Source organism: Esox lucius, chromosome 22 (genome assembly GCF_011004845.1).
Source record: "Esox lucius isolate fEsoLuc1 chromosome 22, fEsoLuc1.pri, whole genome shotgun sequence".
In the NCBI taxonomy this organism is placed as follows: domain Eukaryota; kingdom Metazoa; phylum Chordata; class Actinopteri; order Esociformes; family Esocidae; genus Esox; species Esox lucius.
The window spans coordinates 482,294-1,059,009 of record NC_047590.1 but is presented as its reverse complement, the minus strand read 5'-3'; the positions used below and the strand labels follow the sequence as shown (position 1 = coordinate 1,059,009).

The 576,716-nt window shown below is 42.2% G+C and overlaps 2 protein-coding genes across 6 annotated transcripts; one reads left to right on the top strand and one right to left on the bottom strand.

Moving 5' to 3' along the window:
• The first annotated feature begins 108,651 nt into the window (after positions 1-108,651).
• LOC105020099 (protocadherin-9) lies at positions 108,652-431,230 on the top strand. Of its 5 annotated transcripts, none has more exons than XM_020042472.2 (5): positions 108,652-109,473; positions 110,065-113,253; positions 191,121-191,234; positions 331,557-331,638; positions 429,169-431,230. In XM_020042472.2, the coding sequence occupies exons 2-5, from the start codon at positions 110,218-110,220 to the stop codon at positions 429,537-429,539; spliced, it is 3,603 nt and encodes a 1,200-aa protein (XP_019898031.1). In that variant the 5' UTR covers positions 108,652-109,473; positions 110,065-110,217; the 3' UTR covers positions 429,540-431,230. The 5 variants fall into 5 exon arrangements, with proteins under 5 accessions (XP_019898031.1, XP_010885103.3, XP_019898033.1 ...); XM_010886801.4 differs by having other exon boundaries at positions 331,449-331,638; XM_020042474.2 differs by lacking the exon at positions 429,169-431,230 and adding an exon at positions 372,183-372,260 and having other exon boundaries at positions 331,449-331,638.
• A 64,335-nt stretch (positions 431,231-495,565) lies between these two features.
• On the bottom strand, positions 495,566-498,976 carry LOC117593746 (extensin-1-like). The gene is made up of 2 exons (XM_034289900.1): positions 498,870-498,976; positions 495,566-496,439 (listed from the first exon to the last, which is right to left on the bottom strand). Exons 1-2 carry the CDS (start codon positions 498,974-498,976, stop codon positions 495,566-495,568), a joined length of 981 nt encoding a protein of 326 aa, XP_034145791.1.
• Positions 498,977-576,716: the final 77,740 nt, after the last annotated feature.

Below are 576,716 nucleotides of genomic sequence, written 5' to 3'. Positions count from 1 at the left end.
TTATAAAGGGTTGACAGTAGTGGTCTTATAAAGGGTTAACATTAGTGGTCTTATAAAGGGTTGACAGTAGTGTTCTTATAAAGGGTTGACAGTAGTGGTCTTATAAAGGGGTTGACATTAGTGGTCTTATAAAGGGTTTGACAGTAGTGGTCTTATAAGGGGTTGATATTAGTGGTCTTATAAATGGTTGACAGTAGTGTTCTTATAAAGGGTTGACAGTAGTGGTCTTATAAAGGGTTGACAGTAGTGGTCTTATAAAGGGTTAACATTAGTGGTCTTATAAAGGGTTGATAGTAGTGGTCTTATAAGGGGTTGATATTAGTGGTCTTATAAAGGGTTGATAGTAGTGGTCTTATAAGGGGTTGATATTAGATGTCTTATAAAGGGTTGACAGTAGTGGTCTTATAAAGGGTTGACAGTAGTGGTCTTATAAGGGGTTGATATTAATGGTCTTATAAAGGGTTGATAGTAGTGGTCTTATAAGGGGTTGATATTAGAGGTCTTATAAAGGGTTGACAGTAGTGGTCTTATAAAGGGTTGACAGTAGTGGTCTTATAAGGGGTTGATATTAGTGGTCTTATAAAGGGTTGATAGTAGTGGTCTTATAAGGGGTTGATATTAGAGGTCTTATAAAGGGTTGACAGTAGTGGTCTTATAAAGGGTTGACAGTACTGCACAACCTTAGATGTAATTTAGGATGGACCTCAAAGTCATTTTCTCAGGCACTTGGTTCCTAATGATGTTTTAGGCTTGTGAGGGATAATGGGGAGGTTTCAGAGGTCGGAGTTGGAAACTAGAGTAATTAGGATGAGTGTCGTGTGTGATCTGTTTGTGGTGTGTATGTTTGTGTGTTTGTGTTCCCATGTGTTCATATGTGTGTGTGTGTCTACACATAAATAATGAATGATCAGTTCATCATGTAAATTTGGCCTCCCAAGCGGAGCACATTTCTCAAACAGACAACTCCTCTGGAGTCCCAGTCACATGGATAAAGAGACAAATGAGGGAGACATCTCCACTTCCCTGTTCTCCTTCTGTGTGTATGTGGGTGGGAGGGGGTAAGTGCATGTGTGTTTCTATGGGGAATGAAGTATGCGCGTATGTGTGTTGGGGGGGTATAAATATGTGCGTCTGTGTGGGTGTTGGGGTTAAGTAAGTGTGTGTGTGTGTATGTGTGTGTGTATGGGGGAGCTAAGTATGTGCATCTGTGGGAGTTCAGTGTGTCTATGTCTGTATGTTTGCAAGATAGAAAAAGAGTTAGTGAGTGTGAATGAGACTAACTGAGAAAAAAGTAACAATGTGACACCCAAAAAGAAATACTGGTTCCAACAGCAACACATCACATATACAACAAACACCAACAGAAACACACACACACACACTACCCTATGGCTTGAAGGTTAATGTATTTTAATCACATCAGATGAAAGACAAACAGATTGAACTGTATGGTAGTTAGGCTAGTTGTTAAGACCATCATGAATAAAGCTGTATTGTAGTTAGGCTGGCTGTTAAAACCATCAAGAATAAAGCTGTATGGTAGTTAGGCTTGCTGTTAAAACCATCAAGAATAAAGCTGTATGGTAGTTAGGCTAGCTGTTAAGACCATCATGAATAAAGCTGTATGGTAGTTAGGCTTGCTGTTAAAACCATCAAGAATAAAGCTGTATGGTAGTTAGGCTAGCTGTTAAGACCATCATGAATAAAGCTGTATGGTAGTTAGGCTTGCTGTTAAAACCATCAAGAATAAAGCTGTATGGTAGTTAGGCTAGCTGTTAAGACCATCCATCCATCCATCATCTTCCACTTATCCGGGGCCGGGTCGCGGGGGCAGCAGTCTAAGCAGGGATGCCCAGACTTCCCTCTCCCCAGACACTTCCTCCGGCTCTTCCGGGGGGGACACCGAGGTGTTCCCAGGCCAGCCGGGAGACATAGTCCCTCCAGCGTGTCCTAGGTCTTCCCCGGGGTCTCCTCCCGGTGGGACGGGACTGGAACACCTTCCCGGGAAGGCGTTCCGGAGGCATCCGAAACAGATGCCCAAGCCACCTCAGCTGACCCCTCTCGATGTGGAGGAGCAGCGGCTCTACTCTGAGCTCCTCCCGGGTGACCGAGCTTCTCACCCTCTCTCTAAGGGATCGCCCAGCCACCCTGCGGAGAAAGCTAATTTCGGCCGCCTGTATCCGGGATCTTGTCCTTTTGGTCATGACCCAAAGCTGTTAAGACCATCATGAATAAAGCTGTATGGTAGTTAGGCTAGCTGTAAAGACCATCAGGAATAAAGATGTATGGTAGTTAGGCTGGCTGTTAGGACCATCATGAATAAAGCTGTATGGTAGTTAGGCTGGCTGTTAAGACCATCATGAATAAAGCTGTATGGTAGTTAGGCTGGCTGTTAAGACCATCAGGAATAAAACGGTATGGTAGTTAGGCTGGCTGTTAGGACCATCATGAATATAGCTGTATGGGAGTTAGGCTGGCTGTTAAGACCATCATGAATAAAGCTGTATGGTAGTTAGGCTGGCTGTTAAGACCATCATGAATAAAGCTGTATGGTAGTTAGGCTGGCTGTTAAGACCATCAGGAATAAAACTGTATGGTAGTTAGGCTGGCTGTTAGGACCATCATGAATATAGCTGTATGGGAGTTAGGCTGGGTGTGAGGACCATAATTATGCCCACGCAATTATGTATGATATGTCTGTAGTGGTCCCCTATTCACTTTGTAGGACACTACTTTTGACCACAGACTACAGGGAATACCGGCGCAGTTAGCATGTCCAGAGTGACCCCTGTCCAATTCCAGAGGTATCCGATTTCAATCTTGACCAAGCCACTCAGACTGAAACAAAAAGGAAATTGTTTCTCAAAATCAATTTCAATCTCAATTCCTCCTTGGAGAATGAAACGTGTTAATGTCAGCGTAATGGAAAAAGAGCGTTGCATATTTTAACATGATCTGCTGCTTAGTGAGAGGCCTCCCAAATCACCCTCTTTTCTATGAATTAGCCCTATGAGCCCTGGTCTAAAGTAGTGTACTATGTAGAGAGTAGGATATAATTTGGGAAAGAATGGATTTGATTGGTACATCCTGGAGGGTACCCTGTCTTATTAAATGTTGAACCCCATGAAACAAGCTTTTGCACTCTTTTCTTACAGTCCTCTCTCTCTGTGTTTCTGTCTCTCTCTCTGTTTCTGTCTCTCTCTCTGTTTCTGTCTCTCTCTCTCTGTTTCTGACTCTCTCTCTGTTTCTGTCTCTCTCTCTGTTTCTGTCTCTCTCTCTGTTTCTGTCTCTCTCTCTCTGTTTCTGTCTCTCTCTCTCTGTTTCTGTCTCTCTCTCTCTGTTTCTGTCTCTCTCTCTGTTTCTCCATCTGTCTCTCTGTTTCTCTCTGTGTCTGTTTCTCTTTGTCTATTTCTGTTGTTCTCTCCATCTCACTCTTTCTGTTTCTATATATATTCCATTCTGACTCTCTGTTTCTCTCTTTCACACTTGGTTTGTCTGTCTCTCCCTTTTATCTCTGTCTTCCATTCTTTGTGTTTTTCTGTCTCTCTCTCTCTCTCTCTCTCTCTGTTTCTGTCTCTTTCTCTCTGTTTCTGTCTCTTTCTCTCTGTTTCTGTCTCTCTCTCTCTGTTTCTGTCTCTCTCTCTCGGCCACAGATCATGTATTCTGATACTCCAACAAGGTGATAACAAAATGGCCTGACATTTTCAGATGTATTGCTGTATTTTCCTATTCTCGCCAGAGAAATGCAGGGAAATAGTGTGTCATTAATCACGTTGAGAGAGGAACGGCAGGACTATCGTGCCGTTTAGCTACTTCCCCGTCTTTGCCCCTCTTTCTCTGATTGGGTGTAAATTGCAGCTTCATTTTCCCCAAATGGAAATGAAAGAGTGGCGCCAGCGTGATGGTATTGGTGTGATGCCCAAAGAGGTGCTTTATCAATGGATGGATTTCCAGAACGATGTTGCTGCATGCAGATCTATCCTGATTACTGTCATCGTCTCTGACAGAAGACTCAGGCTTCACTCTTCAGCTGTGACTGACCTGTTTCTCGTGTCTCCCTCCCTCCCTCTTCCTCTCTTGTGTGTCTACCTCCCTCCCTCGCTCCATCTCTTCCTCTCTCGTGTCTCCCTCCCTCCCTCTTCCTCTCTTGTGTGTCTCCCTCCCTCCCTCGCTCCATCTCTTCCTCTCTCTCGTGTCTCCCTCCCTCCCTCCCTCCCTTGCTCCCTCTTCCTCTCTTATGTCTCCTTCACTTTCTCTATCTTGACTGAATTTACTTTTCTTTGTTTCTTCTGATTGTCAGGGGAATTTATTGTTCTAATAGGAGATGAAGCTGACTAAACTATGACTCTTTGGTACACGGACAGGCATTATCCATGCAGGCCAAACTGCTCCCTATTCAATTGGTAGTGCGCATCTTTGGATGGGCCCTGTTCAACATTAGCGGACTGTGGAGGGGTATAGGGTTTCATTTGGGACGTACCTGTGTAAAGGGGGATGATAAGCCCTTCCTGTGTATGAGATCACGAGCTGCTGTCTCTGTCATGCCTGGTGAGATTAAGACTGGGAACTGTGTGTGTTTGGGTGTGTGTGTGTGTTTGGGTGTGTGTGTGTTTGTGTGGGGGTGTGTGCATGTGTGTGTGTGTTTGGGTGTGTGTATGTGTGTGTTCGTGTGTGTGTGTGAGTGTGTGTGTGTGTGTTTGGGTGTGTGTGTGTGTGTGTATGTGTATGTGTGTGTGGGTGTTTGTGTGTGTTTATGTGTGTGTTTGTGTGAGTGTGTTTGGGTGTGTGTGTCTGTGTATGTGTATGTGTATGTGTGTGTGGGTGTGTGTGTTTGTGTTTGTGTAAGTGTGTGTGTGTGTTTGGGTGAGCAGGCTATAATATTTCATATTTCTGAGGTACTGACATCAGACGTCTTCTACAGTTAGACAGACTCTGGGTCTGAATAGTAAATGGCACCATGTTCCCCTACATGGGCCTCTTCTTATTCTCTTAACTGGCCTCCTGGGAAGAAGGTGCCAGTTAAGAGGCCATTTTGTTTCCCCTCAGTGCCTGAGGAGAAGGTGTTGTGTGCCAGTGTGAATAGTTCCAGAATGGACTGTTTATTTCCGGAGAGAGGTCTGGGATTTAAAAGACTAATTCAAAACCACCATTTATATCTTACAGAAACTCAAATGTTGACCATGTTTATGTCTCTGCGCTTGTAGAAGTTGAAATCAGAACTGTTCTGCTGGCACCATGGGCAAGCCTTAAAGGGCTGTTTTAAACATTGATTATTCATTTGACAGAAAGATGCTTAAATTTTGGATAAATCTTTTGAGTGAGTGTTTCACTCAGGGCAGCCCGTGTGTCTGATGCTGTCTGGACAGAGGAGAGCTTGGCATGTCAAGCATGCTCATGTTTTCTCTGAGAAACCGGTTTGTCTCAGTCACCTGACAAGTGCACAATTCCAGATGGATGCACATACGGTAGAGATACTCAAGTCTCTGTCTCTCCTGAAAAAACATTGCCCTCCTATTAAAACCCAAAGTACCTCCGATGTATTTGTTATGGCTCTGGGACACTGAAGGACCACTAAACATTCTCAGTGGCTCAATTTTCATTTGCAGAAATCAAATGAAATTGTCTTGAAGGATATAAAGCGCAGATGCATCTGACAAACAGCAGAGGATGTAATTAATCAACTCGCTCCTTCTCTTCCTCTTTTCTATCATTCTGTTTTTCCCTCTTATTTTCTCTCTTTCCATCCCTTTAAAACCCTCATGCATGCGCTCTCTCATCCTCCCCCTCATCCTCCCCTCATCCTCCCCTCGTTGTCCCTCCCCCACTCTCTTGCTGTCTCCCCAGAAGCAGCATCACAGAAATGCAATCATAATACATCTGTCTCAATTAAAACAATAACGGGGGGAAAAGGCCTGTTCTTGCGGTTCAGCCAGCCTGGCAGATTGCAGTGCAGGCTGGGTAATTACTTAGCCAGTTAAAAATGTATTAGCCGCAAGTTAGGTGGCATCAGATGAAGGATACCTGAGAGTGAGAGGTCCCTTTATGAGTATCTATGATTCTACACTACCCTGAATACACATGCACGCAGATACATGCACACACAAATACACACACACATGCACATGCACAAACACACGTGCACACACACAAATGCACACAAACACCTACGTGCACACACGTGCACATACACACAAAGATTCAGAAGAGACCCCAGATTCAGAACAGCTGTCTGACATTGTTTATAATATACAGAATGAAAGACAGACAAAAGATAGAGAAAACAAGATCAGAAGAAAGACAAGATAGGGTGATGGGCTTTAGCAGTAGTATTTCTACAATACTTTTCAGTCCTCCTCAGTAGTAATACATTAGTAATAGCACAATACTGTTCAGTCATCCTCGGTAGTAACACATTAGTAATACCACAATATTGTTCAGTCATCCTCAGTAGTAATACATTAGTAATACCACAATACTATTCAGTCATCCTCGGTAGTAATGCATTAGTAATAGCACAATACTGTTCTGTCGTCCTCGGTAGTAATATTTTAGTAATACTACAATACTGTACAGCAATCTTCTGTAGTAATACATTAGCAATACCACAATACTATACAGTCCTTCTTTGTAGTAATGTAATAGAAGTACCACAATCCTATACAGTCCTCGTCTGTAGTAGTACATTAGTAGTACCATAATTATAGTACCAAAATAATATCTGCAATGTTGAAACCAACTAATACATTAAAATACATGGTAACATATTCATTCCAGATAGTCATTAACAACATTTCAAATTTTCGGAAAAGCACCTGACAAAGAGCAGTTATCCAACAATCTACGTTTGGATTTCTGGTAAAGAACAGTCTTTTCTCTCTTTTCCTAAACATATTTTGATGGGTTATGATATGTTTTTATATGGTTAGGTTGAGTTGATTCTGAAAACTACAGGTCGATATCCCTCCTGTCTTTCCTTTCCGAGGCACCTGAGAGTGCTGTCTCCACCCAACTCTTTTCTTACCTCTCATTAAAATCTCCCCAAACCTAACCAGTCTGGATTCAAAAAGACTGCTCTATATCGCACTGCCCACTCTCTCTGTTCTCTCGTCCTCCTTGATCTATCTGCTGCCTTCTCCATTGTGAACCATCGTATCCTACTTTCCACTCTGATTTGGGAATCTCAGGTTCTGCACTCTGTTACGGCTTTCTACCTGGCAGACCTGGAGAGTCCAAAAGTGAGGCCCAAGGACTCTGAATGTTCTAAATAGATTTTGGATCCCTTGATGGGTTTTCTCCCAGCGCATCAAACATTATAGAAGAAGACTCAATGTGGTTATTTTGGCAATGAGAGGGAGCACAAAGAACAAAAATGCTAATATACCAATAATTGTGCCGCATATAATTTTAGATTTTGGTTTTACCTCAAATAAAATATTTCTCCTATATCTTGAGAAAAAGATCCAGCTGATGAAAAGCAATTACATTTTTGCATGGCACCTTTCGCTCATCTTCACCATGGGTGCCAATAATCTCGAAACTGTCAAACTTAAGCCAGTAGAAGCTTCAAGTAGCTCAGAGCCCATTCACATATACGCAAAGCTCACTGTTCCACCACAAACCTTCATAACAAAATCTCCCCAGAATCAGACACCGCATGCTCCCAGCCATACCATCTAATCAAGGCGACGTTGACTTTAGCCCGCCCCGTTCAGATATTTTTGGAATAACATACATATTATCTGGAAATTCATTTCCAGCAATATTGCCCCAGTCTGTCTGTTTGTCTATTGCCGAGAGATAATCATCTTGGGTATTGACAGAAATACTTTGAACTTCTTAAGCTCAGGCAGATCACTACATAACTCGGTTAAACAGAGCTGTTATTTACAATACACTCACATTCTGGTACAGCCTGCCCTCACTATGTGTGTCTAAAGTGTGTGTAATGTGCGTGTCATGACATTGGGTGCAGCATGCCTTCACTGTGGATGTCGTAATGTATGTGTAGCAGATATTGGGTGTAGCACACCCCCCTCCCTCCCTACTACACCACAACAGTTCTACCAGTTACCATAGAAACGACTATACTACAAGTAGTACCTTGAGGGAAATGTGATTTTAAACAACCGAACGCCCATACACCACCCAAATAACCCCAGTCAACTGATCTCCCATACACCACCCAAATAATCCCAGTCAACTGAATTCCTGGACATCACCCAAATAACCCCAGTCAACTGAACACCCATACACCACCCATATAACCCCAGTCAACTGAACACCCATACACCACCCATATAATCCCAGTCAACTGATCTCCCATACACCACCCAAATAACCCCAGTCAACTGAACACCCATACACCACCCATATAACCCCAGTCAACTGAACACCCATACACCACCCATATAACCCCAGTCAACTGAACACCAATACACCACCCAAATAACCCCAGTCAACTGAACACCCATACACCACCCATATAATCCCAGTCAACTGTTCTCCCATACACCACCTAAATAATCCAAGTCAACTGAATTCCTGGACATCACCCAAATAACCCCAGTCAACTGAACACCCATATAACCACCCATATAACCCCAGTCAACTGAACACCCATACACCACCCATATAACCCCAGTCAACTGATCTCCCATACACCACCTAAATAATCCAAGGCAACTGAATTCCTGGACATCACCCAAATAACCCCAGTCAACTGAACACCCATACACCACCCAAATAACCCCAGTCAACTGAACACCCATACACCACCCATATAACCCCAGTCAACTGAACACCAATACACCACCCAAATAACCCCAGTCAACTGAACACCCATACACCACCCAAATAACCCCAGTCAACTGAACACCCATGCACCACCCAAATAACCCCCATCAACTGAACTCCCAGACACCACCCAAATAACCAGTTAACTGAATTCCCAAACACCACCCAAATAACCCCCATCAACTGAACTCCCAGACACCAACCAAATAACCTCTGTCAGCAATTATAAAACACACTTGTCAAGTGTTCAACAATGAATTTCCTGCTTTCTGTTCAAATAATGAAAATTTGAAAATATTATCCCTATTTACCTGGATAATATCCACCTCTCTGAAATGATCTTCCTCTGTCTTCAGATGTGAGGATATTTGCGTCAGTTCTCCCCCTTCCTCTGATCACCTCTGGTGTAACAACACAAGCTATTCTTTGAGTCTGATTTCCATGTGGTTCAGCAGGTTTGTGGTATTGTCACAATATGGCAGAGGCACACTTTTCTTCATTACTCTTTAGTAGAGTGAAATATCTCCAAATGATGCTTGGCATTCACTCCATCTTGTTGTTTGACTGTCACGGCATGTGTTTCTCTGGGTATTGGCTATATTTTACATTTCAACAGTTTACTGGAGTACATGGTTCATGTTGTCAGTGGAGTGGAAGTGTACCTGGTGCACATATTTTTGGCCGTGACAACACAAGTATACTCAGGCAACAAATCACTAACACCACCATTACAGAATGCTCAAGTATTCTCTAATCACTAATCACTAACACCTCCATTACAGAATGCACAGGTATTCTCTAATCACTAATCACTAACACCTCCATTACAGAATGCACAGGTATTCTCTAATCACTAATCACTAACACCTCCATTACAGAATGCACAGGTATTCTCTAATCACGAATCACTAACACCTCCATTACAGAATGCACAGGTATTCTCTAATCACGAATAACAAACACCTCCATTACAGAATGCACAGGTATTCTCTAATCACTAATCACTAACACCTCCATTGCAGAATGCACAGGTATTCTCTAATCACTAATCACTAACACCTCCATTACAGAATGCACAGGTATTCTCTAACCACTAATCACTAACACCTCCATTACAGAATGCACAGGTTTTCCAAAATACAGAGCCAAAGTACCTTGTATGTAGTGTCCATCATCATGGTTTTAGTGACTGAACAGCCAATGGTTGTGAATGTCCACAGCATTTCTCTAACAGCCTTTTTTGACTAATTTAGAGGAGTGATTCTGAGCCACAGGCAGGGGACGGGGATGAAGCAGGGGACAGGGATGAAGCAGGGGACAGGGATGAGGCAGGGGACGGGGATGAAGCAAGGGACAGGGATGAGGCAGGGGACGGGGATGAAGCAGGGGATGGGGATGAGGCAGGGGACGGGGATGAAGCAGGGGACAGGGATGAGGCAGGGGACAGGGATGAGGCAGGGGACAGGGATGAAGCAGGGGACAGGGATGAGGCAGGGGACGGGGATGAAGCAGGGGACAGGGATGAGGCAGGGGACGGGGATGAAGCAGGGGATGGGGATGAGGCAGGGGACGGGGATGAAGCAGGGGATGGGGATGAGGCAGGGGACGGGGATGAAGCAGGGGACAGGGATGAAGCAGGGGATGGGGATGAGGCAGGGGACGGGGATGAAGCAGGGGATGGGGATGAGGCAGGGGACGGGGATGAAGCAGGGGACAGGGATGAGGCAGGGGACTGGGATGAGGTAGGGGACTAGGATGAGGCAGGGGACTGGGATGAGGCAGGGGACTGGGAAGAGGCAGGGGACGGGGATGAGGCAGAGGACGGGGATGAGGCAGGGGTATGGGATGAGGTAGGAGATTGGGATGAGGTAGGGGAATTGGAGGAGGTATGGGACTGGGCTGTGAGGGACAGAGGTACTTGATGAAGTCGCTCTGAATAAGAACATGATAACATCCTAACATTGAGTCCATGATAACATCCTAACAAATATCCAGGGCCTTTGAAAATAAAACAGCCCCAAAACATCAAATATCCACCACCATACTTCACAGTGGGGATGAGGCACTTTTCTGCATGGCAACCTTTCTGTCTACGCCAAACCTACCTGTGGTGTTTGTTTCCAAAAGCTATTATTTCCTCTTCCAGCCCAATTGTTAACATCTAAAGTGGATTTAAAAGTGGAGACAGGCATTTTGAACCGTTGACCTCATTTCTTGTAGCCATTTCCTGATTTGTGCCACTCCATAACATTTTGTCACACATCATTACTCTATCGCTCTTTTTCTTTTCTTCCAATAATTCCAATAATTGTACTTTAATTAAAGGTTTGATTTTTGTTAATATTTTGAATGAAAGACCAAAAGGAACCACAAAGATATTTTCATCACAGACTGTTTTGCTCATATTAACTAAGGGTGCCAATATTAGTGGAGGGCAGGTATGTCAGGTTGTGATAGTGAGAGATGTGGACATTTGGCAGCGAGGCACAGTCCATTACATTTCCTGTATGTATCATTCATGTATCATTTGCCAGGGAAGATCTTTCCTTGGCAGAAGGGCGGATACAATAATATTTTCTATTGGGAACAGGATGTATGCTCCCTCAGCCACTCATTCTCCTTTTGTGCTCAGGTCGTTTGTCCCAGTGTGTATGACAAGGTTGTCAGGATTTTCAAGCTTGGTTTGGAAGGGCGACTGTTGTGCACCGTTGGTAGTGGGACATGAGAATTTGGCTGCCTGGTGTCTGGGGAACATCCTATTATCCCGGAATGTTCCGTTAGAGCCTGTCAGCACAGTCGTTTTGGGAGGTCCCCTGGGCTGAGATGGAGCCCATCTCCAATTCTCAGATTTGGGAGGTCCCCTTTGGTGAGATGGATGTTGTGTCCTGTACCCTGCAGGAGTGTCTGAACATGGTTACAGTGGGCGGCAGGGAGGTCGGTCAGGAGGTGAGCGTTTGCCGGCTGGAAGGTTGGCCAGACAGGGAGAGCCTTGAGGGGCTGGGAAAGGCATGGGATGAAGCCGGCACTGGGCTCAGTGTAGTCTGGGTTTCTAAGCTGATGAAGCTGCTTCATTACTGACCTTGTCAGAAGCTGCTGGCGTAGGACATCGATGTCCCCGTCTCTTTGGAACAGTTTCTTCCCAACATGCAGCTCTGGTTGTAGCGCACCGCTGGTCTGCTGTATTTCATCTTTGTTTTGTCTTAATTCGTGTCTCAGTTGTTCCACTGCATTACCTCTCTTCCTCACTGTCTTTCTCTTTCTGACTCTATGCCTCTCTCTCTCCCTCTATCTTTTTGTTTCTCATCTCTGACTCTCTCTCTCTACCTCCCTCACTCTACCTTTCCCACTCTATCTTTCTCTCTCTCATTCTCTCTACAACTCTGTCTTTCTCTGCCTGTCTCTTTCTCTCTCTGTGTGTGTTTCTCTCTACCTCTCTGTCTGTCTCTTAAATACAGTGCCTCTCAGAAGTATTCAGCCCCTTGGACTTAACCCACATTATATTGTCATAATAACAACAACCCAAAGCTCACAGCCAAGAAAATGCTGGAGTGGCTTCGGGACAAGTCTGTGAATGTCCTGGAGTGGGTGGCCAAGTCAAAGCCTAGACTTCAAACAAATTGAGAATATGTGGAAAGAGTTTTTAAAAAGTCTGTTCAGCCAGGGTCCCCATTCAACTTAACAGAGCTTGGGCAATTTCGCAAAGTAGAATGTGCAAGAATTGCTGCGTCCAGATGTGCAAAGCTGTTGGGGACAGATCCAAATGGACTCATGGCTTTAATTGCTGCCAAAGGACTCTATACCATGTATTGACTAAAGGGGCTTAATACTCATGTAATCAATTATCAAGTTATGCGTTTTAGATTTGTTATTCATTTACAATAATTCAGAGATTTTATTTTTTACTTTGACATTATCAACATAACATTCATTTGTGTTCCTCAGGGGCAAAATCAAACAATTAACTAAATTTTGATTTCATGATGTAACACTACTAAATGTGTGAATGTCCAAATGGAGGTGAACAGATTCAGAGGCACTGTCTGACGTTACTTCAATTATACATAAAACCCCAGTCCTTTCCAAGTGATGCTGTGTATCATCTTAGCATTCAAGGTCCTCCTGTCCCTTCCCTAGTCTGAATGGTTTAATACCACACCATGGTATTAAACCACACTGTGTGCTTTAATGTGTCTTTTAAAAAGTCCAGTCTATTGTGTCACATTTTACAAAGCTTTCTACCATAGTAGCGTCTCAATGGCCCTAATAAAGGATAGCATAGCAACTTGTTTCTTTTTTCTTTATTTTTATTTCTGTCTTTCTCTCCTCTCAAATGCATCCCGGCATTCAGATGTATTCCCTGCACTTTGCAGGGAGACAGTGAAGTGAATTATCCAGGTTACCAATCAGCTAACACTCTGGGGTCCAACATGCCCATGGCACATGTTCCAACTGGCACCCTAAACCCTGTAGCCCTCAACAGAAGTAGAGTACTGAAAAGGGTATAGCAGACAATTTAGGATGTAGGACAAGTCTCCTAAAGTACTGAAGGGGGTGTCATATAGGCCGTTGGGGGTGGGGGGGTTAATGTAGTTTGTCGTGTTACTGTGCAATTTCCCCTCATAGAAGAAGAGCTAATTCAATCCGTGTAACTCCGAAAACATAAGAGAGGGCTGCGTGTTATTATAACATTATTATCCAACCATACCTTGTCATGAGTGGTATTCTCTTCGGGACGTAGGTGGTTGGGTCTCTCTGATGTTATTATTCCTGGACATAATTATTCATAATGCTTTTACAGGAACAATTACATCTCCTTGAAAATCCCATAATTGAAAAGATGGTCGGACAAATGATGGAAGAGAACAACAAAGTAGTTGAATAATGAGGATTCCTAATCACATCCCACACCAGGCAGTCTGATGCAACTTCAAAGCAGGATGAAGACAATGTTGAGAAACAGAGAGAAAGAGAAAACCACCATAAGGTAATACAATTAACAGCAACATAGAGACTAACCCCCTCACTCATGACCACAGCCATCAGATGGACAGATCCTAATTTCCTGACCACAGCCATAAGATGGACAGAGCCTGATGCATTGCCTGAGCAATAATCATGTCTTATGAAATAGGATTAGGACATGATCAAATCCATCTTTGTTTGGTTGGACCACAGAGTTTATTTCCAATTTAATAATTCACCAGATGCTCTTATTCAGAGCGACTTAGAGGAGCAATTATGGTAAAGTGCCATGCTCAAGGGCACAACAGCACATTGTTCAAATTGTTGGCTCAGGGATTTGAACCAACAACCTGGTACTACACTGTAACCACTAGACAGGTGGTTCCTAAACGTTTTAGGGTAGGGGACACCTTTTGTTTACCGTCAGGGACCCCCTCATAATGAAAACCCAACTTGACTGAGGTACTATAAATTCTGGCCATGACTTTGGCAGTACATTGCTCAATGAACCATGTTTTGGGCTCTGTTTAGGAGCAATTAAAATGCCCTGCCTCTTGGCAATGGAGAACATTAAGCAGTTCACAGCTAATTTTCTTCAACATAACATATCCCTTCATGGGCAAATATGAACCTTTGCATTTTAAAATCTCAAATTACTATGAAACTGATTTTTAGTTTAGTTTTCTTTAAATAATAATCATGCTTACAAAATATTAAATTATGTTTAGTTTTTTAATATTAATACAAAATAAGTATTAAATTATGTTTATTTTTAATAATATTACATTTATTGTTGGAGCACTGTGGAAGGAAAATCTCTCAACATTCTTAGACACCACTAATGTATAACACCCCTAAAGTATAGCAGTATAACACCATCAAAGTATAACACCACTGAAGTGCAACACCACTGAAGTAGCAGTATGACACCACTGAAGTACAACACCACTGAAGTAGCAGTATAACACCACTGAAGTGCAACACCACTGAAGTAGCAGTATAACACCACTGAAGTGCAACACCACTGAAGTAGCAGTATAACACCACTGAAGTGCAACACCACTGAAGTAGCAGTATAACACCACTGAAGTGCAACACCACTGAAGTAGCAGTATAACACCACTGAAGTACAACACCACTAAAGTAGCAGTATAACACCACTGAAGTACAACACCACTGAAGTAGTGTCACATTGATTACTTCAAGACAGTTAATAAAAGATGCGAATGTGATCAGTGGACCCTTTCAGACAGTAGAATTATGCTCCGATATGTTCTGTTTTGTTTCCCTGACAACTATAAACGTTGTGAATAAATGTGCTACTGTGATTACTTCTTTTTTGTTTCTATCACATATTAGTAAGCCATGTTTGCATTCTGTTAAATATCTTGGCGTACCACAGAATGTATATATGTGATGTACCTTTCGTTGGACGAGTTCTGCAGGCAAATGCAAGGCAGGCTGCCGGCTCTGTCCTGATCGCATTTCATTTCAGATTTCCATTTATCCAGTGATCATCATGAGGTTCTCTGATTGGATTAAACTCTCCATGGAAGACTGTTGGGGTTTAATTGAGTAAAATAAGACATGTTATGATTCAGACTAGAAATACAGACAGATGGAGAGAAAGACAGAAAAATATAGACATGAAGAGAGAGGGAAAGAAAGATTATACAGAAATAATCATCAACAGTCAATACTGTATTACTGACATCCACCCAGAGTCATTCATAACTTTCACAGTCAGTACTGTATTACTGACCTCCACCCAGAGTCATTCATAACTTTCACAGTCAGTACTGTATTACTGACCTCCACCCAGAGTCTCTCAGAGCCTTCTCAGTCAGTACTGTATTACTGACCTCCACCCGGAGCCTCTCAGAATATTTACAGTCAGTACTGAATTACTGACCTCCACCCAGAGTCTCTCAGAACTTTCACAGTCAGTACTTTAAGTCCAATCCATGGAGGCCCCACCTCGCAACATACAGGACTTAAAGGATCTGCTGCTAACGTCTTGGTGCCAGATGCCACAGCACACCTTAAAGGGTCTAGTGGAGTCCATGCCTCGACTGGTCAGGGCTGTTTGGCCGCCAAAAGGGGGACCCACACAATATTGGGCAGGTGGTCATAATGTTAAGGCCGATCGGTGTATCTTTGTCTGTCTGTCTGTGTTCTTCTGTTTGTCTGTCTTTCTGTAAGTCTGTGTTAAGTTCATTTGAAATATTCTGTCTGGTTGGTTGTGATTAGTTTGCTAGTTTTTAACAACCTGTGTCTTGGTGTTTGTAATTCGTTGTTAGCATTCTGTGTTGATGGTTTTGAAAAGTCTGGGTTGATAAGGTGCTAGTTAATCACTCAGACATTGATTCAGGTTGGGCCTTTTCCAAATGAAACCCTAACCCTAAGTAGCGCACTCCATTTCATCCAGGGCTGCATGAATAGGGCACCATTTGAGATACCTTCTACAGTAAGTGTTTTATTTATTCCAATTCATTTCCAGTTCCCCTAAAGGAGTGTCAGCCTCTAAAGCTGCCAATCTATCACCCCACAGGTGAGTGTGTATATACAGTATGTGTGTATTTGTGTGTGTGTATGTAAGTGTGTGTAAATCAGCGTGTGTATGTGTGTGTGTGTGTGTGTGTGGCCCTGAACACAGCTAATGAGACCTGAGCAGATGGGAATAGAAGAACCTGGATTGTGAAACAAGGGGATCCATCCCAAATAGCACCCTAATCCTTTACACAGTCCACTACTTCAGATGGTCGCCCTGAGGGTCACCCTGCAGGCCCAGGGCTGAAGGAAGTGCACTACATACAGAGCAGGCGGGCATTTGGGACACGGGCCCTGTGGAGTGCTTCCTGTAGCTCAAGGCAACTGGAATGTAAAAATGTTAAAAGTGTCCATCCACTGCCTCTCTCTGTGTGTAATGTTGAATTAAATATTCATGTAGAATAATTTCAAGGTAATTTCGTGCAGAATAGATAAGCGTGTTGTTTCTAATGCTACATTCGTGAAGCCCAAAGGTCATTTTATAAATTACACTAACATTTGCCCAGTAGTAGATGTCTTTCTGTAAGTGTCTCTTTCTCTGTCATGTTACCTCCCCCTTGATCTCTCTCTCTCTCTCTCTATGGCTCTCTGGCCTTTTCTATCTACCTCTTTCTCTCTCTCCCTCTCTTCATCATTCTCTCTCCCTGTCCCAGTCTCTCTTATTCATTTTCTTCAAAGAGTAACCTTCCTTTGCTGTCTTGGTTGTGGTAGTATCCCTGTTGAAGTAGTCTCTCCTCTTTCTCTGTTTCCTCATTACCATCTGGTCAGAGTTTGACATCTCTCCTCTTTCTCTGTTTCCTCATTACCATCTGGTCAGAGTTTGACATCTCTCCTCTTTCTCTGTTTCCTCATTACCATCTGGTCAGAGTTTGACATCTCTCCTCTTTCTCTGTTTCCTCATTACCATCTGGTCAGAGTTTGACATCTCTTCTCTTTCTCTGTTTCCTCATTACCATCTGGTCAGAGTTTGACGTCTCTCCTCTGTTCACAACTTCATGTTACACTGCTACTTGGCAAGATGGTCTTTGTTTTCAAACCTGGAGCTAACTGGTGGCATTGCCAATATTAGCCACAAACACACATATACATACACATGCACACACACATGTGATAACCAGCTTGGTAAAAGAGAGAGAATGAGGGAAAAGAAATCTGCAACACAGCATTCTAAAATCAGATACAAACTGTTAAGAAACAGAAAAGCCCAAAGCACTTCTGTCACATTAGGCCGTTCCCAAATGTACCCTACTCCTCTTGTTAGGTGCTAGAAATGGGGCTTTAGACAAGGGTAGCTCCCTTCATAGTGTGCAAGGTGTCTTTTTGGTCTCAGCCTGTGATTTGGAAAACTGCAGGTGAATCTACGATACGTCCCGTATTGGCACCTTGAATAAGAGCCTTTGAAAGGCGTTGCTATGTTCGTTGCTACGTTTTGGAACAAATTGCAGTAATTACTATGTGATTTGAGACAGAAGTTTCTCTGCTGTTCTGCCATGTAATTCCGTGGCTCTAAGAGAACCATTCTCACGTTCAACATTCTGACATGTGATGCTGTGGCTCTAAGAGAACCATTCTCACGTTCAACATTCTGCTATGTGATGCTGTGGCTCTAAGAGAACCATTCTTACATTTAGCATTCTGCCATGTGATACTGTAGCTCTAAAAGAGCCATTCTCTTGTTTAACATTCTGCCATGTGATACTGTAGCTCTAAAAGAGCCATTCTCTTGTTTAACATTCTGCCATGTGATGCTGTAGCTCTAAAAGAGCCATTCTCTTGTTTAACATTCTACCATGTGATGCTGTAGCTCTAAAAGAGCCATTCTCTTGTTTAACATTCTGCCTTGTGATGTGGTGGCTCTGAGAGAACCATTCTCATGTTTAACATTCTGACATGTGATGCTGTAGCTCTAAGAGAACGATTCTTACATTTAGCATTCTGCCATGTGATACTGTGGCTCTGAGAGGACCATTCTCATGTTTAACATTCTGCCATGTGATGCTGTAGCTCTAAAAGAGCCATTCTCTTGTTTAACATTCTGCCATGTGATGTGGTGGATCTGACAGAACCATTCTCATGTTTAACATTCTGCCATGTGATGCCTTATCATAGCCAGTAGGGATATTTAGTGAGAGTTTCTGTGTGTTTCTTTGCTTTGATCCAGTGGTAGCTTTGCTAATTCCATACTGCTGTACAATAATTGAGATGAAACAAGACTAGAACCTAAATAACTTTGCATCAGAAAGGCAGAACATATTTTTTTAACAATGTACCATGTTATTCCTTAGAGTTTAGCTTCCTCAAGCAATTAGACTGTCCCATCCTTTATGAAGAGCTACCATTGAGGATTAGTTCTCAGAGACTGTTCTGACCAAATAAAACACAATGGACTTCGTAATTATGTGTTTTATGAAGAATTCGTTTTTTCTTTAAAACCTATAGCTAAAGTAAAGTTAGATTTCTCCAATGTTTTAAGTGTAAAATTAAACTGCTAAACAACACACCTAATTTCCTCATCTTAAACAAGGTTGCCAATATTTCTGGAATGCACTGTATAGTAAAAACAAATGTGGTCCGAAAACGGAACTGTGAGGAACTCCAAAGCGTACCTTTGATTTGTCAATGGAAAGACCATCCACAGATACAAAATAATAGATTTTAGATAGATTTTATCTACCTGGCAGATATTTGCTATTTCATAATAATTCAGTTTTTAATCCAATTTAACTTGGATTTTGAAATGCTGCATTCTAGTTAGGTTCATAACTGTACCTTCTAGTTGTGTTTTAGTTAGCTTCTGTACCTTCGGTAGCATTCTAGTTTACAGCTTACCAAATGCAAGGCAGATATAACGGAGGACTTATTTTGTAGCAAGATAAAGGTTAACAGCACCTTGCTTAGCTTTGCTCAACCTTGTTTGAAGTACAGACACAGTCTCACCCCAGCTCATTACTCTGACTGTGCTAGTGACAGAGTTCACTACGATAGTTGCTTGGCTAACATTGGCATTTCACATGGCAAAGCTACAGGAATTAGACTCCTGTCTATGTTCCTGGATAAGAGTAGAGCACCATTCCAGCTTGGATGGAGTCTGTCACTCTTCAGCAGGTCAGGTTTGGATCTTTTTGGAAGGGGTCCAGAAACAATTTATCTATGTCAAAACATCCTTCTGACTAATTTACACAATGAAGCTATGTTGTGCTTTGTGAGCTCTTACTGTTTTATCCTAACATTGTTTTTCTAATGTGAATAACAACACTTTCGCAATACATTTTCATGTTTAGAATTCATTTGCCCAGCCCCAAAAAAACAATGTATGATCGCTAGTGGATTCTTAAGACTGTAACTGGGGTTTTCCATTGGTCGGGGCTACGGGCAGAAAGAGTCCATGGCTCAAACCCCATAAACCCAATAACAGACGACTTGTTAGACCCAAATGAGCAGTTGAGCAGGCCGACAGCATTTCTTTGCAAAAAAAAGTTTGTCAGGTAGCCAAGAAAATGGCACCACAGCTAACATTACTGCTAGCACCACAACAAGCACCACAGCTAACACCAGAGCTAACACTTCAGCTAGCACAATAGCTAAAACCACAGCTAGCACTACAACTAGCACCACAGCTAACAACACAGCTAATACCACAGCTACTCTAACACCACAGCTAACACCACAGCGAATACCACAGCTAGCACTACAGCTAACACCAGAGTTAAACAAAAAATCATGAGTTTCTCCGGCATGTCTTCCAGTCTGTTATGAAGGTTATACTTTAAGATGATTTTCAGTCACTTGGTCTTTGAGCTAATCAGTGTCTGTCTGTCTGTTTGTCTTCCTGTCTGTGTCTCTTATTTTATCATACTGTAAATTTATTACCGCACATTAAATCACTCAAACGCATGTGCGTCTGTTTATGTGAGTTGCATGTGCGTTTATGTATCTGTGTGTGACATACTCTATTTGTGTTTCTATTTCTTTATGTGCATGTGATGTTTTGGGTGGGTGTGTGAGACGTACATGTGTTTTTGTGTCTGGGCGACGTTTGTATTAGTGTCTGTGTGTATTTGTGTGTGTGTGTGTATTTGTGGCTGTGTGTATTTGTGTGTGTATGTGTATTTGTGGGTGTGTGTATTTGTGTGTGTATGTGTATTTGTGGGTGTGTGTATTTGTGTGTGTATGTGTATTTGTGGGTGTGTGTATTTGTGTGTGTATGTGTATTTGTGGGTGTGTGTATTTGTGTGTGTATGTGTATTTGTGGGTGTGTGTATTTGTGTGTGTATGTGTATTTGTGGGTGTGTGTATTTGTGTGTGTATGTGTATTTGTGGGTGTGTGTATTTGTGTGTGTATGTGTATTTGTGGGTGTGTGTATTTGTGTGTGTGCAACCCCACCACCAACAGCACCATAGCAGCAGTAGGGCCCTACCTCAGCCTCCTGCAGAGGGAAGATAAGAGCACACATGATAACAACCTGTCTGTCTGTCGAGGACAGAGAGACAGAGAGAGGCTATACGTCATTCATAGCTTTGCTCCCTGGATGTGAGGACGTCTGTAGAAAACATTGCTACTGTGCCTATTGACCCAGCTTCTCTTTTCACAAGAGTAAATATAATACATCCTTGCTGATGGGATGGAAATGTTCTGGCAGTCATCGCCCCTGAGATGTTTTAAACAAAGAACAGCTCAGGGATTCTTTGAAATTACAGCAATCCTTGTAAGGCAGGAAAATACATATTTTTATATTTGAAGAAAAACTTAACTATTCCATTTTGGTGATATTTATACAAACTATTCATGGTGTAATATGATAATATTTCTAACGTTATTCATTTCTGTATTGTCTCACATGGATATGCCTCTGCCCTGTGTAAAGGATCAATTTCTAAACCTATTCATCATCAATATTAATTGAAACAATAACACTTTTTTATAAACGTATTTGTCTCAAAAGAATGATTCCTAATAACATTGTCTAAAGGTTTGGTAAAACCTGTCTTTATATCCTGATCACGTACTTCAACAACACCATTTGCTTTATTTCTTTTGGTGATAGAATATAGATACAAAATGGATTTTGGTTTAAATATGCTAATTTAAATTCCAGAGCCATACAGCAACAGAGTAAAAACTAAATTCCTTTATTTGTACCACTTGACTGAAGAATAATAAAAAACTAAGAGGCCTTAGACAACTATCTTTCTATAATTCAAATATAATTCAAATAATATTACCCGGAATTTGGTAATATTAAGTAAAATATTAAACGTTGTCACAATTATAAAGAATTTTCGAGCTACATCAAGAAAAGCTTAAATATAGGTCTATTAAAGATCAAAGAGGTAGATGTGAATAAAATTGCTGGCATAGAAAATATCTTCCCTCCTCTTCTCTCCTCCCTGCACCTTCTGAAGAGTCAGTTGGACAAAACACCATCTGCTAAGACTGAGTCCCATATGACACACTATTCCCTACATAGATTGCTGCTTTAGACTGGAGCCAACTCCAAAGTCGTGCCCTATACGAAGAATATAGGGAGCTGTTTGGTCAGACTGATCTTCGGTGTGCAGAGTGAAGTGGTGGAGATGGACGGACAAAGAGCCTTGGACTCTTCGTCCGGGCTTTGATTTTGAATTGGCTGGCTCACTGGTGCCTGGACACAACCGATAGCCCGTTTTCATTGTGATTGATCAGAAGATAAGGAGGGAGGAGTGGAGCGGTGTAGGGAGACTGATGTCCAAAACGCCACCCTATTTCTTATGTCGCCCCCTTCAGTCCAGGGCACTCAACATGAGTGCACTACATAGAGGACAGTGTGTCATTTGGGAGGGGGGCCAGACCGTCTGTGTTCCATCAGTCGCCCGGGGGCTCAGAGAGCATCTGGGAAGAATAACATACATTTATTACATCAACTTTAAGTGCCATTCCACATGGGACGTGGTGTCCTCGTACAGCTAAGCATTGCCCAGCATCAGCCAACCAGACATATGACTAATGTGGTTGTTGTTGAGGCTGTGTTGTGTTGAGGGATCGCTGTGCATTGTCTATTCGGCTGCTGTTGTCTTCCACAGATGTGGGCATGATGAAAGAGTCGCAATGCATTTTCTTTTCAGCCAGATCTCTGAAGTGCTGTCTCTATTGGACAATATTGAGTGTTGTGGCCAAAATCCAGTACAATTGTTACCCCATCCAAAGTGCCATGTATGATAAAGATGCCATCAGGGACAGACAATGTCAGTCAGATCAGACCAGAGACTCTTTAATCTATCCTGAAATCCTGAACTGGATGCTTTCTCACTGACTCTTCTGGGAATGTGAAATATTGTTTCACTGGGAATCAATTAATCAATCAATTAGCCTTAGGCGTTGACATTGTAAACCGATCAGTTACTAGGAAGGAAATAAAATTTTTCAAAATTAACGTTTATAGAGGAGAAGGAGGCAAAGAGTTTCCTGGGTTTAAAGGAAGAAACCTGAAGTTTGGAGTGATTGATAGTGAGCCAGTTATAAGAGGAGACAGAACAAACACTGTGACAGGCATGACCATCTGGGTAGTGGCTGAGTGTGTAGGGTTGGGGGAGAGACAGAAGAGCAGACAAATATAACAAATCACATATCTGGATTTGTTTAACATTCAATGTAATTTATCCTGGTTCTGTTCCCCTATTAGTTGAACCTCTGACCACATCCACACTGGTTCAGTTCCCTTATTGGTTTATCATCTGATCACATTCACACTGGTTCTGCTCCCAAATTGGTTTAGTCTGATCACATCCACATTGGTTCGGTTCCCATATTGGTTTAGTCTGATCACATCCCCATTGGTTCTGTTCCTACATTGGTTTAACCTCTGATCACATCCACATTGGTTTTGTTCCCATATTGGTTTAGTCTGATCACATCCACATTGGTTTTGTTCCCTTATTGGTTTAGTCTGATCACATCCACCTTGGTTTTGTTCCCATATTGGATTAGTCTTATCACATCCACATTGGTTCAATTCCCATATTGGTTTAACCTCTGATCACATCCACATTGGATCTGTTCCCTTATTGGTTTAACCTCTGATCACATTCACACTGGTTCTGTTCCTATATTGGTTTAGCCTCTGATCACATCCACATTGGTTTTGTTCCCATATTGGTTTAGTCTGATCACATCCATATTGGTTTTGTTCCCATATTGGTTTAGTCTGATCACATCCACCTTGGTTTTGTTCCCATATTGGATTAGTCTGATCACATCCACATTGGTTCAATTCCCAAATTGGTTTAACCTCTGATCACATCCACACTGGTTATGTTCCCATATTGGTTTAACCTCTGATCACATCCACACTGGTTCTGTTCCCATATTGGTTTAACCTCTGATCACATCCACACTGGTTATGTTCCCATATAGATTTAACATCTGATCACATCCACACTGGTTCTGTTCCATTATTGGTCCATTAATATCTTGGTTGGGACCCGTGTAGCAACATTTTGTATGTTTTGTAGTTGAACAATGGCTGTCTTGGGTAGACCAGACAGCATAACAGGTGTTATTAACTAAAACTGTTGTTAGTTGGTCTGAAGAGGATCTGGCCTAATAACAAACCTTGTGGTACACCATGTTACAACCATCTTATCTGAGTTGTGTTCAGCTTTTAAAACGGTTCTGAACAAGACGAGAGACCCAACCGCTTCAGAAGCCAACAGTGCCAAGTCAAAAGTGCCAAATGCAGGACTGAAGAAACACAAACATCCCCATCACGTTGCTGCCAGCACAACACTGGAACATAGACGGTTCTGCTGCCAGCACAACACTGGAACATAGACGGTTCTGCTGCCAGCACAACACTGGAACATAGACGGTTCTGCTGCCAGCACAACACTGGAACATAGACAGTTCTGCTGCCAGCACAACACTGGAACATAGACGGTTCTGCTGCCAGCACAACACTGGAACATAGACGGTTCTGCTGCCAGCACAACACTGGAACATAGACGGTTCTGCTGCCAGCACAACACTGGAACATAGACGGTTCTGTTGCCAGCACAACACTGGAACATAGACGGTTCTGCTGCCAGCACAACGCTGGAACATAGACGGTTCTGTGTTTTGTTGACATTCATGACTTTGGCGTTGCCTTTACTTTCCTCACTCAGCATTCTAATGTCCATAGTTCCCTCCACATAGATGGCATAGTAGACTTGTTTTTCTACAGTGACCGTCACACTCGAAACGTTCTGCTGATATGAGACATTTGCACACTGCATACAACGGTGAGGCTGTAAAACTAAATGTTTTCTTAGAGCGTCACTTTGGTTAAGACAATGGCCCTCATTCATAAAACGTGCAAATGATAATTTCACCGACCATACTGGTATTCATCAATATTATCTTTGTCCTGTACTTCTCCAACCAGACATGATCAAACTCATGTCTTGTTGGAGATGGTCAGAGACTGTACAAGACCAAGACCATCATTACCACAAAAAATCAACAATCTCAGTTGTTTTTCGTGATAACAGCCTCAGTAACAACAACCACAATTATATTCATGATAATCGGTGGTATAAAATAAGATGACAAGGAATAAGGCATATACAAATGTACCAAAATGTTAAATAATGTATCACTACCTTATTAATGTATGCTTCATTCCTTTCACATTATGCTGCATTTTATCTCTTATTCCTGTTGTTCATGCATTTGTAAGTTTTGAATTGCCTTTGCGTATGTAAAACACTAGATAAATAAACTTGTTTTGCCTTGCTTTGCCTTGCTTTTCCTAAGTCACTCATGCCTGTAGTATCGACATACTTGGAGATCATAAATGGTTATTATAATTTTGATGGGTGGCATCTTGATTAGCTAACAGGTCTTAAATTGACTAGAGATTATAAATAAACCAGTGGTTGTGGGTTGAGCAGTTCCCTAATGGCAGAGCTTTCTCTTCTTAAGGACTTCAGCTCTGGGCTGAGACGCGAAAGTGTATTTGTTAATTTTTTTCATGGAGAATGCCGAATGGTTAATTAGCCGTTTCAGGCTATAATTTATGCTGAAAGCTGTCAATTCATAGGTTGATGATCGCCACACCCACATGAATTACGGGTGTGTCATATGTAAATGAGGAAAGGTACAGCACGTTTTTGCATGCATGGCTTTATCCGACTTATCAATCTGCTATGACATCTACGCTCATTTCGAAGAAGTCCGACAGTCCCGTAAATCAAACTTGGAGATGATCATACGTCCCTCTCCATGCTTGAATCTGAGATCTTTTCTGAAAAGGTGTCATGCATGAGGACCAGTGAAACTAAATGGTTTGTAAAACCCCAAGTGGGTGGAGATACAAACAGGTGTTTCTTCACTATCATATGGTAGTGCATGTGTTCGTTGATGACTTTCACTTTATGAGAGCGGATATGAATGTGGCCATCAAATATGGTTCTAGAGGAACATTTATCGTTATTTAATAGTTCTCAGGTGTAAGGGGAAAGCCTTTTAACCGCCTGGATATTGGTAATAAAGTCAGCCTCGTCAATAACACACTTTTGTAACATGATAGAAATGTGTGTCATGGCACAGATGACATCCCAGAACAGTCTCACAGATGACATCCCAGAACAGTCTCACAGATGACATCCCAGAACAGTCTCACAGATGACATCCCAGAACAGTCTCACAGCTGACATCCCAGAACAGTCTCACAGATGACATCCCAGAACAGTCTCACAGATGACATCCCAGAACAGTCTCACAGATGACATCCCAGAACAGTCTCACAGCTGACATCCCAGAACAGTCTCACAGATGACATCCCAGAACAGTCTCACAGATGACATCCCAGAACAGTCTCACAGATGACATCCCAGAACAGTCTCACAGATGACATCCCAGAACAGTCTCACAGCTGACAGCAGTCAAGGAACCAAGTAAATGAGCTGAAGCTAAATGGTGAATTTCTTGAATCCACTATTCTATAATCTTGTCTCCTTAAAACCCATTTGAGGAGATCAGAGGTGTGGGACCTTGGCTTTCTCATCCAATGGCTTTTGAGAAAGAAACAAGGATAGAGGTGCAAAGGGGATGACATTTAGATTTTCCTCTTCCAATGCACTAGTCACATCAAACCACACCCCAAGACAACTCTCATTTGGCTTCCATCTTGGCAGTTGCATTTCCTAACAAACAAGTTTGAAAACAAAGTCAAATCCAGAATTTTGGTTGTCTTCCAAGTCTAACACTCCTAGGTTAAATCATAATGAAGTACAATTTATTCTGCATGTTGGAATATAATAGTTCTAACCTGGGTTATTTATTCAATTAGGAATCAAGTCTCATTTCAAATGATGACCTGGCCCAAGGCACAGCGATTACAAGACAAAACACTCACACATGAAAACAATAAAAACAAAGAGGCAATACTGAAAAAACAAGGAAGCATTCAAAAACCATTGGTTAATTGGATGGTAAATTAGGGTGGAACAGACACACAGGCTGTTCTCCATATTCCATTTGTACTTATAAGTATTTCCCAATTTGGTGATTGCACCTTTTCCAACTGCATGCACATCGTGACCTATTGTCCTCCTGCTGATTTAATTGTACTTCATGTATTTGTGAATGTCTTTAATTCATTTCTAACTGAACATTTTGTCTTTTAATTGTCCTGCCATCTTTCTGTTCATTGGAAATCATTGGAAATGAGGACTGGTTTTCAATCGGCTTACTTGGTGAATAAAGTTGAAATAGCAAAAAAAATTAAAAAAATTTGTTTTGCACCGCTATATGATACAAGAATACAAGAAGGGGTGAGGAAGGGAGAGTGATGAAGAGGGAAGAGCGCAGTGGGTTGAACGATGGAAAGCTTGAGGAGAGCGAGGGGAGTGCATGTTTTGATTAAAAGGAATTCAGGCAGATCAAAGAGATTTGATTAGGCGTGCGAATGAAGTTTAAACAAATCTTTAGATGAAAAAAGAGACTCTTCATTTACTGTACTTAAGTTTGAATTAAAATGTAATGGACAAACATTGCTTGATCTCTTAACAAACGAAGAGGCTTTGATTCAAGCTGCTTAAGAGATGAATGTAGACATACTCTCAGAGCCTGACAGTCAAGATTTTTTTAATTTAACCCCTTTAACACTTCTGTCCTTCTTTTTTCCCTTCCTTATTTTCAATTAGGATTTTTATGGAAATTCAATATTACAAATACCGTTTTGCTGCTAGCTTAGATAATGCATATTAGTAAATATGTTCTTAAAGGGAATCATAGCCCTTAGTGTTTCTTAACTCTTTCAACTCTGGAGCATAAAGTACTTTTCATCACACATTATATTCAGATGGGTGAACTCATAAAGAGTCTATTCTGCTTGCCTTGGCCTTTACTTTTGGTTAATAACATCTATGAAGAAGTTAGTATCACTATCTAGTCTTTTCCTGTATTAGTGCAGAGTCATGGTAATGAGCATGGATGTAAAAATTCTGTCTGGCCTACAATTGACAAAAACTACTAGTTACCAGTATTAGCTGTTTGTGCAAGGTGTCCCTTAATGCTTATTCATAACCAAGCCTGTCCCTAACAAAATATATTTGGGCACAGTGTCCTGAAACGCTTATTCATAACCAAGCCTGTCCCTAACAAAATATATTTGAGCACAGTGTCCTGAAACGCTTATTCATAACCAAGCCTGTCCCTAATTAAATATATTTGGGCTCGGTGACCCAAAACGCTTATTCACAACCAAGCCTGTCCCTAACAAAATATATTTGGGCACGGTGTCCTGAAACGCTTATTCATAACCAAGCCAGTCCCTAACTAAATATATTTGGGCTCGGTGACCCAAAACGCTTATTCACATCCAAGCCTGTCCCTAACTAAATATATTTCGGCATTGCAGCCACACACTAACAAGGTGACCAGCACAGGTTAAGACATTCATATTAACAAGGTGACCAGCACAGGTGAAAGATATTCATATTAACAAGGTGAACAGCACATGTGAAAGACATTCATATTAACAAGGTGACCAGCACAGGTTAAAGACATTCATATTAACAAGGTGACCAGCACAGGTGAAAGACATTCATATTAACAAGGTGACCAGCACAGGTTAAAGACATTCATATTAACAAAGTGACCAGCACAGGTGAAAGACATTCATATTAACAAGGTGACCAGCACAGGTTAAAGACATTCATACTAACAAGGTGACCAGCACAGGTGAAAGACATTCATATTAACAAGGTGACCAGCACAGGTGAAAGACATTCATATTAACAAGGTGACCAGCACAGGTGAAAGACATTCATATTAACAAGGTGACCCGCACAGGTGAAAGACATTCATACTAACAAGGTGACCAGCACAGGTGAAAGACATTCATACTAACAAGATGACCAGCACAGGTGAAAGACATTCATACTAACAAGATGACCAGCACAGGTGAAAGACATTCATACTAACAAGATGACCAGCACATGTGAAAGACATTCATATTAACAAGGTGACCAGCACAGTGTGATAAACATGCACAAACACACACACACACACACACACACTCACACACACACACACACACACACACACACACACACACACACACACACACACATACACATACAAATATAATAAAGGTCAATGTTTAGTTGGCTAACAGCAAAATATTGCTATCAATGTAAATATCTATAACTTAAATGAACATGTCTGTGCCACATGTAGGTCAAATCTCAGCAGGTTTAATCTACACTTTGTTCTCTGAATATTTCCCCATTCCCTCTGGACAAACTATGTTGAGAATATATGGTGCCGTTTGGGACATAAGATTCTTCTAGGCCTAGCTGCTCCAATATTAGTATAATTATTTTAAAATTAATTAATGGGAGCTATAGAAGTTACACCATGATTAAATAACATGGAGGTGGAGCAGTAATCGTCAAACATGGAGGTGTAGTTTTGATTAAATAACATGGAGATGTAGTTTTGATTAAATAACATGGAGATGTAGTTTTGATTAAATAACATGGAGATGTAGTTTTGATTAAATAACATGGAGGTGTATTTTCATTAAATAACATGGAGATGTAGTTTTGATTAAATAACATGGAGATGTAGTTTTGATTAAATAACATGGAGGTGTATTTTCATTAAATAACATGAAGATGTAGTTTTGATTAAATAACATGGAGATGTAGTTTTGATTAAATAACATGGAGGTGTATTTTCATTAAATAACATGGAGATGTAGTTTTGATTAAATAACATGGAGATGTAGTTTTGATTAAATAACATGGAGATGTAGTTTTCAATAAATAACATGGAGATGTAGTTTTCAATTAATAACATGGGTGTGTAGCTGTAATTAGCTAACATGGAGGTGGAGTTGTGATTCATTTACATGGAGGTGGAGCAGTATTGCTTTACATGGAAGTGGAGCTATAATTAGCTAACATGGAGGTTGAGTGAATGTACTTTTTATTCAACACTACTGTTGTTTGCTCCTTGGGGTATAAGGCCAAGAGTTTCTGTAAAAGCACTTTGTGACTACTGCTGTTGTAAAAAGGGCTTTATAAATACATTTGATTGATTGATTTAACCAGTAAAAGGCGGATGTAGGTCAACAGGTCAAGCCCAGGGTCCCAAGTTAAATAAATGTGTGGACCAGTGTTTTTTAATGTGAAGTTTTGAAAGTCAGAGGTGTTCAGCATCATCTTTGTGCATTGTCAAAATTTGGGTCTGAATGAAAAAATAGCATGTGTGTTATTAATATTAGTAGCTAAATGCAGGTTCATTCAAATGAAGTAAACGTCAAAGAAGTATCTGTAAAAGGGAAAATTAAGAACTTTTGACAGGCAAAGAAATGTTCAGTATATAATTAGCTAATTAATAAATGTATAACAAAAGTATTACTCGTTAGACAATTTTAAGTTAATCGCCAGCTGAAGATATTGCAGGCTATCTTTGTAATTAACATCGCTAAGTAAGCTAACATTATCTGCAACTTATTTCCGTGCCTATACTTTTTTGCCAGACAATTTTCATAATCTGTTGTATAGTCTCATCTCATCTTCATCCGCTTATCCGGTATTGGGTCGCGGGGGCAGCAGCTCCAGCAGGGGACCCCAAACGTTGTATAGTAGGTCAAGTAATTCCTGCCCACCAAACTGTTATCAAACTGTGATTTCCAAGAACCATTCAGTCTTCAGAGGTGGAACCTACATTGCACCTTTAGTTATTCTTCTGAGGTAGAACCTATATTACACCTTTAGTTATTCTTCTGAGGTAGAACCTATATTACACCTCTAGTTATTCTTCTGAGGTAGAACCTATATTACACCTCTAGGTATTCTTCTGAGGTAGAACCTACATTACACCTCTAGTTATTCTTCTGAGGTAGAACCTGCATTACACCTCTAGATATTCTTCTGAGGTAGAACCTATATTACACCTCTAGTTATTCTTTTGAGGTAGAACCTTCATATGCAGCCTAAAAGGGGTGGGATATGCCATTGATGGTGACTAGACATAGTCAAGTGCCATCTCAGAGATTTGTGGGTTCAATCCCAGTGCTAGTCATGCTTTTACTTTTGCAGTATTGAAGTCAAATGCTGATGTCCTGGGGACAAACATCCAACATTGCAATCTATCTTAGCATGATCTCTCTGTTTCCATTTGATATTTCTGCACACAATCTCTCTCTCTGCCTCTCTCCCTGCCTCTCTGTCTGCCTCTCTCTTCTGTTCCCTCTCCTTCTCTCTTTCTGTCTCGCTCTCTCTCTTTGTCTCTAACTATCTCTTCCTCTCTCCTGCTCTCTCTCCTGCTCTCTCTCCTGCTCTCCCTCCTGCTCTCTCTCCTGCTCTCTCTCCTGCTCTCTCTTCTGCTCTCTCTCCTGCTCTCCCTCACTTACAGTTAATTAAAATGAACAGTAGTGACCTTATCATTAGAGAGACATTATTTCTTCCCAGGCTTCACTCTCCTCCAGCCCTCCCATTCTCAACCATTTTGTTACTGATTCTCTGGTATAACTGAAATGGGAGTTAGTGTAAATATAGAGAACTCCTGGCTCCTCCAGGCTCAAGCTGGGTAAGTGATGTCACACCAGTGAGCCTGACTTCTCCATCCTCATTTTCCAGTGAACAGTCAACTGGTGTTACAGCTGCTCCACCTCACCAACATTTACTATATTCTTTCCTCTATATTTACTGTATTCTTTAAATTTACTGTGTTATTTCCTCTACATTTACAGTGTTCTTTACAATGACTGTGTTCTTTACATTTACTGTATTCTTTACATTTGCTATGTTCTTTACAATGACTGTGTTCTTTATAATGAATGTGTTCTTTCCGCTACATTTACTGTGTTTTTTACATTTACTGTGTTCTTTACAATGATTCTGTTCTTTATAATGGCTCTGTTCTTTTATTTACATTCACTGTGTTCTTTATATTTACTGTGTTCTTTACAAGGACTGTGTTCTTTCCTCTAAATTGTGTTCTCTTATTTGCATTTACAGCGCTCTTTCCATTTCTGTGTCCTTTCATTTATTATTATTTTGTTCTTTATATTTACTGTGTTCTTTACATTTACTGTGTTCTGTCAATTACATTTACTGGGTTCTATCCTTTACATGTACTGCATTTTTTACATTGACTGTGTTCTTTTACATTTGCCCATGGTAAGGATTAAGTTTAATCAGGTGGACAGTTTTTTTTAAAGAAGAAAGCTACTATGTTTGGGTATTTTTTGGTGTGATGCTAGTGTTTGTTAGTTAGTCATGTTGGTTAGTTAACTGGTGTTGGTCTGTTAGCTAGTGTTGGTCAGTTAAATATTGTTGGTCAGTTAGCTAGTGTTTGTTAGTTAGCTTATGTTGGTCAGTTACCTAGAGTTGTTCAGTTAGCTAGTGCTGGTCAGTTAACTGACGCAGGCCTTTTAATTGTACCTAGAATTTCTAAACAAACAATTGGCGGCAGGGCCTTTTCTCATAGAGCTCCACTCCTGTGGAATGATCTGCCAATTAAGGTTAGAAATGCAAACTCAGTGCAAACTTTCAAGTGTCTACTAAAAACTCATCTCTACAGCACGGTTTATAATTAGGTGTAGCCTGGCCCGGGGGCGTGAAGGTGACCAGTAGGCTTGATACTGTCCACCCTTGCTGTCTTGCCAGGTGGGCTCTCGTCGCCACTGGGATGCCCTCCCTCCAATGCCCTTCGGGGGAAGAGTCACTGGCTTGTTGTTGATTCTCTATTGCGCACTTGTGCAGTTGGGCTGTACGCTACTAGCAATACTCGGCCCTCATTCAGGGGGGTTGCGGTTGGTGGGTGTCCCTTTGGTTGATGCCTGGCAATGTGGTTGGATTGATTTCCTGCCTGTTGGGCCCTGTCCGGGGCCTCCCCCGGGTAGGGCCACAGTGTCACCGGACCCCCCCGTCTCAGTTTCCAAGGTGTTACGCTGCTATATTATTGTGCTGGGGGACATGAGGGATGTACTACTAACTTTTCTCAGTTTCCTCCAATTTTAAATTTTAGAAGGAGATGAGGTCCTGGTCCACACCTGCGGATTACCTGGTTTGGGGGGACCGTTGCTGTTCCTGTCCTTGTCCACCTGGTCATACTTCTGACCTAGTCTAAAATCAAATATACTCTGGATTTAGCCAAGAGAAATTTATTTATTATTCAAATTGGACTCTTAATATCTCACCCGGCACAGCCAGAAGAGGACTGGTCACCCCTCTGAGCCTGGGTCCTCTCTAGGTTTCTTCCTAAAATTCGACCTTCTTAGGGAGTTTTTCCTAGCCACTGAAATTCAACACTACTGTTGTTTGCTCCTTGGGGTTTAAGGCCGGGTGTCTCTGTAAAGCACTTTGTGACAACTGCTGTTGTAAAAAGCGCTTTATAAATAAATTTTGATTGATTGATTTTTTGATTGAACTAGTGTTAGTCAGTTAGCTAGTTTTGGTCAGTTAGCTAGTGTTGGTTTGTTAATTATTGTTGGTCAGTTAGTCATGTTGGTTAGTTAAGTGGTGTTGGTTAGCTAAAGTGGGACAGTTAGCTAGTGTTGGTTAGTTAGTCATGTTGGTTAGTTAACAAGTGTTGGTTAGCTAAAGTGGGACAGTTAGCTAGTGTTGGTTAGTTAGCTAGTTTCGGTTGGTTAGCTAAAGTTGGACAGTTAGCTAGTGTTAGTCAGTTTGCTAGTGTTGGTCAGTTAGTCATGTTGGGAACACAAGTAGCTATTAACTTACATTTTGCTCATGGATAGAATAACATATTTGCTAGATCTGGGATTAAGTTTGTAGTCTGGTGCCTTGAGAGGGAGAGATAGAAATGAATAAACAGTGTGATAGAATGAGACACAGAGGAGAAGGAGACTGGAGAGTGAGAAGATGGAAAAGTAGAGAAAGAGAGGGGAGGGCGAGAGAAGAGGGATTGAGAGGATAGGGAGAGGAGAGAAAGGGGTGATAGAGGAGAAGAAAAACCGAGGATTGTGTGAGAAAGAAAAATCGTAAAAAACGAGAGAGACAGATGGGTGAAGTAGCAACGGCAGATATTGGGATTGTGGGAAGGTCTCCTTGAATAAATCTTTTTAAGAAACTTTCTCCAACATACCCTGATTCAATAAAATTGATTGATCCTAAAGATTTGGTTTTCCTTTGAACTTTTTGAAGGCCTCTGTTTTTTGTGAAAAATGCAGAAGTGTCAAATTCAAAATGATGAGATAGGCGAGGTACAAAACTCGGTCCGCTCGTGCTTCTCTGCAAAAATAAGAAGATGAATCTGCCCATATTGCACTTTCCTTTTTCTCAGTTTCCTCTTCCTGACCTGCTCCTAAAAAAGTGATAGTCAGCATCCCAGCCTCCTTAATGATGTGTAATCAGCATGCCGTGTTCTGCATAATAACCTCCATGTTAGAAGGAAGCGGCGTCACACCAAGCATTTCTAGGATCCAAATGGGCCCCTATTCCCTACAGCACCTTCCCTCCCTGGTCAAAAGTAGAGCACTACTGAGAGAATAGGGTGAAGGCATAAACAGAGACATCTGGTACTGGATGACCACAGAATGAGCATCATAACAGTGCAACTGTGGGACATTTCAACTGTCCTCAGAATCAGGCAACAGTTTGCATAACAGGATTATTTATTTATTACAGAGGCTCAGCAGATAATGGTTGATATCAGACATTGGTCCTTGTGGATGAGATATGGATCTGACTTGCACATGGGGGCAATGGTGTGTGCTATTGAATGTATATAGACTGGTGATTTGTGCTACTGAATGTATATAGACTGGTGGTTTGCGCTACTGAATGTATATAGACTGGTGGTTTGCGCTACTGAATGTATATAGACTGGTGGTTTGCGCTATTGAATGTATGTAGACTGGTGTTTTGCGCTACTGAATGTATATAGATTGGTGGTGTGCACTATTGAATGTATATAGACTGGTGTTTTATGATGGTGTTGTGGACAGGGATGGTGGATAAATTGACTTTGAATTGAAGGTTGTAAGTTGGTCTCCATGTAGACTTCTAGAAAATGCTTTTGTTTTTAATTCAAGCCTTTCACAAAACTCAAACCTCAACGTAACCATTTTATAATGAATACCTAATTTAAAACCTTACCTTAATACGAAATCCTTAACAGAACACTAACCACAACCTAACCATTCCTGTACAAAAAGCCTTGCTAATCTTCCCTGTATTATTAATTCCTTCACATGTAGATGTTTTGTTTTACTTCACCCACAGATGTTTATCTCTTCCTGGATAAACGTCAGACACTGATAAGAGATTGTGAGATCAGGTTGCTTTTCTGTCATCAAATTTTTATTGTAATACCACCAATCCGTCACGCCAGAATGTAAATGCTTCGTAGTATGAGGTTGTGCCACCTCTCAAGAAGTACCCTACAGATGCCACATCTGAATTTGACCCTCCTGTTGCATTGTAGGATGGTCACAGTGTAAAAATGTTCCTAAAGTTTTTTTAAATTCCCACTTTAAAATGTCAGATGTAGTTGCCTTAATGAATAATTTGCTAACCCATACATAGAATGTTTAATTTTGTCTTGCTGCTAGAATGCAGTCTTTTTCTCTGCTTAGTGAAAGTGTTTCAAGTCATGATACTGCATCTGTATTCATAATTTAGTGCACTGGCCACTCATCAGCCACTCCTGAAAACTAGTGCGCTACTTAGGGAATAGTGTATCATTAGGGACGTAGTCCTCTTCCTGTTTTACATTCCGTGAGGTCTGCTAGACAGATGCTGGAGTCAGGCTGGCACCAGGGTTTAACGAAGTGTCGTCCATGTTGGTTGTCTTCCATGTCCTTCTCTCAGTCCTAAGAAAAGGAACACATTCACCAAGGGCTACAGAACTGGTTCACTAACTAATTGTTCCCTGTTCCTCAGTGTTCTCACGAGTCACATTTGTAAAACACAGGCCACGAATCGCAACATCTTAGCAAAAAAGGAACATTATAAAAACATCCAGGGGACCATTACTCAATCTCCTGATGTTCCTGGGACATCTTATGGACTTCTTTTTGTTTGCATAGATAAGAGTGTCATTAGTGACCCTGGTCCATGCTGACAGGGAAAAACACAGGAAAAGATTGGAAATCTTGTGTGTGACCATTGCTCATTAGGGAAGTCTTGTAGAGGAATTGTTAGAACTCTGTGTTTTGATGAAGTTGTCGTTTAGGGACAAACAACACCTGACAACCAGATGAGATGTTGACAAATTAGCAGAGACATGCAATTCATTTATCTACTGGCGACCAGGGACACTGGCTGTACGCATGTTTCTCCTTGTACCCAGAGGGCTCTCTATCTCCCCATCTTTCACCTAGCACACTATGTAGGGAATAGGGTGTCACTTGGAACAGCTGCAACTTGGCTGAAATGGGAAAAGAAACAGAGAGAATAGAGAGCATAATACAAAATTAAAAAAGGAGAAACAGTAAGGGAGGAGAGGAGAAACTAAGGAGAGAGGGAGAAATGGTGAGGGTGGAGAGGATAAATATTTATGGGGGACAGGAGGACAAACAAAGGAGAGGAGGAGAAACAGTGATGTAGGAGAGGAGGAGAAACAGTGATGTAGGAGAGGAGGAGAAACAGTGATGTAGGAGAGGAGGAGAAACAGTGATGTAGGAGAGGAGGAGAAACAGTGATGTAGGAGAGGAGGAGAAACCGTGATGTAGGAGAGGAGGAGAAACAGTGATGTAGGAGAGGAGGAGAAACAGTGATGTAGGAGAGGAGGAGAAACAGTGATGTAGGAGAGGAGGAGAAACAGTGATGTAGGAGAGGAGGAGAAACAGTGATGTAGGAGAGGAGGAGAAACAGTGATGTAGGAGAGGAGGAGAAACAGTGATGTAGGAGAGGAGGAGAAACAGTGATGTAGGAGGAACATTGAGGGCCGGTTGCAGCTCATGTTATTTCAAGCATTAACATAAATCAAGTGACCATATGGCTGGTTGGCAGTGGGTAGGAAACCCTGGTGTTCTCCCAAGATGCACTGCTGCATTTCCAAACAAATAATTGCTGCGACGAACAAGTCACCGTAACTCGTTATCTCTCTCACTCTCTCCATATCTCTCTCTCTCTCTCTCTCTCTCTCTCTCCAAATCTCTCTCTCCCCATCTTCGACTTTCTCCCCATGGTTGTCTCTCTCTCTCTTCATGTCTGTCTTTCCCTCTCCATGGTTGTCTCTCTCCCCAGGGCTGTCTCTCTCCATGTCTGTCTCTCTCTCCATGGCTGTCTCTCTCCATGTCTGTCTCTCTCCATGTCTATCTCTCTCTCCATGGCTGTCTCTCTCCATGTCTGTCTCTCTCCATGGCTGTGTCTCTACATGGCTGTCTCTCTTCATGGCTGTCTCACTCCCCATGGCTGTCTCTCTGTCTCCATTGCAGTCTCTCCCCATCGCTGTCTTTTCATGGCTGTGACTCTCTGTCCGTGGTTGTCTCTCTCTCTCCATGCTTCTCTCTCCATGTCAGTGTCTGAAAACACACTTCCCTCTGAATAAGTGGTCCATTTAAGAATGTCAAAACAGTATATGTTAAATTTCGAGTGGAAATGTCTGGATGTTATACACATTTTAACCATTCACACAGCTGACAATAATATTTGGGGAGGTGCTACCGACATCAAAACATTGTGAGATGTGCATCAGATAATGTTAAAAAAAATATGTAAATATCTCCTAACTTATGGAGGCTAGAATTTAATTGGAGACCTGAAGATGATCCAGACCCTGAGCGTAACCAGTTTCCTCCTGGCAGAGTACATAGTCTTTCGTAACACATTGTTAACCCATGGCCCCATGGCCCATCTTCTTCCGCTTATCCGGGGCCGGGTCGCGGGGGCAGCAGTCTAAGCAGGGATGCCCAGACTTCCCTCTCCCCAGACACTTCCTCCAGCTCTTCCGGGGGGACACCGAGGCGTTCCCAGGCCAGCCGGGAGACATAGTCCCTCCAGCGTGTCCTAGGTCTTCCCCGGGGTCTCCTCCCGGTGGGACGGGACCGGAACACCTTCCCAGGAAGGCGTTCCGGAGGCATCCGAAAAAGATGCCCAAGCCACCTCAGCTGACCCCTCTCGATGCGGAGGAGCAGCGGCTCTACTCTGAGCTCCTCCCGGGTGACCGAGCTTCTCACCCTATCTCTAAGGGATCGCCCGGCCACCCTGCGGAGAAAGCTCATTTCGGCCGCCTGTATCCGGGATCTTGTCCTTTCGGTCATGACCCAAAGCTCATGACCATAGGTGAGAGTAGGAACGTAGATTGACTGGTAAATCGAGAGCTTCGCCTTGCGGCTCAGCTCTTTCTTCACCACGACAGACCGATACATCGACTGCATTACTGCAGAAGCTGCACCGATCCGTCTGTCAATCTCCCGTTCCATCCTTCCCTCACTCGTGAACAAGACCCCTAGATACTTAAACTCCTCCACTTGAGGCAGGCACTCTCCACCAACCTGAAGTGGGCAAGCCACCCTTTTCCGACTGAGGACCATGGCCTCGGATTTGGAGGTACTGATTTTCATCCCCACCGCTTCACACTCGGCTGCAAACCGTCCCAGCGCATGCTGAAGGTCCTGGTTAGAAGGGGCCAACACGACAACATCATCTGCAAAGAGCAGAGACGAAATTGTGTGGTCCCCAAACCTGACACCCTCCGGCCCCTGGCTGCGCCTAGAAATTCTGTCCATAAAAATTACGAACAGAACCGGTGACAAAGGGCAGCCCTGCCGGAGTCCAACATGCACTGGGAACAAGTCTGACTTACTGCCGGCAATGCGGACCAAGCTCCTGCTTCGGTTGTACAGGGACCTGACAGCCCTTAGCAAAGGACCCAGGACCCCATATTCCCCAAGCACCCTCCACAAGATGCCACGAGGGACACAGTCGAATGCCTTCTCCACATTGTTAACCCATGTATTTAAAAGTTCAGACTACCAGCAGGTCAGAAAAACAGATAAACTGTGGCAAACAATAGCAGGGGTCTTCAGACAGAATCTAGATCAGCTTTAGAAAATGAAATATCCACACACTCTAGATCGTCCAATGCAATCATTTATTACCAATGTTTCGCCAGATAACCTGTCTTCTTCAGGGTGTCAAAAACTGCAGGCCTCCAGATGCTTTCATAGGACAAACAGCTACTTGTCATTATGACCAAAATAGCCATCATCTTTTTGATCCATTCTGAAGAAAAACAATACAAACACAGAAGAAGTGATAACATACAATCATAGATGTGACCCAGAATAGGCCCCATTAAATACATGCAATGTTGTTTACACAGTAGGAAGACCAAATTCCAAAAATGGGTTCATATCAAACTGTACACTGAGCCTGAAAGAAGCAGAGGTCTTCAGACTGAAGATCCAGGCAGTCTCCGTTTTTTTACAATATGTTGTCAAGGTTACTTCCTCTCCTACAGAGGGGGACGTAGTTGATTCTGACATAATGAAGCGACGAAATAGATTGTTTCATTTCCAGAACGTGGGCAACAATGGGGAATGCCAAGTTCTTGCACCACAGGAAATCAACAGAATACAGAGTGTTGTGGCTTTATAAACATTTTTACCAAGACCGTTTTCCGGAACATGCCACTCTGGCAAACAAATTGCGATTCACGTCTCCTGTCTGTACACTGCTGTGATGAAATGTAAACAGGAAGTTGCTGTAATCATCATACTGCAGGTGGAGATATTTTAATGAAAGCAAATTCAGATGTTATGTACAACAGATGTAATGATGTCAGAGACTATTCTACACTGTCTCCTTGGTCATTTTGTTGGGACTCTACTATGTGTACAGTTGTACCCCTTCACTGTCTGTTTAAATGATCACCAGGATCATCGGTCACTAAGAATTGCTTCCTTTACTAGCCTACTGTTTATTTTTTTTATTTTTTTTACAGGTTATCTTTTCACGACAGCACAGGAGCAATAGGCAGCAAATGCCAGGTGGATGGATAGTGGGACACCAGCTGACCTTGACCCCACATCAGGTTGAAGGGGGAGTTGCAGGAAGTGGATGCCTCCAGGTGAACTCATCATACCTTCGCTGAGCAAAGAAGAGGAACAGCAGAGTATTACATCCGGCACATTTAGGTCTATTCCACCTGTCTGGCTCTACCGTCTTTAAAGCTTTGATTGACTATGTCTTTATCTGTGAGTCCAGATTTACACTACATGCATGAAATGTGGGGTGTTGTAAACCGGTAAAGCTTTGTCTGCTCCTCTTGTCATCAGGGTCACTCAGCCACTGCAGAGAACCAGACCATCAGCAGAGGAACTAACCAAGGGCAAATAGCCAAAAGGTTTGTTGATGCTCAAGATTAGTCTTCCATGCTGTCTTTCATTAGGGCATAAAATAATTGTGTTGAACAGAAGACTAAGTCCAGGCAATACCACATAATAGCGGTAAAATTTTAATTGTTTCTTATGCATTTTAATAACACATCAGCCTGTGTTTTCCCACAAACAAGGACTGGTGGTAACATGTGTTTGGACATGGGGAAGGAGAGAGACAGACGCTGCTCTCCCAGAGCCCAGGGCTGACGACAACACCAGGTCGAAGAGACCCTATCTGTGCAACGCAGCAGAATAAGAGGAATCACCAGCTCAGCACATGGAACTGACCATAGACACAACCGACTCCATCCGCGCATGATTCGATCCATGTGCCTCGGGATCAAATTTACTTTTAAGGTTTTAACGCACAAGTGCTTCATTCTATTTCAATATTTTATGTTTAATCTCTTAGAAGGTTCTAAAATTATTACTACTCTCAACGACCTACACCTCCTCCCCCTACCTCCCAAACCTCTTCCTGTCTTCCACCTCCTCCCCCTACCTCCCAAACCTCTGCCTGCCTCCACCTTCCTCCCCATACCTCCCTCTAGCTCCCCCTGCATCCCACTCCATCTTCCCCCACACCCAAAGGCACTTCCATTTTCTACATCTTTAAAGACAGTCGATTTTCCCTTCCTCAAACCAACCTAAACTGTGCCACCTGCGTTTGGCAGCTGGCAGCCCTGTCCGGCCCAGATAAATGAGTGGGGACACCTGGGGGATTTGGTGAAAGTGCTGCTGCCTGGCAGATGTATTTGCTCTCTGACACAGAAAGCTGCCCTGGCCGGCCCAGATTACAGCTCGGCAGGTCCGGCGTGCCCTCGGCCTCCACACGCTCTAATGCTCCACTACAGAACCCAGCTTGGTTCCAAACATCCACCTACCACCTGTGTAGTACACTCGTTCTGACCAGGCTTATGGTGCAATGTGACACACTGAGTAGGGAGCAGGGCTGGGGGGTGGGGGGGTGCAGAGAGAAGGCTTGTTGTGTTACAATACATCTACAATACATCTACAATACATCTACAATAAGTCTGCATGTTAATATGTTGACATTCATGTTTTTGTCTCCCATCACCCAAACAGCACCCTATTCTTTATATAGTGCACTAATTTATACCAGCACCCTATTCACTATATAGTGCACTAATTTATACCAGCACCTATTCTCTATATAGTGCACTAATTTATACCAGCACCCTATTCACTATATAGTGCACTAATTTATACCAGCACCCTATTCACTATATAGTGCACTAATTTATACCAGCACCCTATTCTCTATATAGTGCACTAATTTATACCAGCACATATTCTCTATATAGTGCACTAATTTATACCAGCACCCTATTCACTATATAGTGCACTAATTTATACCAGCACCCTATTCACTATATAGTGCACTAATTTATACCAGCACCCTATTCACTATATAGTGCACTAATTTATACCAGCACCCTATTCACTATATAGTGCACTAATTTACACCAGCACCCTATTCACTATATAGTGCACTAATTTATACCAGCACCCTATTCACTATATACTGCACTAATTTATACCAGCACCCTATTCACTATATAGTGCATTAATTTATACCAGTCTGTGGGGGGGTAGGGGGGGTGCAGAGACAGGGCTTGTTGTGTTACAATACATCTACAATATATCTACAATACATCTACAATACATCTACAATAAGTCTGCATGTTAATATGTTGACATTCATGTTTTTGTCTCCCATCACCCAAACAGCACCCTATTCTTTATTTAGTGCACTCATTTATACCAGACCCTATTCCCGATATAGTACACTACTTTAGACCAGTAACCTATTCCCTGTATAGTACACTACGTCTGAGCTGCTCCCCACAGGTGCTTGGTCAAACATAGGGATTAGGGTGCCAGTTGGAACACAGTGTTTATCCCCCCCGAGGCAGGGATGATGGTGTTTGTTCAATACTAAGATCTAATCTAACATCATTAGCTGGAACAGGATGGGTTTAATGTGTGTGTAAATCTCATAGATGATAATTAGTTGCGTATCTACTGCTGTTTGGGCTATATTGGGCTGTAACTTTGACATACAGAGACATCCACACTGTGGTATTGACTATTTTCCTACAATTGTGAATTTACGGATCTCAATCAACCTCTATGCTAACAAACGTGTTTGGCATAAAGTTTTTTATATAAAATATTATATTATATAAAATATTCATGAATTCCTACAGGAGCTACATTATACAAAAAAAAAGGAATTCATATTTGGATTTTGTGCAACTGGCTACTGACAAGCAGTTCCACTGCAGCTAGTTACAATTTAGCATTTAATAAAAATAGTTATATCATTGGACCCTAGTAAAGTAAAAATATAATAAGTATAATAACTTAGAGGACAAATAGGACATCTGCACCCAACATCACAGCACAGGCAATACCATCTCTTGCCTTCTCCCACTCTTCCTTTCCTTTTCTCTATCTCTCTCTCCTTCTCTCCATTTTTCTTCCTACAGAACCCTATTAGACTAAATGATAGGCTGGATGAAAGTCAATTTGATGAACAGCTTCTGGTAATCTGGGAAGGAAATTGCAGTATCATGACTAGCTGTTAAGATATCCTGAACCGGGTTTATCTGAGAAAATTAGATCGTTCAGGTCTGCGTGTGTGTCTGTGTGTGTGTGTGTGTGTGTGTGTGGGAGTGCATGTGTGCGTGCGTGCATAATTGTACTGTATGTGAGGTGCAGAGAGAGTCATTTACTATATACTGTATATGGACACTGTGAGAGTCATGGACATCATGATGTGTAATGCGTGCATGTAGAATAGTGGAGCCAGGCTCATAGCTGGGGAATGGAGACTATTTAAATATAAACCACAAATTAAGTTAAAAGACACAGAACAGAGCTTCTCCTAAGAACACTAGGGCCTAAGAACACTAGGGCCTAAGAACACTAGGGCCTAAGAACACTAGGGCCTAAGGACACTAGGGCCTAAGAACACTAGGGCCTAAGAACACTAGGGCCTAAGAACACTAGGGCCTAAGAACACTAGGGCCTAAGGACACTAGGGCCTAAGGACACTAGGGCCTAAGAACACTAGGGCCTAAGAACACTAGGGCCTAAGGACACTAGGGCATAAGGAGACTATTTGTACATACATTTCCAATGTGGTTATCATTTCACATCAAATGTCTTTCATTCATTTATTTTTTCAAATGTCTAAAATGTTTTTAATTCTTAATTATTTTTTTTATATGACTGTAACTCAGTTTTTAACATCAGGCCGGTGCTCATTCATAATTCTGAGCGAATCTTTCTCTCTCTCTGAACCATTCTCTTCCTGATGTGGCAGGATGTTAGAGGCCTCATCAACATTTAATCATGTTTCCCAATTCATCCATTCATCTCCTCCGTCTCTCCTTTCCTACTACCCCTCAATGCCTTTGCCTTCATGCCCTCCTCACCTCCTTCTTCCCTCCTCCTGCTCTCCTTCCATCTCCTCCCCTCTCCTCCTATCCCCCCTCCCCCATCTCCATCCCTCTTTGCTCCTCCCCTCCTTTCCTCTCTCCTCTAATCCTCCTCTCTCCTCCCTCAGTTCCCCTTACTCTCCTCTCTTACCCCTTTTTCCTTTTTTGTTCTCCTCACTCCTTTCTAAGTTGTACCTCTGTGATTGTGTGTTTGCTGGTGTGTGTGTGTGTGTGTACCTCTGTGATTGTGTGTTTGCTGGTGTGTGTGTGTGTACCTCTGTGATTGTGTGTTTGCTGGTGTGTGTGTGTGTGTGTGTGTACCTCTGTGATTGTGTGTTTGCTGGTGTGTGTGTGTGTGTGTGTGTGTACCTCTGTGATTGTGTGTTTGCTGGTGTGTGTGTGTGTGTGTACCTCTGTGATTGTGTGTTTGCTGGCGTGTGTGTGTGTGTGTACCTCTGTGATTGTGTGTTTGCTGGTGTGTGTGTGTGTACCTCTGTGATTGTGTGTTTGCTGGTGTGTGTGTGTGTGTGTACCTCTGTGATTGTGTGTTTGCTGGTGTGTGTGTGTGTACCTCTGTGATTGTGTGTTTGCTGGTGTGTGTGTGTGTGTGTACCTCTGTGATTGTGTGTTTGCTGGTGTGTGTGTGTGTACCTCTGTGATTGTGTGTTTGCTGGTGTGTGTGTATGTGTGTGTCTTTGCATTAATGTATGCTTGCATGTTGTGTGTGTGTCTGATTCATAGCTATTCATCATCATCAGTTTAATAGCCTCTCCTGTTGACCTGTTGATCTGATCATCTGGATTACCTGATGTAGCCCGCATCACATTTTTCACACCATTAATTTAACTCATTTTAACTGTGAACATTTTTGACAGGTTTTAATTTTCCTTCACACCGCTAAGGTTTTGTTTTAACTGTCATTTCCTGAGTCCAAAATAGTGCCCTATGTCCTAGAACATAGCGGTCAAACAAAGTGCACTAAACAGAAAACAAGGTGTCATTTTGGAGCTCAGTTGTTGACTTTGAATGGAGGTGGAAGACTAAGAGATGTGCCCAGAATGGGTGAACTTTCTGAATAATAGGTGTGTTGCCAGGTAATATTGGGGTGCACTTTTCCTCCCTCTCTCAGAGCTACAAGAGCAGCATGTATGGAGGCTACTTGTCTGTAAAACAGTGAGGGCTACATGTCAGGGCATACATTTGCCTTCATTTATTTGGAAGGAAAGCTTTAAATTGTTCTTTGAAAATAATATAAAAAAGTGATTTGATATAATATTATATGAACAGTAATTTGACATAGAATCATATAACTATTTAATTATTAGGGACAAATTTAGCTCTACCTCACTCTCTCCCCACACCTTCTCCTCTCTACCTCTCTCTCTCCCCACACCTTCTCCTCTCTACCTCTCTCTCTCCCCACACCTTCTCCTCTCTATCTCTCTCTCCCCACACCTCCTCCTCTCTGCCTCACTCTCTCCCCACACCTCCTCCTCTCTACCTCTCTCTCTCCCCACACCTCCTCCTCTCTACCTCTCTCTCCCCACACCTCCTCCTCTCTACCTCTCTCTCCCCACACCTTCTCCTCTCTACCTCTCTCTCCCCACACCTCCTCCTCTCTACCTCTCTCTCCCCACACCTCCTCCTCTCTACCTCTCTCTCCCCACACCTTCTCCTCTCTACCTCTCTCTCCCCACACCTTCTCCTCTCTACCTCTCTCTCTCCCCACACCTTCTCCTCTCTACCTCTCTCTCCCCACACCTTCTCCTCTCTACCTCTCTCTCTCCCCACACCTTCTCCTCTCTACCTCTCTCTCTCCCCACACCTCCTCCTCTCTACCTCTCTCTCCCCACACCTCCTCCTCTCTACCTCTCTCTCCCCACACCTTCTCCTCTCTACCTCTCTCTCTCCCCACACCTTCTCCTCTCTACCTCTCTCTCTCCCCACACCTCCTCCTCTCTACCTCTCTCTCCCCACACCTTCTCCTCTCTACCTCTCTCTCTCCCCACACCTTCTCCTCTCTACCTCTCTCTCTCCCCACACCTTCTCCTCTCTACCTCTCTCTCTCCCCACACCTCCTCCTCTCTACCTCTCTCTCCCCACACCTCCTCCTCTCTACCTCTCTCTCCCCACACCTTCTCCTCTCTACCTCTCTCTCTCCCCACACCTTCTCCTCTCTACCTCTCTCTCTCCCCACACCTCCTCCTCTCTACCTCTCTCTCCCCACACCTCCTCCTCTCTACCTCTCTCTCCCCACACCTTCTCCTCTCTACCTCTCTCTCTCCCCACACCTTCTCCTCTCTACCTCTCTCTCTCCCCACACCTCCTCCTCTCTACCTCTCTCTCCCCACACCTTCTCCTCTCTACCTCTCTCTCTCCCCACACCTTCTCCTCTCTACCTCTCTCTCTCCCCACACCTCCTCCTCTCTACCTCTCTCTCCCCACACCTCCTCCTCTCTACCTCTCTCTCCCCACACCTTCTCCTCTCTACCTCTCTCTCTCCCCACACCTTCTCCTCTCTACCTCTCTTTCTCCCCACACCTTCTCCTCTCTACCTCTCTCTCTCCCCACACCTCCTCCTCTCTACCTCTCTCTCCCCACACCTTCTCCTCTCTACCTCTCTCTCTCCCCACACCTCCTCCTCTCTACCTCTCTCTCCCCACACCTCCTCCTCTCTATCTCTCTCTCTCTCCACACCCTCTCTCTCTCTCTCTCCACCTCTCTCTCCCCATCTGTCGTTCTCTCATTTTCTACCACTCTCTCCCCGCTCTCTCTTTCTTTCTATTTCCCATAGGGCTCTGCTGTTTAAAAGTACTGCACTAAATAGGGAATATAAACACAAACATTGTCATATTTATCCTTGTTATCGTGTCTTAACTCTTTCGGTCAACACATCTCAGTTGGAAGCCGTTCATAAAGCCTATAGGTGAAAACCATCCCATTACAGACAGGAGGCTTTTATCCTTCAAGGCAATGCTTTCCTTCCAGTAAATTCTGCTTATATGAGCCAGGGTCTGTTGCTCAAGTGGCACCCAATCACCTAGTATATGCTGGGCACTATGGCAGGGAGAACGAGGAAGTGAGAGACAGAGAGATTCCTAATGCATTTTCAGCCCTGTGATATTAGGCACACAGAAAAAGAACGATTAATGAGTGTTGTGTGTCGATACTTTTCTGTCCACTCTTGGTTTTGTTCTGTTCTTGGGTCTGTACTATCACAGGCTCTGTGTGTGATTCTGGTCTTGGGTCTGTACTATCACAGGCTCTGTGTGTGGTTCTGGTCTTGGGTCTGTACTATCACAGGCTCTGTGTGTGGTTCTGTTCTTGGGTCTGTACTATCACAGGCTCTGTGTGTGGTTCTGTTCTTGGGTCTGTACTATCACAGGCTCTTTGTGTGGTTCTGTTCTTGGGTCTGTACTATCACAGGCTCTGTGTGTGGTTCTGTTCTTGGGTCTGTACTATCACAGGCTCTGTGTGTGATTCTGTTCTTGGGTCTGTACTATCACAGGCTCTGTGTGTGGTTCTGGTCTTGGGTCTGTACTATCACAGGCTCTGTGTGTGATTCTGTTCTTGGGTCTGTACTATCACAGGCTCTGTGTGTGGTTCTGGTCTTGGGTCTGTACTATCACAGGCTCTGTGTGTGATTCTGTTCTTGGGTCTGTACTATCACAGGCTCTGTGTGTGGTTCTGGTCTTGGGTCTGTACTATCACAGGCTCTGTGTGTGGTTCTGGTCTTGGGTCTGTACTATCACAGGCTCTGTGTGTGGTTCTGTTCTTGGGTCTGTACTATCACAGGCTCTGTGTGTGGTTCTGTTCTTGGGTCTGTACTATCACAGGCTCTTTGTGTGGTTCTGTTCTTGGGTCTGTACTATCACAGGCTCTGTGTGTGGTTCTGTTCTTGGGTCTGTACTATCACAGGCTCTGTGTGTGGTTCTGTTCTTGGGTCTGTACTATCACAGGCTCTTTGTGTGGTTCTGTTCTTGGGTCTGTACTATCACAGGCTCTGTGTGTGGTTCTGTTCTTGGGTCTGTACTATCACAGGCTCTTTGTGTGGTTCTGTTCTTGGGTCTGTACTATCACAGGCTCTGTGTGTGGTTCTGTTCTTGGGTCTGTACTATCACAGGCTCTGTGTGTGGTTCTGTTCTGCTTGTGGTTGGCTTTGTTTTTGATCCACACACACACAAAAACATGCCACACAAACGCACAGAAACATAGTCGTACCTGTATGAAAGAAAGAAAATTATACTCACAGAAAACAACACAGTGAAGAAACTAATGCTGTGAGATGTTGGAAAAGAGGTATTCTTGTTGAAACAATCATCAGTTTGAATATTCAATGTTGCATTTATGTAGAAAAAAGTACAGGATGCACAAGATATTAGATTGCATCTAGGAAGTCACATACATGATTACTTCTGTTTATAAGTTTATAATGAAGAAAAATGACACTGAATTGAAATAACCAGGACTGTGATTTCCAGATGAGTTTTAATCAGACAGGTCAGAAATGTTTTCCTGCAGTTTTATCATTATCTAACCCTACAATGGACAGCTTCAAAGACAGGAAATCAGGTTGAAAAACAAACTCCCCAGTAAGTAAACAATCTGCATCAAAGGAGGTTTACGTCTTGATTATGTCTTCATGTCGGAGCTGCAACAGGTTAATATGCCATGAAGACTGCTTGCATACCAAGGTTACTTACTTGCATACAAATATTATAAAATGTATTTCCAAGGCAGACTTGGGTTTTGATTGGATTTCATTTCTGGGTAGAAGGGATGTGCAGTCCCCCTGCACCTGATGACATGAGGAGTACTAGCATCTTTTAATGACCGATGGTGCGTCCCAAACACTCTGTTCCCCACAACTGACCCTAGGGCACCGATGAAGAGTCGTACACTAGGAGGAAAGGGGCTGGAACAGTTCACCCCGAGCCACAAATCAAACAGAAATATCACACAGGATAAAGACAGGAGGAATCAGGGAGATCGAAGATCTGAGAGATTCTTCGGTGTTCCGCCTCTGGATGGAACAATGGATGGACTGATGGATGGACCGATTGATCGAATGGGACAAACGGGTGGATGAATCAGTGGATGATCATCGATGGATAATGGATAGACAGACCAATAGATGCAAGAAAACCTGGGTGGCTCTGCAAGACAATGACCGACATCTGTCCTTGGATTCCTTCCTGTTCAAAGCTGCGGTAATATAACACGTTTTCGGAGATGTGATCAGGGAAGAGAGCGTGTTGTTTTGCTGCAGAGAAAAAGATGCAGGACATCGTCAATGATTCATATATGAATCACCCTAATGATGTGTCAGGAGGAATGGAACTCATCTGACAGACAATAACAACCAGCACATGCAACATGTGGAAGGAATGTCAATGTTGGGATGAATCACCTGCCAATCAGCAATAAGACGTGCTGCTCTCTCAACCCTTAAGCGCTGAATCAGAAGCGGGTGGGCAGGGTAAAGGTTTGGGGTCGGGGGGCATATTGGATGGCTGGTGGAGACGATGGGACACAGCAGTGACTGTATGGTAGCAGGCTACTCTGTATTTTCAATATATTATACAGTATAGAGCAGTGCCTTCATGGATCTACGACTGAACGTCTGTCAGCAAATCAAAATTCTAAATTAAAACTAAATATGCATCCTGAAAACACTTTTTTCATACAATCTCTTTCACTGAGTATGCCTTAAATAATGAGCAGCTGCTTTCAATCAGAGTATCTCTTTGTTTTCACTAGGTCTACAGACACATATCTTCATCGAGCTAGGTCTACATATAGCATCTCTTTATTTAGCTAGGTCTACAAACATCATCTTTTTATCATTCTAGGTGTGCGCTGATAAATACATTAGAACATGAGACATGTGTCTATAATATCCATCCTGGATCTACATTACATTGTAATTTGTTTAATGAATTGTTTTATCCTCAATACGTTAAATGCCCACAGGTAATAGAGATGGTGATGCTGGCAATGAACCAATCAGTTCTAACTCTGCCCCAGTTGGTGAGAAAGGCAGAGAACGACGAAAGAGAGAGAGGCAGTGAGAGAGATGGAGAGGAAGAAATAGATACAAGGAGACGGAAGGAGAGAGGATTTTATCCGCCTGCCCTCTTCCCCTCATTATTAGGAGCCAGAAGGGTAATCCTACCTCATTAGTATTGCTTAATATTAATGGGGACCAATACAACTAATTAATCCTGTGGAATGCATTCTAACTGGCAACCTATTCCTTTTGTCATGCACTACTTTCGACAAAGGGTGAGGGGGCCATTTTGGATGCACTGCTGTTTGTCTGTTATTCAGCCCTCTCCTAATACAGCTGGATAATGGGGTCTGTATGGTCAGGGACTTGGGATGGCAGGGGAGAAGGTGATTACATCAATATAAACAAGCTCTCCCATCCTGTCTGGGACATTGTAAAGAGTCTCTCTGACATGGACATTGTGAAGAGTCTCTCTGTTAGAGGACATTGTGAAGTGTCTCTCTGATAGAGGACATTGTGAAGAGTCTCTCTGACATGGACATTGTGAAGAGTCTCTCTGATAGAGGACATTGTAAAGAGTCTCTCTGATAGAGGACATTGTGAAGAGTCTCTCTGATAAAAGACATTGTGAAGAGTCTCTCTGATAGAGACATTGTGAAGAGTCTCTCTGATAGAGGACATTGTGAAGAGTCTCTCTGATAGAGGACATTGTGAAGAGTCTCTCTGATAGAGGACATTGTGAAGTGTCTCTCTGATAGAGGACATTGTGAATGTCTCTCTGATAGAGGACATTGTGAAGAGTCTCTCTGACATGGACATTGTGAAGAGTCTCTCTGATATGGACATTGTGAAGAGTATCTCTGATATGGACATTGTGAAGAGTCTCTCTGATAGAGGACATTGTGAAGAGTCTCTTTGATAGAGGACATTGTGAAGAGTCTCTCTGATATAGTACATTGAGAAGAGTCTCTCTGATAGAGGACATTGTGAAGAGTCTCTCTGATAAAAGACATTGTGAAGAGTCTCTCTGATAGAGGACATTGTGAAGAGTCTCTCTGATAGAGGACATTGTGAAGAGTCTCTCTGATAGAGACATTGTGAAGAGTCTCTCTGATAGAGACATTGTGAAGAGTCTCTCTGATAGAGACATTGTGAAGTGTCTCTCTGATAGAGGACATTGTGAAGAGTCTCTCTGATAAAAGACATTGTGAAGAGTCTCTCTGATAGGGACATTGTGAAGAGTCTGTTTGCATGCAGGTTGATGGATGACGATGTTGGCTGTGGTGTCATTTTCCCGTGGGTTCATAATGTCAGTGTGTTCTTCAGTTGTCTAACAACACATTTAAGGGTTGATATATCAGTGTTGACTCTGTGTGTGTGGGTGTGTGTGTGTGTGTGTGTGTGGGTGGGCTAAGGGTATCGTGCTGTGTTAAACCCCTCAGATTAATTAATGGTGTAATTAAGGTTTTGTCAGTGACACGCCGCTGGGCTGACAGGGATGGATGGCTGTACGGTCCTGCGCCAGACGGTGTGGAGTGTTCTGCCTGTAATGAAAGGCAGCCATTACAGCAGGTTGGGTGGTGATGGGACCACCTGCCATGGTCTGGCTGGCTCCCCCTCTTCTCCATCACTCCAGTCCTCTGTCCACCTCCATCCCCTCCATGTTCCCCTCTCCCTCCCTCCATCTCCCTCTTTCTGTCTCTCCCTACATCCATCCCTTTATCTTTCCCTCCCTCCATCCCTCTCTCTGCCTCCCCCTCTCATTCCCTCCTTCCCCCCATCCCTCCCTCTTGTGCCCCACTAGATCCACTTGGTCCTGAGCTACAACAGTCTGAATTAATGTTGGGCAATTTAGTCTGAAAAACGACCTCCCTTTGGCACCTTGAGACAGTCTCTAGTAGACCTCTCCTCCCCAAGTAATTGGAAAAAAGTGACAGAGAAGTGGAACTGTGTCCCAAATGGCACCCTATTTAATGTGATAGGCAATAAAACACAATGGGCCATGGTCAAAAAAAGTGCACTTTAAAAGGAATACTAAGGTTTGGTTCTTGCTTAGAGTTAAATTCGTCTTTACTGCATAATAGTTGCTCTGCCTCAATATTATTTAATGAGGATAACACTGTTGCTCTGCCTCAATATTATTTAATGTGGATAACACTGTTGCTCTGCCTCAATATTATTTAATGTGGATAATACTGTTGCTCTGCCTCAACTTCCCATCTTAAGTTTAGGAATATTATCCTGCTAACCTATCACCATGTCACCACTCAATGCCATACCCTCACCATGTCACCACTCGATGCCATACCCTCACCATGTCACCACCCAATGTCATACCCTCACCATATCACCACTCAATGTCATACCCTCACCATATCACCACTCAATGTCATACCCTCACCATGTCACCACTCAATGTCATACCCTCACCATGTCACCACTCAATGTCATACCCTCACCATGTCACCACCAATGCCTTACCCTCACCATGTCACCACTCGATGCCATACCCTCACCATGTCACCACTCAATGTCATACCCTCACCATGTCACCACCCAATGTCATACCCTCACCATGTCACCACCCAATGTCATACCCTCACCATGTCACTACCCAATGTCATACCCTCACCATGTCACCACTCAATGCCATACCCTCACCACGCCACCACTCAATGCCATACCCTCACCATGTCACCACTCAATGTCTTACCCTCACCATGTCACCACTCAATGCCATACCCTCACCACGTCACCACTCAATGTCATACCCTCACCATGTCACCACCCAATGTCATACCCTCACCATGTCACCACTCAATGTCATACCCTCACCATGTCACCACTCAATGTCATACCCTCACCATGTCACCACCCAATGTCATACTGTCACCATGTCACCACCCAATGTCATACCCTCACCATGTCACCACTCAATGTCATACCCTCACCATGTCACCACTCAATGTCATACCCTCACCATGTCACCACCCAATGTCATACCCTCACCATGTCACCACCCAATGTCATACCCTCACCATGTCACCACTCAATGTCATACCCTCACCATGTCACCACTCAATGTCATACCCTCACCATGTCACCACTCAATGTCATACTGTCACCATGTCACCACCCAATGTCATACCCTCACCATGTCACCACTCAATGTCATACCCTCACCATGTCACCACCCAATGTCATACTGTCACCATGTCACCACCCAATGTCATACCCTCACCATATCACCACCCAATGTCATACCCTCACCATGTCACCACTCAATGTCATACCCTCACCATGTCACCACTCAATGTCATACCCTCACCATGTCACCACCCAATGTCATACCCTCACCATGTCACCACTCAATGTCATACCCTCACCATGTCACCACCCAATGTCATACTGTCACCATGTCACCACCCAATGTCATACCCTCACCATGTCACCACCCAATGTCATACTGTCACCATGTCACCACCCAATGTCATACCCTCACCATATCACCACCCAATGTCATACCATCACCATGTCACCACTCAATGTCATACCCTCACCATGTCACCACCCAATGTCATACCCTCACCATGTCACCACTCGATGCCATACCCTCACCATGTCACCACTCAATGTCATACCACACCATGTCATTACCCTATGTCATACCGTCACCATGTCACAACCCAATGTCATACCACACCATGTCATCATGGTAGTTCTCTTGCATCACTGTGACATTAGAAACTCATCTCTCACTGTAAAAGAACACGCACACACACACACACACACATGCATACACTCTCTCTTTCTCTCTCACTCTCACAAACACACACACACATACACATGGCCTCTCTCTTGCTCTCTCTCTCGCTCTCTCTCTTTCACACATACACACACACAAAAACACAAATACCAATGTGCCCTTCAACACACGCATCCATCAAGTCAGTTCTGATAGATGAACAGGTGTATTGTTGCACAATAAAAGGGCACTGAAGGACACATTGGCCAAACAGAACAATCTGAAGTTACAAAATGTAGCTAAACGTGGTAGGATCCAACAAATATTGATTGAAAATCAGATGAAAGACATTTGATTTGGAGTGGGGCTATAATGTGGATCTCTGGGTCTATAATGTGGATCTCTGGGGCTATAATGTGGATCTCTGGGGCTATAATGTGGATCTCTGGGGCTATAATGTGGATCTCTGGGGCTATAATGTGGATCTCTGGGGCTATAATGTGGATCTCTGTTTCGGTGAAAAGAGAGTGGCCTGCTGGACCCTATTCCAACTTAACTACTAGAGCACATCCTGTGCTAAACTCAATAAACTCACATAACAAACTCTAAACAAAGTATGTGTACCAAGCTCTCTAAAATGGATGCATACCAGAGTGGCTGTAATAAAGTCTCTCCTAAAAAAGCTAGTGAAGAACAAGAAGAGTGAAGAACAAGAAGCCTAGAAGGACAGCATCTTGGCGTTGTCTCTTCACTGATGAGTTGAGACTGGTGTTTTGCGGGTACTATTTAATAAAGCTACCTGTGTGGCATCTGTTTCTCAAACTAGACACTCATGTATTTGTTCTCTTGCTCCGTTGAGCACCGGGGCCTCCCACTCCTCTTTCTATTCTGGGTTGAGCCAGTTAACGCTGTTCTGTGAAGGAAACTGCACAAACTGGCCCCGACAGAACTTAAAGGCGGAGGGATCTGCATTATGGTTAACTCTCATTGGGGGACGTATTTCAGTACTCACAACACACTGCTCACCAGACCTGGAGCTACTGACTGTAAAGATACGGCCCTTCTACCTTCCACTGGAATTCAACTCTGCTATAATCACAGAAGTCTATATACCCCCTCAGGTGGATAAAACCCATAAGCTGGATGATCTATATGGAGTAATAAATGGACTAAAAGATGTTCACCCTGATGCAGCTTCTATTGTGGTTGGCGATTTTAGCAAAAATTAGGAAACTTTTACCAAAAACCAACCAGCACATTAAATTTCCTAATTGGGGTGATCAGACTATTGAACATTGTTATTCACAAATACGAAATGGTAACAATCAAATTTCAATCAAATTTATTTATAAAGCCCTTTTTACAACAGCAGTTGTCACAAAGTGCTTTACAGAGACACTGCTTTACTTAAACCCCAAGGAGCAAACAACAGTAGTGTTGAATTTCAGTGGCTAGGAAAAACTCCCTAAGAAGGTCGAATTTTAGGAAGAAACCTAGAGAGGACCCAGGCTCAGAGGGGTGACCAGTCCTCTTCTGGCTGTGCCGGGTGAGATATTAAGAGTCCAATTGGAATAATAAATACATTTCTCTGGGCTAAATCCAGAGTCTATTTGATTTTAGACTAGGTCAGAAGTATGACCAGGTGGACAAGGACAGGGACAGCAACAGGCCCCCCAAACCAGGTAATCCGCAGGTGTGGACCAGGACCTCATCTCCTTCTAAAATTTAAAACTGGAGGAAACTGAGAAAAGTTAGTAGTACATCCCTCATATCCCCCAGCACAATAATATAGCAGCGTAACACCTTGGAACTGAGACGGGGGGGTCCGGTGACACTGTGGCCCTACCCGGGGGAGGCCCCAGACAGGGCCCAACAGGCAGGAAATCAATCCAACCACATTGCCAGGCATCAACCAAAGGGACACCCACCAACCGCAACCCCCCTGAATGAGGGCAGAGTATTGCTAGCGGCGTACAGCCCAATTGCACAAGTGCGCAATAGAGAGTCAACAACAAGCCAGTGACTCTTCCCCCGAAAGGCATTGGAGGGAGGGCATCCCAGTGGCGACGAGAGCCCACCTGGCAAGACAGCAAGGGTGGACAGTATCAAGCCTACTGGTCACCTTCACGCCCCCGGGCCAGGCTACACCTAATTATAAATCGTGCTGTAGAGATCAGTTTTTAGTAGACACTTGAAAGTTTGCACTGAGTTTGCATTTCTAACCTTAATTGGCAGATCATTCCACAGGAGTGGAGCTCTAAGAGAAAAGGCCCTGCCGCCAACTGTTTGTTTAGAAATTATAGGTACAATTAAAAGGCCTGCATCTTGGGATCTAAGGTTACGTCTAGGTATGTATGGCTGGATCATTTCAGCAAGGTAAGTAGGAGCAAGTCCATGTATTGATTTATAGGTTAAGAGTAAAACCTTAAAATCAGTAACAAACTCCTCCCCCGCCCTGCATTCAGTAAGGCTCCTCCCATCCAATAGACAACGCATTCAACAGGATAAACATGTTTCTGCCGGACTGCTTTAAAACCACAAATTGGCAGATGTTCTGTGATGCAGCCGATGGGTTCATTGATGAAAACACAGACTGAGTCTCAACATATATCTCCAAATGCATTGAATATGTCATCCCGAGGGTCAATGTCAGGACTTTCCCCAACCAAAAGCTCTGGGTAAATGATAATGCTAAGCTCAGAGCATGGTCCTCCGCCTATATTGTAGCTCTGGGGACCTGGAGGCTTTGAGGAGATCCTGATATGACCTACGGAAGGCCATCAGAGATGGTAAAAGAGACTACAGGTATAAGAGTCTAACTACCAGTGCTCTGACCCGAGACCCATCACAGAATACAAAAGGAGGAAACACCTTCTATGCCCAGTTTGAGGAGGACAACACCATTCCTTCAGTGAGGCTTGCTGAGGACCAGGACGACTACACTCTGTCCCTAACCACAGCTGACGTGAGGAGAGTTTTAAAAAAACTAAACGCTTGGAAGTCACCAGGGCCAGATGGCATTCTGAAACTTTCCATGACCTGCCTGAACGACTACCACCCTGTAGCGCTGACCTCCACTGTAGCGCTGACCTCCACTGTAGCGCTGACCTCCACCATCATGAAAGGCTTCGAGCGGCTGGTCAGGACTCACATCTGCTCCACCCTTCCTGACACCTTGGACCCCTTTCAATCTGCATACTGCCCCAATAAATCTACAGACGATACCATCACCCTGACGACACACCTCCCTGACGACACACACCTCCCTCTCCCACCTGGAAAAAGGGAACACATGCATGAGGATGCTTTTACAGCTCAGCATTCAACACTATTGTGCCCGCCAAGCTTGTTCCTAAGCTCAGGACCCTGGGACTTAATACCTCCCTGTGCAATTGGATCCTGGATTTCCTGATGGGCAGACCCCAGCTGGTGAGAATGGGCAACCTCACCTCCTCTACACTGACCCTGAACACTGGAGCCCCCCAGGGCTACATACTCAGTCCCCTCCTGTACTCCCTGTTCATGAATGACTATGTGACCACACACAGCTCCAACATCATCCTTACATTTGCAGATAACACTACCATCATGGGTCTCATCTCGAACAATAATGAGAAAGCTTACAGAGAGGAGGTAAAGAACCTGGCTACATGGTGCCAGGACAACAACATCTCTCTCAGTGTCTGCAGGACTAAAGAGATGATCGTGGACTTCAGGAAGTGGCGGGGGGGGGGTCATGCCCCTGTACATATCGATGGAGCTGAAGTGGAGAGTCTCTGAATTCAAGTTTCTCATTGTGTTCATCAAAGATGACCTTCCTTGGCAAAACTAAATTTTCTGAGGAGACTCAAGAAGTTTGGCATGTCTGTAAAAACTCCCACCATTGAGAGCATCCTCTCAAGCTGCATTACTGACTGTTAAGGCAGCTGCTCCGCTGCAGACCGCAAGTCCCTCCAGAGGTTGGTAACGTTGGTGGAGCACGTCATCGGCTGTCATCTCCCCTCTGTGCAAGGCATCTACCATACATGATGCCTGAGGAAAGCATGGAACATCTTTAAAGATCACAGCCACCCAGGCTATGGTCTGTTCATAATGCTGCTGTCTGTTAGACGCTACTGGAGCATCGGAGCACTTCCAGACTTCCAGACTCACAGAACGTTTTTTCCTCAGGCCATAAGGCTCCTATACCAGAAACACTGACCCATGATCATATTGATCACACTGAAACATTCCAGATGCTCTGATGTCCTTTCAGGTACTTTAATGAGCATTTGAACATGCCTTTGCACGTATCATTCAGATGCATATTATACTCATATGTATCTATAATATTCAATACTTCTATAGTTCATACTCCTCATCTTACTATTTAAAAAATTGCTGCCAGTTTAAATTGTTTATTATTGCCATATTTACCATATCTATAATATTCAATATTATTACCAATATTGCTGCTAGTTTACAGTACCCTATTTAAACTGCTGCTAGTGTACAGTGTTATGTATATTATTGCTTTATCTTCTTGCTGTAGTTTTTCTGTGTCTATATTTTTCTTCTTCATTCTCACTACATAGTTGTTACCTATTTTACTGCCACACCCGCCATATTTATAATGTTCAATAATTCTACCCAGATTGCTGCTAGTTTACAGTGTTATGCATAGTGTTGCTTTATTATTATTTTTCTCTGGCTATATTTTTGCTAATATATTCTTCTTTTTAACTCTCACTATGTAGTTGTTGGGTGCCATGTCACAAGAATTTCATTGTTCAGGATGAAGCTGTGTTGTTTGGTGCATTTGACAAATAAACCTTGAAACTTGAACTTGGCGTACTACATATCGTCCAAGATCTTCAATTTCTTGGCTATTTCTCGCATTGAATAGCATTCATTTCTTAGAACAAGAAAAGACAGACAAGTTTCTTGGCATCTGCCCATTTTGAGCCAGTAATTGGACCCACAAACACTGATGTTGAAGATACTGAATTAGTCTAAAGAAGGACAGTTTTATTGCTTTTTTATTGACAGTTTTCAGTGGTGTTAACATAATCACAAGAGGGTTTTCAAATGATAAACTTAGATTAGCAAACACAATCTGCCGTTGAAACACAGGACTGATGGTTGCTGATAATGGACCTATGTACACTCACCTAAAGGATTATTAGGAACACCAGTTCAATTTCTCATTAATGCAATTATCTAATCAACCAATCACATGGCAGTTGCTTCAATGCATTTAGGGGTGTGGTCCTGGTCAAGACAATCTCCTGAACTCCAAACTGAATGTCAGAATGGGAAAGAAAGGTGATTTAAGCAATTTCGAGCGTGGCATGGTTGTTGGTGCCAGACGGGCCGGTCTGAATATTTCACAATCTGCTCAGTTACTGGGATTTTCACGCACAACCATTTCTAGGGTTTACAAAGAATGGTGTGAAAAGGGAAAAACATCCAGTATGCGGCAGTCCTGTGGGTGAAAATGCCTTGTTGATGCTAGAGGTCAGAGGAGAATGGGCCGACTGATTCAAGCTGATAGAAGAGCAACTTTGACTGAAATAACCACTCGTTGCAACCGAGGTATGCAGCAAAGCATTTGTGAAGCCACAACATGCACAACCTTGAGGCGGATGGGCTATAACAGCAGAAGACCCCACCGGGTACCACTCATCTCCACTACAAATAGGAAAAAGAGGCTACAATTTGCACGAGCTCACCAAAATTGGACAGTTGAAGACTGGAAGAATGTTGCCTGGTCTGATGAGTCTTGATTTCTGTTGAGACATTCAGATGGTAGAGTCAGAATTTGGTGTAAACAGAATGAGAACATCGATCCATCATGACTTGTTACCACTGTGCAGGCTGGTGGTGGTGGTGTAATGGTGTGGGGGATGTTTTCTTGGCACACTTTAGGCCCCTTAGTGCCAATTAGGCATTGTTTAAATGCCACGACCTACCTGAGCATTGTCTCTGACCATGTCCATCCCTTTATGACCACCATGTACCCATCCTCTGATGGCTACTTCCAGCAGGATAATGCACCATGTCACAAAGCTCGAATCATTTCAAATTGGTTTCTTGAACATGACAATGAGTTCACTGTACTGAAATGGCCCCCACGGTCACCAGATCTCAACCCAATAGAGCATCTTTGGGATGTGGTGGAACGGGAGCTTCGTGCCCTGGATGTGCATCCCACAAATCTCCATCAACTGCAAGATGCTATCCTATCAATATGGGCCAACATTTCTAAAGAATGCTTTCAGCACCTTGTTGAATCACTGCCACGTAGAATTAAGGCAGTTCTGAAGGTGAAAGGGGGTCAAACACAGTATTAGTATGGTGTTCCTAATAATCCTTTAGGTGAGTGTAGATATTCCATTGAAAATTTGCATTTTCCAACTACAATAGGCATTTACAACATTAACAATGTGAACATTGTTGATGATCTGTATTTCTGATCAATCCGATGTTATTTTAATGGACAAAAATGTGCTTTTCTTTAGAAAACAAAGACATTTCTTAGTGACCCCAACCTTTTGAATGGTAGTGTATACAGCTCCGGAATTTCCGGGTCGGGAGACAGAGGTGGAGGAAGACGGCCAGGAGACAGAGGGGGAGGAAGACAGCCAGGAGAAGGAGGTGGAGGAAGACGGCCCAGAGAAGGAGGTGGAGGAAGACGACCCAGAGACGAATGTGGAGGAAGATGGCCAAGAGAAGGAGGTGGAGGAAGACGGCCAGGAGGCGGATGGGGAGGAAGACGGACAGGAGACAGGGGGGGCAGGAGGTCCAAACCTCCACCAGGATGCTGCCCCAGGGTTAACCCCAGCTTCCCAAAAAAGTTTGGATTTCTCCCCCACCTCCTTGGCTTGCACTTCGTTGTGTTAACAAAACACCCACCAGGGCCCTGAACACAACCTCTGTGTCTGTTCCCTGTTTCTCTACCCATTATAATACATATATATCTAAATAGCCTTAGTCAATTGTAATATTCTTCTCTCCCAATAAATACTAAAATAAACTTCAAATAGTGCTACCAATGGCTGCTAGAACCTTGGCTAGAACAATCATATTAATTCAGCGCTAGCCTCTGGCTTCTTGTTGAGGCTAGAGCTGATTTCAAGGTTTTATTGTAAATCTACAAAAAAATTCTTGAACATACTTATCCCTGTAATTTAGTCCTACTGTCCATACTTAAACAGATACTACAGTAACAATTGCAAGCCTCCCTAATATGACCAGTTATATTATATACTGTAATTTACAGTTAATGTGCACATTCACAAATGTACATTGAAGTCTAGATAGTATATGCATCTAGCGTTGTCCAGTTAGTCTGTTAGACAGGTGGCTGATTACTGAGGGGCACATTTTATGGTCCCTTTTGACTGTACTGTACCAGAACAGTGAGTGACTAGGGTCAGAGGGCTCACGAATGATATTGCCTGCAGAGATTCAAATCCTGAAGTCATGTAGGACCTCAACCAAGGGGTTGTGGAAGCCAATGACCTTTCCTGTACAAAGCACTGCAAAGGAATTATAGAGTGGGCCAATGCAGAGCCAACCCGATGGATCCTTCCATAGCTCTGCATAGACTGTTATATTTCCACTTGTTCAGTTACCATAAGTAGTACATCCACTTGAGCACCGTCTTGGTAATCCTGCTTAAGTGTGGTCCAGGGGTGTGAAGGTGAACAGCACCTGGATTGATGAATGAATGATGTCTTTGTCTGGCAGGCTCCTCTCTCTCCACTGGGATATGACCCTGTTACAGGGAATAACTCACCAGCTTATCTTGTGTTCCACAATCTTTCAGAGCGTGCATGCCGAAGCATGACAGGATTTTACTTTCATTTTGGTTTCAGTTACTGACGAGATCTTTCTGACTTGCTGCACGCCCCCTGCTGGGTAAAAACTATTTGGACTAAACGTAACCCTATTCCAGGATAGTTGCTTGCATGCTGATGTAACTCGACCTTGTCTCAGGGTAGTTGATTGTCTGATGATTTCCCTTTGATGATCTGGGATTTAGCTTGGCAAAGTGGGTGGAACTATTTTCTCAGGCCTGAAGGATGCTCTACCATCAACAGGCCTGGAGGATACTCTACCATCAATAGGCCTTGTTCAGAACAAAGCAATGTATAGCTACAACACACACACACACCCTATTTCCTACATATAGCTCTAATTTTAAACAGAAGCCTATGGACCTTGTGGTTTCATTTGGGAATATGTATTATTATAGAGTTTGTATGAGTTATTATTTCTAACAGAACCGCTAATACTATCCATATGTCAATAATTGCTTTTTGAAAATAAATGAAGTAGCCTTTCTTCTGACATGATTTCCTCTCGGCGAGCATCTCTCACTCTTTCTCACAGAGCTAACTGAAAACTGAGCGCATCTCATCAAATCCATAGCTCCAGTGTTTTTAATAATTAAAACCTAAAGGATTGCATGTAATATTTAAACATCTTCAGGCGATCTGCAGTGGAGAAGAAGCAAAATAGATCACAAGATTAAGTGTGAGAGAAAGGTGTTATTTCACCAGAAAATTAATTAACAGTTTGTTTATAATTTTCTTATTTATTATTAAAATGATTTTACTGTGTTATTCTATTTTTTCTATTATTAATTAAGCAGCAGATCTCTGTGATTGGTACATAGTTGCATATTCTGCACCATTTTCCCTTTTCTTTAGCTCCTTTTTCTTCCTATCTCATCCCTGTTCTGTCTCTTAACTTTTCTCTCTCACTCCCTCCATCACTCTCTCCTTTTCTCTTTCTCCCTCACAGTGCAAGATTCAACAGCTAATCTAGTTGTGTTGTTGGAGTTTAAGTTGATCTCACTTTGCATGTGAGTTCACAAGAGGACGTGAAAATAAGAATCAGTGCTGGTAATAAAAATCTCAAGATGTTTGTATCAACTGCCGCTAGTGCTTTATTGGTTCAGTTTGTTGTATTCGTAATAAATATGATGGTAGATGGAGTGCTGGTTTCAAGTGCAGCAGGAGTTTATTTTTTAAAGTACTAGAGGAGTAGGCTGGTAACTTCGTCAAGGAACAGGCAGAACATCATACACAAGGAATCCAAAAAGGTCAGGCAGATTTACAGGAGGGTCAAACAGATTTACAGGAGGTTCCGGCAGAATTACAGGCGGGTCAGGCAGAATTACAGGAGGGTCAGGCAGAATTACAGGTGGGTCAGGCAGAATTACAGGAGGGTCAGGCAGAATTACAGGAGGGTCAGGCAGATTTACAGGAGGGTCAGGCAGAATTACAGGAGGGTCAGGCAGAATTACAGGAGGGTCAGGCAGATTTACAGGAGGGTCAGGCTAGAGACATCGTCAGATGGCATCATCAGGGACCCTGTCCGCACCCCCCCATGGATAGGGCCACTGGACCCCCCCCCCCAGAGCATGAGGTCTTGGACCATACTGCTCGGGTACCAGGCTCTAAAGACTTGTTGATGCCATTGTCCAAAGTCCTCCTGGTTTTGTTGCAGATCAAGACGATACCTGTCGATTTCAACTGCCACTGTGCTGACACCTCCCCCCTCCCCTGATTGTCCCTGTCCTTGTCCACCTGGTCATGCTTCTGACCTAGATTAGGTTTTATAGACTCTGGACACAGCCCACATGCATTCATTAACTACTTTAATGTGCACTCTTAAAGTGTTCATCCAATACAGCCAGAAGAGGACTGTTCACCCCTTTTAGGGAGTTTTTCCTAGCCACTGTGCTTCAACGCTGTTGTTGTTTACTCCTTGGGGTTTTAGGCTGGGGGTTTTGTAAACAGCTTCTGTAAAAAGGGCTTTATACATACACTGATTGATTAGACTAGATCTAATCACAGAACTATGAATTTGGTAACCAAAAACAATAGAATAACAGACACTAAACAGACCAAGGAAACAACAAAAACAGAAAACACAGAACCTTACAGCATTCACTTCATTTCACAGTAGTAACATTAATCTACTGGTATGGTGCTGGTATGGTTTCAAGCCTTTGGCTTGAAAGAGATGAACATAGACACAATCCCGCAAGGATCTCACCATATTTGTATGAACAACAGTTTTATCGGGTGAGGGTATCTGGCAGTCATAGTTTTACATCGTTTTGAAAGGGTGTTATGTGTAGCTGGGCTCTCTGGAGAAAACCACAGATGTTACAACACAGATATGTCATGAATTTTACCTATTTCTTTTTACCAAGTGACCAATATTCAACCTATAGTTGTATTCTGCGTGCCTTCATTGTATACCGTCATCACGAGTCAACCTTTGAAAATATAATGAAACACATCATATATTTCACAGAATATGACTCTGCTGTAGCAATATGTGTCAGCACTGTAGAAATAGTGCTGAACAACAGAAATTGAGTTTATTCATTATGATACAAAATATTGAGACTATGACAACTGAACTGTCCTAAGGCTAAACAACATTGACTGTAAATATTGTGATACATTTCGGTTAATTTAGTTGGACAGAGTTAGAAATAGGGTTAGTTTAGTTGGACAGTGATAGAAGCAGGGTTAGTTTAGTTGGACTGGGTTTGTGACAGGGTTAGTTTAGTTGGACTGGGTTAGTGACAGGGTTAGTTTAGTTGGACTGGGTTAGAGACAGGGTTAGTTTAGTTGGACTGGGTTAGAGACAGGGTTAGTTTAGTTGGACTGGGTTAGTGACAGGGTTAGTTTAGTTGGACTGGGTTAGAGACAGGGTTAGTTTAGTTGGACTGGGTTAGTGACAGGGTTAGTTCAGTTGGACTGGGTTAGAGACAGGGTTAGTTTAGTTGGACTGGGTTAGAGACAGGGTTAGTTTAGTTGGACTGGGTTAGAGACAGGGTTAGTTTAGTTGGACTGGGTTAGTGACAGGGTTAGTTCAGTTGGACTGGGTTAGAGACAGGGCCCTATACATACTGTAATAGGAGGCTTTGTGCTATGACTTACTGCTGGATTTCCTAAACCACTACTAATGGGAGATTGTATGCACCTGCATGCCAAAGGTAGCCTGGTTTCATGTAAAACACAAGGGTAAACCAGAATATTTATGTATTTGTTGATGTTGCCTTGTCAAGTGAAGATACCAGCTTGCTTGTCTATATTATTTATGCTGTTTGTCTTTGCTTCGGTTCTGAGAATGAATGAAACTAAATGTACTCCCACACCCAATGACATTGAGTGTTTATCTGATTTGTAGCCACAGTATCTTTGTTAGGAGAGGAAGCACCTCATTTCAGTTGTGAGTAATAATTTTCCAATTGATAAATTGCCTATGAAAAAGAGTGTTGTTTGATGTCTACACCCACAGCACTGCAACATACAGTAGTCTTGCAAATGTTTCGCCCGCAATCAAGACTGAAAGTAAATGGTAAATCAACATTGTTTGAAAATGGAATCATCGGTGCTGGGGGCATTCTGAATATTGATTTTTTGACAGGAAATCAGCTCTACTAATCATCACCACCCACAACCTGTACTGATACCGATCAGTTTCTATGGAATATTTAGACATTCCAAAACTGTGGTAAAGACAATCTCTACATGGTTGATTGGACAGAAGTTGCGGTTCTTATGGGAGTCTGTGTGTGGGCAGTGGAGTCACGTCTCTCCAGTTCATATCCATCGTCATCCTCCCTTCATCAATTCATCCTGAGTTTCTCAAGGCTACTGGCTGCTTTAGGATTCCTGTCAGAGCTGACTTGGAATATATGAGGGTCTAGGATCTGGTCTAAATGTGTGGAATATATGAGGGTATAGGATCTGGTCTAAATGTGTGGAATATATGAGGGTCTAGGATCTGGTCTAAATGTGTGGAATATATGAGGGTCTAGGATCTGGTCTAAATGTGTGGAATATATGAGGGTATAGGATCTGGTCTAAATGTGTGGAATATATGAGGGTATAGGATCTGGTCTAAATGTGTGGAATATATGAGGCTATAGGATCTGGTCTAAATGTGTGGAATATATGAGGCTATAGGATCTGGTCTAAATGTGTGGAATATATGAAGGTATAGGATCTGGTCTAAACCGTGTAAGGAATGGTATTTCCTGTTAGCAAGCCTTTTAATGTAATTCCTTTGTGTCTTTTTAAGGTAATATCCGGTCACTACCAGACTGCACAGGAGCCTGGGAAATCATTCATTTGAGGAGTCAATCATCCTTCCTTCAGTCCTTCAATCAAGCTGACCTGCTTCCATGTGTAGTAGCACCATGACCTGGAGCGGAGAACATCTTGAGCCCACCTCCAGCATGTGTCTGGTAGGATGTTAACAATATGGAACACAGAGAACGAATACACCTGGTGTTTGTAATTAGAAGAACGTGTTGAAGAATACACCTGGTGTTTGTAATTAGAAGAACGTGTTGAAGAATACACGTGGTATTTGTAATTAGAAGAACGGGTTGAAGAATACACGTGGTATTTGTAATTAGAAGAACGGGTTGAAGAATACACGTGGTATTTGTAATTAGAAGAACGGGTTAAAGAATACACCTGGTATTTATAATTAGAAGAACGGGTTAAAGAATACACGTGGTATTTGTAATTAGAAGAACGGGTTGAAGAATACACGTGGTATTTATAATTAGAAGAACGGGTTAAAGAATACACGTGGTATTTATAATTAGAAGAACAGGTTAAAGAGTACACGTGGTATTTGTAATTAGAAGAACGGGTTGAAGAATACACGTGGTGTTTGTAATTAGAAGAACGGGTTAAAGAATACACGTGGTGTTTATAATTAGAAGAACGGGTTGAAGAATACACCTGGTATTTATAATTAGAAGAACGGGTTGAAGAATACACCTGGTATTTGTAATTAGAAGAACGGGTTGAAGAATACACGTGGTATTTGTAATTAGAAGAACGGGTTGAAGAATACACGTGGTATTTGTAATTAGAAGAACGTGTTGAAGAATACACGTGGTATTTATAATTAGAAGAACGGGTTGAAGAATACACGTGGTGTTTGTAATTAGAAGAACGGGTTGAACCCCTGTTGTACCTGTTGACGATTGACCGGTTTAGACTTGAAGCATTCCAGGACCATGGGACAGATTTTAAGGGTTCAGTTCCATCTCAAACTGCTTTTAGCACCACGTAAAGCAGGAAGTGAAGCTAGCGCGTAGAAGGAGTGTAGCAGAGGGTAAGGAACGGGTGGAGGGGAGGAAAGAAGGGAGGGGAGTAAATTAAGGGAGCAAGTGGAGGAGGGGAGCAGGGTGACCAAGAGAGGGGTGGTGGGGTTGTCAGTGAAATGCGAGCAAAGCTTTATCAGCCTGATCAGTGATGCGTCGGCCTCCAGTCTCCTGAGCGAGCAGGTAGCGGGGGAGGGGAAACCATGTGTATCACAAACCTCATCAAGATCGATGGCTGCCTCAGCCTGCTGGGACACAAAGGCTGCTTCCTAAATGAAACTGTTGCACCTACCAAATGCACTTCTTCAAGCCAAAATGAGTGCACTACACTGGGATTAGGTGTTATCCAAACAAGGTGACATTTGGGAAGCAGGTCATAAGAAGACAGTGGAGATGGAGGGAACATCTGGAGGACGAAAGAGGAGAGAAAGGCAGCTCCTAAATTGGTTGATGTAAAAGTAAAAAAAGGAGGTGGGGAATGTAAAGAGAGGGGGAGAAGAGAAAGGGAAGACAGATGGATGAAGACAGAAAGAGACAGAAAGGTAGTCAAATATGGATATAGGAGGAAATGGAAAGACAGAGCCTTAGGCCTTTTCCTCAGGTGGAGAGAGGCTGTTACTTCTCCTCAGGTGGAGAGAGGCTGTTACTTCTCCTTTGGTGGAGAGAGGCTGTTACTTCTCCTCAGGTGGAGAGATGCTGTTTCTTCTCCTCAGGTGGAGAGAGGCTGTTTCTTCTCCTCAGGTGGAGAGAGGCTGTTTCTTCTCCTCAGGTGGAGAGAGGCTGTTTCTTCTCCTCTGGTGGAGAGAGGCTGTTTCTTCTCCTCAGGTGGAGAGAGGCTGTTTCTTCTCCTCAGGTGGAGAGAGGCTGTTTCTTCTCCTCAGATGGAGAGAGGCTGTTTCTTCTCCTCAGGTGGAGAGAGGCTGTTTCTTCTCCTCTGGTAGAGAGAGGCTGTTTCTTCTCCTCAGGTGGAGAGAGGCTGTTTCTTCTCCTCTGGTAGAGAGAGGCTGTTTCTTCTCCTCAGGTGGAGAGAGGCTTTCTTCTCCTCAGGTGGAGAGAGGCTGTTTCTTCTCCTCAGGTGGAGAGAGGCTTTTTTATCTCCTCAGGTGGAGAGAGGATGTTTCTTTTCCTCAGATAGAGAGAGGTTTTTCTTCTCCTCAAATGGAGAGAGGTTTCCTCTCCTCAGATGGTGAGGCAGCTTCTTCTCAGATGGTGAGGCTGTATCTTTTCTTCCGATGGAGAGAAGCTGTTTCTTCTCCTCAGATTGTAAGGCTGTTTCTTCTCCTCAGATGGTGAGGCTGTTTCTTCTCAGAGGTGAGGCTGTATATTTTCTTCAGATGGAAAGAGGCTGTTTCTTCACAGATGGTGAGGCTGTTTCTTAAATGGAGAGAGGCTGTTTCTTCTCAGATAGAAAAAGGCTGTTTCTTCTCCTTAGATGGTGAGATGGTATCTTTTTCTTTGATGGAGTGAGGCTTTTTCTTCTGACATGGTGAAAGGCTGTATCTCCTCCTCAGATGGAGAGAGGTTTTTTCTTCTAATTAGATGGGGAGCGAGTTTCTTCTCAGATAGAGTGAGTCTGTTTCTTCACCTCAGATGGTGTGAGGCTGTTCTACTCAGATAGAGTGAGGCTGTTTTACTCAGATGGTGTGAGGCTGGTCTACTCTGATAGAGTGAGGCTGTTTTACTCAGATGGTGTGAGGCTGTTCTAATCTGATGGAGTGAGGCTGTTCTACTCTGATGGAGTGAGGCTGTTCTACTCTGATGGAGTGAGGCTGTTCTACTCTGATGGAGTGAGGCTGTTCTACTCTGATGGAGTGTGGGTGTTTCTCATCAGACGGAGTGAGGGTGTTTCTCATCAGATGGAGTGAGGGTGTTTCTCATCAGATGGAGTGAGGCTGTTTCTCATCAGATGGAGTGAGGCTGTTTGCTATGGACAATAAGACTAGGTGCTTACATCAGTCAAAGCCATTGTCTTATTTAATGCAGTAGTTCTTTTCCCAATGGTCAACTTAACTCATAAACTGCTCTGTATAAAAACCTAACACAATAACATTAACTAACAGGTGCTACCCCCCCCCCCCCCCCCCCATGGGTATACTTTCACTTTACAGAATTAGAGGACTGTAGGCACAGAAGGAATATTGTAAATAAAGACACCGAGTAAAAGTTTGCAGTGGCTGTTTGAATAAATCCCAGACTAGGAAGAAGCCGGGCATTGAAAGGCCATCTAATTTTCCTGTTGGCTAGGATTCCATCACCGGTTGGAATACAGAATCTGAGTGAATGTTAATAAGTCCCAGAGAAATCACAACATTCCATGATTGGAATGCAGAATGCTGCTGGTGTTCTAGAAATAGTGATTATAAAAAAACAATTGTGGTCAAACCACAGAGTAATGAGTTTTTATTTCTATGGGTAAAACCTTGTTGCTGCAGGTGATTTAGTTTTAGATTCTAAACAGGCGAGGTATTAGAAGTAGCAGATCAAGGCAGGCTTCAAAAAACACTTATTCAGATATTCAGACACAAGAAATGCTCCTTTCCCACTATGTGTGCATTCAGTTAATGCATAACTTACTAGAAATCTTTGTCTATGTTGAGAAAGTAAAAAGTAAACCAAACCCTCTCCAGATCTGGGTTTGATATCTAATATACATGCTTATTCCTAACTTGTTGCTACAAGACACTGTTTATGATGTTCCCCACCACTGTACGTTCCTGGGACAACATCAAGGTGTTACCCAGTTGACACACCATCTCTGTCTTCATATTTACAGAGATGGTTGAACAGTTCAGAAGACATCTTACAACTACATCAAGTTTTACTATCATCAAGAGCACAAGGTGGGGGATCAGGTTCCAGGCATTCTTTTGACCTGTTAGTTAAAGTCAAACCAGTGTAGTAACATGGTCTGGACCACCAATACTTTTCTATTCAGAATACTTTATTGATCTTCTTTCCTTGCACTCCACAGACATTCGTGTTCTGCTTTGATCAAACTCAAAAAGATTGTTGCCAGTGGTTCCACCAACAGGAGATTCAAACCCTCTCTCTACACCTCATTCTCCCTCCTCACCTCCTTCTCCCTCTTCACCTCCTCTCCCCCTCCTTACCTCCTCTCCTCCTCCTTCTCCCTCCTCACCTCCTCACCTCCTCTCCCCCTTTTTCTCCCTTCTCACCTCCTCTCTCCCTTTTTCTCCCTCCTCACCTCCTCTCTCCCTTTTTCTCCCTCCTCACCTCCTCTCCCCCTTTTTCTACCTCCTCTCTCCCCTCCTCACCTCCACTCGCCCTCCTTCTCCCTCCGCCCCTCCTCACCTCTCCCCCTCCCTCCTCACCTCTCCCCCTCCCTCTTCACCTCTCCCCCTCCCTCTTCCTCCTCTCCCCCTCCTCTCCCCTCTTTCATCCATCAACATCTCTCTATTCTTTCAGATTTTAGTTGGAACTGCTAACCAAGATTGTATTAAAACTTCACATACTGCAGTTGGTGGTTAATGTGGTTAATGTGAATAGCCTGAATCAAAGACAGGAACTGAGCTACCGAGAGACTGGGATCCACTGAGAGATGACTGGCAGATTCATATAACATGCTCCTTGTGCTGCAGTGAATGAGCTGTTGAGAAAACACCAGGGAGAGAGAGGCAAGGAAGGAGAGAGAGAGAGAGAGAGAGAAAAAGAGAGAGCGAGAGGAAAAGAGGGCGAAAGAGAGGGGGAGATGAGGTGAGTATTAAATATGGAGACAGAGTCACAGAGTTCAATGGCGTTGATCATGTTGTTCTAGCAAGGCTTCATTACGCTGGATTTGATCAATGATAAAATAACCTTATAGCATGTCTCTGATATAGTGTGTCAGTTAACATATACAGACCATCTCTACATGTTAAGCTGAAACTGTGACCAGAACATTCTCATGTTAAGTATGTATAGAGACACTCTCAGCATGTTGGGATTATTTCTTCATTGTCTAGGATGGTCTCACTGTCTGAGGTACTGCATCAACTGAGAAAAGCTTAAATATTCCATGAAATGTATGTAGAGATATTTTTAAACATTGTTTTTCCATTAACTTTCGTAAAGGATAAGACAAAGATACTGTTCTTCTCTAAGTTATTTAGACTAATATTTAGTCTAGATAACATATAGAACATGAAGGCTGCAGGTCCCTCTGAGTTCTACTGAGTAAATACACAACAAAGGAGAACCAATGAATATTCATTCATTCATTTAAATTTGTTTCCCTTTCAACTGGAGATTTCTGGGCTCTGTATCACAGAGGCCACAGTCATGGTAACTATGGCCGTCATGGAGTCCAAGGGTTTTCATGTTGACCTTGAAGTCTTGGTCATTGGTTCATTTTTAGGGTTCTTATTGCAATGAGGGAACACATTGTAAAGTGTGTTTAACATCCCTTTCTTGAGTGTTTTATTTGTCTGGAGTGTTGGTCTTGACAGTGGTGTCATTCCCCAGCAACACAAGTCATCCTTAGCTATTAGTCTAATTCACATCAAGGTGATGCCGTGAAGTCACGTTTTTCGCCCCCATGTTGGATATGAAACCCACAGCGACAACACCACAAAGCACACAAATAACTGCTTTTACAAAATGTAATAACTTTTAGTGGTGCCTAAAGCTCTCTGTGGATTTAATTAAAATATACAGTATTATTCAGAGGAGTAAAATCACAGGAATGTAAATTTCCTTCCAACCAACATAAAAAAAACAAGGCTCTCATCCCAAATTGCTCCCTCTTCCCTACACAGTACCTTTGACCCCTGCCAGAGTAGTGCACTAGACAGACAATGGGGCGCCAGTTGGGATTTGTGACTCAAAATGTAAATTGGTGTATTTCCAGTGAACCAAAGGAAGACTTATCCGACAAGACGAGCAATTACAGATGGAACAAAACAAATGTTTGCTGTGAGATGAGATCTCTTTGTAATTGTCCTTGTATTCGGCTTCAGTGTTAGCCTAAATCCTTAATTAGAGATCTCTACTAAAATAACATATGATGGTCAGGCCATGGATCACTGAACAATTAGATTAAGACTGTCAGGACATATGTGGGTTTATAAAAAACCTGTGGGAAAATATTTGAATTTACAGTAAAATCCACCTGCTGTGGTGCATAGAAACCCATTGAAAACACATAGAAACACATTGAAAACACATAGAAATACATTGAAAACACATATAAATACATTGAAAACACATAGAAATACATAGAAACTCATTGAAAACACATAGAAACACATATAAACACAATGAAAACACATAGAAATACATTGAAAACACATAGAAACACATTGAAAACACATAGAAATACATTGAAAACACATAGAAATACATAGAAACACAATGAAAACACAAAGAAACACATATAAACACATAGAAACACATTGAAAACACATAGAAATACATAGAAACACATTGAAAACACATATAAACACATTGAAAACACATATAAATACATAGAAACTCGTTGAAAACACATAGAAACACATAGAAACACATTGAAAACACATAGAAACATTGAAAACACATAGAAACACATTGAAGAAACATAGAAACATACATTGTTCATGAACTAAAGATGCAGTCTGGGACTGTTGACATGAAATAAATAATGTTGTATTCTTTCTTTTTGGGCTGGATATGTAATATGTTATTTATACGTGCATAATCTAGAATCAGCATCATATCTCAATTAGCCATGAAATACCAGGTTTGAAAGCCAGTGTTTTTAAACAGGGCATATTTGAATTAGTACACAATTTACAACAGGTGGCTAAAAATCATGGAGTGCATCTCTAACAGATTAAAAAATAAACATTTGCATTTACAAATGTATATAAAAATAAAAAGTGATATCTTATTCAGAGTGACGTTTTGAAATACTGTTGCTGGGTGGGATCAACCTCGTGATTCAGTAGTAGTAAGTAGAACCAACTTAAAACAGCACTTAGGCTTTCAGCAACATCAGTGCTAGAAGGTGAAAAACTAAGAATAATAAAAAATTCTGGAATTAGTTAACAAAGACAACAGTGGGGGAGGAGGGGGAGTGGGGGATGATGGGAGCAGGAGAGTTATTTCAGATGTTCTTTGAAACGATAGGCTGTCAGATGTATTCTGAAAATGGGGAGTGGGGGACAGTTGCCAGGGGAGGCTGATTCCACCCTGGGGTTTCACTGGGGTGCCAGGACTAAGAACAGTTTTGACTGGCTGCCTGGAAGCTGCTCTTCTGTAGTATTTTAAAAGTACTTAACTATTTAGTGTACTAAAAAAGCAGTTCCAAAATACTACAATTTATGTATACTGCTGTTATAATGTTACATTTGGCTTGGGTCATCTCCTCTCCTCCTGCCCCATCTTCCTCTCCTTCTACCTAACCTTCTCTCCTCCTGCCCCATCTTCCTCTCCTTCTACCTAACCTCCTCTCCTCCTGCCCCATTTTTCTCTCCTTCCATCTAACCTCCTCTCCTCCTGCCTCATCTTCCTCTCCTTCTACCTAACCTCCTCTGCTCCTGCCTCATCTTCCTCTCCTTCTACCTAACCTCTTCTCCTCCTGCCTCATCTTCCTCTCCTCTCTTAGGTTCCACAGAAGGTCTATATATATTGTATTATACATATTGTATTCAGAAGTACATGTTCCATGCTCACCACTCTGAATGCAGTTGTGTGGTTACTCGGTAGAGATTGTGTGTTCTATCCCTATATATTGCGTTTTGGCTAGCACTAGTAGAATTCGGAGTGTGCCCTCGGTAAATAAAAAATAAAAACAAACACAAAGAAAATAATGAAATGTAACTTTAAATTTGACCTTAAAACTGGGTGAAAGTGTTGTTTTCTATTGATTATTTCTACAACACTCCAGAATGCAAACTAAAACCTTGGTAGTTGTGTTTTACTAACGTCCATGCAGAGGAAGTAGGTGAGTTTACTGAAGCTGGTTGTGTGAGGCTCTCCCCAGGCTCGTCGGCAGAGTGGTATTACAGACTGTTAAGTCTAATGGTATTAAAAGGACTGGGACTGTTGGGCTCCACATGGAACCTTCACTCAGCTTTTTCATACTTTATTCTTCTCTTCCTCTTTCTGTCTCTCTGCTTTGGGGATACTTGAGTGATTAAAGTTAGAGTGCATATGACTGGACGACCCCCTCCAGACGCTGGACGACCCCCTCCAGACGCTGGCCGACCCCCTCCAGGCGCTTTTCTCCCCAGAAACATCCACTTACTCCCATCTGTGGCTCTGGCCCAAACAGCTCCAGTTGTGTCCGTCTGACATAGGGCCCTATCGAGGAAGTAGGCTGTGATTTGGGACCCGTTTTGTCAGAGGCCCCTATAGCCTGGAGTGCTGTAACAGATTGAGTGCAGGGAGCAGGGAACAGGGAGCAGTATAGCGGCACTCAGCTCCCAGACACAGGATTGGATCACAACGTCAGAAGGAGACAGAGTGACTGATGTCACACACTAAAGGTCCCCTGTGGAGCACTTCTCCCTCTGCAGGGCCCCACTATGTAGTGCGGACACACGCACTACGTAGGGAACAGAGTGACATTTGGGAGTCCTACTTTGACTCAGGTAAGTACGTGATTCTAGCAAAGTCGTGAACAGAGCATTGAAATGGACTTCGTCACAATCTCGTTGTTGAAGGATCATGGGAAATGCTTCTGATTGGGGAATGCAGCATCCTGCATTAAAGACTCGGTGGAGGATCGAAGTCACTTGAATTCTTATTAGATTTTAGAAAGACTAATGCAGTAGGTCCATTTTGTTTCAAATGGTCTCTGTCCTGTTTATGGTAGATGATGCATCTTTGGGAAAAGTGTGAAGAATATTAAGCTAAAAAGTTTTACATTTTATCTGCACTCAAGAAACACATAATGATGTTAGGACTGGACTAGAGCCATTATCTATATGTATTTTATAGTTTCATCAGATCAGTCTGGGCTGGATTGATTATATAGTGGGGAGGGTTTTGGCCTTGACAAGGACAGATTTATTCAAAGCAAATCTCCCAGAAACAATGCAAGTACATTTTCTCCCTCAGTATCAATGTTCTGGAGCTGTTGAGCCCTGTTTTGCTTGGTTCTTTTCAATCTGGTTTAGTTCTGTACTGTTCAGCCTGGTTTGTTTTTTTCAACCCTGTTTGATTCTGTTTCAGTTCTGTTCAGCACAGTTCTGTTTTCTTTAGTTCTGCTGGTCAATTCTGTTCAGCTCGGCTCGGTTTGGTTCTGATCAACTCTGTTTTGTTCTCTACAGTTCCAGTTTTTCTTATGAGTCATGGTGATGTTTGAAAAGAGAAGCAACTTTTTATCTTTTTAGGCCTGGGTGTCTTCATCCTGGAGCCCTCAATCAAGAATAAGTGAATGAAGAATGGAAATGGCAGATGGGGAGAATGGTACAGTAGAAAGAAAGGCTCCAGTCGGTGATTACATTAAAAAATGTGTAAGCTGTCCATTACTTTGGTAGGAAGAGACCTTAATCCGACTTAAACACATTAATATTCACGTTACGTGGGCTTTCTGGTTCAGCTCTGCATCACAAAAGGTGATTTTCCCTTTTCCCGCGACTGGAATGATCCATCAACACGTTAAACGTCCAGGTGTTCCAAGCCGATGTTCAGGTGCTGGACACCCCCCCCAGCAGTATGTATGCAGAGTAGGTAGTTGCCATGGCTTCAAAAAGAAGGGAATTAGCATATCTTGTTTCTTACACTTGTATTTCATATCGCACTACTTTCTTATTTATGTCTTTATTTGTGTCAATATCTTGGGGTAATTAGCGTGAGATGCTTAGTGAGCAAACATCTCTCTGCTGTCGTTCTGCTTGTGTCCCCAGGTGATATCTATGAATAAATGATGAGCATCATTCATTACCAACCAATCACGTGACCCTAATGAAGCATGCTCAGAGTAACCTTAATATGGCCTTATTATCAGGCTCATTATGAACACACACATGTTCTGTTCAGATTACACAAGTACACCCCCTCTCGTCTGTGGTGAGCTCCAAATCCTCCGTCATCACACTAACCCTGTACTGCGTCGCTTCGTAGGCCATAGAGGAGTGTACTAGAGAGTGTGTAGGGGACCATTTGGGTCTGATGGTAGTATAACACTTCCCATTTGCATCCCTGTTCTCTTGACTAGTTAAGAGTAGTTGTTTATTTCTCCTGTTGTCATGCTCTCACAGATTTCAGCAACGCACTGTATGTCTGTGTGAGTGTGTATGTGTGTGTGTGTGTGTTTGTGTATGTGTCTGTATGTATGTATGCACATTATGTATGTAGGCAAAATTAAGAACAAATGTATCGGTGTCCAAACACGGACAGAGGTTTACATACACTTTACATTCATGTGCGTTAGGGACGAATGAACATTTGTTTCGGCCCCACAGGGGAAGTGATGGAGGCAAGTGTTGATGATGCCGGGAAGAATCCTCCAGCCGTAGCGTCTGAGTAAGGAAACAAGCAGGTCTAATATAACTGGCTTTGTATGTAAACCTGCAGCTTCTTTCTCTCTCAGGTCCAATTTCATGGTGTGTCTCGTTTATTTTCTGAAGATGTTCGGCTCTTTACCAAACAATTCAAATTTGATTTGCAGCAAAATGATGCTAAGTACGGTCGGCGGAGTTAAGCCGGCGTGAACACTGGGAGGTACAGAGCCAAGTTAAGGGGGCGAAGCGAGAGGGATGCTCCCCCTCCCATCATAAATGTACCTGCTCATCCGCGGGGAAAATGACTTCTAGCTTCAGGTCTTGTTTATTTGCTTGTGTGTTTGTGTGCATGCAGAAAGAGACAAAGCAGAACTGAGGAGGTAAATAACCAATATTGTAGATATCAGAGATTATTCATTCACTGCTTTGATAGTTTTAGAGGGTTAGAGGGAGGGGTTAAAGAGAGACTAATAGAAAGCGAGGGATAAAGCCAGGAAGGGATTGTTATTGTGTTTTAGACAGAGAGAGGGGGGGGGAGACAGAGAGTCAGGTGTTAAAAAACGAGATGGAGTGGTTAAGGACAGAGAGGGAGTGGTTAAGGCCACAGAGGGACGGGTTAAGGACAGACAGGCGTCAAAGAAAGAGATGGAGAGGTTAAGGACAGAGAGGGAGGGGTTAAATGGATAACCTTCTTTCTTGTGAAGCAATCAATCATCTAGTCTGGAACTCTAATACCATCCTGGCTATGTAGTTCCCTAGGAGACAGGGAAACAAAGTAGTTCCCTAGGAGACAGAATGCCATATGGGAAGCTCCTATTATAGGATATGGAATTCAAGTGTCGAAGTGGAAGGAGTTACAGCTACAGTGGGTATAGAAAAGAATCACCCTCACATTTTGTTGCTTTGCAGCCTGAAATGAAAACGGACAAAAACAATTTTGGTTTTATTCAGCTGTATTTACAACTTATAACATCCAAGTGAAAGATATAATACCAACTCGTCAGAAGAAAAAAAAAACACTGAGTTGAAAAAATAATCACCCCCCTCCTAAATATGACTTGTAAACCCAACCAGGTGTAGTTAATCACCTTCTCAATAGCACACAAAGCCAATTGTCTTTCAACTGTGATCAGCTGTGGTCATTTTGATTAGCTCAGCATGAAACTAGCTTTTCCTGAAGCATTTAAGTCCTTGGTAGTGCAACTGAAGAAAACAATCAACTATGGGTGGCAAGGCATTGTCAAAAGATCTCTGGGATAAAGTTGTGGACAGGCACAAGTCAGGAGATGGATATAAAAAAATGTCAAAGGCTTTATCAGTGCCTAGAAGCACAGTGAAGTCTATTATTAAGAAGTGGAAGGTATTTGGTACAACACAGACCCTCCCTGGGTCAAGACGTCGCTCCAAACTGGATGAAAGAGCCACGGGGAAACTGGTCAGAGAGGCTACCAAGAGGCCTACAGCAACTCTGAAGCAGTTACAGGAATTCATGACAAAGAGTGTTCATTGTGTGCATGTGACAACAATATCACAAATTCTCCACAAATGTGGCTTGTATGGGAGGGTTGCAAGAAAAAAGCCACTCCTCTAGAAAGGCCACATGCAGTCACGACTGAGCTTTGCCAAAATGTACCTTGAAGAATCTAAGGCCACGTGGAAAAGGGTGTTTTCAGATTAGACTAAAATTGAATTATTTGGCCTCAACGCCAAACGATATGCCTGGCGAAAATCCAATACAGCTCACCATCCAAATAACACCATTCTTACAGTAAAGCATGGAGGTGGTAATATCATGGGGTTGTTTCTCTGCAGCAGGGACTGGAGCACTTGTCAGGATAGAAGGAAAAATGGATGGACCAAAATACTGTCAAATTCTTGAGGAAAATCTGCTGTTCTCTGCCAGAAAGTTGTCAATGAGAAGAAGATTTACCTTCCAACATGACAATGACCCAAAGCACACAGCAAAACTGACCACACAGTGGTTGAAGGAGAAAAAGGTGAATGTCCTTGCATGGCCTCGTCAGAGCCCGGACATTAACCCCATGAAAATCTGTGGAATGACTTGAAGACAGCAGTCCACAAACGGTCACCATCAAATGTAACTGAACTTGAGCAGTTCTGCCAAGAAGAGTGGTCAAATATTGCAACGTCTAGATGTGCAAAGTTAGTAGAGACATATCCCAACAGACTAAAGGCTGTAATTAAAGCAAAAGGTGGTTCAACAAAATACTGACACAATGGGGTTATCCTTTTTCTATCTCAGTGATTATGTTTTTTTATTTTTTTGTTACATGTTGGTGTTATATTTTTCACTTGGATGTTATAAGTTGCACTGAGAAAATAAAGCTGAATGAAACAAAACTGTGTCTGTCTTCATTTCAGGCTGCAATGCAACAAAATGTGATTATTTTAAAGGGGGGTGATTATTTTCTATACCCACTGTAACATATTGAATATGCACAGGTTTGGTAAGTACAGTTCCTTAGTACAATAATATGCCAAAGTTGAATGGCAAAGTTAATTCATAAACTACTATGCCATATTTCCAAATGTTCAATAGCATCATGCATTATGTATTTGTGCTTCCCATCATTTGGCCCACATTCACAGCCCACATGCATCTGCTATATTTAAATATGCTTAACAGGAATTCGATCTGTAACCTAGGTCTCCATGGAAAACACCTTCTCTTATGCAACTTAACAATTAAAATAACCTGTTTCAAAGGTGAGAGCAGCAACATTTCAAGCAGAGGAGTGTGTTTCACAAGCTCCACATGAAACCCGTCTTCTTTAGAATAATTATAAAAAGACCAATGCGAAGAGCATGAGAAGGCCAGGGTCAAATGTAACATGTAATTGGGACAAAGGAAGCAACTATTCTATTTCCCAGGTCTGTCTTCATGAGTTTAAGTGTGTCCGCTGTGAAGCGGTGAGCTGCGATGTTCATTCTCTGCCCTCGTCCCGCTCTGCCCTCGTCCCGCTCTGCTATCCTCCCAATCTGCCCTGCCTCCCGCTCTGCCCTTCTCCCGCTCTGCCATCCTCCCGCAATGCAGTCTCCCCGCTTTGCCATACCCCCCTTTCTGCTGCGATGGTCATTCTCTGCCCTCATCCAGCTCTGCAATCCTCCAGCTCTGCCATCCTCCCGCTCTGCAATCCCCCCGCTTTGCCATATCCCCCTTTCTGCTGCGATGGTCATTCTCTGCCCTCATCCAGCTCTGCCATCCTCCCGCTCTGCCATCTTCCCGCTCTGCAATCCTCCCGCTTTGCCATCCTCCCACTCTAGCCTTCTCCCACTCTGCAATCCCTCTGCTCTTCCCTCCTCTCTCTCTGCCCTCCTCCCTATCTGCCCTCCTCCCTTCCCAACAGGCTGTGATAGTTGACTTAGCGTCGGCAGTGAAACAAATTGAAGTAATCAGTGGGAGATGCTGGGCCACACGGCCTGAGAAAATCAGCGGCCATTAACGTTGCAACGTGGCAGAGAGCAATGTCCCTCTTTCTGCTCTCCCTGGGCGCAGCGCCAGCACGCGTTCATGCTGATGACACTCGGACTCATTAGCACATTGCTCATGGTTAGGATCGATTGGCACCTCTGTCATGGTAAAGGGAATGAAGTAAAAGTGTGGCATGACTTCCATGTCACTCTGTTGTGTGGTGTGTCTGTGCCTTTGAAGTGTACCAACCTGTAACTGACACCATTTTATAATGTGGAGTATGGAGCGATCCCTTAGAGATAGGGTGAGAAGCTCGGTCACCCGGGAGGAGCTCGGAGTAGAGCCGCTGCTCCTCCACATCGAGAGGGGTCAGCTGAGGTGGCTTGGGCATCTGTTTCGGTGGCTTGGGCATCTTTTTCGGATGCCTCCGGAACGCCTTCCTGGGAAGGTGTTCCGGTCCCGTCCCACCGGGAGGAGACCCCGGGGAAGACCTATGACACGCTGGAGGGACTATGTCTCCCGGCTGGCCTGGGAACGCCTCGGTGTCCCCCCGGAAGAGGTGGAGGAAGTGTCTGGGGAGAGGGAAGTCTGGGCATCTCTGCTGAGACCTCTGCCCCCGCGACCAGGCCCCGGATAAGCGGAAGAAGATGAATGAATGAATGAATGAGTATGAAAGGGAGTAGACAGCACACTCCCACCAGCGGACAGCACACTCCCACCAGCGGACAGCACACTCCCACCAGCGGACAGCACACTCCCATCAGCGGACAGCACACTCCCACCAGCAGACAGCACACTCCCATCAGCGGACAGCACACTCCCACCAGCGGACAGCACACTCCCACCAGCGGACAGCACACTCCCACCAGCGGACAGCACACTCCCATCAGCGGACAGCACACTCCCACCAGCAGACAGCACACTCCCACCAGCAGACAGCACACTCCCACCAGCGGACAGCACACTCCCACCAGCGGACAGCACACTCCCACCAGCGGACAGCACACTCCCACCAGCGGACAGCACACTCCCACCAGCGGACAGCACACTCCCACCAGCGGACAGCACACTCCCACCAGCGGACAGCACACTCCCACCAGCGGACAGCACACTCCCACCAGCAGACAGCACACTCCCACCAGCAGACAGCACACTCACAGTGTTACTGATGGTAGCCTTTGTGACTTTGGTCTCAGCTCTCTGCAGGTCATTCACTAGGTCCCCCCGTGTGGTTCTGGGATTTTTGTTCACCGTTCTTGTGATCATTTTGACCCCACGGGGTGAGATCTTGCGTGGAGCCCCGGATCGAGGGAGATTATCAGTGGTCTTGTCTTCCATTTTCTTATAATTGCTCCCACTGTTGATTTCTTCACACCAAGCTGCTTACCTATTGCAGATTCAGTCTTCCCAGCCTGGTGCAGGTCTACAATTTTGTTTCCTGACAGCTCTTTGGTCTTGGCCATAGTGGAGTTTGGAGTGTGACTGTTTGAGGTTGTGGACAGGTGTCTTTTATACTGATAACAAGTTCAAACAGGTGCCATTAATACAGGTAACGAGTGGAGGACAGAGGAGCCTCTTAAAGAAGAAGTTACAGGTCTGTGAGAGACAGAAATCTTGCTTACAGAGGAATTTACCAATAAATTCATAATAAATCCTACAATGTGATTTTCTGGAATTTCTTTCCCTCATTTTGTCTGTCATAGTTGAAGTGTACCTATGATGAAAACTACAGGCCTCTCTCATCTTTGTAAGTGGGAGAACTTGCACAATTGGTGGCTGACTAAATACTTTTTTGCCCCACTGTATGAATATAGATATATAAATAGATGTATGTATATAAATGGATTTTCATATACTGTAGACATGGATAAAACAATACTCGAAAAAAGCTAATAGCTGTTCTCCCAAACAAAAAATAAATATCAAAATGACATCCTTTTCAGTTACATTTGAACTAAACTATTTGAATTTAAGCAACTTTTGCTAATGTCTATTCTTTGTTATCGGTAGTGATACTTGTGTCTGTGTCTGTAATACCCTCAGCCCCTCCATGCCCAATAATTACCCTCCCCTCCCTGAGTAGAAATATCACAATGGAAACATGAGGACACATGACATCCCTGGTAGAATGGTGAGAAGAGTGGTTAAAGGAGGGTTGTAGTTAGTGCAAAGCCAGCTATGTGGGTGGTTAGCTGTATATAGCTATTTGTGTTGTGTGGTTAGCTGTATAGAGCTAGGTGAGTGGGTGGTTAGCTGTATATAGCTATTTGTGTTGTGTGGTTAGCTGTATATAGTTATTTGTATTGTGTGGTTACCTGTATAGAGCTAGCTGAGTGGGTGGTTAGCTGTATATAGCTATTTGTGTTGTGTGGTTAGCTGTATATAGTTATTTGTGTTGTGTGGTTACCTGTATAGAGCTAGCTGAGTGGGTGGTTAGCTGTATATAGCTATTTGTGTTGTGTGGTTAGCTTGATCTATAGCCAGCAATTTTGTTGTGTGCAGCTGAAATCATTACAAATAGCTTTAATTGGTTATTAAAGCTATTTGTTAGGGCAGTCCATTTTTATTTGCTTATAAGAAACATTGTTTCACTTTATAATAAATACAAATTAACTTTAATACAATCAACAATAAACAAGAATGTATTCTGTTGTCCAAAGGGTAACTGATATCTTGTTAGAAGAAATTACACACAGAAGTACATTATTGTTATGATAAAGAGCAAGAACCATCAAGAATAGTTTGGAGAGTACCGGGACAAAAGCCATGATTGTATCATGAGGAAGAGATATTACAGTAGTATGAGGAAAAGATGAGAATATCATGAGGAAAGGTTATGAGAGTATCATGAGGAAGAGAGATGAGAGTATCATGAGGAAGAGAGGTGAGAGTATCATGAGGAAGGGAAATGAGAATATAATGAGGAAGAGATATGAGAGCATCATGCGAAACAGATATGAGGGATATCACAACCAAGAGCTATGATAGTATCATGTGGAAGAGATATGAAAGCAGCATGGGGAGGAGTTATGTGAGTACCATGAGGAAGAACAATGAGTGTATCATGAGGAAGAGATATGAAAGCAGCATGGGGAGGAGTTATGTGAGTATCATGAGGAAGAACAATGTGTGTATCATGAGGAAGAGTTATGAGAGTGTCATCGGGAAGAGCAATGAAAGTATCATGAGGAAGAACAATGACTGTATCATGAGGAAGAGTTATGAGAGTATCCTCAGGAAGAGCAATGAAAGTATCATGAGGAAGAACAATGACTGTATCATGAGGAAGAGATATGAGAGTATCATGAGAAAGAGATATGAGGGGTATCACAACCTGGAGCTATGAGAGTATCATGTGGAAGGGATATGAATGTATCATGAGGAAGAGATATGAGATAATCTTGAGGAACAGCTATGAGCATATCATGAGAAAGTGCTATGAGAGTATCATGAGGAAGATCTCCCTCTTGCCCTATCCTCTCTCTCTCCATTTCTCCAACCTCTCCGTTCCCAGATCCCTTAGCATGGTAATGGGGCCAGCTGTGAGTAACAGATGTTAGCTCTGCTGGTGATGTTGTCCCATTCCCCCATGGCCCGTTCTGAGGAGACATAAAGGGGAGCAGAACAGAAGAGAGGGAAGCCTGAGAACAATAGCTGCTGCGCCCAGAGCCAAGAAGCAGGGCTGTCCTTGGAATAATACTGACACTGCTGACTAGCTAACAAACACAACACTGTGTAGATTCAACTACAAATTCACAGTTTTAAGTAGGTACATTTTATGAAAATATTTCTTATGATTCTTGAAGCATTTCTGAATAAGAGAGCTGCATGTCATTGTCCATTCTAGGAACTATGGCTATGGCTTTACATCTGGGGAAGAGGAATTATCTAGAAAAAGTTTTGTGAACAGGAACTGCCTGGGGAAGATGTTGTGAACAGGGACAGTCTGGGGAATATGTTGTGAACAGGAACAGTGTGAGGAAGATGTTGTGAACAGGGACAGTGTGGGGAAGATGTTGTGAACAGGAACAGTGTGAGGAAGATGTTGTGAACAGGAACAGTGTGAGGAAGATGTTGTGAACAGGGACAGTGTGGGGAAGATGTTGTGAACAGGAACAGTGTGGGGAAGATGTTGTGAACAGGAACAGTGTGGGGAAGATGTTGTGAACAGGAACAGTCTGGGGAAGATGTTGTGAACAGGAACAGTGTGGGGAAGATGTTGTGAACAGGAACAGTCTGGGGAAGATGTTGTGAACAGGAACAGTGTGGGGAAGATGTTGTGAACAGGGATAGTCTGCGGAAGATTTTGTGAACAGGAACAATTTTGAAATCTTTTAAAAATAAATAGCTTTTTGTTATACCAGAGCTTAATATACATAAAGATGAGTCAGGTTTGTGATGGTTCTTTGATCATGGCCTGGTCTTGGGAATGTTATTTCAACCAACAAATATGTTTTTTAAGTTGTGGACCTGCGCATAACCATGAACATTCACACATTTACCTGGTCTGAAATGTAAAGCTTTGCGTCCATGTGGAAGTTAAACAAATATTCAGGTGGTCACTTCTTACTTTCATCTGTGTATTTAAATGTCTAGTTGGAATGAAAGTCATTAATCTTTTATACGTTTTTATATTCGTTATTTTCTTCTGGCACTTACTCTGCTGATTGCTGCTGTTTTCAGTAGAAATGCACTTACTACTACTGGGTTGTGTGGTTGTCCCAGCTAGCTGTCTTAATATGGATGCACTAACTGTAAGTCACTCTGGATAAGAGCGTCTGCTAATGACTAAAATGTAAATGTAATAATAGAAAGCAGAAAGGGTGCACTGATTGAATGCCAATAGTTAATTGAGTTCACATGGACAGGACAACTGAGTCCTTGATTAAATGTCACTACCATTAACAGATAGACAGACACAAACATGCGTGAGCACACACACTCACACAGACATAAACATACACAGACACAAACCCAAACACACACACACACACCCAAGGTGTTTTCATTTTAGTTGAGAATACTCAGAGACTATTAAAAAGTGATAGAAATCGTATCCACCTCATGTGTGTGCTTGGCCGGTGAGCCCAATCCTGCAAAAGACATTCGCTGAATGGAGGCAGTTGTGGAGTGATTAACCCTGGTTTACAAGCATGGAAACTCCGCCACTTCAGCACCAATACGAGGCACTTTTAAAATAACATTCATCAACATCTGTCGCTTAATTGTCATATAACTTAATTTGATGGCATTTTCAGGCCAATTTCAAATAGACGATTACTTCTCACAAAACTGAAGCTGTCTCACATGTTAAACACATAGACCTGATTACTCATTATTATTTTCCAGAACTAAAGAGCCTACAGTAGTGATGCAGTTTGGACGTTTCTGAATTGGCTTATATAATATGTCTTTTAACGCACCCTCATGGATTACGAATACAGACCACTGAACAACATCAAGTATACAACGAAACCACTGATTCTAATTCACATATTATGTTTAAACTGGAAAGAATTTGAACCTTGAGTTGAGTGAAGAATTTGGGGCTGTCCGAGTGTGAAACTGTATTTGAGGAGTTTCGGCGATGAAGAGCAGGCTGCGACCCAATGTGGAAATCATATCTTTCACAGGTTGCTTATTCATCAATTCACAGGTAAAATAGACATTAGAAAATACAATTATAAACCAACTATGTACAGTAAGGCTGTAATTTCTCTAATAAATAAACAAATATATTTTTAGGGGAGTGGGGAATTAACAAATCGAAGCAGGGAACTAAGTGTAACAAATGAAACTCAACTCACATGGTTTTTACTTAAACCTTTTAAAGAATTATTACATTTGTGTGTTTTATGTCCCGTTTATTGAAGGAATGTGTCCCGCTCTTTCGTAGCATCAATAGTTTGAGTGTGAATTAACTATTTACAGAACCTATTCCCTGCTCCATTGTAGCCTTACTGTGAATCTTGAGTGTGAAGAACTAAGCATCTCAGTCTTACTGAGTGAGAACGTCTCTGGGAAGATGAGAGCAGTTGCGTTTGTTAGAATCCAGCAGCGTGTTCATCACGCAGCAGGGTGTTCATCACGCAGCAGGGTGTTCACCACGCAGCAGGGTGTTCACCACGCAGCAACGTGTTCACCACGCACCAACGTGTTCACCACGCAGCAGCGTGTTCATCACGCAGCAGAGTGTTCACCATGCAGCAGCGTGTTCACCATGCAGCAGCGTGTTCACCATGCAGCAATGTCCTGTGTCTTCCCAGACAGAGGAATCGGACAGTTGAACGCTGAGCATTCGTTAAAGTGTGAGCGTGCTGTCATCTGATCACTGAAAACGACATTAATCCTAACTTTATTATAATTGTATCTGGCATGGAATCCGTAACAGTACTTTGTATCACACAGCAACAACAGGCCATGGTTGAACTTCAGGGTCCTCCACTGTGACGAAGAGGAAGACCACAGGAGCGCAAGAGGAAGGTACAGATCACTCTATTCATGTATTGCACCTCCATCTGGTCATGTTGTTGCCATGGGCACTAACATTCTATAGATGTTACAGTCATATTGAAGACCAGAAGTTGAATAGGGGCTAATTACTTTAAACAGGAGCTAATTACCATTTTATCTAAATGACACCAGAGGGGATTGGAAATATGACAGCAATGCTAAAGCTAATATTTAGAGGAAAAGCATCTTAGAGGGAGATGGTATCTTGTTTTTATACTTCAGTAAGGCCCTTTAGACCGGATTATCGTCAGCTCCTATTAAGGATGTGTTGAATAGAAGGCACAATTGAACCTCAAACAAACGGTCAAAACAGTATTCGGACACCCAACCACTAAAAGTTAGTTTGGAACAACAATTTTCCAGTAATTTATATTTGTCTACCTGTAAAAGAATCAAACAAATTACCAACTATGAACCAAAGACTCCCCAGCTGCAGATGACCCCTGAATAAACTAATCAAGGTCCACAGCGCTCTGTTTCAGGAATATCTAACTTCAGATTACTATTATTGGTTTCAGGTTACTATATCTGGCTTCAGGTTACTTCGTCTGGCTTTAGGTTATTATATCTTCCTTCAGGTTACTATTTATGGCTTCAGGATACTATGTATGGCTTCAGGATACAATGTCTGGCTTTAGGATACAATGTCTGGCTTCAGGATACTATGTCTGGCTTCAGGATACTATGTCTGGCTTCAGGATACTATGTCTGGCTTCAGGATACTATGTCTGGCTTCAGGTTGCAGTGACAGTTTCAGTCCATCGTCAACAATCAAACACTTTAAAAGTTAGGGTTCTTCTTCACCAATCAAACACTGCGACAGTGACAATTCATCTTCACCAATCGATCACAGTGACAGTTTCAGTCCAACTTCAGTGCTTCCATTTGGTCATGTGTCAGTCACATAACAGTGCACTACATTAGTCAGGAAAGCTATTCCCTATATAGTGTCCTACTTTATAAAGTGCCATGTAGAATGAACACAACCCATATTGACTCAATGCCAGAGTTGGAACTCACACAGAATTGTTTGTTGTTGTTTTGTCTTCACTGACTGCGTATATGGCCCACCTGCTGTCTCATCCTACGCTGTAATGCTTTCTACAACACGCTGTCAGCTGCTTTACTGTGTGTGTGTGTGTGTGTGTGCGCGTGTGATATGTGTGTGTGTAAAGCATGTGCACCTGTCAAGGCCTCTCTGACAGGTAGAGGTGACTCCTGCTGTGTGTCTCTGTACTGTGCAACACTAGAGAACCCGGCCGGATGACATAGGGTCTCACACACCTACACACACTCACACACACCTACACACACTCACACACACCTACACACCCTCACACACCTACACACCCTCACACACCCTCACACACCCTCACACACCTACACACCCTCACACACCCTCACACACCCTCACACACACCTACACACCCTCACACACCGAGGCCAGGACCAATCAATCAATCATCAATAAAATCTATTTATAAAGCCCTTTTTACATCAGCAGTTACAAAGTGCTTTTATAAAACACCCGACCTTAAACCTCAAGGAGCAAACAACAGTAGTGTTGAATTTCAGTGGCTAGGAAAAACTCCCTAAGAAGGCCGAAATTTAGGAAGAAACCTAGAGAGGACACAGACTAGTACAGACTGTAATAATTAATAAATGCATGTGGGCTGAGTCCAGAGTCTATTTAATCTTAGTCCAGGTCGGAAGCATGACCAGATGGAGAAGGACAGGGACAACACGGGGGAGGGGGAGGTGTCAGCACAGTGGCAGCTGAAATCGTCAGGTATCGTCTTGATCTGCAACACAAGCAGGAGGACTTTGGACAGGGACAGCAACGGGTCTTTCAAGCCTGGTACTCCTCAGGTGTGGGCCAGGACTTCATGTCCTCCTAAATTTAAAATGGCAGGAGACAGGGAACATTTTGAAAATGCATTCCTTAGATCTACAAGGATTTATAGTGGAGAAGGAGAACTGACCCTACTGCCCCAGCACAATAATATAGCAGCATAAGACCATGGGACTGAGACAGGGGGGTCCGGTGACACTATAGCCCTACCTAGGGGAGGCCCCGGACAGGGCCCAACAGGCAGGAAATCAATCCACCCACATTGCCAAGCATCAACCAAAGGGACACCCACCAACCGCAACCACCCTGAAAGAGGGGTCGGGTATTACCAGCAAAGTACAGCCCAATTGCACAAGCGCGCAACAGAGAGACAACAACATGCCAGTGACTCCGCCCCCGAGAGGCATTGGAGGGAGGGCCATCCCAGTGGCGACGAGAGCCCACCTGGCAAGACAGCAAGGGTGGACAGTATCAAGCCTACTGGTCACCTTCATGCCCCTGGGCCAGGCTACACCTAATCATAGACCATGCTGAAGAGATGAGTCTTTAGTAGACACTTGAACATTTGCACTGAGTTCGCATTTCTAACCTTACTGTTTGTTTAGAAATTCTAGGTACAATTAAAAGGCCTGCATCTTGCGATCTAAGGTTACGGGTTGGTATGTATGGCTGGATACAAGTCCATGTATTGATTTATAGGTTAACAATAAAACCTTAAAATCAGCCCTAACCCTAACAGGCAGCCAGTGTAAAGAGGCTAGTACAGGAGTAATGTGTTCAAATGTGTTTTTTGGTGTAACGCTGAGGGTAACGCCAAGATCTCTTACAGTGTTTTGGGATACGACCATGCAGCTGTGGAGGTTCACAGTGAGATCTGCCAACAAAGCTCTTTGTTTCTTGGGTCCAAAAACAAGCATTTCTGTTTTTCTTGGGTCTAAAAGCAAGAAGTTCTCTGTCATCCACTTTCTAATATCTGAAACGCATGCTTCCAATGTAGCTAATTCTGCTTCATTAAAATATATAACTTTGTGACATCAGCATAACAGTGAAAATTGACATTGTGATTCCGGATTACATCACCCAGAGGCAGCATATATAGTGAGAACAATAATGGGCCCAGAACTGAGCCTTGAGGAACACCAAAACATACCTTTGATTTGTCAGAGGTTATGCCATCCACACATACGAACTGATATCTTTCAGATAAATACGATTTAAACCAGGCTAGAAGTTCCATGTAGCCCAATATGGGTTTCCAGTCTCTCTAAGAGAAGGGAGTGATCAATAGTGTCAAAAGCAGCACTAATAAATTCAAAACTACTGCTGTTTGCTCCTTGGGGTTTAAGGCTAGGTGTTTTGTAAAAGCACTTTGTGACATCTGCTGATGTAAAAAGGGCTTTATAAATAAATTTGATTGATTGATTGCTTGATAAGATCTAGAAGCAACAGGATGGATGCGAAACCTTTGTCTGAGTCCATTAGAAGGTCATTTGTTACCTTCACGAGTGCAGTCTCAGTACTATGATGGGGTCTGAAACCGGACTGGAGCGTTTCATAAATGTTATTTGTCTTCAGGAAGGCATTCAGTTGTTGGGAAACACTTTTTTCTAAGAATTTTGAGAGGAACGGGAGGTTCGATATTGGCCTATAATTGTTTAATAATTGTTTATTTTAGAAGAGGCTTAATTTCCGCTATTTTTTGTGAGTTTGGTACACATCTGGAGGAAAGGGAGCAATTTATTATGTTCAACATTGGCTGACCTAGCACAGGAAATAGCTCCTTAAGTAATTTTGTTGGAATCGGGTCTAGCTGACAATTTGTGGGTTTAGAACTCATTACAAATTTAGTGAATGTGTCGAGTGATACGGGATAAAAAAATTCAAGTGTCCCCATTGACACCTGGTCAGGGAGGTTCAGGACATTCTCAGGACAACTGAGATTTTGGGGACTATGTCTATTTAAGGAGAATTCAGTTATTTGATTTCTAATGGTGATGATCTTTTCATCAAAGTAGTTCATTTATTCATTACAGCTAAAGTGAAGACCCAATGGCGTTAAAGATTACTGTCTGAGGCCAGGTCCAATCACCCTCATGGCAACCACTCCCCCATGGTAACCCTCACCTCAGTACTCTGGTCTGTAGTAATAAACCTAAACTCAATACTCTGGTCTGTAGTAATAAAACTAACCTCAGTACTTTGGTCTGTAGTAATAACTCTATAACCTCAGTACTCTTGTCTGTAGTAATAACCCTCACCTCAGTACTCTGGTCTGTAGTAATAACCCTCACCTCAGTACTCTGGCCTGTAGCAATAACTCTATAACCTCAGTACTCTGGTCTGTAGTAATAACCCTCACCTCAGTACTCTTGTCTGTAGTAATAACCCTCACCTCAGTACTCTGGTCTGTAGTAATAACCGTAACCTCAGTATTCTGGCCTGTAGCAATAACTCTATAACTCAGTACTCCAGTTTATGGAATAGAGTTCCATTTTGGTCACTCCCCCACTATCTCTTAGTGAGTCAATGCGAATAGAGGAGGAGGGTTCAGGAGTCACTCCAATGCCTTCTGAAGATGCATGGTGGCGGTAAACTAGAACATAAAGTAAATGGGTGAAGAGGTTTTTATTGCTCTTACTGAGCTTTCTTTAGGCGTTTTCCCATAAGGAGATCTGTATGACCGCGTCTCAAGATGAAAGTACAGCAGCGATATATATTAGATTATGTATTTCCCTCACAAAGGCAGTGTGCAAACCTGCAGTCAATCTCCATTAGTGCTATGCTACTGAGGAAATAGAGCAGAACCCATCTGAGTACATGAGCAAGCTATCTCCCAGATACAGGTGTGTTTGTGTGTCCAGGGATATACTGTGTAAGCTATAGTGTCTTGAGATGTAGGCCTCAGTAAACGATTATTTAGTTGGGGAGAGTGAGTGAGAGAGAGAGAGGGAGTGAGAGAGAGGGAGTGAGAGGGAGGGAGTGAGAGGGAGGGAAAGACAAAGATGGAGGACTATAGGATGAGATTTTATTTTTATTATTACTCTCCTTAAAAATGGACAAAACTGTAGATAACTGATGTTGTCATCTTAATATATTCAGTGCTTTGTGTAATTATGTAATTATGTGATTTCTGTCTGGTTTAAATGGTTCAAAAAATGACAAAAAAGTAATTTCTGACAGACCATGAAGCCAGTATTGTTACACGATAATGACTGTGATGGGACAGAGCGATACATTTTAATTTATGCATTGAAAAACAAATAAACCCCCAAAAACTGTTTACATGCCACATAGGGACAGAAGGCATGTTGCTGCGGACAGTATTTCAATTTGCAGTAATGGAAGGTGGTTTGGTTCTTCTGTGTGTCTGCCTGGATGTGAACATGCCTGCAGTCTGCATCTGGTGGGAAGATGCCAGGTGACTCTATCACGCGCCGTTCATTTCACCACACCGCCAGCAACCTAAGCGCTTAGCATTCAAATCAGCGGAGACAGTGATAGGGTGTTTTATCTGATGACAACGCACTGTTCATGTCGCGCAAATGAGACACAGAATGGAAAATGTCGACAATTTAAAAGTGGCAGATTCGCCTGCAGAGGGAAATTGCGTGATATGTCACTGGAATACGTCTTTCAGGTCAAGAGGCAAACCAGAAAACAGTCACACTGTCTGACAGACAGGCGTGACAATGATCACGTTCCCAGAGCAACAGAGGAAACAGACATCACCAGCAACAGGCCTGAAGGAACTGAAGACACACATGAAAACAGATACAGTACTGACATGAAAACAGACACAATATAGACATGAAAACAGATACAGTACTGACATGAAAACAGACACAATATAGACATGAAAACAGATACAGTACTGACATGAAAACAGACACAATATAGACATGAAAACAGATACAGTACTGACATGAAAACAGACACAGTACTGACATGAAAACAGATACAGTACTGACATGAAAACAGACACAATATAGACATGAAAACAGATACAGTACTGACATGAAAACAGATACAATATAGACATGAAAACAGATACAGTACTGACATGAAAACAGACACAATATAGACATGAAAACAGATACAGTACTGACATGAAAACAGATACAGTACTGACATGAAAACAGACACAATATAGACATGAAAACAGATACAGTACTGACATGAAAACAGACACAATATAGACATGAAAACAGATACAGTACTGACATGAAAACAGACACAATATAGACATGAAAACAGATACAGTACTGACATGAAAACAGACACAATATAGACATGAAAACAGATAAAGTACTGACATGAAAACAGACACAATATAGACATGAAAACAGATACAGTACTGACATGAAAACAGACACAGTACTGACATGAAAACAGATACAGTACTGACATGAAAACAGACACAATATAGACATGAAAACAGATACAGTACTGACATGAAAACAGATACAATATAGACATGAAAACAGATACAGTACTGACATGAAAACAGACACAATATAGACATGAAAACAGATACAGTACTGACATGAAAACAGATACAGTACTGACATGAAAACAGACACAATATAGACATGAAAACAGATACAGTACTGACATGAAAACAGACACAATATAGACATGAAAACAGATACAGTACTGACATGAAAACAGACACAATATAGACATGAAAACAGATACAGTACTGACATGAAAACAGACACAATATAGACATGAAAACAGATACAGTACTGACATGAAAACAGACACAATATAGACATGAAAACAGATACAGTACTGACATGAAAACAGACACAATATAGACATGAAAACAGATACAGTACTGACATGAAAACAGACACAATATAGACATGAAAACAGATACAGTACTGACATGAAAACAGACACAATATAGACATGAAAACAGATACAGTACTGAAATGAAAACAGACACAGTACTGATTTGAAAACAGACATAGTATTTACATGAAAACAGAAACAATATTAACATGAAAACAGACAGTATTTAAATGAAAACAGACAGTACTGACATGAAGACAGATATTGTATTCACATGAAAACAGATACTTTACTGATGCAATAAGATGCAATATTGTCCACTGTAGTTTGGCTGTGTCATTTTAGGATATTTCTGTAATCCTAGCAGTGGAATTTCTGTAGTCCTGGCAATTATCCTAAATTGCACCATAAACACAATACAGCATAGAGGTCTGGCAAAAGTAGTTTGCTGTATGGGGAAGAGGGGACACCGGTGTTGATGATATATAGGAGACCAGTATCTCTAATAATGACTTTAAGACAACACAGATCTGCTTGACATGAGACATGAGAACATTCATTGCATATTCCCCTGGACATTATCTGTAGGTTTTTCAGCTACGCTAACCTGTCTACCAGACGTCAGGTAACTTTTCTCCTGATGTAGCCCAGACCAATATCCTCACTGGGGAATAAGGTGCCATTTGGAATCCATCCATGAGTAGACATAATTTCTGGTTTTGCCTGATGTGGCCATTCAACAGGTCGAACTGGCAGTGGCTCCAGTTTCCTCTCTGCGGTTTCCAGATCACAGAAGGTCCATTTTCTCGGCTACCATATCTCCACAGAAGATCAAGGTTCTCAGCTTGCATGTTTCCACAGAAGGTACAGGTTCTCAGCTTGCATGTTTCCACAGAAGGTCCAGGTTCTCAGCTTGCATGTTCCCACAGAAGGTCCAGGTTTTCGGCTTGCAGGTTTCCACAAAAGGTCCAGGTTCTCAACTAGCATGTTTCCACAGAAGGTCCAGGTTCTCAGCTAGCATATTTCCACAGAATGTCCAGGTTCTCAGCTTCCATGTTTCAACAGAAGGTCCAGGTTCTCGGCTTGCATGTTTCCACAGAAGGTCCAGGTTCTCAGCTTGCATGTTTCCACAGAAGGTCCAGGTTTTCAGCTTGCAGGTTTCCACAAAAGGTCCAGGTTCTCAGCTAGCATGTTTCCACAGAAGGTTCAGGTTCTCAGCTAGCATATTTCCACAGAATGTCCAGGTTCTCAGCTTGCACGTTTCCACAGAAGGTACAGGTTCTCGGCTTGCATGTTTCCACAGAAGGTCCAGGTTCTCGGCTTGCATGTTTCCACAGAAGGTCCAGGTTCTCGGCTTGCCTGTTTCCACAGAAGGTCCAGGTTCTCGACTTGCATGTTTCCACAGAAGGTCCAGATTCTCGGCTTGCATGTTTCCACAGAAGGTCCAGGTTCTCGGCTTGCATGTTTCCACTGAAGGTCCATGTTCTCAGCTTGCATGTCTTCACAGAAGGTCTAGGTTCTCAGCTTGCATGTTTCCACAGAAGGTCCAGGTTCTCGGCTTGCAGGTTTCCACAAAAGGTCCAGGTTCTCAGCTAGCATGTTTCCACAGAATGTCCAGGTTCTCAGCTAGCATGTTTCCACAGAAGGTCCAGGTGCTTGGTTAGCCTGTTATGCCGCTGTGTTTGTGTGTGATCCAGTTCTATGTGTAAATCTAGTCAAACCTGACAATCTGGTCCTCAAGAGGTTCTTTGGTAGGTCCCTACAAATTACACATCCAGATTAGGGGTTGGGTACATTACCAGTCTTAGAAGTTAGGTTTAGGGTTAGGCTCTAGGGCTGGGGAAAGTCTATACATAAAAGTTAAGTTATAGAGGATACGATTAGGGTTAGGTCTAGGGTATGGGTCCCCACAAGGATGGAAAGACAAACATGTGTGTGTTACAGGACTAGGCCTGAGCTACTAACAGTCTTTTTGGAAGATAATTAAAACAAGGGGCACAATTGAATACATTGCCATAGACAATGGCCATACATAAGTTCTACGAAATACAGCATGGCTGCATCAGTTATGTTTCAGAGTGCTCTTACCAGCGTTGCATAACAGCGGCATTGCCAGGGCAACTAAAATGGGTCCAGTTTTCAAGCTTATTATGGGGTGGAATAGAGGTGTAACCTCATCTACTGAGTACGTGCTAAATCTCAATGAGTCACATCTTTAACAGAGGACATGCTGAGAGACCTGTGAACAACCCAAAGGCAGGTAGGATGTGGGGATTCCATTTAAGCTAAATATGATTCATTTTACTTGCTTCAAACTTAAAGTAGGATATTTAAGGAGTTGGTCTGATGGGAATCCGAGAAGTCACTGGCCTCCCTGTGTTTAAGGAAGAAAGCAGAACAACCGTGCTGTTTCCTTTCTCTGGCATCTTGTCAAAATAGAACGCTAATGGCAGACACTACCTCTGTTTCTGACTTACACACACACACACACAAACCTCACACACGCACACACACAAATACAGAGAAAACAAACACACTTACACACACACACCTGTGGATTGTGTTTTTATTAGCCCCAAGGTGTATTTTAACAGATGGTTGATGGTCGTCAGTGCTTCTGTCTGAATGAGGCTGGAAACAACAGTTGGTGTTCAGCCTCTTGCCAAATGTGTTATCTAGAGAATGTGTCACCTGTTCATCAGATAAGAGGAGACATTGGGAGCCAGTTATGAGTCATGTAAACAAAGACACCCACACATAGGATGTCTTCCAATGACAGACATAGATAGAATGTCTTCCAAAGACAGACAGATAGGATGTCTTCCAATAACAGACAGATAGGATGTCTTCCAATAACAGACAGATAGGATGTCTTCCAATGACAGACACACATAGGATGTCTTCCAATGACAGACACACATAGGATGTCTTCCAAAGACAGACAAATAGGATGTCTTCTAATGACAGACACACATAGGATGTCTTCCAAAGACAGACAAATAGGATGTCTTCCAAAGACAGACACAGATAGGATGACTTAGAGACAGACACAGATAGGATGACTTAGAGACAGACCTGGGACCTGTTGTTTACAACCCTGGTATTATTATTTTCTGGGCAACCTACAACACAACACCAGTATGATGTTTTCTTTTCGTATTGCTTGTAGACAATGGGCTTTAAATTCATCCCAGAATTCTTTGAAAGCTGGTTGTGGGTTGGAGAGCCTGGAGTGTATTTGCAACCACTGCTCATAACCTTCTTCACATTTTTCTCCCAGACCTCTGAATGGTGCCTTCACCAGAACCGTTTAGAATTCGGGCATTTTTAAATCATAATTGTTTTTTAAATGACTACCATGGATTGAATAACTCCACCTTCAGACTTTTACAAATGTTTTTGTGTTATAGCATTTTTAATTGGGATTTTCTTTAATCAACAATCAACACAAAACTTTTAGTAATATCGAAGTGAAAGATAATATGGTACTAACATCTTTGGCAGTGAATACATCTCTCCAAAATGTTTGCACACCAGGATTGTGCAATACTTTTTCCATTATTTTGTCAAAAAATCTTTAGGCTCTGTCAAGGTTTTGTGAATCTCAGCGAAGGTTTTAAAATATGTTGCAGATTTGACCTTGTTGTTGTTGTTGGTTATTCTCCAGCTGAGAAGTGAATTTCTCACACATTGTCTGGAGTAAAACAGACTGTAGCAGTCCTCTGAGATGTTCCTGTTCTTATCTAAATCCCATTTATTTTTCATCTTTAAACTCCCGTCTGCTGTTGTCCATCATGATCATACCAAGATTCAAATACCACCACGCAAAAAATAAAGAGGCACAAACCCAGTGCTGTTGTTTGATGTATCCCAAACTGTAAGCTTTAGAGTCAAAAGTGTACTGGAATTTATTTGCAGTGTTATGTTATTAGTTCATTTTTGCCTATGCTGTTTCCTTCCTCTTGAGCAACTCAGTTCAGAAAGAACATTAAATCTGTATGTATGTGGTTAGTTTTTAGCAATACATATGTTATATTGTGTTTAACCTGTTTGTGCTTAATTCACTGGAATCTGTAGTTAATTGAAATGGCAGACTAAAGACATTTTAAAAATATTTCTAAATACAATTGTCTATCCCTGGAAAAACACTGGAATCAGGAGATATTTGAAATGGCAGATTAAAGATATTTTGCAATTTTTCTAAATACAACATACAGCAGCTAATCCCGGCCATGTTGTTGTGTGGAAGTTTTAAACTCTGATGTAGACACTCCGTTCTTGGTCAAGACGGTTTTAAAAACATGATAGGGATATTGTATAACACATAATACTACCCCTGACACACACACACACACACACACACACACACACACAGCCCTAGGACAGTTTTCCTCTAGTTTTTAAATCAACACAAAGTAATCTGCCACAGGCTAGCCCACTTGTCATTAACTATTACAGTACCACAACCCCTCTTTCTCTCTCTCACCTCTCACCTCTCCCTCTCTCTCTTTCTCTCTCTCTCTCTCTCTCTCTCTCACCTCTCCCTCTCTCACCTCTCCTTACTGGTTCTCCCTTTATTCTTGCTCCATTCTTCCATCTCCACCTGGGAAGACACACGGTTAATGTTTTTTAAGGCTGTTATACCCATTCTGACAAACTGGTTTTGTACGGCTGTTATACCCATTCCGACAAATTGTTTTTTGTAAGGCTGTTAGACCCATTCTGACAAACTGTTTTTTGTAAGGCTGTTAGACCCATTCTGACAAACTGTTTTTTTAAGGCTGTTATACCCATTCTGACAAACTGTTTTTTTTAAGGCTGTTATATCCATTCTGACAAATGGTTTTTGTAAGGCTGTTATACCCATTCTGACAAACTCTTATGGACGTTTATGACTCTTTGAAAATAAACTTAGAACCTACAGAAAACATAGTGACGATTTGTATGTCAAGATACACATATGTGATTACTGTGAATTTGTGTGTGTGTGTCACAGAGAAACTGTTTCAAAGGCAATGTCTCAGAATAGGCATTTATTTTATAGACAATTAGGGGAGTGTTTGTTGAACCTTGGTTATACCGGGGCATGGCTTCACACAATAATGACATTATTATGTGACAATCTTACCCAGCAATTAAACAATAATAATAACAATAATAATTTATTTTAAAATAAAATATTTAGCAACTGAATTGTATTAGAGGAACCTGACTGTTGTACATTGTTACCAAACTGTACATACTGTACCTCATAATATTTTTATTAATAATAATGACATTTGAAAATGTGTTGAAATTGTTGTGTAATGTCTAATTAGAATTGCCACTGTTCCTATTCTACTTGTTTTGGCAATTGAAGTGAAATTTAATTGACAGAGGGATATTGCGAGTGACGAAGTGAACACAAAGGAGACAGTTAGGTAGTGAAAACAAGGATCCCCTCTGACCACAGGGTAACTTATTTCTTGTTAATTATTTATAATTGTCGTCTGCTGTTACCTACCGGGGTAGAGCCAGCAGGGACAGTCAAGTGTGTGTGTGTTTTTGTGAGTGTGTGTGTGTGGGTGTGTGTGTGTGTGTGTGTGAGTGTGTGTGTGTGTGTGTTTTTGTGAGTGTGTGTGGGTGTGGGTGTGTGTGTGTGTGTGTGGGTGTGTGTGTGTGTGTGTGGGTGTGTGTGTGTGTGGGTGTGTGTGTGGGTGTGTGTGTGTGTGTGTGTGGGTGTGTGTGGGTGTGGGTGTGTGTGTGTGGGTGTGTGTGTGTGTGTGTGTGTGGGTGTGTGTGTGTGTGGGTGTGTGTGTCTATAATGACGATCAGACCACTGTCAGAGAAGACACAGAACAAGTTGCTCTTGGACTTTCTGGAAAACACATTAGAAAAAAAACACCATAAAATATATATGAAAACAACAATAAGAATATACAACCCAGTTTCCAAAAGCATTAGGATGCTGTGTATAATGTAAATAAAAACAGAATGCAATGATGTGCAAATCATTTAAACTCTATATTCAATAGGACAATATAAGAAATGTTTAAACTGAGAAATGTTATTGCTTCTTGAAAAATATATGCCCTCTTTAAATTTGATGCCTGGGACAGGGGCAACAAAAGACTGGAAGTGTAATTCTAAAAAAGACCTGGTGGAACATCTCACAAATAATTAGGTTAATTGGCAACAGGTCAGTAACATGATTGGGAATGAAAAAGCATCCCTGAGAGGATGAGTCTTTCAGAGGTAAAGATGGGGAGGGGAAAGACTGCGCAGACAAATAGTACAACAGTTTAAGAAACATTTTTCTCAATGTAAAACTATTTACGGTACATAACATCATTAAACGATTCAGAGAATCCGGAAAAGGTAGGGGGCAATGCTGAAAATCAATATTAGTGGCTGTGATCTTTGACTATGATTCTTTAGTAGACATCACTGCACGGGCTCAGTAACACTTCAGAAAACCATTGTCTCTGATTGCAATATGTTGCTGCAAATGCAAGTGTAAACTCTACCATGCAAAGAAGAAACCATATATTAAGAAGATCCAAAAACACTGTCACCCTCTCTGGGCCCGAGCACAATAAGATGGATTGAAGTGGAATACTGTCCTCTGGTCTGATGAATCAAAATATTAAATGATTTTGGGGAATTATGGATACTGCGTCCTCCAGGCTAAAGAGGAGAGGGAATATCCGGCTTGTTATCAGCACACAGTTCAAAAGCCAGCATCCGTGATGGTAAGGGGGTGCATTAGTACACATGGCATAGGTGACATCTGCGAAGGCACCATTAAGGCTGAGCAATATATACAGGGTTTGGAGCAACATGCTGCCATCCAGACAACATATTTTACAGGGAAAAGGGAGATGCAACACACATTATGTAAACATGCCCCTGTCCCAACTTTTTAGAAACGTGTTGCTGGCATCAAATTCAAAATGGGCATATCTTTTTCAAAAAAACATAAAATTTCTCAGATTCAACATTTCATATGTTGTCTTTGTACTATTTTCACTTATATCGGTGAATACAATATTTGCACATCATTGCATTCTGTATTTATTAGCATTTTACGCAGTGTTAAGTATGACAGCCCTCAATTTACATACATCCAGTTGTCTAAATGTCCCTTGGTGCCTGATATTTTCTTTTAATATCCATAATGTGTGTTTGAAGAGTTTTTTTCAAGGGGTCACACTCTGGACAAAGACTGTTGACCAACAATGATCTGTTCTTGTCAGACCTTCAATGGATTTGGCCCTGTCTGTTATTGTTGTCTGTCTATTTTCTTCTGTAGGTGTTTTCACTGCTGAAGTGGATCACAATTTGTTTTTGTTGATGTATTTTACACAGATATACTGTTAACAAACTCTCAGCAAACAATATGTTTAGTTTAGGATAAATGCTAAGGTTAGGGTTAGAATAAGCCTTAAGGTAAGGGTTAGGATTAGGATGAACGTTAATGTTAGGGTTATAATACGCGTTAAATTTAGATTTAGGGTTAGAATAAGTGTTAAGGTTAGGATCAGGATAAACGTTAAGGTTATGGTTTGGAATAAGCGTTAAGGTTAGTTTTAGGGTTAGAATAAGCATTAAGGTTAGTGTTAGGATTAGGATAAACATTAAGTTTAGGGTTAGGATTAGAATAAGCATTAAGGTTACGTTTGGTGTTAGAATAAGTGTTAAGGTTAGGGATAGGATTAGGATAAACGTTAAGGTTGAGGTAAGAATTGAGTTTGTACCATACATAGTCAAGGCCATGATCACTGAATAAACAGTACAGACCAAAAGTTTGGACAGACCTTCTCATTCAATGCGTTTTGTTTATTTTCATGACTATTTACATTGTAAATTCTCACTGAAGGCATCAAAACTATGAATGAACACATATGGAATGATGTACTTAACAAAAAAGTGTGAAATAACTGAAAACATGTCTTATATTTTAGATTCCTCAAAGTAACCACCCTTTGCTTTTTTGATAGCGCTGCAAACCCTTGGTGATCTCTCAATGAGCTTCATGAGGTAGTCACCTGAAATGGTTTTCACTTCACAGGTGTGCCTTGTCAGGGTTAATTAGTGGAATTGTTTCCTTTATTAATGGGGTTAGGACCATCAGAAGTCAGGTTGATACACAGCCGACAGTCCTATTGGACAACTGTTAGAATTCTTATTATGGCAAGAACCAATCAGCTAAGTAAAGAGAAACTAGTGGCCATTATTACTTTAACAAATGAAGGTCAGTCAGTCCGGAAAATTGTGAAAGATTTGAATGTGTCCCGAAGTGCAGTCGCAAAAACCATCAAGCGCTACAACGAAACTGGCTCACATGAGGACCGCCCCAGGAGAGGAAGACCAAGAGTCCCCTCTGCTGCTGAGGATGAATTCATCTGAGTCACCAGCCTCAGAAATCGCAGGTTAACAGCAGCTCAGTTTAGAGACCAGCTGAATGCCACATAGAGTTCTAGCAGCAGACACATCTCTAGAACAACTGTTAAGAGGAGACTGCGCAAATCAGGCCTTCATGGTCAAGTACCTGCCAGGAAACCACTGCTAAGGAGAGGCAACAAGCAGAAGAAATTTGAGATCTTTGGTTCCAACCGTCGTGTCTTTGTGGGTCGCAGAAAAGGTGAACGGATGGATTTTGCATGCCTGGTTCCCACGGTGAAGCATGGAGGAGGAGGTGTGATGATGTGGGGGTGCTTTGCTGGTGACACTGTTTGGGATTATTCAAAATTGAAGGCATACTGAACCAGCATGGCTACCACAGCATCCTGCAGCGACATGCCATCCCATCCGGTTTGCGTTTAGTTGGACCACCACCTCCAGGCTGTTTGACCAAGAAGGAGAGTGATGGAGTGCTGCGCCAGATGACCTGGCCTCCACAGTCAACGGACCTGAACCCAATAGAGATGGTTTGGGGTGAGCTGGATCGTAGAGTGAAGGCAAAAGGGCCAACAAGTGCCAAGCATCTCTGAGAACTCCTTCAAGACTGTTGGAAAAACATTTCAGGTAACTCCCTCTTGAAGCTCATCAAGAGAATGCCAAGAGTGTGCAAAGCAGTAATCAGAGCAAAGGGTGGCTACTTTGAAGAAACTAGAATATAAGACATATTTTCAGTTATTTCACACTTTTTTGTTAAGTACATAATTCCACATGTGTTCATTCATAGTTTGGATGCCTTCGGTGAGAATCTACAATGTAAATAGTCATGAAAATAAAGGATGAATGAGAAGGTCTGTCCAAACTTTTGGCCTGTACTGTATACAGTCAAGGCCATGATCACTGAGTCTGTACATAGTCAAGACCATGATCACTGAGTCTGTACAGTCAATGCCATGATCACTAAGTCTGTACATAGTCAAGACCATTATCACTGAGTCTGTACAGTCAAGGCCATGATCACTGAGTCTGTACAGTCAAGGCCATGATCACTGAGTCTGTACAGTCAAGGCCATGATCACTGAGTCTATCAGAGTGGTCAGGTATTGTGCTGTACTGATTGCATTCCAAAGTGCTCTGTTTTCTGGTTGACTATTTCTAGTGTCAAATATGTGTTGTGTTTTTTTCCATATCCTCTTCCCTTATCTTCTAATCCCCCTTCTGTTCTCCTCCCCTTCTGTTCTCCTCCCCTTCTCTTATCCTCCCCCTTCTCTTCTCCTCCCCCCTTGTCTTCTCCTCTTCCCCCCCTCTCTCTCTGTGGAACACTTCACACTGAATGGAGCTTCCACTGAGAGAGGGAAAGAGTGGCAGGGATACAGAAGGAACAACGAGAGAAAGAGGGGGAGACAAATATGGGGGGAGAGAAAATAGGCAGTTTTTATGTCTGTCAGAGAGATGGAAAATGAGACAGGAATGTTTAACCTTTCCAAGCAGCTCACAAACTGAATGGGAAGGTATGTGATTGGAATTGAGTCAGAGAAACAGAGAGGAAGACTTGAAAGATTAGGAAAAAGAGACAGGTAGAGGGGGAAGAAGGAGAGGTGGGGAGAGAGAGACGGAAAGGTGAGAAATAGAATGAGTCGGTAACAGGAGGAGAGAAGGGGTATCTGTGTGAAAGCATCAATCCAACATGGATAGCTTTATTGATCACGTCAGCTGTCAATCAATCTGCTCAATAGACTATTTATGAATGTCTTCTCAAATAGCAAGCTAGTCTGAACCAACAAGGCCCCCAACGACTGCATTCAATCACACCTTTAAAAGTTAATGTCTACATCCCAAATTACAGTCCATTCCTAGGGCCATGTTTCACAGCAGTATATTTTATAAGGCATAAGGTCATTTTGTATGCACATCTTAACATCATCGTAACATTAACTTCATCCCTCCACCTGTCTGTCAACCTTCATCCCTCCAAATGTCTGTCAACCTTTATCCCTCAGTTTGTCTCTCAACCTTCATCCCTCCACATGTCTGTCAACCTTCATCCTTCTATTTTTCTGTCAACCTTCCTCCCTCCACATCTGTCAACCTTCATCCCTATATTTGTCTGTCAAACTTCATCCCTCTATTTGTCTGTCAATCATCATCCCTCCATGTCTCAGACAACCTTCATCCCTCCATGTTAGACAACTTTCATCCCTCCATGTGTTTATCAGCCTTTATCCCTATATTTGTCTGTCAAACTTTACCCCACTACATCTTTCAACCTTCATCCCTCCATGTTTATCAGCCTTCATCCCTCTGTTTCTCTCAACCTTCGATCTTCTATAAATTTGTCAACATTAATGTCTCCATGTGCCTGTAAAGGTTCATTCCTCTGTATGTCTCTCTGTATTTTTTGTCTGTCCTCATTTCTTGTCCTTTTTTTTATTCAATTTAAATATTTAATTGTCAATTCACCTTAAATTTCCTGAAGGAGAAATCACAGTGGCAAAATTAAGAATATTTGAGACATGAAAGCAGGACAGGCTAAATGTCACTTGTACAGAAGGTTCTTTAAGAATCACATTATCCTTTCCCAAACTTTAGACTGTTTGGGTCCAGTTTTCACTGTACTAGACTTCCATCAGATATAAATTATTACACTGTGGTGTTACTGGCTTATAAATCATTAACTGATTCAACATCTGTTGCTCCCGTTTTAACAGAATGAATTATCAAAAAATGTGTGGACAGAAAGCAACTGGTGTTAACTTAATCACCAGTCACACTATGAACTACCCTCTACAATTCATACACAACATATTCCACCTCATACACAACACAATACACTTCACTACACACTATACTACTTCATTACAAACTATACTACTTCATTACACTCAATACTACTTTACTACAGACTATACTACTTCATTACACACTATACTCCTTCATTTGGATATTGGTATTGTACTTTAGCAGTACAACCTTGCAGTCTTATCTCTTTTGTACAGGATTAAAGGTTCAATGATATACATAGTATTATAAAAACAAATGTCACAAGATAATGAGAATAAACAGAACCTTCACTAGCTGACATTTGCTCTGTAGAAAGAAACTAAAGGAACATTTTAATTGGGCTGAAATTCAGTTAACAATAAAACAAAATATTGATATATATGTTGTGATCTCTTTCAGCGCATTCACATGTGATTGTTGTAATCTCTTTCAACGCATTCACATGTGATTGTTGTGATCTCTTTCAACGCATTCACATGTGATTGTTGTGATCCCATCTGATGTATTCACATGTGATTGTTGTGATCCCTTCTGACGTATTAACATGTGATTGTTGTGATCCCTTCTGATGTATTCGCATGTGATTGTTGTGATCCCTTCTGATGTATTCACATGTGATTGTTGTGATCCCATCTGACGTATTCACATGTGATTGTTGTGATCCCTTCTGATGTATTCACATGTGATTGTTGTGATCCCTTCTGACGTATTCACATGTGATTGTTGTGATCCCATCTGACGTATTCACATGTGATTGTTGTGATCCCTTCTGACGTATTCACATGTGATTGTTGTGATCCCTTTGTAAGTATTAATAAGTATTAATATGTGTATTTGTTGCAATGCGTCCCAGGCTTGGGATGAGGAGCAACAGATTGACTGTAAATGAAATTATTTTTGGCAATAAGAATAATTAGATGTTTGTTCTTTTATATATTTTATTACACAGCCCCTGAGGGTAACATGTTCTCTCTCTTTCATTCTCTCTCTGCTTCCTCTCTCTCTCTCTCTCTCCCTCTCTCACTCTCTCTCTCTCTCCCTCTCATTATCACTCTGCCTCCTCTCTCTGCCTCACTCTCTAGCTTTCTCTTTCACAGTACAATTAATTTATTGGCATATTTTGTAAATATTGTCAAAGCATCAATGTATGCAATATATACTAAACAAACAATAAAAAACAATGTAATTAACAAAATAACTGTGGAAAGCAAAACTATAATAAGATTAATATGAAGAAAACAAAGAACACGGATGGTGAAGAATGACGAAGACAAAGAACACAATGAAGAAGACGGAGAAGAGCAGCAGATCTGACTGGTTATGGAAACGGACGTAATGTGTCAGTCTCCCTGGCAGGACAGCAGACATGTGGCTGCAAGGAGATCCCCAGCTCCTTCTCCCAATAGTGTTTTAAAATCTGCCTTTGGTTTTAAAAATGTTAAATATGGAATTAATTCCATCATTTCCTCAAAGAATGAATGTCTTCTTATCACATTAGAGAAATGCATCTCTTTCTCTGTCTTTATTATTTGCTCTCTGTATCAACCTCTCCTTCTGTCAGTCTTTATCTCTCTCCCCTCTCACTTTCCATCCATCACTTCCCACCACTTCTCCTTTATTCTCTCCCTCCATCCCTCTATCTCCATGGATACATCAGGTTGACAGTTAGTCATCTCTGTGTTAATTACAAGGGAAATCTCTCATCCTATTCCGGCTGGGATTGCATGGAAAGATAAACAAACCGGGAAAACTCTGAAGTATACAAGTTCCTTGCTAAACACACACAGACACAAACACACACACTAACATACAGACACAGACACAAACACACACACTAACATACAGACACAGACACAAACACTAACATACAGACACAGACACAAACACTAACATACAGACACAGACACTCCGTCAGTAGCTTCCTTCAGGATCCTTAGGGTCTGGAATCTGGAATTAAACATATTTAGTGATTCTGATTGGCTGTAGTCCAACAACGTAATATTACTGATTAGCCAAAATCTGAATAATTCCAAACAGTAAAATAAATGCTAAATAGTCCAAGATTTGAATAATTCTGAGTAACTATTTCAACAACAAACACTCACATACATGTTTGTCCAGAGGCAAATGCGCGCACACACACACACACACTCATGCACACATACACACACACACTTTTGTGTATACAAATGTACACACAAAGATACACACATACACTTGCAGAAGTGAGAGGTGCCGTTGTGCCAGGTGAACATATGGTAAACTCCCTGTGGGACAGGGCTGTGGACCACACACACACACACACACACACACACAGACACACACACACAACAATTTGATATTGACATGTGATATTGAACCTTCACTTGTCATACATCAATATGGCTAAAACTTTCAGAACACTTTCTTAAACGAAGGAGCAGCTAACGAATGACATGCAAAGTCTGATCATAAATTGAATCATACAATGAATTACTGGATGTAGAAAGATGTGATTATTATGGGTGCTGACAGGAGAGCCTCCTATATTGATCATACTGAATCTTCTAAAGCAAAAGGCCTATTATGAAGCCAATAATTTAATGAAATAACCCTTGAGGCAGATTTTTTTCTATAATTTTTGATCTTGTAATGGCCCCATGCAGACCCCTGTGCTAGATATTTGCCCATATGAGACTATGCAGGGGTAGAGAGAATTGAGAATAGAATAACATGAGGTGACAGGATATAAAGACAGCAGGGGTCAAAGGGCATGGCGGAGACGGGTGGGGTTGTGATATCAAGTAGATCAACCATGTCATCATCTTATCTCAATTTTCCACATGAGAATGCCGACCGCCCTCCACACACCCACACCAATCCCCCACCACCTCCCCACATGTGTCCCGGTGACTCCCAGAGTGAGAGGTCTTCGGGCAGCTTGACTATCTCTGGCGCTCCCTGGTAGGCAGCCAGCAGACTGGAAGCTGAAGTGACAGATCATCTCTCGACTGCTCCCTCACAGCCAGAGATGGAGGGATGGAGAGGAGAAAGGATGGAGAGGAGGAGAGGGAGAGGAGGAGAGGGAGAGGTCACAAGTTTGGGCTTTGCTAATGGACTTCTGGCCCACAGGACACGTGCACACTCCTGTGGAAGAGCAAGCCGCTCCCAGGAGGACCAAGCTCTGTTCTGTTCGGTGCTGTTCTCACCTCACTCAACTAGCTACTATGAAACACGACAGCAATCAGCCATCCTCCTTTCATCACCCCCTCCACTTTCCTCTGGAACCAAGAACCCTGAGTCTCTTCCTCTTTGTCCTTCATTATCTATCTGGATCCCTCTTTGTGTCTGTCTTTCTTTGTCTGTCTCGATTCTATCTCCCTTTCTCTTTTTCTCTGTCTTTCAGTCTTTCTGTCACTTTTTGTCTCTCTGTCGTAGAGTTGGCCTTTAGATCTTTGCTGTTTAGTAATGATGCTTAATGTTTCCACTAAACATGTTTGAAAATAGTGTCTCTTGTCGTCTGTCCATCCCCACCTCCCTCTCTCGTTTTATTGCCTCTTTCTCTTCCTCTACCTGCATTATCCTATATATTTCTCTCTGTCTTCCTCACTCACTCTCTTTACCTTTATGATAATGATAATGTTCTAAAGCGTTTCCATACCTAGTTCATGAGAGACCCAGTTATTGTTCCAAGGTCAAATGGTCATGTGTGGTATACATGTCCCTCTGTTTATATGTGTTAAGAGGGAGGAGAGAAACCTGAATTGAGAACAAAGTAGGGTTTGATTAGGGACATAATTTACCTGAAACATTATGAAATATTAATAAAATATTACAATAGGTGTGTTAAGCACAGTTCCATGGTCATGATCTCATCAGGCATTTCACCACATTGCCCTCGAGATGGTGCTGTTTACCATAACACACACAGCCAGTAACTCGTGATGTCCTGGAGACCAAGACTACTAATGTTGGAACTGCTACAAGACCGCATCCAACACAGAGACTCTCTCCCGCTATCGCTCTCTCTCTCTTTCTCTCTCTCTCTCTCTCTCTCTCTTTCAGGCTCAGATTAGAGAAACTCGGAAGGATGCAAAATACGAGCTGGAAAGAGCTAACTGCAATCAAATTCAGGAATGACAAGTCGTAAATCAATATTTGTAACACCTTCAGACCGTCGCCTTCTCCTTGAATAGCCTATTTATTTCTCACATAGAAAGTAGAATAGATGCAGGATTTGTTTCTGTTAGAAGAGACATCAGGGAAATTGGAATTGTTAAATGTAATACGGTATCAGGGATGTATTGATTAAATCCGTGCTAGCCTAATATCCCGACAGGGTTTTCTAAGGCACTAGGCTAATATACCCCAGGTGCACAAGGCATTTACGCATCAGCCATTATCATTGTGATAATTTCTCACTGACAAATGCCCTGACCCAATTCCCTAGAGGCCCTGTATTTCTAATGACTTAATAACCGCCTACAATAATAACGTCAATGGATCAGTGATCTGTCCAAAATTCACTTTATAATGCCTTCAGCGCGCTATTTCATTAAGTGGATTTTAACTCCTGTGGCCATATATTCCACTAGTGAGTCTGTGTGCAGTAACTGACAAATATATCTACAAGCTTTCTCTCCTCGGTTTCTTGTTTTACTATTATTTCCCCAAATAGAAGAAACATTGCTATAAGCCCCAAATTCAGCCGATATCAACCGGAAAGTCTTGACATATTAATATAGGGTGGCGCAGAGATTGCCTCTGTATCAGTCGACTCGAGCCCGGGGCATCTCCGCAGCCTGCAGCATCTCACCAAGCGTTTCATCAGACTCCGGTAGGTGCGCGATACATTTAACCGACATCCGTCTCGACCAATCAGATTTATGTTCGAACCATCAACGAAATTGTAATAGAGAGGGTAACCAATGACCGAGGTCGGGGCGTCGACGTGGTTTACCTCACTCCCCTATGGGCTTATTCGGAGTAAGTGCCAGATATTCAGTTCTAGGAGGAGAGTGCGAGTGTAAACAGTGCACACCACTTCACACATACATGGGATTGAATGGACTTGATACCGGCTATCATGGATCCATTGAAATATATTTCAAGACAGTGAATATATTTTTTTATTCGTCTTTTTCGCGTTTATTTTAATTTTATTTTTACTACAATCGGAGGCGCAATATTAAATGGACAACCTCAGTAAACTTGACACATGTTTGGACCAGCAAGCCGTGTGCAGCACACTATCAGCGGGCGTTATAAGCTGAACAGGTAGCAAGCGAACCTGACTAAAGCTGCCAAAAGCTACCACCGGCAAATTACGACTAATAGGAGCTACTGGTAATGCGGAATGACTTCATGGGACTCGTGGGTTCTTCGGAACCGCTGCGCGCCAATGATCAGCTGATTTTTTTAAAGAGAATCATCAACGACAACCGCAGTCCACAATATATCGCAGATTGAAAGCGGCATCAACGCTTCATCTAAAGTTAAAAGCCTAGAACGAACTGTTAAACGCTTGTAAATGTAATAATTTTAGTGTTGCTCCCCAGCTCGCGCAGTTGTTTTCTTCACAACTCAACTGCAATTCGCCCAATGGAAAGACAAATCATTGCGCTTCACAGAAGACTTACAGAAATCTAAAGACTTGTATTGAAGCGGATGTCTTAACACCGGAGTAAAACCAGCATGTCCCTGCTCTGAATAGGATTTGTATCGAATAAGAGGTCTCTACAAAGCACAAACCAAATGTTTGGCATCAGAAGGACACGCATTCCAATTCTCGTATGTGCTAAAGGGGATTTTCTTTTGGATAACGGTAAGGACAATCAAAAATCCTATTATTTTATAAATGCGAATTCCAGTTACATCAGTTAAATAGCGGTTAAATGCATCCTTTGAAATTCAAATACATTGACCTATTCTATCCAATTTATTCTACATCTTGTTAATCACAATAATTTAAGCGTAATGGATCTCTGACGCTGCTCTCAGAAGTTAGAACGGTGAAGTGCGGCGTTGAAGGAGTCGTTACGGGCATAATGTGTAATGTCTGGGAGACGGGGGCTAAGTCACAGACTTGAATGGCTGCTTGAATGGTTGCTGCAGTATTATCTTATCCTAAGGGCTTCTAGATGTAACGGAATTAATTGTCATGGAGCCAAAGAAGAGAGGAGATGGGTAACGGATTAGAAAAATTACATTCATTGAAGTCAGGTTATTGTTAATTAATTAATCAAGGACACTGCCATGCGTTGTTTTCTTTTGAAGAACATCAACATTTGATATTCTCACAGTTAGGCTAATCTTACAAAACACTGAAAATGTTGGAGTGATATGCTAGTAGATGATTACATTTTATACTTATATCTTGATTCTATAGAATTATAATTCTGTTTTCCATCTGTAGGACTGTCCGTGGACACTGTCCTTTCTCACATGGAAGATTTCACCAATCCCTCACTGTGACATTCAACACTGAATGCGGAGGAGAGGAAAAAGAAGTGCTTGAATACCAAATTGAATATTTGAAAACTACAACCATAATACAAGCATTGAAGCCATGGATCTAAGAGACTTCTACCTACTGGCTGCCCTGATAGCCTGCTTTTGGATGGACCCGTCTACAGCTCAGGAGCTCATCTACCCCATCAGAGAGGAGTTGCAGGAAAATGTTCTGATTGGAAACATACCAAAGGACCTGAATATCTCTCATATGAATGCTGCGACAGGAACCAGCGCCAACCTGGTCTACAGACTGGTATCTAAAGCGGGCGACAACCCGCTGCTCAGAGTGTTGAGCAGTACGGGGGAGATATTCACCACCTCCAACCGCATCGACAGAGAGAAGCTGTGCCCCGGTCCCTCGTTTGAGGAGAGCGAGTGCTCCTTTGAGATCGAGGTGGTGATTTTACCCAACGACTATTTCAGACTGATCAAGATTAAAATAGTTGTTAAGGACACCAACGACAACGCTCCCATGTTCCCATCCCCTGTCATAAACATCTCCATCCCGGAGAACACACTTATCAACAGCCGCTTCGCCATCCCCTCCGCCACCGACCCAGACACCGGCCCCAATAGTGTTCACAAGTACGAGCTGGTGAATGGGCAGAGCGCCTTTGGGCTGGACATCGTGGAGACGCCCGAGGGAGAGAAGTGGCCGCAGCTCATCGTTCAGCAGAACCTGGACCGGGAGCAGAAAGACACGTATGTCATGAAGATCAAGGTGGAGGATGGGGGGGCGCCGCAGAAATCCAGCACCGCCATCCTACAAGTCACGGTCACAGACGTCAACGACAACAAGCCGGTTTTCAGGGAAAGCCAGATGGAGGTCCACATACCCGAGAACTCCCCCATAGGGACCTCAGTGGTCCAACTGCAGGCTACGGATGCAGACGTCGGGGCAAACGCAGAAATCAAATATATGTTTGGGACACAGGTGTCCCCGGCAACCAAGAGGCTCTTTGCTTTGAATGGCACCAGTGGCCTTATAACCGTTCAGAGGCCCCTGGACAGGGAAGAGACAGCCATACACAAGCTGTCTGTGTTGGCCAGTGATGGCAGCTCCAGCCCAGCCAGAGCCACCATAACCATAAATGTGACGGATGTGAACGACAATCCACCAAACATTGATCTGAGGTACATCATCAGTCCCATAAATGGCACTGTGTTTCTCTCTGAGAAGGATCCGATAAACACCAAGATTGCTCTTATAACGGTGTCGGACAAGGACATGGACGTGAACGGCAAGGTCATTTGTTTCATCGAGAAAGATGTCCCTTTCCACCTCAAAGCGGTGTACGACAACCAGTATTTACTAGAGACGTCAGCATTGCTAGACTTCGAAGGGACCAAAGAGTACAACTTCAAAATCGTGGCCTCTGATTCTGGCAAGCCAAGCTTGAATCAGACTGCTTTGGTTAGGGTGAGGCTGGAGGATGAAAATGATAACCCACCCATCTTTAGTCAGCCAGTCATCGAGCTGGCCGTCATGGAAAACAATATACGCGACCTGTTTCTCACAACACTCAGCGCCACAGATGAGGACAGTGGGAAGAATGCAGAGATTGTGTATCAGCTGGGGCCTAATGCCTCCTTCTTTGATCTGGACCGTAAAACTGGTGTCCTCACAGCCTCCAGGGTGTTTGACCGCGAGGAGCAGGAACGTTTCGTCTTCACAGTAACAGCCAGAGACAACGGGACTCCTCCACTTCAGAGCCAGGCGGCTGTCATCGTGACGATTCTTGATGAAAATGATAACAATCCCAAGTTTACCCACAACCACTTCCAGTTCTTTGTGTCAGAGAATCTGCCAAAGTACAGCACTGTGGGGGTGATTACTGTCACAGACTCAGACGCGGGGGAAAATGCTGCCGTCACGCTGTCGATACTCAGTGACAATGAAAACTTCATCTTGGACCCGTATTCTGGGGTCATTAAGTCCAACATGTCCTTCGATCGCGAGCAGCAGAGCTCCTACACCTTTGACGTCCGGGCTGTGGATAGTGGGCGGCCGCCCTGTTCCTCCGCTGCTAAGGTGACCATCAACGTCATCGACGTGAATGACAACATCCCCATCGTCATCTATCCTCCGTCGAACACCTCCATCAAACTGGTCCCCCTCTCCTCCATCCCTGGATCGGTGGTGGCCGAGGTCTTTGCTGTGGACGGCGACACGGGCATGAACGCAGAGCTCAAGTACACCATAGTGAGCGGCAACAACAAGGGCCTGTTCCGGATCGACCCTGTGACAGGAAACATCACGTTGGAGGAGAAGCCTGCTCTGTCCGACATGGGGCTACATCGACTTGTGGTCAACATCAGCGACCTGGGCTACCCTAAGTCCCTTCACACCTTGGTGCTGGTGTTCCTGTACGTGAACGACACGGTCGGCAATGCTACCTTCATCCATGACCTCATCCGCCGCACAATGGAGACACCCCTGGACAGGAATATTGGGGAGAGCAGTGAAACCTACCAGAGCGGAGACTATCTAACCATCATGATCGCCATTGTTGCAGGTGCGATGGTGGTGATCGTGGTGATCTTCGTGACGGTGCTGGTTCGCTGCCGCCACGCCTCGCGGTTCAAAGCTGCCCAGCGGAAGAAACAGGGCGCCGAGTGGATGTCGCCCAACCAGGAGAACAAGCAGAACAAGAAGAAGAAGCGGAAGAAAAGGAAGTCGCCCAAGAGCTCCCTCTTGAACTTTGTCACCATCGAGGAGAACAAAGCAGATGACACAGCCCGCGAGCCAATCAACGGCACCATCAGCCTCCCGGCCGAGCTGGAGGAGCAGGGCATTGGCCGCTTTGATTGGAGCACGGCCCCCACCACCACCTTCAAACCCCCCAGCCCTGACCTGGCCCGACACTACAAGTCTGCCTCACCACAGTCGGCCTTCCACCTGAAAGCGGACACGCCGGTCTCTGTGAAGAAGCACCACGTCATTCAGGAGCTCCCCTTGGACAACACCTTCGTAGGGGGCTGTGATACCCTCTCCAAGAGGTCCTCCACCAGCTCTGACCACTTCAGTGCCTCTGAGTGCAGTTCCCAGGGAGGATTCAAGACTAAGGCACCCATTCACCCCACCAGACAGGTAAAAGATCACTTTTACTGGTCTATAAGTACTGCGTATAACTGCCCCGTCCAACAGTGCTGAAGAGTCAGTAATTTACACATTGTGGTTGGCTTGCACTTAAGTTACACTTAATCAACACTGATGAGATAATGGGGGAAATATGCCTACTATAAGTCCTGGCATTAGTTGTCTTGTACTTTTAAACCCCAAAAACAAAAAACAAACCTGATGATCTTCATGAATTAATGTATGACGTGTGATTAGCTACGGACTGAAAGCCCACGTGCCAATTATTCATCTCCTTTGGATCTCATACCTACAGACTCCTGTTATTAATCTGTTCAAAGATATTTAAAGGATATTTCAATCAAACATGTACCAAGTGGGCATCTGTCTTAAGCCCTGTCAGTTACTGCAGACGCATGACCTTTGATGGGTCTCAGAGGTTGAATGAGGTAGATGGTGTCTGCTTCCCAAATTTCACCCTGTTCTCTATGTAGTGCACTACTTTAGACCAGGGCCCATAGGGATTCTGTCAGTCAAAGTGCACTGTACAGGGATTAGTGTGCCATTTGCGACGCAGAGCTATATTGTAAAAAATGTACAGGATCATTTATATGGTACAAAGTTACAAAAATGCCTTCAAACGTTTGTGAAAGAAACATTTTTTTCTTGCCTATCTACTCAGCTCACCATATTGTAATAGTATTATAATATGGAAACACATCTATGGCACAAAACGAATAGAAAGCCAGTTTGCTTTCCCTCCTTAACGGAGTGTTCTAACGGCAACAGGAGAGTTGGTTCTTCTAAGAATCATTGGTATCATTTATCTTTATTTAAAAAAAATCCCCCATGGTCGTCTATGTGAGTTTGTATACATTCTTTTTTTCTTGTGTCTAGTGATGACAACAATAAAGAAGCAGCAGAATACCCTTGACTTAGTAATACCCAGGATATACTTCAAGTGACTGAAGTAATACTCCTAATCAAAACTGTAATAATTAAACTAATTCTGAGTGTATCAGGATAGGAATCACACCCAATCATCTGAGCTTAAACTGATTATATTCTCTTCTGCGGTGAAGCTGCGTCCTATCCAACTCGCACTGTGCGTGTGTCCATGACAGAACCTGATACACATCCAATTCAGAAAGGATTATCCTATAATGAGTAGTGAGATTCCAACCTAATCCACGATGTGTTTTATCAAAGCCTTATTAATTTTGTCTGCTAATAAACACAACAAGCTCTTCCTAGTCTAGTAGAACCGGAGAAGGCGAGTAACACACATGGAGGGAAAAGAAAAACCTAGGAAGAGTTTGGAAGGAGAAAGGGGAGAAGAGTGGAAACAGCACGCAGAGGAAGCTGAGAGTCGTGGAACAGATTTAGAGGAAAGGAATAGAGGGGGCTGTGGTGGGGGGTGGATGTGGGGGTGTTGGCCAGGGTTCATCACCTGAAGAGGGCACTGTTGCTCTGCTTGGCATTCGCTGGCAGTCGGCCAACCTGCAGCAGTACTGCTAAGGCATTGGGAGGTGGAGATGAGGGACTGGGGGGGCTGGGGGGCCAGGGGCTCCTCTCCTCGGTAAATACTCATGCCTAACGATGTGGTTAAATGCACAGGCACATTGATAGTTGCAGTCAAAGACGAATCTCTGATACAGTCTATCCCAAAGGTGGTGGTGGTGGGTGGGGGGGGGGTAGATAAGGGGACAGTGTGACCCTCGTTGACGCGTCACATCCACGGAGCAGTGCTTCGGAGGGTGTGTTTTCTGCTTCTCTGCAGCGTGAAAGAAGCACAGCAAACAAAAGATGCATTCAGGCCCGGTGTGCTGGTGTTTTCAGCAGTCTACATCTCCACAGTGCCAGGGAGGGGAGGATAGGGGTGGTGGGGGAGGTAGGAGGAGGTGGGGGAGGTAGGAGGAGGTGGAGGAGGTAGGGAGAAGCATTTTGCCTGCAGGCAACATCAGCGAGATACAAGAGCTACGACTGCTCTGTGAAGGAGCTCACACTCCCAGTCATCCTACAGTTCAATACTACATTCATGTTCATTAATGTTTTTCAGTTAAGTTCAATATCAGCTTCATGTTTTTATAAGTCATTATATATTTTTAAACGTGTTGATGCAGAGGAGTTGATGTCTATCTCCTTGTCAATGTACGGACCCGAGTCCTTGGGAAATGGTTAGATGAATGATCACCACAGACTCTAGGTAACATGTCTGTTTGGGTCTGTTGGACCCTGCTGAAAAGAAGTACACTAAATAGGGAGTAGGGTCCCTGGGAACTTCCACATTGGTTCTATTCTGTATCACTCTAGCTTTAATCGATAAAACACTCCATAAGAAATATTCAATTTTCATAATGTCATCTCTACTGCTCTAGGTTAAATTCAATACATCTATATTACTCTAGGTTAAATTCAATTCATATATAATACTCTAGGTTAAATTCAATACATATATAATACTCTAGGTTAAATTCAATACATATATAATACTCTAGGTTATATTCAATGTATCTATATTACTCTAGGTTAAATTCAATACATTTGTATTACTCTAGGTTAAAATCAATAGATTTATATTACTCCAGGCTAAATACACTACATCTATATTACTCCAGGTTAAATACACTGCATCTATAATACTCTAGGTTAAATACACTACATCTATATTACTCCAGGTTAAATACACTGCATCTATAATACTCTAGGTTAAATACACTACATCTGTATTACTGCATGTAAAACACGCAGCATCTGAAATCACTTTTCTTGGTAAAAAGTCACATCCAATTGTTTTAATATGAAAAACAGCCATATTTAAAGGGTAAAACACATTCCAAATTTAAAAGGTAAATCACATGCCATATTTAGAAGGTAAAACACATTTCATATTTAAAAGGGTGAAACACATGCCTTATTTAAATGGTAAAACATGCCATATTTAAAAGTTATAATCAATCAATCACTCTAGTGATTTACCTTTTAAAAGGTAAAACACATGACATATTTTCAAGGTAAATCACATGCCATATCTAAAAGGTAAATCAAATGTCATATTTAAAAGGTATATTACATGCCATATTTTCAAGGTAAAACAATACTACAATTACCTCCAATTCTGCAGGTAAAGCACAGCAGCTTTTATAGCTAACATATTTTATGTTTGTAAGCAATCTACACTAACTACACAATTATATTATAACATAATGACAACGACACAACAACTTTCCGGTAATACAACAACATTACAACAACATAACAGCAACACAAAAAATAACAACATAACAACACAACAACAACAACACAATAACCCATCCCTTCACAATATAGTACAGGGCAGTGCGCCAAACCGCACTCTGTCATTGTGTTATAGACACTGATTCTGAGCTGGGTTGTCTTGACCAATCATCCCTTTCCATTGTCCTGCTGGCCTGTCTCTCAACCCTGCCTTCTAATCGAACCCTCCTCCTTACGTAGTGCATTAGTTTGACCAGGACCCATAGTGTTCCGAGTACACTATGTAGGGAATAGAGTGTCATTTGGAACACAGATTCTTTATCTCCCCTTCTTTCTAAATGGCCCATTGGCATCACAATTACAGACTCTCTATCTAGTTAGTGATCACAGCCGCCAAAATAAAGGCTTGTTGGAATCAGCTTTCTAACAGATCCCTGTCTGCCTGACTGGGATAGGACGGCAATCTGGAGAATATTCTTCATCTTTTCATCTCCCCCCGGGGTCCTGTATTAGTGTAAACAACCATGGGAGAAGAACAAGGCCTGCGTCTCACATCGCACCACATCTGCAGTTTAGTGCACTAGAGTGAAGCGCAGCTGACAGCCTTGTGGTCTGAAGTAGGGCCCTAGCTAGGGGACAGGGGGTCCTGTGGGACACTGACCGTGCCCTAGTTACACTGGATGGTACAGAAACAACACAGCGCTCCAAGTGGACCACCTCCAGTTATCAGGAGGGCTATCTAAGTGGAGGCCGAGGGGCGAGAGTCGAGAGGGGGATGAGGGGTAAGAGGGGGGCGAGGGGTGAGAGTCAAGAGGGGGATGAGGGGGGCGAGGGGCGAGAGTCGAGAGGGGGATGAGGGGTAAGAGGGGGGCGATGGGAGAGAGTCGAGAGGGGGGCAGGGGGTGAAGGGGGGGTGAGGGGTGCGAGGGGAGAGAGAAGCGAGAGGGGGAGGAGGGGTAAGAGGGGGAGGAGGGGTAAGAGGGGGAGGAGGGGTAAGAGGGGGGATTGGGGCGAGGACGGGGTGGCAAGAGACATATTACAGACTGTTCAGCCATTGGTCAGTATTACAGACTGTTCAGCCATTGGCCAGTATTACAGACTGTTCAGCCATTGGCCAGTATTACAGACTGTTCAGCCATTGGCCAGTATTACAGACTGTTCAGCCATTGGCCCATTTTTAATCACAATGAGTTGGACAGGGGCTCTGCCATAGATCGGTGGTACTTGGGAAACACTGTGCATACAGGCCATTGATGTGGCCAAAGACTCTCATAAGACCTCATACCTCATCTGGCTCTGGTCTAAACCAGTGGAGATGTTTGACTGGAGGAGTCACCCTAGTTGTATATACTGATTAACACTATTTAGTTATATATACTGATTAACACTATTTAGTTATATATACTGATTAACACTATTTAGTTATATATACTGATTAACACTATTTAGTTATATATGCTGATTAACAATATTTAGTTATATATGCTGATTAACAATATTTAGTTATATATGCTGATTAACAATATTTAGTTATATTAGCTGATTAAAAATATTTAGTTATATTAGCTGATTAACAATATTTAGTTATATTAGCTGATTAACAACATTTAGTTATATTAGCTGATTAACAATATTTAGTTACATTAGCTGATTAACAATATTTAGTTATATTAGCTGATTAACTATTTATAGTAATATTTGTTGATTAATAATATTGAATTATTCTAATGTATTAACAATAGCTAGTTATATTACCTGATTAACAATATCTAGTTATAACATTGGATCATAATATCTAGTTATATTAATGGATTATAATATCTACTTTTATTAGTGGATCATAATATCTAGTTATATTAGTGGAATATAATATGTACTTATATAAGTGGACTGTGATATCTAGTTATATTAGTGGATTATAATATCTAGACATATTAGTGGACAATAATATCCAGCTATATTAGTGGATTATAATATCTAGGCATATTAGTGTTCATGTGTGGCTAAGTTGGTGAGAGTGATGCAGAGGTCCTGGGATCAAATATTGCAAGGAGCGCTAGCAAGGCGGAGGTCATGGGATCAATTCCCAACACGAATCACACACACACACACACACACTTTAACATTACCTATTAGTATTCAATTTAAGGCATCTGCTAAGTGGCGTATATATTATAATATGATTATATTATCCTGTATAGTAAATGAATCCTTGATGTTGTGTTGAAAGCCAAATCAGCTGGGGGAAGTGTAACAGCAACATCTTTATTACAGGACATAGTCAATAGGCCTGGCTGGGCCTCCATTTATTAGTCAGTCTGGGTATTGAATGCAACCTTAAACCCACAGAATATAAATAGTGTACAAGTGAAGTGGATCTTGGTCTGACCTCATTATGGAATCAATTCACAGGAAATCAGATACGTTTCTGTCTCTGTTTGTCTGTCTGTCTCTCTCTCTCTGTCTGTCTCTCCCTCTGTTTGTCTCTCTCTGTCTCTGTCTCTCCCTCTGTTTTTCTCAAGGTCTCTCTCTTTCTCTCTCTTCTGCTCCTTTTCTGTCTGTCTCTCACAGTGTCTCTGTCTCTTTCTTGTGCTTTGTCTCTGTTGCTGAAATTCGTGCCACAACAGGATGATTGAATGAAGATATGGCATTTTGTGTTGCCTGTCTGTCCATTACCTCCCATTGGTTCTTATAGAGTAAATCCAGTCAGGCTCTTACAGTGAAAACTTGTGGGTTACGACACAAAGCAGAGTCTGACTAGAATTACAATCATAGTGTCCTGCATGGTTTCCTGAAAGCTAAGGCCTACAAAGGAAACCACCTATACTCTGATTGGAGTGAATGTGGTTCTATAATAAATCACAGTCATCAATGGTCCTGCTCAAATAGGAGGGCTTTACGAGAAGTGCAAGGCTGTGGCCCATCTGAGCTTTCCTGTACTTCGACCACACTTCTGGGCTGAACCTGAGAACTGTTGCTCATCCTGTCCCCTATGAACCCAGGTCAAAAGTAGTGCACTGAAAAGGGAATATTGTGCCATTTGGGACACTGATCTCCTCATCTCATCCAGCGCTAGTAAATATATATATATATATATATATATATATATATATATATATATATGAAAGCAGGATCAGTAAATATATATATAAACAGGATCAGTAAATATATATATATATATATATATATATATATGAAAACAGGATCAGTATATATATATATAAACAGGATCAGTAAATATATATGTATGTAAACAGGATCAGTAAACATATATATAAACAGGATCAGTAAATATATATGTAAAACGGAGCATTCCATCTTGGATCAGCTGCAGGCTCCAGACAGACCACTGGAATACCACCACAGTGCCTTGGACCAGACATAGTGGAGAGATCTAAGAATCGAGTCTCAAATTGCAACGTATTCCCTATATAATGCACTGCTGCAGCCCCAAGCCCTGTGGAGCCATGTAGTGGAACATGGTGGCATTTGGGACACGGGCGACCATCCTCTTTCCACTCAGGTTCATTTGCTACATTAATAAGGGATTAATGGATGTGTGGCAAGGGGGCTCCCCTCCTCCCTCCCTCCCTCCCTCCCTCCCTCCCTCCCTCCCTCCCTCCCTCCCTCCCTCCCTCCCTCCCTCCCTCCCTCCCTCCCTCCCTCCTCCTCCTAAGGGTGGAGAGCCAACCGACTGGGGTGACGTTTGAAAAGATGAATGGACTTTGACAATGTTGTACCTGAGGGGATGTCTGTTACAGTATCTTCTGAGTTGTGCTGATTCAGAGAGGAATGAGAGATGAGAGGAGAGACTGAGGAGAGGAGAGAGGAGAGACAGGTGAGAGGAGAGACAGGTGTAAGGAGAGAGGAGAGACATGTACTGTAAGAGAGAGAAAGGCAGACTTTTCTTCCTGGGCAGGTTGTCTCTCACTCGGAGAGAATCTTTGTTGAGATATCACTGTCATTAGTGATCATATCTTTAGCTTATTTTTTGACTGACCGGATGACTGTCTGATTGACTGGCTGACCGGATGACTGTCTGATTGACTGACTGACATTTTGCATACTATACAATCTCTTGCTTTCTCATGTTGTAAGGAAAGTGGACATAGGTTGGCTTCCAGTGTCCTGTCTGGCTGTTTGTCTGTCTTTCTGCCTGTCTTGAGTTTTTGTGATTTTGTTCTGTCCAATTAAACGATACACATAAGAAGTGCAAAGCTTTTATAACAACTTGACATAGTAAAGATGACAACATCAGTCTGTCTGTCTGTTTGTCCTCCTGCATATTGATCACTTAAAGCTTTTGATTGTCTAAGGGTGAATACATACTCTCTGTGAATCCGGGCCTTGTTGTCTTGGTTGCCTAAAAGCTCAGTAACAACCATCTTAACAGTTATCTTTAGTAGCTGCGTTGTTTGGTTAATAATGTAACGCTTAACATTTCTTACACAACTACTAGTCATCCAGACATATCGTTAGTAAGGCTGCTGTTGTATTTGTTACAGGCAAGTGAAGGCAAATACGATGCCCTGAATGAAAACCATTAACAGATCAATATGGTAAACAGGCTTAATTTCATTCATAGTGAAGTGAATGAATGCTAAATCCCAGAATGCAAGGCGCTGTTTACATTATGTTAGACTGGGACAGTGCTGCTGAGTGCGATTATTTACTTTATGTTTCATGTTGTGTGACAACATATATGTAAGGACGATCCATGTCTGTGATTTAGAGTTGCGCAGCCAACTGACTGTCTAAATATAATATAGTACATTTGAATCCATAGGTTGTAATATCTCTCTATCCAGGGTGAGTATTGAGGATTTATTTGAATGTGGATGTAAGAGGATGAAAGCGAGACTAAGAGCAGCACTATTTTTCTTTTAGTTGTGTTTGTGTGGACATGTGTTCTAACCACACACTTATAAAAAAAAAAACACTTCGAGAACATTGTAACAACACTCTTAGAGAACGTTCTCACATGGTCTTACAACACACTTAGAGAATGTTCTCACATGGCCTAGCGACACAGTTAGAGAACGTTTTCACAAGGCCTAGCGACACAGTTAGAGAACGTTCTCACAAGGCCTAGCGACACAGTTAGAGAACGTTCTTCATATGTACTTGTTTGCTGGTCGTTGGCGATGCGTCTGGTCAATCATCATAATGTTGGGTTTCATCAAGACTGGGATTCAAAGCCCAGAGCTTATGACTGGTTCAGAGCTACAGTTATAACACCATCCACGGGCTCTGTTACAGTAATGACACAGTTATAACACCATCCACGGGCTCTGTTACAGTTATGACTCAGTTATAACACCATCCACGGGCTCTGTTTCAGTTATGACACATAACACCATCCACAGGCTCTGTTACAGTTATGACACATTTATAACACCATCCACGGGCTCTGTTACAGTTATGACACAGTTGTAACATTGCAAATTACCAGGAGAATATATTTTTTTTATTATCTTTATTCACATTTTCATCTTTATCAGCCTCTGGTGTTCTGCCAACCCCTGTAGGATGTGATTTAAATGCTGCGGACCCAGTCATGGGAACCAGCTGTCATATGGAGCCAACATACTTGAAGATAGACATCCAGTTTCATTAATGTATATCCATTGATTGTAGATCAGGAAGGTTCTGTCCAATATCCCCCACATTTCATGTCTTGTGCAACTCGATTTTATCGTGTAGAGGTGTGTGTCTGTATGTGTGTCCTTGTGTGTGTCTGTGTGTTTCTTGCTTTCGTATTTGCGTGCATGTCCATCACTTTTGGATGGCAGCCCATTTGCCTGACAAGCCAGCAAAGTCAGCGTCATCAATCTTGATGTCATTTCACAAAGCAAATTGATTGATAATGGTGCTTTGGGGATCGGCTCTCTGAAATAAAAAGAACCAAACAAAACCAAAAGTCACACTTTGTGTCTGCTGACTGTCAATCATTTCTTCATTCATTTCATGTTTTTCCTAAATTCCACCTTGTCCATTTGAATGGCCATGTTGCCAAGACACTAAGTTATTGTACACAACTAAGTAGATCACGGCAGACATTTGTTCCATGGTATTTTAACACTTCATGATTAAGGACCAGAAGCTAACAATGGCCTGAAAAACACGTTTCTGTACTAAGTCATCACAAATCATACAGATCAGAATGCATTCAATTAAAATCAGCCTTTTCTTTCTTTCTGTTAATGGAAGAGACTGGAGTAGAGGGTGGAAGAAAATGTTTCTTGACTGCTGCTGCTTCTTTATGGAAATAGTGGGACATTAATGAGACTTTAGATGATGATGATGATGGTAATGATGATGCACCTCACCATACTTCCCTTACCACCCAATCTCCATCCTAACCCGACTCCCCCTCTCTTCCCCAGACCCTCACCCAACCTCACCCAACCTCACCTCTCCATTTCATGTCCAAGTCTGTGTCAGTTCATTGATGTGAAAACATTGGAAAATCTGACCACTAGTGTGTGGTCACTATCTGCTGATGGTTTATACACTGTGGTTTAAAAAATGTCTTCGTTTTTCAAAAGAGAGCATCTGCCTTTCCCTTCAGTGAGTCAGTTTCCCCCTTTAACCCTAACCCAGGTTGTTGGAACAAGGGGAGGGGTTAACCCTAACCCAGGTTGTCGGAACAAGGGGAGGGGTTAACCCTAACCCAGGTTGTCGGAACAAGGGGAGGGGTTAACCCTAACCCAGGTTGTCGGAACAAGGGGAGGGGTTAACCCTAACCCAGGTTGTCGGAACAAGGGGAGGGGTTAACCCTAACCCAGGTTGTCGGAACAAGGGGAGGGGTTAACCCTAACCCAGGTTGTCGGAACAAGGGGAGGGGTTAACCCTAACCCAGGTTGTCGGAAGAAGGGGGAGGGGTTAACCCTAACCCAGGTTGTCGGAACAAGGGGAGGGATTAAAGCACCATTTTATCTGTTGACAAAAAAAGACGTGATGTCATCACTCTGGCACTAAGTGGTTTGGCCATTAGCATCCTAAATAGCAGCCTAACACAGGACAGGGAATAAGGTGCTATTTGAGCTTCCACCTTTACAACTGAGAAGCCCAACCACCCAGCTAGACCCGCCCCCCAATATTCCCATAACTCCCACCCCTAGTGTTCCATGTATAACCCCTCCCCTAGTATTCCCTTTATACCCTCATCTCCACCCCTAATATTCATTTTATACCCTCAGCCCCACCCCTAGTATTCCCTTTATACCCTCAGCCCCACCCCTAGTATTCCCTTTATACCGTCAGCCCCACCCCCTAATATTCCCTTTATACCGTCAGCCCCACCCCCTAATATTCCCTTTATACCGTCAGCCCCACCCCCTAATATTCCCTTTATACCGTCAGCCCCACCCCCTAATATTCCCTTTATACCCTCAGCCCCACCCCCTAGTATTCCCTTTATACCCTCAGCCCCACCCCTAGTATTCCCTTTATACCGTCAGCCCCACCCCCTAATATTCCCTTTATACCGTCAGCCCCACCCCCTAATATTCCCTTTATACCCTCAGCCCCCCCCCATAGTTTTCCCTTTATACCCTGAGCCCCACCCCCTAGTATTCCCTTTATACCCTCAGCCCCACCCCCTAGTATTCTCTTTATATCTCCACCCCCCAGGATTCCCCTCATATATGTGACTCCGTTTGATTGCTCTGCCATTGGCTCCATACCTCAGCGCTCATGTACCTACTGTATAGCGACATTAAATGTGATTCATGCTATTGTATATAAGATATGTTTTATGTAAATTGATCTCCTGGTAATCTTGCCTAATGTGCTGTGTTAAACAACAATGGACCTGTTATTTTACTTAATTTTCTCTGCTCTGTTTATTTTATTTATTGTTTTGATTGTTGTAAAGTAATGCTACAGTAATTATCATCTGTAGGGCTCAGTCCCATTGCATCCACAGTGATTTCTGAAAGCATTGTCTGACCAGTGCTATTATTATCTACTTTATAATTTCATAATAAATGTTTCAAAGAGATACTTTCTTGTTTTTGATTCTATTTGTTAAATGTTATAAAGTATACAGTCTTTAGAAAACACATGTCCCTACCTGGCCTAGTAGACAAATATTAAGCACCTTTCAAGATTTATTGTCAAGACATCCTCAAAGTGTATATTTTAAAACCATATGAAATCCAGAATCCATTTGACATCCTCAAATCATATGACATTCTCAATAAATAGGACATCCTTAATCCATGAGACATCCTTATTTCATATGATATCCTCAAATCATATGATATCTTCAATAAGACATCCTTAATCCATGTGACATTCTTATTCCATATGACATCCTCACTCATTTGATGTCCTCAATCCACAGGACATCCTCAATCAATATGACAACTTTAATTCATATGACATCCTCAAACCAATATAGCTTTGATCCATGTGACATCCTCAATGACATACACCTATTTTAGTCATACTGATTAAGTGTTCTATGGTTTGAAGATGTCAGTGAACATACAAAGGTGCTTATTTAGTGAACTGAACACTGACTGAGGCTCAAATAACATCCTAATCCCTATGAAGTGCAGCACTTCTAGCTGGAATCTAATGGGCCTCAGTGGACCACCTAGAGAACATAAATGCCTTTGGGTATTACATGTCAGACACTCTGGGACCAGACTATAACATTGGTTATGGATCATCTTAATGGACTATAACATTGGTTGTGGATGAGTCTTGTGAATGCTAGCATGGAGCCAAACTCAAGCCAAAAGGAAGGTTTATCAAACAGCTCCACTGATCTGCTTCATCAAGCCATTCTGATTTTAGTGGCTCATTCTACACAAGCAAACTTACTACTGAACAAGGTGAGTCTGAATGCCCCAACACTGGACCCATTCAGGGGGTGCTGTCTGCTCTTCTACTACCACAACAGACAAGAGGGGAGACAGAGGAGGGGAGACAGAAGAGAGGAAACAGAGGAGGGGAGACAGGGGAGAGGAGACAGAGGAGAGGAGACAGAGGAGAGGAACCAGAAAGAAGGATAGAGAGAGGAGGAGTGAGGAAACAGAGAAGAGTGGAGGAGGGGGTAATGGTGGAGGAGCAGAAAGAAGAAAGGACTGCAAAGCAAACTTCTCTGTAAAGTAGATCTACCACCTCTAATCCATCACTCCATTTGTGGCTAGCAGAGCTTTGTCTGCATCTGACTTTAGAAAAGAGAGAGAAAAAGTGGAGTATGAATATATAAATATATTAAAGCTTTAGAGGTTGACCTCTTACTATGGTCACTTTCAGAAATATGCTTGCTGCTCCCTAACTGGTATATGAAACCAACGTAAGTCAGACCAAATCTACAGTCCTTTAGCAGCCCTGCATTCAGAAGCTATTAGATATTTCATTGTGACGTTACATTCACCAGATGTGCTGCATAACAAAACAAACTGTTAGTCTTATTACACTGGAGAAAAGAAGCAAACCAGATTTCTGTTGGCAGTCCCTGAGCAGGTGAACATTCAGTACAAACAAGATAAACATTAAAAACAAATAATTTCAAATATTTTGTCTGGGCTTGGTTGAGCTCGCCTGCCGCAATGGAACAAACCAACCATCACAAACCTGGTCTGCCGACAGAGGATGCTGACTAGAGCAAATACTCAAAGCATTTTGAAGATTTAAAAATGTATTTGAAAACAAGTCTGAGTCAGTCACATTCCTTCCTCTTTAAAAAGGTATTCTGCAGCCTCTCCTCTGTGTGCAGGTTGGCAGGACAAGATATCACAGGGATTCTTTATCTCCCATCCATTCCATGTTGCTAGGGGTTACTGTGGTTCCACAGTCCCAGGTGGGATGTAAAGATTCTGTGTCCTTTCCTGTTCCTGGCATGCCATTCTGTTATCACTAAATAAGACTAGACTATGTTTAATCAAGTTATATTGACATCTTCTATTTCCAGGGGACACAATCTAACATTTCCAGCTTTCTGACCTATCATGTTAGATGTGTTCAGGGAATTGCCTCCCGTCAGCAAAATGTTACCCTTCACTGTTGACTTTCAGAAGATTAAAACATTTTGGGGGGGAATTTCATAATTTTCTTCCACCACTGTAATAAAAATAATAGCCAACCATGTTGAACTGCAGAATAAGAAAGTAATAAGGACTTCCATTTGTCAATTTGTCTGATTAGTATTACACTGTACCAGTTGGTTCTACTGAATTGATAGTTAACTGTACCAGTTGGTTCTACTGAATTGATAGTTAACTGTACCAGTTGGTTCTACTGTACTGATAGTTCACTGTACCAGCTGGTTTTACTGTACTGATAGTTCACTCTGTACCAGCTGGTTTTACTGTACTGATAGTTCACTCTGTACCAGCTGGTTTTACTGTACTGATAGTTCACTGTACCAGTTAGTTTCACTATATGGACAGTCCCCATATCCGGGGTGGTTTTGTGGTACTGATACCAGACATTGGGGGAGGGCACATTTAATATTTTTTGCAACAAAAATGTTTTTATTGGAGGGAACCAATTTACCAGGTTCTAACAGGTGGAGGACCATAACCCTCACCCCATGCTCCTATGCCCTTAAACCAAGGATGCATCCTACATTAAATTATATCAAATAGTCAATGCAGACATAGTGAATAGTTTCCTATTCTCTCAAAAGGACGATTCGAATCTGTCTAGAACAGGTCGTCCTCAAAAGCTGAGTATTTTGGGGAGAAGGACACTAATCAGGGCGTTACTCTGAAGGAGTTACAGTCTTCCACTGCTGAGCTGGAAGACACATTGTGTTCTTTATGGGAGAGTGGCAGATAGAAAACAACTCAAATCAAGTCTCAGCTAGAGTATGCCAGAAGGCATGTTAGTGGCTAAGACCAATTAGTAGTAGATTATATTGTCTCCTGAGACCAAAATACAGCTTTTTGACCTTAACACTATGCGCTATGTTTGGTGCAAGTCTAACACTGCAAATCATCTTTAGAACCAAATCCCTAATGTGAATCATGGTGGCGGGAGCATCATGCAATGGTGATGCTTCTCTGCATCAATCCAATTTAGAATAAGAGGAAATACTTCACAATTGCTGTTCACCAAATGTCCCCATCCACCTTGACATAGCTTGAGCAATTTTGCAAAGAAAACCGGACAAAAATTGCTTTGTTCAGATAGAGCCTTTTACAAATGGACTCATGGCTGGAAATTGCTGCCAAAGATGTCTATACCATGTAGGCTGAATACTTATGCAATCAATTATTTTAATTTTGTATTCGTAAATAATATTTAACAATCTGTAGATTTGAAGTAATGGACCTGTTTGTATTGATCAAAAAATGTAATCAATTTTGATTTCAAGCAACACAACAACCTGTTGAACAATCAAAGGTGGGTGAATACTTTTGAGGGCCACTCAAACACATGGAGATACAGTAATCTTCTGGTTGGATTCATACATATTTACCTGGAGCCTGGGTCATACTGTCATTTCTGTTTGATGATGTATGTTGTTTGTTAGCATGGAGGCAGAGAGGGACAAAGAAGAGTAGAGAGAAAGTCCTTTCAATTGAAAGAGAAAACGGAGTGTCTGTGGGGCTGGTAGATAGATATAGAAACAGCAAAGAGAGAAAACAGAGGACTTGAGTCTTGGTTGAAGTGTAGATGGCTTTCTGTGTGGAGGATGCTAAACTCATGATAAAACAGACAGAAATGTTTGCTATCTAAACGGAAACACTAAATGTGATTGCCTTTAAATAAGACGCATTCATCCTAACCCATAACCTTGCCCTATCACAGTTGGCAAGGTTGCCCTAAATCTAACACTAAATATGTAACTTTCATAATGGGGACGGGACAATTTCCTTATTAGTCAACTCTCTCTGATTTAACCACAGCTTGGGGAAATGTCTGTGATTGTTTTGTAGTTAAGTCAGAAACACACACACACTCAAACCTGCTCCCTCTGCTCAGTAGTCAGTGAGACTCCCTGGAGAAAGCAGCTGTAATCATGCAAGATGCATCCTGGTGTCGTTTTATGTGACAGTTATTTACACTGCAGTTACAACTAGACTGTGATTCAGTGGGCAATGTGGAATAATAACAAAGTATTCAGTGTAATGTGATTATGTAATTGATAGCACATAGTATTATGTTTTATGTCACTTGGTAATAATAGCTGTACTATACTAGCATTATATTTTATGTCACAGTGTGATAATATAGTATTATGTTTTATGTCACTATGTAACACAAAAAGTTTCAGTTGGACTTTTTCAATATTAATGATGTGAAATAATAAAGAGAAAGAAAGAGAAACAGTACTAGTTTGTTGAGGTGTAGAAAGGACATGCTAATAAGGAATGGTTAGTGAGTGATCGTGATTCAGGGGAAGGATACGTGTGTGTACGAGTGCCTGCAAGTGTTTGGGAAGACATCGCATTAACACAGAACGATTTTTAATGCAATAAACGAATAACTATCTGTGTTTTGCAAAAACGAATCTGCTTTGTATTTCTGTTCGGTGGTATTTAAAAGAATTGTCTCAGTTTAGGGTTGCAACTAAGTATCTTGATAATCGATTAAAACAAACGTTTTAAGTGTTTTCCTCATTTTGCACAATGACCTATTCTAAACAAGAAAGCAGTTATTTTAATTTTAGAATGTATCCACAATTACACAGCATGCATAATTAACCTGTAAAAACGGAATGGGGAAGGATTTCCTTCAAAGTTTCTACTGCGAGGAAATATGAATTTGCCAACTCCGACACTCATCTCTTTATCCTTGAGTAAGAGTAATGCTTTGAGGTAACTGGCGTGGTTTCACTATAAAACAATTGCACCTGCACACGCAGACAACAGATTTGATGGTGATAACGTTACATTAATGCACATTTCGACCATGTATTCAAGATGAATGATGTCTCTCTTCGAAACACAACTCACACCACGAGCCTAACAAAACGGCTTCTCTGAAAAGCAGACGATGGCACACTTGCTTTGAATGAAAGTATCGTGCTGAGTCCTTTTCAGCCTGTCGTCATGGCTCCAGTGTTCTGTAAGGCGTGCATGCATCCCTGAGGTGCTCCCGTGCCACGAGGTCAGGCGTATTTTTCCGAAGATGTAGTTTATTAAGTAAAATGTAAAATGCTGTCTTTCCATGTCTTTCCACTTTTTAAAAACGTTTTTCATCCCACATAAACCCAATTGGGACGGTTTGTTGTACCCGGAGGAAAATATAGGGGAGGGTCATGTTTTTTTATTTTTGGTTTTCATATTTTTAATATGTAGGCGGCCAAGGGTCATGTAATTTGCAAACGATGAGATTACAATGTTTTTTTAGGGTTTTACAATTAGTTGTTTATATCTCAGCATGTGCCGGACCATGCCTGCCCCTGATATTTGACTGGATAGTCTGTTCAGGTTTGGAGAGACAGAGCGCTAAATTGTACAGTTGAGACCAAAGCGCACGTCTCTATCCAGACCCTATTTCCACAACGCCTGGCATGGGAGCCATATTTTGAATTGCTGCACCCCCAGTTTTGTTACTACATAAACGCCACTATGGCTAACCCTGTGCGGAGTTTGTAGTTAAAGACTAATGTGAAGGAGATTTCTCTTCAGCGTAATTTTTGTGACTCCAAGGCTGACGCAAACGACGTGACGTAGCCTACACAATGTTGCCTGCTAATAAAGAGTGCGCGTGTGTAGGTCCAATGTGTGGTGGTGCTGTAATGTGAGCTATTACTGTAGGTCGCGTGGGAAATAAAGACTACAGGCGATTTGAAGCTCTCCAGTGTAGAGCTTCGTAAATGAATGGAGAATGCTGCCATGTGGAAATGTTTTCTTGTAGGCCTAGTTTTGACTGATCATGTAACATGAGATTTTAAAGAATGACAGCAAGAAAACTGACATCTCTCCACCACTAACTTGACAGACGATGCTAAGGCCGCCTCGCAACAGCAGCAAATACCCAGCGTCAGCAAAGCAAGGCTGTTTCTTTCCCACAACAAAGTAAATCTGGGATCATAGTCATTTGTGTCGGTTTTTGAGAGAAGATGTCCAGCCATTTAACACAGTTCAGTTGAGTGAAGCTGGAAGACACATGGACCTAAGGATTTGACTTAACTGTTAACGGCGACTGTAATGTTATGATAGTTAAAGCGGTCGGGCAGACCGAACGATCTGCTACGAAAGGTAGGCCCAAGACTGGCTTTTTATTAACGTACTGCGAGTGTGGTTGCTGTTCCCAAATATAACTTTTTTCTTTTTACAAATTGTTAACACCTTTAGACAATGAGACTGAGCTTGTTTATATCCTACTGACAAGTCTCGTGTGGCCTATATCCGTGTCCAAATGTTGTTCGTTATAGGCATGGATATTAATACGAGTTTGGGGACGCCAGCACAAACAATATGTTTGGATATTTAGTGGTATTGGTTCAGAACATTAATGAGAACAATTTTCCCATTACCAAACATTATTTAGATGGTAACAGGTTTGGATGTTGTAACCAACGCAAAGTAATCCATGGGGCATCACGTTGACATTTGATCAGCTGTGAATTTGATCACATTTCATCATAACCTTAAGTCACGTGTGTTACTTCTGAAAATTCAGTGCAAATTCGATGCAAAAACTAACCTCAGAGCCTTGCAGTTAGTCCTCTCGCCTTTAGTATTTCTTCTGGCATCTACAAATTATGCATTCATGTTAATTATAACATGATTTTTTTTTACCAGTGGTCAGTGAGGGTCACGTGAAAATGTTTTTCGCTTAAGAGAGGGCCATCCATTTTCATTTCAGAGATATCGCTAATTATAAATAACGTCGTTCCTAATCATAATAAAATTTGTTGCCAGCTATTTTTCATTATCGAGGTAATCAACACTGTCAGTTAGTTTTTGCAGCCCTACCTCAGATGCACTTCCCCACTCTGAGGCGAAAACTTCTCATTAGACCAATTACATCCCTGTATTCATAAACAAGTGTGATATCATTAGACCAGAGAAATCCCTGCATTCATAAATGAGTGTTCTATCATTAGACCAATCAAATCCCTGCATTCATAAAGAAGTGTTCTTTCATTAGACCAATCATATCCATGCATTTATAAGCAATTGTTGTATGATTAGACCAATCAAATCCCAGCATTTGTAATCAATCAAATCCCTGAGTTCATTAACAAGTGGGGGATATTCTGTAGTGTCATTAATACTATATCAAACTCTAGGCAGTTGACCAGTTGGATATTCATGACAGATTCAAATCAGAACCCTGCATTCATACACAAGTGTTCTATCTTTAGCCCAATCAAATCCCTGCATTCACAAACAAGTGTTCTATCTTTAGACCAATCAAACCCCTGCATTCACAAACAAGTGTTCTATCTTTAGACCAATCAAACCCCTGCCATTTGTAAAGTGGGGGTATAGCATCTATAATACTATATCAAACTCACACACTTTAACAACCTTAATTTCAGACCCAGCAATACAGGTGTACATAAAAAAAGGAATGATAATAATATTTTTTTGGGGGGGCACCACATTTTCAGTTAAACTTTCTAAAAATAATGTTTGCACTCACATTACAGCAAATGTTTCTGCAGTTGCTGCAACCAAGTCCTGAGCAAAAGTAATTGGTCAGAAGTCCCAGTCTGCACACCACCTCCCTGTAGTAATTGGGGGACGGGGAAGGGGTGTGTGTGGATCAATGCTATGGACCATTTGGGCAAATGTCCTTGACCCCAGAGACTGTCTCATGTGCGGAGCAGTTCCCAAAGCCGTGATGCAGTGTCTTCCTGACAACATTGCTGGCATTGATGACTCATGACAAGTCCTCAGCTATCTGGATGGAGAACTTAACATTGCAGACTCTCTCCACTGTTGGTTCTCAGTTTGGGATTCGGGCGTGTTCCCTCCTAATGTCAACCATCATGATCTTTGTTTTGCTGACACTGAATGAGAGCTTGCTGTTCTTGCACCACAAGGCCAGTCTGCTCACCTAATGGAGGCTGACTCATCACTGATAGATATCAGGCCTACATCCACGCTCCAGACTTTATGATGGACTTAAACAGACACACACAGATATTGGTGCACAGCAAGTAAAGCAGAGGGCTGAGGACAAAGCTCTAGGGGTCCCCAGGATTAGGAGGCGATGAGGAGGAGATATTCATGACAGTCCTGGGATCTGTTCTGAGGTCTAGTCTGAGGTCTGGTCTGGGATCTGTTCTGAGGTCTGGTCTGAGGTCTAGTCTGAGGTTTAGTCTGAGGTCTAGTCTGAGGTCTGGTCTGGGATCTGTTCTGAGGTCTGGTCTGAGGTCTGGTCTGAGGTCTAGTCTGAGGTTTAGTCTGAGGTCTAGTCTGAGGTCTGGTCTGGGATCTGTTCTGAGGTCTGGTCTGAGGTCTGTTCTGAGGTCTAGTCTGAGGTTTAGTCTGAGGTCTAGTCTGAGGTCTGGTCTGGGATCTGTTCTGAGGTCTGGTCTGAGGTCTGGTCTGAGGTCTAGTCTGAGGTCTGGGATCTGTTCTGAGGTCTGGTCTGAGGTCTGGTCTGAGGTCTGGTCTGAGGTCTAGTCTGAGGTTTAGTCTGAGGTCTGGTCTGGGATCTGTTCTGAGGTCTATTCTGAGGTCTGGTCTGAGGTCTACTCTGTGGTTTAGTCTGAGATCTGGTCTGGGATCTGTTCTGAGGTCTAGTCTGAGGTCTGTTCTGAGGTCTAGTCTGAGGTCTGGGGTCTGTTCTGAGGTCTAATCTGAGGTCTGTTCTGGGGTCTGTTCTGAGGTCTATTCTGAGGTCTTGTCTGGGGTCTGTTCTGGGGTCTGTTCTGAGGTCTAGTCTGAGGTCTGTTCTGGGGTCTGTTCTGAGGTCTAGTCTGAGGTCTGGTCTGGGGTCTGTTCTGGGGTCTGTTCTGAGGTCTAGTCTGAGGTCTGGTCTGAGGTCTAGTCTGAGGTCTGGTCTGGGGTCTGTTCTGGGGTCTGTTCTGAGGTCTAGTCTGAGGTCTGGTCTGGGGTCTGTTCTGAGGTCAAGTCTGAGGTCTGTTCTGAGGTCTGGTCTGAAGTTTAGTCTGAGGTCTAGTCACAGCTCCTTCACAGCTGGTATAGAGGGCATATAAATAGTTTACAGTTATATTCATATTGTTTAATCCAAATGGGAGTCTGCATGTATAGTAAATCTGGTCAACAGAATACAATGAAGTTGTTGTCCCCTCTTGTACATTTGATGTACACTGCAATGAGTTTTTAACATCATACTAAACAAAATGAGTGACATACTGTATTTTAACGTCATACTTAACAAAATGAGTGACATACTGTATCTTGATAATAAAATGTTTGTTTGATACATTTCTTTTGTACCAGTTTATCCTTCCATGAAAAATGTGTTGCAACACAAATCTTGCATGTCTTCCAAGGCCAGCCCCCCATTGGTTCTATTTGCTATGTTATTTTTTAAACAAACTGGTTGTTGATTCAATTTATTTGAGTTGCTATGGGCCAAGGCAGTTAGCCTGTCACTCTTGACAGCTGCAGAACTGTCCTCCTCAAGCATCCTCAGACTGTGACCTGTAACCTCCTTGCTGTTGTATATAGTGCATACAACCCTGAGCAGCTGAAATGAATTGCGGGTTGTGAAAACAAAGCAATTGTTGCCCATGTTTCTTGACTCCGTCCTGGCTGCAGTACCGCCAGCTTGGATAACAAGCAGACACATTTGCCGGTTATGTGGGTGGTTATGCAAACTCATCAGAATCTCCCCCAAAAAATATTTTTAATTTTGAATTGGATCTAAAGACCCAAGCTACTCCAAAAGACCCAGGCTACTCTAAAAGACGCAAGCTACTCCAAAAGACCCAAGTTACCCCAGAAAGACCTGGTCTGAAGCCTTGGAAGTCCACGACTAACACTGACCAAATACTCAGTATCTCACGTTTAGTTTAGTTTTATATCTCATTTGTCCTATGTATCCCAGTAATGTGATGTGTGTCTTTGATTGAGTGTGTGTGAGGGTTTGTGAATTGTGTTTGTATGTTGAGTGTGTACGTGGCTATGTCAGGTGTTTGTGATTGAGCGTGTGTGTGGGTAACTGATGTGTGTATGATTGTGTCTGTGCCAGGAGAGTATACCTGTCAATTAAAAATGCCACTATTTATGTCAAATTGTTTTGTGGTTGACTTGACCTCTAAAGATCTGGGAACAGCATTTCAATGTCAGGCTGAGTATGAGGAAATGGCAAGCAGATAGTTAAAGTGTGAACAAACCTGTTTTATCATGTAGGGTATGATTCCCTTCCTGTTTATGTGTAACACATGAGGCAACATGACCAACCACCTTACTCTGTGACTAAGCACCTCCTTACTCTGTCAGTGTAAGCACCTCCTTACTCTGTCAGTGTAAGCACCTCCTTACTATGTCAGTGTAAACACCTCCTTATTCTGTCAGTGTAAGCACCTCCTTACTATGTCAGTGTAAGCACCTCCTTACTCTGTCAGTGTAAGCACCTCCTTACTCTGTCAATGTAAACACCTCCTTACTCTGTCAGTGAATGAACCTCCTTACTCTGTCAGTGTAAACACCTCCTTACCCTGTCAGTGTAAACACCTCCTTACTCTATTAGTGTAAGCACCTCCTTACTGTCAGTGTAAGCACCTCCTTACTCTGTCAGTGTAAGCACCTCCTTACTATGTCAGTGTAAACACCTCCTTATTCTGTCAGTGTAAGCACCTCCTTACTCTGTCAGTGTAAGCACCTCCTTACTATGTCAGTGTAAACACCTCCTTATTCTGTCAGTGTTAGCACCTCCTTACTCTGTCAGTGTTAGCTAATAGAACTGTGTTTGGCTGCTTGCTTGTCATCTGATGAAAATGGAGCTACTCTGTTCAGTGTACATTATTCATTCTGTTCAATGAAAAACTATATGGGATTTGGCTCACCTTTGAATACACGGTTAAAGCAACAAAACAAGTTTAAAAATGAAACAGATGAAGTGATTAAAACATTCCTTTATTTTGGGCATTTTGCATGTAACCCTTGTTGTGTGTTGTGTGTGTGTGTTAGGGCCTGTACCTCTCATTAATCCTTGCCTTTTTCTCAGCTCTGCAGTGAAGTGTGTGTGTGTTTGTGTGTGTTGCAGTGGTCACTTCGGGGACCAGATAAGGTCTTGTGATATATGGGGAGTGGTAGCTGTCATAGAAGAATATTTTACATTAAAGTAAAATATGGCTTGCCTCTTGTTCCCCTCTCCTGAGTATAGGACATGGCAGGACTTCCCCTCCTCTCTCTCTCTCTCTCTCTCTCTCTCCCTTTCTTCACTTCTTCTCTATGTCCTTCTCTCATTCTTTCTTGCCTCTATCTCTCACTTAATTCTATACAATAGACTTACTTGACACTGCAAGCTAAATTACTTACATAATATAGACATAAGTACATGTAACTACAGTGTACAGACCAGGCAACCTTATCTCCCCCTCTCTGTCTGTCCATCTATCTATCTCTGTCTCTCACGCTCTCTCCCCCTCTCTGTCTGTCCATCTCTCTATCTCTGTCCCTCACGCTCTCTCCCCCTCTCTGTCTGTCCATCTCTCTATCTCTCTGTCTCTCACGCTCTCTCCCCCTCTCTATCTGTCCATCTCTCTATCTCTCTGTCTCTCATGCTCTCTCCCCCTCTCTGTCTGTGTCTCACTCTCTTTCACGCTCTCTCTCCCTCTCTCTCTCTCTCTCTCTCTCTCTCTCTCACACTCTCCCCTCTCTGCCCCCCCCCCTCGTTCTCCCTCTCTCACACTCTGTCTCTGTCTCTCTCTGCTTTACTCCTGCAGTTTGTATTTCTGCAGTCCCAGGTTTTGCAGCAGTACACACCCACAGCTCTGCCTCCCTTCCCTCTCTCTTTGTTAGAGGTAAAAAACAGAGAGATGTTTTAGCCGGGAACAGCGGCTGTACTGGTGGCTTATCAGTCCTCTGTTATATGCAGAGGTGTAAAAGTGTCAAACATTTGGCTGCCTTATTTAGATGGACTGATTCTACCCAGGCCAGTGCTGTCGTCCCAAATGCTGCCCTGTGACCAGCGCCTCTAAGTGCACTGCTCTGTATTCCAGGTGATGTTGCCATTGGAGACGTCCACTGCCTGACTAAAGGTGGAATTAGGGACGGGATGAAATTGGTTTCCGCTATCTCACCAAAAACATAGAGACTCAGGCTTTTCTTCCATGATTCTCTCACCCCTTCTTTTCTGTCTCCCTACTCTTCCCTTCTCTCTGCCTGTCTTCTTTTTCCTCTTCCTCTTCTCCTAACCAATCTTTTGTTGTTTTCTTTCCCTTTCTGTCTCTCTCTCCCTGTCTCGCTCTGTCTGAAGTGATAGTGTCTCTCTCTCCCTGTCTCTCTCTCTGTCTGAGGTGTTTCTGATAAACAGATTATCCAAATGTTTTCTCCTCTCTCCTTTTCTCTCTCACTTCATTTAAAAAAAAGTATTTTTAGTATTTATTTTTTTCACACGGTAGCATTTTTGTCAGCATCCTGGGTCCCTGAAGACAGAGAGACATCATTTTGAGTGAGAGGGGGAGGTGGATAAATATGTCATGAGTGGGTTTGTCATGTGGGTAGTGACATTGAGACATACCCCATAGATAACCCTACATAACCCTATATCTCAATACCAATGCCCTCTGTTTGCCCTCACTACACCCTCGTCCATTTCCTCCTCTCTCTGTCCTGTTCATCCAGTTCTCTCTCTCTCCTCATGCCTGGCAGGGAACATCTCTTGGTGTCCCAGAAAGGAGCCTCTTTCAGAGAGGAGGGAGAGAAGAGGTGGATGGGAGGGGTGGAGAGAGGAGCGAGAGAGGAGAGTGAAGGGACAGGGAAAAGTGAGAGAGGAGAGAGAGGAGAGAGACTTGAAGGAGTACGAGAAGAGAGAGAGGCGCGAGGAGATATGTGAAAAGAAAAGAGAGAAAACAGATGAGAGAATGAGAAGAGTTAAAGAGGAGTGGAAAGAAGTGAAAGGGAAGAGGAGGAGAGGATGGAGAGAGAAGAGTGAGAGAGGAGAGGATAGAGAGAGAAGAGTGAGAGAGGAGAGGATAGAGAGAGAAGAGTGAGAGAGGAGAGGATAGAGAGAGAAGAGTGAGAGAGGAGGAGAGGATAGAGAGAGAAGAGTGAGAGAGGAGAGGATAGAGATAGAAGAGTGAGAGAGGAGAGGATGGAGAGAGAAGAGTGAGAGAGGAGAGGATAGAGAGAGGAGAGTGAGAGTGGAGGAGAGGAGAAGTGTAAAGGGGTAACACAATAAGGTTCCTTCAGCCAGGCCACTCTATCCTAAATGCCACCCTATTCCCTATAGAGTACACTTGGTTTCACCTGGGGCAAGGAATTACTGTTCAGGAAATAGGGCGTCGTTTGGTATGTGGCCCTGGGAGCGACATCACACGGATCCTTCCATGAATGGGAAAGGGTGGAGGAGGGGGGTGGATGGAAGACCAGGGTGTAGAAAATGTGACTCGTAACATCTCTTCTGAACCCCCCACGCCTCCCACCATCTCCCCTCGCCTCCCACCGTCTCCCCTCTCCTCCCACCGTCTCCCCTCGCCTCCCCTCGTCCGGCGCTCCAAACAAGCCAACATTTCTCTCCTTCTGTCCAGCCAGCTAGTCATCACTGAAAGCCTTGTTATTCTCTCTCAACAGTTGTGGCTTATTAATTCCATTGACCTTTTATAAAGAGAAAAGTGAATAGAGTAAACAGACAGACAGACAGACAAAAAGAGGAAAGGGTGTGTTATCAGTTATGTCCTGATGAATGTAAGACAGGGTCAGTTATGACCTGATGAATGTGAGACAGGGTCAGTTATGTCCTGATGAATGTGAGACAGGGTCAGTTATGACCTAATGGATTTGAGACAGGGTCAGTTATGTCCTGATGAATGTAAGACAGGGTCAGTTATGACCTGATGAATGTGAGACAGGGTCAGTTATGTCCTGATGAATGTGAGACAGGGTCAGTTATGTCCTGATGAATGTGAGACAGGGTCAGTTATGAACTGATAAATGTAAGACAGTGTCGGTTATGACCTGATGAATGTGAGACAGGGTCAGTTATGACCTGATGGATTTGAGACAGGGTCAGTTATGTCCTGATGAATGTGAGACAGGGTCAGTTATGACCTGATGAATGTAAGACAGGGTCAGTTATGACCTGATGAATGTAAGACAGTGTCAGTTATGACCTGATGAATTTGAGACAGGGTCAGTTATGACCTGATGAATATAAGACAGGGTCAGTTATGACCTGCTGAATATAAGACTGGGTTAGTTATGACCTGATGATGAATGTGAGACACGGTCAGTTATGTCCTGACCAATATAAGACTGGGTCAGTTATGACCTAAAGAATATAAGACAGGGTCAGTTATGACCTAAAGAATATAAGACTGGGTCAGTTATGACCTGATGAATGTAAGACAGTGTCAGTTATGACCTGATGAATGTAAGACAGTGTCAGTTATGACCTGATGAATGTAAGACAGTGTCGGTTATGACCTGATGAATTTGAGACAGGGTCAGTTATGTCCTGATGAATATAAGACTGGGTTAGTTATGACCTGATTAATATAAGACTGGGTTGGTTATGACCTGATGATGAATGTGAGACACGGTCAGTTATGACCTGATGAATGTAAGACAGTGTCAGTTATGACCTGATGAATGTAAGACAGGGTCAGTTATGACCTGATGAATGTAAGACAGGGTCAGTTATGACCTGTTATAGAGACACCTGATCTGAGAAAAAGGCGACCCCTATCTAAGAAGAGGAGCTTTATGGATAGAGGTGACCCACACCCTCTCCTCAGATATGAGAATTGGATCTCAATTGAACAACAATTGGATGTATTGGATCCATCATCCCCCTGGAGAGTGGATTCAGTATCTCCCTGGGTCCAGTCAAGTAGTCAAACTCCCATTTGGATTTGTAGATAATGGAAACCTGAATTAATTGGTTCAAGTTTTTATTTTTAATTCACAGTTTGGATACTTTGGGATTTTTGTCATTGTTATTTTATTCAGTCATTTTGTGGTAACATATACAGCTCCGGAAAATTTATGAGACGAAAAGAAAAGTTTAAGACTCCAAAAAAGCAGAAAATGAACATTTTGAATGAGGAACAGAAGAGTTCAAATTAAGAGACCACTGCAAATTGAACGCTTCTGTTCAATTTACAGTGGAACGCTTCTGTTCCTCAGTTCCTCAGTTCCTCAGTGGTCTCTTAATATTTTCCAGAGCTGTTCTGTATATTAAATGTTCCTTCCATGTACAATGGTATCTATGTCATTGTAAATTCAAGTTGTTGCTCTTAATGTAGTGGAATTATTTTAAGATGGTATGTATCTAAAATATAAATAATTATACTTAATACAAATCTGGAATTGTTAATGCTGTACATAGAAACAAATCGTAGAAAATATAGAAAACATGTCTTCAAGAAATACCCAGGTAGAAAATCTGTAATTCTGTCCAATGCAGTTATCCTGCTGCCAGGTCATTTCTGGAAATGAGACAATGTTTTCAGTCAAGCCTACAATAACAATAAATCTAGCAACCTCTATGGTGCTACACATCCTCTAACCACCTCTATGGTACTATACGTACTCTAACCACCTCTATGGTGCTACACATCCTCTAACCACCTCTATGGTGCTACATGACCTCTAACCACCTCTATGGTTTTAACCAAATTGACATTGATTGATTTTATCTGTTTTTCTTGATTCACCAATTGATGGTTCCAATGAGGTGTCTGTGGACAGACACTGACAAATAAACACACTGACAGACAAACACACTGACAGACACACTGACAGACAAATACACTGACAAATAAACACAATGACAGACAAACACACTGACAGACAGACACACTGACAAATAAACACACTGACAGATAAACACAATGACAGACAAACACACTGACAGACACACTGACAGATACACTGACAGACACACTGACAGATACACTGACAGACACACTGACAAACACATTGAGAGACACACTGACAGATAAACACACTGACTGATAAACACACACACTGACAAACACACTGACAAACACACTGACAGACACACTGACAGACACACTGACAGACACACTGACAAACACACTGACAGACACACTGACAGACACACTGACAGATAAACACATGGACACGCAAACACACACACACTCAAGAACACCATTGGCCAGTTATATCAAGAACAAACAACCAATCATGGACCATTTCAGAGTCTGAATTGATGTAGAGAGAATATTGAGAGGCCCGTTCACCTTTCATAGGGTAAGTTCTGTTGGTGTGTGTGTGTGTGTGTTTATTTTTTCCCTAGGCTGATTTGTTTTGCTATGTGTGTACTATGTCTTTCTGTTTGTGCTGTATATTTGTCTTCCCTGTGTGCAGGTGTTTGTGTGTGTGTGTTTCCTGGGCTAATTTGTGGTACTGTGTAATTGAAGGCCCCCACACTGAGCAGGTAAAAAGACCTCAGATTCAGTGGGAGAATGATAATCACACAAACACACTATATATTTGACTTGTTAGTTATTGGCTATGTTGAACTTAAACATTATTAATTTCCCCAACTCCTTCATTGGTCGGGCATTTCAAAAATATCCCAAATCTAGACCAACCCAGACAGATTCAGACTGGACCCTGTAAACCTAGACTGACCCAGACTGGACCTCCGAAATCTAGACAGATCAAGACTGGACCTCAGATACCTAGATCCGGACTGGACGTCATAAACCTAAACAGATCCAGACTGGACCCTGTAAACCTAGACAGACCCAGACTGGACCCTGTAAACCTAGACAGATCCAGACTGGACCCTGTAAACCTAGACAGATGCAGACTGGACCCTGTAAACTTAGACTGACCCAGACTGGACCCTCTAAACCTAGACAGATCTGGACTGGACTGTGTAAACCTAGACAGATCCAGACTGGACCTTGTAAACCTAGACAGATTCAGACTGGACCCTGTAAACCTAGACAGATCCAGACTGGACCCTGTAAACCTAGACAGATCCAGACTGGACCCTGTAAACTTAGACTGACCCAGACTGGACCCTCTAAACCTAGACAGATCTGGACTGGACTGTGTAAACCTAGACAGATCCAGACTGGACCTTGTAAACCTAGACAGATCCAGACTGGACCCTGTAAACCTAGACAGATTCAGACTGGACCCTGTAAACCTAGACTGACCCAGACTGGAACCTGTAAACCTAGACAGATCCAGTCTGGACCCTGTAAACTTAGACAAATTCAGACCTGACATTGTAAACCTAGAGAGATCCAGACCTGACATTGTAAACCCAGAGAGACTTAGACTGGACCCTATAAACCTATACAGACCCAGACTGGACCCTATAAACCTAGACAGATTGAGCAAATGTGTGCATGGCTCACAAATCAAACACAGACTAAAGGATAACATCCACCAGGAATAAAAAGGGAATAATTTAATTTTTTTTGTCATTTTATATGCTTGTCATAATGAACAGGAGTAAATGGTGGACTGTTACTTGGATAATGAAGACAAACCTGTATCGGTGGTGCCAGTCGAGGCTCAATCAACGTTTGCAGTCATTTGTTCAGCAATTAATGGTGTAGTCATAACCAAGTGGCAGGCCAATTCAGCCCAATTTAATCAGCTTTAAAAAAGATCTGATGTAAAAAGATATGTGATTGGATCAAAAGACCACTTAGTGGAAAAGATATCCTTGTTCAGTTGGCCATTGAAAACTTAAAATTACAAGGTAAATTGTAGGAAGAATAGACTACTGTGAAAAATAATGAACTATGAATTAAATAAAATCATTCACAGTTTGCTACATAATTTGTTATAATTGAATGCTTTAGATTTCAGGAAATGACAGATTTTCAAAAGCAAGTCTTCTCCAACCTTGCTTACACAACCCAGGTGTACGTTTGTATGTGTGTGTGTAACAGGAAAGGTGCAAACATCCTCTTCGTTGTGTGTAGGGTTGTGGAAAAAGACTTTGCAGACAAATAGTGCAACAATTTTCGTTTCTCAACCTAAAATTGCAAAAAATATTGGGGATTTCATCGTCTACAGTACGTAATATCATTGAAAGATTCTGAGAATCCGGAAAAATCTATACGCAAGGGACAAGGCCCCGAAAACCGAAATTGGATGGCTGTGATCTTCGGACCCTCAGAGGGCACTGCATAAAAACAGACATGATTCTGTAGTGGACTGCATGGGTTCAGGAACACTTCGGAAAACCATTGTCTGTGAGACAGATTATCACTGCTTCCACAAATGTAAGTTAAAACTCTACCATGCAAAGAAGAAACCAGATATAAGATACAGAAATGCTGTTGACTTCTCTGGGCCCGAGGTCATTTAAGATGGACTGTGGCGAAGTGGAAAATTGTCGCGAAGTGGAATTTAAATTCTGTTTGGGAATTATGGGCGCCATGTCCTCTGGGCTAAAGAGGAGAGGGGCCATTCAGCTTGTTATAAGCACACAGTGTAAAAGCCAGCAACCGTGATGGTATGGGGGTGTGTAAGTGCAAATGGCATGGGTGACTTGCACATCTATGAAGGCACCATTAATGCTGAACAATATATGCAGGTTTTGGAGCCACATATCCTGCCTTCCAGTGTATTTTTTCACGAAGGTCTTGCTTATTTCAGGAGGACAATGCTTAACCATTTTCCGCCCGTATTACAACAGCATGGCTCGGCAGTAAAAAAGTCCAGGTTGCTAAACTGGCCTGTCTGCAGTCCAGATCTGTTACCCATTGAAAACATTTCAGTTATGCATTATGAAACGAAAAATACAACAAAGGAGACCCTGAACTATTGAGTAGATGAAATCCTATGTCAAGCAAGAATGGGGATACATTTCACATTCAAAACTCCAGCAATTGGTCTCCTCAGGTCCCAAACGCTTACAGAGTATTGTTATAAGGAGACGTGATCCAACACAGTGGTAAACATGCCCGTCCCAACTTTTTTGAAGTGTGTTGTTGGCATCAAATTCAAAATGGGCATGTATTTTTCCAAAAACAATAGCATATCTCAGTTTCAACATTTGATATGTTGTCTTTGTACTATTTTCAACTAAATATAAAGAGGAATGATTTGGACATCATTGCATTCTGTGGTTTTCGTCCAGGCCGTGGAACACTGGACCAGCTCTATACCCTCTACAGGGTGATGGAGGGTTCATGGGAGTTTGCCCAACCAATCCACATGTGTTTTGTGTTTTGTGGATTTGGAGAAGGCATTCGACTGTGTCCCTCGCGGCATCCTGTGGAGGGTGCTTCGGGAATATGGGGTCCTGGGTCCTTTGCTAAGGGCTGTCAGGTCCCTGTACGACCGAAGCAGGAGCTTGGTCCGCATTGCCGGCAGTAAGTCAGACTTGTTCCCTGTGCATGTTGGACTCCGGCAGGGCTACCCTTTGTCGCCGGTTCTGTTCGTAATTTCTATGGACAGAATTTCTATGCGCAGCCAGGGGCCGGAGGGTGTCAGGTTTGGGGACCACACGATTTCGTCTCTGCTCTTTGCGGATGATGTTGTCGTGTTGGCCCCTTCAAGCCAGGACCTTCAGCATGCACTTGGACGGTTTGCAGCCGAGTGTGAAGCGGTGGGGATGAAAATCAGTACCTCCAAATCCGAGGCCATGGTCCTCAGTCGGAAAAGGGTGGCTTGCCCACTTCAGGTTGGTGGAGAGTGCCTGCCTCAAGTGGAGGAGTTTAAGTATCGAGGGGTCTTGTTCATGATTGAGGGAAGGATGGAACGGGAGATTGAGAGACGGATCGGTGCAGCTTCTGCAGTAATGCGGTCGATGTATCGGTCTGTCGTGGTGAAGAAAGAGCTGAGCCGCAAGGCGAAGCTCTCGATTTACCAGTCAATCTACGTTCCTACTCTCACCTATGGTCATGAGCTTTGGGTCATGACCGAAAGGACAAGATCCCGGATACAGGCGGCCGAAATGAGCTTTCTCCGCAGGGTGGCTGGGCGATCCCTTAGAGATACGGTGAGAAGCTCGGTCACCCGGGAGGAGCTCGGAGTAGACCCGCTGCTCCTCCACATCGAGAGGGGTCAGCTGAGGTGGCTTGGGCATCTGTTTCGGATGCCTCCGGAACGCCTTCCTGGGAAGGTGTTCCGGTCCCGTCCCACCGGGAGGAGACCCCGGGGAAGACCTAGGACACGCTGGAGGGACTATGTCTCCCGGCTGGCCTGGGAACGCCTCGGTGTCCCCCCGGAAGAGCTGGAGGAAGTGTCTGGGGAGAGGGAAGTCTGGGCATCCCTGCTTAGACTGCTGCCCCCGCGACCCGGCCCCGGATAAGCGGAAGATGATGGATGGATGGATGCATTCTGTTTTTATTTGCATTTTATGCAGCGTTACAACTTTTTTTGGAAACAGGGTTGTAGTTTATATAGTAAAGGGTAGCATTTAGTGTATATATATGTTTATAGTATAATATGATATTTGTTTCATAGAATTGTAAAAATTATTCATTATTCTTTAATTAATTGAGCTGAATGTCCGAGATCCAAATGGAAAACTTATTTTTTCCTGTTGACTATTCTCTATTTTCCTGTTGACAAGTCTCCTGATGTCACTCTCCTGATGTCAATCTCCTGATGTCACTCCCCTTATCATTCTTTCTGTAAAGTTTCATTCTCTCTCTCATAATTCGCACTCTTATTCTTACTTCCTATCTAATTATTTCAGACTTTTTCCTGCTGTCACCTCTCTTTAACTCCGTCCTTCCTTCCTCACCACTCCCAGCAACCTTTCCTACTGTTCAGTATTAATGTATAACAATAAATACTGTGCTATTCCCACAGTCAGTTGTTTGTTTTTCCTGAGTCAATCTGATTCTGTCCATCTGGCCGGCTGAATATAAGTGGCTGCCTAGCTGACAGTCCAAATACTTTAACCTCCCTTAGGAAGGCGATGTTTAAAAGAAAGGGAGCAACAAAGAGAGAGAGAGAGAGAGAGAGAGAGGAGATGAGAGACATTGAGAGAGATGGACAGTGAGAGGAGATGAGAGAGATGAGAGGATGTTCTGTAACTTCAGGAGAGAGAGAGATTGACTTGTAATTGAGATGGACAGAGAGAAAGAGGGGAATGAGAGGTAATAGAAAGACCATGATGGGAGGGTGGAGAGCAGATGGCCGGAGAAGAAAGCCTATGGTGCCACTGGGAAATATTAATTCCCTTTCTTTTCTCTCTCTGAAGCAGTGTGTCGTTCCCTTTTGTTTCCTTCTGCGAAGCTGTGTCTTTCCCTTTCTTTTCCCTTTTCTGAAGCAGTGTCATTCCTTTTACCCTCTCTGAAGCATTGGGTCATTCTGTTTTGTTTCCCTCTATGAAGTAGTGTCATTCCCTTTCTTTTCCCTTTTCTGAAGCAGTATGTCATTCCCTTTACCCTCTCTGAAGCAGTGTGTCATTCCTTTTACCCTCTCTGAAGCAGTGTGTCATTCCCTTTACCCTCTCTGAAGCAGTGTGTCATTCCCTTTACCCTCTCTGAAGCAGTGTGTCATTCCTTTTACCCTCTCTGAAGCAGTGTGTCATTCCCTTTTCTCTCTCTGAAGCTGTGTTATTCCCTTTCTTTTCTCTCTCTGAAGCAGTGTGCCATGCCCTTTCTTTTCCCTTTTCTGAAGCAGTGTGTCATTCCTTTTACCCTCTCTGAAGCAGTGTGTCAATCCCTTTACCCTCTCTGAAGCAGTGTGTCATTCCATTTCTTTTCCCTTTTCTAAAGCAGTGTGTCATTCCCTTTACCCTCTCTGAAGCAGGGTGTCATTTCCTTTTCCCTCTCTGAAGCAACGTGTCATTCCCTTTCTTTTCTCTCTCTGAAGCAGTGTGTAATTATCTTTTTTTTTCTCTCTGAAGCAGTTTGTCATTCCCTTTTTTTCTCTCTCTGAAGCAGCATGTCATTCCCTTTCTTTTCCCTCTCTGAAGTAGTGTGTCATTCCCTATCTTTTCCCTTTCTTTAAAGCAGTGTCTCATTCCCTTTCTTTTCTCTCTGAAGCAGTGTCTCATTCCCTTTCTTTTCCCTCTCTGAAGCAGCGTGTCATTCCCTTTCTTTTCCCTCTCTGAAGTAGTGTGTCTTTCCCTTTCTTTTCTCTCTGTAAAGCAGTGTCTCATTCCCTTTCTTTTTCCTCTCTGAAGCAGTGTGTTACACCCTTTTTTTCCCCTCCCTGAAGCAGTGTGTCATTCCCTTTCTTTTCCCTCTCTGAAGCAGTGTGTCATTCCCCTTCTTTTCCCTCTGAAGCAGTGTGTCATTCCCTTTACCCTCTCTGAACCAGTGTGTCATTCCCTTTACCCTCTCTGAAGCAGTGTGTCATTCCCTTTTCTCTCTCTGAAGCAGTGTGTCATTCCCTTTCTTTACCCTCTCTGAAGGAGTGTCATTCCCTTTCTTTTCCCTTTCTGAAGCAGTGTGTCATTCCCTTTACCCTCTCTGAAGCATTGTGTCATTCCCTTTACCCTCTCTGAACCAGGTTGTCATTCCCTTTACCCTCTCTGAAGCAGTGTGTCATTCCCTTTTCTCTCTCTGAAGCAGTGTGTCATTCCCTTTCTTTTCTCTCTCTGAAGCAGTGTGTCATTCCCTTTCTTTACCCTCTCTGAAGGAGTGTCATTCCCTTTCTTTTCTCTCTGAAGCAGTGTGTCACTCCCTTTCATTTCCCTCTCTGAAGCAGTGTGTCACTCACCTTCTTTACCCTCTCTGAAGCAGTGACATTCCCTTTCTTTTCTCTCTGAAGCAGTGTGTCACTCCCTTTATTTTCCCTCTCCGAAGCAGTGTGTCAGACTGCTTTTTGTGTGTATGTGTGTGAGCTGGTTTGTGTGTGTGTTTTGTGTGTGTGCTTATGCATGATGGAAAAAGAAAGGGACAGAAAAAGAGGGAGAAATGGAGAGAAAGAGAGGAGAGGAAGGGAGAGAGAGGGGAACAAGGAGGTGTCATGCGGGGGAGGTGTCATGCAGGGGCAATCACTCAGCTACACTTCTTGTTAAAGTTAAGGCCAGTGTCTGTGTGTGTGTGTCTATGTGTGTGTGTGTCTGTGTGTGTGTCTGTCTGTGTCCGTGTGTGTGTTTGTCTGTGTGTCTGTCTAGGTCTGTGTGTGTCTGTGTGTCTGTGTGTCTGTTTCTGTGTGTCTGTGTGTGTGTGTGTCTGTGTGTGTGTCTGTGTGTGTGTATGTATGTATGTGTGTGTGTGTGTCAGTTGTGTGTGTGTGTGTGTCTGTGTGTGTGTGTGTGTCTGTGTGTGTGTCTGTGTGCGCGCTTGTACCTAGGCCTGTTGGTTTTCCTCTCACAACCTTCCCTGAGATGTGGCTGGCTGCATATTGACAACCTTCCCTGAGATGTGGCTGGCTGCTTATTGACAACCTTCCCTGCGATGTGGCTGGCAGCTTATTGACAACCTTCACTGAGATGTGGCTGGCTGCTTATTGACAACCTTCCCTGAGATGTGGCTGGCTGCTTATTGACAACCTTCCCTGAGATGTGGCTGTCTGCTTATTGACAACCTTCCCTGAGATGTGGCTGGCTGCTTATTGACAACCTTCCCTGAGATGTGGCTGGCTGCTTATTGACAACCATCCCTGAGATGTGACTGGCTGCTTATTGACAACCTTCACTGAGATGTGGCTGGCTGCCTTTTGACAACCTTCACTGAGATGTGGCTGGCTGCTTTTTGACAACCTTCCCTGCGATGTGGCTGTCTGCTTATTGACAACCTTCCCTGAGATGTGGCTGGCTGCTTATTGACAACCATCCCTGAGATGTGACTGGATGCTTATTGACAACCTTCACTGAGATGTGGCTGGCTGCTTTTTGACAACCTTCCCTGAGATGTGACTGGCTGCTTATTGACAACCTTCCCTGAGATGTGGCTGGCTGCTTATTGACCACCATCCCTGAGATGTGACTGGCTGCTTATTGACAACCTTCACTGAGATGTGACTGGCTGCTTATTGACAACCTTCACTGAGATGTGGCTGGCTGCTTTTTGACAACCTTCCCTGAGATGTGACTGGCTGCTTATTGACAACCTTCCCTGAGATGTGGCTGGCTGCTTATTGACCACCATCCCTGAGATGTGGCTGGCTGCTTATTGACCACCATCCCTGAGATGTGACTGGCTGCTTATTGACAACCTTCACTGAGATGTGACTGGCTGCCTTTTGACAACCTTCACTGAGATGTGGCTGGCTGCTTTTTGACAACCTTCACTGAGATGTGGCTGGCTGCTTATTGACAACCTTCCCTGAGATGTGACTGGCGGCATTATACATCCTGTGCTCCTCGTTATATTGCTAGTCACTCAGGGGGTATGGATAGAGCTGCTCTCAATTGTTTTACTTATTCATTGTAATCTAGATAGTATTCTTGGCAGCCAGAAGACATTTAAATATATATCTGTCCCATGCTCCATTTATAACAGGTGTGAAATGCTTTACAAAAATACAGATACAAGTCGATAAAATAGAAAAAAACACCAACAATGTGGGATGAGTGTGAAGTGTGTGTTTCTGTCTGTGTGTGTCTGTCATTGTGAGTGTGTGTGTTTGTGTATCTATGCATGTATGTGTTTAATAGTAAATGTGTGAGTGTGTGTGTTTGTGTGTGGTTTAGTGTAAATGTGTGAGTGTGTGTATTTTAGAGTGTGTTTGATTATACTGTATGTGTGGGGGAAATTCAGATAGGTATGACATTCAGAGGTCTTGTCTAATGATCGTAAGGCTGGAAATGAAAGCTGCGTTGTTTCAGACCTGTTGAAATGGTACCAACCAATGCCTTCTACTGACCAGTTAAACATTTTAAGAACATGAAGTCTTATTAATAAATGTTGAAATTCACGCGCACTAATGACGTGATGCCCTTTGTAATCTTTTCTGACAAAACTTTTCTGACACAAACTTCTGGTCAATTTCACATTTCTATACATTCACAGAATGTTTGGGAATGAGAATTTAAAGCATTTGAGAAAATATAGCATGCTACAGTGAAGCATTAGACACACATTTGAGAAAATGATAAACTCTGTAGTAAATTAAATTAAATTAAAATGTAATTAAAACAAAGAAAAACCAGTGTATCTTAGTCAGTGAGAGCAACTGTACATTAGGACACTGCATACAAAACTCAATCCCTCACACCACCTCTGTGTCGGCATGGGGAAACATCATTTTGCGCTCATACGCTAAATAGCCTAGCAGCAAAATACTGCAGAGAATGAGACCGTAGGAGGAAACTTTTTTCATAATGGCAGTGTTGGCAGATGGGTAGGTTTCCCCCAATAATTGGGTTATTATGGACTTGGGTGGGTCGATTTACAGATGTATAGAAAAAATTGTGTTAGAGCAATTTTTGTGGAGTATGCCGATTTCATGGTTTACTGTCAATCTGGCAGCTTTGCATACCGGAGGACCTCATCGGTCCTGACGTCATGGGGATGAGTTACATTGAGAAAACAGGTGGATCCTAGATTTCTTTTTGAACCAAACATGTCAAAATATGTCCATAAAACTTAATTACATCTAAAATACATCCAATCCGCATAACATTTGTTAACATTTCAGATGACTTCTAGTAGAATCACATTTCTTTCAATAGAGTTTAATCGGTGACAAGACGATTAGATTAGGTTATGTAGGCTACTGTCCCCAAATACATTATATATGCAATATATAACATATTTCAGTCACTAACAATATAAACATATGAATGTGAGGATGCTGGATCAGTGACAGCAGCCGAGCCAAGTACAGCTGAAGTCGAGAGAAGGAGCTGGACGATGTGGCGTCAAGGCAAGGATGTTGAAAAAACAACACAAGGCTGTAATATAAAGGCCTACAGCTCTGATGCGTTTTTAATGCAAGTCAGATTAAGAAGAACATAATATGACAATGAAAATAGACAACAATAATATTGACTGTGTTTTATTAAAAAGCTTGATGAGTGATTTCATATTTTTATATGATTCCTAGATCTTCTAATAAACATACTTTTTATGCTCCATGGCAAAATGTTTTGGGGTGGCTCAGACAAAATGAAGAGGGAATGATATGCTCTGTATGCTAGAAGCATTGTGGAGCCAATGTGTTTGGGGGCCTAGGAAAACAGCCAAGCATAAACAATGGGCTGGATGCACTTAAATCCAATAAAATGTCTACTAGTCCTGGACAGGCAGAGTAGAACAAAAAACACATGAGGTTAAAAACCTATCTATGTTAAAAAATAATTAAAAGATCAAATCAGATGTGTAACATGTTTTATGTTAATATGTAAAGAATGTATTAATTGCTTGTTTTTGGTTGCTATTGTATTAGGGAGAACATTGTAGTGTGCATTAGCTGCTCAAGTGGACATGGACAACAGTAGAATAGTTGTCTTTTTGTGTGTCCAGATATTTTATAAAGTATATCAGAGGGGTCAGAGGAGGAGCGCGGGGTTTGGGATACCACCTTTGCCCTTATTTTCTACCAGGAAAAACCATGGGACAATATGCAACTTTTTTGTTTACAGGCAGTAGCAAATGCACAAACTTCAATCATTACAAAATAATTTAATAAAACCACAAAACTCCCCTGAATGTTTCACTACAAATACATATATATATATATATATATATATAGCTAAAACATTTACTACCCAAATATATGGCCCCAGGTGCCTAAAACTGAAACAGTACTGTATGTTAATAACCCAGGAGAACTATTACGTTTGTGTTCTTACAGTACTGATCCAATTACCAAGATAGCTAGGTCCATGCTCTCTCCCTCACAACACAACACGTCTGTTAGCCAGAGCAGGATGCATTAAAAACAAGGGGACCATAGATTAACACTCCAACTATTTCAGTGTGTCAAATCTTTGCTTGTTTTTCTGTCACCTGTCTACTGATGCATGCTTCCGTCCCAGCCTGCTTTGAATCCATGTTACAATAGGAATGTGCCAATGGGACTGCAGCATCGGTAACTTACATTTTCTTTGAAGGAAATGTTTCCAGTTTTCCTTAAAGAACTCTGCCAATTTTGCTTCTTGACGCCTTTCCGGACGTTTTGTTCAAGAATCTCCTGGTATACCTCAGAATTAATGGTTCGACCAAGTCCAGAATGCTGTCACTTTTGTGAACAGACTAGTTGAATTGGTAGCAATCCATACCTTCTAGAGACTAGTTGAACTGGTGCCAAGCCATTCCTTCTAGAGACTTGTTGAAACTGATACCAATCCATACCTTCTACAGACTAGTTGAACTGGTGCCAAGCCATTCCTTCTAGAGACTTGTTGAAACTGATACCAATCCATACCTTCTACAGACTAGTTGAACTGGTGCCAAGCCATTCCTTCTAGAGACTTGTTGAACTGGTACCAATCCATACCTTCTACAGACTAGTTGAACTGGTGCCAAGCCATTCCTTCTAGAGACTTGTTGAACTGGTACCAATCCATACCTTCTACAGACTAGTTGAACTGGTGCCAAGCCATTCCTTCTAGAGACTTGTTGAAACTGGTACCAATCCATACCTTCTACAGACTAGTTGAACTGGTGCCAAGCCATTCCTTCTAGAGACTTGTTGAAACTGGTACCAATCCATACCTTCTACAGACTAGTTGAACTGGTGCCAAGCCATTCCTTCTAGAGACTTGTTGAACTGGTACCAATCCATACCTTCTACAGACTAGTTGAACTGGAGCCAAGCCATTCCTTCTAGAGACTTGTTGAAACTGGTACCAATCCATACCTTCTACAGACTAGTTGAACTGGTGCCAAGCCATTCCTTCTAGAGACTAGTTGAACTGGTGTCTTGGCCATCCAACCCTCACTGAGGGGCAGTTCCCACTATGCCCAGTCAAAGCTTTTCTCTGTCCTGGGAACTCAATAGTGGGACCTTCTTCCCCTTGAAGTTTGGACAGATGAATCCATGCCTCTTTTCCCCAAAATTCCAAAACTCTATTTTTAATCCAAACCTGTAACCTCAACTCTTCCTCAAGACTAAAATAATAATTTCCATCAGAATTAGCCAAATGTCCTTACTTTGTCAGATGGTTTTACTTATGATGCTTTTATTCTTCTTATGAGAACTTCTGGTCTATAGCAATATATGTACACACTTATGACAGCACACACACCAGATGAAGATATGAGGCATTATCTCACAACATATTTTAAGGAATGCCAATTTAAGATGAGAGAAAATGCAGAGACTAAAGGCAAAAGTCTGAAAGAGAGAGTGAAACAGATAGTTGGAGAGCGAGACTGACAGCTAGATGGAGAGAGAGACTGACAGATAGCTGATCAAGCTCATCATGGTTTCTCTCCATATCCCATTCTCTCCCGTGTGATTAGAACCTCCTCTTCTCAGACTGCCTAGCAATCAGGATGTGTTATCCAGGGTGCCTGACAGTTCCCTTTCAACTGTGACCCACATATGCTCTGTTAGACAACACCGTTTGTATTTGACTCTGTTCAGATGGGTGAAAGGCACCCCTGCCCTGACAAATCTCCCTTTTCCGTGTCTAGTGCACTTCTCTGGCCAGGTCCGTAGTTTGGCAGTTGGAACGCAGCCCAGCGGGGGATGATAACAAGCCACAGGAAAACTGGGTTACAGCATAGATGTAAAATAACTAGAACAGGATTCTCCATTTAAGTCAATGCTCCATCATTATATTTCTATGGTAGCGAAGAGTCTCAGTTCATCTAGGTTACAGGGTTTGTTGTGCTACATTTCCTAGCTTGTCTTCAGCAGTGTCAAGAGCAAGCCTGCTTGACAACATTCACCTCCTAACTCTCCAATGAAGAGGGTCCTCACAAACCCTCTCTACTCTAATCCAAATATTCAAAAGGGGCCCATTGAAAACAGGTACTGAAAAGGCTTACAGCTGTTTGGGAGCCGGCTTCACACCACTGAATATTGAAAATTATTTTTCACTTCATCATATTCTGTACACCTTCTATCTGACATTGCACCCTATTCCCATAGTACATTACATGTGGCTGGTCCAGGACATGTAGTAGGGAATAGGCTGCTGTTTGGAACACAGCCTTGCTCACTCGTTTAAAGTGAAGAGAAAAGGTTGATTGTCTGCTCCTCAAATGTCTTTTTGCTTATCGTTGGTTGCAAGTTTCGCTTGTCTCTCTCTCTATCTCTTTCTCTCTCACACACACACCCACAGTAATGTACACTCTCCTAGTCCTAGTGTCAGAATATTAATAATGCACTCATTGTACCACATTCAATTTCCCAAGCCGGCTAGTTGATGCTACTTAATGTGCATCTTTGTTACTGCTGGGTTCTTGCTCATCTGAGTGGAAGACTAGCTGTCCAACACAGAAATTAATCTGCAATTATTACGATGACGACAGAGCTCTTTCTTGTTTGTCACACACACACACACAAACACACACACACACACACACGTTTCTCACTCTCCTTTCCCCTCCCTTACCCCTCTGATATGTCCCACCACATGCTGGATATATATATTTATATTGCATTCAGTCCAAATGAATTGACTTCAGTGAATCCCCACTGCAATTACGGCCAATTCATAATTGATGTGAAATGGGGCTGGGGAGCTCATTTACACGATGCACATTGTCAGACGCATGCATGTGCCTGTCGCTCTGACTGAGGGTAAACAAGCGCTGCTTTGGAAAGAGGGTGGCATCTCCACCATTACCAGGCCTCCTGGGATCTGATTCTAGTCACACAACGGAGACAAAGAACTGGGCTCCCTAGTCTCTCAGCTCTCCAGATAAAACCCCTGATTGCTCCGATGTGTGTTTGTGTGTGTTTAGATGTGTGTGTGTGTTTAGATGTGTGTGGGCTGTGTGGAGGTGTGTGTCTGTGTGTTTGTGTGTGTAGTGTACCTGTGTGTGTGTGTATATACATATATATTTATATATGTACACATGTGTGGTGTGAGGTATGTGTGTGGTGTGTATGTGGGGCTCTAACTACCTGATTACTCTCTAGCTAGGTAAAATAGAAACACACAGGTGTTGGTGTTTGTTGTTGTCATGTTTACTGCAGCAGGTGGTGAGTTGTATATTCATAATGTAGAAGGGATCATTGTTTTATTTAGCCGCCAAAGGCGTGTGTGTTGTACAGTAGTTTCATTCATTTACAACTGGAAGGAAGAGAGATAAACAGATGTGCAGATGTACAGATGTAGAACAGATGTCAGTGCTGCTGAGTGGTGTGTTGCAGTTCTATTATCCATAACTCTAATTTGACCTGAATACACCCATAGTGTGTCTTTGTGTGTGTGTCCAGGCTACTGCTTGTGTACGTGAGTCTGTATGTCTTCATCTTGGTTGGCACCATGTTATAGTGTCTGGACACTACTAGACAATGTTAAGAGTGGAAGGGGCCTCACAGTATCAGCACTATCAAAGGTCTGGAGGGAGTTTACAGTAATAGTATTACTGTAGTATTTACACTGTTAGTATACATAGCATAACTACAGTATCAGCACTATCAAAGGTCTGGAGGGAGTTTACAGTAATAGTATTACTGTAGTATTTACACTGTTAGTATACATAGCATAACTACAGTATCAGCACTATCAAAGGTCTGGAGGGAGTTTACAGTAGTAGTCTTACTGTAGTATTTGCACTGTTAATTTTAAAAGCATAACTACAGTATCAGCACTATCAAAGGTCTGGAGGGAGTTTACAGTAATAGTATTACTGTAGTATTTACACTGTTAGTATACATAGCATAACTACAATATCAGCACTATCAAAGGACTGGAGGGAGTTTACAGTAGTAGTCTTACTGTAGTATTTGCACTATCAAAGTTCTGGTGGGAGCTTACAGTTGTAGTTTTACTGTAGTAATAACAGCTTTTGTTTTCACTGTATAGCTACAATGTTAGTAACATCTGTTCTGACTCCATTTGTTATTCTCCTTCTCTCTGCCACCCGTCCAAAGTTACTTCCTACTCCCTTCCCACCAGCGCCCACTGCTCCCCAGCCAAAGATCTTTGTCCTAGTGCACATCACAGGGAGTAGGGTGTCATTTAGAGCGTCATCTGGCTCTTCTATGCTCTTTGATCTTTTGTGGGATGGGAAGTACATTCACACTACACTATTCAGATAAGGCAGAAGACACACACACACACACACACTCAGAAACACAGACACACACACACATAGACAGTGACACACACACACCTCTACCACACTAATACAGAGAAAACACAACCCTTAATGGAATGGGTTCAAAACTAAATATTTTGTTAACTTGAATAAGGCACTAAATCCTTGTTGCTTCTGTAAGTAGCTCTGTGATAATAATAATACTGCTGAATGACAATGCTTTTAATTTTACTACTAGTGATGTTGATACATTAGGCACTGTGACTGCAGCGACTGTCATAATTCATGTCATCCATCATTTCATCCATCTATATATCAATCCATCCAATCTGCCATCTATCATTTCATCCATCTATATATCAATCCATCCATCCTGCCATCCATCATTTCATCCATCTATATATCCATCCCTCCATCTTGCCATCCATCCATTGAGCCATCTATCCAACCTTCTGTATATCCATTTCTCTATCCATTCATCCTGCCATCCATCAGTCATCCATCCTGCCATCCATCCATCCTGCCATCCATCCATCCATCTATCCAACCTTCTGTATATCCCTCCCTCCCTCCCTCCATCCATTCATCCTGCCATCCATCATCCATCCATCCATCTATCCAACCTTCTGTATATCCCTCCCTCCCTCCATCCATTCATCCTGCCATCCCTGTGAGAGGGTGGGGGCAGGTGGGTTCTGTACCTTTCATGGCGACACAATCTGCCTTCAAATCACTCATGTTTTAATGGTGCTGGCATCACATCAAGGTAACTAATTGGTGTGGCACTGAAAGTAAAAGTGTCTGAAGTCATTTACCCGTGGCTACCTCTATAAATCATTTATGCTTTACGCACGAATTAGCCTTCCCAAACTTTGCCCGTGTCAACAAGTTTTGCACAACTGAATAATGCCCCCTGTCACTCAGTAGCATGAGTAACGCGGCCAAATAATGCCCCCTGTCACTCAGTAGCATGAGTAACGCGGCCAAATAATGCTCCTTGTCACTCACAAGCACAAAAAGCATAACTCTGAAAGAGTGTGTGTGTGTGTGTGTGTGTGTCTGTGTGTATGTGGTGTGTGTTTGCGTGTAAAGTTAAGGGAGCCATAGACACCTTGAAAGCCTTGACACTTTAAACTCATAAAACTTTTAAACTTTAAAAATAAAGAGAGAAAGCAAAACAAAGTGCATTTTGTGTGAAATGTAAACTTGATGATGTTGCTTTAAAGATGTTCTATTGTGAATTATTGTTATCTTTAATATGCTTTGGGAATATGTACATTGTTATGTTATGCCAGTGTAGTAATTTGAATTGAAAGGAATTGAAGTATACAGAGTGAGCAAGACAAAGATAGAGAGAAAGACAGAGAGACAAATAGAGACAGACAGAGAGAGACAGACAGTCTTTGTATCAGACAGAGCAATGACAACAATGTCAACAATGGGAAGAATTGCTCCATCTGTGTAAAAGCCTGTGTCTGTTTATCGTTAAGGGCAGGATGAAGAGTGATTGTCTGGATAGTAAATATTCAATTATGACACAATAGATATGGAATAAGAAAGATCTGTAGCTTCATGGTCATGCCACATCTATCCTTGTCAGACCACTGCCATGTTAAAATCTATCGGAAAATATCAGGTAACCCACCGCCAAATGCAAACCCTGAGCCTCTACGCTAGTTTATACGCTATCCTCTACGCTAGTTTATACGCTATCCTCTACGCTATCTTCTACGCTATCCTCTACGCTATCCTCTACGCTTCACATACAGCTGGACTAAAACAAGTCATGCAGAATATTAAACAGAATTAGGTCACACATTAGGTATTGAAAATATGAATTAAAGTTCTCTTTTCAAAAAATTCTACGAATTTGTTGAATTTGCTAATCTATTCGCTAATACATTTAAATAGAAAGAAAAGAACAGGAGAAATGGTTTGACATTTTATGATAGAAAAAAGCTATGACTTTTGTCAAACCAAAAACACTGTAAACCAGGACAAGCATCTCGTTTACCACCAGCACCTAATTAAATATAATAAGTTACTAAAGGGAACCATCCCTTTATATGACAAATGAGCTTGGCGCAATAAAGGAGTCATTCATCCAACAAACATTTTGTGTGTAATATATTGGTTACCCAATGCCCAAGTCAATACATTTAATTCCATTTGCCGGACCTTTTCGTAGTTATCCTGAAGCAACTAGGAATTTGTCCATACATCCAACTCCCAATTCAACACATTTAATTCTAAACTAGGATTTCGTCCACTTGATTATATAGGTCTACAACGTTATTTAACACATTTATTTATTAGTAAATATTCACATTTATTAAAAAGCACAATATTTTATTTTTTAATACTTGAAACATCCTAGTGAGAATGAAAGATTTAGAACACAAAAGAGGCCTGCTGCTATAGTAACCTTAAAACATTAGTTCTATTTTTCAAACACAACGTAAACAAGAGAGGGAATTTGTTTTGGTCGGGGTTCAGGGAAAATTTGTTAAAAGCTGGTGTCAAGGGTCTCACTCAGGTCCACGCCAGCAGTGCTTGCTACCGGTCCACTCTAGCAGTGTTGAAAATGTGTTGAGTTATGTGTTTACATATTTACGCGTAGGTATTTGCGTGCATATGGGATGCAGATCTTAAGAGATTGCACTGATAACGTTGGGGGAAAAAACCAGCCTGTGGGCCAGCCAGTATTGGTACAGTGATAAAGCCTGTGGGCCAGCCAGTATTGGTACAGTGATAAAGCCTGTGGGCCAGCCAGTATTGGTACAGTGATAAAGCCTGTGGGCCAGCCAGTATTGGTACAGTGATAAAGCCTGTGGGCCAGCCAGTATTGGTACATGGATAAAGCCTGTGGGCCAGCCAGTATTGGTACAGTGATAAAGCCTGTGGGCCAGCCAGTATTGGTACAGTGATAAAGCCTGTGGGCCAGCCAGTATTGGTACAGTGATAAAGCCTGTGGGCCAGCCAGTATTGGTACAGTGATAAAGCCTGTGGGCCAGCCAGTATTGGTACAGTGATTAAGCCTGTGGGCCAGCCAGTATTGGTACAGTGATAAAGCCTGTGGGCCAGCCAGTATTGGTACAGTGATAAAGCCTGTGGGCCAGCCAGTATTGGTACAGTGATAAAGCCTGTGGGCCAGCCAGTATTGGTACAGTGATAAAGCCTTGTTTTTAAAACTCCTTCAAAAGGGTATAGAAGGCAAGGTCTATGATAGTTCTAATGTGATGTATGAAGAAACAAGAAAAGGAACCAGGCAAGCCTAGTTCGGCAAGCCCATAATTAGCAGGGATGAATGTTGTTTCCCTCACTGGATTCAGTCTTGTGCTCCCATGTGTGAGTCAGTCAGTAAGAAACATTCGCTCTTCTTGGCCAGCTCTGCTAACAGGGTCTGGCAAAAATATATAGTGGAGAAGTGGGGGAAAAATAACAACGTATGTCACGTATCAGTCACATGTATGGTAGAATGGTGAAATCAGTAACATGTATGGTAGAATAGTGATATCAGTCACATGTATGGTAGAATAGTGATATCAGTCACACGTATGGTAGAATAGTGATATCAGTCACATGTATGATAGAATGGTAATATCAGTCACATGTATGGTAGAATAGTGATATCAGTCACATGTATGGTAGAATAGTAATATCAGTCACATGTATGGTAGAATAGTGATATCAGTCACATGTATGGTAGAATAGTGATATCAGTCACATGTATGGTAGAATAGTGATATCAGTCACATGTATGGCAGAATAGTGATATCAGTCACATGTATGGTAGAATAGTGATATCAGTCACATGTATGGTAGAATAGTGATATCAGTCACATGTATGGTAGAATAGTGATATCAGTCACATGTATGGTAGAATAGTGATATCAGTCACATGTATGGTAGAATAGACAGAAGAATACAAAGTGAGATGTCACAATTTGGTGTAGCATTGGGCTGTTTGTTATAATTGGTAAAATGCAATTTATGCACACAAATATACACACATGCATGCACACACACATCATCAGATACACACATAAATCCCAACACACAAGATAGAACATAACACGCACACACACACACACACACACACACACACAAAACACATTAGGTAGAAACACACAATGGCAAGGAAAAATTATTTATCCTGTCACAAGACATTGCCAAGGCAACACACACACACACAATCAGTCCATCTCCATCCTCGCAGAAGAGATTGGAGAAGTAAGGAGATGTGGGTCCCTGATTGCTGAAGGCATAGAGAGACTGTATTGTGGAGTGCCTTGTGGACTGTGTATGTGTTAGTGAGTGTGTTGTAACATGTGTGTGTGTCTGTTGTGTGTGTGTGTTGTGGATTCTGTCTGGGTTGGGGAGTGTGTTGTGACATGTGTGTGTCTGTTGTGTGTGTGTGTTGTGGATTCTGTCTGAGTTGGGGTGTGTGTTGTGACATGTGTGTGTGTGTCTGTTGTGTGTGTGTGTGTGTGTGTGTGTGTCTGTTGTGTGTTTGTGTGTGTGTGTCTGTTGTGTGTGTGTGTGTGTGTGTGTGTGTGTCTGTTGTGTGTGTATGTGTTGTGGATTGTGTCTGGGTTGCTGAGTGTGTTGTGACATGTGTGTGTGTGTGTCTTTTGTGTGTGTGTGTGTGTGTCTGTTGTGTGTATGTGTTGTGGATTGTGTCTGGGTTGGGGAGTGTGTTGTGACATGTGTGTCTGTTGTGGGTGTGTTGTGTGTCTGTGTTGTGGTATTAGCTGTGAGGGTGAACTATGTCTGATGACTACCAGCTGATGTCTCCTCCACTCAGCAGCTGACAACGAGATGATGATAGAGAGGAGAGAGAGGGGAGGAGAGAGGGGGGAGGAGAGAGAGGGGAGGAGAGAGAGGGGAGGAGAGGAGAGGGAAGAGGAGTGGGAGAGAGGACAGGACAAGAGGGCAGTGAGGGCAACTTGTTACCAACAAACACATTTACTGTGGTTGAAGTTGTCAGCCCTTCAAGAACAGAGTCTAATAGTTAGTTTACAGTCCATCTAAGGACCCACCTGCAAACCACTGAGTCCCAGCACCTTTCTGATCATTCTACTGTCCTTACCAGGAAACCATCCATTTAAAAATACATTCAGAATAGCTAGGACCCCTGGCTAAATCCTGGTCATTGTTTTTGGGGCAGTGTACCTGAAAGTGTCCATTACCTGTTTGTATTTATTTTTACAGGAATACACCCAGAACAAGATTATTATTAACATGATAATGATCACACAATTACAGAAAATGTTTTCAGTTATGATTGATTAAATGAAATAGGGCTTCTACTGCTGAATAAAAACAGAACTCTCTTGCTGTGCCTGTCTGGTAAACTTGACATAAGAGGCTTCCACTGTTGCGGAAAGATGAACTTTCACCAATTTATTGCAACAAGGACAACAACCGTCAGAACGAAAATCCAATGAAAGCCAATTGGAGTATAATTTGTTGTTGTTTTTTAACCAGCAACAATGGTCTGATTTTAAATGTCTACTTGCATGGTTAGAAAGAGCATGAACCTAAATATCATTGCAAGTTTCATCTCTCTCTGACAGACCGACTCTAACAGACTCCCTCTGACAGACTTCCTCTGACCGACTCCCTCTGACAGACTTACTTACACACTGAATTCCTTACTCACTCTAACAGACTCCCTTTAACAGGCTGCCTTTAACAGACTTTCTCAAACAGGCTGCCTCTAACAGGCTGCCTCTAACAGACTGCCTCTAACTAGCTGCCTCTAACAGACTTCCTAACAGACTGCCTCTAACATAATTTCTCTAACAGACTTCCTAACAGACTGCCTCTAACATAATTTCTCTAACAGTCTGCCTCTAACAGACTGCCTCTAACATAATTTCCTTATTATGTGAATATGGATTTAACTCTGGTAACTGAGCGGGACTACACTACATACCAATGAACTCAACAGGGAGGAAATAAAACATGCAAATACACAGTAAAAATAGAAGTGTAATTATAGATTTGTTTAAATGTCAAACGACAATCTCAGCAAGGCAACAACATGAGTGACAGTAACAAGTCACGGTTTGGTCAGTGGACAACGGTCCAATCAGAATGTCAGTTCCCTGACCTTTAGGTGTGGATAGATGGAACCACAGGCAGAGCGGAATGCACAGGTCTTTCTGGTGTCATTTCATGGCATTTTGGATGTTGGTAAAGTAGTGTACCATCTAGGGAACAGGGTCCAGCCACTTGATTCTCCATGTAGCACTGTGACTCCATCCAGCACTACATCCAGGACTGTGACTCCATCCAGCACTACATCCAGGACTGTGACTACATCCAGGACTGTGACTACATCCAGGACTGTGACTACATCCAGGACTGTGACTACATCCAAAACTGTGACTACAACCAGGACTATGACTACATCCAGGACTATGACTACATCCAGAACTGTGACTACATCCAAGACTGTGACTACATCCAGGACTGTGACTACAACCAGGACTATGACTACATCCAGGACTATGACTACATCCAGAACTGTGACTACATCCAAGACTGTGACTACATCCAGGACTGTGACTACAACCAGGACTATGACTACATCCAGGACTGTGACTACATCCAGGAGTATGACTACATCCAGGACTGTGACTTTATCCAGGACTATGACTACATCCAGGACTGTGACTACAACCAGAACTATGACTACATCCAGGACTATGACTACATCCAGAACTGTGACTACATCCAAGACTGTGACTACATCCAGGACTGTGACTACAACCAGGACTATGACTACATCCAGGACTGTGACTACATCCAAGACTGAGACTACATCCAGGACTGTGACTAAATCCAAAACTGTGACTACATCCAGGACTGTGACTCCATACGGCACTGCAAGTCTCCATTTAGGACTCACTATCCAGGACTGTGACTCCATCCAGCACTACATCCAGGACTGTGACTACATCCAGCACTACATCCAGGACTGTGACTACATCCAGGACTGTGACTACATCCAGGACTGTGACTACAACCAGGACTGTGACTACAACCAGGACTATGACTACATCCAGGACTGTGACTACATCCAGGACTATGACTACATCCAGGACTGTGACTTTATCCAGGACTATGACTTTATCCAGGACTGTGACTACATCCAGGACTGTGACTACAACCAGAACTATGACTACATCCAGGACTATGACTACATCCAGAACTGTGACTACATCCAAGACTGTGACTACATCCAGGACTGTGACTACAACCAGGACTATGACTACATCCAGGACTGTGACTACATCCAAGACTGTGACTACATCCAGGACTGTGACTACATCCAGGACTGTGACTACATCCAAAACTGTGACTACATCCAGGACTGTGACTCCATACGGCACTGCAAGTCTCCATTTAGGACTCACTATCCAGGACTGTGACTCCATCCAGCACTACATCCAGGACTGTGACTACATCCAGCACTACATCCAGGACTGTGACTACATCCAGGACTGTGACTACATCCAGGACTGTGACTACAACCAGGACTATGACTACATCCAGGACTGTGACTACATCCAGGACTATGACTACATCCAGGACTGTGACTTTATCCAGGACTATGACTTTATCCAGGACTGTGACTACATCCAGGACTGTGACTACAACCAGGACTATGACTACATCCAGAACTGTGACTACATCCAAGACTGTGACTACATCCAGGACTGTGACTACAACCAGGACTATGACTACATCCAGGACTGTGAATACATCCAAGACTGACTACATCCAGGATTGTGACTACATCCAGGACTGTGACTACATCCAAGACTGTGACTACATCCAGGACTGTGACTCTATACGGCACTGCAAGTCTCCATTTAGGACTCACTTTCCAGGACTGTGACTCCATCCAAGACTGTGACTACATCCAGGCGTGTCACAGCCAAAGACGGCACCCACCATTGAGTTGGCCCTGACTGATACATTCACGTTAATGTGGATTGGCAAATTCCCCAGTGACATCCTTTAACCTATACAGGAACCTGCTTTAGACCAAGGCTTTTAACCAAGGTGATCATTTGGCAGTCCGAGGGAGGGAGCAGGGGAGACATGGCAACCCTTGAAAGACGCCCATCTTATTACTGTGACTGCTCAGTCACATGCGTCTCACTAGCGTCGCCAGGATCCAGTTTTTGTTGCTATGGATATGGCCTTGTGTTTGTGACTGTAGAGAAAGGGAGAGGGAAGGAGATTTATGAGCTGAGAGACAGAATGTTTGTGAGTGTGTAGTCATTAAGCCTTTCTGTTCTGCTAGAGTGCAGTACGACCCTTCGGACCAACTACTTCTTACAATCCTCCCTCTCACCAACACAAGCCTTTCTCTCTCTGTCTCTGTCTTGCACACTTCCTCTCTTGCCTTCTTTCTCTTTTGTTACTATTTTCTTTATTCCTCTCTCTTCTCGTTGTCTTTGTTTCTGTTCCTCTCTCTCTCTCACCTTCTCTGTCTGTCTCTCTCTCTCTCACCCTCTCTAACTCTCCCTATCTCTCAGCCTCTGTCTCTCTCTCTCTTACCCTCTCACCCTCTCACTCTGTCTCTCTCTCACCCTCTTGCTCTCTCCCTCTGACCCCTTCGGTCCAAGCGGTGCTAATCACTGTAAAAGCAATTCATTAAAACGAGCGATTTGTCATAAGAACAATAAAACTTCTTAAGTGTACTAAATGACACCTATTGCCTATAGGGGGCTGGTGTACAGTAGTGTACTGTAAAGGGGACAAGGGTTCAAATGAGAATATAGGGGCTGGTGTACAGTAGTGTACTGTAAAGGGGACAAGGGTTCAAATGAGAATATAGGGGCTGGTGTACAGTAGTGTACTGTAAAGGGGACAAGGGTTCAAATGAGAATATAGGGGCTGGTGTACAGTAGTGTACTGTAAAGGGGACAAGGGTTCATATGAGACACAGCCTGAGAGTCTGCTGAGAATACCTGGACTGGAGCCAATTACATGATTCTCTGGCAGGAAATGAAGTATCAGCAGAAGAATCTGAAAATAATAGTTGTTTTTATTGCGTCAGTGCTATTTTCTCAAGTAACTCGTAGTACAAAACTCAAAACTGATCATCAAAAAGGCAGTTGTTTCAAAAATCTAAGCACATTTTGAGTTGACTAAGTACAAAACAAGATTTTTCAGCAAATGTAATCAGAGTTTCATGTCGAAAGAAATTGTGATACATGTTCATATACGCCCTTCACCATTCAGTTATCATATTGTGATACATGTTCATATACGCCCTTCACCATTCAGTTATCATATTGTGATACATGTTCATATACGCCCTTCACCTTTCAGTTATCATATTGTGATACATGTTCATATACACCCTTCACCTTTCAGTTATCATTTTGTGATACATGTTCATATACGCCCTTCACCATTCAGTTATCATATTGTGATACATGTTCATATACGCCCTTCACCATTCAGTTATCATTTTGTGATACATGTTCATATACGCCCTTCACCATTCAGTTATCATATTGTGATACATGTTCATATACGCCCTTCACCATTCAGTTATCATATTGTGATACATGTTCATATACGCCCTTCACCATTCAGTTATCATATTGTGATACATGTTCATATACGCCCTTCACCATTCAGTTATCATATTGTGATACATGTTCATATACACCCTTCACCTTTCAGTTATCATTTTGTGATACATGTTCATATACGCCCTTCACCATTCAGTTATCATATTGTGATACATGTTCATATACGCCCTTCACCATTCAGTTATCATTTTGTGATACATGTTCATATACGCCCTTCACCATTCAGTTATCATATTGTGATACATGTTCATATACGCCCTTCACCATTCAGTTATCATATTGTGATACATGTTCATATACGCCCTTCACCATTCAGTTATCATATTGTGATACATGTTCATATACGCCCTTCACCATTCAGTTATCATATTGTGATACATGTTCATATACGCCCTTCACCATTCAGTTATCATATTGTGATACATGTTCATATACGCCCTTCACCATTCAGTTATCGTATTGTGATACATGTTCATATACGCCCTTCACCTTTCAGTTATCATTTTGTGATACATGTTCATATACGCCCTTCACCATTCAGTTATCATATTGTGATACATGTTCATATACACCCTTCACCTTTCAGTTATCATTTTGTGATACATGTTCATATACGCCCTTCACCATTCAGTTATCATATTGTGATACATGTTCATATACGCCCTTCACCATTCAGTTATCATTTTGTGATACATGTTCATATACGCCCTTCACCATTCAGTTATCATATTGTGATACATGTTCATATACGCCCTTCACCATTCAGTTATCATATTGTGATACATGTTCATATACGCCCTTCACCATTCAGTTATCGTATTGTGATACATGTTCATATACGCCCTTCACCATTCAGTTATTGCATTTGGTATGATTTATTGTCTGTCTTGTTAAATTACGTTGTACTTGATATTACTATAGTAATAATTTGTTGGTAATTTGTTGAGAAGCTGTTCAGTAAACTTGTGTTTTTTAAGCTGATTTGTCAGATTCTGAGAACCAAGTAGGCAATTGTTATTTATTTAGTCATAAATACATCCAGAAAAACCCTGTGTATTCAGTCCGTTTGATAGTTTTAATTGGCGGTTGTGTGGTTAACAAAATACGTTCATGGTTTGAATGTAAGACTGTAGAACTTTTTGCAGGCTTCTAGTCAGAGAACCAAAGTGTGACTAAAATCAGTAACAGGTACTGATCTTGTTATAAAGAGATGGATAGGAGATCTGAAGAGAGGGGTGGGGAGACATGTGTGTGTGTGAGAGAGAGAGAGAGAGAGAGAGAGAGAGTGTGTGTGTGGGAGAGTGACAGTGCGTGTGTATGTGAGAGAGAGAGTGACAGAGAGTGTGTGAGTGTGTGAGAGAGAGAGAGAGAGTGAGAGAGTGTGTGTGTGTGTGACAGAGAGAGAGAGGGAGAGAGAGTGTGTGTGTGTGAGAGAGAGTGAGAGAGAGAGTGAGAGAGAGAGAGAGAGAGTGTGTGTGTGTGTGTGTGAGAGAGAGAGTGACAGAGACTGTGTGTGTGTGAGAGAGTGTGTGTGTGAGAGAGACAGAGAGAGTGTCTGTATGTGTGTGTGTGAGAGAGACAGAGAGAGAGTGTCTGTATGTGTGTGTGTGAGAGAGAGAGTGTGTGTGAGAGAGACAGAGAGAGTGTCTGTATGTGTGTGTGTGAGAGAGAGAGTGTGTGTGAGAGAGACAGAGAGAGTGTCTGTATGTGTGTGTGTGAGAGAGAGAGCCTAGCGAGATGCTGTCGCTGCACACAAACACTGGCCAATTAAATTGAACAGCAGTGTCTGTGGGATGACATGGTAAATGGCGTGTCATGATTTAAATATAGGCCTCTGGCCATGGAAAAGACCGCCACAAATCGCACCTGATTCCCTCTGCTGTCTAGGGCACTTTGACCAATGCACAAGGCTCTGGTCTAGAGTAGTGCACACTATCAGGACTAGGGTACCATTTAGGATGCACACAACCAACAAAGTAAGTCATAATTGCAACATTTCCTTTTTCATGGTGCTGTGAATGGTTGAATTGTCGTGCCCTTTTCCGGTGATTTGACAGGTTTTTAGTAAGAGAAGAATGATCACGGAACATCAATGTGACGTAATTGAGCACAATTCTGGGACTTAGACACACCTCGTCGGAAGCATAACACAATTTGTCAAATTTCCTGAAAATATATATAAAAAAACAATTGTGATGTTGTAACATTCTTATTATGAAACTGAGTGTTTTCATTTTGCAAGATGTCACTTAAATACAGTGAGAGAAAGGGAAGTTGGGGTCCCCTGCTGGAGCTGCGGCCCCCGCGACCCGATACGGATAAGCGGATGAAGATGAGATGTCACTCAAACATCCTCCCTTTAAAGTGTTTTGCCTAAGATTTCTTACCATCTTAGTCAATTTTCTTCTTTAAAAAATACATCTCTTTTCCATTGATCCCGCAGGTTTCAAATCCTGTTACACTCAAACCCTAGCCTGGGTTCTAAACTGTTCAGAGAATATAGCCTGGTTTCTAAACTGTTCAGAGAATATAGCCTGGGTTCTAAACTGTTCAGAGAATATAGCCTGGGTTCTAAACTGTTCAGAGAGTATATTCTGGGTTCTAAACTGTTCAGAGAGTATATGCTGGGTTCTAAACTGTTCAGAGAGTATATTCTGGGTTCTAAACTGTTCAGAGAGTATATTCTGGGTTGTAAACTGTTCAGAGAGTATATTCTGGGTTCTAAACTGTTCAGAGAGTATATTCTGGTTTCTAAACTGTTCAGAGAGTATAGCCTGGGTTGTAAACTTTTCAGTGAGTATAGCCTGGGTTAAAAAAAAACTTCAGAGAGAATAGCTTTTATAATTGTTTTAATGTAACCTTTATTTAACCAGGTTGGCCGATTGAGAACAGATTCTCATTTGCAACAGTGACCTGGACAAACGTGCAGGACAACATACAGTTTCACATAGAGAACACAGAGTATAAAATACAAACGCAGGTAGGGTCTGTTTAAAATACAAATGCAGTACAGAGTTTATATACAGTGCAAAGGTGATAAGGCAATAACAGAAGTACAAATGCGCTAAAGAGTCTAGCTAAAAGTGGAAATGCAGTAGAGAGTGTTATACAGATTGTGCAAGATGAGGTGTATTTTGCAAGGATAGTCAGTTATTGTGCAGAAGAGGTGTGGCAAAGACAATAGAGAGCATAACACTAGTGCATATCTGTGCAAATGGTATAGTGCAAAGGAGCGATGATTTAAGACAATTGTGCAGATAAGAGTGCAACGAGTGAAAATAAATTACAGAGAGAATACGGGCAGATATGTGCAAGAACAATGTGCGCATGATGGAGGAGAGTTAACACGTACAATGAACGGTCAGCAGCTCAGACAGACGTTTCTTAAAGGCAGTGAGGGGAATGAGGATCTCCAGTTTCAGGGTTTGTTGTGATTCGTTCCAGTCGTTGGCAGCTATGAACTTGAAGGAGTGACGGGCTTTTGGGGTGACCAGAGAGACGTACCTGCTAGTGCGCAGGCTGCGTGTTGGTAATGCTATGGTGACTAGCTTGGGTTCTGACCTGTTCAGTGAGTATAGCCTGGGGCCGAAACTGGTCAGAGAGTATAGCCTAGGGTCTGAGTGACGTTCATAGAATACATCCTGGAGTATTGTCTGGGATCTGAGTGGTGTACAGTTCAGAGGATATAGCCTGGGGTCTGAGTGGTGTACAGTTCAGAGGATATAGCCTGGGGTCTGAGTGGTGTACAGTTCAGAGGATATAGCCTGGGGTAGGGTTGCACCATATTGGAAATTACTGACATTGCTGTATTTAGTTTTTCTGGTATATATATTGCGATATGAAAAAACTGAGTATGTCTTCAGAAAGAGCTTTGGCGATCAACCTGACAGTCTGTATCCTTCATTCTTCCCCAGCCCCATCCTCTACATACAGTTAAAATGTATGAAACTTTTATATTTCAGAACAGGTTGCAAGGTAATAATATATAACAGTAATAGTATAGCAATAGCAACAGTAGTAAAATAGAATGCACAATTGGGCGATAACTTACCAACTGCAAGATGCAGTCTGTTGCGGAAGGACTGCAATCTGGTCCAGTTGTTCAGGTGCAGCCTTCACCATGTTCACGGCATTGTCTGTTGTTATACAGACTAGACGACTCTCATCTCATCAGCTAAAGCTTCTCTCATCCCTGTTGCGAGGTTCTCACTTGTATGATCCTCTGGGAAAAATGCTGTTTGCAAACAGCTAATTTTCAGGTGGAAGTCCTCATTAATAAAGTGTATGGTCAGACTTATGTAGGGCTTCGTTGTCCAGCTGGACCACAAGTCTGTTGTTGCTGTATAATATTCCACTTGTGACAGCTCTGTTTCAACTTGTGCCTTGATTTCTCATACAGCTCTGGGATGGCAACTTGAGAAAATAGTTGCATGATGGCATTACATACCGCTTGTCAAGCAAACGGATCATGTTTTGAAAACCCTCTTTGGTAACCGTGTTAATTGGTACCATGTCTTAGCCGACGTGAAATGTTATTGAATCTGTGATTTTTCTCTTCCGTTTGGAACCTTTCTTGAATGGTGTTTTTTCTTCAATGGCATTGAGATGCTTTGCACTCCTCATACGAAGATTTGTGGTGCCACCTTAAATTATCAAACAAATTGGTCGTGTTGCCTCGTGTTTTGAAAACAATTGCAAGGCACTCTCAACAAAGGACCTGTTTTTAGTCAACATCATCCTGTCTGTAGCAGAAATATTTCCATATAATTGATGATGCATTTATTTGGAACCAAATTCTAAATTTTGGCCTTTTTTGCTACGCGCAAGCTGAGCCTGCATGTCAACCACGTGCACCAACAAACTCTGTGTTTAAAATAATAATAATTATTGTAATTAACTGTGTATCCAATAACCCATATATCAGAGTAAATACATTTATATCAGACAGATATAATGCTAGTTTTCCATTTGAAAAAAGAAATATATTGTAGACTGATATATGTTTACCTTACTAAATCGCACGTTCTGCGATGTGACTATCGCAATGTCGATGCTGAAACAATATATTGTGCAGCCCTAGCCTGGGTTCTAATTGGTGTATTGTTCACAGAGTTTAGCCTGGGGTCTGAGTGGTGTACTGTTCAGAGGATATTGCTTAGGGGCTAAGTGGTGGACTGTTCACAGAGTTTAGCCTGGGGTCTGAGTGGTGTACTGTTCAGAGGATTTAGCTCATGGTCTAAATGGTGTACTGTTCACAGAGTTTAGCCTGGGGTCTAAATGGTGTACTGTTCAGAGAGTGACTATCATCACTTTGCTTCCTGGGTACTCTGTGCCGCAGTTTTTCCTCTGGAAAATGTTCTTGCTGGGGGGGAATGTTGTTGAGATGCATGCAGCAAACAGCTCAACAAGCTAAATACCCTTAAGAATGGTTTTGTACCCTGACAGGTTATGTGTCATTCGTCTAACAAAACGTTTTAATGTTCTTTTTTATTTGACGTGACGGGAAAGATTTTTCCTTGGCGGGAATCACTGCAGTGCCTTGAGCTTTTAGAACACTGCCAGTTCTCGTTGCAGGCCAGCTGGTGTCCACCAATTCTCACAATACCTGGAAGCAGACTGTATCCTATGGTCTGATTTGGGCTCTCTTTCCTTTCTCTCTTTTTCTCTAATTTTCTCTCTCTCTGTAAAGTGGGGAGAACAAGTATTTGATACACTGCCGATTTTGCAGGTTTTCCCACTTACAAAGCATGTAGAAGTCTGTAATTTTTATCATAGGTACACTTAAACTGTGAGAGACAGAATCTAAAACAAAAATCCAGATAATCACATTGTAAGTAATTCATTTGCATTTTATTGCATGACATAAGTATTTGATCCATCAGAAAAACAGAACTTAATATTTGGTACAGAAACCTTTGTTTGCACTTACAGAGATCATACGTTTCCTGTAGTTCTTGACCAGGTTTGCACACACTGCAGCAGGGATTTTGGCCCACTCCTTCATACAGACCTTCTCCAGATCCTTCAGGTTTCGGTGCTGTCGCTGGGCAATACAGACTTTCAGCTCCCTCCAAAGATTTTCTATTGGGTTCAGGTCTGGAGACTGGCTAGGCCACTCCAGGACCTTGAGATGCTTCTTACAGAGCCACTCCTTAGTTGCCCTGGCTGTGTGTTTCAGGTAGTTGTCATGCTGGAAGACCCAGCCACCACCCATCTTCAATGCTCTTACTGAGGGAAGGAGGTTGTTGGCCAAGATCTCGCGATACATGGCCTCATTCATCCTCCCCTCAATACGGTGCAGTCGTCCTGTCCACTTTGCAGAAAAGCATCCCCAAAGAATGACGTTTCCACCTCCATGCTTCACAGTTGGGATGGTGTTCTTGAGGTTGTACTCATCCTTCTTCTTCCTCCAAACTCGGCGAGTGGAGTGTAGACCAAAAAGCTATTTTTTTTTCTCATCATACCACATGACCTTCTCCCATTCCTACTCTGGATCATTCAGATGGTCATTGGCAAACTTCAGGCGGGCCTGGACATGCGCTGGCTTGAGCAGGGGGACGTTGCATGCGCTGCAGGATTTTAATCCATGATGGCGTAGTTTTTTACTAATGGTTTTCTTTGAGACTGTGGTCCCAGCTCTCTTCAGGTCATTGACCAGGTCCTGCCGTGTAGTTCTGGGCTGATCCCTCACCTTCCTCATGATCATTGATGCCCCACGAGGTGAGATCTTGCATGGAGCCCCAGACCGAGGGTGATTGACCGTCATCTTGAACTTCTTACATTTTTTAATAACAGTTGTTGCCTTCTCACCAAGCTGCTTGCCTATTGTCCTGTAGCCCATCCCAGCCTTGTGCAGGTCTACAATTTTATCCCTGATGTCCTTACACAGCTCACTGGTCTTGGCCATTGTGGAGAGGTTGGAGTCTGTTTGTTTGATTGAGTGTGTGGACAGGTGTCTTATATACAGGTAACGAGTTTAAACAGGTGCAGTTAATACAGGTAATGAGTGGAGAACAGGAGGGCTTCTTAAAGAAAAACTAACAGGTCTGTGATAACCGGAATTCTTACTGGTTGGTAGGTGATCAAATACATATGTCATGCAATAAAATGCAAATTAATTATTTAAAAATCATACAATGTGATTTTCTGGATTTTTGTTTTAGATTCTGTCTCTCACAGTTGAAGTGTACCTATGATAAAAATTACAGACCTCTACATGCTTTGTAAGTAGAAAAACCTGCTAAATCGTCAGTGTATCATATACTTGTTCTCCCCACTGTATATTGAACCATATCAGAGCACTATAAAGACAAAATCGTACATCTTTTCTGTTTGGGCGTTAGCACAAACAGTAAACATCTCTTCTTTGTACTCATCTTTAAGCTGATGGCCAGGTGAGGCAGAGCCCTGAGGTAAAGAACATCATGCTGTCTGGGCCAAATTGACCAGATTATTTTTATAGTGAACAATTCTGATATCTGTTAAAAGGTTCACTGCAACTCCAAGGTCAGTGGAGCAGGGTGTGGTCAATGGAGGGGGGTGTGGTCAGTTGAGGGGGTTGTGGTCAGTGTAGGGGGTTGTTGTCAATGGAGGAGGTTAAAGTCAGGGGAGTGGGGTGCGGTCAATGGAGGGGGGTGTGGTCAGTTGAGGGAGTTGTGGTCAGTGTAGGGGGTTGTTGTCAATGGAGGAGGTTGAAGTCAGAGGAGTGGGGTGCGGTCAGCGGAGGGGGGTGGGGTAACTTGATTGGGATGTTGTCAGTGGAGGGGTGTGTGGTTAGTGGAGGGGTGTGTTGTTAGTGGAGGGGTGTTTGGTCATTGTAGGGGGTTGTTATCAATGGAAGAATTGGTTGGTTGTCCTTTATAGAACATCACGTCAACACTACAACCCCAGAACATCACTAGAGACAACAACACTACAACCCCAGAACATCACTAGACACAACAACACTACAACCCCAGAACATCACTAGAGACAACAACACTACAACCCCAGAACATCACTAGACACAACAACACTACAACCCCAGAACATCACTAGACACAACAACACTACAACCCCAGAACATCACTAGACACAACAACAGTACAACCCCAGAACATCACTAGAGACAACAACACTACAACCCCAGAACATCACTAGACACAACAACACTACAACCCCAGAACATCACTAGACACAACAACAGTACAACCCCAGAACATCACTAGAGACAATGACAGTACAACCCCAGAACATCACTAGACACAACAACACTACAACCCCAGAACATCACTAGAGACAACAACACTACATCCCCAGAACATCACTAGACACAACAACACTACAACCCCAGAACATCACTAGAGACAACAACAGTACAACCCCAGAACATCACTAGAGACAATGACAGTACAACCCCAGAACATCACTAGACACAACAACACTACAACCCCAGAACATCACTAGACACAACAACACTACAACCCCAGAACATCACTAGAGACAACAACAGTACAACCCCAGAACATCACTAGAGACAACAACATTACAAATGCTACATATATTACCAATTCTCCAAGGGTATGCAAACTTTTGAGCACAACTGTAAGATGTGGAGAAGAACCTGTGACCCAATGCAGAAGGCATGGCTGACTAGCATTGCTACTGTATCTGTATCAGTGGATGGTGTATATACACATTATTGTATGTTGGAATCACTCAGTGCCAAAAAATGACATAAAACATACTGAAGCATATTGCATCATACCTGATTCATTCCTGTAGCATATACTGCAGTGAATTCTAAACAGCAAGGAGCTGTCATTGTTTTACAGAAGAAAACATTGTTTAATGCTACCTGTTGTTGATGTTTTTCAGGTTATTGTTTTATGAGTAACAAAGTGTGCTTGTTGGGTGACAACCTCTGCGAATTATTTGATTTGATTTGAATAATTTGATTTTAGACATGAAGTGTTTTGGTAGTTTTAGTGGTTTTTGGATGTGAAATTAACTCTCTATGCCAAGCTGAAATTTGGTTAGGAAAACTGTGGGAAGAGTTTTGAAAAAGTGACCTAGCTATTTTGAAATGGGTCCTAGTGATTGTAAAAAACTATAATCATCATCAATGTGACCCAAGGACACATCATTAGTCCTGTTCTCACATGACTACTTTTTTCTACAGGAATACAATCCTCTTAAAAGCAAGTGTCCATACTAGTGGTTGTGCTTGTATTTATTAAAGAGGTATCAAGAAAACAAACACAGGAATAACTACAAATGATCTAGTAGCCTGCCTGGTCTAAGTCTCATTATCACATTACTTATGATGATGTAGGATGGAGCTGTAACTAGTGAATATGTAGTACTTAAACCAGGTGTAGGATGGAGCTGTAACCAGTGAATATGAAGTACTTAAACCAGGTGTAGGATGGAGCTGTAACCAGTGATTATGAGGTACCTAAACCAGGTGTAGGATGGAGCTGTAACCAGTGAATATGAAGTACTTTATGTTATGATTAGGTATGAAGGGATTGGAGTGGAAAAGCAGGAATAAAGTTCAACTGCTACACTAGTAACACAGAGAGGAGAGGGAGGGAGGGAGGGAGGAGAGAAGCAGAGAAAGGGAGGCAGAGAGAGGAGAGAGGTGTAGAGAGAGATAAGCAGAGAGAGAGATTCCCTCCTAGTGATGTTTAATAGGGTTTACCAATTGAACTATATGGAAGTGAAGTTTGGAGTCCAGCCTGTAATTAGGATTATAAGCTTTGGGAGAAAAACCCAATAGAAAATCTACATACTGATTTTTACAGAATTATCCTAAATATTCAAAGAAAAGTACCAAGTAATTTGTTTCCGAGCTGAAGATTTCCTCAAATTGTTAATATTAAGAAAAAGACTCATTTTTAGTAAGCCCTCGACATTCCAGCAATTCAAAACAGTGAAAATCCCTGAGCTGAACTCTCAAAAGAGCATTAGCGGTTGAAAGCTCTAACCAACCCTGTTATCAGAACACACAGTGAGATCTATAACAATGTTGGATAAAGGAAATATTAAAACATCTGGGAAAATTAAACAAAAACACTTAATACACTTATAAATGCCATCTGGGATTTTGAAGAATAGCAAATAAATTTTTTCAATTTCGAAGTTTGAAAGCAAGTGGTTTTAATGACATGGCTAAGAAAGATCACATGTTTAGGGACCTGCTTTGGCTCAACTGCGCCACTTTTACAACCAGTGGCCAGTCTGGAATGTGTCTTTCACTGACTTCAAAAGACAGTAGATATCAGCTCAATATCTCCACTTTGATTCAAGACAGAGACAGATTTTTATCAAATTCAGTGTACATTTTCATCAAAATGTTATATTATTATTTGGCAATATAATCTCTTGACAGAAGATTACATAATAAAATAACAGTAGTGTTGCAGCTGAACATGTGCTTATGGTATTTCATATTTTAATATGTGACTTTTTGTGACATTATCCTCTTTGTGTTATACTGTATTTGCTGAAATGCTTCAAAATCAATCTGAGCGATATTTACAAATGTAATTTAATTAATAAAGAAATGAAATGTGAAAAATGAGAGGTAAGTTAGAGAGAAATAATGTAGGGAGAGGTCTAATAATTTCATAAACATGAATAAGGTAATCTTTCCATGTTTTTACATTGTTCTTAAACAAATCTTATTTTTTGGGGGTGATTTTGTTTGAATTGGACCTCAAGGTGCACTGTCCTGGAGTCCTGGAGACACAGAAGTTGTAAAATGTAGTTTAATTTAAAACCGGTTCAATTGACTGAAATTCTCCATATCAGGTAGTAAGCAACATAGACACTGTGGGTGGAGTCATTTGTAAGGCTCCCTCTGAATTCACATTTACTGCGGACTGCTCTATAACCCGCTGATCCCTCTTTAGTGCTCTCATTCTAATTCTATTTCTAACTCTATTCCGTTTATTTGTAGATCTCTAATGTCTTTGTGTAGGTCAATGAAGAGGTAGGTTTACTGTAGTTTGAAGTAGTTCACAGTAATGAGATTAGGGTATCAGCTCGGGCTGCAACTAACAACTGTTTTGATAATCAATTCGTCTGTCGATTACTATTCTGATCATCATCTTCTTCCGCTTATCCGGGGCCAGGCCAGGTACTAATCTGATCAACTGATTAATTGGATAGAAAAATACATTAATTTCAGAATTAAATGCAACTGTTTTATTTGAAAAGAATTAAAGCATTCTGTGTTTTTATCATTATTTTACAATGCCTTCGGTAAAACAACTGTAGGCAGTTGTTAGAACAAAAAGTTAAAATAAATAAAAACGTGGAAAAACTTAAGGTTACCATAATATAATTTTCAAGACTGTTGGAAAATCATTCCAGGGTATCATGAAGCTGGTTGAGAGACATTTCACTGTTACTGTAAATGCTAATGGAAATTGTAATGCATTTAAATACTGTACCACAAGGTTTCTGTTGTGGAGAAATATAGAACTCACCAAATTTTACACTAATGTGTTAATTCATCAGTAACGTTGTGAATGCTTAGCTAGCCGGAGCTGCTTCTCTATACGCAAACTCATCGTTGTTAGTGAAAAACTTGACTTTAAAATGTATTCAGCCATGCATTTAAATTGAACTATTTCCAACTAATTAAAAAAATACCTCAGTGAATACAAATTATAATAGAATTTGTAATATATTAACTTGCTGTGCTGAGCACTATCAATCTTCTGTTATCAAGGCTACAATGTGTTTTCTCTATAAATGCTCATTAATTACAGGCATGCTCCCAAGACACGAGAGTTCTGCTTTGAGAATTTTGCAACAAACTGTTTTCATTGAATTCTTAAAGATGAAGTGGTCACATACAGTAGCCTACTTATGAAGATATTGATCTTACTCCACTTTCCTCAGATGTAACCTCCACCATCCCAACCTCCACCATCTCAGCCTCAACTCTCATCCTCCACCATCATAACCTCCACCATCTCAAGCTTCACCATCTCAACCTCCACCATACCAGCCTCCACCACCTCAACTTCCACTATCTCATACTCCACCATCTCAACCTCCACCATCTCATGCTCCACCATCTCAACCTCCACCATCTCAGCCTCAACTCTCATCCTCCACCATCTCAACCTCCACCATCTCAACCTCAACTCTCATCCTCCACCATCTCAACCTCCACCATCTCAACCTCCACCATCTCAACCTCCACCATAACATCCTCCACCATCTCAACCTCCACCATCTCAACCTCCACCATCACATCCTCCACCATCTCAACCTCCACCATCTCATCCTCCACCATCACAACCTTCACCATATCAACCTCCACCATCTCAACCTCCACCATACCAGACTCCACCACCTCAACCTCCCCCACCGCAACCTCCACTATTTCATCCTCCACCATCTCATCATACACCATCTCAACCTCCACCATACCAGCCTCCACCATCTCAACCTCCACCACCCTATACTCCACCATCTCAGCCTCCACTATCTCTGCCTCCACTATCTCATCCACCACCATCTCTTGCTCCACCATCTCAACCTCCACCATCTCAGTCTCCACCATCTCAGTCTCTACTATCTCATCCTCCACCATCCCAGCCTCCATCACCTCAACCTCCACCACCTCAATCTCCACCATCTCAGCCTCCCAACTAATCCATAATGACATTGGTCATTACTTTACGATTTAATCTCCTTAGTGTAGCTCCTCTAACCTCCAAGTCACTCTAGGTGAGGTCCTGGCTGGGGAAGTACAGTTAGGTCCGTAAATAATTGGACACTGAGACAAGTTTTTTAATTTGACTGTTTACCAAAATATGTTCAAGATTACAGTTAAATAATGAATATGGGCTTAAAGTGCAGTCTCTCAGCTTTCATTTTGAGGGTAATCACATCCAAATTGGAGAAAGGGTTAAGGAATTAAAACTCTCTTTTTCAAGGGACCAAAAGTAATTGCACAATTGACTCAATAGTTATTTCGTGGACAGGTGTGGCCTATTCCTTTGTTTTTCTTAATTAATTAAGCAGGTTAAAGGTCTGGAGTTGATTGTGACATTTGCATTTGGGAGCTGTTGCTGTGAACCCACAACATGTAGTCAAAGGAGCTCTCAGTACAAATGAAATGGGCCATCCTTAGGCTACAAAAAAAATGAAATCCATCAGAGAGATAGCAGGAACATTAGGAGTGGCCAAATCAACAGTTTGGTACATTCTGAGAAAATAAGAACACACTGGTGAGCTCTGCAACACAAAAAAGCCTGGATGTCCACGGAAGACAACCGTGGTGGATGATCGTAGGATCCTTTCCATGGTAAAGAAAAACCCCTTCACAACATCCAGCCAAGTGATGAACACTCTCCAGGAGGTAGGCACATCATGATCCAAGTCTAACATTAAGAGAAGTGTTCATGAGAGCAAATACAGTGGGTTTAACTCAAGGTTTATAAGCCTCAAGAATAGAAAGGCCAGATTAGACTTTGCAAAAACATGTAAAAAACCCAGCCCAGTTCTGGACCAGCATACTTTGAACAGATGAAACTAAAATCAATCTGCACCAGAATGATGGGAAGAAAAAAGTATGAAGAAGGCTTGGAATGGCTCATGATCTGAAGCATACCACATCATCTGTAAAACATGGTGGAGTCAGTGTGATGGCATGGACATGCATGGCTTCCAATGGCACTGGTTCACTAGTGTTTATTGATGATGTGACAGAAGACAGAAGCTGCATGATGAATTCTGAACTGTATAGGGATATATTAGTCTGCTCAGATTCAGCCAAATTCAGTGAAGGCCAAGAAGTGTAATATTCTGCAATGGCCGAGTCAATCACCTGATCTCAACCCGATTGAGCATGCCTTTCATTAGCTGAAGACAAAACTTAAGGCAGAAAGACCCACAAACAAACAACAACTGAACACAGCTGCAGTAAAGGCCTGGCAAAGCATCACAACAGAGGAAACCCAACATTTGATGATGTTCATACGTTCCAGACTTCAAGCAGTCATTGCCTGCAAAGGATTCTCGACAAAGTATTAAAAATGAACATTTTATTAATGATTGTATTAATTTGTCCAACTACATTTGAGCCTCTGAAATAAGTTTACTGTATATGAAAATGTTTGCAATTCCTAAATGTTTCATACAATATTTTTGTTCAACCCCCTGAATTAAAGCTGAAAGTCTGCACTTCAGTTGCATCTCAGTTGTCTCATTTAAAATCCATTGTGGTGGCGTACAGAGACAAAATTATGAAAATTGTGTCAGTGTCCAAATATTTCTGTACCTAAATGTATTACTTTAACATAGTACTAACCTTTTTGCCTAAAAATCTATTATTCACCTTGTGGAGACTAATTTCTCAGGTTTTATATTTGTAGGAACATCAGGTACCCACATATAGACATGGATCACCCACATACACACACACGCACACAAACACACACACACACACACATAAACATATAAACAGACCAGATCTTTGGAAATAGACCCAGTGTAAATAATAAGTGTGAAACCCAAACCCCCTGAAGGCAAGCAGACGATCACACTAGGAGAAGGAACCCTTGTCCGGTCGTCTTCTTCATGACTCTCATGGTCACAGGACTAGCAGCAGTTAGTCAGTTGATACAATGCAGGTCATTCTGTGTGTGTGTGTGTGTGTCCACGTCATATACCCCGACAAACACAGACAAACTTGGACCCCATGCCTTTTTCTAAGAAGGTCCCCACTAAGGAAAATAAACTCCTGGATTGTTTTCGCAGTATGTTTGGGTCATTGTCATCTTGGGTCATCTGTACATTTCAACTTTTAAATATCAACTTTGCTGAATTTGTCTGAATCTGAGCAGACAATTTATCCCTGTACACTTCAGAATTCATCCTGCTGCTTCTGTCTTCTCACATCATCACTAAACACAAGTGACCCAATGCCATTGGAAGCCATGCATGCCCATGCCATCACACTGCCTCCATTGTTTTTTACAGATGATGTGGTATGCTTCAGATCATGAGCCATTCCAAGCCTTCTCCATACTTTTTTCTTCCCATCATTCTGGTGCAGGTTGCTCTGTCCAAAGAATGCTGTTCCAGAACTGGGCTGGCTTTTTTAGATGTTTTTAGGCAAAGTCTATTCTGGTGTTAGGGTAGGGATAAGTGTTCAGATTAGGGTTAGGGTAGGGATAAGTGTTCATAATAGTGTTAGGGTAGGGATAAGTGTTCAGATTAGGGTTAGGGTAGGGATAAGTGTTCATAATAGTGTTAGGGTAGGGATAAGTGTTCAGATTAGGGTTAGGGTAGGGATAAGTGTTCAGATTAGGGTTAGGGTAGGGATAAGTGTTCATAATAGTGTTAGGGTAGGGATAAGTGTTCAGATTAGGGTTAGGGTAGGGATAAGTGTTCATAATAGTGTTAGGGTAGGGATAAGTGTTCAGAATAGGGTTAGGGTAGGGATAAGTGTTCAGATTAGGGTTAGGGTAGGGATAAGTGTTCAGATTAGGGTTAGGGTAGGGATAAGTGTTCATTATAGTGTTAGGGTAGGGATAAGTGTTCAGAATAGGGCCAGATGATGGAGGGTAGGGCTTAGGAGATAAGAGATAGGAGACAGGGAACATAGATGTGTGTATCCGTTCCCACAAGGATAAATGTGTGTGTGTATGTTTGTGGAGCTGGATCACAGAAGATCGATAGAACTGTCTCTCAGAGTAACACCACGTTAATTAGCAAGCTATGTTTTATCCTGGAATGACACAATGTCCTCTTAGCCTTAACAGTTACTCCTCTCACCCTGAACACCCCTCTCACTGATTCTTTCACCCTGAACACTCCTCTCAAACAAAAACTGTACTGTCACTGATCAAAGTTACACACATCAAACTTTTCAAAGCCCAAACTGATGATGTGGTATGCAAACTGATTATATGAGTCATCAAACTACTACTAACTTGACTGATCAAACATTCAAATTAATTAGTATTCAAGTTTCTTTTAATACATTTTTTAAGTAGCCTTTTTTAGATAGTAATTATAGTAATTATCAAGCTGGCTTCATATGTTGTAAACATGGTAAACATCACCAGGCTCCATATGTTGTAAACATAGTAAACATCACGAGGCTCCATATGTTGTAAACATAGTAAACATCACGTGGCTCCATATGTTGTAAACATAGTAAACATCACCAGGCTCCATATGTTGTAAACATAGTAAACATCACCAGGCTCCATATGTTGTAAACATAGTAAACATCACCAGGCTCCATATGTTGTAAACATAGTAAACATCACCAGGCTCCATATGTTGTAAACATAGTAAACATCACCAGGCTCCATATGTTGTAAACATAGTAACCATCACCTGGTTTCAGGTTTCCCACATCTGGAACAGTTATAGTTACCTGTCTAGTTACATCTGGAACAGTTATAGTTACCTGTCTAGTTACATCTGGAACAGTTATTGTTACCTGTCTTGTTACATCTGGAACAGTTATAGTTACCTGTGTAGTTACATCTGGAACAGTTATAGTTACCTGTCTAGTTACATCTGGAACAGTTATAGTTACCTGTATAGTTACATGTGGAACAGTTATAGTTACCTGTATAGTTACATGTGGAACAGTTATAGTTACCTGTCTTGTTACATCTGGAACAGTTATAGTTACCTGTATAGTTACATCTGGAACAGTTATAGTTACCTGTCTAGTTACATCTGGAACAGTTATAGTTACCTGTATAGTTACATGTGGAACAGTTATAGTTACCTGTATAGTTACATGTGGAACAGTTATAGTTACCTGTCTAGTTACATCTGGAACAGTTATAGTTACCTGTCTAGTTACATCTGGAACAGTTATAGTTACCTGTCTAGTTACATCTGGAACAGATATTGTTACTTGTCTAGTTACATCTGGAACAGTTATAGTTACTTGTCTAGTTACATCTGGAACAGTTATAGTTACCTGTCTAGTTACATCTGGAACAGTTATAGTTACCTGTCTAGTTACATCTGGAACAGTTATAGTTACCTGTCTAGTTACATCTGGAACTGTTATAGTTACCTGTCTAATTACATCTGGAACTGTTACAGTTACCTGTCTAGTTACATTGGGGTGTATTTAGTATTTTTTTTGGATTGATTGCTTTCCTTATCCACCTTACCTGGGATGAGGATCATGGAATGTTGTGTTGATGAACTAATGGTAGAATGACACGAGAAGGTGTAAAGAAATCTTTTTTGTAATGATCTGTCATTGAAATAAAGCTAATTTCAACATCCAGGATGCATTTCTCTGTCACTGTCTGAAGTGGTGTTATAAGGGAGGGAGGTGACGGGTGCAGTCTGAGAGGATGGAGCGTATAAGGGAGGTGACGGGTGCAGTCTGAGAGGATGGAGCGTATAAGGGAGGTGACGGGTGCAGTCTGAGAGGATGGAGCATATAAGGGAGGTGACGGGTGCAGTCTAAAAGGATGGAACGTGTAAGGGAGGTGACGGGTGCAGTCTGAGAGGATGGAGCGTATAAGGGTTGGTGACGGGTGCAGTCTAAGAGGATGGAGCGTATAAGGGAGGTGACGGGTGCAGTCTGAGAGGATGGAGCGTATAAGGGAGGTGACGGGTGCAGTCTAAGAGGATGGAGCATATAAGGGAGGTGACGGGTGCAGTCTAAGAGGATGGAGCGTATAAGGGAGGTGACGGGTGCAGTCTAAGAGGATGGAGCGTATAAGGGAGGTGACGGGTGCATACTAGCAGCAGCATGTGGAGGATCAGCCTGTGGCAGTCGAACGTTTCTGTGGAAGAGTAATAAAATGTCAACTGACTCCAGTTATGTAACCGCAATGAATAACTGGAGCAGTTTGCATGGGGCAAGTCATTATCGATCCTTCAATCTGCCTTATTTGGGGTGAACACAGACTCACTGCGTGGGAGCCTCCCCTTCATCGCCCCTCCTCCTCTACCTCCCATCTAAGCCCACCAGTTGTATTTGTTGTGTTATGTCCCGATGTTGTCAACAATGACAGAATCAGGCAGCACTAACACTCATAACCACACTCCTGCTATTGATGAACTGGGAATTTGCAAGTCTCTCTCACACTCTCCCATGACAGTAATAATAAATCTGAAACGTTTCACGTCAGGCCTACTAGAAGAATATGCAGTGTGTTAATTACTGGTTTGACGGGCAAGCGTTTAAAATGTTTTTTTTAATAAATCATATCCATGGAACACCGTAGCCCACTTTCACCACTTCATTACGATGAAACGTCTGTCTCCTCACTTTCACCTTTTCATTACAACCAATCGCCTGTCTTCTCTGCATCATGCCTAAATAATAGGCGTTGTTAGGCCATCTATATTAAGTCAATCAATCGTCAAATGGAGCTCCCGCACGGTGAAAGACTCCTGACATCCATAAATGAGAAGTTGGAGCTTGCTATGTGTGGTTAAAGTTGTATAAAACATGTGACACTCAATCAGTGATCCCGTCCTGGAGTAGCAGAAGCACATATTAAATGGATGAGGTAGTATTCAATTTGATCGTGTAGTACACAGTAAATCAGTGAACTGTTTTGGCTGGTGAACACTTTTTAAAACTAGTGGCTGCAGTTCTACCAATGGTCTGGGGAGTCTCTTTAACAAACATAAAGGTCTGGGGAGTCTCTTTAACAAACATAAAGGTCTGGGGAGTCTCTGTAACAGACATAAAGGTCTGGGGAGTCTCTGTAACAGACATAAAGGTCTGGGGAGTCTCTGTAACAAACATAAAGGTCTGGGGAGTCTCTGTAACAAACATAAAGGTCTGCGGAGTCTCTTTAACAAACATAAAGGTCTGGGGAGTCTCTGTAACAGGCATAAAGGTCTGGGGAGTCTCTGTAACAGACACAACTGTCTGGGGAGTCTCTGTAACAAACATAAAGGTCTGGGGAGTTTCTGTAACAGGCATAAAGGTCTGGGGAGTCTCTGTAACAGACATAACTGTCTGGGGAGTCTCTGTAACAGACATAACTGTCTGGGGAGTCTCTGTAACAAACATAAAGGTCTGGGGAGTCTCTGTAACAAACATAAAGGTCTGCGGAGTCTCTTTAACAAACATAAAGGTCTGGGGAGTCTCTTTAACAAACATAAAGGTCTGGGGAGTCTCTTTAACAAACATAAAGGTCTGGGGAGTCTCTTTAACAAACATAAAGGTCTGGGGAGTCTCTGTAACAGACATAAAGGTCTGGGGAGTCTCTGTAACAGACATAACTGTCTGGGGAGTCTCTGTAACAAACATAAAGGTCTGGGGAGTCTCTGTAACAGGCATAAAGGTCTGGGGAGTCTCTGTAACAGACACAACTGTCTGGGGAGTCTCTGTAACAAACATAAAGGTCTGGGGAGTTTCTGTAACAGGCATAAAGGTCTGGGGAGTCTCTGTAACAGACATAACTGTCTGGGGAGTCTCTGTAACAGACATAACTGTCTGGGGAGTCTCTGTAACAAACATAAAGATCTGTGGAGTTTCTGTAACAGGCATACAGGTCTGGGGAGTCTCTGTAACAGACATAACTGTCTGGGGAGTCTCTGTAACAGACATAACTGTCTGGGGAGTCTCTGTAACAGACATAAAGGTCTGGGGAGTTTCTGTAACAGGCATAAAGGTCTGGGGAGTCTCTGTAACAGACATAACTGTCTGGGGAGTCTCTGAAACAGACATAACTGTCTGGGGAGTCTCTGTAACAAACATAAAGGTCTGGGGAGTTTCTGTAACAGACATAACGGTCTATTAACATACACATTCTCCTCCACAGCATCACCATCCAGCCAGAGCATCAGTTTATCTACTGGGTCGTTTTTAAACTATATAGAATAGTCTAAAAATAATGAATTACAGAATTTGTTTGTTTTAAATGGTTAATGAATTGGAAAAATACAAGAATGTGTTTTATATTGAAGGTTTCATCATACTGAAAAGAATGATTCAGTTTTTTTTTTTGGGGGGGGGCTGCTGCCTCAATGTCTCTGTTTTTCTCTCTGTGTCTTTGTTTTTACCTCTCTGTCTGTCTCTGTTTCTCTCTCTCTGTCTTTATGTTTTTACCTCTCTATATGTCTCTGTTTCTCTCTCTCTGTCTTTATGTTTTTACCTCTCTGTCTGTCTCTGTTTCTCTCTTTGCCTCTCCCTCTCTGCATGTCTCTGTTCCTCTTTGTCTGTCTGTCTCTGTGTCTCTGTCAGTCTCTGTCTCTTTCTCTCTCCTTGTGAGAGAGAGAAAGTAGTCAGGAAAGAAGAGAGAAGAATAGCAGGTTATCTGACACTGTTAGCACTTCCACAGCTCTGAAAACACCAAAGCAGAAACTCACAGCATTTCTTCTTTGATCATTTTCTCCTGAGTTAGTGGTAAGGTATCCAGCATCACACCTCGCCTCAGTCCCTCGTCCTCACACAGTGTAGTGGAGTAGTTCTGATTGCGTAATGTCTCTCACAGTACAGTGGAGCAGTTCTGACTGTTTAATGGCTCTCACATTATAGTAGAGCAGTTCTGACAGTGTTATTTCTCTCACAGTATAGTGGAGTAGTTCTGATTGTCTAATTTCTCTCACAGTAGAGTGGAGTAGTCCTCACTGTCTAATGTTTCTCACAGTAGAACGGGGTGAAGTTTTTCTGAATGTTTTTGGGCTTAAATATAGATAGTAGAACTACCACATCAATGAATGGTAGATGGTTCTATTGGAAAGTGAGTTGTCTGCATCATGAGATGTTCTTAGGAACGTTGTAAATAACCATATGTATATTTTGTTACAAAAATATAGTGATTGTCTTTTAATTTGAAACCTTTGTATTGAAACGGACTTCCGGTCTAAAGCTACGCGCTTTTGTTTTCGTTTTGGAAGCGCGCGTCTGGCGAGCACACTTCATAGCAGGTAGCTTATTCCAAAAGAGACGGGAATAACTTTGGCACGGAGTGTCGACGAATTCATACTTGCAGTAAACGACAAATTCATACTTGCAGCCCTTCAGAAGAGGCAAAAGGTTTGTTTATTCAGTTGAGAATTAGCATTTTGTCTGTTAATGTTAGTTTTGCACAAATGTAAGACAGCATGTGATTGTGAACAATGTTAACCGATGGGGTTCATGTTTTGTATACATTTCATCTCTTACTGGTGACATGGTGAACAGATTATGGTTCATAATTAATTAAACATCATAAAACCATCAGTAAAAGTCTCATCCTTGTTTGGGGGGCATGCTAAAAACATATCAAATCCAGCTGTTTGTTCTACAAACAGAACCCAATGAAAATGTAAGCAAAACACTAGGGACTGTAATAGACATGAAACACTAGAGACTGTAACATACATCAAAACCGTTGAGACTGTAACGGACATCAAAACTCTAGAGACTGTAACAGACATCAAATCACTGGACACTGTAACCGACATTGGAACACTAGAGACTGTAACCAACATCTAAACACTAGAGACTGTAACAGACATTGGAACACTAAAGACTGTAACAGACATCAAATCACTGGACACTGTTACAGACATCAGAACTCTAGAGACTGTAACCAACATCTAAACACTAGAGACTGTAATAGACATTGGAACACTAGAGACTGTTACCAACATCTAAACACTAGAGACTGTAACAGACATTGTAACACTAGAGACTGTAACAGACATTGTAACACTAGAGACTGTAACAGACATTGGAACACTAGAGACTGTAACAGACATCAAATCACTGGACACTGTAAGAGACATCAGAACCCTAGAGACTGTAACCAACATCTAAACACTAGAGACTGTAATAGACATTGGAACACTAGAGACTGTAACCAACATCTAAACACTAGAGACTGTAACAGACATTGGAACACTAGAGACTGTAACAGACATTGGAACACTAGAGACTGTAACCAACATCTAAACACTAGAGACTGTAACCAACATATTTACACTAGAGATTGTAACGGACATCGTAAAAATAGAGGCTGTAACCAACTTCTAAACATTAGAGACTGTAACAAACAATGGAACACTTGAGACTGTAACAGACATTATAACACTAGAGACTGTACCAGACATCAGAACCCTAGAGACTGTAACAGACATCAGAACCCTAGAGACTGTAACCAAAATCTAAACACTAGAGACAGTTCAGACATCAGAACCCTAAAGACTGTAACCAACATCTAAACACTAGAGACTGTAACAGACATTGTAATACTAGATATTGAAACCAACATCTAAACACTAGAGACTGTAACAGACATTGTAACACTAGAGACTGTAACAGACATCAGAACCCTAGAGACTGTAACAGACATCGGAACACTAGAGACTGTTACGGACATCTAAACACTAGAGACTGTAACAGACATCAGGAACACTAAAGTGTAATCCTTCTGGCACATACGGATTCTTTTTTCGACTGCCTGGTTGAGTGAGCAGTGTAGTTAAAACAGCATTGGATGTGCTTTAGAATACACTTATTTTGACATCAACTGTCCTGGGGGTCTGCTGGGAGTTGTTGCGATGAAGCAGGACCTTAGTCATGAATTGGCGAATTGGGGAGAAAGACTGAATTTAGAAAAATGGACTGGGTGCGAGGGAGGAAGGCACCTACTGTATCATCATCATGTCAATCAAACATGTCAATAATGGACTGTCTAGGCTTTGAGGCTGAAGTCCTCTGTGCTGCAGTCAAGCACCATGGCCTTGTAGTGGATGTGAGTGGTGGACCACTGGAGAACAAGGCAGTGTGACAGAGGATGTAGCGGTCAGTTTGGGACATATCCATCCTCAGCCAGACTGGCAGCAGGCCACTCAACCAACCCTATTTAACACATCAATTAAATCTCCAGTGGTCAAACCCTGGGTTGCTTCCAAAAAAGTCCCCCATTACTTATTTCAGTAGTGGTCCAAACACAGCCAAAAACCCATTAAGCACTCTTGCTGGCTGATTGAATGGGCTCGTTAGGGAGGTTTCTGTATTTGTTTTGTGAAAATGATTATTTTGGGTTAAAACACACTCCAGGCCACTTCTAAATGTCGGAATCTATAGAGAACGTATTTAGAAATTATAGTGGACCTATTCATTTTACTGCACTATTTCTGTTCTGTAACTTGCTATTGAAAAATAATAATAATGTAAAAGTCAGTGTGGGCCACCTGAAAAATGGAGTTTAGTTCACAACCTTGAACTGGTGCCAAATAGTCAGTAGAACACTAGACCCAGTCTAGCCTTCCCTTCTCATCATTATTACAAACCTAATAGTGACCTAATAGCTATTCATCAGGGACCTCATAGTGATTCAGCAGGGACTTCAGTGACTTAACCGGGACCTCATAGTGATTTATCAGGGACCTCATTGTGATTAATCAGGGACCTCATAGTGTTTTATCAGAGACTTAATAGTGATTTAAATCACATGTATTGCACAACAACAGATATTATCAACTGTTCTACAGACATACAGCTTAAATACCAAAGGCCAAACATCCAGCTTAAATACAAAAGACCAAACATCCAGCTTTAATACAAAAGACCAAACATCCAGGTTGAATACAAAAGACCAAACATCCAGATTTATACAAAAGACCAAACATCCAGCTTAAATATAAAAGACCAAACATCCAGCTTAAATATAAAATAACAAACATCCAGCTTATATAGAAAAGGTAAAAAATCCAGCTTGAATACAAAAGACCAAACATCCAACTTAAATACGAAAGACCAAACATCCAGCTTAAATACTTAACACCAAACATCCAGCTTGCATACAAAAGACCAAACATCCAGCTTAAATACTAAACACCAAACATCCAGCTTATATACAAAACACCAAACATTCAGCTTAAATACAAAAGACCAAACGTCCAGCTTCAATACAAAAGACCAAACATCCAGCTTTAAATAGAAAATATAAAAAATTGTCTGAAGCACAGCAGTTAGGAAATCAAATTGAAAGAAACCTATAGAGGAAGCATGCTCACAGGGATTGGTGGCCAGTCCTGCTCTGGCTGTACCTGATAGACACTACAGGACCACATGCCCCGGTGGTTCAGATGGTTGTTGAAGACATTCGGTCCGTGTTCAGGTCATCGACAGAGGAGCTGAGAGACAGTGATGTATGACACCGTCCCCTCTACAGCAGCCTCATTACACACACGGCCATTTTGGAAATCAACAGATAATTACGGCATATATCATACACCCCCCGGGCCTGGTTGTCTGTGGCCTGAATGTCACCCTGTTGCCTATGTCCTGTAGTACCAATGATCACAGGAGGAAATAGGGGGCATTAAGAAGTGAGTAGGGTGCTATTCGGGCCATTGCTCTCTGATGTACTCCCCCAACAGCCCAACTGGTCCAAACCTCATTAAGGCCAGGGGCAACGTCTCAAATAGATTAGAAGAAAAAAATAGGAAACACTGTTTTCTCTTGTGATTCTCAGTAGGGAAAAATCTATTTTTGTATTCTAGGCATGGATGCAGGAGTTGGACTGGGCAGCTGGTTAGTTTGTTGAGTGTTTTCCTTCACTGTGTGGTAGGTCTGCAACAAGGATGACATGAGCTTTCAACATCTTTAGAAGGCTGTTTCTCAAACTTATAAACCACAAAAACAAATGTGGTGCTTCCTAGATAGGGATGTCACCATGCAGATCACATACAGTAGATACACATGATATTACTAGGATTGTACCTGGAAATAAATGCAACACTCTGAGGAGATGCAACCCTCATAAGATCAATGAAGTCAATGTGTGGGTAGTGTAGGTTGTCTTTACCTCCGGCATTCATTGTTGCAATAACGTTGGATTCACAACATTCACTTTGAACTCCCCTTGTGATTGTTTAGCTATGCAAAATCATCTTTTGATTTGATTTTCATCATGAATGTCACCCTCACAACCTTGTATTGAAATTCCAGGGGTGGGTTTTATAGAGGCCATGATGTTTTCTGAAGGGTGCGGTTATAACCTCATATATAAAGCAGCCGGCATAGGATAATGGTTGGAAATGTCACTCAGGGATTTCAATTACAATTGTGCTTCATCAAATTGTTCCCTATTCCCTATAGGCTGCACTAGCTATCCCAGGGTCTGTAGTCAAAATTAGCATGCCATATTAATAGAATAGTGTGCCATTTGGGACCAAGTCTGTGTTTATCCAGGGTGAACACACAGGCCTTTTTTGTGGGTAAAATAAAATAAAAGAGGCAAAAACAAAATCAGACAAAACCAACACTCATCTCTCCAAACATAACGAGCTACATCTTTAGCGCAGTTGGGCTGGCTAAGCTGGCACATTAGTAGGTTGTTTGTATGCTCTTGAACTAACAGTGGATTTCAAGACTGAAATAATTGAGCGCAGCACTAAGTAGCTGGCTTCAAGTGAATATACTTGGAACACACATGCAATCTTTTTTTCTTCTCTTTCCTTGTTTGTTTTCTGTTGGCATCATTTTATGAATGAAAACAGAGCAGACCATTTTCTCTCTTTCCTTTTGTCCTCACCACCACCCGTAAAGGGAGAGTTGACCATTTTCTCTCTTTCCTTTTGTCCTCACCACCACCCGTAAAGGGAGAGTTGACCATTTTCTCTCTTTCCTTTTGTCCTCACCACCACCCGTAAAGGGAGAGTTGACTATTTTCTCTCTTTCCTTTTGTCCTCACCATCACCCGTAAAGGGAGAGTTGACTTATTTCATGTTATAGGATATTTTTTATTTACCAGGTATTATTTTCAAATGGTTCTTCTCATCTTATGTTCCCTTCTAGCCTATTGGATTATTTTGTCAGGCCAATGTTTTTTAGGTGGATCTGCCTGGGATGAATGAGAGATTCATCAAGAAATCTGTTTTACCTGTGCCAAAGTGAATTAACTCTTTAAACCATGATAGAGAAGTGACCAGACTAATTATGTCACTAAATCCTGTTTTCAATCCGTCCTGTGAAGGCGCCGCTAACAGGAACTCTAACCCGCACCAGAACTGAGCTCAACCCCGAGTACCTGGACCTCCGCACCAGAACCGAGCTCAACCCTGACTACTGGACCCCATGCACACCCCTAGTGAGTACCGCCTCAATCTGACACCTGCCTCGTCTCTGTCTTCATTGCTCCTCTAAAACGTCATACCTGGCTCCATATTCCCAAGTTAGTACGACCAGGGACTAAAGGGTTGGACTAGTGGAGTGAACTGGAAACAAGGGTGCTATTTGTAATGTCTCTTTCTGATTGTCCAAGGACGCCTGAGCTCCTGTTTTGTCATGTTGTTAGTTGGTTGCTCTTCTTCATTCCTCTGTGATCTGAGAAGTGTGTTAAAACATCCTCTTTTCTACTAGGGGAAACATTGTCATTATGGCATCATTAAAACGGATGGGCTAATTCTCCGTTAACCATCATCTATTTCTTTCTTGTTGAGCAAAACGTATTTTTCTCATAACCCTCCATTCTGAGGATACAGCAAGCCAACAGTCATCTGAGGATTGTGTCTATGTGTGTGTGTGTGTGTGTGGGTGCACATGTTGGTGTGTGTGTGTGTGTGTGTGTGTGTGGGTGCACATGTTGGTGTGTGTGCGGGGGGGGGGGGGTTACACTCATGTTGCGGTGCAGGCACTGTGGAGATTCTTAATGATGATGTTATTGCTGTTCTACTCTGGATGTTATTAGTGTCTCTTGCTGTATGTTGTCCCTATGAACGGGAGGGGATTGATGGAGCGTCTTATTATCTTTCTAGAAGAATCCAAATTGTTTTCTTGGTCTGAACGTTTAATCTATAGGATGTTTATATTGAAGGAGAGTGAGTAATAGATTGTATAGTTAACAATTGGCTGTCAGCCTAGAGGTTTGAACAATATGTGATTTGACTGATTAAATGTTGGGGGGTACTTGACCCCACCACTTGATTGATTAAAGTCCTTTGTCAATGTTTATTTTTCTAGTTGAAAATGTCACATCTCTCTTCAGTGTTCTAACTCAATAATGAATAAAACAGTTTTATTTGTATAGTTTTCTTTTCAAACCCTCTTGTTGTTTGATCAATATGCAGAGAAAATGTGCAGAATGTCAATGGCTTCCCGTTGTGTTTTTTCAGTCATCACTGCATGCTAGCAAAACACACAGACATTAACGAGCGTGTCTGTTCATTGTGACCCCCTGCTTGGGTGGTGGGAGAGATCCTGCTCTTTGATTGCTTATCAGCAGGATGTCTGCCCTCCTGCAAAGTCAGTGTGAGTACAGTACTAGAGATCATTTACCTCCTATATCCTTCCTCACCCCTCTGTCTCCCTCACCCCTACAGACCCTGTCATGTGGGCTGTGTAGGGCTTTATCCCTCACCCACTGCCCTCTCCTCCTCCTACCCCAGGGCCCATTTACACTCTCCACAATGGTTCAGTGTAGATTGGAGACGGACAGAAAGCGACCAGGGCATGTTGCCGGCTGCTGATGTTCTGGGAGCATTATGTTCCGTGTCACGGCCCGCAGATCCAGGGGATGATGGGAGTGCTCCTCTCTCTCGTCCTTCCTCCACGCTACCCGTGACCATTCTTGCGCCAAATGTCACGATGCATAAAATGGAGATGTAGACCAGAGTTGAAGGAAGCGAGAAAACTGTATCTTAGACAGGCCCTTCTAGCTTTGTGTCTCCATGTACTGTCTGTTGGCCCAGAGTAAACCCAGTCCTGGACTAGGCTGACTGCAGAAACAGCCTGTAGACATGTTAATATCCCAACTCTGCCAAGTTACAAGGACCCTGACTGGGGGTCACAAACCCACCCTGCTTTAAGTGTGATGGCCGTCCTGGCAATATGTGCTTAACCCCCCCTGCTTTATGGGTGATGGCCGTCCTGGTAATATGTGCTGAACCCACCCTGCTTTAAGGGTGATGGCAGTTCTGGTAATATGTGCTGAACCCACCCTGCTTTAAGGGTGATGGCAGTTCTGGTAATATGTGCTGAACCCACCCTGTTTTAAGGTTGATGGCCATCCTGGTAATGTGTAATGAACCCACCCTGCTTTAAGGGTGATGGCCATCCTGGTAATATGTGCTGAACCCATACTGCTTTATGGGTGAAGGCCGTCCTGGTAATGTGTGCTGAACCCCACCTGCTTTATGGGTGATGGCCGTGTTGGTAATATGTGCTGAACCCACCCTGCTTTATGGGTGATTGCCATCCTGGTAAAATGTGCTGAACCCACACTGCTTTAAGGGTGATGGCCGTCCTGGTAATATGTGCTTTACTCATCCTGCTTTAAGGGTCATGGTCGTCCTGGTAATATGTGCTGAACCCACGCTGCTTTAAGGGTGATGGCCGTTCTGGTAATATGTGCTTAACCCTCTAGCTGGTGTTTTTGTTTGAAGCTTTATACTCACTGTTTAATGAACACAATCAGTTAAGAGTTTTAGAGTCAATATCCCCAGCATCACGATTTAATGAACACCCTCCATTAGGAGCTTCTCTCCCATGGCTGATTCAATGAAACATCCTTCAGCAGTTCTCTGCACTGCGTCCTTTGTTTGTTTGGTTAATATCAAACAGTGTGGCATTTGGTTGGTTAATATCAAACAATGTGGCAATTGGTTGGTTAATATCAATCAGGGTGGCATTTGGTTGGCAAATATCAAACATTATGGCATTTAGTTGGTTAATATCAAGCATGGTGGCATTTGGATTGCTAATATCAAACATTGTGGCATTTGGTTGGTTAATATCAAACATGGTGGCATTTGGTTGGTTAGTATCAAACAGTGAGGCATTTGGTTGGTTAATATTTTGTCAGGTCCTGGCTGTGGGCCTCTAGGCATCTCTGTTGCCCTGGGCCAACATTCAGTGCCTGACCACAGCGGTACCTCTAGGCATCTTTGCGCTCCATTTTTGATTGTCCCCATTTAGAGGCAGCTGTCCTGCTTTGCCTCTAATTGGGGACCCTATTTAAGTTGCCCTTTGAGTCCTTTCGTTTGTGGTTCATTGTTTGTGTTGAAGTTATACAGTCATTTTGGGGAGTGCCGTACCTTTTGTTTGGTTTCTTTTACTAAGTACATTAAAAGGATGTTCTACAGCTCTGCATCTCATGTCTTGTCACTAGACCGTGACAAATTTCAAACAGTGCTGACTTTGGTTGGTTAATATCAAAGTGTGGCATTTAGTTGGTTAATACCAAACAGTGTGGCATTTAATTGGTTAATATCAAAGTGTGGCATTTGGTTGGTTATTATCAAACAGTGTGGCATTTGGTTGGTTAATATCAAACAGTGTGGCATTTGGTTGGTTAATATCAAACAGTGCTGCATTTGGTTGGTTAATATCAAACAGTGCTGCATTTGGTTGGTTAATATCAAACAGTGGGGCATTTGGTTGGTTAATATCAAACAGTGCTGCATTAGGTTGGTTAATATCAAACAGTGGGGCATTTGGTTGGTTAATATCAAACAGTGCTGCATTTGGTTGGTTAATATCAAACAGTGGGGCATTTGGTTGGTTAATATCAAACAGTGGGGCATTTGGTTGGTTAATATCAAACAGTGGGGCATTTGGTTGGTTAATATCAAACAGTGCTGCATTTGGTTGGTTAATATCAAACAGTGGGGCATTTGGTTGGTTAATATCAAACAGTGGGGCATTTGGTTGGTTAATATCAAACAGTGGGGCATTTGGTTGGTTAATATCAAACAGTGCTGCATTTGGTTGGTTAATATCAAACAGTAGGGCATTTGGTTGGTTAATATCAAACAGTGGGGCATTTGGTTGGTTAATATCAAACAGTGGGGCATTTGGTTGGTTAATATCAAACAATGGGGCATTTGCAGGCCTGTCCCTCCCTCAGCCAACCTAACCCTATTATGTAAGCAGACAGCATAATTGTATTGCCGCTCAGTCATTTTCCGTCCTTCGTCATGGGGAGTGTGTTTGACAGGGTGCGGTGGTGGTGGGGTTGGGGGGGAGATGACACACTTGGAAGTGTGTTTTTGTGTGTGAAGGCGTGCTTTTGCCTTTGCGTGTGCTTCTCTATGTGAGTGTGTCATCCGTGTCAATTGGCTGAAGGAGAATTGACCCACACACACACTCACACACATTGGCAGTTAAAACAGAGAGCGCAGAAAGTGGAATGTTTACACATTATTGAAGTATTGATGCAGTGGCCTACTTCAGCCTGCTGCAGACTGACCTGAATCAATACCTCCATATAGACTGGACATATCGCCAGTGTCTGGGGAAAATATACTGAAGTCCCCGTAAACCCAAATCATCTCTCTCCAGTCATAAAGGCACCCGGGCTTTGTCCCAAAACGGCACCCTATTCGTCTTACCAATCAATTACATGTACTTTAAAGAAAGCCCTTTGTAAATCAGCAGTTGTCACAAAGTGCTTATACAGATACTCAGCCTGAAACCCCAGAGTCAACAGCAATGCTGGTTGGTAATGTGGGAAACCAGAGAGGAGCTGGGCTCAGGAGAATGGGCAGTCCCGTTACGACCTATTTCCATTGGTGTTTCACCCAAACAACGTGTGGTACCCTTGAGGTAGTGTCGATTCAGTTGGCCTCAGTTGGATGGATGGGCACTAAAAGTTTTTCCATAAACAGACTGGAACCATGGAGCAGCAGGTCAGTAGAATGGACTGCAGTGACACATGGTCATTTCAGCCATGAAGGGAACAATTATTACTTCAGTCTCAGATGTTTTACTCTCAATAACCCAAATGAATGTTTCAGCCTTTTTTTACTACACTTTGAGGTTTGCCATGTAACTGGGTTGGTCACAGTCTAGACAGAGAATGTGACCAGTCCAGCAAATGACAAGGTGTTTGCTGATCATTTTCACCTGTAGGACCATGTGGTTTTTACAAACGCCACAACAACATCAACAGGCCGACGTGTCAGGAATGTCAAATGGTATATGTTCATTAAATGAGTGAATGTCAGAACGTCAATAATTCCTTTCTATAATTAGGTAGAAATTACCCATGTGCTCACATTTTACATGAACTTTATACAGGATCAGAATCAGAAAGAGTTTTATTGCTCAGAAAGTAATTTCCACAGCAAACAAGGAATTTGTTCTGGCCATTGGTGCAACAAACTATACAAAAGGAATAAGGGAAGTAAAAACTAAAAAGAACAGTGGACTGAGCATAAAAATAGTTGTTTATGTATGTGGGGAGGGGTTATAGACTGTCCAGTTGAGGATTGTTAATTTACGTGGGGAGGGGTTATAGACTGTCCAGTTGAGGATTGTTAATTTACTTGGGGAGGGGTTATAGACTGTCCAGTTGAGGGTTGTTATAGTTTTTCTCCATTGGTTTGGCTCATTTCTTGAAACAGAAATTACATTCTCTTGGCAAAAACAGAAGAAATCTTCACTTGGCAATTGTTCACAGCAGAATAGAATTTCTCATTCATTTCATCAAATTGCAAATGTCTAAGTACATGTCTCAATGTCTCAGTACATCTTTGCAAATGATGAAGTACAGGTAGCCTACATTTAGCACAATTTCCAAGTGAATAGATCTTGTTGATCTAAACTGTTGTTGATTCTCAGTCTAATGGTTGTTGGCTCCAAAACGTGTCAGTGTCATTTCATTGTATAAGTCATCACATGCACAACAGTCTGTTCTATTGTCAAAACTAGTCACGAACAGAATGCCATGAATACCATATATGAATGATAAATGTATTACAGCAATTGACAGTCAGGTGAATGTCCCAGGCCAGCGAGGGGGCAATATAACTATATGTGCTGCCATATCTGAGAATGGTGTGGCCACTCACATCCCCAGTCTTGGCCAATACAATACACAGAAGCTCCTCATCTTCTTGGACCGCCTTCATTTTGATTTGATCCCTGGAAATGAGAGAGGTCTCGTAGGGCCTCACCCACCACAATATGTCATCGTATGGGACATTTGAATTTCCACCATGGTCCGCTCATCAGGGCCTGGTTCACTACTCATCCAAGGATGGTCATGGTGTTCCTACCACCTTACTCTCCTTTCCTCAATCCTATTGAGGAGTATTTCTCTGCTTGGAGGTGGAGAGTGTATGAGCATCGGGCTCAAGATCAGAGGTCCCTGCTCCATGCAATGGACGCTGCGTGTGAGGATATTACAGGAGATCAGTGTAGGGGATGGTTGCGACATGCACTCCGTTTCTTCCATCGTTGCATCACAAGGGAGAATATACGCTGTGATGTGGACAAGAATCTGTGGCCAGACAGACAGCAGCGTGTGGATGGCCAGGAGGGTGAGGATGGTGGCCAGGAGAGGGAGGGTGAGGATGGTGGCCAGGAGGATGAGGATGGTGGCCAGGAGAGGGAGGGTGAGGACGGTGGCCAGGAGGGTGATGACGGTGACCAGGAGGGTGATGACGGTGGCCAGGAGGGTGAGGACGGTGGCCAGGAGGGTGATGACGGTGGCCAGGAGGGTGAGGACGGTGGCCAGGAGGGTGAGGACAGCGACCAGTGAACAACTGTTAGTTGTGAAACTCCAGCTTTATTTACAGCACTGTAGGCTGCATATCATTTTCATTGTTTTTTGTTTGAGTGTTTTTATTACTGTATATTATGCTGTATAAATTTTCTTTTTACTCTGATATATGGAAGTTACTTTGTGTGAGAATGATAATGGTTACACTTTCTTTGGCAGTATGAGTGCAATGTGTGATGTCAAACCTTGGAGGCTACTCTTACCCTGAAATCAGTTTTAAACACAATTGTATTTTGTTAGTTGGACAAAAAACAGTACAGTAACCATTGTCAATGAAGGACTGGGCTAAGACTGAAAGGTGGACATGAGGGATATTTCAATGGTCCTCTGCCATAGTGACAAAACATCTAAACATTTTGACTTGCAGTGCTTACACAATGCCAAAGGGACGAAACATTTTGGGGGCACTGACTGTTTAAATGAGAAGGACATTTGGTTTTGACACATGATTGAACTGTTTTGGGAGAGATGTGAGCTTTTGCAAGTGAGCTATAGTGTTGTGCTGAACTGGAAGGCTGTTTTGCCAAATGATCTTAGAGTTTTGAGAATGTAATTTCTGTTTCAAGAAATGAGCCAAACCAATGGAGAAAAACTGTAATGTATGTGGGGAGGGGTTATAGACTGTCCAGTTGAGGGTTGTTAATGTACGTGGGGAGGGGTTATAGACTGTCCAGTTGAGGGTTGTTAATGTACGTGGGGAGGGGTTATAGACTGTCCAGTTGAGGGTTGTTAATGTACGTGGGGAGGGGTTATAGACTGTCCAGTTGAGGGTTGTGTGTGTATGTGGGGAGGGGTTATAGACTGTCCAGTTGAGGGTTGTTAATGTATGTGGGGAGGGGTTATAGACTGTCCAGTTGAGGGTTGTGTGTGTATGTGGGGAGGGTTATAGATTTGTCCGTTGATGGTTGTGTTGAGGGTTGTGTGTGTTGGGAGTGGGCTATAGTTAATATAGTTTATTCATATAAATATCTATTAAAACAAAGGTAGGCCCCCTACAAAGAAGAAGGACACAATAACGCAATGTGCAGATCAAACCACACCAAGATCTAATCAATACACTTTAGAAGATCTAATCAATATAGAAGTTTGAAACATAAAGACATGGGAAAACGACAACAACCAGTGTTTTATCATTGATATGAGCACCAAAACATTGAGCCATGTATGGTTGATCAGGATCTGCTGGGGTCCCAGCCTGGCTGCTTCTCCAGGTTAATGTCCACCAGTTGTCCCAGAAGGGAATCAGGTGTGGAACATTTAGAATCTGGCACTCATTTTAGTTCCGTTGCTGACCATTCACAGAAGCGTATGGAATTACTAAGTACATTATGTTTGTGTTGTTCCTGTTGGAGGATGCACCTCTTCAGCATCAAAGTGTCTCCATGGGATTAATGAATAACAAAACATCAAAGTTGCCTACAAGGGATTAAGGAATGAAACAGTCATCCTTTAGAAGACAATCTTATCCAGAGGAGTGTAGCTACAGTTGGTTAACGTTGTTTGAACATACTGTAGATACAAACCATCCAGCAAATTCAAACACAGCTAAACATTGGATATTTTTGTCTACTAAGATAACAGTAACTAGCCAACGTTAAATAAACTAGTTACTGTAACTAGTAGCAGTTGTAATGACATTTGTTTATACAAGCCATACAAGAAGTGGGTTTAGTTTCTGGAAATAAACAATGGGCCAAATTGCTGTTATAATTTAGAATAAACGTTATTCCGCAATATAAAGTTATTCTGCTATAAAATTACATGTCACATAATCTAACCTGCTATAATATAACATGTTAAAAGACATTAAGTGTTGTACCATGACATAACATGTCATAAAGTGCTATAACAGGATGTTACATAACATAACCTTTTAACATACCTGAGGACATGAGCCTTTATTAACATTGACCGTGTGTGGTCATTTTGAATCAGACTGTGGTTGTAAATATGTTACTCTATATTGTTTCCATCTGTACGCGTGTGTGTGTGTGTGTGTGTGTGGAGGGAAGTGATATCAGCTTGCAGCTAGAGGCAGTTTTTCACCCATGAGATTTGCCTGCTTGCTTCTCTGATAGTATTATGTCAACGCAGCCCTGGCCCTGTAGAGGAGAGGGTGCACAAGTGTGTATGAAACCAATGTGTGCATATGTGTGTGTCTGTGTATATATATATAGATGAGTCATTCTGGTTTTACTATACATGTTGGGACCAGAAGTCACAGGTAATAAAACCTGACAATTCTGTCCCAAAATATTTTTTACTAGTCCCCATTATGACAAATGCTCTTTCTGGGATTAGTTTGGGGTTAGAAGTTGGGTTTAGTGTTAGAATATGCATTAATATTATAATTTAAGCTATAGGGTTTTTCACTTAGGCATTACAGAGATTTTAATTTTAGGCAGGAACTTTCTTTATCACCCCCCCCCCCCACACGTTCTTTAGGGTTAGGTTGGGTTAAGGTTAGGGATATTTAGGGTTAGGTTGGGTTAAGGTTAGGGTTATTTAGGGTTAGATTGGGTTAAGGTTAGGGTTATTTAGGGTGAGGTTTAGTTAAGGTTAGGGTTCGGGGATGTGTATGAGTGTGTGTGTTTATTATTGTATCATTTTCCCTTAATTTAACCAGGTATGCTGATGACGACCTGTCCAAATGCAGCCTGGCAACACAGCACTCAGGAAGCATCTGGCCAAGGCATCATAGATCTACACAGCTCATGCTGGGAAAAGCTTTGGGCAAAAGTATTTCCATGAATATTATCTCGCTTCAAAAAATCTATATGCCCATTTGTGTGTGGTAAATGGATGTTGTGTAGTTAAACCGGGTGAAGATAACGGTCAACTTCAAGAAAAGTTTAACTTTAACCACGGGTCAACTTTAAGAGCTTGTTAGTGCTACAACTGAAGCCAGGGTGATGGTTTGGCAAGACTGTGGACTTTAAAACTCACGGAACAAACACAAGATTCACATGATCTCTCTCCCACTCTCTGCTCTGATAGACAAGAGCCTGCTATTATCTCCTGTTTTATGTAGCACTTCATATATTTCCTGTATTTCCTTATAGGATAGAGAATATAGGAATGGCCTTGAGAAATTGAAAATACAGCTGCCAAAGTTGTAGATGTGGGCCTGCCATCTTAGAAATACCACAATAAATCATTTAGAATACTACTTTTGGAGTTTCAGAAAATAGCCACAAAGGATCAAGAAATGTTGCCTAAAAGTGAATTCTGTTTAGTCTATTTACAAGGAATACAGTTGGGAATCCAATGAAAATCCATTAGTAACCCACAATGTTTCAAATACAATTGTCAGAAAACCCAAGTGACAAAAGAAATGGCTGCTGTAAAACAATATAATATTTTTATAATATATCCCTTGGAATAGATATATTGACTGAGGTATATAGTCTCAGAATAGGTATATTGACTGAGGTATCTAGTCTCAGAATAGATATATTAACTGAGGTATATAGTCTCAGAATAGGTATATTGACTGAGGTATATAGTCTCAGAATAGGTGTATTGACTGAGGTATATAGTCTCAGAATAGGTGTATTGACTGAGGTATATAGTCTCAGAATAGGTATATTGACTGAGGTAAATAGTCTCAATAGGTATTTTGACAGAAGTACAATTTCTCCTAATAGGATAATTACTGAGGTATGAAGTAAATCCCAGAGATTTGTCAAAACTGTGTCTCCCCACATCTGGCCGGGATTATTAATGGATTCAAGACACAGTCGTTTTTATAGATCTCAAATTCTCAGTTTGTCAGTGTCAAAAGTAGCCTGTCATTTCAATAATTTGTGTCATATTAAAATGGTTATTCTAAGCCTCCAGTCATGTAAAATTACAAAATGGCATGAAATGCGTTAGTAGAAGGACACAATTTCCCCAGACCCTATAGGCAAAAGAAAAATCCCAATGTGTGCAACTTATGAAAGTTACTGTCTGCTCTATGCCACTATGTAAATGTGATGTATCCAATATTTTATTGTTAAATTTTTTTTATGTGTTCCAGACCCTAAGACCCTCCAGGTTATTCCTCTCTACTGACCACTTATATCAGCACCTGTTTGAATTATTGTGTTCACTATATGGGAGGGTCACTTGATTTTTTCAAGGAGGGTCATGTGAAAAGAAAATAGCTGACGGGTAGGGCATCCAATTTCGTTTCAGAGAGATTGGACTTTCTTCAGGTCTTATTATGAATAGTGTTGGATATACTGCCTTAGATCTACTTAAATCAACACTAGAGAAGAATGAGCCATAGTTCCTTAACTAAAGGATGTGGATTCTCCCAGCAGTGATGAAGGGCTGGTTATTCAGGGAGTGGTCTGACTTGGCCAGTGTATTCTGAAGCCTTGTGACTTGCCTCACAGTTTCCCAAAGTATTTTTGCACTATTTTTATTAGATTTTCCCCTTAATGATGCGACACATCCAGATCCATTGAGAAGTATTCCGAGCTCTGTGGTTCCATTGTACTGTGGCCTTGTGACCGAGTGATGGTTGTTCACACATCCGGCAGCCTGAGGAGGAAAACACCAAGCCTTAATCAGATGGGAGGAATGAAGCGGCTCTCTGACGGTGGAACACTGCCAGTGTGTGGTGATGTGCTGCGGGGCTTCCTGGTTGGCCGAGGATGACGTGGGCGGAGACCAGCCGTGACATTAACATTCTAGAAGATTGTTCTGAGCCACCACACAGAAAGCAACATAGTGTCCGCTTTCATTTTTTTTTTTTTATAATCAGTCGGTCTGCTTTGTAACAAGTCTGCTTGAGTCCCCAATGGCTCCTAACTTAAACACTGCACAACCTCTGATAGGGAACAGGGTGGTTTTGAGGAAGCAGTCTCTAAGCCTGTGAATAGATGAAGGTGAATTTTCTTAAATTACAACCGCTGCTTTCAGCCAGAGACTGAGCTGAATTCCCCTATGAGATTTTCTTTGTCCTGACGTTAGCCACAGTCACCAAGTCCACTCTCTGAGCTGTGTGTGCATTTGTGTGGGTGTGCATGTCTGTGTGTGAGTTAGTGTGTGTGTGTCCTTGCTCTTAGTCCATGGGGACCTGGGCACGTCCACGCTCCTCATAGATCCTCCCTCACACTAATGTTCTCCGTGTCAGAGACAAAGAGCCTTTAAGATGGGAGGCTTTGGCAGGTTACACCGCTTGCCGGCAATATTTCAACACATCCATCTCTCGCTGTATAATAGAGTAGCCTGCCTTTTCAATGCCTGGAGAATGAACAACTATCACCAACTACCAGTTCCACAGGTAATAACCAGTTATTACACTTAATAAAATAAGTTATGACAGTTAATACCAGTTGTTTTCACAGATAATACAGCTAGTTAACATCAGTTAATATAACTAGTTATCACAGGTAATATAACCAGCTGTCACAATTACTAAAACACATATCACTGTAAATAAAACCAGACATCACCGTTAATTTAAACATCAGGTTTCATGTGACCAGTCATTACCAGTTACCACCTTAAAACCAGTTATCACTTTATGTAACTGGTTATCACAGTTAATGAAACCAGAGACGTGAGAGAAGTGACAATAGAGGGGGAGGAGGGGGAGGAGGGGGAGGAGGGGGAGGAGGAGACCCGACGATGAGGAGGTTAATTCAGTTCTTCTAACCGTAACAGTGAACAACTTCCACTGGTGACGTTGATGTTGACGAGGCCGTCAGCACCTCGCTTCGTCTCTCGGTTTACTGTGAGCTTCCAGTCAGATCCATCATGTCACCAGACTGGGGGAGTGGGGGGCCGGGCGGGGGGCTGGAGGGTGGGGGGCTGGAGGGCGGGGTTGGCTGGAGGGCTGGGTTGGCTGGAGGGAGGGGGGCTGGAGGGCGGGGGCTGGAGGGTAGGGTGGCTGGAGGGCGGGGTTGGCTGGAGGGAGGGGGGCTGGAGGGAGCGGGGCTGGAGGCCGGGGGGCTGGAGGGTGGGTGGCTGGAGGGTGGTGGCTGGAGGGCGGTTGGCTGGAGGGTGGTGGCTGGAGGGTGGTGGCTGGAGGGTAGGGTGGCTGGAGGGCGGTTGGCTGGAGGGTGGTGGCTGGAGGGTGGTGGCTGGAGGGTGGTGGCTGGAGGGTAGGGGTGGCTGGAGGGCGGGGGGGCTGGAGGGCGGGGGGGCTGGAGGGCGGTTGGCTGGAGGGTGGTGGCTGGAGGGCGGTTGGCTGGAGGGTAGGGGGGCTGGAGGGTGGTGGCTGGAGGGTAGGGGGGCTGGAGGGCGGGGGGCTGGAGGGAGGGGGGGCTGGAGGGAGGGGACTGTGTCTGCTGCTGGTTCCGTCGATGCAACATCAGTCAGCTTGAGGAATGAAGTACTAGAACCACATGTGGATTATGTGTGTTGCGTCTGCATGGTTTCTGGTGATCTATGGCTGATCAGGCGAAGAAAGGACATTAGATCTCAGAAAAAATATATTTGTCTTGAACTGTTTAAATGCATCATGGAATGTGTCTGAGTATGTTTGTGTGTGTGTGTGTTTGTAGGTATGTATGAGTATCTATGAGTATGTTTGTGTGTGTGTTTGTAGGTATGTATGAGTATCTATGAGTATGTTTGTGTGTGTGTTTGTAGGTATGTATGAGTATCTATGAGTATGTTTGTGTGTGTGTTTGTAGGTATGTATGAGTATCTATGAGTGTGTTTGTGTGTGTGTGTTTGTAGATATGTATGAGTATCTATGAGTGTGTGTATGGGTGTGTTTGTAGGTATGTATGAGTATCTATGTGTGTGTGTATGGGTGTGTTTTTCTGTATGCGTCGGTGTGATGTCCATTTTATTTATTGATAACCTTGATATCAAACTGTAATGCCCATTCAAATATAACAGGTCAAAAGCGCACATCCGTCTGTTAGAACAAGACAACTGGACGCATAGCAGATGATGTGGACCACTGATGTTTGGAGTGAACAAGTGATGTTGGGAGTGAATACGTGATGTTTGTAGTGAATAAGTGGTGTTTGTAGTGAACGAGTGATGTTTGGAGTGAATAAGTGATATTTGGAGTGATGGAGTGATGTTTAGAGTGAAGGAGTGATGTTTGTAATGAAAGAGTGATGTGTGGAGTGAATGAGTGATGTTTGTAGTGAAGAAGTGATGTTTGTAGTGAACGTGTGATGTTTGGAGTGAACAAGTGATGTTTGGAGTGAATAAGTAATATTTGGAGTGAATGAGTGATGTTTGTAATGAAGGAGTGATGTGTGGAGTGAATGAGTGATGTTTGTAATGGAGTGATGACTGTAGTGAAGGAGTGATGTTTGGAGTGAAGGAGTGATTTTTGGAGTGAATAAGTGATGTGTGGAGTGAATGACTGATGTTTGTAATGAAGGAGTGATGTTTAGAGTGAAGGAGTGATGTGGAGAGAAGGAGTGATTTTTGGAGTGAATAAGTGATGTGGAGAGAAGGAGTGATTTTTGTAATGAAGGAGTGATGTTTGGAGTAGAGTTGCACAATTTTAAAAATAACTGACATTGCAATGTTTTATTTTTCTGCTATATATATTGCGATAAGACAAATTACAGTATCCTTCATTCTTCCCCAGCCCCATCCTCATGAAAATTGTAATATTTCAGAACAGGTTGCAAGGTAATAATATATAACAGTAATAGTATAGCAATAGCAACAGTAGTAAAATAGAATGCACAATTTGGCGATAACTTACCAACTGCAAGATGCAGTCTGTTGCGGAAGCACTGCAATCTGGTCCACGTTCACGGCATTGTCTGTTGTAATACAGACTGGACGACTCTCATCTCATCAGCTAAAGCTTCTCTCATCCCTGTTGCGAGGTTCTCACTTGTATGATCCTCTGGAAAAAATGCTGTTTGCAAACAGCGACTTTTCAGGTGGAAGTCTGGACCACAAGTCTGTTGTTGCTGTACAATATTCCACTTGTGACAGCTCTGTTTCAACTTGTGCCTTGATTTCTCATACAGCTCTGGGATGGCAACTTGAGAAAATAGTTGCATGATGGCATTACATACCGCTTGTCAAGCCAACGGATCATGTTTTGAAAACCCTCTTTGGTAACCGTGTTAATTGGTACCATGTCTTAGCCGACGTGAAATGTTATTGAATCTGTAATTTCTCTCTGCCGTTTGGAACCTTTCTTGTATGGTGTGATACTGCCAAATACAACCGAAATAGATTTTTGCTTTGGACGGCATTGAGATGCTTTGCACTCGTCATACGAAGATTTGTGGTGCCACCTTAAATGATCGAACAAATTGGTCGTGTTGTGGCAACAATTGCAAGGGACTCTTGACAAAGTACCTGTTTTTGGTCAACATCCTGTTTGTAGCCAAAATATTTCCATATAATTGACGATGCATTTCTTTTTGCCACCAAATTGATGTGTGGAGTGAAGGAGTGATGTTTGGAGTGTAATGGGTTGTGGAGTATTCCTGGCCAGTATGGTATCATTACGTTTTCTGAACAGTAATGAACAGTTGCAGCGTGTCTAAATGATTTGTAGCATGTTCACTGACTTCTGCAAACTGAGTGTGAAGCTGAGAGCTGCCCAACCAGCTGTACCAGTGAACGAGTGGAGCGAGGATCCTCTCAATCATGTTTGACAGACGTACAAAACAATTTTTTCTTTTGAGTATTGAAAAAGTGCTGGTATATCGCGTAATACTTCTTTAGGTGTATACATAAATGTGTGCAGTTGGTGGTGTGTGTGTGTTTGTGTATGTGGTTGTTTATGTGTTTATCAGTGGTTGTTTGTTTCTGTGTGTTTTTTTCAGTTACACACCACCCCATTTATGTCATGATTTCTTCAGTGCTGTAACTGGGTCATATCATTACTTCTCTGCTTTAGCTGGGTCATGTCATTACTTCTATACTCTAGCTGGGTAATGTGATTACTTCAGTGCTTTAACTGGGTTATGTCATTACTTCTATACTCAAGCTGGGTAATGTGATTACTTCAATGTTTTAACTGGGTCATGTCATTACTTCTATACTCTAGCTGGGTAATGTGATTACTTCAATATTTTAACTGGGTCATGTCATTTCTTCTATACTCTAGCTGGATAATGTGATTACCTCAATGTTTTAACTGGGTCATGTCATTACTTCTATACTCAAGCTGGGTAATGTGATTATTTCAATGTTTTAACTGGGTCATGTCAATACTTCTATATTCTAGCTGGGTAATGTGATTACTTCAGTGTTTTAATTGGGTGCTGTCATTACTTCTATTCTCTAGCTGGGTAATGTGATTACTTCAGTGTTTTAATTGGGTGCTGTCATTACGTCTATACTCAAGCTGGGTAATGTGATTGCTTCAATGCTTAAACTGGGTGCTGTCATTACTTCTATACTCAAGCTGGGTAATGTGATTGCTTCAATGTTTAAACTGGGTGCTGTCATTACTTCTATACTGAAGTTGGGTAATGTGATTGCTTCAATGTGATAACTGGTTCATGTCATTACTTTAATGTTCTAAATGGGTCACGTCATTACTTCCTTTTAGCTCACATCAGTGCCAACTTAATTGTGTGTTTTGTAGTTTTCGATAATTTGCCTCTGAGTTGTTAGCCACACACACACAAACGTTGATATAATTCCAGTTGATTTCACCTTCTGCATGCATCCTTAATGGAACACTATACCCTACGTAGTGCATTAGTTTGGTAGTGTTGTAGGGCCTGTAGGGAGCATTGTCTACGGTCCTTGTTATCTAGTCATTACCTACAGACTTGTTTAATTAGTCATTATTTACGGACCTAGTTATCTAGTCATTATCTACAGACCTGGTTATCTAGTCATTACCTACAGACTTGGTTAATTAGTCATTATCTTCAGACCTGGTTATCTAGTCATTACCTACAGACTTGGTTAGTTAATCATTATCTACAGACCTGGTTTTCAAGTCATTATCTACGGACCTGGTTATCTTGTCATTATCTATGGACTCTAGTCATCATTTTTTGTTTTAATTCAATTGATTTAAATCTCTCATTCAGTTTTGGGAGGCTTTTTTGGGAATAATATTTGTGGCTGGAGTTTGCAGGAATGAAAAAGATAGTGAGATATTCTATGCTCTGCTGTACCAATCAAATGTCTGCTGGGACGGGACTTCACCGTTCAGTGGTAAGGAACAGTTGCAGGTGCTTGAAAACTCTTTCCTAAAATAATCTATATTACTGTATATTCACAGGTGAATTTACCGTTTTTGTTTTGGATTGTTGACTGTATTTGAACAATGAAAAGTGCTAGACACAAAACACAGTACTGATGATTTCAATCTACTATATTCACTCCATTGTGTAGTCACAATTAAACTACAATGTGTAGTCACTATTAAACTACAATATGAAGTCACAATTAAACTACAATGTGTAGTCACTATTAAACTTCAATATGTAGTCACAATTAAACTGCAATGTGTACTCACTACTACAATGTGTAGTCACTATTGAACTATAATATGTAGTCACAATTAAACTACAATATGTAGTCACTATTGAACTATAATATGTAGTCACAATTAAACTACAATATGTAGTCACTATTAAACTACAATATGTAGTCACAATTAAACTACAATGTGTACTCACTATTAAACTGCAATGTGTACTCACTACTACAATGTGTAGTCACTATTAAACTACAATGTGTAGTCACTATTAAACTACAATATTTAGTCACTATTAAACTACACTGTGTACTTCATCAATACCAATTCACACCAGTCTCCTGACAAAAGTGGTAGGAGGAGCAATCACCACTTGACATGGCCGACAAAGATTTCTTGTGTGCCGAAGAAAGCCAAGTCCTCGGTGTCAGTCTCCGGGTCAATGGCTTGGCTGTGTCCCACGTATGCAGATAGAGCGCCCATTTCTTTCAAAAACCTCCATAAAACCTCCAGAACTGACAGCAAAGGGCATGAGATCAGCGGCATTGACTTGAGTGTCTGTGCTGCTGACGACGTGTTGCTGACAGTCTTGGTTTGGGAAACCGTGTCTGCTCAGTAAACAAAGCATAATATCCTACAGGGTTAAATGTTTCAACAGGTTGCTGAGGATGGTTAACTGGCAGCTTTACTATAGCCAAAAGCTCTCAGTTCCAGCTGCTCAATGGTCAATCAGTTTAGTTTTTCTTGCGGACAGTTAGCCTGCAGATGCCCAGCCTGCCACTAGAAGTTGCTAGAATGAGACATGACATGACGCAGTTTAATGTTCTGCTTAATGGGACTTAATTCCTTTAAGTGCTGAGCTTTAAAGCAGAGGCGTTTGGGACACTGACTTATTTTCACTGCTGAATTTGAAAGCTTGACCTTCTCATTATCCTAAGAGGAGCTTAACTTAGAAAAGACGAATCTCTGATAAAAAATAAATAAAATAATACAGGCACATATACACACGTGGACGGCTTGCACACACACACGCATGCACGCACGCACGCACATGCTCCATAAAATAACATGTACTTTCATGACCTGTCACACTGATGTGCCTGTCCAATGTGGAAAGGGGAGAGTGTTTAATCCTCTAGATCCATATGGGATGAAACCCTGCGTCCGACTGGCAAGTAGGACTTCATTAATATGATCACCTCAACAGATGTCTGCCGCTAAGTCACAAAATGGCCCACTACTCCTTCCATGATTCACTGTGTGAGGAATGAGGTGGCACTCAGGATGCAGACGTGTTAGTCACAGTGCAGCATGAAACACAGTACATCTGCTAACAGCTTAGGATGCTGAACCTGATAAACCCCAGTACATCTGCTAACAGTGACTTATTCATAGGAAAAGACACAACCCACTGCCTTTAATCTGATAGTGTACTGCTTACTACACCTTCAAACTGAGAGTCTACTGTCCACTACACCTTCAAACTGAGAGTCTACTGTCCACTACACCTTCAAACTGAGAGTCTACTGTCCACTACACCTTCAAACTGAGTCTACTGTCCACTACACCTTCAAACTGAGAGTCTACTGTCCACTACACCTTCAAACTGAGAGTCTACTGTCCACTACACCTTCAAACTGAGAGTCTACTGTCCAATACACCTTCAAACTGAGAGTCTACTGTCCACTACACCTTCAAACTGAGTCTACTGTCCACTACACCTTCAAACTGAGAGTCTACTGTCCACTACACCTTCAAACTGAGAGTCTACTGTCCACTACACCTTCAAACTGAGAGTCTACTGTCCAATACACCTTTATCATGATAGTCCAATGTCCACTACACCTTTATCCTGATAGTCCAATGTCCACTACACCTTTAACCTGATAATCCAATGTCCACTACACCTTTATCATGATAGTCCAATGTCCACTACACCTTTAACCTGATAGTCCAATGTCCACTACACCTTTAACCTGATAGTCCAATGTCCACTACACCTTTATCCTGATAGTCCAATGTCCACTACACCTTTAACCTGATAGTCCAATGTCCACTACACCTTTAACCTGATAGTCCAATGTCCACTTCACCTTTAACCTGATAGTCCAATGTCCACTACACCTTTAACCTGATAGTCCAATGTCCACTACACCTTTAACCTGATCTGAAGAGAACTGTGACGTGGGTACTGTATCTGGGTGTTTAACCTTATGGTTGTACAAATGTCAATTTATCTAGGGCAATGGGCTTTTTTTTCTTATAGTGGGTGTGTATTTTTCGGACTGACAGAGCTCTCAGACTTGCCTCCCTGTAGCCAGTTAATGCCCCTTGGGGCTTCTGCGAGAGTGTGTTCTTTAGCTAATTGGACGTCTGGCTCTTAATTGGAGCTGTGGAATCAAAGATTCTGAATTGGAGCTTTTGAACGCGCCCTCCTGGGAAATATGTATATTCACTAACGTTGTTCACCTTTAAACATAGTTTTCTTTAACAGAGTTAAAGTCTAAGGGCATATAACCATGGGGAGGACTGGTTGGCATGGATCCTGTTTGGGACCTTACCACTTACCTGATGTAACAATGTGGTTCCCAGGCAGCTGCTGGAGTCATGTCAGGGTTGTGGGTTTGATTCCTACAGGGGACAAGTACAGACACATGAAATATTGCACTAACTACTGCCCTCCTTGAACTACTGTACGTGGCTCTGGATGAGTGTGTCTGATCAATGGCGTAAATGTCAGCTGGGTTTGAATCAACCATCCATATGCAGGAGCATTTCTAACAACATTGCTATTATTATTTTTCATTATATTTATTACATACATATTCAACATACTAGACCTACTACCAGGGTGCCCCCCCCCCCACAGGTGTAAGCAGCCATCTATTGGGTGCCCCCTACTACCAGGGGGCACCCTGGCAGTAGGTCTGGGGGTCAAAGTACAATCAATAGTCTTTGCATAATACTGCAATGCAGGTTTGATTGAATTTAGTCTTTTATCTCACAACATCACTGGATAGGAATTCCTTCACAGACATTTTGCCTAAAAGACATTTGAAAATGTAGAGTCATTACCCCTCTCCCTCCCTCCCGCCCTCCCTCCCTCACCTCCATAACATACACCCACCCAGGGAAAGAACTGTGATTAGCTCTATAATCATTAAATCTTTTTAAGTCCCTAGAAGCCCTCTCCTCCTCCTCACCCCCTCTCCTCCTCCTCACCCCTTCTCCTCTTTCTCACCCCCTCTCCTCCTTCTCACCCCCTCTCTTCCTCCTCAGCCTCTCCTCCTCCTCACCCCCTCTCCTCTCCCAATGTAATTCACGTCAACATCCTTTCAACACTCTCCCCGTTCGGTTGCCTGGCACGCTGTGCACCTTGGGAAATATGCTAATGCATTATGAGAAAACAACAGCAGCAGCCGCCCCAAACAATAACAATAACAAGTACGGCAGTAAACAAAAACAATAACATGTACAGTGGTAAACAAAAACAAAAAGCTCAGCGGAGGGAGATAAGAGAGGAAAATTCAAAATGCTCATGAAAGAAAACGTCTTCATGAGACAATGCACAGCGGTGTCTGTCTGTCTGGCTGTAGTGGAGTCATCCCCTTGTCTCAAAAGGGCGTGATAAGATGAAGTTCGGGGGGGTTCAAAATGGCAGCTGATTTCTCCTCAGAATGCTTTGTACCTGTTCTCTCATTAGTCCTGGTGAGATGTGTGAGACAGAGCACCACTTGGCCTGTTTGAAGCCTGCAGTCTGCGCTGATCTCACAGCAGAGGTGCACTCTCTCTTCACCTCTATGTTTGTTTAAAGTAACTTAGCTGACAAATTCCACTCGACACCTCAGCCTCTATCTGTCTGACACGTTGGCGTTTGGCTGTGTGTCCCAAAGGCATTCTGTTCCCTATGTGGTGGACCATAGGGTTCTGACCAAATGCAGTGCACTAAAAACCCATTTGGGACAGTGAGGTATGGGTAGCGTATGTATGGAGGACAACATATTGAAGGAGACAGCAGCACACTCAGTTCACCATCAAGAAATGGCGGACCCAGTGGTAATAGGCTGAACTGACTCATCGGTTCCATTAGTCAACGAGGGACCAGGGAACATCTCCCAGCCCCCTGATGTCCAACAACAGGAGCATCTGTTCTTTCTGGGTAAACCCTAAAGAGAGACCTGGTGAAATAATGTAGTTCTTTGGACATTATCAAGGCATCTTGTCCTCCACCATCCTGGACTGGTTGAACACACTGAAACCAAACGTACGCTTTTCCCATTCATGTAGTAAACAATAAACTGGCAGTGGTTGAGTCATGAACCCCTCTACATTAGCTACAACGCTGGGCCAATTCCACTACAGTTACTCTTTACTGATCAGCCTGGACCATAATTGGATCCAATATACTTTTTACAATCATCAGAATCGTTCATTTGTCTGATATAACTGCTGATAAAATAAAACTTCTCTGGCACCCGCATCTCTCTGAATGTTTTCTGCTTGTATTGCTCATTGCTCATGTCCTGCCCACAGAATTATCAGATTGGTTATACATCACAAGTAAATAGCCAATCAACACTGTATTTCATATTTGTGAGAGACGTGGGAAAGAGGAACAGTATCTTTTCATATTAGAACAGCAGTCTGAAAATGTCAACAGATCATATGAACGTCAACTGGCTCACTGACTCACCCAGCATCCACACCTGACCCCGCCCTCCCTCACTGACTCACCCAGCATCCACACCTGACCCCGCCCTCCCTCACTGACTCACCCAGCATCCACACCTGACCCCGCCCTCCCTCACTGACTCACCCACCGTCCACACCTGACACCGCCCTCCCTCACTGACTCACCCACTGTCCACACCTGACCCCGCCCTTCCTCAGGTGAGGAGTACAATGACAAGTGTGTCTTGCCTATGGTCAAGCATGGTGGTGGGAGTGTCATGGTCTGGGGCTGCATGAGTGCTGCCAGCACTGGGGAGCTACAGTTCATTGAGAGAACCATGAATGCCAACATGTAATGTGACATACTGAAGCAGAGCATGATCCCCTCCCTTCGGAGACTCGGCCGCAGGGCAGTATTCCAAAATGATAACGACCCCAAACACACCTCCAAGACGACCACTGCCTTGCTAAAGCGTGTCTCCAGACATAAACCCTATTGAGCATCTGTGGGGCATCCTCAAACAGAAGTTGGAGGAGTGCAAGGTCTCTAACATCCACCAGCTCTGTGATGTCGTCATGGAGGAGTGGAAGAGGACTCCATTGGCAACCTGTGACGCTCTGGTGAACTCCATGTCCAAGAGGGTTAAGGTAGTGCTGGAAAATAATGGTGGCCACACAAAATAATGACACTTTGGGCCCAATTTGGACATTTTCACTTAGGGGTGTACTCACCTTTGTTGCCAGCAGTTTAGACATGAATGGCTGTGTGTTGAGTTATTTTGAGGGGACAGCAAATTTACACCATTATGCAAGCTGTACAATCACTACTTTACATTGTAGCAAAGTATTATTTCTTCAGTGTTGTCACATGAAAAGGTATAGTCAAATATTTACAAAAATGTGAGGGGTGTACTCACTTTTGTGAGATATTGTATATATATGAGGGAAATCAATCCTTATGTAGTTTTAGTTATTAGAAAAATCAAACAAATTATACATTAAGTCAAGACTTATTAATTTGTTATGAGTGAGATTATACTGATACTGCAGGTGGTGCCCTAGGTGACCGCCTTGGTCGCCTATGCCTAGAAACGCCTCTGGTTGTACTCATATGTTGTACTTGTGTTGTTCTCATGTTTGTTGTAGTCCTGTGTGTTGCAGTCATTTGTGCTGTAGTCTTATGTGTTGTAGTTTTGTGTGTTGTAGTCCTGTGTGTTGCAGTCATGTGTGCAGTAGTCATGTGTGCTGTAATCTTGTGTGTTGTAGTCTTGTGTGTTGTAGTCATGTGTGTTGTAGTCTTGTGTGTTGTACTTGTGTTGTAGTCATGTGTTGTAGTCTTGTGTTGTAGTCTTGTTTGTTGTACCCGTGTGTTGTAGTCATGTGTTTTAGTCATGTGTTGTATTCGTGTGTTTTGTAGACTATCTTGTTGTAGTTTTGTGTGTTGTAGTCTTACGTGTTATAGTCTTGTGTGATGTAGTCTTGTTTTTTGTATTCTTATGAGTTGTAGTCTTGTGTGTTGTAGTTGTGTGTGTTGTACTCGTCTTGTAGTCTTGTTTTTTGTAGTCATGTTTGATGCAGTTATGTGTGGTGTAGTAATGTGTTATAGTCATGTGTTGTAGTCGTGTGTGCTGTTGTTTTGTGTGTTGTAGTCTAGTTAGTTGTACACACATGTGTGTTTTATTTTAAACACATGGTGACATAAGATATCTGGGTTCAGAAGGACAATTCTTGTATATGATGTATTACTGACGAGTTAAGCAGATCACAGTAGTTAGGTTAGCTATATAACTCTACCTCTTCTTACACAAACGGCTAACTTATCTTGTTTCATACAATTGTAAAGACACTGCCCCAAAATAAGAGTGACTATTATCAGATGTCTGTCTCTGACCATGTTTTCTGTGCATTAGCTCCTTTTGATCAGCTGTGCGTATTCAGCAGTAGCTACTGGAGATGGGAAAAGTGGCAGAAGGCTGCTGATTCATGTTAGATAACTAGCTTCTAACTCAGCAACAGTAGCTAGCTAGCTATCTCATGGTGATACAAAATGTTCTCTCTCCATCTCTTTGTCCCTCTTCTATACTTTTGTATAATAGGATACATGTCTACTTTCCTAGCTGTTCTTCTATCTGTCTGTATATCTGTTTGTCTGCCTGTCTGTTTGTTTAGTTGTCTGTCTACTTGTCTTGTTTCTGTCTCTCTGTGAATCTGTCTACCTTTCTGCTTTTCTACCTGTCTGTCTACTTGTCTACCTGACTGTCTTTCTGAGGTATGACAGGGGTGTTTAATATTTAATAAATAAAAGGGGGGATTTATTTCAATAAACAAACAAAAAAATACTATAATTCTCATGTTGTCAGCTCCCTAGGCCTTGCTGGTCTTTGAAGGCATCATTAGAAGGTTGTACCAGAATTTTGACCCTGACAGCAGTACCTCAGGGCTTCCACACTTCCTATTGCCCATCTCTGTGCTACCGACCCACCAGAACCACCCCATCCCCCGGAACCAGCAGGTCCAACTGACAGCAGTACCTCAGGGCTTCCACATTTCCTCTTGCCCATCTCTGTGCTACCGACCCACCAGAACCACCCCATCCCCCGGAACCAGCAGGTCCAACTGACAGCAGCATGACTTGGACGGATGGTACAACACTCTGAAGTGGATTTAACATTTGAAGGATTATCCATCTGGGAATTCATTCATGTCCTCAAGGCTGTGTGTGTCTGTGTGTGTATCTGCGTGTGTGTGTGTGTGTGTGTGTGTGTGAGCATCTGAGTGGGAAGATAAGTATTCCTGGTCGGTTTGCTTTTGGCATTCTTAATATATTTTCTTCAGATTTTGTTAGAGAGACAATAAGTGCTGTGTAATCAGTTTTAGAGAGAATGATCTACTTAGTATCTACTTCAGTGCTTCATTAGATGGTGATGATGATGGTAGTGATGTTGATGATGGTGTTGATGCTGGTGATGATGGCTATAATAGTGGTGATGGTGATGATGGTTATAATAGTGGTGATGGTGATGATGATGATAATAGTGGTGATGGTTATGATGGTGATAATAGTGGTTATGGTGATGATGGTGATAATAGTGGTGATGGTGATGATGATGATGATAATAGTGGTGATGGTGATAATAGTGGTGATGGTGATGATGGTTATAATAGTGGTGATGGTGATGATGGTTATAATAGTGGTGATGGTGATGATGATGATAATAGTGGTGATGGTGATGATGGTGATAATAGTGGTGATGGTGATGATGGTGATAATAGTGGTGATGGTGATGATGGTTATAATAGTGGTGATGGTGATGATGGTTATAATAGTGGTGATGGTGATGATGGTGATACTAGTGGTGATGGTGATGATGGTGAAAATTGTGGTGATGGTGATTATGGTGATAATAGTGGTGATGGTGATGATGATGATAATAGTGGTGATGGTGATGATGGTTATAATAGTGGTGATGGTTATGATGGTGATATTAGTGGTGATGATGATGGTGTGATGATGGTTATAGTTGCAACAATGATGATGATAATAGTGGGGATGATGATGGTAATATTAGTGGTGATGATGATGATGATGGTGATAATAGTGGTGATGTTGATTTTTTCCTTCCCATCATCCTGGTACAGGTTGATCTTTGTTGAATCTGTCAAAGGAATGCTGTTTCAGAACTTGGCTGGCTTTTTTAGATGTTTTATTGGCAAAGTCGATTCTGGCCTTTCTATTCTTGTGGCTTATGAATGTTATGCACCTTGTGGTGAACCCTCTGTATTTGCTCTCGTGATGTCTTCTCTTTATGGTAGACTTGGATAATGATATGCCTGCCTCCTGGAGAGTATTCTTCACTTGGCTAGATGTTGTGAAGGGGTTTTTCTTTACCATGGAAATTATCCTACAATTATCCACCACAGTTTTCTTCCGTGGACGTCCAGGCCTTTTTGTGTTGCAGAGCTCACCATTGCGTTTTTATTTTCTCTGAATGTACCAAACTGTTGATTTGGCCACTCTTAATGTTTCTGCCATCTCTCTGGTGGATATTGTTTTGCAGCCTTAGGATGGCCTTTTTTACTTGAGAGATTCTTTAACCACGTGTTGTGGGTTAACAGCAACAGCTTCCAAATGAATGCCACACCTGGAATGAACTCCAGACCTTTTACCTGCTTAATTGATGAATAAATAATGAAGGAATAGCCCACACCTGTCCATGAAACAGCTTTTGAGCCAATTATCCAATTACTTTGATCCCTTGAAAAGAGGGGGCTACATATTAAAGAGCTGTAATTCCTAAACCCTTCCTCCAATTTGGATGTGAATACCCTCAAATTAAAGCTGAGAGACTGCACTTTAGGCCCATTATTAACCGTATATTTTGGTAAGCAGCCAAAATAACTAAACTTGTGTCAGTGTCCAATTATTTCCGGACCTAACTGTAACTGAGAAGACATAACAAAGAAATAACAGAGCCATGATGATGGTGTTGATGATGATGGTGATAATACTGGTGGTGATGATGGTGATTATAGTGATGATTATGATGATGATAATGGTGTTGATGATGGTGTTAATTGTGGTGGTGATGTTGGATATTATTGTGATGATGATGATGATGATGATGATGGTGGTGATAATAGTGGTGATGTTGGTGATTATTGTGATGATGGTGATAATGATGATGGTGTTGATGGTGGTGATAATAGTGGTGATGATAATGATTATAGTGGAGATGATGATGATGGTGGTGTTGTGGACACAGGCTATATAATATGTACATCGATCAGCCATGACATTATGACCACCTGCCTATTATTTTGGAGGGCCCCTTTTTGCCGCTCAAACAGCCCTGACCTGTAAGTTGCGAGGTGAGTCCTCTGTGGGTCGGACCTGTTTGTCCAGCACATCTCACAAATGCTTGATTGGATTGAGATCTTGGGAATTTGGAGGCCAAGTCAACACCTTGAACTTGTTGTGGTGTTCTTCAAACCATTCCTAAACCATTTTTGCTTTGTGGCAGGGTCTATTATCCTGCTGAAAGAGGCCAGTGCCATCAGGGAATACTGTTACCATGAAAAGGTACACATGGTCTGCAACAATGCTCAGGTAGGTGGTACGTGTCAAAGTATCATCCACATTAATGGCAGGACCCAAGGTTTCCCAGCAGAACATTGCCCAAAGCATCACACTGCCTCCCCCGACTTGCCTACTTCCCATAGTGCATCCTGGTGCCATGTGTTCTCCAAGTAAGTGACAAACACGCACCCAGCCATTCACGTGATGTAAAAGGAAACGTGATTCATCAGACCAGACCACCTTCTTACATTGCTCCGTGGTCCAGTTCTGATGCTCATGTGCCCATTGTAGGCACTTTCGGGAGGATGGACACCTTGACTGGCCCATACACAACAAACTGTGTTATGACACCATTCAGTACCAGCTACAGTAGCTCGTCTGTTGGATCGGACCACATGGGCCAGCCTTCGCTCCCCACGTGCATCAGTGACCTTTTTGCCGGTTCACTGCTTTTCCTTCCGTGGAACACTTTTGATAGGTACTGACGACTGCAGACCAGGAAACCCCCACAAGGGCTGCAGTTTTTGAGATGCTCTGACCCAGTTGTCTAGCCATCCCAATTTGGCCCTTGTCAAAGTCACTCAGATCCTTACGCTTGCCCATTTTTCCTGCTTCTGACACATCAACTATGAGGACAGAATGTTCACTTGCTGCCTAATATATCCCACCCACTGACAGGTGCCATGATAACGAGATTATCAGTGTTATTCACTTCACCTGTCAGTGGTCATAATGTAATGGCTGATCTGTGTATATTCACCTGCTGAACAATCAGCTGATCATATAAAAATATTGATTTGGCCCAAAAAATCATGTACTCTTGTAATCTTCACCCACCACAGCCAGTAAAGGCCTGACCAACCTTAAGAGTATGGATCCTCTCTAGGTTTCTTCCTAAGTTTCGAACCTATCTTGCAGTTCCTTGCTCTTTGGTGTATTAGGCTGGCTATCTGTAACAGCACTTTGTGATCAATCAATCAATCAATCAAATGTATATATAAAGCCCTTTTTACAACAGCAGTTGTCACAAAGTGCTTTACAGACACACCCGGCCTTAAACCCCAAGGAGCAAACAACAGTAGTGTTGAATTTCAGTTGGCTAGGAAAAACTCCCTAAGAAGGTCGAATTTTAGGAAGAAACCTAGAGAGGACCCAGGCTCAGAGGGGTGACCAGTCCTCTTCTGGCTGTGCCGGATGAGATATTAAGAGTCCAATTGGAATAATAAATACATTTCTCTGGGCTAAATCCAGAGTCTATTTGATTTTAGACTAGGTCAGAAGTATGACCAGGTGGACAAGGACAGGGACAGCAACAGGCCCCCCAAACCAGGTAATCCGCAGGTGTGGACCAGGACCTCATCTCCTCCTAAAATGTAAAACTGGGGGAGACTGAGAAAAGTTAGTAGTACATTCCTCATATCCCCCAGCACAATAATATAGCAGCGTAACACCTTGGATGATGGTGATAATGAGGATGATGATGATGATGATAATGAGGATGATGGTGACAATGAGGATGATGATGGAGTGATACTGATAATGAGGATGATTGAGTGATAATGAGGATGATGATAATGAGGTTAATGATGATGATGATGATGATGATGATGGAGTGATAATGAGGATGGTGATGGAGTGATAATGAGGGTGATGATGGTGATGATAATGAGGATGATTGAGTGATAATGAGGATGATGATAATGAGGTTAATGATGATGATGATGATGATGATGATGATGATGATGATGATGGAGTGATAATGAGGATGGTGATGGAGTGATAATGAGGATGGTGATAATGAGGATGATGATGGAGTGATAATGGTGATGATTATGATAAAGGCTATACACCCCTCCCTACTCCCTCAATTTGTGTGTGTGTGTGTGTGTGTGTGGGTGTGTGCGTGTGTGCCTGCATAGATCTCTGAAAGAATGTTTGAGTCTGAATAGACAATGATTGACTATTGTGAAGCATCCTTTAGTGAAGCCAGCCCACAAGGGGAGGTTGTCTGAGGGTGATTCCATTCATTTTAAGTGAATAACCTTTTATTCTGTAAAACAATAGAGAGCTGATGTAAAACATAGAATAGAAATACCATGAAATGAAATAAAGACTTTTATGTACCCTATGACCCTATTTAACATATTCACTTAACTTCTCGATTGGAAGCTATTAACAATGATTTAAACAAAAATGTAGCTGACTTTATATAACATGGTTTACCTTAAAGCTCAGACCTGTTCTACATTTATCTTCCCCGCTCTGGGCTGATGGGACATTTGGCGAAGCGGAGTGATAAAGTTAACACTCACAGGGTAGGCGTGAAAGGAGGCGTGATCCGCCCTCATGGTGTCCCCAGATAAAGTAGTCCCTTAGCACTTCACTGAAACTTTAGTGGTTTAAGCGTTTCTCTGTCCATCACACCTAGCTAGCAGCCACTGGCATATTCTACACTGGCTATTCTACACACACAGATGTGAGAGGAAGATAGAGAGAGGATAGAGCAAGAGAATGACAGGGAGATGGCTGGTGTGAGACAGTGTAGTCACTGAAGTGGAAGGCGTTAATGGGTCAACCACTCTCACTGACATGATGGTTTATTACCATGGTTTTCTGTTTGTGGGCAGGAAGGATGATAATGAGTCTCTATAAGGACAGTGATGAGTCTGTAAAGACAGGGATGAGTCTGTAAAGACAGGGATGAGTCTGTAAAGACAGGGATGAGTCTGTATAAAACAGTAATGAGTCTATAAGGACAGTGATAAGTCTGTAAAGACAGGGATGAGTCTGTATAAAACAGTAATGAGTCTATAAGGAAAGTGATGAGTCTGTGTAAAGGCAGGTATTAGTCAGTATAAAGACAGTGATGAGTCAGTACAAAGACAGTGATGAGTCTGTGTAAGGACAGTGATGAGTCTGTGGAAGGACAGTGATGAGTCTGTGGAAGGACAGTGATGAGTTTGTATAAAGGTGGGGGCCTTGGCGTTCTTACCTCCTATCACTAACTCACCTCATGCTGTGTTTAATTAACCACTCATGGGTAGGCTAAGCCTTTGGCTTTGATGAATTGCTAGACTCAAATCTGAACCAATCAGAAAACGGGAGAAGAAAACGCTAGTAAAAGTCACCAAGAAAGGAGCACTTTGTATTGATTGAGCATGTGCAAAATATATTTTCAAAAAAATGTTGGCTGCTGAGAATGGCCACAGTGAATGGGATGATCTTTAATCGGGACTAGTCTTAGCAACGGGATAATTGCTTCAGCGTCTGAGTGCAAACCAAGCACCTGTATGTGCACAACCCTTTAAGACATTGATGAGTGTGTAAGGATGTGTGCATTTCAATCACTTGCCAGAAGAAATGTGATAGATTACTTCAATTAAAAACATTAGCATCCCCAGCTAATTTGAGGCAGTAGCAATCTGGATACATTCAAAATTGGAGATGTAAAGAGAGAGAGAGAGATTAATGTTTCCTGTTTCTTTGTTTAATGTTTGTGTCCCAATGTCTGAGGTGCTCGTGTCCTGGTCAAACTATTGTACTACGTAAGGAATAGGGTGTCAATAGGGACTTCTACTCTATATCTTAAACACCTTTATCCCAAAAGCAATTTCCATGACAATGGGGTTCATTGTACTGTCGGTAGCATTGTTTTCGTTTACTCAAAAAATAATGATGGTTTGCCAGGGTTATTGTTCAGATATGTAAATGCAGCGTTTTCCAGGAGGAATACCATCTTCTTTGAACTAATCTGTTTGAGTATGTGTTTCGGGTGGAGGAGCCCTCTCAGGGGAGAGGAACGCTGAACTTTTTTAATGTAATTTTCCTCTCAGCACCCTGGTCAGTTGTGCTGATAGCGCTACGCTACGTTAGCTTCACGCTAACCAATAACCTTGAGCTTTCAAAACAGATAAATCCAAGATGATTGTATTGTGATTAGATTTGCCTGGCTCTAATCTGCTACACATATGAATGGGAGTTACTGCAGAGGCAAAAGGAATGCAGGCCTGGATGCATGCACACACACGCCCACATACGCACGCGCACGCACACGCCCACCTACGCATGCACACGCACACATGCAGTCACATTCCTCATTACAACCTTCTGCTCCTGTAATAGAGGCCTGAGCACTTCTAGAGGGTTTGAAAACTCAGATCTGAATGGAAGAGAGGAGGGGAGAGATAAGATAGAGGAGAAGTGAGGTGGGGGAGGTGTAGGGGAGGTTTAAGGGAGGGGAGAAGCGAGGTGGGGGAGGTGTAGGGGAGGGGAGAAGAGATAATAGTGGGGGAGGGGAAAAGATGGGAGGTACGCTGAGGAGAGATCTATAAAAATAAGACTTTATCAGAGACTATACAGGTGTAGTCCTTGACTTAGAAACAGCCTGTCATTAGTGATGGAAGACTGAATGAAGTCTGACTGCCTGATAAATGGTCTCCTGTAGGGCTGTATGTGTGTAACAGCCAGGTAGCTGGAGGGGTGTGGGAACGTTTGATGATTTTTAGCATTACCTTTCATTAGTTGTCCCTGTGCAGGTCAATGCCAAACACCTGGACGCAGCACAGCCTTTTAGGTGACAGCCTGTTCCCTCCATAGGGCTCCCTCTGCTCTAAAGTACCTCTGAAGGGGATAGGGTGCAGGATGAAGGGGGTAGGGTGCAGGATGAAGGGGATAGGGTGCAGGATGAAGGGGATAGGGTGCAGGATGAAGGAGATAGGGTGCAGGATGAAGGGGATAGGGTGCAGGATGAAGGGGGTAGGGTGCAGGATTAAGGGGATAGGGTGCAGGATGACAAACCGTGTCCTGTAGTTAGGTGGAGTGTGTTAGGTGAATCTTAGAGGGGGTTTAATGACAGTAAGAGATTTGGTTTGGTTGTTGAATGTATTTTATGTTTCTAAACCGTCTGGTTCTGTTGCTATATGTGGGGTGCATTTGGCTGATTTTGATAGCAGGTCTGTATTTTATTTTATTTTTATAGTTCCATTATTTTTTACAGCAGCAGTCATGGGCAAATGTCATTTTTAAAGGGATAACATTGTGAATGTTACCAAACATAAAAATAAATACATGTCATTGAAAACCTTCCCTTTCTTGAAGGTAACAGATGCAGATCATATTTTAAAGGGATAATTTATTTGATTGACTAAACAAAAACACTCAATAAATGGATGAGGTTTTAGATTTAAAATCCATTTCTTTATTGGATGATCCAGGATGTCTAAAATATGTCAGATTTATAATCCCGTTTCAGAGAAGGATTAGACATGCCCTTATATCAATGCAACCATGGCAATCTTGGAAGGTTCCAATTGTGTTTATTCAAAAACCTTCAAATATGATTACAATTACATTTCAATATAGAGCAAGGTATATTATTACATTTCAATATACAGCATAGTATATTATTACGTTTCAATATATAGCATAGTATATTATTAAATTTCAATATACAGCATGGTATATTATTACATTTCAATATACAGCATGGTATATTATTACATTTCAATATACAGCATGGTATATTATTACATTTCAATATACAACATAGTATATTATTACATTTTCCTAACCTCCCTTTTCACCAAGAAATATAAGTCTGGTCTTTCCTGTATTTCACCTCAGACATTTGCTTACTGCTTTTTAAGGTCTGTTTTTTTCAACCTAATATTTCACATTGAATGTACTTAACAGTGGTCGTTCTATTGTTATTCTTTGTATTTTCCCAGCCTGGGATCTGCTGCACTTGTGAGTGCTTCTGTATCATTCGTCCAGTGATGAACCCTGAGTAGTTGACCATGATAACCAACTCTGTGTCAGTGACACACACACAGACACACACAGACAACCTTTAACCCAGTCCTTCTGAAGAAGTCCTTCTGGGCTTTTTAATCTTTCAAGGAAAAATGGGTCCATCACTCTTACAAGCATTTTGGTAAATTGTTATTTAGTGTGGTTTCTTTTTCAGTAAAACGTTGTATAGTGTAATTTCGGTGATATTGATATTAAGAGGTCCTGGAGGCTAAACAGAGCAGTTTTCTGATGGAGGATACAAACACACACACACTCACAAACAAAAACACACACATACGGGCAATTCTCTTGCAGTGAAGCGAACGACACGCAGTCTTGGCAGATGTATATTGGTGTAATGATATAAACTGACCCCCCATCTCTGCTTGTCCTTCACCTCTGAAAGGTTCCAAATACCAATTTCCTTGCTGCAGTTTTACAGTGTGTGAAATAGCAGAACTTGAGTCATCCGTTTCCTAAATACCTCCCTATTCCATTTGTAGTGCACTACTTTTGACAGGTTCATATGTGGAATTTAGTGCAGTTTGATACTCAGTTAGCCCTAACTTACAGTTAGCTCTCTCTGAACCACTATGGCTGCCTGCTCCATGGTATGTTGTAAAAGCTGCTTTAGTTAATAGGAAAGTGGCTGCTCACTTTCATACACATAGACACAGAAACACACACACAGGAACACACAGACACGCACGCTTAAAAGAAGCGGTGTCTTGTTGCTTGGTGCTGAGTTGAGCAAAGTGTACTTACTGTAAATGCATCCTTGGGAGGGACAGCAGACGTTAACACTGGGGTCAAAGTCTGATAATGAGATTTATGGGAAGGATGGGGAAGGAGAAGGAATGGGGGAGGGAGAGGAAATGGGAATGGGTGAGGGAGAATGTAGGGAATAATGGAGAGACTGGTCCTGCTGATGGAGGTGGAGGGATGCTTAGACTGGTCCTGATGGAGGTGGAGGGATGGTTAGACTGGTCCTGATGGAGGTGGAAGGATGGTTAGTCTGGTCCTGATGGAGGTGGAGGGATGGTTAGTCTGGTCCTGATGGAGGTGGAGGGATGGCTAGTCTGGTCCTGATGGAGGTGGAGGGATGGTTAGTCTGGTCCTGATGATGGAGGTGGAGGGATGGTTAGTCTGGTCCTGATGGAGGTGGAGGGATGGTTAGTCTGGTCCTGATGATGGAGGTGGAGGGATGGTTAGTCTGGTCCTGATGGAGGTGGAGGGATGGTTAGTCTGGTCCTGATGATGGAGGTGGAGGGATGGTTAGTCTGGTCCTGATGGAGGTGGAGGGATGGTTAGTCTGGTCCTGATGGAGGTGGAGAGATGCTTAGACTGGTCCTGTTTGGTGTAGGTGATTGGGTCAGTGTGTTTGGTGTAGGTGATTGGGTCAGTGTGTTTGGTGTAGGTGATTTCATCAGTTTGTTTGGTGTAGGTGATTGGGTCAGTGTGTTTGGTGTAGGTGATTGGGTCAGTGTGTTTGGTGTAGGTGATTGGGTCAGTGTGTTTGGTGTAGGTGATTGGGTCAGTGTGTTTGGTGTAGGTGATTGGGTCAGTGTGTTTGGTGTAGGTGATTGGGTCAGTGTGTTTGGTGTAGGTGATTGGGTCAGTGTGTTTGGTGTAGGTGATTGGGTCAGTGTGTTTGGTGTAGGTGATTGGGTCAGTGTGTTTGGTGTAGGTGATTGGGTCAGTGTGTTTGGTGTAGGTGATTGAGTCAGTGTGTTTGGTGTAGGTGATTGGGTCAGTGTGTTTGGTGTAGGTGATTGGGTCAGTGTGTTTGGTGTAGGTGATTGGGTGTATGGTAGTTTAGTGTGTAAATATTGTATGTTGCAGTATCTAGGTGTGTGTGTGCACATTTGTACCTGCATGTGTGTCAACTTAGTTGTTAATTGCCTGCCATTGCTGCTGAAGGTACATGCATTATGGGTAAAAAAATACATGAAAATACATTTTTCAACAGAATATTCCGTAGAAACGAGCACAGAGGTCAAGACTGAAAATACAATCAAAATGGCTCCATAATGACTGTTCATTCAGACCCAGATGGAGTTCCAAGTGGCCCACTTGTCCTTTCAAAGTGCACTACTCCTGACCAACCCTTTAGTTGGTTTATAGGGCTTAGGGTACCATTTGGGATGTCGTGAATGTCCACATCTTCTTTCTTCCTGTCTTTGTCTGCATTCAGCTAATAAATGCTCCACGGCAGTGTTACATTGATGAGCTAATACTGAACTGGAACAGTTTTCTAAAGAAGACTAATTGGACAATAAATGGCTTTTGTTCGTGATTACTTACCTTATTAGTTCTCCATTTATGTCCACATTAACCATGTCATTGTGTTTATACGCTTATCCACAAACAAGATTGCTTTAGATAATGTCACGTCTTTTGACCAGTATACGTGGAGAGTTAGGCCAGAAAGTTCTCCTAAAGAAAAGCCGTCACGTTTTTGTCCACCTAAACTGTAATGTATTTATAAATGTATTTATCTACTAGCATTTTGAATAGCTGCCAAAAGTATATAGCTAATTCTTTAATTTCTTTATCATCTGGTTTTTGTCAAACACCTGATTTGTTCAGGGTGGATGATTACTCTCCTTGGAGAATGAGGATGTATCTTTTTAACTGTTCCTTGCAGCTGTCTCTGGTACATTGACAGCTGTTTTACTTTCTTTACATTCATAGCAAAGTTTTCAAACTTTTTCATTATTTGAGGTCCATAGGAATGTCCTGACATACATCAAGTTGTTTACCCTTGGAGCAAATCTGAAGAAAATCTTTCTAAGACTTTCTCTGAACGTTGTCATTGTAAAACTATTTCTGATTAAAATCACAAGGACATACTGCAGAAAGGAATGAGTCAGATAACCTTTAATGGTGCTGTGGGTGTTGGTCAAGGAGGACACACTGTAGTTTTATAGGGTAATGAAAAGGAAAGAAAGAACCACATAAGAAAAGAAAGTACACAAACAGAAACATTGAAAGAAGACTACCAACTTAAACAGAGAAAGAAAGAGCCAAGCTGTTTTAATAAGGCAAAATGTTTTTAAGGAATGAGGTCTCGGCTAAATACAAAGCATTTAACAAAATGTTTTGAAATAAGTCCAGCCCTGCTCCCTTCTGAGCACAAGCAAGCTGATACAATTTAGAAAAATTATCAGTCCATGAACCACAGTTTGAAAAGAGCAGAGCACCGGCTTTAACAGGTGAGACCTGCCAATATTTCTACCTCATAGTAAAGAAATATTATCAAGAAAACAGGGAAAATACATCTTTTACTGTATTTATGTGAGATTCTGACTTCTGGTCTTATATGGTATGATCGAAACTCCCCAAACTCGTATTGACTCACTTGTCTTTTGAAAAACCTTGGAAAGAAAATGGCTTCAGATACGGGACAAAGAAGAAATTAGAGTGGAGGTTTTCTTCATGCAACTTTTTTAAAGGGCTGAAAAAATTGCTTCTCTTTCATGCTTAGTAAGTCCCATTACTTACCACCCAGGGGGTGAAAAATCAATTTGTGAAGCTTAAACAGAAATGCCAATTTCATTTTCAGTCAGCAGTGTTAGAAAAGATGCATTGGACATGTCCCAATTGGCATTCTGTTCACTTTGCAGCACTTCAGGTCCCAGCCAACATTAGGGCACTATAGAGGGAACATGCTGGCATTTGGGAGACAGGTAATGAAAATAAGAGAAAAAGAATATAAAAACTAGTGGAAGGGGCATGTGGACAGTAAATCAATGTGCTTTTCCTTGCTTTGGTTCGTCTGCAGGACTGCTAAAGTGTTGCGTCTGTGTCTTCTATATACTCACCGCTTGCTGGTTCTGCTTGCATCTTTATTGTGCTCAGTAATTTTTCCCACTCCCTGGCTCTGAAACTGTATCGGTTGGTCGAAAGTACTGTAATGTATGTGCTTGTAAATAAAGTAACAATCACATTGGGTTCCATACTGTCTTCAGACAGAGATATAAATGTGGGAAGGGATTCCACATCGTTTGGACCTGAAGCTCAGTGTAGTAGACAGCATGGTCCATAGAGATCCTATTACACCTATACGACCATGAGACCATTTTACACCCTATAAGACCATGAGACCCTATGAGACCCTATACGACCATGAGACCATTTTACACCCTATAAGACCATGAGACCCTATGAGTCCCTATACGACCATGAGACCATTTTACACCCTATAAGACCATGAGACCCTATACGACCATGAGACCATTTTACACCCTATAAGACCATTAGACCCTATGAGACCCTATACGACCATGAGACCCGATACGACCATGAGACCCTATACGATCATGAGACCTTATGAGACCCTATAAGACCATGAGACCCTATACGATCATGAGACCTTATGAGACCCTATAAGACCATGAGACCCTATGAGACCGTATACGACCATGAGATCCTATAAGACCATGAGACCCTATGAGACCGTATACGACCATGAGATTCTATAAGACCATGAGACCCTATGAGACCCTATAAGACCATGAGATCCTATATGACCATGAGAACTTTTAAGACCCTGAGACCCTATACGACCATGAGACCCTATAAGACCATGAGACCTTATAAGACCATGAGACACAATAAGACCATGAGACCCTATGAGACCTTATAAGACCATGAGACCCTATAAGACCATGAGACCCTATACGACTATGAGACCATTTTACACCCTATAAGACCATGAGACCCTATGAGACCCTATACGACCATGAGACCATTTTACACCCTATAAGACCATGAGACCCTATGAGTCCCTGTACGACCATGAGACCATTTTACACCCTATAAGACCATGAGACCCTATGAGACCCTATACGACCATGAGACCATTTTACACCCTATAAGACCATTAGACCCTATGAGACCCTATACGACCATGAGACCCGATACGACCATGAGACCCTATACGATCATGAGACCTTATGAGACCCTATAAGACCATGAGACCCTATGAGACCGTATACGACCATGAGATCCTATAAGACCATGAGACCCTATAAGACCCTATAAGACCATGCGATCCTATATGACCATGAGAACTTTTAGGACCCTGAGACCCTATACGACCATGAGACCCTATAAGACCATGAGACCTTATAAGACCATGAGACGCAATAAGACCATAAGGCCCAATAAGACCATGAGACCCTATGAGACCTTATAAGACCATGAGACCCTATAAGACCATGAGACCCTATACGACTATGAGACCCTATGAGTTCTCAAGAGATCTTTTGAGACCCTGAGAAATCCCTTGAGGGTCTATTAGACCCAAGGGACATATGGAGACCTTATGAGGACTCCATGTTTATCTCTTGTGCTGCCTACAATCCTATCGTCTGTGGTGCCTACAATCCTATCGTACAGTATGTGGTGTCACCAGTCCAATCTCCTGTGCTGCCTGCCAATCTTTTCTCCTTTGTTGCCTCCAATCCTATCTCCTGTGCTGCCTCCAATCCTATGTCCTGTGCTGCCTCCAATCCTATAGTCTGTGCTGCCTCCAATCATATCGTCTGTGCTGCCACCAATCCTATTGTCTGTGCTGCCACCAATCCTATCGTCTGTGCTGCCGCCAATCCTATCTCCTGTGCTGCCGCCAATCCTATCTCCTGTGCTGCCGCCAATCCTATCTCCTGTGCTGCCGCCAATCCTATCTCCTGTGCTGCCACCAATCCTATCTCCTGTGCTGCCTCCAATCCTATCTCCTCTGCTGCCACCAATCCTATCTCCTGTGCTGCCTCCAATCCTATCATCTGTGCTGCCGCCAATCCTATCTCATGTGCTGCCTCCAATCCTATCCCTTGTGCTGCCTCCAATCCTATCTCCTGTGCTTGCTGCATACAATTTCAGGTCATTCATTGTCATCAGGAGACTGTCCAGCAGCACAATAAAAACATGGACCTGCATATCCCCTCCCTCTGGGAACATGACTGCACATCTCATTCAGCCATTTCTATTTTTACGGGGTTCAGGGGTCATCTATTGAAATTCAGTGAGAGCGGAGGCTTGCGAAAGCAGAAGGCGCATCCAAAATGCTAACTAATTCTGGATGTAGTGAACTACTTTGGACCAGAGGTGAAAGGGGTAGGGAGACCTTTGGGAGTCAGCCAGAGAGCCAAACGTCCTGTCCAGACTGAATGTACTGCCTGAAGGCACAGCGGCCTGTAATGAAGTTATGACGGGTGACTTATCTGAGCTGTGTGTTTTGAGACGTACGCCAGGATTTACCCTAATTCAATCAGTCAGATGGGCCGAGGAGGCCCTTCCTCTGTGTCGAACAGACACACATCTGGACATACACTGGACATACACTACCATTTAAACGTTTAGGGTTCATTTCTTTGTTTTACGTGAAAACACATGAAATGAATTTGTTTAGGAAATATGGCAAAATTAAGAGGACATATAGTCATTGACATGGTTAGAAATAATGAGTTTTAATTCAAATAATCATTGTGATCAAAGTATCCTTCATTTGCAGGTATGACAGTCTTACCTTTGGCACTAGTTGTTAACTTGCTGAGGTAAAATGATGAGATGTCATCCCATGCTTCCTCCCACAAGTTGGATTTGCTTGATGGGCACCTCTTACTTCTTCATTTCTCACAAGGTCATTTTGAGCCTGTAATCGAACCCACAATTGCTGATGTTCCAGATCCTCAATTAGTCTAAACAAAGACAGTTTTATTGCTTCTTTAATCAGCCCAACAGTTTTCAGCTGTGCTAACATGATGGCAAAAGGGTCTAATGATCAGTAAGTCTTTTCAAATGATGAACCTGGATTAGCAAACACAACGTGCCATTGGAACACAGGACTGATGGTTGCTGATAATGGGCCTCTGTACTCCCATGTAGATATTCCATAAAAAATTATCTGTTTCCAGCTACAGTAGTCTTTTAAAACATTAACAATGTCTACACTGTATTTCTGATCAATTAGATGTTATTTTAATGGACAAAACATTTGCTTTTGTTTCGAAAACAAGACCATTTCTATGTGACCCCAACCTTTTGAATGGTAGCGTGAATCTGAATGCTCTTTGAATGCTATCATCTATGCTTTTCTTTTACTCTTCCTCTCTTGTTTCTGTCTCAACCTCACGTCTCTCTCTGCTTCTCTCTCTACTGCTCTCTCTTCTTATCCCCCCCTCTACCCCTCCTCTTTACCCTCCCCCCTCTACCCCTCCTCTTTACCCTCCCCCCTCTACCCCTCCTCTTTACCCTCCCCCCTCTACCCCTCCTCTTTACCCTCCCTCCCTCTACACCTCCTCTTTACCCTCCCCCCCTCTACCCCTCCTCTTTACCCTCCCCCCCTCTACCCCTCCTCTTTACCCTCCCTCCCTCTACACCTCCTCTTTACCCTCCCTCCCTCTACCCCTCCTCTTTACCCTCCCCCCTCTACCCCTCCTCTTTACCCTCCCCCCCTCTACCCCTCCTCTTTACCCTCCCTCCCTCTACACCTCCTCTTTACCCTCCCTCCCTCTACACCTCCTCTTTACCCTCCCTCCCTCTACACCTCCTCTTTACCCTCCCTCCCTCTACCCCTGCTCTTTACCCTCCCTTCTGTCCTCCCTTTTCTCTTTCCTCCCGTCTACTAAGTTGTTTCTCTGTGTTTCTGTAAATTGACGTCTGCCTCTCTAATAACCATTGAGGCGTTACTGTGGTTCTCTTCACTCTCCTCTATCTGTCTTCTCCTGACTCATACTGTATTTACCGTAGGGAGCTGACTCGGCCCACTACGCCAGAGATAACTAGCGGATCAAACGCAATAAAGCCTTCTCAATTTTTTTTTTATTCCTACACATTGACGCAGTGGAGAGGGCCATACTGCTGGAACAGAGGAGGAGCTGAGCTAGGATGAATCACGGCTGTCAGGAGACGCTCATGGTTTTCAGACTTTGGATTGTTCACACTGTGCCCCTCAAACAACTTAACAGATATGCAGATCTTGTTTTCATGTATCAACACAGACATTTGTTTTAGTTCTAACTTGTAGTAGTTGTAAGATGTGTGGCAAAATGATATTGCTTGAGGCTTGTTTGCTACATGGTGTTCTTAATCTATCTAAAAGACTTTTCACTATCAATGATCCACTCCTCCCTCCCTGATCCAGAGTATTAATCGTGATCCAGAGTATTAACCCTGATCCAGAGTTTTAATCGTGATCCAGAGTATTAACCCTGATCCAGAGTTTTAATCGGGATCCAGAGTGTTAACCCTGATCCAGAGTTTTAATCGGGATCCAGAGTTTTAATCGGGATCCAGAGTATTAACTCTGATCCAGAGTTTTAATCGGGATCCAGAGTGTTAACCCTGATCCAGAGTTTTAATCGGGATCCAGAGTATTAACCCTGATCCATAGTTTTAATCGGGATCCAGAGTGTTAACCCTGATCCAGAGTTTTTAACACTGATCCAGAGTCTTAATCCTGATCTAGAGTGTTAACACTGATCCAGAGTATTTACCTTGATCCAGAGTATTTACCCTGATCTAGAATAATTGCAATTTAATCTGTTTGTCACATGTGATTGTTGTAATTGGATATACTCGTAATCGGAAAATCCAAAAATGCATTTTAAATGCAGACAGCTAAAATGGCAAATTGCATATTCTATTGCCCTACCTTGTATACATTACATATTGTTATAGCCCTACCTTGTATACATTACATATTGCTATAGCCCTACCTTGTATACATTACATATTGCTATAGCCCTGCTTTGTACAAAATGCATATCCTATAGCCCTACCCTGTATAAACTAACTATGATAATAAATAATGCATGACAGTTGCCTAGTTCGCGTGTCCTGTCGTAGGCTGTTTCACTTTTGAGAAGACAAATGTTTCCCGTCTAACACCTAGCCTATACCACAAAATGTATATAATTTATATGTCTGGGATTACAAATAATAGAATAATAGAATTCAAGCATTAGCTTAGCTCACAACATTCGTCTTTATACGCTTCATCAATGGATTATAAATAGAAACAAAGACACTGTATGGTGAAAGAAGATGAAGCTGATTTGATACAGATTCTACCTCACATTTAATTTTTAACTCACATTGTATGAACTGGGGAGAAGTTGAACCATGGGAAGAATTGGGAACCATCCGAACTACATCTGTGCTGGTCACCTCTTTAGTGTGGATGTCTTTCATCTGGTCACTTCATTTGCAGGCTGCTTTTTCACCTAGTTCACTTTCTTTGTGTCTGCGATTCTGTGTCTACGGTTCTTTGTGTCTGTGATTCTGTATCTACGGTTCTTTGTGTCTGCGGTTCTGTGTGTCTGCAGTTCTGTGTGTCTGTAGTTCTGTGTGTCTGCGGTTCTATGTGTCTGTGATATCTTGTGTCTGTGATTCTATGCGTCTGAAGTTATCGGTGTCTGTGTTTCTGTAATTGTTTTACTTTAGGATTAATCAAATAAAAAAAAAGATTTTTTTAGCAATCAAAACATGAGAAAGCATAATCACTAATACAATATAGAAATATATAATCTGTTTCTATTTCTAAAGTGTTTTTGAAACCATTTGTGTCATGATTATGTGTCCCATATGTCTGTGTTCAAGACAACTAACTGTCTTATATGTGCATCCTAGAACTCGTTTAGCCAATCAGCCCACATGTATTCAACATTACTGTGGTATAAATATATTTCAATGGATTACATATGCAGTAACTATATATAACTCTGCTAGCTCTAATCCCCAAGACACCATCAATATGCGAGTGAAATTAAAATAATTGATTCAATACTATTTCCATGACATTTCTACAAGTCATATTAGCCTTCTACTGTTTTAGTGGTTGTATAGGATGTCTGTGAAGATGTTCCCACGCAGGGCTGTTAGGAGGGACGCTCTGTATTCATACTGGTGGGAGGAGAGAGTTTAGCATCCCTGACCTCAGGCTTGGGCCCTGCTCTAAAGTAGTGCACGAGAAAAGTAAGGTGGCAAAATCCCTGGTCTAAAGTAGTGCACGAGAAAAGTAAGGTGGCAAAATCCCTGGTCTAAAGTAGTGCACGAGAAAAGTAAGGTGGCAAAATCCCTGGTCTAAAGTAGTGCACGAGAAAAGTAAGGTGGCAAAATCCCTGGTCTAAAGTAGTGCACTATGCAATGAAAAGGAAAGAGGCTCTTTTTGGCTGTCTTAATAAGCTCAATAAAGCAATATGAAAACCACCAGATTGTCTGCTTCATCTCCAGTAGCTGGGACAGCTGGTAGACTGCCTCTCCTCACATAAATAACAATATCATTAAAAAGACAGAAGACAGCGTTCACACTCAATGCCTGATTCAAAAACGCCACCCTATTCTCTAGTGAACTACTTCTGTACAGAGTCCATAGGGCTGAAGTACTGCACTGCCAAATGTAAGGAATAGGGTGCCATTTGTGTCAGCGAATATGGTGTCAATTGTGTTATGGAATAGGGTGCCATTTGTGTTATGGAATAGGGTGTCATTTGTGTTATGGAATAGGGTGTCATTTGTGTTATGGAATAGGGTGTCATTTGTGTTATGGAATAGGGTGTCATTTGTGTTATGGAATAGGGTGTAATTTGTGTTAGGGAATAGGGTGTAATTTTTGTTAGGGAATATAGGGTGACATTTGTTTTGCCAATGTGAAAGGTTAAAGAGTTAATCTAACATGTTGCCAGCTTTAATTTTTCACTGCTTTTCTCATGAATAATCAAGTGATGTTTTTAAGTGGTGGAGGGGAGGTGAAACACAGCTCATATATGTGTCCCAAATAGAGCCCCTACACCCTTTTTCCTTATTAACCCTTAGAGCTAAAATTAGTGCACTAGGGTGGCATTTGGGATACTGGTCCCATACTCGCTCCCCAATTACAGACTATGGCGTGTCTTCCAAATCACATGATTATAAACCCTTTGTTGGCACTTCCACAATACACCCTTTTAAAGTATTAATGAAAGCAACAAACAAAGTGCCGCCTCTTGCTGTACATTTGCACACCGCCTTTGTCAATTTACTGAAGCACAGCAGCGAGAAGTCAAGTCAGACACCGTGAGGCAGTCAGTCCCGTTAGCCGCCTGTGTGGCGTGCTTCCCTCTGCTGAACGCCAATCCTCTTCTTGAAACCAGGCCTGTGCAGGGGATGGAGCAGCAATGCATTCTCTTTGAAGATGTCTCTGATATTTGATGGTCTTTTGAGTGGATTAATTCCAAATGTCACATGTGAGGAGGATGGTGTGGGTTCCTGTTGTTCCAGGGCAAGGGGTCAGTCCTAGCTGAGACTCCAGTACAGATCTGACAGAACAAATGTCCCAAATGGCACACTTGTCCCTTCACAGAACACTACCTTTGAAAAGCAGCTCACTTTACAGGAAATTGGTTGTCATTTGGGACGCATGCAGGGAGTTATTCAGAGCGGAATTCACAAGTTATTATCCATCAGTGTGAATTAACGTAATCATCATCTTTAGACATTTAATATAGAATTTCATTCTTTGCAAGGTTACAGTGTAGAAGTTTCTTACACTTGTGAGAACATATTTCCATCACCTCGTCTGTGAAAATGTGTTTATATTGGTTCAAACTAAGAGGATAGGTCCCCCACAAATGTAATAAAGATGATTGTTTATGGGCTTCATTAAATAAAATTAGCATTTTTGTCTGTAACTACATTTTGGATGTCATTTCTACTTTTTGTCTGGCTAAGGAGCAAATAATACAAAACAAACTGATATGTGAGAATACGCTCATATACCCGAAAATAAACATGTCATAAATGCTCACTCACATATAGATAACAAGATTTAACTTGTTAGATAGCTGATTCCAGAGATTGAGTTTCCAATTGTTACAGTATGAGCCTGCCATTCAAACAGCTAATACTAGCTTGCTAACCAGCTAGCCACAGATTAGAAATTGTTGGATGACACCACCCATATGAATGTTAGCTTGCCTGTTAGTTAGCGAATCAATTTGGCAGGACTTCTAGGTGACATTAGCTGCATACAACATAACATATTGCTGTTATTAAGTATGTACAACAGCAAACTCTGACTGTAATCAAACTAATTCAACCCTGACACACAGAGTGGTTAGTAAAAGTCTCTGGCCCAGACGCACAGCTGGCAACTAGCTAATTCAAAACACCGTAGACAGAGATGCCAGACATCTTTAGTGAACGCCTATTTATTTTTGCATCTGTTGTAAAAAAGATACACCCAAAAAAAATCAAGAAAAAAAACCTAGACTCTTGTAAAATTAATAGTCAATTAGCAAATGAAATAGCTGATAATTCAGTCAAGTGGCTAGCTAGCTAGCTGCTGTAGCTAAATGCAGTTGCTCTGGTTATGTAGCTAGATGCTGTGTTAGCCATTGGCAAACAGTTCATTTATAACTGTATAGCTATTTATTATCATATACATTACTGTATATCCACACTGGTGCATGTCAGCAGTGTACAATACATGTTAGCAGTGTACAATACCAGTTAGCAGTGCAGCTCATTTGAGATAATGAATTTTTTTCAATTGTGTTTTTTAGTGGGATTATAGTCCAGTCCAAATTAATTATTTTGGAATGTGGACCCGATGTGGATATTGAAATTGTTGTGAGTATAACACTAGGCCTTCAATATTAATGTACCTGTTTGGAAAGCATTTAAATGAAACAGTTTTAAAATGTAATATGTTTTGGTTTATATCAATGGTTAATAGTTTTAACACGATCATCCTGTGGAGTTTATAGCCTATCCCCTTTTATCTACTGTCACTGTGCGTTATGTAACAACACAGATGAGATCATGCAAAAATATATAATAATATGTTTGTTTTGGGCTGGCTACAAATTTAATTATTTTGTTTATGTAATAATGGGCTTAGTTCTGAAGATAAAAGTTATAATTGATTTAGAATGTCTGTCATTTGATTTAAAACATACTGATGCTCCAACCAATTCTCCCTTTTGAATAAACAGCGAATTTATATTAGCTTTGTGTTCTAAAAGTTTTACCCAATCAACTTGTATGACTTTATGTGGGAATTGTTTTAGCTGTTTTTCTGTCTGTTCAGTTTCCGCATCATGCTGGGTTGTCATTGTGTCTGTTATTTCGACAACATCACCTTTAAAAGCATTACAGTGTTCCTATGCCTCAGGGCTATACATTATTAAGCAGTTTCACATTGTGTCATTCAGCCCCTGAGTTCAACACAAACAAAAAATAAATAAAAATAAAAACAAAATAAAAAATAAATATCCACCCTATGATGCCTGCCTTTTCACGTAAGGGCATAAATAAAACTATCAATCCTTTAAGCTGATACTGCGTGCAGTCCAAAAGTCTAGCATAGATTGTGAAAACAAATATTTGGTGAGGATCACAGACACTATTTATTGCCATATTTTTTACTTGGATAGAACTCTCTTAAAATTATGGGTCACTCAAGGAACAGGTTGATTCTGAAGGCACCAATGATTTATGTGTCCCTTTGTTCTGTTGAAGAGTTGTGCCACTCCATGAATGTGTTGTTAGTATGGGGCGTGGCTTAGTATGGGGTATGGCTTAGTATGGGGTGTGGCTTAGTATGGGGTGTGGCTTAGTATAGGGCGTGGCTTAGTATGGGGCTTGGCTTAGTATGGAGCGTGGCTTAGTATGGAGCGTGGCTTAGTATGGGGCGTGGCTTAGTAAGGGGTGTGGTATTAAGCTTGATTTGTTTTTGACCAACCATCACAGTAAAAAAAAATCCTGCATTGGTTAAGACATGGAGTCCCATACGTCAGAGCTCCCCTCACCTCCATCTCTCTATCCCACCACCCTCGATACTTTACCCCTCCAATCTCCATCTCTCTACCTCTCCATCCCCCTCTTCTATCCCTCCTCCCCACCACCCCCTCCAAAACGCATCTCCATCCCGCTCCACCCCCTCCCATTCCACAGGCTGTGTAGTCAATAAGACAATTAATATGTCTTTGAGGGCGACAAAGTGCTGACTGGGACAGTGTTCTCCCCTACCAATCTAATTATAGATGGAGTGGAAGTGGTCACAGGGGTTTGTCATTAAACGAAGGCTGGATGTGTCCTAAATGGAAAGCAGGTTCCTATGTAGTCCGTGACTGCTACACCCTATTCCCTACATAGTTCACTACTTTCTAAATTGGGAGAAAGATTTGTATCATGCAGTGCTGTCTTGGATACACATTCTACCTGGAATGGTCGCTTCTCTCTTCCTCCCTCTGTATCTTTCACCCCTCCCTGTGGGGTGAAACTGTGTTTTGATTAAATGTATGATAAACATACAGTAGACTGCTCTCCCATGTAGGTCTCCTTCAGAGTTGACTTTGTTCCAATGACATCACGTAGCCAGCGGTAGCATCACACTGCGGGCAGTGACCTCACGTAGCCAGCAGTGACATGATCGTCTTTCTTTAAATTAATTTTAGAAATTGATTGGTGTTATTTATTGTTTAATGCGGAGTGTGTCTTTGCATAAACATGCACTAGAGTTGTCCTTCTGCCGGTCCAGTTGACCTTAATGTGTCCAGCCTGGTTTATGCTGACAGGACATCCTTGGCAGTTTATTACTGAACCTTTATTTAGTGTTGATGCAGATTCTGTGTGGGCGGAGCTTGTTGCGTGGAGCCTGTCCAGTGTGTGTGGGGTAAACACTGATGAGGGTGGAGCCTGTGGGAGCAGAGCCTGTTTGGTATCTGTGGGGTAAACCCTGTAGGGGCGGGGCCTGTGGGGGCAGAGCCTGTCCGGTATCTGTGGGACAAACACTGTGGGGGCGGGGCCTGTGGGGGCAGAGCCTGTCCAGTATCTGTGGGATAAACACTTTTGGGGTGCGGCCTGTGGGAGCGGAGCCTGTCCAGTATCTGTGGGATAAACACTTTTGGGGTGCGGCCTGTGGGAGCGGAGCCTGTCCAGTATCTGTGGGGTACACTTTTGTGCTGTATCTCTATGTAAATGTGTTTAGACCTCTTATCCTATCGGTTGAGCTCTTCTCTTATCCTAAAGGTTAAAACCGCACCAGGCCCTTTGACCTCTACTCTTATCATAAGGGAAATCCACACCAGAGAGGTTGGAGGTTAACCCTATAATGTTCACGGCGTAGCTGGAATCCTGGAGATGTAAGTCACTGTGGAACCAACATGGAACAAAGCATGGGGAGATGTCTCCTGTCGAGGTCAGGGGAATTACACGCTGTGACATGTTGTGGTGTGGCAGGTAACTGCGCACGGCCCCATGGGAGGTGTAGTGTGTGTAATTACATTTCTTTGGCGGTCCGACGGAGAAAAAGGAATTAAATGTTCCTGTTATTTGTAATCAGTTGTCTGGTGCTGGCTGGGTTGGTCAGAGCTCTGGCCTTTCGAATGACAAGGAGCGTTCAGCCATGAACCTGCACTGGGGGTCTGTGTGTACGTGTGTGTGTGTGTGCGTGTGTGTGCGTGAGTGTGTGAATGTGCGTGTCTGGAACAGTATTCCTCAGAGCGGGTCTGGAACAGTATTCCAATCAATCTATCTGTTCCCCAACCACTCTCTTTATCTCTCTTTCCCTCTCTTTCCCTCTCTTTCCCTTTCTCTACCTTCCTCTCTCCTTTTTTATTCTCAATAGACCTTATTGACATGGAAAGTTTGGTTACTTACATTTTCAAAGTCTATATGAAATGACAGTATTCAGACCAGTGGCAGACAGGCTATAATTATAATAGTAATATGAAACCATTTTCATTATTGACAATTTTTGCTAGAGAAAAAAATTATGAATGAGAATAGTACTATAATATAATACTAAAATAGAAGGGTGCTGCTGTTGAAATAAAACAACATTCAAAAAACAAACACAGTTTTTGTTCTTTTTCATTTTTACCACTACTACTATTACTTCTACCAGTACTACTACTAATACCACTACTACTACTGCTACTACTATTACTACTACTAATACCACTACTACTACTGCTACTACTATTACTACTACTAATACCACTACTACCTCTACAATTACTACTACCAGTACTACTACTAATACCACTACTACTACTATTACTACTACCACTACTACTACTACTAATATCACTACTACCTCTAATATTACTTCTACCAGTACTACTACTAATACCACTACTACTACTAATACTACTATTACTACTAATGCTACCACTACTACTACTACTACTACTACCTCTACTAGAACCACCACTACTACCTCTACTAGAACCACCACTACTACCTCTAATACTATCGCTACTACTACCACCTCTACTACTTCCACTACTAATACTACCTCCACTACTTCCACTACTACTAGTACCACTACTATTACTTCTACTAGTACTACTACTAATACCACTACTACCTCTACTACTACTACTACTACTACTACTACTACTACTACTACTACTACTACTACTACTACTACTACTACCACTATAAATACTATCGCTCACTACTACCACCTTTACTACTTCCATTACCACTACTACTACCACTACTAATACTACCTCTACTACTACCACTACTTCCACCACTACTACTACTACTACTACTACTACCACTGCCACTACTACTACCACTACCACCTCTGGTACTATTATGCTAGATAAGCATTAATATATGTATAGGTAAAATACCAGTCAACAGAATATGGTATGAATGCACTAATATATTGCCAGCCGTCGGTATCCAATATATAATAATGTGTACGACTTTCTGGTGTCCTGTTAGTGAACAAGACCAGAATATTTTTAACTAGTCCAGGGTGTTTTAGGGTGGGGGGTAGTTTTAACTAGTCAATGGTGTTTTAGGGTGGGGGGGTAGTATAAACAAGTCCAGGGGGTTTTAGGGTGGGGGGGTAGTATTAACTAGTCACAGGTGTTTTAGGGTGGGGGGGTAGTATTAACTAGTCCAGTGTGTTTTAGGGTGGGGGGGTAGTATTAACAAGTCAATGGTGTTTTAGGGTGGGGGGGTAGTTTTAACTAGTCAATGGTGTTTTAGGGTGGGGGGGTAGTATTAACTAGTCAATGGTGTTTTAGGGTGGGGGGGTAGTATTAACTAGTCAATGGTGTTTTAGGTTGGGGGGGTAGTATTAACTAGTCCAGTGTGTTTTAGGGTGGGGGGGTAGTATTAACTAGTCAATGGTGTTTTAGGTTGGGGGGGTAGTATTAACTAGTCAATGGTGTTTTAGGTTGGGGGGGTAGTATTAACTAGTCCAGTGTGTTTTAGGGTGGAGGGGTTGTATTAACTAGTCAATGGTGTTTTAGGGTGGGGGGGGTAGTATTAACTAGTCCAGGGTGTTTTAGGGTGGGGGGGTAGTATTAACTAGTCAATGGTGTTTTAGGGTGGGGGGGTAGTATTCACTAGTCAATGGTGTTTTAGGGTGGGGGGGTAGTATAAACAAGTCCAGTGTGTTTTAGGGTGGGGGGTAGTATAAACTAGTCCAGTGTGTTTTAGGGTGGGGGGGTAGTATTAACCTGTCCAGTGTGTTTTAGGGTGGGGGGGGTAGTATTAACTAGTCCAGGGTGTTTTGGGGTGGGGGGTAGTATTAACTAGTCCAGTGTGTTTTAGGGTGGGGGGTAGTATTAACTAGTCCAGGTTGTTTTAGGGTGGGGGGGTAGTATTAACTAGTCCAGGATGTTTTGGGGTGGGGAGGTAGTATTAACTAGTCACAGGTGTTTTAGGGTGGGGGGGTAGTATTCACTAGTCAATGGTGTTTTAGGGTGGGGGGGTAGTATAAACAAGTCCAGTGTGTTTTAGGGTGGGGGGGTAGTATAAACTAGTCCAGTGTGTTTTAGGGTGGGGGGGTAGTATTAACCTGTCCAGTGTGTTTTAGGGTGGGGGGGGGGGTAGTATTAACTAGTCCAGGTGTTTTGGGGTGGGGGGTAGTATTAACTAGTCCAGTGTGTTTTAGGGTGGGGGGTAGTATTAACTAGTCCAGGTTGTTTTAAGGTGGGGGGGTAGTATTAACTAGTCCAGGATGTTTTGGGGTGGGGAGGTAGTATTAACTAGTCCAGTGTGTTTTAGGGTGGGGGGGTAGTTGACATTTGAACATCTTATTTTGGCAGGAAAATATTGTATGCCAGACAGACAGACAGGCGGGCACGCAGACAGATAGGCAGGCAGGCATACAGACAGACATGCATACAGAAAGACACAGAAAGACTGGTATTCCTAGTAATTGAGGGTGTGAACATGAAACTAAGAGGTGTAAGATCCACCAGGCCGTAGACAAGATCGATACCAGACACAGAACAGAAGAGAGATGGAAGGAGAACGCAGGCCAATCATGAGTGAGAGAGGCTGGAAGGAGAGAGAGGCAGGGAATATTTCATGACTGTCCTCATTCATTTCTTCCTGTATTGTCTGGCTAATTGTTAGCATTGAGTATGACTCTTATTACCATCAGGGCTGCAACTAATAACTATTATGATTATCCATGAATCTGTCGATTACTAGGGCAATTAATCGATTAATCGGATAGGAAAAATGCATAATTCCCAGAATTAAATGCAAGTGTTTTATTTAAAATACATTAATCTCACCCTTTTATAATGCCTTCATTAAATCAGTAGGAAGTAGATGTTAATTAAATAAAAACATGCATATTTTTAAGACTGTTGGAAAAGTGTTCTAGGGTATCCCGAAGCTTGTTTAGAGCCATTTGACTGACTGTAAATGTTAATGGAAATTGTAATGCATTTAAATTCCTCAACTTGAATGGTCAGCTTGCCGGAGCTGATCAACTATATACAAACTCAATGTTTTTTGTAGCTGAAAAATTTGACATTAATGTTAACTCAGCCATGCATTCAAGATGAACTACAGTATTTCTCAATTTAAAATTCCAATTCCAATTCCAATAATTAAAAACTAAAATGAATGACAAATTTGTATTATGTTAACATACCATGCTGAGCCCTCTTAATCTTCAAGGCTACAACGTGTTTTATCTTTAAATGCTTATTCATTACAGTTGTACTCGCGTGCCATGAGAGTTCCGCTTTGCAAATTTTGCAACAAACTGTTTTCATTGAATTCTTACTTCTGAAGATGTTGGTCGTATGTAACGTGGTCCCATACGGTAGCCTACTTTTGAAGATGTCGATCGTATGTAAAGTGGTCCCATATGGTAGCCTACTTCTGAAGATGTTGGTCGTATGTAAAGTGGTCCCATATGGTAGCCTACTTCTGAAGATGTTGGTCGTATGTAAAGTGGTCCCATATGGTAGCCTACTTCTGAAGATGTTGGTTGTATGTAAAGTGGTCCCATATGGTAGCCTACTTCGGAAGATGTTGGTCGTATGTAAAGTGGTCCCATACGGTAGCCTACTTCTGAAGATGTAGGTCATAAGCCACTTCCCTCCGGTGTAACATCCACCATCTCAACCTTCACCATCTCAACCTCCACCATCTCAACCTTCACCATCTCAGCCTCCACCATCTCAACCTCCAACATCTCAGCCTCCACCATCTCAACCTCCAACATCTCAACCTCCACCATCTCAACCTTCACCATCTCAACCTCCAACATCTCAACCTTCACCATCTCAACCTTCACCATCTCAACCTTCACCATCTCAGCCTCCACCATCTCAACCTCCAACATCTCAACCTTCATCATCTCAACCTTCACCATCTCAACCTTCACAATCTTAACCTCCACCATCCTTAAAATATACATTGCTGGACCCTACTAATCCATAATGCCATTCATTGCCAAACATTTTGATTCTCAACATTATTGATTTTTATCCATTAGTTGTTGCAGCTTTAATACCATCTGTGTCATCATTGATTTGATGTCTCTATATGTTGGCTCCAGCAATGTATGTGACACATTAAATTCCAATCAGGCCTCTCGAATAGGTTAAAAAGTGAAAGAGAGAGAGGGAGATAGAGAGAGAAGGGGAGGAATGGAGAGATGGAGGGGGATTGAGGGGGAGGTGGGGAGACAGAGATGGAGGGGGAGGTGGGGAGACAGAGATGGAGGGGGTTTGAGGGGGAGACAGAGATGGAGGGGGATTTAGGGGGGGAGTGGGAGACAGAGATGGAGGGGGAGGGCTCCCTCTGTCAGGCATTGTCATTTTGGTTTGATATACCAAGGCCCGAATTATCAGCTTGGTGTACAAGTTGGACGTTTGTCACTGGCATTTCTTATAGTTCTGATTCAGTCTTTCACTACAACCCACACCTGACTCATCCACGGTTACCAGATTCACCAGACAGTGATTCACCATCAGTCCGTCTGAAGAAAATACAGCTGATTGGTCAAATCACTTTATTAGGCCTCTATTGATCTATTGGGCAAAATCACCTCTGAAGGTGAAAGGATAATCCAACACTTTTCACATAGTATCTGTCTTCATAGTATCTTCATAGTCTCTTCATAGTGTCTGCATATTGTCTTCATAGTATCTTTCTAGTGTCTTCATAGTCTCGTCATAATGTCTTCATAGTATCAATACAGTATCTTCATAGTCTGTTAATAATATCTTCATATTATCTTCATAGTGTCTTAGTAGGGTCTTTGTAGGGTCTTCATAGTCTTTTGATAGTATCTTCATAGTGATTCATGGACATACCTGCAAATGACTCTACCTTGGTAAACTGAGAGCAGACCTAGAATATACGTAGAGAATTGCTGGAAAACAAGAGTAGCTGCGAGAACACCTTTCGAACGTTTAGAGAGAACCTGGAGAACACCTGAAGAAAACCTACAGAACAGCTGAGGGAAATATAAAAAAACACTTGTAGAACAAAGAAAGAAAGAACCTCATGAACAACCTTTTGCAGTTTGTTTTTGAGAAGCAATTTCAACCTAAATTAAATCATTCCTCAAATAATTTGTAGGTATTTTCCAGTGTTTCAATTTGAAGAACCCAAATTGACTCACCAGAAACCTTTTAAGTCAAAAACAGTGATCTCCATGAGAGGCAGACAGGGTCTTTATTATGATGTGCTATCAAAGTAAACTCTGGCTTGGAGGGCTGGAAGAGACACCGGGGCTCGATATCCTGATTTCAATTATCCTCCGGTTATTGCTGTAATCTGAACAGTTATTTCCATTCGTTTCCCAAAACAGATTTTCCCTGTATTTCTCCTTTGATATTTCCTGTATTGTCTCAGCAGGATTAGGCAGCACGGATCAGTGATTCAATGATTGGATTTGTGTTTAAATCCTCCCACCAAAACGAACTCATCCAAAATGACCCTCTCCTTTCTCTCCTCTCCTACACCACCCAGGGATATCTGGTGTGAGTCCAGGAACCATTTCCCAACATGTGCCACTAGTCTTGTCCAATATCATAAGCTCTCCCAAAACCACACTCAACCTGTTCTAACAAAGACAGACAGTGCTGGACAGACACTTTACTGCCACTTCAGTATATTTGCATAAACACAAACAAACACACACACACACTTATTACTAATTTACTAACTAATTTGTATTCCTATGTTGTCTCTGAAATATAACTGTAACACAAGCATTTTCTTATTTTCCTTTACCTACCACTGACTTCCAGTATAACAGCAGTTTTGGTGGGGGTCTGTGTTGTTTGTTTGGAGGACAGACAAGAGTATTTCTCTTTTACGCCTCCCCTCTTCTCCTGTTTTTTCTCTAATTCTCTCCTCTTATACATTTCCCTCTACTCTCTTCTTCTGTACTCTTCTCCTTCCTTCTCTAAGGTGTGTGTTTTATTTTTCTAGACAATCTAATCCCTTATCCCTTAACCCCTATCCCTTAACCCCTATCCCTTAACCCCTATCCCTTAACCCCTAACCCTTAACCCCTATCCCTTAACCCCTATCCCTTAACCCCTAACCCCTATCCCTTAACCCCTATCCCTTAACCCCTATCCCTTAAGCCCTATCCCTTAAGCCCTATCCCTTAACCCCTAACCCTTAACCCCTAACCCTTAACCCCTATCCCTTAAGCCCTATCCCTTAACCCCTATCCCTTAACCCCTAACCATTAACCCCTAACCCTTAACCCCTATCCCTTAACCCATATCCCTTAACCCCTATCCCTTAAGCCCTATCCCTTAACCCCTATCCCTTAACCCCTAACCCTTAACCCCTATCCCTTAACCCCTATCCCTTAACCCCTATACGTTAATCCCTAACCCTTAACCCCTATCCCTTAACCCCTAACCCTTAACCCCTATCCCTTAACCCCTATCCCTTAACCCCTAACCCCTATCCCCTAACCCCTATCCATTAACCCATATCTCCTAACCCCTATCCCCTAACCCATAACCCATAACCGCTATCCAGTCACATTTAAATACTAAAACATCCGCAAACTACAAGTAACGTTACAAAAAACAATAGAAAGTTGTTTTGAGTTGCAGCAGATATCTTTATTAATCCAGAGGAAACTGCAGGTAATTAATGATGGGTGTTAACTATCAGCCAGCAAAAGGAGAGAACGTTAATGAATCATTTTCCATACATAATCAAGTAATTAGAAAATGAACTGAAGAGTAAACCCAGGAACCCAGAGATAATGGATGGAGGTGATTATCAATCTGAAGCCACCTTGTCTGCCAGGGCGGAAGGCCCCAGGGGAACTGTGCTAGTTTTGGCGGGACGTGGAACGAAGCGGGACACTAATGCAACTCAGAATCTGAAGACATGCGCACCACTCTGATTAAATAGGAACACGCACAGCTCTTCCTTGCTGGCACCCTATTCCATTTTTAGTGCACTGCTTTTGGTCAGAGACCCCCTAGGGAATAGGGGGCATTCTCCGCCACTCTATTCTCCATTGAAATACATTGTGTTTGAACTCTTACTGCACCTCAGTCACTGTTCCAGACATCTACAGATATGAGGTAACCAGGCAGTAAAGAAACAGCTAATTATCCCATTCCAGGACCCCATTCTGTCTGCCTTGTCAACCATTTAATCTGTCTATTTTGGCTATGTCTGGTGAAAATGTGTGGTGAACATGTCTGGTGATAGTGATCAAGACTCATTGATGCATGTGCGGAGCGAAGGCTGGCCGGTGTGGTCCGATCCAACAGACGAACTACTGCAGCTCATCAATGTAATGCTGGTACTGATAGAAAGGTGTCAGAACACACAGTGCATCGCATGTTGTTGTGTATGGGGCTGCGTAGCCGCAGACCAACCAGGGTGCCCATGCTGACCCCTGTCCACTGCCGAAAGTGCCTACCATGGAAGAAGGTGGTCTGGTCTGATGAATCACATTTCCTTTTACATCACATGGATGGCCGGGTGTGTGTGTGTCACTTACCAGGAGAACACTTGGCACCAGGATGCACTATGAGAGAACGGCAAGCCAGCAGGCGCAGCCTGCAATGTTCTGCTGGGAATCCTATTCATGTGGATGTTACTTTGACACGTACCACCTACCTGAGCATTGTTGCAGACCATGTGCACCCTTTCATAGCAACAGTATTCCCTGATGGCATTGGCCTCTTTCAGCAGGGTAATGTGCCCTGCCCTGCCACAAAGCAAAATTGGTTCAGGAATGGTTTGAGGAAAACAACAAGTTCAAGGTGTTGACTTGGCCTCCAAATTCCCCAGATCTCAATCCAATCAAGCATCTGTGGGATGTGCTGGACAAAGTAGTCCGATCCGTGGAGGCCCCACCTCGCAGGTTACAGGACTTAAAGGATCTGCTGCTAACGTCTTGGTACTTGATACCACAACACACCTTCAGAGGTCTAGTGGAGTCCATGCCTTGACGGGTCAGGGCTGTTATGGCGGCAAAGGGGGACCTAATGGTCATAATGTTATGGCTGATCGTGGTACTCTCTCTGTGTCTTTGTCTATCACTCTGTCTGTTACTCTGTTTCTTTCTGTCTGTCTCTATTTTATTGTCTGTCTCCACCTCTGTCTGTCACTTCAATTCAACAGACTTTATTGACACAGAAAGTACTTTTACTTAACTTGTATATAACAAGTATACATGAAATAGTAGCAGCCATATCCAATGCAGACAATAATAATGACAGTAATATGAACCCATTTCCACTACTAACAGCTGCTATACCAGTGGTAGTAATGATGATTTAATACTGTCTGTCTGTGTCTTTGACACTCTTACTGCATCTGTTTGGTTTTATTAGTCTCTCTGAATACATTAACTCGTACATTTATGTAACAATTTGTTTCCATTTTCTGACCAGTTCAAGGGTTCATTCCTGGTACTTTGGCCGACTCTTCCAATGTCAAAGAAAGGTCACTGCTTATTTGTACATTCTATAAACGGCTGTTTATTTGTACATTCTATAAACGGCTGTTTTTTTGTACATTCTATAAACGGCTGTTTATTTGTACATTCTATAAACGGCTGTTTATTTGTACATTCTATAAACGGCTGTTTATTTGTACATTCTATAAACGGCTGTTTATTTGTACATTCTATAAAAGGCTGTTTATTTGTACATTCTATAAACGGCTGTTTATTTGTACATTCTATAAACGGCTGTTTATTTGTACATTCTATAAACAGCTGTTTATTTGTACATTTGATAAACGGCTGTTTATTTGCACATTCTATAAACAGCTGTTTGATGCTACTTTTACTTTGATTCTAACATCAGATTAAGTTCCTTGTTGTGGACCATTAGTCTCAGTTCTTCCAGATTTCAGCATTTTCTAGAGCGAGGGGCGTATTTGTTCTTATGTTCTATAGGTAGTAAAAGCCTTGTTCCATGTTCTGATGTTCTAGATGTAGTAAAAGCATTGTCTTATTTTCTGATGTTCTAGAAGTAGTAAAAGCCTTGTCTCTTGTTCTGATGTTCTAGAAGTAGTAAAAGCCTTGTAGGCATGTTCTGATGTTCTAGAAGTAGTAAAAGCCTTGTTTCTTGTTCTGCTGTTCTAGAAGTAGTAAAAGCCTTGTCTAATGTTCTGATGTTCTGGCTCGAATCCCAAATCTTTTTCGAGGTAAAGGAGGGGAAGGATGTAAAAGCCCCAATGCCATTAGTCCGTCTGCTGGAGGGATATTGGTTTGCATTAGTTTGTTTTTAAGTGGCGTTTCAAAGCATGGCAGCAACTCCTCAGGGAGCACATAGCTGGAATATGCAGTCAGTGTCATTTCACATTCTCTTCATATCACAGCTGATGCAGGAAGTCCTCACAGTTCAACCAGTTTTTAAATCCCTTAAAAAATCACCAGTTATTTTGAAATATTTAAATTTTCACCTCAGATGAGCAGATGGTGATGTGTTGTGACAAATGAATATGATGCATCCCCTCAATTCTGAATACGAAATATGAAAGTTTGACATGAGAAATGTAGGCTTCTTGTCTTGAATGAATAGATAACTAATGCAGGTTTTTATATGAATACTATTTGCATTTAAATTGTGTTTCATCTTAATGCTCCGGGTGCACTTCACCTGTATGTAGGTCAATCCTCTGCTTTACTTCTTAGAAACATTACAAACACTAAGGTTTTAACTAGGAACATTACAAACACTAAGGGATTTTCCATGAATATTAGAAACACTAAGGTATTTACTATGAACAATTGCAAACACTAAGGTATTTACTATGAACATTACAAACACTAAGATTTTAACTTTGAACATTAAAAACTGGGTCTGGTAGTCTGTCTCTGACTGGGTCCGGTAGTCTGTCTCTGACTGTGTCCGGTAGTCTGTCTCTGACTGGGTCCGGTAGTCTGTCTCTGACTGGGTCCGGTAGTCTGTCTCTGACTGGGTCTGTTAGTCTCTGACTGGGTCCGGTAGTCTGTCTCTGACTGGGTCCGGTAGTCTGTCTCTGACTGGGTCTGGTAGTCTGTCTCTGACTGGGTCCGGTAGTCTGTCTCTGACTGGGTCCAATAGTCTGTCTCTGACTGGGTCCGGTAGTCTGTCTCTGACTGGGTCTGGTAGTCTGTCTCTGACTGGGTCCGGTAGTCTGTCTCTGACTGGGTCCAATAGTCTGTCTCTGACTGGGTCCGGTAGTCTGTCTCTGACTGTGTCCGGTAGTCTGTCTCTGACTGGGTCTGGTAGTCTGTCTCTGACTGGGTCCGGTAGTCTGTCTCTGACTGGGTCCAATAGTCTGTCTCTGACTGGGTCCGGTAGTCTGTCTCTGACTGGGTCCGGTAGTCTGTCTCTGACTGGGTCCGGTAGTCTGTCTCTGACTGGGTCCGGTAGTCTGTCTCTGACTGGGTCTGGTAGTCTGTCTCTGACTGGGTCTGGTAGTCTTCTCTCTGGATTCATTGTCTACCTGCACATCTTGCATGTATCATCTAGGTGTTGGTCGTGCTTGGAGTCAGAGAACTGTGTCTGTCTGTCTTTATCTAAGAAAAAGAAGACTTTTTGAAAGCACCAAAGCAGTAATTTCAGAGAAAGTTGTGCTGAAATATACACTTTTTTAACTTTCGTTACTTAAGTATGTTTCAGTCAGCATTTTACTTGGTTGGTTTTTATCAGTAAATGTCAGCCGAGATTACTGTTTACGTCAGAGGGATTCATTGGGAATTCAGAGCACTTTGGGGAAAACACGGCACTCATACACACACACACACGCACACATACAAAACATCACACAAAAATGCTTACCCTAAACACACACACACACTAATGCTCACATACTTGAACATATGCACACACACATGAACATATGCACACACACACGGACATATGCACACACACACGGACATATGCACACACACACGGACATATGCACACACACAAGGACATATGCACACACACACGGACATATGCACACACACACGGACATATGCACACACACACGGATAGCCCACCAACAGTTCTTATCACAATCCTCAGGAGAAAAAAACACTACTTAAGCAATGAGCGATCCTCCCCATAACAAGTATTAATTTTAATTCCGTTTGATGATAATTGATATGATATAAAGACTTAGGTCATTTGGAGGGATTTAATTATGGTATTGATCGAGGAGATGTTAACTTGTGCTCTGGGGGGTTCTATCATCGGATTCTGGATTCCTGTTCAGTAAGCTACAACATCTAACGGACCAGGTACATGGCTGCTAGCAGGAATCGTGTTAATGTGTGTGTGTCTGTATTTCTGTGTGTGTATGTGTCTGTATATCTGTGCCTGTGTGTGTGTATGTGTGTGTGTGCAGGTGTTCTAGATTACCCCATCTCTCAGGACAGGACAGGTTTAACAGAGTTTATTTTGTGATATGCCAGGTGGCACGTACGCTGCCTGAATCTCCCTCAGCCTGTGCCCATTGGCATACATTGGTATGCAGAGCGCGGTGGGAGAAGGTTTTTTCTGCTACTCTTCTCGTCTGTGCACCTGAGCGACTCGGGAGTTTCTTTATCACAGCTGAGCAGAGAGGAGCCGTAAAGCATCTCCCACTGATACGATGGCCCCGGCCCAAATGACAGCCTACTGTTGACCCACCTGGCCTCCCATTGGCTAACTACTGTGCCACATAGGGAATAGTGTGCCATTTATGCTGCACCCTTCTGTCCCTTCCTGACTGCCTAATCCTCCGGCTCAGTCAGAAAATACATAACCCACACAATACCAAAGAGAAGCTTTGATGCAGGCATGTCTGTGTGTGTGTGTCTGTGTGTGTGTGTGGGCGTGTGCAGTACAATAAGGGCTATTAACCAGTCATTAATCTCTCATTTTCATCTCCCTGCACCACAAATAAACCACTACTGGTTGCAAGCAGTAGTAACTTTTCAGCAGTTTCTGTCAGATTGGCATTATTTGGCACTTGAAATATTACCCCAAATAGTCTTCTAATAGGAAATAATAGCATTTGACCAAAAGATGTGTCCATATCCTTCAAGGATTTCAAAAGGTACTATTAATTTGAAACATGCTAAACTGTAGATAAGTTAAAGAATACTGTGTCTTATAACATGTTAGTGGCAAAACTGATGTTGTCTACTAGGGGGCCAGGTATTTTACAGGTAGGAGGGTCAGAACATTTTGAGAATTGAAAGTTTCAAAGGGCAACAACATCAAGACCAGGCAGGATAGGAATTGATTGACACCTCAACAGCTTTATTAAATGCAAACAGTATTTATTGGTAAATGAAAATGTTTACTGTTTTAACCAGAAAAGTGTGTTGGCATTTCTGTTAAGATAACTAACTTGTGTTATTGACATAGCCAACATTACTGTTTTGATAGATTGTTTCTTTGTTATTACTTTGTAGATAATCTCTTGTTCTATTTAATTAATTTAATTTAAAATATATATATATATATATATATATATATATATATATATATATATATATATGTATAACAATAGGATTGGTTAAACATACTAGTTACTCACTAGGTCCAGCAAGTAGTGAAAACAGCCACTGTGTCTTGTTGCTTGGCTAACCATTTACATACCCACACATTTTTAGTATATTTTTTCACACTTGAACATCTGCATCCTCAAGCATATCAATTAAATGCAAAGCATGAATCACTTTCTTTCTTTTGCTGCCATTTCCACAGGGATGGCTAGGTAGAAGCTTAGGGTTTGTAGTTTTCTTGCAATTTCAGTTGCGTTTGAATTGCTTTGTGTAACTGTCAAGTTATGTGGAATGATGTCACAAGCAACTTGCAACATGAAAGTTGCTTTGTGTAATGCCCGCCCGAGGGAGTGTTAAAACATGGCGCAGGACTCGAGTTATCCATGTGCAAACTGCTTTCTGTGGTGTGTGTGTGTCTGTGTAAGTGTATGTGTGTGTACTTTCTATGCGTAGGCATTTGTTTGTATGTGTGTGTGTGTGTGTGTGTGTGTGTTTGTGCATGACATTAACTCTTGTTGACATCAGGAGGTCTGCTAAGCTAGATGTGATATCTCTATAGTCTGAACTTCCTCCACGGCCCCTAGTAAAATACATCTCATTGATTTGGTGAAATTAGGTTTTCAGGTGGTTTGCAGCAGTACTACATTAAATATGAAGGTTTGACGTGTCTTAAAGAGAAGCGTTCATTTCTAATAGGCTCAACACGACATTTCCCACTAGCTTTTATGGCCTCTCAGTATAGGGCTGTAATTGCATTTACCATTTCACACCCTGAGAACACATTAGATTGAACCTAATACAGCAGACCTGAGTACAGCAGACCTGAGTACAGCAGACCTGAGTACAGCAGACCTGAGTACAGCAGACCTGAGTACAGCAGACCTGAGTACAGCAGACCTGAGTACAGCAGACCTGAGTACAGCAGACCTGAGTACAGCAGACCTGAGAAGAAACATCTGGAGGGCAAATCCCACGTTGACAGAAAGAAACAGTTAAGGGAGGTTTCCTGCACTTTTCATGAAGGAGGAATTCCGATTTCTCCTTGTGAACATGATTAACAGAGTGACAGGGTTTCAATGCACATATACAGCTTTGGCCAAACATATTGTTAGCAGTAGAAAAGTTAAAAGCGAAGAAAAAAGTGCTTTATTTGTGCTAAAACTTCACAGGACCAAGAAAAAGAAATTGCACATTTATGCATATAAAATGACCTTTAAAAACTATGAAGAATTCTAAATAATTTGGTTAGAGGTAGGTGATCTTCATTTAGTGGATTATTTATCTAATCTCTTGTAAATTACAAGTGTCTACAGGTTAAACTGTTACAGGTGTCTACAGGTTAAACTGTTACAGGTGTCTACAGGTTAAACAGTTACAGGTGTCTACAGGTTAAACTGTTACAGGTGTCTTTAGGGTAAACAGTTACAGGTGTCTACAGGTTAAACTGTTTCAGGTGTCTACAGGTTAAACTGTTACAGGTTAGGGTGTCTACAGGTTAAACAGTTACAGGTGTCTACAGGTTAAACAGTTACAGGTGTCTACAGGGTAAACTGTTACAGGTGTCTACAGGTTAAACTGTTACAGGTTAGGGTGTCTACAGGTTAAACAGTTACAGGTGTCTACAGGTTAAACTGTTACAGGTGTCTACAGGGTAAACAGTTACAGGTGTCTACAGGGTAAACTGTTACAGGTGTCTACAGGGTAAACAGTTACAGGTGTCTACAGGGTAAACTGTTTCAGGTGTCTACAGGGTAAACTGTTACAGGTGTATACAGGGTAAACAGTTACAGGTGTCTACAGGGTAAACATTACCCCTCAGCAGAGTTGATGAAAGAGAAAACAAAACCTTCTGCTCCCTGTAGTACTGTAATGGCATTCAGCACCATAAAACTGTCTAAGGAAGTCAAACAAAATGCTTCCTAAACAAAGCTTACAAATCCATCTCCCAAGGCCTTTGAAGTTCTTTTAGCTTAGTCTGCGGTATTATAGAAACTGACCTTAGATGTAGTCAAATGTTGTTGTGAATGGTTGAACATGCCCCTTGCACAACTGCTAATGTAACTGGTAGGAAGCTTTGATAGACACAGGTAAGGTCAATTTAAATTCCTGATCCCCATATAACAAGCCTATAGCCTTAACCTCCAACCTCCAGCCAGCTGTGAGATTCATTTGTTGCCTCTGGTTTTGGGACACAGCTTAAAGCATCAAAAAAAAATTGTTGATGCAATGCTGAACCTGGTGTCCTGAAACTGGGTTCCCATCAAAGGTTCTGGGCATTCCAGACAAACAGAAACACATCAGATTGCACTCTGTAATGACAAAAAAAAGCACTGGACTGTTCTGAAGCTGCCAGCAATGACTTCAGATCTTCATTCCATAGCTAACTTCAGATGAGATGTGATTTCTGATTTATATCCCATAGATCATTTCAGATGAGATTGGACTTCAGATCTAAATAAGAGAGAATACTTCAGGTGAGATCTGACTTCATATCTTAATCCCATAGAAAACTGAAGGAGAGATCAGGTGAAATCAGCAGTTAGGAGTGGGGTTCTTCAAAAACTGCAGAACTGAAGCTTCGGCAGCTGATCGACTGAAGGCTGGATGAAGGTGCAGGTATAGAAGTGCAGGACGCTTTCTAATGGTTACAAGACCCTATTTAACTGCCAAAGCACAAATAATGTCTTCAGTGACAATCATTTTCTCCTTGACATTAATTCTGTCATTCCTAAAATGTCAATGACGATATGTGGAAAACCAAAAGATTCTTAATTGTTGCTTAATTTGGTTGACATTGTATATTAATTTTTAAATAGTGCAATAGTTTAAATAGTTCTTGCTTCTACTGTGAATGTTTTGGTACAGAGACAAACATCTGATTTTGACTGGCAACTGGCACTATCTCCCTGAAGAGGCAGGAGGAGGATATATACAAGGATAAAGAGGAATAAGGAGAATAATGAGGAAAGAGGAGGAGGTAGAGGCAAAAGGGAAGGTTGAAGAGAATGAGGTAAATGAGGAGGGGGAGGAGGAGAAAGTGGTGGGGGATGTGTACTGTTATGTTGTTTTGTAGTCCTTCTGTCAAGGTTGCACTTTAAATCACTTGTCCTGGTATTTAGCCTTGCCTTGACCTCTTGTAGCGGTGATGTTTGTTTTGGTGAACAACATCCACACAAGGCTGTTGATGAGAAGCTGTGTGTGGGGAAGATATATGTCCTGGTTCTGGCTTTTTTAAACAGCATGCAGAGAGAGAGATTAACAGGAAGGTTTTGTTAACAACCCTGCACTGGAAAGAGAGGAGAGAAGAGAAGATATCAGGAGTGGATTGGACAGGAGTAGAGAGGATGGGAGAGGAGAGGAGAGGAAAGGAGTGGAGAGGATGGGAGAGGAGAGAAAAGGAGAGGAGTGGAGAGGATGGGAGAGGAGAGAAAAGGAGAGGAGTGGAGAGGATGGGAGAGGGGAGGGAAACAGTATTAAGAGTCCTTATAGGCTGCATTCCAACTATGGATATATTCCTTATATAATACATTTCTCTTAAAGGGTTCTAGTGAAAGGTAATGCACAGAGGATAGGATCAGATTTGGAACGGGCCCATAGCCAGGTGTACGTCTCAGTGCACCTCGCCCTCCTGAAATTAAACGACACTAAATTCACAAAGCGCTGAGACTCCATGATCAAGTCTTTTCTTTTTACGTTAAGGTGAATCGCTTAGTTGCATTTCCAGGGGACGGAGGTCACAAATGGCACACTATTTTCTTTGTAGTGCACATTTTTTGACCAGCACCCAGAGGGACTAGGATGAGCTCATGATGTCCTCAATGTGTGGGAGATATGAGAGGTATTGTACCTTTTCAAATGATTCCAATAAATTAAATGTCAAAGCTAAACAATGACTTTCTATTATATTCTGTACCTTTAAATATGGACATTGCCCAAATCATGTCCTACAGAATTTCCTTCATGGTACGCTTCTACTATTGAGCTTGGGTTAAACATAGTATTCTACAATGTAGTAGTAGTGGTGGTTTCGGACACATCCTTGGAGAAGTGGGCTACGTGGTTACCATCAAAGGAGAAGAAGACAAGGAAAAGAAAACCTGGATTCAAAGTCATTACAATGCTTCACTGCTCTATTTTTCTCATTTACTGAGTTTAATGATAGGTAATGAAAAACATATACTCTGAGGAGTTCTTTAATTTGAGGGAGTTTAAAATAATAAGTTCCACAAGGAGAGAGACTGGGTGAATATAGGGGAAAGAGGGAGAACAGAGAGACAGAGGAGAATAAGAGAGCCCAAGTAGATTCTAATAATATCTTGAATACTTATACAGTGCCTTAATTCATAAATCCAACCATCTGTTCAGCATTACAAAAGACAATATTTGTATTTAGTAAACAGGAATAATGTGTGTGTTTTTAGATCTATTTTTACTCCAATGGCACACATATGGATGTAGCAATGAGCAGTAGCATTCAACAACAGATCTTGGCACAAATATAGATCAGCACGACTGTGATATTGCAAATAGAAAAATATCTGGCAACAATACCAGTCAGTCAGTAGAAAGACATAATACCTGGCAACACAATCAGTCTGTCAGTCAAAATACATAATATCTGGCAACATAACCAGTCTGTCAGTGGAAAAGCTTATCTATTCCCCAGGTCGTTGCCATAAAAGAGAATATGTTCTCAGTCAACTGGCTAAAAAATGGTTAAATAAAACAACATCAGCAGTCAAAGCAGAGCTGTGCTGATATAGAAAGGGGCACTGCTTTTTACTTGTCAGTCTCTCTCCATGGAATGTATTTCCAATGCTAAATACATTGCTAATGTGACAGTTGAGAAGCCTGGAATAGAACTCCCAACTGCCACAACATAACAGTGAGGTTTTGCCTTCAGTGCCTGTAAAGCACTTTGTGACCACAGCTGAAGTGATTGGCTTTGATTAAATACAATTGACTGATTGCGTGATTGTTCTGTCTGTGGCATTGCAAGAATTTAGTTAGAATTTAGTTATTTGGATAAATAGTTTTTGTCTTTTTTCCCAACGTTATTATATTATCCAGCCACTGTAACTGAGCCTGTGAATTATACAAGCATTTTTGGAAAACATTTCCATTAGACAATATGTAGCCTAGGTTATAATTAGATTAATAGTCCTATGTGTTTTTCGCACAATTCCGGCCTGTGTGCCCAAAAGCACTAAAAGATTATTTTTTTTAGCCAACAATCTTTTCATAAAGTATTATGGTGGTCAGAGACAGAAAATAAAGTAATTATCAAGACACATTTAATCATCCTGTTTCATGCTTTCATTGTTAATGTAACCCATAAAAAACATGCTCACCTTCAAACAGAATGTGTGTCTGGTCCAGTCTCAATGGACGGTTTTGCAAGAAAACACAATCTGGAAGACATTTCTGCGAGGAAATCTGATATAATGAAGCAAGTGAAAGTCACAGGCAACAATTAACACCATCTTGTACTCTATTCCCCTGATCAGATCAGGTATTCTCTACATATGAATTATAGTTTTTCCATGAACTGTTTTCGTACATCCTATAAGTATGGTTTATTTAACGTCTCATCCAGAGTTGGGGAGTAACGGAATACAAAATAACATTACGTTATTGTTTAAAATATTGTAATGGAATTACAGATATTTTCGAAAAAATGCATAATTACTTCATGGATTACTTCAATTGAAAAAGAATAGGTGTGCAAAATAGTTATGACACGTTGTATGTTAGATTTAAATTTAATGTTTTAAAAACATAGTAAAAAAAATAGTTTCAATATTTCTGGCTTCTACTGTGAATGTTTTTGAACCCAAATAATAATTGCGCGTCTCAGTTGAGCGTGTGATGATCCGCGTAAGGATGGGCGCGCTCATAACCTGATTAGTGACAGAAGAAGTGTTACTTTTATTGGTTGGTTGGATGGCTGGTAGTATATACTCAGCCATCCATGTAAAATGTGATTTAGTTAACTATATTGATGCATGTTTCTCAGAACAATGATATAGGCGATAGGCCTACATTTTTCAGACAGGAATTGTTTGAAGTTAAGGTAACTATTTGTTATATAGCTGTAACATGGCGCTGCCTCCAAGAAAAAAAATGATATGGAATTCAACACGATATTTAAGGAGAAAAGGTGTGTTGCGAAGCACTCTGCCAAATGATGATGATTTGCATTTGATTCAGTGACTTGAACTCTATATAGGCCATGTGATTCTGCTTGCTTTGCATCTCAGAAAATTGTGTTCATTGTTGATCATTGGCTGCTGACGACATTGACTTTAAGCTAATAGTGAAGGTGTATAATCACAGTTTATTTCTTTAATTTGCGTTTTGAAAATCTGGCTGGTTGCTCTGATAATCACAGTTTGCGTTTGCGCGGGTAAAACGTATTTGTGTGTGGGTGTTCACAATTGCGTACTTGCATTTGCGTGCCTGGGGTTTCCATCCTGGGAAAACTATGATTTGTCCATCCCAAATATATCACTGTAAACGTAACTATGTCATTTCAATATTGATAACAGACAATGAAAGCACGTGATTATAGCACGCTGATTAAAGACACTCAATAACCCGTTTTTAAGTTTGAAAAGATTGCGACCGCGACCCATTGCCTACTAATGGCTCGGTCCTTTCCACAGCAGTGGAACATCATGCAGGTACTATAACTACAGTGCGTGTGTGGGAGTCCTAGGGAGTGTGTCGTTGGTGGTTGACATCCAGTAATTACTTCAAACAAAAAATATGTTAAACATTTCCTTACTTCAACCGCTCAATACAATAGGACACATTTATAATCGTCACCAATATTCATTTTCGCTGCATTGAATTACAGGTCACACTTTGTTTGCTAGCGGTTAGCTGATGTTTGCTAGCTAGCTACCATAGCATTTACCAGTGTTTGCAGCTGTTTGAATTCGAGTGAATGAGAAGCTTGCAATGTATGTGTTCCTTACCTGCCAAGGTGAAGGTGTTCGTGTTAACCGTCCTAAACACACTCAATGCACGTAGTAGACGTGGGGTTAATCCAGTCCGTTTTTTATGTTGGTGGGGTTCACACACACAATAGCTGAATTTGCAGAGCTACAGTAGCGAGCAAACTGATGGCACAAACTATAACAGTATTACCGCACTACTTTTGGTGACCCCCTTTGGTGATGGTATTTTTCCATTACTAAATATGCAAGAATCATCAATCAATCACATTTATTTATAAAGCCCTTTTTACAACAGCAGTTGTCACAAAGTGCTTTACAGAGACACCCGGCCTTAAACCCCAAGGAGCAAACATCAGTAGTGTTGAATTTCAGTGGCTAGGAAAAACTCCCTAAGGTCGAATTTTAGGAAGAAACCTAGAGAGGACCCAGGCTCAGAGGGGTGACCAGTCCTCTTCTGGCTGTGCCGGGTGAGATATTAAGAGTCCAATTGGAATTATAAATACATTTCTCTGGGCTAAATCCAGAGTCTATTTGATTTTAGACTAGGTCAGAAGTATGACCAGGTGGACAAGGACAGGGACAGCAACGGGCCCCCCAAACCAGGTAATCCGCAGGTGTGTCCAGGACCTCATCTCCTCCTAAAATTTAAAACTGGAGGAAACTGAGAAAAGTTAGTAGTACATCCCTCATATCCCCCAGCACAATAATATAGCAGCGTAACACCTTATAACACATCATAATTCATAATTGTCATAAACTTTTGAGAGCTTCTTTATAAATACGTAAACAAATGATTTACACACCACCTATTGCCTGATAGGTAGAGTATGTTTTATAAATACAATAAATGAAGCCTGTCAGTATCTTTGGCAGGCTTCATTCAGAAAATACAAGTGCCCTTGGGCCTGTGTAACCCTTAAGATAAAATGCAAATTTGATTTTTGGTCATATTGATTCATCCACAAAAGGTATTCTATTTGTTATAGGCTATTCCTATTTGTCTTTTAATTCCTCTTAATAAGAAAGTAATCTAATAGTAATCAGACTAGGTTACTAAGGTTACCGAGTTGGAGTAATCAAAATGTTACATTACTGATTACAAATGTGGACAGGAAACTGTAACTGATTACATTTAAAAAGTAACTTAGCCAACCTTGGTCTCATCCAGAAAAAGGATGTTATATGCTATGTCTGTAGCTTTCATGTCACTAGTTTGTCTGGTTTACAGTGAGCAAATGTTCATTACATTTTTGACCTTCAGTTATGCCATCTTGGCATACTATGTCCAATAAAATGACATTCACCAAAGAGCAGTAATAACAGCCAACATATTATTTAAGATAATTTAATGACGTCTATATGTTATTACTTTTTCTACTTTTCATGGCAACCTTTGCATTTCATCATTAAGCAATATTACATTTAATGGCGATTTCAAGCCCTGTTCCTGTAGGATATTCTACAATAAATCCCTTTTCCTGTAGGATATTCTGCAGTTAGCCCTGTTCCATTAGGATTGTCTACAATAAACCTTGTACTGGTGGTATATTCTACAGTAAGCCCTTTTCCAGTGGTATATTTTACATTAAGCCCTGTTCCAGTAGGATATTCTGCAGTAAACCCTGATCCAGTTGGATATTCTACTGTAAACCCTGATCCAGTATGATATTCTACAGTAAGCCTTGTCCCAATGGTATGTTCTACACTGAACCCTGTTCCAGTGGTATGTTCTACAGTAAGCCCTGTTCCAGTGGTATGTTCTACACTGAACCCTGTTCCAGTGGTATGTTCTACAGTAAGCCCTGTTCCAGTGGTATGTTCTACACTGAACCCTGTTCCAGTGGTATGTTCTACAGTCAGCCCAGTTCCAGTGGTATGTACTACAGTGAACCCTGTTCCAGTGGTATGTTCTACAGTGAACCTTGCTCCAGTGGAATGTTCTACAGTAAGCCCTGTTCCAGTGAGGATAGTTTACATCATCTACTGTTCTGAGCGCAATTCATCTGTTGTGGTTGTTCCTCTAATGTGGGCCTATGTGCTCATTCTAATGTTTTTATCTGACTGTTATAGTGACTGAGTGTGATTTAATCAGGCATCCCAGATATTGGGTTTCCATCTGTTACATGACATGGTGTTTGTTGTCATGGCGTTATTGTCCCTGTGGAGGAAAACAAGTGTATGTCCCAAATGACTCCCTGGTCCCTACACTAATATAGACCAATGCCAATTTCCTTATGTACTACATTACTTTAGACTATCACCTTATTTCTTTGCTGTTGACAAGTGAAATAGTCTGTAAACTATGTTATTTACAGAGTATGTCCTCTTTCCCATGTGACATCAACCCCTTTGTGACTAATTTACTCTGATTTAACGCTAAGCCAGTGTTTTTGTCAGCCCAGGTCCTCATCCCCAGTGTCTTAGTCAGCCCAGGTCCTCATCCCAAGTGTCTTAGTCAGCCCAGGTCCTCATCCCAAGTGTCTTAGTCAGCCCAGGTCCTCATCCCAAGTGTCTTAGTCAGCCCAGGTCCTCATCCCAAGTGTCTTAGTTAGCCCAGGTCCTCATCCCAAGTGTCTTAGTCAGCCCAGGTCCTCATTCCCAATGTCCTGGTTGGCCCAGGTCCTCATCCCCAGTATCTTTGTCAGCCAAGGTCCTCATCCCCAATGTCTTTGTCAGCCCAGGTCCTCCTACCCATTGTCTTTGTCAGCCCTCATCCCCAGTGTCTTTGTCAGCCCAGGTCCCCATCCCCAGTGTCTTTGTCAGCCCTCATCCCCAGTGTCTTTGTCAGCCCAGGTCCTCATCCCCAGTGTCTTTGTCAGCCCTCATCCCCAGTGACTTTGTCAGCCCAGGTCCTCATCCCCAGTGTCTTTGTCAGCCCTCATCCCAAGTGACTTTGTCAGCCCAGGTCCTCATCCCCAGTGTCTTAGTCAGCCCTCATCCCCAGTGTCTTTGTCAGCCCAGGTCCTCATCCCCAGTGTCTTTGTCAGCCCTCATCCCCGGTGTTTTTGTCAGCCCAGGTCCTCATCCCCAGTGTCTTAGTCAGCCCAGAGGGTTGATATTGGAGGTTTGAATAGGACATGATCTGTTCAATATATAGGAGGGTTCCAGTGAGCTGTGACATCATTTCATTAGGATTAGTAGCAGCATGTGTGTTTACGGAATACAAGAGAGCTAATCAGTGGATAGATGAGTACTGATACACAAAGTGAAAGAAAGAGGGGAGAGTGGAGGGGGAGTGGGAGAGAGAGGAGAGTTATAGAAGAAGAGTGGCAGGGACAGAAAGAAGAGAGAGAGAAGCAGAGCATGAGGGAGAAATACAATGGGAAGGAGAGAGAAAGGGGGAGCGGAAGAGGAGGATGCTCTTGGCAGAGCAGAGTACTCACAGAGGAGAGAGATGAGGCAGCTAGCTACATGTCTCTCTGTTGTTCATCAGTAATCTCCTCCCTGCTTGGCTGGTTTGCTACACCTCCCTCCCCTTCTCCATCCACTCCTACTGGCACACATCCCCTGTCTTCCCGGCAGTCTGTTCCAATTGGACCCTCCCTCTCTCCTCCTTTTCCTGTCTCTTTCCCCATTTCTCTCTCCCCCGATTGGTAGCCTCTCACCCCTTCCCTCCCTCCATCAACCCCTTGGGACTGGTCCCCCTCTTCTTTGGCATCCCTAATCTGACACTAGGGTAACGCCAGCAAGGGAGTCGAACAGGGGGAGAGAGAGGGACAGAAAGAGTGAGGGTGTGGGAGAGTGGAAGTGAGGGAGAGTGAGAGAGTAAGGGGCTGAGCGAAAGAGAGAGACTGATGCTGTTAGTAATCAGCCAGGGATCCTTTACAGGACATTTAGAGTCTATCCCAATGTGCACCCTGTTTCCGACAGTGGCGCATGTTTTTGTTACCGTATGGATAAAAGCAGCACCCTTCTTGGGGAGCGAGGGTGGCATTGGGGATGCAGAGTTACTCAAGGGTAAGTGCAGGCCTTCAGAGGTGAATGCTGTTCCCCAGCCAGGCCATTCATCACCGTGGCGATGGGGACAGGGAGCACAGTGTGAATGTAAAGTGGGAGGGGTGCTGATTCATTCAGCACAGCAAACTGGCCCTGGGCCCACTCTGGGCCCCAACCCATGGTTTCAGAAGCTCTGCTTTAGAACACTTTTTGTAGGGATTAGTCTTGGTCCTGATTGGGCTTGGTGTTCTAATTATTAGTTTTGGTTCTGGCCGTGACTATATTACTGACTAAAGCTCATGTTCTAGTGATTTGTCTTGGTACTGATTGAACTTTGTGTCCTAGGGATTATTGCTGGAACTGACCATGACTATATTACTTTCTGGACCTGTGCTCGAGAGATTGGTCTTGGTTCTGACTGTACATGTTCTTCTTGGGCTTAGTCTTGGTACTGACTGGACCTGGTGTTCTTCGGATTAGTCTTGGTACTGACTGGACCTGTTGTTCTTGGGCATAGTTTTGGGTACTGAATGGACCTGGAGGTTCTGCTTCCAGACCTTGTCTTTCTCTTCAAAGCCATCCAGAGTGTAATCTCCTCCTAGTGGGAGTCTTTTCAAAACCCCCCCACCCCTAAGCTCCACCCCCACTACTTTCTCCCCCTCTCGTCGTAGGCAGCTAGGCAGCAACCTGTTAACATCTCTAACATCCATCCATCAATAGCCTCTCTCTCTCTTTCTCTTTCACCCTGCCCCTCCTCCTCTCACAACATCACTTCCATTAGCCAGTGCTAATGGCCTCGCAGTGCAACTCCTCATAATTATGCTAAGCACATCCTCCTAGCTAGCTCTCTACCTCCTCCTGGATGCTTGGTGTGGATGTTCACATTCTACTGACCTGGTAGGAGCAGAAAATCCCCACACGGATGGGAATACATGTACAATTTGACCTTGAGGGTATCTTTGGCTGGTCCCCATGAGGAATAAGGCTCTCTTGGCTCAGGGGTTAATTTTAGGGTAAATGTTACAATTGGGGATATGGAAAGTATTAGGATTATGGTTAACAGTTATTGGTTAGGTTTAGGGTTAGGTTAAGGTTAAAGTAATTCCAGGGTTAGGGAAGATTGTATTTTCAATTGAAGTAACTTTTCATATATGTGTGTGTATATATACCACGTGTGTGTGTGTGTGTGTGTGTGTGTGTGTGTGTGTGTGTGTGTGTGTGAATAACCCTACCTGGATTGGTTTTATTGATTAATGAAGGGAGGGACATGTTTTCCTTGTTCATTTCGTTGATGCTTAGAAATGATGGATCCACACCCAGTCAGACATTTATTCACATTCTTCCCTCAACAACCAACAGAAAAAAGTAACAATGAAAGAGAGAAAAACAGAATGGAAAAGCTAGAGAATGAGAGACATAGAGAGGCTGGGAGAATGAGAGCGAGAGAAATGGACAGAGAGAAAGCATGGGGTAGACAGCAGGAAAGGACATAGAAATACAGAAAGAGAGATAGAGAATGTTCTTGTTCCTCTCCGGCTGTTCATCCATCAATATGTCCATGACTTATGTGGTCTTACATCATGTTGTGTGTTTGTGTGTGTGAGTGTGTGTGTCACGGATGTGCAGCATTTCATTTGGCTCATATTGATGGATGATTTTGGGTCTGAGGACAGTCCGGGGAAAGCATGTTTGTCTCGTTCAGGGGCTTCTAACCATTATGACCTCTATCTGTGTCAAAGGTCACTTTATGTCACAACAGCACCCCATTCCATCATTATCAGTCACATAATACAATGACATAACATTTTAGCATTGTAAAAAGCTAATTTAGTCCAATTACCAGTTGTTAGTTAGTCAAGGGTTTTAATGTTCAAACAACAAAAAACAAACTACAAAAATAATGAAATTCAATTACAGGTTTGACCTGTAGTTCACAATAATCAAATACAGAAAGTTTGATCTGTAGTTCACTATAGTCATTTTAAGGTTTGACCGGCACTTCATTTTAGTTATTTTATGAAGGTTTGACCGGTAGTTCACTATAATCTTATACATAAGGTTTGACCTGTAGTTCACTATAATCATATTCAGAAGGTTAGACCTGTAGTTTACTATAATCATATACAGAAGGTTTGACCTGTAGTTTGCTATAGTCATATACAGAAGGTTTGACCTGTAGTTTGCTATAGTCATATACAGAAGGTTTGACCTGTAGTTTACTATAGTCATATTCAGAAGGTTTGACCTGTAGTTCTCTATAATCAAATACAGAAAGTTTGACCTGTAGTTTATTAGTAAGATATTAGTAAGTGGATGACAGAGAACTTCTTGCTTTTAAACTCTATTTTAGGACCCAAGAAACAAAGAGTTTTGTTGGCAGACCTAACAGTGAATTATCGGCGGATATATGGTAGTATCCCCAAAAACTGTGAGAGACCTTGGCGTTACCGTCGACCCTGACCTCTCATTTGGTGAACATATGAAATATAGCTCCAGAAAAAAAATTGAGACCAATGCACCTTTTTCTTTCCTTTCCAAAAAAGTTGAAAAGGAAAGTTTTGAGTTAGGAACAGAAGGATTAAAATTAAGAAACCACTGCATATTGAACACTTCTGTTCCTAACACTTCTGTTCCTTTTCTTTTCAACTTTTTTGGAAATGAAAGAAAAAGGTGCAGTGGTCTTATAATTTTCTTCCGGAGATGTATATCTCAAGAGTTTCTTAATTTCATTTTCGGAACATTGCAATAATCCAGAACTTTTGATAAAAAACTGATGCAGAAAAACGAATCCATGCTTTTGTTACTTCTAGATCAGATTACTGAAATGGTGTTCTCTGCAGTTACTTGATAAATCAATAAATAAACTTCATTTTTTGCAGAACACAGGTGCTAGAATCCTAACCAGAACAAAAAAAAATTGAACACATTACCTCTTTACACTTGCTGCCTGTTAGGGTTTGTGCTTCTTTTAAGGTTTTATTGTTAACCTATAAAGCAATACATGGACTTCCTCCTACTTAACACGCTGAAGTGATGTAGGCCTTCTAATTGTACCTTTAATTTCTAAACAAACAGCTGGAGGCAGGATTTTTCTCATAGAGCTCCACTACTGTGGAATGATCTGCCAACTAAGGTTAGAAAAGCAGACTCTTCAAGTGTCTACTAAAGATTCATCTCTTCAGTGTAGCCTGGTCCAGGGGTGTGAAGGTGAACGGAAAGGCTTGATGCTCTCCACCCTTGCTGTCTTGCCAGGTGGGCTCTCATCGCCACTGGGATGCCCTCTCTCCAATTCCATTCGGGGGTTGAGTCACTGGGATGCCCTCTCTCCAATTCCATTCGGGGGTTGAGTCACTGGGATCCCCTCTCTCCAATGCCATTCGGGGATGGAGTCACTGGGATCCCCTCTCTCCAATGCCATTCGGGGGTGGAGTCACTGGGATCCCCTCTCTTCAATGCCATTCGGGGGTGGAGTCACTGGGATCCCCTCTCTCCAATGCCATTCGGGGGTGGAGTCACTGGGATGCCCTCTCTCCAATGCCAGTTGGGGGTGGAGTCACTGGGATGCCCTCTATCCAATGCCATTCGGGGGCAGAGTCACTGGGATCCCCTCTCTCCAATGCCATTCGGGGGCAGATTCACTAGCTTGTTGCCTTTCCGTTGCGCCCATTGTGCAATTGTGTTGAACTCTGCTGGCAGTACTCTGCCCTCATTTCAGGGTGGTTGTGGTTGGTTGGTGTCCCTTTGGTTGATGCTTGGCAATGTGGGTGGATTGATTTCCTGCTTGTTGGGCCCTGTCCGGGGCCTCCCCTGGATAGGGCCACAGTGTCACTGGACTCCCATGTCTCACCCCCAAGATTTTACGCTGCTATATTATTGTGCCAGGGGGAGTTGGGTCAGTTCTCCTCCACTTTATATCCTTGTAAACCTAAGGAATGCACTCTCTACATTTTCTTGTCTCCTGCTCCGTTCAAACTTAGGAGGACATGAGGTCTTGGCCCACACCTTCCGAGGACCAGGCTCTAAAACTTACTTTTTGATTTCCCTGTCCAAAGTCCTCCTGGTTGTGTTGCAGATCAAGACGATACCTGATGACTCCAGGTGCCAGTCTGATAACCCCCCTCCACCCGGTTGTCCCTGTCCTTGTCCATATGGTCAGGCTTCTGACCTGGATTAGGTTTTATAGACTCTGGACACAACCCACATGCATTTACTAATTACTACAATTTGTACTCTTAGAATGTTAACCCGGCACAGCCAGAAGAGGACTGGTCACCCCTCCAAGCCTGGTTCCTCTCTAGGTTTCTTCCTATATTTTGGCCCCTTTTAGGGAGTTTTTCCTAGCCACTGTGCTTCCACATTGTTGTTGCTTGCTCCTTGGGGTTTTAGGTTGGGTGTTTTGTATAACACTTTGTGACAACCGCTGATGTAAAAAGGGCTTTATAAATCTATTTGATTGATTGATTGACTGTAGTTCACTATAGTCATATACAGAAGGTTTGACCTGTATTTCACCATAGTCACGTATGTATACATGTTTGTTCAATGGGCTTTCTGTCTGAATGTATTTCAATATTTCACCCCATTCTCCTCTATAGCAGTTGCTAAAATAATTCATGTTTCTGGGTTGGGTTGTTTAATTCTGATCGCTTTCCAAATAATAGCAGATATTAAATGTAAGGAGTATACAGCTTTGGACACACATTATCATGTTTGCTAATCAACAAAAATCCAGTTTCCTCTGTTTGGTTTGTCTACAGTGGATCAAATTTTCAGAGGATCTCTCATATTCTCTGTGTTCTCCATTGACCGTCAGTGTAAAACAGACAACCTTGTGGTAGATTATTAGTTACACAGAAACATACGGTGACCAAACATACGGTAAAGCCGCTGTGGTGTAGAAAACAAACCCCCTATGTCAGGAAATACAGCCTGAGAGATCTTTGGCTTCACACTATTGAACAGGGAACAGAGGGTCATTGAGGAGACCCTGTGTCCAAGTACTAATAGCTATGGAACACAGGATGTGTTTGAAAAACCTTTCCTCACATGGACAGTATTTTTTGGTTTGGTCTGTCTGTGAATCTGCTCTCTACTTTCAGTTTTGGTACAGTTTATTTGTGACTGCGTTTGCGGCTACTTAGATTTTCTGGCTGTTAACTAGCCGGTTCGCACGGTGCTGCAGAGACACGAGGCAAGAATTTACATGGTATGTTTTTCAGAGAGAACACTTGGGTGCAGGTTGACCATTCCTCTTCAGACATTTTGCTTTTCTTGAATACGGTTTTCAAAAGTAATGCACTACGTGTGGAACACAGTGGCATTTTGTCTGATGGCCCTTGTCGCTATGCATACAGCAGGCCCTTGTTTCCATGCAGACAGTATCTTTAGGGCCCTTGTTGCCATGCAGACAGTATCTTTAGGGCCCTTGTTTCCATACTGACAGTACCTTTAGGGCCCTTGTTTCCATGTTGACAGTATATTTAGGGCCCTTGTTGCCATGCAGACAGTATCTTTAGGGCCCTTGCTGCTATGCAAACAGTGTCTTTAGGGCCCTTGTTGCCATGCAGACAGTATCTTTAGGGCCCTTGCTGCCATGCAAACAGTATCTATAGGGCCCTTGTTGCCATGCAGACAGTATCTTTAAGGCCCTTGCTGCTATGCAGACAGTATCTTTAAGGCCCTTGCTGCTATGCAGACAGTATCTTTAGGGCCCTTGTTGCCATGCAAATGGTATCTTCAGTGCCCTTGTTTACATCCAGATAGTATTTTTAGGACCCTTGTTGCCATGCAGATGGTATTTTTAGGACCCTTGTTGCCATGCAGATGGTATCTCCAGGGCCCTTGTTTACATGCAGGCGGAATGTTTAGGGCCCCTGGTGCCATGAAGATGGTATGTTTAGGGCCCCTGGTGCCATGCAGACATTATCTTTAGGGCCCTTGTTGCCACTGAGAAATCAGTGCCCTTGATGCTATTAATCTATGTACAGTGTATGGATCTATGTACAGGGTATGAATCTATGTACAGTGTATGAATCTATGTACAGGGTATGAATCTATGTACAGTGTATGAATCTATGTACAGTGTATGAATCTATGTACAGTGTTTGTACTGGCAGTTCTCAGACAAGTTGCTCCAGACTCACCTGGCTTGATTTTGGGTCCTCAGGACTCTACTTCATTATTCTATTAATATGCTGAATGGAGAAAAGCAATAAGAAGACTGGGAACTTGAGTTAAGTCAGTTACCTTGTGGCTGCAGGATCACAGTGTTCCTTGAGTAGTAGAGGAGCCATGTGGATCGTGGTCTAAAGTAGGGCACTAAATAGGATAAAGGGTGTGATTTGGGCCTGCTGTGTACACATCTCATAGACCTAGTTAACATTTCAGATCTGCATCTGCTTTACGAAGGTACCAAGACAGATGGAGCTGCTTAATTGAATGAGAGCAGTTATGGCAGATAGCTGTACGTGTGTATGGAAATGCATGTGTGTGTGCGTGTTTCTGTATGTATGAGTGTCGTGTCAGTGTGTGTGTGTGCATGTAAATGCATGTGTGTGAATGTGATTAGTTATGGCAGCTAAACTGCAGGGAATAGGAGCAGAGTCCATTACCTCCTGTTGTCTGAAAATCATCTATCTACCTACCTATCTACCTATGATGATAGATGATCAGTCTCTATAATGATATAATATTCATCTGTCTGAGCTGTCTGCCTGTCTATTAATCTTTTTAACTACTAACAACAGTTCAATGGTTTTATTTTCATACATATACACTACCATTCAAAATTTGGGGTCATTTTGAAATGATCTTGTTTTACAAGAAAACATATATGAAATTAATTTAATAGGAAATATTGCAACATTACTAGGAAATTTAGGAGATGTGCTGCTTTAAAAGTTGATAATCTGCACTACTCAGTTCTGAGAAAAAAGCCTTGAAAGATACACACTTGCCAGAGGGCTGGCCTTTGTTCACGTCCATTCAGCATATAGTTCACACCCTCTTAGGCCTTAACCCCACCCAGCGATTTAAGTATGCATATGGGGACACTTTGAACTTGTGCTAAACTGGTTTGGTTAGTCTCTAATAAACACATACTATCTCAAACCAAATAAAATAAAATCTGGTAATTCTGTTGGCGGGACATTGAGCAATACAAGCAGAAACCTTTCAGAGAGATGCGGGTGCCAGAGAAGCGCATTTAAAACAAAGTATTTTATCAGTAGTTATATCAGACAAATGAACGATTCTGATGATCGTAAAAAGTATGAATATCGGATCCAATTATCGTCCAGGCTGATAATCGGTCGACCCCTACTATCAATATAGCTGATGGTAAATGACTTTTTCTATATTTGAAAAGAAAGAGAATCATGGAAACACTTCCTCTTCTGTGCAAGGGGTAGTGGTGTATATTACCGTAAAAAGCATGCACTGATGCATACTTAAAAAAGAAAAAGAAATTGCAGACCATCCGGGAAATTTTGGCATACTAAATTCAGTGTGCTATGGTTTAGGACATACTATTGTTCTCGCATACTAATCTGGTATACTATATAGTATGCAAGTATGCGATTTGAGATTCAGACAGTCTGACGAATTTTGGAAAAAGTGCTTTGTTTCTGGACATTTTATGCCTGTAATCGAGCCCACAATTACTGATGCTCCAGATCTTCAAGTAGTTTTCAGCTGTGCTAACATGATGGCAAAAGGGTTTTCAAATGATTGGTTAGCCTTTTAAAATGATTAGCAAACACAATGTGCTATTGGAACACAGGACTGATGGTTGCTGATAATAGGTGTCTGAACGCCTATGTAGATATTCCATAAAGAAATCTGCTGATTCCAGCTAGAATAATAATTTACCACATTACACTGTAATTTCAATAATAATATCAATTTGATGTTATTTTAATGAACAAAATTGTGCTTTTCATTCGAAAACAAGCACATTTCTAAGTGACCCCAAACTTTTGAACAGTAGTGTATACTTTCACTACTACATTTTATACATTGAGGTGTACCCCCCCCCCGTAATAAGCACACACAGACACACAACAAACCGTGTCTACTTGTAGCTTTTCCATAAAGATGAATCACTTCACTTGTGAGAAAGTATCACTTTTGTGTTTTTTTCTTCTTCTTTTTAGTTGAAACTGGGAACAAACAGGTCTCAGTTGGTTTGGATCAGAGACCTATCACTCTCTTTTAAAGCTTTCTGTCAAACACAAAAAGAACGTGTTTGGGTTTGGCTGAGCAGTAAACACACCTGTGCTTTCAAATCCCTCTGCTCTCTCTCTCACTGTGTGTGTCTGTGTGTGTATGTGTCTGTGTGTGTATATGTCTGTGCGTGTCTGTGTGTTTGAGTTCATATCCGGCAGGGATGAGAACTAATTTGGGAAGTCAATACCAATATCAGTTGAATATTTTAATTTGACATCAAGTATAGGCTGTAATCTCAGCCGTATTCTTTCTAATGTATTCTGTTGGGGTTTTAGTCACTCTGGCTAACAGGACCTCCATTGGAGAAAACAAAGTAGTGAGCTGGCTAAACCACTTGACCAACCATAGATTTAATGAGGTTAAAGTTTGTATGTTGTTTTGTATGTTGGAATTGAGCTAGCTTGCTATGAAAACATGCTGACATTTACTAAAACAGATGAGATGAAGCAGGTTTATTAAAGCAGACAATTTATGCAAAAGCATTAACTATGTTTAGTCACTCTTAATGTAAACAATGCGTTTGGTAGAATAATTCATCTTTCATTTCATGTAGTAATCACAAAACTAGCGAGCAACTTGGCCTTCCTTAAATTTTTCACTAGCAAGAGTTGACACTTAGTATGTGTGGTATGGTAAAGGCTAGCTAAAGCTGGCTTTTGTTATAACTGGAACAAGTTTACACACATCGACTGAAGACTCATTGGCAAAATATATATTTGGCAGCCCTAGTTTAGCTTTATTTGCAGCATGCTAGCTCACTAGCTAATACAAATGTTCAACTTTGAACATTTGCTGGTGATGTAAATATGTTTGTGGACAAAAAAGTTAATAGTTTTTGTCTGGAATGTTCTTGCGGGTTTTACAATCTCTGTGTTTTAGGAAAGTTGAGCTGGTTCCATTGATGAACTCACTTGGTTTTTAATTTTTTTTTAGAAAAAGGGCTAAGACGTTGTTAGAAGAACTATTAAACAATATTAGGACTTGCCTCAGTGATAGTAATATTTTGATATCATCAGATACATTTATCTATGTAGGTTTCCACCATTAATACCCGGGAATAGCTATAGGCCCAATGTTGATCAACTCCCTGTCCTATTGTCTGTTTCTCTCTACCTCGCTCTCTCTCATCATAATGTCAGTCTTTCTCTCTACCTCGCTCTCTCTCATCATAATGTCAGTCTCTCTCTCTACCTCGCTCTCTCTCATCATTATGTCAGTCTCTCTCTCTACCTTGCTCTCTCTCATCATAATGTCAGTCTCTCTCTCTACCTCGCTCTCTCTCATCATAATGTCAGTCTCTCTCTCTACCTCGCTCTCTCTCATCATAATGTCAGTCTCTCTCTCTACCTCGCTCTCTCTCATCATGATGTCAGTCTCTCTCTACCTCGCTCGCTCTCATCATAATGTCAGTCTCTACCTCGCTGTCTCTCATCATAATGTCAGTCTCTCTCTCTACCTCGCTCTCTCTCATCATAATGTCAGTCTCTCTCTCTACCTCGCTCTCTCTCATGATGTCAGTCTCTCTCTACCTCGCTCGCTCTCATCATAATGTCAGTCTCTACCTCGCTGTCTCTCATCATGTCAGTCTCTCTCTACCTCGCTCTCTCTCATCATAATGTCAGTCTCTCTCTCTACCTCGCTCTCTCTCATGATGTCAGTCTCTCTCTACCTCGCTCGCTCTCATCATAATGTCAGTCTCTACCTCGTTGTCTCTCATCATGTCAGTCTCTCCCTACCTCACTCTCTCTCATAATGTCAGTCTCTCTCTACCACGCTCTCTGTCTTCATGATATCAGTCTCTCTCAAATCCTTGCTACAACCGACCAATAGACACATAGACAGACAGACAAAGAGACAGACAGACGAGTTGACACATTTGTTTCCTCAAAGCGGACTTGTGAGGGCAGACAAGGCACGGCTGAGTAGGTCTGAGTGGTGAATGTGAGACATTTTCCTCCAACTACCATCATCACCCCTATAACACTTCTGACTTCCAAATGGCCTTCTATTCTTTAACACACTCCTTTTGATAAGACCCCATAAGGCTCAACAAAAAAGTGCGCTATGTGGAGAATATAGTGCTATTTGTGACACACCCCAGAGCTCATGCTGCTGAATTTGTCAGAGAGAAGATTCATCCCCCAAAATAGTTTTCACAGCAACTCAGAGACGTTCCCTTTGGAGAGACTTAGACCCATGGAATACGTCTCGTCAAGATGTCTCAGGACGCTACAGTACAGTCTGGTTCATCAATAGGACCCATTCTGGCACCCTATTCCCTTTGTACTCATGTTGAGTGAGGGTCCATAAAGCTCTGGTTAAAAGGTGCGCCCTACGTAGGGAATAGTGTGCTTGTTGCCGGCATAGTTTTCCCTCAGACGTAGTGAATGAGAGTGAATGAGGCGATTTAACACTGGCTGTTTCATTCTGTTTTTCTCCTCTATTTGCTCCAGGACAGCCAGTCAGAAAGTAATGGGCCGATCCCAGCATCATTTAGCCTCTCCACTGTGCTGGTGCGGTTAGATTTATTCCCTTCTTTTCACCTAAACTGCACATCCACTCCTCCCCATCCTCCTGCCACCCTCCTCCTGCCCCATCCTCCTTTCTTAGCCCCCCCTCCTCCTGCCCCCCTCCTCCTGCCACCCTCCTCCTGCCCCATCCTCCTTTCTTAGCCCCCCCTCCTCCTGCCCCCCTCCTCCTGCCACCCTCCTCCTGCCCCATCCTCCTTTCTTAGCCCCCCCTTCCTCCTGCCACCCTCCTCCTGCCCCATCCTCCTTTCTTAGCCCCCCCTCCTCCTGCCACCCTCCTCCTGCCCCATCCTTCTTTCTTAGCCCCCCCTCCTCCTGCCACCCTCCTCCTGCCCCATCCTCCTTTCTTAGCCCCCCCTCCTCCTGCCCCCCTCCTCCTGCCCCATCCTCCTTTTTTAGCCCCCCCTACTCCTGCCCCCCTCCTCCTGCCCCATCCTCCCTTCTTAGCCCCCCTTCTCCTGCCCCATCCTCCTCTCTCACTCCACCTACTTCTCTTGCCCCCACTCCCCTACCCCATCCTTCCCACTTTGTCTCACACACACAACCGCCCACACCCCCTCCCCGTAATAGGCTTGTCTGGAACACAAAAGGCTGAACGTGACATTTGCCTCGTGATGTCAATGGCTGCCGACAGGTTGACGCCTTGACAGCCCAGAATGCTTAGCTTTGCCCTCGCTCTGGCTAATTAGCTCCTAGCAGGAAGCGCTGAGCTTATACAACACACACACACAATCAAAACAGAGACAGACACACACACTCAGACGCACAGCAACCCCTAGACAGGAGATAAACAGGCAGACAGAAAGACAGCATGGTGTAGAAAGGCAGGAATAGGAACTGGTTTTCTGGGGAACAAAAAACAGGTCTGGCTGTTATCTAAGAAGGAAAATGTCTGCATGCCCTGATAAAACATCAGACTAGAGGACACATTGAAAGAGAGCGAGAGGGAGGTGAATATGTAGGGGTGGGGGATGAAGAGGAGGGAGGAGAGAAGGAATATGAGCGAGTGAGAGTGATGGTACTGATGATAGTTCTAGTTATGACAATAGTGACTGTAGTGGTGGTACTGATGATAGTGCTGGTAGTGATGTTGGTGAAAGTAGTGATGGCAGTGATAGTAGTGTTTGTAGTGACAGTAGTAATCATAGTAATGGTAGTGATAGTATTGATGGTAGTGATGGTAGTGACAGTAGTAATGGTAGTGATTGTATTGATGGTAGTGACAGTAGTGACTGTAGTGACATTAATGATTGTATTGATGGAAGTGACTGTAGTGACTGTAGTGAATGTAGTGAATGTAGTGATGGTAGTGACAGTAGTGATTGTAGTGACATTAATGATTGTATTGATAGTAGTGACAGTAGTGACGGTAGTGACTGTAGTGACGGTAGTGACGTTAGTGACGGTAGTGACTGTAGTGACGGTAGTGACTGTAGTGACGGTAGTGGCTGTAGTGACGGTAGTGACGGTAGTGACGGTAGTGACGGTAGTGACGGTAGTGACAGTAGTGACGGTAGTGACGGTAGTGACTGTAGTGACGGTAGTGATTGTAGCGATGGTAGTGACGGTAGTGACTGTAGTGACGGTAGTGACTGTAGTGACGGTAGTGATTGTAGCGATGGTAGTGACAGTAGTGATTGTAGTGACATTAATGATTGTATTGATGGCAGTGACGGTAGTGATGGTAGTGACTGTAGTGACGGTAGTGATGGTAGTGACTGTAGTGACGGTAGTGACGGTAGTGATTGTAGCGATGGTAGTGACAGTAGTGATTGTAGTGACATTAATGATTGTATTGATGGCAGTGACGGTAGTGACGGTAGTGACTGTAGTGACTGTAGTGACAGTAGTGACGGTAGTGACGGTAGTGACAGTAGTGATTGTAGTGACATTAATGATTGTATTGATGGCAGTGACGGTAGTGACGGTAGTGACGGTAGTGATGGTAGTGATGATGTTAACTAGCTAACTGGTAGACTGACTGGAAGACTGAATAGTTAACTAGTTGACCGACTGGCAGACTGAATTACTGAATGGTGGACTGAATGGTAGATTGGTGGACTGAATGGTTGACTGGTAGACTGAATGGTAGATTGGTAGACTGAATGGTTGACTGGTAGACTGAATGGTTGACTGGAAGACTGAATTACTGAATGGTAGACTGAATGGTAGATTGGTAGACTGAATGGTTGACTGGTAGACTGAATGGTAGATTGGTAGACTGAATGGTTGACTGGTAGACTGAATGGTTGACTGGAAGACTGAAAGTTAGACTGGTTGACTGAAAGTTAGACTAGTTGACATCTTAAAGCCATAAATTACTGAGGATAAATAAACACCACAACAAGCACACCTAACTATCCATAGGATTACTATGAATAGTTAAAAGACGAGTGTAAGGTGTGTTCCAAAGGCCACCAGATCTATTTGGGCCTTTATCAGAAGGAGTGCACTATGTAGGGAATAGGGTACTATTTGGGACCAATGCCCTTTGAACTGCTACTGCTCTGCTGTAGGAAGGCCTGGAATGAGACGGCATGGCCAAAATGACCAGCGCCCAGGAAATTCACTCTCCTATCTTTATTTCTCTCTTCCTCTTTATCTTTCTCTCATATTATATTATATCTTTACCTGTATCTCTCTCCTATTCTATTATATCTTTACCTGTATCTCTCTCCTATTCTATTATATCTTTACCTGTATCTCTCTCCTATTCTATTATATCTTTACCTGTATCTCTCTCCTATTCTATTATATCTTTACCTGTATCTCTCTCCTATTCTATTATATCTCTACCTGTATCTCTCTCCTATTCTATTATATATTTACCTGTATCTCTCTCCTATTCTAATATATATTTACCTGTATCTCCTATTCTTTTATATCTTTACCTGTATCTCCTATTCTATTATATCTTTACCTGTATCTCCTATTCTATTATATCTTTACCTGTATCTCCTATTCTATTATATCTTTACCTGTATCTCCTATTCTATTATATCTTTACCTGTATCTCTCTCCTATTCTATTATATCTTTACCTGTATCTCTCTCCTATTCTATTATATCTTTACCTGTATCTCTCTCCTATTCTATTATATCTCTACCTGTATCTCTCTCCTATTCTATTATATATTTACCTGTATCTCTCTCCTATTCTAATATATATTTACCTGTATCTCCTATTCTTTTATATCTTTACCTGTATCTCCTATTCTATTATATCTTTACCTGTATCTCCTATTCTATTATATCTTTACCTGTATCTCCTATTCTATTATATCTTTACCTGTATCTCCTATTCTATTGTATCTTTACCTGTATCTCTCTCCTATTCTATCTGTGTTGCTCTTCTTTTTCTCTCTTTATCCTTCCCTTTGCTTAGCTGAAACCTTGAATCAGCAGTGTGCTCGTCTAGGACTTTCTGTTTGCTTCCAAGTGTGGTAACTCGATTCAGCATATTTCAAAGCAGAAAGGCAGGATAGCAAGTAGGGGGAACAGGGGAGGGATGGAGCGGTAGTCTGGGGAAAGTAGGGCACACTTGAAAGTCGAGTTTCTGTTCCTGTCCAAGAAGAGGCCTTGTATTGTGATTTTGTAACATGTAATTGTTCCATACTTTCTTGGACAGAAACAGAAACTGATTGGATTGTTGGGCCTTCTAGGTCGTTTATTATTTCCACATAACACACCTCCACATTGTACTGTATCATTTAAAATCTGTGGAATTGAGTTTTAAAGCTTTTTTAAAGAGTTTAAAACCTTACTGGCATTGTTGAAGTAGATTTCCATGATAACAAGCTGGGAATATGTTTTGGTTAGGTAGGAGGTACTACATGGGTTTTTGTATTGCAACTGTAGCTAGAAGTCTGGCACAGTAGCTACTTCTGTGGTGATTGTCGCATTTCCTCTTGCAAATATATAAACTTCTTGCCGTGTCATGAAAGGAAATTCCACTGGGGCCTCATGGGTTCTCTGAACAGGAGAAGGTTAGGGGTTAGGGGTTAGGGTTAGGGGTTAGGGGTTAGGGGTTAGGGTTAGGGGTTAGGGTTAGGGTTAGTGTTCCACCAAGTGTTCCACTGCACATTAGGAGTCCCTTGTCAATTATCCATTAAGTAAATAATACTCTACAGGACCCTGCAACTCAACACCATAAACACTCCATCCTGACCATCAACATAGACCATCATCAGTTCCTTCAGGAAGTCATAGGGTTTGTGTTAGGGTTAGGTTTAGGGTTAATGGGATAATGTTAGGGTTAGGGTTAATGTTGAGTAGAAGAAAAGAAGAGAGGGAGGGATGGAGAGAGAAAAAGAGACAGGGACAGAGAGAAAGAGAGACAGGGAGAGGGGGGAGAGAGAGACAGACAGGGAGAGAGAGACTGGGAGGGGGTAGAGCGAGAGAGTGACAGGAAGAAAGAGAGAGACATGGAGAGAGAGACAGGAGGTGGGAGGAGAGTGTGACAGGGTGACAGAGAGAGACATGGAGAGAGAGACAGGAGGAGGGAGGAGAGTGTGACAGGGTGACAGAGAGAGACATGGAGAGAGAGACAGGAAGAGGGGGAAAGAGAGAGTGACAGGGTGACAGAGAGAGACATGGAGAGAGAGACAGGAGGAGGAGGAAAGAGAGAGTGACAGGGTGACAGAGAGAGACATGGAGTGAGAGACAGGAAGAGGGAGGTAGAAACAGGTCATCAGGGACTGACTCCTGGCACTGACAGCAGCCCCTTACCTTCACCATCTCACCCTGTCTGGATACACAGAAACACACTCTGTCACACACCCACACATACACACTCAGACACACACGAACCCTCACACACATACACACAAAAACACCCACACATACACACTCAGACATGCAAAATCACTCTCACACACACACACACACACACACAATAATGCACTGTCTGGATGTGGCTGAACAGCTTCCCATTACTCATCCTACCCACACCTCAGCGCTGTTCCATGCCACACACACACACACACACACACACACACAGACGGGTGTCATTGTGTTCTTTATGTTTGTGGTTTTGAGTTGTTCAAGGCTTTTGGTCAGTGTGGATGATGAAGTGTGTAGGTGACTCATCGTATGGCACAGAGGCTGTTGACCATCATCACGATGTCTAAGCATTTGACCGCTTTCACATCAAGAAAAAAATAAAATAAATCCAATGTCACTTGTTTGTGTTCCTCCCTCCCCTGGGTTCACTGAGGCTTCGCTACAGACACCGGATCTTCATTTGATCACCCTATTGTAGGACAATATTCTGCCAATGCAGGATATCACAAATGGAATGTGTACAGGAATCAAAACACTTCTGAAGTTTGTAATTTACACTTTGAAATTCCTTGCTTGATTTTCCATTATAACATCCAGTCCATGAGTTATAATCCACATCATCATTCTTATTTCCGGTTGTTACTGGATTATTGTCCTGCTCTAAGAATTTGGATGCAATTGGATAAATTCCTGGGATGCCTCTTTTTAAACGATTTCCAGTAAAAAGTACTGGAAATCTTTCCATACTGTTGTTTGTTTAACAATGTGTTCCTAGAACGTCACCCATACAGACTTGGCTTCATGGTATGTTGTTGAAATGCACCAACACGGTCGACTCCCAGCAACCCCCTGAGACCTGCTGAATCCCATAACATCCTTCATGTTGGCCGTCAAAACATCAGTGAGTCCCACCTATTATCCCAAACATCGCTAAGTCACGAATGGTACCCTACTCACTTTAAAGTGCACTGCTTTGCACCTGACCCATTGAAACACACATGCTGGTTCACTAGAAGCCCATAGCTCTTGGCTGAAGTCATGCCCTATATAGGAAATACAGTGCTGGTCTAAAGTAGAGCACTACAAATATTGGGTGTTGTTTGGGAATCAGCTTGTGACATAAAATTAGTTGGAAGAAAAATGCTCTGGGAGAAGCCTGGTCCAAGCAAACCATGTTGACATGTTCAGGCCCTTTGGGGATTAAATTCTGTTTGAACGGTGTCGGACTGAGGAACCTGGAACCACACGTAGTGTCCTGTAGTCCCCAGACGAGCAGCATTCCTTCGGTCATATAGATTCCCCCTGTGTCGGCTTTTAAAAAGAGACATGTAAGAGGCCATTCTATCACAGGGAAATGTGGTGGAAGGAAAAAGACTGTCAGTCCTGTGATGTTACCTTTATCTCTGATTTATTCTACCATGGTCTCTGTCAGTCCTGTGATTTTGCCTCTGTATGATTTTTATCCAGCCATGGTCTCTGTCAGTCCTGTGATGTTGCCTCTATCCGTAATTTATCCTGCAATGATTTCTGTCAGTCCTGTAATGTTTCCTCTATCTGTGATTTTTCCTGCCATGGTTTCTGTCAGTCCTGTAATGTTGCCTCTATCTGTGATTTTTCCTGCCATGGTCTCTGTCAGTCCTGTAATGTTGCCTCTATCTGTGATTTTTCCTGCCATGGTCTCTGTCAGTCCTGTAATGTTGCCTCTATCTGTGATTTTTCCTGCCATTGTCTCTGTCAGTCCTGTGATGTTGCCTCTGTCTGTGATTCATTCTGCCATGGTCTCTGTCAGTCCTGTGATGTTGCCTCTGTCTGTGATTCATTCTGCCATGGTCTCTGTCAGTCCTGTGATGTTGCCTCTGTCTGTGATTCATTCTGCCATGGTCTCTGTCATTCCTGTGGGCCCTGTCAGTCCTGTGGCCTCTATTGGTCCAGTGGCCTTTATCAGTCCTGTGCTATCCCCTGCACTATGTGTTGTCTTGATTGGAACTCTATGAGCATCAAATCCAACATTGTAACCTGTTCCAGAAGTTGCATTGGTGAGATACCAGTGTGTTGTGGTCTGAGTTAGTGCTCTATAATGGGAATAGCTGCCATTACTAAAGACATGGTTCCTGGAGTCACTTAAATTAGTTCCTCAGAATGCTTCACCTTATGGATCCCCTTTAAATGTTTTCTTGTGGGACACTTAAAAATGATTGAATGTTTCTGTAGTAAACATAATTCCATCCATCATCTTCCGCTTATCCGGGGCCTGGTCGCGGGGGCAGCAGTCTAAGCAGGGATGCCCAGACTTCCCTCTCCCCAGACACTTCCTCCAGCTCTTCCGGGGGGACACAGAGGCGTTCCCAGGCCAGCCGGGAGACATAGTCCCTCCAGCGTGTCCTAGGTCTTCCCCGGGGTCTCCTCCCGGTGGGACGGAGCTTCTCACCCTATCTCTAAGGGATCGCCCAGCCACCCTGCAGAGAAAGCTAATTTTGGCCGCCTGTATCCAGGATCTTGTCCTTTCGGTCATGACCCAAAGCTCATGACCATAGGTGAGAGTAGGAACGTAGATTGACCGGTAAATCAAGAGATTCGCCTTGCGGCTCAGCTCTTTCTTCACCACGACAGACCGATACATCGACCGCATTACTGCAGAAGCTGCACCGATCCGTCTGTCAATCTCCCGTTCCATCCTTCCCTCACTCGTGAACAGGACCCCTAGATACTTAAACTCCTCCACTTGAGGCAGGAACTATCCACCAAACTGAAGTGGGCAAGCCACCCTTTTCCGACTGAGGACCATGGCCTCGGATTTGGAGGTACTGATTCTCATCCCCACCGCTTCACACTCGGCTGCAAACCGTCCCAGTGCATGCTGAAGGTCCTGGTTAGAAGGGGCCAACACGACAACATCATCCGCAAAGAGCAGAGACGAAATTGTGTGGTCCCCAAACCTGACACCCTCCGGCCCCTGGCTGCGCCTATAAATTCTGTCCAGAAAAATTAAGAACAGAACCGGCGACAAAGGGCAGCCCTGCCGGAGTCCAACATGCACTGGGAACAAGTCTGACTTACTGCCGGCAATGCGGACCAAGTTCCTACTTCGGTCGTACAGGGACCTGACAGCCCTTAGCAAAGGACCCAGGACCCCATATTCCCGAAGCACTCTCCACAAGATGCTGCGAGGGACACAGTCGAATGCCTTCTCCAAATCCACAAAACACATGTGGATTGGTTGGGCAAACTCCCATGAACCCTCCAGCACCCCGTAGAGGGTATAGAGCTGGTCCAGTGTTCCACGGCACGGACGAAAACAATTGTCATTGATATTCTTATGTAAAATGAAGTCACAGAAATCCATTAATTAACAATTATGGTAACACATTATTCATAGTTCATGTTGACAAGATAAGTATATGATAAGTATATATAAATACAGTTAGTATTTGTTCATAATTTCATAGTAAAGTGAAAAACAGTTTTGTATAAAAGTTGCCCTAAAATGTGCCCTTCTTTTGTCCAAGTTTTATTAGGTTTTAGTTGTAAGAAACAGTAGGTTTCAAGACTAAGACTAATGCTCCTTAACCACCAAACAAATACAGCAGAAACACTGATCTCAAAGGAGATGCCTTGGAAGGAATACTGGAGGGCAGAGAGCTTGTTCTTTCACAAGAGAAGGAAGGTGACAGACTCCAAGTAATGGTGGTGCTGTATGACCGGGTGTGTGTGTGTGTGTGTTTGGAGTTTGTGAGCTGTGTCTCTGTCTGTGTACTGAGTCTATGTATGTGTGTCTGTGTATCTTTGTGTCTGTGTGTGTGTGTGTGTCTGTGTATCTTTGTGTGTGTGTGGGTGTGTGTGTGTGTCTGTGTATCTTTGTGTGTGTGTGGGTGTGTGTGTGTCTGTGTATCTTTGTGTCTGTGTGTGTGTGTGTGTCTGTGTATCTTTGTGTGTGTGTGTGTGTGTGTGTGTGTGTCTGTGTATCTTTGTGTCTGTGTGTGTGTGTGTCTGTGTATCTTTGTGTGTGTGTTTGTCTGTGTATCTTTGTGTCTATGTGTGTCTTTGTGTGTGTGTTTGTCTGTGTATCTTTGTGTCTATGTGTGTCTTTGTGTTATGTGTGTTTGTGTTTCTGTGTATCTTTGTGTTTCTGTGTATCTGTGTGTATTTTTGTGTGTGTGTGTGTATTTTTGTGTGTGTGCGTATCTTTGTTTGTGTGCGTATCTTTGTTTGTGTGTGTGTGTGTCTTTGTGTGTGTGTGTGTGTGTATCTTTGTGTGCGCGTGTGTGTGTGTGTGTGTGAGACTGAGACAGAAAGGCAGTTCATTGGTCACTTCACATCCATCTTGTTTTCTTCTTCTATCTCTATTTTCTTTCTTCTGCCTCTTCCTTTCATCTCTCTTTCATCTCTCTCTCCTCCATCTCTCTGTTATGCCAGTGAGTAGCTGAATACTGCAGAGAGAGAATTAAGACTAACAATATGTCTTTCTACATTTATATACACTATATCTATATTTAGACTACTTATTTATACCTGTCTGTATAAGACACATTATATTGTTCAATATCTAATAAGATACTTTATTATACTTACGATGTATAATTTGACAATAATTATATATTTATTATATTTTTTTGAATAGATTAAGAATATATGATATATTTATATATATACAGTATATAGTTGTCTTCTATAGACCGTAATAAGGCTTGCTCTCTTTTGTTGTTTTCTATTTGCCCCCTCTCTCTCTTTCCAATACTCTCTCTTTCCAATAATCTCTCTTTCCAATAATCTCTCTCTTTCCAATACTCTCTCTCTTTCCAATACTCAATCAATCAATCACATTTATTTATAAAGCCCTTTTTACAACAGCAGTTGTCACAAAGTGCTTTACAGAGACACCCGGCCTTAAACCCCAAGGAGCAAACAACAATAGTGTTGAATTTCAGTGGCTAGGAAAAACTCCCTAAAATGGTCGAATTTTAGGAAGAAACCTAGAGAGGACCCAGGCTCAGAGGGGTGACCAGTCCTCTTCTGGCTGTGCCGGGTGAGATATTAAGAGTTGGAATAATAAATACATTTCTCTGGGCTAAATCCAGAGACTATTTGATTTTAGACTAGGTCAAAAGTATGACCAGGTGGACAAGGACAAGGACAGCAACGGGCCCCCCAAACCAGGTAATCCGCAGGTGTGGACCAGGACCTCATCTCCTCCTAAAATTTAAAACTGGAGGAGACTGAGAAAAGTTAGTAGTACATTCTTCATATCCCCCAGCACAATAATATAGCAGCGTAACACCTTGGAACTGAGACGGGGGGGGGGGGGGGTCCTCTCTCTCTTTCCAATACTCTCTCTCTTTCCAATACTCTCTCTCTTTCCAATACTCTCTCTCTTTCCAATACTCTCTCTCTTTCCAATACTCTCTCTCTTTCTCTACATCTATGTGTCTCTTCTCTTTTATATACTCTGTGACTAACTCTCCTAAGCCTTTCATAATCATTTAAAAGTGGTCTTAATCTCATCATCCCTGGTCTTAATCTCGTCATACCTATGCTTTAATCTCCTCAAAGAGGAACCCTCAGCCTCTGTCCCAGACTGCTCCCTATTCGTCATAAACACTACTTTATGATTAAAAAGCATCTGGCCAAAAGTGCACTACAAGGTAGAGGTTGTCATTTGGGACACACTCTCCATCTGCATCCATTTATTATTATTATAATCATCTTCACCATAATGTTAAAGAAGCTTTCCTCTCAATAGGAACATTTCATGTGTCTACTTTTCCTGTCTACTAGAGGCAGTGTCCTGGCCCTGTCTATTAGAGGTAGTGTCCTGGTCCTGTCTATTAGAGGTAGTGTCCTGGTCCTGTCTACTTGAGGTAGTGTCCTGGTCCTGTCTACTAGAGGCAGTGTCCTGGTCCTGTCTACTAGAGGCATTGTCCTGGCCCTGTCTACTAGAGGCATTGTCCTGGCCCTGTCTATGGTTGCGTAAAGTAGTGCATTACATATGAATATGTGTGTGTGTGTGCCTGTGTGTGTATTTGTGTGTGTGTGTGTGTGTGTGTGTGTGTTCACTCACTACTCTGCCAACCTCTAGAGGGCTGAAATATCATACTATGTCAACAACATACATCATACATCAAAACATCTACAGTATGTCACTATACATCATCCATCAAAAGATCTATAATATGTCACCATACATCATCCATCAAAACATCTACAGTATGTCACCGTACATCATCCATCAAAAGATCTATAATATGTCACCATACATCATCTATCAAAACATCTACAGTATGTCACTATACATCATCCATCAAAACATCTACAGTATGTTACCGTACATTATCCATCAAAACAAATCTACAGTATGTTACCATCCATCAAAACATCTACAGTATGTCACTATACATCATCCATCAAAAGATCTATAATATGTCACCATACATCATCCATCAAAACATCTACAGTATGTCACCGTACATCATCCATCAAAAGATCTATAATATGTCACCATACATCATCTATCAAAACATCTACAGTATGTCACCATACATCATCTATCAAAACATCTACAGTATGTCACCATACATCATCCATCAAAAGATCTATAATATGTCACCATACATCATCTATCAAAACATCTACAGTATGTCACTATACATCATCCATCAAAAGATCTATAATATGTTACCATACATCATCTATCAAAACATCTACAGTATGTCACCGTACATCATCCATCAAAAGATCTATAATATGTCACCATACATCATCTATCAAAACATCTACAGTATGTCACCATACATCATCTATCAAAACATCTACAGTATGTCACCATACATCATCCATCAAAAGATCTATAATATGTCACCATACATCATCTATCAAAACATCTACAGTATGTCACTATACATCATCCATCAAAAGATCTATAATATGTTACCATACATCATCTATCAAAACATCTACAGTATGTCACCGTACATCATCCATCAAAAGATCTATAATATGTCACCATACATCATCTATCAAAACATCTACAGTATGTCACCATACATCATCTATCAAAACATCTACAGTATGTCACCATACATCATCCATCAAAAGATCTATAATATGTCACCATACATCATCTATCAAAACATCTACAGTATGTCACTATACATCATCCATCAAAAGATCTATAATATGTTACCATACATCATCTATCAAAACATCTACAGTATGTCACTATACATCATCCATCAAAAGATCTATAATATGTCACCATACATCATCTATCAAAACATCTACAGTATGTCACTATACATCATCCATCAAAACATCTACAGTATGTTACCGTACATTATCCATCAAAACAAATCTACAGTATGTTACCATTCATCATCCATCAAAACATCTGCAGTATGACACCATGCATCATCCATCAAAACATGTACCATACTGGGGGATTATCCCTAATTTGCCGAAGAGCATCAGGAATGAAAAAAAGATGATCTTATCTTTCCATTCATAAGCCTGAGAATGCATAAATATTAATGCTAACCTAGCTAACATTCATTAAAATATAAATATATTCATGCTAACTTAGCTAATGTTAATGAGAATAGAAATCAATGCATGCCAACTCTGCTAACGTTGCTGAGAATAGACATATGTTATGTTAACCTAGCTAACGTTAATGGGATTGGAGATATATTCATGCCAACTGAGCTAACGTTAATGGGAATGGAGATGTATTCATGCCAACTGAGCTAACGTTAATGGGAATGGTGATATATTCATGCCAACTGAGCTAACGTTAATGGAGATCTCTGGTTGGAGGGAGATCTCTGGTTGGAGGGAGGGTATCATGCTGTCCTATGTGTACAACATTGTTTTAGTGCACCAGCTGTACGTTCATTCAGTCATGTCTAAAATGGCATTATGTAAGAAAGTGCATGAAGCAACTTAGTGTAGAGACATCTGCTCTGGCTTAGATACACACATGGTCAAGCTAACAGGGCACAGATGTTTTAGTGACCTTTCTTTTGGATTTACATTCATAGGGAGGGAGAGAGACAGAGAAAGACAGAGTGTGAATTAGCATGAACTAACTTTCTCAGTCTCCCACTAACTAACTCTCGCTGTCACTAAATCATTAACTAAATCACTCAATAACTCACAAATTAGCCCAGTCATTCACTCAGTCACTATGTCGGTCACAGCTGAAAGGCTTCATGCAGCAGAGAGTGATGTCTGTAAACATGTCAGTAACCAGGCATCTGACAGAGGATGTCATTTGTGTGATGATACTCAGTAAAACCCTGTTATTCTGGATTTATGTTTTACTACAGAGGTTATCAGGATCAGTTGTGTGTGTACCTGTATCCTCACCTCATCCATCCATCCATCCATTCATTCATGTATCCATTCAGTCGTCTATCAAACTATTTATACATTCACCTATAAATGTACCCATCCAATTATCCATCCATTTATTCATCCACTCTGGAGATTTGACCCCTACCACACAGGGGGGTGCTGACCCCTACCACACAGGGGGGTGCTGACCCCTACCACACAGGGGGGTGCTGACCCCTACCACACAGGGGAGTGCTGACCCCTACCACACAGGGGAGTGCTGACCCCTACCACACAGGGGGGTGCTGACCCCTACCACACAGGGGGGTGCTGACCCCTACCACACAGGGGGGTGCTGACCCCTACCACACAGGGGGGTGCTGACCCCTACCACACAGGGGAGTGCTGACCCCTACCACACAGGGGAGTGCTGACCCCTACCACACAGGGGAGTGCTGACCCCTACCACACAGGGGGGTGCTGACCCCTACCACACAGGGGGGTGCTGACCCCTACCACACAGGGAGGTGCTGACCCCTACCACACAGGGGGGTGCTGACCCCTACCACACAGGGGGGTGCTGACCCCTACCACACAGGGGGGTGCTGACCCCTACCACACAGGGGGGTGCTGACCCCTACCACACAGGGGGGTGCTGACCCCTACCACACAGAGAGGAGTGTGTGTGTGTGTGTTGACAGGATTATAGTAGATGATAGTTTATTAGCTGATGAAAGACCACTTTCAAGGTTAAAAGGGCTGAAGTGAGAGAAGGAGAGCAAGAATAAAGTGCGGGGATAGAGGTGAGGAAATTGAGAGATGTAGATGGAGATAGAGATTGAAGGTGGTCAGATATCTGGCGGAGAAGGTTTGTCAGTGAGAGAAAGAGAAACATGAAGAAAAATGATAGAGAGGCTAATATGAGAAACAAAAGCATAGGCGTAGTCATACAAGAGGAATGTCAATCGTCTCAGAGACGCCTCGAAGTGATTAAACGTGAGAGGGTGACATTGAGAAGGGCGTCATTGATAGTTAATGGTGTTTCTGTTCGAGCTCTCCATTATGTTTTACTGCCAACACTGAGTCCTGAGTGGAGGACCACTCTCACACAATGAATGAAGTAATGGTTTAATGCAAGGTCGTTAATTCAGTGAATACAGGCTGCGTTATTGAGGGACAGAGCTCTGCCTGCCGTGGCTGCTTGTTTCTTACTGTATCATGTTAATAGTGTAAGTGTGGTATATGTAAAATATGACCTGAGCTGGGTGTGGTATATGTAAAATAGGACCTGAGCTGGGTGTGGTATATGTAAAATAGGACCTGAGCTGGGTGTGGTATATGTAAAATAGGACTTGAGCAGGGTGTGGTATATGTAAAATAGGACTTGAGCTGGGTGTGGCATATGTAAAATAGGACCTGAGCTGGGTGTGGTGTATCTAAAATTGGACCTGAGCTGGGTGTGGTATATCTAAAATAGGACCTGAGCTGGGTTTGGTATATCTATAATAGGACCTGAGCTTGGTGTGGTGTATCTAAAATAGGACCTGAGCTGGGTTTGGTATATCTAAAATAGGACCTGAGCTGGGTTTGGTATATCTAAAATAGGACCTGAGCTGGGTTTGGTATATCTAAAATAGGACCTGAGCTTGGTGTGGGGCATCTAAAATAGGACCTGAGCTGGGTTTGGTATATCTAAAATAGGACCTGAGCTGGGTTTGGTATATCTAAAATAGGACCTGAGCTGGGTTTGGTATATCTAAAATAGGACCTGAGCTTGGTGTGGGGCATCTAAAATAGGGCCAGAAGGGGTGTGGTCTCTTTACGTTAGTGCCTTATTGCCAATGTCAGCAGATCGCTAACGGAGTCTGATTAAATAATGATGTCTTACACCTGCTGTACCACAGCTCGCAGCAAATCAGCATCCAGGACTGAAGAGTTTATATTGTGAGTTATATTAGGGAAACTGTTTTCTAGCCTTAGCTGTGTATTAGGGCTGCAACTAACAACTATTTAAAAAAAAAAAGATTAATCTGTCAATTACTACTACTACTTAATTCCAGAAATAAATGCTAGAGTTTTATAAAAAATAAATTAAAATGTTCAGGGTTTTTCTTATCCTTTTACAATGCCTTTAGTAAAACTACTGTAGGCAGTAGTTATAGAACAAATAGAAACATGCAAAAACAAAAGGGTTTTCATAATATAATTTTCAAGACTGTGGGAAAAGCGTTCCAGTGTATCATGAAGCTGGTTGAGAGACTTTGGACTGATACTGTAAATGTTAATGGAAATTGTAATGCATTTAAATATCTTTGAATATTTTACACTAATGGTTTAATTAATCAGTAACGTGATGAATGGTTAGCTAACGGGAGCTGCTCAACTATATACAAACTCAGCCTTTACTCAAAAATGCATTCAAGATCAACTATTTACAAGTAACTGAAAACTTAGATCTGTGAAAAACAATTATAATAGAAATTGTATTATGTTAACATACCATGTTGAGCCCTCTTCGTCTTCTGTCAACAAGGCAACAACGTGTTTTTCTCTTTAAATGCTCATTCGTTACTGTTGTGCTCTCATGCCATAAGAGTTTGCAACATACTGTTTTCATTGAATTCTTAAATGTTAAGTGGTCCCATATGGGAGCCTACTTCTGAAGGTGTTGGTTGTATGTAAAGTGGTCCCATATGGTAGCCTACTTCTGAAGATGTTGGTTGTATGTAAAGTGGTCCCATATGGGAGCCTACTTCTGAAGATGTTGGTCGTATGTAAAGTGGTCCCATATGGGAGCCTACTTCTGAAGGTGTTGGTTGTATGTAAAGTGGTCCCATATGGTAGCCTACTTCTGAAGATGTTGGTTGTATGTAAAGTGGTCCCATATGGGAGCCTACTTCTGAAGATGTTGGTTGTATGTAAAGTGGTCCCATATGGGAGCCTACTTCTGAAGATGTTGGTTGTATGTAAAGTGGTCCCATATGGGAGCCTACTTCTGAAGATGTTGGTTGTATGTAAAGTGGTCCCATACGGGAGCCTACTTCTGAAGATGTTGGTTGTATGTAAAGTGGTCCCATATGGGAGCCTATTTCTGAAGATGTAGATCAATTATATATTTTTTGCAGTCTCAGGTAGACCCAACTAATCCATATTGACATTCGTTGCCAACAATTTGGATCATCAACATTATCGATTTTTATCCATTAGTTGTTACAGCTCTACTGTGTTGTTGTCTCTTAAGTGTTACGTATACCTGGTGATATGTGGTGCATTGAGTTTGTTTAGTTTTAAGGATGTGTGGTGTTGGTTATTCATGGTTTATGTTTAGTTTTAAGGATGTGTGGTGTTGAGAATTCTTGGTGTTATGTATGGTGTTAAGGATGTGTGGTGTTGAGTGCATGTGGTGTTTAGGATGTTTGTTTTGGATTCTTCACGGTGGTACATGAGGTGTGGGTTTTGCATGACTGTGTGTTACGTTGTGTATTTAACCGCTTGTTGATTGAGTGTGTAGGCCTGCTTCTTGTCAGGTTAAAACATCCTGTTCTCAGATGAATGCCAATATGTTTACATTCAACTTTCCATAAAACCTCCACAGGTTAACAAACATAAAACCTCCACAGGTTAACAAACATAAAACCTCCACAGGTTTACAAACATAAAATCTCCACAGGTTAACAAACACATCCTCTGATGATTATCACATCTCCTTTACTCCCCTTTACTTTTATCCTTTCATAACATGCTCAGAAATGTTTATTCAGTATTCTGGGATAATGACACATAGTTTGTCCTCTGCTGCTGATTGGTCACATTGCCTAATATGTTATTTCTCTTAAATATGGGCACAACAAAACTTCCAAATTCTTTGAAATCCCTTTCAGGGTATTTGAAATGCCTCTAGGCTAAATTTCACAATCACATTTTCTAATCAAATATCGCATATTTAGTTTTTAAATATGCTTTTATGATTACATGATTATAATTGAAATGATCACTGTTATCGTGTTAATTGATGGTTTAAAGTGTCATCTGGCCACACTGTGTTGTATGTAACTCTTAACTCATATTTCTCAATGATGCTTTGTGTTACATATTTCAAACATATTTCAACAATTCTTTCCCAAAAGGACCTTTCTGTGGATGGAATTGGACAATTTTTTACAATTATTTTGGTCTGGGTAATCACTCAAGATAATGGACAGATGTTTTGGGGAAATATGATATGTAGGTTTACCAAATGACTATCTGACTGATTACAATACAATATGATGTTTTTAGCTAAATGTCTAAGGTACAATAACAACACTGAAAGACAGGGAGATAGCTATCAGCTTTATATATATTTATATTTATACAGGCATTATATCTAATATTTATTGTGTGTTTGATGCCTTGAAGAAAAAAGATGAAAGTGCAGATGAAAAAGAAGTGCATCTTGAATTTTAGATTTCATTCTGGTCAAGTTGCGAATGCCAGCTTTAAACTAGATGGATCAAGAGGCTTGGATGATTGTAGTTTGGATTCAGAGTACAAGACACTTAAGATACATCCCAAACGACACTCTATTACCTATATAATGCACTAGAACGAAGCAGAGCCTTAGGAATCCTGTTCTTATATAGTGTAATATGTTGGGGTTTGGGACTTGTTTTATTCTGTTGTGGCTTTAAGTTTGGATAGGACTGCCTGATTGAAAGGCAAGAAGGGAATCTTTCAAAACAGATTGAGGAGCGTCGGGAATGACAAAAATACAAATACAGAAAGAAGTGTGGAAAATAACATTGATCTCTCTTTCGTATTGGTGTCTTAACAGGCTTTATCCTCAAGGCCACCAAATTCCAAATAGGGTGCACTGCTTATGAAAAGGGTGCTGGTCAGAAGTAGAGAAATACATTGTGCTACTCAGTACAAAGCCATGGTGTGGTGAAATAAGTAGTGGAACTATGTTCTCAAGTTGACAGGCAGCAACAAAGCCTGAGCAGAATGACATCACAGCTTGTGTGATCCTTGAGTCCCCGATTAATTCCATTAAAAGCTACATTTTGAATGAAACTTTGAAATAATGCAACCTCTCTCCTTGAATAGCTTCTTTCTGAGAACGTAGGCATTAATTAGGCAGTTTAAATGTAACTTTACATTTTCTTAAAATGTCAAGAAATAACACGGGTCAGATTATTGAATGTGGTTTAGTATTAGGTATTTTAGGTAGAATAATTGAGTTTAGGATTAGATTATTAGAATAATGGTGTTTAGTTTTTGGGTATTTGAATAATGGAGTTTAGTATTAGATTATTACAATAATGTAGTTAAATCTTTGGTGTTAGAATAATGTAGTTTATTATTAGATTATTAGAATAATTGTGTTCAGTATTAGGTTATTACAGTAATTGAGTATTACAAAAAAAGGTGTATTTTGTGTTTGTGTTTTATTTTTTGCACTCTCTGAATAATGCAGTCCAGGACTAGTAGAAAAATGGATGACAATAATATGTAATGAATAAAAGAAACACACTTCTAAAACATTATACCAGGAAGGTCAAGCATGCCTGTCTCTCTGAACTCAGCATATGGTAGGTAAAACCAGTCCCTTCTGTCTCTGTAGGTAGCCTGGGTTCCCACGCTGGTAGATAAAACCAGTCCCTTCTGTTTCTGTTGGTAGCCTGGGTTCCCACCCTGGTCAATACAGAGAATAAAAATATATGTACTTACTAGGATGTTTTTTTATTTTATTTATTTTTTATTACTGTCAAAAAGTAGAAATGTAAAAAGTCTAATGACATCTCATGAGTGATGCTGTCACAAGGGAGCAATATCCTGGACCACATCATTATATTTCCTTTAGTCCTGTATGTGCTAACATTTTACTCTCCCGTAAAGCATATTGCATAAAATTACAATGAGAGAGAGACAGACGAAAAGGCAGAAAGATAGAGAGACATACAGTGACAGAAAGAGAGGTGATATTGACTGAAACAAAGGTTGGCCAGATTGACCAGGTGGGCGAAGTGCTCAGTGTTTGGAAAACCCACTGTGCCACAGCCATCTGTTGTTCTCCACACACACACTCCTAAACAGTGCTGCTAGATCAAAATTGGACCTCTTCTGTTCCACACACGTTTTTAAACAAAGGACCTAAAACAAGACTGGTCCTCTTCTGTTCCATACACAGTCATAATCAGTGCTCCTAGAACAAGATTGGACCTCTTCTGTTCCACACACTTATTTAAACAAAGGACCTAAAACAAGATTGGACCTCTTCTGTTCCATACACAGTCTCAAGCAGTGCTCCTAGAAGAAAACTGGACCTCTTCTGTTCCACACACAGTCTCAAGCAGTGCTCCTAGAAGAAGACTGGACCTCTTCTGTCTGATAGAAGCTTTTTGTTTTGCTCTGAATATTTTGTAACAGTGTTTAGAACTCATTCCCACTCTCTCCTGATGAGTAATCATATGATCAAGACATCTCTCTCTCTGTTCTCCCCTTTTTATTTTGCTCCAGTGAGAAGCAGACGGTCTTTTAAATTGTTTGCCCCTTTGTACTAATAATATTGGTGGATGACTCCAGACTACTCGAATTAGGTGCAGAAGCAGTTTCCTGGCTGAATCAGCACACTCCCCTTCTCTCTCTTTAGAGATAGCACAGACAAATAGTTTTGCACAAGCCTCTTCTTCCTAGAGCCGCTGCTCTTGGATTAATGAAAGAGAATGTGTGTACATCCTAAATAGCACCCTGTTCTATGTATAGTGCTCTGCTTTTGACCAGGCCTCTGTCGTAGGGGAAATGGGTTTTGATTTGGGACAATTATTTTGGACACGTGATTTCAAGGTCTATGTAGAAGCTGTTGACAGAGATGGACCAAGCTCTCTTTTTTTGTGGTTTGCTGGTTCTTAGCACGGATGTGGGTCCAAAATAACACACTATTCCCGAATCGTGCACTTTAACACATGGGTCTCTGGCAAACTGTAGTGTATAGGACAGAGGACACAGTGAGCTACGGAATAGAGGCCACCTCCCAGTCAAGTGTGGAGAATCTGCTGAAACAAATGCTTCTTCAGGACCACCTTTCTTTCATCCTCACTGAAGAACACTGTCACCGGCATCCCAAATGGCACACTAGCCCTAATGCAGGGACCCTGGTCCAGAGTGGTTCTCTATAAAGGGAGTCCAACTGCCTGGCCTGAGGGGGTAGGGACCTGATCTATGCATCTTTCACCATACTGTAAATGCTAATTACAGTGCAATAAACCTAACATACTAATTGACCATATATACAAATTTGGTAATGGTAGTCATCCATACATGCTAATTATTTATGGCAAATCCCCATACACAGTTATTGGTAATGGCAATTTTTAGAGATGGATACTAAGCTTTTCAGACTGCGTGTAGAAAAGGTGCTCCGTCAGGCTTTTACTGTAACACTTGGCATGGTGTTCTGTTCCACTCATTCTCCATCTCTCTCTTCCTGCATGTCTTTCTACTTCTCTATATAGGGAGTGTTTCCATTTGAGTCTCTGCCAGAGACCAGTGCTGCTTGGTATTAAACCTGTTTGATGATCTGGCCTCTTGTCAGATCAGGTGATTTTAATAGATCTATCTGCCTGGTCCAGGAGCTTACCCTGTCTCATACACACACACACAGACACTCACACAGAGACACACATTCACACACTCACAAATACACACACACACACAGAGACACACAGTCACACACACACAAATACACACACACAGTGTATCTAGCTTCCTTTTGGAATACACACACACTCTCACACACACACTCTCTCACACACACTCTCTCACACACACACTCTCTCTCACACACTCTCACACACACACTCTCACACTCACACTCTCTCACACACTCACACACACACTCTCACACTCACATGCACCGACTCTATCTATCTTCCTTTAGGAATGCAATTTTAGCAGCTGTATCACCTGGTCCTGAAAGAAAATCAATGGCCATTTTCTTTATTTGGGGGCATGAATCTCAGTACACCTGTTTGACTGGCTTGTGGTGCTGGAGTCCCCTGGATGCTGTGTGTTGTCCTGGGCAGGGTGAGATATGTACATTTAGGGAGCGCCGTGACAAAGGAGCTGTCAGATATCCCAGCAAAACTGTACTTGTGGAGTAATCAATGTTGGGGAGTCTCAATGAGACTTGATAGTGTATCAGTGCAGGACAATGCTGCCCTGTAGAGTGGTGTCAGGGCCGGAGGTCTCTGGCGGTGTCCGCCCATATGCCATAGGTAGTAGGGATGTGCATTGGACACGATTTTACCATCTGAATATTGTGTTATTATTTGAATTGTATTCGGTATATCGAAAAATTTCTTTAAAAACTACCGAACAACAAGCACTATGTTAGAAATCTGCGCTTTCGTATAGTGGTCAAATAATGTAGAACCCGTATCAAATCGAGGGAGAAGTTCGCTCACGTTTATTGGAAAATTGTAGCACAGATGTCATTCGGTGAACGTTCAATTATCTTCTCACGGTAATGTTGGTTACCAGCTAGCCTATACATTAAGGGCGTTTCTAACAAGCGAAGATCAGGTTTCCAAGACAGTAACCCCCATGCCAAATGGTCAATGTAACATTCCTGTGGTCATTAGAGCACAACCTACAGAGAGATAATTCAAACAGAGATGTTTCTGTTGTTCTCATTATCTAGGCACCTACAATGAAACGTACATTCACATTGTAATTGTTAATGCTCAGATTCCACAACTACTACAATACGCAGTGGAGTGGATGTAGTTCTCATGTAACATCAGCTCAATCAATGAAGGACAAGGGCAAATACATAGAAAAATATGAATGATGTTTACAATGTGTGTGCTCCTGTGCCCTTTTCCCATGGCAACGTGGAATATTCACTGCTGTGATTTTCTCTGTCTCTCTAAACTGTACATTCAGCAGACATTATTAATTTGGTTTTAGTATCTTTCCTCAATGACAGAACAACAAAATCTTTCACCTGACTCTGGATTCAACCTAGAAACCATCTCTCATCTGTTCCCATCTGTTCCCAGCCATCTCTCATCTGTCCCCAGCCATCTCTCATCTGTTCCCATCTGTCCCCAGCCACCTCATCTGTTCTCATCTGTCCCTAGCCATCTCTCATCTGTCCCCAGCCATCTCTCATCTGTCCCCAGCCATCTCTCATCTGTCCCCAGCCATCTCTCATCTGTCCCCAGCCATCTCTCATCTGTCCCCATCTCTTTCATCTGTCCCCATCTGTCCCCAGCCATCTCTCATCTGTCCCCATCTCTTTCATCTGTCCCCATCTGTCTCTCATCTGTCCCCATCTGTCTCTCATCTGTCCCCATCTGTCTCTCAGTCTGTATCTCCCCATCTCTCTAACATCTCTCTGTCCATCTCCCTCCATATGTCTCTATCTTTTCCTCCATCTCAGGTGAAGTATCCACCTGGCTTACTCCCTGATGGAGATGGGTGGCTCATAACCCTAAACCTTTCATAATTTCACCTCATGACCCTAACCCTTTCATACTGTCACCTCATGACCTCCTAACCCTTTCATACTGTCACCTCATGACCTCCTAACCCTTTCATACTGTCACCTCATGACCTCCTAACCCTTTCATACTGTCACCTCATGAACTCCTAACCCTTTCATACTGTCACCTCATGACCTCATAACCCTTTCATACTGTCACCTCATGAACTCCTAACCCCAACCCTTTCATACTGTCACCTCATGAACTCCTAACCCCAACCCTTTCATACTTTCACCTCATGACCCTAACCCTTTCATACTGTCACCTCATGACCTCCTAACCCTAACCCTTTCATACTGTCACCTCATGACCTCATAACCCTAACCCTTTCATACTGTCACCTCATGACTTCCTAACCCTAACCCTTTCATACTGTCACCTCATGACTTCCTAACTCTAACCCTTTCATACTGTCCCCTCATGACCCTAACACTTTCATACTGTCACCTCATGACCTCCTAACCCTAACCCTTTCATACTGTCCCCTCATGACCCTAACACTTTCATACTGTCACCTCATGACCTCCTAACCCTAACCCTTTCATACTGTCACCTCATGACCCTAACCCTTTCATACTTGTCACCTCATGACCTCCTAACCTTAACCCTTTCATACTGTCACCTCATGACCTCATAACCCTAACCCTTTCATGCTGTCATCTCATAGGTTATCCCACTTATGTCCTGCTCCTCTCCATGCTCATTATGCCGGGCTCAGCTATGCCCATTCCTTCCACTCTCACAGTATTCCCTTACAGTCCCATGCCTTCCACTCTCACAATATGCTGGTTTGTGATGTGTCAGAAATATTTTTTCCCACTTCCAGACATTATTTTGATCGATCAAATACTTCATGTAGATTAACTGGCCTTAATTAAAATCGCAGTATGACAAATTGCCGCTGTCATGTTGTGAAGAATTCCGCTACTTTTAGGTTCAGTGACTCCACTAATAGGATCCATTTACAGCAGCCTTGCTGAAAGGAAAAATCACGGCACCTCTCCCGTCTCCAAGCACTGAGAATGTGCCCTGTTCGTTCGATCCGTTTAAACAGAATAAAGCCAACTGTTGGCAAACCCCTCACACACAGCCCACATAAACAGCAATACACCCCCCCCCCCCCCCCCACACACACACACACACACACACACTTACACTCACAGTCAACACATTGGAAATCATCATAACATTGCCATGACTTCATCATTACTTCACGATGACATCACCACAATGAAGACAAGAAGCAGCGACAGTAAGAAGTCATTAGTCTAGTTATTTTAGTGTTGTTTTATATATGGATCACAGCGCAAAATAAACAAATAATAATAATATAAAGAGCATGATTTAACCCTTATGCCACCCTCTGACATTTTTGTCCTTTTTGCTCCATTGTCTTTTTTTATTCCCTCTGCCTGTTTGTCAGGCTGAGGCAAAGCATAATGTGGTTGTATTGCATTTATGCATTGTGGTGAACCCCCCCACCCACACACACAGACACACACACCCCCACACAGACAGACACACACATACAGACACACACACACAGACACACACATACAGACACACACACAGACACACACACCCCCCACAGACACACACACACTCACACAGACACACACACACACAGACATACTCACACAGACACACACACAGACATACACCCCCCCCACACACACACGCACACAAAGACACACAAACACACCCCCACACATACACACACATACCCCCACACAGACACATAAACGCACACACACAAACACACGCACACACACGTACATGGTCATTCACATGGCCACACACTCGCTCTCTGTCTCTGGTGAATCATTGTGAAATATGAGACAGATTAGGCTTGTTTCAGCCCTGAAGGTTGAAATGTAGAAATCTGCTGGGTTAACATACCTAGAATATAGTGTTTTATTAGAGAGAGGGAGAGAAACAGTCAGGGCCAGAGACACACACAGACAGAGACAGAGCAAGAGACACATACAGAGACAGAGCGACATACAGACAGAGCAAGAGACACACACAGACAGAGACAGAGCGAGAGACACACACACACACACACACACACACACACACACAGAGACAGAGCGAGAGACACACAGAGACAGAGACAGAGCAAAAGACACACACACAGACAGAGACAGAGCGAGAGACACATACAGAGACAGAGCGAGAGCGACATACAGACAGAGAGCGAGACACACACACACACACACACAGAGACAGAGCGAGAGACACATACAGAGACAGAGCAAGAGACACACACACAGACAAAGACAGAGCAAGAGACACACACAGACAAAGACAGAGCAAGAGACACACACAGAGACAGAGCGAGAGCGACATACAGAGACAGAGGTAGAGAGACAGACAGATGCAGATGGGGGAGAGAAAAACTGACAGAGGAAGAGTGTCACAGACAGAAGGAAAGAGGGAGAGAAGTCACAAGAGGGTGAGTGACGAAAAATGGGAGGGGGATATTAAGAGGGACTGATGGGGGGAGAGAGGGACGGATGGAGGGGAGAGAGGGAGGGAGGGAGGGGAGAGAGGGACGGATGGAGGGGAGAGAGGGAGGGAGGGGAGAAAGGGACTGATGGAGGGGAGGGAGGGAGGGGAGAAAATGTTAGTGGTTATGTGAATGTCCTCCGGTGCAGACAGATTCTGAATCAGACAGACACACGGCTTCTGAGTCAGACAGACACACGGCTTCTGAATCAGACAGACACACGGCTTCTGAATCAGACAGACACACGGCTTCTGAATCAGACAGACACACGGCTTCTGAGTCAGACAGACACACGGCTTCTGAATCAGACAGACACACGGCTTCTGAATCAGACAGACACACGGCTTCTGAATGAAACAGATACATCAGACCGGACAGAGAAGAAGGGGTTATGGGTAATGGGTAATATGGAGCTCACAGGGAATCTAGTGAAAGGATGAAATCTGATTTAATTAGAGACAGAAAAGAGACATCTGGAGTTCATTTAACCAGAGAGAAAGAGGCAGAGGAAAAGATGGAGAGAGATGTAGAGACACAAAAATGCTATTGTGTAATTCTAAATTGTACTTTTTTGCATTCTAATAATAACCTAAACAACAACCAATTTATCAGATTTTTCCAGTGGCTTTGGTGAAGTTTAATAGACAGGTTTTTGTGTAAATTACCCCTCATTGGCTGGAATATGAATATTCATAATGTATTTTAATTGTTGTTATACAGTCCAACTCCTAACCATTGTGTAAATAAAGGTTAAATAAAATAAAATATGCATGTTTGTAATGTTAAGGTAGTACATACTAAATACCGCCCTATTCTTTATATAGTGTGGTGCTTTTGACTGGAGACCTATTCACTACCTATAGGGAATAGGGTGCTCTAGAATGATTTAGAAACAGACAGGCCCCATACAGAAGGTTCTGGTTATATCGTGGTCGATCTTTGCAGTTGTAGCACATTGGGGACGCGCTGAGCTAACACCCTTTAGTAATCTGTGTCTGGCTGATAGTGGCCAGTAAAATCTTTCATCTTGACATAAGCTGACAAATGCTGAGCGTTTGCAATTTGTTTATCTAAGAAACAAGCCGGACGACAGAATAGAGCAGCGTAGGTAACCACTTCAAAGAGCCCTTTGTGTTTACTGGACTGTGTTGTTTTTAATTGATCGTGTGGGAGGGAGTTAATAGGCATCAGAGATAGACCCATACAATGTGTTATGAAGGAAGGGAATAGGGTCAAAGACCTTGAGATGCTTTAGAAGGAATACAATTGTCCGAGCCTGGTCTGTCTGTCTCTCCGTCTGTCTCATGGACCTTCATCCATTACTGAGCTCTGGTGGGTTCAGATGGAGTTTTCTAAGAACTGGAATGAATAGACATCCTTGCAGGGCAGAGTGAGAGATGTACTGACTCTGAAGAGGCTGATGTTTAGTGCATGGCGGCACCTCAATTCAAAGCATCCAAGCGACTGCTCTAATCACTCTTCTGAAGTCATAGACACGTAGCATGTAGCTTGACTAGTCCTGTCCAGACTCTGTATGGCTTAGCTATTCCACTAGGCAGAACCAGCCAAATACCTCTCCCTGTCTGTCCAAATGCCAGTGGGCCTGGTTCTCCAACAATGCAGATAATTTAAACTACATCCCACTAAGCCCCTTGGCCTCAGCCCCCACGCAGACACACACAAAATGATCACATTTATCTTTTAGCTGATGATATGCTCCTTTTCTCAAATACAGACCTTCCTCTGGGAAAGACCCCAAAAAGATTTTGACCTTTTCTGGTAATATAGTCAATTCAAATCCAATGGGCTCTTCCTTTGCCAAAGCAAGTGAAATAAACAATCACAAATTAACATTAAACTCTCAAACATGTCAGAACAGAAACATGCCTGACATTTTATATTATTCACTTTTTTGTGTTGTGTTACATTGTGCAAATAGTAAAAGCAGAAACAGCAAGCACAGTGGCTAGGAAAAACTCCTTTGACTAGTAGGAGCCTTGGAGGAAGAAACATACAGAGGAGGCGGCTCTGGGGGCTGACCAGTATAATAAGGAAATTATGAGTACATGACTTTCAAAGGCCAGATCTCTCGTCAATATATTTAAACATTCAGGTGACCAGTGGCTCAAAAATATCTACTCCTTAGGAGTACATGTAAATGTCAGTTGTCTTTTTAGAACCAAGTGTTCAACATAATCAAAGTGGTTATAGAGGTTGCAAAAAGTCAGATCCTCTTGAGAAAATCTAAATGGCAGTTGGCTTTTCAAAGGCTAGTGTTAAGACATTGAGACATAAATAGCAAGGGGACCAGTTTGGTTGTGAGCAGCAACTAGCATGAGTCGACGGGCAGATTCTACTGATTGTGAGAGAGACTGAGTGTGAGAGAAATAATGAGAGGGGGCACTGGTGACAAAGCAGATGGTGTGGTAAACTACGTCTAATTTATTGAGGTAAATATTAGGGGTGAGCCTGTAAATTTCATCACCGAAGACCTGAACTGGCAGGATGGTCATTTTTACACGACTATGAGTTACCGCTTTGTTGAATGATGCTTTAATGCGAAAACATGATGTGATTCTGAATTAGACTTTTAGGAGGTGAGCAAAATCTACAAATACCAAGGTACTTCTAGGTGTGACTCTGACCTAGACGCTACAATAAAGCCACGGAGCGTTTGGCGCGGAGCGTTTGGCGTGGTGCATTCAGTGTGGAGCATTCTGTGAACTGTCTAACCTAGAAGCTACAGCCGTGGAGTGTGGAACATTCAGCCGTGGAACGTTCAGCCGTGGAACGTTCAGCCGTGGAACGTTCAGATGTGGAACGTTCAGCCGTGGAACGTTCAGCGTGGAGTGTTCAGCATGGAGTGTGCATTTTGTTTTATTGTAGTTGAGTAGTTGGAGATTAAGAAAAATATATTGGAGTCACCAAAAGCAAGATAGACATTATTTAAAATTGCGATTTCACAGAAAGCGTGGAGATCATGTGTTAAAAAATGCATTTAAATTTTTTTGATATTAATATTAATAGTTATTTCATATTAACACGCTTGACCTACAAGATCTGCCATAACAGTAAGTTACATATACACTGTGTACAGCAGTGCAGCATGCAGTAGCCTTTCTGGTCATGTGACTTTGACACTGCAGCATAGAACAGTCATTTTTGACATATGACTTTTGAATTCTAAGCGGGAACGCTGTAAACTAAATTAACACAATCACAAAATGGATGTTGCAAAAAAAGCAAAAAACATGTTTGCTGTCGATCGTGCAAACCAATATCCAACAGGAGTCTTGCATGGCCACGGAGGTGAGCACTTCTGTACCTCCTGTAACGTTACTGTAACGTTACTGTAGATCACTACAGACAACTGTACAGACAATCTGTTTACCGGCATCTGGATTCCTGTATTCACCAAAATAAAAATGCCCAATTTGAATCCAGTACAGCAACTGCAGCTCTTGCAAAGAAACAAATAACAATCTTCCTTTTTTCAAAAGTCCGTCGAAAACCGAGAAGCACGAAACTCCCAATATTTTGATCTGACGGTTTTTACGATGCTGAGCGAAGAGTTTCAGCACACAGACAGGTTTTTACAGTTCAAAGACAATCCATGAAAAAGCACACTGTGAACATCTGACTATGCTCAACTTCAACATAAAGATATAAAAAACTAAAAATTCTAATAAAAATGGGCATTTCCTGGACTGTATATAGTTAGTTTCTGAAGAATCCTTTTCAAAAGTTAAATTTTTCACGAGTAAAAGTTCAATCACTGCATTTTGTTGTGTAACTAGCGGCGATTGAAAAACACTATCCGCCACAGAGGACCTACTTAGAAGTGGTTATTAGCACCATCTACAGTTCAAGGTCAAAATCTTTCCAGATGATTTTTTGCGTTGCGGTTAAATAAAAATACACTTTGTACACTTTGTGTTACTTCCGTGCATAGAATGTGCAAATATATCAGGGCCCTGTTTATGTATACAGAGAATAATTTGGGCCCAAGCATCCAACCTTGAGGAACACCCAATCAGACAGCTGGTGGCTCAGACAACAGGCCCTCAGATTTGCAACACTATACTGTACCCAGTCAGAGAACCAGGATGGGCAGTAATTGAGAAACCTGAGGTCACTGTGTGTATTGATTAGGACTAGATGATTGACAGTCAAAGTCTTTGGTCAATATAAACTACTACACAGATTAGTGATGGTATATTTGCGTATAACATCCAAGGTTTTGACCCTGATTAAGAAGGATTTTACTGAGGAATTCCTTACAATATTTTTATTAACCCAATAACATATTTGTCATTTTCCGTGCTTTGTATATCCTCATTGCAATGCTACTTTAATGGTGACCTTCACATTCTGTCAGGAACTACTACTGCTCATCCACAGCTGTAATATATCTAGACAAGGCATGTACATTTCCTCATCGCATGGTATTTTTTTAGTAGGTTTAGTCTTTTGGGGTTATTCATTGTCCTGATTAAAAATAATCATACTGAAGTGTTGTAAGTTCATATCACTTGTGTGTCACTTTACTGCCGCTGAAGCCGTCCATGAGACTCCACTGGTGCTGTTTAGTCTTCAGCCGTGCTTCACTGGGATGCTCCATATCCACACTGTCATTTCCAGAACTGGATGACTCATAGTTGACCTGCACTCTTCTGTGTCCCATGAATATCCAAGTGTCCTTTAATGCTGGGAACTGAGACAAGGGGTCAGAGGACCTTGAATACTGGGGACTGAGACAAGGGGTCAGATGACCTTGAATACTGGGGACAGAGACAAGGGGTCAGTGGACCTTGAATACTGGGGACTGAGACAAGGGGTCAGAGGGGACTGAGACAAGGGGTCAGAGGACCTTGAATACTGGGGACAGAGACAAGGGGTCAGTGGACCTTGAATACTGGGGACTGAGACAAGGGGTCAGAGGACCTTGAATACTGGGGACTGAGACAAGGGGTCAGATGACCTTGAATACTGGGGACTGAGACAAGGGGTCAGAGGACCTTGAATACTGGGGACCGAGACAAATGGTTAGAGGACACTGATTACTGGGGACAGAGACAAGGGGTCAGAGGACCTTGAATACTGGGGACTGAGACAAGGGGTCAGAGGGGACTGATTACTGGGGACAGAGCCAAGGGGTCAGAGGACCTTGAATACTGGGGACCGAGACAAGGGGTTAGAGGACACTGATTACTGGGGACAGAGACAAGGGGTCAGAGGACCTTGAATACTGGGGACTGAGACAAGGGGTCAGAGGACTTTGAATACTGGGGACTGAGACAAGGGGTCAGAGGACCTTGAATACTGGGGACTGAGACAAGGGGTCAGAGGACCTTGAATACTGGGGACCGAGACAAATGGTTAGAGGACACTGATTACTGGGGACAGAGACAAGGGGTCAGAGGACCTTGAATACTGGGGACCGAGACAAGGGGTTAGAGGACACTGATTACTGGGGACAGAGACAAGGGGTCAGAGGACCTTGAATACTGGGGACTGAGACAAGGGGTCAGAGGACTTTGAATACTGGGGACTGAGACAAGGGGTCAGAGGACCTTGAATACTGGGGACTGAGACAAGGGGTCAGAGGACCTTGAATACTGGGGACCGAGACAAATGGTTAGAGGACACTGATTACTGGGGACAGAGACAAGGGGTCAGAGGACCTTGAATACTGTGGACTGAGACAAGGGGTCAGAGGGGACTGATTACTGGGGACAGAGACAAGGGGTCAGAGGACCTTGAATACTGGGGACTGAGACAAGGGGTCAGAGGACCTTGAATACTGGGGACCGAGACGAGGGGTTAGAGGACACTGATTACTGGGGACAGAGACAAGGGGTCAGAGGACCTTGAATACTGGGGACTGAGACAAGGGGTCAGAGGACCTTGAATACTGGGGACCGAGACAAATGGTTAGAGGACACTGATTACTGGGGACAGAGACAAGGGGTCAGAGGACCTTGAATACTGGGGACTGAGACAAGGGGTCAGAGGGGACTGAGACAAGGGGTCAGAGGACCTTGAATACTGGGGACAGAGACAAGGGGTCAGTGGACCTTGAATACTGGGGACCGAGACAAGGGGTTAGAGGACCTTGAATACTGGGGACTGAGACAAGGGGTCAGAGGACCTTGAATACTGGGGACCGAGACAAGGGGTTAGAGGACACTGATTACTGGGGACAGAGACAAGGGGTCAGAGGACCTTGAATACTGGGGACTGAGACAAGGGGTCAGAGGCCTTGAATACTGGGGACTGAGACAAGGGGTCAGAGGGGACTGAGACAAGGGGTCAGAGGACCTTGAATACTGGGGACCGAGACAAGGGGTCAGTGGACCTTGAATACTGGGGACCGAGACAAGGGGTTAGAGGGGACTGAGACAAGGGGTCAGAGGTCCTTGAATACTGGGGACTGAGACAAGGGGTCAGAGGACCTTGAATACTGGGGACTGAGACAAGGGGTCAGAAGGGACTGAGACAAGGGGTCAGAGGACCTTGACTACTGGGGACTGAGACAAGGTGTTAGAGGACAATGTAACTCTCAGGTCAGAGGCGACACAGGGGCACCTAAACACTGACTACATATGCAGATAGGTTCAGAGTATCCTGGTGGATAGAGGGGAGCTCGCCAGATGAAGACAGTGAGGGTTGTTCATTATCCAGGATGCCCCTGGGCCAGACTAGACTCCGTCATAGACCCTATGGAAGAGGTCAAGACATGAAGGTTGAAGTCTCTCACATCAATCGGGAAATCATACTTCAAAATGAAGGATAATGCCAGTTGGCAATCTTGAAGTAACAGAAGTCTAGCTTTTCTGTGTTATTTTTGGACAAAACCTTTTTATAGATTTTTTCAATGTTACGCAGAGAAAAGCTTCTGTTGAAATATGTTTGATATATTTGTCAAAAGATTGTGTAAAGTCCCCACTCTGACCCCTCCCCCCCTCTACTCCCTAACCCACAACACCACACTGAGTCCTCTGTTCGGACAAACAGAGCGAGGGGAGATGAGTAGGCAACAGGGACCCTGAACTCTCCCTGGGTAATGAAATGACAGCCCTTTGGAGGGGAAAAATGGAAAGGAAAGAAAAGGAGGGTGACGGAAGGGAAGGGAAGGGCAAAATACAGGCTGGCCAGGAAATTGAAGCCATCACAATCAAATTGAGTTCAAGTCCTTCTGCTGGGAGAGAGCAGCTCACCAATTAGTTTGGTCCGGCTGTCTGCTAGGTCTCACGTAGGGAATAGATGGCAGGAGGACTGTCTGATAGAAAACCAGCCTATAGCCAGCCAGCCAGCTAGTCAGTCAGCCAATCAGTCAGCAGTCAGCCAGCTAGACCAAGTACTGCCCTGTGTAGGAAACACTATTCCCTAGATAGTCCTAGTACTGCACTATGTAGGACACACTATTCCCTAGATAGTCCAAGTACTGCACTATGTAGGACACACTATTCCCTAGATAGTCCAAGTACTGCACTATGTAGGACACACTATTCCCTAGATAGTCCTAGTACTGCCCTGTGTAGGAAACACTATTCCCTAGATAGTCCTAGTACTGCCCTGTGTAGGAAACACTATTCCCTAGATAGTCCTAGTACTGCACTATGTAGGACACACTATTCCCTAGATAGTCCTAGTACTGCCCTGTGTAGGACACACTATTCCCTAGATAGTCCTAGTACTGCCTTATTGTAGGACACACTATTCCCTAGATAGTCCTAGTACTGCACTTTGTAGGACACAGGGTGCAATTGGGGACACAAACTATTCAAGTACTTTCAGCTAACTGATCTCTAACAGCAAAATAAAAAACAGAACAGCGGACTCTCTGATAGCGTTCAAGAGGAATACTGTCTATGCTGTATGCATGGTTGGTCATCTAAACTGTTAAGCTGATTGTATTGGAAGGCTGGAAAGAGTTGAAAGGTCAGACTGTGACGTCATGTGATCTAAGGTGTCTGTGAGGGAATGCTTAGGGGGGGTGAACATGTTGAGATCAACGCTCATTAACTAATTGACCTGAATGAGATGTGATGAAACATTAACTCTATGAAAACAACATGACTCACTGTAACAATGTCTTGCCTTGTGCATGGGACCCAGTGTCTAGCCAGTTCCCTCTTCTGTCTGACGGAACCGATGTCTTGCTTTGTGCATGGGTCCTAATGTCTAGCCAGTCCCCTCTTCTGTCTGACGGAACCGATGTCTTGCCTTGTGCATGGGACCCAGTGTCTAGCCAGTTCCCTCTTCTGTCTGACGGAACCGATGTCTTGCTTTGTGCATGGGTCCTAATGTCTAGCCAGTCCCCTCTTCTGTCTGACAGAACCAATGTCTTGCTTTGTGCATGGGACCCAGTGTCTAGCCAGTCCCATCTTCTTTCTGACAGAACCACCACCAAATTAATTTGCTTTCTTTAGCATTCTCCTGCTAATTCTTGGACAATGACACAACATTTCCAGGCTGATTATCTAGATAGCACAGCCCTGCACAGCATGACTAACACACACAACAACAGATGCACCCACGGACTCAGTTGGCCTTAGTGCGACACTACAACCGTTGATGAGGGTTGGATCATGGTTGGAACCCCACAGGCCTCATTATCTCTGCCAGCTCCCAATTAATACATTACCTTGTTTTGGCTCTGTTAGGACCGGGGGCAATACTTCATATATACCAACATGTTACCTTGTTTTAGCCATACATGTATGTTTGTAATGACTCTTTAAATCAAACTTATTTGATCTTGGGTCTTTCAGGGTAAAGAACCATGCATCAACAAAAACAAAGTGAAATTTAAGCTTTAGAACTACAAAGATATCTCTTTGCCTCATGGCAAAATGTGTAGGATATTAGCTTGAAAGCTGTAACAACAAAAATGACTTTGCCCCACAACAACATTTAGAATTGCAGGAAATGATGTCCTCTCCGTGGCCATGAGGTGGGCATTTAGAATGTTCCTTCCTGAGAAATGCAGTAAATTATCTCCTGTTCTTTTTTATCCCAAGGCCCAATACTTGTTTTGTTCTGGTTGGCAGATTCCCTAAATGTTAGCGCGCTTTGCTGTGATAGATTAGAGGTCAGAGCATCTGACTTGTGGTTGTTAGATCGAATCCCTCAGCTGGCAGGGTGACAAATCTGTTGTTTTCACTATAAGCAAGTTGGTTAACCCTAATTGCTCCTGTAAGTCGCTCTGGATAAGAACATCTATTAAATGACTAAAACAAAACACTGCAAAACTGTGTCTGGACGTGTGTAACTTTACTTAGTAGGTAAAGATGCTCATCTCAAACGCTCAGGGCCGGTTTCACAGACACCGATAGGCTAGGACTAGGAAAACAAACTCAATCGATTTTTTTTAGTCCTGACTAGATTTAATCTGTCTGCGAAACCGTCTCTCGGTGTGGATGTGTGAATCTAGTGGTGGTGTGGTTGGGACTGTTAGCAGCCTGCCTTAAGTGGCACTTTCATCCCCACTTGTTTTGCACAGAGCCCATATATGTGGACAGGAAACAGGCCCCCGTTTAGTTTCGTACTAGTCTGCCATTTTGGTTGCATAACACAATATGGAAAGTGTAGCTTCTGATTGGACTGCTGGGCTTCCTTCTCTCTGACCTCTGACCCAGTGAGGCCTTTCCACTGGCTTAATGTGATTGAGTGTCCAGGCTTATGCAGAGGGGAAGCCAGTCAATAATCATTCTCCTGAAAAGCCACTGTACAGTGTAGGGACTGACTGCCAAATGGTACCCTGATCCATGGCCAAAATAGGGCTCTAGCCTATGTGCTCTGGTGCAGTCTAGGGCATGGGAGGAATAGGCTGCGGTTTCATGGAACACGATGATGTTAAGTCTGTTATATTGTAAACACTGTGGTGTTAGGTCTGTTATATTGTAAACACTGTGGTGTTATGTCTGTTATATTGTAAAAACGGTGGTGTTAGGTCTGTTATATTATAAACACTGTGGTGTTAGGTCTGTTGTATTGTAAACACTGTGGTGTTAGGTCTGTTATATTGTAAACACGGTGGTGTTAGGTCTGTTATATTGTAAACACTGTGGTGTTAGGTCTGTTATATTGTAAACACTGTGGTGTTAGGTCTGTTATATTATAAACACTGTGGTGTTAGGTCTGTTACAATGTAAACATGGTGGTGTTATCTCTGTTATATTGTAAAAACGGTGGTGTTAGGTCTGTTATATTATAAACACTGTGGTGTTAGGTCTGTTGTATTGTAAACACTGTGGTGTTAGGTCTGTTATATTGTAAACACGGTGGTGTTAGGTCTGTTACAATGTAAACACGGTGGTGTTAGGTCTGTTATATTGTAAACACGGTGGTGTTAGGTCTGTTACCATGTAAACACAGTGGTGTTAGATCTGTTATATTGTAAACACAGTGGTGTTAGGTCTGTTATAATGTCTCCCTCTCTACCTGTCTCCTTCTCTACCTGTCTCCCTCTCTCCTTGTCTACCTCTCTACCTGTCTCCCTCTCCCCCTGTCTCCTTGTCTACCTGTCTCCCTCTCCGCCTGTCTCCTTGTCTACCTGTCTCCCTCTCCCCCTGTCTCCTTGTCTACCTGTCTCCCTCTCCCCCTGTCTCCCTGTCTACCTCTTCCCCTGTCTCCCTTTCTACCTGTCTCCCTCTCTACCTGTCTCCCTCTCCCCCTGTCCCCCTGTCTCTCTCTACCTGTCTCCCTGTCTACCTCTCCCCGTCTCCCTGTCTCCCTCTCCCCCTGTCCCCCTGTCTCTCTCTCTACCTCTCCCCGTCTCTCTCTCTACCTCTCCCCGTCTCCCTCTCTACCTCTCCCCGTCTCCCTCTCTCGCTGTCTCCATGTCTCCCTCTCTCCCTGTCGCCCTCTCTCCCTCTCTACCTCTCCCCCATTTAGCTTGGAATTGTGCTGTTTAGGAGGTTGTGTTTTTGGGGTAGACCAGAGTATACGTATGAGAGCAGTGCCTCATGTTAAACAACTGATCTTGGTGATTGAGGTTGATTTCATTCTCTCTCATGGGAACAGCACCCTAACCCAGGTCAAAAGTAGTATGTTCTTCAATAGCACAACCCAAGATAATGCTATTTTCCTCAATTGCACAACCCTAGATAATGTTATTTACTATGTAGCATAACCCTAGATAATGTTATTTTTATGTAGCATAACCCTAGATAGTTATTTTCCTCAGTAGCATAACCCTAGATGTTTTTTTCTATGTAGCATAACCCTAGATAATGTTATTTTCCTCAATAGCATTACCCTAGATGTTATTTTCTATGTACTGTAGCATAACCCTTGATAATGTTATTTTAATTTAATAGCAGAATCCTAGATGATTTTATTGTCTACGTAGCGTTACCTAAATTATGTTTTTTTAGAACTGACTGCCCCTCCACACACACACACACACAGCGGGCTCTGTATTAAATGAAGAGATTATTTTTGTTTTTGTGGCATTCTGATTCCAAATCACCTGTTCTGCAGTCTCTGTGGAAGCTGTTCTCCCAGGCTAATGCCCAGGTGCCCTAGATGTTATTATTTCAGCTATGGTTGTGTTCCAAATAGCACACCCATGGACTTGGCAGTGCATTCCTTCTGAGCGGGACGCATGCACTAACTTGGTAATAGGGTGTCATTTGGCAGTGGTTTGGTGTAATGGTAGTGTGTACTTGGGTTAAGCATTAGGAGAGGTTGTCTCACTTTGTTTTCCTGGTGTTCTTAAGTCACTAATTAACCAACGCATAATAATGCAGCAAATAAAATCCTTTTGTTTTGCTTTCTTTTCTACTCACTAATTTCTCACAGTCTTTCTGTTTCTCTTTTTCTCTATTTGTCTTTCTGTCTCTTCTCTCTCTGTCATTATGGAGTTCCGTATTTGGAACAAGGTGTATGTGAGCCACTCTGAGCAATGTGATGAGTAACGTGTGAGGCTGTAGCCTCTTATCATACATCGTGTTCCACCTGTCCCCTCTGCTGACTAAATCACAGTAATTATAAATGCTATGTCCACACAAAGTCCACATGAAAGGCTGGACTTGCACAAAAATGAATGTGAAAGCATGATGTTCTAATACTCGACACTCAGTTCTTCTGCTACTCAACACACACATGGACGGATACGTTCCAATCATTTAGCACACACGCTCATCCTCTCCCCTATAGTAAAGCACCCTCCAATCCACTAGTATTTATCCACTGATTCTACACTGAGATGCTACTATTGTTGTAGCAGGATTTATTTCTGTAACAGCTTGGCAACCAAACAAATGGAAAAAGATCTAAGCTATACTAATTTTCCAGCTGGTTAGCACCTACAGGTATAATTGTCATTAAGATCAGTGACCACAACATTTATTGTTCAGGCCCTGCGTAATCATCTTTTTCTCCTCGCCACTCTTCTTCTTCATACAGAGGAAATGTTTTCTTGTTTCCTGTTAGGTAATATAAAAAACCTGTGTTGTGTTGACTATGCACTGGATAATGGACAAGCTGTGTGTGTGTTTTGTGTGTATGTGGGGGTCTGTGTTTGTTTGTTTGTTTGTTTGTTTGCAGCAGTTGGTGTTTGTGTTTGTCTATTATCAGATTTCCTCATTAAATTCACCAACACTGACTACACAGGCACACCACCACACTGCCAGGCCAACCAAGATGATGTCGAAACGGCAGGTCAGCACTGTTTATTCATCAATACGGAATCCTCTGAATGAAATGAATTAAGCTGCAGTGTGTAGAGGGACAGAGCATGGTGAAGCCCTTCCTGTCCACCCACCATTACCTGAGTCAGGGAGGAAAGCACTGCATGTTGTGGTCAACACTTCTTATTGCTTTGATGCAGTTTAGTAACTTTGATGATTTTAACCAGAAAAGAAAACTGTTGTTCACGTTGTCCTCATTTTAACTAGATGATGTTGCAGTCACTTTATAACTGGATAATGTTACACTTTTCACTATGACCTTGATGATGTTAACCAATCAATGAGTCTATCTAATTTATTTATAAAGCCTTTTTTACAACAGCAGTTGTCACAAAGTGCTTTTACAAAACATCCAGTCTCTCTTACACTCTCTTCCTTATATCTGGATAATCTTACAGTCTCTTCATTATAGCTGGATAATGTTACACTGTCTTCATTATATCTGGATGGTGTTACATTATCTTCATTGTCACTAGATGGTGTTACAGTCTCTTCATTATAACTGGATGGTGTTACAGTCTAATGCAAGTGAATGAACTAGGTAGGAGAAATAGCCACCCATATAGATGAACTCAACTGGCCACAGGAACAGATCATAGTAACAGACAGTAGTAACAAACAAACAGTATTAACAGGCCATGTTACAGGCAGTATTAACAGGCCATGTTACAGGCAGTAATTGAGAGCTAGTATTGTTCTTTATCTGTCAAAATGTCCTTTAATTTTCCACTGTTATGTCTTTAACGGTACTGTGCATACATAATGTGATGCACCTCAATAGAGATTACAGGAGTACATTCATGATGAGATGCAGGTAAATAGAGATTACAGGAGTACATCCATGATGAGATGCAGGTCCATAGAGATTACAGGAATACAGCCATGATGAGATGCACCTCCATAGAGATTACAGGAGTACATCCATGAGGGGGTTAGAGGCTACTGATTGGGGGTCTGTTCTTCAATAATCTCTGTTTAGAAAAATACCTGTTTTTGAATGATCTATGTAGGTCAGTTCTTCAGTAATCTCTGCTTAGAAAGAGACCTGTGTGTTGGTAGGTAACCAAGTCTTGGAGAAGATGAGGAGGGAAAGAGAATTGATGGCCCTTCAGGGAACGGAGCTCTTCAACTCAGCTCAAATTAAACAGCCTTAAGACTTCACCTGCTCCTATGAGAGGTGTGAGAGTCAGGCAGCTTAACACACCAGATAACACATACACCCCCACACACTGGAGACACTTCTCAGTGAAGTGCTCTTATCGGACTGAAGCATTCTATAATAAAGGAACCACTTATGCATAAGTTAGTCCTGATGATATTTGACCAGTAACACAGGAGACTCATTCAGATGTCAACTCTGTTGATAATTACCAAGTAACACCGGAGACTCATTCAGATGTCAACTCTGTTTATAGTTACCAAGTAACACAGGAGACTCATTCAGATGTCAACTCTGTTGATAATTACCAAGTAACACCGGAGACTCATTCAGATGTCAACTCTGTTTATAGTTACCAAGTAACACAGGAGACTATTTCAGATGTCAACTCTGTTGATAATTACCAAGTAACACCGGAGACTCATTCAGATGTCAACTTTGTTTATAGTTACCAAGCAACACAGGAGAATATTTCAGATGTCAACTCTGTTGATAATTACCAAGTAACACCGGAGACTCATTCAGATGTCAACTCTGTTTACAGTTACCAAGTAACACAGGAGACTATTTCAGATGTCAACTCTGTTGATAATTACCAAGTAACACCGGAGACTCATTCAGATGTCAACTCTGTTTATAGTTACCAAGTAACACAGGACACTATTTCAGATGTCAACTCTGTTGATAATTACCAAGTAACACAGGAGACTCATTCAGATGTCAACTTTGTTTATAGTTACCAAGTAACACAGGAGACTATTTCAGATGTCAACTCTGTTGATAATTACCAAGTAACACCGGAGACTCATTCAGATGTCAACTCTGTTTATAGTTAACAAGTAACACAGGAGACTAATTCAGATGTAAACTTTGTTCATAGTTAACAAGTAACACAGGAGACTAATTCAGATGTAAACTTTGTTCATAGTTAACAAGTAACACAAGAGAGTTTAAGGATTCTGCAGTTAGGGGAACCCATTCAAGTTATCTGAATAACTCTTGAAAAGTGTTGTTCAAACCACCTCTTCATAATGGTGCCTTAACTAATCTATTAAAGAACCATTTAGGGTTGACTGTTTGGGGTTGGGGGCTCTTCATCAAATTATTCTTTGAAGAGCCTTTAAAAGGAGTTCTATGAAATATATTTTTATGTTTTTCCTTGAATAACTTGCTTCAAATATTAAATGAAGAACCCATAAAGGATTAGTTAAGGCTCTTTCTTCAAGTAACACATTAGACTCATTAAGAAGTCAGCTCTCATGATAGTTTACAAGTAACTCTTGGGACTCATTCAGAAGTCATTCTAGATGATAGTTGACCAGTTACTCAACGTACTCATTTATTATTTAAAGAGCCCTCATCTCCAGTTTCTATGTAGGCCTAAGCTATTTATTTCAGAACTGTCCCTTGGACATGTCAAATGTCTAAGCTATCAAAAATAATGATTGCGCTATTATTGAAACATATACATTTTCAGTGTAGCAATGGGTAACCTTTAGAAAGTAACCTGTAGACAGTGTTGGGTAACCTTTAGAAAGTAACCTGTAGACAGTGTTGGGTAACCTTTAGAAAGTAACCTGTAGACAGTGTTGGGTAACCTTTAGAAAGTAACCTGTAGACAGTGTTGGGTAACCGGTGCACAGTGTTGAGGAACCTTTAGACAGTGTTGGAGGTAACGCGTTACAACGTAACCTCTAGACAGTGTTGGGTAACCGGTAGACAGTGTTGGGTAACCGGTAGACAGTGTTGGGTAACCGGTAGACAGTGTTGAGGAACCTTTAGACAGTGTTGGAGGTAACGCGTTACAACGTAACCTCTTGACAGTGTTAGGTAACCGGTAGACAGTGTTGGGGGTAATGCACTAAGTGGTTTAAAAAGGCTTCCCAACAAATGAAATGTAATGGAGACTAGAATCAGTTGACCCAGGGTGTAGTTGGAGACTAGTGTCAGTTGACCCAGGATGTCATAGGGAACTAGAGTCAGTTGACCCAGGATGTCATAGGGAACTAGAGTCAGTTGACCCAGGATGTCATAGGGAACTAGAGTCAGTTGACCCAGGATGTCATAGGGAACTAGAGTCAGTTGACCCAGGATGTCATAGGGAACTAGAGTCAGTTGACCCAGGATGTCATAGGGAACTAGTGTCAGTTGACCCAGGATGTCATAGGGAACTAGAATCAGTTGACCCAGGATGTCATAGGGAAATAGAATCAGTTGACCCAGGATGTCATAGGGAACTAGAATCAGTTGACCCAGGATGTCATAGGGAACTAGAATCAGTTGACCCAGGATGTCATAGGGAACTAGAATCAGTTGACCCAGGGTGTATTACAGGATTACTGCAGTAACAGATAAGCAAGCAAAGGCCACAGAAACACAGTCATTTATAGAAATGTAATCGCCTACTCTCTCACACATACAGGCATTCAAAGGAACATGCACGCGCACTCAACAAAACACTCACACCACACACAGCTCTGTCCTTTGTCAAATCCCTCATGTTGATGATGCTGCCACACATGGTGAAGGACGGTGAGGCCTTTCCCTCATGGTGCCAGACGTCAGTGAAGTGGGTTGAGAGGGAACCAATGAAGGAGTCACAAGTAGTTAGTGGAGGTCTAATGCTGGGTGGCAGCACCTTCAGCAGGCACTCTGCCTCCTAAATGACATCCTGGTCCTTACGGAGTCTACTGCTTTTGACCAGGGGCTGTGGAAGTATATTAGGACACCAAGTATATTAGTCCACTATTTGGCCCACAATCCCAAGCCTGCTTAAGGCACAGCGGGGCTGGTTGGATAAAGCACCTCCATTCCTCAGTTCACACTCAAACCGTGAAGTCTGCTGCTACTGGGCAACTGGCCAGTACTGAACTGTTGGGGGGAGGAGAGGGGGAGGAGAGGAAAGAAAGAGAGAAAATAAATTGAGGGACAGGAGATGGAAGAAGAAAGAGGAGGGGGAGGAGAAATAATTGGAATAGTGAGAGAGGAGAGTAGCGAGAGAGAGGAGAGGTAGAAGGAGTAAGGAGGAGGGGGTGATGGAGAGTGGAGAGTTATAGAGTACATGAAGGTAAGGAGTAGATGGTAGTAATGAGAGGAGGACATGAAGGTAAGGAGTAGATGGTAGTAATGAGAGGAGGACATGAAGGTAAGGAGTAGATGGTAGTAATGAGAGGAGGACATGAAGGTAAGGAGTAGATGGTAGTAATGAGAGGAGGACATGAAGGTAAGGAGTAGATGGTAGTAATGAGAGGAGGACATGAAGGTAAGGAGTAGATGGTAGTAATGAGTAAGACATGAAGGTAAGGAGTAGATGGTAGTAATGAGAGGAGGACATGAAGGTAAGGAGTAGATGGTAGTAATGAGGACGACATGAAGGTAAGGAGTAGCTGGTAGTAATGAGAGGAGGACATGAAGGTAAGGAGTAGATGGTAGTACTTAGGAGGACATGAAGGTAAGGAGTAAATGGTAGTAATGAGGAGGACATGAAGGTAAGGAGTAGCTGGTAGTAATGAGGAGGACATGAAGATAAGGAGTAGATGGTACTAATGATTAAGACATGAAGGTAAGGAGTAGATGGTAGTAATGAGGAGGACATGAAGGTAAGGAGTAGATGGTAGTAATGAGAGGAGTACATGAAGGTAAGGAGTAGATGGTAGTAATGAGAGGAGGACATGAAGGTAAGGAGTAGATGGTAGTAATGAGAGGAGGACATGAAGGTAAGGAGTAGATGGTAGTAATGAGGAGGACATGAAGGTAAGGAGTAGATGGTATTAATGAGTAAGACATGAAGGTAAGGAGTAGATGGTAGTAATGAGGAGGACCTGAAGGTAAGGAGTAGATGGTAGTAATGAGTAAGACATGAAGGTAAGGAGTAGATGGTAGTAATGAGGAGGACATGAAGGTAAGGAGTAGATGGTAGTAATGAGGAGGACCTGAAGGTAAGGAGTAGATGGTAGTAATGAGTAAGACATGAAGGTAAGGAGTAGATGGTAGTAATGAGGAGGACATGAAGGTAAGGAGTAGATGGTAGTAATGAGAGGAGGACATGAAGGTAAGGAGTAGATGGTAGTAATTAAGTAAGACATGAAGGTAAGGAGTAGATGGTAGTAATGAGGAGGACATGAAGGTAAGGAGTAGATTGTAGTAATGAGGAGGACATGAAGGTAAGGAGTAGCTGGTAGTAATGAGGAGGACATGAAGGTAAGGAGTAGATGGTAGTAATTAAGTAAGACATGAAGGTAAGGAGTAGATGGTAGTAATGAGGAGGACATGAAGGTAAGGAGTAGATGGTAGTAATTAAGTAAGACGTGTTTGTGTGTGTGTGTGTGTGTGTATATATATGTGTGTGTATGTATGAGTGTGTGTGTGTGTGTGTGTGTGTGTGTGTGTGTATCTGTGAGTGTGTGTATGTGTGTGTATGTGAGTGTGTGTGTATGTGAGTGTGTGTGTATGTGAGTGTGTGTATGCATGTGTGTGTTATAATGAGTGAGGACACACGGTATTGTTGAATTAGTTGTTGCATGAGACCACACCCCATCCACAACCACTTCTGTTGATCTGTCATCCAGTGGTCTCCCAGTAGTCATCCAGTGGTCATCCAGCAGTCACCCAGTAGTCATCCAGTGATCATCCATGAGTCATCCAGTTGTCTTTCAGTGGTCAAAATGCAGGTCCTGGCTTGTTTGGGTACATGTGCCTGTGGTGTTTGCTCTGTCTTAATGTGTGTCTGTGTCCTAATGTATGTCTGTGTCCTAATGTATGTCTGTGTCCTAATGTGTGTCTGTGTCCTAATGTGAGTCTGTGTCCTAATGTGTGTCTGTGTCCTAATGTGTGTCTGTGTCCTAATGTATGTCTGTGTCCTAATGTGTGTCTGTGTCCTAATGTGAGTCTGTGTCCTAATGTGTGTCTGTGTCCTAATGTGTGTCTGTGTCCTAATGTGTGTCTGTGTCCTAATGTGTGTCTGTGTCCTAATGTGTGTCTGTGTCCTAATGTGAGTCTGTGTCCTAATGCACTGGTAACAGCAGGTCCAGTCAGTGTCACTCTGATCATTGAACTTGATTTGACAGTATTTCTTGAACAGCACACCTCATGGACTAAGGATAAGTGTCTTTTAAAAATGAAGTTCATGTTTCAGAGGTTTTCTAAGTACTCTCTCTTACCATGTCTTATTCTCTTTCTCTCTCTCTTATTCTCTTTTATTTCCTCTGTCTCTTATTCTCTCTCTCCTGATCAAACGCTGTGGACCGCAGTGGTGGGCTGTTCACACAGACCAGCTCCAGACCATTAGAGGAGAGAGAAGACACACTGTAGTCCAAGATGAAAGACTGACATGAAAAAGAAACAAGAGACTATAAGAAAAAATTGCATCATGAAAGACAGTAAGAACAGCAAGTTAGAAGGTGGAGGACATGAGAGAAGAGAGGACAGAAGAGTAAGGAGAGTTAACAACAGATTTTTCCGCCTTAGTGTTGCTGTGTAATGCAGAGCTGCACTACCCCGGCTGGCCAGTAGATGGCCATTTTGAGTTCCAGCGTCAGCCCATTCGTTGCCTTCTGGTGATATATAGATGTTCAGAGAGCTTATAAATGTCATTATCTGGTGTCAGATACTAGGGTATTGTAATGGATACTAGGGTATTTTAACGGATACTAGGGTATTGTGTGTGTGTGTGTGTGTGTGTGTGTGTGTGTGTGTGTGTGTGTGTGTGTGTGTGCGTGTGCCTTTCTGTGTTCATTTATTTTTTATTTTTGGAGTAGTGTGTTTGTGTTTGTTTTTATCTGTATGTTTGTGCATATGTGTTTGTTTGTGTGTGTATGTTTGTGTATAGCTTTGCGTCTCTGTGTTTTTATTTAAAGTATCTCACAAAAGTGAGTAGACCCCTCACATTTCTGTGAATAAATGACACTTTGCTACAATGTAAAGTAGTGAGTGTACAGCTTGTATAACAGTGTACATTTGCTGTCCCCTCAAAATAACTCCACACACAGTCATTAATGTATAAACTGCTGGCAAAAAAAAGTGAGTACACCCCTAAGTGAAAATGTCCAAATTGGGCCCAATTAGCCATTTTCCCTCCACAGTGTCATGTGACTCGTTAGTGTTATAAGGTCTCAGGTGTGAATGGGGAGCAGGTGTGTTCAATTTAGTGTTATCACTCTCACACTCCCTCATACTGGTCACTGGAAGTTCAACATGGCACCTCATGGCAAAGAACTCTCTGAGGATCTGAGTCGCCATGGTCGACCAAAGAAATTGAGTGCACGTATTCAGCATCATATCCAGAGGTTGTTTTTGGTAAATAGACGTATGAGTGCTGCCAGCATTGCTGCAGACCATACGTCGCACACTGCATGAAATTGGTCTGCATGGCTGTCGTCCCAGAAGATGATGCACAAGAAATGGGTGTCGTCTTCTAAAGATGATGCACAAGAAATCCCACACACAGTTTGCTGAAGACAAGCAGACTAAGGGCATTACTGGAACCATGTCCTGTGGTCTGATGAGACCAAGATAAACTTATTTGGTTCAGATGGTGTCAAGCGTGTGTGGCGGAAACCAGGTGAAGAGTACAAAGACAAGTGTCTTGCCTACAGTCAAGCATGGTGGTGGGAGTGTCATGGTCTGGGGCTGCATGAGTGCTGCTGGCACAGAGGAGCTACAGTTCATTAAGGGAACCATGAATGCCAACATGTACTGTGACATACTGAAGCAGAGCATGATACCCTCCCTTCGGAGACTGGGCCGCAGGGCAGTATTCCAAAATGATAATGACACCAAACACACCTCCAAGACGACCACTGCCTTGTTAAAGAAGCTGAGGGTAAAGGTGATGGACTGGCCAAGCATCTCTCCAGACCTAAACCCTATTGAGCATCTGTGGGGTATCCTCAAAAAGAAGGTGGAGGAGTGTAAGGTCTCTAACATCCACCAGCTCTGTGATGTCATCATGGAGGAGTGGAAGAGGACTCCAGTGGCAACCTGTGAAGCCTTGGTGAACTCCATGCCCAAGAGGATTAAGGCAGTGCTGGAAAATAATGGGGACCACGCAAAATATTGACACTTTGGGCACAATTTGGACATTTTCACTTAGGGGTGTACTCACTTTTGTTGCCAGCGGTTTAGACATGAATGGTTGTGTCTTGTGTTGTTTTGAGGGGACAGCAAATTTACACTGTTATACAAGCTGTACACTCACTACTTTACATTGTAGCAAAGTGTCATTTCTTCAGTGTTGTCACATGAAAAGATATAGTCCAATATTTAAAAAATGTGAGGGGTGTACTCACTTTTGTGAGATACTGTATACAGTGGGGGAAAAAAGTATTTAGTCAGCCACCAATTGTGCAAGTTCTCCCACTAAAAAAGATGACAGAGGCCTGAAGGTATACTTCAACTATGAGAGACAAAAAGAGAAAAGAAAATCCAGAAAATCACATTGTTAAATTTTTTATGACTTTATTGGTTAATTCCTCGGTAAAATAAGTATTTGGTCACCTACAAATAAGCAAGATTTCTGGCTCTCACAGACCTGTAACTTCTTTAAGAGGCTCCTCTGTCCTCCACTCGTTACCTGTATTAATGGCACCTGTTTGAACTTGTTATCAGTATAAAAGACACCTGTCCACAACCTCAAACAGTCACACTCCAAACTCCACTATGGCCAAGACCAAAGAGCTGTCAGGAAACAAAATTGTAGACCTGCACCAGGCTGGGAAGACTGAATCTGCAATAGGTAAGCAGCTTGGTGTGAAGAAATCAACTGTGGGGGCAATCATAAGAAAATGGAAGACATATAAGACCACTGATAATCTCCATCGATCCGGGGCTCCACGCAAGATCTCACCCCGTGGGGTCAAAATGATCACGGTGAACAAAAATCCCAGAACCACACGGGGGGACCTAGTGAATGACCTGCAGAGAGCTGGGACCAAAGTAACAAAGGCTACCATCAGTAACACACTAGGCCGCCAGGGACTCAAATTCTGCAGTGCCAGACGTGTCCCCCTGCTTATGCCAGTACATGTCCAGGCCCGTCTGAGGTTTGCTAGAGAGCATTTGGATGGTCCAGAAGAGGATTGGGCGAATGTCATATGGTCAGATGAAACCAAAATAGAACGTTTTGGTAAAAACTAAATTCGTCGTGTTTGGAGGAGAAAGAATGCTGAGTTGCATCCAAAGAACACCATACCTACTGTGAAGCAGGGGGGTGGAAATATCATGCTTTCGGGCTGTTTTTCTGTAAAGGGACCAGGACGACTGATCCATGTAAAGGTAAGAATGAATGGGGCCATGTATCGTGAGATTTTGAGTGAAAACCTCCTTCCATCAGCAAGGGCATTGAAGATGAAACATGGCTGGGTCTTTCAGCATGACAATGATCCCAAACACACCGCCCGGGCAACGAAGGAGTGGCTTTGTAAGAAGCATTTCAAGGTCCTGGAGTGGCCTAGCCAGTCACCAGATCTCAACCCTATAGAAAATCTTTGGAGGGAGTTGAAAGTCTGTGTTGCCCAGCGACAGCCCCAAAACATCACTGCTCTAGAGGAGATCTGCATGGAGGAATGGGCCAAAATACCAGCAACAGTGTGTGAAAACATTGTGAAGACTAACAGAAAACGTTTGACCTCTGTCATTGCCAACAAAGGGTATATAACAAGGTATTGAGATTAACTTTTGTTCTTGACCAAATACTTATTTTCCACCATAATTAACAATAAATCCATTAAAAATCCTACAGTGTGATTTTCTGGAATAGTTGTACCTATAATGAAAATTACAGCCCTTTCTCATCTTTTTAAGTGGGATAACTTGCACAATTGGTGGCTGACTAAATACTTTTTTGCCCCACTGTATATGTGTCTGTATGTATTTGTGTATATCTGTGTGTGTGTGTGTTTTCTATATCTGTGTGTGGGTTTGTGAGAGAGTGTGTTTGTGTATATATCCATATGTTTATGGTTGTGATGAATATGCACAAGATGTGTTTATTCATGTGTATCCTGTATACACAAAATGCAGATAATTATGTGTGTTTTCAGCCCACTTCAGTACACAGTACAAACACATGCGTGAAACATATCCTGTCACATGATCTGTTGGCTGCGAAAACATTTTTAGCTAATTTTCACTGTCAGTCTTTTGGCACTTAGATATCCCGCAAGGTAAATTGGCAGATGTCTGGTGTCATGTGTGGGACTCATTTGGCAATATAACCGTGTTTGCAGATATCTGTTGGTGACTCTGGTTCATGGTGAATGTGTGTGTGAAGAGAATGTGGAAGTAAGATGGAAATGGATCAAGGAGGGAGAAAGCATTTAGGAAGAGAATAGGGAAAGAGAGAGAGAGAGTGTGTTTGTGTGTGTGTGTGTGTATATGTGTGTGTGTGTGTGTGTGTGTGTATGTGTGTGTGTGAAAAAGAGAGAGGAAATAAGAGGGTGACAGGAAGATATGACTGACATTTTGCTGGTTGACTGGTTAGCTGTATTCAGTAACGCAGGTCTGGTCTGATATTGAGCCTGGTCTGGTCTGATATTGAGGCTAGTCTGGCCTGATATTGAGGCTGGTCTGGTCTGATATTGAGGCTGATCTGGTCTGATATTGAGGATGATCTGGTCTGATATTGAGACTGATCTGGTCTGATATTGAGGCTAGTCTGGTCTGATATTGAGGCTGGTCTGGTCTGATATTGAGGCTGGTCTGGTCTTATTGAGCCCAGTCTGATTTTCAGGAAAGTTTGATATTGAGGCTAGTCTGGTCTGATATTGAGCCTGGTCTGGTCTGATATTGAGGCTAGTCTGGCCTGATATTGAGGCTGGTCTGGTCTGATATTGAGCCTGGTCTGGTCTGATGTTGAGCGTGGTCTGGTCTGATATTGAGCCTGGTCTGGTCTGATATTGAGGATAGTCTGGCCTGATATTGAGGCTGGTCTGACCTGATATTGAGTCTGATCTGGTCTGATATTGAGGCTGATCTGGTCTGATATTGAGCCTAGTCTGGTCTGATATTGAGGCTGGTCTGGTCTGATTGAGCCGGTCTGATATTCAGGAAAGTTTGATATTGAGGCTAGTCTGGTCGGATATTGAGTCTGATCTGGTCTGATATTGAGGCTGATCTGGTCTGATATTGAGGCTAGTCTGGTCTGATATTGAGGCTGGTCTCATCTGATATTGAGGCTGGTCTCATCTGATATTGAGGCTGGTCTGGTCTGATATTGAGGCTGGTCTGGTCTGATATTGAGGCTGGTCTGGTCTGATATTGAGGCTGGTCTGGTCTGATATTGAGGCTGGTCTGATATTGAGGCTGGTCTGATATTGGGCCTGATGTGGTCTGATATTGGGCCTGATGTGGTCTGATATTGGGCCTGGTCTGGTCTGATATTGAGGCAAGTCTGATATTGAGGCAAGTCTGATATTGAGGCTGGTCTGATATTGAGCCTGGTGTGGTCTGATATTGAGCCTGGTCTGGTCTGTTTTTGGTTGCTGGTCTGGTCTGTTTTTGGTTGCTGGTCTGATTTTGAGGCTGGTATGGTCTGATATGGAGGCTAGTCACGTCTGATATTGACTGGTCTGTCCTCAAAACAAAAGCAGGGCACTGTGTGGTGAATGGTATAGCATTTTGGATGGCTTTGGGTGAATATTCAGACAACTCTCAAACAATCAGACTCATTTGAACAATGTCTGTATTTTCCTCAGGGCTCTACGCTAACTTTTTTCCCTAAGAGTACATGTGCTTCTAAATTAAAAATATAGGAGCATACAAAGAAATTCAGGGGCAAAGTGAAAAATTTTCAAGTAACACAGAGTTTATGAAAAATTTATTACAAACATATTTATTTTGCGTGTGCTTGTGTGCGTCTACTAATGGACACACATCTGTGTATCAGCACATACCACCAAAATCACCCAGGCCTACTAGACACAAAGGGAATCAGTCCATATCTTTATTAGTGCTGTCAAACAATTGAAATCATTCAACACATAAACGTCTGTAGTTAATCGCGATTAATCGCAATTTTAGAATGCATTCAAATTTGGTCCTAAATAAGCAATTTTTTAAAGACATTATGTTTTATTGTAAACTATGGACATTGCTTGATTTGAAATCAATCAAGTGCAGGAGCGGTCTTTTTCCAAGTTAGTCCATTCAAGCCGTGTATGTCTTGGCCCCTAATTAAATGTTTCCCCTCATATTATCACAATGACTGGCAAAATCCATTGATATCCCATGTAAATCTAAATAGAACGTTTCTGGTCCATGATCCATTAGTTCTACCATCTTCTACTGCTTTGCGCTCTTGATCAAGGCACCAATTACAATGACAATTATGTTAGGATTCTGTTTAAAACACCAATCAGCCCCTTTCTCTGGGAAGCTGCAGGCATTTTATCCAACACTGAATCACACCTATGCTTTTCCAGCTATTGTTCTTTGATTATTAGGCCAAAATGTGATTAGAATGGGATTCAGATGAGGGCCAAGCAGCTTTTATGATAGGTTTTTGTCCACAGCCAAATATGTGTCTTTATTATATGATTTCCAAATGCCATAATGTAGATATCTTAAATAGGCAAAAGCATAAGGTAGGCAAGGTAGCCAGAGATGTTTATCCACAAACATTAAACAAGATCAGATATGTAATTTATTTATGCTCAACATACAAGTTGTTGTTATGCGACTATAATATATTTTAGTGGAAATGTTACTGGTGACAAACTTATTGTCTAGGTTAGGCTAGCAACAACATAAAATAACCTGTTAATTAAAAGCAAAGTTAACAGGTGGATTCGTCCACACACAATGTCCCTGGATCTAGGTCTAAGTTTAAGAGAAGGGTCAGAAGACCGGTACGACTGTTCTTGTAGGTAATCAAATTTCCAACTTGGAACAGCCTGTGTTCTAATGTATGAGTGCTAGTGTGCTGTTACACCCTGTCCACACACAAAAGACATGCCCTTGTTGAAAGCGTCCACACGCCATTTAACGTCAGGATTCACAAACAAGTGGCAAGTAAAGACGATTCAGCACATGAATGGGTAGCTTACTCTACATTGTTATATTGAAAAATGCTAATGTGAAGTGCTCTCAACCAATCCAGCACAAGTCAAGTGCCAAATAAAGTTACTCGTATACTGTTGCAAAACAACAAGTGACAGCTTGATTAATCGCATGCATTTATGCGTTAATCTTGACAACCCTAATCTATATGAAGCTATATGTTCTCCCTCCGCTGGCTTCAGTGGACATGAAGTGACAGTCGCAGGTCACGATAGCTTCGCTAACGTTGTTCTCAGCATTCCTTACATTAGCCACCATGTCAACGTTCGTTGCCTCAGGGAAACCTTGTGAAGAGGCTTCATTAGTTGAACCTTGTGAAGAGGCTTCATTAGTTGAACCTTGTGAAGAGGCTTCATTAGTTGAACCTTGTGAAGAGGCTTCATTAGTTGAACCTTGTGAAGAGGCTTCATTAGTTGAACCTTGTGAAGAGGCTTCATTAGTTGAACCTTGTGAAGAGGCTTCATTAGTTGAACCTTGTGAAGAGGCTTCATTAGTTGAACCTTGTGAAGAGGCTTCATTAGCTGAACCTTGTGAAGAGGCTTCATTAGCTGAACCTTGTGAAGAGGCTTCATTAGCTGAACCTTGTGAATCCCCTTCACCAGATTCCTGTTTCTCATCCCTTTTTTCGCTTAAAATAAAAGTGTTATGTCTGCATGCTAACTTATAGCCTGTACCGATACTTTTTTCCAGTGTTGTTCCCCTTTCTCTCACTCAGACTGGACTATGTCATTACCAAAACTCTACTGTGTTTAGATTAGTCTTTCAACACAGCCCATGAATCAGTACATTAGTGTTCAGATAAATCTCTCAACACAGCCCATGAATCAGTACATTAGTGTTCAGATAAATCTCTCAACACAGCCCATGAATCAGTATATTAGTGATCAGATACATCTCTCAACACAGCCCATGAATCAGTACATTAGTGTTCAGATAAATCTCTCAACACAGCCCATTAATCAGTACATTAGTTATTTAGATAAGTCACTCAACACAGCCCATGAATCAATATATTAGTGTTAAGATAAGTCACTCAACACAGCCCATGAATCAATACATTAGTGTTTAGATAGGTCTCTCAACACAGCCCATTAATCAATACATTAGTGGCTAAAAGTATCATTCTAATGTAAGGAGTATCACTCCTGAGTATCATTCCAATGTAAGGAGTATAATTCCAATGTAAGGAGTATCACTCCAATGTAAGGAGTATCACTCCAGAGTATCATTCCAATGTAAGGAGCATCACTCCGGAGCTTAACAGTTCTCCAAGGATCATAGTTGAATTGCAGATCTTAGGAAAACAGTTTCTAAAACTACAGTTAGCAGCTCCTTCCTGCCAATTAGGTATTTGCCAGAAGAAAGTCTCTACTCTCAACATGACATGAACAGAGTTTGTTCAATGCAATTGGACCTTTTAAATGAAACTGGGTCCTATGGTTAGAAGTTTATCTTGATGATAGCAGAAGCTTTCTTCTAAAAAGTATTCCAGATAGTGTGTCAGCTTAGGTTGCATGTAATTGCAGCCAGCCCTGACTGTGCTGTGTTCATTACCTTTTTAAAGCAAACATCAGATGACCAGAAAGCCAAAAAGACCCAGTTGGGAACAGGTGGGATCTGACAATGACAGCCAGAGTCTTTAAGCAACACAACTAAATAGACTTAGGAAAGGGATCGCTGGGAGTTGTCAGATCAGCAAGTCCTGAGGCATGGTCCTTGGGCTCAGGTCCTCTGAAGATCCATCAGGACACCATAGAAATTAGAGGGATTATTTATGAGCTCCTACAGAACACAGGGGTTTAGGGGACATTAAGGCCACATCCAGCAAAACACCCAAACAGGCAGGAAATGAATGTCAGACATAAGCCCAAGTCCACCAAAGGGACTCCTCCAGTCCAGCAGAACCCCTGGCACAAGGCAGGAGAGCCCCCAGAGTTACATGTCCCATTGTACTGGACCCTGGAGATCCAACACCAGACAGAAATATCTCAACAACAACTTAACCCCTTCATCTTGAGTATGCCAAAAAGACTGATATGATTTAATGGGGGAACATGATTAAGCCTCAGTTAAGGACAGTCAGTCACATTTCATGGGTTTAGAAAGTGCTCATATCCATACATAAAACTTGTTTGTATGGATGTGATTGGATAATACTGATGTTGAGTGTATGGATGTGATTGGATAGAACTGATGTTGTGCCTGTGGATGTAATTGGATTAAACTGAAGTTGAATGTATGTATCTGATTGGATTAAACCGATGTTGTATGTATGGATGTGATTGGATAAAACAATCACTTGTGTGGTGCTGTGCTTGCTGCTGTTTGGTGTGTGTGTGTGAGTCTATGTGTGTGCATGCATGTTTTGTGTGTGTGTGAGTGTGAGTTTGTAAATGTTTGTGTGTGTGTGTGTGTGTGTGAGTGTGTGTGCATGCATGTTTTGTGTGTGTGTGTGTGCATGTATGAACTTATGTGTTAGCTGCTGTTTGCTTTGCATCACTAAAGCGAGACAGTGTTTGGTCTGCCTGGATATGAACACAAGCTGGTAATGAGTGGTGACAAGCATGATAAGCCAGGATATCATGTAAACTGGCAGTGGGGACGGCTTAAGCCTCTCTTATGCTAATACCACTCAGAGGGACTGCCCGGCAGAACACACACACATGCCTGCGCCGGCTCCCCCATGCCGAAATCCCCTGTAATTGAACATGGTTTTAAACAAATCTGCTGCTTCTCCTCTGGTTTGTATTAATCCTTAATATAAGTTGAAGAAAGATTCTGGATGACAATTTTAGTGACTGAAACAAATGCAGTTAATGTTTGCTGCCCTTCACCAGTGAATTTGAAACAAAAATAGAATGGTATGATACTGAGGAAAGGTTCACAATTCACATCTGGCTTTGAGAGACTGGACTGAATGTTGGCATAGTTTCCCTGTCATAACCTCTTCACTCAGGATGTTTAAGCTGAGCCTGCTGTTCCCTACCGCTATAAAATGGCTTCAGCAGCATTGATTGGATTTGTGTTGTTTTGCCATGAACTTCAAATTCCTTGTGCCTCCTATACAGGCAACTGGAGATAATTGTCAGACTTAATAAAGATGAGAAATAAAGCGTTTTATATATATATATATATATATATATAAAAAAATATAATCAACTGGTTCAAGGTTTCTGCCAAGTGAACAACACTGATGCTCAGGCTGGATCTCCACAGTTGGATAATGCTCTGAAAGCTTTCCTTTCTGAGTGCCTAAGTGTTTACAAGTAGAAAAGGTTACACAAAGTCAATAGTGGTTTTAATTGAATGTTTTCTCCTTTGAGCAGGGAGGGTCATTCACACTGTGTTCTCTCACATTCAAGCTGGCTTACTGTCATTTTGCTCTGGAATAAACTAAACTACACACGTGTGATGAAATAGTGCAATAAAACTAGAGCAAGATAATGTGTTATTATAGTTTATTAACATAATGATGTTGTTAAATGTTAACTCTCTGGCTGCAGTGTAACTGTAGCAGTGATTCTGATGTCTACCAGATAATGCACTTCAAACATATGGGTTTTTCTTCTCATTGACTGCCAGAGAAAATTAAAGATGTCTATGGGCCAACACATATTTGATATGAGATGAATCCCATTTGTTTTTAAGTTCCACTTTTGGCATGAACAGATTCTGATTCTTCATGGAAATGTAGTATAGTGTACTCTTGCAAATATTAGCCACAAAACAAGTGGTCAAAAAGTAACCTCACCTAAAATTTTAAAATGCATCTGAAATGTTCTCATTCCCCGTATCTAAGATGCTTGCATATCTCTAGTCAGTAAAGTAGCTTTTGGTTTCTTTTTCTTTCTTCCTGGTTTTGTCATAATTGAATGTCACTTGGGTTCTGGAATGTTCTGGAATATCTAACGAGGACATTTGCATTAGGCAGAGATTGGCTGACCTTTGGTTACTGCAATAATTACCATGGAGATGTAGAGACGTGTCACTGTGCTGCTTAGGTGATCGCAGGGACCTGTCTGTGCAGAGAAAAGGTTGTCTGTGTGTGTGTGTATATGTGGCAGGGACCTCTTTGCAGAGAGAAAGGTTAGCAGGACTAAAGCAGATGCTAGAGGCTTGTTTCTGGGCTGAAAGAATGCTGAAAGAATGGCCTGAGGAAATGTCATTATAGTGAAATGGAAATATGCTCTAAATTAAAAATGGGAGGATTCAATATGGAATTTAATTTTGTGGTGTGTGTGTGTGCATGAAAGTGTCTTTCAGAGAGTCGTATGTACAGAGAGAGCGGTATAGTGTAGTGGCTGGAACGCTGGGCACTGGGTGGGAGCACTCCAACTCTTTGGTTCCCAATGCCGGGGCAGTGGGGTGTAAAGACACAACTAAGCAACTAAGCCAGTCTTTGGGTGACTGTACCAGGTCTAATGCCAATCTTTGTCCTATTCTGCCTGGTATTTGTTGCAAGCCAAACAGTCACACAAGATGTTGATCCCACAAAGCAGTTTGTAAATATGACACAAAATGCAAAGCCTCTCACTATCATGCACATTTACATTTCAGTCATTCAGCAGATGGTTGTCTTGGAGTGATGTCCAAAGTGAATGCATGCTGTAAATATTCATATCACATCATTGTTGGTGTTGTAACTTAGAGGCTGTGGTGTCACAACAGCATATAGTTTTACACTTTCTCTCCGTAGCTGTCTTCCTTTCATCATTATACCGGGTACTTCTTTATTTTGTGATGGAGATGCTTGTGAATGAAAATGTTAGCGTAACTGGTTTAAAGGCATCGGCGGTGTATGTCGCTGAAGTTGTGCAGTGAAACGTGACTGTAGTGTCCATAAGCCTTGGGTTACATACTTCGCCCTCCACTAACTAACATCTAAATTAAACTCCTCAACCGAGGTGGAAGAAATATTAATTACAAGAACTCAACTGGGTTCGGCTGTGTTGACCACTTTAGGGAAGTATGTAATTATGATCTAAGTAACCAGGTAAAGGGAGTTCAAAACTAACCATTGGTCAATTAAATAGAACGTGTCCAATTAATGTCAATGGCTAGTTATGAACTCTGTTTCTCTGGTCATTTTGCTCTAACTTAGGAACTTCCCAAACTGTTGAACACAGCCGAGTACTTTTACTTTGTACTTTCTCCACCTCGGCTCCTCAAAGACCGCTAATGAATGCCTAAACAAATTTTTGACCCGTAACTAATGTTTAAACTCATATCAGACACATGGATAATAATTAATGTCAGACCGCTAGCTAACATTTAAACTCCTCTCAGACCTTTAGCTAACATCCAAACTCCTCTCTGACCCCAATCTTACATTTAAACTCCTCCGACTTCTAGCTAACATCTAAACTCCTCGCTGATCCCTAGCTAACATCTAAACTCCTTTCAAGCCCTAGTTAATGTTTAAACTCATTTTAGACATCTATCGTCTAAACATGTAATAGACCTCTACCCTCATTTTGAATTGCCATTTTAGTGCATTTGCCTTTGCACATCTATACATTCCACTTGTAATATACATATACTTAATACTTGCAAATGTTTTGCCCTCTTCTATTTGCACTTCTGGTTCTGTACTAAGTCAATTACAATAAAGTTAAATGTAATCTAATCATGTCAGACCCCTAGCTAACGTCTAAACTCCTGTCAAACTCCTAGCTAACGTCTTAACCCCTGTCACACCCCTAGCTAACGTCTTAACCCCTGTCAGAACCCTAGCTCAGGTCTAAACTGTTGTAAGACCCCTAGATCATATCTAAATTCCTGTCAGACCCCTAGCTAACGTCTTAACACCAGTCAGACCCCTAGCTAACGTCTTAACACCAGTCAGACCCCTAGCTAACATCTAAACCCCAGTCAGACCCCTAGCTAACATCTAAACCCCAGTCAGACCCCTAGATCATGTCTAAATTCCTGTCAGACCCCTAGCTAACATCTAAAGCCCAGTCAGACCCCTAGCTAACGTCTTAACACCAGTCAGACCCCTAGCTAACATCTAAACCCCAGTCAGACCCCTAGCTAACATCTAAACCCCAGTCAGACCCCTAGCTAACATCTAAACCCCAGTCAGACCCCTAGCTAACATCTAAACCCCAGTCAGACCCCTAGCTAACATCTAAAGCCCAGTCAGACCCCTAGCTAACATCTAAACCCCAGTCAGACCCCTAGCTAACGTCTTAACACCAGTCAGACCCCTAGCTAACATCTAAACCCCAGTCAGACCCCTAGCTAACATCTAAACCCCAGTCAGACCCCTAGCTAACATCTAAACCCCAGTCAGACCCCTAGCTAACATCTAAACCCCAGTCAGACCCCTAGCTAACATCTAAAGCCCAGTCAGACCCCTAGCTAACATCTAAAGCCCAGTCAGACCCCTAGCTAACATCTAAAGCCCAGTCAGACCCCTAGCTAACATCTAAAGCCCAGTCAGACCCCTAGCTAACATCTAAACCCCAGTCAGACCCCTAGCTAACATCTAAAGCCCAGTCAGACCCCTAGATCATGTCTAAATTCCTGTCAGACCCCTAGCTAACATCTAAAGCCCAGTCAGACCCCTAGCTAACGTCTTAACACCAGTCAGACCCCTAGCTAACATCTAAACCCCAGTCAGACCCCTAGCTAACATCTAAACCCCAGTCAGACCCCTAGCTAACATCTAAAGCCCAGTCAGACCCCTAGCTAACATCTAAACCCGAGTCAGACCCCTAGCTAACGTCTTAACACCAGTCAGACCCCTAGCTAACATCTAAACCCCAGTCAGACCCCTAGCTAACATCTAAACCGCAGTCAGACCCCTAGCTAACATCTAAACCCCAGTCAGACCCCTAGCTAACATCTAAAGCCCAGTCAGAGCCCTAGCTAACATCTAAACCCCAGTCAGACCCCTAGCTAACGTCGCGGACCTGTCTTGTGTCTTGGTTCTAGTCGCAGCGGCGTGTCACGTTTCACCTGCCAGACGGTTCTCAGGAGAGTTGCAGTGACAGTGGGCTGGGGGACCACGAGCTCCTCTCACACCCTCTCCCTCTGGTTCAGGGCCAGACACAGGAGGACTTCTACCAACAGGCTTCCCCTGACAAGAGGACAGAAGCGGATGGAAACTCTGACCCCAACTCTGGTGAGTCCCCTGGCCTTTTCTTCTTTGCTGGTCTTTTCTTGTCCTTGATGACTCTAACCTGTCAGAATGGAATGGTCAGTGTGTTTTTCATGTTTTTATTTCCATATAAGCATGTGTATGAATTCAGGCGTTTTGTCTTTTTGGTGAAACAGTCACACCTGCATAGTCCCCGGATCATGTAGGCCTGCATTAAACCTTCATTTATCCAAACAAACTAACTTCTAGAGGAGTGAAGTAGGTTTGCTAAACCTTAAGGAAGCATTACTACAATTTCTTATAAAATATAGCTAACTTAGTGTAATTTCATCTCTGAAGTTTATAAACATTTATTCCACAGGTCCTTGACTGCTCAGTGTGATCTAACGTACTCCAACCTGGTTCTGTTACATTTCCCTAGGTGACCACTTTAGTTCCCCCTAGCATTTTCACCTATTTGTGAAGCTCATTGGATTTATTTAGAGATGATTTCCCAGTTGGACGCAAAGCGGCGCGGTTCACGTTTAACTAGAAGCATTTCTAGTGGGAATGTTCTCCAACCCACTTTTACCATCTTATCATTGAGAGGTGAGAAAAAAGGAGCTGAAGAGACCAAGTGCATCGAAGTAGGTCAGTGACTGACTAGTTGAGATTGACTGACTGGTGGGATCTGACTGACTGGTTGGATCTGACTGACTGGTTGGGAGCTGACTGACTGACTGGGAGCTGACTGACTGGTTGGGATGGTTCACTACTATAAAAGGTCATAATAATAGACTTTCCCACAGACTTACTCTCACACACACACACACACACACATGCCTACACACACACAAGCACACACACACATACACACCACCACTCGTATCTTCCACATAATGGCGTTGCTCCAGTACTTTCAGTAAACACCATGTGGCCAAGAAAGTTTGGACTAAAAAGCTCTTTGAGAATCTAATTGGAGGGTTTGGTGTCAACTGTGCTAATTGTTCATTAGGTTAGAGCTAACATTGGTGCTACACTCCAATTACCTACAAACCAATTACGTTAAGCCTTATAATTAATTAGAGAACATGGCCAGACTGCCTTAGATCGTGTTTTTAATGAAATATTGGACAGACGTACCACATACTGAGCAGCAAACAACTACCAACATCTATCCTGGGTCAGAATCAAAGTAGATTGCTTTAACATAGTTGATCAGGTTGTTTCTCCATTAACTCCCCTGATGTTCCAGGTAATGAAAAGAGAACTATTCATTACTGTCCAAATCCTGCTGTTGTGCCAATGAAAACAATGGAACCGTTATACTAATCTAAAATCCACTTTGTTCTGAGTTCATCATGAAAACTAAGTATCAACAATAACTTAAGAACCATGAATCTGTTATAACTCGCTTTGTCCTTGTCTCCTTCACAAAATCCACTGAAAAAGAAACTCAGGGTCATCTTCACAGTTGACATCTTCCCTTTCTACTAACCAAAACACCCACATCAAACCACACACCCAAAATAACTCTTGTTTAGCTTTAGTCCTGGCGGTTGCATTTCTTAATGAGCAAGCTATAAAACAAGGTCAAATCTGTGAATGTATTTCCTTTTATTTCTTTAACAGACTTGTTGCTAACAGGATGGTGTTTGTGGAGTTAGTTCAGGGAATTCTGTTGTCTTTTAACAACACAGTTGCTTTACTTCATGTTCCTATTTAATATTTTGCAAAGGTTGCTTTGATGGGTCGTGATGTGATTTATGCCTGAAGCATCTTTAAAATATAAAGGAATGTGTATAAAGACTTAAACATCTATCTACTGCATTTTTATCAAATCGTATAATGTTATTGATTAGTAGTTGTTATAAAATAAGCTATTCTGAACGGAAGTGCCAAAATATATTTCAGAGTAAATGTCCACATCTAGAATGTCTGGAAAAATACAAAAGACATCTTAAATATATAAAATAAATATCTTAGTTTGGGACAGTCGTTCTCTATTAGGTTTGATATGCTATGAGATCATGAAGATACCTTACCATGAAGATAATGTAACCTTGAAGACACTATACTCATACTGTAGCCATGAAGATATTTTAACCATGAAGATACTGTAACCATGAAAATACCATGCTTGTGAAGATACTGTAGCCTTGAAGACACAGTAAACATAAAGATACCATGCTCGTGAAGATACTGTAGCCATGAAAATACCATGCTCGTGAAGATACTGTAGCCATGAAGACACAGTAATCATGAAGATACTGTAGCCGTGAAGATAATGTAACATTGTGTTACTCAATGGGTTGTGTGAAATCCAACTGATGGTCAGTGTGTGTGATGGTCATGTTAGTGTGTGCGTGTGTTTGTGCGTGTGTTGTGTCTGTGTGTTCTCTGTGTGAATTTTGCTGCTACTCTCTGAGGGGTTTCAAAGCATCCACCCCCGCAGCGAAGAGACAAATCTGATGCCATTTTCCTCTAAAGATTATGTTGAACAATGTCTGAAAACGCAGGCAGTTTTCCTCCTTTTATAATGGGACTACTTCATTAGAATGCCTTAGCTCTCGACACCCACACTCCTCGGGCATTGTGTGTTAGGCAGGATACACACGTACACACACACACTCACACACAAATTGTTTTATTATTTTATTCCAGCACACTTATTCTATTCAGGAGACAGACTTGTGAAAGGGAAGTGGTGGTTGGATTAATTTGTCAACGTCTTAAGATCGACTGAGAGTCACAGTTCTCTCCTTTGCTGAGTTTAGCCAATTGAATTAACCTTTGAAGTTTGAATTTCTTACACATTTTTCTTTAATTTATTTTAAACTGCTGTGGTATTACATCTGTTTGTTCAATCTCAGGGACATGGCAATGAAAAAAAGTACCATAATTTCCCATGAATAGCTGATAATTGTAGACATATAGTATACACTCACTTGCCACTTCATCCAGTACACCTGTTCAACTGCTCTTTTACACAAATATCTACTCAGCAAATCACGTGGCAGCAACTCAATGCATTTAGACATGTAGACATGGTCAAGACAACCTGCTGAAGTTCAAACCAGCTTCAGAATGGGGAAGAAAGGTGATTTGAGTGACTTTGAATATGACATGGTTGTTGGTGCTTACCGGGCTGGATTGAGTATTTCAGTATGTGCTGATCTACTTGGATTTTCCCACACAACCATCTCTAGGGTTTACTGAGAATGGTCTGAAAAAGAGAAAATATCCAGTGAGCGGTAGTTCACTGGGCAAAAATGCTTTGTTGATGGCACAGGTCAGAGGGGAATGTCCAGAATGTAACTCAAATAACCACTCATTACAACCAATATATGCAGAAGAGCATTTCAGAATGCACAAGACATCGAACCTTAAAGCAGATGGGCGACAGCAGTAGAAGATCTCACCGGGTGCCAATCCTGTCAGCTAAGAACAGGAAACTGAGGCTACAGTTTGTAAGAGCCCACCAAAATTGGACAATAGAAGATTGAAAAAACATTGCCTGGTCTGAAGAGTCTCGATTTCTGCTGCAACATTCAGATGGTAGGGTCAGAATTTGGCTTAACACGAAAGCATGGATCCATCCTGCCTTGTAACAATGTTTCAGGCTGGCGTTGGTGGTGTAATGGTGTGGGGGATGTTTTCTTGGCACACTTTGAGCATTGAGCATCTGCCTGAGTATATTGACTATGACCATGTCCATACCTTTTTGACCACAGTGTACCCATCTTCTAATGGCTACTTCCAGCAGGATTACACACCATGTCACAAAGCTTGCATCATCTCAGACTGGTTTCTTGAACATAATAATGAGTTTGCTGTACTGAAATTGCCTCCACAGTCACCAGATCTCAATCCAACAGAGCACTCTTGGGATATGGTGGGATGGGAGATTCACATCATGGGTGTGTAGCCGACAATTCTGCAGTAACTGGTGATGTTATAATGTCAAAAAGGTCCACCACCTTGAATCTATGCCACGAAGAATTAAGGCAGTTTTGAAGGCAAAAGTGTCCAACCCGATTCCAGCAAGGTGTACCTAATGATTGTATATGTCTGTATTCATTAAATATACACTACCGTACATAGTTTGGGGTCACGTCGAAATGTCCTTGTTTACCATTACAATATACATATAGCAAAATGAATAGGAAATATAGTATTTGACTATAGGAGGAAACTGTAGGAGGAAATAGGCTGTAATGAAGTGCTGTCCACCGGACATGGCATTGCAAAATGGAGAGATAAGCTTCCTTCTTCAAGATCCCTTTTACCCTGTACAAATCTCCCTCTTTACCACCACCAAAGCATCCCCAGACCATCACATTGCCTCCACCATGCTTGACAGATGGTGTCAAGCACTCCTCCAGCATCTTTTCATTTGGTCTGAATCTCACAAACGTTCTTCTTAGTGATCCAAACACCTCAAACTTAGATTAATCTGTCCATATTTTTTTCTTTCTAATATTCCCCTGTCCAGTGCCTATGTTCTTTTGCCCATCTTAATATTTTATTTTTATTGGCCAATCTGAGATGTGGCTTTATCATTGCAACTTGGCCTAGAAGGCCACCTCACCAATTTACTGTTGACGTTGAGACTGGTGTTTTATGGGTACTATTTAATGATGCTGCCAGTTGAGGACCTGTGAGGCGTCTGTTTCTCAAACCAGTGACAGTTGTGCACCGAGGCCTCCCACTCATCTGTCTGTTCTGGTTGGAGCCAGTTTGCGCTGTTCTGTAGTACCCAATTTTGTATGAGATCTTCAGTTTCTTGTCAATTTATTGCATTGAATACCCTTAATTTCTCAGAACAACAATAGACTGACAAGTTTTGGAAGAAAGTTATTTGTTTCATGCCATTTTGAGCCTGTAATTGAACCCACAATTGCTGATGCTCCAGATCCTCAACAAGTCTAAAGAAGGCCCGTTTTACTTCTTTAATCAGCACAATAGTTTTCAGAGATGCTAACATAATTGCAAAGGGTTTCCTAATGACCAGTTAGCCTTTTATATGATAAACTTGGATTAACAAACACAATGTGCTATTGGAACACAGGAGTAATGGATGCTGATAATGGGCCTCTGTACCCCTATGTAGATATTCCATTAACAATCAGTCGTTTCCAGCTACAATAGTCATTTACAAAATGTTTCTGTGTTACACTGTGTTTCTGATGAATTCAATGTTATTTTAATGGAGAAAAATTTAAATATTTTTAAAACAAGGACATTTCTAAGTGACCCCATATTTTTGAACGGTAGTATATATATATACACATTTATAACATACAGCTCCGGAAAAAATTAAGAGACCACTGCACCTTTTTCTTTCCTTTCCAAAAAAGTCCAAAAGGAAAGTTTTGAGTGAGGAACAGAAGGGTTCAAATGCTGTTGTCTCTTAATTTTAGCCCTTCTGTTCCTCACTCAAAACCCACCTTTTTGATGTTTTTGGAATGGAAAGAAAAAGGTGCAGTGGTCTCTTAATTTTTTCCGGAGCTGTATATTCAGTGCTGTGAAACAAATACAATTATTTATTATATACAATTAACGATTAATTGTATTATAATCTGTAGTTTTTTTGTTTAAAAAGCAGTGCATTATATTAAAGACATGCTATGTTTTATTGTGAGCTGTGGACAGTGTTTCACTTTAAGGAAAGTAATGAAACATTAAGGAGAATAATGGAAACTTACCATGGTACACGCCAGTGTTAGCAGGTGGATTTGTGCACACAGAGCCTCTGGGGAGTAGTTGGAGAAGAGAGTCAGATGGGAGGCTTCGCTGGCCTTCTTGTTCGTTTGGTTTTTGGAGGGAGACAGAGACAGAGATGGGAAATGTGTGGAGAGCCATCCCAGTTTCTGACATCTCAGGACCAAGCATCCTGTGTACTACCTGATGTCTAATAACACACTGTTTGGGAGGATTCACAGACAAGCAGTGAGTAAACATGATTTACAACTTGAATGCCTACTCTTCTATGCCATATTAAAAAAGGACCTGAGAGGAGCTCTGGAAAGCTCTGACACAAGTCAAGAACCAGTAAAGATAACGGTACACTGTATATATGTATGTGTATGTATGTATGTATATATATATATATATATATATATATATATATATATATATATATATATATATATATATATATATATATGTATATATATATATATATATATATATATATATATATATATATACAAACACTGTAAATATAAAGTATTTGTGTATACTGTACATACATTATATAGAGTCGAGAAATACTGAGAGACTAGAGAGATAAAGCGTGGAGGATGTGATAAAGACTTTTCAAGAGAGAATTAGAGATATATAGAGATAAAGAGCGAAGGATGGAGGTAGAGAGGTGTGGAGAGAAACAGAGAGAGCATGAGGAAGATATAAAGCAGGAGCCTGATAGTGAGTGAAAGAAAAAGACAGAGAAAGAAAATGTGAGAGAGAAAGAAATGCAGTAGTGTATGTCTCTTGAAAGGCAACTACAAGAGCTTTTGAAACTATTGCCTATCAATTACATAAAGTGTAAAGACTGTCTAGTTTTATTACTGGACTAATTCATTAATGTGGCATATCCAGACACCACTAAGAATGATTTGAAAAAAGAGAATACTTAAGTAAAAAGTCCATGTATGTAGTTATTTTTAGTGTATGTACTTATCTTTAATGTATCTACTCTATATCATACAGAATAGTCAAACGAGTGCAATAAGACCGGAAGGAACAGAATATGACCTCTGGTTGAGTTGACCTACGAGTTACAGGACTGAACAGCAGAGGGCAGGCGTCACACCATATAGAGAAAGAGGGTCACAATTTGAAAGCAATTTAATTTTTTCACATGATCTCAGGGAATAAGGACCTGCAGAGTCTAAAGGAGGGTTGACACAGTTCTACAACAACAATTAAAGGATGGTTGACACAGTTCTACAACAACAATTAAAGGATGATTGACACAGTTCTACAACAACAATTAAAGGATGGTTGACACAGTTCTACAACAACAATTAAAGGATGGTTGACACAGTTCTACAACAACAATTAAAGGATGGTTGACACAGTTCTACAACAACAATTAAAGGATGATTGACACCGTTCTAAAACAACATTTAAAGGATGGTTGACACCGTTCTACAACAACAATTAAAGGATGGTTGACACAGTTCAACAACAATTAAAGGATGGTTGACACTGTTCTACAACAACAATAAAGGATGATTGACACAGTTCTAAAGCAACGATTTAAGGATGGTTGACACAGTTCTACAACAACAATAAAGGATGGTTGACACAGTTCGAAAACAGCAATTAAAGGATGGTTGACACATTTCTATAAGAATTAAAGGATGGTTGACACAGTTCTTCAACAACAATTAATGGAGGGTTGACACAGTTCTACAAAATCTATTAAAGGATGGTTGACATAGTTCTACAACACAAATACAGGATGATTGACGCAGTTCAAAAACAACAATTAAAGGATGGTTGACAATGTTCTACAACAACAATTAAAGGATGGTTGGTGCAGTTCAAAAACAACAATTAAAGGATGGTTGACACAGTTCTATAAGAATTAGAGGATGGTTGACACAGTTCTACAATAACAATTAAAGGATGGTTGACACAGTTCTAAAAAAACAATTAAAGGATGGTTGACACAGTTCTATAACAATTAAAGGGTGGTTGACACAGTTCTTCAACAACAATTAATGGATGGTTGACACAGTTCTACAACAACAATTAAAGGATGGTTGACACAGTTCTTCAACAACAATTAATGGATGGTTGACACAGTTCTACAACAACAATTAAAGGATGGTTGACAGTTCTACAACAAATATTAATGCATGGTTGACACAATTCTACAACAACAATATAGCATGATTGACACAGTTTGAAAACAACAATTAAAGGATGGTTGACACATTTCTATAATAATTAAAGGATGGTTGACACAGTTCTTCTAAAAAAAAACATTATAATCCACTGGTTAATGGATTGATCTTCCAAAATCTTCACCCTCTCTTATTTCAAGAATCACAAGTTGTTCATGGCCTCTCCTTGTGACTTGCTTTATTTTGAAAACTTTACAAATGAACATGCTGTTTAATCATTTTTGTCACTGTTGCCTACTAGACTGTTTACGGCAATAGGAAACAATCCCTAACCAACTGGGACATTACCCCTAACCCAGTAGGACATTATAAATCACCCACTAGGATGTTATCCCAAACCAACTAGGACGTTATACCTAACCCACTAGGATGTTACCCCTAGCCCGCTAGGACATTATCCTTCACCCACGAGGACATTATCCCTCACCCACTAGGAAATCATTTCTAATCCTAATCCAATAATAAATCATCCCTAACATTAACCCAGACAACTTTTTCATCAATTATTTGTATTATAAATTGCTTTTTATAGTGCCACCAAGAGGGCAATTAATGTAATTTTAAATTCCAGATCTCTATGGCAAGATTAATCATTGATTAAAGATAATATTTGTGAAAATCTGTTCAGTGGTGTCATTGATATTTTATGTCAGCTATGTTGTACACACTAGTACACACTACTGGCTCATTTCCACTGGTGCCAAACACTGGTGTTTTACCCCAAAGTCCAGACTACATTCTGTTTCCATTGACAAAGACCGGTGCCAGTCAGCCAGTAGGCCTTGGCTGAGTAGCCCGGCTCTCACTTGGTGCCAAGCCCCGGACTTTAAGAATTAGGGCAGGGTTTGTGGGTTAACGCTGAAAACGCTGCATGTTGTGCAATCCAAATAGGAATGTGGATCATTTGCGTAGCCTTAGGCTTCTTGTGATGGGTTTCATTCGATCTAACAATCAGATCCCTGATAGAATAAAGAAAATAAAGCAACAGTACAGGGAAGCAAAAACTCACTCACAAGAATTGGAACGACCGAAGGTATGCTGCCATTGTCTCAGTAGAACAACTGAGCACTGAGACTCCCTGTTATAAACAAACTGAGCATGGCTTATTGTTATTTTTATTTTGCTTCCAGAAACAATTTGCCATTTGTCTTTTGTAAGTGGAAAGCCAAGTTGCCTTGATAGTTTTCCCTTTCCTCCCCATCTGAGCTCCTCCTGATGTCCTTGGGATTCAACATTTGGTCAAAACAAGAAAGTCTAGATCCAACAATTAGCATAAATCACTGGTGTAGCCCTGGTACCGAGGTAAATGCGGCATAATAGACACTAGTACATGTTAATAGACACCAGTACACATTAACCTGCAGTAGTACATACTAATAGACACCAGTACACACTAACATGCAGTAGTACATACTAATAGACACCAGTACACACTAACATGCAGTAGTACATACTAATAGACACCAGTACACACTAACATGCAGTATTACATACTAATAGACACCAGTACACACTAACATGCAGTAGTACATACTAATAGACACCAGTACACACTAACATGCAGTAGTACATACTAATAGACACCAGTACACACTAACATGCAGTAGTACATACTAATAGACACCAGTACACACTAACATGCAGTAGTACATACTAATAGACACCAGTACACACTAACATGCAGTAGTACATACTAATAGACACCAGTACACACTAACATGCAGTAGTACATACTAATAGACAAGAGTACATACTAATACACAACTTTTTTTGTATATAAAAAAACAAACAATTGAGAAACAATGCTGTTACAAAGAATGTCAGGTCCATGCCTTAGAAACAGAAGGCCCTCGAGGCCTTCAGTTCAGTTCGGTTGCTTCCTTTGAACAACAGGTGCCCAGTCTGTGTTATTTTTTCTTTTCCATACTGTAGTTCTATTTTTATTTTATTTTGATGCTTTTGTAGTAAATAGTACAAAATGTATGTTAAAAGTGGATTCAAAACAGTTAATGAAACACTGTATCACAGTATAAATATGTAATGTAGATTGATGCTGAAATGTGTTTGTGTTATGACATAATCTGCTAAAATGATAACATATTAAAACATAAAACAACATGTTAGTGAAGGCAAGTTGTTCCTTTCTTCATCTTTAGAACCAAACACACAAAGTATTTTAATGCAAACCTTTAAGTTGAGCATTCCTCTGTTCTACTACTACTACTAGTAATAATAGTAATTGTAGCACTACTACTACTACCACTTATTATAATAATACTACCACTACTACTAATGTTAGTTATAATAATATTACCAATGCTATTACTACTTCCATCATTACTACTGCTACTACAACCATGTTTACTATTACTACTACCACAACAATCACTATTATTACTAATTATACTTCCACTATAACTACCACTACTACTAACAATAATACAATTATAATGTCCTTACTACTACCACCACTACCGTCATTACTACTACCGCCACTACTACTACCGCCACTACTGTCATTACTACTACCACCATTACTACTACTGCCACTACCACTATCACCACTACCGTCATTACTACTACTACCACCACCGCCACTACCGTCATTACTACTACCGCCACTACTACTACCGCCACTACCGTCATTACTACTACCACCATTACTACTACTGCCACTACCACTATCACCACTACCGTCATTACTACTACTACCACCACCGCCACTACCGTCATTACTACTACCGCCACTACTACTACCGCCACTACGTCACTTGGATGAAAGCCTAATGTGTCCACACTTTTTTACCTTTCCGTCCTGGTCCCCCGTGGGAATTGAACTCCAACCCTGGCATTACAAGCTCCCTGCTGTACCTAGTGAGCTACTTGGGACCGTTTGTGGATTCATGTGTTACTGTAGATCAGTACAGATTGTGACATATTGTGAAGTGCAAATAGAGAAAATCAAAACAACCTCTCTGGAGCCATTTGACCTGTCAGAAGTGCCTGATTTCATGTCACAGTGACTTTGTCTTGAGATGGTATCTGATGCAGGCCTTTTCTGTGTGTCTGTATCCATAGCAACCAATTAGAGAAAGCCAGAGGGCTAAGTGCATCAGCCCTGCAGAGTTAGACAAACATCCATCTGCAATAAAATGAAACATCTGTAACTTCTGATTGGTAAAATATATTTTGTATGTTATGTACGGTTTTCTGAAAGTAAAATACCTGTTGGTTTTTGTAAATTTTTCTTTTTGACAAATTTGGCAAATCGGCAGTGTTTAACTTTTTCTTTTTTTTTTTACAGAAAACTGTTTTGTCAAAACCAGTGCAAAATGTAGGAGGTTTGAAAATCATGTACTTTCCTTACCACTTACCACAAAGTAGTTGATTAGTGTCAAGTATATTTTTGCTTTTCACTATAATTTAGAATGTTGTATTTATAAAATACATTTTTACATGTGTATCCAAGCAATCTAGTACATGTATATTTATAGTGTACAGTCTCTAGCTTAAACAATATAACACAAGTAATTTGCTACAAATTTGGTTTATTATATGTCTGAGGTGTCTTGAATCCTCGGAAGAAGAAACATTCAAAATGGTGGTTTTAATATGAAATAATAATAGGATTTGTATTCTTGAATACATTAATATCACTAATGAATCTCTAGACAGTCCTTATTTTAGAATCCATTATATCTGATTTCTGTATTTTGTGTGCTTTATAGATCGTAGTCCCACAGGAAGCATTGACTAAAAAGTGCTGTAATTGTTCACTTCATTGCGATTTTATCTAAAGTTTTTTGTGAAACGTCTAAATCCTTCCTCCAGATGTATGTTTCAATGTAAAAATGGCAACAAATATTTAAGAAATGTTTAAGAATATTTAAGAAATGTTTAAGAAATATTTAAGAAATGTTTAAGAAATATTTATATTTAAGATATTTAAGAAATACACACACACATATATGCATACATGGAGTCAGCTTTTGAAAAGGTTTTTAAAATGCAGACTGACTTTCCCTGAGAACCCCTAAGATCTCCCCCTGCTTTGCTTTTTTGTTACTTGTCAGTTCAGTCTAAGAAAAGAAATTGAGGAGATTTCATATCAAACCATATTATGTACTACCTACCTACTAGAATGGTAGTATTTCATTATATTACTCATGCTCTGCTCTTATCATTTTAGTGGATACATGTCAGTCTTTGATGGCTTCCTTTTAAAGACATTAGCTTGTGATTGGTTAATATTCCAGTTTATATTGAGTAGAAAGCATGTAGTGGATTTGAGTGTTATAATTCAAGCAGATGCTCTGTCTTGGGATATTCTTCTCCAATATATTAGGATGACATAAGGCATTTCTGTTCATGTTTGGGTGTGTGTGTTTATGTGTATGTGTGTGTGGGTGTCATTATTTGTATGTGTGCGCGCCATGTATTTGTGCGCCATGTATTTAATCTGCCTGTCATTAGAAGTATACTTTTCTAACCTGTCTTTGCCATTTTAGCAAAGAGCTCTGAATAATTACATGCAATAATTCACTAGTTGCTATGCAACAAATACACATTTAGCAACATTTTAATCTGTAATCTAATAACTCTGAGGTATAATTCATTCGATGCATTTACTTAACGTACGTTTGTCTCAAAGTTGTTTGCTGTTTTTATTTGATTGCACTCATTTCTTTTATATATTTAGTTAAAGGTCTTTCAGTAGGTCCTAAGGGATTTTTCCCTCAATGAAATTTCACCTCTGCAGACAATATCAAAGGTCATTTACCAACACTGCAATCTGAAGTAGCCACAAAACAACATAACTCAAGTTCAAATATTCTGTCCCTTCCTTGAGACAGCTAGTTATGTCATCATGTTTTAATAAATATGAAATTGTGCATTCACTCTACAGACTTCCTGTTTTGTACAGCTTCTCTGTGGACCAATCACATGTATTATAAAATAGCATTGTCTGTAGTGTTAACCAATCATATATGCTATAAAACAGCAGTGGGCCTGTGAAATTGTATGGTTTTTCAATTTATGCAACAGACAAGAGACAAACTGCTACAAACCAATATTCACTTCAGTGGACGGTTAGGAACACACCCATCCTCTGCAAAATACATGTCCATGTTAATCATTTAGCAGACATTATTATCCAGAGCAAATGTATCATGCTATTACTAAATATAGGTGTTTTACTATTTTTAAAGAAGGATGATTCATAGTAAACAACAATAAACTGAAAGAAGTTTAGTAAAATATAGACCATCTTTTTTTGCTTTTTTGATCTGATTTCAGAGGCAAATAAAATGCTGTTGTCAGATTGAAAAGGCTGCAACTGTATTTTTATCAAAGACATGACAGTTTAGATGTAGGTTGTTAATTGTCTGGGTCACTAGTGTCCCACCCGTAGGCGGTGGCACTGCTTGACCTGTTTTCCATACTGTTGGAATGTTCCCAGAAACAAGCATTAGATTGAAAATGTGTGTTAGAACTCTAGAGATGAATACAGCACCAGCCAGCAGCCCTGGATCTACTTTCTCAGCCCCTGTGGTTTTCCTAATGTTGATGGCAAGTAAAGAATCATGGACTGAGTGAGAATCTTGGCAGTAATAGTGTTTCAGTGTGATTACTCTATTTTCATGTATTCCTCTTTTATTTTGGGTAGGCATGTTTTATTAAAGAGATGCAATAAAGTGGTGGTTAAAGTCGTCAACAATTAAAAAATAAATTAGTAATATGTCCAGTGTCTGAAGTATGAAGATGGATGCACAGTTCATCAATGTTTTCTAGAATTTGGCTAGATTCTCATTACACTCAGAAAGTGTCTTTAACTAGTAGTGAGATTTTGCTTTTCTAACAAGTTTTATACACACGTTTTTTTCTTAATTTCTAAAACATCAACCAGTCAGATATATATACTTTTTTTTTTCTAACCATAAACCATGCAAAAGGGCAATGGTCTCTAATATCATGTGAAAATAGACAACTTGTCTAACTCAACACAAAATTCCATTATATGTGTTGTCCACTCCAGATTAAAATTCAAGCATAATTACTTCACATAAAGTAAATTACTTTAATATGTTGGTTAGCCGGTTTAGCATACGTTTCTTAGCAGAGTGTGAATGATTTACTCTGATAGTAACCTGACCGCACCCCATCTCCCCCATCCCCACAATCCCCCCAGCCCACATCTCCCCAGCCCCCTTCCCCCCATCCCATCCAGCCCCCCCATCCCCACAATCCCCCCAAGCCTCTGGATCTTCCCATCCCATTCAGACCCCCATCCCATCCAGCCCACCATCCCCACAATCCCCCCAAGCCTCTGGATCTTCCCATCCCCTCCAGCCCCCCCAGCTGCATCAGAAGGAGTTTTGTCTGTGAGATGACAGCAGTGGAATTTGATGAGCCTTATGGTAATGTAGTGACACATGATCACTACACTATCCCATCATCATTAAAAACAGGTGCAGAGTAATAGAGTTTCACATTTCAGTGTATGTGTGTGTGTGTGTGTGTGTGTGTATCCTTTCTTTAGGTTAGTGAATACAACTTTTATGATCCAACATGATTAATCGTTGTGTCCCTGTCTTGGGAATTGGAATAATGCATACCCATAGTACACTCTGTCTGACAAATACCCATGATGCATTCTGTCTGACAATTTACCCATAGTACGCTCTGTCTGTGAAATACCCATAGTACACTCTGTCTGTCTGATGAATTACCCACAGTTTTGCCTGCAGGAAGGCCGATAGTTGGCCGATTAAAATGAGTACGCTTTCGATCTTGATTAAACAACATTGTTAGCAACCAGGAAAATCAAATAATATCATGACAAGGCTAGTGACAGGTACTCATTCCAATTTCCTGCATTCACTAGGATTATGCGATTGCAGCTGCCAGTTAGTTCAAGCCTAGCATTTACAAAGGTAACTAAATAGATAGCTAAATAAATAACCTTGTCATGTCTTTCTCCTATAGTGTTTGAGACAGAACATGATTCTGTCAATCAGTCACATTTCTGTGAAATATTATAGTTAATGACTGCTTGTGTGCTTGAGTGCGAGTGGGTAGGACTGCACGTGTGCATTTGTGAGAGAGATCTGTCGATCTGTTTATGCCGTGAGTCACCAGGACAACATTCCCTGTGACTGAGGCTGAAAGATGGAGAGGGAGAGAGAAGGGCTGTCTGGTTGTGGTTCGTTCAACAGATCACATAGGAAGCAATATTAGGCCTGACTGTTAAACCTGCGTATTTGACTGACTGTTAAACCTGCGTATTTGACTGACTGTTAAACCTGCGTATTTGACTGACTGTTAAACCTGCGTATTTGACTGACTGTTAAACCTGCTTATTTGACTGACTGTTAAACCTGCTTATTTGACTGACTGTTAAACCTGCTTATTTGACTGACTGTTAAACCTGCTTATTTGACTGACTGTTAAACCTGCGTATTTGACTCACTGTTAAACCTGCTTATTTGCCTGACTGTTAAACCTGCTTATTTGTCTGACTGTTAAACCTGCGTATTTGCCTGACTGTTAAACCTGCGTATTTGCCTGACTGTTAAAACTGCTTATTTGCCTGACTGTTAAACCTGCTTATTTGTCTGACTGTTAAACCTGCGTATTTGCCTGACTGTTAAACATGCGTATTTGCGTAGGTCGTATTTTGGACTATCCTTTTCACAGTCCTGTTCTCAAGGGGTGGGAGAGCAACTCTAGTCCCATCTTGGAAACGGGCTAAATTATAGTCCGCCAGTTTCAACACTGCAGAACTTAGACACAGGAGATGTTTAGCTCAAACCACAATTCACACTGTTTGTGCTGGCAGCTGGACATTTGACCACATTTTTATAAACACAGTAATTGCAAATAAATTGTCTACTCGTGTACTTTGACCCTGGCAGCCAGCCCTTCATCTACAAATTATTTAATGAGCCTCAACCCATAGACCCTGTGGTTATAACCAGTCAACCTGTGCATATATAGTGTATCTGTGTGTGTTTGTGTGCGTGTGTGTGTGTCTGTGTCCCAGTTGTAATGCCTTCTTACAGATTTATCTTTTATATTAATGAAATGATGACAACAGCCTGGATGATATAGGGCATATTGCCTTGATATGTTCATGTTGTGAATGATAAAATACCTGCCGGGACACGTCTCAAAGGTGCGAGGTCAGTTAGTCAAATCTATCAACACCAGCTGGAGAACAAGGAAATGGCACCTTAGAAGTCATGTACTGATATTTTAAAGAGAGTTAATTAAGTAAAGTAGGTGTTGATAAACACAGTAGATTTATAAGGCATGTGTTATTACCTGTGAAAGTACTACTGGTTGCTAAATAATTCACCTACCGTCTGGAGTGAACATATTGGATTACATATTGGATTAAAATTATTGACTGATCATTTCTTTGTCAGTGGGCAAATGTACAAAATCAGCAGGATTTTTTACTATGTTAGTATGTTCTGTAGCATGAGAATAGAATCACTTTGTTCATTCATCACTGATGAGTTAGATGGTGGTTATTTCCCCTGCTGTCTTTTTCTATCTCTCCTTTCTTTCTCTATTTTTTTACGTTCTCCATTTTCTCTTTTTCCTTTCTCTCTCTTTTCTCCTTCTTTTTCTCTTAATCCTCTCTTTTTTCATCGCTTTCTCCACCTCCAGTTATTTTGTGAGCTCAGCATTTCTGTTCTCTCAGTGTAACTCGCGAAAGAAGCAAATCGGTAGCAGGAATAGCAGACGATACCAAGCTGAAAGTGACTTTGAGAATCTGGTTGGGGTGTTGAGATACAACAGGGAGCCCAGCACCCATGTTCCCATTAAAATGGCTGTGGAACTAAATACTCAGTCATTTCATGATGGGGCTGCTAACATATTTATCAATTAGACATTGTACTTTAAAATGGATTTGCTTAGTATATTAAAAGTTCAAACACATCCACACACACATCCACACACATCCACAAACACATCCACACACACATCCACAAACACATCCACAAACACATCCACAAACACATCCACACACACACACATCCACAAACACATCCACACACACATCCACAAACACATCCACACACACATCCACACACAGTGATGACACCCTTATATCCAGAAAAAGTGTATAGACGTTTTGATGAGGTTTTCGTTGTGTCACACTGCAGTGATTGTAGACCTTCAGGTCATGGCACCCTATGGTGATTGTAGACCTTATTAAGGTCGTGGTACACTGCAGTGATTGTAGACCCAAAGTCATGGCACACTATGGTAATTGTAGACCTTAAGACTTTGGCACACTACAGTGATTGTAGACCTTATTAAGGTTGTGGCACACTGCGGTGATTGTAGATCTTAAGGTCATGGCACACTGTGGTGATTGTAGATCTTAAGGTCATGGCACACTGCGGTGATTGTTAACCTTAAGGTTTTGGCACACTGCAGTGATTGTAGATCTTAAGGTCATGGCACACTGCAGTGATTGTAGATCTTAAGGTCATGGCACACTGCGGTGATTGTAGATCTTGAGGTCATGGCACACTGCAGTGATTGTAGATCTTGAGGTCATGGCACACTGCAGTGATTGTAGATCTTGAGGTCATGGCACACTGCGGTGATTGTAGATCTTAAGGTCATGGCACACTGCGGTGATTGTAGATCTTGAGGTCATGGCACACTGCGGTGATTGTAGATCTTAAGGTCATGGCACACTGCGGTGATTGTTAACCTTAAGGTCTTGGCACACTGCAGTGATTGTAGATCTTAAGGTCATGGCACACTGTGGTGATTGTAGATCTTAAGGTCATGGCACACTGCAGTGATTGTTAACCTTAAGGTCTTGGCACACTGCAGTGATTTAAGACCTTGTATTTGTGGCACACTATGGTGATTGAAGACCTTATTTAGGTTGTGGTACACTGCAGTGATTGTAGACCTTATTTAGGTTGTGGTACACTGCAGTGATTGTAGACCTTATTTAGGTTGTGGTACACTGCAGTGATTGTAGACCTTATTTAGGTTGTGGTACACTGCAGTGATTGTAGACCTTATTTAGGTCGTGGTACACTGCAGTGATTGTAGACCTTATTTAGGTTGTGGTACACTGCAGTGATTGTAGACCTTATTTAGGTCGTGGTACACTGCAGTGATTGTAGACCTTATTTAGGTTGTGGTACACTGCAGTAATTGTAGACCATATTTAGGTCGTGGTACACTGCAGTGATTGTAGACCCAATGTCATGGCCCAAAGTCTTGCAAGACCGCAAAACTAGTAGTAAGTGTGAATGTGACAATCAGTAATTGGTACAAAATGCTAATTGCTCTTTTCTTTGAGTGCAAACAAAGTGCCTATATGTTTCTGACCCACGTGCATTGTTGAAATGATTGCACTTTTCCAAAAACAATGTTTGAAAGAGCATCTTCTAGCAGTTGTTCAGGCAAACAAATTTAATATGTTGACTGCATTTGAATCTGCTAGTTCAATCAGCATATAGGCTGTTCAGGCAAAACATATATATGCACAGGATTTAACAATCCTACTTCACAGCCACTAGCATATTATTATTATTACAAATAATGTCTCATAAAAACTATTGCTACCACATTTTGCTTTGAGCCCACCCCCCCTCACCCCCATACACACAGTTAATGACACAGTTATTTATTTGGCATTTTTAGAGAGCAAAACAAGGATCTATTGTTTATTTTGCCAATACTTTGGATTCTGTTTTGACTGCACAATTTAAGTGCCATTTCACAGGCTTCATTTCAACTGGGAAGGTGAATAAAGTCAAAACATCTGAACAAAAACCGGTCTTATTTGAACCCAGTAGTGGTTCTTCACCATCTCTCCTGTTATTCAGCTTAATCAGCACCTTTCAAGAAGCTTCACTATAACATTACTCCCCCATGGCTAATCACACACGCCATTACTCCCCCATGGCTAATCAACAGGCAGATCACATTCACATGGAGGAGGAACAGGCAGTGTGGTTAATGTTAGTATTAACACTGGGGAGTTATGACAGCTTCTCCTAGTGTGTGTATGTGCATGCGTGTTTGTGTGTGTGTGTGTGTGTGTGTTTGTGTGTGTGTGTGTGTTTGTGCACGCGTGTTTGTGTGTGTGTGAGGCACTGTTCTGTGTAGGTGGACTTTAAATTGAGTTTTTCCTTCATATTTGTTCTGTTAATAACAATGACATTATGGAGAGGACTACGGTATCCAAAGTGGGACCATGTTTACATCAAATACCATCCAAGTGCCAATCCTCATAATTCAAGGTCTTTCAGGTGAAATTTAGAGTTATCACATTTGACTCCAGTTATTTTCTCAATCAATCGATTGATTGATTGATTTTCTGAGACATTAACAATTTAGTAATCCTTTAAAAATCCTTTAAAATCAGTTGAACAGGTCTACCGAAGACACCATCTCCACAGCTTTACACTCTGCCCTGACCCACTTATACAAAACCAACACCTATGTGAGAATGGGATCAGCCCCTCTCTCTGCAACTGGACTTTGGACTTCCTAACCAACAGACCCCAGTCTGTCAGTTTAGACAACTTCACCTCCTCCACCCTGATCCTGAACACTGGTGTTCCACGAGGCTGTGTGCTGAGGCTCCTCCACCCTGATCCTGAACACTGGTGTTCCACAAGGCTGTGTGCTGAGCCTCCTCCACCCTGATCCTGAACACTGGTGTTCCACAAGGTTGTGTGCTGAGCCCCCTCCACCCTGATCCTGAACACTGGTGTTCCACAAGGCTGTGTGCTGAGCCCCCTCCACCCTGATCCTGAACACTGGTGTTCCACAAGGCTGTGTGTTGAACCCCTCCACCCTGAGCCTGAACACTGGTGTTCCACAATGTTGTGTGCTGAGGCTCCTCCACCCTGATCCTGAACACTGGTGTTCCACAAGGCTGTGTGCTGAGCCTCCTCCACCCTGATCCTGAACACTGGTGTGTACTTCCTCTTCACCCACAACTGTGTTCCTGTACACAGCTCCAACCACATCGTCAAGTTCGCAGATGACACCACGGTGGTAGGCCTGATCGATGACAATGAAGTGTTAGCCTACAGGGAGGATGTCAAGTGCCACCACCTGCCCACTGCTTAGTACCGCCTCTCAGGGACCTCGTTGCACTACTCCCTTGTAATGCTCCCTTGTACTGCTCCCTTGTACTGCTCCCTTGTACTACTGGACTCTGACACTGCCTTGCAAAGTTCTCAGTTGTTACATGTACATGTCTACCTCGGGAACCTCATTGCTGCTATACCTGCATTTCAGTTGCACATGCCACCTAGCACTTTCATTCTACCTGCACTGCACATTTATGCCTTGTTTCCACTGGTGCCAGACACTGGTGTCCAGAATTTTTCATTGAAATGGGCCAGTGCCAGTCAGCCACTAGGCTGTGGCAGAGTAGCCCGGCTCTCACTTGGTTCCAAGCCCCAGACTTTAGGACTTGGGGCTGGGTTTGCAGGTTGACGCGTTGGGTGCTACAAAAATGCTGCATGTTGTGCTTTTGGAATTTGCTTAGTCTTAAGCTTCTCATAATGGTTTTCATCCAATCTAACAAACAAATCCCTGATAAAATAAAGAAAATAAAGCAACAATACAGGGAATCAAAGACTCATAACGGAAAGAGTTGGAACGACCGAAGGTGGTACGATGCCAATGACTCAATAGAAAATGGAGCGCTGAGACTGAGACATAGCCTGCAGAACCTATAACAACACAAAATTACCTCAGAATTCTCCTAAATCCTTCCATTAAAGGTTGATAGTTTCGACAGAATACTTTATAAACTAAATAATGAATACACTGGCTTACAGTTGCAGTGTCACGGCTCACGCGTGTAGGTGGAGGAGCCGATCACAGGAATTTGAGTTACGAAAATAGTTCTGCTACTTAAGTTCAAACATTCTATTACAAAACAAACTGAGCTTGGCGATATGGTTTGTTTTTTTTTGTACCAGAAAAATATCTTGTGACCAGAAAACTAAATTGCATTGATAGGTTACTCCACCCTCCCCACCTGAGACCCTCCTAAAGTCCTTGGTTCCAAATGTAGAGTGGAAACAGGAAAGTCTGGAGCCAACATTAGCATAAATCACTGGTGTAGCCCTGGTACCGAGGTAAAGCAACAGTGGAAATGCAGCATTAGAATTGCCATTGTACTGCATTTGCATCATGGCACAACTATTCATTTCCCACTTGTACATACATATACTTAATACTTGTACATTTTCTGGCCTCCCCTATTTGCCTTTATTGCTATTTGCACTGTATTTGCGCCATTGTAGTTCTATACATTCCATTGGAACATACACTTATCTAATACTTGTACATGTCCTGCCCTCTTCTTCTATTTGCACTTCTGGTGAGATGCTAACTGCATTTCGTTGTTCTGTACTCGTACTGTTCAATGACAATAAAGTTTAATCTAATCTAATCTGAAATATGTAACACATATTTTTTGTATTTAATAAGTGTATTTCAGGAAGACCTAGATTGTATGAGTGTGAAAAAATATGTTTGTACTACCCTCTAAGTTACTGGATAAGAGCATGTGAATAAGGGCGTCTTCTAAATGTTAATGTAATTATCATTTTTCCCAGCATACTCCATTTCAGTCACACATTATTATTAATATTATTAAACCCTGTACACTGACTGCTTACCTGGTGAGTACAACAGATATGTCATTTTGTAATGTTGGTGAACTGTTCTTTTCAACATAAAATTAAACATCAGCTTTTAAAGCATGACTGGTGATAGCTAACAGATGAAACAGACCAATTCTGCTTTAAAATGCACAGCCAATCTAGTAAACCTACAGTACAGTTGCTTCTGTAAGGCTAGAAGAACGTGTTGATTATTCATTAATGTCTGGTTAGAAGTGTCGAAGCCTCTAAGGCTTGCCAGGTGCTAGCTAGTGAACACCCTCCTAGCCTATATGATGCATACATTGAAATGTTATAAGCCAGTGAACATATGGTCTAAACATCTGCCATGTTGGTCTACATGCTCTCTTCAAATCAATGAAATGCACCAACATGACCAGCAAAGCAGCCTGTTCCCTATAAAGTAGAAGAATGGATGAACTGATGAATGGATGAACTACTGATTAGAACATTGAACCCCAGTCGGTAGGTTGTCAGTCACCCTGCCTGGCATTACCATGTTCAATATCAAAATGCCAATTAGTAACCATGGCAGCGTTAGGTTCAGAGGCCAACGTGTGTGTGTGTGTGTTTGTCAGCATGTGTTCCAGCCTGTTTAGATGGCGACATGCTTTATGCACTGGCCTCATCACAGGTCTGTCTGACCGTGTAAATCCTAATAGTCCACCAGTGTTCCTGTCTCCCCCCCTCAGGCTGCTTACCTGCCCCCCCCCCTCAGGCTGCTTACCTGTCTCACCCCCCCAGGCTGCTAACCTGTCTTACCCCCTCAGGCTGCTTAACTGTCTCACCCCCTCAGGCTGCTAACCTGTCTCACCCCCCAGACTGCTAACCTGTCTCACCCCCTCAGGCTGCTTAACTGTCTCACCCCCTCAGATTGCTAATAGTCCAGCAGTGTTCCTGTCTCACCCCCTCAGGCTGCTAATAGTCCAGCATTGTTCCTGGCTCACCCGCTCAGGCTGCTAACCTGTCTCACCCCCTCAGGCTGCTTACCTGTCTCACCCCCTAAGGATGCTAATAGTCCAGCATTGTTTCTGTTTCACCCCCTCAGGCTGCTAACCTGTCTCACCCACTCAGGCTGCTTACCTGTCTCACCCCCTCAGGCTGCTAATAGTCCAGCAGTGTTCCTGTCTCACCCGCTCAGGCTGCTAACCTGTCTCACCCCCTCAGTCTGCTTACCTGTTTCACCCCTTCAGGCTGCTAATAGTCCAGCAGTGTTCCTGTCTCACCCCCTCAGGCTGCTAACCTGTCTCACCCCCTCAGACTGCTTTCCTGTCTCACCCCCTCAGGCTGCTAACCTGTCTCACCCCCTCAGGCTGCTTTCCTGTCTCACTCCCTCAGGTTCCTTACCTGTCTCACCCCCTCAGGCTGCTTCCCTGTCTCATCCCCTTCTGGTTGCATACCTGTCTCACCCCCTCAGGCAGCCTAACATGAGAGTATTTCTGCAGGCTTTTTTGTGTTTGGCTTTTGTAGAAACATGGCGGATTTTACCAGAATTATATGACTGTTTGTCTGTTGTAGAAACTTGAAAGATCTCACCAGAATAATATGAGTCTTTGGCATGACAGATTTCTCCACACTGTTGCTTGTAAAACATGATAAGTTAATGTTGTTGTCTTCGGTACAGTGACTAATATGGTAACATTGTCAAAACAGAACAACTTACACTTTATCTTTCTGGAAGAAAACTTTAGCCATTTGGAGTTGAGCTATTGAGCTAAAGTGACTTAGTTAATTTGCAAACAGTTGGGCTTCCTTCAGTAAATGATATGCTGTGTTGAGTTTCTTCAGAGGACATAAGATGCAGAGAGGAATTCACATGCATATTCAACAGATCTACTAGTACTCTGCAGCTCTGTTTTGTTCTCATCCTTGCTGTTACCTCCTCCGTGCACACATCCATCATATGTATTACTCTGTCTATGTGAAAGTGTGTGTGTGTGCCAGCATGAGAAGAGCTTGTTATAAATGGTTTGTTATTTAGTAGCAATGCCTACTTCTGCCCAACTATGGGTAGAACCCAGTAGGTAGGCTTAGTTTGTTGACAACATGGAAATACAATAAACAAATTAATAAAGATGGATGCATTTGCTCGGTTAGTATTATATTAGTATATATATAACAATGCAGGGTTTCAATAAGATGTTAAAATGAACTGAAATGAGCCACCTACATGCCAGCCTCATCTGACCAATCAGAATCCTAACAACACGTCGCTGTGGTAACGTCAACCAACCTGAGTGGACCAGTCAGTGGGAGGAGACATTCATACAGTAGACTGCTGAGGTAAACTCTGACAGGGTTGGAAAGGTTCTGTGTGTATGCGTGTGTGTGTATGTGTGTGTGCATGTGTGTGTATGTGTGTGTGTGTGTGTGTGTTTATGTACGTGTAGGTGTGTGTAAGTTTACGCATTTCTTTCTGTATGTATTTCCCATGTATTTATCAAGCTAACCTCTTAGTAAATATGTTGCCCTGGGTTACAATAGTCTTTTAAAGATGTATGTATGTCCCCATATGCCTATATATATATATATATATGTATATATATATATATATATATATATATATATATATATATATAATAGTCACTCACCTAAAGGATTATGAGGAACAACATACTAATACTGTGTTTGACCCCCTTTCGCCTTCAGAACTGCCTTAATTCTAAGTGGGATTGATTCAACAAGGTGCTGAAAGCATTCTTTAGAAATGTTGGCCCATATTAATAGAATAGCATCTTGCAGTTGATGGAGATTTGTGGGATGCACATCCAGGGCACAAAGCTCCCGTTCCACCACATCCCAAAGATGCTCTATTGGGTTGAGATCTGGTGAAGGTGGGGGCCATTTCAGTACAGTGAACTCATTGTCATGTTCAAGAAACCAATTTGAAATAATTTGAGCTTTGTGACATGGTGCATTATCCTGCTGGAAGTAGCCATCAGAGGATGGGTACATGGTGGTCATAAAGGGATGGACATGGTCAGAAACAATGCTCAGGTAGGCCATGGCATTTAAACAATGCCCAATTGGCACTAAGCGGCCTAAAGTGTGCCAAGAAAACATCCCCCACACCATTACACCACCACCAGCAGCCTGCACAGTGCTAACAAGGCATGATGGATCCATGTTCTCATTCTGTTTATGCCAAATTCTGACTCTACCATCTGAATGTCTCAACAGAAATCGAGACTCATCAGACCAGGCAACATTCTTCCAGTCTTCAACTGTCCTATGCTGGTGAGCTCGTGCAAATTGTAGCCTCTTTTTCCTATTTGTAGTGGAGATGAGTGGTACCCGGTGGGGTCTTCTGCTGTTGTAGCCCATCCGCCTCAAGGTTGTGCTTGTTGTGGCTTCACAAATGCTTTGCTGCATACCTCGGTTGTAACGAGTAGTTATTTCAGTCAAAGTTGCTCTTCTATCAGCTTGAATCAGTTGGCCCATTCTCCTCTGACCTCTAGCATCAACAAGGCATTTTTGCCCACAAGACTGCTGCATACTGGATGTTTTTCCCTTTTCATACCATTCTTTGTAAACCCTAGAAATGGTTGTGCGTGAAAATCCCAGTACCCCATACCATACCATCTTCTTCCGTTTATCCGGGGCCGGGTCGCGGGGGCAGCAGTCTAAGCAGGGATGCCCAGACTTCCCTCTCCCCAGACACTTCCTCCAGCTCTTCCGGGGGGACACCGAGGCGTTCCCAGGCCAGCCGGGAGACATAGTCCCTTCAGCGTGTCCTAGGTCTTCCCCGGGGTCTCCTCCCGGTGGGACGGAACCGGAACACCTTCCCAGGAAGGCGTTCCAGAGGCATCCGAAAAAGATGCCCAAGCCACCTCAGCTGACCCCTCTCGATGTGGAGGAGCAGCGGCTCTACTCTGAGCTCCTCCCGGGTGACCGAGCTTCTCACCCTATCTCTAAGGGATCGCCCGGCCACCCTGCGGAGAAAGCTCATTTCGGCCGCCTGTATCCGGGATCTTGTCCTTTCGGTCATGACCCAAAGCTCATGACCATAGGTGAGAGTAGGAACGTGGATTGACTAGTAAATCGAGAGCTTCGCCTTGCGGCTCAGCTCTTTCTTCACCACGACAGACCGATACATCGACTGCATTACTGCAGAAGATCCCAGTAACTGAGCAGATTGTGAAATACTCAGACCGGCCCGTCTGGCACCAACAACCATGCCACGCTCAAAATTGCTTAAATCACCTTTCTTTCCTATTCTGACATTCAGTTTGGAGTTCAGGAGATTGTCTTGACCAGGACCACACCCCTAAATGCATTGAAGCAACTGCCATGTGATTGGTTGATTAGATAATGGCATTCATGAGAAATTGAACAGGTGTTCCTAATAATCCTTTAGGTGAGTGTACAGTGGGGAGAACAAGTATTTAATACACTGCCGAATTTGCAAGTTTTCCTACTTACAAAGCATGTAAAGGTTCTTATCATAGGTACACTTCAACTGTGAGAGACGGAATCTAAAACAAAAATCCAGAAAATCACATTGTGTGATTTTTAAGTAATTAATTTGCATTTTATTGCATGACATAAGTATTTGATCATCTACCAACCAGTAAGAATTCCGGCTCTCACAGACTGTTAATATTTCTTTAAGAAGCACTCCTGTCCTCCACTCATTAACTGTATTAACTGCACCTGTTTGAACTCGTTACCTGTATATAAGACACCTGTCCACACACTCAATCAAACAGACTCCAACCTCTCCACAATGGCCAAGACCAGAGAGCTGTGTAAGGACATCAGGGTTAAATTGTAGACCTGCACAAGGCTGGGATGGGCTACAGGACAATAGGCAAGCAGCTTGGTGAGAAGGCAACAACTGTTGGCGCAATTATTAGAAAATGGAAGAAGTTCAAGATGATGATCAATCTCCCTCGGTTTGGGGCATGCAATATCTCACCTTGTGGGGCATCAATGATTATGAGGAAGGTGAGGGATCAGCCCAGAACTACACGGCAGGACCTGGTCAATGACCTGAAGAGAGCTGGGACCATAGTCCCAAAGAAAACCATTAGTAACACACTATGCCGTCAAGGATTAAAGTCCTGCAGCGCACGCAACGTCCCCCTACTCAAGCCAGCGCATGTCCAGGCCCATCTGAAGTTTGCCAATGACCATCTGGATGATCCAGAGGAGGAATCGGGGAAGGTCAAGTGGTCTGATGAGACAAAAATAGAGCTTTTTGGTCTGAACTCCACTCACCGTGTTTGGAGGAAGAAGAAGGATGAATACAACCCCAAGAACACCATCCCAACCGTGAAGCATAGAGATGGAAACATTCTTTGGGGATGCTTATCTGCAAAGGGGACAGGACGACTGCAACATATTGAGGGGAGGATGGATGGGGCCATGTATTGCGAGATCTTGGCCAACAACCTCCTTCCCTCAGTAAGAGCATTGAAGATGGGTCATGGCTGGGTCTTCCAGCATGACAACCACCCGAAACACACAGCCTGGGCAACTAAGGAGTGGCTCCGTAAGAAGCATCTCAAGGTTCTGGAGTGGCCTAGCCAATCTCCAGACCTGAACCCATTAGAAAATCTTTGGAGGGAGCTGAAAGTCCGTATTGCCCAGCGACAGCCCCGAAACCTGAAGGATTTGGAGAAGGTCTGAATGGAGGAGTGGGCCAAAATCCCTGCTGCAGTGTGTGCAGACCTGGTCAAGAACTACAGGAAACGTATCATCTCTGTAATTGCTAACAACGGTTTCTGTACCAAATATTAAGTTCTGCTTTTTTTTCACTCACAGGTTGAAGAGTATCTATGATAAAAATGACAGACTTCTACCTGCTTTGTAAGTGGGAAAACCTGCAAAATCGGGCCTTTCCTGCAGTTGTCTTCAGTTGTTGATTGTTCGTGGGTCTTTCTGGCTTAAGTTTTGTCTTCAGCAAGTGAAATGTATGCTTAATCGGTTTGAGATCAGGAGATTGACTCAGCCAAATACAGATTATTCCACAATTGCTTTCGCATTATGTTTTGGGTCATTGTCAATCTGTGAATTTGAGCAGACAATTTATCCCAAGCCTTCTCCATACCTTTTTATTCCCATCATTCTGGTACAGTTTGATCTTAGTTTCATCTGTCCAAATAATGCTGTTCCAGACCTGGGCGGGCTTTTTTAGATGTTTTTTGGCTTAGTCTAATCTGGCCTTTCTATTCTTGAGGCTTATGAATGGTTTGCACCTTTGGTGAACCCTCTGTAAATAAAACGGTTTCCGGTTATTTTGCGACTTTTTCTGGTGGAATTTGGAAGTAAGCATCCATGCATGCATTTTGGTTCAGGATAGACAAACACATTTGCTTGCTTAACAACATAGTTACGTTATAGTAAGACTTAATTGATACTGTATACGGTTATATTGCGACTGTTTCTGGCATGGTATAGTTCAACTTAATAAGAAATGTTACCCAGTTTAACACAATGGAGTCTAGTGACTGCTGAAACCTGTAATGCCTTGGCGTAGTGGTTAAAGACAGTGCCTCTCATGTGGAAGACCTACATTTGAATCTGTTGAGAGCAAAGACATTTATTAATTATTTCTGGTAGATTCCACGATTCTCTCATCTTTTCACATGATGAGAAAGTTAGCTATCGTCGCCTTTATTAATAGTTATTGTCTGCATTTCATTAATGAATGAAAGAAAAAAGTACATTGTTTTACCATGAAAGAAAAAATAATAATTCTTATGCCATGAAATGAAATAGCTTTGGCAGACTCGTTAGCAATTGCACAATTCCTATGACTATTCCAGTAAGTTAGTAGATACCGGTAAAGCCTATTACTGGCTAATACGTTGTTAAAACGGCCAGTGGCAAACACCATAGATAGCCGCTATTTGTGGTTGAGGTAAACTTAGTAAGAAACGTTAGTCAGTTTAACTGTATCAAAGTCATTCACGGATGTCCAATTAACTATTAAAACAGCCAGTAGCAAAAGAGGATTCGTTCAGGATAGAGACAAGAGGCTATATTGACACCCAGCAAATGTACAGCTACGTGGTGTAGTGGTTAACTGCCTTTCAAGTGGGCGTCCCAGGTTTGAATCTTGAGATGGCAACACTTTCTATTGTGGGCTGGCTGAACTAGCCTGGTTTTTTGTTTTTGCAGTCTAAAGATGACCTGTTTCACTTGTATTGAGCGCTCCTTTGACCTCATGTTGTGGGTTCACAGCAACAGCTTCCAAATGCCACACCTAGAATCAACTCCAGACCTCTTACCTACTAAAATAATTAAGAAATAACAAAGTAATAGCCCACACCTGTCCATGAAACAGAGTCAATTGTCCAATTACTTTTGGTCCCTTGAAAAAGAGGGGTCTATAAATTAAAGAGCTGTAATTCCTATTTGAAGCTGAGAGACTGCACTTTAAGCCCATAATCATTATTTAACCATAACTTGAATTTATTTTGGTGAACAGAAAAATAACAAAACTTGTGTCAGTGTCCAGTTATTTCCAGACCTTACTGTGGATAAAGATGATAGAGGTACAGTGTAGATGTTTGAATGTCTTTCTGTGTGCACTGTATTGCTACTATATTACACATCCAGGCATCACTTTGCGGGATCACATCCAGGATCACATCCAGGGATCACTTCTCGGGATCAAATCCAGGATCACATCATGGGATCACATCATGGGATCACATCCAATATTACATCAACATGAGTACTGTAATATATGATGAATATGGTCATCATAGCATGGTAATGTTTGATCAATATTTTCATTTCAGCATTGTTGCGTTTGATCAATATGGTAATCTGTGTATCGTAGTGTATTCTATCACAGTTTAACAACTGATGGAAGGTGAAATAACTAACCAAACTATCATAATAGCATAACTATTCTTGTTGGAGGGATAGCCTAAACCATGCCAGTATTTTGTATATTTGGGACTGGTTTACTATTGTGAAGTGCAGATATCACACTGATTCCCTTATTCAGCCTGAAGCTACTTGACTCTTGCATCCAAAAAAAAATCTCCAATCCCTTTCATTGGGTCTAGTGAGTTTGAATGCTAGTGTGGCTGTGTGGTTCGCTGTGGGTGTGTGCGTGGCTGTTTGTGATGCTCTTATGTGATATTAAAGCAGAAAGGCCTTGGGGCTTTTATTTGACTCAGAATATATTTTCTTCCCTGTCTCTCTGTGTTGAGCCAGCAACTTTAATGGGTTATCTGAGCCTTAAAGTTCCTTGGCTGAATAGCCCCCTTCAACACAGCGGTGGCACTGGAGTAAAGTCCCTTCTGAGAAAGACGTATCTTGAAGAGAAAGATGTCACCTTAACCCTGAACTGATCTGAGAGGTTGAGTCCTGTGATAGTCACTAATCCCAGGCATGCTGCTGCTCTGGATCATAGTGTGTGTGTGTGTGTGTGGTTGGTGTGTGTGTGTGTGTTTGTGTGTGTGTGTGTGTGTTTGGGTGGTGTGTGTGTGTGGGTGTGTGTGTGGCTCAGTCTAATACCGCAGCAGAGATGACAGGGAAAAGAGAGAAAGAGACATTGAGAGGGAGAGAATGGGGGAAGCAAAAGACAGAGAGAAAAAGAGAAGGAGAGAGAATGAAGGAGAATGAAAGAGATTGTAGAGAATGAAGGCTTACTGAAAGTGGTTAAAAGTGATGCAGACCTTTTTATTGTGCAATATAAGAACTTAAGCCTGACAATAGGTCTGTGTGTGTTTCTGTGTGTGTGTCTGTGTGTGTTTCTGTGTGTGTGTCTGTGTGTGTTTCTGACGGCTGCTTGGAGAGGGGGTGTGTGTGTCTGTGTGTGTGTCTGTGTGTGTGTGTCTGTGTGTATTGCATTATTTCTTTGGAAGCTGCTATGCCTGAGGTCTTCACTAACCAGTGCTGTGTGGAAAGACAAGAACAATCACCTGAATGTACAAATCAACTATATTCAATGTTGTCACATCATTTGTTTCATAGTGTTTTATAGTGTTTTTGGACTGTTTCATAGGTTTTGTTGCATTGTTCATTGTGTAGGTAGTGTTGATAAATGTTAATGCTCTTATTGTTGAAGCTAGACTTTAGAATCATTACACCTCAGTGTTGAAGTCAGACATTTGAATCATTACAGATTCGTTTTGATGGGTCATATTGTAGAAACTTTACAGCCAATATTAGACAGTCAGAACTGACACTCCTATCCTTCTCCAGCAATATTGTATCCTCACCAGTCTTCGGCGTGAAAGCAAGAAAGAGAAAGTGGGTAGAGAAAGAAAGAGTGAAAACAGGCTAATGAAAATGAATGACCAGAAAAGAAAAAGCCATAGAAAACTCCCTGTAGCCTTCTTTAGGTTTATTTTAGAAGTTTTTTGAAACTCAAAGTAAAACAAAGAAACAGAAAATAAGAATAATGTTGCCTGTTATTATCAGATCAGTCCACGTGTTGCGGTAAATGAAGGGTTTGGTGATTGCTGCTCCGACTGACACCAGGGACCAAGAGGAGGAAAGACGGGAATGAGAGGAGGAAAGACGGGAATGAGAGGAGGAAAGACGGGAATGAGAGGAGGAAAGACGGGAATGAGAGGAGGAAAGACGGGAATGAGAGGAGGAAAGACGGGAATGAGAGGAGGAAAGACGGGAATGAGAGGGTGAAAATGTTGAAGAAGGAATAGGAGGGGGGCAGGTTGGTAGAGAGAGTGAGGGAAAGGAATGGCAAAGTGGGTTAGGGATGGAGGCAGGGGAGGGGGGGAGCGAGAGACAGGAGGATGAGGGAGTGAGATGGAGGGACAGATGGAGGGATGACAGGCGGAGACAAGGTGAGGGTACAGGGTGAGAAGTAATCACACCAAGGAAGCATAGCATGCTGGGTGAGAAGGAAGTGTGTGTGTGTGTGTGTGTGTGTGTGTGTGTTTTGAATTATATTTAGCGAGAGTGAGCGAGAGAGATAGAGGAAAAGAAAGTTCACAAAATGGGATAAACACCCGATTGAGGCTGAATGCAGAAGTATCCTCAGAATACAATGCCAACCCTGAAATAATGCATGCAGAGATTATAACTTAACCTACTAATTACAACATCCAGAGAAGAGCTGTTTAATTTCACAACCAACTTAAGGAAAGCAGTTCAAAAACTGTCCATAAAAAGCCCTCATCTACAGAGAGATTAACCTGGAGAAGAGCCTCCTCAGCCCGCCAGTCTTTCTGTTCACAAACCCTAACCGATTTCACAAAATCCCAGATGAGAAACAGACCTCACAAACCCCCAGATAAGGATCAGACCTCACAAAGCCCCAGATGAGGAACAGACATCACAAAGCCCCAGATGAGGAACAGACCTCACAAAGCCCCAGATGAGGAACAGACCTCACAAAGCCCCAGATGAGGAACAGACCTCACAAAGCCCCAGATGAGGAACAGACCTCACAAAGCCCCAGATGAGGAACAGACCTCACAAACCCCCAGGTGAGGAACAGACCTCACAAAGCCCCAGATGAGGAACAGACCTCACAAACCCCCAGGTGAGGAACAGACCTCACAAACCCCCAGATGAGGAACAGATCTCACAAAGCCCCAGGTGAGGAACAGACCTCACAAAGCCCCAGATGAGGAACAGACCTCACAAAGCCACAGACAGTTAAACTCAATGATATTGTGAGAAAAATGTTAACCATTTGTCATACTGGAAAGAATTAACCAGAAAATAGCTAAATGGAATTACTGAACACGGCTTTGAATTTGTACAGACTCACTGAACCCGCCATGAATATGTACAGACTCACTGAACACGGCTTTGATTAAATACAGGCTCAGTATGCAAGATATTGACCACATATACATATACACTTACACTCACCTAAAGGATTATTAGGAACACCTGTTCAGTTTCTCATTAATGCAATTATCTAATCAACCAATCAGATGGCAGTTGCTTCAATGCATTTAGGGGTGTGTTCCTGGTCAAGACAATCTCCTGAACTCCAAACTGAATGTCAGAATGGGAAAGAAAGGTGATTTAAACAATTTTGAGCGTGGCATGGTTGTTGGTGCCAGACGGGCCGGTCTGAGTATTTCACAATCTGCTCACGCACAACCATTTCTAGGGTTTATAAAGAATGGTATGAAAAGGGAAAAACATCCAGTATGCGGCAGTCCTGTGGGCGAAAATGCTTTGTAGATGCTAGAGGTCAGAGGAGAATGGGCCGACTGATTCAAGCTGATAGAAGAGCAACTTTGACTGAAATAACCACTCGTTACAACCGAGGTATGCAGCAAAGCATTTGTGAAGCCACAACACGCACAACCTTGAGGCGGATGGGCTACAACAGCAGAAGACCCCACCGGGTACCACTCATCTCCACTACAAATAGGAAAAAGAGGCTACAATTTGCATGAGCTCACCAAAATTGGACAGTTGAAGACTGGAAGAATGTTGCCTGGTGAGTCTCGATTTCTGTTGAGACATTCAGATGGTAGAGTCAGAATTTGGCGTAAACAGAATGAGAACATGGATCCATCATGCCTTGTTACCACTGTGCAGGCTGGTGGTGGTGGTGTAATGGTGTGGGGGATGTTTTCTTGGCACACTTTAGGCCCCTTAGTGCCAATTGGGCATGGTTTAAATGCCATGGCCTACCTGAGCATTGTTTCTGACCATGTCCATCCCTTTATGACCACCATGTACCCATCCTCTGATGGCTACTTCCAGCAGGATAATGCACCATGTCACAAAGCTCGAATTATTTCAAATTGGTTTCTTGAACATGACAATGAGTTCACTGTACTGAAATGGCCCCCACAGTCACCAGATCTCAACCCAATAGAGCATCTTTGGGATGTGGTGGAACAGGAGCTTTGTGCCCTGGATGTGCATCCCACAAATCTCCATCAACTGCAAGATGCTATCCTATCAATATGGGCCAACATTTCTAAAGAATGCTTTCAGCACCTTGTTGAATCAATGCCACGTAGAATTAAGGCAGTTCTGAAGGCGAAAGGGGGTCAAACACAGTATTAGTATGGTGTTCCTAATAATCCTTTAGGTGAGTGTATAGTAATACAGACACTACACTGTAGCCATATAATATTACAGACACTACACTGTAGACATATAGTAATACAGACACTACACTGTAGCCATATGATGTTACAGACACTACACTGTAGCCTTATAATATTACAGAAACTACACTGTAGACATATAATAATCCAGACACTACACTGTAGACATGTAATAATACAGACAATACACTGTAGACATGTTATAATCCAGACACTATACTGTAGACATATAGTAATACAAACACTACACTGTAGACATATAATAATCCAAACTCTACCCTGTAGACATATAATAATCCAGACACTACACTGTAGACATATAATAATCCAGACACTACACTGTAGACATATAGTAATACAGACACTACACTGTAGACAAATAGTAATCCAGACACTACACTGTAGACATGTAGTAATACAGACACTACACTGTAGACATATAATAATCCAAACTCTACCCTGTAGACATATAATAATCCAGACACTACACTGTAGACATATAATAATCCAGACACCACACTGTAGACATATAGTAATACAGACACTACACTGTAGACATATAGTAATCCAGACATTATACTGTACACATATAATAATATGGACATTACACTGTACACATATAATAATATGGACATTACACTGTAGACATATAATAATCCAAACTCTACCCTGTAGACATATAATAATCCAGACACTACACTGTAGACATATAATAATCCAGACACTACACTGTAGACATATAGTAATCCAGACATTACACTGTACACATATAATAAAATGGACACTACACTGTAGACATATAATAATCCAGACACTACACTGTAGACATATAGTAATCCAGACACTACACTGTAGACATATAATAATACGGACATTACACTCTACACCTAAAATAATCCAGATTCGATCCAGAATCCTCTACTCCTTTCATGCTTTCCAGAAGGCTACCTTAGATCCAGAGGAGATGGTGTGTGATGGAATAGAGTGAGAGGGGCTGTGGGCGATGAAAGGGAAGACAAAGTAGGAAAACAGAGCTCTGAAAACGTTTGAATTTAGCAGAAGACTGAAATTGGATTTCTGTTGAAGTGGCAGATTCACAGCTCCTGTCAAGCCCATGGCAGCATAACAAATAGAGCCCTGATCCCTTAGTAGTGTACTGCTTTTGGCCCGATACATTTGGGTGTTGTTCAGAAGAAGTGGATCTTAGAGGAAATCAGGTGAAATTTGGGACATTTGCCATATTTCAGCTGTCTGCTAGATCCATCCATGATGTCAGTCTGCCTGCTCTAAACCCATGCTGACTAAAACCCTGTTTCACCCCTTAGGGTGTATATCAAATTAACAGGAATACCTGCAAAATGCAAACGCTTTGACTGACAGTAGCAACAATGCTTGCTGCTCAGGACACAGCCGTGTCAGTCCCACTCTCAGGGAAAGGAAGTGAGAATAAGCCTGAGGTTCGCCACACAGCTTCACACGTTCACAGAGAAATGGAATTTACAATTCACAAGCCATGGATTTAAATGTCACTCATCCCGTCTGACAATAGGCAGATTGACAGTTGATATTCAGAAACAAACCGGCATTTGGCGGAGGTCTTCTTCTCCTCGTCACCGTGCCAACGCTTCAGGCCCCAGGCGGTCCGCTGAGGCCTGCCATGAAACCATGTCTCCGGCTCCTCTTGTCCTCCTCCTCCCTCCGCCCCTCAATAGGCCACTCATCCCACTCCATCTCTCTTCTCACCTCCTCAATTTCTTTCTCTCTACCACTTAATCTCTCTCCCTCTATTTCAATCCCTCCATCTCTCTCCCACTCCATCTCAGTCCCTCTCTCTCTCTCCCTCTATCTCTGTCCCTCTATCTCTCTCCCACTCCATCTCAGTCCCTCTCTCTCTCTCTCCCTCTATCTCTGTCCCTCTATCTCTCTCCCACTCCATCTCAGTCCCTCCATCTCTCTAATCTCCACCTCTAAGTTGATCCATCACAGAGCCTTGAATATTGGACTCTGATGGAGGGAAAATAATTACTTGGATAAAGATTTAAGGTCTGAAGTAAGAAACAAAACAAAAGAAAACAAACCAGCAGATGCCTTGGCCTTTTCCTTCTTCGTGATTCTGCAACCGATGAAAGTAACCTCACACTCTGTTTACCTTTAGATTCTGTACACATCACCATACTGGGTTTACCCTTAGATCAATAGATGCTGGAGAATTGTGTGTGTTGGACAGAAAAACTGTCCTCGTATTCCAGAGACAGCAGTGAGTCAAGGTGTTCATGACTTGTCATACATTAAACAGTGTGGTCTTGGCGTTTGGTAGACCTCATTTTAGAAAACAGCTACTGATGATTCTAAAAGACTTTTCTGTATGTCTGACTGTGAAGAAAATCTTACAACCAGTGTCTTTTTCTTAGCCAAAATACATCCTCACCCTCCCAAACTAAACCCTACTCTCTGTCTCCACCCCCACCCTAAACCCTACCATCTGTCTCCACCCCCACCCTAAACCCTACCATCTGTCTCCACCCCCACCCTAAACCCTACCATCTGTCTCCACCCCCACCCTAAACCCTACCATCTGTCTCCACCCCCACCCTAAACTCTACCATCTGTCTCCACCCCCACCCTAAACCCTACCATCTGTCTCCACCCCCACCCTAAACCCTACCATCTGTCTCCACCCCCACCCTAAACCCTACCATCTGTCTCCACCCCACCCTACCATATGTCTCCACCCCCAAAATAAACCCTACCATCTCTCTCCACCTCCACCCTAAACCCTACCATCTGTCTCCACCTCCACCCTAAACCCTACCATCTGTCTCCACCTCCACCCTAAACCCTACCATCTGTCTCCACCCTAAATCCTACCATCTCTCTCCACCCTAAACCCTACCATCTCTCTCTACCTCCACCCTAAACCCTACCATCTGTCTCCACCCTAAATCCTACCATCTCTCTCCACCCTAAACCCTACCATCTCTCTCTACCCCCACCCTAAACCATACCATCTCTCTCCACCCTAAACCCTACCATCTGTCTCTACCTCCACCCTAAATCCTACCATCTCTCTCCACCCTAAACCCTACCATCTCTCTCTACCCCCACCCTAAACCCTACCATCTCTCTCCACTCTAAACCCTACCATCTGTCTCCACCCTAAATCCTACCATCTCTCTCCACCCTAAACCCTACCATCTCTCTCCACCCCCAAAATAAACCATACCACGTTTGTCCAATAACTAATTTCATTGTTTCTGAGATAAACCCAAGTCTGTCAGTTCAGCCTCGATATCCAACTGGCATGCAGTTCCCTTTATAGTGCCCTTCTTAGTGCCCTTCAAAGTGCCCCTTCAATTTACCGTACATAGATCCCTTTATAGTGCCCTTCATAGTGTCCTTCATAGTGCTCTTCAAAGAACCCTTCACAGAGCCCTTCACTGTTCCCTTCATAGAGTTCCATTCATAGAGTTCCCTTCATAGAGCCCTTCATAGTTCCCTCCATATTTCCCTTTATCGATCCCTTCATAGTTCCCTTCATAGTTCCCTTCATAGTGCTCTTCATAGTGCTCTTCACAGAACCCTTCACTGTGCCCTTCATAGTGCCCTTCATACTGCCCTTCGTAGTGCCCTTCATAGAGCCCTTCATACAGCCCTTCATAGTTCCCTTCATAGTTCCCTTCATAGAGCCCTTCATAGTTCCCTTCATAGTTCCCTTCATAGAGCCCTTTATAGTGCCCTTCATAGAGCCCTTTATAGTGCCCTTCATAGAGCCCTTTATAGTGCCCTTCATAGTGCTCTTCATAGGGTCATTCATAGTGCTCTTCAAAGAGCCCTTCATCCTGACTCAAATACTCTCTCTATTTCTCTCCGTTTCTCTTTGTCTCCCTCTGTTTCTGTTTCTCTCTCCATCTTTCTCTTTGTCTCTCTCTGTGTCTCTCTTTGTCTCCATATGTTTATGTTTCTCTCTCCATCTTTCTCTTTGTCTCTCTCTGTGTCTCTCTTTGTCTCCATATGTTTCTGTTTCTCTCTCCATCTTTCTTTGTCTCTCTCTCTGTGTCTCTCTTTGTCTCCATATGTTTCTGTTTCTCTCTGCATCTTTCTCTTTGTCTCTCTCTCTGTGTCTCTCTTTGTCTCCATATGTTTCTGTTTCTCTCTGCATCTTTCTCTTTGTCTCTCTCTCTGTGTCTCTCTTTGTCTCCATATGTTTCTGTTTCTCTCTCCATCTTTCTCTTTGTCTCACTCTCTGTGTCTCTCTTTGTCTCCCTATGTTTCTGTCTCTCTCTCTCTCCATCTTTCTCTTTGTCTCTCTCTCTGTGTCTCTCTTTGTCTCCATATGTTTCTGTCTCTCTCTCCATCTTTCTCTTTGTCTCACTCTCTGTGTCTCTCTTTGTCTCCCTATGTTTCTGTCTCTGTCTGTCTCCCTCTATTTCTGTTTCCCTCTGTCTTCTATTTCTGTCCCTCTCTGTCAACGCAGGGAGTAATGTCATTGGGGATGCTTCATAGTTCAGCTCCGTTTTGCTTACACATGCTTCCTCTGCCGTTTCACTCTGCCCAGGGGTACTGAACAAAGAGTGTAGACCTCCTGGGCCACTGTACCCACTCCTCACCCCTCCTCACCCCTCATCACCCCTCAGCTAATCCTAAAAAAGCCACCCGTAGCTCACTAAGCTGTTAGCAGAGCCCATTTGTTGCCTACTGCTGTAATATCCAGTGTCTGCTAGGTGACAGTGAAACTCACTGATTCCATTTTAATCTAACTGCCCATAACAAGGCTCAGATTCTGCATGGCCTACAGTTAAACTATATTTGGTTAACGTTGCTAAAATAGGATTTATAGTGACATTCCAGAATATGGTTGAAGCCAGAGAATTCAAAACTTTTTCAAAATAGATTTTCTGGACTAATTGGTCCTGCCTGGTTGTGCTATTATATATAAAGAATATGCATTAATAAGGATAAGATATTTGTATTGGACACTGTACATTGGTAGCTTGAATATCATGTAATAATACCATTTTTATGTTTTATATTAAATGTATTTGCACAATTCTGATCCACATTCTACCTTCTGCATTTAACCTAACCATTCTGAATATGAGAGTTGCGGGCTGTCACATTGGTTGGCCAGGAAACTGTTATGGTTGTTATACATTGCTCAGGGACAGAACATATGTTACACCTTGCTGTCTTAGGAATTTGATCTATTAACTGTTCAGTCAATGGTAAGATGCTCTAAGTACTAGGCTACCTGGTTTCCACAGGTTGCGATAGTTGAATCAATAATGAGCTCTGTACCGCCAGCACCCCTGTTGCCACATAGAGTCATTCACTGTGCAGTACAGTAGCTGGTTGATAACATAACATCTACACTCTGATCACTGTGAAATACAGTAGCTGGTTGATAACATAACATCTACACTCTCATCACTGTGATTCAATGCAGTTGCTGTAGCAAGAACTCCTGGTTATATTATCTCAGAAATCATCAGCTTAAGTATCATCAGCTTTAGTGTCTTGAGAACTGAAGATCATTATAAGACACTGCTTCACAGAATGAAGTGCACTTTATTCTCTGGTCTCCTCTTAGCTGACGAGTAGGAGCCCCTTTACCTTGGCCCTGCCTGCCCACCCAATTCACCCACCCACCCAGCCACCCACGCCAGACAGACTGGGATGACTTCTCTAGCCAAGAGATGTGAGGATGTGTTCTGTGTGGCACCCTATTCACTATACAATGGCCCCTATGTCTCCTGGAAAAAGTAGTGTTGGGAATAGTGTGTGTTTTAGGACACTGGTATACAAAGAAATATAGAAAGACATACTTAGAAACAATAGATAATAAACAGGAGGCCAGCGTTTGGACTTCAGTCCTCTGGCGTTACGCTCACATGGGGTTACATGTTGTGCTTCTGGAATGTTGGACTGCAACACGACTATGAAAAATCTATAATAGAAAGTTTAGGGATCATTTGGATTGGAGCCAACAGGTGCCAACTAACAGCTACCTGGCAACAGCTGATGGAGGAGTTAAAATGATTATAAAATATGGAATGCTGACGAGGAGGTAGAGTGATAATATAATTGGAATTCCAATGAGGAGGTAGAGAGTTAATATAATAGGAATGCTAATGAGGAGGTAGAGTGATAATATAATAGGAATGCTAATGAGGAGGTAGAGTGATAATAGAATAGGAATGCTAATGAGTAGGTAGAGTGATAATAGAATAGGAATGCTAATGAGGAGGTAGAGTGATGATAGAATAGGAATGCTAATGAGGAGGTAGAGTGATGATAGAATAGGAATGCTAATGAGGAGGTAGAGTGATGATAGAATAGGAATGCTAATGAGGAGGTAGAGTGATGATAGAATAGGAATGCTAATGAGGAGGTAGAGTGATAATATAATAGAAATGCTAATGAGGAGGTAGAGTGATAATATAATAGGAATGGTGATGGGTGGAGCATAAATATGTTGGTTTCACCTGCGACGGCTCACAAACAAACTATCTTTCCATAAAGTATCTATGAAAAATGCAATTCTTTGCAATACAAGCCACATTTAGCAGTGACAGCATCAGGACTCTGACTCGTATAGCTGACTGTATCTACAACACACTGAGTACAGGTCCTGTAGAAAAAAAAAAGAGAACGCATTCATTTGACTTTAGAGGTGTGATGCTAACTGTAAGGAACTGTCTTCCCAAGGAGCCTGGCTGGAGTGCTGATGCTAACTCACCTCGGCAGTGGAAACTTCTACCAGCCACCAGGATAACAAAACCTACATCTGTATCCCACTCTCCTCCCCTTTCTCCTCCCCTCCACCCCTCCTTTCCTCTCATGTCACCTTGTTTCTCCCAAATCACACCCTATTCCCTACAAGGTGCACTTCTTGTCCGGCCGTGCTCCAAGCAGCTGCACTACCTAGGGACTGAGAGGCCATTTCCCTCCTCTCTTTTCAGCCTCACACTGAAGAACATGGCAGAACCCTTCTGCTAGCACACCTGGCCCTTCTCCTCACGCCTGATTGGCCAGTCTGAATACATGGCTACTGCCATGCCACCGCTTCTAGAGTCAAAGTTTGTATTTGTTTTACATTTCTCCCCTTAGTTTAGGTACGTTGACTGGCAGTGCTGTCATTAACAGCTATGGCCAGGTGAATCGTTACTGGGGGAGAAGAGGAGATACATGAACAAATGGAAGCTCTGGATGAAACCGCAATGTGTCTTCCCTACTACTCTCAATCACTGTCTGTAGGATATCTGCGCTCAATGTCCTCCTCTGTGCCTGGAACCTGGTCATCCAGCAATAAGACCACACACACAACGACATTAGAGACACTTGATCAAAGTATATTTCCCGGATTGCTGTAAAAAATGTATCCTTGCATGCGTGATCAGGTTTCTAACATTGGTCTGCAGTACTGCAATACATGGTTGTTGGCAAATCATCTTTCGTCTGTGCTGCTGTTGGTTGTTGATCAGTATGCGTACTTACAGCTGCATAGGCCTATCCAGATAACATACAGTTTAGCTGTCCAAGGACACATCTGTGCAAGAACAATAGGCTCTAGTTTACCTGGAGGTTTTATTGATCATCTATGGACTTGTTTGGGTGGCTCCTGGGCGTGTGTCTAAAGATATCTGCCTTTATTAGTGTGGGATGGAGTCAACAAGTCGTAGGGAATCTATTAGGATGCTTGAGGATGAGCAGTGTGTTGCACAAAGCTCTCTGCCCTGTGATATCATGCAGTGCAGACAATCTGCCGCAGTCAGGTAAGCCAGATTATTCCGCTTGCTCTGGACTCCAGAGAAGTAACGTTATATCCCAAGCTCATATTGGCTGCTGACAAGATTGATATTATGCACACAAAAAAGTGTTTCTGCGCCCTGCGTTTTTGAAAATCCATCGCCGACAGCCCGAATCACAAACTACTTTTGCACAGCAAATGTATTCTCTTGTGACCTTGGTAAAGTGGAAGGTGGTCAAGTAGCTCTTTCTAACAGCCCCAATGAGACGTAAGGGACTCTGTATTCTTGTTCAGAGGGGGTTTGGCCTCCATCACTCCTCGTGGTGACAGACTGGGGTCGATGTTTGAACGGGACCAGACGTGTGGTACAAGGGTTGTGTGAGTGTGTCTGTGTGAATATATGACAGCTGGTAGGGGTTCATGTGAATGGTTTAATCAGCAGGATGATTGACGCCATCGCCTGCTTATCTGGCAAAAGTGTTCCTCACTAAGTGTTCCTACCTGAGAGCAAATAAAAAAAAAACGACCCTATGATGAAGGCAAACACGTTGATGATTATCTGTGGCAACTTTGACAACTTTAACCATCGTCTCATCGAGCTGACAAGTGATGGGTGTGTTGGGAGGAGATTGGTCCTAATTACTGTGTTTAGATAGGGAGAGGAGAAGGAGAGAGGAGAAGGAGAGAGGAGGGGAAGGAGAAGAGGGGGAGAGAGGAATTGAGATAGAAAGGAAATGGGTAACATCAGGACTCATCTCACCTCATCAATCCCTGCTTGTCAGATCCTGCCCACTCTTCAGTCCTGCATCTCTCTCACACACACACACGCTCACACACACGCTCACACACACGCTCACACACACGCTCACACATGCTCACACACACGCTCACACATACTAGGGGGGTACCAGTGTGTATCTGTACTGTGCACTATGGACCCTTGAAGTCAACAAGTCCTGTTCTGAAGGATGTCCTGCATGAAGTCCTGTTCTGAAGGATGTCCTGCATGAAGTCCTGTTCTGAAGGATGTCCTGCATGAAGTCCTGTTCTGAAGGATGTCCTGCATGAAGTCCTGTTCTGAAGGATGTCCTGCATGAAGTCCTGTTCTGAAGGATGTCCTGCATGAAGTCCTGTTCTGAAGGATGTCCTGCATGAAGTCCTGTTCTGAAGGATGTCCTGCATGAAGTCCTGTTCTGAAGGATGTCCTGCATGAAGTCCTGTTCTGAAGGATGTCCTGCATGAAGTCCTGTTCTGAAGGATGTCCTGTATGAAGTCCTGTTCTGAAGGATGTCCTGCATGAAGTCCTGTTCTGAAGGATGTCCTGCATGAAGTCCTGTTCTGAAGGATGTCCTGCATGAAGTCTTTTTCTGAAGGATGTCCTGCATGAAGTCCTGTTCTGAAGGATGCCCTGCATGAAGTCTTTTTCTGAAGGATGTCCTGCATGAAGTCCTTTTTTGAAGGATGTCCTGCATGAAGTCCTTTTTTGAAGGATGTCCTGCATGCAGTCCTGCTCTGATGGATGCCCTACATTAAGTCAGCCTTTCAGATGTCCTGCATGGCAGCTGCATCATCCTGGTCTTATCTGGTTGATATTGTGTTGGAGACAATAAGCCAAACAGACATCCACCCCACCCCCCACCCCCGCTGGCCAAGCTACAACCTCCTGACTGACTTTCATCTTATTTCCATTGATCTGATATCTGATTAGGGAGATGGAGGGGGAGATGGGACTCCAGTGGCACTCAGCTTTAAGGAGAGACCTTTTGTCAAATAGAAACGTTGGTAAACAGCAGTATTTGATGTGAATATATCTATCAGTTCCAGGAGTCTGAGCTCCAAACGGCTTCCTCATACTGTTCACTACCTGTGGAGGCTCTGGTCAACCTTAGTGCAAAATGTAGGGAGTAGGGTGTCATTCAGGACACAGACAATGACTCAAACGTGAATCTACTCCAGAAAGTCTTGGCAAAGAGTCAAACCTGCCATATGAGAAATGTGTTCTCTTTGAAGGTGGGAGACGCGATCAAAACCCTTTAATTTGACACCATGCAGAAAATAACACAAGTTCAAAACTGTAACATCCATCAACTAACCCGTCCCTATCGAGATTAGAACGGCCCATGGTGAGCTTGTGGAACACTTCTTCCATTTGAAGTTCTGACGCATAATTCTAGAACCCGGCATGGACTGTGACCAGTGTATTCCATCCTATAATAGGGAGATAGAGCATCCGATTGGAGGATAAGTTTCTCATACATCACCCTGTTCCCTGGTGGGGTAATTAATATTTATATTTGTCCACCGCCTCAAACTCTGCCTTCAGGCATTTATTAAATTATCATGAGGAATTTGGAGCTGATGCTTTCCTCCGGCCTGGTTGTCTAGAGGGACACAGCGGAGGAGACACAAGTCCCAAATGACTTCATCTGCCCTTGACACTGTGCTACTTTCCAACAGGACTCTGGTCAAAAGCAGTAATCATGACTTGCACAATTTGGGTGCTATTTGGAATGCGTAACCAGGAGATTGTCCTGGCTCGTTATCCTCATTAAACATTCACACACTTGGAAAATGGATCAGGACCAAACCATAACAGAACAAAAACCAGGAGCAAACCATAACAGAACACAGACCAGGACTGAACCATAACAGAACACAGACCAGGACTGAACCATTACAGAACACAGACCAGGACTGAACCATAACAGAACACAAACCAGGAGCAAACCATAACAGAACACAGACCAGGACTGAACCATAACAGAACACAGACCAGGACTGAACCATAACAGAACACAAACCAGGAGCAAACCATAACAGAACACAGACCAGGACTGAACCATTACAGAACATAGACCAGGACTGAACCATAACAGAACACAGACCAGGACTGAACCATAACAGAACACAGACCAGGACTGAACCATAACAGAACACAAACCAGGAGCAAACCATAATAGCACACAGACAGGGACTGAACCATAACTGAACACAGACCAGGACTGAACCATAACAGAACACAGACCAGGACTGAACCATAACAGAACACAGACCAGGACTGAACCATAACAGGACACAGACCAGGACTGAACCATAACAGAACACAAACCAGGACTGAACCAGCAGCACAGAACACATACAGTACATAACAAAAATGAATGGGAATTCAGACCCAGGAGCAAACCATAACAGAACACAGATCTGTCTATCTGCAAGTATTTCTGTCTGTCTGCCTGCATGTCTGTCTGCCTGCATGTCTGTCTGCCTGCATGTCTGTCTACCTGCATGTCTGTCTGCCTGCATCTCTGTCGGTGAGAACACCACGTCTGTCTGTCTGGTAAATGTGTCTTCCACCATATGGGAGACAGAAGTATCATTCTCTGTCCCCCTCTCCTTGTGTGTCGTCTGGGAACAGTTAACCTGTCGGAGATGGAAAGATCGAGATCATTAATCCACATTTTCAGACAGTCGAACAGCTGCTAACAAAATGGCACCGGAGTCGTTGAGGGTTTCTCTCTGTGTCTGTCTCACTACTCTCATTAGTCTGCTGTTGCCTATTTATCTCTTTGTATTTATGTAGAATCCCACTCTGTTCCTAACCTTAGTTCAAATAATTAACACCTTCTGACTTTGATACACCAGGCGTATTTGTTGTATTTGTTTTATTTGCGTTTGTTTTTTTGTTGGGGTTCTTGTTGCATGTAACTGAGGGCCCTATAGAGTGATATGGACAAGTAGTGTTCTATATTTCACGTTCTCCTAGAGTGAAGTGGAGAACCGTGTTAGTGTTCTATCATTCACATCCTCTCAAAGTAATGTGGAGAACCGTATTAGTGTTCTATCATTCACATTCTCTCAGAGTGATGTGGAGAACCGTGTTAGTGTTCTATCATTCACATTCTCTCAGAGTGATGTGGAGAACCGTATTAACATTCTACCATTCACAGCAGCAAAGACCTTTTTATCTGTCCTTTATTTCAAACCCTCCCCATGATGAAATGCATATTTTGGTTCTAGTGGGAACATATTTTATCTCATCCTGAACACTCTCAGTCTCAGGATGAACAGGAACATAAGAACGTGATGTAGCATTTAGAGACTACTTGTCACAGCTTGCTGTTCTTCACTGTCGACAAGAGAAGCCAAACGTCCATGTATTTGCTTGTGAAAGAGTGCATGAGCTGTTTGGCTGGGTCTGTGTGCACTAAAAAGGAAACATCATGTAGCATTTAGAGATGCTTGTCATGAAGGAGTGCATCTTCCGGGCCGCACCTTGATCACTTGCTTTGGAAGTGAAGGGAATAGAATGCAATTTGGGCTGCACCCATCATCTCCATCCGCAACACATTTGGAACGCTGAACCAGTCTTTGCATGCAGAGATATTTGGCTGCTTGTGCGTACTGTAAAACATCGCTGAAATGGCTTCTTGAATATTTTATGGGCCGAGACATATTTGTCGTCCCTCTTTTCATTTTCAAAGGGATACACAAGTAAACATTGTCTGTTTGCATGTGGGCTTTTAACTTTTTGACAAGGGGTTACTAAAAAAAAAGGAACTGTCAGGAAATGATGTTATCTGTCAATGAGTTGAAGTAGGGAATAAAATAATGCCTTATAGAATAGCCTTTAATGTTGTTTGTTAGGCCGATGTTGTTTTAGTCAGATCTTAGTGAGAACTAAGGCCCCTGGTTTTATTATAAGATGTTTTCATATTAATTGTGCTTATTTATAAACATAATGACAATGTCAAAGCAGAACATTCTAAATGTAATTTGTTTTGATTTCTGAAAATGTCCTAGAAATTAAAAATACATATCTTAAAAAACATTTCCTCTTTCCACTGTGCTTGTCTTCAATGGGGCGTTGTAACATTGTAACATTGTCTTCTTCTGGAATTGTAACATCGTAACAGCCCATTCATTGTCAAATGCATGTTTCCTTGTTGTACCAAGATGGCTGCTCCATCGGGAGTCGTAGCCCCAGTCGCTCTAGACCAGCGCTGGCAGTACACTGTGCATTGTGCAGCTGGAGTTTAAAGAGGAGGACCCATCAGAAGGGCCATATGTGCTGGGGACAACAGCCTTGTGACTCGTGGGGTGTGTCCTCTGCAGCTGTTTTCTGTGTCTTCACTAACAACGAGAAGAACACACTGCTGTATTAAAGGAGGTTGGTTGTTGCCTTGGAGCCTTTGGGCCTGAACAAGCAGAGCATGAGGTACAAACGTTTGGCTGGTCCGCGTCCCAAATGACTCTACTCCCCGTGCAGTGGGGCCCAATAATTGTTTGGGTACCGCCCAGCCAAAAGCTGTGACCTGAATATCACCATTTGCACTTCGTAGGGTTTGGGTGTCATTTCAGTCCTACAGTAAATGACACCTCCCAGCTCGGGCTTGTCCGTCTGGATCCAGGAGAGGCTGTAGCTGCTGGCCAGTGATCAGGCATAGCATGAGGCCTGCAATTGACAGAATAAATGACAGCCAGCTAATGTTGACAACTGCCAGCTACGGTGCCCTGGGCCGGCTGGGTGTCAGTCACATGATGGCTGATGAGGCGGGTGAGAACACTCACTTGTAGCCTCGGTCTTTAAATGGCTAGCTCTGACCTTTTCTCTGCCGCTAGCTGCACTGCCTGGCTGTACGGTAGCTCTGAGAGGACTGCGCTGCGCAGACTTCTTTGGTGTCTGAAGCAGTGTTTTGTCAGTGCACAACCTTTCTGACGGTTTTAACTGCTACCCATGGAATTAGAATGTGTTATTAGAATCATTCACGCTTCTAGAATCATGTAGAATTGCAGCTCTAGAAATGTTCTACCTGGTCTAACACTCAGTCATATGTGCTCATAGCTCTTCTGTTTGCCAGTATGCTGTAGTTGATCTCCTATCTACACTCCCACAGCCTCTCTCTCCCGAGACAGATCCCACGGGGAATGTGAAGGCATTGCTAAACTAGCAGCCAGCCGGCCAACCACAGCCTTTTCAGCACAACAGTTTATCAGCTTGACCCCCAGTCGGTATTAACTGGCATTGAATTGATGCAGCAGCGTCTTGGAGTGGCGTGGTAAATAATTTAATCCCTTCAAAGGCATGTTGTCATCTAATCAACAGCAAATGAGAATGACTGCTGCTCCAGCCTAGAGAATTCTACAGAGAGAAAAGCAGATATTCAGTTAAGATAGCCATGGTAGCTAGGTAGGCTAAGCCACAACAACAACCTGTTTTAACTCTAACTTGTCATCGACATGTTTAAACCTTAAAAAACGTGCTAAATGCCCCCCCCCCCAAAAAAAAATTATACTTGGGCTGCTAAAGCAGTTTAATTGATGCTGTGATTCAGCAAACAGGCTGGCTCCTGGGTGAGTCTGGAACTGTGTGGGTCTGAGAGACTTTACTGTGGAGGCTGGAAATGAAATGCATCATGGAGCTGTTCATATAGACACTGACAGTGACATGGTCCTCTGTGGAACATTGTCCTCCAGGGAAACAGACAATATACTCATCCCTCTTTAGATTGCCAGGTGACAGATCTTTAGTCAAATTAATACATGTATTCTGAATTGTAGGTTGAGTCCCAAATACCACTGGGCTTTGGTGAAACACAGGGTTCTTCAAAGGGAATATGGTGCCATCGACTTACATTCTTCCATAACATGCTCTCCATTTATATTTCTCTGACATTATTACAAATTAATGTAGACAGCTTTCATAGTTGTCTCACTGTTGAGAGAATATTTCATCAATAAGAATGTGTTAGAAATGTGTTTGTGTGTGTGTGTCACATGAGCCACTTCCCTCCATCTTCTTAAACCATGAATGGAAATAAAAAAGATATTTCATATTGAGGATGTAGTTATAAGTAAAATACTGTATGTAAGACTTGCCCATGGGGACGTCTGCTTTTCTTCGAATTAGGAGTGGAATTAATCAAATACATTTCTGTTCTCCATAATCATGGTGAGTCGGTTTGCACCAGTTGCAGTAGTGAGAGCTGAGCTTCCCTTTGATTAACACACAGAAGAGATTCAGGCAGGCTATCAGGGACTCTCTCCCAGAACTTAGCAGTGTCTTAAATAGGAGTCCATTTGGCAAAATGTTTCTTCTTAATGCGAAGGTAATAAGATTGTCTTAATCTGTTTTCAAGATAAAAATTTAGTCATTTGCAAACCAAAGCTGAAATATCTTTTGAAAGAAGAGGTGGCTTTCTCATTAATGGGGATAGAAAAACTCGAAGGCATTATGCATTTTCCGCTTTTTCCAGTTGGGGGGGTTCTTCTTGTGGATTTATGGAATATTTTGTTCCAGTCAGTCATTTTTTTCTTGTTCCTATTTATTAAATGGCTGCTTAAATTGACTGCTTATGAGCCCACGTCAGATGAATCCACAAAATTGGTCATAGGGTGGTCTTTGTGAAACACTCAGTTATTTCATTTAATTGCTGACTTCTTGTACAGCTGATCTCTGTCTATATCAGTGCATCAGGACATTGCCTTAGGCCACCAGCTCAAACACTGACACTCATTTTAATTCCCACAATTAAATTATACATATTATTTACAACAATGTCTTGACTATGACTTAAACCCCTAATATGATTAGTAAAACTGTCTTACCCAGATTACAATCTGAATAGTAATTACACCTAATTTATATGTAAATGTGTGTGTATCTAAATTGACTGCTATACTAAATACACAAAATGATCCAGTGTGTAAATTGTTCCATTTTTTGAATAGATGTTGAGTTCCAGTGTTTCTTGTGACGCAGTGTTTCTGTAATTACCCATGACACACTGGGATTAGGGCCACTGACAGAGAAAACCAGGATATAGCACTAGCTGACATTCTAGCACATTTTCCATTAGGCTTAAACGTGATAATGCTTGTTGCCATGGAAAATATCATTAATATATTTCTTTTATCTTCTTTATTAAATACATTTTCACCAGTAAGAGTTGGGCAAAAATTATTCTTTTTAACTGAAAACTGTTGTTATGTAGAATAACCTGAATAGCCTTTTATTTTTCGAATTTAAACAAAATGACTAACTATTAAATTAAACTATATTAATTTTAACTAGACTTGCACTAATTGAGGTACATATAATAGTTTTAACTGAGCTTATTTGCCTTGAAAATAAATATATTATTTTAAATGCAAACAGAATAGAAAGATTACTCCCACGCCGAAGCGTAATATGTTCCAGTCAGAGGCCATGGAATGATAATGTGATTTGGCATGCAGCCTTGTCTTAGAAGGAGAACTTAATTGAAAAGAGCATTTACAATCTGCGGTGGATTGAGCTGAATTGCAAATTGAATTTAATATGATGCCACTCTGGAAGGTGGGTTGGACCTGGTTTGGCAAACAGATGTATTAAGTATGTTTCTGAGCGACTTTAAGCTTTAGAGTAGATGTGTTTCTGGGCTAATCTAAGCATTAGAATAAACGTGTTTGTTTTAAGTATGTTTCTGAGCTACTTTATGATTTAGAGTAGACATGTTAGTTTTAAGTATGTTTCTGAGCTACTTTAAGATTTAGAGTAGACATGTTTGTTTGAAGTATGTTTCTGCCAACAGTCAGTTGTTTATGGCAGATATTTTTTATTATTACATTTTATTAAATTAATTGATTTAGAAAATGGATGTTTCTAAGCATCTGTATTTCGTCAGACAGATGCTTAGTCATATTTACAGAAATCTTTACAGAAAACTATAAAGTAACCACAAATACAGATGTAGCTTGAAGAAGTTCTGGTTACAGAATGGTTACAGAATGGTTAGAGAATAAAACAGGGTTCAAGCACAATGTTTCCCAAACAAAGTGTGTTTGTCGTGGGGTGTGTTTGTGTGTGTCATGTGTCAAAATGTGTTTATGGTGGTGTGTGTGTGTGTCATGTGTCAAAGTGTGTTTAGGGTGGTGTGTGTGTGTGTGTGTGTCATGTGTCAAAGTGTGTTTGTGGTGGTGGTGTGTGTGTGTTTGTGTGTGTCATGTGTCAAAGTGTGTTTACAGTGGTGTGTGTGTGTGTGTCATGTGTCAAAGTATGTTTGTGGTGGTGGTGTGTGTGTGTTTGTGTGTCATGTGTCAAAGTGTGTTTACAGTGGTTTGTGTGTGTGTGTCATGTGTCAAAGTATGTTTGTGGTGGTGGTGTGTGTGTGTTTGTGTGTCATGTGTCAAAGTGTGTTTACAGTGGTGTGTGTGTGTTTGTCATGTGAGTATCCATGCCTACCTGTGTGTACACACATTTGTCTGTTTTGTGTTTGTTGAAGAATCTGGTTTGATCCAGTGTCAAACATTGGCCTACTTAACATTTATCTCACTGAATTAAAGACTCTTGATATTTTCCTAGCATCGTTCCCTGGGTATTTGACAGCTACATCAAACCTCCTATAATCTGTCATGACAAAAGGACAGGTTTTCTGTGCTTTGACACTTGACAAGATCAATACAGTGTCTGTTAAATAAAAGACATATCTTGTCATGAAGTAAGATGGTATAAATAATGTTTCAGAGCATGATAGTGGGCTGTAACATATTACCATGATAAAGGGCTGTAACGTTACAATGATTGAGGGCAGGAACATGTTACCATAATAGAGGGCTGTAACATGTTACCATGATAGAGGGCTGTAACATATTACCATGATAGAGGGGTGGAACATGTTACCATGATAGAGGGGTGGAACATGTTACCATGATAGAGGGCTGGAACATGTTACCATGATAGAGGGCTGGAACATGTTACCATGATAGAGGGCTGGAACATGTTACCATGATAGAGGGCTGGAACATGTTACCATGATAGAGGGCTGGAACATGTTATGATGATAGTGGGCTGGAACAGGCTACCATGATAAAGGGCTGGAATATATTACCATGATAGAGGGCTGGAACGTTACCATTATTGAGGGGTCGGACATGTTACCGAGTTAGAAAGATGTAACATGTTACCATTATAGAGGGCTGGAACATGTTACAATTAACCAGGGATCTCACTGGTCTGGCAACAGTATTATTCAGGCGTCTATCTTACTGGTCTGGCAACAGTATTATCCAGGGCTCTATCCTACTGTTCTTGGAACAGGGTATTATCCAGGGGTCTATCCTACTGTTCTGGGAACAGGGTATTATCCAGGGTTGTCTTTGGCTTCTGTCCTTTATGGCTCCTATATACAGTAGTTCATCTTCAGGTTCTTGTCATGGCTGACACCAGATGAAGGCAGGGGAATTAGTCTGGCCTCTCCCCTCTCACACCCCTTGTATTTGCTAATTAATTGGTCCGTGGCCTCTTCTCCACTGTGCTTGTGTTCTTTACAAACCCTTGACATTCATTGTTGGATCCCTCTGGGTGTTGCCGTGGTAGCGCCTAATGAATATCGCAGGGACCTGGAGGGCAGGTCTTTAAACAAATGCAATTAGAAGTGTCAAAGGCCTCGCTGTAACCTCGCACTCAAACCCACGTTTGGACAGTTACAGTTAATTACTGCTGTTTTTAACCACAGTCTGGTCTGGAGTGAACCCCCCCACAACACCACACACATACACACCCCCACAACACCACACACATACACACCCCCCCACAACACCACACACATACACACCCCCCCACAACACCACACACATACACACCCCCACAACACCACACACATACACACCCCCCCACAACACCACACACATACACACCCCCACAACACCACACACATACACACCCCCCCACAACACCACACACATACACACCCCCCCACAACACCACCCACATACACCTTTTTGTTCTTGTCTAACTCACTGTCTCACACCTGTCTGCACTTTCACCTACATCTCCTTCAGTGTTCATCCCTCGCTCACTCCCTCTCTCTCCTTCACTCTCTCCCCCTTTCTCTCTCTGCTTTACGGCATCGATCTTCCATGCTTCTCTCCCTCCCTCCCTCCCTCCACCTCTCTTTCTTTTTCTCCCCTCTTTTTCACTGTATTTCACTCCCTTCATCTCTCTCCCTCGTCCTCCTTCTCCTTCACTTTCACGCTCACTCCCTCCCTCCCTTTTTCATTGTCTGTATGGTCTGATGTTGGACTGGCAACTTAATGTCACATGGACAACGAAAGGACAATAGTAAAGTACAGTTTAATGTCCCATGGACAACGAAAGGACAATAGTAGAGTACAGTTTAATGTCCCATGGACAATGAAAGGACAATAGTAAAGTACAGTTTAATGTCCCATGGACAATGAAAGGACAATAGTAAAGTACAGTTTAATGTCCCATGGACAATGAAAGGACAATAGTAAAGTACAGTTTAATGTCACATGGACAACAAAAGGACAATAGTAAAGTACAGTTTAATGTAATTTTGGAAAGTTAAAGGACAATAGTAAAGTACAAACTTTCTAGATATTGTAGTCAAACCATTATTTTGGTTGTTCACATTTTTATGTTCTTGTCTGTCTGCTTGTCTGTCTGCGTGTGTTATGATTGAGATTGTGTTATGAATGTGTTTGTGTGTGTCTGTGTGTGGGAGTGTTCTGGGAGTATAGCTGCATGTCTAATCTTGTCATTATGTCTGCCATTATCCCCTGACATTTGCCTTGGTCCCTCCCTCTTTGACGGAGCCTTCCAGGGCAATGCAATAAGTCGTTCTAATACATAATGAGTGTGTTCTCCAAGTCTACTTGGTTAGCTGCAGTTCTAAGGGGCTGTGATGGGTAAGGTCAAAGGTTAGAGCAGATTAATGAGAGGCTTTATGCATCTCTATCGTTCTCTATCCTGTCTTTCTCTAGTCTCTCTTTATTGCTCTCTCTCCTGTCTTTCTGCATTCTCTCTATCTCACTCGCTCGCTCTCTCTTCTCTCTATTTCCACTCTTTCTTTCCCTTCTCCCTCCCTTTCTTCTCTCTATTCCCTCCCTCTCTTCTCTCTATTCCCTCCCTCGCTATATTGTCCTTGTGGAAAGTGCCAGCTAGCCAGCCAATCGGAGCGACTGTTGTGCCCCATTTCAGAGCCCCTCCATTAGCTGTGGGATTCCACCAGTGGTTATTTAACCATCACACAGCCGCCAGGCAGAGGGCCTCTCTGCCTCCTGCACCTCCTCTTTAATCCTCTTTTAATGTCTGGGTATGGAGCGAGGCTGGGGGGGTTGGTGGTTGGGTATGGAGCAAGGCTGGGGGGGGTTGGTGGTTGGGTATGGAGCGAGGCTGGGGGGGGTTGGTGGTTGGGTATGGAGCGAGGCTGGGGGGGGGTTGGTGGTTGGGTATGGAGCGAGGCTGGGGGGGGTTGGTGGTTGGGTATGGAGCGAGGCTGGGGGGGTTGGTGGTTGGGTATGGAGCGAGGCTGGGGGGGGTTGGTGGTTGGGTATGGAGCGAGGCTGGGGGGGGTTGGTGGTTGGGTATGGAGCGAGGCTGGGGGGGGTTGGTGGTTGGGTATGAAGCGAGGCTGGGGGGGGTTGGTGGTTGGGTATGGAGCGAGGCTGGGGGGGGTTGGTGGTTGGGTATGGAGCGAGGCTGGGGGGGGTTGGTGGTTGGGTATGGAGCGAGGCTGGGGGGGGTTGGTGGTTGGGTATGGAGCGAGGCTGGGGGGGGTTGGTGGTTGGGTATGGAGCGAGGCTGGGGGGGGTTGGTGGTTGGGTATGGAGCGAGACTGGGGGGGGTTGGTGGTTGGGTATGGAGCGAGGCTGGGGGGGGTTGGTGGTTGGGTATGGAGCGAGGCTGGGGGGGGTTGGTGGTTGGGTATGGAGCGAGGCTGGGGGGGGTTGGTGGTTGGGTATGGAGCGAGGCTGGGGGGGGTTGGTGGTTGGGTATGGAGCGAGGGTGGGAGGTTTGTAGATTGGGTACTGGCTTTTGGGCAATCTAAATAGTTTAATGCCATATGGGGTTCGGGTGAGATGTGGGGATACATTTGTGGATGTAGCTTTCTGACAGTTAGGCTGCATCTCTAATGGCTGACTGTCTCCTAGGAAGTGGATTACCGTTGACAGACAGTGTGCTTTGGAGTGAATAGTTTGTGATTTGGAACATAGTCTTTACAGTGAGGTTAAATCCTTGGCAGAAGGCGAACATTCTCCTCTTAGTTCCTCCACAATGTCTTCTGAGGTTTGCTAAGTAATTTAATTTGAGGTAATTGTAGAGAGGATCTATAATTAAAGGGATTAAAATGCCATTTATAGATGGGCCAAAGAAAAGGAGAGAAGGAAATTATGAAGGCTCCCTCCCTGTCTCCCTCCCTCCCTCCCTCCCTGTCTCCCTCCCTCCCTCCCTGTCTCCCTCCCTCCCTGTCTCCCTCCCTCCCTGTCTCCCTCCCTGTCTCCCTCCCTCTTGCCTGCACATTTCTTTTCTCTCAGACTTTCCCTCCAATCAACTCATTCTATCATCTTCTCCGCTCATACAAATGCTTCACAACAAATGTGCTTGTGACACAAACAAACCACAACCTAAATTCTTGTCCGTATCACCTGTCACCTGTGTATTTATAGAAAATTACCCCCAGGTGGCTCTTGCAGGTACCTTTGTAGATAATACTTTGTTGTAATCCTCTCGTGTGATGCAACAGTAAGGGGTTCATATGTGTAAGGTGAACACACCTTTTTGCATACAGGGTACTTACATTTTATTTAATTTGTCACATTTTTTAAGACCATGTATTTATTATTCTTGTGTTTTAATGCTATATATTTAATAATATTGTGTCGCAGATTGGCTGATATTCGGGCATTGTTTTAAAAATGTATTTCAACAATTATTATGAGTAGTTACTGTTTTTTATTCTAGTTTTTATCTATTTCATTTGTTCAGACAGTTTGAAATAAATACCATGTGGGAAATAGGTTTTTGTTTTAACTGATAAAATGTTAATTTGATGTTACGCTGTTTGTTGTATCAAACTAGTCCCAGCAGATCTACTCAGTTTACACATGCAATCTCTTCAGGATCAGTCACGTTCTCTCAGATACACATCACAAGTCTCCAGAAATATTGCTTTTAGCTCTGCAGTCTGCTTTTCACAGTCTAGAATGGCATGATTGCCCTCTGTGTCTGATAGGGGTCAGGATCATGGGTTAAGGGTGTCCTGCTGGGTCACTGTTTCACTTCAGCAGAGGTTGTTGACCCCATCATGGTGTCAGAGTGCCTGCTGATGTTGTGACATCTGGATGGAAACAGACTGGACGCATAAATCAACTATAGAGTAAATGGATCTCTTTTGGAAGAGATGGAGTTGGAGGGGCTTGACCGTTTGCAACTTTTTGGGCATTTCTCTCTGGATTTTCCAAGACCAGTAATTATTTTATATTGTTATTTTTATTATTATTAATAATAATAATAAAAATTATGTAACACACACACAAACAAAGAAATACTCACACGCAAAACAAACTTGGAACCAGTGCCACTGTCATCTGAGTCAGTCTGTTATCTGTTTGATCATGGCGTCATTTTACATAAACACAACATGAAACATCTAGCAGACAGACACCAAAGACAATATTCCAATGAAGACGTATTGTAATGTCATTGTTCCAAATGTGTTTCAAGAAAGTGTTCGCTGTCGTCCCCACTCACGCCAACATTTCATAAACAATACCACAATTTGCTTTTGAAGTATTTGCAAAAAGAATATAGTGTAAAAATGAAATCACAGCAGCTTGTGAGAGTGGGCAAGCTAACCCATCACTCTGCTCAGAGATGTACTGATTAAACACACTAATTGGATGTTGCAACACTCACAACATGGCTTTTCCAAGATTCTAGTTAATGGTTTTGCAGTATGGCTCTGATTAACAGAAATGATGAGAGAGAACGGTGGTTCGAGAGAAAGAAATAAAGAGATAAAAATACACTAATCAGTTACATTAACAGTTTGAAGCAGTTTAGCTGCTGTTCTCATTTTTACAAGCAGACCTACAACTTTAAACATACTATAAACAGTGGTAGATTTGAACTAGACATCAAACATATTTTAGCGTTAGCTATGTTAGGGTACCACGTCAGACATTTTCTAAACAGCACTACATTTGGATTAAACATGTAACATTCTAAACAGCACTACATTTGGATTAAACATGTAACATTCCAAACAGCACTACATTTGAATTAAACATGTAACATTCCAAACAGCACTACATTTGGATTAAACATGTAACATTCTAAACAGGTTAACATTTGGATTAAACATGTAACATTCTAAACAGGTTAACATTTGGATTAAACATGTAACATTCCAAACAGCACTACATTTGGATTAAACATGCAACATTCTAAACAGGTTAACATTTGGATTAAACATGTAACATTCCAAACAGGTTAACATTTGGATTAAACATGTAACATTCTAAACAGCACTACATTTGGATTAAACATGTAACATTCCAAACAACACTACATTTGGATTAAACATGTAACATTCCAAACAGCACTACATTTGGATTAAACATGTAACATTCTAAACAGGTTAACATTTGGATTAAACATGTAACATTTTAAACAGGTTAACATTTGGATTAAACATGTAACATTCTAACATTCAGTTGTGTGTTTTATTGTAGGCGTGAGAGTGAGTTGTATGTGTGTGTGTTTGTGTGTGTTTTGGTGTAGGTGTGAGAGGGAGTTGTGTGTGTGTGTTTTGGTGTGTATGGGAGTGTGTGTTTTGGTGTAGGTGTGAGAGGGAGTTGTGTGTTTTGGCGTGTGTGTTTTGGTGTGGGTGTGGGAGGGAGTTGTGTGTGTTTGGCGTATGTGTGGGAGGGAGTTGTGTGTGTGTTTTGTTGTAGGTTTGTGTGTGTGTTTGTTTTGTTGTGGGTGTGAGAGGGAGTTGTGTGTGTGTTTTGGTGTGTGTGTGTGTGTGTTTTAGTGTAGGTGTGAGAGGGAGTTGTGTGTGTGTTTTGGTGTGTGTGTCGGTTTTAGTGTAGGTGTGTGTGTTTTGGTGTGTGTGTGTTTTGGTGTGTGTGTGAGAGGTAGTTGTGTGTGTGTGTTTTGGTGTGTGTGAGAGGTAGTTGTTTGTGTGTGTGTTTTGGTGTGTGTGAGAGGTAGTTGTGTGTGTGTGTTTTGGAGTGTGTGTGTGTTTAAATGCGTAACTTCCAGCCTTGAACCAGATACATTAAATTGTGTGTCTTCTATTTCTTTTTCATAAACAAAAAAGTCCAACAACTGTTGGCTTTATAGTATCTTTATAGAAGAACGTTATTTTGTGTTTATCGTATGAAACTATTTCTTCATGAATGTGTTGCATGTGCCCCTGAGAAGGCAGTATGATGTGTAGATGTGGGCTGTGAATAGTATTGTTCTGCTGTCAACTCTGACCTCCACCCCTCTGCTGTTGTGAACACTTCTTGGTGAAGCGTATAATAGGGACCAGTAGAATAGTGCTGCGTCCTAAAACATACTACTTCCTATGTAGCGCAGCAGATGTGACCAGAGGCCTGGTTGGAAGCATCACACTCCAGAGGGAAGAGGGGACCATTTGGCACCAACCAGGACTCACATTATAACAGCACTTTAAAGCTTTCAAAGTATACAATGGTCAGGAAGTCTACAGAAAAATCCAGTGTATGCCTGTAGTTTAGTTTTAAAACTTCTTCATGGTAGTGGAAAATAGACAAGGCCTTTTACGGAGACGCGTGTCTGCTGAACATTGGAAAGTAGACTCAAGTTTGAAAACACTTTATTTTCAAATTGAAAAATGAATGTCTAGAGAAAGTAACATGGAAAGAAGGAATTCAAGTAATATTTAAATTATTTTCAAGTTTTCTTGCTGAGCTAGGGAATGAAGACTGGGTAGAAGTGTTAGAACACAAGGAAGGCACCGTATAGGAAATAAAATAGCATTAATACTTGTAATTGCTGGCACATAATTTATGACTGCAAATTATTACTTACTAATAGTTTTCCTGAAGTTTAAGGAATAAGGGAAAATTAGAGACAAGAAAGGAGAGGACAGAAGGAAAGAGAGAAGAGAGAAGGCGAGAAGAAAAAGAAGTGATGGAGAGATAGAGGGAAAGAGAAGTGACGGAGAGATAGAGGGAAAGAGAAGTGACGGAGAGATAGAGGGAAAGAGAAGTGACGGAGAGATAGAGGGAAAGAGAAGTGACGGAGAGATAGAGGGAAAGAGAAGTGACGGAGAGATAGAGGGAAAGAGAAGTGACAGAGAGATAGAGGGAAAGAGAAAAATCATCTAGGGTTTAGAATGTCCTTGCAAAGTTCGCTGCTACTCTCCTCTTGGTAGGAGGAGGCAAAGTTAATTTCCATGGTTTGAAATTTCAAAGGTGTATCACCTGCTGTAATTGCTTGACTACAGCATCCATAAATCACTGTGCAGTAAGGTCATCTAATAATTTCTCCTCAATGGTTGCTGGCATTTATTTTCCTCTCCTTTATAACCCCCCCTCCTTGTTCTCTCTTTCCTCTCCTCCATCTCACTCTCTCCGCTACCTTACTCCTCTTTCATTCTCTCCTCTCTTCCTCTATCTTTTTGCTCCATCCTCCACCCCCTCCTCTTTCCCTCCATTCATCTGGGCCATATAGATTGATGAAGGGTGAATTCAAAAACATCCAATTACTTGCTATGCTGTAATTACGATGAAAACTTTAGAGATGTATAGCAACATAGCATCCTGAACTTCATCCTCTGTTAACAGAAATAGTAAACAGCCAGATGGGTTCATCACACACCACTTATTCTTCCTGCATTATGAACTGTTATGGACCATTATAATACCTTATGACTCCTTCTAACAGACTTGATACATGCATACGTCAACATGACAATGCAGTATACATTATAAGCTGTTATGAGCTTTAATAACAGCTGGATTACCCATCATGAGTGTTAGTAACAGCTACAGTATATGAATTATCATTTGTATTAATAGCAGCATAATAATATTATGTATTTATTTATTTACGTAAGTTCAACATTTTTACACAATCTGACATGCTATATTTGTTTAGTCCTATCAGCCTGAGAAAACACCCTTTAACTTTAAGTTTAGATCAGATAAGCATAAGGCATTCCATGTCCACATGTATTTTCAAACAAATGTTTAATTGCCTTCATTGTTTCACTCTATCATTAGATTATTAAATAATTAAAATAAAAAGTCCTTATAGTATATCTAACTCTAACCCATAAAATAAAAGATCCTTATGGTATATCTAACTCTAACCTGTGAAATAAAAGGTCCTTATGGTATATCTAACTCTAACCCGTGAAATAAAAGGTCCTTATGGTATACCTAACTCTAACCTGTGAAATAAAAGGTCCTTATGGTATATCTAACTCTAACTTGTGAAATAAAAGGTCCTTATGGTATATCTAACTCTAACCCGTAAAATAAAAGCTCCTTATGGTATATCTAACTCTAACCTGTGAAATAAAAGGTCCTTATGGTATATCTAACTCTAACCCGTGAAATAATAGGTCCAAAAAAGTTGGGACACTGTACAAATTGTGAGTAAAAAAGGAATGGAATAATTAACACATTTCATTCACAGTAGAATATAGATAACATATCGAATGTTGAAAGTGAGACATTTTATAATGTCATGCCAAATATTGGCTCATTTTGGATTTCATGAGAGCTACACATTCCCAAAAAGTTGGGACAGGTAGCAATAAGAAGCAGGAAAAGTTAAATGTACAGATAAGGAACAGCTGGAGGACCAATTTGCAACTTATTATGTCAATTGGCAACATGATTGGGTATAAAAAGAGCCTCTCAGAGTGGCAGTGTCTCTCAGAAGTCAAGATGGGCAGAGGATCACCAATTCCCCCAATGCTGCAGCGAAAAATAGTGGAGCAATATCAGAAAGGAGTTTCTCAGAGAAAAATTGCAAAGAGTTTGAAGTTATCATCATCTACAGTGCATAATATCATCCAAAGATTCAGAGAATCTGGAACAATCTCTGTGCGTAAGGGTCAAGGCCGGAAAACCATACTGGATGCCCGTGATCTTCGGGCCCTCAGGCGGCACTGCATCACATACAGGAATGATACTGTAATGGAAATCACAACATGGGCTCAGGAATACTTCCAGAAAACATTGTCGGTGAACACAATCCACCGTGCCATTCACCGTTGCCGGCTAAAACTCTATAGGTCAAAAAAGAAGCCGTATCTAAACAGGATCCAGAAGCGCAGGCGTTTTCTGTGGGCCAAGGATCATTTAAAATGGACTGTGGCAAAGTGGAAAAGTGTTCTGTGGTCAGACAAATCAAAATTTGAAGTTCATTTTGGAAAACTGGGACGCCATGTCATCCGGACTAAAGAGGACAAGGACAACCCAAGTTGTTATCAGCGCTCAGTTCAGAAGCGTGCATCTCTGATGGTATGGGGTTGCATGAGTGCGTGTGGCATGGGCAGCCTACACATCTGGAAAGGCACCATCAATGCTGACAGTTATATCCAAGTTCTAGAACAACACATGCTCCCATCCAGACATTGTCTCTTTCAGGGAAGACCTTGCATTTTCCAACATGACAATGCCAGACCACATACTGCATCAATTACAATGACATGGCTGCATAGAAAGAAAGATCTGGGTACTGAAATGGCCAGCCTGCAGTCCAGATCTTTCACCCATAGAAAACATTTGCATTCTGTTTTTATTCACAATTGTACAGTGTCCCAACTTTTTTTGTTTGTATATCTTACTCTAAACTGTGAAATAAAATGTCCTTATGTTATATCCAACTCTAAGCCGTGAATTAAAAGGTCCTTGTGTTATATCTACTGGAACTCTTTCCTGTGAAATAATAGGTCCTTATGGTATATCTAACTCGAACCCATGAATTAAAAGGTTCATATGGCATATCTAACCATATCCAATGAAATAAAAAGTCCTTATGGTATATCTAACTCTAACCCATGAAATGAAAGGTCATTATGGTATATCTAACCCTTACCCATAAAATGAATAGTCCTTAATTAAAACACTTACTACCTAAATAAATGGCTTTAGTTTGACTTTTGCACAGTACTGTATCTAACCCAGACCCTGCACAGTCCTGATGTAGTTATTCCTGATAAAGCTGATGAACAAAAGCGCAAGCAAGTTGGAGAAAAATAAAGCTCCAGAAAGAATTTCCTTTCCAAAGAAGTCTTGAGTGAGGAACAGAAGCGTTCAATTTGCAGTGGTCTCGTTATTTTAACTCTTCTGTTCCTCAGTCAAAACCTTCCTTCTCGAGGAACGAAAAGGGTGCAGTGGTCTCTTAATTTATTCTGGAGCTGTATTGCAACACACCTGTAGTCTCATTATGAACAGTTATGATGTGCCATTATTGCTTTATGACCTGTAAAGGTTGTGTTCATGCCTAATGGATAAATACAGCAGACTTTCTATATTCCTTTTCTCATTTATTTTCAGTAATTATTTCAAGTATGTACATATTTTCAGTTTCTTTTTTCATTATTTTTTTAAGTATCTATATATTTTCAGAATCTATTTTTCAAAATAATACATTTTCTCATTTTTATCTTGTCTGTCTCCTCTCTTTGACATTTGTTATTCTGATTTGCAGCCTGTAGAAACAAATGCCCAGTTACCTTTCTATCAGCATGTCTGAATCATTTAAGGGTAAAGTCTCACCTCAGTTCATGGATTTACTGCAGAACCAAACCTGGTTGTATGAACACAGTCCAGTACTCATGTGGGGGTGTCTCAAGCTGGACGGCTTTAAGTACCTTTTTAAAATGTTCTGATGAATCAACCAGTTAACCTCTCTTAGTGGTGGAGTCCACAACCTTCCACCCTCACCTGTGTGAGGCCAGTTGTGCTGAGGGGTGAGATAAAACCGTTCACATTCACCTTACTCCGTTCAGGTTTTCATATTCTCTAGCAAAGACCAGGATTCAAACATACTGCTCTTTTCCTCTCTGTTTTCCGCTGTCTGAATTTTCAACATTCAACAAGAAAATGGAGACAAACACACACAACCGTATGCAGAGAATCACACACCCTAACACACACCCTAACACACACACGCACCAACACACGGGCAGCCTCAGAGCCATGTTGCAGCCAAATGCGTGGTCCTCGTTAAGGAGATGAACGTGTCGACTTAGGAGGCAGTCGAGCGCTAAATTGCCTGTGATAAAATAAGTTGGTACTTTACCTTCCTTGCTTCCTGCTCTCAGTGGCAGTCTGATTCTTCTCAGCATTGAGAGCTCAGCTCAGCAGACACAGGGTTAAAGGTGGAGCAGACAAAACCAAGTCCAGGATATCAATGTGGATCAGTACTGTCAGTAATTTGCTATTTAAGTCCAGGATATCAATGTGGATCAGTACAGTCAGTAATTAGCGAGTTAAGTCCAGGATATCAGTGTGGATCAGTACTGTCAGTAATTAGCTAGTTAAGTCCAGGATATCAATGTGGATCAGTGAGTTAACACCTTTCACTAACACATGTTGAGACGTGCCAGGTCTAAAAACAACAGTCCTGAATTATAATTCAACCCTACATTACCAGATGTCAACAATACCACAGGTCTACATTATCGTTCAAAACGACATTACCACATGTTTACATTATTAAATGACATTACATTATCATTAGACCATTATCGTTAAACATTACCATTACAAATTACAATATAATTCAAAATCAATCAATCAATCAATCAAAATTTATTTATAAAGCGCTTTTTACAACAGCAGTTGTCACAAAGTGCTTTACAGAGACACCCGGCCTTAAACCCCAAGGAGCAAACAACAGTAGTGTTGAATTTCAGTGGCTAGGAAAAACTCCCTAAGAAGGTCGAATTTTAGGAAGAAACCTAGAGAGGACCCAGGCTCAGAGGGGTGACCAGTCCTCTTCTGGCTGTGCCGGGTGAGATATTAAGAGTCCAATTGGAATAATAAATAAATTTCTCTTGGCTAAATCCAGAGTATATTTGATTTTAGACTAGGTCAGAAGTATGACCAGGTGGACAAGGACAGGAACAGCAACGGTCCCCCCAAACCAGGTAATCCGCAGGTGTGGACCAGGACCTCATCTCCTTCTAAAATTTAAAATTGGAGGAAACTGAGAAAAGTTAGTAGTACATCCCTCATGTCCCCCAGCACAATAATATAGCAGCGTAACACCTTGGAAACTGAGACGGGGGGGTCCGGTGACACTGTGGCCCTACCCGGGGGAGGCCCCGGACAGGGCCCAACAGGCAGGAAATCAATCCAACCACATTGCCAGGCATCAACCAAAGGGACACCCACCAACCGCAACCCCCCTGAATGAGGGCCGAGTATTGCTAGTAGCGTACAGCCCAACTGCACAAGTGCGCAACAGAGAATCAACAACAAGCCAGTGACTCTTCCCCCGAAGGGCATTGGAGGGAGGGCATCCCAGTGGCGACGAGAGCCCACCTGGCAAGACAGCAAGGGTGGACAGTATCAAGCCTACTGGTCACCTTCACGCCCCCGGGCCAGGCTACACCTAATTATAAACCGTGCTGTAGAGATGAGTTTTTAGTAGACACTTGAAAGTTTGCACTGAGTTTGCATTTCTAACCTTAATTGGCAGATCATTCCACAGGAGTGGAGCTCTATGAGAAAAGGCCCTGCCGCCAATTGTTTGTTTAGAAATTCTAGGTACAATTAAAAGGCCTGCGTCTTGCGATCTAAGGTTACGTGTAGGTATATATGGCTGGATCATTTCAGCAAGGTAAGTAGGAGCAAGTCCATGTATTGATTTATAGGTTAAGAGTAAAACCTTAAAATCAGCCCTAACCCTAACAGGCAGCCAATGTAAGGACGCCAGGACAGGGGTAATGTGTTCAAATTTTTTTGTTCTAGTTAGGATTCTAGCAGCTGTGTGCAGCACTAATTGAAGTTTATTTATTGATTTGTCTGGATAACCAGAGATAAGAGCATTGCAGTAATCTAATCTAGAAGTAACGAAAGCATGGATTAATTTTTCTGCATCAGTTTTTGATAGGAAGTTTCTAATTTTTGCGATGTTTCGAAGATGAAAATAAGCAACTCTTGAGACATATTTTATATGTTCTTCAAAGGAGAGGTCAGGGTCAAGGGTAACGCCAAGGTTTTTTACAGTTTTTTGGGATACGACCATGCAGCCGTCGAGGTTCACAGTGAGATCTGCTAACAACGCTATTTGTTTTTTGGGTCCTAAAAGGAGCATTTCTGTTTTATTTGAGTTTAAGAGCAAGAAATTCTCTGTCATCCACTTCCTAATATCTGAAACGCATGCTTCCAAAATAGCTAATTTAGGGGCTTCTCCATGCTTCATTGAAATATATAACTGTGTGTCATCAGCATAACAGTGAAAGTTAATATTGTGATTTCGGATTACATCGCCCAGAGGGAGCATGTATAGTGAGAAAAGTAATGGGCCCAGAACAGAGCCTTGAGGAACTCCAAAGCATACCTTTGACTTGTCAGAGGATATGCCATCCACACTAACGAACTGATATCTTTCAGATAAATAAGATTTAAACCAGGCTAGAACATGTCCACGTAGCCCAATATTGGTTTCCAGTCTCTCTAAGAGAAGGGAGTGATCAATAGTGTCAAAAGCAGCACTAAGATCAAGAAGCAACAGGACGGATGCGGAACCTTTGTCTGAGGCCATTAGAAGGTCATTTGTTACCTTCACGAGTGCAGTCTCAGTACTATGATGGGATCTAAAACCAGACTGGAATATTTCATAAATGTTTTTTGTCTTTAGGAAGGCATTCAGTTGTTGGGAAACACATTTTTCTAAGATTTTTGAGAGGAACGGGAGGTTCGATATTGGCCTATAATTGTTTAATATGTCGGGATCTAGATTAGATTTTTTTAGAAGAGGCTTAATTTCCGCAATTTTTTGTGAGTTTGGTACGCATCCGGAGGAAAGGGAGCAATTTATTATGTTCAGCATTGGCTGACCTAGCACAGGAAATAACTCCTTAAGTAATTTTGTAGGAATCGGGTCTAGCTGAGAGTTTGTGGGTTTAGAACTCATTACAAATTTTGTAAATGTGTCGAGCGATACGGTATCAAAAAACTCAAGTGTCCCCATTGACACCTGATCAGGGAGGCTCCGGAAATTTTCCGGACAACCGAGATTTTTAGGACCATAACTATTTAGGGATTCAGTTATTTGTTTTCTAATGGTGACGATCTTTTCATCAAAGTAGTTCATGTATTCATTACAACTAAAGTGAAGACCCACTTCACATGCTAAGCTTTGCTTTTTTGTTAACTTTGCAACTGTATCAAAGAGAAATTTTGGATTGTTTTTGTTCGCCTCAATCAGGTTGGAGAAATAAGCTGATCGAGCAGACGTGAGTGATTTTCGGTATTGTACTGTACTGTCTATCCAGGCTAGTCTAAATACTTCCAACTTGGTGGAGCGCCACTTTCGCTCCAATTTTCTGGAGGCTTGCTTAAGTGCTCTAGTATTGTCGGTGTACCAAGGAGCAAGTTTCTTGTTGCGTATTTCTTTAGTTTTTAGTGGTGCAACTATGTCTAATGTATTTCGCAGTATTGAGTTTAGATCCTCGATTTGATCGTTTACAGATTTATTTACTCTGTCATTTAAGAGCGAACTAGTAAGAATATCAAGGAATTTATTTGTAATCCGAGAATTTATAGTACGGCTTTTGAAACTCATTGTTTGGGGGGCAAGTGAATTTCTTGTTTTAACGGTAAATGTAATAAGACAGTGATCCGATAATCCAGGATTTTGGGGGTAAATTATTAGATCTACAATATCTATTTCTCGTGACAGGACTAAATCTAAGGTATGATTGTGGCAATGTGTTGGACCTGAGACATGTTGGATGAAACCCATTGAGTCGATTATGGCTTGAAAGGCTTTTTGAAGAGGATCATGGGGGTTTTCCATATGGATATTGAAATCGCCCAAAATTAGAATACTATCTGCCATGACTACAAGGTTAGACAAGAATTCTGGAAACTCATTGAGGAACAATGTGTATGGCCCGGGGGGCCTATAAATAGTAGCTATTTAAAATGATTTATCGGCCTGGTTAACTTTCATGAGTAAAACTTCGAAAGAATGAAACTCTGTGATATGTTTGAGAGTAAGTTTATATTTACTGTCATAAATATTTGCGACACCCCCTCCTTTTCGGGATGCACGAGGGATATGATCACTAGTATAGCCAGGAGGAGAGGCCTCATTTAAGGCAGTGAATTCTTTAGGCTTTAGCCACGTTTCACATAAACCAATAGCATCTAGTTTATGATCAGAGATTAATTCATTTACCGCAACTGCCTTTGGAGCAAGAGATCTAATATTTAGGAGTCCCATTTTGAGATGCGAAGTGATACAATTATTTTTATTTTTGACCGAGGTGGAGGAAGGCTTTATCTTAATAAGGTTGTTTTTGTTAGCACTACCTTGTTTAACTTTTCTCAGCCTGGAACGAGTCACAGTGGCAATAGGTAAAGCTGTACTAACTACTCTGGCTATGCTATTGACAGACTCCACTATGCTAGCAGGCTGGCTAACAGCCTGCAGCCTGACCTGCACCCTATCTCATGTTAAAGCTATAGGAGTGAGACTCCTGTCAATGTTCCTAGACAAAAGAAGAGCACCACTCCAGCTAGGATGGAGTCCGTCGCTCCTCAGCAGATCAGGCCTGGCCCTATTTCTGGGAGAGTCCCAAAAAGAAGGCCAGTTATCTACAAACTCTACCTCCTGCAACGGGCAGAACTCCGTTTTCAGCCAGCGATTGAGTTGCGCAAGTCTGCTGTAGAGCTCGTCACCACCCCTAGCTGGGAGGGGGCCAGAGACAATTACTCGATGCCGACACATCTTTCTAGCTAATTTACACGCTGATGCTATGTTCTGCTTCGTAACCTCTGACTGTTTCATCCTAACATCGTTGGTGCCAACGTGGATAACAATATCTCTGTACTCTCTATACTTGCCAGTTTTAGACTTCGCTAGCACCAACCCCAGATTTGCGGCTACGTCGGTGGCTCTGCCCCCCGGTAAACAATGTACGATCACCGGCTGATTCTTTAGTCTAATACTGCGTGTGATGGAATCGCCAATGACTAAAGTTTTCAGTTTTTCAAGTCCACCGGTAGAACATGCCTGCCGACCATTCCCCTCCGAAGACGGCTCGGGTCTTGACTCCGACTCCAGTGGGGAAAACCTGTTCAAAGTCTCAGTTGGTTTTAGCAACGATTCAGGTTTAACTGGTCGACGGCATTTCTTCCCAGTGACCAAGAGAAAGTTATTGCCCGGCTGCAGGAGCTGTGCCGGGGGGCTAACAAAACTATCGTTTCTACCTGGTGGCACTGACGCAGATTTTTCTATTTCTACACTAGCATAATCCTTGCCTGGCATTTGCGTCAGAAGCCGAGCCTCTAACTCTGCTATCTTTAACTTAAGACGAACATTCTCCTCCGTGTTGTTGCTACAACAATTACAGTGAAAAGGCATTGTAATGATACTTAGCCTCGGGTTTTCAGGGGTGAGTAGTTCTGTTAATTATGTCCAAAAAGAGTCCCGGTGTAGAAAAGTTGGGTAAGAGGTCAACAGATAAATATTGCGTTGGTAAAACTCTAAAATAGAATTTTGACCAATTAGTTTATATCGAGTAAATTCGAAAAAGTTTGGCAGGTAGCCAGGTAGGTAACAGCAGGCAGGGTACAGCACGTCAACAATCCCACAATGCAGTTCGTCTCAGGAAAAAGCCAGATCAAAAACTAACGATTGAGATCGAGATATGAAGGCCCAATAATAACAGTGAAAGATGAGAGTACAGGAGTCATAAAACAAGATGTTCCAGCTTTGGCTACCAAAATGGTTACCAAACTTGCTATGATAATAATCCAAAACCTTTGACCTGATAGGTGAATTTTTCATTACAATAAAATGCAGTTTAAATCTAACCACAAGTGCAAATAGAGGAGGGCAGAACATTTGCAAATATTAAGTATATATACAATGAGGGAAAAAAAAATTGATCCCCTGCTGATTTTGTATGTTTGCCCACTGACAAAGAATTGATCAGTCTATAATTTTAATGGTAGGTTTATTTCAACAGTGAGAGACAGAATAACAACAAAAAAATCCAGAACAACACATGTCAAAAATATTAGAAATTGATTTGCATTTTAATGAGTGAAATAAGTATTTGATCCTCTCTCAATCAGAAAGATTTCTGGCTCCCAGGTTACTTTTATATGGGTAACGAGCTTAGATTTGGAGAAAACTTAAAGGGAGTGCTCCTTATCTCAGCTTGTTACCTGTAGAAAAGACACCTGTCCACAGAAGCAATCAATCAATCTGATTCCAAAGTCCATGGCCACGACCAAAGAGCTGTCCAAGGATGTCAGGGACAAGATTGTAGACCTGCACAAGGCTGGAATGGGCTGCAAGACCATTGCGAAGCAGCTTGGTGAGAAGCTTACAACAGTTGGTGTGATTATTTGCAAATAGAAGAAACACAAAAGAACTGTCAATGTCCCTCGTTCTGGAGCTCCATGCAAGATCTCACCTTGTGGAGTTGCAATGATCATGAGAACGGTGAGGAATCAGCCCAGAACTACACAGGAGGTTCTTGTCAATGATCTCAAGGCAGCTGGGACCATAATCACCAAGAAAACAATTGATAACACACTACGCCGTGAAGGACTGAAATCCTGCAGCGCCCGCAAGGTCCCCCTGCTCAAGAAAGCACATGTACAGGCCCATCTGAAGTTTACCAATGAACATCTGAATGATTCAGAGGAGAAGTGTTGTGATCAGATGAGACCAAAATCTAGCTCTTTGGCATCAACTCAACAAGCCGTGTTTGGAGGAGGAGGAATGCTGCCTATGACCCCAAGAACACCATCCCCACCGTCAAACATGGTGGTGGAAACATTATGCTTTGGGGGTGTTTTCCTGCTAAAGGGACAGGACAACTTCACCATATCAAAGGGACAATGGACGGGGCCATGTACCGTCAAATCTTGGGTGAGAACCTCCTTCCCTCAGCCAGGGCATTGAAAATGGGTCGTGGATGGGTATTCCAGCTTGACAATTACCCAAAACACACAGCCAAGGCAACAAAGGAGTGGCTCAAGAAGAAGCACATTAAGGTCCTGGAGTGGCCTAGCCAGTCTCCAGACCTTAATCCCATAAAGAAATCTGTGGAGGGAGCTGAAGGTTTGAGTTGCCAAACGTCAGCCTTGAAACCTTAATGACGTGGAGAAGATCTGCAAAGAGGAGTGGGACAAAATCCCTCCTGAGATGTGTGCAAACCTGGTGGCCGACTACAAGAAACGTCTGACCTCTGTGATTGCCAACAAGGGTTTTGCCACCAAGTACTAAGTCATGTTTTGCAGAGGGGTCGAATACTTATTTCACTCATTAAAATGCAAATCAATTTATAAACATTTTGACATGCGATTTTCTGGATTTTTTTTGTTGTTGTTCTGTTTCTCACTGTTCAAATAAACCGACCGTTAAAATTATAGACAGATAATGTCTTTGCCAGTGGGCAAACGTACAAAATCAGCAGGGGATAAAAAATGTTTTCCCCTCAATGTTTGTACAAGTGGAATGTATGGATGTGCAATTAATGCAAATGCAATTCTAAATGTGCACTGGAACATGTACACATTTACAGGAAATGTACAAGAATAAAGTAAAATGTATGTACAAGTTTTAAGTATAATGTATGTACAAGTGGGATAAATAGTTGTGTGGTGGCAATTCTCAATGGCATTTTGAATCGAGGCAAATTGAAGGAGTAGGGTAGCATGTGCAACTGAAATGCAGGGATGGCAGCAATGATGTTCCTGAGGTAGATGTGCATGTAACAATAGAAAATGCAAGTACAGTGGCAGTTGTAAATGTGCAATGAAGGCAAGTTTAGGGTGCAAGTCGGCATGTGGAAATGAAATACAGGAATAGCAGATATGACACGTACCTGTAGACAACTGAAAACTATCTTATCAGACATGTAAGGCAGTAACAGAGTCCAGTAGTACAAAGGGTGGTTGTAGTTAATGATGGGATGTCACAGAGTTCAGCAGGGCCAGCTGGTGACAGAACAGAGAGACCTGTGCGCTGGAGGTCTGCAATGGCTGGGAACTGGGTACCCATGATGTGCTGGGGGGTTTCCACCACCCACTGCAGGGTCTTCCTGTTGGCTACGGAGCAAACACCAAACCGCACTGTGGCACAGTTAGTCAGAATGCTCTTTATTGGGCAGCGGTAGAAGTTCACAAGGATCTTGGAAGACAGACAGACCTTCTTCAGCCTCTTCAAAAAGTACAGTCTGCCGGGGCCAGTGACAGGTTAGAAATGTCAGTGAAGACCTCAGCCAGCTCCCTAGCACATGCTCTGTGCACACGCCCGGGGATGCCATCAGGACCAGTGGCCTTGCGTGCATTCACCCTGCTCAGTCCAGACCACACATCTGCGGTGGATAGGCTGAGGGGAAGTTTGTCTGGAGGGAGCTCAGCTTTCATGGCTGTTGTCCCTGTTGAGGCAAGCGTACAACCTGTTTAACTCGTCGGTAATGGAGACATTGCTGGCTGTGGGGGTGGGGTTTTTTGGTCAGTAGTCTGTGGTGGCTTGGATGCCCTGCCACATGTGTCAGGGTTCAGAGTTGTTATTTAAGTGCTCTTCAATCTGCAGTTTGGCCATCTTGATGCCCCTTTTCAGGTTGGCCCTGGATGAGCTGTCACATAGCCCAATCTGAACACAGCGTTGCGTGTCTTTAGCAGTTGTCGGTCCTCACTGTTCATCCAAGGACTCTGGTTGGGGAAAGGCTTTATTAGTTCATGGGTTGTGACATCATTGGTGCAGATGTTGTTGTAATCCAACGGAGCGGAGGAAGCATATGTTTCAATGTCCATATTGGAGTCAAGGGTGACTTGATCTCCAGTCTGTGTGTTGAAACTGGTGTTGTAGTAGTGAGTCTGACACCTCTGGCCACACTTTGTCTGATCTCACTGATGGTTTCACCCGTTTAATGAAGGGTGAATACTTGGGAAGTAGGAACAATGACAGGTGGTCAGACTGACCCAGGTGGTGGAAGAGAATTTCTTTGTAGGCCTCTGGACACCTGGTCTAGTGAATTGTCTCCTCTGGTGGGGCAAAATACATTTTTATGGAATTTGGGAAAAACTGTTTTCAGATTTGAGTTATTGAAATCACCTGCTACAATAAAGGCACCATCCGGCAGGGCAGTTTGCTGCTTGCTAATAGCAGCCTGCAGCTTTTCCATTGCTAGTTTAGCCTCAGCATCAAGTGGTATGTAGGTTGCAGTAACATTAATACATGTAAACTCCAGAGGCAAGTTAAAAGGTCTGCACCTAATCATCAGGTCTCCAGATTGGTTGAGCAGTGACCACCGGTAATGTTAGTGTCTGTACACCAGGCTTTGTTAACATAAATGCACAGGCCAGTCTACATTAATCGAAACCTTCAGATACTTTCAAACATAACCGTTAATGGAGGTAAACTTGTCTAATAAAAACATACAATGTGTATATATACTGAAGTGCAAGGCTCTTATACCAGAAGCAAAATCTGGCTGCTTCTAGCAAGCAAGTTATTTATATAGCACAATTCATTGATTGACACAATTCAATGTGCTTTACAAAGAAAGATATAAGAAAGTACAATACAAATACTAAAATGAAAACATTAAAACAAATGAAAACATCATAATAAGAAAAAATATAATAAGAAAACATATAAAGATAAAAAATGGGATAAAACATAGGAAGCTATAAGGCTAAACAGTGTGGTTAAGTTTAAGTGCTCAGTCACAGGCACGTGAGAAGAGAAGTGTTTTTAACCTGGGTTTAAAAATTGATACGTTTGGGGCATGTCTAAGATCTTCTGGTAGTTTATTCCAGTTGTGTACAGCATACTTGCTAAACGCAGTTTCTCCATGTTTAGTTTGGACTCTGGGCTCTACTAGCTGACCTGTGTTTATGGATCTATGAGCCCTGCTCGGTTTATATTCTTCAAACATATGAGAAATGTATTCGGGTCCTAAACCATTCAGAGATTTATAAACTAAAAGCACCACTTTGAAATCTATTCTGTAACTGACTGGAAGCCAATGCAAAGATTGGCTTCCAGTCAGAGTGATGTGCTCTGTTCTCTTAGTCCTAGTTAACATTCTAGCAGCACCATTCTGAATGAGCTGCAGTTGTTTTACAGTCTTTTTCGGGAGTCCAGTTAAGAGCCCATTACAGTAGTCAACCCTACTAGAGATAAAAGCATGGATGAGCTTCTCTTGGTCTTTTTGGGACACCAAGCCTTTGATTCTGGTTATATTTGTTAGATGATAGAATGCTGTTTTGGTTTACCGCTGTGATATGACTGTTAAATGTGAGGTCTGAGTCTATCAGAACACCATGATTACACACTTCTACCAGGTTAAAACTGGGTCATCGTGGGATCTTCCAGCAGGACAATAATTGAAGCTTTCCTCCAGATCCACACACTCACTGAACGCTGAGTCAAGCTTTTGCAATGGCAACCCCAGTCCCCTGACCTGAACTCCATTGGCCACCCCAGTCCCCTGACCTAAACTCCATTGGCCATCCCAGTCCCCTGACCTAAACTCCATTGGCAACCCCAGTCCCCTGACCTGAACTCCATAGGCCACCCCAGTCCCCTGACCTAAACTCCATTGGCCACCCCAGTCCCCTGACCTGAACTCCATTGACACCCAGTGTGGTGAGCTGTAGAGGAGAGTCCAAGGGCAGAGGAATCTAAATGATCTAAAGAGATCTTGGATTGAATGGTCTCAGATCCCTTGTGATGTGTTCTACTAACTTAACAAACATTACATGATGCCTCAGAGTTATTTTTTGCAAGGAGAAGGTGCACAATGTTCTAAATACAATAATCGTGACACATTTTTTTTTGAGAAGAAAGAAAATGTTTCTTGATTAATAATTTGTGTTTTCTGTGAACAATCTTACCCCGATTAAAGGTTCGATTTCTCTCATCAGACTGTAAGATCAAGCTAAAAATTACGGGCCATGGGGCGTTCAAGTCATCTGTGTGGAGGGCCATGGGGCATTCCAGTCATCTGTGTGGAGGGCCATGGGGTGTTTCCATCATCTGTGTGAAGGGCCATGGGGCATTCCTATCATCTGTGTGGAGGGCCATGGGGCATTCCTGTCATCTGTGTGGAGGGCCATGGGGCATTCCAGTCATCTGTGTGGAGGGCCATGGAGCATTCCAGTCATCTGTGTGGAGGGCCATGGGGCGTTTCTATCATCTGTGTGGAGGGCCATGGGGTGTTCCTGTCATCTGTGTGGAGGGCCATGGGGCATTCCAATCATCTGTGTGGAGGGCCATGGGGCATTCCAGTCATCAGTGTGGAGGGCCATGGGGCATTCCAGGTGGTAATGTGTCAGAGGGGGTGGGGGGGGGGGGATTGGGGTCAGAGGCTGGAGGCGCCCCTGATGAGTCCAGGTGGTTACTCTCTTCCATCAGCCAAGTAATTAAGTGTCCGTGGCATCCTCACAGGCAGGAGGGACGGTTGGGTGTGTGTTTTTATTTGTGTGTAGGTGTCTGTGTGCGTGTGTGTGTGTGTGTGTCAATTGTGGCTTTGCAGGCAAGAGTTTACAGCTACCCACAAGTCACTGCTGTCTCCATCTGTGATGCAAATACTGGGAAGGGGGGGTCAGTATGGCTGCCACAATATTTCTGTCTCTATCTACCAACAGTTCCAAGGACTTAACAGAGAGACAGAGGGAAAGAATGAAATAAATACTTTTCTTCTACAAAACATTATTAGTATATCATCTACATTATATTATTAGTGTATCATCTACATTATATGATTAGTATATCATCTACTTTATATTATTAGTATATCATCTACATTATTTTATTAGTATATAATCTACATTATGTTATTAGTATATAATCTACATTATGTTATTAGTATATGATCTACATTATATTATTAGTACAGTGGGGAGAACAAGTATTTGATACACTGATACAGGTTTTCCCACTTACAAAGCATTTAGAAGTCTGTTATTTTTATCATAGGTACTCTTCAACTGTGACGGAATCTAAAACAAAAATCCAGAAAATCACATTGTATGATTTTTAAGTAATGAATTAGCATTTTATTGCATGACATAAGTATTTGATACATCATAAAAGCAGAACTTACTATTTGGTACAGAAACCTTTGTTTGCAATTACAGAGATCATACGTTTCCTGTAGTTCTTGACCAGGTTTGCACACACTGCAGCAGGGATTTTGGCCCACTCCTCCATACAGACCATCTACAGATTTTTCGGGGCTGTCGCTGGGCAATATGGACTTTCAGCTCCCTCCAAAGATTTTCTATTGGGTTCACGTCTGGAGACTGGCTAGGCCACTCCAGGACCTAGAGATGCTTCTTACAGAGCCACTCCTTAGTTGCCCTGGCTGTGTGTTTCGGGTGGTTGTCATGCTGGAAGACCCAGCCACGACCCATCTTCAATGCTCTTACTGAGGGAAGGAGGTTGTTGGCCAAGATCTCGCAATACATGGCCCCATCCATCCTCCCTTCAATACGGTGCAGTCGTCCTGTCCCCTTTGCAGAAAACCATCACCAAAGAATGATGTTTCCACCTCCATGATTCACGGTTGGGATGGTGTTCTTGGGGTTGTACTCATCCTTCTTCTTCCTCCAAACACGGCGAGTGGAGTTTAGACCAAAAAGCTAGATTTTTGTCTCTTCAGACCACATAACCTTATCCCATTCCTCCTCTGGATCATCCAGATGGTCATTGGCAAACTTCAGACGGGCCTGGACATTCGCTGGCTTGAGCAGGGGGACCTTGCGTGCGATGCAGGATTTTAATCCATGACGGCGTAGTGTTACTAATGGTTTTCTTTGAGACTGTGGTCCCAGCTCTCTTCAGGTCATTGACCAGGTCCTGCCGTGTTGTTCTGGGCTGATGGCTCACCTTCCTCATGATCATTGATGCCCCACGAGGTGAGATCTTGCATGGAGCCCCAGACCGAGTGAGATTGACCGTCATCTTGAACTTCTTACATTTTCTAATAATTGCGCCAACAGTTGTTGCCTTCTCACCAAGCTGCTTGCCTATTGTCCTGTAGCCCATCCCAGCCTTGTGCAGGTCTACAATTTTATCCCTGATGTCCTTACACAGCTCTCTGGTCTTGGCCATTGTGGAGAGGTTGGAGTCTGTTTGATTGAGTGTGGGACAGGTGTCTTTTATACAGGTAACGAGTTCAAACAGGTGCAGTTAATACAGGTAATGAGTGGAGAACAGGAGGGCTTCTTAAAGAAAAACTAACAGGTCTGTGAGAGCTGTAATTCTTACTGGTCGTAGGTGATCAAATACTTATGCCATGCAATAAAATGCAAATTAATTATTTAGAAATTATACAATGTGATTTTCTGGATTTAGATTCTGTCTCTCACAGTTGAAGAGTACCTATGATAAAAAATGAGAGACCTCTACATGCTTTGTAAGTAGGAAAACCTGCAAAATCGGCAGTGTATCAAATACCTGTTCTCCCCACTGTATATCATCTACATAATATTATAATAGCCTGTCATGTGCACTGATTCAAATTAGCTGGTGATATTAAGTCCATGTTGTTGTCTGAATATACAATAACGTTTTAATAAACAGGCCCAGGCCACATCTGACCAGTCCATAGCTGGTAGATTAACCAGACCAAACAAGGCCAGATTAGAGTCGACCAGTCCATAACTTGTAGATAACCCAGACCAAACCAGGCCAGATTAGAGTCGACCAGTCCATAACTTGTAGATAACCCAGACCAAACCAGGCCAGACCTGGCACTGCATGTATTATATAACTGGTAGAAACAAAATACAACCTGTTAGACACTGTCACTGTCCCAAATGCCACTTTATTTCACTTAAAATGCATTACTTTTGATGGCACAATTTTCCCTTTAACATGCACTACTTTAGAGCAAGATCCAAAGAAAGCAGTTTGGCACATAAACACTGGGTACCTTTTAGCTGGAGTGTGACAGAAGGGCTAACAGAAAAATGATGTGAGAGAGAGACTTGATTTTTCCTGTTCATCATTACCTGCCTGGAGAAATATGATATTGAAAAAGACTGGTTAATCTCAGGAGGAGACTATAATTGCGGTTTAGAAGTGCAACCTGCCTTCCCACCTCCTTCTATCTCCTCCTCCTCATCATGAAATCAACACAGACTTTTCATAAAGCAACAGGGCATCATCCTTTGGTCGGGAGCTCGAAGATTGTTCTGGGCCAAAAAAAACAAATCACTTTTAAAGTCTTTTGAACATACATGATTTCCAGAGTTAACCAGAATTGTGATCTGATACTGAACTGACACTGATACTGATACTGATACTGATACTGATACTGAACTGCCACTGATACTAAACTGAACTGATACTGAACTGACACTGATACTAAACTGAACTAACACTGATACTGAACTGCCACTGATACTAAACTGCCACTGACACTGATACTAAACTGAACTGACACTGATACTGAACTGACACTGACACTAAATTGAACTGACACTGATACTAAACTGAACTGTCACTGGCACTGATACTAAACTGAACTGATACTGAACTGCCACTGATACTAAACTGCCACTGATAGTGAACTGAACTGACACTGATACTGATACTGATACTGAACTGACACTGATACTAAACTGAACTGACGCTGATACTGAACTGCCACTGACACTGATACTAAACTGCCAGTGACACTGATACTAAACTGAACTGAACTGACACTGATACTGATACTGAACTGACACTGATACTAAACTGAACTGACACTGATACTAAACTGAACTGACACTGATACTAAACTGAACTGACACTGATACTGAACTGCCACTGACACTGATACTAAACTGCCACTGACACTGATACTAAACTGAACTGACACTGATACTGAACTGATACTGATACTGAACTGACACTAAACTGAACTGACACTGATAATAAACTGAACTGAACTGACACTGACCTGACACTGAACTGACACTGATACTGAACTGAACTGACACTGATACTGATACTGAACTGACACTGATACTAAACTGAACTGACACTGATACTGAACTGCCACTGACACTGATACTAAACTGACACTGACACTGATACTAAACTGAACTGACACTGATACTGATACTGAACTGACACTGATACTGAACTGATACTGATACTGAACTGACACTGATACTAAACTGAACTGACACTGATACTGAACTGATACTGATACTGAACTGATTCTACAAGAATAAGAAGGGTGGCTTTTAAGTTGGTGGTTCATGTATCAGTAGATTACGCTTTGATGACATTCTTGTTTCTCTAGATTTTATAATGGTCTAAATGTGCGGATTGGTCTCAGCTTTTAGTGCAACTTGTAAAATGACGTTAAATGTCCCAAACAGTCATTTTGATTCCCATGTAAAATAGCTTTTTGAGTGACTAAATATAATTATGTAAAAATGCAAATAGAGAACAAGCTCTTGTAAAAACCCTTGTTGCCTGGCAACTAAATAGGTAAACACTGGGACACCAGTCATTGATGACTTGACTTGAAGCTCAAATATACAACTCCCCTCATTTCCTCTTTAGAATGCCCTCTCATTGAATGCCATCCCATTGAATGCCCTCCCGTAGATTTCCCTCCCATTGAATGCCCTCCCGTAGAATGCCCTCCCGTAGAATTCCCTCCCGTTGAATTACCTCCCATTGAATGCCCACCCATAGATTTCCCTCCCGTAGAATTCCCTCCCCTAGAATTCCCTCCCGTTCAATGCCTTCCCGTAGAATGCCCTGATGCTTAAAAGTGCAGTCCATGAACTTTGGCAAAGAGTAGCCAATCAATCAATCAAATGTATTTATAAAGCCCTTTTTACAACAGCAGTTGTCACAAAGTGCTTTTACAGAAACACCCGGCCTTAAACCCCAAGGAGCAAACAACAGTAGTGTTGAATTTCAGTGGCTAAGGAAAAACTCCCTAAGAAGGCCACCATTTAGGAAGAAACCTAGAGAGGACCCAGGCTCAGAGGGGTGACCAGTCCTCTTCTGGCTGTGCCGGGTGAGATATTAAGAGTCCAATTGGAATAATTTATAAATGCATGTGGGCTAAATCCAGAGTCTATTTAAATTTAGACTAGGTCAGAAGTATGACCAGATGGACAAGGACAGGGACAGCAACGGGCCCCCCAAACCAGGTAGTCCGCAGGTGTGGACCAGGACCTCATATCCTCCTAAAGAGACTGGGAAAAAATGCATTCCTCATATCAACAACGATTTACAAAGTATTTGATACACTGCTGATTTTGCAGGTTTTCCTACTTACAAAGCATGTAGAGGTCTGTCATTTTTATCATAGGTACATTTCAACTGTGAGAGACAGAATCTAAAACAAAAAACCAGAAAATCACATTGTAGGATTTTTAAATAATTAATTTACATTCTGCAGCATCATGGAATAACAGTGAAAATACATTGTGATTTCGGATTACATCACCCAGAGGCAGCATATATAGTGAGAACAATAATGGGCCCAGAACCGAGCCTTGAGGAACACCAAAGCATACCTTTGTCAGAGGATATGCCATCCACACTAACAAACTGATATCTTTCAGATAAATATGATTTAAACCAGGCTAGAACATATCCATGTAACCAAATATGGGTTTCCAGTCTCTCTAAGAGAAGGGAGTGATTAATATTGTCAAAATCAGCACTAAGATCAAGAATGCGGAACCTTTGTCTGAGGCCATTAGAAGGTCATTTGTTACCTTCATGAGTGCAGTCTCAGTACTATGATGGGATCTGAAACCGGACTGGAGCATTTCATAAATGTTATTTGTCTTCAGGAAGGCATTCATTTGCTGGAAACACAACTCAAGTTTTTTGAGAGGAACGGGAGGTTCGATATTGGCCTATTGATTTTCGGTATTGTAGTGAACTGTTTACAATAGTTTATAGCAAAGCATGATCAACGTTCAACTGATGTGAACAATAACTGAATGCAGTTCACTAAAATGTTGTGTTTTACTTTCAGCAGACAATCTCTTCCAAGCAACTTACAGTAGTGAATATCTTCCAGTAGTGAATGGCTTACAACAATGAAAAATAAGTTATGATGTTGCACATCATGGTCCCCTGGTGCTGTGAAGACAACTGAGAATTAATAATGAAAATAAGGTAACATGCCATGTCCTGACATTCATTGATCTTCAGATGGGAATGTCTGAGCAAAAAGATGACCATTCAAAATAATTTTCCCCAGTGGCCATCACACTTACATATTATCTGCGTGTTCCACAAAGTTACAATTCCCAAGTCAGAGCAGCTGTTGCTTTAGCTAATGTCAGCTCCCCCAGCCCTCTACAATGTTGGCCACTCTGTCAAACGTCGATGGCCAACATACATCATGGCTAGCGCTTCAAGATCCTTCAGTGCTCATGGCATGTGTCTTCCCGATTGGCCTCCTGGTTAAACCCATTGAATTGTCTAGAGAAAGTTAACATCCATCTGCATCAAAGCCTGGCCAGAGTTGTCTGCTGTCTCTAGTAATCTCACATTTATGGGGGTGGGCAGAATAACATAAACTGCACATGGAGAAGATGGTATCATGGTTTCTTAGAAGTAACTAAATTCCAATTACAAACATAGCTGAAGAGGTCACATTAGGTTGATTGACAATTTGCAGGTATATGTGTCAGGCATTAAAGATGTCTGTCAATTAGCACTTTGATATTTCAGTTTTCAAAGCAAAATGAAGCAACTAACAGAGTTCCTAAGAGGCTAGATAATTTTGCAGGTGCATCGGTCACCAAAACCGCAATATGACTTAATGTGTCAAAGGGAACAGGGTCAAAAATACCAACATATTGCCAACATATTGCATCTGGAAAGAGGGACACTTCCACAGTCAAAACTGAACAGTGTGTGTAGATGGACACTTAACAGGATAGTTACTCAATTCCCCAAAAGCACAGCCTCAAATAATAACACTAATGTGAATCAACACCTCGGTGACCCAGTCTCAACAAAAACTGTATATCATGGGCTTCACAACCTGGAATTTATGGCAGGGCTGCCATTCAGAAGTAGCTCGTATTCAAGGCCAATGCATAAAAACGCTGAACTTGATGCAAGGAGCACAAAATTTATTTAGTATATTTGTTTGCCATCATCAATCTACACAAAATAATGCCATAAATAAACAAAAAAACGTTTCTTCAGGTTTGATCCATTTATTTATTATTCTTCATTTTATTGAAAGTTAAGAAGTGAGATATTTTACATACATGAGTTATTCAGAACCTTTGCTGTGTCACTCCAAATTGAGATCAGATGCTGTCTTTTGATCATACTTGATGTCTGTAGAACTTTATTGGAATTCACTTTCTTATACAAATCTAGTGAATGTATTTAACTTAGCATGCACTTATGGCAGTAGGGATGCTATGTTATCCTACTGTAACAGTGATCAAAGCAGTAGAGATGCTAACTTAGCAATCCCCTACAGTTGCTTTGATGTCAGTACATATACTCATTTAGCCATTTGCTACAGTAACTCTTGTCAGAAGTAATGCTATCTTAGCCTAATGCTACAGTGACTTATATTAGTAGACAAACTATCTTAGTTATCTTCTGCACTGATTCTGATGTTAGTAGAAATTATATCTTTGAAAACTGTTACAGTGATTCAGTAGAGATGCTATCTTAGCTCTATGCTACAGTGATTCAGATGTCAACCCCATTGCTATCTTAGATATATTTTGCATTTGCGCTGATGTCAGCTCAGATGCTCTCTTTGATAGCTGTTACAGTGACTCTGATGTCAGCAGGTATGCTATATCAGATATCACTTACAGTGAGTCTGATGTCAGCCGAGATGATGTCGTTGAAATCTGGTACAGTGACTCTGATGTCAGCCGAGATGCTATCTTGGATATCTGGTACAATGACTCTGATGTCAGCCGAGATGCTATCTTGGATATCTGGTGCTGTGACTCTGATGTCAGCCGAGATGCTATCTTAGCTATATGTTATTGTGACTCTGATATCATCAGAGATGTTAACTCAGGCTGCTGTAAAAGGGACAATGGCAGTAGAGATGCTAACTCAGCCTGCTGTAAAAGGGACAGTGGCAGTAGAGATGCTATCTCAGCCTGCTGTAAAAGGGACAGTGGCAGTAGAGATGTTAACTCAGCCTGCTGTAAAAGGGACAGTGGCAGTAGAGATGTTAACTCAGCCTGCTGTAAAAGGGACAGTGGCAGTAGAGATGTTAACTCAGCCTGCTGTAAAAGGGACAGTGGCAGTAGAGATGCAAACTCAGCCTGCTGTAAAAGGGAATGTGGCAGTAGAGATGCTAACTCAGCCTGCTGTAAAAGGGACAGTGGCAGTAGAGATGCTAACTCAGCCTCCTGTAAAAGGGACTGTGGCAGTAGAGATGCTAACTCAGCCTGCTGTAAAAGGGACAGTGGCAGTAGAGATGCTAACTCAGCCTCCTGTAAAAGGGACTGTGGCAGTAGAGATGCTGACTCAGCCTGCTGTAAAAGGGACAGTGGCAGTAGAGATGCTAACTCAGCCTGCTGTAAAAGGGACAGTGGCAGTAGAGATGCTAACTCAGCCTGCTGTAAAAGGGACTGTGGCAGTAGAGATGCTGACTCAGCCTGCTGTAAAAGGGACAGTGGCAGTAGAGATGCTAACTCAGCCTGCTATAAAAGGGACAGTGGCAGTAGAGATGCTAACTCAGCCTGCTGTAAAAGGGACTGTGGTAGTAGAGATGCTAACTCAGCCTGCTATAAAAGGGACAGTGGCAGTAGAGATGCTAACTCAGCCTGCTGTAAAAGGGACTGTGGTAGTAGAGATGCTAACTCGGTGACTGAGGGACTAGCTAATGGCTAAAGAGACTCTTGCATCTCTGTGGGGTTAACTCAGCCTCCACCTGTAGCTACTGATGGTGTGTGTGTGTGATAGAGATAAAGGGGAGTATGCAGGAACAGGTGGAATGGTGATCTGGAGATTGGGGAGCTGAGGCTCCCTGAAGAGGGAATATGGGGATCTCTGTGGCACACGTGTCTACATTGGGCTCTGCTCCACACACACACACACACACACATCAAAACATCCTGAACACAGCAGAGTCTTTTAATCAGTGCAAGCAGCTGGACAGTAGCTGCAGTAGCACAACAGTCAGTTGGTTGTAGCTAAGTGGGGATAATGATTGTGTTGACCGCAGCAAAATGTATGGTAAGGAAACACACAAATGCCATTATGAATGAAAATAATGTATGGCATAGAAAACCCACACACGAATGACATTATGAATGATAATAATATATGGCAAGGAAAGACACACAAATGACATTATGAATGATAATAATGTATGGTAAGGAAACACACACACATAGGAACACACAATTGACATTATGAGTGATGATAATGTATGGTAAGGAAACACACATGCAAAGGACATTATGAATGATGATTATGTCTGGCAAGGAAAGACACATAAATGACATTATGAATGATAATAATGTATGGTAAGGAAACACACACAAATGAAATTATGAATGATAATAATGTATGGCATAGAAAACCCATACACGAATGACATTATGAATGATAATAATGTATGGCAAGGAAACAAACACAAAGGACATTATGAATAATAATAATGTATGGTAAGGAAACACACACAAATGACATTATGAATTATAATAATGCATGGTAAGGAAACACACACAAATGACATTATGAATTATAATAATGTATGGTAAGGAAACACACACAGGCACACACAAATTACATTATGAATGATAATAATGTATGGTAAGGAAACACACACGGCACACACACAAATGACATTATGAATGATAATAATGTATGGTCAGGAATACACACAAACTACACTATGAATGATAATAATGTATGGTAAGGAAACACACACAAATGTTATTATGAATGATAATAATGCTTCTCCAGAGATAAACACAAGGGAAACCCAGAGAAAGGAGATAGAGAAAGTAAGAGAAACAGAGAAAGGAAGAGGAAGAGAAGAATGACTAGGGAGAGGAGGACAAGAAGAGAAGAAGGGAAAAATAACTTCTAGCAGCTGAAGTGCAGCATTGTAGGACTTGTTAGAGTTGAGCTTTTCAATGTGGTGCTGACATTGTTTTTATTGATTGGGCTGTAATATCGTTGTGGCATGCTGTGTATACACTGTACCATTAGTATTTCTAAAGGTAGGTTTGTGTGACCTAGGTAATGGATGTCTGAAGATGGATGTCAGATAGTGTATGTCTGGGGATGTATGTCAGGTAATGGATGTCTGAGGATGGATTATAGGTAAGGTATGTCTGGTAATGTATGTCAGTTAGTGTATGTGTAGGGATGTATGTCAGGTAATGTATGTCAGGTAAGGTATGTCTGGTGATGTATGTCAGGTAGTGTATGTCTGGTTATGTACAGTTGTGCTCAAAAGTTTGCATAATCTTGGAGAATTGTTAATATATTTACCATTTGTAAAGAAAACATGAGTGAACAGGTAAAACATATGTCCTTTATTTCTTATGGGATTCGTATGTAACTGTTGGTTATAACGGAATGGCACAATCATAAAACAAAACATGGCAACGAAGAAAGAACTGAACTGACCCCTGTTCAAAAGTCTGCAAGCCTTAGTTTTTAATACTGTGTATTGCCCCCTTTAGCATCATTGACAGCATGCAGTCTTTTGTAATAATTGTCTATGAGGCCCTGAATTCTTGCTGGTGGTATAGCTGCCCATTCGTCTTGGCAAAATGCCTCCAGGTCTTGCAAAGTCTTTGGTTGTCTTGCATGAACCGCACGTTTGAGATCTCTACAGAGTGGCTCGATGATATTAAGGTCAGGATACTGTGATGGCCACTCCAGAAACTTCACCTTTTTCTGCTGTAACCACTGGATGGTCAACTTGGCCTTGTGCTTAGGGTCATTGTCATGCTGGAATGTCCAAGAGCGTCCCATCCACAGCTTTTGTGCAGAATAATGCAAATTGTCTGCCAGTATTTTCTGATAACATGCTGCATTCATCTTGCCATCATTTTCACAAGATTTCCTGTGCCTTTAGAGCTCCTACACCCAACATCAGTGATCCACCACCATGCTTCACAGTGGGGATGGTATTCCATTCACTATAGGCCTTATTCACCACTCTCCAATGTCTTTTTCCAGAGGTTACCTTTGGGTTTTTCTTTGTATCCTGAACAATTCTCCTGGCAGTTTTGGCTGAAATCTTTCTTGATCTACCTGACCTTTGCTTGGTATCAAGAGATCCCTGAATTTTCCACTTCTTAATAAGTGATTGAACAGTACTGACTGGTATTTGCAAGGCTTTGAGAGTCTTTATATCCTTTTCCATCTTTATAAAGTTCCATTACCTTGTTACTCAGGTCTTTTGACAATTCTTTTCTGCTCCTCATGGCTCAGTATCTAGCCTGCTCAGTGCATCCACGTGAGAGCTAACAAAATCATTGACTATTTATACACAGACAATAATTGCAATTCAATAAGCCACAGGTGTGGGAAGTTCATCTTTAATTGCCATTTTCACCTGTATGTGTCACCTTGTGTGTCTGTAACAAGGCCAAACATTTTAGGGTATGCAAACTTTTGATCAGGGCCATTTAGGTGATTTCTGTTATCATCATGATTTAAAAAGGAACCAAACAACTATTTGATAATAAATGGCTTCATATGATCACTGTCCTTAAAATAAAAACAGTTTTTTGCATGATCAGTCATATTTTCAAAATCAGTGCCACAATTTCACTATCTGTATGCAAACTGACCTCAATGTCAGGTATGTAATGGTTAAATATGAGTCAGGTTGTGAGTAGAGCAATGGGCAGCATCGTGAAGTCTGCTTGTTCAGACACAACCAGGTTATTGTTTTACAGGTTCCGTTCATCTGAAGAGCCTCTTTCAGCTACCAGATCTGGAATGACCATGGAGAGTGAAAGATAGGGAGAGAGAGTGAAATGGAGAGAGAGAGGGACAGATCGATGAAATGAATGAGATCCACTGTCTGAAATGAGCAGGCAGAACCAGTGAGTTAGGTTAACGCAGAGATTACACAGTGTGTGATTGACTCCAGTGTACGGCAGATTACAGGAGGCGGGCAAAGCATTTTCATTGCCTCGGTTGTCAACGGGAACCAGCACCGCAGTGTCAAACAAGGAGAGAGCAGTGGCCAGTGAGTTTTGCAATTGTGTGTGTTATGGAGAAAGAGGAGAGGATCTGGGAGAGAAAAACAGAAAGTCAGAACGAGGAGAGGTATGTTGTTTCTAAACAATTGGTTGTGGATGTGCAATCCCCAGTTATTGATGATATCATCCAGCAAGAGGTCCCAGTGACCTTCTGTAATCCCTGTCATGGTTGCAGGATAGAGAGAGCCTGATAAGATTGTCTTCTCTCCCAATTTTAGGATTTTCAACACCAAAAGAAGTAATCAGTTATCTGACCCTCACTTATCTAATATTTCTTATAACATGTCATCATTTAATTTCTTCATTTTTTACATATTCTTTGATATGAAGATGGTGTTTTAATGATAGCAGGATGGGGCCATTTGCGATGAAGATGGTAGTAGAACTGAGCCAGTGGTCTCCTAGCTTCAAACTAAGAGGTGAAGTGTCAGATGTGCTGTTATGTTAGCTCTGACAGAAATGTATTTTTCACAGAGAGAGAGAGAACAGAATGAGTACAGACAAAGAGAGCAGATAGAGAACAGAGAGAAAGGCTGCTAATATAAGACATGAGTGATCGCTAGACTATGGCTGTTTCCCAGTTCTGTGTTTCTCTGCTAATGGTCACCTGGAGAGAGGATGGTGTGGATCTCCGTTAGAAAGTGTGTTCAATGGCAGATAGTGTCATAGTCGCTCAATAGTAGTCATATTTCAGTTACCACATTGTCACTTAAAACTGAAGTGTTGTCAAGATGCTTGAATCTAAAAGAGAAGAGTTGAGTTGACTGTAGAAAATCCATCCTGGCCTGTATCCGTTATGGCTTGGAGAGTGTGCTGTAGGAGAACAGCTTTTATACAGCCAGAGGGCAAAGTCAGCTGCAATTCTGTAATTATAAGAATATAGCTGTGCCTCCTAAGTAATTGTATGACAAACCAAGTCAGAATGTCAAATGCTAGATACTAGGCATGGTAAAGATACGGCAGGAAGATGAATCTGCATTGATCTGTGTTGTAGGAAACAGAATATGCTTCTTGAATGGAACTCTTGCCTTGGTATGGAGCCCAGCGGGCCAGTCAAAGTAGGGCACTAAACTGGGGAATAGGGTGCAACTGGCAGAGAAAAACAAGTTCAGGATCGTTATTTCAGCATGTAGCTTGATTCTCTCTGGAGTCCACCCACACTAATGTAGTGAATATGTAATATTGATGTTGAAAAGTTCTACTATTAAATATATAAGTTTCCTATTGTACATTATAATTAGTTCCAACTATGTGTTGTCAGTAATGTACACGTTTTTGAGTAAAGATTGAAAAACATACTTCTTCGTTATTTCGGAACTGGCTTGATTCCATATCTTCTTTATTTTTATTCTGAAAGTGATTTTTTTAATGAACTCCTGTCAAGAAGCTCAGATTGGACTCAGACAGATTAACTGTCAAATTCATTCTGAACTTTATATTACTTTAGAAACTTTGATTTGGGGCAAAAGAGGGATTTAAAGTCAAAGCATGCTGTGAAATAGTAATTATTTAATGAAATAGTCTGTGAAGTCCGCATGGCGTTCCAGGTAGTGTGTTAGATTTGACAGAGAAGGAATGAAGAGTCTTGGTTCCATAACTACTCCTTTCATTTCCCCCCTCTGTTCAACTAAACTTTTTTTTTTTTGTCTTTTTCGTAGAGACACCGCAAGAGACAGAAACAGACAGAGAGATAGAAATGAGTGATCGAGAGAGAAATAAGAGCCAAATACAGAGGGGCATTGGCTTTATTTTTAAAATCTACTTAACTAGTGTGTTCTCTCATTGTTCTACAGCCAAACGTCCAAAAGCAACTGAGACAGTCTCCTATCTAGGACGGAGAAATGTGCAGCAGTACACTTGCAGTGTAATAGCCTTTGTGGAAAGGAAACCCAACGCTGGGCATGCATGTATCTGTGGACAGACTTGCTAGCGTCAGGCACTGTATTGGTTGTTGTGCTAAACATAGATGCGTATGGTGCATGTGTTGTCTGTGCTGCGTTGCTGTTGCCATGACAAAACCACGAGCAACCAAACCAAATAAATAATTTTTTGGCAGTTATGCAAAAAAGTTACTAACTGAAAATCCATTCCCAGGTACAGTACAGAGCTTTCAGCAGGCTTAGTATGTACTCACCAGTATATAATACTTATTAACCATTAATAAGTAATCAATCATCAATCAAATGTATTTATAAAGCCCTTTTTACATCAGCAGATGTCACAAAGTGCTTTTATAAAACACCGGCTTTAACCCCCAAGGAGCAAACAACAGTAGTGTTGTAGTGGCTAGGAAAACCTCCCTATTCGCCCTTGTTTCATACTCACCTTCAGACGTGTATTAGCTACATGCTCTAGATGGAATAAATGTGGTCATCGAGAAGCGGCCATAAAGCAGGACTCTGTCTGGGTCCCGTACGGTGATCAGGGTGCTCAGACTGAGTCTGGTGGGTCTTCAGGTTCACCCGGGGGAGAATCCATCATGTAGCCTGGGCATCTCCTGAGGCGAGCCAGCCATACCACAGTACATAAAACCACATAGCAGTGCTTCCCCTATTCCCTGTGTAGTACACCACATTAGCCCACACCACATTAGACCACAGGGATATTGAGACGTAATGTTCCATTGAGGAAATACAGGAGAATACAGCTCATAACTGCCATACCACTTCCTGTACCATAGATCACCACACACACACACAAATTATATGGACCTGGTCATATTAAAGTACCTAACCCTAACAGGCAATGCCTCAACTTGAATGTAACCCTAAACTACTATGGCCTAGTGTACATGTTGTGTCCATGATTACACATAACCACGGAACACAGACACACACACACACCAGCCCTTCATCTCAGGACCAAACAAAGCCAGTTTATCTTCAGCAAGCTTTTACCAGAGTGAGTATATAAACAAGCCCAAAAGACGCACACACACAGACACACACACACACACAAACAAACTGTTCTCTAATTCCCCTCAGCAACTAGGATGGTAGGCGCGTGTGTATTTTTCCATTAATTAGAAAGGCGTTTTCTCATTAACAGGAGCCAGTGGTTCAAAAATGAGCTTTCTCTCTGACTGTGGCCCTCTCTCTCCTCTTTCTGGACTATATTTATTCATATAAATGTATCCTACATCAATTTATCATTGTAGATTTGTTGTCTGTTTTTTAATGACTGAGAGACACAGATTGTCTAATGACTGGGAGAGGTAGAATTTCAAATAACAACAGTGATTTTTTTTTAAACAGTCAATACTAATAAAAACGTACCCAAAATGCATCTTGAGTGTTATAAGCTATGAACAGTAAAAATGTCCAGATAATTCTGAGCATCCTCCAGCAGCCCTTCTTCCCAAAGCTTTGATCTAGAGCACATTGTTCCAGTAGTTTTGGTCTTTACCCAGGTGTTGTCTGGCAAACATCAGTTATGTCTTGGTAATCTTATTTGAGAGCAGGTTTCTTTCTTCCTGACCTCCCATGTAGGCCAAGTTTGTACAATCTCTTTCTGACAGTTGACTCATCCACTTTGACGTTGAGAGACCTGTAGATCCCTTAATGTTATTCTGGGATTCTTAAAGACTTCTAAGAAAAACTTTCGGTCAGATCTTGGGCTGAATTTGGGTGGATGACATGTCCTATGTAGAATGTGTGATGGTAATTCCATTGATTGGAACTGTTTAGGAAGTAAGTAGTGCCTTACTCAAAAGGGCAGGCTGTCCCCCCACCATATCCCAGGGAACCTGTAATGAACCTTTTCAACTAAGGGGAAACACCATCTGGACAATAAACAATAGACAATGATGGAGGACCTAATGATCTACTGATACCATTCAGTGATGACCATAAACAAATAACAGAGACCAGATGCCCCTTTCCAACATTCCTTTTCTTATCTAACCAGTCTTATTTCTTATCTAACCATTTCATGAAGCCTATACTTAAACCAGTAATTCCTCTACACACTTGTATAATAAAAAATACATCAGTTCAAGAAATTCCATGACAATTGCCTTGTCTTAGTTTTTTTCTCCATTTGTAAATGATATGTCAGAAAGTAGATGTACTTCCAATTGCTTGGATTTGGCTTTGTTACCTCTCTCAGACTCATAGGTTTCCAAAGTATTTTTTTCTGAGGGCCTCAGGTAGGTATTTTGAACTTGGCATGATGTATTACCACATACTCACATGGTTACAGACCAAACCAGACCAGATTTCTAATCTTTATGTAATGATCAACCTTCTCAAGTTACCTGTTTTTGTGAACCTGATTATAATTGAATAAGAATTAGCTGAAATATTCAAGTGTCCAGATATCTAAAGCATAAGCCCACTGTCTAGGGGATGTACTTGCTTTTTCCACATGACTGTCTATATTGAATAAGTTGGTTTGTGCCTAAGCAGCAGGATGTGCGGGCAGAACTAGAGGTGTGGTACCACTGTGCCAGTCCATTTAGCAGACTGGACTTGCCCTCGCTGCCAGCCTGCTCTTTCACTAACTTAATGCCACAGCTGCTGCTGTTTGAACAGAATAGCTTGCCTGGCTACCTCTGTAATGACTCCTCCATCTGGAATCATCTGTCCAGGTGGACACAACTGACATTAAGTCACGGTAAGCAACCATCAGCTGGCATGAGAGTAACAGGTGATCTGGAGTGGAAATGGCCCTATATTCTTATAGTGCACTAATATGACACCCTCTTTACTACAGTAGACAGTGCCCAGTACCCTATAACACACCCTTTACCATAGTAGATAGTGCCCAGTACCCTATAACACACCCTTTACCATAGTAGATAGTGCCCAGTACCCTATAACACACCCTTTACTACAGTAGACAGTGCCCAGTACCCAATAACACACCCTTTACCATAGTAGATAGTGCCCAGTACCCTATAACACACCCTTTACCATAGTAGATAGTGCCCAGTACCCTATAACACACCCTTTACCATAGTAGATAGTGCCCAGTACCCTATAACACACCCTTTACCATAGTAGATAGTGCCCAGGACCCTATAACACACCCTTTACCATAGTAGATAGTGCCCAGGACCCTATAACACACCCTTTATTACAGTAGATAGTGCCCAGTACCCAAGTCAAAAGGAGAGCAGCGTTAAGGGAAAAGGGTGTTGTTTGGTATAGATATCTGCAGCTGTCAGCACCCCGTAGTCAACATTCCCTGTAGTCAACATTCCCTGTACTCAACATTCCCTGTATTCAACATTCCCTGTACTCAACATTCCCTGTACTCAACATTCCCTGTACTGAATAGGCATGTCTGCCCTGCCTTTCTCCGCATCTCCATCTTAGGTTTCCTGTGAAGTGACACAACCTTTGATAGGTGTTGTCAGACAGACAGCTGGACTCATCGGAGAGACTGGAGGTCAATGGGAGACATTGTGTGTGTGTGTGTGTGTGTGTGAGAGACAGATATGCCAAGGGTACAGAACTGGAAGGGAAGGCGTCCATGCATCCAACAGTTATTGTGAAGTTCACGGATGATGTGTCATTGTTTTGTTTGGAGGACTTTGCCAGTCTGTGTATTGTTTTGACAAGCCCCGGAGTGCTTTTTTCCTTACTCTGTGGCAGAGATTTTACTTTCACTTCAAGGTTTGTTCATGTTCAGCAACATTGTTCATGTGCTGTATTTCAGGTAGAATTTTACATACCAGTTTCAGTCCATTTGCCTCAATAAAGATTCAAGTCTAAATATTTTTATACAGAGCATATATGGTACTTTATTAACTGTCTTACATGGGATTTAGAAACTGGACTGTTTTCCTGGCCCAATTATTTTATTGGCCTATCTGTTTTACTGGCCTAACTGTTTTATTGGCCTAACTGTTTTACTGGCCCAATTCTTTTATTGGCCTAACTGTTTTACTGGCCTATCTGTGTCCCTTTTCCTAACTCTTTTATTGGCCTGTTTTACTGGCCTAATGATTACTTAGGTACTCTGTCTCCCCAGCAACAGACATTATTATCATGTTATGAAGTAACTAATTTAATCAATGTCTTTTCAGATACATAGATTCCATGTCAGTCTCTTTTTTTTATGTTGCACCATTTCTCTAGAGATAATTGTAATAGTTAACGAAAAACATCGGAATGAATGAACTGGGACATTGGCTTTAGAGATAGAAAGGTATTTCATTGCACAAACTTAGAAATGAACCACAATGACCGTAATCCATCGTACACTGGAACACAATACCAGGAGCACTCGACAGTGTCACAGCGAGAGTCAAACAGGAAGTGAGTCATGGTCTCACTTGTCAAATCAACTGTCAACACCTGAACTACTAAAATGATTTTGTCAGACAGCTGCTCTTTCTGCATAATCTCCTCTATCTTTAATCCAGTCCAATGGGGAATAGGGACACATGATGTTTTAATCAGTCCTTACAGGGCCTGGTGTGGTCACTGAGAAGAACATAACTCACACTCCATTTTCCAAGTCTGCATTCATATTCCATGTCTCTACTTCCTCTTTCTATACCCTGTCTCTATACTATGTCCCTATTCCATGTCTCTACTTCCTCTTTCTATACCCTGTCTCTATACTATGTCCCTATTCCATGTCTCTACTTCCTCTTTCTATACCCTGTCTCTATACTATGTCCCTATTCCATGTCTCTACTTCCTCTTTCTATACCCTGTCTCTATACTATGTCCCTATTCCATGTCTCTACTTACTCTTTCTATACCCTGTCTCTATACTATGTCCCTATTCCATGTCTCTACTTCCTCTTTCTATACCCTGTCTCTATACTATGTCCCTATTCCATGTCTCTACTTCCTCTTTCTATACCCTGTCTCTATACTATGTCCCTATTCCATGTCTCTACTTCCTCTTTCTATACCCTGTCTCTATACTACGTCCCTATTCCATGTCTCTACTTCCTGTCTTCCTGTCTCCATACTCTGCCCATGTCTCTATTCACTGTCTTTATTCCATGTCTCTATACTCTGTCTCTATTCCATGCCTCTATTCACTGTCTTTATCAATCAATCAATCAAATTTATTTATTTATAAAGCCCTTTTTACAACAGCAGTTGTCACAAAGTGCTTTACAGAGACACCCGGCCTTAAACCCCAAGGAGCAAACAACAGTAGTGTTGAAATTCAGTGGCTAGGAAAAACTCCCTAAGAAGGTTGAATTTTAAGAAGAAACCTAGAGAGGACCCAGGCTCAGAGGGGTGACCAGTCCTCTTCTGGCTGTGCCGGGTGAGATATTAAGAGTCCAATTGGAATAATAAATACATTTCTCTGGGCTAAATCCAGAGTCTATTAATTCCCTGTCTCTATACTATGTCTCTATTCCATGCCTCTATTCACTGTCTCTATTCCCTGTCTCTATACTCTGTCCCTATTCAAATGTCTGTACTTCCTGTCTCTATTCCACATCTCTATTTCATGTCTTTATTCCCTGTCTCTATACTCTCCATATTCCATGAGTCTATTCCCTGTATTTTTTCTGTCTCTATTCCCTGTCTCTATACTCTCTTTATTCCATGAGTCTATTCCCTGTCTCTATTCCCTCCCTATTCTCAGTCTCTATTCTGGTGTCTGTTTCATATTTTTATTTCCTGTGTCTATTTCCTGTCTCTACTCCCAGTCTAGTTTCATATTTCTATTTCCTCTGTCTTTTCTCTGTCTCTATTCCTGTCTCCAGCTCCCCCAGCCCCTCATTCAGTCACTCCTCATCTTGGTCCCCAGCTGCCGTCTTCTCTCTCCAATCTCATTTAGAAAATTCATCTTCCTGTCACCCTGACACCGTCTCTAATTCCCTCCTCCCCTTTTCTCTCCACTCCTCTCCCCATTGCCTGTTCTCCCTCCCCCAACTATTCCTCATGTCACCATGATAATGTGTCACGCTCCTTGGCTTCTAACCAGCGAATTATCAGAGAGGAGCAAAGGAAGGAAGGAAAGTAGAAAGGAAAGAGAAGAGTGAAGGAAGGAAAGCAGCAAAGGAAGGAAGGAAAGGAGTGAAAGAAGGAAGGAGAAGAGAGAAGAAAGAAAGGACAGGAGACAGGAAAAAAGAAAAAGAAAAGGAATGTAAAAGAGAGGAGTGTTGAGGAAGAAGGGACTGCTGTCTTGTGACTCCTGTCATCATCTCTCAGTCTTTCCTACAACACAGTAACACTGTGTGATTAAAGGGTGTGACTGTTTAGAGCCATGACTCGCAGTGGTCCCTGGCGCAAGCCGACATGTTCTTATTAAAGCACAATTACAACAATTCACACTGTCGTCGGCGTGAGGGACCCTGAAGGGCTGCTTGTCTGCTGCCGTTTCTCCTTCCATTCTACTGCCCACTGACTCTTGTGGCCGAATACTTCTTCAGATGAGACATTTGTTTGCGTAGCTGGAGGGACAGAAGTACAACTATGGAATATGCAAGGAGTTCTTGGTCGTCCTATGAGAACAACACACGTCCAGTACTTGGATCCATGAAGAATAGGACTGATCCTCAGAGAGCTCTCAGACCTCCCCTCAGGGTCAAACACAGCCTCTTAACCTCCTTAACAAGAGATAAACATGTTGTTGGAGCCCCTCAGCGCTGCTCCTCTTATCATTGAGTAATCATGCTCACAGGTTAATCTGTTTCCTTAGATTGACACCTTGTCACCTTGCTGCTTTGCACCATAATCCCCCTAATAGCATGTCCCATTTTATGGCCTACGAAGCCAGTTGCCTGTGACGGCCATCCCTCAGTCTGGACCTGGGCTCTAGGACCGCCAGCATGGCTACTGAACTACAACCCAAACAATACATTCATCACTTAGAAGTGCCGTGAAATCATCTTCTGGTTGTTTGTGTGTGGTGGTGGGAATTTGCTTACAAGATATTGGCTGTACGGTTGATGTGTTTAAAATCTCTTCTCACGTGCCTATGACTGAGCACTTAAACTTAACCACACTGTTTAGCCTTCTATTTTCCCACTTTTAATCGTTAGCCTTATAGCTTCACACTTTTAATCTTTATATGTTTTCTTATTGTATTTTTATTTATTTTATTGTTATGATGTATTCATTTGCTTTGATGTTTTCATTCAAGTATTTGTTTTTGTGTTATTGTTTTCATATATTTTTCTTTGTAAAGCACATTGAATTGCTTCGATGTATGAATTGTGCTATTTAAATAAACTTGCTTGCTTGCTAACACAATGCAGGGTCTGGGTTTGGGTTTTGTAGAACAATGCAGGGTCTGGGATTTTGTCTGGTCTAGAGACCAGCTTAGTCCAACCCAATCTTAAGGAATAGCATTGGCTTTCTTTTTCATGGCACTAAACAATGCTAACACAGAACATGTAATTTATTATTTATTAATATATTTATTATTTAAATCATGTGTTTTGTTTTGGATCCCCGTGAGCTGATGGCATCATCCTGCCAGTTGTGGTGGGTCTCTGTAGAGTACTGCTCTTAACAACACTTTCTGTCCTGACTCTAGAATGATAGTGTGATTATTTTTTTTACACACATTTTTTGCCTCTGTAGTTCAGTAACTGTTGATGAGGTTTGGGGGAGTCCTTATTACAGTTTTCGTTTGTTGAAGAGGTTTGGGGGAGTCTTTAATACAGTATTAGTTTGTGGAAGAGGTGTGTTCGTCTCTGTAATACAGTAATAGTTTGTCAAAAAGGTTTGTGTGTCTGTAATACAGTTACTCTCTGTTGAAGAGATAGGTGTGTATCTATAGTACAATAATAGTTTGTAAAAAGGTTTGTGTCTGTAATACAGTAACTCTCTGTTGAAGAGGTAGGTGTGTATCTATAGTACAATAATAGTTTGTAAAAAGGTTTGTGTCTGTAATACAGTAACTCTCTGTTGAAGAGGTAGGTGTGTATCTATAGTACAGTAATAGTTTGTTAAAAAGGTTTGTGTGTCTGTAATACAGTAACTCTCTGTTGAAGAGGTAGGTGTGTATCTATAATACAGTAATAGTTTGTAAAAAGGTTTTTGTGTCTGTAATACAGTTACTCTCTGTTGAAGAGGTAGGTGTGTATCTATAGTACAGTAATAGTTTGTAAAAAGGTTTGTGTCTGTAATACAGTAACTCTCTGTTGAAGAGGTAGGTGTGTATCTATAATACAGTAATAGTTTGTTTGAGAGATATGCATATCTATAATAGAATAACCATCTGTCGACGAGGTTTGTATGTCTCTATTATAGTAACTGAGTTCAAAAGGTTTGATAGTAATTCCTATTAACCATTTTTGTGAAACACTTTTACTAAGTTCTGCTATTTTTTTTAATGGATAGAATATTTTTTAATACAAACTATGTTAAACCTTTGTTTATTATCGGCAGTAGTTTATCACACAGTTGCAGCGTTCATGAAATGCAGCATCTGGTTTCATGTCCAAAATCACATCTTCTCTTTTCCCATGAGAAGCCTGTTTAGTCAGCCAAACCAAGCCAGGTTCTCATGTAGTCTCGCTCCCTCTCTTCTAACTCTAAATCATCATCCTGCCTTCATTTAACTCATCTCTCCCTCTATCTGTTGCAGAATCCGACCTTCTCAGCAAAGCTGTGGTCCTCTGACCCATACAGCTCTGTGTTTTCTTATATGTGCATATAAATACCATACTGAGATCTTTTCTGATTTGCCAGTGAGTACATTCTGAGACAGCGAACATAGTGGAATAAAAAGAAAACCTGAAAGAAAATATACAAATGAATGGAGGTTAGAAATGTGCACAGTGGAGTTTAAAAGAGCCTGTTTAAAAACCTGTAACATTTTATTTTATTCAACAGCCCTCCAATGTGTGATTTCAGCCTGCAGAATAAAATGATGGAAATTTAAGGTCTTTCCACGAACTGTTTGAACATTCTGAGGCAGCAAAGCTAAAAGCGCTTAGCAGATTTTCTTGTATTAAGGACTTTACATAGAAAATACAGTTTTTAGATCTTGGTAATGTCTATGAGTTGGTAATGTAAATAAAGGAACTTGGATGGTTTCCAACATATCCACTGCTAGTTAATAAGCAATGTACCCATTCTTCAGAAGCTGCTCTTTGTTTCTTCACAACATGAATTAAGTCTTGCTCACAAGGGCTCTGCATTCATTATATATGAGGTTGACTCACACTCACAAACACATACATTGCTTCTAATTTGGTCACACAGGATTTTAGACCATTATATTTTTTATAAAGCAAATATTTAGATTGAATCTGAAAGCATTTTATGAGTTGAGTTGTTAACCCAGAACTCTTTTGGGAAATGTTAAAAATCTCAAGAGGGCGTCTCTTTAACAGTTGGAGAAGGAATGTAGTAGACTAAATATCATATTTTTAATTAGCAATAATACCAATTTACTGTTGTTGAATAGAATTTGGAGATGTCTTCCTCTATTGACAACCACAGTACTACATCATAACATATGCCTCTATTAACAACCACAGTACTATATCATAACATATGCCTCTATTAACAACCACAGTACTTTATCATAACATATGCCTCTATTAACAACCACAGTACTACATCATAAGATATGCCTCTATTAACAACACTAGAGTGCTACATCATAACATTTGCCTCTATTAACAACCACAGTTCTACATCATAACATGTGCTTCTATTAACAACCACAGTACTATATCATAACATATGCCTCTATTAACAACCACAGTATTATATCATAACATATGCCTCTATTAACAACCACAGTACTATATCATAACATATGCCTCTATTAACAACCATAGTACTGCATCATAACATATGCCACAACCACAGTAATACATCATAACATATGCCACAACCACAGTAATACATCATAACATATGCCTCTAAGTGTATATTGAAGCAGATTTTATGAGGTTGTAGTAACCCTGTGGTAATATTTTGAAGCAGATGAAATGAGGTTGTACTAACTCTGTGGTTCTATATTGAAGCAAATTATATGAGGTCATACTTACCTTGTGGTTCTCTATTGAAGCAAATTAAATGAGGTTGTACTAACCCTGTGGTTCTTGTCTCCGTGTGTAGATGGACCTCTGGGACCGCGAGGCCTTGTGGAAGCCACAGAGATGTGCACCCAGGAGTGTCTAGTACTGGGCCACTCTGACAACTGCTGGATGCCCCCTACTCTTGGCTCCTATGGCCAGCCCAAGTCTCCAGTTTCCAGCTTTGCCACCCAGAAAGAATGGGCCAAAGAGAAACTGCTCAACGGCCATACTACCTTGACCCGGACCTGGAAGGCTGATAACGGTCGGGACCAGTTTGGAGACAGGAAGCAATTTTGCAGTGGGGAGGGACACTTTGGCAGCAGTGTTCACATGGCTGACATCCCATTGGCTAGTTTGAAATCCTACCAGCCAACTGCTGGCCCAGACACTACGAAAGAACATCAGCTATAAGAGGAGCTCTGATTTGACTAGGCCAATCGGAACGGGCCAATTGGAACAGGGCAATGGACGCAAAAGCTTTTTTGTCTTTTATCATTTTGTCCTACTTGATTCAAATGGATGCGTCGGCTATGTGATGGTTACATGTAGTATGTAGACAACTAGATGATGATGTAGACTCTACTATTACACTTTTATCATGAGTTTACTACAGTTTTACTATGATTTTATTATGGTTGGTGCAAGGACAGAAAGACTCTCTTGATTCCCTTTTGATGAACAAGCCTTCCTCTGAGGACTTGTTCACCTCTACACTGAACTGATACAGGTGGAATGTGGAGGACAAGGTGATCCGAACAACCTGGGAAAAAGGAAGAAAACAAAAATGGATTTCATATACTCAACAGTTACGAAATGAAAAAAATACTATTATGGCTGACCAATATATTCAAATATTGTGACGTGGTTGTTATTGAGTTGTTTGGGACTATATTAATCAACACAATCAAAGATAATGGAGTTACAGTCCCCATCCCAAATGGCACTCTATTCCCTACGTAGTGCATTTCTTTTGTCCAGGGCCACGGTCCCAAATAGCACCCTATTCCCTGCATAGTGCACTAGTTTTAACCAGGGCCATAGGTGCCATTTGGGATGCATCACACAGTAGGAGCGCTTGTTGTTCTGATGATAACACTGTTAGTGGAGACTTGTTTAGTCTGTCAATGTCAATGTGTTTGTAAATAGCAAACTTACTACTAACCAATGTCATATATCTGTGACCCTCCCATGGAAATGTTAGAGCAGTGCTCATGGCTGTCATCCCTCATCATTTAAACTTCTGTTGTGTCTGAAATGGCAGCTGTATTCCCAAAGAGGTCCACATCTTCAGACCAGGTAGTGTTAAATACAGGGAGTATGGTGGCCTTTTAGATGCGCGCTATGCATATGGGGTTTCAGTCTTTCATTTCCCCTTTTAGTGGTGTTGTTGGAAGACTGGGCATTTATGAAAATTATAAACACATTTTCTGCCATTATATAAAAGATGCACAATATTACCCCAAAATCTCTGCTTTTTTAATTCATCTACAGGATTCTGGAACCAACCCTGTCAAGCAAACATATTTTTTCAAAACAAATTTTGTATCATTGATGTATTTCGCTCAATTTCTACATTATGGGAAAAGAAAAGCTCTAATCTTTTCCCCAAAAAAGTTAATAAAAAAAATATTAAAAACTGATGTTACAATTCAACAGCAATATATTTGTAAATGGCTTAAGTGTATTATCTAACTGACTTGTTATTGTACAACAGCTCATTTAAGTTGGGAAGTCAATTTAATGCAATTGAAAACTAGTACTTCAACCTGCATTTAATTTTGTCAATATATAGATTGGCTATAATTTGTCCTTATACGACTATCATTTTTCTATGTATGACTATCATGTGTCTATATACAACTGTAATCTGTCCATATATAACTGTCATTTGTCCATATACCGCTATCATTTGATCATATACCTCTATCATTTGTCTATATCCCTCTATCATTTGTCCATATCGCACTATAATTTGTCCATATACCTCTATCATTTGTCTATATACCTCTATCATTTGTCCATATAGTACATCTATCATTTGTTTATACACTCACCTAAAGGATTATTAGGAACACCTGTTCAATTTCTCATTAATGCAATTATCTAATCAACCAATCACATGGCAATTGCTGCAATGCATTTAGGGGTGTGGTCCTGGTCAAGACAATCTCCTGAACTCCAAACTGAATGTCAGAATGGGAAAGAAAGGTGATTTAAGCAATTTTGAGCGTGGCATGGTTGTTGGTGCCAAACGGGCCAGTCTGAGTATTTCACAATCTGCTCAGTTACTGGGATTTTCACACACAACCATTTCTAGGGTTTACAAAGAATGGTGTGAAAAGGGAAAAACCTCCAGTATGCAGCAGTCCTGTGGGCGAAAATGCTTTGTAGATGCTAGAGGTCAGAGGAGAATGGGCCAACTGATTCAAGCTGATAGAAGAGCAACTTTGACTGAAATAACCACTTGTTACGACCGAGGTATGCAGCAAAGCATTTGTGAAGCCACAACACGCCCAACCTTGAGGCGGATGGGCTACAACAGCAGAAGACCCCACCGGGTACCACTCATCTCCACTACAAATAGGAAAAGAGGCTACAATTTGCACAAGCTAACCAAAATAGGACAGTTGAAGACTGGAAGAATGTTGCCTGGTCTGATCAGTCTCGATTTCTGTTGAGACATTCAGATGATAGAGTCAGAATTTGGCGTAAACAGAATGAGAACATGGATCCATCATGCCTTGTTACCACTGTGCAGGCTGGTGGTGGTGGTGTAATGGTGTGGGTGATGTTTTCTTGGCACACTTTAGGCCCCTCGTTTAAATGTCACGGCCTACCTGAGCATTGTTTCTGACCATGACCATCCCTTTATGACCACCATGTACCCATCCTCTGATGGCTACTTCCAGCAGGGTAATGCACCATGTCACAAAGCTCGAATCATTTCAAATTGGTTTCTTGAACATGACAATGAGTTCACTGTACTGAAATGGCCCCCACAGTCACCAGATCTCAACCCAATAAAGCATCTTTGGGATGTGGTGGAACAGGAGCTTCGTGCCCTGGATGTGCATCCCACAAATCTCCATCAACTGCAAGATGCTATCCTATCAATATGGGCCAACATTTCTAAAGAATGCTTTCAGCACCTTGTTGAATCAATGCCACGTAGAATTAAGGCAGTTCTGAAGGCGAAAGGGGGTCAAACACAGTATTAGTATGGTGTTCCTAATAATCCTTTAGGTGAGTGTATATACCTCTACCATGTGTCCATATACCACTATTCTGTGTCCATATACCTCTACCATTTGTCCATATACCACTATTCTGTGTCCATATACCTCTACCATTTGTCCATATACCAGTATTCTGTGTCCATATACCTCTACCATTTGTCTACATACCACTATCATTTGTCCATATACCTCTACCATTTGTCTACATACCACTATCATTTGTCCATATACCTCTACCATTTTTCTATATACCACTATCATTTGTCCATATACCACTATCATTTGTCCATATACCTCTACCACTTGTCCATATATATCTACCATTTGTCTATGTATCTGTATCATTTGTCCATATACCACTGTAATTTTCAAAACTGTGAGAGTTTGAGTGTTCCTTTACATTTTATATATTTACACATCAAAGTACATTGTACTGATTCAGAATTCAGTGCTACTGAATAATCATTGGCCAGGCGAAATATATTTTTGTCATTAAATAACTTCCCACTGGATAATAATCTGTTAAATTAATATTGTCTTGAAAAAAAGGAAAACATTCAATGATGATGAATTCATTTACGACAGTATGGAATTTTAGCTTTTTTACTCCTCTTGGCCGAAATCCAGTGCTATGGTGACATTTGTTGTTGATTTCACATTGAATTCAATTTAGTTGACAACGCACCTAAGGATTTATGCAATGAATGTTTGGCAGATATTGTCATATACAATTTGATCTTATTTTTTAATGATAAGTGATTCATAATTCAAGTAATTCACACTATAATAACTGTCAAACACACAACAGGCATGTGCATATGACAATTCATTGATTGAGGATCATTGTTGTCTTATTTCTCCTTCCACAGTCTGAATGTCAGGTTTTCTTTTTTCTATGGCATGGCAGAACGTGATTAACACACATGGAATAGCATGCTAAAAAAGATGATAGCTTTAAAATTGAACTTTAATTATTTTGTGTCATTTTATTATATTTCAAAGAAAGATAATTAATTTGTACATTAGGAAGACATTCAGTTTGTATAGCACTACCATGTTTTCTGTCACAATATAAACAGTTGTATTGGGTTGGATGGAGTGGCTTGCTTACCGCATTATGTGTGTCAGTGAGTTGTGGGTGAGGGTGTTTATTCTAGCAGTTAATCCTTGTTACTCTACAGGTAATCAGCTACTGCAATAAATGTTTTCAATATGTGCATATTTTGTTTTGTCTTTGTTTATCAAAATTTATAGTAGCATATTATTTTTAAGTAAATTAATCACATACAATAATAATAGTGTACATGGAGTTCAGAAATGTAATTCTTAGAAGTATTTGACCTTTTCTTTCATATTTTTGGAACCTAAAACAATACATTTAGAATGACGATAGGTTTTAGAACCCACTGTCACTGTTTTCAATTTATCCGTTGCCTATATATTGAAATAAAACAACTAAAATGTCATCTATGTACATAAGTATTCAGGCCCTTTGTAGACGCACCTTTGGCAGTCACTCATTTGCGTTGTTGCCATGGTCACTAACGTTCTATGGATGCCACAGCACTGTTGATAACCAGATGTTGAAGGGGCTAATGACAGGGACTAATTACAGTTTCATGTAAATTACACCATAGATGCTTGGAAGTACAACAACATGGCTAAAGTAGGCTAATATTTAGTAGAACACAACAATGCCATCACTGCCATTTCTCTAAGTACATTTAATAATATGATAATGTTCTGTCAAGAATAGCTAGCAATGCTAGTTTTCGCTAGCTAATATGTGGTGGACATCTCAATTTCCTGGAAACTAGTTAACATTAAACTCTCTAAAATTGATTTCCTGACATCAAAAGGTTTCACTGCCAATTTCTTGCCTTCTTTAGAGGTGGTATGATTTTTTCCACCTTCTTACTGGACTGGAGGCGAAATCGTCATTAGGTCCCATTGCAGAATTATTGAGTAGAATTATTTGTTGGTCATCAGCCTTAACACATGAAAGTCAGATATAATTGATTGAAGTGCTTTGCTTTCATAAACAGCCTTAAAAGGAATTTTCAGATCTTTATTGGAATGACACGTGTGTGTTTTGACTATATTTGTATGGCAGTGGAAGCTAGTGTAGAATGTCCAACACCTGGGCCTCTATTTTATTCCTTTCTCATCTCCCTTTCTCTCCCTACTCGCTCCTGTCTTTCACTTCTCTTTCTTCTTTTCTCTCCCTCTCCTCTCCCTCTCTCTCTCTCTCGCTCCCCCTCTCTACCTCCCTCCCCTTTCCCTATCTCTCTTTCTCTCTCTGTCTCTCCCTCTCTACCTTGCTCCCTGTCCTTTACCAGTACCAGTGTTGTTTATCGTCTGTCCCCCAGTGGACCTGCTTAAATTCCTATTTGCCACGCTAGCTATCAACTTGGGCAAGAATAGTTTTTGAAAAGCTTCAAAGCTAATTGCGTTGGAAGTGTGAGGGGAAGCAAATTAGTGTCGCACCACAACGACGGGGAAAAGGGTTCTCAATCGCATTTCCTTTCATTTGGCTTTGAGAATAATTTTCAGACGCTAAAGAAAGTCTCCATGGGTGGAACTGAGAGAAAGGCAAAAAAAAGCAAAACAATAAGCTATGCACACACAAACACACACAAACACAAAGACACGTGTACACAAAGACACACACAGACGCATGTGGATGCAAACCACTCGCTGCCAAAAATAAAACTATGAAATTCCAATACGTTTTTATATTAGCAATCTTTTCATGGGGATACTTCTGGAAAATAAGCATCTGGATATTTATTCTGTGTTTACAGTACTGTTAAAGCTTATACTGATTGAAAATATGTAGATATACATTTCATTATTTTATTTCTATTAAATAATGATGGCTAGCTGGTCTGTTGGATCTGTAAGTTATGTCTGAAAGTAGTACATTCACAATGCCTGAACCTACAGTTAAAGAAAATGATTGGAAAACTGTCCCATTTAATTTTAGCCCAGTGGGCAGTTAAAAAGGCCTGTCTCTGAGGAGATATACCTAGGACAGCAACCGTGGTCTGTCTTTTAATTAACAGTATGTTCTAAATTGTAAGTTGTACTGTTAATATATACATTTAAAAGTAGTTTCACAATAGTGTATTGTACCATTAGTATACACACAGTCTACAACACATATTAAAAAGTATCATACAATTAATATAAACAGTAAACATATAAACACATTCTAAATAATTTCTTAAGATTAATATAAATTGTAAGTATTAAAAACACATCCTAAATCTTAAAATGAATATAAACAGTAAATAGTAACATTATATTCTATATAGTAAGTACTGTAATACCTCTAGTATACATTAAACAGTTTTGTTGAAAACGTTTGGCTGATTGGCTAGAGAAAGTTCTAGAATGTATATTAATTCCTGATATATGGGACAGTTTAATGTCTTCAGGACAGATATACGCGTTATAATGATGTAAAAGGCCAATACATTTAGAAAGCGATAAAGGCAGGCATTTATCCTGCTTATTATGACAGTTGCCAACTAAGAACAACATAAGCACCTATGTTTTAGAAGTTTTCATTTCTTTTTACATGCATTTTAGTGAATTTATATTGCTTTTTAATGTTATGTTTCAGTTGCTACAGACCTGATTTGGTGGCCCAGTAATTTATTCGATTAGGTCTAATAATCTATATAAATATCAAATTAATCAAATAAATGTCTGGGTCATGTCAGTAACAACAAAAATATTTACTATTATTAGTATTCACAGAAAAGAAATGTAAATATTCACAAACACCATATCTACAAGTAAATGGTTGCTTATGATGTTATTTGTTCCTTTTAAGCCTATAAATCAATTTGTTTTTGTCTTCATAGTCCGTTCACTTTATTTTACTTGTTGGACAATTTATACAGTTTATAGGCTTAAAAGGAACAAACAACCACATAAGCAACCATTTATTAGGGATACAATATGTGTTCATTTATTTTTAGAGTCCCTTCACAAAGTATTCAGACCCTTTCACTTTCTAGAAAATGTGTTTTTAATGTTTTGTTGACTTCCAGCAGAAACATTTGTATAAGATGTTACATTTTAAGCCCTCTCCCTCACAACCTGTTGAAAGAGTTCTGCATGTTAATCTCCACCCTAAGGAAGACATTTCATTGGTTGATGTGTTACAAGGCGTCAGTGATTTATTCCCATTCTCCACCCCTTTTTTTCTATTTTCTGTAAATGGGAATCCTGATTCCCATTTACAGGGCCCAGTGGAAAAAGAATCCTGCTGAGTTCATTAAAATAATATTGATGTTTTCAATGAAAGTCTCTTCCATTCTTTACTTTACATTTCCTGTTGTAGTCACCTGGGAAACCGTGTGCCTGATAACTAATTTAATTAGCTGGAAGTGGAAGTATTTCCCATCTCAACAACTAATTTCCTCTCTGAATCAGTTACTATTACTGTATATGCTATGAGGATGGGTGGCCACCCTTGGAGCTCTGGTCCTGTGAGAATCTCATCAACTGGCACCCAACCAGAGGCAGCCTCCCACATGGCTCTCATGTTTCGGTAGGTTACTGACCTTTGTGCGCCGGCTGTTTGGACCTTTTCCACCTTCTCGGGATTCCAGCATCATTCATTGCCTGGCCCTGAGCCCCTCACCCCCACCCCAGGCAGTCTGTCAGTTCTATTAGAAATAATTCCATTGACAGCGGAAAACGGCCACATCTGCCACAGCAGTTGTTAACCACTTTTGATAAAGTTTTACACACAAAGTGAAGACAAGGGGTCAAAGTATTATCTTCTTAGCTTGACCTCATGTATCTTTTTAGCTTGACCTCATGTATCTTCTTAGCTTGACCTCATGATTTGTCACCATGTGCAATATTTTCCTGTCCGTGTCATTGGTGTATGGTAATAGGCTTGGAGCTTGTCTTGGCCAATCAGATTCACTGAAATTGCATTTTGCTTGGGTTGGGCTCTCCACTTTGCTGTTGATTAATCTGTTTATTTAGGAGGTGCACTCACTCAATACTGTAGCATCTTACACCAAAAGATGAGAGATCCGTCGGCTGTTTCATGGAAAAAATATGAATATGCAGTCTAACCACCCTGTAGGCAGGCAACAGCACCTGCATACAGTCTAACCGACTAGGTGTCCTGTGGAAAGAAAAGTGGTATTGTGCATTAACAGTCTTTTTGTTTGTCAGAAAATGGAAATACAGTATAAGCAAATATGCTTTATATTCAAACTTGGGCTGACAAGTCTACCTTGATATGTTTAACACAAAATGATAAACTGGAATAAATCAATGAACATATCCAATCCAAAATAAAAGGTTTAAACAATTATTTTGTTAATAGCAAAAGACCCAGGCTGCATCATTAATAAGAGCCAGTAGAATGTTGCTGTCATTTGACAGGTTTTCCCGCCTCCCCAAGGCCAGGTGTTGTTCCAGGAATAAAAAAAACATTCAAAGGGCTGAAAAGGATTTAAGGTTTGGAAATAACTGAAAAGCTGCATTAAACAATAAGCTTCTTCTGTGAGAATGTTGAATTAAAACCCTTTTAGAAGAGAGTTGTTTCACAGAAGAAAATTCAGAACATAATTTCTGAAGGCTTTAGATGAATGGCAAAGATAGGTACCTTTTGATATCTTCAATCATAACTTATTACTAAAACAAAAATACCATTGGTGTTCTGCATGTACAGTACATAACCTGCCATGTCATGGGTTGATAGTTAGCTATCTAATAGAACTCAAGGTTTTCTTACATGGAAGCCTCTGTAATTTATGTTTTTTGAGTTTGACGTACCACAGACAGCAGGCTTGGTCGAATATTGTTTTCTACAATGCCTGTGTGTCTATGTATGCTAACGACAGGTAGGCTACATCTGAAACCATTAACATTGAGCTCCAGTCAGTTTAATAATGCATAACTAGCAACAGAAAGTCCAACATACTATATTAAATAAATTCCAACATAGCATAGCATTGCATAGCATCATCTTCCGCTTATCCGGGGCCGGGTCGCGGGGGCAGCAGTCTAAGCAGGGTGGCCCAGACTTCCCTCTTCACCACGACAGACCGATACATCGACCGCATTACTGCAGAAGCTGCACCGATCCGTCTGTCAATCTCCCGTTCCATCCTTCCCTCACTCGTGAACAGGACCCCTAGATACTTAAACTCCTCCACTTGAGGCAGGCACTCTCCACCAACCTGAAGTGGGCAAGCCACCCTTTTCCGACTGAGAACCATGGCCTCGGATTTGGAGGTACAGATTTTCATCCCCACCGCTTCACACTCGGCTGCAAACCGTCCAAGTGCATGCTGAAGGTCCTGGCTTGAAGGGGCCAACACGACAACATCATCCGCAAAGAGCAGAGACGAAATCGTGTGGTCCCCAAACCTGACACCCTCCGGCCCCTGGCTGCGCCTAGAAATTCTGTCCATAAAAATTACGAACAGAACCGGTGACAAAGGGCAGCCCTGCAGGAGTCCAACATGCACAGGGAACAAGTCTGACTTACTGCCGGCAATGCGGACCAAGCTCCTGCTTCGGTCGTACAGGGACCTGACAGCCCTTAGCAAAGGACCCAGGACCCCATATTCCCGAAGCACTCTCCACAGGATGCCGCGAGGGACACAGTCGAATGCCTTCTCCAAATCCACAAAACACATGTGGACTGGTTGGGCAAGCTCCCATGAACCCTCCATCACCCTGTAGAGGGTATAGAGCTGGTCCAGTGTTCCACGGCCTGGACGAAAACCACACTGTTCCTCCTGAATCCGAGGTTCTACTATCGGCCGTATTCTCCTCTCCAGAACCCTGGCATAGACTTTCCCGGGGAGGCTGAGAAGTGTGATCCCCCTATAGTTGGAACACACCCTCCGGTCCCCCTTCTTAAAAAGAGGGACCACCATCCCGGTCTGCCATCCCAGAGGCACTGTCCCCGACTGCCACGCGATGTTGCACAGGCGTGTCAGCCAAGACAGCCCCACAACATCCAGAGACTTGAGGTACTCAGGGCGGATCTCATCCACCCCCGGTGCCTTGCCACCGAGGAGTTTCTTAACCACCTCGGCGACTTCAGCCCGGGTGATGGACGAGTCCACCTCTGAGCCCTCATCCTCTGCTTCCTCAATGGAAGACGTGACGACGGGATTGAGGAGATCCTCGAAGTACTCCTTCCACCGCCCGACGACATCCCCAGTTGAGGTCAACAGCTGCCCACCTCTACTGTAAACAGCGTTGGTAGGGCACTGTTTCCCTCTCCTGAGGCGCCGGATGGTTTGCCAGAATCTCTTCGAGGCCAGCCGATAGTCCTTCTCCATGGCCTCACCGAACTCCTCCCAGGCCCGAGTTTTTGCCTCCACAACCACCCGGGCTGCAGTCCGCTTGGCCTGTCGGTACCCGTCAGCTGCCTCTGGAGTCCCACAAGCCAACCAGGCCTGATAGGACTCCTTCTTCAGCTTGACAGCATCCCTTACTTCCGGTGTCCACCACCGGGTTCGGGGATTGCCGCCTTGACAGGCACCGGAGACCTTACGGCCACAGCTCCGAGCGGCCGCTTCGACAATGGCGGTGGAGAACATGGTCCACTCGGACTCAATATCTCCAGCCTCCCTCGGGATCCAGTCAAAGCTCTGCCGGAGGTGGGAGTTAAAGATCTCTCTGACAGGAGACTCGGCCAGACTCACAACCAGGTGGTGATCAGTTGACAGCTCCACCCCTCTCTTCACCCGAGTGTCCAAGACATGTGGCCGCAGGTCAGATGAAACGACAACAAAGTTGATCATCGACCTGCGGCCTAGGGTGTCCTGGTGCCACGTGCACTGATGGACACCCTTATGCTTGAACATGGTGTTCGTTATGGACAAACTGTGACTAGCACAGAAGTCCAATAACTGAACACCGCTCGGGTTCAGATCAGGGGGGCCGTTCCTCCCAATCACGCCCCTCCAGGTGTCACTGTCGTTGCCCACGTGGGCGTTGAAGTCCCCCAGTAGAACGATAGAGTCCCCAGTCGGAGCACTTTCCAGCACCCCTCCCAGAGACTCCAAGAAGGTCGGGTACTCTGCACTGCCGTTCGGCCCGTAGGCACAAACAACAGTGAGAGACCTATCCCCGACCCGTAGGCGCAGGGAAACGACCCTCTCGTTTACCGGGGTAAACTCCAACACATGGCGGCAGAGCTGGGGAGCTATAAGCAAACCCACACCAGCCCGCCGCCTCTCACCATGGGCAACTCCAGAGTGGTGAAGAGTCCATCCTCTCTCAAGGAGTGTGGTTCCAGAGCCCAAGCCGTGCGTAGAGGTGATCCCGACTACCTCTAGTCGGAACCTCTCAACCTCACGCACCATCTCAGGCTCCTTCCCCGCCAGCGAGGTGACGTTCCACATCCCTAGAGCTAGTTTCTGTGTCCAGGGATCGGGTTGTCTAGGCCCCCGCCTTTGACTGCCGCCCGATCCTCTCTGCACCGGCCCCTTATGGTCCCTCCTGTGAGTGGTGAAATTCCAACATACTGTATCTAATACATTTAAAGCAGTGTATTTTTTTTTTAAATGGACTTTCAACCTACCACCCTATTTAGAGCATTTCTGAATGAACGGCATCATAAATTATAGTTACATAGACTGTACTGCTGAATGTAACCTGGTGATCTTGACAAATTCAGCTGACTTTACCTCATTGACAAACTCAGCTGACTACCTCGTTGACAAACTCAGCTGACAACCTCTTTGACAAATTCAGCTGACTACCTCTTTGATAAACTCAGGTGACTACCTCTTTGATAAACTCAGGTGACTACCTCTTTGATAAACTCAGCTGACTACCTCTTTGATAAACTCAGCAACCTTTTTGACAAATATTGTCATTCTCTGTTCAGGGCTTTGAACAATGTGAAACAAGTGAAATTCTAATTCCCAGAGTACTTTAAAAAAGCTAACTTGTCAACAATGCCACAAACTCCAACACTTGAATACAGCCAGCACCAGTTGAAGGGATGTGGGAAGACATTTCATATGTAAAAATCAAAGGAAATAGGAGTAGTTTTGGTCTATTTTGAGAGACATACTTCTGACAACTGATGTTGCTATGTAACCATAACAACCAAAGAAAATTAGTATCTGTCAGTGAGTTAAATTAAGTTAGGTGGTTGAATTATTGGAAACACCTCAACTCAGTTGGCATTATGTAATGCTCAAAGTCCCAGGAAGACAATATTTTTCACAAAAAATACTGTACTTGGACTGAGTAGGCATAATAAAGGACTGAATAAGTGGGAGTAATGAAATAATACATTTCTGAAAGACTAGCTGTGTAGGTCTAATGAAGGTCTGAAAAAGCAGGCTTAATGAGAAACATACTATGTAGGTCTAATGAAGACTGATTAAGAAGGCTTAAAGAAAAACAGACTACAGTAAGTAGGCATAATGATAGACGGACTAAGTAGGCTTCATACTATATTTCTCATACCAAGGCTATATCACCTCATAGTAGAGTCTATTCAGACACCACAGAAAATAGTCAGATGGAAAAGATAGATATATGGACATATATAGGGATAGATATAGGGAAGAGAGAAAAAGGGAAAGACCAAAAGGGATAAAGAGAATGGAGAAATAAAGTATGAGAGAGAGAAAGAGACATCTGGTTCTATATCATTAACCCAAAGGAACATGGAGGAGTGTGTTTCAGTCATGACCTTTATAAGAAGCTGTGAGGAGAGTGTTTCTTTGCACTGTTACTCCGATCACAAGCCCAGAACCAGCATCCCAAATGACGCTTTCACACCCATAGTGTACTACAATGACTAGGCCTTATAGGGTGTAATTTGGGAGTACAAAAGAAAAAGAACACAAAAAAAGAAAGTAAAGAAAGATTGAAAAAAGCCCATTCTAGAGGATGAGAACACCTTGACTCCTCCATTAGGGGGTACTCCCCTCTTCCTCCATCAAGGGGTACTCCTTGACTCCTCCATCAAGGGTACTCCTCTCCTCCTCCATTATTGGTATTCATCTCCTCCTTCATCAGAGGTGCTCCTCTCCTCCTCCATCAGGGAGTAATGTCTGGAAGACATCTATGGGTAGTGCAGATGAGGCCTTCCCAAAAACTGTTTAGAGGGGGACCTCTTCTCCATGTCCATGTTCTTATTTTCTGTCTCCCCACCTCTTTCATTCACTCTTTCTCTGTCCCACTTTCTCTTGGTCTTTCTTTCATTTCCACTGTTCCAACCCTTTTAGAATGGACCAATAGATTGAGCTTCCAGCCTGCAACGAGAGCTAACAACACACACACACACATTAATACAGACACACAGTGTAGAAGACATATGTATGGATCTCTGTCTATGGCCCAATCAGGGAGCCCTCAGTCTGCCAATACAATCACACAGGGCTGACTGAACCAGGGGTTGAGGTGAGAGGATGAGAGGAGAAGATTGGTGATTAACTTCCTTTCACTGGTTGTTGGGGAGGGAGGAGTGGAGAGGGGGATGAGGAGCAGGGAAGAGAGGGAATGGAGAGGCGTGAAGCACGTGTCCCAGAGGATTCATATCCACACAGCTTTTCATTAGATCCAATGGGCTACTGAGCCATTAGCCTCCCCATCACATCCTGCTCATTGTCATCTCCCGCAGGATGCGTCTTAATGGGTGGCAAATCATTCCATTACCAATCAGTGAGGGGAATAAGAGCCAGGACAATGCAGGCCAGGCATTATAATGTGTCTGAGGTTAAATCAAACACAGTCAGGTGTCTCTTGAAGACTGTTAAGTTATTTCAATAGCATAAACTACAGTCCATTAAAATTAAACTTCACTGAAACTAAACTGTTTTCCACTCAAACTAAACTATCCTCCACTGAAACTAAACTATCCTTCACTGAAACTAAACTGTTTTCCACTGAAACTAAACTATCCTCCACTGAAACTAAACTGTTTTCCACTGAAACTAAACTATCCTCCACCGAAACTAAACGATCCTCCACTGAAACTAAACTATCCTCCACTGAAACTAAACAATCCTCCACTGAAACTAAACTGTTTTCCACTGAAACTAAACAATCCTCCACTGAAACTAAACTGTTTTCCACTGAAACTAAACTGTTTTCCACTGAAACTAAACTGTCCTGTTGTCACGGTACCTCCGGTGGTCACGCCTCCCTCCTGGGAATCCAGACGGCGCCACTCCCTGTTGCTGGCCTATTAGACACCACTGTCCATTCTTCTGGCTGTTTCACTACATTCCCCACTCACTCCATTATTGGTATTCATCTCCTCCTTCATCAGAGGTGCTCCTCTCCTCCTCCATCAGGGAGTAATGTCTGGAAGACATCTATGGGTAGTGCAGATGAGGCCTTCCCAAAAACTGTTTAGAGGGGGACCTCACCTTTTCTTACAACTTCTGAAACTCTTCCTTGTAGTAACAAAAATTATCCCACAGACGCCACCCTCCACCTGTTGTCCCATTCAGTAATCTTAAAATGAATTCACTAACTCTGCTAAATGATTAAAATAAAAAATGTCTTGGTGTGAGTGTGGTCCAGTAGAGTTAATATTTTCAAGCTACTTAATGATATTCTCCCTCGTTATTTGGCGGCTCGCCTCTGATGTGGTCATCAATAATACTTCATCAATGACAGATCTATAACTAAGCACCAAAAGCCCCACAGTTACTGTCTGAGACGTTGCCTGTCTTTACTTCTTTATCCCAGCATCAGTCTCTCTTCCGTCCCCCTCCCCAGTGGTTCTGATCTCTCTTCTAACTATTCCTGTTTCCCTTTTTAACGTTTTACCATCTCTATTTCTCCAACTCTCATTTTCTCCATCTCTCTGTTTCTCCATCTCTCTAGCTCTTTGTTGTTTCTCCATCTCTCTGTAGTTGTCTCTATCTTTCTGTCAATGCTTTTTATTTATATTATATGGAAGGTCTTTTCGCAGAATACCATCCAGATTGGTATAGGAGTGGAACAAAACAGAAAAAACAGACAGAAATAGTGGAACAAACAGAAAGATTGTTGCAACAAAAGCTATCTAAGACAGAATCTCTATGTGCCACAGTAACATGAGGCCACAGCTGGGTCCAGGTATCTAAGGGTTAATGTAGTACACCACTCCATACTGTCCTCTCCACAGCTGGGTCCGGGTATCTAAGGGTTAATGTAGTACACCACTCCATACTGTCCTCTCCACAGCTGGGTCCAGGTATCTAAGGGTTAATGTAGTAAAACATCCCATACTATGCTCTCTGCAATAAATATGGTTCAATAAAAAAAAAAACGTAATATTATAAGCACATAGTCCCAGTAACCCCAAGTACTTTATATTATTTTATTATTATTTCAGAAGTGTTAAATACTATTAAAACATGATTCCCGTCAGTAGTAGCTAATCTCCTGTGACCACTCTTTCCAAGGATGTCCATGTAAGATTAAGATGTACCAAACACTTCCAGTTTATGTGTTTACTGTGTAGATGATTGAAGATCAAATATAAGTACCCACCTAATTAATATTTGCTAACATATGAATGTAATTTATTAGCAGTGAAACCCTATTATTTTCCTGTGAAATGAATATTATTATGAATAATTGATTTTATTGAGACATGCTATGGTGGTGTTCTTGGGCTCTGGGATGATGGCAGGGTCCATGAAGCTGGTGAGAACTACATCATGTTACAGGGACAGGTGAACAGATCAGTCAGAATCTCAGGACACAACTGTGGCTGTCATCTGGGACGATGGCTTTGTTAGTATTGACTTCAGAAAGACTATTCCTTTCCTCTGCATTTGGAGCAGCAAGTTTGATTCCTGATTTGTTTAGTATTGTCAGCCCAGAATCAAGAGTAGAAGGTGTTGCGCTCATCTGGGAGGGAACCATCGTTGGTGCATTTCTATGTCCAGTGTCTTTAAGGTCTAGTCATTGTTTTTCTATGTTCATTGATTTCACCTGTCTACTTGAGTCTTACCACCTGTGTCTGGTTCTGTCTTGTTACTTATTTTGTCTTGAATTCCCTATATGTTTGTATGTCATTTCTCTATGTGACACTGGTGCTTTTCTAAGCCAAGTCTTTTGGAAGTATGGAAATACTTAATTAAGGCCTATTGTTTTTATACCTCTGTGTCCTGCTCCACTCCCTCCTGTTACAGTACCATGCAGTTGGAGTTTACTTTTGTCTTCCGTAAGAATGTGTCATGCTTGCAATTTTGCCATTTGCTTTGTAATCCTAAAAGTGTGTAATCATTGCCACAAGCTTTGCATGTCGGAGGTGTCAAACATGATTCTAGTTTGTATTTTCTATTCGAATCACTAAACTGGCTCATTGGTGCTCCTTCAACCAACATTGAATTTTAAAGTAAAGGCCTTAAGCACAACTTGGAATTGATGTGATTGAAACAACATAATTGACACATTTCCTGACAAAATGTGTGATTACCAATATACTGTAAATTCATCATTGCGCATTTATAAGTCTCTGAAAATACACAAATCTATGTTATTGTATGACTGCTGAATTTAATCAGCCTGTCCTTTCCATCATCATTGTCCAAAACGGTTTCAGTTGTAAGACATTCTTGAGCAAACAGTACAACAGAATGCACAATAACTAAAACAAAGGTGTGTGCATGCGTGCGTGTGTGTGCTCACTACATCATGAATTACTGAAATGTATACCCAGACACTGTTAAACAACTGTGTGTGGAATACCTGACCATGTCTCATCTTCAACACACAAACCAAACTTCCCCTCATCTAGTGATCTCCAATTTTATTATTAATCAAGGCAGCCATTTTGTGAGTCCTGTCGGCTTTCCACTGCTCCAGGATTGTGTGTTAATTTATCAATCCTCTCCAAATCAATTGTCTGGTGGCTGGTGAAAACTCCCGGTCTAATTATGAGCACATGAAGGACAAAAGCTCCTTACCTCTCTGTAATGCTGGGCTGTAGTCGTGTATGGAAAGGATTTTATTAGGAAGTGCTTATCTTTCCCGTCTCGACTTTCAGGTGTTCGGAAGAAGGCACCTGTTAAAATCAAATAATCCCCAAAGCCTTCACAATTATCACTAATTCCATTTAATTCAGTCAAAAGGTGAAGTGACAAGGAACATGGCAGAGCTGGTGCTTTGACTCTTAAATGTAGTTTTTATTTCAATTATAGTGTCGGATAAGGTAGAGAGGAACCATGATTACGACATTCAGATTGAAGCGTCAAATGGAAAGGTACTCATGGAGAATTCTTTTGATACATATTTGATCCAATTAAATCAGCTGTGTCAATATTCAGGAGAAAGAGTCAATATTCAGGAGAAAGAGTCAATATTCAGGAAAAGGAGTCAATATTCAGGAGAAAGTGTCAATATTCAGGAGAAAGTGTCAATATTCAGGGGAAAGTGTCAATATTCAGGAAAAAGTGTCAATATTCCGGCGAAAGTTTAAATAGCCAGGAGAAAGTGTCAATATTCCGGAGAAAATGTAAATATTCTGGAGAAAGTGTCAATATTCCGGAGAAAAATGTTCAATATTCAGGAGAAAGTGTCAATATTCAGGAAAAAGTGTCAATATTCCGGAGAAAGTGTCAATATTCCGGAAGAAAGTTTCAATATTCAGGAGAAAGTGTCAATATTCAGGAGAAAGGAGCTTAAGGAGGATAAGGATGAGAGGATAGAGGATGACATCACCAGTAGTAAGATGGACGTGACTGTTTTCACCGACCCCACGTGGATGTGTCGGTTTCCATTGACCATACGTGTGATGCCAGTGTTGACCTTACTTAACCATCATCTCTACCATACTGTACTAACACATCTACCATACTGTACTAACACATCTACCATACTGTACTAACACATCTACAATACTGTACTAACACATCTACCATACTGTACTAACACATCTACAATACTGTACTAACACATCTACCATACTGTACTAACACATCTACAATACTGTACTAACACATCTACCATACTGTACTAACACATCTACCATACTGTACTAACACATCTACAATACTATACTAACACATCTACAATTGGTTATTCAGCTCCCATGATCTTACTCTAGGTTGTTTAGCTAAAATAAAGACATTTGGTTGTTTAGCTCGCAGTGTGATGTTTGGTTGTTTAGCTCGTAGCATGATATTTTGTTATTTAGCCAAACCAACCTACAGTAGCAGGACAAACTCCATTCCTCTGAATGCATTACAATGAAGGCCCAAACCAAGCCCCTTTTAAATTAACTCAAATTACAAAATGTAGTCACTTTCTATTTCTATCATTTAAGAAAGCAGGGTTGTAGAGACTATATTGGAAATAAGCTGTATTCATTAGTGACCATAGAACTCCATTATTAAGCAAATGCACAGGACACCATTCTATGAATAACTTTGTTCCTATGTAGCGTGGATGCTCAAGCAGGGTAATTGGTTTGAATCCTGGAACACACATCCTTTATATAGAATAGATTACATATAGTTTATTACATTATTATTAAAGAGGAAAACCTTTACACTTTTTTTCTTCATCATCAATTATATCTGACTTTTATGTGTTAAAACTGTTTATGAAAGCAAAGCACTTCAATCAGCGTTTGGCGATGACCATTAAGGACATAATAACTAGGAATATATTAGGGTTGATTGCTGTCCCCCTCTCCTCTGGAATGTCGTATTATTGATGACCATATCGTAAATTAATTATGTGTTATTCCTCTGCAATACCAATTACTGGAGAACAGGGAGTGTAAAACAAACATCATTTGTTGATTAAATTCTGGCCAAATATACAGCTGGTGAAAATGGTTCTAGGGCAAGATCAAAGGTCAAAAAGGATGCCTCGATATCTTAAAAACTACTGTATACAGGGCAAATGTTGCACATTTTATCATTTTAATCCACCTTAGATTTAAAAGCCAAAGAGACAAAAACATATATCTTATAAACAACCCCAGGAAAAGTTATCTTCATATATTCCCAATTTCTGCTAGAGAACAAATTCTCAGCGAACAAAATGTTGATCTAATGAGTGGTTGAGCTTGGAATTCATGCTGTGTTTTTCTGCACTGCAATTAAGTTCCCAGTGATAAAAGCTCCTGTTCCCCCATCATGGAGTCGACCCACACAAATCATGTTGGACTGAAAGTGACTTTGGAAATATATTACAGACAATGACTGGATGGTTAGAAAAGGAAGAATATGGGCTATTGATGAAACTATTGTTCAGAAAGGGGAGAGAGAGAGAGAGAGAGTGTGTGTAAGAGAGGCTATAGAGGAGAACCAGATCTATGGAGAAGCCATGTATCCAGGATGAAATGAATGACCCATAATTAAAGGGAGAGTCTTGTTCCTGACAGAGTAGAATCTGCAGTTATGGACAGGGAGGTGTAGCACAGGAGGTGCTGATACAGGGAGGTGTAGCACGGGAGGTGCTGATACAGGGAGGTGGAACGTGGGATGTGCAGATACAGGGAGGTGCAGCACAGGAGTTGCAGCATGTTTATGCATAAATGGAAGACTAAGAGCCTGTGTCAACGGGGGGTCTCCACTGGATTATACCAAATACACCCTCTTCCCAACACACGCATGTTTCACTGGATTATACCAAATACACCCTCTTCCCAACACACGCATGTTCCACTGGATTATACCAAATACACCCTCTTCCCACACATGCATGTTTCACTGGATTATCCCAAATACACCCTCTTCCCAACACACGCATGTTTCACTGGATAATACCAAATACACCCTCTTCCCAACACTTGCATGTTTCACTGGATTATACCAAATACACCCTCTTCCCAACACACGCATGTTCCACTGGATTATACCAAATACACCCTCTTCCCAACACACGCATGTTCCACTGGATTATACCAAATCCACCCGCTTCCCAACACACGCATGTTCCACTGGATTATACCAAATACACCCTCTTCCCACACATGCATGTTTCACTGGATTATCCCAAATACACCCTCTTCCCAACACACGCATGTTTCACTGGATAATACCAAATACACCCTCTTCCCAACACTTGCATGTTTCACTGGATTATACCAAATACACCCTCTTCCCAACACACGCATGTTTCACTGGATTATACCAAATCCACCCTCTTCCCAACACACGCATGTTTCACTGGATTATACCAAATCCACCCTCTTCCCAACACACGCATGTTTCACTGGATTATACCAAATCCACCCTCTTCCCAACACACGCATGTTTCACTGGATTATACCAAATCCACCCTCTTCCCAACACACGCATGTTTCACTGGATTATACCAAATCCACCCTCTTCCCAACACACGCATGTTTCTGACAATGGCCCAGTAATCTCTTGTCATTAGAAGTGGTCTATGTAGTGAATTGGGAACAGCCCTATAGCCATGTATGGGACACAAAGAACAAAGAGAAACTGGCCCCTCTTCGATCAATCTTAAAAACTTTCTGACCTTTCTGACCTACTTCTCAGCGTAACAGCAGTTTGTCTTAGACTGGATCAAACCGAAGTTCCAAACATCACAAGTTAGTATCAATCTTCATTAGACAGAAAAGCTTTCCTTTAAATTTCAAGTGTAGCGCTTTATCTTAAGAGTTTTGCAGCTTGCATGGAGACTGGTTTCTAGTGGTAATAAAAGTAGACTTGGAAGGTGTCGATTTGAACAATGAGACTGTGGGGCTAAGCACGCTTGAACACATCTCAATTGGAAATGCAGTGGAATCATCGTCAGGGGAACAGCCCGGCTGTCGTTGGAGTGTGGGGCTGGAACAGTCATTCCTCATTTGCTCCCCTGACATGGGTGTAACAGGCTCAATATTATTGAGTGGGCTAGCCTCACTACCGCACAATCTGGGGTTGATCATAAAGGCCTAAATCACACCAGCTGACACTCCCCAGGAAATACTCTGCTTCTTCCCCTTGACTCAGTGAGCCCTTAGAAAGCAGATGGATATTATAGACGAATGCATTGACAATCATTTATCTGAGATACATCACAGCTCTGCTGTAATATTGGCCTGTGAGATCCCAGGCCATAAAGGTATATAAAATACTGTCTGAACCTGCTGTTGGGGCCTTTGGCCGGACCCAGGCAGACACTGGTACCCTTCTGTTGTGCTAATATTGACCAGAGTCCTATGGGAAATGCTGTACAGTGCCATATGGAATGAAGAGATAATCTACCTCTCGATGCAAGGATCAATGCAGGGGCTGACAGCAAGAGGGAACCAAGAATGTAGAGAACCATGTCTGTTGGCGACCAAGACAATAGGGGAACAAGTCTGTCAGAGAACAAGACAGTAGAGAACCAAGTCTGTTGGGGGTTGATGTGTACTCCTGGTGTTGAGTGTGATTGACGTGTACTCCTGGTGTTGAGTGAGATTGATGTACACTCCTGGTGTTGAGTGTGATTGATGTACACTCCTGGTGTTGAGTGTGATTGATGTGTACTCCTGGTGTTGAGTGTGATTGATGTGTACTCCTGGGCTCCTGACATCTACCCAACTTGGGACTCATTAGTCTGGACTTTATAGCGGGCGCCGGTCTGCAATACGGGTCACTGTTTATTGGCGGTATGGGACACTGTTTATTAGGCGGTGGTTGGCGGTATGGAACACTGTTTATTGGGCGCCGGTTGGAGGTATGGGACACTGTTTATTAGGCGGTGGTTGGCGGTACGGGACACTGTTTATTGGGCGCCGGTTGGAGGTATGGGACACTGTTTATTGGGTGCCTGTTGGAGGTATGGGACACTGTTTATTGGGCGCCTGTTGGAGGTATGGGACACTGTTTATTGGGTGCCTGTTGGAGGTATGGAACACTGTTTATTGGGCGCCGGTTGGCGGTACGGGACAATGTTTATTGGGCGCCGGTTGGAGGTATGGAACACTCTTTATTGGGCGCCGGTTGGAGGTATGGGACACTGTTTATTGGGTGCCTGTTGGAGGTATGGAACACTGTTTATTGGGTGCCTGTTGGAGGTATGGGACACTTTATTGGGCGCCGGTTGGAGGTATGGGACACTTTATTGGGCGCCGGTTGGAAGTATGGGACACTGTTAATTGGGCGCCGGTTGGAGGTATGGGACACTGTTTATTGGGCGCTGGTTGGAGGTATGGGACACTGTTTATTGGGCGCTGGTTGGAGGTATGGGACACTGTTAATTGGGCGCCGGTCGGCGGTATGGGACACTGTTAATTGGGCGCCGGTTGGAGGTATGGGACACTGTTTATTGGGCGCTGGTTGGAGGTATGGGACACTGTTTATTGGGCGCTGGTTGGAGGTATGGGACACTGTTAATTGGGCGCCGGTCGGCGGTATGGGACACTGTTAATTGGGCGCCGGTTGGAGGTATGGGACACTGTTTATTGGGCGCTGGTTGGAGGTATGGGACACTGTTTATTGGGCGCTGGTTGGAGGTATGGGACACTTTATTGGGCGCCGGTTGGAAGTATGGGACACTGTTAATTGGGCGCCGGTTGGAGGTATGGGACACTGTTTATTGGGCGCTGGTTGGAGGTATGGGACACTGTTTATTGGGCGCTGGTTGGAGGTATGGGACACTGTTAATTGGGCGCCGGTCGGCGGTATGGGACACTGTTAATTGGGCGCCGGTTGGAGGTATGGGACACTGTTTATTGGGCGCTGGTTGGAGGTATGGGACACTGTTTATTGGGCGCTGGTTGGAGGTATGGGACACTTTATTGGGCGCCGGTTGGAAGTATGGGACACTGTTAATTGGGCGCCGGTTGGAGGTATGGGACACTGTTTATTGGGCGCTGGTTGGAGGTATGGGACACTGTTTATTGGGCGCTGGTTGGAGGTATGGGACACTGTTAATTGGGCGCCGGTCGGCGGTATGGGACACTGTTAATTGGGCGCCGGTTGGAGGTATGGGACACTGTTTATTGGCCGCTGGTTGGAGGTATGGGACACTGTTTATTGGGCGCTGGTTGGAGGTATGGGACACTTTATTGGGCGCCGGTTGGAAGTATGGGACACTGTTAATTGGGCGCCGGTTGGAGGTATGGGACACTGTTTATTGGGCGCTGGTTGGAGGTATGGGACACTGTTATTGGGCGCTGGTTGGAGGTATGGGACACTGTTTATTGGGCGCCGGTCGGCGGTATGGGACACTGTTAATTGGGCGCCGGTTGGAGGTATGGGACACTGTTTATTGGCCGCTGGTTGGAGGTATGGGACACTGTTTATTGGGCGCTGGTTGGAGGTATGGGACACTTTATTGGGCGCCGGTTGGAAGTATGGGACACTGTTAATTGGGCGCCGGTTGGAGGTATGGGACACTGTTTATTGGGCGCTGGTTGGAGGTATGGGACACTGTTTATTGGGCGCTGGTTGGAGGTATGGGACACTTTATTGGGCGCCGGTTGGCGGTACGGGACACTTTATTGGGCGGTGGTTGGCGGTACGGGACACCGTTTATTGGGTGCCTGTTGGAGGTATGGGACACTGTTTATTGGGCGCCTGTTGGAGGTATGGGACACTGTTTATTAGGCGCTGGTCGGCTGTACGGGACACTGTTTATTGGGCGCCGGTTGGAGGTATGGAACACTGTTTATTGGGTGCCTGTTGGAGGTATGGAACACTGTTTATTGGGTGCCTGTTGGAGGTATGGAACACTGTTTATTGGGCGCCGGTTGGAGGTATGGGACACTTTATTGGGCGCCGGTTTGAAGTATGGGACACTGTTAATTGGGCGCCGGTTGGAGGTATGGGACACTGTTTATTGGGCGCTGGTTGGAGGTATGGGACACTGTTTATTGGGCGCTGGTTGGAGGTATGGGACACTGTTAATTGGGCGCCGGTCGGCAGTATGGGACACTGTTTATTGGGCGCCGGTTGGAAGTACGGGACACTGTTTATTGGGCGCCGGTCGGCGGTACAGGACACTTTATTGGGCGCCGGTCGGCAGTATGGGACACTGTTTATTGGGCGCTGGTCGGCGGTATGGTGTTAGAGAGAGGGAGTCATTTGGGACTCCATCTGGGTTCTGTGACCAGGACCAAGAGGTTTCAATCAGGGCCCCTGTAGCGTTGTGAAGAGCAGCCTGTCAATTGGCCCTCTGCGGTGCTCAGCGCTAACTGCCATGGCCTGATTCAGAGGTAGTCTCCCTCACAGGGACGGATGGACGACACAGCAGGCCACAGAGTGGAGTTATTAAAAAAGCCCTTAGGGAGGAAAGCAGAGCTCTTTCTTTTTCTGTCAATCCCTCTCCTTTCTGTCTTTCTCTCCTCCCTTTCCCTTCTACTTTTCCACACCATCTCTCTCTGTTTTGCTCTCCTGTCTCTATCTTTTCCTCCCTCTCTCTCCCTCTGTCTTCCTCTCACTATCTATGCCTCCCTCTGTCTTTTCCTTCCATCTCTCTTTATTTCACTCTCTTTTCTCCCTATCTTTCTGCCTTTCTCCCTCTATCCCTTTCTTTCTCTTACCTGTCTTTTCACCATGTCTCTTTCTCTTTTCTCTCTCCCTCTCTGTCTCTCAGTGAGTCTTCAGAGAAATCATTACCCACCTGTTCCCAGGAACCCTGGAGCTACAGCGAGCCCATCAAGTGCTTCCTGAAACCGTCATTGTGCTGCGAGGAGGATTGTCAGAGCCGGGCCACTGACATTCTGTCACATTCAGCTGCTCCAGGGGGTGGGGGGGCTGGTTCCTGGAACGGCCTGATCAAGGAGGCCTTTAGTGAGAGCAGCTCCTGGGGGTCTTCATAGTCTACAGGTTTTTCTGTCCTGTCTGAGCTAGGGTAAGATGTTTTCCCTCGGCTACACTTTCTACATTTGTGTAGGATTTCCCACTGCAATACTTTAAATTCATCTAGTTTCCCCAACACTATAAACACATTTAAACATAAACACATTTTGGATTTTAAATGAAAAAGTGGGAGTGACTTAATTTTGGGTGAAGCATTTAGAAATATCAGCAAGTGTTGTGTACAGTCGTCATATCCTAGCTAGAAAATTTTACCAGACGTTACCAGATGTTGTGTCACCAGACGTCACCAGATGTTGTGTCACCAGACATCACAAATTTTGTGTCACCAGATATCACCAAATGTTGTGTCACCAAACGTCACAAATGTTGTGTCACCAGATGTCACCAGATGTTGAGTCACTAAATGTCACTAGATGTTGTATCAACAGACTAACAAATGTTGTGTCACCAGACGTCACAAATGTTGTGACACCAGATTCACCAGATGTTGTGTCACTAGACGTCACCAGACGTTGTGTCACCAGATGTTGTGTCACCAGACGTAACAAATGTTGTGTCACCAGACGTCACAAATGTTGTGACACCAGATTCACCAGATGTTGTGTCACTAGACGTCACCAGAAGTTGTGTCACCAGATGTCACCAGATGTTGTGTCACCAGACGTCACCAGACGCTGTGTCACCAGATGTTGTGTTACGAGACGCTGTGTCACCAGATGTCACCAGATGGTGTGTCAACAGATGTCACCAGATGTTGTGTCACCAGACGTCACAAATGTTGTGTCACCAGATGTCACCAGATGTTGTGTCACCAGATGTCTCCAGATGACACCAGATGTTGTGTCACCAGACGTCACCAGATATCACCAGATGTTGTGTCACCAGATGTCCCCAGATTTTGTGTCACCAGATGTCACCAGATGTCACCAGATGTCACCAGATGTTGTGTCACCAGACGTCACCAGATGTCACCAGATGTTGTGTCACCAGACGTCACCAGATGTCACCAGATGTTTTGTCACCAGATGTCCCCAGATTTTGTGTCACCAGATGTCACCAGATGTCACCAGATGTTGTGTCACCAGACCTCACCAGATGTCACCAGATGTTGTGTCACCAGATGTCCCCAGATGTTGTGTCACCAGACATCATCTGAAACTGTGTCACCAGACTTTTTTGGAAAGGAAAGAAAAAGGTGCAGTGGTCTCTTAATTTTTTTGGGAGCTGTATATTTTTAGGTTATCCTGTTTTGAGGTTAGCTAGTGTTTTTGAATCTTGCAGTCAAGCCTATGTAGTTTGACTATTTAGAACTTTTTTGTGGATTTAGGTTTTTAGATTTTTCTTACTACTGTCCTTTAATTTAACTAGATTTAACTAGATTTTCTTGGTGCTATACCTGGTCCTATACTTCTATCTACATGTGCTTTCTCAATACTAGATGTATCTATGTACGGTTTCTCATGACATCATCCAGGTTTCCTCAGACATTTAATTTAATGGTACGTACTACAAAGAACAGAAGTTCAGCCAGGTTGGTTTAGACAACATCTTTTCTTCATGAGGCTCTCAGCGTTAAAAAAATATTAATTACACAGGTCAACAAAACTCTCTGGTAACTGTGCCATTTCCTATTTCAGATTTGTACACAAAAGTGGACAGTCCTCTCTATTTTCAAGTAATGCATTTAATCTAAATTAATGGAGATACTCCATCTGTTGTACTTAATCAGTTGACAGTTGAAAGGTCAGGGGGCACTGAGGCAGCTGAGGGGCTAGCAGTGTTTAAAACTAAAGAAAGTTTGCAGCTCTATGGTATATGTTTCAGGGCCTGTTTCATCCACATTCTCCAATTATCTGTGTGGATCTGGCATTGGGTCTGGGGGACTTTGGAGTGGGAGTAGATTGGTTATTTTATTTTATGAAACCATGTCAACTGAACTAAGGCAGAGAACTAAGGCAGAGAACTAAGGCAGAGAACTAAGGCAGAGCGGAACAGAGAAATCTTATGAGAATTACCCCTCACAGTAATTAGAACATTTTCCATCATTTGAGAAAATATCTTCCCCCCCCCCCCTCCCCTTTTCTCTCACCTTTACATCCATTGTGACCTTGGAGTAAAAACAGCCCCGTTTTAAATCCTATTATATTTTTTGTCAAAGTGAAACAGTTTGAGAATATTTGTAACTACAGAATAATAGATGTTATTTTGTTTTACATCACTAAACTTTTCAATAAACTGATGCTTTCTTAGTGATATATGCTGTATATATTTATATATGTGTGTGCTTGTGTTTTAATTAGAGGAGCTGGGGAATAGACTTTTTCAGATTTTATTTAATAATCTAAATCTTTATTTTAATTGTACAAACCACAAGGGACATCTAGCATGTTTCCAATTGACTGTTAGTTTTCTGCAACTTGTATTTAAAGTTCCACTCTCTTGAACCGATTCACCTTTTGCAGAAGCCAAGGGCTCCATTCAATTGAGCTGAACTCTGAAGCGTTACAGATTGCATAATATAAATATAGAGGTCATTTCTGATTAACTTGACAGATGCAGCATTTACTGTGAATGTAGTTTCCACTAACGAGGGTGCATTACCTTTATATTTTAACCAGGCTGTAACACTGTGCCTTTATATTTTAACCAGGATGTAACACTGTGCCTTTATATTTTAACCAGGATGTAACACTGTCTGAATGACTGTTAAAAACCGGAAAAACAGTGGCAGTTTTGGTCAATTCTATTTAAATCATAATATTACAGAACATTTTGAAAAGCCACTTGTTGTTTGCTTTGCAATCCAACCTGATTCAACTTCTGCAATGAATTGGACACACAGAGAGATAATAGTAAAAAAAGATTTTGCCCACATGAATGTCCATCCTTCAATTTCTGCTTTCAAAAGCGAGTTCCCGGGGCTCTCTCCAGGCCGGAGATGGAAGGTTTGAGGGGGATGATGCTGTTATGGAGACAGGGAGGGTTGAGGGGGATGATGCTGTTATGGAGAATAATTTGGACAGGGAGTTGGGAGGTGGAAGTGACAAACGAACGGGATGGGAGTTGTGACCTTCCTCCTTGGCAGAACCTGTCCGACAGCACCGAAGAAAAAGAACAGGTACAAGCTTCAACATGCACATACACACACACACACACACACATACACACACACACGCGAAACCATCAAACCAAAGCTCCTGTGGGGGGTTCTGTCATGTCAAGGACACAGCATGACCACTTCAGTAACAAACATCCAATTTATCCCCCCTCTCAGACTACATCACAACCAGGCTGCCGGGAGCCCCCAAACACTCAGAAATATGTTGAAATGCAGGAAAATAATACGCTAGCGCAAGCTGCAACCTCTTTTAACATAACTGTGTGACTTTCAGCTTCAGTTGGTGGTCACTGGAAAGGCTGTATGGAAAGGGCAAGGTAAAGCAGTGTTCAGGGAAGTAAGCTGAAGGACAGCCAATGGATGAGTCCAATTATTAAACAAACTGAAGGACAGCCAATGGATGAGTCCAATTATTAAACAGGAACTCCAACTACAGGTCCCAAAGAGGCCCCAACATGCCTGAACTCTGACACCTGTAAGTCCTCCCGTCTCCTCTCCTAATCTCTTCTATTCTTGCATGCGTTTCCTTATTTATGTTGAGCTGATTGAACTTAACGAGAATTAACAAAGGCTGTTACAAAATGAGTCAAATATTTTGAAGAAAGCAGCTAAAACAGTGTGGATATGTTCAGGAAATGACCATTTTCAAACATTACCTCCCAGATTGACCAGGCTGTTAAATTAACACGAAAGGACTTAGAAACTATCAAATTTACTTGTCAATACTGTGGTTGAGGGAAATCATAAAATTGCTGAAATGTAATTATTCCACAGTAAGTCCCTGAAGTTAGTCATCATACAGTTTAATAAATAGAGCCTGAAGTTAGTAATTGTAAAGTATAATAAATCAATCGCGTTTCTATGAATACAAATTGTAGTTGTAGGGTTAGCAAGAATGGCATAGCAAAGTTAGCTTGCCTCTAGCAAGTTGGTAGATGGAAGAGCTTGTATGTGTGTGTGTGTGTGTGTGTGTTTGAGTGCATGTCTTTTCGTCTGTGTGTCTCCCTGTGTGTGTGATCAGGGACACAGAGATAGCTCCCTCCTCCCTCCAGCCAGATCACACCCCACACAAGCTCACTACACCCTCTTTGAAGTTGAGGGGCAAAAATCAATTGAACACGTCTGGGAGTAAATTAACTTGTTTGGAGCTTAATTTCAAATGGTTGAAGGCTTTCTCCCGAGTTATTTATGAATGCAGGTATACTTTTTCTGCCCTTTTTTCCTGCAGGATACGGATGGATGGCTGTGCTGGTCTGTTGGTCGCTGGAGAGGCACTCTGTCTCCTGTCAAACAGAGGTGAAACACCGTAGTTACTATAGCTACCTGCTATGACGGGAGTCTGTGTTGCCAGCAGGCTGAGGACACATTCTATCATGACGTTTCACATTTTTCATACATGTTTCATTCTAGCAATTAAAGAGGCTTCTCGCACTTCCCTGTCGATATACAACCTTTTAAAACTGGAAATGGGCCACTCCACTATTCCTCTACTTCTTGACCGAGAAAATTTTTAAAGGCAAACAAAACCGAGAATTAGAAAAAAAGGGGATAGAAAAAAATTAGTTGATTAGGAGAGAGAGCATTAAAACTGAAGAAAGCTTAAGCTGTTTAACTGTACTACTTTGCATATAAATGAGAGATTAGGCTGGACCTATATCTTAGTGCCCTGTTAGAATACATATGACTAATTACAATATATCCAGGAAGTATGAGACTGTAATTTACACAGAAAAGATTAGAAAGAAGGCACAAGGTCAGGAAGAATGTTTCTGATTCCTCGCTCTCTTCTTTCCAATATTATGAGGATGAATCCTGACTGCACATGTGGTTGTGAAGAATGTGTGTGAGTGTGTGTGTCAATGAGCTTTATTATTTGTCTTTGAGGTAAGCGTCTGAGGTACAGATAGATTATATACATTTAGATACAGACATTATAATCTTCTAAACATATGACTGAAGATGATACTGTCTCCATTGTGGATCAGTGTTAGCTCTGCATTTTTAATCACAAAGCAAATGGCAACATGTCATTTTTCATTACAGAAGTGAAAGATGCCTGTCAAAGATATAATGATCACAAGTATTTTTTTAAACTAAGAAAACTTTTAATGAGCCTTCAAATGTTGCCCTGAATAATCCTCTGAGATGATTGTTTATTCATCCAGACATACACGATGACTGATGGAATCATGTGAGATATTTTGACATTATTAAAAACAATGTATAAATAACATGTTCTTTCTTTCTTGTGAGAAAGACTAAAGGTGACCTCAGCCCGGAGCATCTTGGCAGCCAAGTCGGATTGTGTTTCAGTGAGTACAGAGGAGGACATCAGCAGGCTGGAGGAAAACATGAATAAAAGTATTGAACTGAAAAGGACATCCTGCCTGAATCTCAGCAGCTGAGATGATAGGCTATGTCGAATGAGGTTGAATTATAGCCCATTTACTTTTCTCCCCTCCTTCCATAGAGAAGTATAGTCAGTTACACTGAAAATGACACCTTGAGTTGCAACCTTCTGGCCAATCAACAGGCTGGACAGGTGACCTTGAATATCTGTCATGCAGACACCACTGTGTTTATGTCATTGTCTTGTACTGTGGCTGGAAATGTGCAAATGCATACAATGTGGTCAAGCCAATGTCATACACTGAGTGGATGACTGTTTGTATGGTATCTATAGCAACTAAAGACGTTAAGAGTGAGTGGACGATTGTTTGTATGGTATCTATAGCAACCAAAGACATTAAGAGTGAGTGGATGATTGTTTGTATGGTATCTATAGCAACCAAAGACATTAAGAGTGAGTGGATGATTGTTTGTATGGTATCTATAGCAATTAAAGACGTTAAGAGTGTTACGTTACAGAGAGCTGTGTGTCTTGTACCTACTGGAAGTGGCTTTTAGTCTACTGTAAATATGTTAAATATGTTGGTTACTGTGTGTACTAATGGTATCACGGTTCATACTGTGCGACGGTTTGCAATTTATGTAATTGTTACAAATAGGGGAGGGTCATGCTTTTATTTTTATCCGGCAGAGAATTTAATAATTTTAATATCCAAGCAGGGGGGTGTCATGTAATTGGTAAATTATGAAATTCCAATATTTATTAGTGTCTCAGAATGAGTTGTTCATTATTTCAGTATGTGCGGGACACTATGTGGCCCAGGATTTGACAGGATAGGCTAATCGGGTTGGGAGAGACAGAACGCCAAATTATACAGCTGAGACCAAAGTGTGCAACCCTCTCCAGACCCTGTTTCCACCAAGCCTGGCATTGGACCCATATATTGAATTCCTTCACCCCCAGTTTTTTCATCCATGAACAACACTACACCTAACCTTGTGCGGGGCTTATTGCTTATGCCTAAAAGGAAGGATATTTCTCTGCTGTACTTATTCTACCTCCAAGGCTGATGCTCACATGACGGTACGTAGCTTATACAATCACATCTCAGACCAAGATGGCGGCATTTGTACTTTGAGGCCCAGCGTCCACACAGTTTTTGTAAATTAGCAGTAATTTAATTAATAGTTCTTAGTTTTCTTATTGAGTACAGCCTGACATACAGCCGAAAAGAACTCTTGGACATTGGAGCACAATGCACAGAAAGTTTTTGACAACTTCAACAGGAGATCGCGAAGATGCCCTGGGAGACGCAATTTACATCGTAAAACATCGTAAATGTTGTGATTGTAAACAATGCGGAGGGAAGCACGGAGGCCTCCGGTCTAGGATAATTATATTTTTCATATTATTATTCGGAACCTCATTCTCTATCGGGCATTGGTGTGGAACCGCTTTCTGACCGGTGAGTAATTTCAAAATGCTGTAATAAATATGTTACTGAACAAATCCTAGCTAGTGTACTTTAAATCTGCATACTTGTGTTGCTGCTTTTCCCAAATATAACTTTTATTTTACAAATATTTAACACTTTTAGACAATAATGAGACTGAGACATGTTTATATCTTACTGACAAATCTCGTATGGCCTCTGTGCCCAATTTTTGTTAGTTTTTTGGTTATGAATAAGAGTTTGGGGATGTCATCACAATCCGCTCATACTCTGTTTGAATATTTGGTATTGGTTCAGTACAATACTGAGAATAATGTTCTCAGTACCAGATAGCCTTTAGCTGGCAATTGGTTTGGATATCGCAAAAATTGCACAGTTAACAGGGTCTAGTTTCCACTTACTTTTTAGCCAACATAAAACTGGACTTGGGAGTAGGAATCTAATGTTTTTTTCTACTGCTAGGCAATCGACAGTCGACACAAGGCATGCAGTTAATACAACATATTTAAGAATCACAATGGAAAACATACATCTTTGTTTGTCAGTGTAGTCTGACGTCATGGTTATTTATGGAATAGTGCAATGATTATACACATTTTCTTCCATGTAAAATTAACTGAAATTGCATTATAAAACATTTCCAATGTTTTTATCTGGGCAAATGCGCTTTCAGAAAAAAAACTTTCCTAAATGTCAGTAACTATCAGTTACTATCAGCTAACATTGGCCATCTACAGTATCTGGCACAACAACAGTTGTAGGGAAAACAGTTGTAGCTAGCTATTTTGTAGGTAAAACAGTTGTAGCTAGCTATTTTGTAGGTAAAACAGTTGTAGCTAGCTATTTTGTAGGTAAAACTAGCTGGCTAGCTATTTTGTAGGTAAAACTAGCTGGCTAGCTATTTTGTAGGTAAAACTAGCTGGCTAGCTATTTTCTAGTTAACATTACCCGGCGAGTTATTTTGTCAGTGAAACTAACTGGCTTCAAGGCTGACAGTAGCCAGGTTCAGTAATGTACATGGTTCATATGAGATCAGACAGCAGCAGGGATGCCAGTGTTTCACAATTGTGATTTAATTAATTCTTCACACTGTTGTTCTTACACTGAAGAGAATGCCTTTGGAGAATTCACTTGGCGTATGACAGTGTGGCGCAGGGTTGGACTGTAAGGGACCCATGGTACACAGCAAGAGACTTTCTTTATCTATCTGACCTTCCTTTTATACCTTTTCTTTTTTAATCTGAACTCTAATTAGAATAATACACTGAACACAGTAATTAGCCACCAGTGTTATCAGTCTGAAACCTTGACCCCTCCTCCCACCCACCCACCTCCTCCTCCACCTGTCTTTTGTTCTTCCCTTGTTATCTCCATTCTCTCCTCTGTCAATCCCTCCTTGCCCACAGAGAGCACAATGCTGCTGGATCAATCAGGAAATTCAATTAGTGACTCATCACTCCTTCCTGTCCCCTCTTCCTTTTAGACTATCGTCTCACAGACGGATATAGTAGGAGACAAGCAGGATTCATCTCTGCTGTTTTAACTTTTCATAGGGACTTCATTCCTCTTTCTCTCCGCAGTTCCTCTCTCCTGTGATTGGTTGCTGCACCTTTACAATGTCTGACAGTTGTAACACACTGTATGGTACAATGAATGATTTAGTGAGACTAGTTACCTATTTAGATGACTTTAGCAACTGTGGATCCTAATAGCATCTTAAAACATGAAACAAAATCTCTAGAAATGTCAAATTCTACCTGCCTCCCTAGAGTAAACCATTGGGACCAGTTAGAATAATAGTGATGGTCATTTCACAAATAAGGGGCCCAATAGCAAAATATGGTCTTTTGCACATCAGGGGAGAACCATGGGACCCAGTCTACTGCCAACCAATCCACATCAGGGTCCCAGTCTACTGCCAGACAATCCACATCAGGGTCCCAGTCTACTGCCAGACAATCCATTTCAGAGACCCAGACTACTGCCAGCCAATCCACATCAGGGACACGATATACTGCCAGTCAATCCAAATGGAAAAGGTGGGTGAGGGAGAAGAGGAGCTTCTTCAGACTTGACTCATATACAAAATAACCACCTTTTTGGTTGTCAAGTACTCCATAACCAATAGAACAGCACAATGGGCAATGATGTGTGCCATAATTTGCTTCAGGAAAAAGCAAGTCGAAATGATTGACTGGGCCTAGATGTTTCATGACAGGCTGATACAGAATGCAAATAGATCATTGGACTGTAGTCAAATACTGTGAAGAGAGAACCATAACTATCCTGTTTTTTGAGGAGAGGCAGGATGCATGATTGAAAACCACTTCTATATACCTAAAGTACAGCTTATCATCAGTCCAAAATACTGGAATAGTGGACACAATTGTTTTGGGATCCAGTAGAGGTGCAGACACATCCAAGTATCAACTCTGGGGACTAAGCTTAAATGTTTTGGTTTTCACAACTTTTACATTTGGGCTTATAAACAATATGTAATGTACATGGATCATCTTGTATTTGGCATCAAATTATTCTAACCTCAGCTAATATAAGCATAATATAAGCAAGCTAATATAAGCATGCATGCTAATGTACTTATAAGGTAGTATTTCAGTGAAAAATGCAAAATAAAGTAAATAATTTTAAAAGCGAAATCAGATTTCTTATATATCATTGAATTCTGACCACAACACAACCATATGAAAACATTTCTTCCATTACAAATGTTCTTTGCAAACCCTTTTTCTTACACAAAATATGCATTGTTTCACAATAAATGTGAACAAAACAATGAAATAATTCACCTTTATCTTTATGACACCGATTATTATTTTTCTATTTATGATTGAATTCAGACCACACACAGCCATATGGAACAGTTCTCCCATTCCAAATATGTAAAGCAGAAAATATCTATAATGATCACATTTGTGTTAGATTATTTCATGATGAATAGGTTATTTGATGTTACTTACCAGTCCTTACCAGGCCTTCATTATTGTGCACCGTTAGCATGTTGTTAGCATTCCTCCTTTGTGTTCTGGGCCCTCAGCTATCCATCGCGTGCAAACTGAAAACGACTGTCTACAGTGGGTAAAAGTGTTTTTACATTTTACCATTTTATACTACTACTAATAATACTTATAAAGCTGTTGAAAACACTCACAAGGCTATCCTTTCTCTGTCTGTGCACTCCGTTATAGTGTACTGTTAGCATGTTGTTAGCATGATGCTAGCATTCCTCCTCTGTGTTCTGAACACTCACTTATCCAGGTCGTGCCAACCCAAATGAACATACCCACATAGTTTTTTCGATTTGCTAGAATACATAAGAGTTACCTTTTCCTGATTGGGTCGAATAAAATACTCAGCCTAGCAACCTTCCATTTGTTGAATTTCAATAATCAGCAACCCTTTCATTGGTCAGGTGCGCCATAGGTTGAATTGGATGGATGACGACAACCAGGAAATGTGCCACATAAACACAATGCATATGTGTGTTTTCAGTGTAATCTCGGGAAAACAGCAAAGAACTGAGTCTCTCTATCACAAACTGTTTTGTCATTATTAGTGCATGGGCAGATGCACCTAATCCATCCTCAGAGGTCAATTATGCAAGACCTGTAGACCAACAAAAATGTTGTTTTATTAATAAAAATATATTTTTTTATCTATTTACTACCATTTTGAGTTTTGGTCATGAAAGGTCTGCATTATTGAAGGGTCATAAGAAAAAAACTGCCAGCCTCAAGAAAATGGCCTTGTCAGGACAGGCCCCCATTAGCAGTCCAAACATTAATATGAGTCCTAGGTTGGGGGTTTGAGGATGTCCTTTGCTGATGCCAACAACACTCTACTGAAGTCAATAAATATAAAATAATATAATGAAAGTTGTTCTTAAACGACCTGTACCTCTTTATATTGTCCAATCACGGATAACCTCTGTTGCAGAAATTACCAGGCATCTTGAATATTCATTGGTCAATGACTGTAGAGGTTTTTCCAGGTCTACCAGGCATTTATAATTGTTGATCTCATCAGTGATGTTTTCTTTCTTTTTCGTAACAAATCAAAACATTTATTATAGCAAGAGTAATATTTGGGCTCTCTGATTTATTCAGATTTTCTGTCTCATGGCTTGACTTGACACTTCTTTGGACAGCAGTAACAGAATCAAAATGCAAAGCATGTAATCAAGATTAAACATTGACAGGTCTTTTGTAAACACATTAACCATGCAGACAAACACACCTGTCTAATATGTAAATTGTCAAAATACTTTAGGCACCCTAAAATGGGTAAAAAAATGTTATTTCAATATGGATTACAACACTATCAAATTAAAGCAGATAGTGTGGACCTGATCTATTGTCATTGTATCAATTTAAATATAACATTTCCATAGTGCTGGAATATAGAGCCAAGTAATAATATTGATAATACATTTATTTTATAGCATGTTATATTATTTACAAGTGTGGATATGTTACATGCCCATCCTGGTCTGTGGGATCAGTTTTTCTGGTTTGACAATTGGCTGAGCTTTTTTTCTGTCATGTAACGTAAATGGTTAAATCATTTTACTATGGCCATTTTGTTGTTTTATAGTTTCCCCATGTTTACCAAGTCTTTCTTGGGTGGAAGATGTTGTTTCTGTTTGAAATGGCTGTGATATATTGTTTCTATTTATACATGGGTGTGAGATAGTGTTTCTATTTATAATTGGGTTTGAGGTATTGTCTATTTGTAAATGGGTGGGAGATATGTGTTTCTATTTGTAAATGGGTGGGAGATATTTGTTTCTATTTGTAAATGGGTGGGAGATATTTGTTTCTATTTGTAAATGGGTGGGAGATATTGTTTACATTTGTAAATGGGTGGGGGATATTTTTTCTGTTTGTAAATGGGTGGAAGGTTGGTGTGACATATTATTTCTATTTGTAAAAGGTTGGGTATATTGTTTCTATTTGTAAATATGTGGGGATGTTTAAACAGTGATTTTAATGAGCAAGGTGTGGAATTACTTAAAATCCATGAACCTGTTCAGATGGTTCATCTGTTACAGTGGTCTAGTGTATGTCATGTCTGCCACAGCTAACTATCAAACACACACATGCACTCCATTATGATACACTGAATGTATTTTGAAAGTTCAGGTAATTATTATTACCAATATATATTATTATTAATTCTGTACTATTTAATGTTAATGTCATTGCTATAATTTATTATTATTAGGATCATTATATTGGTCTGGGGTAGTAGTTTCAGCTCCTAACTCCGGACCAGCCCGTACTGGCAACAGGGGTTTTGAGCCCCGTCTTGGCCAACTGTAAGTCCACTTCCTTTCTACCTATGTGTACCTGTCTCGCTAGATTCTCCTTCACACTTCCCTGTCCTTAAAATAATAAAATATCAAAGAACTTCTTAATACATTTTTTAAAGTTGAACATTTGTCATCTGGAACTATTGTTTTTCTTGATACTGTTTCAGAATTTCTCCCCCAGCTCTCAAACTCTGGTTCTCTCTCTCGTTCCCTTGATCTCTGTCTATGAATATATACAGTCTGTCTGTCTGTCTGTCTTGGGCTCACTCTTCCCCCCTTCTGGCTGTTTCCATTCCTTCTCCTGGGTCCTGAAACAAGGAGTTGCGCTGAAGAAATAGATAATTATTAACAATTAATATTCATAATGATGTATCTGTCCCTTGATGGTCCTGTTGGAGTCTGAAGTCAAATGGATTTGGAAATTAATCTTGGTGGATGTGTTCCAACAGACGCCCTGTTTGCTTTATAACATCACTTCACTACTTTACATCAGAGCCAGATGGGTCCAGATCAAAAATAGTGCACTGCACAAAAAAAAGGATGCAATTTAGACAGGAATGCCCTTCCCTTCCCTTCCACTGCTCCATCTGCATCCTTTGGTGCTTGATAAATGCAGCCTTGTATACCTGCGCCTCCATCTTCTGAATACATAGTTGAATAGGAAGCAAGAAAAGGGGAAAGATATACATATGTTTCACAAGCTAAATGTTCTGGTCAGATGCCCCGCAAAACTCTTGAGTTCCCACTGAGCTGTTTTAAACTATAGAACCCACTAAGTTGTTTTACAGTGGAGTCCAGAACCCACTATGTTCTTTTACCTTTGAGTCCAGAACCCACTGAGCTGATTTAGAGGAGCGTCCAGAACCCACTGAGTTGATTTACAAAAGAGTCCAGAACCCACTGAGTTAATTTACAATAGATTCCAGAACCCACTGAGTTAATTTACAATAGATTCCAGAACCAACTGAGATGATTTACAGTAGAGTCAACAACCCACTGAGTTTATTTACAGTGGATTCCAGAACTCATTGAGAATATTGCATGGTGTATATGGCTCAATATGGCTAATACTGAGGGATCCCACACACATACGCACACTCACATGCACAGACACTCTACAACCACCCTCTTTCACGAACACACACACACACACACTGTACACCACACAGTCCAAAATCTCCCACTCATACACACACAACTCCATAACCTCACATCCATATTCTACCACATACCACACACACACAGTCCTCAGCCGACCGCGCACACACACACATTCCACAACCTCGAATGGACACACACACACACACTCCTCAATCAATCACATTTATTTATAAAGCCCTTTTTACAACAGCAGTTGTCACAAAGTGCTTTACAGAGACACCCGGCCTTAAACCCCAAGGAGCAAACAATAGTAGTGTTGAATTTCAGTGGCTAGGAAAAACTCCCTAAGAAGGTTGAATTTTAGGAAGATGCATTGTGATACACTCCTTTATGATACATTGTGAATGTATTTTGAAAGTTCAGTTTGTCTGCAATAATGGGTCAAAATAAGGTGCAGAATTTGACTGCTGGGAAATTGTATAAATATTTGGTTGTAAAAGCATCACCCTTTGAATTCATTTTCAGAACTTCAAATGTCAAATTATTTATGAAAAATGACTGCATAGATTTCGCTCCCCCTTATTGGAGTTACTCATAATTTCCAATATGAGAGGAAAGTAACTTAATCCACTGATAATTTTGATATGATGTAGGCTTTTTATATCAATTGAAATATCAAATTAGTGGCGGGCAACATGAGTGGTTTGGTGAGTGTGCCTGCACATCTGAAATGGCTAGATCAATGTCTGTACAGAAATAATAACATGTCATTATATACTGGATTTCATGTCATTATTTACTGGATAACATGCAATTTACTGGATAACATGTCATTATTTACTGGAATGTATTGTGATTCACACATCCATGTTTACCCAGCTATTCAACTGAAAATCCATGCCCCCAGCTATTTCAATGGGGGCCCTTGGCAGATTCCTTGGCACGTGTCCATACCCCCAGCTATACCTCTCCTCTGAGCCTGGTTCCTATCTAGGTTTCTTCCTAAATATCTGCCTTCTTAGTGAGTTTTTTCTAGCCACTAAAATTCAACAGTACTGTTGTCTGCTCCTTGGGGTTTAAGGCCGGGTGTTTTGTAAAAGCATTTTGTGACAACTGCTGATGTAAAAAGGGCTTTATAAATACATTTGATTGATTGATTTGATTCTACATCATGTTTTCAATTCACGTTTTCAAAACCGTTATAACGCAGGCCAAAATAAGAAATTCCATTTTGAAGAATAATCTAACACTAAACAAAACATGAAATTCATGACATACTTCTGCATGTACTCTAACAACAACACCTATTTGCACAATTGTTTAATCAACAATCAGTTCTAATTCATGCATGCAAGATGTCACCTATGATTTGTTATTTGCCAGAATGGGCGGGGAAGCAAAAAGGGTTCACATGTGTAGCGGTGGAGTAGCTCAAATTAAAATACAAAGAACTATTGTTCTAGAAAAATGATTCACCATGTTATTAATCATGGTCTTTCCGTGTGTGATTATATTGTAGTGTGACTGTAATGTGATAGTGTTAATAAGTGTAATAATGTTGTGGTGGGTGTAATACTGAAAGAAGTATTGTAATGTGATATTGATGTATTGTGATAGTGTTATAAAGTGATACCGTTGTAATGTGATGTTATTGTCATCTCCTAGTGTTGATCCTATTTTATTGTAAAGTGATTTTGAGTCTAAGAAAAGCGTTATATAAATAAAATGTATTATTGTAATGTGATAGTCTTTATAAGGCTGGGATAGGAGTGATTGCAGATCATCAATGTATTTTAGCAACAAAATCTCTTCTTTCTGTATCATAACACTTCTGTCTTCATGACTCCTCAGACTGAGTCCCAAGATGCATTCTTTTTCTGACTGTGGCCTGAAAGGACCTACTCCAAAGTATTGCACTTGAAATGGAATAGGGTACCATTTGAGACGCAAGTCACTATCTGTATATACCCACTAGGCAGTACAGATGGATACATTCCTGGTGGGGTTTGATTAGAACATCTCTTCTGGAGAACTATCTGTTTTTGTGGTTCGGTATTGCATTGTTTTATATTGGTTCGGTTCACCCTATTACTCTATAAATTAGGGTGCTGTTTATTGGCATCAATACTCTGTTTATTGTGCCCACGTCAGCACAAACATACAAGCACACACACATGCACAATGTCTGTTACTGTCTAATGTTTCAAAGACATGGCCTATGCTAGATGACTGCATGGGATCGGTTTGAATAGAAATATTAGCTCAAGACTCGAGTCAGCTCACGATTCATAAAGTTGTTTTTCTGGGTCGGAAATGTATTTTATGAAAATAAAATAACCATATTCCGTAAATAATTAAGATATAATCTGCAACAATACAGTGCTAACTGCACCCCTGTGTGAGAATAGCATATGTTGCTAGGTAGCCTAACTAGCATCGCTAGTTCAAGTATACTTGCTTGCTCACTGTCTGGCTAATTTAACTGCAATGAAAAGTTAAAGATTAGCTTGCGTGAATACATACCATGTCCGGTAGATCATAACAACAATCAATCTTCGTTGTTTCCTCATAGTATTTCTTTTGTTTCTGTTTGTTTTCTGTTTCCATGTCACTTTTGTATAGGTCCCTGAAAAGTGCTATATAAATATAATGTATTACTATTATTATTGTTATCAACCCGGTAGATCATATGTGCCCTGGTTGAAAGTAGTGAACAATAAAAAAAATAAGGGGGCCATTTGGAACGCAGGAGCCCTGCTTTCAACCATTCTCTTGTTGTCTTTATGATGCTACAAGTCTTACCTGAGCTGCAGTCTTTCCTTCATATAGAGGCTCTATACCTGAGATTTGACTAACACTATCATAGTCTCCTCCTTTTGGGAAGTATTTTGCTGTTCTGTCTAAACGTTTTCTACTCTGTTTACCCCCCATCACTGGTTCTCCGTCGGGGTCTGGAAGCCCATCAAAAGGAGTGAAGCACAGGAAAGCAATTATCCTGAAGTGTGTCCCAAGTGCTACCCCTCCTCCTTTTTTAGTGCACAGCTTTTGACGAGGACCCATGGTAGAGTAGGGTGTAATTTGGAATACAAGCCTGGAGTTTTGCAGAGAGAATTAAGGAACCATGGGAAAGCTAGTGGATCAACCAAGCCATTATATTAGAATATCCATATATGCATGGTTCCTTATTATACCCTGGGAGTGTCTCTCTGAAGGGAGACAAAAAGTAGCAATAGTGGATGAATCTGCATCATGTTGACCTCCCTGTGATACATTCATCTGGAATTCAGATGATTTCCTGTTAGGTTCAGGGCCTGCAGCCTTCTTAAATGTTTTAACAACATCACTTATGTAGGATTCATTCAGTTAAACACCATTTCGTAGTGTTATTCTTAGATCGCCCTTTCATTTACTTAATTGTTTCTTTTCACATTGTTATAAAGTATTTATATTGGTAATTGAATGTTGTGAAATGTATTATGACATTCAAGTAAAAAAAAATGTGGGTTTAAATTAATTAGTTATTTTTCATTTGCCAGCCTCTCTAGTTCTGTCCCAAATGGTACACTTATTCAAGTGTAGAAGACTCCCCTTAACTATAGGGTACTAATTCCTTTTTGGATACAGTCCAAGTAAACAGGGCTACCATATGCTAGCATATTCAGTGGACTGGGATTTAGAAACTTTTTACAGGTTTTGTTTAGCGGGATTCTTTGATAACACGTTTATTATCTTTTAACCTTCCTGCCTTATTAGCTGATTGTGAAATGTATTGTAGGACAGTCACATTAAATACTGTTTAGTTAAAAAGTCTAATTGGGATTCATTAGCCTCTCTATATGATCTCTTCTGTCTACCTTTTCCTCCTTTTCTACCTACCATCTCTTTCCTTCACCTCCTCATTTATCTACCCTCTCTGGCCTTAATCTCTCCCTCTATCTACCCTTTCTCATTCCCCTCCATCTAACCTCTCTCTCCTTCACCTCCTCCATCTAACCTCTCTCTCCTTCACCTCCTCCATCTAACCACCCTCCTTCACCTCTTCCATCTATCCTCTTTTTCATCTCATCCCTATTCACCCGTTCTGTCCTATTCCTACTTATCTATCTATCTACAGTGGGGAGAACAAGTATTTGATACACTGCTGATTTTGCAGGTTTTCCTACTTACAAAGCATGTAGAGGTCTGTAATTGTTATCATAGATACACTTCACCTGTGAGAGACGGAATCTAAAACAAAAATCCAGAAAATCACATTGTATGATTTTTAAATAATTCATTTGCATTTTATTGCATGACATAAGTATTTGATCACCTACCAACCAGTAAGAATGCCGGCTCTCACAGACCTGTTAGTTTTTCTTTAAGAAGCCCTCCTGTTCTCCACTCATTATTAACTGCACCTGTTTGCACTCGTTACCTGTATAAAAGACACCTGTCCACACACTCAATCAAACAAACAGACTCCAACCTCTCCACAATGGCCAAGACCAGTGAGCTGTGTAAGGACATCAGGGATAAAATTGTAGACCTGCACAACGCTGGGATGGGCTACAGGACAATAGGCAAGCAGCTTGGTGAGAAGACAACAACTGTTATTAGAAAATGAAAGAAGTTCAAGATGACGATCAATCTCCCTCGGTCTGGGGCTCCATGCAAGATCTCACCTCGTGGGGCATCAATGATCATGAGGAAGGTGAGGGATCAGCCCAGAACTACACGGCAGGACCTGGTCAATGACCTGAAAAGAGCTGGGACCACAGTCTCAAAGAAAACCATTAGTAACATTACGCCGTCATGGATTAAAATCCTGCAGCACACGCAACGTTCCCCTGCTCAATCCAGGTCATGTCCAGGCCCATTTGAAGTTTGCCAATGACCATCTGGATGATCCAGAGGAGGAATGGGAGAAGGTCATGTGGTCTGATGAGACACAAATGTAGCTTTTTGGTCTAAACTCCACTTGCCGTGTTTGGAGGAAGAAGGATGAGTACAACCCCAAGAACACCATCCTAACTGTGAAGCATGGAGGTGGAAACATCATTCTTTGGGGATACTTTTCTGCAAAGGGGAGAGGACGACTGCACTGTATTGAGGGGAGGATGGATGGAGCCATGTATTGCGAGATCTTGGCCAACAACCTCCTTCCCTCAGTAAGAGCATTGAAGATGGGTCATGATTGGGTCTTCCAGCATGACAGCGACCCAAACACTCAGCCAGGGGTAATAGGGAGTGGCTCCGTAAGAAGCATCTCAAGGTCCTGGAGAGGCCTAGCCAGTCTCCAGACCTGAACCCAATAGAAACCTGAAGGATCTGGAGAAGGTCTGTATGGAGGAGTGGGCCAAAATCCCTGCTGCAGTGTGTGCAAACCTGGTCGAGAACTACAGGAAACGTATGATCTCTGTAATTGCAAACAAAGGTTTCTGTACCAAATATTAAGTTCTGCTTTTCTGATTTATCAAATACTTATGTAATGCAATACAATGCTAATTAATTACTTAAACCATACAATGTGATTTTCTGGATTTTTGTTTTAGATTCCGTCACTCACAGTTGAAGAGTTCCTATGATAAAAATGACAGACTTGCAGAAAACCTGCAAAATCGGCAGTGTATCAAATACTTGTTCTCCCCACTGTATCTATCATATATCTATCTCCTTCACCTCTACCCTCTCTCCCATTCACCTCCTCCCTATCTCTCTCTCTACTTCCCCCTTCTCTCCTTACCTGTTTGTTAGCTCAGGCTGGCTCCATTCCCTCTCTACCATCTTGATTAAAGAGGTAGGTGAGGTCAAAGTGTGAATATTCAGCATGCTTCTGTTGTGTTTCGCATCAAACTTTTATCAAGACATAATTGTGATAAATGATGCATATAACGAGGCATTAAATATTGGTAGAATATGCAACCTCCAAAGTTAAACTGCCCAGCCTGTCTCTGTCCTTCGTCCCCAGTGGATGGGCACCATCTGGAGCCGGTCATTACCGCTGCCCTGAGTACTAGGTTCCTTAGTGCGTGAGGAAGCTCGACATCACCCCGGTCAAGACACCCCGCCCCCTTAACCACCTGACCACATTGGAACAACCTTCCACAGTGTAGGGGACAAATTACTAAGTCAATATGAGGCTTGGTATTAAAAGGATGGACTTGATCAAAATTTACTACATTAAAGTAGAATGTTTGAATTTGTATTTATATATTTAGTTTTTGTTTACCTTTATTTGACCTAAAACTGGATTTCTAATTTGACTGACATGTGTGATTAAAACAGGACACGGATCTTTAATCGTTTTCTTGTCCAGAAGCGGTCACCCAGACAGAGGGTCACCCAGACAGAGGGTCACCCAGACAGAGGGTCACCCAGACAGAGGGTCACCCAGACAGAAGCGGGCATTCAGACAGAGGGTCTTCCAGACAGAGGATCATCCAGACAGGTAATCTGGACTGACGGAGGGTCATCCAGACAGTAGCAGGCATCCAGACAGGAGCAGGCATCCAGACAGACAGAGGGTCACCCAGACAGAGGGTCACCCAGACAGAAGCGGGCATTCAGACAGAGGGTCTTCCAGACAGAGGATCATCCAGACAGGTAATCTGGACTGACGGAGGGTCATCCAGACAGTAGCAGGCATCCAGACAGGAGCAGGCATCCAGACAGACAGGGGGTCATCCAGACAGGAGCAGGCATCCAGACAGACAGGGGGTCATCCAGACAGGAGCAGGCATCCAGACAGACAGGGGGTCATCCAGACAGGAGCAGGCATCCAGACAGACAGGGGGTCATCCAGACAGGAGCAGGCATCCAGACAGACAAGGGGTCATCCAGACAGGAGCAGGCATCCAGACAGACAGGGGGTCATCCAGACAGGAGCAGGCATCCAGACAGACAAGGGGTCATCCAGACAGGAGCAGGCATCCAGACAGACAGGGGGTCATCCAGACAGGAGCAGGCATCCAGACAGACAAGGGGTCATCCAGACAGGAGCAGGCATCCAGACAGACAGGGGGGTCATCCAGACAGGAGCAGGCATCCAGACAGACAGGGGGTCTTCCAGACAGGAGCAGGCATCCAGACAGACAGGGGGTCATCCAGACAGGAGCAGGCATCCAGACAGACAGGAGGTCATCCAGACAGACAGAGGGTCATGCAGCAAGGGGGTTATCCAGACAGACAGAGGGTCATGCAGCAAGGGGGTTATCCAGACAGGGATCATCCGGACAGCCAGAGAGTCATGCGGCCAGACAGCGGGTCATCCGGACAGGCGATCATCCGGACAGAAAGAGGGTCATCCAGACAGGTGAACATCCGGACAGACAGGTGAACATCCGGACAGAGAGTAGGTCATCCGGACAGAGAGTAGGTCATCCGGACGGACAGGGGGGTCATCCGGACGGACAGGGGGGTCATCCGGACGGACAGGGGGGGTCATCCGGACGGACAGGGGGTCATCTGGACGGACAGGGGGTCATCTGCACAGGCGGTCAACGTCTCAGAAGCACAGAACCGTTTCCCATGTCATAATGAATATAATATACTTCTGAAAAATAAAAGCATACTTGTGATTGGGGTCACCGTTCCATAATAGTTAATAGGTGGATTCTTTCATTAGTAGTTTGAATAATAGATTAATCATTTCCATAGTAGTTTGAATAATAGATTAATCATTTCATTAGTAGTTTGAATAATGGATTAATCATTTCATTAGTAGTTTGAATAATGGATTAATCATTTCATTAGTATTTAAGAATAGGTGAATTGGTTTCATAGTAGTTACAGAATTATAGGTCATTTGTTTCCATAGCATAGCATAGCATAGCATCATCTTCCGCTTATCCGGAGCCGGGTCGCGGGGGCAGCAGTCTAAGCAGGGATGCCCAGACTTCCCTCTCCCCAGACACTTCCTCCAGCTCTTCCGGGGGGACACCGAGGCGTTCCCAGGCCAGCCGGGAGACATAGTCCCTCCTGCGTGTCCTAGGTCTTCCCCGGGGTCTCTTCCCGGTGGGACGGGACCGGAACACCTTCCCAGGAAGGCGTTCCGGAGGCATCCGAAACAGATGCCCAAGCCACCTCAGCTGACCCCTCTCGATGTGGAGGAGCAGCGGCTCTACTCTGAGCTCCTCCCGGGTGACCGAGCTTCTCACCCTATCTCTAAGGGATCGCCCAGCCACCCTGCGGAGAAAGCTCATTTCGGCCGCCTGTATCCGGGATCTTGTCCTTTCGGTCATTTGTTTCCATATTAGATAGAAAAATAGGAGAGTAATTTTTCTTATAGTTTGGATAATAAGTGAATTGTTTCCATAAAAGTTAAAATAATTGGTGATTTTAAAATAATCGATTAATTTTAACCATAGTTGTTAGGATAATAGGTAAACAGTTTTTGAGTAAAGTTACTGTCTGTTTATGCTGGGCTGTAGCAGGTATTTCATCTGGCCCACAGAAACCTCCAAAAGGAAAAACTGTCATCTAAGACCTGAACATGTAGAGAGGCAGTTCACCACCACTAAGAACATCTGTATTCCCCTCAGCAAGTGGTTAGAATAGAGCTTGACTTTTCCGTAAGACATGTCACAGGTAGTTCAGAAGTGTTTACCATGTTGATGGGAACATTAAGTACAAAAGACAGCCTGAGGGACCTGATAATATACAGCCATCCATCTTGGGGAAGGAATGACCGGTTCTACTCCAGGATAATCGCTGAATAGTGGAACAACCCATGCATTTTTGCCCGATGTGAAACAAAATCAGATCAGCAACCAGACAATCTATGAGAGAAATTTTTTTAACTGTAATACGATATGTCTATAACACAGCCCTATACATTACGGATAATGCATATAGAGAAATACCCTAAATTATTTTAGGAGAGTTTTGGTCAAAGTTTTGTAAATAGCTACGCTCAGGTTAAATTCTACTTCAGACTCTGTCATGCTTTGGGGGGGAGGAAGGAGATCAATTAATTCATAAAAACCCGCAATCAACAAAGTCACTTGAAAACAGCCTTGCATCTATAAACCACTTTGTTCATGTATGTGTGTTAAAGGTTTCTAGATCGGTTTTACTTATCCAGGGATGTATAGGGGATGTCGATCACACTAACACACCGCAAATTGTTATGTCAAGTTTCACAATCAACTGCATCAATTATTCCTCTGCTCTTGTGCTTTGTTGCAGGCTATTTGGTTTGTTTGTCTTTTCACTGTGGCTATTAGAATGATTTAATCCTGCACAAGATTGCACAACAAGGTCACTGGTGTGACGAGCAACGAGATCTCCATTTCAGCAATTTGATGCAAACACTGAATGCTCTGACATTTTCTGTGTTGATGAGATGTGGAGCAGTTGAGCAGAAAAGGAAAATAAAAAATGGAAAATAACATGTTCTTTGTTTTTTGCATGTCGCTGGGAAATTGGAAGAGTTTTAGTTGTATGTTGAGGCTAGTTTCCATATCCTCCCAATCAGAAAAAAATATCTCCTTTTTAATTCTCATTATGCCTTCGTTATACTGGGTTTAATTTCTCCCTTTTAATAATGTTCTCAAATCCTCCCGCTGCTATTATTGATGGAGCTCTGCGATAACAGACTTATCATTTGGTACCCAAAATTAAGTTTACTTTAAATGTCACCATATTCCCACTGTATCCAGGTGTACCCGACCTTTGACCAGAGTCCCACTAAGAATGCTCTACTTAGATAATATGTAGTCTGGCTTTGGTCCCCAGTCCTGGCATACGTGTAAAGCACTAATTACCACTGTCAACCCACCATATGGTGCCAGAAAACAGCTTGCAGACCCCATCTAGAGTGCGTCACAATCAGCACACTATTCCCATTTTAGTACCCTACTTTAGAACAGATCTATGCCAAAGGTAGTGTACTGTATAAGGAATAGAGTTCCATTGGGGATATATGCATCTCTACAACATAGGGAGGTCTTCTGAAGACAGGCATACCGTGTCATGGTACTGGGATACTGTATGGAAATGAGGGTTGAAAGTAATCAAGAATTCCTTTAACATTTTGTCCTCTGTAGGAAAGTTGTGTCTAAATGTGCGTTCAGTAGAGAAGAGAGGGGCTACCAGCTTCCGTGTCTCAAACTGACTCCTATTCCGTACATAGTTCAGTAGAACACAGCAGGCCTTGTATTCTACGGTTGGAGAGAGCATGTGCAATGCACCCAGAGTAGGAGCCCACCCACACAGGAGGAAGAGGAGGAAGGTTCATGTCTCTGAAGAAGAGAAGGATGGGGTTTGTCCCTGAAGAAGAAGAGGAAGGGATATGTCTCTGTCGAAGAAGGGAATGAGTTATGTCCCTGAAGAAAAGGAAGGGTTGTGTCCCTGAAAAAAAGGAAGGGTTATGTCCCTGAAGAAAAGGAAGGGTTATGTCCCTGAAGAAAAGGAAGGGTTATGTCCCTGAAGAAAAGGAAGGGTTATGTCCCTGAAGAAAAGGAAGGGTTATGTCCCTGAAGAAAAGGAAGGGTTATGTCCCTGAAGAAAAGGAAGGGTTATGTCCCTGAAGAAAAGGAAGGGTTATGTCCCTGAAGAAAAGGAAGGGTTGTGTCCCTGAAGAAAAGGAAGGGTTGTGTCCCTGAAGAAAAGGAAGGGTTGCGTCCCTGAAGAAAAGGAAGGGTTGTGTCCCTGAAGAAAAGGAAGGGTTGTGTCCCTGAAGAAAAGGAAGGGTTGTGTCCCTGAAGAAAAGGAAGGGTTGTGTCCCTGAAGGAAAGGAAGGGTTGTGTCCCTGAAGAAAAGGAAGGGTTGTGTCCCTGAAGAAAAGGAAGGGTTACGTCCCTGAAGAAAAGGAAGGGTTACGTCCCTGAAGAAAAGGAAGGGTTACGTCCCTGAAGAAAAGGAAGGGTTACGTCCCTGAAGAAAAGGAAGGGTTACGTCCCTGAAGAAAAGGAAGGGTTACGTCCCTGAAGAAAAGGAAGGGTTGCGTCCCTGAAGAAAAGGAAGGGTTATGTCCCTGAAGAAAAGGAAGGGTTATGTCCCTGAAGAAGAGGAAGGGTTATGTCCCTGAAGAAGAGGAAGGGTTATGTCCCTAAAGATGAGGAAGGGTTATGTCCCTAAAGATGAGGAAGGGTTATGTCCCTGAAGATGAGGAAGGGTTATGTCCCTGAAAAAGATGAGGAAGGGTTATGTCCCTGAAAAAGATGAGGAAGGGTTATGTCCCTAAAGATGAGGAAGGGTTATGTCCCTAAAAAGAAGAGGAAGGGTTATGCCCCTGAAGAAGATGAGGAAGGGTTATGTCCTTAAAGAGGTGGAAGGGTTATGTCTCTGTAGAAGAAGGGGATGAGTTATGTCCCTGAAGAAAAGGAAGGGTTATGCCCCTGAAAAAGATAAGGAAGGGTTTTGTCTCTGTAGAAAAGGTGAGATGAGAGGAAAATAATGATAGGACTTAGATGGACATATAGGACTTAGATGGACCAACTGAATAATCCACTAAAAAATTTGAGGAATAAGTGGAGAATAGCTATGGTAGTTTCTCACAGCAAATTACCTTCATCTGGAGTTTTCAGCAGCCGTTAGAGACAGGAGAACATTTCTGTCACCATGGTTGATAACATCGTCTCTCCCAGGAAAAAGTAATTGTTCACCAGACAGGTACACAAAAAGGATGGAACAGACTTGTGGTGGTGGGGGGGGGGGTCCTTTGGGACTGAGCATTTTGCAACGCTGCATTTTTCTGCTGTTGTATGCCCAATGGAACCATACTATTTACACATTGCTTCACACAAAGCTCCATAGGGCCCTTGTCAAAAGGAGTTCACTATGCAGGAAATAGGGTGTTATTTAGGACATATTCTTTCAGAGGATGATCCCGTTTGTAGTATATTCTCTAACTCCCACAGGACATGCTGCCAGTCCTGGAAGTCTTGTGAAAAGACTGTTTTAAGACAAATCTGAACTGGAACTAATGCATAGTATAGTGATCAGTAGAAACATGCGAACGTTAAGCACTTTTTAAGTATTTTTATGTTTATTAAGTCACCAGTTAAATTATCAAGCAAACATCTTATACAAAGTACAGATCAGGAAGGATGCTGTGTTCAGCTCTTAAACCCTCCCTTCCTCAGACAGAGGCGGAACCGGACCGAGGAAAACCCACCCATGAATATGAAGACAATGACGTGTAGCCGCTGCCTGGGTACTGGTCCGGTCGGGCTTGGAAACGCTCAGAAATGCTTTCATCAATTCAAAGCAGGGCCATAAATCTTGGCATCACAGAAGCCAGGCCACAGTGACCTTCCTGAGTTCTCTGCTGCTGTCGAACTCCTCTTTAGTAGAATGAAACAGAACCAGGCAGTGAGCCCAGTTGAAGGTCTCTCCTCTCTAAACTTCTCTGCTTCTCTGTTTCCTATTCCTTCCTGTCTTTCTGTCTCACATCTCTCTCTCACTCTCTCATTTTCGGTACCTCCCATTGCTCCGTCTCTCACTCTCTCCCTCTAACTCTTGTCTCTTCTCTCTTTCCCTCCTCTACTGTTCTTCCCATCCCTATTGGGCAGATAGGAGGAGCAGGGGAGCTGGGAGAGGAGCTGTTGTGACCAGGGGGAAATGAAGTGATGATATGGCTTTGCAGGAGACCCCCTGCCATCCTGGAAGAAATATGCTGCAGGCTTTTCTAAAGGAGGGAGGAAAAGAGTGAGGAGTTGTGGGTATCCACAGGTAGGGGCAAACTATCAATATTAGATTGGGCCTCTAACTGGCTCAACTAGGCTGAGTCTCTTACTGTCTCTACTAGGCTGGGCCTCTAACAGACTTAACACATGTAGGCTGGGCCTCTAACTGTATCTACTAGGCTGGGCCTCTAACTGTATATACTAGGCTAGGCTTCTAACTGCCTCAACAAAGTTGGGCCTCTAATTGTCTTAACTACTGTAGGCTGGGCCTCTAACTGTTTCAACTAGGCTGAGCCTCTTACTGCTTCTACTAGGCTGGGCCTCTAACTCCCTCGACTTGGCTGGGCCTCTAACTCCCTCGCCAAGGCTGGGCCTCTAACTCCCTCGCCAAGGCTGGGCCTCTAACTCCCTCGCCAAGGCTGGGCCTCTAACTCCCTCGCCAAGGCTGGGCCTCTAACTCCCTCGACTAGGCTGGGCCTCTAACTCCCTCGACTAGGCTGGGCCTCTAACTCCCTCGACTAGGCTGGGCCTCTAACTCCCTCGACTAGGCTGGGCCTCTAACTCCCTCGACTAGGCTGGGCCTCTAACTCCCTCGACTAGGCTGGGCCTCTAACTGCCACCACTAGGCTGGGCCTCTAACTGCCACCACTAGGCTGGGCCTCTAACTGCCACCACTAGGCTGGGCCTCTAACTGCCACCACTAGGCTGGGCCTCTAACTGTCACCACTAGGCTGGGCCTCTAACTGTCACTACTAGGCTGGGCCTCTAACTGTCACTACTAGGCTGGGCCTCTAACTGTCACTACTAGGCTGGGCCTCTAACTGTCACTACTAGGCTGGGCCTCTAACTGTCACTACTAGGCTGGGCCTCTAACTGTCACTACTAGGCTGTGCTCTTCTCCAATTATGCTGGATGGTGGAGGAGACATTTCTTCCTCAGGGGACTGCAGTGTTGACCTTGAATATGAATGCCAATTGATGTCTATTCAGTGATCTGTAAGGCTGTTGGGGATACTGCAGTGGCAGAGGGAGGGAGGATTCCTGCTGACCTTGTAATGCTAACAACTGCATTGTACTTGGTGAATAGTATAGTCATAGAAAACCTGGATGTAAAAAAACATTATATTCTAACTCATAAATGACTCACTGAGGTCACACAGTACAAAGTAAGTTACAATTCATTCTCCTTGTTTCCCTAATCTAAAACAGGCATCGTCTCCATTCTACTTTATTTCACTGAACCTTGGACATTGGGGTGAAAACACAATAGATAAATGTAGTCATCATTAAATGCACAGAGTCTCTGAAAGAGACCCATGTTCTAGTGTGACGGTGTACAGGTGCGGACCAAAGAGCCCTAGGTAAAAATAGGCTCTTCTATATCATTTCCGATGATGCCCTGCACATTCATGAAAAAAGAAGAAAAAAATGATTATCTATTCCTAGAACAGAAATGAGATGTCCTCTTTTCTGGATTTTTTTTTGTGAGATGTATCAGGTGAACATTTAAATGGCAGATAATTATCTGCTTTCACTGTTAACTATCTTCTTGGGTCATTGCCGGTTTACTTCATGAAACCTTGAAGACATGGGTATATCAAAGATTTGAAGAAATGACAAAAGTTAGATATGTGTAATTAATTGTGGAGAACATGTACAGTACTTTATATAGAGTTTAAATACATTTATATCAATTAATATATATATATATCAATCAATAACCTACATACAGTCTATGTATATAAAACAGCTCTTCTAGAAAGTATTGCGTGTTTTGTTTTTATTTTTCTAATGGATTATCCTGTAGGACAGAGCTCTTCAACTCCAGTTCTAGAGCTCACATACCTGGGTTTTGTTTCTACTTGGTAGTTTATCTTCTGTTGTCCCAGGTCTAAATCAGTCTCTGAGAATGGCAGGATGAAAACCAGAAGTATTTCTGTCCCTCAATGACAAGAGTTGAACTGTTCATGATTTAAACTTCAATGCTTGTTTAGTACTACAGTTGAATCAAATAATACAGTTCTCCCAGGTCTCTCTTGCTAAAGGACTCAGTCTGAATCATATGATACAGTTCTCCCAGGTCACTCATGATAAATGCCTGACAATCGGAATCATATAGAGTTCTCCCAGGTCTGTCATAGTAAATGATTCCCTGTCTGTATCATATGATCTGTTTCACATGCTATTGTCTTCAGCCTGCGGAGCATATTCCATGGCAACCTGGATTTGTTTAGCAACAATAACAAGTGAGGAGAATTGATTTTGTGTTAGCTGTCTGGCCAAATGAATTCCATATAGATTGCCTTACTTTCTCATCTTCCTTCATGGCTGACAATTCAGTTTATCGAATTGGCATGAATGTGTTCTCGTGAATGTTATCGTCCAATTATTGGACGTTCCTAAAACCATTCATCCAGACTTTCTGAGTCGGCATGATTTTTCCAGTTTTTCTGATGTGTCCACAGCTCATCAACACAGTGATGCACTTCACAACATAGCTGCCAAATGATTCACTTAGTGCCCTGTCTTTGGAGACGTGTGAATACTGCAACTTGACTAACTTCAAAATTGGACATTGATCGGAATGACTTGCTCTATTTACTGTTTGGAAATACAGACGCAGCAAATCTCAGAATGAGAGATAAAGGCAAATGGATCACTTTGTATTAATGAATATCCAGTATGTCTGTTAGAAAATGGATCTAATCCTGCTACCTGTTTGTCAGACTCACGTCAACTAATCCTGGTTCAATAAACCACTTCATAGATCCAACTACATGCGGTTTGTGTGGTAAATGCTGTGTTCCAGCTCCGTCATAAAACACTGAACCGGTCCTGTTGGATCTGTAGCAGCCGGATGCGACACACGAACCTACGACAGACCTGCAGTAATCAGCTTATTTCCTTGTTTTGTGAAGAATCACAAGTGGTCTGCCATTAATGGGCCAGAATGGCCCTGTATTCTGAGTCCTAATCAGCCAATAATGGGATTTGTAGAAGCCTGAGAGCTCTCCCATTAATCGTGTGTGGCTCCTCTGTGGATGTCAGGATTATCTAGGACGAGTCACTCTGCCTGAGTCCTGAATGGCACACTATTCTCTGTTCACTACGACACTCTCCCAACTCTTCTCCTCCACACCCCATCTCACTCCTCCTTTCCTCTCCTCTCCCTTATCCCTGTCCCCACTCCTATCCTCCCAGCCCCTCCTCTCTCCTCCCTTATTCTCTCTGCCACACTCTACTTTGTTCTACTCCACACATCTCTACAGTTTGCTCCTTTACTATCTATATCTCTATTGTTTTCTACTTCTCACTACTACATTCTCTACTCTCTGTATTTTCTTCTCTACCCCACTCTACTACTCCCCACTCTACTACTCCCCACTCTACTACTCCCCACTCTACTACTCCCCACTCTACTACTCCCCACTCTACTACTCCCCACTCTACTACTCCCCACTCTATTACTCCCCTCTCTTCTCCTGTCTACACCTTTACTTCTTGCTACTCTTCTCCTCTCTACGCCTCTTCACTCCTCTGTTTTTCGTTTTTTTTTTCCTGGTCACCCAGAACCCATTTTGGCTGTAAATGTTTTTGCCAGCTGTACAGAATGGAGTCTCTGCCAGTTTCCCTCACACAGCTTTCCGTCAATATGAGACGTGGGTTTGGGCAGAGAGACATGGACAGGACAGACAATGCCCTGTTTTGTTTGTTTTGTTTCAGCTCAAGGCCTTGGACATCTGGTCCCATATCTCAGTAGGTTTGAGATTGACTATGGTTTTGTTTTGAGGGTCAGTTGAATGAATGGAAGGGTTGGATGGATCTGTGTGTGGTATCGAGCGACTCTTTGTATATTATGAATGTATATTCCATAAATTACATTTAACTAAATGTTTTGTGGAGTTAGTCTTTTGCAGCAAAAACCATACTACATACATAAAATGTACAGTCATCAATAATGAATTGACAAGAGGCTTAAGAAGCATGAAAGACATTGCCAAAGATGTAAAAAATAGTCATTGTGTTTTTGACCAATACTCTGTTTGTTCCATAGTTGTACTGTGGATGTCTGGGCCAAGAGCTCCAGACATCATTTGAATATGAATAACTGCAGTACATATTTATTCTGAATTATTTGTTTTATCTCCGCCAACCACTGCTCCCCTCCTGTGAATGGATTTCGGTTTTGTTTTGAGTACCTTTCCTCACGGAGGATTGATCTGAACAGGCGTCTGAGTCCAAGAAACTCTGAACACTTGACTGCCTAGCCTGTCCTGCATGGATGGAAAATAATCTACGCTGTTTGATTTATTTCCTACTGGCAGGGCAAGGCTGTCTTGACCAATGCTTCCATCTTTATCACTATATATGTGAATTAAATATTAAAACTTACACAATGCTGAAAATAGCAAGAAGGAAAGAACATTTATTTGGGGGAATGTTTCACATTACAAAGACAAATTTGGACTGAGACTAATCGTGACGGTGTAATTTGTCAATTAAGGATAATCTATTTTCCCCAGTTCTACTGTCGGCCACAGATTCAAATATAGTTCTTTATGATAAATTCAATCAAACAGTACTTTGCAGTTAAACACTAGATATAATGCTTGCATGAAAAATTTAACAGCACAAAAATCATAATTTAGAAATTCAACCGAGTGTTCGCCAAATGTAGTTACATAATTACGTTTTGGCTTCTCGTTGACAAATGTATTTCTGTGTGTCTTAGGCGGGGCATTGTGAGCAGTGAGCAGCCATTTCATTATGGGAGGGGTTAAATCCACTAATGATGTCACCCACTCATTTACACAGAGGAGCCGACACTGATGTGCTGTAGTGTAAACAAATCATCACTCAGCCATTATCCAATGAACTGACACATACAGGAGAACGGTTTCACTACACATCTGACAAGTTGGATTAGTTTCCTAAATGACACCCCATTCCTTTTGCATTGCACTATGAGGCCTGATCAAAACTAGGGAATTACCTCCATTTACCTGGCTTATGAGGTGTGAGGACCTGAGGACCAGGTGATAAGGTAGCAGAGCCAGAAGGCTATGTGATAAAGTTAGCAGGGCTTGATGAGGAGGAGAAGAGATGGCAGATTTTGGAAACCAGAAAATAATGTGAGATAGCCCAGAGACCAGGAGATGAGGTACCATTTGAAGGGTAGGCCTCTCAAACCACTGAGATAACAGCAATGTGGCATCAACAATGTTCTGAGGGAAAATATTTAACTGTCACAAAATCACAATGGAAAAAACATGAATTAATGTACTGTTTCAGGCCAATACAAATGATAAATGAGCAATATTTGCATATTTCAATGAAAAGTGAACAATATGGATGTAATTATTGCATTGAAGAGAAAGTCTTTACCGCCCAGAACGTAAGCTTCTTAGAAACTTATGTAAATGTGTGCAGGGGGACTCGCAACGTTGTTATTCATTTTTAGGTTCATGGAAATCTTTAAGGCTCTACATAATAAGACAACTTAGATAAAATAATTGTATCCTTCACAATCCTCATGCTACAGCAAAAATGGGGAAATTAAAATGGCTTATCTAGTGGATGTTGAACAACCCTTCAATGGTGCAATTACAATCCTGAAGGCCCTCAGTAATTTAGCTAAATTTTAAGATTATAATATTAGAATAATGAAGTACAAAGTGAAGGGTGGATAAAAACAACCTGAATAATAAGCACATACAGTTGTAAGCAACTTATTTTATTTAGAAAAACTGAAACATAATTACAAAAACTGAATTTTTTTTTCTGAGGAATGTCTTTATTTTTGGACCAATTTGTCCTGGACTCTCACGATCATGGTGATCTAATAACCCTCTGTGATCTGGGCTTGGATCACTACAACCTGTGATGTTGACTCCTGGAGATTCACATTTCATGGAAATATTCTGGCTGGCTGGCTGGCTAGGGGAGGTTGGTGAGGCTTGTTGGGGGTGACTCTCTCTAAAAATGAACAGAGGAGACAGGCACTGTTATGTTCTGACATCAGAGAATGCCCTGATACCTTTTAGATCAATAAGTCTCCTAAAACAGTCAAGGAGACAATTGGATCTGAAGTGTCTGTGTGTACATGCAGTTGAGAGACGGAGATCACCCACACACACTTGCTGATAGCTGGAGCGTGGCCAGTCATCCTGAATCCCCAGTTGGCAGATCACAATACACCAACAGTCCCTGAGGACATATGTAATCTCTTCTGGAGTATGGAACCTGAGCTGCCCAAATCATCCCCAATCTCGCCCTGTCTCTGCGTGACCCCAGGGCTAGATGACCCAGTAACTCAAAAAAGGGCTCACAGAGGTGACAAGTAGGAGGAATGGTGGTTAGGAAAAAAAATCAATCAAAGCAATTAACTCAGAGAAGTGGGATCGAATTTCCCAAGATGATATTCTTTTTTCAACATTTAAGGAGGGGAACATTTCATGGGAAATCAGATTTCCCAGCCCATGATAAGATAAGTGTTGATCATTCTGTCACTTCTTTAAATACAAAGACAAATCTCTAAAGGAGTACATAGCAACTTTGTATTAACCCTTTGGTTGGTGTCAGTGGAGTCAAGCTAATTAACCAGTCAGGATTCACAGCATTTCACAATTCAAGCTGTATTATAAAGTAAGGCAACACTATTTAATGCCCTCATGTATTCTGCATTATACATGTACACAAAATTCACTGTATAACATTAATAATGCAGTTAATTACAGTAATTGACAGTCATTTTTACTCATGAAAACTGATGACTTATATACATAGCAAATCATGTTATTCAATCGTGCATACAGCATTGCAAAGATCATAAGTCTGATTATTTTCTAATGTTTTTTATCAATGAGAAAGCCATCATTATTACTGCATCATAATTTTCATGATGTGTAATGGCATTCTTACAAGCCACTGTAGGGTCCTCTTTTATTGCTTTAGGTAAACTGATAAAATGCCCAATGCAGACAGATGTAAAACATAGCAAGATTGATTAATATTATGAAGTGGTCACTGTTTGCTTTCAGTAAAGTGGAACTTTCTGCGGAGATTATATTGACGCAACACAATGCTCTTCATTCTTTGACACTCTGCTGTATTCCATACTTTAAATAACATAACTTGAAATGCTGTAAGATCCTGGATGGTTAAACTTAAGGTTAAATCATTAAATGTCTTCATAAATGACTGTAGCTATGCTTATACTGCATTATGACAGTATTATGTATAATGAAGTGTACATGTATATTGCAGCGTAATGCTTAATGCATATAGCATAAGGTGTAAAAAACAATTGTTCAATAATTCAGTTTTATTTTCTTTTTGTGGCCTGGGATTGCTGCTGCAGTTTGGGTCAGACTCAAACCTGCTGCTTTGGTTTCTACGTCTTTTCAATCACCCACCTGAAATATCATTAATGTGTAATGTCTTTGTGTTTGTCCTAAATGCCATTTCACCATAGAGCTCTGGTCAAAACAAGTGCACTTTAAAAATACAATATATCTTTCTTTGCCCACATTGGGACCTCTCTAAGAAAACGGTGTGCTTGTTTATGTTTGGGTTTCTGCAGGACAATATCTTGAATAAATGGTAATTGTGTGTAACGCTGCCTAGATAAATGGGACGGAAGTGGTAATTGTGGTCTCGTAGACAGGCGCAAGCTAATTACGTTGACACTGCTGTAGTGTATATTTGGGGAAGGACAAAGGATTGCAGATTGCATATCATGCTGTAAAAAGGAAATTGTGTGTGAATGATTATACACTCTCCATGCAATGCTATAGACATAATAAGAGGTTTGAGAGTCTCTCAGGTGTTAAAAAACATAAATTTCACTAACAGCACTAGATTGATTACACAAGTACAGCAATAGATTTGGTAGACATGAGATGGTGCTAGATTCATCACACCCAACACAGACCTAGGCTCCTTATAGGACTGTATGTACAGTCCATATTGTCTTACTGACTAGCTGATGTTATACAGCTGTCTGTTGTTTGACCATGTGTGAAGTTGACAGTGCAGTTGACCATTTAAAGAGGTCAGTAAGAAACGCTGGTGCTGCTACTGAACTGTTTTACAGTCCAGAGGACTAGCATTTTTACAAAGCACTAGTGCTGAACCGTTTTACAGTTAAGCGTTTGTAAGAAGCACTGGTGCGGCTACTGAACTGTATTACAGTCCAGCGTTTGTGAGAAGCACTGGTGCTGCTAGTGAACTGTTTTATGGTCCAGTGTTTGTAAGAAGCACTGGTGCTGCTACTGAAACAATGTAGATGCTGGGTTTGTTCGAGACATATTGACATATTGAATCAACCATCACAGGTTTTATTAGACTCTGACATTTCTTCTTGAAATGGTTGAACAAATGACATTTCCCCAGACAACTTGTTAACTTTTAAAGGTTGATAGATTCAATAGGCTCCAGGTCTCAAATAAGCCGTGGATCACCGTGAAAAACAAATCGGGGAGATAAGCTGCTGTCAATTCATGTCTTGAAAAGAGCGGAGTGTGTAAGGTAGCAAGTCCAGAACCAACAGAAACACTGGACCCTGATTTCAAAACGCTATGGACAGCATTGATCTGATTTTGAGGAGTGAGGAACAGAAAGTTAAAAATTAACAGACCACTGCAAATTGAACGCTTCTGTTCCTCACTCAAAACTTTCCTTTTCAACTTTTTTGGGGTGGGTGGGTGTAGTTTCTGGCTGAATCTCTATGAAATATCTATGAGTGGGTGGGTGCAGTTTCTGGCTGAATCTCTATGAAATATCTATGAGTGGGTGGGTGTAGTTTTTGGCTGAATCTCTAGGTTTTGGTTGTAGGTTTTGGTGGAATCTTTATCATTCCCCCTCTCATCCTCTCATTCCCATCCCATTCCCCTCCTATCCCCCCTCTCATCCTCTCATTCCCATCCCATTCCCCTCCTATCCCACCTCTCATCCTCTCATTCCCATCACATTCCCCTACTATCCCCCCTCTCATCCTCTCATTCCCATCCCATTCCCCTCCTATCCCCCCTCTTCTCCAATCCCCACTTCCAAACCACCTCCCAGCCCAAAAGATGCCCCGTCCCATCTCCCAAAATGACCCACCCATTCCCCTCTCATCATTAGCAGGGAGGAGATGAGAAAAGCGTTGGCTGTTTTCTGCAGAGGCTTATTTAATTGGTGTTGAAGAGTCCTGGATTATAGCCTGTCTACTGGACATGAAATGCTGTTGGAAAACAAAGCCATTTAGGGTCACTGTAGGTAACCTGCTGCCGGCTGGATCCATGTATTTAGGAAGGGTATTTACTCTAATTGTATCCTTCCAAATGGGCTAGAAGAGGAGTAATTAATGTAAAACAATACATGTAGCCGAGGGTTTAGTGTTGGGCCAGAAACGTGTCAGACCAGAAACGCGTCAGACCATAAAGTGCTCCAAAGTAGGAAGAATACATACAGTGGGGAGAACAAGTATTTGATACACTGCCAATTTTGCAGGTTTTCCTACTTACAAAGCATGTAGAGGTCTGTAATTGTTATCATAGATACACTTCACCTGTGAGAGACGGAATCTAAAACAAAAATCCAGAAAATCACATTGTATGATTTTTAAATAATTCATTTGCATTTTATTGCATGACATAAGTATTTGATCACCTACCAACCAGTAAGAATGCCGGCTCTCACAGACCTGTTAGTTTTTATTTAAGAAGCCCTCCTGTTCTCCACTCATTATTAACTATTAACTGCACCTGTTTGAACTCGTTACCTGTATAAAAGACACCTGTCCACACACTTAATCAAACAGACTCCAACCTCTCCACAATGGTCAAGACCAGAGAGCTGTGTAAGGACATCAGGGATAAGATTGTAGACCTGCACAAGGCTGGGATGGGCTACAGGACACTAGGCAAGCAGCTTGATGAGAAGACAACAACTGTTGGTGCAATTATTAGAAAAATGGAAGAAGTTCAAGATGCGGTCAATTTCCCTCAGTCTGGGGCTCCATGCAAGATCTCACCTCGTGGGGCATCAATGATCATGAGGAAGGTGAGGGATCAGCCCAGAACTACACGGCAGGACCTGGTCAATTACCTGAAGAGAGCTGGGACCACAGTCTCAAAGAAAACCATTAGTAACACATTACGCCGTCATGGATTAAAGTCCTGCAGCGCATGCAAGGTCCCCCCTGCTCAAGCCAAGTCATGTCCAGGCCCGTCTGAAGTTTGCCAATGATCATCTGGATGATCCAGAGGAGGAATGGGAGAAGGTCATGTGGTCTGATGAGACAAAAATATTGCTTTTTGGTCTAAACTCCACTTGCCGTGTTTGGAGGAAGAAGAAAGATGAGTACTACCCCAAGAACACCATCCCAACCGTGAAGCATGGAGGTGGAAACATCATTCTTTGGGAATGCTTTTCTGCAAAGGGGACAGGACGACTGCATCGTATTGAGGGGAGGATGGATGGGGCCATGTATCGCAAGATCTTGTACAACAACCTCCTTCCCTCAGTAAGATCATTGAAGATGGGTCATGGCTGGATCTTCCAGCTTGACAACGACCCGAAACACACAAGGAGTGGCTCCACTCTCATAGAGCTCCACTACTGTGGAATGATCTGCCAATTAAGGTTAGAAATGCAAACTCAGTGCAAACGTTTAAGTGTCTACTAAAATCTCATCTCTACAGCACGGTTTATAATTAGGTGTAGCCTGACCCAGGGGCGTGAAGGTTACCAGAAAGCCTGATACTGTCCACACTTGCTGTCTTGCCAGGTGGGCTCTCGTCGCCACTGGGGTGCCCTCCCTCCAATGCCTTTCGGGGGAAGAGTCACTGGCTTGTTGTTGTCTTTCTGTTGCGCACTTGTGCAATTGGGCTGTACTTAGGTTGATGCTTGGCAATGTGGGTGGATTGATTTCCTGCCTGTTGGGCCCAGTCCACAATGTCGCCCGACATTGTCGCCCGACATTGTTTGCTCCTTGGGGTTTAAGGCTGGGTGTTTCTGTAAAAGCACTTTGTGACAACTGCTGTTGTATAAAGGGATTTATTAATAAATTTGATTGATTGATATGCATACAATTTCTTCACGTCTTGGCAGAGATGTCAAAAAAGGTCTGATTGTGAACCTGTGACTCAAATGTATCCCATTAAATGTAAAAAATGTATCACTCAATTAATCAATAGATTGGCCTCCAACTCTTTTAACTTTTCCATCCATTATTTACTCCAGTTTTCTCTAGCGATCCGGCGTGAGTGGTGGGGCTAAAGCCGGGAGATGTCAGAGGTGGGGCTAAAGCCGGGAGATGTCAGGGGTGGGGCTAAAGCCGGGAGATGTCAGGGGTGGGGCTAAAGCCGGGAGATGTCAGGGGTGGGGCTAAAGCCAGGAGATGGCAGGGGTGGGGCTAAAGCCAGGAGATGGCAGGGGTGGGGCTAAAGCCAGGAGGTGGCAGTGGTGGGGCTAAAGCCGGTAGATATCCGAACTGGGATACTTTGACAGACAGTCTAACAATGACTTAGAGTGATCTATGAATCCCAAAATATTCTCTGTATTTTCCATTATTCCCATTTAAGGGTTCTGAATTGGCTGAATAAGGATGACCATGTTAGTTAATCGTGGGACGAGCACTTATGTGGGACGAGCTGTAATTGTCAAGTTCAAATGATCACCTCAAAGCAATTTGCATCTGAAGAATACATTACTGATGATTACCATTTTATAGCCATACTGCGGTAAACTGCCATTAGGACACCATATGAAAGTGATTCTGCCCCAGGTGATGGAAGGGAGATTATGAATGCATTCTTGCCAAGCCAGCAAACCCTGGGGCCTGTCCTACGTTGAATCCTATTCTCCACAAACCTCACTGTAACTGGGAACCTTATGGACTACAGGGAATAGGATGCTTTTTACAACTGAAACCTGAGATGGAAACTAGATTTTACACTGAGCCCTATACTAAACATTAAGTCCTGTGATTAACCCTAAGCTGTGTACTAAATACTGAGCCTTGTACTAAACATTAAGTCCTGTACTAAACAATAAGTCCTGGACTTAACACTGAGCCCTGTACTCAACACATTGCCCTGTAATGAACACTGTGCCCTGTACTAACCACTGAGCTGTGTACTAACCACTGAGCTGTGTACTAACAAATGAGCTGTGTACTAACCACTGAGCTAAGGGCAGGTAACGTTTAGTGACTGAATGTATTTTTCAGTTTGTGTGTGTGTTTCTTAGACTACAGATGTATTGTTTTTTTGGGATGCATGGGAATGTCCCACCTTGCTTGGTTATGTAGCGAGGAGGAATGCATTAGCAAAGCCTCTGTAAACACAGAAACAAAACACACAAAGACTCGCCATGAATTATAAATTAAGATACATATTCGTCTGTTTGCTAGATGCCTAGGACAATGTATTTGACGCATGCAAGTAGATGTTCTGCTCCTGTTCCTCTGTTTTTGAAAAGGTGGTTGTGTTTTTCTTTTTCTTGATGTTTATGTTAATGGGATGTAATGGATAGATTTCCTGATATCAACAACTCCAAATTGACAACATGACCTGTCTGTCATGAATGAGAGATGATCTGTGTTGCAGAATATTCCAGAAGTCACAGATTGGTGGAGAAGAGAGAGGAAAGAAAGGAAGAGCGTTACAGGGAGGATGATGAGGAGTAGAGAGAGGATGATGAGGGATGATGATGAGTAGAGAGTAGATAATGAGGGGTAGAGAGGATGATGAAGGATGATGAGGGGTAGAGGGAGGATAATGAAGGGTGGAGAGAGGATGTTGAGGGGAAGAGGAATTATAGGGGAATAAGGATGATGATAATGGTTAGAGGTAGAATGATTAGGGATGATTAGGGGTATAGAGAGGGTAATGAGGGGTGATGAGGAGTAGAGGGATAATATTGAGGGATGATGAGGGGTAGAGGAATGATAATTAGGATAATGAGGGATGATGAGAGGTAGGAGGATTATGAAGGGTAGAGGAAGGATAATGAGGGATGATGAGAGGTAGAGGGGGGATGATGAGGGGTAGAGGAATGATAATGAGGATATAGAAGGATGATGAGAGATAGAGGGGGGATGATGAGGGGTAGAAGAATGTAAATGAGGATAATGAGGGGTGATGAGAGAGGGGGGGGGGTGATGAGGAATGATAATGATGAGGAATGAATATTATATAGGGGTGTTATACAGGGATGTTCTATAAAGGTGTTTTATAAGTGTATTATATAGGGTTGTTATACAGAGATGTTCTATAAGGGTGTTTTATAAGTGTATTATATAGGGTTGTTATACAGTGTTGTTCTACAGGGATGTTCTATAAGGGTGTTTTATAATTGTATTATATAGGGGTGTTATACAGGGATGTTCTATAAAGGTGTTTTATAAGTGTATTATATAGGGGTGTTATACAGATATGTTCTATAAGGGTGTTTTATAAGTGTATTATATAGGGTTGTTATACAGTGTTGTTCTACAGGGATGTTCTATAAGGATGTTTTATAATTGTATTATATAGGGGTGTTATACAGGGATGTTCTATAAGGGTGTTTTATAATTGTATTATATAGGGGTGTTATACAGGAAAATCCTATAAGGGTGTTATATAAGTGTATTACGTATATAACATATGTAACAGGGTTTTATATATTCATGAGCTATAGGAGTGTTATGCAGAGCTGTTCTATATGGATTATATGTGGGGTTCTCTTTAAGACTGGATCTCTCATCAGGGTGTTCCATAGAAATGTTCCATAGTAAGGTTTTATAGGGATGTTCTGTAAGAGTGTTAAGTAGAGTTGTTCCATGGGAACGTTCCAAAGGGATGTTCCACAGGAGTGTTTTGTCAGGGGGTTTCTTAAAGTTGTTTAAAAGGGTTGTTCGGTAGGAATGTTCCATAGGAAGGTTCCATAGTGATGTTCTGTATTTTTGTTTGGGTCTTCCAAAACAATGTTCCGTCTGGGTGTTCTGTAGGGATTTTCCTTGGGAAGGTTCCAATGGGATGTTCCATAGGGGTGTTTCAGAGGTGTTCCTTTGGGGTGTTCCATAGGGGTGTTCCGTACAGTTAAGGGTGCAAATTGGAACACAGATTCCTTTAATCCGAAGCGTTTTCATGGAGCTCAGTATGAGGCTCATCAAGGGATGGACTTCCTGTGGACGGATAAGGAGGCTCCATTAACTTCCCAGCATGCCACAGTGCATTTTGTATAAGAAAAATGAAAGAAAAAGAGAGTGTGGAGAGAGAAGGAGAGAGGAGGGAGGGGAGGGTGAGGATGAAGAGGGAGAGGAAGAGGGGGAGGTTGGAGGTAGGTCTCATGCTGGCTTGGTAGTGTATAAATAATCTAACAGCAGACAAACACAGGCTGCCATACATCTTTCACTAGGACACATGACAGCCCAGTTTGGATGTAGCACATAATGAACACACAATCTAGAGTCTGTCTACAATACATGCATGTTCTCCAGTCTAACATCATACAGTTGGTTATGCATCATGCAGATGAATACATTTAGTTTTAGTCAAGAATACACATTTTTTGATGAATAAGCATGTTCAGTTTATGCAAAGTGCATTAATGTGTCAAATGTACGTCTATAGTGGAACATCACAGAACAACGGAACATAACAGAACAGTGGAACATAGACTGTGTTAACTTCAGAACGACATCCTCGATAATGTTGCTGTTATCACATTGAATGGACAATGCCTCATGTATTTCTCACCGTAAATACTTTGCTCATAAGAATGTTACAATCTTACCTGAATCAAAACAAACCCCCAGACATTGAACAGAAATGTTCCTCCCTTCTCTCAGATAACGACAGAAAAACAGTGTGTTTATGTGCAGGGTGTGAGTTGGCAGAGGCTTCTCTATTCAAAGTCTGTGACGGGTGCCTAGTTGATGTGAATGTGCTGATCGCATCCTCACCATCCCTGTCCTGACAAACTGCCACTGTGTTAACACTGCCTGAGCATCTTGTTCTGGAGAGCCAGGAAAAGTTGTGATTGCTTTGCTCTCCTTTTTCGTCCCATCTATTCTTATTTTTCTGTGTGAGCCAGCGAACCGGTGTATCTCATGGTGATATGCACAGGAGACGAGGGTCAGGGGTCAGGGAGTGGAAGCAATTATTCTTTCCACAGTTGTTGTGAGGGTAGCAGAATGTGGGTGTGGATCAGTTCTCACTTGTTAACCCCCCAGAGACGCAGCGATGCTGAACTGTCCTATGAGTCATATTACATACTGCTGAGGAGGAGAGAGCAGGAGAGGAGGAGAGGAGGAGAGGAGAGAGAGATGGGCTGAGGGGTGGGGTTGGACGAGGTTGTCATGACGACACATCACAACAGGCATTACATTCTGATGGCAGTGAGTGAAAAGACTGGGGAAGGTTATAAGAATACAGCACCACTGCAGAGAAGAGACCACTGTAAAGTTGAAAAGGAAAGTGTTGAGTGAGGAAAAGAAGCGTTCAATTTGCAGTGGTTTCTTAATTTCAACCCTTCTGTTCCTCACTCCAAATCTTCCCTATGTGTCCATAGAGAGGGGGTAAGGTGTGTCCATAGAGAAGGGGTAAGGTGTGTCCATAGACAGGGGGTAAGGTGTGTCCATAGAGAAGGGGTAAGGTGTGTCCATAGAGAAGGGGTAAGGTGTGTCCATAGACAGGGGGTAAGGTGTGTCCATAGAGAGGGGGTAAGGTGTGTCCATAGACAGGGGGTAAGGTGTGTCCATAGAGAGGGGGTAAGGTGTGTCCATAGACAGGGGGTAAGGTGTGTCCATAGAGAGAGGGTAAGGTGTGTCCATAGACAGGGGGTAAGGTGTGTCCATAGAGAAGGGGTAAGGTGTGTCCATAGACAGGGGGTAAGGTGTGTCCATAGAGAGGGGGTAAGGTGTGTCCATAGACAGGGGGTAAGGTGTGTCCATAGAGAGGGGGTAAGGTGTGTCCATAGACAGGGGGTAAGGTGTGTCCATAGACAGGGGGTAAGGTGTGTCCATAGACAGGGGGTAAGGTGTGTCCATAGACAGGGGGTAAGGTGTGTCCGTAGAGAGGGGGTAAGGTGTGTCCATAGAGAGGGGGTAAGGTGTGTCCATAGAGAGGGGGTAAGGTGTGTCCATAGACAGGGGGTAAGGTGTGTCCATAGAGAGGGGATAAGGTGTGTCCATAGACAGGGGGTAAGGTGTGTCCATAGACAGGGGGTAAGGTGTGTCCATAGACAGGGGGTAAGGTGTGTCCATAGACAGGGGGTAAGGTGTGTCCATAGAGAAGGGGTAAGGTGTGTCCATAGACAGGGGGTAAGGTGTGTCCATAGACAGGGGGTAAGGTGTGTCCATAGAGAGGGGGTAAGGTGTGTCCATTGTGTCCCACCAGTCTGAATAAGCCAAGAATTACTTCTGCAATCTAAGCTGTTGAAGGTATTTACTTTTCTTGTTTCTAGCTTGGCTGAGCTCCCAGCACGCCGCTAAGCCTTTGTCTTCATTTTGAATATTCAATCTCTCGTCATTAAGACCCCCCCTCGAATCAATGAATGCTATTATATGACAGAAAGTGAATTATGTGTTTTTAATATCAAAATGGTGTCATGTATTCTGACTGTCGTTTCCATAACACTGACGATTTGATTCTGTTATTTAAAAGGGAATACATTTGTGCAATTTACTCCATATTCTTTTAGTAGAGGGACAATGGAGATGCAGGATTTTCTGAGATAAATGGTCTTTGTCCTGAAGTCCATTCTATTTTACATAACAGCACATTTGCACACATCATTGTTTTTCTTCTTCCATTACTTGGTGGAAGCACAATAGACATTAATCCAAGGTCTCCTCAATGATCTTTTATCTCTTTCTACTGACTAAAAGAACAATTACAGTCTATGACAAAAGATTAAAATGGCAATTATCTCTCTCTGGCTCTGTCTTCAACTCTGTCTCTGTCTCTCTGACCCCTTGTCTCTCTGTCTCCCTGTCTCTGTCATTATCTCTTTCTATCTCTGTCATTATCTCTCTCTGTCTCCCTGTCTCTGTCATAATCTCTTTCTGTCTCTGTCATTATTTCTCTGTCTCCCTGTCTCTGTCATTATCTCTTTCTATCTCTGTCATTATCTATTTCTGTCTCCCTATGTCTGTCATTATCTCTTTCTGTCTCCCTATGTCTGTCATTATCTCTCTCTGTCTCTGTCATTATCTCTCTCCATCTCTCTGTCTCTGTCATTATCTGTCTCTGTCATTATCTCTCTACGACTCCTTCTTTCTCTCACAATTTCTTTCACTTTCTTTCACTTTATCTCCCTCTGTCACCTTCTATCAATGTTTCTCCGACAGGAACATTTTGTAAAGGACTTCTTGGATTAACAAAGGGTTTGCACTGTGCAGTATAGGATTGTTTGTTAACTATTGACCTAACATGTATGTGAAAATGTAATGACCATTTAGAGTATTTACAATAGAACTACAAAAGTTTAGTAACTCTAAGGAATAGCTGAAGTCATAAAAACATATGTTTTAGGCTATAAGCATAATAAAATATATTTCTCTTGAGAAACAAAATAGTTACTTTTCTTTTTGCCCCTGGTGGCATTGTGATACCAAGTGGGAGTCTTACTAGAGTGAAATTATAACTAAGTTGAGGAAATTAATTACTTTTTTTCTATTAGTCGTCTTCTCATTCATTATCTTAGTAATCAGCCCTGTCCTTATGCATAAAGCGCAGGTCATTATGCTGGTGAAATCAGTGTCTCTCTCCTCATCCAGATATATTCCCAAATGGCACCTTGTCCCCTGCAGAATGTAGCTACAGCGTCTCAAACTAAAATCACACTAATTCATCAGAACGCCAAATTTGTAAGAAAATAACTGAGTATGTTGGGGTGGTTTGTAGATCAGTGTTGGTAGTTTATATTTTCCACTGGTTCATTTTTTGAGGTAGTTAATATTTTGGGATGATTTGTATTTTTGGGTGGTTTATATTTAGGGGTGGTTTGTATTTTGAGGCGCTTTGTATTTTATGTTATTTTATATTTTTGGGTGTTTTTTTATTGGTTTGTATTTTGGGAGGGCTTTTACTTTGGAGTGGTTTGTATTTTGAGGCGCTTTGTATTATATGCTGTTGAAATTAATGGGTGCCTTAATGGGTGCCATTACATAACAGAGGTACAATGAACTCTACCAAAAGGATGGAACATGGGAACAGATGCTCTGGGTGAATTGCCAGCAGCAAAAGTTTTTGAAGATTTTGGTTCGTTTTTGTATGTGTATTTCACGCTTGTTTCACACTATGTTCAGGTGGAATGAATATCAAGCACAGTACATGTTCACACCACCAATCAATTGCATTACAGCTAAACATGACTTTCACTGGCATTACTAATGTTTGTATGCTAGATATGTTATCAGTTTATACAAATGAGGAGGTAGCTTCTAATATTCACACATACTTCTTAGTCAGTTAGCAAAAGCCCTTCTCTAGAGTGAGAAGGTGAATGTCGTTGAGTGGCCTAGTCAGAACCCTGACATAAATACCACAGAGAATCATTTAAAACATTATTTTTTTTTTATTTTACTTTCTCTTCAATATTGTGGGTTTCTGTTTGTAAATAAAGCTGGACAAAGTCTGATCTGATCTCATTTCAGGCTGTAAGGCAACAAAAGGAGCACATATTTGAAGGGGTTGCGGTGATATTCTAGACCCACTGTACATTCACACAAACAAGCACAGCATGCACAAACAAGCACAGCACGCACATACAAGCACAGCACGCACACACAAGTGCACAGACAAACACCCCTGTCCCTCAGATTACGAGGACTCAGTTGTCTGGTTCAGCAGGGCTGGCTCTGTTCCATGTCTGTCCCCGTGGTAACCACTCACCTGGTTGCGGAAGGTCAGCCCCATGTGACCAACGTTCATCATAACGCTCCAGAAAAAACAGCTGAGATTGAAAACCAAGTAGAGACAGGAGGAGGGGGAGCGGTGTGCAATGCCCGAGTGAGTAATCAGGCTGCAGGTTGTCAGGTCGGTGACGAGGGTCGAGAAAAGCTATTTGATCATCACAATACTTGCTGGAGTGTGTAGTGGGCCACCGGCCTGCCGATTTGCGGTTGTGCGGCCCATTCTCCATTCGCCATTCATACCACCATTAGCATATCTATTTCTCTCTTTTACATGCAAACACAAGCACTGCCAACTGGGCTGGCACACCCTCATGGCCCACACCAACCGAGCAGCCCACTGACAGTCACCTGATAGTTAACATCGAGACAGACTGATGGACGAGACTGATAACATGACTGATAAGTGAAGAGAGGAGAAAAAAGGAGAAACGGGAAAAGCAAGGTTAAAAAAGAAAGGCATTGAAGCAAGACATGACCGAATTTAATTCAATTTGTCATTTAACTTTTTATTAGGACTGTCAAAGTTAAAGTGTTAATGCTTGCGATTCATTTAAAACTTTCAGTCTAATGCAGGTATTTAATTTTTTTTTTCCTCAGACCCAGTCAATGCTCGACTTCACCGAACTAGCAGGTCAGGATTACAGAAGGCTACTTCCTTGCAGTTGTTGTTTTTGACATGTTGACTTCACAGGCATTTGGTTCAAATAGGCTATCTAGATTAGGCACCCGCGTTGTGAATGCTCGACTCTAGTATTTACGCGGCTCTCGTTTATGAATGCTGCCTAACAGCTACACATCCGTTAGCTCAATTAATGTGTGAATATTGGAATTTCTCCTTGCGTCCGGCAACTTCATTTCCCTCCAAAAACCCACAGAAAAGGCCAGCCATGCCTCCCTTAAGTCAGAACCTCTTCACCAACAGTCCCGAGATTTGTGTTGCGTGAATCCACCTAACACACTGCTTGCAGATTGTCAAGTTGTCATTATTTGTTTTTGCTAATCTAAGTAAAGCATTAGCCTTATATTTCCGCCAGTCGCGCTTCCACCGAAGCATTTTCTAATAGTGGAATTAACAACTTGCATACTCTACGTAAATTACAGATCATCAACCATCAAATGTATTTATAAAGGCCTTTTTACAACAGCAGTTGTCACAAAGTGCTTTACAGAGACACCCGGCCTTAAACCCCAAGGAGCAAGCCTCAGTAGTATTGGATCTCCCCTGATTAATGTTTGTAGATGAACATCCATAGCAATCTTGAGTACTTTCATTTCTTATTCAGCCTATTTTATGCATGTTGTTGTATTTGGAGATCTAATATCATATATCATAATTTTTATTATATTATATATCCTGCCAACTTTTCTGTGGGTAAATTAATGTAATCTACCCAGCTTTCTTGTAATTTCTTTCTTTAAAACTAGAAAGCCCGCTAATCACAGTAACAATAACTTAGCTAGACAACGTCATGTATCCCTCGGCTTCGTTCTCTCCGTTCTCTCTACATTCTCTAACACACATGAGCTGACATATATTTTTCATGATTTATTTAAATGGTTTTGGTTTGTAATTGTTTTTGTTGATAATTCCTTATATGAAAGATTTAAAAAAAATGATAAATAAAGGTTAAAAGAAACCTTCCTGAATCCTGTCAATCCTTTGACAGTTGAATGTTTATAGGCTAAATGTGCGAAGAAATAATGTTAAAAACTTAAATATGTTGTATTACGTCTCTCACAAAAATATTGGAATCGGAACTGAGATTCAAAAAGAACCGGATTTGTTAGGTTTTGTTCGTTCATGTGTGTGTTGTACGTACAGTGGGCAGAACAAGTATTGGGTTTTCCCACTTACAAAGCATGTAGAAGTCATAGGTACTCTTCAACTGTGAGTGACGGAATCTAAAATAAAAATCCAGAAAATCACATTAAATTATTTTTAAGTATTTAATTAGCATGTTATTGCATGATATTAGTATTAGTATTAGTATTTGATACATCTGAAAAGCAGAACTTAATATTTGGTATAGAAACCTTTGTTTGCAATTACAGAGATCATACGTTTCCTGTAGTTCTTGACCAGGTTTGCACACACTGCAGCAGGGATTTTGTCCCACTCCTCCATACAGACCTTCTCCAGATCCTTCAGGTTTCGGTGCTGTCGCTGGGCAATACAGACTTTCAGCTCCATCCAAAGATTTTCTATTGGGTTCAGGTCTGGAGACTGGCTAGGCCACTCCAGGACCTTGAGATGCTTCTTATGGAGCCACTCCTTAGTTGCCCTGGCTGTGTGTTTCGGGTCATTGTCATGCTGGAAGACCCAGCCACCACCCATCTTCAATTCTCTTACTGAGGGAATGAGGTTGTTGGCCAAGATCTCGCGATACATGGCCCCATTCATCCTCCCCTCAATACGGTGCAGTCGTCCTGTCCCCTTTGCAGAACAGCAACCCCAAAGAATGATGTTTCCACCTCCATGCTTCACAGTTGGGATGGTGTTCCTGAGGTTGTACTCATCCTTCTTCTTCCTCTAAACACGGCGAGTGGAGTTTAGACCAAAAAGCTCTATTTTTGTCTCATCAGACCACATGACCTTCTCCCATTCCTCCTCTGGATCATCCAGATGGTAATTTGCAAACTTCAGAAGGGCCTGGACATGACATGGCTTGAGCAGGGGGACCTTGCGTGCGCTGCAGGATTTTAATCCATGACGGCGTAGTGTGTTACTAATGGTTTTCTTGAGACTGTGGTCCCAGCTCTCTTCAGGTCATTGACCAGGTCCTGCCGTGTAGTTCTGGGCTGATCCCTCACCTTCCTCATGATCATTGATGCCCCACAAGGTGAGATCTTGCATGGAGTCCCAGACTGAGGGAGATTGACCGTAATGTTGAACTTCTTCCATTTTCTATTAATTGCGCAAACAGTTGTTGCCTTCTCACCAAGCTGCTTGCCTATTGTGCTGTAGCCCATCCCAGCCTTGTGCAAGTCTACAATTTTATCCCTGATGTCCTTACACAGCTCTCTGGTCTTGGCCATTGTGGAGAGGTTGGAGTCTGTTTGATTGAGTGTGTGGACAGGCATCTTTTATACAGGTAACAAGTTCAAACAAGTGCAGTTAATACAGGTAATGAGTGGAGAACAGGAGGGCTTCTTAAAGAAAAACTAACAGATCTGTGAGAGCCGGAATTCTTACTGGTTGGCAGGTGATCAAATACTTATGTCATGCAATAAAATGCAAATAAATTATTTAATAATCATACAATGTGATTTTCTGGATTTTTGTTTTAGATTATGTCTCTCATAGTTGAGGTGTACCTATGATAAAAAGAACAGACCTCTACATGCTTTGTTAGTAGGAAAACCTGCAAAATCGGCAGTGTATCAAATACTTGTTCTCCCCACTGTATGTGCGTGCGTGCGTGTGTGTGAGAGAAAAGATCTGAACAAATCATTCTGCTGACACACAAAGTGCACAAAACCACCCCTGATGAAAAAGGGTGGACGATAACATGTGACTCAAGGACACGTTGTATATCTTTAGCATTCTGTTGTTATTAGGGTTTTGTGCTTTATGTTTAGCCTTGATTCTAACCCTCAACCAAAAAGTAAACCTGAAAACATTTGTGCTAATTTTTTCCCCATTAGTCACATTTGTGTCACCACAGTATATGGACGTTTTTCTGATTTCATCACATTAGTGCAGATGTTTTTCTGATTTCACCACATCATGCAGATGTTTTTCTGATTTCACCACTGTTTGCAGACGTTTTGTTTCCTTACCGTTGAGTTGGAAGCACAAACACACATGCCTGTGTGTGTGTCTGCGTGTGTGTCTCCTTTTGTGTGGCTTTACATGCCTGTGTGTGTGTCTTTGTGTCTCTATGTGTGTCTTCGTCTTATCTATGAGGGGAGGTCATGGGCTTATGAGGGGGTTTATCCTTTATGTCCACAGAGTCCATCCACTACTCCATCTTTTAGATGATACCTACAGCTGCTCCCAATCTGGATTAGAGACCTGACCTCAGAGAGGAACAGAGGAGAGGAGAAACAGGAGGAGAGGACAGGAGAGAGACAGAAATGCAGGAGAGGAAGAAGATATATGAGAGGTGATTGGAGGAGAGAAAGTAGAGTGGAGTGAGAGAGTAAAGATGAGGAGATAGTGGATGAGAGAAGAGAGTAGGAGGAAGGAGACAACAGGTAGAGAGAAGGAGAGACAGGAGGAAGACAGAGGAGGGACTGACCTTTACTACTACTGAGTTCTAATTCTGCATCACCAGTGTGAGTCTCTCTGACCGACACACACACACACACACACACACAACACAGAAAGGTCATCCCAGTATTTTATCATACCCCCAACTGTGCTTCAGTGTATGTGTATCACTGCATGGCACACATCTTAAATACCTTGTATCTCTTTTGTCCTTATAGCTCCTGGCTAAAATAGTCAGTCACTTCTTAGGGAATAGGTTACATAACCCTAACCCCTAACCATAACCCTAACCCAGACCAGAGGCCTTACAGCAGAACCTAACCCAGACCAGAGGCCTTACAGCAGCACCTAACCCAGACCAGAGTCCTTACAGCAGAACCTAACCCAGACCAGAGTCCTTACAGCAGAACCTAACCCAGACCAGAGGCCTTACAGCAGAACCTAACCCAGACCAGAGGCCTTACAGCAGCACCTAACCCAGACCAGAGTCCTTACAGCAGCACCTAACCCAGACCAGAGTCCTTACAGCAGCACCTAACCCAGACCAGAGGCCTTACAGCAGCATCTAACCCAGACCAGAGTCCTTACAGCAGCACCTAACCCAGACCAGAGTCCTTACAGCAGCACCTAACCCAGACCAGAGGCCTTACAGCAGCACCTAACCCAGACCAGAGTCCTTACAGCAGAACCTAACCCAGACCAGAGTCCTTACAGCAGCACCTAACCCAGACCAGAGGCCTTACAGCAGCACCTAACCCAGACCAGAGGCCTTACAGCAGAACCTAACCCAGACCAGAGACCTTACAGCAGAACCTAACCCAGACCAGAGACCTTACAGCAGCACCTAACCCAGACCAGAGGCCTTACAGCAGCACCTAACCCAGACCAGAGGCCTTACAGCAGAACCTAACCCAGACCAGAGGCCTTACAGCAGCACCTAACCCAGACCAGAGGCCTTACAGCAGAACCTAACCCAGACCAGAGGCCTTACAGCAGAACCTAACCCAGACCAGAGGCCTTACAGCAGAACCTAACCCAGACCAGAGACCTTACAGCAGCACCTAACCCAGACCAGAGGCCTTACAGCAGCACCTAACCCAGACCAGAGGCCTTACAGCAGCATCTAACCCAGACCAGAGGCCTTACAGCAGAACCTAACCCAGACCAGAGGCCTTACAGCAGAACCTAACCCAGACCAGAGACCTTACAGCAGCACCTAACCCAGACCAGAGGCCTTACAGCAGCATCTAACCCAGACCAGAGGCCTTACAGCAGCACCTAACCCAGACCAGAGTCCTTACAGCAGCACCTAACCCAGACCAGAGTCCTTACAGCAGCACCTAACCCAGACCAGAGGCCTTACAGCAGCACCTAACCCAGACCAGAGTCCTTACAGCAGAACCTAACCCAGACCAGAGGCCTTACAGCAGCACCTAACCCAGACCAGAGGCCTTACAGCAGCACCTAACCCAGACCAGAGTCCTTACAGCAGCATCTAACCCAGACCAGAGGCCTTACAGCAGCACCTAACCCAGACCAGAGACCTTACAGCAGCACCTAACCCAGACCAGAGGCCTTACAGCAGAACCTAACCCAGACCAGAGGCCTTACAGCAGAACCTAACCCAGACCAGAGGCCTTACAGCAGAACCTAACCCAGACCAGAGGCCTTACAGCAGAACTGCCTTACAGGAGAACAGCCATGTGAATTGCCAAGGTGGTCAATTCAATAAGAAAACACTGGCGTGATAAATATTTTTCTTTACTGTAATTAGCCAAACCATCTACTGTAGGCACAAACCAAGGAGTAAGTACTATGTTTGCGACAAAACATGAAGGTAACACTACAATAATGTCAGTATTCAGCATTTGTTCTGGTCCCAGGATGTCAGTAGATGCCTTTATATGGAGGCCAAAAGGGGCAACCTGAGTGCCTTTTACCATCTCGCCAGATGATATGTTTAGGTGGGCTTGAACAGCCCCCAATTCTGGGCGTGTGTTTAATGTTCTTCTCAAACCCTTACGTATTTTGATCTATGCACTCAACACGTCCTTTTCTGCAAGCATGTCTTGCCACCTGCTAGTGTCGTCATTTACAGAGGGGAGAACAAGTATTTGACACACTGCCGATTTTGCAGGTTTTCCTACTTACAAAGCATGTAGAGGTCTGTAATTTTTATCATAGGTACACTTCAACTGTGATGTAGAGGTCGTGTGGTGGTAGATCGTGATGGAGAGGTCGTGTGGTGGTAGACCGTAATGGAGAGGTCGTGTGGTGGTAGATCGTGATGTAGAGGTCGTGTGGTGGTAGATCGTAATGGAGAGGTCGTGTGGTGGTAGACTGTGATGTAGAGGTCGTGTGGTGGTAGACCGTAATGGAGAGGTCGTGTGGTGGTAGACCGTAATGGAGAGGTCGTGTGGTGGTAGACCGTAATGGAGAGGTCGTGTGGTGGTAGACCGTAATGGAGAGGTCGTGTGGTGGTAGACCGTAATGGAGAGGTCGTGTGGTGGTAGACCGTAATGGAGAGGTCGTGTGGTGGTAGACCATAATGGAGAGGTCGTGTGGTGGTAGATCGTGATGTAGAGGTCGTGTGGTGGTAGATCGTAATGGAGAGGTCGTGTGGTGGTAGACTGTGATGTAGAGGTCGTGTGGTGGTAGATCGTGATGTAGAGGTCGTGTGGTGGTAGATCGTAATGGAGAGGTCGTGTGGTGGTAGACCGTAATGGAGAGGTCGTGTGGTGGTAGACTGTGATGTAGAGGTCGTGTGGTGGTAGACTGTGATGTAGAGGTCATGATAGATCATGAGGGAGAGGTTGTGGTAGACCGTGATGGAGATGTCGTGTGGTGGTAGACTGTGATGGAGAGGTTGTGGTAGATCGTGAGGGAGAGGTCGTGTGGTGGTAGACCGTGATGGAGAGGTTGTGTGGTGGTAGACCGTGATGGAGAGGTCATGATAGATCATGAGGGAGAGGTTGTGGTAGACCGTGATGGAGAGGTTGTGGTAGATCGTGAGGGAGAGGTCGTGTGGTGGTAGACTGTGATGGAGAGGTTGTGGTAGATCGTGAGGGAGAGGTCGTGTGGTGGTAGACCGTAATGGAGAGGTCGTGTGGTGGTAGACCGTAATGGAGAGGTTGTGTAGTGGTAGACCGTGATGGAGAGGTCATGATAGATCATGAGGGAGAGGTTGTGGTAGACCGTGATGGAGATGTCGTGTGGTGGTAGACTGTGATGGAGAGGTTGTGGTAGATCGTGATGTAGAGGTCGTGTGGTGGTAGACCATGATGGAGAGGTTGTGTAGTGGTAGACCGTGATGGAGAGGTCATGATAGATCATGAGGGAGAGGTTGTGGTAGACCGTGATGTAGAGGTCGTGTGGTGGTAGACCATAATGGAGAGGTTGTGTGGTGGTAGACCGTGATGGAGAGGTTGTGGTAGATCGTGAGGGAGAGGTCGTGTGGTGGTAGAGCGTAATGGAGAGGTCATATGGTGGTAGATCGTGATGAGAGGTCATGTGGTGGTAGACTGTGATGGAGAGGTCGTGTGGTGGTAGACCGTAATGGAGAGGTCGTGTGGTGGTAGACCGTAATGGAGAGGTCGTGTGGTGGTAGACCGTAATGGAGAGGTCGTGTGGTGGTAGACCGTAATGGAGAGGTCATGTGGTGGTAGATCGTGATGAGAGGTCATGTGGTGGTAGATCGTAATGGAGAGGTTGTGTGGTGGTAGACCGTAATGGAGAGGTCGTGTGGTGGTAGACCGTAATGGAGAGGTCGTGTGGTGGTAGACCGTAATGGAGAGGTCGTGTGGTGGTAGACCGTAATGGAGAGGTCATGTGGTGGTAGATCGTGATGGAGAGGGTGTGGTAGATCGTGATGGAGATGTCGTGTGGTGGTAGACTGTGATGGAGAGGTTGTGGTAGATTGTGAGGGAGAGGTCGTGTGGTGGTAGACCGTGATGGAGAGGTCATGATAGATCATGAGGGAGAGGTTGTGGTAGACCGTGATGGAGATGTCGTGTGGTGGTAGACTGTGATGGAGAGGTTGTGGTAGATCGTGAGGGAGAGGTCGTGTGGTGGTAGACCGTGATGTAGAGGTCGTGTGGTGGTAGACCATGATGGAGAGGTTGTGTAGTGGTAGACCGTGAGGGAGAGGTCATGTGGTGGTAGATCGTGATGAGAGGTCATGTGGTGGTAGACTGTGATGGAGAGGTCATGTGGTGGTAGACTGTGATGTAAAGGTCGTGTGGTGGTAGACTGTGATGTAGAGGTCATGTGGTGGTAGACTGTGATGTAGAGGTCATGTGGTGGTAGACTGTGATGTAAAGGTCGTGTGGTGGTAGACCGTGATGGAGAGGTCGTGTGGGGGTGGAGATTCTTCACACTACCCAAGCTGTCTGTCTCTCCTCTGTCATCCTTGTAGTTCTATCTGCTGTCTTCAACAATGTGAACCACCAGATCCACCTCTCCGCCAGGTGTGGGCATCATCCTGAACCCTGCATCTTCCCTAGCAGGCAGCTCCATGTCACATGGTGTGTCTGACTTGTGGGTTAATCCACTTGTCATCTCATGTCTAGACTCCCACAACTTGCTGTTGGTTGGGTTCCCTCCTTGTCATCAAGCACCTTGCCTGTTCAACCAAAACCCTACCAAAGCTCTTCCATCTGCCAATTTTGGAATTATGTCTGTACCACCCCAATGGGAGGGCAGCTCTCTCTCAGCCAAGCCAACATGCTTCAAAGTCCTCCTCAAGTTGTCCTCCTGACATTGTCCTTCGTGAGGGGGACAGGGGTGTGGGGGATGGACAGCTTCGAGTTGAAAAGTAATGAACTGTTATTAAAACAAAGTTTTAACATATAGAAATTGGACACTAATGGATTCCTGTCATATTGGTTCAGTGTAAGCAAAGCTATGGACTGCTCTTCATTTTCACAGTAGTTATGAGACATGCTGCACATTGCTGTTGAATTGAAGTGATTGAACATATTTCATTAACATCTGCATTCAATCACTTTGGCGCATTTGACATTTAAACAAGAATACTAATTGAACCGACACATGCAGCTTTTATTGTGAAGGCCGTGTTTACGGGAATGTGATACATGGTGGTGCTGATCAGGAGCGTCAGATTAAATCATGGCCTAACTGTAAATAATTGGCCCAGCTAAACCTTTCAGAGTTGTAGGATGTCTCCACGCTCGAAGCCTATTGGAATATTCACTTTAGTTGATAAAAGTGATGAGCGTGATGAAAGCTTTGTGTCCTGACATTTGTTCAGTTGAACTGTAGCAGGAGTAAAGCATCCGTGAAATAGTCACGTTCATGCATGTGTCTGGATTCCAGTGGATGTGTGTGTGTGTGTGTTTACCTATGCTTCTCTGTTCTGGCTTGCCAAGGACAAATCATGTAGCATTGTACTAGAGTCTATGATTTGCGGAGCTTTGACATGAGTCGCGGAGCTTTGACATGAGTCGCGGAGCTTTGACAAGAATGTGGAGCTGAGACATGAATTGCAGAGCTGAGACATGAATCCTAGAGATAAAAGATAAATCCTAAAGCTGAGACATGTGTCCTAGAGCTCCTGTGACATGGCTCCAGCTAAAGTGCTGCAGGGCTAATCCAGCACTAACATTATGGAGGTTGGTCTTTTAGAATGGGGCCCATTCATTTATTCAATACCTAGCACGGTTTCTTCTCCATCTCCCCCTCTCTCGCCCTCTCTCCCCCTCTCTCGCCCTCTCTTGCCCTCTCTCTCCCTCTCTCCCCCTCTCTTGCCCTCTCTCCCCCTCTCTCCCCATCTCTTGCCCTCTCTCCCCCTCTCTCCCCCTCTCTCCCCCTCTCTCCCCTTCTCTTGCCCTCTCTCCCCCTCTCTCCCCCTCTCTCCCCCTCTCTTGCCCTCTCTTGCCCTCTCTTGCCCTCTCTTGCCCTCTCTCGCCCCTCTCTCCCCCTCTCTCCCCCTCTCTCCCCCTCTCTCCCTCTCTCTCTCCCTCTCTTTCTCTATCTCCTATGGTCCCCTATGTTATTCCCTATGGTGTTGTCTTTCCTCCCCCTATATTTACCTCCCCCTCCCTCTCCCTCTCTCTTAAACACAGACACACACAGACACACACATACACACACATACACACACATACACTCATTTCCAGTTGGCACATCCACATTGCCCTTCTTTGCCCTGTAAAAAGGAAACTTTGTGCCAATTACTATTACATCTACTGCTGGGGGTGAATGGGAGCCTGTGCCAGACTCCTCTTTCTCCCGGCTAGTGTGGGTAACATCTTTAATCCTACTAACTGGCATACCAGTGTGAAATAAGTTGAATGGTGGAGGGTGGAGGGGCTAGTCACGGCTGTCATCCCTCAGTGTTTACTACATGCCTTCTGGAATCCACAGAGCTACAGACTCTGTCTCCCTCCTTCCCTCTCCCCCTTACTCACTCCCTCTCTCTCCTTCTCTCCCCCTTACTCACTCCCTCTCTCTCCTTCTCTCCCCCTTACTCACTCCCTCTCTCTCCTTCTCTCCCCCTTACTCACTCCCTCTCTCTCCTTCTCTCCCCCTTACTCACACCCTCTCTCTCCTTCCCTCTCCCCCTTACTCCCTCTCTCTCCTTCTCTCCCCCTTACTCACTCCCTCTCTCTCCTTCCCTCTCCCCCTTACTCCATCTGTCTCTCCATCTGCCTCTTTTTCTGCCTCTTTCTCTGCCTATCTCCCTCACTTCCTCTCTACTCCTCTCTCCTTTCAAAGCTTTCTCTCTCCCCCTCACCTCCTCTGCCTCTCTCTCTCTCTCTCTCTCTCTCTCTGCCTCTCCCTCTGTTCCTTTCTCCTCCTCTCCTCTCTCTCCCTACTCCTTAGTTCTTAGATCTCCTTGTGTCTTTTTATTTTTCCTTCCTCGTTTGCTTCACTTTCATTCTCATGCAGAATCCCTCCACTGTTGCTTTGTGAGATCAAAGATTCTTTTTTGAAATTAGACAACTTTTCAACTGAAGATGTCAACTGTTCATTGGCAGATTCAACAATGTGTGATGCTAGCACTTAGTTCTCGCTGTGAGAAAGGGGAACCTTGAACTCTGTGCTACCGTTTGCTATGACAACACCACCCACACCTCATTGCAAGCACACATACCTACACACAAACATACAAACATGCACAGACACACAAATTCACACTCAGATAGATGACAGATAAATTATAGTTATTTTACTGAAGCAGTTTTTCCATAGAACAGTAACGCTAGGTGAGTATTGACACATATAATTATCATTTTATATAAATATACAATATACTACTGTAATAACTGCATTACAATGATACATTATCATTTCATCACTGAGTGGTTCTAACTAAGAGCATGTTTGTGTGTGTACATTATGTGCTATACATGTGTATGGTCATGGTTATTATTCATGTGTGTGTGTGTTCATGGTACTGTGTTACTTGAACAGACCATCAAGAGAAGAAGTGATAAGGAGACCTAATGCCATAGTAAAATCTGATGATTGTCCAGCCACGAAGCCCATCACATTTTACTACTGAGGTTGAGTGTCACAGTCGTGTGGGTGAGTGTCACAGAGGTGTGGGTGAGTGTCACAGAGGTGTGGGTGAGTGTCACAGAGGTGTGGGTGAGTGTCACAGAGGTGTGGGTGAGTGTCACAGAGGTGTGGGTGAGTGTCACAGAGGTGTGGGTGAGTGTCACAGAGGTGTGGGTGAGTGTCACTGTGCTGAGGTTGAGTGTCACTGTGCTGAGGTTGAGTGTCACTGTGCTGAGGTTGAGTGTCACTGTGCTGAGGTTGAGTGTCACTGTGCTGAGGTTGAGTGTCACTGTGCTGAGGTTGAGTGTCACAGAGCTGCGACAGGGTTCAACATTAACGATGCCCCGGTGGCACGGGGCCAGTAAGACCTAGCGTATGGCCAGTACACAAAGACAGTCATTGGCCTGTACGGACCAATTCTCAATTTCCCCATTTAAATTAATTGTATCTTATTAATATATTTGTGTGTCATTTTTGCTACTCTTCACGCATTTTCACTCGTTCTCGCTCTAAAATGTGTCTGTACCACTTATTTTCCCCTCTCGGTGTGGTACAGTAGCGGTGTGATTTTTGATGGCTCGTCTGTTTTGACCAATCATCATTCATAGTGCATTCTAGAGCAGGACCCAAATAGGGTAACATACGAGGCAAAGCACATGCGATAAAGAACAGGTTCCATGGGTCAAAAACAAAAATGGCAAGTGACATGTACTACTGTTCATGTTGTTCGTTCCTGGCGAAAGCCGATAAGGCAGGATCATTTTAAAAGGGAACGAACGACTACAGAAAACCTGCTCTTAAATCCGTGCAGCCTGTCACGTGTATTGCAGCTAAACGGGCTGTTGACAACCCTGCGGCTGCACCAATGAACATCTGCCTGCTCCGAATGAATGAGGTGACGCGTAGCCAAATTGACAAATTAATTAGGAGCGCCTATCATGTTGTGAATAGAGAGAAACCATTCACGGACTACATCCATGACATAGTCTGTGAATGCGGGTAGAGAAACCATATGGACATGGCATATCGACAGTAAGAGTTAACTACGCCTGCCTACGCGTTTGCTAGCAGTGACACACAAGAAGCCAGTCAACCAACTAGTGGGACTACCCCACCTGTTGGATTGAATGTGTACTGCGCCATATTTTTGTGACCATAAATATATTAAATCAATTATTATTTATTATTTTATATTATAATGTGTCAGATCAAATGCAAGTATCTTCATGAAAAGATGATAATGATATTTATATTAATATTTTGGAAACTATTTATTAATAAGTTACCTTGTACCTTGCATCATATTTATGTTAACAGCAATTGTGTCAATCACATGTCTCACATCACATGCAAAACCATCAATATTCTGATGATTTGATATTTTCATAAAATAATTCTGTACAATAAAATTGTATTGTGTATTTAAAAAAATTTGGGACAGTAAAAATCAGTCCGGACCAGTAGATTTCAGACCAACTGACCCAATAGTGCCAGTGAGAAAAAAGTTAGAGTTGGACCCTGGTTGTGGGTATCTGCCCCCCTGCTGAGGGTGCCCGTCACCGTGCTGAGGGTATCTGCCCCCCTGCTGAGGGTATCTGCCCCCCTGCTGAGGGTATCTGCCCCCCTGCTGAGGGTATCTGCCCCCCTGCTGAGGGTATCTGCCCCCCTGCTGAGGGTATCTGCCCCCCTGCTGAGGGTATCTGCCCCCCTGCTGAGGGTATCTGCCCGTCACCGTGCTGAGGGTATCTGCCCGTCACCGTGCTGAGGGTATCTGCCCGTCACCGTGCTGAGGGTATCTGCCGTCACCGTGCTGAGGGTATCTGCCGTCACCGTGCTGAGGGTATCTGCCGTCACCGTGCTGAGGGTATCTGCCCCCCTGCTGAGGGTATCTGCCCGTCACCGTGCTGAGGGTATCTGCCCGTCACCGTGCTGAGGGTATCTGCCCGTCACCGTGCTGAGGGTATCTGCCCGTCACCGTGCTGAGGGTATCTGCCCGTCACCGTGCTGAGGGTATCTGCCCGTCACCGTGCTGAGACTGCCCCGTCACCGTGCTGAGACTGCCCCGTCACCGTGCTGAGACTGCCCCGTCACCGTGCTGAGACTGCCCCGTCACCGTGCTGAGACTGCCCGTCACCGTGCTGAGACTGCCCGTCACCGTGCTGAGACTGCCCCGTCACCGTGCTGAGACTGCCCCGTCACCGTGCTGAGACTGCCCCGTCACCGTGCTGAGACTGCCCCGTCACATTGCTGAGGGTATCTGCCCGTCACCGTGCTGAGGGTATCTGCCCGTCACCGTGCTGAGGGTATCTGCCCGTCACCGTGCTGAGACTGCCCCGTCACCGTGCTGAGACTGCCCCGTCACCGTGCTGAGACTGCCCCGTCACCGTGCTGAGACTGCCCCGTCACCGTGCTGAGACTGCCCCGTAACCGTGCTGAGACTGCCCGTCACCGTGCTGAGGGTATCTGCCCCGTCACCGTGCTGAGGGTATCTGCCCGTCACCGTGCTGAGGGTATCTGCCCGTCACCGTGCTGAGGGTATCTGCCCGTCACCGTGCTGAGACTGCCCCGTCACCGTGCTGAGACTGCCCCGTCACCGTGCTGAGACTGCCCCGTCACCGTGCTGAGCACTTCCTTGTGGTTTCTCTTTCATTCATCTTTCTCCTTTAACTGTCCCTTTTCATTTTCCTTTCTATGTTGGTCTCTCTATTGTCTCCTGCATCCCCTCTTTTAGTTTCTCTCCCTGTCCTCTTTCTCCATCTCTCTCTGTGATGTTTGTCTCCTCTCATAGGGGACTTAATGTGTATCAAATATTAATGGTGTATCAACAGGAAAATGGCTTCCATGCTCCATGGCCATGACCCAGATACTTCTACCACCCCAGAGAAATGGTCTCCCACTCTCTTTCTCTCCCGCTCACTTTCTTTTTTTCTCCCTCTCTCTTTCTGTCTGGAACAAGAGAGAAGGATTTCTGAATGTTTGGGAATAAGCTGTTCTCTTTTTTTTCTGTTTTTCCTGTTAACCTCCTCCTGTTCTTTCTGTTATCCCTTTCCTGTTCTTCCTGGTAACCTCCTGTTCTTCCTGTTAACCTCCTCCTGTTCTTCCTGTTATCCCTTTCGTGTTCTTCCTGTTAACCTCCTCCTGTTCTTCCTGTTATCCCTTTCCTGTTCTTCCTGTTAACCTCCTCCTGTTCTTCCTGGTAACCCTCCCCTGTTCTTCCTGGTAACCCTTAACCTCTCCTGTTCTTCCTGGTAACTCTCTCCTGTTCTTCCAGTCGTTTGTGACAAATTGTCTAGACAGTCCGGATACACAGGAGACACTAGTTAGATATGAGTTTTGGTTACATTTGAGAAAATGCCCATGTTTGCATCCAGTGTTTTGGAAGTTTGAGGTGGTTTTGAAAAATATTTATCACAGTCAGTTCAGCCAGGAAACCTGAGTAGTAATTAGCCATCTATGCATCAGTTGATGTCTGATTATTTAATTGTCAGGTCTGATATGCGGATGGTCATACTAATATGCAGGTGCTATTCCACCCACCACCCCTGCCTACACCTGTTACCCACCCACCACCCCTGCCTCCACCTGTTACCCACCCACCACCCCTGCCTCCACCTGTTACCCACCCACCACCCCTGCCTCCACCTGTTTAGTCCTGTTTCCTTTTTGAGGGGGATCGGTACTATGTACCTTGCTCATTGCCTATGGGGATTGAAATCAAGAATATTATGCTGACATTATTGTTGGGAGTATTGTACACACAATAAGGTGATGGCAATGAGCTAATCCAGAGGAGCAGAGCCTAATGCCAAGACATTTTATTCATGTGCATAGTTCTACAATAAATGGTTAAACTAATACATAGCATGTTCTGTCTGAACTAGTGTTAATGCAAAACTGGAAGTCTTTGGGATCTGCTAGCATGAATATCCCTTTGATATCAAACACATTCATCAGAATATCAATAAAACAATTCCATAGAGAATACAATATCTGCTTGTGAAGTTATAATAGTAGTAGAAAATTCATTTTAAATCCCATTCCAGTGTGAACATGCCTTTGGCAGCTTTCATAAAAGCATATTGATTGATAGATAAATTGTGTAATTGTTCTGCATGGGTGCTTATTGATCTGTCCGCCTGTTTGCTGTTCTGCTTTGTCTGGTTTGTCACCTCACACTGTTTGTCTCTCTGACATGTTCAAATACAATTTAGCCAAGGAGAAATGTACTCAATTATTAAACTATTAGATACTGTAAGCCAGTGATTTATGCAGGGAGTGAGTAACCTGTATGGTTTACATTCTACCTGCTCCATCATATAGGGTCCAATCATAGTATATAGTGTCCCATTATATAGGGTCCAGTCATAGTGTATATGGTCCCATTATATAGGGACCAGTCATAGTGCATAGGGTCCAATCATCGTGTATAGAGTCCCATCATATAGGGTCCAGTCATAGTATATAGGCTCCCATTATTTAGTGTCCGGTCATATTGCATAGGGTCCCATTATATAAGGTCCAATCACAGTGTATAGGGTCACATCATATAGGGTCCAATCCTAGTGTATAGGGTCCCATCATAATGACAGTAGGGTACCATCATGGCTGGACGTCATACTCTTTTTTTTAGTCGCTTTCCCCAGACTGGTCTACTGGGGTCTCTTCATGCTTCCCCCAGACTGGTCTACTGGGGTCTCTTCATGCTTCCCCCAGACTGGTCTACTGGGGTCTGTTCATACTTCCCCCAGCCAGGTCTACTGGGTTCTTTTCATACTTCCCCCAGGATGGTCTACTGGGGTCTGTTCATTCTTTCCCCAGACTGGTCTACTGGGGTCTCTCGTTATATAAATATAAGTGTCTCTTTGTATTAAAATTAAGTCTCTCATTATGTAAATATTAGTCTCTCATTATATTAATATTGGTCTCATTATATATTGAATAGTCTCCCATTATATAAATATTATTCTCTCATTATATACATATAATTTTCTCATTATATACATATTAGTCTCTCATTATATCAATATTTATCTCTTATTATATTAACAATAGTTTCTCGTTATATACATTTTAGTGTCTCATTATATTAATATTAGTCTCTCATAATATTAATATTAATCTCTCATTATATAAATATTGGTCTCTATATATGGAATAGTCTCCCATTATATTAATATTATTCTTTCATTATATATAGAATAGTCTCTCATAAATATTTGTCTCTAATTATATTAATATTAGTCTCTCGTTATATAAATATTAGTATCTCATTATAAAAATTATTCTCTCATTATATTAATATTAGTCTCTCATTATATAAACATTAGTCTCTCATTATATAAAAATGTGTCTCTCATCATATATAGGAAAGCCTCCCATTATATAAATATTATTCTCTCATTATAGATAGAATAGAGCCAGGCCCGGGGTTGGGGCTCGTTCGCGAGCGCCTGGTGGCCGGGCCTTTCCCCATGGGGCCCGGCCGGGCCCAGCCCGAACGAGCGACATGGGGCCGCCCTCCCGTGGGCTCACCACCCACAGGAGGGACCATAAGGGGCCGGTGCATAGAGGATCGGGCGGCAGTCGAAGGCGGGGGCCCGATCCCTGGACACTAGCTCTAGGGACGTGGAACGTCACCTCGCTGGCGGGGAAGGAGCCTGAGATCGTGTGTGAGGTTGAGGGGTTCCGACTAGAGGTAGTCGGGATCACCTCTACGCACGGCTTGGGCTCTGGAACCACACTCCTTGAGAGAGGATGGACTCTTCACCACTCTGGAGTTGCCCATGGTGAGAGGCGGCGGGCTGGTGTGGGTTTGCTTATAGCTCCCCAGCTCTGCCGCCATGTGTTGGAGTTTACCCCGGTGAACGAGAGGGTCGTTTCCCTGCGCCTACGGGTTGGGGATAGGTCTCTCACTGTTGTTTGTGCCTACGGGCCGAACGGCAGTGCTGAGTACCCGACCTTCTTGGAGTCTCTGGGAGGGGTGTTGGAAAGTGCTCCGACTGGGGACTCTATCGTTCTACTGGGGGACTTCAACGCCCACGTGGGCAACGACAGTGACACCTGGAGGGGCGTGATTGGGAGGAACGGCCCCCCTGATCTGAACCCGAGCAGTGTTCAGTTCTTGGACTTCTGTGTTAGTCACAGTTTGTCCATAACGAACACCATGTTCAAGCATAAGGGTGTCCATCAGTGCACGTGGCACCAGGACACCCTAGGCCGCAGGTCGATGATCGACTTTGTTGTCGTTTCATCTGACCTGCGGCCGTATGTCTTGGACACTCGGGTGAAGAGAGGGGCGGAGCTGTCAACTGATCACCACCTGGTGGTGAGTTGGATCCGATGGCGGGGGAGGAAGCTGGACAGACTCGGCAGGCCCAAGCGTACTGTAAGGGTCTGCTGGGAACGTCTGGCCGAGTCTCCTGTCAGAGAGATCTTTAACTCCCACCTCCGGCAGAGCTTCGACTGGATCCCGAGGGAGGCTGGAGATATTGAGTCCGAGTGGACCATGTTCTCCACCGCCATTGTCGAAGCGGCCGCTCGGAGCTGTGGCCGTAAGGTCTCCGGTGCCTGTCGAGGCGGCAATCCCCGAACCCGGTGGTGGACACCGGAAGTAAGGGATGCCGTCAAGCTGAAGAATGAGTCCTATCAGGCCTGGTTGGCTTGTGGGACTCCTGAGGCAGCTGACGGGTACCGACAGGCCAAGCGGACTGCAGCCCGGGTGGTTGTGGAGGCAAAAACTCGGGCCTGGGAGGAGTTCGGTGAGGCCATGGAGAAGGACTATCGGCTGGCCTCGAAGAGATTCTGGCAAACCATCCGGCGCCTCAGGAGAGGGAAACAGTGCCCTACCAACGCTGTTTACAGTAGAGGTGGGCAGCTGTTGACCTCAACTGGGGATGTTGTCGGGCGGTGGAAGGAGTATTTCGAGGATCTCCTCAATCCCGCCGTCACGTCTTCCATTGAGGAAGCAGAGGATGAGGGCTCAGAGGTGGACTCGTCCATCACCCGGGCTGAAGTCACAGAGGTGGTTAAGAAACTCCTCGGTGGCAAGGCACCGGGGGTGGATGAGATCCGCCCTGAGTACCTCAAGTCTCTGGATGTTGTGGGGCTGTCTTGGCTGACACGCCTGTGCAACATCGCGTGGCAGTCGGGGACAGTGCCTTTGGGATGGCAGACCGGGGTGGTGGTCCCTCTTTTTAAGAAGGGGGACCGGAGGGTGTGTTCCAACTATAGGGGGATCACACTTCTCAGCCTCCCCGGGAAAGTCTATGCCAGGGTTCTGGAGAGGAGAATACGGCCGATAGTAGAACCTCGGATTCAGGAGGAACAGTGTGGTTTTCGTCCAGGCCGTGGAACACTGGACCAGCTCTATACCCTCTACAGGGTGATGGAGGGTTCATGGGAGTTTGCCCAACCAATCCACATGTGTTTTGTGGATTTGGAGAAGGCATTCGATTGTGTCCCTTGCGGCATCCTGTGGAGGGTGCTTCGGGAATACCGGCCCCTGGGTCCCTTGCTAAGGGCTGTCAGGTCCCTGTACGACCGAAGCAGGAGCTTGGTCCGCATTGCCGGCAGTAAGTCAGACTTGTTCCCTGTGCATGTTGGACTCCGGCAGGGCTGCCCTTTGTCACCGGTTCTGTTCGTAATTTTTATGGAAAGAATTTCTAGGCGCAGCCAGGGGCCGGAGGGTTTCAGGTTTGGGGACCACACGATTTCGTCTCTGCTCTTTGCGAATGATGTTGTCGTGTTGGCCCCTTCAAGCCAGGACCTTCAGCATGCACTTGGACGGTTTGCAGCCGAGTGTGAAGCGGTGGGGATGAAAATCAGTACCTCCAAATCCGAGGCCATGGTCCTTAGTCGGAAAAGGGTGGCTTGCCTACTTCAAGTTGGTGGAGAGTGCCTGCCTCAAGTGGAGGAGTTTAAGTATCTAGGGGTCCTGTTCACGAGTGAGGGAAGGATGGAACGGGAGATTGACAGACGGATCGGTGCAGCTTCTGCAGTAATGCGGTTGATGTATCGGTCTGTCGTGGTGAAGAAAGAGCTGAGCCGCAAGGCGAAGCTCTCGATTTACCGGTCAATCTACGTTCCTACTCTCACCTATGGTCATGAGCTTTGGGTCATGACCGAAAGGACAAGATCCCGGATACAGGCGGCCGAAATGAGCTTTCTCCGCAGGGTGGCTGGGCGATCCCTTAGAGATAGGGTGAGAAGCTCGGTCACCCGGGAGGAGCTCAGAGTAGAGCCGCTGCTCCTCCACATCGAGAGGGGTCAGCTGAGGTGGCTTGGGCATCTGTTTCGGATGCCTCCGGAACGCCTTCCTGGGAAGGTGTTCCGGTCCCGTCCCACCGGGAGGAGACCCCGGGGAAGACCTAGGACACGCTGGAGGGACTATGTCTCCCGGCTGGCCTGGGAACGCCTCTGTGTCCCCCCGGAAGAGCTGGAGGAAGTGTCTGGGGAGAGGGAAGTCTGGGCATCCCTGCTTAGACTGCTGCCCCCGCGACCCGGCCCCGGATAAGCGGAAGAAGATGATGATGATGATGATGATGATGATAGTCTCTCATAAATATTAGTCTCTGATTATATTAACATTAGTCTCTCGTTATATACATGTTAGTCTCTCATTATATTAATATTAGTCTCTCATTGTATAGAAATTAGTCTCTCATCATATATAGAATAGTCTCCCATTATATGGATTATGTTTAAGGACTGTGTACACAGCCCATGTGCATTTACGCTGGGTGATTTGGGATGGGTATCGATAAAAGCACTTTGTGACAGCTGCTGATGTAAAAAGTGGTTTTTAAAATACATTTGATTAATTCTATAAAAAGGTATCTCATCATATAAAGAATGCAGCATCATTACTGTTTGTAGGAAATAAGTTTACAACATTGACTCAAATAGTTGACATGTCACAATCCCCATTAAAATGGATCTACAACATATGATACTCGTTCTTTTCACCATTCATTTCTGAGGGTTCACCATTCAACCCATACAGAATATTAGATTTGCTTATTAAGGTCTGCGTTTCAACCCCGGATTATTCACATTTTGATAACCATGAAAATTTCGTCAGGTGACATTTGTGAACATATTTGTGTCAATTCGCTCTACATTTTTTTGGGCTAAATACAGGTAAAGAATTTTATTAAAGGTATCTATCTATTATATTATTTATTTACACAGCTATCAATGTGGAACTCATACCATATTTGAAGTGGTTATATAAATCCCCAATGAGAGAAATTAATGGTGTAACAACATAAAGAACCACTTTTAATGTGGGGACAAACCACCTTTTTATGGGGATTATAACTCATACTATTTCTGTCAATGCAGGGAATAAGCTGTCATGATTTATGGAATAGGATCCCATCCAGTGATGTAGTGGTAAATAAGGTGGGTAAACTATGAATTTCTCTGGATAATTTTCATACGACAAATCATTCATCAATATAATCGAAAACATTTTACATTTTTAAACAGCATCAATTAATTGCATTTGATTCAAGTCTACTAAAAAGGAAGACCTAGTGTAGGTAATTAATCTGGTTATTAATTTTAAATAAGTAATCTGGACTGAACACACATTCCACCAAACATACTAATTTACCCCACTTCAGTGGATTAGATAAAAATAATTAGGCCTTAATTAATTAATTATTTAACACTGGTAAACAACTAACCTCTCTCCTCTCTGCACCACTGTGCTCTTTCTTTTCCCCGACTGTTTCTTTACTCTCTGTGAAGGTATGTTTTAAATAATAATTTATTTGCATAATAATTATATTTACTGAATAAATAGGCAGGTATATTAGATTATATTGGGGATTTACAAAAACTGTAAATTTTCAGTCTCACACAAAGTTAGCCAGTTGACCAACTATGTAACTAGCTCGTACAGTAGCTACTTAAACAGAGCTACTGAATTTAGCTAACTACTGTATGTAGCTAGCCAACAAACTGAAACATCAGAATGGTGTCACCGGTGGTGGTACTTGTACGCCATAGAGAAAGGTCACACTGACAATGGCTTCACATTCAGTACGTAGTTTTTTGCTTATTATTGTTTTTATTTTTGTTCATGCTGCACTGTTGCTCATACAGTATGATCGACAAGCACTTTTGGATATTGGTTCCTCATTGAACATTTACACTACTCACCAGAGCAACTGCTGCAATTCTTTTGTTCTGCCACCAATCTATTTACCAATATGCCGACGGAAGAGAAAGAAGAGGGGCCAACGTGTTGGTGTCCTATGCAGATCTCTGGCGAGATACTGCTATCCGCCATGACTGAGCATTCTACTCGCAAATGTTCAATCCCTGGACAATGAAACTATACGCATGGATTAACTTCCAATGGGACATTGCAAATTATTTTGTGCTTGCGTTTGTGGAAACTTGGCTGGATCCCTTGGTGCCTGACTTGGCGTCACCCCTGCTGGCTTTTCTATCTACTGGCAGGGCAGAACATTGGAGTTAGATAAATGTTAGGGCGGAGGGGTCTGCATTATGGTTAACTCTCGCTGGGGGGCGTATTTTGCAGTGCTCTCAACACACTGCTCACCAGACCTGGAGCTACTGACTGTAAAGATACGGCCCTTCTACCTTCCACTGGAATTCAACTCTGCTATAATCACAGCAGTCTATATACCCCCTCAGGTGGATTAAACCCATGCGCTGGATGATCTATATGGAGTAATAAATGGACTAGAAGATGTTCACCCTGAGGCAGCTTCTATTGTTGAGCACGGTCCTCCGCCTATAGCTCTGGGGACCTGGAGGCTTTTAGGAGATCCTGATATGACCTATGGAAGGCTATCATGGATTGAAAAAGAGAATACAGGGAGTTGGAGTCTAACTACCACTGCTCTGACCCCAGATGCACTTGAGGATGACTTCAAGACCTTGTCCCTAACCCTGGCTGATGTGAGGAGAGTTTTTTTTAAGAGTAAACCCGTGTCCTCAGGGGATACACTGAGCCAACTAGCGGAGGTTTTCAACTCCATATTCAACTTCTCTCTGTCTGTATTCCCCTCCCACTTCAATCAGATCACCATGGTCCCTGTACCAAAGAAACTTTCCATGACCTGCCTGAACGACTACCACCCTGTAGCGCTGACCTCCACTGTAGCGCTGACCTCCACTGTAGCGCTGACCTCCACTGTAGCGCTGACCTCCACTGTAGCGCTGACCTCCACCATCATGAAAGGCTTCGAGCGGCTGGTCAGGACTCACATCTGCTCCACCCTTCCTGACACCTTGGACCCCTTTCAATCTGCATACTGCCCCAATAAATCTACGGACGATACCATCACCCTGACGACACACCTCCCTGACGACACTCACCTCCCTCTCCCACCTGGAAAAAGGGAACACATGCATGAGGATGCTGTTCATGGACTACAGCTCAACATTCAACACTATCATGTCCGCCAAGCTTGTTCCTAAGCTCAGGACCCTGGAACTTAATACCTCCCTCTGCAACTGGATCCTGGATTTCCTGACGGGCAGACCCCAGCTGGTGAGAATGGGCAACCTCACCTCCTCTGCATTGACCCTGAGCACTGGAGCCCCCCAGTTTTGCATACCCAGTCCCCTCCCGTACTCCCTGTTCATGCATGACTGTTTGGCCACACACAACTCCAACATCATCCTCAAATTCGCAGATGACACTACCATCCCGGGTCTCATCTCCAACAATAATGAGACTGCATACAGAGGAGGTAAAGATCCTGGCTACATGGTACCAGAACAATAATCACTGTCTCAACGTCTGCAAGACAAAAGAGATGATCATGGTCTTCAGGAAGTGGCATAGGGGGGGTCATGCTCCCATACATATCGATGGAGCTGAAGTGGAGAGAGTCTCCCAATTCAAGTATTCAAAGATGACCTCACTTCGTCCAGACAAGCGAACTCAGACGTGAAAACTGCCCAAAAGACTATGCTTCCTGTGGAGATTCAAGAAATTTGACGTCTTTAAAAACTCTCACCAACTTCTACAGGTGCTCTATTGAAAGCGTCCTCTTAGGCTGCATTACTGCCTGGTACTGCAGTTGCTCGGCTGCTGATCGCAAGTCCCTACAGAGGGTGGTAAATTCTGCAGAGAGCATCATCAACTGCCATCTCTCCTCCGTGCAAGGCATACATGATGCCTGAGGAAAGCACGGAACGTCTTTAAAGATCACAGCCACCCAGGCTATGGTCTGTTCATACTGCTGCTGTCTGCTAGACGCTACCGGAGAATCGGAGCACACACTTCCAGACTTCCAGAATCACAGACAGTTTTTTCCTCAGGCCAGAAGGCTCCTCAACAAGCAACACTCATCCATGATCATATTGATCACACTGAAACATTCCAGATGCTCTGATGTCCTTTCAGGTACTTTCATGGGCATTAGAATATTCCTTTGCATGTACCATTCATAAGCGTATTACAATCATATATATCTATAATACTTAATACCCAATACCATACTGTTCATACTCCCCCATCCTACTCTTTCAAATATTCATGCTAGTTTACATTTTTTATGTATATTACTGCCATACTTGCCATATCTATAATATTCAATACTACTACCAATACTGCTGCTAGTGTACATTATTACGTATATTGTTGTTTTATTTTATTATTATTGTTTGTCTGGCTATATTTCTGCTCAGATATTCTTCTTCTTAACTCACACTATGTAGTTGTCGGGTGCCATGTCGCAAGAATTTCATTGTGCAGGATGATGCTGTGTTGTTCTTTGCATTTGACAAATAAACCCTGAAACTTTAAACCTCGTTATATAAGACCCTGGGTTTTGTTGGGGGAGGTGTAGACAAGGAAGTCGCAGGAGTTAATGAACGTAAAAAAATGCTGTCATCTCTGAGTGAGACACCCTCTCAAAGCAAATTGATCATACGCATGCGAACATCATGTGCATACTTCGCGCGCCTGAGCAAATGCTGGGAACGTGGTAATAAGCAGGTAAATTATAATTTGATGAAAATGTGAGTAAATGCTATTTTACGAATAAAAAGTTGCATAAACACCATTCACGTGCATATACCCTACGCTACAACCCTGATCCCATCATTTAGGGAACAGGGTCCCAACATCTAGTGAATTGTCCCAACATGGATGATTTTAATAATGCAGTTATTTGGCATTAATTATGAGATTTCCAACAAAGTGATATGCAATTTGTTTCCCACAATGACCCATGGTACAGATACTGTATCTTAACATCCTGTTGTAGCAGGGACATTTTTCAACAGCAGAAAATGCCAATGTGTATTTAAGGTCAAGAAAGAACTGCAGCTCCTGACAAGACAATGTGAGAACCAAAGTGACCTTGTTACAACACCACTGAGCCTGTAACTTTCTACAGTGAAGATGTCCTGCTAGACGTATGCCCTCCTGTGTGGATCTCCACTACACTGACCTTTTGATGGAGTAGCTAATTCAGATTTCATTGAAATGGCCTTTATAGTGTTAGTTGGTGGGTAGCTGTTGGTAATGAACCATATATCATGTCCTTCTGACCCTAACCTTTACAGGGGCTGCCTCCTAAATCACACCATGTTCCCTACAAACATGGCCTGCTTCCTGAATCACACCCTATTCCCTACAATCTTGCCCAACTTCTATCCAATAACTTCAGGTAGAAAAAGATGCAATTAGGAATTCAGCCAGAATAGATGGGTATCTACTGCCTCCTGGTTAGGCTCCTATGAGACAGGACTGGTCTGGGTTCTGGGAGGAGAGATGGAGGGAGGACTGGTCTGGGTTCTGGGGATCTAAACCAACACCAGATATTCCTACAGATCTAAACCAACACCAGATATTCCTACAGATATTAACCAACACCAGATATTCCTACATTTCTTTCTTTAATTGTGTTTTTACTTCACACAAAGAGTTGTTTCCTCTGGACAAATGTAGAAAATTGGACATACAACTGTCTTGTTATACACACAAAGACATGCCTGCAGAAACACACACGCACAAACTCACACCCGCCCCCACAAGCACACATGCATGAGCAGAGACATGGGCACCCATCAGAGCCCAGAAGCAGATGGGTTGAGATGGCCAGCTGTATGACCTCCGTCTCCACAGGTCGGTGTTGTGAGAGGGTCACTGTCACCCTGGGGTTGTGGGTTAAGGGTCGTGAGGGGACGCTTGCCCTCCTTCATACCTCTCCTGAACATCTCTCAGATGGATGCTCACCCTCCAGACCCTGGATTTCCAGGTAAAAACAGCAGCACAGACGTATCAGTCATCGTTGTAGAAAAGGCCACGTTGTGACTTCCTCAGAGATGTGGTGAGAACAGATAGAGCTGCTTTTTGTACCCCAACCAGAACAATGTAAATGTGCTTAACATTATGTAGAGGAACAATGAAAAATACATTTAATGTCTTTAATGTAAACAATATTTAATTTTTTAGTGGTTACATATGAAAGGTTTGTCTGAACTGGATAGAATGCCCTCAGATTATATCTGACAAACAGCATTTTAATGCCAGAAATGCATGAGATAAAATTTTGCTAAAGTGCTGGAATACTAAAACAAATGTCTGTAGTGGGTCAACATTGTGAGAAAAAACGTTTATTATTAAAGACCCCCTGTTCCCTATTTTGTTGTACTTTTCTTACAGATGGTGGAGGGATTCATATTTGGTTGTTATTCTTGCCAGGCAAGGGAAGGGAGGACGACCATCATAAACATTACTCTTCACAGCCAACCAGCTCCGTCTCCCTGGCAAGGCTGCCTCAGAAACGAACATGTGTTCAATTAATCTCAATCTCCACCGAGACCTGAAGAACCCACTGAATGCGTCCCAAATGGCTGCTGATGTACTATTTAGTGCACTCCTTTTGACCAGGGCACATGGGGGAACTGTCAGGGCTCTGGTCAAATGGAAAACATCAAATAGGCCATAGGCTGCTATTTGGAGCCCAGACATTGCCTTTCCCCAGCTAGTTCATGAAAATATAAAAATACTTGTATATTCTGACCAAGCTTCGTATTCCCTCTGTTGTCGTTGCTTACTCTTTAATAGTATTCACTTTCACATCTGGTTTCTCTCTCTTCTTCTGTGCGAATTGTGGCAACATGGTGACACATTTCATCAAGCATTTCCAGAGATGCATTAGTGAAATGTTCAGGGACTTATTTTTTAAAGACTTTGTTTTCACTTGTAAAAACAGCATTGACAGCTCCCATAAAAAGGTTTGTGTTTGTCATGTATACTGAAATTTCACAGGAAGTGATAAAACCAAACAACCCACGTTCACACCTATAGACATTAGTTAGCTTCAATGATAATATATACATGGTCAACCAAGAATTTCCCTCTGCAAACATTTAGTATGTTTTTGCTTTTGCCATTACATTGGCGGTAAAGCCAGTGGCCTTACAGAAATCTTTGACCATTACAGATGTACACATCATGAGCTAACACACGTCCAAGAGACACATAATTACATGCTGAGACTGGTTATTAACAAATGTCTCCGTCATACCAAGACCTTAGGGTCACCCTAAACGGCTGCCTTAGTGTGGAATGAGGAGAAAGGAAATAGCAGCCACCACATCAATAATTAACTATTGTTCTTGTGGGTCTAACTCAGTCATCAGTTCTTTTCTGTCAGGCCTCTTCCCCCAGCCCATTCCCCTTCAGTCCTCAAACTTAGTCATCGTCCCTTAGAATTCAACCTAAGTGCTTAGTCCTCAACCTCGCTCCTAAGTCCTTATCCCTCCGACCTCAGTCTTTAGAATCAGTAATCATCCCAAAGTCCTCATCCATCAGTCCTCTACCCTCGGTTCTCATCCCTCATTACCCAAGTCCTTCATTTTCAGTCTTCAGTCTTCAAACCTCATGCCTCTGTCCTAATTCCTTATTTCCTCAATCTCCAGTCCTCAGTTTTCAGTCCCCGGTCATTAAACTGAAGAATAATGGCCCTCAACCATGTGGTAAAGAGAGTCCTGTGTGCCATATTTGGGGCTCTGAATCTAATTAGCGCACTACTTGGGGAGAAGTGTGCCATTTGGAACGGTGGTTTGGCCACCCATCCAGAGCATCTGGAGCAGCTCATATACACTCTGATTAAATAGAAGAAAAAAACACCTAAACAGAGATGTGTGTGTGAGTCTTTGTATGTGGGTTTCTGCATATGAGTGTGTGTGTGTGTGTATTCATGCAAGTGTGAAGTTCTGATAAAAATTGAAAAGAGCTTTCATTCCATTGACAGACAGAGCAAATGCATAATGTTTGCCTTCCTGGAATTCATCCTTGTGCAGCAGCATTAGAGTGGAGCTGTCTGTTGGCTGAGGAACACACAGACCCTCTCCTTGAAGAAAGAAACCCTTTTCCCTAATGTGGTGCACTACTGTAAGCCAGAGTCCTATGGGGAATAGGGTGCCATTTGAGACTACCCAAAAGATGCTCCCTCCATCCTGACAGGGCTGATGCATCCATGATTGGTGTGTCCAACCAAAGACTTCCAGGCCCTGCATTTTAACTTAAATTGAATTTCAGGCTCCAATGAGATGTCAACCACTAACACAGCAGACTTCCTTTCAGGGAGGATGTTGCTGTCAAACTGAAAGGACGTTTGGCTTTTCTCTTGCTGCCATTTCCTGTGCCAGCTCATTCATCATTCATCCACATACACTTAGAGGGACAGACTGATGCACGGGCATTTCCTTGGCACATTTTTGTGCTGAAAATGAAATCTACTTACATATACAATTTTTGTGTACAAAACACATGCAAATTCCCCTTTAAATGATGATCGTTGAATTGACCAAACCCCGATTCTTTGTACGACTTGCAATAAATCTAAAATGGAGGGCTAACCATTTAAAACTGGAGTGACAGAGCTTTTGTCCAAGCCCAAATAGTTCATCTACCTCGGCTGAATTAGAAACTCAAGGCTTTGCTGATCCACATTAATGTGACTCTGTGTGTGATCATGTGTGAGCGTGTGTGTTTTGGGCTGTCTGCAGAAGGTTTCTGAACTTAATCCATCAAAAGCTATCATCCTGTTTTTCTGTTGCAGTCAAGAGTTATATATTTTTTAACTGATCACTGAAGTAAATGCCTGTTTACTGAAGGAAACTTCTGAATACATTTTTAAGAATATTTCTCATATAATGAGTAAATGTTTAATTCAAAATAGAAAGGATTAATGTCTAGTTTCGGCTTGGAAATGTAAAGATTTGCAGAGTGTATGATTCTACAATTTAGATTTGAAGTCTATTAGTTTGACACTTCACTGATTTGTTCTAGTCTAAGAACACATGTTGAATGTTTGATTAGTCCACTTTGAACAATAGTTAGGTTCATTTTCAGAATAATACGTATGTATAACTCCTTTAACCTATGGATACTGAAATGTGTCTCCATCAAATCCTTCTTCAGACAGCCGCTTTGTTTCTGGCAGGCCTGAAATCTGGTGATTATACATGTAAAAGCCAGCTCCACAATTAGCATCTCTTTCAGGCCTCCTCCTACAAGAACAATATCTGTCTTATTGTGTATGCCGGAATGTGCATTATCATCAGCGCTGAACCAGCAGGCTCCTCTGACAGCAGAATGTTTGTAAATGTGGGTTGTTGGTAAAGACTACCTGTCTCATCTCAGTGGCTTCCAGTTTGTCAAACAGGTCATGTCCAGCAATACATTAAGTATTTAATAATAATAAAACCTGTACCACCTCTACATAGAGTACTGTGGGTCCTGGTGAAAAGTAGTGCACTGTGGGTTCTGGTAAAAAGTAGTGCACTGTGGGTCCGGGTGAATATTTGTGCACTGTGGGTGCTGGTGAATGTTAGTACATGGTGGGTCGTGGTGAATATTATTGCACTGTGGGTGCTGGTAAATATTAGTGCACTGTGGTTCCTGGTAAATATTAGTACATGGTGGGTCGTGGTGAATATTAGTGCACTGTGGGTGCTGGTGAATATTAGTGCACTGTGGGTCCTGGTGAATATTAGTACATGGTGGGTCGTGGTAAATATTAGTGCACTGTGGGTGCTGGTAAATATTAGTGCACTGTGGTTCCTGGTAAATATTAGTACATGGTGGGTCGTGGTGAATATTAGTGCACTGTGGGTGCTGGTGAATATTAGTACATGGTGGATCGTGGTGAATATTAGTGTACTGTGGATGCTGGTGAATATTAGTACACTGTGGGTCCTGGTGAATCTTAGTACACTGTGGGTCCTGGTGAATATTAGTACACTGTGGGTCCTGGTGAATATTAGTAAACTGTGGGTCCTGGTGAATATTAGTAGACTGTGGGTCCTGGTGAATATTAGTAGACTGTGGGTCCTGGTGAATATTAGTAGACTGTGGGTCCTGGTGAATATTAGTAGACTGTGGGTCCTGGTGAATATTAGTAGACTGTGGGTCCTGGTGAATATTAGTAGACTGTGGGTCCTGGTGAATATTAGTACACTGTGGGTCCTGGTGAATATTAGTACACTGTGGGTCCTGGTGAATATTAGTACACTGTGGGTCCTGGTGAATATTAGTACACTGTGTGTCCTGGTGAATATTAGTACACTGTGGGTCCTGGTGAATATTAGTAGACTGTGGGTCCTGGTGAATATTAGTACACTGTGTAGAGAATAGTAAGCCATTCGGGACAGCTGGAAACATGCATTGATCAGAATGTTCCTGCTTGCGTTCAGCAACTCGTTGGTTGTTGACCTGTTGACTGACCAAACATCCTAATCAAAGCCACTTGTCCTTCCCTGCTCAGCCCCTCTGTTCAGTTGTGGTCCATGATGTGATTAATATGTGATTACTGAGTGCTCCCGTATTGATCGATGCCACAGACCGACCCACAACAAGCACTATTGGATGTTCCATCAGGATTCCCACTTCCCTTTGTATGTTTTGTGTTGACATTGATTAAACCATAGAGTAACATGCATGGATGTACACACACAAACATACACACACAAAACACAAGTATTAACACAAGCACGCACTCACTTACATTTCTATGTCATATGCTAAGTAAGGCCCTGCGAAACAATTAAGCCAGTGTTTCTTTGTACATGCAGCAGATGGGCCTGGCAAGGACAGTTGGGACACATAGACAAATACTTTAATTGGATGGCTGACCTCCCGAACAACAGACACCCAGCTTCTCACTGACCTCCCTAACAACAGACACGCAGCTTCACACTGACCTCCCTAACAACAGACACTTTGCTTCACACGGACTTCCCTTACTGCAGACACTTGCTGCCTGGAAAAAGAGCGACAGCATAGACATAGTATAGATAGTCTCTTAGATAGTTCTCTCACCTCCTCTCTACTTCTTTGCTCTTTGAGACGGTTCTCTCACCTCCTCTCTACTTCTTTGCTCTTTGAGACGGTTCTCTCACCTCCTCTCTACTTCTTTGCTCTCTGAGACGGTCCTCTCACCTCCTCTCTACTTCTTTGCTCTCTGAGACGGTCCTCTCACCTCCTCTCTACTTCTTTGCTCTTTGAGACGGTCCTCTCACTTCCTCTCTACTTCTTTGCTCTTTGAGACGGTCCTCTCACCTCCTCTCTACTTCTTTGCTCTTTGAGACGGTCCTCTCACCTCCTCTCTACTTCTTTGCTCTCTGAGACGGTCCTCTCACCTCCTCTCTACTTCTTTGCTCTCTGAGACGGTCCTCTCACCTCCTCTCTACTTCTTTGCTCTTTGAGACGGTCCTCTCACTTCCTCTCTACTTCTTTGCTCTTTGAGACGGTCCTCTCACCTCCTCTCTACTTCTTTGCTCTTTGAGACGGTCCTCTCACCTCCTCTCTACTTCTTTGCTCTTTGAGACGGTCCTCTCCCCTCCTCTCTACTTCTTTGCTCTTTGAGACGGTCCTCTCACCTCCTCTCTACTTCTTTGCTCTTTGAGACGGTCCTCTCACCTCCTCTCTACTTCTTTGCTCTTTGAGACGGTCCTCTCACCTCCTCTCTACTTCTTTGCTCTTTGAGACGGTCCTCTCACCTCCTCTCTACTTCTTTGCTCTTTGAGACGGTCCTCTCTCCTCCTCTCTACTTCTCTCCACTTTATCATGCAGAGAAGTTTAAAAAAGAGACCACTGAACCTTTTTGAGTTTTGAGTGAGGAACAGAAGCGTTCAATTTGCAGTGGTCTCTTAATTTTAACCCTTCTGTTCCTCACTGTAAACCTTCCTTTTCTACTTTTTTGGAAAGGAAAGATGGCAGTACCAACCTGATGGCGGTACCAACCTGATGGCGGTACCAACCTGATGGTGGATCCAAACTGTTGGTGGTACCAACCTGATGGTGGATCCAAACTGTTGGTGGTGTCAACCTGTAGTGGATCCAACCTGATGGCGGTACCAACCTGATGGCGGTACCAACCTGATGGTGATACCAACCTGATGGTGGTGTCAACCTGAAGTGGATCCAATCTGATGGTGATACCAACCTGATGGTGATACCAACCTGATGGTGGTACCAACCTGAAGTGGATCCAACCTGATGGTGGTACCAACCTGAAGTGGATCCAACCTGATGGTGGTACTAACCTGAAGTGAATCCATCCTGATGGTGGTACCAACCTGAAATGGATCCAAATGAGAGATGTCATCAGGTAGTTAAATGCTGTATCCAGACAAGAATTATTTGGAAAGGGAAAATACGTTTTTCCCTGTTGTAACTCCTTTAGTTAAAGTTTCAACAGTTTTCAACTTAAAAGTTGAAAACTGCCTATCCATCAACATTTCAACTTTTTTAATAAGCCAGTTTATTTCTGCCATTGCAGTTTTGATTCTAATGCTTAGGCTACCATTAGCCAATGTTAAATTACGTTACCTTCTGCTTACAAGGACCAACCATTACCATAGGTGTCAATGGTATTGATGATGTTATGCATACCTGGTATTCTAAGTCATTCCATGACTTCATGATGACCAAATTGATTAGTAATTCATTAACATGGACTGTGTTTAGTCATAGTCAGATTTGTTTATTGAAGAGTACAACTTATAGCCTATCACCCTATTGATGACAGTGTCTACTGATACAACACACTAGACTGTTTTTATTCTGATATCTTAATTTTTTACAAATTAACATAGTTTCTTAAAGGGTTACACAATAATCTTAACTCAGTGTGCATGGCTTGTTATCGAGAGAGCACCACAGACAGATCTGGCTCTGGAGAGAAGACACATTATATTCACATATATGTTCACAGTGGAAATGGAGCTGCACTTCCTAACCTCCTGGCAAATATATGATAATATTACAGCCACAATTTGCTAATGTATTATTTTTATATTTTATATTGTTTTGCTTTAGCAATGTTAACAAAGGTTTTGCATACCAGTACAGTGATGTAAATAAAAGAAAATATTAAAGACAAAATAATATGGGGGATAGAGAGAGCAAAAGATAAGTAAAGACAAAGAGAAAGATGAAGAGAAATAAATACATGAAGAGGACGATGTAGCGGGAGGGATACGAGACCAAGAAAGAGAGCATAAAGAGAAGGCTACTGTATATAAAGAGAAAAGAGGAGGAGAGAGTACTAAAGATGAAAAGGCAAGTAAAATGAAAGCATTGCCAATATCAGTTCAGATGAATCCATTCAGTTAATTCAGCCTTGGTGTATTGTCTCCCATGGCCTTGATGAATAACAGTCGAACAGTAATGTTCTGTTAAATCGCTGTGGATATATTTTGCTAGCTCTCTAAACCAAAAGCCAAAAACCTCTTTGTATGATTTAACTTCAGCTGTGGTAAATAAAATATAATAGAAAGCTCTTCATTATGTATCTTCCACTGCAGAAAAACAAACAACAACAACACACATCTTTGGCAGAATAGACTCTGGATTACAACTGAAGTAGAGTACAACTTTCCAGTGAAAATAGAACTTTCCAATGAGAGTACAACTTTCCAGTGTGCATGAGTAGAAAGGGCAGAAGTTCCAAAAAACTGAATGGACAATCAAAACATACACTCACTGTCTCTGCTTCATCCCCACTGTCACTGCTTCATCCCCACTGTCACTGCTTCATCCCCACTGTGTCTGCTTCATCCCCACTGTCTCTGCTTCATCCCCAATGTCTGTGCTTCATCCCCACCATATGTGCTTCATCCCCACCGTATGTGCTTCATCCTCACTGTCCCTGCCTCATCCTCACTCTCTCTGCTTCATCCCCACTGTCTCTGCTTCATCCCCACTGCCCCACATATGCCCTTTGCTGATTGCTCATGGAGTCAGAGCAAATCCAGTTTGAGTTTGCTGTGGTGAGCTTGTGTTTTTTTTTCCTTTGCTTGGGTTTATTTTACAAATCGATATGTTTTGGCACTCTAGCCAAGTGATGTGAGATGTGGAGCTGCTCCTCTGCATTACTGTGATCTTGAACCAGTGACCTGTCATCTCCCGCTGGAGCGAAGCTCCCATTCCAATCATTATCACAGGTCACCTCTGTGAATTAATGTAAGTAAAGGTTTACTCTGACTGTAACTAGAGACACACAGAGGGGCATGTACAGGATGGAACACACACCTGAATGCACACGCACGGCAACCCAACACACACTCATAAAGACACAGAGAGAGAGGGAGAGAACGATAGAGAGACAAAGAGAAAGACTAGTGTAAATGATGTCAAACTCCAGAAGATCTATGCAGTACCTTTATTCTGATCTAAGAAAGCCAAAATAAATCAAGTTTCACATACAAATGCCTTTTTGAATAAATGTGTGAATGAAGGTTTCATTTTAATTGTTTTATGACAACAATGCTAGCTGAAAAGCACTAATCACAAACCATTCAATAGGTCCTCTGTCCTTGGTATTTCATTTCGTTTTCATAACTGCGCTTAGAGAAAATGTTTCTCTTTTTATATTTTGTTATTTATACTTCAGCAAATAGATTGACATGACTGGCAGTATTTATTCATGCAAATAAAGTGTGATAGGGGCTATTGACAATTTACATTCATCTCCATGAATACCTAACTGTTTGAAATGAGATAGGATATGTAATGTATTCCATGTTGTGTGTGTGCGTGCGTGCGTGCGTGCGTGTGTGTGTGTGTGTTAGTGAGTCCAACAGTGTTTGTGTCTAAGAAATCAAGCATATCCTCTTCATTCTAGGGTTAAAGCGAGCATCGTTGCTTTGTATTCCCCTCATTAATTCATTGGAAAATATTCAGTATGCAGAATTTGCATTAGGGATTTTGTGAAATGGAAAAACAACAATGCGGATTGAGTGTCTTTGATTACTTTCTAAATGAGAAGTCGGCTGGTTGAAGGCAGGATGACCCAACAGGTGCGCTCTTACTTTGAAATGGAACCTGAGGCTTTATAGAGGAGAGGAGCTGTTTGATTTGTCTTCCACAGAACACGGCTTTGTTGTCAGCTCCAGAGGAGTGACTGGATGGCTTGCATCCCAAATAACGTGCTGCTCCCTCTATACAGCACTGCTTTTGACCAGAGCGCTATAGGGTCTAGAGAACTTTATAGGGTGCCATTGAAAACATTGTCTCAGTCGGTTTATTCCTGTTTATTTCCTCTGAACTATTTAGAAGTGGATTTTTTTTCTAAACCTTGTCTGAATGATAATAGAGGAACATTCATTATTCAAGAGGCTTCAGAATGACCTGGGGCTTCTAAAACATTATAATAATATATTGAGTATCTGGACAGGCAATGACAGGCTCAATGACCATGGACATGGACCGTTGTCTCGTGGCGTTCCATGGTTTAGGAGATCAGGATCATGGGTTTGGAGACCATGGGTTAGGAGATCAGGGCCATGAATTAGATTCAACTGATCTCTTTGAATCTCTCCTGTCACCACAGTAGAAAACTATATCAACTGACCTCTTTGAATCTGACCTCTCACCTCAGTAGAAAACTATATCAACTGACCTCTGAATATGTCCTGTCTCCACAGTAGAAACATATCAACTGACCTCTTTGAATTTGTCCTGTCAGCACAGTAGAAAACTATATCAATCAATCCATCAAATGTATTTATAAAGCAATTTTTACATCAGCAGTTGTCACAAAGTGCTTTTAAAAAACAGCCAGCCTGAAATCCTAAGGAACAAGCAACAACAATGTTGAACCACACTGGGTAGGAAAAACTCCCTAAGAGGGGCCAAAATTTAGGAAGAAACCTAGAGAGGACCCAGTCTCAGAGAGGTGACTGGTCCTCTTCTGGCTGCGCCAGGTGAACATTTTACGAGTACAAGTTGTAATAATTAGTAAATGCATGTGGGTTGTGTCCAGAGTCTATAAAACCTAATCCAGGTCAGAAGCATGACCAGATGGACAAGGACAGGGACAACCGGGTGGAGGGGGGGTTATCAGACTGGCACCTGGAATCATCAGGTATCGTCTTGAACTGCAACACAACCAGGAGGACTTTGGACAGGGATAGCAACAAGTTTTTAGAGCCTGGTCCTCGGGAGGTGTGGGCCAAGACCTCATGTCCTCCTAAGTTTGAACGGAGCAGTAGACAAGAAATTTTAGAGAGTTTATTCCTTATGTTTACAAGGATTTACAGTGGAGAAGGAGAACTGACCCTACTCCCCCAGCACAATAATATAGCAGTGTAAAACCTTGTGGCTGAGACATGGAATATCAACTGACGCCTTTGAATCTGTCTTGTCACCACAGTCGAAAACTATATCAACTTAACCCCAACCCCTAACTAACGTCTAACCTATATCATTCCTAGGTAGTGTGTTCCTTTTAACTAGATTAGATTCAACTTTATTTTAATTGAACAGTACAACCAAATGCAGTGGTCAAAAGTCCACAAAATAGAGAGCAGGGTCACATTAGAGGATGTGTTTTTAACCCGATCAGGGTTTAGGCAGCTGTAGCCACCTCCCCACATAAAAACAGACACACAGCCGTCCCCCTTGTGATAGTCTGACAGGTCCCTGACACCACAGCGCTGGGTATTAGCAGTGTGATATTACAGGACTGCTGAGTCCACATCCAACCTGATGATTTAGTGTTCAGCCTGGCTGTGAAACTACTACACAGGCCAAATGGCACTCTATTCCCTGTGAAGTGGATTACCATCATTTGCCCTGGTCAAAATCAGTGCTCTGCCTGGGACACAGAGTGTCATTTAGGACACAGCCTGAAGCTCATCCCATCCTTGTAATACTGATGCCATCCCATGCTCCGCTGGCGTTTTCCTCAAGGACTAGATCAGTGTTCTGTGGCCCCAGTAAGTCCATATTAATCAGTTACTGCTGATAGCTCCATAGAAAAAAAGAGCTGTGCTATAAAACTTACAAGAACTACTTGAGGTTCGAACTGTCAAAAAAATATCTTGCCTTGTGAAAGACTCAGGATGGCTGCTGTCATAGTGAGAGATTTAAGCAAGGGAGTGTGTGGTACAGAGGTAGGCTACATGAGAGAGGAGTCTGTAGTACAGAGGTGGTCTACATGAAAGAGGAGTGTGTAGTACAGATGTGGTCTACATGAGAGAGGAGTGTGTAGTACAGAGGTGGTCTACATGAAAGAGGAGTGTGTAGTACAGAGGTGGTCTACATGAGAGAGGAGTGTGTAGTACAGAGGTGGTCTACATGAAAGAGGAGTGTGTAGTACAGATGTGGTCTACATGAGAGAGGAGTGTGTAGTACAGAGGTGGTCTACATGAAAGAGGAGTGTGTAGTACAGAGGTGGTCTACATGAAAGAGGAGTGTGTGGTACAGATGTGGTCTACATGAGAGAGGAGTGTGTGGTATAGATGTGGTCTACATGAGAGAGGAGTGTGTGGTATAGATGTGGTCTACATGAGAGAGGAGTGTGTTGTACAGAGGTGGTCTACATGAGAGAGGAGTGTGTGGTACAGATGTGGTCTACATGAGAGAGGAGTGTATAGTACAGAGGTGGTCTACATGATAGGGAGTGTGTGGTACTTACATAAGGTGGTCTAGATGATAGTGGAGTTTGTGGTACAGAGGTGGTCTACATGATAGAGGATTGTGTGGTACATTAGGTAGTTTAGATGATAGAGAAGACTGTGTGTGGTTGATGATATCACAGTAACTACCTCTTACTACTCTATGCTTTTTGACAGTTTCTCTTTCTTTCCTTTCAATCCCCCAGTTTCTCTTTGTCCCTTGCTCTCTTTCTCTATCTCTATCTCTGTTTCTCTGTCTCTATTGCTCTCTCTCTTCCCTGTTTGCCTTTCTGTCTTATACTAGCAGTACGTAAGTGGGCTCATTCTCCCATATTAGAATCATTGTCTGCATCTGTTTCTTCCTGTGTTTGATCATGTAGACATTGAGCATTGTTCTTATCTTGAAAGACTATTAGTCAAGCACAGAAGGGAGATGTTATTAGTGGCCCTTAGAAAGAAGTAAAAAATCAAAATATAGAGCAGCAGAATATACTAACAGTAGAACGGTAAGTGAAGCTTTTGAAAAGTGTACACACTGTATATGATTCAAAACCCTCCCTGCAACATTAATAATTTACTATTTTAGAAGCTTTTGATTTAGTTTTAAACCCCATGCAGTCTTTGTAATTGTATTTTTCCATGTATGCCTAATAAATCATTGTGTGTGCTTGTTTAAAAACAAAACTCAACTAAATGTTTTATAATGTATTTACCTTTGTCCCTAAACATTGTCAGGCTGATCATGTTGTAAGATATTTACATGCACAGCCCTGATTGGCGAATGTGATGGTCTGAAGTCCCTCCCCCCTATTAGCTAGATGACCAGTCATTGGAAGATTACCATCAAATATGTGATTTCACAAACCACTTGAAAAGTCTAAAATCCACTGATTTATTTTGCCTTCATTTAAACAGTTCTTAGTGTAATACATAACAACAAAATAAACTTTTATTGAGGATCTTATCCGGAGTGACTTATATGAAGTAAATTATTGATCTTTAGTACCTCAATGAAAATGTTGTTTTTGTTGTATTAAAAATATTCAGAAGCTATGGACTGTACAACAACAATGCTAGGTAGCCAGTTTCATACAACGTTAGACCTAATAGAAAAAATAAAGGACATACACAGATCAGCCATAGCATTATGACCACTGACGGGTGAAGTTAATAACACTGATATTAGGCAGCAAGTGAACATTCTGTCCTCAAAGTTGATGTGTTAGAAGCAGGAAAAATGGGCAAGCGTAAGGATCTGAGCGACTTTGACAATGGCCAACTCGTGATGGCTAGACGACTGGGTCAGAGCATCTCCAAAACTGCAGCCCTTGTGGGGTGTTCCCGGTCTTCATTGGTCAGTACCTATCAAAAGTGTAAGGAAAAGCGGTGAACCGGCAAAAGGGTTCTTTGATGTGGGGAGTGAACGCTGGCCCTTGTGGTCCGATCCAACAGACAAGCTATTGTAGCTGAAGTTGCTGAAAAAGGTAAAGCTGGAACTGATAGAAAGGTGTCAGAACACACTGCATGCGGTGCAGGTCAGGGCTGGTGGTCATAATATTATGGCTGATCGGTGTAAAATAAAAATAATGGCAGCACTTTATAATAACTGCACATAATAAATCATTAACGATGGATTAGTTCATTGTTTGCTCATCATTCATTAAGCATTGTTAATACATGTGTAAATGTTAGTTAATTGTTAATAAACAGTGTAAAAATACTGTTATAACTGATTCAATAATTATTCATGAGCTATATAATAATGTATTTAGTTACAGTTTTGTCATAGTAAAAAAAAAAATGATAAGCCAGTTAAAATGATTTAGTATATCCGTTATAAACCCATAGTAAAGGACATGTCATGGGTTTATGAAGTCAGTGAAAAGCATTAGTTAAATGTTGTCAAAATGTTTATGAATATATGGGAAAATGTAATCATCTGTATAATTTATTGGATATTTAGTAATGGTTAAGGGATGTGTTACAAATATTTTATGCACACTTACTTATACATTAATTGATGATTATTAGCAATATATTTAAAGCATTTACCGATTGTTTGTTAAGTGTTTTGTGGGGCCACTGTGTGGATTTATAAATGGTTGGTTACTCCCTGAAGACGGGTCATACCTTAAGTAGCCATTACCGCCCGTGTCTGATTTTCCAAAGACCTACATTGAGCCTGAAGCATTCCTGAATTGGCAAAAGTAAAATAATAAAGACACAATGAAAACAGAATTTTACAGTATGAGCATTTTATGGAAACATCTTTTTATGTAACACTCTCCTGTGTTGTAATTTTATCAAGAGTGGAACCTGTCCTGTTAAACCGCTGTATGGTCTTGGCCACCGTGCTGCAGCTCAGTTTCAGGGTCTTGGCAATTTTCTTATAGCCTAGGCCATCTTTATGTAGAGCAACAATTTTTATTTTCAGATCCTCTGAAAGTTCTTTGCCATGAGGTGCCATGTTGAACTGCCAGTGACCAGTATGAGGGAGTGTGAGAGCGATAACACCAAATTTAACACTCCTGCTCCCCATTCACACCTGAGACCTTGTAACACTATCGAGTCACATGACACCGGGGAGGGAAAATGGCTAATTGGGCCCAATTTGGAAATTTGCACTTAGGGGTGTAATCACATTTGTTGCCAGAACTTTAGACATTAATGGCTGTGTGTTGTGTTATTTTGAGGGGACAGTAAATTTGCACAGTTATACAACCTGTACACTCACTACTTTACATTGTAGCAAAGTGTCATTTCTTCAGTGTTGTCACATGAAAAGTTAGTGTCAAATACTGTATATTTTAACAATATAGATACAAATTTGGTTACAACACAATCATACATGTTTCTCAATTTGGCTATAACTAATTGAATTAATGAATGAATAATCGCTGAGAAGGTCTCATTCAAGGTTTGGGAGAACTAGTGCTTTTGCCAAAATTTTTATGGGGAGAATGAATTAACATTTTATTTTCTTAAGAATCATTTTTGAAAGTAGGGGCAGAATGTGTGAACCTCTTAGTGAATAGTTTGGGTCTCTTGCCTTTCATTATACTCCCGTAATAAGGCAACTATAAGCACTGTAGTTCTCCCAATAATTCCTGAGAGGACAGATGGTACTTAAACATCACAGTGCCACTGCCTCCCACCTCCTTAACATCACAGTGACACTGCCTCCCACCTCCTTAACATCACAGTGACACTGCCTCCCACCTCCTTGTACATGAAGGTGCTACTGCCTCCCACCTCCTTAAACATCACAGTGCCACTGCCTCCCACCTCCTTTTACATCACAGTGCTACTGCCTCCCACCTCCTTAAACATCACAATGACACTGCCTCCCACCTCCTTAAACATCACAGTGCCACTGCCTCCCACCTCCTTGTACATGAAGGTGCTACTACCTCCCACCTCCTTATACATCACAGTGCTACTGCCTCCCACCTCCTTGTACATCACAGTGCTACTGCCTCCCACCTCCTTAAACATCACAGGGATACTGCCTCCCACCTCCTTGAACATTACAGTGCTACTGCATCCCACCTCCTTGTACATCACAGTGCTACTGCCTCCCACCTCCTTAAACCTCACAGTGCTACTACCTCCCACCTCCTTATACATCACAGTGCTACTGCCTCCCACCTCCTTGTACATCACAGTGCTACTGCCTCCCACCTCCTTAAACATCACAGGGATACTGCCTCCCACCTCCTTGAACATTACAGTGCTACTGCATCCCACCTCCTTGTACATCACAGTGCTACTGCCTCCCACCTCCTTAAACCTCACAGTGCTACTGCCTCCCACCTCCTTAAACATCACAGTGCCACTGCCTCCCACCTCCTTAACATCACAGTGCTACTGCCTCAGACCTCCTTATACATCACAGTGGTACTGCCTCCCACCTCCTTAAACATCACAGTGCTACTGCCTCAGTCCTCCTTATACATCACAGTGGTTCTGCCTCCCACCTCCTTAAACATCACAGTGCCACTGCCTCCCACCTCCTTAACATCACAGTGCTACTGCCTCCCACCTCCTTATACATCACAGTGCTACTGCCTCCCACCTCCTTGTATATCACAGTGCTACTGCATATCACCTCCTTAAACATCACAGTGACACTGCCTCCCACCTCCTTAAACATCACAGTGCCACTGCCTCCCACCTCCTTAACATCACAGTGACACTGCCTCCCACCTCCTTGTACATGAGGGTGCTACTGCCTCCCACCTCCTTATACATCACAGTGGTACTGCCTCCCACCTCCTTGTACATCACAGTGCTACTGCCTCCCACCTCCTTGAACATCACAGTGCTACTGCCTCCCACCTCCTTGAACATCACAGTGCTACTGTATCCCACCTCCTTGTACATCACAGTGGTTCTGCCTCCCACCTCCTTGTACATCACAGTGGTACTGCCTCCCACCTCCTTAAACATCACAGTGCTACTGCCTCAGACCTCCTTATACAACACAGTGGTTCTGCCTCCCACATCCTTGTACATCACAGTTGTACTGCCTCCCACCTCCTTAAACATCACAGTGCTACTGCTTCCCACCTCCTTAAACATCACAGTGCTACTGCCTTCCACCTACTTTATCATCACAGTGGTTCTGCCTCCCACCTCCTTGTACATCACAGTGGTTCTGCCTCCCACCTCCTTCTACATCACAGTGGTTTTGCCTCCCACCTCCTTGTATATCACATTGGTACTGCCTCAGACTTCCTTAAACATCACAGTGCTACTGCCTCAGACCTCCTTATACATCACAGTGGTACAGCCTTTCCCCTACTTAAACATTGTTCAGTGCATTTTTTCCTTTTTGTGGTATTGTTTGTTTTCGTCAACTCTACTGAGCCGTTTCAGATCTTCTGGATATTTGGCCTTGTGTCCCGCCCAGTTACTGCCTGTTTTACTAGACTATGTTTATAGCCTTCCCAGGTCATGTAGTGATGGGAGAAACTAAGCTTTCCGAAACTTTGCATCTTAACATCTTAACGCAGCTGTGCAGGTGGCGAGAGACATGCAAAGGCTGCTATATCTGGAAATGCCAACCGCATTAGGGCATTGTCAAGCAAGCAGTGTTTTCATAGACAGACATGGAAATATCCATTAACCAAAACCGACGATACAACAATATGACAATTTCAACAATGTTATGGATGTCCTTAGGTGCTTGACTGAAAAAGTAACCTGTATAACTGCACATTTGTATAGTTATATTTTAATAATTGTCATTTGTGTATAATGTAGGCCTATGTGTGCCAGTAGTATAGGCTGTATAAAATATTTATATTTGTGGACTTTCATACATAAGGGGATATTTATATGCTGTTATGTTAATTGGTATATGTTAGTTTTCTGTTGTTGCTCACAAATCATGAATTTCACAAGATTATGTTGAAGAACTTGAAAGTTTTCCCACACAGTGAATCTTGGTATTTTTTGTGCTCCCTCTATTTCTTCAAATCATCTGCATCGTTCTGATAATAGTGTCTCTCCTACATAAACCACCTTTAGAAATCTGGCCATTTTCATTGACTTTGTTCTCATGGATTGGCATCAGTGATCGAAACCTGATCGAAACAGAATGACGTAACAACACTTTGTTTGCTTAGATCATGGGACTAGGCCACTTTGAACGAAGCTTTGACACTATGTTTCTGCACTGAGCGATTTGATACCTGTTTTTGATATGTGCCTTTGCCTGTTCATCCTGCTCTCTCCTTGGGATTGTTTTCCAATAAATCCTGCTGCACCCTGCACTTCAACCCTTGCCTTCTTCTCCTGAGTATTCATTACACCTATCACCTCCTTGTACATCACAGTTCTACTGCCTCAGGCCTTCTTATACATCACAGTGGTAGTACCTCCTTGTACATCACAGTGTAACTGCCTCAGGCCTTCTCATACATCACAGTGATACAGCCTTCCTCTTCCTTAAACATCACTGTGATGCTGCATACCACCTCCTTAAACATCACAGTGGTACTCCCTCCCACCTCCTTAAACATCACAGTGGTACTCCCTCCCACCTCCTTAAACATCACAGTGGTACTCCCTCACACCTCCTTAAACATCACAGTCACTGTCTCCCACCTCCTTAAAAATCACAGTGGTACTGCCACCCATTTCTCTTTTATTTATTTACCCACTAAGCTGTGTTCTCCACCGACAGAGCGATTCAACATTTGTTTGGGACTCAGCAAAAGAGAGGATGGAGAGAGAGAGAGAAAGTGGGAGCGAAGCTATAAAAATAATCTGGGAGAAGACATTAAACGCATGCCAACAGAATGATGGCTGCATGAAAGGACACACTCTGATGCTTATGTTGAGGGAGATAAATAGAAGGTAGTTGATTTCTAGGGTGGCTTGTTTGTAGACATCAATGCACAAACCTCTTTGGGAGTTCTGCTTCCCCATAATCCCCACTCAGCCAACAGTCAGATTTATGGTGTCACAATCATTCAGTTTAAGGATATCGTTTTGATTTGTCTCTGATCACAGCATCATTCAAGTTAATCATTATAAAGTAGGGTTCATTTTGGGGATTAATATAATTTAGCTACACATTTGCATACATGACCTCTCTGGAGTGACAAGGAGAGGAAAGGGGAGGCTAGGGGAGGAGATGGGTGAGAGAGGGGAGGGGAGGAGAGCTTCTTTTGAATACCATGTGTTTGCCTGTGATTAGCCTGACACCTATTATGTACAACCACCCTTAGAAGTATCAAAATGTTTCTGTGATGAATGTTGGTCTGTAAAAAGCATTCATCCAGAACTCCCATGGATCACACAGAATCATGTTATAGGGTGTAATCCAGTACTCATCCTAGATCATCACAGAGACATTAGAAATATATTGCGCTTTTAGCACATTTGGGGTTAGAAATACATTACACTTTGAGCAAGAATATATTCCTTTTTTTGCAAATCTGGGATTTGAAATATATCTCTCATTAAGTGCAATCTGATTTTGAAGGTTTGTGTCAGTTTGGTGTCTGGTCAAATCTCAGACGTCTTGTGGATTTATGGATTGAGGGTATGGAACACTGCCCAGAAGGCTGGTATACTAATATGAACTGGAGAAAGGACTAAAACCATCCACTATGGGCACACACACATACACACACAGACACACACACACACACACACAGACACATACACACACAGACACATACACACAGACACAAACACACACAGACACAGACACACACAGACACACACAGACACACACACACACACACACACACACACAGACACACAGACACAAACACACACAGACACAAACACACACAGACACATACACACACAGACACATACACACACAGACACAAACACACACAGACACAAACACACATGCATGCACACACACATACACACAGACACAGACACACACAGACACACACACACATGCATGCACACACACATACACACACAGACACAAACACACAGGCATGCACCCACATACACACACAGACACAAACACACAGGCATACACACACACATACACACACAGACACAAACACACAGGCATGCACCCACATACACACACAGACACAAACACACAGGCATGCACCCACATACACCCACACACACACACACACACACACACACACACATACACACACATACACACTGACCAGTCAGGATATGTCCAGTGCTGTGATGTAGGCAATAAGACATTTTAAAGGTAACAAACACATTTCATCTCTATGATGTAGACAAGAAGACATTTTAAAGGTAACCAACACATTTCATCTCTGTGAACTTAATTTAGCAGGTTGGCACAGTGTGAGCAATGTTAACAATAGCAAGAGTGAAGACAGATCACATAAACATCTATTAAACTTTTTTATTGTTGTATCTCTTTATCTCTGCAGGCTTAATACAACTATACAATATTACTGCTATGTATAATACCAAAGGCATTTCAGCCTCCCATATATTCCAAATATTCCAATATTACTATGAACATTATTATTAAACCCATACTGTATATTCCAAATCTTACAATGTTACTCTTAACATTACTATTAAACCCATATATTCCAAATGTTACTCTTAACATTAGTATTAAAACCACATATTCCACATGTTACAATGTTACTCTGGACCTTATTATTAAACCCACATATTCAATTTCTTACAATTTTTCTCTGTCCAGAGTCCTGCACACAACTGAAATAAACTACCAGAGGATCTCAAACTTGTCCCAAACATATGCATTTTTAAATCTAAGTTAAAAAACGCTTCTCTTTTCTCGTGCCTGTGATTGTGCGCTGAAAACTAACCGCACTGTGTCAACACATTTAATTGTCTATTTTATGTTTTTATTCTAGTATTTCTTATTACTCTATAAGAAGTCCCTCTGCCCTTATTTTCAATAGCTAGTAAAGGCTGCAATGATGTAGGTAAAATTTAATGGAAAATTGATATAATAATCAACATGTTGAAAGTGAGAACATGACAGTTGTATTGTTTATTCTGACTCTACAGACAATCAAGTTGGTCATTGTAGTGTGTCCATATAACCGATTGTTTGTGGTATATTAATACAGTTAACCGTTCGTGGTTTGTCAATGCAGGCTTGTGACTGTAATGGGGAGAGACACAGAGAAAAGGCAGTGTCAGTGTTCTGGGCCCTAGAAGGTTGTGATCGGAGGCATAATCTCCACACTCCTAGACTTGCTTAAACATTTCAACCAAGTGTGATAAAAGCTAAACGGACAAGGCTTGAAGTGGAATCACAGCACGACGTGATTGATGACGTCCGAATCTTTGTTTGATCACATGCTTTTTCCAAAGCCTCTTCTAAAATGCAGTCTTCTACAGTTGTTTGTTGCCTGAGACTTTCAGTCACCAACCTCTGCTGGTCACCATATTTGATTATTTAGGTAAAGCAAATGTTAACATCAGTGATGGTGCAGTTGTTAGCCTTGCAGACACATAATAAGTAATATGTAGTGGTGCGAGATCCAATCCAAATGGAGTTTAGCTAACTTTTTGAATTCAAACAATAATGTTTATTGCTGTCTGTTGTATATAATCCAAAAAATTTGAATGAATGTATAGTTAAAAAGATTTGCTGGAAAGGCAAGAAAAATGTCAGATGCGAACCTAGCATTCTAATTTCCCTTCGCAATGTGCATGCTTTGCCATTACCCCTAACCCACGCCTAGCCATTACTCCTAACCCTAACCCACGCCATTACGCCACAAAGTCTTGTAGAATATTATAGAAAATAGCTTTATATAAACAAACGTGTGATATTTATTCCTGACCATCAGGTGTCACCACTGTGCAGTGAGTTCAAAAGCCTTGAGAGAATAAAACATTTGTGTCCCAATTTGACAAAAGCCTCAAATGCTTCAGAAAGCATTAATTTCTTCAGAAAGCCTTTTATTAACAAGAAATCTAAACAAAAATGAAAGAAGACAAACAGGGGTCGCTTTCCTGGTGGTCTTTCATCCTTCACCTGATGAGGCTAGATTTGGGATAGGTGTGCCTCATCAGGGGGTGCTAAGTTATGTTGAAGGAATGCAGCTAGGCTGTTTTTCAGCACCGTGTGAAGTGGTTCTCCCTGGGGCTTTGGCCCGATGCTGACACCGGAGAGGGATCATTCTATATACATATATTTGCCTGGAATATATATATTTGTGTTTTTATGTTTTTTGTTATTGCTGTAATATAAGGCTCAACATTAAAAGAGACCTAGGTACCAGCTAGAATTCTCAGTAAAAATTAAGGTAAAATAAGCAAAACTAAACAATTTATAATTTGGATGAAAAAAATTATTGTGAATGCAGTGAAGTAGTGTACTGTGTATGAATAAGGGACCCTTCAGGACTAACACATTTAAATGCATCTGTGTGGCTTATATAATACTATGGGTGTGTTTCTGTTGCAGTAATTGACTGTGTCTAATACGAACATGGAGTCAGTTAGTAGTAAAAGCAATTTGCTATTCATATTAATGTGATATCTTGGATAAGCTCAGATGGTTCCCCCCCACACAAACAGACAGGCACAGTCTCTGCTTTTACCCTCTGAGCCTTGCTCTTTCTACCAAGCGTATTACTTTATCTCACATAACAACAGGCAGTGATGTTTTCAGAACAAGGTTGTATCGCAACGTGCAGCATACATGGAGGGAACATTTCATTCATTCATTCATTGGTAAGTGCATGCAACCAGCACCTTAGGAAAATTCAATTATTTAAAATGCAAGCTGAAGAATGGAAGCGCAATCATCTCATGGTGGCAGAAGCCCATTGTGAGCTGCTATTCATTGTTGTGTGAAAATGGTTTTACGTTGCACACATCCGAGTGCTGAAGAATAAGCTGCCTCCATGACAAGAGTGTCCTGTTAAATGTTTCAAGAGATAGACTTAGGAAGTGAGAATGCATTTCATTATTCCTCAGAATCAAGACGAAATAGCCAGTGATTGTGAGGCCTGATACCCTGCTCCTACAGTGATACCCTGCTCCTACAGTGATGCCCTGCTCCTACAGTGATACCCTGCTCCTACAGTGATACCCTGCTCCTACAGTGATACCCTGCTCCTACAGTGATACCCTGCTCCTACAGTGATACCCTGCTCCTACAGTGATGCCCTGCTCCTACAGTGATACCCTGCTCCTACAGTGATACCCTGCTCCTACAGTGATGCCCTGCTCCTACAGTGATACCCTGCTCCTACAGTGATACCCTGCTCCTACAGTGATACCCTGCTCCTACAGTGATGCCCTGCTCCTACAGTGATGCCCTGCTCCTACAGTGATACCCCGCTCCTATAGTGATACCCTGCTCCTATAGTGATGTGCTGCTCCTACAGTGATGCCCTGCTCCTACAGTGATACCCCGCTCCTATAGTGATACCCCGCTCCTATAGTGATACCCTGCTCCTACAGTGATGCCCTGCTCCTACAGTGATGCCCTGCTCCTACAGTGATACCCCGCTCCTATAGTGATACCCTGCTCCTATAGTGATGTGCTGCTCCTATAGTAAAGCCCTGCTCCTACAGTTATACCCTGCTCCTGCAGTGATGCCCTGCTCCTACAGTGGTGCCCTTCTCTTACAGCGATGCCCTGCTCCTACAGAGATACCCTGCCCCTATAGTGATGTACTGCTCCTACAGTGATACACTGCTCCTACAGTGATACACTGCTCCTACAGTGATGTGCTGCCCCTATAGTGATGTACTGCTCCTACAGTGATACCCTGCTCCTACAGTGATACCCTGCTCCTACAGTGATACACTGCTCCTACAGTGATGTGCTGCTCCTACAGTGATGTGCTGCTCCTAATGTAAAGCCCTGCTCTTACAGTGATACACTGCTCCAACAGTCATACCCTGCTCCTACGGCAATGCCCTGCTCCTACAGAGATACCCTGCTCCTACAGAGATACCCTGCTCCTATAGTGATGTGCTGCTCCTACAGTGATACCCTGCTCCTATAGTGATGTGCTGCTCCTACAGTGATACCCTGCTCCTACAGTGATACACTGCTCCTACAGTGATACACTGCTCCTACAGTGATACACTGCTCCTACAGTGATACACTGCTCCTACAGTGATGTGCTGCTCCTACAGTGATGTGCTGCTCCTAATGTAAAGCCCTGCTCCTACAGTGATACACTGCTCCTACAGCGATACACTGCTCCTACAGTGATGCCCTGCTCCAACAGTGATGTGCTGCTCCTACAGTGATGTGCTGCTCCTAATGTAAAGCCCTGCTCTTACAGTGATACACTGCTCCAACAGTCATACCCTGCTCCTACGGCAATGCCCTGCTCCAACAGTGATGCTTTGCTCCTATAGTGAGACCCTGCTCCTACAGTGATTCCCTGGTCCTACAGTGATTCCCTGGTCCTACAGTGATACACTGGTCCTACAGTGATACACTGATTTGTCTCAGCCATCATCGTCAAGCATTTTCACCACTAGATCTGCTGTGTTATGACATGCATAAGTGGTAGAACTATTTGTGTTTTGTTTACCACATTCAGACTACAACTAAGTTGCTTTGTTTACCACATTTAGACTACAACTAAGTTGCTTTGTTTACCACATTCAGACTACAACTAAGTTGCTTTGTTTACCACATTTAGACTACAACTAAGTTGCTTTGTTTACCACATTCAGACTACAACTAAGTTGCTTTGTTTTTAATATAAAGACTACAACCCTGTACTGTCTTTGTCATTTAATATGTGCGACTATATCTGCTGTATTTATAACATATAGACTACAACTATATGTGCTTTGGTGATAACACAAAGACTACAGGGTCAAAATATTAGCAGTCACTATAATAACACAACAGATTTAGTTAGAATCAATACATTCTATGATAGAACAAGACCCTAGGTTACGTGTCATAGGTCACCCTTTAGGACCTCTATGACCCAGCCTGGACAGGACCACATTAATGACTGCTTTTAATTACGATTATCAAGACCAACAGACGATTCATGGCTAATTAGTTCCAGACCTAAATAGATGCAGATCAAAGGCCTGTGCTGTCCATCCTATCTGGCAGAGAAAAAGAAGGGAGAGAGAAATAGAAAGAGATGGGAGACGAGAAATGGACATGGGGGATTGACTTGGACATTCCTGGGAGACATACCACACTGAGGAGTATCCCTACTTTGGGGAAATTATTCAACATCTTTTATCTATTTTTGCTCAATACAGCTACCAAGCAGAGGGATGGAGATCATGTGTTAGACTGTATACTTACATACACTTGATATGTATTGATGTTCTATATACACAATGTATCAATATACTTTATAATATAAGTACAATTATTATGCTTTAATCTGAGACTTTGGTCTAATTGATTGAATCACTTGGTCTGAACCAAAGATTTAAAGTTTAAGTAACATCTAACAGGGCTGCCATAATAACTTCACTTCATCCTTGACTATAATTGCTCCAGTGGTGTAGCTCTCTATTTGATACATCACGTTTGATGTTGATTTCACCCTGGTATGGGTTGCTCAACTGAAACATTTAAACCCACTGACATGGTAATCCTCCCAAACTCCTAAAGTCCAAACTTTTTAATTCACTTTAAAAGGGATTCTTTATTCCCCAGTGTCTCTACAGCCACTACCCCCTCACCACTGCAGACTCTGTCGTCTTTATTTACCGTACACAGTTTCTCACTGCAGTGCTGCCAGTTTCCCTGTGGACCCACCAGCAGGCGGGTAGCAATGGGTTAGGGGCCCGTGAATATGATTAGGGACCGAAACCTGATTTAGATGCTCAACCCTGCTGAGGACTGCCGGCCAATCAGGGCCTCCAACTCACGTCATTTAATCCCTATGTGCTGCAGTGCACTACTTTGAAACAAGCACATTTGGGACACATGCTGGTTCCCGACGCGCTAAAGGGGATCTGCAGCTATTCTATGCTCATTACTTGAACTCACCTGTGTTTCTGTTTCGCAGAACCATTTAGGAGGTGGGAGGATGTACGTCTCGTAACTGGCAACAGTGATGGTTAGATAGAGGGCATGTTAAACAGCCATTGTTCTTCATAGAAACACTTCAAAACCTATCAGGTGCAGCGTGGCAGGCTATACATGTCACTGGTGTTAGGGTTATGGGATTTATAATAAACCCTAACCTCACTGGTGTTAGGGTTATGGGATTTATTATAAACCCTAACCTCACTGGTGTTAGGGTTATGGGATTTATTATAAACCCTAACCTCACTGGTGTTAGGGTTATGGGATTTATTATAAACCCTAACCTCACTGGTGTTAGGGTTATGGGATTTATTATAAACCCTAACCTCACTGGTGTTAGGGTTATGGGATTTATTATAAACCCTAACCTCACTGGTGTTAGGGTTATGGGATTTATTATAAACCCTAACCTCACTGGTGTTAGGGTTATGGGATTTATTATAAACCCTAACCTCACTGGTGTTAGGGTTATGGGATTTATTATAAACCCTAACCTCACTGGTGTTGGGGTTATGGGATTTATTATAAACCCTAACCTTAACCTCACTGGTGTTAGGGTTATGGGATTTATTATAAACCCTAACCTCACTGGTGTTAGGGTTATGGGATTTATTATAAACCCTAACCTCACTGGTGTTAGGGTTATGGGATTTATTATAAACCCTAACCTCACTGGTGTTAGGGTTATGGGATTTATTATAAACCCTAACCTTAACCTCACTGGTGTTAGGGTTATGGGATTTATTATAAATCCTAACCTTAACCTCACTGGTGTTTACATTATGCATTCATTTTCTGTGAGGAAAACTCTTCTCAATTAGTCTTGCCCCAACTATACTTAAGAGAACAGAAAGTACTTAATTCAGTGAGGGCATTAAAGGCAGCCTGTCATATGGTAGAGATTAGCTCTGGCCAGCTGTAGCCTGCTGTCTCTGCTGGCCAGAACCTTAACATCCTCTCCAACCACGAGTGCTGAGTTGTTGTTTTAAGGGTTCTCTCATTAAAGAGAAGGGGTATAACGAACTAAATATGAATTCCATTTTTTTTATTTTCTCTGGAACTCAGCCAACACAGGCATATGAAGTGTCTCGACATAAAGGGAATAGTGTCCCACCAAAAAGAGAACAGTGTTCCACCATGAAGATAACAGTGTTCCACCCTAAAGGGAATAGATAAGAGGGTCGCAGCATATAGAAATTAGATCCCACCATGTGGAGAATAAGGCCCCACAATATATAGAATAGTGTCCCAGCCTGCAGAGAATAGGATTCCACCAAAAAGAGAATTGGGTCCCACCTTAGAGACAACAGGATTCCACCAAAAAGAGAATTGGGTCCCACCTTAGAGACAACAGGATCCCACCATGTAGGGAATAGGATCCCACCATATAGAGAATAGGGTCCCACCATATTCAGAATAAGGTTCCACAATATACAGAATAGTGTCCCAGCCTGCAGAGAATAGGATTCCACCATAAAGAGTATAGGGTCCCAATTTAGAGACAACAGGATCCCACCATATAGAGAATATGGTCCCACCATAGAGACAATAGGATCCCACCATATAGAGAATAGGGTCCCACCATAAAGAAAACAAGATCCCACTATATAGGGAATAGGGTCCCACCATAGAGACAACAGGATCCAACCATATAGAGGATAGACTCCCTCCATACAGAGAATATGATCCAACCATTTAGAGAATTGGGTCACACAATATAGAGAATAGGGTCCCAGTATAGAGTACAGAGAATAGGATTCCACTATATAGGGAATAGAGTGCCATTTGGGACTCAGTGATCTTGTGAGACCATTTATATATGGCACTTTGATCTGGTCATTGATAGAAATATGTGCCTCTATAAACCCAAAGAGCAGCCTATTTCTCATTGCAGGTAGAGCCCAAACCTATGACCTGGACCAAAAGGGCTCTGGTCAAAGGTAGTGTGCCATGTAGGGGGCAGGATGCCCTTTAGGATGCATTCTTCGGTAGGCCCACTCAGGGAGATTAATGTTAACGTTGACAGCTGACCTTGTCAATGGAGGGGAGGACACCAGCTGGCCTTCTGATCCAGACCCATTTGGAAGATAAAAGTGTTGTTCCCTTCAGCCCCCCGTTCATATTACTCACATAAGGATGGACGAAGCATATTTTAATTCACACTTTTTGTAATGGAGTCTATGCCAATAGCTGCCTCAGGCTGTAAGGAGAATGGATATTAAAGTATTATTCTACTCATTCACTGCCTTGGCATCATAGAGAGGACTTAGGAATTATGGCCAAAGTGTAGATTGAACCGTGGATTGAACTACATTATGGTTTATTATATGAACTAATTAGTCTAGTTAGTTTCAATTAGTCAAATTGGATTATGTTTTATACAGCTATCAAGAAAAGTGGTTCACATTATAGGCCATGTACTAATGCAATATACGGAACAGGATAAAATGAAGCCATCTAGAAAGGATTGACTTATTGATCGATGATAAATTTATTTTAGTAATCAGTGAAGAGCAACAGCAAAGCATAAAGCACAATTTAAAGGGCATCCATATTGTATAAATAAGTATAAAGGGCATACATATTGTAAAAGGAAGTATAAAGGGCATCCATATTGTAAAAGGAAGGATGAAGGGCATCCATATTGTAAAGAGAAGTATAAAGTGCATCCATATTGTAAAGAGAAGTATAAAGGGCATCCATATTGTAAAGAGAAGTATAAAGGGCATCCATATTGTAAAGAGAAGTATAAAGGGCATCCATATTGTAAAAGGAAGTATAAAGGGCATCCATATTGTAAAAGGAAGGATGAAGGGCATCCATATTGTAAAGAGAAGTATAAAGGGCATCCATATTGTAAAGAGAAGTATAAAGGGCATCCATATTGTAAAAGGAAGGATGAAGGGCATCCATATTGTAAAGAGAAGTATAAAGGGCATCCATATTGTAAAGGGAAATAAAAAGGGCACCCATATTGTAAAGGGAAATATAAAGGGCATCCATATTGTAAAGGGAAATAAAAAGGGCATCCATATTGTAAAGAGAAATATAAAAGGCATCCTTATTATCTCCATATTATTATCCATATTTAGTCTTCAGTATTCTTCAGTTGAAATGTACCAACACTCAATTTCAGTTATTGATATAAATTGTGGATTTAAAAAAACAAATATTCCCATTTATTTGGAATAATACAAAGGTCTTGAAATTGATATTATAAAGACCTGATCTGATAATAACTATTCCCCTGTTTCCAAAGACATTGGGATGTTGTGTATGTAAATAAAAACAGAATGCAATGATATACAAATTCATTTAAACCCTATTTTCAATATAAAATAGTACAAAGACAACATGTTGAAACTGAGAAATGTTATTATGTTTCTAAAAAAATACATGTCCATTTTTAATGTGATGTCAGCAAAACTTTAAAAAAAGATGGGACGGAGCAACAAACACTGGAAAAATGATGTAATGGAAAAACAACCTGGTGGATCATCACACAACTAATTTGGTTAATTGGCAACAGGTCAGTAAAATGATTGGGTAAAAAGGGAATCCCAGAGAGGATTAGTCTTTCGGAAGTAAAGATGGGGAGGGGTTCATCACTCTGTGAAAGACTGTGCAGGCAAATAGTGTAACAATTTAAGAGTAATGTTTCTCAAAGTAAAAAGAGTTTAGGGATCTCATCATGTACGATACATAAAAGTAATTGCAAGATTCAGAGAATCCAGAGAAATCTCTGTACGCAAGGGACAAGGCCAAAAACCAATATTGGATGGTCGTGATCTTCGGACCCTCAGACGGCACTGCATAAAAACAGACATGATTCTGTAGTGGACTGCATGGGTTCAGGAAGACTTCCAAAAACCATTGTCTGTGAACACAATGTCAATACATCTACAAATACATGTTAAAACTCTACCATGCAAAGAATAAATAATATATAAATAAGATCCATAAATGCTGCTGCCTTCTCTGGGCCTGAGCTAATTGAAAATGGACTGAGGTGAAGTGGAAAACTGTCCTGACAAATCAAAATGTGAAATTAATTTTGGGTATCATGGATGCCGTGTCCTCCGGACTAAAGAGGAGAAGGACCATTCAGTTTGTTATCAGCACAGTGTAAAAGCCAGCAACCGTGATGGTATGGGGGTGCATTAGTGCACATGGCATGGGTCACTTGTACATCTGTGAAGGCACCATAAATGCTGAACAAATACAGGTTTTGGAGCAACATATCCTGCCTTCCAGACGACATCTTCAAGACAATGCCAAACCACATTCTGCACATATTACAACAGCATGGCTCCATAGTAAAAGAGTCCGGGTGCTAAACTGGCCTGCCTGCAGTCCAGATCTGTCACCAATTGAAAACATTTGGCGCATTATGAAACAAAAAATACAACAAAGGAGACTGAACTTTTGAACAGTTGTAATCCTATATCAAGCAAAAATGGGAATACATTTCACTTTCAAAACTACAGGAATTGGTGTCCTCAGTTCTCACCCATTTACAGAGTAATAAAAGGTGATGCAACACAGTGATAAACATGTTCCTGTCCCTACTTTTAAAACGTGTTGCTGGCATCAAATTCAAAATGGGAATGTATTTTTCCCCCCAAAAAAATATTTCTAAGTTTCAACATTTGATATGTTGTCTTTGTATTATTTTCATTTAATTCTAGGGATAATGATTTGCACATCATTGGATTCTGTTTTCATTTGCATTTGAATCATCGTCTTGACTTTTTTGGAAACAAGGTTGTAATAGTAAGTAAATGTATTATGAAACATTATCGCAAATCAACATTATTTTATAGCTGCTTTATCTAGCAGGAATGTGATATAGCATCAAACAGTCTTATTTACAATAATCAGCAACATTTTGTTAAAACAGTTTCATCTATTTGTACTATTATCCTTTCAAACAATGTAACAATAAGTGACACAAACAATTTCTGATTGATTACCAACATTATCATCAGCAACATAATGTAAGTGCACCAGTATGAATAAACAACAAGATCTATATGTAGAATTACTTTAATTTACTACACTACAGAATAGCAACATGATCTAATAGCAACATTATTTTACCAACCTACTTTTATATTATATTACCAACCAATCTTATAGCAACATCATTTATTCTCACATAACATTATCTGCTAGCAACATTAAGAACATGATCTGTTAGCAACATACTTTAACACATTTCTTTATAAAACTAAGCTCTGCATAGAATGTGACCTCCAGGATATTGCAATGACAGTCCTGAATTGATGACATCGCTGACGGTTTGTGTTAGGAGCCTGACAGTCCCATAATCCTATGGTTTAAACTTAGCCAATATTGATCCATTGGCCCTCTGTGGCAAGTCTCAAGACTAGGCATAGAGGGAAATGGATTACTTTGTCCCGGTAGGAAGAGAGTGAAATATACTATCTTGACCGTCAAACCAGATAAGATTGTTTGAAATGCAATGTAGGCACCAAACCCCTTCCCTTTCAGAATAGAGGACACCTTTTGTTGTTTTTCAGAGGTGGTTTTCCACTTCTGTCTGGCCAGGGGGTTAAGTGACGTCAATCCTTGTATCCCTGCACATATCACCACTTATCTGAAGACATGAAGGAGACACCTCCATGCCCACCTGACACAAGATCCAAGGAGACTGTACATTAAGGAAATTAATTACAGGTTGTAAATGGAATTACACTGCATTTAACATCACAATTACAGGTTTCCTTGATATTGCATGTTGTATTGTTCAACTGTTTACCTGAAACTATAACATCTATTGATCGAAGAGTTTCCATAGAAAATATTTGTGCATGTGTGTGTGTGTGTATATGTGTGTGTGTGTTTGTATGCGCTTGCGTGGTCACACTCACATTTTAATCTTTCGTGTTTTGTTGTATTCACCTTACAAGTAGAAAGTGCATGCTTCCGATGCATAGAATGATGCATGGAATGGTACATGGAAGACCAAACTCTTAAAACATTCCACATCCTCCAAACAGCGAACATAACAGAGCCTGTGTTGCAGTGAAAGACACTTCCCTCAGTGTTTTGTAGGACAGAGAGCCCATATCAAACATGTGGCAGAGAGCAATGAACACGGATTGTTCAGATTGCCTGATGTTATGAAGGCAAATCTGCTTCCTCAAATGGCACACCCTATATATTACACCATATATGACCACATCCCTAAAGTAGTACAGTAAATAGGACTACATCCCTGAAGTAGTACAGTAAATAGGACTACATCCCTAAAGTAGTACACAACAGATGACCACATCCCTAAAATAGTACATATGACATCCCTGAAGTATTACATTACATAAGAAATCCTTAATGGAGTACAGTAAATATGACCACATATCCCTGAAGTAGTACACTACATAAGACATCCCTGAAGTAGTACATTACATATGACTACATCCCTAAAGTATTACACTACTTATGACCAAAGGGAACAGAGACAAATTTGGTATGCGGAAATAGCAACATGATCCTAAGACTAAAGATGTACTGTATCTAAAAAGAGCTCAAAGGCATCAATCTGATTCTCCGTTGAGGTTTTAACTAGTTTCTTAATCAAAGATAATTAAGGACATTGCTAAGTATAGATTGTTAGTTCTCAACGATTACAAAAGCTCACCTTTTGATGGACCTCGTTATAGTAATTTGATTGAGGATATACTTAGGTAAAGAATGAATTAATATACATTAAAAAGAAGTTGCCTGCAAAAGACAATATCTCAGTCAGAATAACCTGGATACATAATGGTTGAATAGATATAATGCTGTTATAGTCCATTATAAAAGTACATGGTAGATACTTCTAAATAAAGACAAAAATGTGAGGACAAAATTGGTTAGAACTTCTCAGCAATTTGTGTCACAAGGCAACTATTCCTCTACATGGAAACATGGCCCATGTACAGGTAATGTAAAAGATGTCCAAACACAATCATTCACTCTGCACAGACTTACTATGTAATTTACTGAGCCCATTTTCATACAGCGAATAGATCAACCAATCTTGTTTTTTCCCTTGGAGTACGACTCCTGAAAGCAGCGGGGTCAGGAAACCTCAGCTAGCAACCTCGGATGTACTGTGTTTACTGGCCAATTTGCAGCAAAGGAAAAAAATATCCCACAGTATGAAAAATAACACCCTTCTGTAATCTTCATCACATTTCCCCTCAATTCTTTAAAAGCCATAGGTGGCTGACGTGATTTTTGAAAGGCTAGGCCATTTAGCTGAGCCACTGGGCACTGGCAGGAGACTGGCAGGAGGTAGCACATGGCAATAAAATCTATCAAGTTTGTTCCAAATGACACCCTATTCCCTTGACAGTGCAATGTCTTAGAACAGAGCACTGTATGTTTACTGAAGGGTGCTATTTGGGACATATTTTAGACTAAGCGTTTTTTTCTTCTTTTATTCTTGATGGCCTGATGATGCTCCAGGATTGACTGTTTCAGAGTGTATGAATGTCCCTCTTCCTGATGATTTGTTTAATAGTAATCCTTAATAGTAAGTCCTTAATGAGCAACAATTTATTAGAACACCAACTCAGCACTCAGTCATTGGGGGTACTTATTAGGCAATACAGTGGGAAACAAAAACAGGATTGACAGAGCAGACTTGCATTATAGCGGTAGTTCTGGTTCTGTGTATTGCAGTGGTAGTTCTGTTCTGTGCATTATAAAGGTAGTTCTGGTCTGTGCATTATAGCGGTAATTCTGGTTCTGTGTGTTGTAGTGGTAGCTCTGGTCTGTATATTGCAGTGGTAGCTCTGGTCTGTGTATTGCTTTGGTAGCTCTGGTCTGTGTATTGCAGTGGTAGCTCAGGTCTGTGTATTGCAGTGGTAGCTCTGGTCTGTGTATTACAGTGGTAGCTCTGGTCTGTGTATTGTAGTGGTAGCTCTGGTCTGTGTATTGTAGTGGTATCTCTGGTCTGTGTATTGCAGTGGTAGCTCTGGTCTGTGTATTGCTTTGGTAGCTCTGGTCTGTGTATTGCTGTGGTAGCTCAGGTCTGTGTATTGCAGTGGTAGCTCTGGTCTGTGTATTGCAGTGGTAGCTCTGGTCTGTGTATTGCAGTGGTAGCTCTGGTCTGTGTATTGCAGTGGTAGCTCTGGTCTGTGTATTGCAGTGGTAGCTCTGGTCTGTGTATTGCAGTGGTAGCTCTGGTCTGCGTATTGCTGTGGTAGCTCTGGTCTGTGTATTGCAGTGGTAGCTCTGGTCTGTGTATTGCAGTGGTAGCTCTGGTCTGTGTATTGCATAGGTAGGTCTGGTCTGTGTATTGCAGTGGTAGCTCTGGTCTGTGTATTGCGGTGGTAACTCTGGTCTGTGTATTGCTGTGGTAGCTCTGGTCTGTGTATTGCAGTGGTAGCTCTGGTCTGTGTATTGTAGATGTAGCTCTGGTTCTGTGCATTGCAGCGGTAGCTTGTTGATCCTGTTGTGTCCTTGTTTCCGTAAACTCTGCTTTTGAAATTCTCCAATGGGCTGGGTCCTGTTGTAGTAGAGAAGCACTCCCGCAGAGATTCTATAGTGGACAAAATGTAGGTTTAGACAGTGCTGTTGAGGTCTACCACCAATTTTAATCGACTGGATGGGACTTGAAAAAACACATTTAAAGTCAGTTCCAACTTGATAACAGTGTTAAAGTCAGGTCCATCTTGATAACACAGTTGAAGTCATTTCCAACTTGATAACAGTGTTGAAGTCAGGTCCATCTTGATAGGCCTACTACATTCAGGTCCAACTGAGTAATTAGGAAGAAGTGCCAATTCATACATGAACTAGTTTGTGTTTATGTAGAGTTGTATAACCCCTTCCCCCAAGGGGGTGCATTCCAAATGGCAGCCTATTCCAGCCCAAGGTCAAATGTTATGCACTACATAGGGAGTCTGGACCATTTATGAGGCTACCCTGGTTTGGTCAAGGGAGGCAGAATTGACAAAATGAAATGTGATTTCATTTAGCCAATAGAAGAAAGTTTATGGAGAATGGGAAAATGTCTCAGTTCTCTTTCTTTTTCTATCCCTTTGTCTCTCTCAGTTTTTTCTCTCTCTCTTTTCTCTCAGTACATTTCCTTAATCCCCATAAATCCGCTGTGCTCTGAGGACAAGCTCCAAGGGCACTGTGGTGTCGCTGTAAGAAACAGGGCCGTTCCACAAGCTGAGAGAAGAGCAGTGGGGCAGGCAGAGAAGATTGTTTTATACATAAATGTTTTATAATGGAATAAACACAACACTGAACCCTTCTGACACTATATTACACACGTTTGTGTCTCAGGGGCCACTGGTGCATCACAGTATTACATTTACTAGTTCATAGATGAGAGGACATATTAGGAGCATGACACGTAAGTGGGTCTATAGACGTCTAGGAGGACATATTAGGAGCATGACATACATGGTCTATAGACGTCTATTTGTGCATAAATGCATGTACAAAAATACAAATGTATGTTTGCCCTCTCCCCCTAATTCAAATCAAATCAATGTATTTAAATATCTAATCTGTTAGAGTAAACCAATCAAAAACATAATTTCCAAGCTTTCCTTAAATATACAGTAAATAAAATTACAAAATTCTAGATCAATTATTTATCTTCCAAATGATCACCTTTGGCAGTCATTCTTAATACAGGTGATTAAAAGTTAAAATTATTGGAAATCTTCACACTTCGCTGGATTTCAGTCCGTATGAAAGTTGATTCAATATACTATTTTTAAGTGAAACATGTAGCCTGGAAAGTTGTTAGTTTATTCAACATACACATGCATGTCAACCAACTGAAACCTTGTAGGATGCTGAGGTTTGTGGTTAACTCTCCGTAACACTACCCCAGGCAGCCAAACAGTGGGACAATGAATCCACTCCCTTTTATTGTTTTAGTGAACTGAATTTTTATCCTGCTGCTTGATGTACATGAAAACCTCTGGACTAATATTATAACTACCTTTCTGTCCAAAGTTACAAATGGAAACCTCTGGAAAGAGAGCTAGTTATTGTAACAGTAAAACATTTTATCTATAGTGTCTCTCTTTTCTTTGTGTTTACTGTAGGCAGGTGATGTCCATGGATATAGCTTGTGTCAGTCTGGTCCAGAACTGCATCACCCCTATTCCTCCAGGCCCACCACCAGCAACGTTCTGGTTATGTTAACTCCTAACACACACACACACACACACAGTGTCCGGTCAAAATCCAGGCCGAGCTGTCCTGCTTCTCTTCTATGTGAATAGGTGGCTCATGTGTTTAGGGAATTTATTTTCCAGTTCATCTAACATGGAGTAGGATATTATCATTTTGATAACTTAAATACAAATGATTGTATTAAAGGTATTACCTAACTCATTAAGGTAATAGACATTTGATTTTCAAACCACATTTGTGATTGGACTTTTCACTATGCACTTTTCAAAACAATCTATCTATCTAAAGTACAACTTTCGAGATATTCAGATAATCCTTTGTGGCATCATTCTTACAGATACATCTACATATACCTGTATTTATTTCTCTATATGCAGGAGTCATTATATAACTTGGCAATAAGATCTAATTTAGGTCAGCTTGCCTGTTGGATGGACGCCAGTGTGGATGTGGGTCGTAGTCCTCCAGGAGGTCCTGCTGAGAGGGCACCTCTCTGTGACAGATGCCCAACCAAGGCAGGGCAAACCTGGTCTGGCAGGAAAGGCTGAAGGGGAGAGGATGACATTGAACCCTGCTGTGCCCTTCAATACAGACTCCTTGGGTAGCATCAGTCCTTGTGGCAGAAGACATCTTGTAAAGTGTCTATATGAGTTTTCTAAATGCCACCCATTTCCCTGTCGTGCTTTACTGTAGACAACAGCTATGTGGAACCTGGTGAAAAGCATTGCATTAAATGGAGGATAGGGAGGGAGTCTGTCTGTGATCGCTAGTGGCATGAAGCTTGTCCAGTCCGACCAACCGTAAGAAAATACATTTCTTCTTAATGATGTTTTAGCACTTGGAGATACTACAACAGTTTGTTAACTAATATTAACATGTTGCGACCATTTCACAGCTCACTAATGACTAAACTTTCTGTTAGTATTGATGTCTAGCACCCTGGTAGTAACTGGTCTTTGATAAAGATGTTCATTTAGCTGGAAGAAATAGAGCAACAGCATCACAGCAGTGTAGACATGGATCCATGGCCTTTATAAACCTACGCCAGGCACCACACCGCTCTCACCCCCCGCCATGCCAGTTAGATGTTGCCGGAGAAAAGGGCCACATTTAACCTCCCTCTAGCCATTGTTACAATAGATAAAGCTGTTTGATTGTAGTGGAAGGTATGTTCTTCTCCTTTGTCTTTTCATTCACCACTGTCCAAATAAAACCAGCACTTTGAAATAGCTCCCTGGGAACTCTCTAGACAGCAAGAGCTATTGCCAATATTAAACTATATGCCTTGCTACATTCTACAGCAAGCCACAGTGTTCAGCAACACATGAAATATTCATGATTACACTAGAGAACGAATGTATATGTTGTACGTCCAAGCTTATTTGAAATGAAGGGGATTGTTTTATTACATTGATTCTAGGGATGGTTTAGGACAGAGCAATCAGGAAAGGCATGGTTTGGTAAAATCTTTGAGGAATTTAGCTGTTAAGACAACATCTATGAGGAATATTAGCTGTAAAGACAATATCTATGAAGAATATTAAAAGGAAAGACAATATCTATCAGGAATATTAAAAGTAAAGACAATATCTATCAGGAATATTAAAATAACAAACAATATCTATGAGGAATATTAGCTGTAAAGACAACATCTATGAGGAATATTAGCTGTTCAGACAATATCTATTAGGAATATTAGCTGTTCAGACAATATCTATGAGGAATATTAGCTGTTCAGACAATATCTATGAGGAATATTAGCTGTTCAGACAATATCTATGAGGATTATTAGCTGTTAAGACAATATCTATGAGGAATATTAGCTGTTAAGACAATGTCTATGAGGAATATTAGCTGTTCAGACAATATCTATGAGGAATATTAGCTGTTAAGACAATATCTATGAGGAATATTAGCTGTTAAGACAATATCTATGAGGAATATTAGCTGTTAAGACAATATCTATGAGGAATATTTTGCTGAAACCAATCACAGTGCGATGCTTAATTATTATGCAGAAATTATTTGATATTGAAATTAGCCTCACAGAGAGGCTAATTGCACTGCCCAAGCTGACTCTCATTTTCAATTTCTCATCCCCCTAGATCCACCTGCCTCTGGGTAACTGCCCCTCCATAACTGAACCAGATTCCCCCTGAAGCTAAGACAGCAAAACATTGGATCTCAAGAAACAAAGATGAGACCCACTACAACAACGTGAAGTCTGAAAAAGACACAGAACAACAGCGGGACCCAACGGAGGTGCAGTGAGATAGATACTGAAGTGTGTTGATAACCTCTGTGGACATTACTGTATTGGTACAGAGAGAGAGGAGGAAGTGGCCCAGTCCCAGCCCAGTCCCAGCCTAGTGACATCTGTGTTGACAGTGATCAAGCTGTGGAGAGTTTAACTCCATAGAGAGTTTGGGGATTCATTAGTTCTCTGCTCCACTTATGCCAAGAGGTGTTTTCTTAGACTGTGTTAAGGAAGCAAGGAGAAGAGGAGACGACTCGAAGGAGGTATGTGGAGAAAGTAGAAATGACCCAGTCTCCGTTCCATTATGTTCATTGATCCATTACGTTCATTGGCTGGTAGTATATATATATATATATAAGTATGTATAGTATATTATAGTAGCTGGTAGTATAGTATATTATAGTACAGTATGATATAGTTTAGTGCCTGGTAGTATCGTATATTATTGTATAGTATGATGTAGTTTAATACCTGGTAGAACACCATGTTAAAGTATATTATAATAAAGTAACTGGAAGTGAGGGGAAAGTGTGTTGAGCTTCATAAGTCAGGGAATGGCTATAAAGTAGCTACTCAGTGAAAATGGCAATATCTACCGTTAGGGCAATACCAACAAAGTGCAAAGCCACTACAAGCTTGCACAGTTACAAGCTTGCACAGAAGAGGACCGAAGTTTATTTTGCCCCCATGCTCAGTGAGGAGGATGATATGATCCTAAACATACGTCCAAATAAACACAAAAATGGTTCACTGAACACAAAATCAAGTTGCCATGGCCATCTCAGTCCCCTGACCCATTGAAACCTGTAGGTTGAGCTGAAGAGGAGAGTGCATAAGAGAGGACCAAGGACCCTGGATGATTTCGAGAGAGGAAAGAGGAATGGTCTCAGATTCATGGCTCTGTATTCTCCACTCTTGATGTAACAATAGAAGACTCAGTGATGTTTTATTGGCTAAGGGAGGTTGTACAAAGTATTAAATGCAGGTGTGCCAATAACTGTGGCACAGATGGTTTTGTTAGAAATAATAATTTTTCTCAGAATACATTTACTTTGATTAGGTTGGATGTTTATCATTTTGTGTGGCATTTGGCTAATTCATCAAAAGCTGTTTTTTTTGTCATCTTTAGGGGTGCCAATAATTGTGGATGGCACTGTATAGGATATTATAGTAGCTGGTATTATAGTATATTATATTATATTATATTAGCTGGTAGTAGAGTATAGTAGCTGGTAGTATAGTATATTAGTAGTGTAGTAGAAACAGTTTTAGAGTGCTTGTTTACATATTTTACTTGTGAACATCATGTGGATTGTGAATGAGCCGTTATTGTAAAACAACCTTTCTGAATGCTGATTGACTGAAAGCTTTGGTATTTGAGACCATATAACAAGGGTATGACATCTCATAACCTCTTTACTGTTTGTACTTTGAGCCCCATGTTGATAGATATTCTCTAGTGCATTACTGTATATCTGACCAGAACCCCATGCTGATAGATATTCTTTAGTACTCTGTATATAACCAGAACTCCATGCTGATATATATTCTTTAGTGTTCTATATCTGGCCAGAACCCTATGCTGATAGATATTCTTTGGTGCATTACTGTATATCTGACCAGAACCCCATGCTGATAGATATTCTATGGTGCTCTATATCTAACAAGAAACCCATGCTAATAGATATTCTCTAGTGCCCTATATCTGTCCAGAGCCCTATGCTGATAGATATTCTTATGTGCTCTGTATCTAACCAGAACTCCATGCTGATATATATTCTTTAGTGCTCTATATCTGGCCAGAACCCTATGCTGATAGATGTTCTCTAGTGCTCTATATCTGACCAGAACCCCATGCTGATAGATATTCTTTGGTGCTCTATATCTAACCAGAACCCCATGCTGATAGATATTCTTTAGTGCTCTGTATCTAACCAGAACTCCATGCTGATATATATTCTTTAGTGCTCTATATCTGACCAGAGCCCTATGCTGATAGATATTCTTTGGTGCTCTATATCTGACCAGAACCCAATGCTGATAGATATTCTTTAGTGCTCTATATCTGACCAGAACCCTATGCTGATAGAAGTTAAAACATGACTAGGGAGAGATTGCTGTCCTTGAATTAAGGTTGAACAAATCTATGAGAGGAGAAAGAGTGGTTAGATCTGGGAGAGCGAAGGGAAATTGGGTATTAACCTCCCATATATTTGAGCTTGGAGTAATGGAAACAATTTACACTTTCAATTTGTGTCGTTGTGTTTCCTTATCAACACAGGGGCTCTGGGGAGGCTGCTGTCTTCTTTGCTACCCACAGAGAGACAATCTCTACTGTGTTTCCTGAGAGACGCTTGAATGGTGACGAGTGTTTACATTAATACTGTGGCTGGGAGGTATCAGGCTCCCTGGGTATTTATGTACAACACAGTCGTTTATTTACATCTCTTGATGTTATTATTGTTGTCTTACATAACATTTCTAAGTCCTATGTCTTCATCAGTATTTGTGTGAAAGAAATATGTCACAGTTTTTTCTATATTTCGGGATAGATGAAGTACATCAATGGCTCTGTCATTGCTTATGCCACTGCATACTTCAAGACCTCTGGCTAAATGACTGACTGGCAGACTTGGCAGTGAAGTCTGTCTGGTGATGACTGACTAGTGAGGACTGGCTGTTCAAGACTGGCAGGTGAACACTGGCTGGTAAAGGTGAACTGGTGAAGACTGACTGTTGAAGACTGGCTGGTGAACACTGGCTGGTAAAGGTGAACTGGTGATGACTGACTGTTGAAGACTGGCTGGTGAACACTGGCTGGTAAAGGCTGACTTGTGAAGATAGAGAGATGAAGACTGGTTGGCAGAATAGCTGGCAGACTGATTAAATGAATGCCTGCTTTTCTCCACTCTGGGCCAAACACCCCAGACCACACCATCATCTGTTGTATCCCTCCACCCCAGACCACACCATCATCTGTTGTATCCCTCCACCCCAGACCACACCATCACCTGTTGTATCCCTCCACCCCAGACCACACCATCATCTGTTGTATCCCTCCACCCCAGACCACACCATCACCTGTTGTATCCCTCCACCCCAGACCACACCATCATCTGTTGTATCCCTCCACCCCAGACCACACCATCATCTGTTGTATCCCTCCACCCCAGACCACACCATCACCTGTTGTATCCCTCCACCCCAGACCACACCATCATCTGTTGTATCCCTCCACCCCAGACCACACCATCATCTGTTGTATCCCTCCACCCCAGACCACACCATCATCTGTTGTATCCCTCCACCCCAGACCACACCATCACCTGTTGTATCCCTCCACCCCAAACCACACCATCATCTGTTGTATCCCTCCACCCCAGACCACACCATCACCTGTTGTATCCCTCCACCCCAAACCACACCATCATCTGTTGTATCCCTCCACCCCAGACCACACCATCACCTGTTGTATCCCTCCACCCCAAACCACACCATCACCTGTTGTATCCCTCCACCCCAGACCACACCATCACCTGTTGTATCCCTCCACCCCAGACCACACCATCATCTGTTGTATCCCTCCACCCCAGACCACACCATCACCTGTTGTATCCCTCCACCCCAGACCACACCATCATCTGTTGTATCCCTCCACCCCAGACCACACCATCATCTGTTGTATCCCTCCACCCCAGACCACACCATCACCTGTTGTATCCCTCCACCCCAGACCACACCATCACCTGTTGTATCCCTCCACCCCAAACCACACCATCATCTGTTGTATCCCTCCACCCCAGACCACACCATCACCTGTTGTATCCCTCCACCCCAAACCACACCATCATCTGTTGTATCCCTCCACCCCAGACCACACCATCACCTGTTGTATCCCTCCACCCCAAACCACACCATCACCTGTTGTATCCCTCCACCCCAGACCACACCATCACCTGTTGTATCCCTCCACCCCAAACCACACCATCATCTGTTGTATCCATCCACCCCAGACCACACCATCATCTGTTGTATCCATCCACCCCAGACCACACCATCATCTGTTGTATCCATCCACCCCAGACCACACCATCATCTGTTGTATCCATCCACCCCAGACCACACCATCATCTGTTGTATCCCTCCACCCCAGACCACACCATCATCTGTTGTATCCCTCCACCCCAGACCACACCATCATCTGTTGTATCCCTCCACCCCAGACCACACCATCATCTGTTGTATCCCTCCACCCCAGACCACACCATCATCTGTTGTATCCCTCCACCCCAGACCACACCATCATCTGTTGTATCCCTCCACCCCAGACCACACCGCACCTTCACTAGTCCACTGGCCGTGCAACTCTCCAATTCATGCCAATAATCTCCATCTGTGCTGTCACCAGCCAGTTCCTGCCCCAATAAAAGAACATGAGGAGCAATCTCCTTCTCCTTGTCTCTCCCTACACCTCCCTTCCTCCTGCATCTCCTCATCCTCTCCTCTCTATCCATCATTCCTCTTTTTACTGTAGTATCTCTGTCCCCACTTCCTGTTGAAAGGAGAGAATGTGTTCCATCTCATCAAGCAGTGGGTTTGGCTGGTGATGTGACGTTCTCTGTGAGCCTTCCAGAGTCTTTGTGTCACGTTTACACTGCTGGAACATGCTAGAAATCGATCTAAACCATGTCTCTCACACACACACACACACACACATACACACATACACAAACACAAGCAAAGACAAACACACATATAAATTCAAGGACACACACAAACACGTACGTACGCTTGAAGCTCTTCCAGGTCGTGGAATAGAAGCTCCTTATTCATTTGTAGAGACAGACGGGGTGCATGAGAAGCCTGTCATTTAAATGTGTTTCTTTGTAATCAGAGTCTGTTGTCACAGAAAATATGACAATGCAGCTGTAATTCCTTGGTAGCTCCAGCAGCTTTTTCATCATCGACTCAGAAGGAAAGGAACAGTAATGGTACTATGTGGTTTAATATTATGGATTATTACTCTAGGTTACTATGTGGTTTAATATTATGGATTATTACTCCAGGTTACTATGTAGTTTAATATTATGGATTATTACTCCAGGTTAATATGAGGTTTAATATTATGGATTATTACTCCAGGTTACTATGTGGTTTAATATTATGGATTATTACTCCAGGTTACTATGTGGTTTAATATTATGGATTATTACTCCTGGTTACTATGTGGTTTAATATTATGGATTATTACTCTAGGTTACTATGTGGTTTAATATTATGGATTATTACTCCAGGTTACTATGTGGTTTAATATTATGGATTATTACTCCAGGTTACTATGTGGTTTAATATTATGGATTATTACTCCTGGTTACTATGTGGTTTAATATTATGGATTATTACTCTAGGTTACTATGTGGTTTAATATTATGGATTATTACTCCAGGTTACTATGTGGTTTAATATTATGGATTATTACTCCAGGTTACTATGTGGTTTAATATTATGGATTATTACTCCAGGTTACTATTTGGTTTAATATTATGGATTATTACTGCTGGTTACAATCTGATTTAATATTATGGATTATTACTCCTGGTTACTATGTGGTTTAATATTATGGATTATTACGCCTAGTTACTTTAAGGAACTAGCAGGTGGTCGTAGTGGATTGGCTGATCAGTAGGCAGGATCAGGAGAAATAATTTGAAATGGCAGTAGGATTGACCAATCCAGGGGAACCTAATATGGGAAAGAAAGGAGAGCAAAACACACAACAACCTAAAAGGCAACACAAGTACACACACTAATGCATGGGGATGTACAGTGAGGAGAACAAGTATTTGATACACTGCCGATTTTGCAGGTTTTCCTACTTACAAAGCATGTAGAGGTCTGTAATGTGTATCATAGGTACACTTCCACTGTGAGAGACAGAATCTAAAACAAAAATCCAGAAAATCACATTGTATGATTTTTAAATAATGATTTTGCATTTTATTGCATGACATAATTATTTGATCACCTACCAACCAGTAAGAATTCTGGCTCTCACAGACCTGTTAGGTTTTCTTTAAAAAGCCCTCCTGTTCTCCACTCATTACCTGTATTAACTGCATCTGTTTGAACTCGTTACCTGTATAAAAGACACCTGTCCACACACTCAATCAAACAGATTCCAACCTCTCCACAATGGCCAAGACCAGAGAGCTGTGTAAGGACATCAGGGATACAATTGTAGACCTGCAAATGGCTGGGATGGGCTACAGGACAATAGGCAAGCAGCTTTGTGAGAAGGCAACAACTGTTTGCGCAATTATTAGAAAATGGAAGAAGTTCAACATTACGGTCAATCTCCCTCAGTCTGGGGCTCCATGCAAGATCTCACCTCATGGGGCATCAATGATCATGAAGAAGGTGATGGATTAGCCAAGAACTACACGGCAGGACCTGGTCAATGACCTGAAGAGAGCTGGGACCACAGTCTCAAAGAAATCCATTAGTAACACATTACACCTTCATGGATTAAAATCCTGCAGCGCACGCAACATCCCCCTGCTCAAGCCAGTGCATGTCCAGGCCTCCTGAAGTTTGCCAATGACCATCTGGATGATCCAGAGGAGGAATGGGAGAAGGTCGTTTGGTCTGATGAGACAAAAATAGAGCTTTTTGGTCTAAACTCCACTCGCCATGTTTGGAGGAAGAAGAAGGATGAGTACAACCCCAAGAACACCATCCCAACCGTGAAGCATGGAGGTGGAAACATCATTCTTTGGGGATGCTTTTCTGCAAAGGGGACAGGACGACTGCACCGTATTGAGGCGAGGATGGATGGGGCCATGTATCGCAAGATCTTGGCCAACAACCTTCCCTCAGTAAGAGCATTGAAGATGGGTCATGGATGGGTTTTCCAGCATGACAATGACCCGAAACACACAGCCAGGGCAACTAAGGAGTGGCTCCTTAAGAAACATCTCAAGGTCCTGGAGTGGCCTAGCCAGTCTCCAGACCTGAACCCAACAGAAAATCTTTGGAGGGAGCTGAAAGTCTGTATTGCCCAGCGACAGCCTTGAAACCTGAAGGATCTGGAGAAGGTCTGTATGGAGGAGTGGGCCAAAATCCCTGCTGCAGTGGGTGCAAACCTGGTCAAGAACTACAGGAAACGTATGATCTCTGTAATTGCAAACAAAGGTTGCTGAACCAAAAGTTCTGCTTTTCTGATGTATCAAAAACGTATTAATTACTTAAAAATCATACAATGTGATTTTCTGGATTTTTGCTTTAGATTCCGAGTACCTATGATAAAAATGACAGACTTTTACCTGCTTTGTAAGTGGTAAAACCTGCAAAATTGGCAGTGTATCAAATACTTGTTCTCCCCACAGTAACAGTGGTTTAATATTTTAGATTAGAATTTGTGTAATTGTAATGTACATTACGCTACTGTAATGTAATTTACAGTAGCGTAATGTAAAGTAGAGTAAAGCAGGATGTAACAAAATAACATTATCAACACAACACACTTCTTCCTTCAGTAGGTACAGTGTGTTGAGTCCTAAGGGCACGGTAACATAAACACACATGGTGGTGGAGGATAAAGACCTGCTCTCCACCAGATGACAAGGCATTAGACATTACAGATATCAGCTCTCCACCAGATGACAAGACCTTAGACATTAGAGACATCAGCTTTTCACCAGATGATAAGACCTTAGACATTACAGATATCAGCTTTTCACCAGATGACAGAACCTTAAACATTACAGATATCAGCTCTTCACCAGATGACAAGACCTTAGACATTAGAGATATCAGCTTTTCACCAGATGACAAGACCTTAGACATTAGAGATATCAGCTCTTCACCAGATGACAAGACCTTAGACATTAGAGATATCAGCTCTTCACCAGATGACAAGACCTTAGACATTAGAGATATTAGCTCTTCACCAGATGACAAGACCTTAGACATTAGAGATATCAGCTTTTCACCAGATGACAATACCTTAGATATTAGAGCTATCAGCTTTTCACCAGATGACAAGACCTTAGACATTAGAGATATTAGCTCTTCACCAGATGACAAGACCTTAGACATTAGCGATATCAGCTTTTCTTCCCCTCCTTCTCTTTAACACAATATTCATCCAATCAGTTTCATGGATGTGTTTGTGTGGCTGCTCAGTTAACTCCCTATGTCTCCAGCGCTACAAGCCGACAAGGTTTCCACATCATTCCTGCTCTGTATGTCAGTGTATGCATGATTGAGGATTAACCTTTTTTGTTGGAGTGGTGGTCTTTCCCTGTCATCTTATTTCATTTTCACTTCAACATTATTCCCCCTCACAGTAATTTATTTGTTTTGTCTGTGGCCAGGGCCTGTTGTGGTGAAAGACTGAATCCGGTGGATGGTTAAAAGGTCACAGTCATCAATTACAGTTAGGCGAGAGGGAGGACGGCAGTGTGAAATTCTGTTTAAAGGGGAAGAGGCAGCAGGAGAAGATGTTGCAGCATGTAGGTCATTGTAGATTAAGACAAATGGCTGTCTCACCCAGAGAAATCAGTCCTGCTCCCCTCCTCCCCCATCCTATTAGATTATTACCACCACCACCACAGAGAATTCAACCATAAACACACAGATAAACATTCAGAGCCAAGAGGACATTGGGTCAACATATATGTTAACCTAATGATGTTTACTAATAATATTTACAATTATAACGTGAAGACATTCTGTCCTCTGAAACATTAAGAAAAATTAAATATATTAAAATATAAAATTAACAGCAGGTCTCTTGGTCTCTTGGCAGTCGGTCTCACTTGAGGCAATAAGATTTAGATGTTTCCTTTTTTTTTACCTGTGGTCCATTTTACATCATAATCACTATTTTCACTGTACTGATTACAAACTAATCACTTAATCATGTATTACTAATAAGCCTTCTCATTTACTGTCATCTGGACCCCAGCGCTCAGGTCATCAGGGAGATGTTAGTGACAGAATTGCAAATTGCGAACGGTTTTCAAGGCTATGCAACACTAGCACTGCAGTCTGACCCTGCAGAGGAGAGTGTGTGTGTGTGTGTGTGAGAGAGTGAGTGTGTGTGTGTGTGTGTGTGTGTGTGTGTGCATGTGTCGGCGCTAAAGGACAGTCTGTTTTAGTGGGGTCCATAGAGTCCTATTAAAAATATGGATCACTCTCTATGTTGTTCCCTTACAGAGCAGAGCGGAGCGAAGCGGCTGGGATGAAGGTCGACGAGGAGGTTCAGGGGCTCTTGGCGCCTGATTGGCTCTCCTGGGGTTAATTGATTAACCAGTAAGGGACAAGTGGGGGCAGCAACATTGAACACATCAAAACAAACACACTTTATCTTTGGTCAGATGAAAGAACGTTGTTGTCCAGGGATTATTTTACTATCTCCTGGAATGGGGTGCTGTGTGAGTACTCTTGTCCCTGCACCAAAGACACATTACGCATTGGACACAACCATGCCTGTGTAATAATTAGACCACATAATAATCCACATAAACCCACATCACTCACATCAATGTGTTGTTTAGTGTGAAACCTTAGAGGACACAGTCATCCTGAGATGCGCCCTTTGTATCAATCACATCAGTCAAATCCATTTTATAAAGCCCTTTATATCATCAGCAGTTCTCACAAAAGGCTTTTACAGATACCCAGCCTGAAACACCAAAGAGCAAACAACAACAAGAGTGGAGATTAGAGTACTGGTTAGCAGATCTACTCTGGTTAGCCCTACACCATGTAGAAGCAAAGGGGTGTAGGAGGTTCATGTTCTCAGAGGTCTACAGATATTTATTTGGACTGCATGGCTTAGTTTTTACTCAAGTGAATAGGTAAGAATGTTCAAACTTTAGACTGGTATAGTAGATATACATATACATACGTACATATACAGCCCCGGGAATAATGAAGAGACCACTGCACCTTTTTCTTTCCTTCCCAAAAAGTTGAAAAGGAAGGTTTTGAGAGAAGAACAGTTCAACGTTCAATTTGCAGTGTCTCTTAATTTTAACCCTTCTGTTCCTCACTCAAAACCTTCCTTTTCAATTTATACACACTCACCTAAAGGATTTTTAGGAACCTGTTCAATTTCTCATTAATGCAATTATCTAATCAACCAATCACATGGCAGTTGCTTCAATGCATTTAGGGGTGTGGTCCTGGTCAAGACAATCTCCTGAACTCCAAACTGAATGTTAGAATGGGAAAGAAAGGTGATTTAAGCAATTTTGAGTGTGGCATGGTTGTTGGTGCCAGATGGGCCGGTCTGAGTTTTTCACAATCTGCTCAGTTACTGGGATATTCACGAACAACCATTTCTAGGGTTTACAAAGGGAAAAACATCCAGTATGTGGCAGTCCTGCGGGTGAAAATGCCTTGTTGATGCTAGAGGTCAGAGGTGAATGGGCCGACTGTTAGAAGAGCAACTTTGACTGAAATAACCACTCGTTACAACCGAGGTATGCAGCAAAGCATTTGTGAAGCCACAACACGCACAACCTTGAGGCGGATGGGCTACAACAGCAGAAGACCCCACCGGGTACCACTCATCTCCACTACAAATAGGAAAAAGAGGCTACAATTTGCACGAGCTAACCAAAATAGGACAGTTGAAGACTGGAAGAATGTTGCCTGGTCTGATGAGTCTCGATTTGTGTTGAGACATTCAGATGGTAAAGTCAGAATTTGGCGTAAACAGAATGAGAACATGGATCCATCATGCCTTTTTACCACTGTGCAGGCTGGTGGTGGTGTAATGGTGTGGGGGATGTTTTCTTGGCACACTTTAGGCCCCTTAGTGCCAATTGGGCATCGTTTAAATGCCACGGCCTACCTGGGCATTGTTTCTGACCATGTCCATCCCTTTATGACCACCATGTACCAATCCTCTGATGGCTACTTCCAGCAGGATAATGCACCATGTCACAAAGCTTGAATCATTTCAAATTGGTTTCTTGAACATGACAATGAGTTCACTGTACTGACATGGTGGCCAACATTTCTAAAGAATGCTTTCAGCACCTTGTTGAATCAATGCCACATAGAATTAAGGCAGTTCTGAAGGCGAAAGGGGGTCAAACAGTATTAGTATGGTGTTCCTAATAATCCTTTAGGTGAGTGTATATACACACACATATATATGTATATGTAAGTGTAAATAAGTAAACAAGATTCATAAATAACTAGAGGGTCACACCTGTTCAGTGTTTCTGCTTTGAGGGACATTTAAAGTAAATGATCCCTCGTTAAACTGCATTCACAGTCAACACTAAATGATATCTACATTTATTACACATCTGCAATGGCCAGACAAAAAGTAACACAATAGCCCTTAGGAGGAGGACGAATGCTGTCTGTGTCTGTGTCTACATTTGGGTTGTTGTTTTTGTGCTTTAGTGCCTGTGTGAGTAGAGACACTGGACATCATAGAGAGATCACACCGCTCACTGCTGAGAAAAATCCCAAGAAGAAGCGAACAATGAACTAACACATCAAACCTAAGGACACTAAGTAAACAAGTTACACAGGGAGTAAAGGGTAGAAAAACGGAAGATTCAAAGAGGAGGAAGATTTTAGAGAGGAGCAGGAGGAGGACAATTTCAGAAAGGAGGAGGAAGAGAAGGAGAAAGATTTTAAGGGAGGGAGAGGAGGGTGATTTGAAAGAGAGGAAGATATATATATATATATATATGAGGGATAAAGAGGAAGAGGAAGAGGACAGTTTCAGAGGGGAGTAGGATGGAAATTTAGACAGGAAGCTAAGGGAACATTTGGGGGAAAAAGTTTTGCCCAATAGGAATAAGTAACAGATAAGCGGATGTAAGAAAGAGACATTGTTGACATACAGAGAGGGTGTTACTCCTGTCTGTCTTCATAACTGTCTTAATAACTGTCTTCATAACTGTCTTCATAACTGTCTTCATAACTTCACGCTGCCATTCTGACTGTGTGTGTGTTTATTTGTGTTTGTGTGTGTAGGCTGACATCAGGGTTTTGCTCTGCTGAGAATGTCTAATCCTCCAGTAAGATTAACATCACAGAGTATAAGATGCAATGCAAAGTAGTGCCTCATATGTGTGTGTGTGTGTGTGAGAGTGATTGTGTGTTTGCTCACTGCTACATTGGTCAAATTGAGACTCTGGGGTGATGTGGTGTAGGGAGAGACCCCACAGGACCCAATCCACACGATCTGCAGATGGAAGCGTTCCATGTCTTTTAACTAGCTAGCCCATGAATATTCTACAGGAGATGACTTCCAAACAGAACCCTATTTCTTCTGTAGTCGGACCACATTTTGATTGTATGGTCAGAAGTATTGCACTCTATAGGGACTGGTGTGCCCCAAGTCCCTATAGAGATCTAATAATAGAGACAATCTAGGAAGAGCACAAACAGCTGTGGGTGACTGGGATTCAGGACATGAGACCAGCTGACTGGGATTCAGGACATGAGACCAGCTGACTGGGATTCAGGACATGAGACCAGCTGACTGGGATTCAGGACGTGAGACCAGCTCACTGGGATTCAGGACATGAGACTAGCTCACTGGGATTCAGGACATGAGACTAGCTCACTGGGATTCAGGACATGAGACCAGCTGACTGGGATTCAGGAGGTGAGACCAGCTGACTGGGATTCAGGACATGAGACCAGCTGACTGGGATTCAGGACGTGAGACCCTGACTGGGATTCAGGAGGTGAGACCAGCTGACTGGGATTCAGGAGGTGAGACCAGCTGACGGGTTTAGACATCGGTAAACATCGTCTTTTGATCTCAGTAGTCATTGTCTTAAGACCTTGGAACGTGTTACTATTTCAGTAATTCATCTTTGGTCAAGTTATATGTTTTAATTAAGTTACCTGAGGAACGTAAACTTTATTAGGTCCTGTTTTAACTTTTGACCCCAGGAAGATTACCTATATTAAGTCCTATTTTATGTTTTGACCCCAGTAAGAGCACCCCATTACTACAGATATGGTTGTAAAATTCCCAGAACTTTTACAATAATTCACAGCTTTTTGAGAAATCCTAGTTCAAAGACTCCCAAAGTTAACAGGAGAAAACACATTCTGGGAATTCTCCTTCCGGGATTTCCTGGGAAAGGGACTAATTAGGTATGGCTTTCATTCCAGGGATGGATAACTAGACTATGTTCCATCCGGCTTGCAGAACTACTTGTATTTACTGGAAAGGCGTTGTACTCTCTTTTGGACAGGCAATATGTCCCAAATGGAACCTGATTACCATCGTGGTGCAAAGCATTTCAACAGGGTCTACCCGAGCAGAAACACTAACAAGCTCTTGGTAGTTCTAATAAAGCCTGGGCTTTTGTAGATGTTATTTTGATATTTTGTGGCTATGCGCAACCAACAGTGAACAACAAGAGAAAAATAAAGGAAGGAAGAGAGAGACAGAAAGAGAGAGAGAGGTGATAGTGCTGTAACCTTCAGTAGAGTATAAAACTGAAGCTGAGTCGGCCTGGGGATCGGTTCAGAACATGTTGACATCACAGTCACAGGCCAGATTAATGGTGTTTCCAAACAACAAGGCTTTCTAAATGGAGGAGGTCAAACCGAACAGGGTCTCTCTTATTATATACTGTATCTTATGTTCTGCCTTGTTAAATACTAAGTATCTAGTCATAAATAATTCATTACTCCCTATAGAATGCATTACTTTTACTTCAAAAGAAGTGCACTATATAAGTACAAGGATGCCCTTTGGGATTCAGAGCTCATGTTCTGCTATGGTTCCAGCTTCTTCAGCCCCTGACTTTTACTATGTGTCATAGAGATGTGAGCATGAGGAAAATGGAGTATACTTCAAAATTGAACTAACAACATACAGTACCTTCCAGTATGAATCAGTTGACATCATTGTAACTAGTAAGTCAGGACCGGTGATACTTATGTAAGTAACTTTAATATGTCTTTACTGTTTTATACATCCTTCTAAAGGGATTGTGTTTTTAAATTGGCCTACTGTATACGTCCTTTGAAAGGCACCTAGGTTTTCTGAAACACAGTAATCAATCAATCAAATGTATTTATAAATCCCTTTTTACATCAGCAGTTGTCACAAAGTGCTTTTACAAAAAATCTGGCCTTAAACCCCAGCAAACAACAGTAGGGTTGAATTTCAGTGGCTAGGA

Coding starts and splice junctions, on each gene's coding strand:
- LOC105020099 (XM_010886801.4), top strand. CDS start 110,218: ATGGATCTAAGAGACTTCTACCTACTGGCTGCCCTGATAGCCTGCTTT. Junction 113,254..191,120: donor CCATTCACCCCACCAGACAG/GTAAAAGATCAC, acceptor CGTCCTGTGAAG/GCGCCGCTAACAGGAACTCT. Junction 331,639..429,168: donor AAACTCTGACCCCAACTCTG/GTGAGTCCCCTG, acceptor CTCCGTGTGTAG/ATGGACCTCTGGGACCGCGA.
- LOC117593746 (XM_034289900.1), bottom strand. CDS start 498,976: ATGAACGTTGGTCACATGGGGCTGACCTTCCGCAACCAGGTGAGTGGT. Junction 496,440..498,869: donor AACCAGACAACTGAGTCCTC/GTAATCTGAGGG, acceptor TGGCTTATTCAG/ACTGGTGGGACACAATGGAC.